The sequence below is a fragment of the Dasypus novemcinctus genome, chromosome 10 (genome assembly GCF_030445035.2).
Source record: "Dasypus novemcinctus isolate mDasNov1 chromosome 10, mDasNov1.1.hap2, whole genome shotgun sequence".
Classification (NCBI taxonomy): domain Eukaryota; kingdom Metazoa; phylum Chordata; class Mammalia; order Cingulata; family Dasypodidae; genus Dasypus; species Dasypus novemcinctus.
In genome coordinates, this window is record NC_080682.1 from 120943527 (window position 1) to 121412278 (window position 468752).

Here is a 468752-nt window from a genome sequence, read left to right on the forward strand (position 1 = left end):
TGTGGACTCTAAACCGTGGGATTTATAATTAATAGTACAATTGTAAAAATGTGTTATCATCAATTGTGAATGTTCCACACCAGTGCAAGGTGTTGGTGTTGGATGGTATGTGGGAATCCTGTATCTCATGCATGATTGTCCTGTAAACCCACGACTTCTCTATAAGGAAAAAAAAGAAAAACAGAGGTAAAAATAATAGGCAAAGGTAGACATGGCCCAGGAATATTCCTCTCCCCCGCACATCCATGGGTCAACACTGACCAAGTTCATGCTTGGTTTTTGAGTTTGAATTCCACCCCCACCACGTTGTCCCCGTCTTGTATGAATTACTTAACACTCTGAACCTTTATGTCCTCATCTTTAGAATGGCAAAACGAATGTCCTCCAACAGTCGGTGTGAGGATTAAATTGGACAGCACCTATAAAATGCAGAACCCAGTGCCTGGGACACAGCAGGAGCTCAGGAAAGGGAAGGACTTTTTAGCCCCCCGTAACTGAGCCAAAGAATGCCCTGGAGAGGGCCATATGGGTAATTTGGGAGCCTAGATGGGGAGAGGCTCCCAGTGTGTGTCTGCTCTGCGGTCACCGAGGCCTCTTGCCCTTGTGGTCGCCTTCATCCCCCCTACATCTGCTAGCGTTGCTGGCGTGTCGCATGTTCGCAGAACGGTTGCTAACTTGACCTCAACCCTCACCGTCCAACTAGCTGCACGTGCGAACTAAACCCCCGAAGTGTGGCTAGTCCAGACGGATTTGCTAGGTCTAAAATGCACGCTGGATTCTGAAGTGGAAAGAGTTCGTGAATCATCTTATACTGATTCCATGCTGAAATACAGTATGTTGGGTATAGTGGGTTTAACACAATATAAAGTTCAGTGCACCTGCTTCTTTTTGCTCGTGTAATGTGGCATGGAGTGAGGGGCTATTTTTTTTAATGATTTATTTATTTATTTATTTCTCTCCCCTTCCCCCCCAAAACCCACAGCCACACCCACACCCACCCACCCCCGTTGTCTGTTCTCTGTGTCTATCTGCTGCATGTTCTTCTTTGTCCACTTCTGTTGTCAGCAGCACGGGAATCTGTGTTTCTTCTTCTTGTGTTATCTTGTTGTGTCAGCTCTCCGTGCGTGCAGCACCATTTCTGGGCAGGCTGAACTTTCTGCTGGGCGGCTCTCCTTACGGGGCGCACTCCTTGCACGTGGGGCACCCCTACGCAAGCGGCACCCCTGCATGTCATGGCATTCCTTGTGCGCATCAGCACTGCGCATGGGCCAGCTCCACACGGGTCAAGGAGGCCCGGGGTTTGAACCGCGGACCTCCCATGTGGTAGACGGACGCCCTAACCACTGGGCCAAGTCCGCCTCCCGAATGAGGGGCTATTAATACATGATGAGTTGCGGGGACACAGGCTCCGGCACAACCGACATTTCGGCGAAAGACCATTTCATTATTCACACAGCACAAAGGGTCCGGCGGAGCAGGGGAAGAAATCCCATCACGGCCAGTCTCCTGCGGAGGCCGACTGCTTGAGCCGGGGACGCGGCTGGCACCTCGGCTGGCACCGCTGTGCGTCAGAGGAGAGACGCTCCACAGCTGAGTGCTGTGTATTTATACAGCCAGGGGCAGGGGCTGCCCGGAGCGTCCTGGCCTGATACGCATCTGGGGCTGCTCGCTCTGCTTTCCGGGTTCAAGGTTTGGTCAGGCCTGTTCATCAGACCTAACACCTCCCCCGGGCTGCTGAATGAAACAGACTAAAGCATCTGTACCCACAGTCAAAGCAGGCTGGGGACAGGCGCCGGCTGGAGACGCCCCTGCGTCTCGCCTCCCCAGCAGGGCTCACTGGACATTTTTAAGGTACATGTATGGTTTTTACATTATATTTCCACAGACCACTGGCAGAAAGATAATTGAATATAATATATACAGATACCTATCTACACGTATCTGACAAGCTCTTAAAGATACTTTCCGGCATTCTACTCTATTCCGGCTTTAATGAACATCAGGCGACAGAGTTTTATTAAGTTGCTACTACAGGCCGTGCACTTTCACATACACTGTCGTTTACTCTGTGTGATAAATTTCATTGGGAGGAAGGACTCCTCTCATTCTGTCAGTAAAAAAGGAGGCCTGCAGAAGTTAAGAGGCTTGTGAAGATCCCCTGGCTGGTAAGTGCCAAAGCTGGACTGGAGACATCCCCCCTCTTCTCTAGCCCTTTGCAAGAATCACCGACAGAAATCAGGACCCAAGAGTCGAGGCGGGTGCTGCTGGCCTGTGGGCCCTGAGGTCTGTGTCCTTGTATGGAAGACGCCCGTGTCGTCAGGAGCGCTGGAAGAGGCTCGGGAGGCGTGAGAGGGGCCCGCGGCCTGCGGGGTGTGGCGGTGGCTGACTCCCAGCCGCCGAGCGCGGGGGCTTCTGGGGGAGGCCGTGGCCAGCTGGACGCGCTGGGCCGCCGGCGGTTAATGGCTCCCCAGCCCCAGAGGGAGGCAGGGCGGCGGGGGAGTGAAACACTGACCAGCTCTGGTTGCCATGCAGGAATGTGCGGGGCCCGGGGAGGTCAGGCGCGGGCGGCACCGGAGACAGCTCCCAGGGCCAGTTCCCTTCCCGCGCCAGGGAGGAGAGGGACGCGCTGGGGGGGGGAAGGGTCCCTGCCTCCAAGGCGCCCCCAGCTCCCACTGCGTCCCCAGGGGCTGCTGGAGCGAAGAGACAGAGCAAGACCAGGTGAGGTCACGTTTGGCTTGCTCAGCCCACCCAGCCCTCCTGAGCTGGAGAGGGGCGGTGGGGGAGGAAACCCGAGAGAAGGAGGGCGCGGCCGCCCTCACCCAGGGCCTAACTAGCAGACGCCGGCTCCCGGGCTCCCGGGCTCGGGCCTGGGCTGGGGTGGGCTCTGCCTCGTCGTGGGACCCTGGACACTGTCACCCTTTGAGAATCAGCTTACTCAACCGAAAAAGAAAAGTATGAAAAACCAACCCCCAAATGTTGTACTGACGACCCGGTGGTGAGAAAACTCCTGACTCCTGGTTCAATCAAGGTTGAGGTCAGGCGTCGGGGACAATTCCCGGGGCTCCCGCGGCCCCTGGGAACGGATCGAGCTCCTTGCCCTGTGCTGTGGCCCCAGCTCATCTCCACCGCCTCCCCTTGTCCCCCGCCCCGCCCTTGGCAGCCCCCGAGCCGCGGCCCCCGTAGCACCAGCAGCCTGGGTGCCGAGGCCTCTGCTGGACTCCTCGGCCTCAGGGCACCCAGAGGCCTGTGCTGGACTCCTCAGCCTCAGGGCACCCAGAGGCCTGTGCTGGACTCCTCGGCCTCAGGGCACCCAGAGGCCTCTGCTGGACTCCTGGGCCTCAGGGCACCCAGAGGCCTGTGCTGGACTCCTGGGCCTCAGGGCACCCAGAGGCCTGTGCTGGACTCCTGGGCCTCAGGGCACCCAGAGGCCTCTGCTGGACTCCTCGGCCTCAGGGCACCCAGAGGCCTCTGCTGGACTCCTCGGCCTCAGGGCACCCAGAGGCCTCTGCTGGACTCCTCGGCCTCAGGGCACCCAGAGGCCTCTGCTGGACTCCTCGGCCTCAGGGCACCCAGAGGCCTCTGCTGGACTCCTCGGCCTCAGGGCACCCAGAGGCCTCTGCTGGACTCCTCGGCCTCAGGGCACCCAGAGGCCTCTGCTGGACTCCTCGGCCTCAGGGCACCCAGAGGCCTGTGCTGGACTCCTCGGCCTCAGGGCACCCAGAGGCCTGTGCTGGACTCCTCGGCCTCAGGGCACCCAGAGGCCTGTGCTGGACTCCTCGGCCTCAGGGCACCCAGAGGCCTGTGCTGGACTCCTCGGCCTCAGGGCACCCAGAGGCCTGTGCTGGACTCCTCGGCCTCAGGGCACCCAGAGGCCTGTGCTGGACTCCTCGGCCTCAGGGCACCCAGAGGCCTGTGCTGGACTCCTCGGCGTTTTCTGAAGCCTCTAGGGCACCCAGGGGACCTACCTCTTCGGGGGCTTTCCTTCAGCACGACCTGCCAAAGCTCGCCGGTCCCTCCCCAGGCTGCGCCTCAGCCCGGTGACGCTGCGACGGGTCCGTGCGGACGTCGCTTGACGAGGAGCACATGGCCGTTCTCCCCGTTTTCCTTAAAACCCACAGCGAGAGTGTGTGGGCCGGCTGCCCGGTTTCTGTTCCGTAGACCCCGATTCCATTTCTCTTGGGTGAGTCTGCACAGCCCCTGGACTGAAAAGTGATTTACATCTTCTCTTGGCAGAGAATTCACCCCAGTGGGAACTGCCCTGAAAAAGAACTGCTGAGCCGAGCTCGTATGCGTGTGTCCACACACACCACACACACACACACACACACGCACGAACACTGCCCTGTCTGCGTCAGGCTGATCAGCCTCTCTCACTGGTTGATCAGCCTTCGAAGTAGAAAACCCAAAGCCAGGAAAAGGGGTTTACCCCTATGCCAACCATCGTGGGAACAAGCTATCGTGATTAAGCTGCATTTTATTCTGAACTCCTTGGCAGTCAAGACAAAAGGGGAAACATACTGGGGCACGCCGTCTCCTTACCAGGAGGGGGTCGCCCATCGGCCGTTGGGGAAGGAGGCCCTGGTAGCACTGAATTAGAAAGAGGCTTCTCCTTCCTGGGGCACTGGGGATGTGAGCGGGAATGACCGTTTTCTGAGGACGCTGTGGGTGCCACGAGCGTGTTGAACGCCCACGACAACCACGTGACTTAGTTGTTCCTCTTAGAGTGGAGAAGATGTGGCCCTCAGAGGTGGTGAGGCTCCCGGGGCGCCCCGGCTGGCAGGCGCTGAGCAGGAATCACTCCCGGCGTGTCCACCCAGCTCCTGCGACCACTGTCCTCCCAGCCGGCGACAGCCCGGCCTTCACCAAGGCTTTCCGAGCAAAGGCAGGAGCAAGTGGGCTGCTTTTTACGGCTCTTTGGCCTTCAGGTAGAAATTCTAAGACTCTGGCCTGGGGACTTCTCGGGTTATTTGGTGTCGTAAGGCGAACTGGAAATGGGTTGACTGCCTGAGGCTCTGAGTTGTGTCCCCTCCCCTCCCGCATCAAAAAAGAAACAACTAAACTTAGGTTGTCCAGGACGCTAGGGGAGCTACATCCATTTCTCTATTAAAACCTCACAAAAAGAAGACATGTGATGTGGGGGCATTTGGGGACTCTGAATTGTCCTAAATGATATTGCAGGGCTGGACTTTATATATCCTGCCATAACCCAATGTACCGGGGGAGAGTATGAACTACAGGTAAACTATTATCCACGTGGTGCAGCAGTGCTCCAGCATGCGCTCACCGAGTGCGATGAGTGTGCCACAGTGATGGGGGAGGTTGTGGGTGTGGGAGGAGTGGGGTGGGGGCGTATACGGGGACCTCTCATGTTTTTTAATGGAACACCTTTTTTGTGAAGGACCTCCCGTGTGGGAGGCAGGCGCTCAGCCGCTTGAGCCACGCCCGCTCCCTCCATTCAGGGTCATCCCGGCTCCTGCCTGGTGAGCTTGGACAAGGGCCAGGCCTCACAGCTCAGCCCCCTCCCCTCCCCTTTCTGCGGTGGACGCTCTCGGAAAGCACCTGCCTCCGTCCCCCGTCGTCCAGGGCCCCCTCGGCTGCCTGGGCTGCCCGTGGCCTGCCTGGCTCAGCACTGCCACGGCAGGCCACGGCGGACCACGGCAGGCCACGGCCACCTGTACAGAGCGGACATGTCGTGCTCCCTCAGCCCACTCTCCGCCCATCCCTTAACTGGTTCAGAGTGAGGCAGAGAAAGCGGAGGCTACATCTGGGGGCCCCTCAAACGCCAACACGCAGTCAAATTGTGCCACACAGCCGCGGTCCCACCCCTTTTCCCAGATCGGTAATTGAAAGCGCTCCCCTCCCTCCCCCCTGCCCCGGGTTCTAGTCCCAAATTCTGCTGAAGTTCTGGCTGACCCGCCTTGTGCTGGGCCCTCCTGGCTGCAGTGAGCTCTGCCAGGGCTGGGCGCTCCCCACAGACGGCAGGAGAAGAGTCTGGGGCCTGAGTGGACACCGGGAAAGGCCTCTGCAGCGGAGGCCGTCACCCCTGAGGAAACCGCACCCGAGGGAAGTCGATCTCAGCGCGGAGGTCAGAGCTGAAGGTGACACCAGGGTTGACCGACCCAAGGGGTCGTGCTCTTCACCCAGCCCCGAGGATGTGCCCGGGAAGGGAGCTGGGCCTTCTCCAGCGGGCTGCACGGAATACCTGGCACCACGTAGATTATTTCAGCAGCCACTGGTGGCGAGGCAGAGACATACTCTCAGCTTTCCCTTTTCAGGAACACATGTTCCTCTCCTTCGGGGCTACCCTCCATGTGTGGGGCTGCATAGAGTAACAGAAAGAACTCTGAACTCGGTGCCCGACATCTCCATGACAACCCATGTGTCCTACGTCACTCACCCGTAAGCTCTTTGACATCATTCCACTTTTTCATTCATGCAACAAATACATATATTACATAATGCATGTTTATTATGTATTAATCCATAGCATATAAGTATAATAAACACACATAATAATGTAATACATATGCTTATTATATCAATAGATATAGTGGATCTCTACCACATGCCAGGCAATGGGCTCGGTGGTTAAAATTACAACAAATCCTACCAGATGCTCACTTTCTAATATGAAAAATGCAAACTATAATTTCAGTGAGATAATATTTGTCTGCCTCAGATTGCCAAACGTCCAAATGTTTTGGCAATAATTATGAGTGAGGCTGAGAGGAAATGGACACACGTATACAGTGTGGGTAGGACTTTAAAATGGTACAACCTCATGGAGGGCAATTTTCCAACATTTGTTAAAATAAAAACTATGTACCCTTTGTACCAGGAACTCAGTTTCTAGGAAATCCCCCCTCAGGTGCACTCATCCTCATGAGAAGTAGCACGTGCACAGGATTATCTTTGCAGCATTACTTATAATAATAGCAAAGAGTTAAAAGCAAATGGCCATCGCTGTCAGCCTGGATCAGCCCTGGAGCCAAGCACTGGGCAATAGTGACAAGGAATGAGTGGTGTTCCAAGTTCAGAAGAGGAAAATTGCTAAGATATATTGGCGAGTGGAAAAAGCCAAGTGCAGGACGGTATGGGGGCATGCTACCATATGTGTAGAAATCATATACATACAAAACATATATGCATATGTGTTCATATGCAATCATGAATAGGCATAAAATATCTCTGGAAGGACTGAGAAAACGAACACCAAGGATTCCTTTCTTGTTTTCACTGTGAGGGTGGGAAACCACTTTTCATTGACTATCTTTTGAGAATTTTTGAACCCTTGAATGTATAACCTCTTCAGAAATTGAAATAAATACGTCAGCTTGGAAAGGATAGCAGAGCAGTGAGTGTTAAGAAGGAGGAACTCAGAGTCCTGTAGCCTGCTGGACTTAGTCTGCGGGATGTGGGGGCAGCCCTGAGCAAGTGACATTTAAACGGAGACTTGGAGGGCAAACAGGCAGAAGGCAAGTGAGTGAAGAGGAGCCACCCAGGAAAGAGACCCCATGTGCAAAAGCCCTGAGGAGGGAAAGAGCTCGGGGCATTTAAGGCACGGAAACATATTCAGTATGGCTGGAACACAGAAAGCGAGGCAGTGGGGCAGGGGGGAGAGGCGCAGTAGTTGCTGAAGATCAAGTGAGGCACCAACTCCTGCAGGCTGTTTTAAAATCTGGACTTTCTCCTTAGGGCAGTGGGAAGCCATTGGAAAGTTCCAGGCAGGAGACTCGTGGGATCAAGGTTATGTTTTGAAAAGATTGCCGTGGCGTCTGTGAGGAAAAGGATTGGAGCAAGCACGAGGAGAGGCTGACAACACATATATCTGAGAAACCGCTCTGGAGAGCTGTTTGGCCGTTCCTTATAAAGTTAAACATACATCTACCCTCTGACCCAGCAATCTCATTCTTAGGGATTTATCCAAGTTAAATGAAAACATATGTTCACAAAAATATTTGTATGAGAATGTTTAGAGCAGTTTTTATTCATTAGCAAAAATCATGCTGGAAAACAAAGTCCTACCAAAAGATGAGTTGATAAGCAATTGTGGTATATTCACACAATGGAATACAGCTCAGGAACACAAAGGGGACTGAACTCTTGTTACCCATAAGATGGATGATTCTCAGAAGTATTACGTTATGTGAAGGAAAACAGACACGGAAATGTATATACTTTTCTGTGTATGAATCCATTGATGTGAAATTAAATCCACGTACAGAAAAAAATAATCTCTAGTGATAGATATCAGAAAGTAGTTGTCTGGGGATGGGGGAGAGAGAAATTGTCTAGAAAGAGGGAGAAAATGTTCTAGGATGACGGAAAAGGTTTTTTTGCTTTTTTTAAAAATTTATTTTAAAGAAACTTTAGATTACATAAATATTACATAAAAAAATTTAGGGGATGGGAAGCAGCTGTGGCTCAATCAGATAAGCTCCCATCTACCATATGGGAGGCCCTGGGTTTACGTCCTCGCCCGCACGCTGAGGAGAGCCGCCAGCCCACAGACGCCACAGAGAGCCAACTCAGCAAGGTGACGCAACAAAAAGAGACACAGATTCCCGGTGCCGCTGACAAGAATGCAAGCGGACGCGGAAGAACACGCAGCGAATGGACACAGAGAGCAGACAACCGGGGAAGCAGGGCGGGGTGGGGAAGCGGAGAGAAATAATTAAAAAATATATATATATATGTATATAAACTATAGGGGATTCCCATAAGCCCCACTCCCTCCCCCTCCCACATTTTCCACATTAACAACATCCTTCATTGTGGTGCATTTGTTACAACTGATGAACACATATTGAAGCATTGCCACTAAGTGTAGATTATAGTTTACAGTTTATACTCTGTCCCATGCAATTTTGTAAGTTATGACAAAATATGTAACGGCCTGTATCCATCATTGCAACATCATGGAGGACAATTCCAATGTCCCGAAAATGCCCCCATATTACACCTGTTCTTCCCTTTCCCTCCCCTCAGAGCCTCTGGTGGCCACTGCCTTTATACCAATGATACAAATGCTTCCATTGCTAGATGACAAGCCTGTAGTAGAATAATAATGTCCACTCTAGTCCATCGCTCATCCTCCAGTCCTGAGGAGTCTGGGATGGCGATGCCCACTCCACCTCTAACTGAGAGGGGGGCTTAGACCCCATGGGGCAGGTGGATGGGGCTGTCTTGCTTGCAGTTGCAGACTCTCTCTGTTCCTTGGGATTGGAAACGTTTTCTATCTTGCTATGGGTTGGTAGTTACATGGGTGTATACAATTGTCAAAACTCCTGGAAGTGAACAATGAGACCTGTGCATTTTATTGTGTGTTAAGCAGACCCCAACTTTCCATAAAGAAAGAAAGTTAGGGGGTGATTGCAATCCTCCAGGAGAAAGGGAGGTGGCCTAGTGGCCTATCGTGGGGATCAAATAAATAATGTATGTAAGAGGGCAAACTATAAAGCTCTGTGCAAGCCATAAAGCTCTATGCAAACTGTGAAGATCTGTGCAAAAGTCACTTAACCCATACCAAATTTTGGAGGTGAATGTGGACAACCTGTCTTGCTTCGCACACTGTCCCATTTGTTTGCCGCAAAGGGCTTGGGGGTGATTAATCATGATCTTCTTGTTGGTTTGTCACAGTTTGGCAGGAAATGGATCCAATGACTGCTGAGATTCATCAGAATACTTGACCTTGGGGCAAGAAAAAAAATGTTTAAGCCGGAGCTGTTTTTGCCATAGGGAGATTTCTACTGAAAATTGTACTTCTCCAAACAAAAAAATGCATTCAGCTGCTGCCCCAGGCTCTTGAATTTATTTTTTGAATAATTAGGGTTTGAAGGATCCAGAAAAAAAGGAAGCAGGCTGTCAGTTCCCGAGGCAGGGACTGTAAGGATCAGCGACACGGCCACCCAGCGTTCAGGGGCGTTGGCGGGGAGCTGAAAGCGTGGGAGAAACAGCCGTGGCGGCTCGCTAGCATCTGCCTCTAAGTGCAGGCAGCGCGCTGCAGAAGCAGCTGTGTGGCAATCAGTCAAAAGCCAGCGGAATGACCGCTCGGCATTCAACTTTCTTTCACGTGTTTTTTTCAATATTAATAAATCCCTAGTTGCTTGCTTTCATTTCATGTGGCTTTCCCGCCCCAGACCACTTTAAATGAGCAGCCACGGCTGGCGCTTCCCTCGCCACACCAAGGGACACTAAATGCCCTGTCCCATTACTTGGCCCTTTGTCCATAAAAAGGAGCTACCCCTGTGCAGGCGGGGCCCGAGACCAAGTGACCCCCTCAAAGATTCACTTCTGAGCTGCCGTGGACAAGTGGACATTTGTCCTGTTTTTATTACCTGGTATCTGTCACCAGTCCCTCTCTTTTTTTTTTTTTTTTTTTTTTTTGAGGTACCAGGGCTGGGGATTGAGCCCCATCGGCTCGGTTGAGTTGAATTGTTTCTTCATTTGCTTTGCTTGTTGTTTGTCTTTATAATAGGCGGTGCTGGGAACCGAACCTGGCACCTCCCAGGTGGGAAGCAAGTGCTCAATGCTTGCGCCACATCTGCTCGCCGTCTCTGTGAGCTCGGACCCACCGTCCACACTGGAAGTGGACAGTCTCTCTCTCACACACACCCTGAGGACAGGCCCCTGACTTGGGCTCCGTCCACCGGCTGATGTGTCCTTGAACTTTGGGTCCCAGCTGAACCCCACGAGGGCATGGAGGTGGTTGGTGGTGTCCCACGGACAGAGATGAGCGTCATTGTTCCACCCAGGGGGCAAGGTGACCAAACCTTCCCCCACCGCTGTGCTCCTGTGGCCCTGCCCTCAGGCTCGCCCTCATTTCCACCCTTTCCTAAGCCTAATTCTTCCTCCTCACCCCTCGCCCCAGTCTCCTTCCTATAAATTCCCACCTATTTCAGTTAGCTGGAGCCCGTTTTCGTTGCTGACGCCCAAGACTGGCCCACGGTCAGAAGACAGCGGCTTCCCGTCCTCTCCGCAGCGGCTCCGACGCTCGGGGCCAGGGATTTCCTTGGGTGGCAGCGGCAGGAAGCCTGAGTGTGCGAGAGTGTGGAGAGGGGAGAAGAGAAGAGGGGTCGTGCATTCCACGGCGACCCTGTTCTGGGACGGAGGGGACAGCCAGGGTCAACCAAGGCAGAGCTCTGACAGACGCCAGCGTCCCTTAGCCTGGAGCTCGCGCCACGGGGGGAGAGGTTCCACGTGGGAAGCGGAAGGTCTCGGGCGAGCGAGTCCGTGGCCACGCATCGCGCGGGACTCACCCAAACCTCCCTCCTAGCCAGGCCCGCCCTCCCCACGGCACCGCGTCGGTGCGGGAGAGATGGCAGAGCACGCGTCTTCCTTTCGTTTCTTCTTATCATTCCAGAGTGGCGTTCATGATTTGGAATGAATCTACCTGAGTATAATGGACACAAGGTCGCTGGCTTATGGATGTGTTTGTTCATTTTTTCTAACATTTATTTTTATTTATTTCTCTCCCCTTCCCCTCCTTTCCCAGTTGTCTGTTCTCTGTGGCTATTTGTTGCATCTTCTTTGTCCACTTCTGTTGTTGTCAGCAGCACGGGAATCTGTGTTTCTTTTTGTTGCATCATCTTGCTGTGTCAGCTCTCCATGTGGGCGGCGCCATTCCTGGGCAGGCTGCACTTTCTTTCGCGCCGGGCGGATCTCCTTAGGGGGTGCACTCCTTGAGCGTGGGGCTCCCCTACGTGGGGGACACCCCTGCGTGGCAGGGCACTCCTTGCGCACATCAGCACTGCGCATGGGCCAGCTCCACACGGGTCAAGGAGGCCCGGGGTTTGAACCGCGGACCTCCCATGTGGTAGACGGACGCCCTAACCACTGGGCCAAGTCCGCTTCCCTGGACGTGTTTATTTTAAAACCACGAGGTAGAGGCCTGTGCTGAGCCCGGGGAAAGGAGAGGGGGAGGCGGGTCAGAGCCCTTTGGATTTAAGGGGGAGAGATCCCGCTCGGGTGTAAATTCGGACGGTGTTTGCTTGTGCCGCTCTGTTTTACACGTTGCTTGCCTGCGTCTCCTCCACTCATCTCCCCCCTACCAGAGGAGGAAACTGAGGCCGAGGACTTGCCATCATGCTTCCCCGGTCACAGACTAGTTATCATCAGAGCCACAACTCCAACCCAGGTCTGCTCGCCACACCGCCTGCTTCCCTCCAGCCCACGGGCGGTCACTGCGCCCCCCGCGGAGCGAGGCTCCTGCGCCCGTTTGTTCCCACGAGGTGGTTCAGCCTCCGGGACATGCAGGCACCTGTTTGCGTGAGGCTTCTCTCCAAATACATCGTCTCTCTCTCGGCGTCCTTACTGTTTTTTCTTACTTTTTCTGCATTCCACCCCCTCCTCCTTTCTCTCTTACTCCCACCCACGAAAACAGCTGTTTTCCTTACGTAGGGATGGGACCATTTCACTGGGTGCCTGGCATGAGAAGTACATTTAAGTCCCTGGAAACAGAATATTTTCTCACGGACTTGTTACTGTTTGGATTGTTTTGCCAGGCTAACGGAAGGCCACTCATCTCAGGCCTGGAAGATTTGGTTTTTGGTTTTTGGTGGTTTTTTCGCCAAGCGGGTTCCTTACAGATGCACTCGGGAGGTCACTCCCAGGTCCCCGAGATAGTGGTGGGTGATCAATCACCGTCAGGACGTCAGCAGCGCGGAAGATCAGGATTCAAGAAAGGAGAAACCGGAGCCGGGGCTGCCCCTGGGGGTGCACTCTGCTCAGGTGCTCTGATGGCTGCTTCCTCCTGAGGTTCACTGGGACCCGCACGATCGTTTTCCAGCTCCAGTGGTCATTCTTCCCTTCCGGTGTGGACTCTACCTAAATCCATACGTACCTACGTAAAGGCACAAGCATTTCCCAGATAATTGGTTGGAACTCAGCATGCAATAAAGTCGTGTTTACTAGCTCCACAGCCGGGGCTACGTGGGGCCCCCAGGTACTAACGAACCCCTACAAAATCAATTGAGGCGCTGTCCAGGCCCGGCTCGACAGTGGGCCAGCTTTGGGGGCCAGGCAAGCCAACAAACTTCCGTGACCTCAGCTTCCACGACCATAAAATAAAGTAATTGAACCGGCTTCTTCTTCTGACAAGTACTAATGAAGCATCTGCTTTGGGACGGGCCTCATTCTGGGAGCTGAAACACTTTTTTAAAAGGACAGACACACGGTCCCTGGTCTCAGGGCGTCTCAAAGGCTAGGGGTGGAGAGCGGTGTGTAACATTGGGAAATAGCAGTACAACGTGCTCACGCGCTCCGGGGCATCGTGCACGAAGGGCCCGGGAAGGAAGAGGGGGAGACACTGCGCCAAGCGCGCGTCGGCCCCTCCTGGCCCCGCCAGTCTGTGCGGACGGTTTTCTGCGTGTTTTCTTTTGTTCTGGCCTGTTTGTCACACTATCTGGTGTATTTGGTTCTTTCTTGCCTAGTCGTCTCCAAACCATTGCTGTCGTCGCCAACCATTGCCAGTTCCTCCAGAGCGCCCCCTTCCCTGCCCTGGAAAGGTCCGTGCCAGGTGCTGCGATCATTGTTTTAGACACAAGGGAACTGAAGCCCAGAGAGGTTAACCTGCCCAAGCTGGCACCGTGAGGAAGCAGAGAACTGGGATTTGAACCCCCGACTGCCGACTCCCAAACAGAGTCTCTTTCCACGTCGTGGGGCTGCTTCAAGTAGATGCAGCGCTCAGGATTGGCTGTGTAATTCACCGGACCCATTGCAAACCAAAAACAAGGGCCTGAGTGTTAAATGCCACCTAGTGTATACTTTAAAACGGTTAAAACGGTAAATTTTATGTTATGTGCATTTTACCACAGTTAGAAAAGAACTGATGAAAACGCTTCGAACTAAATAGAGGTGCTGGTTGCACAACACGGTGAACACCAGATGCCACTGGAGTGTACACGTGAGCACAGTTAATATCACGTTACGTGACCTCACCCCGCTAAGAGCAAAAGCCAGTGAGAATGTCAAGGCGAAAGCCGCGAAGAATGTCCAGGCGGCTGAGCAGAGCACCGAGCAACGCGCGGGCTCCGCCGACACACGGGCGAGGCCAGTGCCCACGGCGCGGGGGGCGAGGGCATGTGCCCACGGCGCGGGGGGCGAGGCCGTGTGCCCACGGCGCAGGGGGCGAGGCCGTGTGCCCACGGCGCAGGGGGCGAGGCTGTGTGCCCACGGCGCAGGGGCCTCCTCCTCCCCCGAGGGCCGGCGTCACGGCAAGGCGCGCCCAGGCCACACTGGCAGAGCCCTCCAGCCGTCGTGCCTCCTTCGCGGGCAGGTTTCCTGGTGCCACCCGGGGGTCCCAGGCAGACTTGCAGGTGGGCCAGGCAGCTCTGCCCACGTAGCCCCAGTCCCCAACCTGAAAAACGCGAGTGTCGTCTTGGATGTCATCGTTGGCTTTGTTTTGATGTGGGGAAAGACGCATCCCCGTGGGCTGGCAAGGGTCTGCCCACCCTCTCAGCCCGAGATTTCAGAAGCCGAGGGGGTGTGGGGAATGCATGCAGTGCACACGGGACCCTCCGAGGCCTCTGAAATCGCAGCCCGGAGCTGTGGGTGCGTCTTCCCGAAGGCGAGTGGGAGGAAAAGCAGGGGAGCTTTGCCTGTGCAGGGCGATAAGCCTCTCCCCAGAGGCACCCCAGGAACGTGTCCTCTCCCACGGACCCAGCTGAGACTAGGAAGAGCCGCCGTTTGGGCCAAGGATTCTTAATCAGCAGTATTTAACCTTTGGAGATCGTGGATTCCTTCTACGAAAGCCATCAGCTGTCTCCCTAGGTAAAAAGACATGTGGACATAAAATATTGTGCGCACAATTGCAGAGGACCTGAGTTGGCCCCAAGCTGTAAAACACCCTGTTTTAGATCATGGGTTCCTCGTCCCCAGAATCCTAGAATGCTGGAAACGGAAGTAGTTTGGCAATTGTTTTTGTCCGACCACCTGAAGCTGAGGGCGTTTGGATGGTAAATGGTTCTGTACATTTTCAAAGGGCTAGCCCCCTGACCCACAACTTACCCTTGAACTAGTCGCTCTTAACTTCTCACAAGCTCCCGTCAAAACACTGTAGCCAAAATGAGACAAAAGAAAACAAAGCAAAACCCACAGCAGCCCGTGGAGGAACCTGCTGCCACCAGGGGCTGGGGCTGGTCCCGTCGGGGACACCGGAGCATCTGGACGAGCCACGTGTGCGGGCAGCACAGCCGGTCTCGTCCTTGAGAAGCGCTCGGACGCCCGGGGAGGAAACCCATGGGAACCGCAGCACGCGGGGTCCGTGGGAGGAGCGTGTTGGAAGGAGGCTGGGAGGTGGCGAGCGTGGCGGGAGCACAGGGTGTGGGGTGTGTCTGGGGGAGAGCTGGGGGGTGAAGCTGCAGAAAGGAAGGGGCCACAGGGGCCTTGGAGGTCCTGGGAAGGCATCTGGGCTCTAGGAAGAGTCAGCAGAGGGACAGGCTGGGCATCTCTTCCTGGGGACGGTGCCAGCGGGGGGACCCTGGGTGGGGGTGGGAGGGTCCTGGGGGCGGGGAAGGCAGCTCCCCAAACCCTAGAGGACGTGAGAAAGCCCCCGGAAAGGCTTGCCGGGAAGACAGGTGGTCAGCCTTAGAAAGGAGCTCTTCTCGCCACCATGGGGGGAGGCCACAAACACAGGGACTCACTCTCAGGAAAGCCAAACCAGGCTGCCTCCAGCTCCACACACTGCCGTGTGTCCTCTGCGAAGCTTCACATGTTTTTCCCTCGTCCTCAGGCCTAGTTGAGCCTTGTAAGACGGACTGGCTCTGCGGAAACATTCATCAGGAGGCGAGAGCCTCGCCCAAAGCACGGACGGCTGGTCGTGTTCACGTTTTTACTCAGTATTCCACAGCAGGGTGGGACCTAAGAAAGGCTTGTCGGGGGGCATATTTCCCCCGCAGCAAAGGAATAAACCAAAGACCAACAACTCCTGGGACACTGTGTGCAGCGGGGACCCCGCCCCGAAGCCGCACTGCTCCTTTCTACCACTAGGTGTCAGAAGAGCCCCATTTTAAAAGAAACAAAGTTTCAAAAAGGCTGAACTAAAGCAAGTAATTTTCTCAGGGTTCAGTGTCTCAGTAAAAACTATCCCTGAACAAAAGTAAAACTTGCAAATGCTCAGAATCGCCTCTTGAGCGCCGACCTAATGGTTCTGTTTTCTCAGGCTACGTGCAAAAAAGCTGAGTCCCACAGGATCGTGACAAAACCCAAAGGTTTTTGTTGAACTATCCACGGTCAACGTACATCTCGCAGGAAATTCCATTTCGTTTACACTATTTATTTAATAGAAATAATCTCTGCGATTATTTGCATGCATTTCTGAAGGAGGATGTTTTTCCTTCCTCAGAATAAGTTCAGGAAATGGGTGAAGTGCTCAGGAAGTCAGCTAAATGCTGATGTAAATCCAAAAGGAAGGTCTGCTGTTTAAAAAAAAAAAGCTAGGAAGCGGTTCTCTCTTTCACTTACGGAAAATGTTCTACAGAATTTCTGATTTAAAAGGGAGAGGCCAGGGAACCTCAGTGTGCCCTGATGTCTTTTCTGTCCACCTGGTTAGGGGATCCAGACTTGCCGGTACCAGCAGCAGGCAAAGAAAACGGTCAAGAAATAAAATCTGGATGGGAAAAATGGCTAGGATTAAGTTTGTACTAAATTAAGCACTTACTATGGAATTTGTATCAGCTATTCTAGGAAACCCTGATCAGACTGAGTCCAAAAGAGCTGCTGGGGCCCCTCCGCCCTACATAAACAGCTAATCGCCACGCGGCCCCAACAGGGACCCCGCGCCCTCCAGACGCTGACCCAGAGCAGGGAAACCCAAGCCCTCCGGGGGGCTCGGTGGCCACCCCTGGCTGCGATCCCCGCCGGCCCTTCGGTGGTCATTACTTATCTGAGTTTGCCAGGTGGGGGATGTGCTGTATCGGGTGTACAGAGCAAACAGAAACTCCTCGCCTCGGAAACGCTGGCATTGCAGAAAGCCAAGTTCCGGCTCATTGAACAGGGCCGCCCGAGCCCACGGCCGGCTGTGGTTTCTCTGAGACTCGTCCCCTCTTTTCCGTCTCCCTGCTTCCAGTTTTATTGGGGCCTTCACGGTTTTCGTCCCCCTCAGCGGGCCTTCTTTCTAGCCAAGTCCACACCGCGCTCGAGTGAGCTTTCTAAACCACCCCCGTGGACCTGACCCGTCCTCGCCAGCTCCCAGGAGCCTCGAAGCAGGGCTCTTAACCCGGGGTCCGTGAGCCGGAACTGAAATCCTAAAAGACATTATTCTCGTGGGGACGTGTTGATGTGGGTGTGATCTATTTATTAAATAACACACAGTGTAGTGTGGACTCAGTAAGGGGTCTGTGGTTTTCACCTGACTGGCAAAGGGGTCCTTGGAACAAAAAAGGCTAAGACCCCCTGCCCTAAAGCTTTTGCGCACCTCCTCACAGGCCACCCTTGGTCAAGTTTATTTACAAATTTCTTTCTTTCATTCTGGGTGACAACGGACCATGCATTTCTTATTTCTTCCAGAAAGCAATCTCTTTGCATTTATAGAACTGTGACTTGAGAGAATACACAAGGGAGACTCACCTACACAAACCATCTACGTGGTGTGAAAATCATAAATCAACACGTGTGCCTAGAAAAGATGCTACTGTGGGGGGAGAGAGCTGACCTGGCCCATTAAATGCTGCTGATAGCACATGATGCGGGAAGTTCACCTTTTACATATTGAATTCAGAGAGTGGTTTCGACCCACAGACCAAGTCTTAAAAGCACCACGGCAGGACGCGGATCTGGCTCAGGCAGTTGGGCACCTGCCTACCACACGGGAGGTCCTGAGTTTGGTTCCTGGTGCCTCCTAAAGAAGATGAGCAAGATAGCAGGCTGGCGTGATGGGCTGGCGCTGCGAGATGATGCAAGAAAGCGACGCAACGAGAAAACACAATGAGAGACACAACCAAGCAGGGAGTGGAGGTGGCTCAAGTGATTAGGTGCCTCGCTCCCACCTGGGAGGTCCTAAAAAGAAGACAAGTACACAAAGAGCAGACAGCCAGCACAAACAATGATGGGGCGGGGGGAGAAATACATAAATAAAATCTTAAAGAGAAATAGAGTCATGGCTTCTGGGACCCACCCCTTCTCCCTTCCTACACATTCACCTGGTGAGGCAAGTGGCCTTTGGGGAGCAAACAGGGAGGTGACAGCAGTCTTGGAATCGCTTGCCCTTTGCGCCTGCCACTCGAAGCTGTTCTCTACAAGCTAAATCAAGGAGGCTCTGGGAGTCAGGTGGGTTCTGTCAGGAAGACATTGCAGTGTGACAAGACCCCGGAGCACCGACCCTTTGTGGGGAGGGGCGTGGAGGGCTCAGGCGATTTGCTGCTGTAACTTCCGGGCGGGGGAGCCTCGTGGCTTATCTCCGTGGGGCCTGCAGAGCCCTCTAGGACAGTGGCTGGCAGAGGATGGCCCTCATTTAGCTATTCCACAAATATTTACCACGCAGCAGAGGATCTGTTTTTCCAGGTTGAGTTTTCGGCTTGTTAATAACAGCTGAATGCTTTCTCTGTTTTGTCATCTGCGCTTGGGGACTCTACGTTGGCCCTTGTCTCGCATGTTTTGTTTAGTTTTGTTTCAACCCCTCCCTCGCTCCCTGCCCCAGCCCCTCCAGGGCTGTGCACACGGTGTGCTGGGGAGGAGGAGAAGGAAGGCGGAGAGCAAAAGGGAGATGTCAGTGTGGACGCCGCGACAGACGGTGATCACTCTCTAACCGTCCTCGCGGTTAGAGTTTCTCGGCGGCCACGGCCCTGGCATTCCGCAGAAACCCCTGCCCGTGCGGTGGCCCTTCCGTCACGTTGGCTTGCTTTCTTTACGATGGCCACATCTGTCACCAAAGCCCCTCGGTTTACCCACCTAACGGGGTAAATCCCTCCCTCCCTTCATGAACGTTCCTGAACCCGTGCGCCGGCCGAGCACCGAGCCAGGCCCCGAGGGCACCCAGGTGGCACGTCTGGGCGCGCAGAGCCGTCCTCAGGGCGTAGCCCAGGGCGGTGGGCAGAGGGGCACACGGCAGACCCCCGCGAAGGCCGCAGCGCAGGCTCCCGGCGCCGAGGCCCAGAGCCCTCCCCTTCCCTGGTGAGAAGGAGAGGGGCAGCAGGTGGCTGCAGGAGGGCTGGGAGGCCTTCTCAAAGGCACAGCAGAGACCTCGGCCCTGAAGGAAGAACAGACACCAAGGGAGAGGCCACTCCAGACAAAGGGGACGGCGTGCGCCAAGGCAAGGGGGCTGAGAGGAAAGCTCCGGAAGAGGACGGGGTTGCCCACGTGACGGCAGTTTCATCGCGCTGCTCCAAAGCCTTTACTTCAGCTAGAGTGAAAGGATGCAAAGGAGCTAGCGACCACCAGACGGCCGATCATTTAACCCCTTGAAGAGAAAGGGACTAATACTGTGAATGCAGCAATTGGATATTATTTATGAATTCCAAAAATTGATCTTGGGTTGTGTTTGTAAACTGGTCTGTTCCTCTGGGCATATTAGACCATATTAGATTCAGAGGTTTCACTTTTACTTGATTAAATTATGATTAAGGCTGTGATTCAGCCACATCAGAATGTTGAGTCCCGGCCCATCAAGGCCACACAGCAGAGAGTTTTAGTTTTTGATGCCGGAGCCCCAGGAAGTAAATACACAGAGAAGCAGATCTGTGAGAAAAGAGAGAGCGCCATTAGACACAGCAGAGGCCCCAGAAGACAGAGAGCCTGAGAGGCTACAGCTGACCTTGTGAAGAGAGCAGGGCAGCTGAGCCAGGAAAGAAACGAGCCCCGGGAGAGAGACAATTAGGAGGAAGAGGGAGGCTGGACCCTGGCAGAGACCAGCAGCCGTCCTGCTCCAACACGTGGCAACAGACTTTGGAGAGGGAAGTAACTTACACTTTATGGCCTTGTGACTATAAGCTTCTACCCCAAATGAATACCCTTTATAAAAGCCAACAGATTTCTGGTACTTTGCACCAGCACCCCTTTGGCTGACTAATACAGTGAACTACTGCCCTTAAAATTCAGGTATTGGGTGAAAACAGGATCAGGTGCTTATAGGAAATCAGGCAGGTGGCTGATAACATCAGGCGATTGACGTAAAATGTAATAAATTTGATTTCCTCTTCTCTCTCCCTGGGCATTTGGGAAGCTGGAAATGTCTGCTGAGAGAGCAGATGAATCATGGGCCCTCCCTTAGGCTAAGGCTGAAAGAGGCTGAGAGAAGATGACTGGGTGAGTCGGGAATGCCAGGTGGGGCCCAGGTCCACTCTGAAAGCCTTCTGGAGTAAACCTTTGCAGGTCTAGCCCATTTCCCAAACCTTTTTGGGAAGCAAGATGCTCCCAGTCCTACCGAATCAGCTGCATCGTGAAGGGAGACTAAGGAGCAGGCAAGCCCTCGCCGGAGCGGGGTTTATTTCTGTTCTTGGAACTTCTGAAGACACGAGACCAAGGCTGACCTCTGCAGCCAAGAGTCAGCTTGACTTTAAAATTATGATTACACGTGAAAGCTGAAATGGGAAAGAGAGAAACAATCGGTTCTCAGGACAGCAGTGCTCAAAACCCTTGGGCTCCATTCCAGCCAGGGTCCTGGCCCTAAACGCAGAGCTCACTGCGGGGTGGGGGTGGACGGGCAGGGAGCAGGAGACCCCGCATGGCAGACCCCTGTTCGCCAGGCTCTTGGGTCACACCACACAGGGTGGAGTTCCGGTGGAGCTCCCGAGCGGTGAGCACTTTACAGGCCAGCCAAGAGAGCCGATGATCTGGGAAATCAGCAGGTGTCTCCAGTGTCAGACCCTCGCCTTGCCGGGGCTGGGTGGCCCCTAATATTATTTGTTCCTGTGACAAAGTCCTGAAGAGAGCTTTGAATTTGCTGTGTCCAATGACTTTTCTGGATATGGGGGCAGAGAGCACTCAAACTTGTCATGTCAGCTGGAGAAACCATTTTCCTGGCTGTCCGATGTGACGGACTCCCATTGTGCAAAAACAGAATCTTTGTGTTGTGAAATCAGGAGAAAATAAAGGTGAAACTATTTTAAGGTGGAAAAAAAAGAAGCCCCCTTCCTCCTTTAAGGAGGCCTGGAGCTCTAGCTGTGATGGGAAACCTTTTTCCAGGCTACCAGGTTGAGGCAATGGGACCTAGGTGTGTAAAGATGCCCACACGTGCTGGAAGAGTGTACTGCGATGGCAGTTTAAGAACTACAGTTCCCCTCAAAGCCACATGTGACCCCTTGGGCATTATTTATGACTCCAGTAGTGATAAATTCAGTTGACCTTGGACTACGGGGCTTTGCTGACCCAGGAGAAATCCCAGTGGGAAAAAATAGCTCCGGCAAAAAAGAAACAAAGAGGCTCTCAGAAAGCAGTTCTCAGTCGGCCCTGCAAACTGAATCCTCCGTTTCCCACTGCCGGGCCTCCCCAGGGGTATCACATACCTTCGGGTTATTGACAAATCACATACCAGTTAATAAACAAAAATTTATTTTCCTTTGATACAAAAATTAAATAGCCAAGTTTTATTTTTTTGTACAATGATAAATTAGAAATTTACAGTACAGACATCAATGCAAACATACTTTTGTACATCCTTAAAAGTTGGGTCCATTTCCTCTGAGGTCGGCCGTACATCCAGGGCAGGTGCGGCAGGCGTCTGCCCGGTACCTCTGCGCTGCACATCTGGAAGTCCCCCCGGTGGGCCTCGGGCGGCTGGAGCCGTGGGTGGCACAAGGAGCCGGAAAAGGCCGCAGGGCGACCGCCCAGCGTGGCTGCCGCACGGAGCGGCTGGGACATCCTCTCTTTCAGCAGATTGCACCAGCTCCTTGCCCCACGTGCTTACAAAGAGCTCCGGGGGCCGGTGCTTCAACCTCGAGCCTCACAACATCCCTGCGAGGTAGGAAAACTTTCCAAACCACCTACAGGCTCCACTGGAAGAGCCAGAGAAGGCAGCCAACCCTGCCCAAAAGCCCACCGCCAAGTCGGGCCCGTTAGCAAGATCTGGAAACTTCCACGGCCTGGGAGAGAGGGCGGGCCCAGGCCTCAGGGGGCAGAGCGCTCTCGCCCCTGTTCTCAGAAGGCTTCTGGGGGGACAGTGGCAGGTACTGAATATCGCAGGAGATCAGGAAGGTATGAACGCTTTCAGGGCCCCAAACAGGCCTCTGCAGAGTGCCTGGGTCAATCCTGGGAATCTGCTAACTCAAAGAAGAAGAGAAATAAAGGAGATCCGAAAGGGGCTGCTCTCGGGGCACTGGGGCCTCCCACGGGGCGAGAGGCGGCAACGCGCCCCAGCCTGGCTGCCGAGAATCCATTATCTAAGGCTCGGCTCCTGATCCTCGGGGGGAGCCAAGTGCTTTCCTAGGAGCTTCCAAGATCTGCGACCTCCCCCGGGAGGAGAAGCGATAAGCCCGGCCCTGCGCCAGGCGGAAAACCGACCCAGACCTGGAGTTTGAACTCAAATATAATAAAGGAAGCACACAACTCTGTCAGAGTCCAGAGACTTGACATCACTGTCTGGACCAACAACTCTCACCAGATCCCTCCACCCCAGAAGCAAATTCAGGAGCCTGGGGCCTCCTTCCAGAACTGTGCGTCACGGGGACGCCCCTAACGCGCGGCGGCTCCCCCCACACTGGGCGCCGCACCGTGCCACCTCGCTGGACCCCCGTAGACCGAGCTGCACCTCGGGACCGAGGCCGGTGGTTCATCTTCGCGTCCCCAGGTCCTACTTGGTTCTCAACACAAGTCCCTCGAGTCGGCGGCTATGAGCCGACAGGCCACAGACTGCAGAGGCGGGAGCGGGGGCTGGCTCCAGCCCCAATCCAGAATCCAGATACAGAGGTTTCTCAGATTCAGGGGTGGGCAGTGCAGGTGAAGGGGTGGTCCGGAAAGGAAAGCCAGAGAGCATCTCGGGGAAATGAAACGTGTCACCCTGTCTCCGGTGTCAGACCCTTGAGCAAGCTGCCAGCTCAGAAGCAGTCGCAGGGATCGGGAAATGGGCCTCCCTAAAGGAAAAGGATATGAATCAACCCAGGGGCTCAGCAGACGTCCTGGTCAGGGCCACTCTACCCCCGGCTCCTCGGCCCTGGGGTCTGACCTTCACCAAGCAGGAGAAAGCGGGAGAAAGGGGGCTGCCCGAGAGGGGCTGCCCAGAGCTGCCCCGGGCCCCGTTAACAGAAGTCTCCGGGGGCCAGGGGGGGTTTGTAGGCAGTTGTAATCTTACCTATTTATTCTAGATTTCAGAGAAAGGGAAACCACCTCGACCCCTGCCCTAGCAAGATGCTGTGCTCGAATTTACCTGCCCGCAGCCCGTGGCCCACGCCCCACGCCAAGCCGCGACTCGCTTGCTTCCGTGTTAGATTCCGTATTAGGCCGTATTAGATGTGGGCACCCTCGTCCTTGCAGCCTCTTTTCACGGGCTTTCTAGGGATGTCCTCGGTGCCCGTCCCGAGGCAGAGCCGATGCCTTCCGTCAGACCCCCGAACCGACTGGCAAGGAGGCCCGAGAAGGGGTGAGAGATGAGTTAAAAGGCAGAGGGCCCCAGGAGGAAGTTGACGGGGGAAGGTGACAAGGTGGCCTGCTCCTGTCCACAGCCACAAAGCTGGGCTGGCCCCGGGGCATGCCTGGCCCAGGACAGAGAGAACGGAGCTGAGCCGCAGCGCTCAGCCGCCGCGACAGCCCGGGGTGCCGCACGCAGGCTCTGCACACAGCCGGCACTCAATCGGTGTGCCGGCAACTGACTTTTTTTCTTCTTTATTAACAGGTACCAACTTGAGAGGCGACAGAGTCACTCAGAGGTGACCGGTACCCGGCTCCTGCGCCACCAAGTTCCTTTCCCGAAACCACCAACTCTCTCCTCTGTCTGGGGTGGGAAAGGAAAGCCCTGTGCGCCTGTGACGCTGCGAAGTGACTGAGCCAGTCTTCGCCCAGAGCCATGTCAGGTCAGATACACTGTCCCCTGAGGAGGCAAGAGATGGCAGGAGGCCAAGGATGTGTAGAGGACGTGCTGAACCCAGAAAACAGTGAGAGGACTAGCACTGGGGGGTGCCAGTGAGCCCAAGGGCTCTTTTTTATTTCTTAAACGTGCAATCATTCACAAACACTGAGCCCTGCTGCCTCGGCCACGCCCCCACAGCAACATTCGCCAGCTACCTGCATCACAAGCCCCCGTCCTCCACACGAGGCCACCCCCACAGGGCCTGCCCTGTCCTGGGCTCGAGTCCCCGTAAAACTCCCAAGACGCTGCGCCGAGTGTGAGTAAGGGCAGGCCTCGGCCCCGGGTGCAGGCCGGGGGCCTGGCCGTGACGGGAACTTGCCGCAGGCAGCGCGGGGAGGTCACGTTTTCCGTGGCCCGGGCGTGTCGTCTCAGGTGCGGTTCAACTGGGCCTCCCGGGGTCATTTCTCACGTCCCTGCGGCCCAGACCCAAACCGCAGCCAAGGTGCCCGGGCCACGCAGAGACCCTGACCGCCGCCAAAGCCTCAAGACTTTCTCCTCCAAAACGCACACCACCTCACGGGCCTCTGCAGGCCACACAGCTCAAGAACCACGCAAAGAGAAGAACGTGGGCATCGAGCTCAGGCCCCCCGGCCCCCAAGGACAAAGGCATGTCCTGAATCTGACCGCGTACTTGGAATTTTGAGTCCTTGGCGATGTTTCTCCATAAAAAGAGCCTTCCTACCGGTCTTGTTTTGTTTTTTTAAAGCATGAATAAATACATCAACAAGTCACTGCAAAGCAGATGCTGCAGCAAAGACAGGTATGAGTTACAAGGAGGGCAACCTGTGACACTGTCAACAATTTGCCCCAGAGATCTGGTGATTAGAAGGCCTGGGGGGGTGGTGGTAAAAGAAAGGCCAGTTACAGTTTTAAAAGAATGGCAACTTTTGAGAGGCTGCTTGGGGCAACCCCCTCGTGACTAACGTAAAGCATAAATTTTAAAAGCTTTGACTACTTCCACAAAAGGCAATTAAGGCCGGGCTTTAAGAGTTTGCAGCTCATTTCATACGGTCTACACTTTATTCCCTGCTAGCCAATCAAACTCCTGGGCCGCATTCTGGAGATTCATTAAGCACCATATAAATACTCCCAGCCACACTGCCTCCGAGGAAATCTCATAAGGAGCCTTTGCCAATTACTAGGAAACAATTATGCACCAAGGAGTTGGATTAGCTGTCCTTAGTTACCTCGACTAAATTGAAAAAGTCTCCATTGTTATCCGTGGACCAGACTCTGATAACGCTCCAGTGCTAAGGGGAAAAAGGCACTATCGTTAGGAGAAGGCAAGTTGACCACAGTTTTAAAATCAGTGAGTATACTATGTCATGATTCAAGAATGTGCTTTTAATTGTAACTGACACACACATATTACACAGTCAATCTGTGTGAGTGCAAAGTTGCCAAGAAATTCAACGTTTTCGCTCTTCCAGACTGGCGTCTGCATCGATGCAATCACACAAAGTAAAATCTATTCAGTCCCAGCTGCTCAAGGCAATAGGTCTCTGGGGTCAGTCAGGTAAGGAGATTGGTAAATCTCATTTTTCTCTGAATTAAGTGATCGCCAGAAAGTGAATCACCCCTTCGTTTTCCCCTTATTAGGCATGCTGCAATGCAAAAATTTTCTATAAAAATACACTTTTTGAGTCATACACGTAAAAGGAAGAAAAACAGCAGCAGCCCAGAACAGAGGTATTGAAACAAGAGTGGGAGAGAGAGAAGGAAAGGCCACCGGACACCTTCTGTGTTTGTACAGTACTTGTGTTTGCTCAAACAATCCTGTTTTATGACAAAAGGCACTGAGAGATTCTGACACCCCCTCTCGGGAGTGCGATCCACTGAACTCTAAACAGCAGACGGTGCACCACCGAAAATGTTTATGTTAGATCGGCCAAGCTATAAAACTCGTGTAACACTTCTCTGAACCTGGCATCTCCAGTGTTTATAGATCGCTTTGCTATTTGAAAGGCCCGGTTAGGATTTAAACTTTAAAAGGGTTAAAAACGTGACTCTTGCTGCCCGAGAGTTACCTACCGGCAGCTCAAACCCCACCCTGCAGGGGAAAGCAGCAGCGCTGGACTACCTGGGGCCTAAGACAGGCCTCCACGCGCCAAGCTGTGACCTGCTGAAGGATCAACGTTTGGACTTTTCACAGCTTTGAAAGCCTCCAGAGGGCTTTTCCACGTTGGGTCGTTCCAGAGTATACAGTAAAATCACTATTGCTTTGTTTGGTTTGGTTCTGATGCTGGGAAGAAGGGTGCGGGACGGGGGTCACGTGTTGCTCGTTTGTTCGAACTGAGATTTCCTGCATAAAGCGCGGAGCAGCATTTCCACCGAAAGGCTGACGTCCCGCCTCTCCAAATGAGCAAGGGACGGAGGCCGGCGACCCCTACACCACCGTTTCGCTGCCTTTCCCGGGCTTTGCCCAGCCATTTCCTCGCTTCTCTCTCTTTACCTTCCCGGAAGTCACCAGCCTGTTGGAGCACTTCTGCCACGTGTGAAGAGTTTTGGCAGACCAGACCCACATGCCGGAGGTGATGCCCACCAGCAGGGACATAAAGATCTTCAGCATTTCCACCGCCATGTTGGAGTCCTCCGCAGAATACCGGAAGAGGGCCCAGTTGGAGATTTCGTAGAAGTAACATGCGATCACGCAGGTGGCGGGGACGGTGTACAGCACCGAGAAGACCCCGATCTTGACCATCAGCCTCTCCAGCTTGTCTGTCTTCGTCCCGTCCTTTTGAAGATTCGACCGGATTTTGAACAGGGCCACCAGCCCTGCAGCGATGAAGAGCGTGCCGATGACCAAGTAGGTGAAGAGCGGGGCCACCACGAAGCCCGTGAGCGCGTCGAGGTTTTGGTTGCCGACGTAGCACAGGCCGGTGAGCTCGTCGGCATCCACCAGCCTCATGATCAGGATGACGATGGTCTTCACGGCGGGGATGGCCCAGGCGGCGATGTGGAAGTACGAGCTGTGCATTTCGATGGCCTCGTGGCCCCACTTGAGCCCGGCCGCCAGGAACCAGGTGAGGGTCAGGATGACCCACCAGATGGAGCTGGCCATCCCAAAGAAGTACATGAGCAAGAAGATGATGGCGCAGCCCGTGTTCTTGAGCCCCTCCTGGATGAGGACGGGTTCCGCCGCCTCTTCGAAGTCGCAGGATATCCTCTCGCGGCCCACCGTCAGCCGCACGACGTAGGCGATGCTGTAGATGTTATAGCACATGCTGAGAAATATGATGGGGCGCTCGGGGTAGGAGAAGCGGGAGGCGTCGATCAGGAAGGTGAGCACGGTGAAGGCGGTGGAGACGAAGCACAGGCTGGCCCAGGCGGCCATCCAGACGTCGGTGAACTCCTTGGCGGGGCGGCTGTAGAGGCCGGCGTCGTAGCCACACTTGAGGACACAGCGCAGGCTCCTCTTCACCCAGATGTACTGGTCGGCGCTGGTCCCCACCGCGTGGCACTCTTCTCCAGGCTGGACGGGGGTCTTGTGGGGCAAGGGCACCTCCTCGTCGCCCGGCCCTTCCATGCACATGTGGTTGTGGTCGTTCTGCGGCGGGAATTTGCTGCAGTTCAGGCTCTCGGGCCAGGCAAAGCCGAATTCCTTCAGCACCGGCTCACAGCGCCTCTTGACGGAGAGACACATGCCGCCACACGGGCCGATGGGGACGTTGATCTTCTCTGTGCACATTGGCACATACACCGAACAAAGGAAGAACTGGAAAAGGAACGACATGGACAAAGAAAACAGTGACCGGGAGGCCGGAGCAGATGCCTGCCACCAGGCAGAGCCGCAGCTTCCCGGCAAGGGACGCACGTACTTCCTCTGCAGCCGTCCCGAGCGGGTAGGGCGGCTGGCTCTGCCCTCCAACCAGGGAGCGGCTGAGCCCATCACTGACAGGCTCTTCTCAGCTGGGTTCTGGTAATCCCTTTCAGGGGAACACAATCAGAGAAATAAAAAGAGTTTGAGGAAGAATTATCTAATCCCTTGCCACACAACCCTTACGGAAATAAACCTTAAAAAAAAAAACTGGCTTTCCATGTCCCTCCCCGCTCAGCTGCGATCTGGAAGAGCTAACAGACTAATCAAGTGACTTGTTCACTGCGGGATGGGTGGTTTAGGCTCCTCCTCACTTCCTGATCTGCATGAAAATGTAAGCGGAGGTCTAGTTAGGAGTCTCTCTGTTCCCTACCTTTATTATTATGACTTCTAGTCAGTCCCATACTGAAACAGCAACTGTCCTAACGGGCACATTGTTAGACACAAGGACAGGATGCAGATTGAGGTCTCTGGTCACCAGGGCTTGGTTTGGTCAGATTTCCTCAATGAATAATAATGAAGCACAATAGGAAAATGTAAACGTCCGTCCCTGCAAATGGCAGCGCAGGGGCCAGCCCAGTTGCTGTCCTCAATTCCTCCAGCATTGATAAACAGTCGGCTTGGCCCCTTACAGATGTTGTCTACGAAGGCTAGAGTTACAAGGAACTATTTTCCAACATGTAAAGGGATCCAGTCCTGTCCTTCAACACAGCTTGGCTGCTTCCCCAGGATACATGTAATTAAAAATATATATCCCGGCAAAAGCTGTTTCTCCAACAAAATTGCCGCTGATGTCAGGATACGTGCCGTTTCCAAACTGAGAGCTAGAGGATCATTTCTGAAGCTTTTATAACTTAGTTCCAAAGTTCTGAACCTTCCAAAGGGACAGTTCACTAACAACAGGTCTAATCCCAACCATCTTTCTGAAACCGCAATCCAACTTTTAAAATGATCTATGTACAAACATGCACCGGTAAGTAAGCTCTGTGTCTGTGTCTTATCTCTCAGAAGCTACAGCCAAAACCACAGATTTCTGAAGGTTTTCGCTTAGACAACTATCCTTTATCTTTTTTCCCCCCAACGTCTCTCTTTTCTACGCTTCTAAAAACCACTCATGGCCTCACCAACTACACAACCGATATTAACATTTCCAAATATGCCCTTGCCCCCTTTTCTTTTTCTCTCCATGAATGGGTTGTTGGCTTTTATTGGTTTTTGCAAGATTTTAATCACCCTATATATGCAAATTCTTCACTTGTTATTCTATGATGATCATTTTCTAAATTATGACATGAGCTTTACACATTTTAATGACGACAATTTTTTGTTTCTTGCAATACACAAAGGAACTTCCTGGAGCCTGCACACACCATCACCTTCCCTCAAACGGCAAGCGCTCAACCCGTCCGCACCCTGAGGTTAAGAGGAACTCGAGAGCACCTTTCCTTCCTGTCCCACCTCTGAAAACGCCCGGGGCACGCCAGGGGGGTCCAGTCCCCTGAAATGGGACAGCGGTGTTTTCTTTAATAACGGGCTCCAAAGCATGGGGGAGAAAGGAGGTGGCGTGGGACGGGGAGGGGGGACCCGTTCCGTCTCATCTCCTCTCTCTTTCCCAGCCTCAGCCGCCAACTGCCCGCCCGGCCCGGGACGCGGCCACCAGCAGCGCGCAGCCCTGGGCAAGGCTGGCCCTCGGCCCCACTGGGGTTGGGGGCTTGGCCAGACCCGGGTGGGCAGGGGAGAAGAGCGGAAGGGCGGGGTGTGACGAGTGGGTTCTCCGGCAGGCCCGATGGCTTACACAACGTTTTGGCTTCCAGTCCCTGAGAAGGGACAGAAAAGAGGGGGTGGGGAGAAAATCACTTTTCCAGGAGAGTCTTAGCCGGCAGGCTAGGAAAGGAGCAGGGGCGGGCGCTGGCCTCGGCCCAGGCGCGCCGGGGTGGTTTGGGGCATGCCCGCTCGCGGGAGCCGGGCAGGGCCGGGGGCTGGGGGCCCACCTGCAGCTGGCTGGAGCAGCCGTACTGGATGAGCGGCGTGAAGGTGGTCAGCTGCAGCTCCGCGTCCGTCTGCAGCTCGTGCCCCACCAGGTTGGGCATCTTGGTCACGTTGTAGCCGAGGTTCTGGCACATGGAGATGCGGATGGGGTCGCAGCGCCGCTCCTCCTCGTCCCCGAAGCCCCGCGCTGGCCGCAGCAGCAGCAGCAGCGGCAGCAGCAGCCGGAGCCCGACGCCCGCGGGCGCCCCCGGGCCGCTCGGCCCCGTGCCCCGCCAGGCCATGGCCAGAGCCGCGGGCAGCAGCGGCGGCGCGGGCTGCCCCAGCAGGCAGCCCCAGTTTGCACGCGGGGCGCCGGCCGCCTTCCCGATCCGGGGTCGGAGCGTGCGATCAGGCGCCCCGGGCGCCGAGGGGGCAGCGGCCGGCTCCCCGCAGCTGCGCGCGCCGGCGAGGCGGGTCAGCCGGCCCGGGCCGGCGCCGAGGGGCGGACTGCGCGGGGCATGGCTGCAGGCGGCGACCCTCCCGGCCGGCGGCCGCCCGGCGTCCCGGCCCAGCCGCCCGCGCCCCGCGCCGCGCCGCTCTGGGCGCCCGAGCCCTCGGCGGGGCCGGAGGCGCGCGGGGCGGCGGCGGGCGGGACGGACGGCGCGCGCCGCCAATGGCCGAGCGGGCGGGCGGGGGCCGGGCGCGAGGCGGGGCCGCTCCCCGCGGGAAGGTCAGCCCCGCGCGCCTCCGCCCGCCCCGCCCGCCTCCCCGCAGCGCCCCGCCCCGCGCCCCGGCGCGCGCCTCCTCCCGCCGCGAGCGGCGCGCGGGGCCGCGGGGCTGGGGTCCCGGGGGCCCCCTCCAGGTGAGACGCGCGCCCTGGGGGCCTGCCCCCTCCTCGCCTGCCCTTGCCGGCTGTCACCGCGGCCCCCTCCGCAGCGGACCGAGCGCCGGGCCCCGAGAGCGCGGGCCGGGGCTGGCCTCCGAGGTGGCTTCACGGTCCCCACTGGGTGACCTTGAGCCGATCGCCCAGCGCCGGCGCCCGCCTCCCCTCCGTCGAGTGACCGGGGAGGCGCAGCGGTCACGCGCGGGGCGCTGAGCGCGGTGCCAGGCACGCCCGACGCGGGGCAGCGGCTCGCCCCCGCCCCCCGCCCCGCGCGGGCCCGACCTGGGGGGCCCCGGCCAGCCGCGCCGCCCGCGGCCTCGCGCTCCCACTTCCTCGCCGCCTGAACTGGAATTCCACAGGGGGGTTCGAGAGGAAATGAGGCCGGGACGCTCCGTGCTTCTCGGCCCGCCGCCCTTCCTGTCTCGGGGACACGGTTTCTAAATAAGGTTGGCAGGCGGAGGGCGGGAGGGGCGAGGCTTGACCTGGGCGCAGGGGCGAGGAGGGAGCCCGGCCCCGCGGCCCTCCCCCGCAGCCTGCCCCCCGCCTGGTCCTCGTGCTGCCGCGGCGCAGCTCCCTGGGGAGCCGGGATCACCCGATCCGGGGTGCGATCCGACCTTCCCCGCCCTCGTTCCCAGCCCGCCCACCCTCCGCTTCCCAGTGGGGCCGTGGCCACCCCAGCAGGTGGCTCCCTCAACCATCCCCTTCTTCCTCCGCGAAGCAGGCCATCGCAGGCAAGCTCTTATCTGCTTTACGCAGAGGTTCTAAGCGTGGAATGGTAGGGGGTCTCCAGTCGTTTAGCTCCGGCCGTCTAGCGCCTAGTAAATGCTGCGTAGCTTGCTTTTTGTTATTTTTTCCTTCCTTTTTCTGCGACAGATAAGGGATTGTCACTTGCGGGACTACCTCCTGCTTCCCAGCCTGCTGCCAGAGACACCTTGGCGGCCCAGACTGAGATCTTCCTGCTCTCTTCCCAAGATCCTGGCCTCGGGTTTTCCCAGGGAAGGAGATGGGAGCCGAGTCTTTAGGTATTTTTGTCTTCTCCGGTTTCAGCCGGTCTCTGGCACGTGGCAGGGGCTCAGTACCAGTGGGAGGCATGCCTCTACCACTCGTGCGCGCTCGCCTTCTGTCTTGTATTTTTAATTTTTCTGTATTGGTAACTAGCCTTGGCTGAGAGCAAGAATGGTGTCAGCTGTTGGGGGGTGGTATTTAGCTCTGTGCCTAGAACCGTGTTGGGCACGTGGCTTTCCGGCGACGGAGGCTCTATTATCCCCCTTAAGAGATGAGGAAACGGAGGCGAGAACCGAAGAGGTGGTTAGGAAGCGACAGCACCAACCAAATCAGGGCCCAGAGGAGGCCCTTCCCGAAGATGGGGCAGGGGTATTTCCTGGAGAGAAATCCCCAGCTGGAACCGGCGTGCTCAGCAGGAGGGCTGCACATCTCCTGGGCCTGTGCCGGGTCGTGCATGAAACCACTGGGCGACAGAGATGAGGAAAAACGATGCCCAACCTCAGGACCTCACGGGAGGAGACAAAGAATAAACGACCGTCACCCAGTGGGGTAGCTGCACAGATAGAGAAGTGTGTAACCGGAAGACAGGGGTAGCTGGCTTTGGAAAGCTCCTGAGAGGGAGAGGACCTGCAGGCGTCTAAGCTCCCGGCAAAGCGGGAGCAGTATGCAGTTGGCACTTGTCCTGGGGTACATGTGGGAAGGGACGGGGGCGTTGCTTTGTGCTAAAAATGTGTGCACTTGGTTTATTAGACTCTGAGCTCCACGAGGTCAAGAATCGGCACCTGTGTCTTTGCACAGGGCAGGGACACAGAGGGAGCACCCTGAGTGTTGGTGAGGGAATACTGTTACCAATTCAATAACAAGTAACTCATACAGATCCCTTACTCTGTGCCAGATGCTGTGTTGTGTGCTGTACGGATATTATCTCGTTTCTGTCTCATAATGTCTTGAGAAAACTGATGCTCTGAGAGGGCCAGCGATTTGCCCAAGATCACACAGCCAGCAGGGGGTGGAGAAAGGCTTGGTGCCTGCCTGCCTGGCCTGCAAGCCCGAGCACGTGGGACTGCTCTCCGAGAGGAAACAGCCGGACCCGCAGCCCAACGCGGGCCCTCCCGGGGTCCGAACCTCTCTCCCACCCTGGCATCCCAGACTCAGCTTGCTGGGAGCAACTGTGTCCTTCGAGAACCCTCCAAGAAGCCCCTTCCCCACCAGAAGCTCCTCCTATCAACAGCTTTTCTTTCCAGGCAAGGAGCTGGTCGCTGGTATTTACCAAAAAAGAAAGCCAGGGGCATCACATTTCAGTCTGAGTGTGGGAGGAAAACAAAGGCTACGACTGAGAGCAGGTCGGAATGGACTGGAGCCCCTCAGCCTCCCTCTTGGGGAGTGGTTTACGCAGTCGAGGATCTGCCCTGGTGACAGGCATGGCATGTTTTTGTTAGAGAAAACACTTCCCTGAGGGAGTCAAGCAGAGGGAGCTGCACCCTGTGACACACAGAATGTGTTCCCTGCGGGAGAAGCCAGGGACCCACAGGCGGAGGTCGGCTGACCTGTCAGGCAGGCCCTGGGCCCCTGGTGACTCTGGCCTTGAGGCGGCTGTCCCACAGGTGAAGGGGCAGCCACTCTGGAGCTGCAAGGACTGACTTCGGCAAACTGGGCGTTGGGAGGGCCCTCCATTTGCATCTCCCGAGAGGCCGGGTTGTAATGAACTCCCGTGATGCGTTACTTTTTCAACCTGACATTTTCTGCTCCAACAGATTCTTGTAACGGTCCCTAAATTGAAGGCTGCCTTGGAAGAGGAGAATTTCGGTTAAAACCCACCACCTAAGGGGGTCGAAGCCGTAAACAGCCTTTCCCTCCTAAGGCAAACCTCTCATTTGCAGTTCCTTGCTGGCCCAATTAACTGCTGAAGTCATCACCCCCGAGCCGCTTTCTTATTTCCTGTGAAACAATCCAACTAATCCATATTCAGGAGCTTCCCAGGAAGGTCTGATTCCAACCACTCATGAAGAAACCAGCTTCTTTGAATCTGGACAGAGCATTTAGAACTCATAAAGACCTATCTTGTCAGAAAATGGAGGAAAGTGGTTCATTATTACCCTGTTGTGAAAAATTCACTGGAACTAAAACCCCCCTGGGATTGGGAATTCACTGTGGAGCAACAGAAGAGGACAGAGAAGCCACGCCACACCCCATCGGTTTATAAGTGGTCTGGGTGCTTCCTCCTCCCCGGAACCCCAGCTGGTTATAAAGCAAAAGCATGGCCACTGGGCGATGCAGGATGGAACACTAGTCTTGCATCAGGCTGAGGCAGCCAAAGCTCCAAGAGATTTAGTAAGAGCCACAAAGTGGCAGAGCCAATCCTTTATTGCATTAATCGCCAACAGAGAGGAATCGAGTCACCACAGAGCTCTTGCATGTCAAGAAATCAACATCCTGATGCTCCTCCTATCCCTGTTTCTTAGTAGCCATAAGATGGTACCTCAGGCATTCTTATTTATTGGTGGTGGTGGCTTAATGTACAGACAGATAATGAAGAAATTCTGCAGGAGACAGTGCAAATACACTTTGCATCTTCATGGCCTTATTTCATTTCAGTCTTTACTCATCAAGCCATTAGCAAGTGTTTAGTGATGGGTTATGGTTGGAGGACTCACACTTCCCAATTTTAAAACTTATTACAAAGCCACGGTGCTCAGAACAGCATGGTACAGACACCTAGACCAGTGGAATCAAATCCAGAGTTCAGATATAAACCCTCACATCTGTGGCCAATTGATTGTTGACAAGGGTGCAAGCCCACTGAATTAGAAAAGAATAGTCTTTTCAACAAATGGCACTGGCAAAACTGGATGTCCAAGGCAAAAGTGTGTCTACCTCATACCACATTCAAAAATCAACTCAAAATGGATGAATGCAAGAACAAGAACTATAAAATTAGAAGAAAACAAGGAAGCATCTTAAGGACCTTATGTTAGACAATGGTTTCTTAGACTTTACACCCAAAGCATGAGCAATAAAAGAGGAAAAAAAAGATAAATGGAACCTCATCAAAATTTAAAACTTCTGTGCATCAAAGGACTTGATCATGAAAGTAAAAAGACAGCCTACCAAAGGAGAGAAAATTTTTGGAAACCACATATGTGGTAGGTTGGTTAGCAGGTAGCCCCTCTCCACAGACGCTAGCCCAATCCAAACCATTCACCTTTTCTGACATCAAGATATTGGGCTGTCAGGTGCTTCAGGGGAGGATGGGTTATTTCCCACCTGGTGGGTGACTGGTTTAGGAATGGGTGTATTACATATTTTAGCCAATGATATGGAAATGGTCATGGGGGATGGGTGTGGAGGGTTCATCTTCTGGGGTAGTTTTCCCCACTTTTCAAAACTACCTGGCAACATGATTGGCCTCTTCCTTTTACTATAGCTTCTGGATGTTGTGGGAGGATGTACTGGCTGGAAAGGTGGCTGCCGTCTTATTATCAAAACGCTGGTAGGTGAATGCCAAAGACGTGAGAGCAGAGAGATGGAAGGAACCTGGGTTCTTGCAGATGTCAGTGAGTGACTGGATTAACCAACCCCAGCAAGTCCTGTCTCTGGAGCCGTGGTTAAATGAGATAATACATTTTCTTCCCATTTCAGCCACTTTATTAGTTAGACTTTTGGTTTCTTGCACCAGAAGGCATCATAACTGACCTAGCAATCAAGGCCATGAAAATGAAATGGCTGCTGGTGAATATTAGATGCTCTTCCCTGTATCTAAATGATAGCCTTGGTAATACCTTAAGTGATACAGTGTTTTTCTTTGTGGGGGGGGGGGGGTCACAAAGTGCTTCTATTATGCATTCTTCTTACTAGACTTTGAATTTCTTGAAGGTAGAGACTATGTCTAGTTGAGCTCTAGCTCCTAGCACTTTCTTGAACTGTATCTTTCAATGGACTTATTTAATTCAGTGATACTGATGCTCACTTGGAAATTATTCCATAGTAGCTGAACAATGGAAACGTGGCAGAACTCTATGCACGTAACTCACAGTATAGTTATTGGCTAAAGGACAACTCAATTTTATTCTTTGATTGTCAAAATGTATGTCCACAGTGGTGTGCTTACATATTAATTGTTATTATCTAAGGCCTATGCTGTAGTGAAAGCATGGTTAACTGAATAGCCAGATGTCCTATCCTAATGAGCACATTATATGGACATTTCCTAACAAGAATGCCACCAGGCACAGAATTAGGTTGCTGGAAGGTATTGAGTTACCTTTGGACTCTAGGAAGTGCAATAGAAAATGCAAAATATGATTCTGAAAGGTAAACGGGTTTTAAGGATAGATAGCCATCATCTAAATGCTTCTGCCTGCTGGAGGGAATCTTTTCCAGAATGAGGGAGTATCTTAGTCAGCCCAAGGGGTTCTGATACAAAATACCAGAAATCTGCTGGCTTATAAAGGGTATTTATTTGGGGTAGAAGCTTACAGTCACAAGGCCCTAAAGAGTCCAACTCAAGGTACCGTAAGAGGTACCTTCTCACCCAGAGTCTCTTGCTGTGTGTTGACGCGAGGTGGCAGGTGATGGCTGTGAGGGTTCAGCCGTCCCCTTCCTCTTGAGAATCCGTGGTCCCACCTCTTCCAATCTCAGCCTCTTCCAATCCCAGCCGTAGGCTGGCCCAGGGCTCGTCTCACCCAGGTCTCCTTTCTGGGCTCAGCTGCAGTCGTGCACTAATCTCATTCTCTTCCCGGGGCCTCTGCTGTGTCTATGGATCTGTCTCTGTTCATCTCTGTTCTTCTGTGTATCTACTTCCCAGGGCTCCAGCATCAAAAACTAGAACTCTCTCCTCTGCCTGTCGTTTTCTCCTGATGTGGCCAAATCCAAGTCTTAATTATCATAATTTAATCAAGTGAAAGTGAAACCTTTGAATTTAATACAGTCTAATGTGTCCAGAGGAACAGACCTGCCCACAAATGCGATCCAGTATCTCCTTTTGGAATTCATAAACAATACCAAACTGCCACGGGGAGGAAAGGAGAGAAAGGTTTGTGTGCATGTCGAGGGGTGAGGTGAGAAGAGGCTTTCAAAAGAAAGAAGGCCTGTGGCTCTTGGAATCTTTGGACTTCTTCTAAGAGGAGGAAGCTTTCTAAGGCACATTCAACTCTTCCTCGTGAGTCTCATGGAGACTTTGTGAAGTGAAGGGACTCGATGAGGGGAGCCTTCTTTCTAGTCAGCAATCCTGTGCGGCAGTGATTAATACTCAGATGGTTGTTCTCTAGTGTAGCCTCTAGAGCATCTAGAATCCAGAGGGTCAAGGTCACCACTCAAGAAATTGCATTTTCTGGCAAGCACCCCAGGTGATCCTGGTCCAGGTAGTTTTACAGAGCCCACCTTGAGTATTACTGCTACTGGAACATCCGAGCGAGACACCATCGTTTGGAAAGACCCCTGCCAGCTGATCAGTATGGTATCAGATACGTTGGTCAGGCTTCAATGCAAGGGAATGTAGGTAGAAGTTGGGTTTGGCGAGCAGGATGCTTAGGAATTTATTTTCTTCTGCCACTCTGCCAACAAGAGGGACTCTGACCGTGAGCAAAGGGCATGCAAAATTTCAGAGCTAGGAAAGAGCCTTAAATAATATCTTTTCTTCCCACTGGGCTCACAGCAGGTTGAATAAATGAATTCAAGTAAATAAATAGCCTGAAATATTACCTTTATTGGTGACAGAAGTCAGATTGGCCAGTAGATGCCAAAACTCTAGTGCAGTAAAATAGCTACCCTTTGTTCGCTATCTGTTATCTGCCAGGCACTGAATTTACACTATTTCTAAACCCCTGCACAACTTTGAGAGGTAAATAGTTTAATCTCCATTTTGCAGATGAGGAAAAATCAGGATTCGAACCCAAGCCTGACCACACCCAAAGCTCCCCACTTCTTCCCTGGCACTGCCGTTTCTGAAGAATCAGCTGGAACTTCTACAACCAAAACCCAGTGAACTCAACCAACATTTCTAACGAGATGGCCACAGCTGCGCTCCGGCAACGCTGCTTTCTTCCCCGAGGCTCTCCCTCGGCACCTGCGGGAAGGGCGCTGGTCCTCGGGCAGGTGGGGACCGTGTAAAACCTCCCGTCCTCCAACCCAGCTGTTTGTTCAGGGCCTCTCAGGGGGCTGGGTCTAAGGCCAGCACGGATGGACCGTTGTGCAACCCCAAACGCATTTCTCAGAAAACCCAGGCAGAGTGCCATTCCATTTATGCCGCTGCCCGGGTCCCTTTGTCCCACTGAACAATGGCTGTGCCGCTGTCCCTCATCCTGGGCTTGGCCACCTGTGGGCAGAGTGTCTGCCTCCCGAGTTTGCCTCCCACGCCTGTGGGGCAACCGCGTCCTCAGACCCAACAGGATATTTCACTCCCGGCTCTCAGCATCGCCGGGAGATGCCTTTCTGTGGGGTGGTTCCTGTCTTAGGTCAGGTGCCTCGGAAGCAGAGCCTGGGCTGAGGGTTTCTGTTCACATGATTCCTTGAAGAGTGCGTTCAAGGAGCAGAGGTGTGAGGGAAGCAGGGAAGGCGGGACCAGAGGCTCAGCGGGGATTTAGCCTCCGCTGGGGTCTAACTTCTGCCGGAGCCAGGGGCGAGCTCCAGACTCCTGACTGTCCCGCCTCGAGGCGAGAGTTGTCTCTTGTAACCCCCCCCCATGACAGCCAGTCAGGGGCCACCGGCTGTGGCGGTCAGGGGGAGAGTCTGCACACGTGGCCACTGGTCACCAGGTTCCCGTTGGGTCAAGATGGTCCCCTCCTGGCCAAGGACATTTCCCCAGAGATGGGGTGGCTGTATTAGCCAGCCCTGCGGGGGCTCGAGGAGACCACCTGGCGCACGGCTGGGGAACGAGATCTGGGCAGGGCAACTTCAGCACTTCTGTGTCACGGAGCGGATGTGGCTCAAGCGGTTGAGCACCTGCTCCCCACATGGGAGGTCCTGAGTTTGGCTTTCGGTGCCTCCTAAAAACAACAACAAACAAACGAGGAAACTAACTCCCGGCCGCCAGCGTGGCTCAGTGGTTGAGCAACGGCTTCCCACACGCGGGGTCCCAGGTTCGAGCCCCAGCCCCAGGTACCTCCAAGGAAGAAGATAAGTCATTTGAATCTGAATATTGGTTCATTCATCTTAGAGGTCCCTGAGATGATGCCTCGTTACATATCTCTTTCTTTGTACACATTTAATTGGTGAGTAAACAAAGGCAAAAATCACATGCAACATAGTCCCATAGTTCCAAGTAGCCGTGACTAACGACGATGTCAGAGCAGCACTCACCCTACTTCTGTGTGCAGCCAGTCTAACCGAAACACCCCGTTCTGTCTTCCCGTTCATGACCAGGAAGGCTGCCTGTAGGTCAGTCTTACAGTGTGACCAATAGGTGGCGCCAGAAACACCCACACTCATTCCAGCAAATCTACACAGTGTGCTAAAATTTCATTCCTTCTCTACTCAGGCTTTTCCCGTTGAAAGGGCATGCATAGCATTGACTCCAAACCAAAACCTGGTAACTTAAAGTTTTCCAGTTGCCGTTTCACCTCTTTCTTGCGGGGTTATTTGAGTGCGGAAAAAAAAAGGGGGTGATAGGGTCGATGAATACCGAAAGAAAACATCTATTCATTAGCAAAAGGAAGGAAAAAAGACGAGTCCTGCATCCTTTTCCTTGCAAGGTCTCTTGAGTGTATAAATGCCGAGGATCATGAGGAAATATTTGAATAACAGGATAAAAAGTCAAGGATACTGCTTCGAGAACATGAACTTTATTCCCCACTGGAAACAGACTTGGATGGCTACCAAGTGGCTCAAGGATTGCCCTGGCCAATATCTGACCACAGGGTTCCATTCCGGGAAAGGTCTTGGAGTCCAGCATTCACCGTTTTCAAGTTTGTTGCTTTTGAAGTTAGTACTTTATTTTTGGAGAAGGGAAGTAAAGGGGTGGAGGGAGCACTGCATCTTCTCATTTTTTTACCCAGGCCATCTGGCATTGTGCTCTTTTCCTGCATCAGGCTATTCCAAGGAGAAGAATGGCATAAAGGGGAAAAAAAATGAAACAAAACCAAAAAAAGCACCACTGAACTAAGATTTAAACCACAATACATTTACGGAGTATTTTCATCTTCATTGTTTGATCCTCCAACCAGGTTAGACATCGGGATGCTGAGTCTCAGAAAGGTCGTTATCCAGCCCCCCCACCCCGGGTCATCTGCGCCCAGGGCCGGTATTAAAGCTAGATGTGCCATGAGCTCTCATGCAGTGTGGACACGTCATTTCACCTTTCAGCTCACTGCACTGCATGGCCCCGGCAGGCGTTCCGGCTAGCAAGCTCCAGATTCTGAGCAGTACGTGTGCAGTTCAGGCTTGTGTACAGACTGGGCCTGGAGGTGTGGTTTGGCCTCCCCGCCAGTAGGAAGGGAGGGTAAAGCGCCCTTTGATAGCGTTCCAAGGTGGAAGGTGACACGGCTGTTATACAATGCGTTAAGCAGTCTGGTTCTTGTATTTTAGGGGAAAAGTAAATACCAGCTCCCTGATTAGCCTTTCCTATACCTGTCCTCACTTTATTACACTGTAAACAGTGTGCCTCTGGGAGCTTTCCTTTCCAAGGGAAAGGATCCCAGGGTTTGGAATTCCTCTTTACATGGCATGCTCCTCTGCCATGCATGCCGCAAATTATTTTCCCTGCCCTTCTCTGAACCTTTGCTATTTTTGCTCTGCCTTTTTTGACTGCTGGACAGATTGAAGGGAATTTTTTTTTTTTTTTTTTTTTACTTAAAAGATAGAGGCGGGTAGAATTCTTCAAGGAGTCCTTGCTCAGATAAATCTCCATAATGCGAATGGGAAAAGTCAGGAAAGAGGAGGAGAGCAGACGGACGTTGGGTGCCTGCAGTGTGTCAGTTCCGTGCTAGCCCCTTTGGTAGCTCATGTCCTTCGGCCCTGGGAGGGGGCAGCGCGGCGTGCTGCTTCTGTGCCAGGCTCTTGAGCCGGATGGGCTCGGCTCTCCATCAGCGCCCGCTGCGGCCTGACCACGCGACTCTGGGCCGTCCACATAACCAACCCTTCTAAGCTGGGTTTCCTCAGCGAGGCGACATACTCAATAAAGCACCTGCCATTAGCCGGGAATAAGCACTCAAGAAATGTTCTCCTTCATTCCTGCCACCCTGAAATGCAAATCTCACCTGCTCCACCTTAGGGGAAAAAACGAAGGCTCTAAGAAGTGAAGGCTTTTCAAGCCCATTTTGGTCTGACTCTGCTCTGGACAGCTGCTGTTCCTCTTCCCCAGCACCCCTCTTTAATCGGGGACATCCCACCCCCCACGCTCTGCTAGCACAGACCTCTGTAATGGTCAAGAGACTGAGCCCCAGTCCAAATCTCAGCTCTGCCCCTCCTCAGCGGTGCCAGGTTGACCTTTCTCTACCCTAACCTGCCTGTGCCTTAGTTTCCTCACCCGCACATGGGGAAGTTCAAACGTACCCCTCGGGTTCTTGCGAAGGTTAGATGAATTAACACAAATGAGGCACTCACAGCGGGGCCGGCACCTAGTAACTGCTCAGTGCTTGCAAGGTCTTCTTACTCCCCGCCTGACTTTCCTCGGCGCCCGTAACAAACTGCCACAAGCTGGGCGTCTTGAAATAACAGAAGCTGATGCCCTCACAGCTCCGGAGGCTGCAAGTCTGAGATCCCAGTGTCTCAGGACCATGCTCCTTTAGAGGATTCCAGGCAAGGACTCTTCCTTGCCTCTTCCAGCTCCTGGGGGTTCCTGGCAGCGCCTGGCACGCCTTGGCTGGTAGCGGCATCGCTCCACGCTCTGCCCCCGCCTGCGCAGGGTGTGCTCCCCTGGGCCTCTGCGTCTCAGTGTCTCCCAATCTCCCTCTCCTTATAAGGACACCCGTCACTGGATAAGCCGGCATGACCCCATCCTGACTTGATGCCATCTGCAAAGACCTATTTCCAGATGAGGCCACTTCCGCAGGGGCTGAGCGCTCGGACATACCTTCTGGGGGCACACGGCTCACTGGCTCGAGCCCACGACTCAGATGGGACCAGAGTGCCCTACCCTTTTGTTAGCCTGACCGGTCCAGGGCGGGTCAGCCAAATTCTTCTGTAAAGAGCCAGGTAGGAAATACTTTAGGCTTTGCGGCCCATCGCGTCTCTGTCTCGGCTCTTCGGCTCCGCCGCCCTAGTGCGAAAGCAGCCAGAGGCGGCAGGTGGGTGATCGGGCTTGGTTGTGTTCTGATGAAACTTCCCACGTGGACACTGAGATTGAAATCCTACCGTTATCATCTGTCACAAAACATTATCCCTCTTCAGATTCTTTTCCCACCGTTTAGAAAGGATAAAACCGTTCTCGTGTACTACACAAAAAGAGAAGGGGGTGGGATTTGGTCTAGGGGCGCCCGTTTACTGAGCACTGAGGGCCAGAATGGGGCCCACGAAACGCCAGCCTCGGGTCACGAGATTTAACGTGTGGACGCTGGAGAGAGCACGTGTCTCCACTCCTGAAATCCTGGAGCCAGGGACGTCCTCCCTCCTGCCTGGAGAGCCTGCCCGTGGCAGGACAGCACGAGGCCACCAGCAGAAGGAATCGCAGCCGAGCGGCGCCAGCTCAGAGGTCCCCAAAGAGAAGCCCCGAGACCCCGTCACGCCTGCCAGCTCCAGAAGCCGACTGAGTCCTCCTTTTTTTCCCCCCTTTTCCTAATCTAGTTTGAGTCAGGTTTGTTCATCAACAGATGAGAGAGTCCTGATAGAAATCTTTGGGCTTGTTTTCCTCACACCATACAGTTCTACCTTATGCAGTGATTAAGGAAAGCTGTCATGTAGCCTTTAGCAGTTTGGTAAGTGCTTTCGTGATCTCTTGTTTCCTTTTTTTTTTTTAATGAGGTGCCAGGGGTCGGGAATTGAACCCAGGACCTCGTATGTGGGAAGCCGTTGCTCAACCACCGAGCTACATCTGCCGCCCCGTGTGGGTTTTTTGTTTGTTTGCTTGTTGTTTTCTGTTGTTGTATTAGGAGGCACCAGGTGCCGAACCCAGGACCCCCGTGGGGAAGCAGGAGCTCAACCACATGAGCCACATCCGCTGCCCTCATTTACCTCTTCTATAAACGCTCCGAGGTTGGCTTTATTACTCTCGCTTTACCAAGATGATGCCAGTTGATTGTTTGCTGCCATACAGTGTTTGACAGCAGAGTGGGGCCGTTGGAGGAATTTTCAAGAAGGCAAACGGACTGTTGAGCTTCCTTTGCTTGCCCACCGCACTCCCCAGGGAAGAGTGACAGAGTCAGCTTCGTCAGGGCACGCCTAATCCCTTTTCTGGGAAGGGGGACATGTGCCGGCCAGCGGTCCCCGCCGTCCCCTCTGGCCGTGCCGGCCGCCGGGGAGTGGCAGGCCCGCGGCTCTCGCCAGCTGCCGGCCGAGGGACGCGGAGGACAGCCTGGGCTAATCCCGGCTGCAGCTTGCAGCTCCTGTGCAGGCCCGTCCGGGACTTCCTGCAGGAGGATCGCTTCCCGGCAGCTGGCCGGCCGTGCTTTGCCAACTGCCTGACCCCGGGCCACGGGTGGGACCCGGCCCACCCAAGCCACCAGCGGGCCTGGGCGACCGGAGGTGAGGAGGGGGCCGGGAAACAGCCCTCCACACCCGGGGACCTCCCCTCCGCACGCCGGTCCTCGGAGATCTGGGTTCAAGACACAAGGCCACGTTGTCCGGGGCGGCTCGGAGCAGACGGCTGCTGGGTACCATTCCCTCTCTTGTTAGAGTGGCGACCAGTTATCCAACAATCGCCGTGTGCTGGGGGCGTCGCCCGCACCAGCCAGCCACCCCAGCAACTCTGCAAGGTGGACGTGAAGCCTCATCCATGTTTAATGGACGAGGACACCAAGGTGACGGGAGGTTAAGACAGGACGGGCAAAGGAATGCTGGGCCCCAGGAGCAAGGCGAATTTGCCCCTGAGCGGCGTCCGTTCCCCTCACGCTGCCGTGGGGTGGGGAGGCAGGGCAGTTCTTCTCCAGACTTTAGTCCTTGGCCAGGCTGGCGCAAGTCACCAAGATCAGAAACGGAGCTTGAGGTGGGAACCCCATCTCAGGCTCTGGGACTCGGGGGCAGGTTTTGCTTATTTCTTATTTACCTCCCGTACCCCCCACGAGTACATGTTGACCGAATGAATGGATGAGTCCAAGTGTCTGCTTTCAGGAGAACAAGAAAAGGCTGAGGGGACACTGCCTTGACGAGGTCCTGTCATTGTTTCGGTTGCTCTGGGGAACTCTTAGAAGTTGCATGCGCTCTTATGGGTATCTATACCACCATTTAGCACAGCCAAGTTCAAGTTTACCCAATTCCACAGGTCATTTTGTAGGCAGTGATTTACCAAAGGATGCCGAGAGGCCTAAAAGAGTTAATGCAAATTTCAAAAGCACCTCGCATTCTGGGGAGTGGCTTGAAGCAGAGGGGGAAAGAATCTGATTCCCAACCCTTTTTTAGGCCTTTGCTGAAAGTTAAGCAGCTGACGATAAAATGCTGGGTGCTGGGAGAGTTAAGCAGAGTCTCCCGAAGGCAAGCCCTGAGAGCGTGGATGGAGGGCAGAGAGAGGATGGAAAATTGGGGTAAAGGTCCAAAGCCAGAGCTTCGTCTATTTCCTGCCCAGCAGATGGACCCTGAGCCCAGTTCCCTTTCGCTTGCTCTTCGGGGCAAGGCTGCGTTTGCAAGCCATAAATTCCGCGGGTGTGTGGGCAGGCGGGCGGGGAATGTGGAGATGAATGTGGGGAGTCTTGGTGCCAGAGGAAAGGGCACGAGAGGGGCCAGCTGGAGGTGGACGACAGAACAGATCCCAAGAGCCAGCCAGCTGGAGCTTCGAAATTAGCATCCAGGCTCAGCCAGCACCTGGAGTTTTAAAAACCCCGCCTGTTTAAAGGGGCTGGGGTGCACACGACGTCGGGAGAAAGTTTGTGGAGAGCTGAAGGGGCACAGCGCTGCACTGCCAACAGAAATGATTGGTCTGTTTATCTGATCGTTTGATCAGCGCGCCCTCCTGACAAGGAGAAGTGCCGGTGCAGGGAACAGGGGGCTTGGAGGGGAGGGTTACGGGAGAGCCCACAGAAGGGGGCACAGGAAGGTCGGCCGGCGCCCCGGGAGCCCACAGGACACCGCCACGAAGCAGGGCGTCTGAGCGGCTCGCCAGCCCGCGCGAGCGGAGGGGGCCCTCCCACAGACCCCGCGGCCTGGGCGGCGGGCCGGGGGCTCGCGCCCATTTTTCCTGGGCGGTGGGGCTGGGAATGTGAAGCCACCTGCCTCTGCAGAACACTGCGGGCGGGGGCCCACGGAGGCGCCCCGCGTTCTTGGACTCTTGACAACTGCTGCTTTTCTCACCACGCTTAGGCCAGAGATAAACAGTGGCTGTGTGGAAACTCAGACTTTCAGGGTGAGGGCCCCCAAAGTTTGCTGTGAGAGGAAGGATGGAACACATCGTTCTCTGAACCTGCTTTCACCTGGCATGGGGCACAGGGAGAGCCGAGAAGGTGTTGCCCTAACACCCAGAGAGTGGGAGCTCCAGGCGGACGCTGGGTTAGTGTGGGAGGTGGGCAGGCCGTGGAACCCTTGTGACCATTCTCCTTATCCTTTCCCCAGAGATAACGGGATCTTCATTACTTCCCTCAGACGTTCTGGTCAAGGTAAAATAAGATGATGAACGCCCCCATTTTAGTTTTTTTTTTAAGAATGAAAATTGATTGAACTTTATTACATGAGAAAGGCTTTGGAGTTTGAGTTTAAATCCCAATGCTGTAACTTATCACCTGTATGATCTTGAACATGTTTCTTAACTTTCAGGGCCTCAATTTCCTGATCTAGAAATACCTCTCTCAAAAAGTTGTTGTGCCTCAAGCAGTTGGGCACCTGCCTCCCACATGAGGGGTCCCAGATTTGATTCCGAGTGCTTCCTTAAGAAGATAACCTGATGCAATGAGCTGACACAACAAGCAGACACAATGAGCAGACAAATGAGCTGATACAAGGAGCAGGGAGTTGATGTGACTCAAGCGGTTGGGCACCCACCTCCCACACGAGAACAAACAACGAGCAGACAATGAGAGGAAACAACAAGTAGGCAGACGAGGGAGCCATCTCAGGGTGGGGGGAGTTGCTGTGAAAATTGAATAATATACATAAAAACAGGGTTTGACAAAGTATCTTGTATATGACCGTGACTCTTATTAAGCAAGAAATAACATGTTAAGTGCTCAGACTAGTACTTAACCTAGTATTTGATAAATGCTCATTATTATTATTTCCATGAATGTTTTCTACCAGATATGAAAAATCATCTAGAGGCAGCATTCCTCTCGCCTCGAGAGAATGGAGGAGTCGAAGAGGAGTGAATCCAGCCTATGCAAAGCAGCATGGGCTCTGGTGGCCCTAGGTATTTCCTATCATCTCCAGAAATCCTACTGCACGAGAGTTTTCCTTTTATTCGAATGGGATCAATGAAGGGAACAAAGCACAGACAGATTTTAATGCACAGGCGAAACCCAGGCTAGGGAGAAGCCTTGGACATGGCTCCTCAGCGGTAGCTCGGAGCAGCCACAGTGCCACCAGAATAAAGCTCTGTAATAGCCTCAAAGCCTGGGTCGCCCTCACCAGCCACCCCAGGAGAGAGCACCAGAGCCTGGGACAGTAGGAGGCCCCAATTTCAAACCTGCCGGAGGAAGGAATGGAAATCCAGAAGACCCTGTGCAGAATGTGTGATACTGTCATCACGTCCTGCAACCGTTACGAGAGAACGAGCTACACTGGAGTGATTTATCCTGTAAAAACTTAAGCTAGGGTAATAAGACTGTTCCAGGCTTGCTAGAAAGCTAATAAAATGCATAGATATTTATTTTTCTAGCCTCAGGGCCCAATGATTACAACTAAATTTTTTTGCCTATTATGCCTCTTTGGAGGCAGTTTTACTTTTTGTGTTTAATGAATTCCTGAAAACTTACGTGAAAGTGTGATATATAATAGTGAAGCAATAGCCTTACATGTTATGTGAGGAATTTTATCCCCAAGAGGTAAACATTTATAAAGTCCCTAATTTATGTTATAAATGTTTTCCTCTTGGATTAAAATTAGAAACCTGAGAGTTGCCCAATATATACGTGATTATTGAAAATGTCCAAAACACAAAGTATAAATATAGACAATAAAATCACGTATGCAAAGTAATTTCTTAACTCAAACTCTGCTTTTGGCCTATTTGAAATGACATTTTGTAGACATAAGAAACCGATGTAGTGTTAGGAAGAACGACTTTCTGCTGGTGATTTTTTACAGGCTTGGGCAGAGATTTGGCAGAGGATTGAGCAGACTGATCAGCAGATTATAATGTCATGTGAAATGACTTACCAGCCTTCAGCCAAATTTCTTTCTGGGATCAAGATTATGGAATGATCATATAAGAAAATCCTGCTTCTCCCACCCTCCAAATCCCTTAAAAGAACATAAATGATAATAACAACAAATTGGGGTTGTCAGATTTAGCAAAAAATGAAAAATAGAACACACCCAATTCAATATGAATCTCAGATAAACAATGAATAATTTTTTAGTATTAGTATGTCCCCAATGCAATACTTGGATATACTTTTTTAAAAAACCTGGCAACCATAAAAAGAATAAGTCCATAACAGTATAACCATCAGTAGATCATTATTATGAAGAAGCTTTGGATTAGATCAGATTGGCTTTATCCTGTAATTGTACAGGTAGAAATGAAAAGTATGTCTGCCAAAATACCTGCACAAGAAGGAATGTTCAAGGGGAAGCAGATTTGGCTCAACAAATAGAGCATCCACCTACCAACTGGGAAGTCCAGGGTTCAAACCCAGGGCCTCCTGACCTGTGTGGAGCTGACCCATGTACAGTACTGATGTGTGCAAGGAGTGCCGTGCCACGCAGGGGTGTCCCCCATGTAGGGGAGCCCCACACACAAGGAGAGCCGCCCTGCGAGAAAAAAGTGCAGCCTGCCCAGGAGTGGCGCTGCCCATACAGAGAGCTGACGCAGCAAGATGACACAATAAAAAGAGACACAGATTCCCGGTACCACTGACAAGAATACAAGCGGACACGGAAGAATGCATAGCGAATGGACACAGAGAGCAGACAACTGCGGGGGAAGGGGAGAGAAATTTAAAAAAAAAAAAAGAAAGGTATGTTCATAGCAGCTTTTTCCATAATAGTCAAAAATTTAGAAACAGCCACATGTTCATCGACATTATTATGGATAACAATTTGCATTTCTAGCAAGTTCCAAGATGTTGCTGCTGCTGCTGGTTTGGGCATTAAACTTGGAGAACTACTGCTCATATGTAGAGGTCTCTATGAGAAATAGAGGGGAGCAGAAGGACATAGAAAAGCAGGTTCAAAGAAAGCACCAGCTCAGTGACCACAAGGAAAGGGCAGTCAAGGGTCCTGAGACAACTACTGGGGTGGTTGATAAGACACACATGCATCCAAAACAGCAGAGGAGGACTTGAAAGAAATACAAATTGTGTACTAGGAGATACTTGAGAGGTTGCTGCATCCTTCAAACAACATAGCCTAAGACTGTCAAAGAAATTTAATAGAAACTAAGTAAGGCTGTTTCTCTCTTGTATTCTTTGCAAAGAATGGTGGAAAGATGCAAGAAAATATACACAAAAACTGTGGGACAGGAAAAGATGTGACCCTGCCAAAGCAGAGCCGTGAGCTGGCAGGTGGCACAGCCATGGGATACCTCAAATTGCTCATTAAACTACAAGTGGATGAAATTCCAGATTTGGTGTGGGAAAGGCATTTTAGGGGTGGCGTGTGTAATGTGTGAAAATTGGATTGTGTAAAAGTTGAATCTGTGAAAGTTAAGAACCATCTGTGCCCACATTCCATTTGGCTTTCCCCAGAGTTGAGTAATATAAATCTTTCAACTTAGACTTGGAGTCACCATAATAATAACGAGTATTGACACACTACTTCAGGGTTAGCAGACCACATCTACTGTCGTATTTAACCCTTATCTTGAGAGGTAGCTAGTATCCCTTTTCTACCCTTGAAGAAATAGAGGCAGACAGCAATTTGTATCTTCTGCCTTCCAGGAAATATAGATACTGGCTAGAAGGGCAATTTTGCAAAGTGTTCCCAAAGAGTGTTCTGTTGATTATTGATCCTATAGGGCAGTGGCTCTCAAACTTTAGTGTGCATCAGAATCTCCAGGAGGGCTTGTGAAAAATCAAAAGCAAAAAAGCACAGATTGCCAGTCCCACCCTCAGATTTTCTGATTCAGTAAGTCTGGAGTGGAGCCTGATAATTTCCTTTTCTAAAACTTCCCAAGTGATGGAAATGCTGCTGCTTTCAAAGGAACACACTTTGAGAACCACCACTATGGGACGCTATCTGAAAAAAAAGATTCAGTGGTCAAATTGAGATGTATTTACTACGGAAAATAATACAAAATAGTATCGGATCTGTATAGGAAAGAGGAGGAAAAATTAGACCAGTTATACGAGAAAACAGGATTGAGAATTTATTTTTACTTTAAAAACTTAAAAATGTCATAACTTTCTTGTCTTTTAAAGTAAAACGGAGAGGGAAGATGTGTACTAAAAAAAATAACTAAAATAAAAGGTAATCTACAAAGCTTAATGAAGAATTCTTAATGACCCGGGGAAATGTTGCTGGTGCACAATATAATCTTAAAATCTTAACTAGAGCTATGTTTTGTCAGTGAGAGAGACAGACAGAGAAACTATAAGGAATTGGCCCGTAATTTATCTTTGGATTTTAAGCTTATGCCTAATTTTAGCCTCTGCTTTGTATTTCCTACAGTAAGTACATATTATATTTATAATCAAGATAAATCTATAATTTTAAACAAAGATGCTTAGAGTCTGTAGGAATCCTGATATTTACATTTTGCCTATCAGCTTTTTTAAAGCCTACCTTTAAAACTCTACCCCTTTTTTCTCTAATAGAATTATACATTTCTTGTAGCACAATTCATATAAAAGGCAATTCGGAGCTATTTACTAGTGTTCAAAAGGGATTATACTATTAAATGAACTAGGATCAAATTATCACATTTCATTGCACATGGGTTATAATTAAGGCAAGTCTAAACTAGACTAACCTTTTCTCTTTTTTTCCCCCCCTGCTTCCCATAGTAATCTAGTTTCGTCTACTTGCTTACTCTCTTTTGTATTTTGCTCAACTGGGTTTTCAAAACTATATCCCAAAGTAATATAGTTTGAAAACAGGCCAATCTCTGCTCCTCATACATAACAACATATGGCTTGTGTATTTCAGAAAAAGAACTTGTGCATGTTGTGGTAGGTTGATTGCAACAAACACATGCTGCAAGAGCGGGCTCCCGTGGCACAAGTCCATACTGCACAAGTGTTGATGTTGAAAATATTCCCCTTGGAGCAAGAAGGAATTGAGCGTTAGTTGAACTAAAAAATAAAATAATAATTTTTTAAAAATTCTCCAGATAGATGCAATACAGTTCTTTGCAAAAGGTAATTTTAAATCAAACTGCAGCTGTTTAAAATGAGCCCAAATTGTTTTTACTCCAATGGTTCGTGAAAATAACCCCACAGAAATTCGGTTAATAGTGCATATGTTGTATACCCGTTAAGTACCCTAAACAAACAAACAAACAAAATTCCTGTTCTGAAAGAGCTTCAATATTAATTAGTAAAATTTACAAACGAGAGACAAGTAAAAGGTAGTATAAATGAGTGACTCAGTGAAGTTAGCCTATAAACAAGGGAAGGAGATAAACCCGATCATCTTTCAACCTCTCAACCTCTTTAACACCAGTCAAACAGATCAGTGGTAGCCAGGGTATGTGACAGGATAGCAAGTCCTAACAGGATGAATCATTTACTAAAGTAAACTGAATTTTTGCTCTGGGAAGTCTAGGAAGGAGCCATTTCTTTTTCCCCTTTGTTTTCCCACTAGTTCCAGCCTTCAGGCCATTCACTCTTCCACTGCAAGCTAGTGAGGGGAATAGACAACAGGTGCATTTCCTGCTAGGGAATTATGGCAGCTGGGATGCTCTTGGCTGCAAGTAAGAGAAACTGACATATGTGAAGAGGAAATCGCCTGTCTCACAAGATACAGAAGCACGAAGTAAGGCAGGCTCCAAGGATATCAGGATCAAGAACTCCTGTCGTGGAACCAGGTCTTTCTCTTCATCCACCTGTCTGCATCTCAGGCTGGTAGTGAAGTGGGCTCTAACCCCGATGTGGTCACCGCCAGGCCGGGGGTGGGCAGACTATGACCCGTGGGCCAAATCCAGATCACTGCCTGCTTTTGTAAAGAAGGTTTAACCGGAAGACAGCCAAACCAGTGTTCTTTTCCATGTTGTCTCTGTGACTGCTTTCTTGCTCTAACAGCAAAGTTAAGCTATTGTGGCAGAGAAATGGCAGCGTTCTCACCAAGCCAGGCCAGGACCAGAGGCGAGCCCACCGCTGCCGCGCACTGTTTACACCGGCCATTCATCTTTCTAAGGACCCATCCGTTTATCCGTCATCCATCCATTCACCCATGCGATACTGTCTGTCTCTATGCGGGTGCTTTAAGTTGAGTTTTACACACACACACACCAGGCACCATCCTGAGAGAGAGATCTCAAACAACCGCTTCTCAGAAATCCGTTGTGGCAATACTTGGCTCGGAGTATTTCTCAGCGCTCGCTCCATGCTGCCCCAATCTCTGGATTATTCACTCTGCGACCTCTCCTCCTCCTTCAGACTCCAAGTGTCTTCTCCACGGGGCTCCTTTCAACCCTTATTCTGATTCTTTAGTAAACTGGGCTTGTGAGGGTACAGAGGGGAGATGGGAGGAAAGGAAAAGAGGAGAGCAGCTACGGGGTTTCCTCCGAGCCGTGTGTGATGTGACGTGCCCTCCGTGCTTCCCGTCTTCATCTCTAAAGCCAGTCGCGGCAGGCAGGCCTGGGAAACCTCGGCGAGCAACCCGGGGAGGCTGCAGAAGGCGACTTTCCTTCATCTTCACTAGGGAGAGAGTGCGTCTTCAATTTGTTTGACAGTCACTCGGGACCTTTTCACGCCCAGGCTCCTGCTAGACTAGACACTCTTTCTAGTCTTTCCCTGTCCTGGTCTTTCTGAGGTCATGGAAACTGAAAATTTGAGTGAGACTAGACTGAAAAATGTTCCACGCTAGAGGACTTAGTCTTTAAAGGAGCTTGTGCAAAATGTTAACAATATCGATCACAAAGGGAATGATATCAGTTTTCTGTGAAATATGTGAATAGAACCATCATTTACTGAGCATCTATGATATGCCCTGTGATTTTTATATTAACCTCATCTAATAGTGACAATAAGCCTGTGATATATTGAAATTGCATAGAAATAGATTTGGCTGAAAAAAACACAGAAAATCTGATCACAATAGATTTTAAAAATTGGCTTCTTTTGCTAAAATAACAAGTAGTCCAGTAGCTATTGCTGGCGTTGCTCCAGCTTCTCAACAATGCCGTCAAGGAACGAGTCTTTATTTTTTTCTGCATCGCTAGGCTGAGCGTGTTGACATTTAGTCTTATACTTGTCATCTCGAGATTGCACGTTGGTTGCATCAGCTCCACTCATCGTATCCACGTTCAAGTTAGAAGGAGGGAGAAGAATGGGGCCAGTCACATTTGTCCCCGGTTTATCAGGAAAGTAAAATCCTTCCCCGAAATCCCTTCCCCAGACTTCTCCTTAGGTCTCATGGCCCAGGAGTGGGTTCTGTGGGTATCCTTAGTAGCAGAGGAGGCTGCGAAAGTAGGGAGTTGAACTGCCAGGGTTGCTCTTGACAAGTGGTGGGCCAACTGTGGCCAAATCTAGACCACTGCCTGCTTTTGTACGTGAAGTGCTTCGGGGACAGAGCTTTCTGTCTTGCCTGTGGCTTTTGTGGGTACCACAAAGCAGAGTTGTGACAGAGGCAGTGTGGCCCACAATTCCTGCAATTTTACATCTGCCCTTTCACGGAAAGAGTTGGCCACGCCTGGGGCCATCACCCCAGGAGCCTTCACTTAGGCTCCCCCAGAAGCAGCTGGGAGAGCTGCCTTTGAGAATTGTCATAGCTTGCAGAAATGTGCGGGAGAGAGTGGAAGCTCTAGTCCACACCTGGTGGCAGTGCTCCCACATGTGCTCATCAGTTGCAACAAGCATACCACAGTAAGGGAAGGATGTTGTCAGTGTGGGCGAGTGCAGGGCGGGGGCGGGCCATGTGTCACAGTTACGTGATCCAAGTATCTTTGTAAAAAATAATCGTAATAAAGCCACTCCCGACATGTAAAAAAATAAGAATAAATAGAAGCAAGAAGAAGGCGAGCGCTGCCATGGGGTGGGCGCCTAACCTCACTCGCCCCCCCCCGGGGTTTTTGTTATCGCCGTCTCCGAGGAGGAGCCCACGCTCAGGAAGGTGAAGTCCCTGCCCGACGACACAGGTCGAGCAAGCGGCTGACCTCAGGCCAAGCTCGGGGCCCCCGGCCACCTGTCCTTCTGTCCTATTTTTGTGAGTTTTCTCATCGGCAAAGGAGCTGGAAGGTGCCACACCTGTCACCTGACTCAGACCTTGAACGAGCTGTGCAAACGATCAGAGAGCCATGCAGCTCTTTAAAGGGGTTCCAAGAGAGGAGAGCATCGACTCTTCAGCTGCCTTCCAGAACTCCCTTCCCACGTCTTTCTCTTTTCCTTAAAGACACACCGGCTCTCGGACCCTGTGCCCTCAGGACAGGCCCTTGCCATCCTCTCTCTCCAGCACTTCACGTAGTGCCTGGTGTGTAGTAAAGTCTCAGGAGAGGCTCCGAGTCAAGGTTCCTCATGGAAATAACAGGAGAAATAAAGTACAGAGAAAAAAAAAATCACACACACTCATGTGCTCATTCAGCAAAATATTTTTTGGAGCTCCTGCATTGTGATAGCTACTAGGGAAACAACTGTGAAAATAATTCCACAAAGTTCCCTGCCTTCGTGGAGCCTACATTTTTATGGGGGAGACAGACAAACAGGCAGATAAACAAGTAAATATCCAACGTCCTCGTGCCTCGTGTTGGCGCGTGCCATGTGCCCACGGGGCGTGTGGATTGGACCAGTGGCTCCTGCTCCACGCTCACCGCACGCTGAGTGAAGGGCAACCCCGCCTCCCCACCCCGGCCGCGTGGAACTGGGAACGGCCGAGCTGCAGACTCTGAGGGCAACCTGCGTGGTCAGCCGCCCTGGCCTGCGCGCTCGGCCCCTTCGTTTCCGCTGCCCCCTTGAAACATCAGCAAAGAGCCAAAGACACGCGGCCTGGGGCCAAGGAAAAGGCCAAGGGTTGAGGCGAAAAAGAGGAAGGCTGGAGCAAACCTAGCCTTGCTTTTCCTCTCCCCTTTCTCCAGAACGCAGTCTCCCCTTGTTTCTTTTTCAAAGTTCTTAGACCTCCTCCCGTGCTCCCTCTCTTGCCTCCTGCTCTTAGCTGGTTCTCAGCCTGCGAGTTTCCTCTCTGCCTCCTGTCCACCTTCGCCAGGGAGATCCCTCTTCTCAGGGTTCACTTTGGAGTCCTCTTGCTCCAAAAAGCCTCCGGCGGGTGTTGAAGGTGCTCCTGAGAGGCAGCCACGGCATCCTGTACGCCGGGCCAATTGTCTGTCTGTCCGTCTCTCGCGGGCGTCTGCAGCAGGCGGTCTGAACCCTTTCTTGTTCCAGGCACCGCTTTGCCAGGCAGGGGAAGGCCACGCGCCCCTCGCTAGGGCCACGCGACACTGCGTGTTATGTAGCAAGCATCACGCCCCACCAACACGTCCCCACGAGAGCAACGGCTGTTCTGGATTCCAGTTCAAGCTCACGGGCCCCTGGCTAGGAACCCCTGGTCTAGCAGCCTCCGAGCCCCTGCCTCTGGTCTACCCCACGAGCGAGTGCAATCACCGCCACCAGGGCCGGGGGAGGAGCAGGGCTGGGAGGTGGAGGGCCCCCCCCACCGCTCCCCGGGAGCTCCTCCCCGCCCTGACTCCCTGCTCCCTGGAGGTTTTCCTTTGCTCCTCAGTCCTGGGAAACTGTTAGCCAGAGAGTCTGTGTGTGGAGATCTTATCTGGGTGCTTCACTGCTCCTAGCCTCCTCCCAGCCCTCCCGGCGGCGGAGCCTGTGTGCTCGCCAGAGCCACAGCGACAGGTCCTCTCACTTTCTTTCAGGGACACTGACCAGAAGAAACAAAGAAAGGACCGATGGGGCTCTCCTGACGCCGACCAGCCCCGGGACTCCCTTATCTGGCCTTGCTCTCGCGGCTGCAGGCGCCCTGGCAAATGGGGCTTATCTCCAGGACTGCCCTTCAAAGAGCTCGGGCACAGCGAGCCGGAGTCAGAGGCTGTGCAGAGGCGCAAGGTGGGACCCATCAATTAACCCGGGAGAACAACCACTCACTTTGCTTTTTTAAAGCGAAGTTCATTTCCTTTTTTCCTTTTATAAAAGTAACACCCAGGATAGAAAATTTGGCAAGTAACAAAAAGTGGAAAGAAAAGAAATCCCTTAACAATTTAGTATATTTGATGTATTTCTCCTTTGGTCTTTTACTCTGCATTTCTCTCATAGTTGTGATCATTTACATTTTGTAACAAATATAAACTTGTATCCTTTTTTTCATTTAAAAATATGACAAATATTTCCCCCAATTTTTACATTAGTGGGTAAAATATGATTTTAATAGCTACATGATTATGTACATCTTGTACATGAGGTACTCTTGGTCCATATTGCAAGAGTATTTTGTTCTAACTAGCATTTATTTCATTGCTAATGAGGTTAAACATTTTTGTGTCAAGAAAGTGTCTCCTTTTTGAAGGTACATAATGTACATAATCTGGTCAAGTTCCCTGTCTTCCTTTCGATTGGGTCCTTTAATATTTCTTGTTAATTTACAAAGGAATCAATTCTTATCTGCCATATACGCTGCAAATGCTTTCTCCCAATGTGTGGCTTTCCACGTGATTTTGTTTTTTGAGGGGGTACAGAATCGTCAATTTAAAGAAAATTTTTAATATATTTCTTGTTAACTTTGTGTTATTTTTTTTTAAGATTTATTTTATTTCTCCCACCCCTCATGGTTTGCATTTGCTGTGTGCTGTGCCTTTAGGAGGCACGGGGAATTGAAACTGGGACCTCCGATGTGGGAAGGAGGCACCTAATCGCTTGAGCCACCTCCGTTCCCTGCTTTGCTAAGTCTCTCATTATGTTTTTCTTCTTGTAGCTCCTGTTGCATCAGCTTGCAGTGCCTGCCCGCCCCACCAGTTCACTCTCTTCTTTAGGAGGCACCGGGAACAGAACCACGGACCTCCCGTGTGGTAGGCGGGAGCTCAATTGCTTGAGCCACATTCGCTTCCCCTATTTTCTGTTACTTTTAAACTTAAATGTCATCCCTTCTAGAGATATGACAATCATTCTTTTCTTTGTTTGCACTGAATATTTTTGTTAGTAAGTCTGTTTGTTTAGCTCATGAAGGTAGTGAGCCCTACCACCCACCACCTATAAAATGTGGGGCAAGTTACTCCCATTGCCTCAGCTTTCTCATCTGCAAAATGGAGACACCAATGTATATTCACCCCAAAAGATTGTTGTGGGAATTAAATTAATTAATACATGTAAAGCACCTAGAACTCTTATAAGAAACTAGTAAGTGCTATGTAATTGTTGGCTCTTAACATTTAATTATTGTATATTTACATTCTTTTCAAATCTGATAAAGCTAAATGTCATTATTTTTCAAAAGTGTCTATTTTTCAAAAACTTCTTAGTTTCTCCTAATTGTTTTTCAATGTGGTATTTCAGTCACATACTTAAAAAGATTTCCAACAAGAACTTTTTTGGGCCCATCCTGTCTCCTTTTGCGCTTACTCGACAAGGCATACGGGATGGTGGGAGGCGGTGGCACCGTGTTTAAGAGCAGGAGTTACAGCAGCAGGTACACCTGGGCTGTGCATCTGAGCCCTGCCACTTCCTAGCCAATTCTGGTCAAGTGACTTCTCTGAGACTAAAACAAAGTAGGGGCGAAAATGTCCATCCACGATGAAAAGATGAACATAATGTGGGATCACCATACAATGGACTGTCTGTCATTCAGTCATAAGAAGGAATGAAGTTCTGACACTTGCTGCAACATGCTGAAGTCGTGACGCTAAGTAATAGAAACTGGTTGTAAAAGACCCCAAGTTTTATGATTTCATTTATACGAAAGGTACAGAAGAGGGACATCTGGAGAGACAAAGTAGATTAGTGGTTGCCTAGGGCTTGGAAGGATGGGGGATTGTAGATGCCAGCAAAAGGAAATGGCGTTTCAGTGTGCTGCAGTTGGGGAACTTTGTGGGAGAGAAGGGAGATTAACAGATTAGGAGAGACCGCGGACAGAACAGGGCAGCGGTGAGCCGAGCTGGGTGGGCGTGTGACAGATGGGCAAGTCAGGGGGACGCAGTGCTGTCGTTACGGGGGCTGGGGGGGCACAGTCTTCCAGATGAGGGAGACCATGCACAAAAGCGTGAGAGACATGATTTTTTTTTTATGAGGTACCAGGGCCGGGGATTGAACCCTGGACCTCGTACGTGGGAAGCCTGAGCTCAATCGCGGAGCTACATTGGCCTCCCTGAGTTGGCTTTTGTTTGAACCCACAACCTCCCATCTGGGAGGCAGGAGCTCAACTGCTCGGGCCACATTCACTCCCAAAAGACATGCTATTTTTAGTGAAAGACGTTTTGGTAGGGCTGAAAAGTAAAATTAATAGGAAGTAATGGCAGGAGTGGACTGGAAAGTTAGGCAGGGTTCAAGTCATGCAGCGCTTCCTATGCCACGCCATGCGTCTCGCAGTGTGTATGGGCGTGATTATGCGCCATAATTGCCCTGGTACAGTTTATTATTCACTCATTCCCTCACTCACACCCACTCGCTCAGTCAGAACAGCGCAAGCAGCCTTGGTCTTGAGACAATTCCAGTGACCAAGACACATCTCCTACCCCAAAAAGGAGGCCAAAATTAGAAACATGCAAAAGTAGGAGCTTATTAAATCTTGCAAAAAGAGAGATTTGAGGCAGAGAAGATTTTGAAATAGAAAACGTGGTGTCTGAGCTGAGTTTTGAAAGACGTTCGTCAGGTAATTTTTAGTTTCCCAAAGGCTGCTGGGAACAACCTGCCAGAACTGTGCTGGCTTTCATAATGGGAATTTATCAGGTTAAAATCCCGCAGTTCTGAGTCTGTGCCCAAGTCAAGGCAGCAAAGGAGACTGGCCACTAACAGCCCTGGAGTCCTCGCACGTGGCAGGCCGGGCGCGTGGAGGCACCTGCTTCTCCTCTAGTCTCCCTGCTTCAGCTGCTGGCTGCTCCGTCTGTGGCCGCCTCTCTCCTGGCTCCTCCCTGAGCTCCTGGGCTCCTTCTCTCCAGCTCTGCAACTTTTCCCCTGTGTGTCTGTGGCCTTTTCTTTTTCCTGTTTATGAAGGGCCCCAGCAAGAGGACCAAGACCCACCCTGGGTCAGGCCTCACGAAAGCCATCCAATCAAAGCTCCCTGGGGGAAGCGGATGAGGCCCAAGTGATTCAGCTTCATATACCATGTGGGAGGACCCGGGTCTGATCCCTGCGGCCTCCTGGTAAACGCGTGCCTGTGTGGCGAACCAAGTGCCCGTGTGGTAAGCCAAGATGATGATGCAAGAAAAAGAGAGATGAAGGGGAGAGTCAAGGCGAGATGTGACAGAAACCAGGCACTGAGGAGGCGCAATTGACAGGGAACCTCTCTCCACATCAGAAGTCCCCAGGTTCGGGAAACGGACTTTGGCCCAGTGGTTAGGGCGTCCGTCTACCATATGGGAGGTCCGCGGTTCAAACCAGGGGTCTCCTCGACCCGTGTGGAGCTGGCCATGCGCAGTGCTGATGCACGCAAGGAGTGCCGTGCCACGCAAGGGTGTCCCCCGCGTGGGGGAGCCCCCATGCGCAAGGAGTGCGCCCGTGAGGAAAGCCGCCCAGCGTGAAAAGAAAGAGCAGCCTGCCCAGGAATGGCGCCGCCCACACTTCCTGTGCCGCTGACGACAACAGAAGCGGACAAAGAAACAAAAGCAGACAAAGAAACAAGACGCAACAAATAGACACCAAGAACAGACAACCAGGGGAGGGGGGGAAATTAAATAAATAAATAAATCTTTAAAAAAAAAAAAAAAGTCCCCAGGTTCGAATCCCGATGAGTCCTAGAGGAGAAAAACAAGAAGAGAAGACAAAAGAGAAACAGACACAGAAGACCACAGAGCAAATGGGCACAGACAGCCAAAACAGTGGGGCAAGGGGAGGAGGAGAAGAAGAAAAGACCCCTCGACTGAATCCAGTCCAACAAAAGGGTCCCACACCCAGAGGATGCGTCAGCTTTAACAACGTGATCTTTCCTGGGATCCACAAAAACTCCCAGCCGCCGCAGGTAATAGTACAAAATAGGATTTCCACACAAAAGCAAGAGTGCGTGCTTCAGGATACAGTAATGAAACAACATGGAGTGTTTGGAGAAATATGAGCAGTTTCATAAAGCAATGATTATGTACAAAGGTAAGTCTGAGGGACTTTGTCTGCCATGATAAGAAGCTTATGCTTTAAATGGGCCACTGGACACCAAAGGAGGGTTATGAGCAATTAAGGTATATTTTCAGACTTTTGTCTTAGAAATGTGAGTGAGAATTCAGCACCGATGGACAGGGAAGAGAGACTTTCATGAAGGGAATTTAGAAAGACATGGCCAGGGAAGCGGACTTGGCCCAGTGGTTAGGGCGTCCGCCTACCACATGGGAGGTCCACGGTTCAAACCCCGGGTCTCCTTGACCCGTGTGGAGCTGGCCCATGCGCAGTGCTGATGCGCGCAAGGAGTGCCGTGCCACGCAGGGGTGTCTCCCGCATAGGGGAGCCCTATGCGCAAGAAGTGCACCCCGTAAGGAGAGCCGCCCAGCGTGAAAGAAAATGCAGCCTGCCCAGGAATGGTGCCGCACACATGGAGAGCTGACACAGCAAGATGACGCAACAAAAAGAAACACAGATTCCCGAGCCGCTGATAAGGATAGAAGCAGTCACAGAAGAAAACACAGCAAATGGACACAGAGAGCAGACAACTGGGGAGGAGGGCGGGGAGAAGAAGGGGAGAGAAATAAACAAAAAAATATATCTTTAAAAAAAAAAAAGAAAGAAAGACATGGCCAGTCTTCAGGGAATTTATGAGGGTTGCTGGGGCACTCAGAGTCTATCAAGAGTGGAAAGCTGCTACCACCCCAAGTCCTATGTTACCAGAGATGGGTGAGAGCTGGAGCACTGGAGGGGGGTTGAGGGCAAAGCTCCTGCCAGACCTGGAGCCCTGCGCCTGAGAGGGAGCAGGGAGCACGCTTTCCCCGCATTGGGTTCTCCAGTTGCTCTCCATTGGCCAAAACCAGCTTGCAGCCAGCGGCAAGAGACCTCAGGGGTCAGCCTTTGGGACACAGGGCAGGGCAGGGAAGTGTGGAGAATGGATCTGGGGCATCGAACGGAGCATAACTCGCATAGATTTCTTTTGTGGAAGACGGATTGTAGTAGGCACTGTAGCAGATGAATGAGGGGTCCCCAAGAGTCAACGCCATCCCAAAAAAGAACAAAGTTGGAGGAATCACACGTCCCAATGTTAACACTTATTACAAGGCCACAGTAATCAAAAACAGCAAGAACATACAACAGACTGATGGAATCAAATTGAGAGTTCAGGAGTAAACCCTTAGTAAAAGAAATGCTATAAACAATAATTCCAGATGCACTCTTTAGATCACCCTTGTAATGTGTTAACGGGTCCATTTTTTTCTGGAATAGCTGAAACTGAAGCCGTTTTCCCTGTTTTGGAGATTTTGTAGTAGGTTTTAATTTTGGCTCTTGTTTGGAAAAGATGGTCCGTCTGTGTAGGGATGAAATAGAGCTTTTCCATAAAAGAGATGTTTATTTTGCATTAAAAAGACCACTGTACTTGGTTTATACCATTTATATACATGTGGAGATATCAATGCTGAACTGCAAAATTCAGCAATTGCAATGTGACCCCGTAATTCCAAAAAAAGAAGGAAAAAGAAAGAAAGAAAAAAAGAAAGAGAGAGAGAGACAGAGAGTGAGAGAGAGAAAGGAAGGAAGGAAGGGAGGGAAGAAGGGAGGGAGGGAGGGAGGAAAAAGAAAAGGAAGGAGGGAGGGAAGGGTGAAGGGAGGGAGGGAGGGAGGGAAGGAAGGAGCTGTTATATCCATGGCCAACTGATTGTTGACAAGGGTCCCAAGTCCACTCATTGGGGAAAGAATAGTCTTTCAATAAACGGTGCTTGAGAACTGAATATCCACATGCAAATGAATGAAAGTGGACCCCTACTTTATGTCATACACAAAAATTAGCTCAAAGTGGATTCCAAAAAACAAAACTAAATGTAAGAACCACAACTATAGGGGAGTGGGTGTCGCTCAGTGATTTGAGCACCTGCTTCCTATGTATGAGGTCCAGGGTTCAATCCCCAGTACTTCCTAAAGAAAAAAAAAACGAACCGAAACTATAAAACTTCTAGAAGAAAACATAAGGAAGTATCTTGAGGACCTTGTATTAGGCAATGGATTCTTAGACTTTACACCAAAAGCGTGAATAACAAACGTCAAAATAGATAAATCAGACTCATTAAAACTAGTACAGAATTTCTGTTTGGAGTGATTAATACATTTTGTGCATCAAAAGACTTAATAAAAGTAAAAAGACAACCTACAGAATGGAAGAAAATATGTAGATACCCTATATCCAATAAGTGTTTAATATCCAGAACTTATAAAGAGCTCCCACAATCCAACAACAAAAAGACAACTAATTCTAAAAATGGGTACAAGTCTTGCATAAATATTTCTCCAGAGAAGATATACAAATGGCCAAAAACACATCGAAAGATGATCAATATCATTTGCCATAGAGAAATACAAATCAATACTACAATGAGATACCATTTCATGCTACTTTTTAAAAAACAAAACAAAACAGAAAATAACTAGTGTTGGAAAGGTTGTGGAGAAATAGAAACATACCTTCGCTGTTGGTGGGAATGTAAAATGGCACAGTTGCTGTGGAACACAGTTTGGTGGTTCCTCAGAAAGCTAAGTTCAGAATTGCCATATGACCCACTTTCAGGCATGTATCCACTTCTAGCTATATACCCCGAATATTGAAAACAGGAATTTTAATAGATGCTCATAGTGGCATCAGTCACAATTGCCGAAAGATAGAAGCAACCCAAGTGTCCATCGAGAGATGAATGGATAAACAAAATGTGGTACAAAATATACAATGGCATATTATTTAGCCATGAAAAGGAGTGAAGTTCTGATACATATGGCAACATGAACATCACGTTAACTAAAACAAGCCAGACACAAAAGGACAAGTACTGTATCATCTCACTGATATGAAACAAATAGAATAAGCAAATTCATAGTCAGAAACCAGAAAGAAGTCACCAGAAGCTGGGGTAAGGGTAGGAAATGGGGAGTTAATGCTTAATTGGTACAGCGTTTCTGTTTGGGATGATCAAAAAGTTTTGGTAATGGCTAGTGGTGATGATAACACAAAACTGTGAATGTAATTAACACCACTGAATTTTATTTGAGTTTTTATTTGAATTTTATTTGAATTTTATTAAAATGGAAGTTTTAGGTTGTATATATGTTATTAGAATAAAATTCTTTTTAAACAAATAAACCTGCACAACACAGAGTGAACCCTAATGGACTATAGTTAAGGTACAATTATATTATATTCTTTCATCCTTCGTAACAAAGGTACCACACAAATGCAAAAGTGTTGATAATGGGGAAATTCTCTCTCTCTCTTTCTGTGTGTGTGTGTGTGTGTGTGTGTGTGTAGGTGTATATGGGAATTCTGTATTTTCTACATGATTTTTCTGTTACCCTACAACTTCTCTAGTGAAAAAAAGAAAACGGCAGAGATTATGAGGACCTGAACGAAGGCAATAGCAGAGCAGAGATCTGAGAGCAATGTAGACGGTATGAAATATTCATCTTTAACATTAATTGGATATTGAGGCTAAGAAAGAGAAGTTAAGAATGATTTCCAAATTTCTGTATTAAGAAATGGGTAAATTAACTGAACACCAATAAAGTTAGGAAAGAAGAGCAAGTTTCGGGGAAGGAAGTTTAACACCAGTGGGGCATTGAGAAGGCTTAATACAAGAGCGCATAAGGGTCTTGTCTCACAAGAGAGAAGCAGACTGAAATGATAATTTGAGGAACCGCTGGCGTGTATGTGATAAAAACATGGCATGGGGAGGACCTCCCAGAAGAGTGGGTAGCGTGAGGAGAAACGTGAACTATTATTAGTCAGGATTTCATAGTTTCCTGGAACAGGAACCTGCTCTTGGTGATTGTCCCCAAAAAAGGAGTTTATTAACAGAATTTGGGGTAACTAACAGATTTTTGAATGATCTGGAAAGCCAGACACAACGGTGAGATCCAGGAACAGTCCCCACACCAACCTGCAGATCTGGCCCGATGAGGAGACCGGCTGTGGTCACCGCTACACCATCCCACTGAGCCCAGAGCTCGAGGCGTCAACCCTGGGGCCCTGAGCTGCTACCACCACCTCTACCCCAGGCCAGCTACCTCTGTGGCAGCAAACTGGAACGTCCTCGCCAGAAGGAGCCTGTTTCCTGTTGTTCGTTTCCAGGTAAGTCTCTGATGGGTTGATCTGACTGACGATGCCTACATCTTTGCTGCTAGGGAGATTGGGAATTTGAGTTCTGCTGCATTGGAAATTTTACCACTTAAATATGTGAATTTCCCCAACATGGCAAAGCTATTTAAAAGGCAATGTGTATAATCAGATGCCTATTATAAAGACAAATTGTAGACTTCTAGGAAACCCAATGTATGAAGGGTGGGCAAAGGAGCAAGATCCAGAGAAGAATTTTGAGAAGGAATGGTGGCATAGATAGAAGGAAAGTACAGAAAGAAAAATAATGGAAGAAAATGGATTAAAGAATTTCAAGAAGTTGCAACCGATAGTGTTAGTAGTATACAGAAGTCAAGTCAAATGAAAGTTGAAAATCATCCATTGGCCTTAGTTTTAGGAGGTCATTCATATCCTTATTGAAAGAAATGTAATTTATACACTGAAGGGGAAGCCTAATTTCAGTGGGCTGATCAAGAAACAAGAGATGAGTGTGTAAAGACATATGCTATTTCAAAACTTGAGTCTCTAGTCCTAACATGTGGATGTTGTAATAAACATCATAATATTCAATCCTTGGCAAGCTTTATGAGGTAGGGACTTTAATCATCCCCATTTTACAGATGAGGAAACAGGCTTTGAGAGCCCAGGTCACCTAAGGAACCAAGCTGGGTCTTATGCCCAGACTTGTTCGACGTTGTGTTGGTCAGGCTAATGTGTTAACTCAGCCAGGTAATGATGCCCAGTTGTTTGGTCAAGCAAGCACGGAGTGAATTGTAATGCAAGGGCATTTCATGGGCTTTGATCATCAGTGAGCTGATTGCAAAGATGGATGGTTACATTACAGTCAACTGAGGAGATTGCCATCAGCAGTGAGTGACATCTCATCCAATCAGGCCTTAAAAGAGGAAATGATTTCAGCATTCAGAGAGAGAATTCCCATCTCTACTTCAGACAGACAGCGTCTCCCGGTGAACTCATCGGAGCCCCTGGTTTGCAGCCTGCCCTATGGAATCTGGACTTGTGTATCCCCATGGTCATGTGAGACAATTTTATAAAACCTCATGCTCTTTACAGATATCTCCTCTTAGTTCTGTTTCCTAGAGAACCCTGACCAATACAGATATCAAAGTTAGAAAAAACTCTTAACCTCTAGATAATACTGTCAACATTATATTTTAGGTCAATTACCAGGATCACAAGATTCTCAGAATGGGAAGAATTTGAACTACTTCAGTGGTTGATCCTCAAGACGAGGAGATGAGAACGACGAGGACCCTGAAAGAGAAAGAGACAGAGAAAGAGGAGAAAGAGAGATGGGGATTGAGAGGATGGCCTCACACCCCCTAGGGGCGAAGGTTTCTGGAGAAGAGCACCAGCAGAGGAATCTTCTGGCTGGAGAAGTTCAAGTCACAGGGATAATGGGACGAAAATGACTGTTGCTGGGAGAGAAATGATCCGTATGATCTAAGAGAATGGCATGACTACAGGGACCCAAGAGGCCTGCCCTCTGGATCAGAGCAGGAAGAAGCAAGTTCTGGGAGAGGTGCTGATGACAGAAAAGATGATAGGGCAGAAGGTGGCGGTGCTCCTCATCATGCTTCTCCCCAGCTCTTTCAAGAGATGGAGAAAGAGATCGAGAAATAGAAGGTGAAAAAGTGAAGGCCTCATGGAACACTGAGAAAGCTAGGAAACTCTCCGTGGTACTAACACTAAGACCGATGAAGATGGAGGGACCACGTAGGACATTCAGCCTCAAGATTATGGATTCAAACTCATGTCTTACTTAGGTTAGACCACATTCAAGGCCTCAACCAACCTAAGTTGGATTCTTTAATGTTTCAGCATAACATAGAAACATGAACTTGTATTAATTCTATATAAGAGATTGATCATGCACCATATCCACAGAAGGTTGGAAAACCATGCCATTTTCTGAAACTTAAGGTATTGTATTATTCACCAATCATTTGTTTACAGAAGAAGAAAAATTTTTAAATAAATTTTAAATGTGAATCCTTCGGGTACTGAGTAACACCTTTATCTCTTATAGAACTGAACTTTTTCTTTTGATTTTGAATATCTGACATTAATTTGGAATGAGGTAAGGTAATGTATCTGAAGACTCTAAAGCAGTGGAGCTGAAACAATTTTCACACTGTGGAAACATACCTCTTTATGTATTTTGAGGTATTTGTTTTAAGTAAATCTGGAACACTTTTAAGTTCACTCTAAGTGTAGTAAACATAATAAACACTGGATACAGTGGGATTTTCTGTAGATTTTACTTGATTGAAGGTAAGTATAAAGCAATTTGCAGTCATTATTGTAATGACAAGAAAACTGCTAAAGTGTGAATCCAAAACATGACAGCCTTTACATTTTAAAGCATTTGCTAAACTATTGCTGAGGTTTTTGTTCTTGTTTTTGTTGCCAATTGTGAACTATTTTTCCATTACTGGAAAATTCATTCCTATCAAACATTTTAAATATGACAATATTTATAAAGGTGTGGTTTGGAGAAAATGTTTAAATTCCTTTTTCCTAATTTTCTTTCTCTTCAGAATAGATTCTTTCAACAAGTACTTTGTAGTAATGACTGTGTTGACTTCAATTTTGGAGTGCAGTTGCTATGTAAAATATTAACTATTTGGTCTTATTGAAGCCAAAAAGAAATTACTACAGTGTTTGTTTTTTTTCAGCAATAAATAAAATACTTAAAGAGAAAAAGAAAAGTCAGAGATGCATAGACCTGTGGCATTAGCTAATGGATAGGCAGTCTACTAAATTCCTGCTTGATCTGTGTAAGCAGAAAAGTTCTAGGTCAAATGAACAAACCCTAACTTGAATTAAGAACAGAGTCACAGTCCCTTAATCAATTCCCAGACTTGAGACCCTTGACAGACCCAGAGCCCTTTGAATGAGGAGAAGGCCAGGTCCACTTGGGGAAGGATCCTCTTACACCGCCAAAAAATGTATATTGTTAATCTTCCAGCTTTTACCAAAGAGACCTATGGCCTTTTACCAAGGTAACCATGCATTGGGGAAAAGGAAATTATCAGACATTTTGGGGATTATTAGCACTGGCTCAGAAGTGACATTAATTCCAGGAGACCGAAAGCATCACTGCATTCACCAGTCACAGTAGGGGCTTATGGAAGTCAGGAGATTGATGGAGTTTTAAGCACAGGTCTGTCTCACATTGAGTCCCTGGGCCCATTCTGTGGTTATTTCCCAAGTTCCAGAATGCATAACTGGAATAGACATTCTCAGTAACTGGCAGAATCCCCACACTGGATCCCTGACTTGTGGAGTGAGGGCCATTATGGTAGGAAAGGCCAAGTGGAAGCCTGTAGAACTGCCCCTACCTAGCAAAATAGTACATCGAAAACAATACCAGATTCCTGGAGGGATTGCAGAAATCAGTACCACCATCGAGGATTTGAAGGGGGCAGAGGTGATTTTTCCCACCAAATCCCCATTCACCTCTGTTATTTGGCCTGTGCAGAAAACCGATGGATCTTCAAGGATGAAAGTAGATTATCATAATTTAGCCAGGTGGTGACTCTAATTGCAGTTGCTGTCCCTGATATGGTATCATTGCTTGAGTAAATCAACACTTCCCCTGGTACCTGGTGTGTAGCTATTGATCTAGCAAAGGCATTTTTCTCAATTGCCACTAGCAGGACCACCAGAAAAAGTTTGCTTTCAGCTGGCAAGGCCAGCAATATACCTTCACTGCCCTGCCTCACAGGTATATCAACTCTTCAGCCCTATGCCATAATATTGTCTGCAGGAAACTTGATCATCTCCCCTTTCCACAAGACAACACACTGGTCCATTATATTGATGACACCAGACTGATTAGAACTAGTGAGCAAGAAGTAACAATTACTCTAGACTTATTGGTAAAGCATTTGCATGAGAGAAGATGAGAGATAAATCCAACAAAAGTATGGGACCTTCCACCTCAGTGAAATTTCTAGGCCTCCAGTGGTGGTTGAGCATGCTGAGATATCCCTTCTAAAGTGAAGGATAAGCGGTTGCATTTGGCTCCTCCTACAACCAAAAAAAAAAAGAGGCACGGTGATAGTTGGACTCTTCAGATTTTGGAGACAACATATTTCTCATTTGGGTGTGCTACTCCAGACCATTTACTGAGTGGCCAGGAGAGCTGCTAGTTTTGAGTGAGGACCAGATCAAGAAGAGGCTCTACAACAGGTCCAGGCTGCTGTGCAGGCTGCACTTCCCCCTGGGCCACATGACCCAGCAGATCCAATGATGCTGGAAGTGTCAGTGGCAAACAGATGCCGTCTGGAGCCTTTGGCAGGCCCCTATAGGAGAATCACAATGCAGACTCTTAGGATTTTGGAGCAAAGCCCTGCCATCCTCTTCAGATAACTACTCTCCTTTTGAGAAATAGCTTGCTACTGGGCCTTAGTAGAGACTGAACACTTAACTATGGGTCATCAAGTTACCATGAGACCTGAGTTACCTATCATGAGCTGGGCATTGTCTGACCCCCCAAACCATAAAGTTGGGCATACACAGCAGCACTTCATAATAAGGTAGAAGTGGTATATACGAGATAGGGCTTGAGCGGGTCCTAAAGGCACAAGTTACATGAGGAAGTGGCCCAAATGCTGGTGGTGACCACTCCTACCACACTGCCTTCTTTTTCCCTGCCCACAGCTGTGGCCTCTTGGAGAGCCCCTTACAATCAGTTGACCGAGGAAAAGAAAATTCAGGCCTGGTTTACAGATGGTTCTGCACAATATGCAGATACTACCCAAAAGTGGACAACTGCAGCACTGCAGCCCCTTTCTGGGAAGTCCTTGAAGGACAGTGGTGAGAGGAAATCCTCTCACCGGGCAGAACTTCAAGCAGTGCACCTGATTGTTCATTTTGCTTGGAAGGAGAGATTTCTGGAGGTGCATTTATACTGATTCATGGGCTGTCGCTAATGGTTTGGCTGGGTGATCAGGGACGTGAAAGGAACATGCATGGAAAATTGGTGACAAAGAGTTCTGGGGAAGAGTTACTTGATAGACCTTTCTGAATAGGCAAAAAACATGAAAATATTTGGGTCGAGTTTGAATGCCCACCAGAAGGTGACTTCAGCAGAGGTAGATTTTAATAGTCAAGTGGATAAGATGACCCACTCTGTGGCTAATGCCCAGCCTCTTACCCCAGCTGCTCCTGTCATTGCTCAAAGGACTCATGCCCAGAGTGGCCATAGTGGTGGGGATGTGGTTACACACAGGCGCAGGAACACGGACTTCCCCTCACCAAGGCCAACTTGGCTACAGGCATTGCTGAGTGCCCAAGCTGCCAGCAGGAGAGCTCACCCCCAGCCCTGATGCTACGCCATTCCCTGAGGCAATCAGTCTGTTACCTGGTGGCAGGTTCATTACATTGGGCCACTTGCATCATGGAAGGAGCAGAGATTTGTTCTAACTGGATAGATACATACTCCAGATAGGGTTTGCCTTCTCTGCACTCAGTGCTTCTTCCAAAACTATCATCCAAATATCTAATCCATCGCCATGGTATTTCACACAGCATTGCTTCCCATCATGGAATCCATTTCACAGCAAATGATATGTGAGAATGGGCACCTGCTCAAGGAATTCACTGGTCTTTCTATGTTTCCCATCATCCTGAAGCAGGTGGACTGATAGAATGGTGGAATGGCCTTTTGAAGACTCAATTATTGCAACAACTGGGTGGCGATCGATACCTTGCAGGGCTGGGGCAAGGCTGTCCAGGAGGCTGTGCATGCACTAAATCAGCGTCCACTCCATTGTGCTGTTTCTCCCATAACCAGGATCCATGGGTCCAGGAATCAAGGGGTGGAAATGGGAGTGGCACTACTCACTATTACCCCTAAATGATCCACTAGGACATTTTTGCTTCCTGTCCCTGCAACCTTACACTCTGCTGTCTACAGGGCTTAGTTCCAAAAGGAGGAGAGCTTCTGACAGGGAACACAACAATGATTCCGTTGAACTGGATGTTAAGTTTGTCACCTGGCCACTTTGGCTCCTCATGCCTCTGAATCAACAGGCAAGGAGGAGAATGCCTGGACTGGACTGGCTGGGGCAATTGACCCTGACTGTCAAGGGGAAATAGGACTGCACCTACACATTGGAGAGAAAGAAGTTTGCCTGGAAGGCAGGAGATCCCCTAAGGCATCTTTCAGTACTGCCATTAGTAGTGTGATTAAAGTTCATGGAAAACTGCAATGGTTCAATCCAGCCAAGACTAACAGCTGCCCAGAATCCGCAGGGATGAGAGTTCAGGTCACCCCGCCAGGCAAAGAACCACAGCCAGCTGAGGGTAAGAAGAACATGGAATGGGTATTGGAAGAAGGTAGTGAGGAATACAAACTTTGACCACAGGACCAAGTTACAGAAACGAGGACTATAGTGGTCATAAATATTTCTTCTTTGTTTTGTTCTGAGTTATATGTATATAAAATGAATAGCTTTGTTTTCTTCCCTAACCTTTTCCCTATCCTATTGACTTAAGTTGTCTTAGTTTCATGTTGTAGTATTTAGGGATGCAAAGGACTTTTCTGGAGGGATTTAGTACGTTTCCGGTTGTACACAAGACAATTGAATATTGTTAGGTGGGAAAAAGTATATATGCATGTGTCTGTTACTGTTTTATTTAGAGACTGAGTAAGTATGGTTTAAGGGGATATGTATGGCTGCCAGGTTGACAAGGGGTGGACTGTGATGGCTAACTTAACGTGTTAGCTCAGCCAGGTAAGCGTGCCCCGTTGTTTGGTCAAGCAAGCACTTGGCTAATTGTAATACAAAACAATTTCACGGACTTTAATCATCAGTGAGTTGATTGCATAGATGACTGGTTACATCTACAATCAACTGAGGAGACTTACATCAGAAATGAGGGACATCTCATCCAATCAGCTGAAGGCTTAAAAGGGAAAGTAATTTCAGTATTCAGTAAGAGAACTCCCATCTCCATTTTGGACAGCCAGCGTCTCCTGGGGAACTCATCAAGGGCCTTCATCAGAGCCCCTGGTTTGCAATCTGCCCTATGGAAATTGGACTTGTGCATCCCCATGGTCACGTGAGATAATTTTATAAAATCTCATGCTCTTTACAGATATCTCCTGTTAGTTCTGTTTCCTAGAGAACCCTGACCAATACAGATATCAAAGTTAGAAAGAACTCTTAACCTCTAGATAATACTGTCAACATTATATTTTAGCTCAATTACCAGAATCACAAGATTCTCAGAATGGGAAGAATTTGAACCACTTCAGTGGTTCTTTGATCCTCAAAGGGAGAATAAATCTTCCCCTGCCCTCCCACTGTACTATGCTTATTCCTCTATTACATTTGTCTTGTGCATCCATTTCTCCCTCTGCTAGTAACAGAACTCTGGTTTTTTCCCCTGAGGAATCTCCCATTCTCTCACCCTTTGTCCACTTGCTTTGCATGGTGCTGATTCCACCCTTGACTTCTGGGGTGGGCACATCACTCAGTCTTGAAGGATTAGAACATGACATCCCTCTGGACACCATGGTAAATTCAGGGACAAGCTTGAGACACAATTCAGGTTGCTCTAAGTCACACGCAAGACTTACATCCTGCTATAGCAGAAGGGAAGCACTGTTTTCTGTTACACTTAAACATGGGAGGATATAGAACTGGAGCTATGAGGGTCCATCTTCCCATCATATGGAATCTGACAGACAGTGGAGAAAGCTGGGGTCCCAATGATATCATCTGAATTCTTGAACCAAGCAACATTTGAAGCCAGTACCTCTGTACTTTTCATTAGGGCAGCAATTTTTTTTCTTGATTTAATTAGTTTGAATTGGGTTCTCTTTCACTTGATTCCAAGAGAAATCTAATTCATAGCTTATTAGATACATTGAATTTTCTCCCCCAATAAAATGTAATCTCAAAAAGAGTCCCAATCCTGCTATATCTCTCTTAGTGTTCTATCCAGACCTGCCTCTAGGATGATGCCTTGTACATAGCAAGTACTAAGTAAATACCCAGTGCATTCAGTAAGCTAGAATGTGGACTGATTCCATGATATTCCCTAAAAGTTGCCTTAGAAAAGTCTTTCACCCATAAGTTTTGTGACTGTCCCTTTTGTCTTTTAATCACAAAAGTGACCTGCAGAAGAAGTTCTAGGTAGTTGATCTTTCTGTTTGTTTGAATCCAAGTTAAACTGGAATTGAGTATAAATGTGTACTTAGAGTATTCACTGAGTGCTCCAGGGAACAGATCAGAAGATGCAGAATGTGGGAAACGGACTTTGGCCCAGTGGTTAGGGCGTCCGTCTACCATATGGGAGGTCCGTGGTTCAAACCCCGGGCCTCCTTGACCCATGTGGAGCTGGCCCATGCGCAACGCTGATGCACGCAAGGAGTGCCCTGCCACGCAAGGGTGTCCCCCGCGTGGGGGAGCCACACGCGCAAGGAGTGCGCCCGTGAGGAAAAGCCGCCCAGCGTGAAAAGAAAGAGCAGCCTGCCCAGGAATGGCGCCGCCCACACTTCCCGTGCCGCTGACGACAACAGAAGCGGACAAAGAAACAAGACGCAGCAAATAGACACCAAGAACAGACAACCAGGGGAGGGGGGGAAATTAAATAAATAAATAAATCTTTAAAAAAAAAAAAAAAAAAAAAAAAGAAGATGCAGAATGGACTGCCCTATCAGGGGCTCAATAAAATAAATTGTTGACTTTCTGTCCTTCGTAAAGAAAAAATTGTTTTTATCTCTAGATCTTTATTCCTTTCACACAAAGTAACTGACAACTTCTGAAATAAAAAAGGCATAGAGAAATAGGACATTTTCCTGTTTACTGCTATTAAAACTTGGTCATCATTCTGTCCCCAAATGGCCATGATTGTTGCTACTGTGCACCGTTTAGGAACACTGTTCCTTTGGCCTGGGCTCATGGAACCAGGCAGAAGTACTTTCAGAACACATTAAGGAGCCGTGTTAAATGATGTGTCTTAGCTACGGACACCTGGAAAATCCTGACGGGCTTGTTTTGTAATTGCCACGATGGCTCTCCCCCAATGAAATAGGTAGGGAGAAGCTTCTACCATAACTTTCTGACCAAAGCACTGGAGAAAATTTAGTGAACTGATTATATAACATCCAATTCATTATATCTGTAACCATAGCTGACCTTTAATGAGTGCTAATTATGTGCTAGATACTGTTTAAGCTTTTTATACATATATTAATAATAGGAATGACTATTAATATCCCTTTTATACAGATGTAAAACTGAGGTATAGCATAAGTACGTACCTTGCTCAAGGTCACAGAAGTTGTAATGGAAGAGTCTGGACTCATACCAGCCTTGCTCCAGAGCTGCTGTTCTCAACCACCACACTATGTTGCTCCTCAGAATATGTGCACAGATAAGCTGACAAGTTTGTGGGAAAGCGGGAATGTGGCTTTTGAGGAAAGTCATCTTGCAACTGTGATGAACATTTGAACTATGCATACCTTTCACCTAGCAACCTGGGAACATAGACTACGGAAGTAATAGATTACTCACAGGGCGCTAAGGATTTATGTTCAAGAAAATTGACACATTGCTGGTAGCAACTGGAAAAACCTGAACACCCATCTAAAAAAGAAGGTTGAACTAACTGGGGTACAGTCATATTAGTCATCTATTAATGAATTAGATCTACATCTATTGATCTGGAGGTATATCCACATAGTAACATTAAATGAGAAAAACAAAGAGCAGAGGACCGTATAAAGTGAGATCCATTTTTATAAACCAAAGAGCAAATTATATATATATACTTGCATATAGTTTCATGAGCATCAAATGGAATTAGAAGGCATCAGGCTGTTAATCTTGGGAGGTGGAAAAAAAGTGGATGCAAGGAGAGAGGAGAGGTAGGAAAATAAAGATTAAAACAACATGGAATAACAGGTATGGCATAATGTTAAATGAAAATGTTGAAGAGAAAATTCCATAATATTACTGCAAATGTGTCATAATGAAATATGCATTTAGGAAAGAACTAGAAGGTGACAAAGACAAATGTTAAAATCAAACAATTAATTAAATGATGATAGTGTGAAAATCTTTTTCATGGATTTTAGCTGTTTTGTAAACTAGATTTTTGCTTTTTATTTTTTTTAAAGGGACCGTTAATTGGGATAAAATGATTAGAAGCTTTTTTTTTAAAGGAGAGGAGCGAGTCTAGAACCCAACATAGAAAAATGATGTAGTGTGGCCAACCTATTGCAGTGTGGCTGTGGGCTCTTTGGGTCTGGTAGAGGTAGCACTGCCAAGCTTCATGGCCAGGAACCCAAGAGGAAATGGCCAAGCAGCATGGCGCTAGTCCAAGGCCAGAGAGTATGGCCGACTTTACCCATGTTCCTGATTTGTGTCTTATTTGGCCTCAAATCACAGTTGCCCTGGATATGTATATTTATTGAAGTACCCACTAGCAGCACCAAACTTTGGAAACTATTTCCAGTACCGAGGCATCTGCTTTCCTTCCTTCCATCCATCCATCCATCTATCCATCCATCCATCCATCCGTTCAACAAGCATTAGAACACTTACCATGTACCGGGCCATATGGCAGGTGCTTGTTCTTTGGTAAGCTCTCTTCCACCACAGAAGACAAAGCACAAGTCTTGCTGGAAATCTTATCTATGCTTAAGCAGTTCACTTATCTCATTCACTATAAAAGATAAAGAAAGGGAATGCTTTTTCTTATATTGATGGTGGGGTGATCATCAAGATCACCACTGTATACCTCCTATTTCCTACCACAGCACCCTAGACTCTACCATCTGACCCTTACCTGTTCGTTCCATATCCTCTCCTACCTCTTCCCACCCTCTATTAACACACCATACCAGATTTCAGAGCCTTCCCAGAACATAGCATGCCTTTGCAAGTCTCTTTGCCTTTGTAATTGCCAGTCACTTTACCTGAAAATGCCTACCAATATTTTAACAATCAACTCAAATGCTACTTCTATGAAGCCCTTTCTCAGGGCAATTCATTCCTCCACTCTTATTGTCAGTATTGGTTTTTAGGGGATTTGAGGTCTATAGTAAGTTCAGGAAATTTAAAACCTATGAAAAACCATCCATGTGATAGTGAAACGCTAAAGACGATGAACAATGGTTCAAAGCAGACATGAGAAATCACCTAGAAAATAGGAAAATTCCCTAGAGTTCTGTCCATTGTTGAGTGGGGCTGGGAGCCTATTTCACAATGCTTTCTGAGTTCTCCCCAGATTCCCCTGGAAAGCACTGAATTTTCAATTCTATTTCTAAAATGGACTTCCTGAGGAGCACCTATTATATGTCACCTATATGCCAGATGCTCTGAGGGTACAAAGCTAGTTGAAAATAATAATGATGATAAACAAGATAAAATCATTATGATCCCATTTACCACCCTGCGACCCAAATACCACAATTTAAATTCTTCCATTAATTGGTCTCCCCTTATACAGTCATTAGCCAAAAGCCAAGTAGCTGCCTCCCCTGAATTATTCAAGAATTCAAAACATCTCCTCTGTCCAAAGGGTTAATATCACCTGTTTCCAAAAGCCAGGCTGGAAGAAAACCGGTGAGTTCATCAGTGAAAAAGGGCCTGGGTTCCTGCTCCAGCCCGCTGCCTCCCTGCTGCTGTTCACGGCCTCCTGGCCCACCGCTTTGCTGGTTCTGACCCGACCTTGGCTGCAGGGTGGGCCAAGCTTCGCCTTCAAGCTTCAGCTGCTCAGCTCACTTAGTCCAGGCTCAGTGTGTTCAGTCCTTGTCTCCCGATGGCAGCGAGCCTGAGTCAGAAGCCGTGCTGGCCTGACTCTAAAGCCCTTCTCCTTGGGCTTCTTTCCTGCCTGCAGTTCTCAGTAAGAACCTTCTAAACCATTCAATAACCCGGAGCCTCAAAGAGAAAGTCAGGTCCCGTCTCCCTTTCCTGTACCCAGGACGCCCCCTCAGAGTGTGCGTACCCACTTCACTAGATTACAGTATGACCGACGCTCTCTGGAGTTGTACAGCTCTGCACTAACTCCCCTACCTGACCCCAGTTCCAGCTGCCTGTCCAAGGAAAATGTTTAAGAGCAGAAGTTTCAGGACTTAACAATAGCCTAATCACTCCCTTTTTACAAGGCAGTAGTTGTCTTATAGTTGCATAATTAAGAAGAGTCCCTCAAAGGATTCTTGTGAAACAAAGGAGCTCTGCTCCAAGGTGGATTTTCTGCAGCTTATTTCTTTCTATAGAATATACATTCTGCAACTCCAGGCACCCCATTACACGAATAATAATTTCTATTATTGACTTAGCAAGACATGGTACTCATACTTTAAAGGTGTTATCTAATCTCTCTTGCAGAAGAATTTTAAATCCAATGGGGAGATAAAATGCACAGAAATTTTAGTACAAGGTAAAATGTGAAAAATTGCATGTGCGACCAGTGCAGAGTAACCAGGGAACTCAGAGGAGAGAGAAATTCTCTCCAAGGGAAGACACCCATCCAGCCAACATTCACCACATAATTGCTGGGTGCCTTTTACATTCTGGCCTTGAGAATTTGACAGACCCAGGGAGAGAGCAAGAAAAGGGATCATCTCGACAGGGTGATGTCATTTGAAGACCTGATCAAGAGATCAGGGCACGCTGCTTGGAAGAGGGGGCACATAAACCACGAGCTTTGCAGATGGGGGGGGCTTCTGATAAGAAGGAGATAGGGACCCCTGATATACCAGGGTTGCCACCTGGATTTCATTACACCAGCCTATCCATTAAAGAGAGAGAGAAACAAGGGGCCGTTAACGTTCCTGTTCGCCTCCAAGGCCCTAATTTTGAAGCCTTGAATGGCAGCCAGTCCTTCCCGCTGTGCGACTGGCTTTTCTCTCCCAGAGGATCGCACTGCACTTTTCTCTACTTAGCTCCACTCAGTTTATGATCTCCTCCCCAATTTACCAGTTCTGATTCACATCCTCCATTTTCCTCCCCCAGAGAAGGAAAAGCCGGCTTTTTCGAAACCTTCTGGAAAAGGGCCAAACTTCCATAAACGCCACAATATTATTCTGTGAATTAAAATGTTCACATGGTATCAACCATGCAGTTTCTCCAACGTTTATTTTGGAAAATATTACATTTGGAAAATGGGAAGTATTCCAGAGCGTTCCCTTACCTTGAAATATCAGAAGACACAGGGTGTTTGGGGAGCGTTTCTTGCTCAAAAGTTAGCAAATAATCTGTGCAATTAGACACACAAAATTGCATTAAATAACATTAGTTAAGGGCTCTAGGGGCTTAAAAAATTCCTATTGAGTACTTGTGAAGAAATTTGGGGCCAAAGGTTGCAATTCTAACTCCCTGAAGAAAACTTTCAAAATGTTTCTGAGTTAACTCCCAGTTGGCTCTAATTGCATATTTCACTTCCAGTCACTTGGGATGAGACCTTGCTGAGCTGCACGTTTTCCAACGTCTTACATGCTTCCATGCTTGACGCACCATCCCTCCGCGTGTGAGAGCCAGAGCAGTCTAGAGCTCTAGAAAGAACTGTATCTAGACGTATGAGAGCCAGAGCAGTCTAGAGCTCTAGAAAGAACTGTATCTAGACGCTAGAGACCAGGAGCCCAAGGGCCCCACATTGCTCTCTTATTCTCTTCCTCCCATCTCCTTAACTTGGTTTTACATTTCTAACACCACATTAGGTGAGTGTCAAGGTGTCAGATGTCGTGAGGTTCTTCATGATGTATCTCTTTCTTTAACGTGGTTCAATTTCCAGTGCCTAGGAAACGTTTGCAGAGGCTGCAGTACACGATTTGCAGGCTTTGAGCAAAGGTCTGCACTGATGGACAAGTGGACAGGTCGCAGTCATTCTTCAGGGTTTGAAATTTGACAGGGCCTGAAGCACAAGATTGTCTATCATTCCATTTACGAAAAAAAGAATCCACCACACACATTCTTGTATGGGCATGGAGAGAGAACAAATAGAATGACATATACCAACAGACAACAATATTTACCTCTGGGAAAAGAAGTATAATTAGATGGGGCAAAAGGCAGACATGCGATTTACACATCACCTTTTTTTTTGCACTGAGAATGTATTCATGTAGCATGTGTTTATTAGAGTTGTCCAAGGACACAAACACAACAAGATATATATGTATATATGTACATATTACAAGATTTATTATAGGAATTGGCTCAGGTGGCCATGGGGACTGCCAAATCTGAATTCTGTAGGGCAGGCCACATGTTGGGAACTCTGAAGAAGGTTTTGATGAATTCCTCAGGAGAAGCTGGCCGGCTGGAGTGGGGATAGGAATTCTCTTTCTCACTGCTGAAATCTTCAGTTCTGCCTTAAAGGCCTTCAGCTGATTGGATGAAATTTCTCTCATTGTTGAAGGCAATCTCCTTTGTTAGTTATAGATGTAATCAGCCATAAATCCAATCAACTGACCAATGATTTAAATCTACAAAATATCCTCACAGTGACAACTGGATCAGTTCTTGCTTAACCAAATAACTGGATACCCCATAACCTAACCATCACAGTGTGAGTAATGAAACATAAAGAAAAATGATTAAAATAAATTTAAATGCAAATTGAAAAGAACAAAATAGAATTCTATGTACTAATACAGAAAGATATGCAAGAAGCTTTAAGTTAAAAATACGAATTTGTAAAGTGGTAAGCAGGACATGTTCAGTTTGGGGTAAAAATGTAAATATTAAATATGCTGACACCTAATTTGCTAGTATATGTGAAGAAAAATATCACAAGAATATACAATACATTTTAACTGTGTCTGTCTCTGGAAGAGGGAACTAAAGGGGATTTTAACTTTCTGCATTGTATAGTTCCTACAATATTTGAATTTTTAACGTTAGCAGGTATTGAGTTTTCTAATTAGAAAAAAGATTGAACAATAAAAGGGAAACATATTGGCACCATAATATTATGACATCATTTACTTGCTATTATTCTCAAAAGACTTCCTGGCTTGTTTTACATGTGACACACATTGGCTGCCCTGAGCAAGAGCAGCTAACTCACACTCTGACCCAAATAATGCTCACGGGAGGGCCTCGTGTGTAATAAAGACCCTGGCTTCCACGTCTCTGCCTTCCTTGAATAAGCAGTTCCCTCCGCTAGAAATTCCCTTCTTCTTCTCTTTATAAACTCCTATCCATTCTTTACACTCCAGCTAAACCATTAGTTTTTCCCAACTCCCTGGATAGAATTTTTTAGTAATTTCTACTGCTGCTCTCTTAGCATTTGCACATACTTCTATTTCCAAAGTTACTCCATGTATTTCAGCTCCTTTTTTTCCAACATCTGTCTCCTCCCCTGAGCTATCCACTTCTCAGGGCAAGGATAGTATCTTTTTTCCTATGTATCTGCCTCTGGGCTTAATATAGTGAACAGCACTTAGTAGGTGTTCAATTAAACCGCCTTCCTTAGCAGAAGTTTTAGATCCAGTGGCCCCCAAACCTGCCCAATAGCACAATCACCTGGGGAAGCATTAAAACACTTGCATATGCTGATGCCCTGCTCTAATATTCTCAATCCAAATGTCCCAGATGTTTCTCCCTTTTCAACTTCCCCTCCCAGCCATTTGATTTCCTTTCTGAACAATTCTCCTTGAAAGCCGTAAGCTGGGCCTGAGCAGAGTAGACATCTACATGGTGGTGGTGGGGGGACGTGGCAAAGCCTGAGCTGGCTGAGGAGGATACCTGGGTGGGATGGGGTGGGACGCGGTTGTCAGCGCCGGAGCAGGGCGAGGAGAGCATTCACGCAGCGAGCGAGGCAGCGACACCCTTGCACGAGTGCCAGAGCCTCGACGGGTCAGGCAGGCTTATCCACGGGGGTAAAGCATGGCTCAGCGCCTTTTGGAGTCCAAGCAAAATGAGGGGGGCCTCGGTGCACAGACACACACTCACCTTACTTGGATGCGGTGTTGGAGTCCAAGAGGGGTGAGGAGGATATCTACACGGGCGTGGGGAAGATGAGCTACGTGGGGGGTTGATCAGACAAACAGATGCATTCAGAAAACAGGAGGTTTCTCAGAGTGGGAGCGGTACAAACATGGAAAGGGGGAAAGAATGAAACTTAAGGTGTCAGACTGGAATTAGAGAGGCTCAAGGTTGAGAATGATATCAAAATAAATAGAGATTTAAATGTGCATGCATATAAATGTGTGTATGAATGCACTTATGTATGAGTATATATACATACGCTAAGACATACACATCTCTAGACAGATACGTAAGGGTGTGTGTATAGAGATTGGTTATATTCTCCAGCTCTGTCTACTTGGAGGGCTTGGGAGCAAGGATACCCCAGTAGCAATGAGCACACCTAGTATCTAGGTATTGATTACTAAATACTGTTTTCCACTAAAATGAGCCAGTCCTTGTTGGGGAATTTACTGATTGCAGTACTGGGGCAGTGAGAGTGCTAAATGAGCTTGGGACATCTGAGCCAAAACCAAATAAGTGCTCAAAGAAAGGGCTAAGGAACTAAAGAGCCAGCCTGAAGGACCTCCTAGTTGGCATACCTGGGACAGTCTGAGCATCAAAATAAGTAATGATAATAGTGAATTATAATCCATGTGTGAAATAGGAGTTCATGGGTCTATAATCATATGAATATTATCAAAAGCTTGATGAGGAGCAGGATATTTACATAGTCTTAAAGTCCCCCCCCACCCCCCCGTAAAATATATTAATTACCGAGAGAAAAAGAGTGGACAGAATCCACCTTCACCAAATAATCAAACACACTACCCATCACCAGAAACAGGACAAATCACGATTGTGATTACTCTAAGCCCAACCTTGAACCCTGGGATCGGACCCTCCGTAAGCCCCGGTATTTGGGTTTATAATAAGCACCTCTTAGGATCAGAGAAGTTTAGGAAACACTAAATTTCATCCCGAAAGTCACTGAACCCTTTGTCTAAAGCATGCAATGAGCCCAGCTCAGTACCGAAATAACGAACGCTATTCGTGCATGGAGGAAGATCAGGAGGCCAGAGCAGAGTCCGAGGACAGACAGGGCACTTTCTTTGGACCCCTCCTCCAGTGGCCTCGGTTTGGGGCTCCTGCTGGAAGACTGGGAAGTCCTCTTCGGGGCTCAGGTTGGGACCAGAGGGGCTTAGTCAGAAGCAGCTTGGGGCCACAGCGAGACACCGCCTCAACTTTTGCAGGTATCATGCACGCTGCCCGGCTGACTGTGCGCCCTCGTGACCGCCTGGCTTCCTAGTCCCTCTATGTCTCAGAAAGCCTAGATTATTCTGGAACTTAAGTAACCTTGAATTTTCACTCCTGTCCTTGGCATCTCTGTGGACTATAAACTGAGGTGTAGAACTGACCGTTTTTAGGTGTGATCAGCAAAATTTCAGTGGTTTCTACAAACAACATTAAGAGTCTAAATAACAATCATTTAAAAATTCATTTGCACTTCTGTGTTTTAATAAGAAAAGCACTAAGGAGGCGGAGGGGGCTCAAGTGATTAGGTGCCTCCCTCCCACATCGGAGGGCCCGGCTTCCGCTCCCAGCGCTTCCCAGAAAAGCAAGGAAGATGAACAGACACAGCAAGTGCAAAACAAAGGGGGGGGGGGGGGGAGAAGTAAATAAATAAAATAAATTAAAAAAAAAAAAAGTGGGAAACACATCTTGATAGGACGAACTGATAGCGCCAGTATCTTCCTGGCAAGGTGGGAAGTTGCTAGGTTTTGCTATTTTTTAAGGAATTCAACACTTCAATGATAACTAGGAAAGAAACTACAGTAATTCTATTTCTGTCATGGGTGGAGGGTTCAGGAGAGCTGGGGCATCTAAGAAGCTCACACTTGCTGTTCAACTGGTGGTAACAGGTGAGGTGGGGGGGCGCTGGAAAGGGGAGCAGAGGGGCAGCCGCTCTTTCATTTTAACTCCGACACTGTCTTACCCTTTAGCCATGTGCTTATTTCACTGTACAAAATAAATTAAATTTAATCGGAAATAAAAAAAAAAGAAAGCATTACACCAAGCCTGTCTTCTGTGACAGGCACTGTGACAAGATTTGGATGTCTTTACCTGTGTGGTGGACAGAATTGTGTCTTGGTCCACATCTGGTGGGAGTGGACCAATAAATAAGATCCCTTAACGACGTTACTTCAGGTAAGACGTGGCCCAACTAAATCAATCTGGGTTTTAATTGGATTCCTGACATCGTTTATAAGCAGAGGGAAAGTAGGACAGACGGGGAAGTCAAGAAACCCCAGGCTGTGCCCGCCAGCCAGAGGGCACCAACCCCAGAAGGCGGCAAGCCTTCTAGCCTCTGAAACTGTGAACCAATAAATCCCTGTCTGGCATTTGTTTCAAATACCCGTTGTATGATCTTTGTTTCAGATGCTGGAAAAGCAAAACCATCCAGGATGCCAAGGTAACTATTAAAATGCAAGCTCCACGCTGCTTATGGACGCTCAGGGAATGATGGATAGTTGACATTTGTAAGCGTGTGCTCAGAGATGTCTAAAACTGCCCTACATTCGAAGGGGTGTGCTTTGGGGGTGCCACACCTCCGAGAAGTTTTACTAAGTATGGTATTTGTCTTAGTCCCTTAGGGCTGCTGTAACAAAGAACCACTAATTTGGTGGATTAAAAACAGTGCCTTAAGGTTCTGGAAGCTGGAATTCAGAAATCAAGGCTAGCAGGGTCAGGTCCCTCTGACACCAGCAGGGAGACTCCTTTCCCGCCCCTGCCTAACTTCCAGCCTTTGCAGGTAATCTTGGTGTGCTTGGCTTGCAGCTGCGCCTTGCCAGCCTCTGCTTCCATGGTCCCACGGCATTCTCCCCTTGTGGTCATGTCTTTTCTCGCCTTCTTACAGGGACACTTACACTGGATTTAGGGCCATTTGACTCCAGGATGACCCCCTCTAATTTTTAAATCAATTTTATTCACATGTATTCCTCAACTGTGCAATCCACCTAAAGTGTGCAATCAGTGGCTTTTGGTGCAATCAGAGTTGTGCAGTCATCACTGCAATCAATATGAGAGCATTTTCATTACTCCAGAAAGAAAAAGCCCTCCCTTTAGTATCTATCCTTCCCCTGCCTTATGAATTTGCTCATCTATTTGTCTCTATAGATTTATTTGTATACATTTTATATAGATGGAGTCAAACAATACGTAGTACTTTATGCCTTGTTTCTTTCACTTAGCCTACTCCCTTTTTTTCTACCATTGGTGAAAGAATATTAATATATCACTGTTCCCCACAGTCCATAGTTTGCTTTAGTTGTATTTTTGCCCAAATATCACCCTATTATTAACATCTGGTAACATTGACATACATTTGTTTTGTTTCTGAAAAGAATATTCTTATATATGCGTTATTAACTACATTCATCTCCCACAAGAGACTTTGCTGTGCTGTACAGACCCACGTTTCATCTTTGAGCTTTCCTTCCCATGACATACACCACCTTAACATTTCCCTTTCAACCACCATCACATGCATATTTTAGCACCGCTAATTACAAACACTGTAATGGGCGTTCATCACCTCTCCATTTCCAACCATTTACAAACAATTTTTTTTTCACAAATTCTGCACAACTTAAGCCTCAGCTTTCCATTCTCTAGCCTCCATTCAACTTCTGGTAACCTATATTCTAGCTATTAACTGCAGGAGTTTGCCAATTATATTTAATTCATATTAGTGAAGACATACAATATTTGTTCGTGTGTGTCTGGCTTGCTTCACTGAGCGTACTGTCCTCCAGGTTCATCCACGTTGTCGTATACCTCTCGACGTCATGGCCTCATCTTAGCTAATTCCGTCGGCAGTGACCCTATTTCCAAAGAAGCTCACATTCTGACATTCTCACATTCTGAGCCGGAGGTTAGGATGTCTCCATCTCTCTTTAGGGGACACAGTTCAGCCCAACACAGTTATTTTAACAGGAAGCTCCACTTGGAAGAGACAGCGCCCCTTCCTTTCCGAGAGCATTCAGTGAGAAGCTGCTGCCTGTCCCCCTGGCTGACTGCCCTCTGCTAAGGTGGGGAGTGCGAGTAAGACGGGGGAAGAGACACGGGACTCGAGATGGAGTTGAGGCGGCGGACTTGGCCCAGTGGTTAGGGCGTCCGCCTACCACATGGGAGGTCCTCGGTTCAAACCCCAGGCCTCCTGGACCCGTGTGGAGCTGGCCCATGCGCAGTGCTGATGCGCGCAAGGAGGGCCCTGCCACGCAGGGGTGTCCCCCACATAGGGGAGCCCCATGCACAAGGAGTGCCCTTCCATGCAGGGGTGTCCCCCGCAGAGGGGAGCCCCACGTGCAAGGAGTGCGCCCCGTAAGGAGAGCCGCCCAGCGCAAAAGAAAGTGCAGCCTGTCCAGGAATGGCGCCACACACACACAGAGTTGGCACAGCAAGATGACACAACAAAAAGAAACACAGATTCCCGGCCGCTGACAACAACAGAAGCAGACAAAGAAGACACAGCAAATAGATACAGAGAACAGACAACCGGGGTGGGGGGGGGAAGGGAGTGAAATAAATAAATAAACCTTTTTTAAAAATTGTAAAAAAAAAAAAGATGGAGCGTCTGGGGACAGAGGCTGTCGGGCAGAGAGGAGAAGGAAACAGGTCTGATTCAAAGGGGCAGGAGGCTGCTACGAACGTACCACACTAACGAAAGAAGTTGTCCATGTGGGAGGAGAGGGGGGTGTGGGGCGTGGGGCATATGGGAACCTCTTACATTTTTAATTGTAACAGTATGTGTGATCCATGTATCTTTAAAAAAAAAAAGAAAAAGAGGTGGTGGGGGAAGGTCTGGGATTTTGCAGGGCAGTTGAGGGGCCGGTCAGGAGTCCAGTCGCCTGGCTTTACATCCCGGCTCCCTCACCTGCCAGCTGATCAGACGTGCTCCACTTTCCTCACCTCTGAAACAGGGACAGTAACTATGCCATCTTCACTGGGTTGCTGCGAGGGTTAACTGAGCACACACATGAAACAGCCTGGAACGAGGTACCTGCTCAGGCAGTGTTGGCTCCTACTATTTTGGTAGACAGTATCTGGGACGACGCTCTTTGCCTTGGGCATAGGCAGGCATGTGAGACAAAAGCAAGCTGGCAGGACGTGCATGCCACAGACCCCAAGGGACACAGGCCCCACGCTGCTCTTTGCATTTTCTTTGCTTCTAGGAGAGCAGGAGCATCATTCACTTTGTTTCTTACTCTATCTGCAGTTGCTACGATGGTGTCTGCCCCATTGAAGATACTCAATAGATAATGCTGAATTAAGGACAACGGCACACATGCCTGGAATTTGCTGTAATCCTTTATCAGGAAAACTCTTACTATTCCTTCAAGACTTAATTCAAATTCTTTGAACATCCTTTCAACCATCCCTCCAGAATCCAAGGGAAGTTAGCCTCTTCTGCCTCTGCCATTATGCAACCATGTCTCTTACATTATTTATTTTGTTAGATGTCCATGCCTGTCTTCTCCAGTAGACAGGAGCATGACTGCGAAGGATATTCGTGGAAGAGTGCCTCGAAAGGGGCTAAACTTGTAATTTTTGTTTCTACTTTGGGAGGTCTCTGGAGGATGAATCACTGAGGCACAAAAGCTGTATTCTCTCCAGGAGAGAGAGACAGGAATCCTGGGATTTGGAGTTCTGGGGTATATGGCAAGCTTTCCAAGTCCTATGGCCCAGGAACGACCTCTAGGTTTTAAAGGTCAGCAAGAAACAACTGCCAAAAAAGTGGGGGCCCTGGAGACCCTCCAGGCAGGCACTTTATCTGAGGGCACCAAAGGGTTTGTTTCCTGGGAGAGGAATGAAAACAACACTTTTGCATTTTTATGGATGAAAAGGGCTGACTTCTGGTGGGAGTTGCAGTGGTTTTGCAGTCTGGAAAAGACAGACACCTGAACCAGTCCAAGCCAGTTCACAGGACTCAGGGGGCTGCAGAAGAACGGGCAGATGTGACGAAGAGGCCTGGACACCCAGCTCTGCGGTCAGGAGATGCAGCAAGGAGCACTCTCGGTGAATAGCGGCACAGAGAGAAGAGACTCCGTGGAGGCATCTCCTTTGAGTACCGTGCGGGCCTGTGCACTTTCCCACCTAGGCCAGCAGCAGCAGCCGGCGGTGCAGCCGCGGCAGGGCCGGCGGGCGGGAGGGCCCAGCACTCAACAGCACCACCATGAGGCGCCAGAAACAGCGACGATGCCTGCAGCCAGGGCTCGTCTTAGCTGCAAGTGGAAGTCAAGTGAACCTCTTACGGTCTAACCGGACAACAGGGGTCCCCCGGGATTCCCAGACATCAGATTCCCCGCTAATTTGGCATGAGGGGACTCACATCATTTTTCATTGAATAAGATCAACTGAATATGGGACCATAATTCTACGCTGAGGGCTGGGGAGGGGTTTGCGTGGACTACACTGCGGTGGATCTGCTCTGGCTTCTGATGTGCTGCTTGGAACCTGACGTGACTCAGTGCATGAGTGCAAATTAATGAACGCACAGAGTGTGACCATGAAGTGACCGACATGAGTCCCACAGAGCTGGCTGTTGGCGCCCCGTGTTGGGCATGTTCATATACATTCCCTAAACCTATGATAAACAGGTTACAAGAGAGCACGTGGTGTAGTGCTTTCAGACATACACACCCAGCCCATCCGGACGAGGATGAAAAATGAGGTCAGGTTTAACTTGTAATGTCCAAATTACCATGCTCAAGCCAGCTTCCTGGTGAAAGGAAGCTTCGTCTTTTATGAGGCTTCTCTCCCTGAGAGGGACCCTGCACCTGCCAACTGCTCCCACGCTCACAGATCCCTGTGGCCCTAGCCAGACTGCCTGTCTCAGCTCCTTCGCTGTCACCTCTCACCGCGCGGCCGGCTGCGTCCTGCAAATCCAGAACCGATGCCACCACCGCTGCGCTGGGTTCAGGGCAGGGGACAGCTTTTCTTTCCTCTAATGGAGTTGGACACAGACTTGCTGTTAATTTCCCACAGCACGGCCATAGCATTCAGCCAACTTTTACAGAAAGCGGAGGGAGGAAAGAGAGGAATTATGAAACGGAGGAACTTAAAAATGGCCGTGAGTTCTGAGTAGTCTCCAAGTCCACAAGGCAAACCACAGGCTGTCTTGAGGCCCTGGAGGGTGCCCCCCTGCCTGGTTCCCAGGCTTGGGCCATCTGGCAGGGCCTGCGGGTCTCCTCCCTTCGGAGCTGACCTCCACAAGTTCATCCCACTGAAAGCCCCAGTTGCAACCTCCAGGAGCCCCAGGAGAACCAGTTTCTCCCTCGAGTCCCTCTGGTCCTACCTCCCCATCCTCATTTCCCGTCCCCGCCCTCTGGGGACCCTCCAGCTCTCCCCTCCTCCTGGAGTAAAGGTTGCTCCTCCGCCTCCTGAGATTGTAGCACAAGGGCAAAATATCCAGCACATGTACGTTCTCGGAAGTCTGAGTTTGAGTATTATCATGTGTGGATAATAACAGGCCAGTCTTTTTGCCCTAAGCCTAACCCGGACCAGTTTCTTTTTATGGCATTTCATCCAGCATGAAGTCAAAATTAGACTTCATTTGGCAACTTCCCTGCAATCCTTAGGTTCTCCAGCCCCGATCTCTTGTGTGAAGCTGTTTAAACAGGAAGCGCAGACATCTCCACAGAGGCAAACAATATCGTCCATGCAAGGGTTGTCTCCAGTCCCGTTTTAAAGAGAAAATTCTTCAAAGGCATCGTAACCTGCAGGGATGTGGTTCTGCCTATAACAAAGACAACTTTTTACATTAATATCCAGTAAAGTTTAGCTCTCTGGAGCGACAGCTGTCAAATTTCCATTCCAGAGGCGTGCTGGCCCAATATCTGCATATCTAAACAAGTCCGTTGGAAGATTTTCCCCAAACCAAGCAAGACTCTGTCTCAAGACATGAATTAAAATTTCCACCTCTTGCAAAAGCTGCTGGAAGATCTGAAATTGTACGGTTCAAGCCACCCTCTTCACTCCAGCAGTCAAAAATCTTGGTCCTGTTTTCTGCCAGGGCTCTGGCTATGAGCACGACGTGCCTGGCTGTCCCCAGAGGACTCGGCTTGTCCTAAGAGTATCATCAGAAGAGGAATGCAGGCCTAAGATGAAGGCAGCAGGAAAACTGCTTCCTCCTTTCAGGGAACACAGCCTTTTCCCTGCCACATAAATATGGAACTAATTTTGATTCCTTTTTCTTGAAACTTAGAAAGCTGGCTTGTCAACAATAACTCAAAAGGAATCTTATAAAGATTAACAAATTAGAGGTGGCCAAATGGTGAAATTGAGATTTATTTGGGATTCAGTTTCTGTAGTCAGAGGTCATGCAGAATTAAATGAATTTGGAGATACGGATTTTAGTGAGTTTAGGTTGTAGAGCCTGTCAATTCAGATACATTGACACAAAAGGTGGCTTTTTTCAATACATTTCTGAACAGAGGCTAAGATTTCATAATTAACAATCACTGGCAAATGCTCACATGCCCATTTCCATTTATACTGGCCAGTAGGCTAAACAGTAAGAATAGATTTTTGCCAATTATGAACTTAAAAAGCCCCAATGGGGAATCCTGTTTTCAAATTTAAAAACACAAGCAGATATGGAGTATACAGAAAGCAGTCAGAGAGAAGGTTAGTTCATTACACTTCTCTTGCCTTCGGTTCCATTCATTCCTTCAAGATTCGTTGTCTCCTTGTGCCAGGCACTGTGCTAGGTCTTGAAGTGGATATCACAACGAATAAGCAAAACTGCCCTTGAAACCCTACCCCCTCTTGGGGGGTAGAAGGGAGCAGAGTGGTGGTAACACTGTGAAGCATTGTTGCAGGAGCACAGAAAAGAGCAACTAACGACGCAGGCTAGTAAAGTGAAAGAGGGAAGGTGGTTGCCCCGACGGACAACATGGCCGACAGACATCATGGCCGTGAGACCCCTCCCGGAAAACTCCTGAGAAGAAGACTGCTGGAAAGACACTGCGATGTCCTGGACATGACAGTCTCATCTGGAACAAGAGGGAAAGCCCTGGATATCCTCAGAAGGCCTCACCATTGGCCTCTGAGAAATGACAGGTGGGGCAACCAATCAGAACAGCAAACAGACTTTTAAAAGCCCTGACCAAGGGTCCCACGTGCACCACTCACACTGCAGTACGCAGTATTTTTAAAGATTTATTTATTTATTTATTTTGCCCACACCCCCGCATCCCTCACTGCCTGCTCTGGGTCCATTCACTGTGTCTTCTTCTGTGTCTGCCTGTCTTCTCTTTAGGCAGCACTGGAACTGATCCTGGGACCTATCTGTGGTAAGTAGGCACAGGCTATGAATATCTTTTTTTTCTTTTGCCTGGTTACGCAGTTCATCAATATGATCAACAAGTCTCGTTTCAGCTTGTTCGGCTTTCCATCTCTTTTCTCTCTCTTGATCTAGTCGTTCAACGAGGGACCCGTAAGTGATATCTTCTGAGTCAGTTACTTAGGTCTACTTTAGGTCTACTTCAATTACTTCAGTATTTGTTCTTCTGATTCTTCTCCTGTATTAGAGTTATCAAGAGATGATCTTACATATAAATCTCTAAGGTAAGGTTGTTTTATTTTATGATTACAACTTATAAAATAACTGTTTTTACTGTAGTGCTTAAAATTTTGAGTAGTTCTGGAGTAACATGGGATTTTTTTTTTTTTAAAGATTTATTTTTATTTATTTAATTCCCTTCCCCTCCCCCGGTTGTCTGTTTTCTGTGTCTTTTTGCTGCGTCTTGTTTCTTTGTCCGCTTCTGTTGTCGTCAGCGGCACAGGAAGTGTGGGCGGCGCCATTCCTTGGCAGGCTGCTCCCTCCTTCGCGCTGGGCGGCTCTCCTTATGGGTGCACTCCTTGTGCGTGGGGCTCCCCTATGAGGGGGACAGCCCTGTGTGGCACGGCACTCCTTGCGCGCATCAGCACTGCACAGGGGCCAGCTCCACACGGGTCAAGGAGGCCCGGGGCTTGAACCGCGGGCCTCCCATGTGGTAGACGGACGCCCTAACCACTGGGCCAAAGTCCGTTTCCCATGGAGTAACATGGGATTTTTGATCTTCGAGGAATTTTTCTCTTGCTTTCTTTTCTGTTTCCAAAGGCATTTTCAGAAGTCACATCTGTCTCCTTTTGACCTAATAGCTTCTTCAGAAACATTATCTAATAAACAATTTGAAGTTTCACTGAGAAGCTGTAAAATTTGATCATCTAATTTCTCAAGTCACATTTCATCCTGAAAATCATTTTTATTATTAATTTTCTCTGGCTCAGAAGATGGACACACAGATACAATGGATGTCACAGCAGTGTTTGTAGGTGCTTTCAAATCAATCAAAGTGTGCTAACTGATCGATACTCAGTTTTACTTCTGGTATACTATAAATGATCTCATCTTCACTTGTATTTTGGGGAGCATCAAAGGAAACTGAATTATCCAAAAGACTTTCAAAGCACTGTAGGTGTGATGAATCTATTTCTGATAAATTGAATGGTTCACCAAATATGTTCTTACAATCCATGAGGCAAAGTCTGGAGAATAATCACTCTGTATCCTGGTACATGTCAATCAGGATTATAGTCTCCATTTTTCTCCAAAATAAGATTAGTCAAGAAGTGCAATCCTACTGTACACTGAAGTAAGTGTTGGATACTATCTATACAATTACTGTGTAGGTCAATAAGTCTAAGTTTATGCATCTGTCCACGGAGAAGCATAAACCCACTAAGGTCACTTATGTGGTTATAAGATAAATTCAGTATAGTCAGATTAGTTAGTGCCTCAAGTCCTTTTACTTGTGATCCAATTGCAGGACGAATTTAAAGTGCATAGTTTTGTCAGTGTATTTAGCCCTTCAATTTGACTTATTTGGTTTGATGACAGATCTAAATGTTGTAAATTCCAAACATGACAAATGGCCTTTTTTGGAGTTATTATTGCAGTGAAGACTGAAGGTAGGAATGGTTGAATCTGACGATAACTCTGATGTGCTTCGCAGGCCTTTGTCCTTGAAGCACAGGTCCCTGTCCTTGCTGTCGCCATTGCTGTCCTCGTTTTCAACTTCTGCCGCTACTGCAGCCTCCACGGCGACAGGGAGTGGGGTCTCCTTACTCCCTTGCCTACCCTATGGCATGTCCTTAAATTCTTTTACGGGCCATGGGCCAAGAACGTAGACGCCCAGAACCCAGAGCCATCCAGTAACATCATTTGGTGACCCAGCCAGGAGACAGAGGCACGCGGCACTCCCCGGCCCCCACTGGAGACCGGGGAGTTTTCATTAAAGCCTGTCTCTGTCCTCTTTTGTTTTATTAGTGAGGCCCTGAGCCTCTCACCTTGGGCTTTTCCAGGAATTTTGCTCCTAACTCTGTCCCTACTTGGTTACCTCCGAGGACCCCTGCGGCTGTTTGCCTGTAAGCTGCAGATGCATCTCTGCTTCTTAATGGCCTCTGAATGTTGGGTGTAACTGTGGAACTCGGACCCGGGAGTGGTCATGAGATGAGCTTGCTCATCGCTATCTCCTGAGACTTCTGCAGGGTAGGCAAAAGAAAAATCCCCAACCAGTCCCTTTCCTAGTGGTAAATCCTGGTATAGGAACTGAGGTCTGGGAACTGGACCCAGAAGTCTCCCAAGACTTCTAAGGCTCTGGAGACACCCAGAGACATAAGGCTCCCAGTCCCCGGAACATGGGGGCAGCAAGCAGGGCTCCAGATCTCCAGGACACTGGCTTGGCGAGCAATTCATGCAACCAGCTCTAGCAGTGGGAATCACGTGGACTGACAAACGCGTTGATCCTCCCCTAGGACAATGGGTAGCAACCTGTCTACTGAGAGTCTAAAAGGAAAGAGGCTGATCTTTTCCTGCCAAACCACATGGCCGCAGTATGGGCGAGAGTGGACTCTGCCTGGGACCCTGAATTCCACTTAAACCTGTGTAAGAGAGAAGGAGAGGCTAGATAGAGACCACGGCGGCATATGTCCTTAAAAGAGATGAGGAAACACACTCCCAAGCTGGTCATTTTTAAATAAGCACAGGGAAGTTACCCAGAGGTAGGATGAAAAACGCAGTTTATTTCAAAGAAAGCTGGTAGAGGTAAGGAAAATACCCTCCTGCAGATCCTACCTCTGGAGAAGGGCAGGTCTTCCTAGGAATTCCCGTCTGCCTTGATATCTATAGAAAGCTGTAGACACTTTCCCTGGGCCCCCAAACTTCCATTTACTTCCTTTTAGAAACAGCCTTCTCAGTTTTCAACAGTCAAGACCACGCCACTAAGATGGAGAAGGTGAGAGGGTGACCTTCGATGTGGCAGGTGAGATTGTTAATTTCTTAATTAACATAGGAGCCACTTACTGAGTCCTAGCCTGCTCTCCATATCTCTCCTAACCTCAGCTGTGCCTCGCAAGGGAAGAGAACGGGGTATCAAGATCTAGGCCGATTTACCAAACCTCTCCCCTGCAGAGTAATGAACCTCCTCATACTCCACCCAGTAAGATTAATAGTTTCTATTCCTGGCTCCCTACCTATTCCCTTGCAACACTCCGATACTTCCAGTAAAAAAAAAAAAAAAAAAAAAAAAAAGGCTCTCAGGGTGTCATCCCTTGCAGGAGGTGACGAATGGGAGGCAGTACCCAGAGCAGCCCCAGATCATGTCTCATCAGCGGCAGGGCTTCCCTGGACGCCTTAGCTCTGTACTTAGCAGCTGCCCAGGGGTTTTCCTGGAGGAGCAGAGCTGGAGGGTCCTGCACAGGGTTTCTGCCGTGGACGGACCCTGGGAGGTTTGTGTGTAGGTGATTCTAAGGACAGGTCTTTCCCTAAGCTGAGCCAAGCTAAGCGTGTACAACTCCCTCTTCTGTTCTAGGCTGTGCTTGCTGTAACTTTGTCAGTCTGCTCATGCCGAGGAGCTCTTAAATCAGATTTGAGGTTGGCCTGTTACAAATTGGATAATGGTGAAAGGTAATCTAAAATGGGGTCTTTAAATGTCAATACTATCTTGCCACTGGATTTGATGTATAAAAGAAATCATATAAAATTAGTTCGACTGCTGGAAGAGCAGAAAAACTTTGCAAAATTGTTACTAATAAGATAGTTTTAGTTGCTTAAACAAAAGTGCCTAAAGTGAAAACTTACTAGAAACTGTAACTAAGAGTCTAAGATCATTATGTAGACATCTTTATATTATAAAATAGTGAAGGATAGTATCTGAAATTGCTGTAACTGGGTGGATTTAGCCAGAACCTACTACTGTGGTGTAATCTTAGAGTAATTTACCTTTGTTTATGGTTACTCAGGTCCAACCACACCCTTGCTTATGCTTGCTATAGTAATAGTAATTATAAACTAAACTTACCTTTGATTATGGTTATTTTGTGACTAGCTTACTAGCTTCACCTTACCCTTAGACTTCAGCTACTGTGATGACAATTCTAAACTGAGTTTGCCTTGACTTACGGTTATTTCATGACAACGTCTGCCCCCCATGGTTCAGGGGAAGGCAAATTTAAGACACCCCTCTCTCCTGTCCTTCACTGGTATTAATGACCCTCTTTCTGTCATGACTCAGGTATGGGTGCTACTGGGTGCAATTCCCGACCCTCAGGGTTGGACGTCCACTCCTCCAGCCCAGTGCCTGCTGGAGTCCTCTCATCTCCGTGGACTGGGGATGGGGCCTCCCACCGCGAGGGTTGATGTTCCTAAAAGCAGCAAGTCGTGAGAAAAAACCAGGTTTCCCTGAGACTTCAATGTCCTCAGTGACTATATCCTGGAATTAGTGTTTCTCATCCAACGTCTGTCAAAGTCAAAATGGGAAATGAGCAAAGCTCTGAAACAAAGGAAAAGTTGTAAATTGTATTTTAAAGCACTGGGTACAATTTGGGTATAAGCCAATAATTAAGAGGAATGAAATGCTTGTGCAAAATTGCATGGTCACAGTGTTGATTAATTAGAAATATTCTTCAAAGAGATCTTTTAAATGTTACTTTACAGTTAAACTAATTTTGTTTTGTAAGAGAATGAAAACTAAAATTAACTTTAGTGGGTTGTTTTTTAAAATGTTTTCTGTGTATGTCTTTATACATCAGGATGGTAACAGTGAGTTAACAACTGAAAATTCTTTTTTTTTTTTTTTTTTTAAAGATTTATTTATTTATTTAATTTCCCCCCCTCCCCGGTTGTCTGTTCTTGGTGTCTATTTGCTGCGTCTTGTTGTCTTGTTTCTTTGCCCGCTTCTGTTGTCGTCAGCGGCACGGGAAGTGTGGGCGGCGCCATTCCTGGGCAGGCTGCTCTTTCTTTTCACGCTGGGCGGCTTTCCTCACCGGCGCACTCCTTGCGCGTGGGGCTCCCCCACGCGGGGGACACCCTTGCGTGGCACTGCACTCCTTGCGCGCATCAGCGCTGCGCATGGCCAGCTCCACACGGGTCAAGGAGGCCCGGGGTTTGAACCGCGGACCTCCCATATGGTAGACGGACGCCCTAACCACTGGGCCAAAGTCCGTTTCCCTGAAAATTCTTAAAAGAAATTTATTCAAATTATTTTTAAAAAGTAAATATGTAGTTATATATGTGAATGAATGTACGTGGAGCCCAAACTAGGCTAAGCAGGATGGAAGGGCCATATAGAAAGCTGCATATAGGAACTATTGGCAAAGGGAAAAGGTTTTCCCTAAGTTTTTTTGACCAACTCAGTCCCCAGGGCCTTCTCTTTACAAGAGCTATGAGGGAAGGGCTAGGTGTGGCAGATTAAAACTCTTTCTGCTAGACTGGGGAATTAAGCATCAGTTTTGTCTATAATTCCCCAATAAAATACCTTTTTTTTCTATTTTTCATCCCTCCGCCCGCCCCCCCCCCCCGCCTTTGCAGCTTTTTGCTTGCTGTCTGCTTTCTGTGTCCATTCGCTGTGCGTTCTTTTGTGTCTTTATTTATTTTTATTTATTCCCCCCTCCCTTTGTGGCTTGCTTGCTGTCTGCTCTCTGTGTCCACTTGCTGTTCGTTCTTCTGCGTTTTTGCTTGCTCCCTTTTTCTGTCGTGTCACCTTGCTAAGTCGGGCTCTCTGCGGCACTTGTGGGCCAGCGGCACTCAGCAGCACCCGGGCTGGTGGCTCTCCACAGCGTGCGGGCGAGCCTGCCTTGGCAAGGAGGCCCCGGGACGTGAACCCAGGGCTCCCATATGGTAGACGGGAGCCCAGCTGATAGAGCCACAGCCGCTTCCCTAAAATACCTTTTAACAGCCTTAAAATAAGGGTGGTTACTAATCCTCTTACCAAATTTCACTAAGTAAAGGAAAAGTCCTTGAAAACTATGGAAAGATATTTTTCAAATTATGATTAAAACAATTATAATATATTGCAGAACCTGGCAGTCAGTATGCTTTTAAGATTATTCACAGTTTTAGAATTTTATTAAAGAAAAGAGGTTTTAGCCTCCTGTAAAGGAAGAGAAAGTATATTTCTTGCATAAACTATAATGGTTTCAATTTTATGTAGCTTGGGTGTTATCTCCCTCCGTTTATAGGATACCAGTTAAATAAATAAGCATTATATGTATTAAGTCTTTAAGATAATGAAAATTTTAGGTTTGTGTGTAATAAAATTAAGATAAAGGTAAATTTCATTGGTTTCTAACTGTAATTTAATAAAGTTATTTAAGGGTAAAGTAACTTCTGGTTAATTATAAGGAGTTTATAAAAGCATCTTCTAAACTGAAGCATTTAAATGCCCAATTCCAGGAAGCCATTATTAATTAGAAACCTAAATTGATATTGATAACAAAAAGTAACTTTATAATTGGAAAATCTGTCAGAGGCCACCTCAATCTACATACTAAATTGGTCATAAGGAAAGACAATCTTGATTTCAATGGGAATCTTAGATTTTCATTAAATAATGAAGAATGTAGTTTTTCCTGTACTGTTAGAGTAAAATACCTGTTAGTTAACATTATCATGGTAAAGGTTGAAAAGTAAAAACCAAAGTACTGAAATAGTTAAGTTCATTTAATATGTGATACATTGCATTAGAAGTATTTAGAAAGTATATGAAAATCAAAAGAGATAGACTTCAGTACTGTCAAACTCTCTTGTGCATTCGAGCCAAGCCCAGATACCCTACATCATGCCTCTCCATTTGAGTTATTGGCCAGGTTGGTCACTGACCCCTAAAAAAATAAAAATCATCTTTGGTTATGCTCCTGAAGTGGATAGAGTACAGTGCAGTTTCAGACTCCTGTAGCAGCTGGCAATGGCTCAGTATGGCCAGATGTACAATGGATATCACCTCCAGACTGGCTCTGTTTCATAGTGCTGAAGGGCGCTATGCACCAGACGGGTGAAACACTGGAGCCTACCTTTCTAGTTTCTCTAGGATCAACAGTTCTGCAGCATGCTGGCTGCAAGAAGGACACACCAACCAGAGAAACAATTTACCAGAGTGATAATTAACACCTTATCGGAAGCGGATTTGGCTCAGTGGATAGAGTGTTTGCCTACCACCTGGGAGGTCCAGGGTTCAAACCCAGGGCCTCCTGACCGGTGTGATGAGCTGACCCACACGCAGTGCTGTTGCACGCAAGGAGTGCCATGCCCACATATGGGAGCCCACACGCAAGGCGTGCTCCCCGTAAGGAGAGCCACCCAGTATGGAAAAAGTTCAGCCTGCCCAGGAGTGTTGCCAAAGAAGGGGAGAGAAAGAAAGAAAGAAAGAAATCTTAAAAAAAACCCAAACACCTTATTAGTCATGCAGGGATTTCATCCAGCTCCAACCATAGTGCCAGGCTTGTCTTCCCCGACTGTGACAGAATAGTGAGAGGGTTTTACACCTTTTCAGGTAGGGCCTACCACCCTAACCAACAGGAAGTAGCTACAGAAGAATGACCATTGCCCTTCATCACCCCCTTCAGAATAAGGGTATACACCCTCTGAGGGGGAAGTTGAGGAAGGTTAGTATAGTGAAAGGGGGAGGGTGGTTGCCCTGGCAGACAACATGGCCGACAGACCACATGGCTGACAGACCACATGGCCGACAGACCACATGGCTGACAGACCACATGGCCGGCAGACCACATGGCCGGCAGACCACATGGCCGACAGACAACATGGCTGTGAGAACTGCCCAGAAACCTCCTGAGAAGAAAGCTGCTGGAAAGACACTGAGAGATCCTGGCCATGAGAATCTCATTTGGAACAAAAAGGAAAGCCCTGGATATCCTCAAAAGGCCTCACCATTGGCCCCCCAAAAAATGACAAGTGGGGCAACCAATCAGAACAGCAAACAGACTTTAAGAAGCCCTGACCTAGGGTCCCACGTGCACCACTCACCCTGAAGTATGCCCACCATCCATGTCTCAGCATGGACCATGTACTTTTCCTGTTTTCTTGTTTTTTAATAAACTGGTTACTCCCTTGCCTATCCTATGCATGTCCTTAAATTCTTTTATGCAACATAAGCCAAGAACCCAGAAGTCCAGAAACCAGAGCCATGCAGTAATACTAATTCTATCCAGAAGGCTGATTCATGCTGAGAAGAAGCAATGGGGAAGCGGACGTGGCTCAAGCAATTGGGCTTCCGTATACTACGTGGGAGGACCTGAGTTCGATCCTGGTGAAGATATGCCTGACCTGCATGGGGAGCGACACAGCAAGATGATGCAACAAGAGAGATGTAGGGGAGAATCACAGTGAGCTATAACAGAAACCAGGAACTGAGGTGCCACAAGCAACAGGGTACCTCTCTCCCACATTGGAGGTCCCCAGGATCAAATCCCGGTGAAGCCTAGAGGAGAGAAGGAGAAGAGAAGGTGAAAAAAGGAAACAGACATGGAAGATCACACAGTGAATGGACACAGACAGCAAAACAGCAGGGTGGGTTGGGGAGGGGGGAAGTGGGGGAAGCACTTGGAGCCAGATCTTGAAAAGTGGATATAAGTTCTCTAAAAGAAGCAGAGGGGAACTAAATAGTGGTTTGGTGCCTGTCCTTCTTACTCGACTCACTTTAGGCTCCATGAGGGTAGAATGGGTCTCGTTCAGTGCTGTATTCCTGGCAGGCAGCTCAGTGCTTGACACACATCAAGGGTTCTGAAATATTTGCTGACTGGCTAAACAGTATTTCAGGCAGAGAGAACCACGTGCACAATGACAAAAGAAATAAGAAAGAGAATGCTTTTGCTAGAGTATGGTTTATAATATCAGAACCACTAGCCCCTGGAAATGAAAGAGGTATGTCGTAAGATAGTAAACGAGCAAGCACCAGAGAAGAAACCGGAAGATGGGGATTCTCGTTCCAGCCCTGTTATTAACTAGCTTCACAACTTTGAATAAATGACTGGCCTGTACCACCTTCAGTTTTCTCACTTGTAAAACAGCCTTGGAAGGGAATATTGGTTTTAAAAATAGAACCTAATAGAAGGAGAAATTCTGTAGCATTGCATTCGTACCTTATTTTTCCTAAATGTAAAATCAATCCATGTATCTCAGCTTTATGGTGACAGACTGAGGACATACTAATCATCTTCTCCTTCCACACCAAATCTACTAGACAAACAAAAGAGTAGATTAATACATTTTCCAAAACAGGAAGGGGACTATTGTTGGGTCAGAAGCTGTGATCAAATGGGAAACCAGAGCAGTAGCTGACGTCCCTGCGGCCTCAAAGCTGCGGCTTTCTGTCCCTGCTCCCTGACTGAGGCCTTTCAGGTCTCTAACATAGTGAGAAAGATGAGGAGCTAGAAAGGTTGAAACTATGAAAGAAAAGTTAATAGGTACGGAGGTTATAGAAATGTTAGCAACAATCTAATGCAGGCATTTTTAAGTATTTCTGTGCCATGGATCTCTTGGCCATTTGGTGAAGACCTTGGATCCCTTCTCAGAATACCTTGAAATGCAAAAAATAAAATATACAGTATTACAAAATAGATCTTTCTTTTGAATCCTTATATTGAAATTTAGTTATCAAAATGTTAATGTTCTGTGACATGTTATGATATTAACAAATTAAATAAGACCTGTTAACCAGTTATTAAGTATCATTTTTGAGATATCTACCACAGTGAGTACTATGAAAATATCTGTGGTTTCTATTGAGGATAAAGTCAAAGATACTCCCAATACTACATTTGTGGTCTATAGTTAAATGGCAGAAAATATTATATTTCAGTTAAACGTTAGTGCAAATAAAATGTAATTTTTTTTCCCATCGACGTTCATGTGCCCCCCTGAATTCTAACTACAAACCATGGGTTAAAAAACACTCAGTCTAATAGAATTTCTAGGGAAATTTCTAAGAAGAGAGGAGATGCAATACTTTAATCTTCTAGAACTGAAAAAAAAGAAATGACACTTCAGAGTAAAGGAGTTCACTAAATACTAGCAGAACAATACAAAAAAAAGAGAGAGAAATAAAGAAACATGGCTAGAAATATGTAGTAGAACATCAGAGGTAAAGAGAAAATCCTAAAAACTGCTATAGTAAAAAGACAGCTAACCTACAAAGGAAGAAAAGTCATTAACATTGGACATCTAATTAGCAAAATTCTATGCAAAAAAAAAAACCTACAAAAACACAATGGATAAAGATTTATTTTTATAATTCCAAGGAGAAATTTGCTTCGATCTAGAATTCTATATATAGCCAAGCTATAACTAGTTTGAGGTAGAATGAGGTCAGAATAATGATATTTTTAGACATATAAAGGTTCAGAACAATTAGTACTCATGACATAACAATGAACCCTAGCAAGAAAGTAACTAATCCAGAAGTAAGAATTGGAATGCAAATATAATGTAGACTTGTTGGGGGGAAAATGAGATAATATAGTAGTGTATAAAGTAAAAAAGTGATGGGGAAATTGCATTTTTGAAAAAAATGATGCATTTGACATATATTAATTGTCTAAATTACTTTAGAGCAAAATTGTATCTTCATTTTGTAAGTAGGTAATATCTGTTGTAGTGAGGCAAACAATATCATTTATTTAAAGACATTTTATTGACAATGTGCTATGGATACAAGCTGGCGCACAAAGGAATACAGGAGAGATTCTTCCAAAGCACTGGAAGTTGTTTTACGTAGCAGTTTCAAAAAGTACTGTGAAAAAAAGCAATAGAACCTTCACAAAGAAAAGCAAAATGGTGGTATTACACGTCACAAACGGCTTTCCAAAGGACTTGTGCAAAGTTAGAAACAGAGGCACCTAAACAAGGAAGGACACACAAGAGTTGCAAGAAGAACTTTGAGGATATAGTTGAATTGCTAATCCCAGAACGAACAATCCTCTGAGAGCCACATCACTGTCCACAAATAAGCCATTGTAGTTCTGTGTGGCAGGGGCTTCAGACAGCGGAGGGGCAGGCCCTGTGCTCGGGGGGAGATGGTATAATCTAAGTTGAAGATAGGCAGAAACACAAATTGATGAACTCCTTTTTTGCCTCTGCATTTTCTATCAAAAGTAATGATCATTTATTGGAAAGAATAAAATTAAGGATTATTGAAGCCTACAGTGGATAAGAAAATAAGAATTTAGCTATTTTCCATGAATTGAAGTACCCGTAGTCACCTATCACTAAACTGTGATGACCTGCAGCTATACTAGAATTGTAGAGGACAAGTTTTGAGGCTAATGGATAATTTGCGAGGGCCAGAATCGTGAAGACATATTTTTAAAAAAGAGTAAAAAGGGCCATTTTTTAGAAATGATAGACTGGAGTGATTAACCCCAGAATTCTTTATTGGAGTCAGTTATTCGTTTTCCAAAAATATGGAAAATCCACATTCGTATGCTAGGTGCTGAGCGAAAATATAAAGGCAAACAGGGCACAGATTCTGCTTCCACAGTACTGAGAGTCTAATCAGGGAGTTAAGGAAGTAAAACAAAACCAAATAAATAAAAAAGAAATGATAATTTGGAAATATTCTTGAGTCGTGCTTTCTTCTTTCAGGAGAGTAGTACAGTATTTTAAAATTTCTTTTCACCAGGTCTTTCATTTATTCATTCATTCAATATTTTATTAAATATATTCTAAGTGCAACGCCTTGAGTTAGGTGGTACAGAGGATTACAAAGACGAATCAGAAGTAGACCTTGCCGTCCAAGAGCCTATGCTGGAGAGGAAGCTTGCGTTAGTTCATTTAGAACAAGTTGCACATATATTCATTTGCAAAAGAAGGGCCAATACAATCCACGTGGTGAGAGGGAATTCGCTGAGAAGATCAGCTGGTTGTCTCACAGGTGGCCTGACAATGGGGTAGGTCGTAGGGGCAGATGGTGCTAAATGCTCAACACATCTCATTTCATTTTCCTTTTGGTTTCACAGGAAGACTGTATTTCCCATCTTCCCTTGAAGTTAGGTTGGGAACATGTAAGTAAGCTCCGGCCAATGGGATGGAAGCAGAAGTAGGCTATACCCCTTCCAGGTCTGGCTCTTAAAAATAAAAACAATTAATCGGTATCTACTAATGCTGTATGCATGCCTTCCCCATGACCTAGCAATTCCATTCCTAGGTATATACTCTGGAGAAACAAAGCATATGTCTACAAAAAGACAAGAGAAGGAAGGTTCAAAAGAAAAAATAAAAATAACTTAACAAAAAACAGAAAACTAAAGGAAGGTTCATAGAAGCTCTATTCAAAATAGCCCCAAACTTTCAACAACCCAAATGTCCACTAAGAGTGGAATGAAAAAATTGTGCTGTATTTCTCCAATAGCCTATTACACAGCAATAAAAAATGTACTACTGTTACATACAACAATAGATACAAAATCTTGAGTGAAAGAAACTGGACACAAAATACTTGATGTATGCTTCCATTTACATCAATTTTTAGATACAGGCAAAACAAAGCTATGGCAATAGAAGTCAGAATGGTGCTTACTTCTTTTTGGGGTAAATTAATTGGGAAGGGGCATGAGGGCTCCTTCTGGGGTGCTGCAAACATTCTTTTGCTTAATCTGAAGGGTAATCTCGGTGGGGGGGTAGATAAATGTAGCAATTCATCAAGCTGAACACTTAAATTTGTTCCCCTTACTGTGAACAACAAGCAGTTGTGCACAAAAATAGCACAACATATGCACATGCACATGAAGCAAACAAAAGCAACTGCAAGGCCAAATATGAAGCTGGCGGAAACTGGACCCCTCACTTGGAGTAAAGCTGCTCTGACGAGCTGGCTGCCTCTCTTTAGACTTGGTGTAAGCATGACACAACCTTGATTATGTTAAGCCCCTGAGATTGAAAGGTTTCTGTGCTGCCTCACCTCTCTCGGCTAATACAGTATTTGTCCCTTGGAATTTACCGTGATCCAAGCGTTTGCCTACAAATTGACAAGGTTGGAAAGCTGGTTTAGGCAGCACACCAAGGGGGACCTGCCTTTTACAGACTAAGTAACACAAAACCAACTTATGTATGAAGGTCTAAATCAAAATGCCAGTTCATCACAGTATCCAGTTCATATGAGTTCTACTAAGATAAACTCTCGGGGAGCTGATGAAGCTCAAGTGGTTGAGTGCCTGCTTCCCACATACAAGGTCCTGGGTTCAATCCCCAGTACCTCCTAACAAACAAACAAAAACCAAAATCCTCTCGTACAAACTAGGAAACCGGTGTTGCCATAGTAAGCCCAGTCTCTAGCGCAAGACACACCTCCATGGGAAGCCAGTCCCTAGTAAAAGTTTGCTTGATGCACCTGTTCTTAGACAAAGAGCATTGGTTAGATGAGTTAAATGTTTAACGATATCTTTTTTTTAGATTTGTTTATTTTTTATTTATTTTTCTCCCCTCCCCCCCAGCCGTTGTCTGCTCTCTGTCCATTCACTGTGTGTTCTTCTGTGTTCACTTGTATTCTTGTCAGTGGCACCCAGAATCTGTGTCTCGTTTTGTTGTGTCGGCTCTCCGTGTGTGTGGCACCATTCCTGGGCAGGCTGCACTTTCTTTCGCGCTGGGCGGCTCTCCTTACGGGGCACACTCCTTGCGCGTGGGGCTCCCCTCCGCGGGGGACACCCCTGCATGGCAGGGCACTCCTTGTGCGCATCAGCACCGCGCATGGGCCAGCTGCACATGGGTTAAGGAGGCCTGGGGTTTGAACCGCGGACCTCCCATATGGTAGGTGGGCGCCCTATCCACTGGGCCAAAACCGCTTCCCAACAATGTCTTTTAAAGACAGCCTGTAACTGAAGCTCATAGTGGAAATAGTTTTGTCAGTGAGGCTTGACCACCTGAGGTCCTGCGGCTGCAGTTTCCAAGGCACATGGTGGCGCCTGCTGGTGTCTCCCTCCTCTTCCAGGTTTCCTTGCTTTCAGTATCTTGCTTCTGTGGCTTTCTCTCTCTATCTCTCTTTTTACATTTTTTATCTGAATTTCATTCTTTTATAAAGGACTCCATAAGAGAATTAAGACCCACCTGAAGGAAGTGGGCCACATCTTAACTTAAGATCCTATTCACCGTAAAAGACCTTACTTATAATGGGTTCACATGCACAAAAATGGATTAACTTTAAAAACGTTCTTTACTGGGGTCCAATACCTTCCAACCATCACACGTAAGAAGATTCCCCCAATTTATTTTTTTGAGGTACTGGAACTGGAGATTGAACCCAGGACCTCATATGGGGGAGGCTGGCTCTCAACCACTGGGCCACATTGGCTCTCCCGAGTTGGCTCCCTATCTGTTTGCACATTGTTTCAGCTTGTTTTCTGCTCATTGTTTTTGCTTGTTATCTGTTTGTTTTTTTCTTTAGGAGGCACCAGGAACTGAACCCTGGTTGGCATTCAACTGCCTGAGCCACATTTGCACCCTGCTCATTTGATTTTGCTTGTTGTCTTTTTGCTGTTTGCTCATTGTTTTTGTTCATTGTCCTATCATTGTTTTTGCTTATTGTCAGCTCATTGTTTGTTTTCTTTAGGAGGCACTGGGAACTGAACCCAGTACCTCCCATATGGGAGGTGGGTACTCAACTGCTTGAGCCACTCCCAGCCCCCCAAAGTTTTAAGAGAATTATATTGCCTGCTTGGACTGAAAGAGCATATGTATCTCTTGCTACAATACTTTTCAATGTTTATACGGTAATAATTTATATTTACATCGTTAAAACTGAATATAATATTTTGAACAAAGTGATGTGTGGGGAAATCTGAGGTTATGTTGCAACAAAATTGGTAGAAAATCAGAATCAGATGTAGCTATTTTGGAGCTCTTGCCTAGTACCAACGAAGGGGACATGTATTTGAATGTTACTTGCATTAAGAGGCCTTACAGTATCATACATAGTGTGAGTCATGCTCTGCCATCATGCTTTTGCCTGATACACATTCCTACAATGACTGCAGGTAGACTGGAACAAGTTTTGTGTGGTTAATACCTCAGCATGTGACCTTAAGAGTGCTTCCACCCTTTTTCATCATCTTCAAAGCCAGACTGTTGCAAGAGAAATAATTTTCAATGTGGCAGCAATCATCTCCTCAAAGTTTCTGATTCCAGTCATAACTTGCTGGACTATTTTCCTTCGTTCCCTGTTCATCGTCTGTGGAGAAGTCTGTAGCTTCACCTTGTTGATGAACTCCAAAGCCTTTTTAATGAAGAAGTATCAATGAATGCCAAGAGTGTATCTGGTTAAGCCACTGGTCTTAGCCAGCCTTAAAGAATAAATGGTGGGAAACGGACTTTGGCCCAGTGGTTAGGGCGTCCGTCTACCATATGGGAGGTCCACGGTTCAAACCCCGGGCCTCCTTGACCCGTGTGCAGCTGGCCATGCGCAGTGCTGATGCGCGCAAGGAGTGCCGTGCCACGCAAGGGTGTCCCCCACGCGGGGGAGCCCCACGCGCAAGGAGTGCGCCCGTGAGGAAAGCCGCCCAGCGTGAAAAGAAAGAGCAGCCTGCCCAGGAATGGCGCCGCCCACACTTCCCGTGCCGCTGACGACAACAGAAGCGGACAAAGAAACAAGACGCAGCAAATAGACACCAAGAACAGACAACCAGGGGAGGGGGGGAATTAAATAAATAAATAAATCTTTAAAAAAAAAAAAAAAAAAGAATAAATGGCCATGCAGATGTAGTGTTTAACATTACTCTTAAACTTCATAAGATTTATTTTATTTCTTTATTTATCTCTCCCTGCCCCTCGTTGATTGTGCTTGCTGTGTCTGTTCGTCTTCTTTTTTGTCTCTTTAGGAGGCACCAGGGACAGAACCTGGACCTCCTATGTGGGAGGGAGGTACCTAATAGCTTAGGCCACCTCCATTCCCTGCTTTGTTGTGTCTCATTACTTTTTCCTCTTGTGTCTGTTTCATCATCTTGTTGTGTCAGGTCGCCTTGCATGCCCGTCACGCCAGCTCATTGTCTGCTTTAGGAGGTACTGGGAACAGAGCCATGGACCCCTGTGTGGTAGGCAGGAGCCCAATCACTTGAGCCACATCTGCTTCCCTAAAACAGCCTAATGTATCTTTTTTTGGAGTTAACATTATTTAATTTTTAAATTATCTTTTTAAAAAGATACATAGATCACACACAATGTTACATTAAAAAATATAAGAGGTTCCCTTATAACCCACTCCCCACATCCTCTTCTTCTCCCATATCAACAACTGCTTTCATTAGTGTTGGTGTATCTTTTAATACCATGTAAAGCAATTTATAAACATAAACTATTGGAGTTTCAGCAAAGCTCCACTTTGCAATACATATATATAATTTCTTTCTGTTAGGGAGTACCTACAGCACCACTAAAAAATACAGAAAAGATAATTTTCACTCCTTTGAACCTGACTGTTTGTCCGAAATGGCTCCTTTGTTGCCCAGGTTGTCAGCACTGCCATTTTTGGCAACTAGTGATAAACAGTAACTCTGTTCCTTTCCTCTCAACTTTTTTCATGCTTCAGGTTTCCATTTAATCCTTAATTACAGGAAGCTGCCTTTTCAATTTTAATTTTTTATTTCAGTAGCTATTAGTGTGTGTTATTTTCTGTGCATATGGTAAACATAATGTTTATTATGAGGCATGACAACTGTATGTCCTGTTGCATTCAAAAGCAACCGAGTTAATAACCATGTTAATTGACTGTGAAAACTCTGTTCTTTAAGTATTGTACATACTAACATGATAGTTTGTTCCATATAGTTGGTATTTTACTGTGTTTTAAATACATGTTAGGGATTTGGGTTGCCGTGTAATGCATTTAATTTTTTCCCATTTAAAAATAGGTTTCATTGGGAGCAGATGTGGCTCAAGCCCTTGAGTGCCTGCTTCCCACATGGGAGGTTACCTGAGTTTGGTTCCCAGTGCCTCCTATATACAAACAAGCAAAGAAACAAAAACAATTCAAAGGAGCTGATGTGGCTCAGTGGCTGAGTGCTGGCTTCTCACATATGAGGTCGGGGGTTCAATCCTAGGCCCTGGTACCACAAAAAAACAACCCCCAAAACACAACTGCAGGAGATGTAATGAGCAATAAAAATGCAATAACTTGAAAAATAACATGGATATAACAATTATGAAATAAAATTATTGATATACTTCAGAAATACATTAAAAATAGGTTTCCATTCAACATTTTCACGCCAGCTATCAGAATTGCTGTCATTTCTGTGGACAAATTTATGCTGTGTGTTTGTAACCCTCTCATTTTCTGAACTGGACATTTAAAAAAAAATTCTGGTGTTCTTCCTATTCCACTTCTGTATATTGGCTCTATTGAGGTAGGAGATAACTGGAACATGAGAGCTGAGGAATATCCTAGCCTTTGAGTGGGATGCAGTAATTTCATGGGACTTTAGGCTGTCCCATTTGGGAAGGGGGAGAGTATGTTTATCTGGAAGAAGATCTTTTGGGTGGCCAGAGGCATAGAACTAAGGCAGAGACTGCTTGTTGCTCCCAGTATTTAGTTGTTTTATGTTCGTTTTTCTTCATTATCCTCAGTAACACAATCCAAACGTTAGACGGACATTTTACCAACCAATAAAATGGACTGCCTTTCCCAGCCTCCTTCGCCCCTTTGTGGCCATGTAATTAAACTTTGGCCCATGGGGTGTAAGGAGCAGTGGATTTGTGTGGGTCTCCTGAGAAGTTTTGCTAGAGAGAGGAAACACGTCCTTCTCCGCCTCGTCCCCGTCTCCATGGCGGCAGCGCGCTCCCGCCTGAGGGGAAGCCGCCATCTTGAACGGCAACCTGACGGGAGGCGGGGGTCTCGGGTGATTCTGGCGCCCTCAGCAAGACACATGCTGCCTTTGTATGCCCGAGAGAAATTTAAACTTCTATCTTTTTACCACGGTTATTTTGGGCTTTTCATCTAATAGGCACTCCTTTTTAATTTCCTTCAAACAACTTACGACTGTCTTATTTTATTGTGCGTGTTTTCTGTTTTCCCCAACTGGAATGCTCGTTTCATGAAAGTAGTAACCTGTCCCTCTTGTCCACATTTGTTATCTCCAGGTCTGCAACAATGCCTGGAAGATCCTCTGTGCTCAGGAAATGTTTGTGTAATGAATGGTTGAACGACTAGGAGATTGGAATGCGATTCCTCTGAAGGCAGTACACTCCCAGTTTAAGAAACTCCGTAATTTAGTTTTCCACCAGACCGGGAAGGTTATTATAGGTGAAGAAATGGACTCATAGAGGGGCTAGAGGACTTAGGGGCCACACAGGTCCCCTGCGGTGCCAGGATTGGGCTGGGATTCCAGGAAGCCGGGGTGACTGCTAACCCAGCCCTGCGCCTCTGCTGCATCTACTCTGGTTCAAGAACCAGTCAAGGGCAGGGCTGCTCAGTGGCTCCGGGTTTGGGCAGGGTGACCGTACTGCCCCTTCGTCACACCGGAAGGGCATGAATCTGGCTAACAGATTTTCCACGCCTTTCCAGGGAGCCCAGCGCTCCGAAAGCCCAGCAACCAGGAGGCGTTCGGGTGTAAGCAGCGGGCAGTCCGGGCAAGGGGCGCTCGCAGTTCTGGGGAAGACATTCGTCCCAGGGTCTACTCTGGCGACCGTCTTCCTTCGCCAGCTCCCGGCAAAGACATGAATCCCCTTCTTCCTCCATCCTCAGTCCACTTGGCCGGGCTTCGAGAGGACAACGACTGGCGCGTGGCCCGGACTCAGTCCCATCGCTGCCCCCACCGCGCGGCTGGGCAGGCAGGCGCGCCCCCGCCACGAGCTCCCAGGGGGCGCGGCGCGCGTTCTCGGAACGAAGGCGCCTCAAAGGCTCCAGGGCCCCCGGCGCGCCGGGCGCGGAGGCACGCGCCAAGCTCGCCCCCGGCGGAGGCCCGCGGCGGGCGCGCGCACGCCCCGCCTCCGCCCGCTTCCCGCGTGCGCGCCCCGCCCCCTGGCGCTGCGATACGCCGAGCGCTCAACATCCGAGGACTTCGGCCGGGAGTAACCCCGCTGGCGTGACCTTTGCCCCCGCCGCGCCGCCCGGGGGCGGGCAGACCTCGGCGGCGGCCCGGGAGCGCTGCCCCGCGCCCTCGGCCCCCCCTGCCGCTCCCGCCCGGCGCGCGCCTGCTCGTCATGGCGGCCCTCAGCAAGTCCATCCCTCACAACTGCTACGAGATCGGCCACACTTGGCATCCCTCCTGCGGGGTCTCCTTCCTGCAGATCACCGGGGGCGCCCTGGAGGAGTCCCTGAAGATCTATGCCCCCCTGTACTTGGTGAGGCCCCCCGCGCCCCTCTCCCGGGGCGAGTGCGGGGTGGCGCTGGGCCGGGGGGGGATGCCGCGGCCCCCGAGGCGCCTGGGGGGCGCCCCCCGGCTCGGCCCTCCTTGGGAGAGGTCAGAGTGTTGGGGGCGGGTGTGGGAGGGGGTCTCCAGGGACCGACTGGCTGGATCCTACGCGGCGGCAGGGGAGGGAGCGAGCGGCTGAGCGTTCATCCCAGTGCCTGTTGCTGGGGAGAGGATGGACGCCAACTCCAGGGTTGACTTTAGGACACTCGAAAATGAACTCGGGACCCGCGTCCTGTGCCCTCTCCCCGGTCTGGTGATGAAGGAGTGCTCGTAGGTCAACGATAAGAATGACCTGCGACCTTTCCTTATCGAATTCCCCTGTTTGGTTATTTTGTTGTGTTTTTTTTTTTTTTTTCTTGGAAAAAGGGCAAATTTTACAGTATGTCCTTGGCTTCCGACCTGGTCTTAAATAACAGATTTGTGGAGGGAGGGTTTTGCAGGTGTTTTTGCAAGTTCACAAAATAGTGAGATTTTGGGGAGTGATTTAAAGGGTGGTTCCAGTTTTAGAGTCAGCGAAGGTCTGGCTTTTTGTATTACCTAGGTCCTTTTATTATACAATTTTATGTATAGAGCAGTTCTAACTTTGGAGTTTTAAATAGAGACTATTCGGGAATGTGTACGTTACTGAAAACTGTTAAAAAAAAGTTTGTTCCTAGATTTCTTTTTTTTTTTTTAATTTTGTCCTTAGTATTAAAGATTTATTACTTTGGTTTCTGAAGTACTGAAGTTAATTTCTCTTATTTTCTTGCCTTATAGAGTCTGTGTCGTAAGAAGGCAGAGATCATATTTTTGCATGCTTCCTAAAAGTTACATTCAATATTCAACGGATGATCAATAGATTCTTCTCAATAATAATTTGGATTTATACCCTAATATGTCTGAAAGTGTGTCATTGCCATATCTGAAGTACTACATGAAAAGTCTGATCATTTGCTACAGGGATTACTCTGGAGAAAATGGTGACCTCTGAGATTGCAAGTGCCACTTTCATTTTTATATAGACTTCAATGAGCCTTAGGAATCACCTCGGAATATTGTTAAAATGGGGGCTCCGATACAGTAGGTCTAGGTGGGCCCTAAGAGTCTACATTTCTAACAAGCTCTCAAGTGATGTCAGTGCTCCTGGTTCCAGGGCCACATTTTAAATAGTAAGGATCAGGAGGAGAGGCTGATAATCATAAAGTTATTATTGGAGCTGGAAATTTCTGTTTTGATTTTCTTTCGCAAAGATCCTTTTTTTATCTGCTTTTCCACATGAATTGTGGCCAGTCTATCTAGCTTCTTTAAAAAGCCAGAACATCTATAAACATTATTAGTCCTTGATACACTCGACTATACAAAAAGATTGTTCCCACCCTCAGGATTATGATCTAGATGGGGAGAGAGTATAGTTATGGAATTTCTCCCTCTGAAAATCCATAGCACTTTTACTGTGCCTCATTTCTTCATTCACCAGTTATTTGCCGTATCTGCTAGTGGGAGATCAGTATACATATACATAACTAGAGAATTTGTTGGACATGTTCCAAGATAGAGGAAATTCGGGGAAGCAACAGGAACTCAGTCTCCTGTTCCAGCAAGGTGGTGTGGAGGTGGGGATCAGGAAAAACTTGTTAAGAGTTTGTGTTTTACTATTATATCTCCAACTTCCCTAGATTAAATACTCCTTGAGGATAAAATCTGCATTTTATGTGGCCTTGTATCTCTGACAGCTGTGTATTTCAAATTCAGGTCACTACTTATTAGTGGTTGTGAAATAAAGTTAGTGGAAATTGACCAGCATTTTATTTTTAGTGAAACAGAATAGAATTGAAAATATTAGTATAAGCATTATTTCACGAAAGTTTTGTTTCAGTTATATATATATGTGTGTGTGTGTGTATCTGGCTACTTAGAACATATAGCAGTACCGTGCTCAAAGTGCTGGATATCTCTTGATTAAATGTGTGCCCTCAGGGGCAAGGTGCTGTGGTCCCATGGACTTGAAAAGGAGTCAAGGACATCTGGTTGGATTTGAATCTCAGTTCCTTTTGGCACTAGCTGTTTGATTGGCATGTTACTTTCTCTCTCTCTGTGAGAGTTATATGAAATAATGTATTGAAGATGTATGGCATATTGACGTTTATAATTGGTTTTGAATAAATACGTATTTTTTCCTCCCCTTCCCGCAGTAACACTTAAGCTAGGAGTGAAGGTCACTGAGGGTGGCTAGGGAAGGCTCCTTGGTGGAAAGCACGTCTGGTTTGAGCCTTGAAGGTAGGGATGGACAGACATCGATCAATGTAACAGATATTTACAGAGTACCTACTCTTCTTTATTCTTAATGGAGGGGATGGTGAATAGTGTGAACCGAGGCAGAAGTCTAAGTGGCTTTGTCAGAGAAGCAATGCAGACATTGATTAAATGAAATAGAAAGGTTGTATGTGAGAGTTTATGAGTATTAAAAGTTCCTACTCACTGAGCACTTATATGCTTAGTCCTTTATATATTCTATTTTTTAAAATTCTTACACAACTCTGCCTTATCCCATTTCATAGCAAAGAAAATTTAGTGTTAGAGAGATTAAGTGATTTATGAGATTCAGGGCTAGTAAGAGAAAGATACAGGATTCAGTTCAGATCAAGGTCCTTTCCCAAAGACAGTCAGAAGGTCTAAAGGAGCCATTGAATTCTTTTTTGGAGTTGCATGGATTTACCTTAAGGGGTTACAAGCAAAAACGGTGCCTTAAGATGATAAATCTTGTAGCACTGGCTAGACTGGGTTGGAGAGAATGTAGTGGCGGAAGTCACTAAGAGCTCCTGTGGAATCCTGGCTCTGAAGTTTACTAGCAGTGCGATGGACGGTGGAAAATGACTTCACCTCTTTGAGCTTTAGTCTTCTTTGTTTGCAGAAGATAATTATATCTACCTTTAAGTGCTGTTGTGAGAACTTAAACAGGATAATGATTTATAGGCATAGCAGTTGTCGCATAGTAGGATCTTAGTAAGTAAAATGTTATTATCGAGATGGTGTACGTTAATTCTGATCTTTTTCTCCATGTCCTGTTAGAACTCCTGTTAGTATGGTTTGTATTCAGAATTAGCATAGTACTTCAAAAAGTACTTAATAAGTGGCTGAATGAGTAAAAAATGTATTAATAAATGAATTAATGTAGACTGTAGGAATGAGAAGGTATTCAGCAGGTCTAAGGTAATGCCAGAGAGAGGTCAGTTCTCGAGGCATTTCACAGAAAGCTGAACAGGACTGAAAGGTTGAGGATATTGGGGCATGCCGTATAATACCTTGCTAATGTTTCTAGGATTTCAAATTTGATGGATGAAGTTGCCATCATTGGAAGAAATGGAGACGGTATAAACTGAAACTGGTTTGGGGGAAAAGTTTTAATCAAGTGTTTTTTAAATTCTACTTTCTGTATTTATGAATTTGCCTTTTCTAGATAGCGCATATAAATGAAATTAAAAAATATTTGTTCCTTTGTGTCTGGCTTATTTTCTTAGCATAATGTTTTCAAGGTCCATACATGTTGTAGTATGTATCAGAATTTCATTCCTTTTTGTGACTAAAAGATATTCCATTGAATGTATATACGACATTTTGCTTACCCATTCATCTGGTGATGATTGCTTGGGTTGTTCCCACATTTGGCTATTGTGAATAATGCTGCTATGAACATTTGCTTGCAAGTATCTGTTCAAGTCCTCTTTTCACTTCTTTTGGTTATGCACCTAGGAATGGAATTTTTGCATCATGTTTTAATTCGATGTTTACCTTTCTGAGGAACCGTTTTACTTTTTTCACAGCTGCTTCAGCATTTTACATTCTTATCAACAATGAAGTGTTCCTCTTTCTCTGCATCCTCATCAGCACTTCTTTTCTTCTCTTTTTTCTTTTTCTCTCTAATAACAGCCATTCTTGAGAGTGTGAGAAGGTATCTCATTGCAGGTTTTGATTTGCATTTTCCTAATGGCTAATGGTGAGGATAATAATGATGTTGAACATCTTTTCAAGTAATTATTTTCCTTTGTATATCTTCTTTGAAGCCATGTCCATTTAAAACCTGAGCCCATTTTTTTTTAAAGATTTATTTTATTTTTATTTATTTCTCTCCCCTTCCCCACTGCCCCCCCGCCAGTTATCTGCTCTCTGTGTCCATTTGCTGTGTGTTCTTCTGTGTCCACTTGTATTCTTGTCAGCGGCACCCAGAAACCCAGAATCTTTTTTTGTTGCGTCATCTTGCTGCATCAGCGGTTGCACTCCTGGACAGGCTGCACTTTTTTTTTTCCTGCTGGGTGGCTCTCCTTACGGGGTGCACTCCTTGCGCGTGGGGCTCTCCTACGCGGGGGACACACCTATGTGGGGGAGACATTCCTTGCTCACACCAGCACTGCACGTGGGCCAGCTCCACACAGGTCAGGAGGCCCGGGGTTTGAACCTTGGACTTCCCATGTGGTAGGTGGATGCCCTATAACAGTTGAGCCAAATCTGCTTCCCTGAACCCATTTTTAATTGATTTGTTTCTTTGAGTTGTAGGAGTTCTTTATAGGTTCTGTTTAAACCCTTATCAGATATATGTTTTCCAAATATTTTCTCCCATTATCTGGGTTGTATTTTTACTTTTGTGATAATGTTTGTCTTAGTTTGCCACAGGGCTGCCAGTGCAAGTACCAGAAATGTGTTTGCTTTTCTAAAGGGTGTTTATTTGGGGTAAAAGCATACATAGAGTTTTGAGGCTGTGAAATGTCCAAATTAAGGCAACAGCAGAGATGCTCTCTTACCAAAGTCAGCTATACAATAGTATTGACATGCATATTTACCCATTTAATTATCTTTACTGGAGATCTTTATTTCTTAAGGCCACTTTGATCCATTGTCTAGTGTCCCTTCCTTTGAACCTCAAGAACTTTCTTTAGTATTTCCTATAGAGCAAGTCTAGTGTTGACAAATTTCCTCAGCTCTTGTACCTGGTTATCTCATAATCTCCTTATTTTTAAAAGACAGTTTTGCCAGATAAAGAATTCTTATTTGGCCTTTTTTTTTTCTTTTGAAATTTAAATATGCCATTCTATTACCTTCTTGCCTCTGTGGTTTCTGATGAGAAATTGTCAGTTAATATTATTGAGATTCCCTCATACCTGACACATTGCTTCTCTCTGGCTTTCAGGATTCTCTGTCTTTGACATCGGACATTTGATTATAATGCATCCTGGTGTGGGTCTCTTTGTGTATATCCTTTTTAGAGTTTGTTGAGTTTCTTGGATTGTATATTCATGACTTTTGTTAAAACTTAACATCCTAATTATAGTTTTGATTTGGTAGCAACTTAACTTTAGTAACAAACGCTGTTCCCATATCCTTTCATACCTCCACTTTTTTTTGGTACTTGTCTAATAGGGAGTTCATTGGGAGTTCGGCCCAATGAAATGCAAATGCAGGGTCCTCACTCTCTTTTCTGGGCCTGTGTCTTATTCTCAGCTTGTGCTTACTATTGGGACTTAGGAGTTCCCTTGTTTTATAAGAATTTGAATTTGTACACTGTATATCCACAACCATAGATTATCATTACTTTCATGCATTTGTATTTTAACACCTGTAAGAAGTAGTAAGTGGAGTTACATACCAAAAGACACAATTAACAATAGTTCTGGCATTTGTAACTACCCAAGTAGTTACCATTGTTTAGTGTCCTTTCAGTTTGAAAAAAACTCCTTTTTGCTTTGCTTGTAGGACAGGTCTAGTGGTGAACTCCCTCAGCTTTTGGTTATCTAGGACTGACCTAACCTTTCCCTCATTTTTTTTTTATTGTCTATTTTTAATGATAAATAGATCATACAAAACGTTACCTTAGAAAACGTAAGAGGGGAAAACGGACTTTGGCCCAGTGGTTAGGGCGTCCGTCTACCACATGGGAGGTCCGCGGTTCAAGCCCCGGGCCTCCTTGACCCGTGTGGAGCTGGCCCATGCGCAGTGCTGATGCGCGCAAGGAGTGCCTGTGCTACACAGGGGTGTCCCCCGCGTAGGGGAGCCCCACATGCAAGGAGTGCACCCATAAGGAGAGCCGCCCAGCGCGAAGGAGGGAGCAGCCTGCCGAGGAATGGCGCCGCCCACACTTCCCGTTCCGCTGACGACAACAGAAGCGGACAAAGAAACAAGACGCAGCAAAAAGACACACAGAAAGCAGACAACCGGGGGAGGAAAGGGGAATTAAATAAATAAAAATAAATCTTAAAAAAAAAAAAAAGAAAGAAAAGAAAACGTAAGAGGTTCCCATATACTCACATCCCTTATTCCCCACTCCTCCCACATCACCATCCCCTTTCATCAGTGAGGCACATTCATTGCATTTGGTGAATACACCCTGGAGCACTGCCACCCTGCATGGACCATAGTTTCCCTCATTTTTGAAAGAACATCTTGCTGAATATAAAATTCTTGATTTGGCAACTGTTTTCTCTCAGCACTTTCACGCACTGCCTCCTCTCTTCTGTGGTTTTAATGAGAAATCAGCATATACTCCAATTGGGACTCCCTTGTATATAGCATGTTGCTTTTTCTTTTGCAGCTTTTATGACTCTTTGTGTCCCTTGCATTTGAGAATTTGATCAACATATGTCTGAGCATATTTTTCTTCAGCTTTATCCTGTGTGGTGGTCTCTGCTTTTGGATGTGTATATTCATGTACTTTGCCGTGTTTGGGAAGTTTTCTGCCATTGTTTCTTTGAATATTCCTTTTGTCCCTTTCTCTCCTCCTCCTTTCTCTGGGACTCCCATAATATGTATATTGTTACATTTGATAGGGTTCCATAGGTCTCTCAGGGTATTTTCCCTATTTCTGATTCTTTTTTCTTTCTGCTTCTCAGTGTGACTCGTTTCAGTTGTTGAGTTTTTAGGTTCATGGACTCTTTCTTCTGGCTGCTCCAATCTGCTATTGAAACTGTCCTGGGAATTTTTTATTTCAGTTATTGTGGTCTTCATCTCCAGTAGGTCTGGTTGGTTCCTTTTTAAAATTTCTGTCTCATTATTGATATTCTCATATTGTTGATTCATTGTTTTCCTGATATCCTTTAATTCTTTCTCTGTATTTTTCTTTATCTTCTCAAGCATATTGAACATTATATTTTTAAAAGAATTGTCAGGTATGTCCACAGTCTGGTCTTCTCTTTTGATGCTTTCTGGATTTTTATCCACTTCCTTTAGATGGGCTGTCATTTCCCGTTTGTCTTGTAATCTTTCATTGCATGTGGTATATTTTTGTATTTTAAAATGTTAAATCTGGGATGTAGTCCCTGTGCTGTCCTTTTCTTGAGTTTGTATCCAGCTTGTGTTATGACAGAGATTTTTTTTTTTAATGTCAGGAACATACAAAATGAAACAAAACTATGCAAAAATCACCTTTCATAGTTTTTGCAAATTGGCTTTGTGTTGGTTAGTGCAGCCTTCAGAGTTCAGTCCCCCTATCAAAAATTTCAGCCCAAGGAAATGCAAATATAGGGTCCTTGCTCTCTTTCCTGGGCAGGTGTCTTATCCTCAGCTTGTGCTTACTAGTGGGCCTTAGGAGTTCCCCTGGTTATAAGAGTATGAATGCCCCCTCTCCTTCTCAGGAAACAGACCTCTCTCCTGGGTGCTACACCTCAGGACTTAAACCTTTGCCCCACGCTGTCACACTCAATTGCTTCTTACCCATTTTCACTTGCCCTGTCTCAGGCTGCTTTTGTTGGAGTCCAACTTCTGGAAGGGGAGGGGCAGGAGAGGATTTTTCCCAGATCAGTTTTTCTAGTTGGAACAAGTCCAGGTACCCACAAATAGAATGCCGGCCAGTTCTACACTGCCTTGGGGCAGAGGGTGGGGGAGGGTCCAGCGAGGGTGCCAGGGGTGTCCCCCATGGGCCTTTGAAACTGTCATTTCTTGGTTCAGCACTTGCCCATTATATGCAGTTTTGACGAATGGTCCTGAATTTAAAGTTTCCTTTGTTGCATTTACCCAGGGTAGGTTGGAGCTGTGGCCGCCCTCAGAGCAGGGCATCCAGCGATCTGAAGTAGCTAATCAAAAGCACTGATGAGTGATTAGGCCACACATCCCAGTATCCTGGGGGAACTGGGTCTTTATATCCCACCCTGGCCACTAGAAGCTCCGCCAAGGGCTGGAGTTGAGAACCTTACTGCTGACTGCTGTGGTGCTGGGGTATGAGCTATGGTAGCTGCTGCCCAGAGAGTGTAATTTACTGGTGTTCCCCGTGCCTCTTCCTCCTGCTCTGTGCAGATTCTGTTAGACTCTGGAGTTTCAAAATAGTTCATTTAGACAATTCCTGCCTGTTTAATAGTTGTTCTGATGAAAGGACTGATTGCTGGAGCTTTTTACTCTGCCATCTTCCCACGATTGAACTTAATATTTCTCTCTTTCTTTCATTAAAAAATTTTTCCCCCCAAAGACTTTTCATTTATTTATTTCTCCCTCCTCCCTCCATTTTTTGCTCTCTGTCCATTTGCTGTGTGTTCTCCTGTGTCTGCTTGTATTCTCATTAGGTGGCTCTGGGAACCGATCCTGGGACCCTCTGGAGTGGGAGAGAGGCGATCATTCTTATGTGCCACCTCTGCTCCCTGTTCTGCTTTGTCTCTTATTATCTCTTCTCTGTGTCTCTTTCTGTTGCGTCATCTTGCTGCGCCAGCTCTCCTTGTGGGCCAGCATTCCTGCGCGGGACAGCACTCCGTGTGGGCCAGCTCACCACATGGGCCAGCTTGCCTTCACCAGGAGGCCCTGGGTATTGAACCCTGGACTTCCTTTATGGTAGACGGGAGCCCAATTGCTTGAGCCACATCCACTTCCCTTAATATTTCTTAATGGGTGAAGTAGTTGAATTTTACTTAAATCCTTTAGTAATTTAGTTTAATATATATATTTAACAATCATATAACATAGCACATATATTTATATACTGCTTTCTACTCTTACATTTTAAGAAATGTTTATTTTCAGACTCTATGTTTCTTTGATATATTAGTTGTTTCTCACTTACTGAAGCATTTAAATTCTAGGGTTCTCTTCATTCTGACTGAAGAGATAGCATTTTTTTTGTCTCTGTGTTGGTGTTGACTATCTGCTGTAAGTTCTAGGTATTTGTGAGTTTAGGGAAAGTTGATTTTTCATTCGTCAGGTAGTTAGTGATCTCCCACGAAGGAATAATTTGCTGTGTTGCTTTTTAAAGAGATTCTCATAATGGCTTATTTTCTGTGTGTTCCCAACATTTTTCCTTTTTGAAGTCAGAATTTCAGGAGTCTTTATTACATTTCTTGGTATTCCTTCTTAGTTTTTCTTTTTAAACTGATGTTTTCAAATAATGACACTATCTAAAGCTGATTGAAATTATTTTGTGGTTCAAAATAAATGAGAGAATTTCTAAGAAATGAATATAAGGTGCTTTCCTCTTGTTATGAAGGGAGACCTTCAGAAAGAAATTCTTGCCCCATCTTTGGGTATAAACAATATTTCAGAAAGTAACTGGTTTTTGCTGATAATGACAAACTATCTGAATTGAGAGACTGGAGCACAAACTTCTGTTCTGTAAATGTTATCTGTATAAGCTTTGGAAGTGGTAAAAAATGTGCTAAAACCTTGATAGTAGATTGACCATTTATAAATATTTCATTACATTTATTGAATAGCTGTCAGTCATTGTGCGATGTGATAATTAGGGAAGGAGAATTAATTGAAGTGACTTCTAAACAAAGACTTTTGGAAGTCTTTTAAAAAATGTGTTGATACAATTTTTATATTTTTATAGCATCGTGAATATAACTTATTTTCACATCCCCAAGGACTATACTGGGCCTATGATAATGCGTAATATTGCTTGATGATTAAGAGTCTTGTAATATTTTAGGCCCATTATTCTTTAGTGATCATGTTATAATTCTGTATTAAAGATTAGCTAGGCGACATTGTGATTATACGAAAAGCCATTGATTATACACTTTTTTTTTTAAAGATTTATTTTATTTTTTTCTCTCCCTTCCCCCCACCCCAGTTGTCTGTTCTCTGTGTCCATGTGCTGCGTATTCTTTTTGTGGCTTCTGCTGTTGTCAGCGGCACGGGAATCTGTGTCTCTTTTTGTTATACTTTGGATAGATTGTGTGGTATGTGAATGAATGTATTTCAGTAAAACTGCTTAACAACAAAAAAAGATTTGATGGGATGTCTGTTGACTCTAAGTCAATCTTTTCATAGCCTTTTTGATTAATCACTAACATTTGCTTGCTTCCTGATTGATCTTCTCTAAAAGAGTTGTGTTTTGAGATTTGTATATATTTTCCTTCATTTTTAATTTGAGATTTGTCTGTTTCATTTTAGGATACTGGGGCTAATTGGGATATTAAAACATATTTGTTGAATGAGCTCAATTCATTAGTAAATCAAATTAGTGTTATAAATAGAGAAATAAAGAAAAAAAGAAAAAATCTAAAAAAAAAGAAAAAATAGATATTATAAACTGTATATGAGATTGTCTGTCTTCCTTATTCTTATCCTTGAGAAGATTTAATAATTGAAATGAGTATTTGTAGATTTTAGCTAATTTTGCTTTCAGCAGCATTGAAAACTATTAAGTATGAAGAAAAAGTATGAAAAGAGTAAGAGTTCTAGATCAGGTATCACCAGACTTGAGCAGATTCCTTTTATAAGGATGGTGTATTTACAGTGTTTTCAACTTGTTATGTTTATTATGTATAGTCTTTTGACATATTACAGTTGTCAGATTAGTTTGCCTTCTTGGTTTGAACTGAATCTGTGGAGTTTGGGTGGAGATTAATCTAGTTTGATAGTTTTCTTAAAGGATTATCTTTTGGCAGTGATGGATGGATGGATAATCCTTGATTTTTAAACCTTGAGAAAGTAGGCATGGGACCTTTTTACCAGACCTGTGTTTCGGAAACACCCAAGTACAGGGAACGTTGAATCAAGCAGGACCGACTTTAATTTCATAGTTTGCTCATAGCTCCATTTAGAGCTCGTGGAGTGTTACTGTAACTCTATTTACCCTGAATCATTTTCTCTTTCACTTTCCCTTTCCTCCCCTCATTTCATTCCTCAGACATTACAGATTGTCCACATTGTGCCAGAACTGTAGGGTAGGGGATGCGGGAGCTGGAAGTTACAGTTTCCCCTTCTCCCCGCCCCACCAAATAATTTCATTTGTGATAAGTACTATTAAGGAAAAGTAGGGAGTGTTATTAGGGAGCATTACTAGGGTTTACAAAAGCCTTCCGCAGGAAGCGGCGTAGTGATTGTATGCACGTATGTGAATCTGTATTAGGCTTACCATGTATAGCACAAAAAAACAATTTGGTGTGAGGAAATTGAAGGAAATAAGAAGCAAATACTTTATAGAAAGAGTGGTTATCTGACAACTTTGTAAGTCCAGAACTCTGGCCAAGAATTTGATTTCATTCCCTTTGAATTTGGTGTTTACATAAACTCGAAGCCCAAGGCAGTAAGAAAACATCACTTCAGACCCTACAAATACCTTGATTAACAGATTCTCTGAGAGAGAAGCCTCCTTCTAATAATATCTATATTTTAAATTTTTGTAGTTCGAAATTTTCAGTTACAAATATTTGAAAAACTTTTTTGAACAACTTTTATTTGCCATCACCTTTTAAGATTAATCGAGACTGCTTTAGACAAAATTGTGAAGTGAGGTCTGTGAAATTAAGTAATCTAGATCCTTAGCTTTTTTTTCCTGTGCTCTTTCCTTTTTTTCCTCTGGTAGTGTATTACTCAGGGTCCTCTAGAGAAACAGAATCAACAAGAGATATCTGTCAATAGTATGGGATTCTATAAGAGTGTCTCATGTAGCCGTGGGGATGCACAAGTCCAGGTTCCGCAGGCAGGCCATAACCAGGGGCTGTAATGAAAGTCCAGTGAAGGTTCTTGATGAGTTCTGAGAGATGTTGGCTGTTCAAAGAGGAGCTGGGAAATTCTCTCTCAATGCTGGAATCACTTCCCCTTTTAAGGGATTCAACTGATTGGGTTTAGTGTCACTCATTGCTGATGGCAATCTCCCTGATTGATCGGCTATCCATGATTTACCACTGCAGTAAAGCCAGTGGTGACTAAAGTCCATAAATGCCCTTGTATTACAGTTAGCCCAGTGCTTGCTTGACCAAACAACTGGGCACAATTACCTGGCGGAGATGACACAATAGCTGAACCATCACAGGTGGTAACTCTCTTTTCAGGTTCAGTTAGGTGGCAAATGTTACATTCATCAGAAAATAGTAAGGGATCGGTTGAAGTGCAATTTAAACATCTTGAGAAATGTTGAGGCAGTTTTTTTCTTTTCTTTTAAAGATGTATTTATTTATGCTCCCCCCCCCCCCTCGCCATTGTCTGCTCTGTGTATCTATTCACTGTGTGTTCTTCTATGTCTGCTTGTCTTCTCTCTAGGTGGCACTGGGAACCAGTCTTGGGACCTTCCAGAGTGGGAGAGAGGCGCTCAATCTCTTGTGCCATCTCAGCAACCTGGTCTGCTGTGTCTCTTATTGTCTCTCCCGTGCCTTTTTTTGTTGTGTCATCTTGCTGCGCCAGCTCTCCGTGTAGGCTAGCACTCTGGGGGCAGCACTCCTGCACGGGCCAGCTCTCCGCTTGGGCCAGTTCACCACATGGGCCAATTTGCCTTCAACAGGGGGCCCCAAGAATCTATTTTTCATCTGAATCAAGTTCTTTGATAAGAAGTGTATTATTAGAATTTTTCATTACTTAAGGGGTGTCAGATTAGATATTTGTACTGAAGTATGCAGAAGATGGAATGTGTGAAAGTATATTTTAGTTTAAGATAATAGAATTGCATAGTTGAAATGGCAGGTATGTGTTTTGAAGACTGCTCCTGTATTACCAAAAATATTGATATTAGTTGCTTAGTCTGACAAACGTATATAATGTACTCAGGGTTAAATATGAGTCTTGTTCTTTTTTTAATTTTTAAAATTTATTTCTCTCCTCCCCACCCCGTTCTGCTCTCTGTGTCTGTTCACTGTGTGTTCTTCTGTGTCCGCTTGGATTATTATCAGTGGCACTGGGAATCTCTGTCTCTTTTTTTGTTGCATCAACTCTCTGTGTGTGTGGCGCCACACCTGGGCAGGCTGTGCTTCCTTTGCGAAGGGTGGCTTTCCTTATGGGATACACTACTTGCACATGGGGCTCCCCTATGCAGGGAACACCCCTGCGTGGCAGGACACTCCTTGTGTACATCAGCACTGCACGTGGGCCAGCTCACCACACAGGTCAGGAGGCCCTGGGTTTGAACCCTGGACTTCCCATGTGGTAGGCAGGCACTCTATCATTTGAGCCAAGTCTGCGTCCCTGAGTCTTGTTCTTGATCATAATTTGTCTCAATATTTTATCTTAAGTACATTTTCAGATTTACCTTTAAAGCCTTATTTCAACGTTGCGTATAAATTTGGAAAGTGACCCTTTTACTGAGATTGGTAAGGCTATTATTATAGGTCAGACTTAATGGTCATCGCTAAACCGTGATGACATGATTTTCATTATAGGGAGGCTTTATCATAAACAGTTAAGGAAAATTTTTGAAGATTTGCTTGTAACTTCCCAAATATATTATTAACAGAATTGCCCTAGTTTTTAAGTTTTAAATTTGTTTTTAATAAGCTGGTTGTCTGTCCCTGATGTTACAGCATGGTCGAGGGTATTGGGTGTTACAATATCTGGGTTCTTGTTTTGCTGTATGATTTATAGTGTGCTTCTCAGGTTCCTCATCTGTAAATAGATGATAATCTTGCTTTAACTTCCTCATGGTTTGTAGTGGGAATCGTATGAGAGAGTGCATTTTAAAAAGCTCTGAAAAATGTAAGAAGGTAGGTAAATAAATATTGGTCTGTAATACTTATTTCTTGTCATTTTTTAAAAGATATTTAAATTTGGCTTTTGTAGCTTATAATTTTAACTTTAAAAATAAAAATGTTAGAAACAGTTCAAATTTGGTGTGATTTATTCATGGCAAAGTATTTCTACATATTTTATTATGCTAAATATTTTTTAAAACTAGGACTTCTTTTTAAAAAGGGTTTAAAACTTTATTAGAAAAAAAATACAGGAAGTCTTCGGACTATAGATGAAGATCCTTTTTAGTTCTGTCTATTGAAGTTTTGTTTTTGTTTTGGATCTGTTGGTGCAACAAAAATGTGGTTTAGGGAAGCAGACTTGGCCCAATGGATAGGGCCTCTGCCTATCACATGGGAGGTCTGCGGTTCAAACCCCGGGCCTCCTTGACCTGTGTGCAGCTGGCCCATGCGCAGTGCTGATGCGTGCAAGGAGTGCCCTGCCACACAGGGGTGTCCCCCACATGGGGGAGCGCCATGCGCAAGGAGTGCGCCCCGTAAGGAGAGCCGCACAGCGCGAAAGAAAGTGCAGCCTGCCCAGGAATGGTGCTGCACACATAGAGAGCTGACACAACAAGATGATGCAACAAAAGCAGACACAGATTCCTGGGGCCGCTGATAAGGATGGAAGCGATCAGAGAAGAACACACAGGAAATGGACTCAGAGAGCAGACATCTGGCGTGGGGGTGGGGAAATAAATAAATCTTTTTAAAAAAATGCGGTTTAGTTTTGGCTCTCATGTGGACCATTTAACCTCTGAATAATGCTGTACAGCTTTCCTGACCATGGAATGGTCAGGCAATAGTGACCATCCTGGTCACTGATCCCATTATAAGAGACAGGTTGGGGAAGACCTGAGGCATTACCGATGCCTTATAATTCTTTTTAATGCTGTTTCTTTTAATGTCTTCTAAGCATTCATAAAACAAAGCTGCACAGTACATAAAGGAAGTGAGTGTGGTTTATTGATGGAAACTAGTATTTTCTAATGCCTACTATGTGCTAGTTACTCTGCTAAGTATATTTGTCATCTCATTTCTTTAAAAAGTACTGAGATATTGGAGGAAGAAGGAAAAAAGTTAAGTACACATTTTGCTTGTTGTCTTTTCTATTGGGATTAGTTCTTTTTATTTGCTGATTTAATGCTGTGAATATTGTGTTTCCATCTTTGTCTTTACCTCTAGTAGACAGGGAATGTGATTTCTAGTCCTGGAGTCATCACTGGTACATGTGTATACCAAATTCATGAATATGAAGTAAGGTTATTTATATATCATAGTTGTATTTTCCCTATATTTCTGTGTGTTTTATTTTTCTTTCAGGATAGGCAGCCTGAACTCCTGTTGTGGCTAGTAAGCTGAATTTTTAATTTATAATATGCGCTATGGATAAGTGGTATTTCTCCCTATTTAGACTATATCAGAGTTCAGCATCAAGTGGTGGTTAAGAGTATGGACCATGGAGCCACTGGGCTTATTTTAATCCTGGCTCTGATACTTGTTAGCTTAATCTCTCTGTGCCCATGTTTTCTCATCTTTTAAAATGGGTAATAATCTCGTCCATCTCATAGACTGTTGTGAAGATTAAGAGAATTAATATTTGCATGGTGTTTGGAACAGTGCCTTCTTTCCTGGAACATAGTAAGTGGTTGAAAGACCCTGCTTTAAAGAAGTCATTATTTGCTAGTGACTTCTTTGAGAAAGATTAAAGAAATAAGACATAAAATCCACTCTTCACTCATTATTGTGAACTTTTTTATTTCACAAAGAAAACCAGATTTTTTAAACCCTCTAGGATTGGCATCTTCTAGTGTTGAGACAAGCAATGACTGTTAAATTATGTATACTAATAAGGCTTATGATATTAATAGGACTAAAATTTTTGAGAGCCTTTTGAGGCCCCTTTGAGAGCCAATTAGCCTTGTTATATTCCACGGCCATAGACTGCAATCCCAGTACTAGTCAACAATCTCTATAGCAAATGTGTGGCATTAACCACTTGGGGAAACAGGAGACTATACATGAATAAGATGAAATGCATCTGTTCCTGATGGATGCTTAATAGAGATATTCTTAGAAAAGAGAAATTCCTAAATTGGGGGACTGTCATTTTATTTTTACATCACTCTTGTCTACAGCCTTTGCATTAGTCAGGGTGGTCTCCATATTTCCCCTTCATGAACTATGCTTAAAGCTGCTGTGTCTCAGCTCAGGCCTGGAATGTTCCTCCACCCCCTATTTTTTTATTCTAACTTTTAACTTTCCATTACCAGCTACCAGCTCATTTATAAAACATTCTGTAATGATTTCAGCTTAGGTTCATCTAGTCTTTTAAGTAAGTACCTTTGCTTTTTTAAAATTTTTGTTTTTGGTACTGTATAATTGGGGCCCTGTTGTATTGATTGCTGATTATTTTATTTCATTTTATTTTTTTTCCTCATTGAGATAATAAGCTAGATGTGGGCAGGGATGTGTTTTTCTTCTATGGTGCTTAGAATGGTGTAGGCACGTGCTCCTTTGGGTTGATAAGAATCACAGAATTGTAGAAGTAGAAAAAAGAATTTATTGGTGGGGTAGCATCACAGAATTCTTTCTACTTTACTATTTTGTATAACATACATGCAGTAAAGTTCGGAAATCTAAAATGTTCAGGTGTTTATGTATACGTGTCTGTGTGTGTGCATATCCATCACGTAACCACCACCCAAATGTACATATAGGAAATTCCCAGGACTGCAGAAGATTTAATTAGGTACTTTTCTAGGCAATATGCTAGAAGGTAATCACTGTCCTAACATCTATCACTATAGTTAGTCTGTCTGTTCTTGAGTTTCACTTAAGTAGTATCCTAAAGTGTGTTACATATTCCTTTTTTTGGTGGGGGGAGCTGGCCTCTTTGACTCAACATTATGACTGTGAGATTCATCCATATGGTTGCATGTAGTGGTAGTTTCTATTTTTTTACTGAGTAGTTTTCCATTGTATGAATGTTTTAGTTTGCTAGGCAATATATTAAAAGCAGGTATCTTAACAGTGGGGATTTATTAGTGTGCAGTTTTGAGACTGAGAAAAATGTCCAAATCAAGGCATCGTGAAGGTGATGCTATCTTCTTAAAGACTGCTGTCAGTGATCTTTGACTCCTCTGCCACACTGTAAGGCAGATGGCAGCCTCTACTGGTCTCTCTCTCCCTTCGCTTTCAGCTTTTTGCTTCTGTGGCTTTCTCTCTTTTTGTCTGAATTTCATTCTCCTATAAAGACTCAAGTAAAAAGACAAAGAGCCACCAGTAAAAAGATTAAGGGCCTTAACTGAAGTAACCTCATGAAAACGTCCTACTTAACAATAGGTTTACGATGACAGGAATGGATTACCTTTAAGAACATGATTTTCTCAGGTACATACAGTTCTGTAGTGGGTAGGACACCGTTAATCCATTTTCCTGTGAATGGTCATTTGGGTTGTTTCCAGGTTTGGGCTATTAGGAATAAGTTTTTCTGAACAGTCTTCATCATTTGTTATGGTAAACATACACATTCATTTCTCTTTGGGACATACTTAGGAGTGAAAATGTTGGGCCATTATGTATGCATGTTTTTAACCTTGGTTTGTATACTATCAAACAGGTTTCCAAAGTGGTTGTACCAGCTATACTTTCATTAGCAAAGAATGAGAATTCCATTTCTTTTATATCCTCATTAAACTGAAAGTTAAAAAAAAATTAGCCATCCTGATGGTTTCTCATTTATGGTTCTAATTTACATGGATCTGATGATAATAATATTGAGCACCTTTTCATATGTTTACTGACCATATAGATGTTTACTTTGGTCAAGTGGCATTTTAAATAATTTGCCCACTGTTGTTGTTTGAAGCTATATGTACCATAGAAAAAATTCCTAAATTTAATCCATTCCTGTGTGTGTGGACCCATTGTAAGTAGAACTTTTTGTTGAGGCTACTTAAGTTAAGGTGTAACCCACCTCATTCAGAATGTCTTAATCCAATTACCAGAGTCTTTTAGAAAACAATGAATTTTCAGACAAAGAAAAAAAAATGGCCACAGAGTAAGAAACTGAAATCAACAAAACCCAAAAGAGAAGGGAGAGACTAGCAGACACAACCATGTGCCTTGCCATATGGAAGAGGAGCCAAGGATCACTGGCAGCTGGTCTTCTGGAAGAACGCACTGCCTTGATGATGCCTTGATTTGAACATTTTCCTGATCTCAAAACGATGAAAGAATAAATTCCTATTGTTTAACCCAATCCATTTCATTGTATTTGCTTTGAGCAATTTAGGAAATAAAACACCAACTTTTTCATTGGATGGTTTGCTCATTGATCCTTTTTAGGAAATCTATGTATTGTGAAAATCTTACCCTAGTCTGTGGCTTGTCTTTTCCTTCTCTTAATAGTGTCTTTTGATAAATAGATTCTTAATTTTAATGAAATCAAAATTATTACTCTTTTCTGGTTATTGCTTTTGTGCCTTTAAGCAATCCTTGCCTACTCAGAGGTCATGATAGTATTTGCCTGTATTTTCTTCTAGATGCTAATTTTACAAACTTAGTTTTATGATCAATCTCATATTAATTTTTCTATGTAGTGCAAGGTGTAAGGGTCTAGGTTCATTTTTTTCCCCCACACAAATATCCATTTCTTCCAATACCATCTATTAAAAATTACAGGGAGTGGATGTGGTTCAAGCGGTTGAGCACCTGCTTCCCAAATGGGAGGTCCCGGGTTTGATCCCCAGCGTCTCCTAAAAAAACAACAACAGGCAAACACCATCTCAGGAGCCGATGTGTTTCAGCTGTTGAGCGTTGGCTTCCCACATACGAGGTCTGGGGTTCAATCCCTGGTACCTAAAAAAAAAAAATTACGGAATTTCAGAAGTGGGAAAAGGAACACTTAGGATCATTTAATTCAACCACTTTAATGAGGAAAATGAAATCTAAAGAGCATCTAAACAAGGATTCTTAATTTTATTTTTATTTAATTAGAGAAGTTGTAGGTTTATGGAAAAATCATACAGAGTTTACAGAGTTTCCAAATACCCTTTCTGTCCCTATTATTAACACCTTGTATTAGTGTGGTACATTTGTTATAATTGATGAAAGACTATTATTATAATTGTACTATTAAGTATAGTCCATGGTTTACATTACGGTTCCCTGTTTTTTATTATTTCACACTTGTCCCTCCCCAGTATTATAAATTATAATATGTTCATTGTAGAAAATTTGGAAAATACCTAAGAGTAAAAAGAAAAAAATTTCAGTAATCTATTATCCACCATTCAAAGATGACCAATGCTTAACAGTTCAGCATTCTATATGTTCATTACAAGTGTTTTGTGATCTGTCTTTTCATTTACATGTCTTGATTTATTTTTCCAGGTCAATAAATAGACTTTTAAAACCAGTTTATATAAATATAAGTACATAAATACAGTGTACGTTTTAACCATAGTGCTACGGTGTACCTTCTTGTTAACTAAATCTTTGTGTTTTGAAAATTCATCCTAAGGATTAATCAGTGCAGAATTACTGGACCAAAGCATATAAACATTACATGGTCTTTGATATAAAATGTGGTGTTTCTGATGATGTGTGATAATGATTTTATTCACGAGCGTAATTGCTTTTAAAATGAGTGCGTTCATTATTTGGTCGCCTCAGTGCTTCCTAACCTTTTTCATGCCGTGGTATGCTCGATTATACATAGAAAGTGATAATAACTATGTGGTACTTCAGGGAAAACCAAGGTGGCGGTCACTGTGCTCCTGTGCCCCAGGCACGGCCTTCCCTCCCAGGCTGCTTAGGATCCGTCTTCTAGCCGCTTTTATACCTGCTTCAAGCTCGGAATTAGAGCACGCTGATGATAAGGTCCTAGACTTTTCCTGTGTTTTGTGTCAGATTTTTTTTTTTTTTCCCCAGAATAACTAATATTGCAAATATGTGTGTGTGTGTGTATATATATATATATATATTTTTTTTTTTTTTAAAGATTTATTTTTACGCCCCCCCCAGTTGTCTGCTCTCTTGTGTTTCTTTGCTGTGTGTTCTTCTGTGTCCGCTAGCATACTTGGTGGCACCGGGGATCTGTGTCACTTTTTGTTGCGTCATCTTACTGTGTCAGCTCTCTGTGTGTGTGGCGCCACTCCTGGGCAGGCTGCACTTTTTTCACCCTTGCAGGGGACACCCCTGCATGGCATGACACTCCTTGTGTGCAGCAGGACTGTGCATGGGCCAGCTTACCACATGGGCCAGGAGTCCCTGGGTTTGAACTCTGGACCTCCTATATGGTAGGCAGATGCTCTTATCAGTTGAGCCACATCCATTTCCCTATATATATATTTTAATGCCACAATTTATCTGCTCTACTGCTAGTGGACGTTTAGGTTGTTCCAGTATTTGTAATTATAGATTGTGCTATGAATATGTCTTTTCTTGGAAATAAGCACTTATTTTTGTTGGTTATGTACCCAGGTGTAGAATTGCCGGGAATAGAGCAGGTATACATTTAGTTTCATTAGATGCTGTCAAAGAATTTTTCACAGTAACTGTACAATTTTACATTCTTATCACCAAAATATGAGAGTTCTATATCCTTGTCAACACTTTATATTATCAGTGTTTTTTCATTCTAGCCATTCTGGTCAGTGAGCAGTCATATCCAGTTGTGCTTTTCCCTGGTAACTGATGATGCTGAGTACATTTTTATGCTTATTGGCCCTGTAAACGGCCACTTTTTTCCTAAATTGAGCTTTTTATTTTGAGAGAATTGTAGGTTCACATACAGTTGTAAGAATACTATAGAGAGATCCTGTGTATCTTTTATCTGGCTTCCCCCAGTGGTAACATCTTACAAAACTGTAGTATACTGGAGGGGGAGGGAGCGGGGCATATGGGAATCCCTTGTATTCTTGATGTAACATTTATATAATCTAAAGCTTCTTTTAAAAAAATTAAAAAAAAACACTGTAATATGCTAACTGTCACAACCAGAATATTGACATTTTTCTAGTCAAGATACAGAATATTTCCATCACTGGAAGGATCCTTCATGCTGCCTTTTTTAGCCATACCTATTTGCCTTCTGTCCCCTTCGTTCAGTCTGTAAGCCTTCATTTCTATAATTTTGTCATTTCAGGAATGTTATATAAATGGATTCATACCATGTGAAATCCTTTGGAATTGGCTCCCCCCCCCCCCCCCCACTGAGTATAATTCTCTGGAGATTCATCCAGGGTGTTTTGTATATTACTGATTTTTTCCTTTTTATTGCTAAGTGGTACACTATATTCTTTGTTTAACCTTTCACTTTTTTTTTTAAAGATTTATTTTTATTTATTTATCTCCCCCTCCCCCCCCTTACCGCTTGCTCACTGTCTGCTCTCTGTGTCTATCCACTGTGCTTTCTTCTGTGTCGGCTTCTTGTCTCCCTTTGTTGTGTCATCTTGCTGCACTGGTTCTCCCTGGGCGTGGGCCATCGGCTCTCTGTGGGAAGTGAACTCAGGGCCTCCCATGTGGTAGATGGGGGCCCAGTCAACTGAGCCACAGCCACTTCCCTAATCATTCACTTTTGAAGAACGTCTGGGTTGTTTCCTATTTGACTATTACAAATAAAACTGCTGTAAAGGTTTTGTACACATGATTTTGTGTGAACGTAAGTTTTCATTTCTTTGGGGTAAATACCCAGGACTAAAATTGTTGGGTGATATAATAGTTGCCTGCTTAGTTTTTTTTTTTTTTAAGATTTATTTATTTAATTTCCCCCCCTCCCCTGGTTGTCTGTTCTTGGTGTCTATTTGCTGCGTCTTGTTTCTTTGTCCGCTTCTGTTGTCGTCAGCGGCACGGGAAGTGTGGGCGGCGCCATTCCTGGGCAGGCTGCTCTTTCTTTTCACGCTGGGCGGCTTTCCTCACGGGCGCACTCCTTGCGCGTGGGGCTCCCCCACGCGGGGGACACCCTTGCGTGGCACGGCACTCCTTGCGCGCATCAGCGCTGCGCATGGCCAGCTCCACACGGATCAAGGAGGCCCGGGGTTTGAACCGCGGACCTCCCATATGGTAGACGGACGCCCTAACCACTGGGCCAAAGTCCGTTTCCCTCTGCTTAGTTTTTTAAGAAACATGCAAAAGTGTTTTTTTAGAGTGGCCGTAATATTGCACATTCCCAGTTGAGTGATCCGGTTGTTCTCTGTATCCTTTCCAGTATTTGGTGTTGCCACTTTAAAAAGTTTTTGTCATTCTGATAGGTATATAGTGATAGTTCATTGTGGTTATAATTTAGATTTCTCTAATGACTTATTTGCCATCTGTATGTCTTCTTCAGTGAAATACCTGTCCATGTGTTTTGCCTATTTTCTAATTGGATTGCTTGTTTTTGCTTTTTTTGCTTTTTTTGCTGTTGAGTTTTGAAGTTCTTTATGTATTCTAGATATTAGTACTTTGTCAGGTATGAAAGTGTCTTCATTTCTGTCTTGGAAAATGTAGAGAGGAACCTGTAAATATCAGGGTTTTTCATTTAATTTTAAAATGTATGTTATTATTATGCAGTTAACTTCCACTTAGGAGCTAGTTTAAGTGGGAAAGTTGGTTGCATTAAACAAAAAAGCCTTTTTCTTTCCAGATTGCAGCAATTCTCCGGAAACGAAAATTAGACTATTATTTACACAAACTACTTCCTGAGATCCTACAATCCGCTTCATTTCTGACAGCTAATGGGGCCTTGTATATGGCTTTCTTTTGCATTTTCAGGTTGGTACTTATAATCACCGTTGGAGGTTGATACAAATTCCATTGTTGAAACTGAAATAGAGATGTTTACATAAATTTTGTTCAGATTACTTTCCGTTTTTTTCTCTGCGAAATGACATTTATCTTAAAGAAAATTGTAAAATCAGGAGCCGTGAGCCTTTTAGCCCAAAGATGCAGTATAAACTTCAAGTTATTGGTGTGATTATGTACCAGAAGTACTTTAATGTATCCATCATTTTCTGAGGACTGCTGTTTTATATCAAGTTGTTGATCAGGATTTCTGAATTTTTTAATTTCACAGATCAAGAAATTGAAGCAACTGTCCAAGATATAGGTTAGGTACACATGCAGAGAACGTACTTCAAAGGACTATAAAATGCACGTGTTTATGTATAAATAATTAGTTAACTTCTGGTATAGCCTAACTGAAGAAACTTGGTTCTGATTCAGTCTTGTACAGACTACTATGACTTATGCTTCATGCAATTTGTAATGTAGAGTGCAGATAGAATTCAGTCTTTTGAATGCAGTGGGATACCATACATGCTTATTAGATGTTTCCTTCTTTTTATCTTTTTCCCTACTGGTTGTTGAAAACCCCAAGTAATGTTTCTTTTTTTAAATCTAAGTTAAAGTATTTACTTAATTATTAAAATTTTATATAGTGGTTGTTCAATTATTTGAAATACCAAGCTGGGGAAACAAACAAGTTAAATGATACACTCATAATACACTGATAATTGATGTTGTTCTTAAATTTGTGATCCTTTTATCTTCATATTAGTATTACCCAGTTAGTGTTGTCCAATTAGTGTTGCCCAGGGTTGTTCTGCAATTTTAACTGCAACTAAAAATATAATTTTATATGTCTTTTACAGACTTTTCCCATAGAGCATTAATATTTGTGAACGTTTCTATTATGCAGAACATAATTGATAAGTGTTTTATACTCTTTAGCAAATCATGTCTTTAAATGGGACTAAAATCTGTGTGAGAAACTTCATTATATATTTTGCTGGAAGATTTGTAATACTTACTAAAATTCTAAAAATAAAGTTGTAAGATAATTAGTTTTTTTAAAAATTTCAATAATAACTTGCTGTTGAAATATATTTCATTATGTTTTGTGACCTATTTTGTTAGGTTATGGAAATATAAAATACTTATAATTAAGATAACATCAATGCTTTTCCTTTCCCTGATTCATTGAGTCCACTTTTCTTTTTAATTTTTGCATTCAGAAGCTTGGAGTTTATATTGGAGGGAGAGCCACCTCTAGTTTTCTCAGGCAGAATGTTTCTGATGGTCTATTTCAGAAATAACAAAGTTATAGTTCCTCAGTAGCTTTTCTAATCCTTTCAAAGCTCAGCTTCAATTAAGAAAATCATTTTATCTTTGATTCTGGATCCTTATTGGTATATGTATATATTATTTTCCTATAAAGCATCATTTAGCAATTGACCTATTTTATTCAGATAATTTAAAAGTAATTTTTACATGCTTCTTCTCCCTTTCTTAGGAACATACTATATTTGTAAGGGGAAAATATTTTCCTAATGTCTCCAAATTTCTTTCTTTGAAAACTCAAGCAGTTTATGGCCATTTATAATGTGAGAGGTACTATACAGATTCCTACTTTCAAGGAATGTATTCTAGTAAATGAAAAAAGACATACATATAACTAAAAAATATAAAATGCTTTGGTTAGTACTATAAAAAAAAGTTACCAAGTGTTGTAGAAGCAGATTTGTTGAATGTGTATTGTGTTAAAGAGTAATAATAATTATAATAAGAACTGTAATAACAGCTGTCATTTTTGAGTGCTTGCTCTATGCCCTGTGTGGTACTGGGAAATAGCTCATACGGTCCTCATAATAGCTGTAAGGCAGGTAATATTATTGTTCCCGATTGGTAGATAAGGAGACTGAGAAAGAGGCTTTGCTTTTTTGAGCAGTGGTGGATCCAGAAAATAAGTAAATGACTAAATTGCTTCAAGGAGAGGTAGCATTTAGTTTGCTGGTGTAGTGGCCTGAATGAAAGATGGTGAGTGACTTAACTATAATAAGTCAGAGGCGGGCAGTAGGTTGGATAGGCATTTGAGAGATTGATTGTGAATAGATTAACTAGGGAAAAAGGAGAAGTTGAGGGTGACTCAACTCCAGTGTCAGAGGTGAATAGGTAGTTGTTGGTGCCATTAACCTAGGAAAGTAGAGGATGAAGAACAAGTTCAAGGGGAATGGGGAGAGGAATGATGAGCTCAGTTTGGGATATGGTGAGTTTGAGGTGCTGTGGGGCATTTAGGTAGAGGGGGGACTGGGAAGGGGGACTAATATTCATCATGACTAAATGACCAACTAGGATTTTCATGCCAACATTCCAAATTTGAATTTCAGGAAGATACTTGGAAAATTCTACTCATGGAGTCCTGGCTTTGGTGCCGCCTTGCCAGCTTCATATGTGGCCATTCTAATTGAAAGAAAAAGCAGGTAAAAGTTTACATATCTACATGTTTAATAGAACTGGTTTACTGTCCCTCACCCCAACTAGAAATTTCACTTATCACTTATTGTCCAGGGATGAGAAGTTTTTGCAGATAAAATTTTCAGTCTTGCAAATATTTGATTAAAATTTAATTTTATGTAAATGTTATTTATATTTAGTAAGCTTACATAATATCTAAATATTGATATTTTAAAGCAATAATCCTCTTTAGCCTCTGTGTACTAGCAAATAAGAGAATTATCTGCTGTGCTTAAACATAGAATATGCAAATTCTAAGTAAGGATCTACTCTGAAACCATGATACCATTTTAACTCCTGAGAAAACTGACATAGTTTTCTCTTGTCATCTATGTCTGTACATTGCTTCAGGCTCATTGAATGTCCTTCTGTAAATTGTTTGGTCAGCTCAACAGTTGAAGTTGAGACTTTTGCATAAGAGAATATGTGCCATTCCATGAATAATTATTTTTATTGCTAAGAAAGAACTGCTTTGATTATATCTTTAACCCAGAAAATCAGGATGGGGTCATGTATTGAAACCTTTCGGTTTAAGTATCTGTTTATTATAGTCGTTGATCCTCTGGTAAGAGTATGGATAGAGAGCTTATCAGGTAACCATATAATTACTCAAACCCTCTGAAGCCACTCTTCATGCATTCTAGTGATATTTAAATTTTTGTGGTTTTCTGACTGATTATCATGATATTTTTGGATTATTAGAATTATTAAACTCAAAGACCTGGTGGATGTTATAACCCCTGCCTTACCAATTCAGTAATGCTCGAAATAGGCCACTCCACCTGAGAGGGCAGTACAGCATAGATTCTGGAGCTATGCTATTTGCCTTAGGATACTGGGTCTTCTCCGACTTACTGTGTAGCCTCTATGGCATATTCCCCATCTGAGAAATGGCCTTATTGATAATATTTACTCATCGGGTTGATCAATTGAATGAATTAACACATAGAAAAGATATAAAGGTGCTTAGGAGAGTGCCTGGCACATATTAAGTGTTATATGAGCGTTAAGTATTATTGTTGTTAGTTTTTACCCATAAGTAATGAGACAGTTGTATTTTTTTCCCTGATCAATTTCAAAATATGGATATTGTTTGTGAAAATATATTTATTTTTAAAAATATGTTATTCATATATGAAGTTTTTAAAGGTGCTCTGAATCAGTGAAAACCATTGCCTTTTTTTAGTACTTGGATAATAAGATAACATTTTTGAAGTTAGCTGCCTACTTTTCAACAGAAAGTGTTCAAATGAACACCTTATAACCATTTCCTAAAGTTAGCATTTTGCCATTTTTACTTTATTTGTATATATGTATGCTTGGTTGTGTGTGTGTGTGTTTATGAACCTTTGGAAGTAAGTTTAGACATCATGACACTTTACTCCTAAATACTCCATCATGCATCTACTAAAATAAGGATATTCCCCTATACAATTATAGGTCTGTTATCATATGTAAGAAAATTAGCAATACTTCCCTAATGCCATACAGTCAATACTGTCCTAAAATGGGTTTTATAGCTTTTTATTTTTTAAATTAGAATTTAGTCAGAGCTTATGGATGTTATATTCTTTATTCTCTTTTAATCTTGGATAGTTTGGCCACTTTTTCCCCATTGCATTGACTTATGCAAGAGACCAGGCCAGCTGTCTTATTGTATGTAACATATTTAGGTTTTGTTTGAATTGTTTCCTCTTGCAATTATTTAATTGGTTTGCTTATTTGTAAACTTAAAGTTTAGTCTAAAGGCTTGATTAGATTCAGATTAAATCTTCTTTGTAAGAATTTACTCTCATAGCTGATGCTGAGGCCATCAGGAGGTCCATAGTTTAGTATTTGAATATGTGATTTAGACGATCATTAGATCTTTCCAATAAATCTGTTATTTATGGAGAATTAGATTAATAATTTTCTGATATTCTACAGTCTTTGCTTTGCTATAATAAATCTCCCTTGATTCTCTCATTTTTTAGTATTTTAAAAAAAATTTTGGTTACTGACACTTTACTTAGGATTTCTGCATTAATATTAGTGAGTTTGTGAGTTCAGGTAGTCATTTTTTTGTGTGTGTATTCTTTTTATATTTGACTATCAGTGTCATATTTACTTCATAGAACAGTTTAGAAGTTTTCTTCCTTTTTCCTTGTTCTGAAATAATTTAGGTAGTAATGCATATTCTGGCCTTTGAATGTTTGGTCAGTTCCTCTGGGAAACCTCCTGAACAGGGTGACATTTTGGGTGGTGGCTCTAGAAAAAGTTGTCAGTTTCTTTTAGGAGATTGGTCTGTTTAAACTGTCAACTCACCTGATAAAGAAAGAAATTTTAAACAGACCAGTTTTCATAGAATGAATTAGAAACATTCTGTAAGAGCTAGGAAGTTCCACATTTCTTAAAAATTATCCATTTCCCAGAAATTATCCATTTTATATAGATTTTTTTTTCATGGAGTTGTACAAATAGTCTGTTATGATTTGATTGAATATTCTGTTTTCAGTGGTTATTTCTTATTTTCATTTATTTTGGGTAATTATGCTTTTTTCCTTTTTATTGTTAGCTAGAAATTTTATTGATTTTGTTTTTCAATGAATCACCTTATTTATTAATTTCATTTTTCAGTTTTTCATTTCAATTCTTGCTTTTAGTCTTTCTTCCTTCCTTTGACTCTTTTGGCTAATTTCCTTTTTTTTTTTGAAAGATTTACTTTATTTCTTCCTCTATTCCCCCCATTGTCTGCTGTGTCCATTCGCTGTGTGTTCTTCTGTGTCTGCTTGTATTCTCATTAGGCAGCTCCGGGAATCGATTCTGGGACCTTCTGGAGTGGGAGGGAGATGATTACTCTCTTGCGTCACCTCAGCTCCCTGTTCTGCTACATCTTCTTATTTTCTCTCCTCTGTGTCTCTTATTGTGTCATCTTGCTGCGCCAGCTCTCCCCATCAGCTGGCACTCCTACACAGGGTGACTTTCCCATGCCAGGCGGCATTCTCATGCAGGGCAGCACTCCTGTGTGGGGCCGCATTCCCACGTGGGCCGGCACTCTACGTGGACCAGCTTGTCCTTACCAGGAGGCCCTGGGCATCGAGCCCTGGACCTCCTGTATGGTAGATGGGAGCCCAATTGGTTGAGCCACATCTATTTCCCTCCTTTCCTTTTTAAAACTTTGTAGTTTGATGCTTTATTTTCATTCTCTTAGTTCTATTGATGTAAGTATTTAAAGCTATTAAATTTTTTCTGATTACTGCTTTAATTGTATCCTATAGATTCTAATATGTAGTATTTTCATTATTACCATATTCTAGAACAGGTATTCTTAACAAGGTGTCTGTGAACTTGAATTGAAATTATTCTTGTGGGGCTGTGTTGGTGTGGGTGTATTATATTTATTAAATAATATACAGTATAGTGTGGACTTCATGAGGTGTCCATAGTTTTCACCTGACTGGCAAAGGGGTCCATGGAACAAAAAAGTTTAAGAACTCCTGCTCTAGAAATTCTGCCATTTAGTTTGTATTTTTCCTTTGTGTTACTTAGTGGGGAGCTTAAAAAGATGGAAGGTCCTCTTTCTTATTAATTTTTAGTTTTATTGAAAACTAGAACTTATGGAACTTAAGTTTTCTTTGTGGTTTAGTCTATACTAATTTTTTTTTTAACTGATTCATGAACACTTGAAAAAAAGGTCTACTGTGTTATCAACTTCAGAGGTTGATACATAGCCATAAGATCTGTGCTGTTAAAAAAAAATCTGTGCTGTTGATTATATTATTTAGATTGTTTCCATTTTTTTTTCTTTTTCATCTCCTTGAACTATCTTGGGCTAAGAGGGTTATCTATTTTTAATGTATATGTATTTAATTCATTATTATTTTTTACTCTCCTGCAGTTTCTGCTTTATGACAGTTGGCTGTGTTATTTAGCACTTAGATATTCATAATTGTTATAGTTTATTTTGAGTTGGGGTCTCTAGCTTTAAAAAGCATGCTCTTTTTTCATTTAACGCCTTTTGGCTTGAGTTCTAAGTTTTTAGATTTCAAAATTGCAACTCTTGCTTTCTTTTGGCTTGTGTTTGTATAATATGTCTTTTCCTTTCTTAAACTGTTTATTTTAGGTTGTCTCATGTATAGCATAAAGGAGGGTTTTATTTTGGTGGGTCAATGTGGAAATCTTTTAAATTTATAATTTAAGTCCATTTACATTTACTGATGCCACTAAAATGCTTGGTTTTGGTTATTTCACATCATTTAATGTTATTTTTACTATGACTCTCACTATGTGGTCTGTTTTCTTTCTTTTTGGTAACTTGTTAGTGAAAGCTGCACAAATAGTACATAGCGTTCCTAGTACTCTTTATCCAGCTTCCCCCACAATGGTGACAGGTTATATAACTGTAGTATAGTATCATAACCAGAAAATTGACATTACTGTGAACTAGAAATATAGATCTTATTTAGTCTTCAGCAGTTTTTACGTGTACTCTTGTGTTTGTATGTGTGTGTGTAGTTCTTTACAGTTTAATCTCACATATAGATTTGTTTAATCACCACCACAATCAGGATACAAAACTGTTCCATCACCACAAAGGAACTCGCTTGTGCTACCATTTTATATTTGCACCTCCCCACCTCTTCTCCAAATCCTTCTCCAAATCTGTTCTCCGTTTCTACAACTTTGCCATTTCGAAGGAGCTATATACATGGAATCATATAGTCTTTAATCTTTCGACATTGATTTTTTTACTAAGCATAATGCCCTAGAGATCCATCCAAGTTGTTGCCTTTATCATTAGCTCATTTATTGCTGAGTAGCATTCCATTATATGGAAGTACCAGAGTTCATTTAAACATTCGTGTTGTTTCTAGTTCTTAGCTATTACAAATAAAGCCTCTATAAACATTTGTGTACAGGTTTTTGTGTGAAGATGTTTTCATTTCTCTGGGATAAATGCTTAAGGAATAGATGAACAACTGTCAAACTATTTTCCAGAAAGACTCTATCATTTTACATTCCCAACAGTAATGTGAGAGTGATCCAGATCCTTTGCATACTCTCCAACATTTGTTATCACTGTTTTTCCAGTACATAATGATACATCATTATGGTTTTAATTTGCATTTCTCTAATGGTTACTGTTGTTGAATATCTTTTCATGTGCATATTTACCATTTATATCTCCTTATTGATAAACTGTTTCTAATGTAGTTTGCCCATTTTCTAATGAAATTTTTTAAACTCTCGAGTTTTGAGTTCTTCATGCATTCTAGATATAAGTCCTATATCAGATTTGTAGTTTGCAAATATTTTTTTCCCGTTCTCTAGCTTGCCTTTTCATCCTCTCAGAGTTTTTCTCAGAACTAAAATTTTTAATTTTGATAAAGTTCAATTTATCAATGTTTTCTTTTATAACCATGCTTTTGGTGGTATGTCTGAGAACTCTTTGGTCTAGTCCTAGTTCCCAAACACTTCTATGTTTTATTCTGAAAGTTTTATAGTTTTTCTCTTTACCTTTAAGTCCATGATCCAGCATGAGTTAATTTTTTGAATAGGTGTGAGACTTAGGTCGAGGTTCCCTTTATTTGGCTCATGGATGCCATTTACTGTAAAGGCTTTCTTTTCTCCCTTGAATTGCTTTTGCACTTTTATTACAAAAAGTCAGATGAATTTTATGGCTCTCTTTCTTGCTTCTCTGTTTTATTGATTTATTTGTCTTTCCCTCTGCTAATATCATACTGTCTTGATTACTGCAGCTATATAATACATCTTTTTTTTTTTAAGATTTATTTTATTTATTTCTCTTCCCTTCCCCCCATTGTCTGCTCTCTCTGTCCATTCACTGTGTGTTCTGTCTGCTTGCTGTCTTGTCATGCGTCACCAGGAAACTGTTGCTTTTTTATGTGTGTGTCTTCTTGTTGCATTAGCTTTCCATATGTGCGGTGCTGCTCCTGGGGTGGGCTGTGCTTTTTTTGTGTGGGGCGGCTCTCCTTGTGGGGTGCACTCCTTGTGTGTGGGGTACCCGTACATGGGGGACATCCTTGCGTAGCCTGGCACTCCTTGCGCGTGGCAGCACTGCATGCAGGCCAGCTTACCACATGGGTCAGGAGGCCCTGGATATCGAACCCTTGGACCCTCCATATGGTAGCTGGATGCTCTATCAGTTGAGCCACAACCACTTCCCTATAATACATCTTAACATTGGATAAAGTGATTCCTTCCACTTCGTTTTACTTTTTCAAAATTGTTTTACCCATTTTAGGTCCATGGCCTGATTTCCATATACATTTTAGAATATTATCTATATCTACAAACAGCTTTTGTTAGTTCTACCTGGGTTGGGTTGCAGTTTTCCATTGACTTTTTTTTTTTTTTTTTAAAGATTTATTTATTTATTTATATTTAATTTCCCCCCCTCCCCTGGTTGTCTGTTCTTGGTGTCTATTTGCTGCGTCTTGTTTCTTTGTCCGCTTCTGTTGTCGTCAGCGGCAAGGGAAGTGTGGGCGGCGCCATTCCTGGGCAGGCTGCTCTTTCTTTTCACGCTGGGCGGCTTTCCTCACAGGCGCACTCCTTGCACGTGGGGCTCCCCTATGCGGGGGACACCCTTGCATGGCACGGCACTCCTTGCGCGCATCAGCACTGCGCATGGCCAGCTCCCACGGGTCAAGGAGGCCCGGGGTTTGAACCGTGGACCTCCCATATGGTAGACGGACGCCCTAACCACTGGGCCAAAGTCCGTTTCCCTCCATTGACTTTTTAATCTCAGGACATGGTAGCTCTAAGAGATGCCCTATGGGAGCTCTTGTATTCCAGGCAAACTGTTCTTTACCTTCATTGGGTAGTTGCATCCTTTCCCTCCTTGATAGTCAGGATCATTCATCCCAGCCAATACAGTCATTCCCTTCTTTGCCTGTTGATGCAGATCCATGAGAAGCCCAAAGTGGCCAGGTGGCAGTCTCACCTTCCAGTTCATTGGAATTGTTGTGTTGTTTCCTGGTGGAGTACTTCTCCTTTTCGAACCTTAAAACCTGTAGACCAGCAGAGCTTAAAGTTGTAGGGACAGGAAGCAAAAATGTCCCTAGTCGATCATTAGGGGTAATAGTGAGTGGTGCCACTCCCATTTCCACCCCTTGATTCCTGGACCTGTGAATCCTGGCTATGGGAGAAACAGCATCATGGAGTGGATGCTGATTTAGTGCATGCACAGCCTCCTGGAGATTGCCTCATCCCTGCAAGGTATTGCTGCCTAGTTGGTGCCATAATTTGAGTCTTCAAAAGGCCATTCCACCATTCTATCAGTTCAGCTGCTTGATGGGGAACATGGTAAGACCACTGAATTTCATGAGCATATGGCCATTTCTGCACATGATTTGCTGTAAAGTGGGTTCCTTGATTAGAAGCAACGCTGTGTGGAATACCATGGTGATGCATGATGGATAAGATATTCTCTAAGTCCATGGGTGGTAATTTTGGTAGAAGCATTGTGTACAGGGAAGGCAAACCCATATCTCTTCCAGGTAGAACAAATTGATGCTCCTTCCATCATGGAAGAAGTCCAATGTAATCTGCCACCAGGAAGCATGTGGATCACCTTGGTGAATGGTGCCCTATCAGGGGCTGAGTGTGTGTCTCTGTTGCTGGCAGACTGGACACTCAGCAGCGGCTGTAGCCAAGTTGGCCTTGGTGAGGGGAAGTCTGTGTTGCTGAGTCCATGCATAACCTCCATCCCTACCATCACGGTCACTTTGTTTATGAGCCTTTTGGGCAATGACAGGAGTGGCTGGGGAAAAAGGCTGTCTGGTATCCACAAAATGGTTCCTCTCATGCACTTGATTATTAAAATCTTAGTCCGTTGACGTTATCCTCTGGAGAGCATTCATGAGGGACACAAATATCTTCATGTTTTTTGTCCACTCAGAAAGGTCTACCACATATGTCTCCTCCAGATCTCTTTGTCACCATTTTTCAAATCATGTCCCTTCCAATTCCCTGACCATGCAGCCAAACCATTGGCGACAGCCCATGAATCAGGATGCAGATGTACCTCTGGCCATTTCTCCTTCCAAGCAAAATGGACAACCAGGTGCACTGCTCAAAGTTTCACCCACTGGGATGATTTCCCCTCACCACTGTTCTTCAGGGACATCCCAGAAAGGGGCCGCAGTTCTCCAGCTGCCCACTTTCAGGTGGTAACTTAATATCATGCAGAATCATCTGTAAAACAGGCTGAGTTTTCTCTTCCTCATTCAACTGATTGTGAGGAACTCCCTAAGAGGCCATAGCTGTGGGCTGGGAAAGAGATGGTAATGTGGCAGGAGTGGTGTCCATGGGCTCTTGGACCACTTCCTCAGGTAACCCACTTGTGCCTTCAGGACTCTACCACTTATACTTAATAATGGAGTGCTGCTGTGCATTCCCACCTTTATGGTTTGATGGGTCAGACAATACTCAGCTCATGATAGACAACTCAGGTCTCATGGTAACTTGGTGGCCCATGGTTAAGTATTTGGTGTCTACTAAGGCCCAGTAACAGTCCAAAAGTTGTTTCTCAAAAAGGAAAAAAGGTATCTGCAGAGGATGGCAGATTCTCCTTTAGGGGCCTGCCAGAGGCTCCAGATGGCATCTCTATTTGCCCCTACTCTGACTGATAGATCTCAGTGACGTTTTGGGTCTCCTGGAATTAATGTCACTTCTGAGCCAGTGACATATTGTAATACCCAAAATGTCTGATCATTTCCTTTTCTCCAGTGTCCAGTTCCCCTGTGTATTAGTCAGCCAAAAGGGGTGCTGATGCAAAGTACCAGAAATCTGTTGGTGTCTATAAAGGGTATTTATTTGGGGTAGAAAATTACAGTTACAAGGTCCTAAAGAGTCAAGGAACCATAAGAGGTACTTCCTCACCCGGGCTATGTTGCCACGTGTTGAAGCAGGATGCCGGACAATGTCTGCGACGGTTCAGCCTTCCTTTGTCCCAGCTTATAGCGCTCAGCTGCTCAGTTCTTTTCCCAGGGTCAGCTGTAAGCTCTCGGGCAAATGGCTCACCTGTCCCTGGGGCTACAGTGTCAAAACCTAGTTCTCTCCTCTGCCATGTCTTTTTCTGCATATATACTTCTCTGTTCTTGATTGAGCATCTGTTTATACAGCCCATTGTATTAGTTAGCCAAAGGTGTGCTGATGTAAAATACCAGAAATTGATTTGTTTTTATAAAGGGTATTTATTTGGGGTAGGAGCTTACACATACCAAGCCATAAAGCATAAGTTACTTTCCTCACCAAAGTTTTGGAGGAGGATGGCTGCCAACGTCTGTGAAGGTTCAGGCTTCCTGGGTTTCTCTTCCGGGTTCTTGCTTCTCTCTGGGTTCAAGTTTCCTCTGTTCCCAGGGCTTGCTTCTTCTTGGGCTCAGGGCTCCTCTCTTCCTGGGGCTTGCTTCTGTTTCCTCTGTGTGCTTACTTCCTGGGGCTCCAGCTTAAGGCTTCAGCATCAAACTCCAACATCAAAACTCCAGCATCAAAAACCCTCAACTCTGTCCTTTGCCATGCCTTTTATCTGTGAGGGTGGGGACTCAAGGCCCTAATGACATGGCCCAATCAAATCCCTAATCATAACTCAATCATGCCCAGGTACAGACCAGATTACAAACATAATCCAGTATCCATTTTTGGAATTCATAACCATATCAAACTGGTACACCCGTCAAGGGGGTGGGGACTCAACCCTGCATGCCCTAATGACATGGTCGAATCAAAGCCCTAATCTTGATTTAATCAAGTAAACAGTAAAGCCTTTGAATTTGTATCAGTCAAAGGGTGTCATGCCCAGAGGCACTCCTGTGCAGGGTGGATTTCCTGCACCAGCATTCCTACACAGGGCGGCACTCTGCGTGGGCCAGTTCACTGTGTGGGCCAGCTTGCCCTCCCCAGGAGGCCCTGGGCATCGAACCCTGGACCTCCTATATGGTAGACGGGACCTAATTGGTTGAGCCACATCTGTTTCCCCTCTTTTTTTCTTTTTTTGCTGGTGCATAGTCAGTATCTCCAGTTCCATGAATTGGATTATACGTCCTTTCCCCACTAATTTAGTTTCCCAGCTGCTAAAACAAATACCACATGATGGATTGGCTTAAATAATAGGAATTCATTGGCTCATGGTTTTGAGGTTAGAAGTCTGAAATTGAGGTATCAGCGTGGCCATGCTCTCTCTCTGAAGACTGTAGCCTTCTGGGGCTGGCTGCCTGGGCCTTGGCTTTTCTGGCAGGTGGAAACGCAGTCTTCTGTCTCCCAGGCTCCCTTGTCTTCCCGGTTCTTGCTGCTCCCTGTGGCTTTATTCTCCGTGGCCCTCTTTAGGCCTCTAGTAATAGGATTAAGGCCCATTCACATTCACTTGGCCATGCCTTGACTGAAGTAACCTCATCAAAAGGTCCTATTTACAAGGGTTCACACCCACAGGAGTGGATTACACTTAAGAACATGTTTTTCTGTGATATGTAGCTCCAAACCACTATATCCTCCTTCTAATATATGGTTTTTCAAAAATATATATTTGTGTGTGTTATTGAGCTTTCAATTTCTTTCTGTTGATGTATTATATTAGCCTGTGTCTCAACTTTAAATTCTTAGTTAAAAAAAACAGCTTTACTCTGAAAATCAAAGTTAGTTCATATACAATAACACTAAAGTAAAATTGTATTATTGGTTTTAAAAGCATTACTTTCCTAGACAATAAAAAGAAGTTTCCTGGAATTGAGGTGATAATGTGGGTTTTGGTTGCTAATTTTTTTCCTTTTTATTTTCATTTTTGATTGGTGAACTTCCTTTATAAGTTCCTGCTTTTATGTCTTTTAAGTGGATTTTTAAAGTACACTAGTATTTCATTTAGACCCTAGATTATAGAAAATTTGTTGGTGGTATAACTTATGACCTGTTCTGAATACTAACTGAATTGTTCTAATTTGAAAGACAATATTTTTTGGTTTTGTTTAGCTTCACATGGTTGCTGAAAAAAATTGATCCTTCCCTTGATTTGATTGTTATCCAGTTGAACTCCTTGTGATATGTGTTGATTTAATTCCGTTGTTTATTAGGTGAAGCAGTTCAGAACACCGGGCAATAGCTCTTACTGTTGAGGGATGAATGTATGTGTGTGTGTGTGTGTGTGTGTGTGTGTATCAACCACAAATTTTGATTGGGTCTAAAATCTGTTTTATACCACCCCCATGCTTTGTACAATCCATTCAAAGTGTACACTTGGTGGATCTTATTTCCTGGGGTAGAAGATGGACTGTCATTAAAAGAACAAATATGAGAATATTTATGAACTTTAACTTATATATAATACTAATACAGGGGGTTAATAATTGGGTGGGTTGGGTGAAAATACACTGAATATAAGATATTGGCTATAGGTAGTCGTAATATCTTGACGATGCTGTCTCATAGTTTGTAAGAAATATTTCACAACAATGCAAGGTCTTTACTCTGGGATTATAAATCTAGTACTCGTATAATCAGTTTTTCAAAAAAGCATTTAATGAGGTTAGAATATATAATGGATATATATATGATTAAATGTAGCTGAAGATCTAGCTATAGCTGTATGGATGTCTTCATCTATCTTGGTTTAACTTTCCTTACCCTGTATCTTTTTTTTTCCTCTTTCCATTGCATGCTTTCATCCATCCCTCCCATTCCTGAATTAAGCCTGTTCTGCCAGCTAGTTCCTGACACCTAGTAAGAGGGCAGTTTACTCAAATCTTAATCACATCACTGCAGGGTTCTGAGAAAGCTTTGAAGTTGTTTCCAAGGTTGCTTAAAAAATTTGTGCTACAAAGAATTGTGATCCTGGTAACCCAGCAGGAAGCATTGGTAACATCTAGTTTATCCCTAGGAGGGCTGTTAAGAACTAGTCTTCTCTTTCTCTTCCTAGGAGGTGCTTTGTTTGTGTTTCAGAAAGAAGTTGTTTTGATGGATTTTGTTTTGTAGAATTACTATGGAATTTGCTTTGATATTTAAGTTAAAAACTCTGCTATGTGCTTAAATATAAACATGGATTAAAACATAAAAAAATTGCGTATTTTTTTCTAAGCGTATCTGTGGATTGAGTTGCTAAATTGCATCTTAGTAGTTATAATTCCCCTAAGCAGATATTACCAAAATGAATGAACTGTATACACTATGTGACTAAAAGAATATCATAAACTTGACCCATAAACTTGGCATTTTCAAGTTTCACATGTTATCTTCACAGGAAGAAAATTAAATCCCAAAAAGTTTATGTATATATAGTATATATAATAGATTATGATCATAGAATCTTACTTTAGTCTAGAAGTTTATCTTGCTCATTCCTATACCATAGGAAGTATTTCCATACTTTCTGACAGATGAAAATTGATTATATCTTGTGAAAGACTTAGGAGATGATTAAATAGCATCTCTTAGTAAACCACTGCAATGTTTAGGAACTCTCACTTTCTTTTTCTTTTAAAATATCTAACATCTCCTTATTTGTAGAACATGTAAGTATTGTTACATTTATACTTTTTTTTTAAAAAAAGATTTATTTATTTATTTATTTCCCCCCCCTCCCCTGGTTGTCTGTTCTTGGTGTCTATTTGCTGCGTCTTGTTTCTTTGTCCGCTTCTGTTGGCGTCAGCGGCACGGGAAGTGTGGGCGGCGCCATTCCTGGGCAGGCTGCACTTTCCTTTCACGCTGGTTGGCTTTCCTCATGGGCGCACTCCTTGCGCATGGGGCTTCCCCACGCGGGGGACACCCTTGCGTCGTGGCACAGCACTCCTTGCGCGCATCAGCGCTGCGCATGGCCAGCTCCACACGGGTCAAGGAGGCCCGGGGTTTGAACCGCGGACCTCCCATATGGTAGACGGACGCCCTAACCACTGGGCCAAAGTCCGTTTCCCACATTTATACTTTATATGTATATGTAGAATTACAAATATTTAGAATTAGAGTAGTTATACTGTTCATCGCTATGTAATGTGTTACATATAACATTATTCAAAAGCCCACTAAGACATGAAGTTTGTCTTAAGAAGGTTAGCTGAAGAATATATTCATTAAGATTTCCAGTACTAGAGCATTATTGTTCAACTACTTAGACATTATATTTTTAGTAGATAATAATTGGTATTTGGAATTTTAGCAGGATGTGAAGATACCTTTTAATCTATTAAAATATTATGGAAAGTAGAATTACTGTAATGTTTTACCATAGAAAAAATGATACTCTGATTGAAGAGTTAGAGTTCCTAGTCAGGGGTTCTTAACATTTTCTTTTTAGCCAGTATCTCTCGGCAGGTACACCTACTTCAATTTTCAATGTGAGTTGAGGAGATTCAGTCCCTCCTTCCCCAGTCTTATCTATGGTTTAAAGAAATAAATACCCAACCAACTTTGGAATGCTTATTTGCTGAGCTTCACCAACCCTCTAATCTAGTGATTTTCAACAGAAAGGGAGTATCTGTGTATCAGTACCTCCTATGAAGTTAAAAAGTTACTGTCTTCCTTGCCCCAGCCCCTCCTCTTTAGACCTCTGCAGCCCTCTGTTCTACTTGGAACCTCCCCTTTCCCTATCACGGCTGTGGCAGTGTTTTAGTGTGTAACTTCCTTTCCAGAGAGGATTTACCCATTTGGAAGGAAGTGACTTGTTTTAGGCTATATGTAGTCAGGTGTTAAATAATAAAATGGCATCTCATTAACATCAGTTTCTTGTGACACTTAGTATCACTAGAGATAGCGTATGTACAGCTATAAAACTGACGTTGGAATAGCAGATGGAGACATTGCATTAGGGAAACCCTACCAAGAAGAGTGGACCTAAAATCTATCCTATCATGCACTTTACAGATAATGGCGGTTCTCCTTGAGGCTTTTAGTTCTGGGTTGAAGTTCACGTAAAGCTGGGAAGGAGGTGATCTTCCTCCTCATATTCTCTTCTCCAGTTTTATTTGGGGAGGATAAATTGAAATGAGAGCAGAATAAGGCATAATCTAATAACAATATTAGAATAATAAGAGTATGTCAGTCAAAGCTCTATTCATCCTCAAAGAACAGAAACCTGTTTGGGCACCATATTAAATGAGTTGGCGAATTGCAGAAATTAAAAGTTCCTTAGTAGGGAAAGGATTTCCTTCTCTAGCAGCAGGGCAGTGCATTGAACAGAACTTGAAACTGGAGTCAGAAGAAATGATTGCTAAATCCAGTTTGTCTTTGTGCTACTTTTGTATTTTAAAGGAAATTATTTAACTTCTCTGATTCTTGATTTTCTGTAGTGTGAGGCTAAATAATAATCTGCCTTATCCTTCGTTAGGGCTGTTGGGAAAATTAAATCTGATTTAATAATTTTTATTATACCTTACAAACAGTTAAATTTCATGCAGATGTCTGGTGAGCTCATCACTTCTTTTGCTTGCTAATAACCTGGAATGATTAAATGTCTCCCTTCTGGTGGCTGGCATTGGTGATTATATGTCTATGGTGTGTTCCTCTATTTATTTTTTAAAGACGTTTCCTATTGTCATCTTGATGATTAGGTTTTTTGTTCTAATAATTCAATAGTAATTTCTTTAGCACCTCCTATGTGCCAGGTAGTAGGCATGCAGGTTTGTGGGAATGTATAGGTAAACAAGATAATCTCTGCCCTGTAGGTAAAGATAAACATTTCTTTTGTCCAGTTGATGGGGGCTAGTGATGAAACTATAGCTGTGTTACTGGTGAATGTTAGATACAGTATTAGGTTAGTGGAATAAAACAAATATTTTAAAGAATAGCACCATACATTAACTTAATTCCTCTGAAAGTATAGAAATATTTTTATTTTAGAATTTAAATTAAGACTATTTTTTTTTCTTCATATGTGATTAGCTTTTGGTAAAATTGAGAAGCTTTTAGCTTTTTTTTTTCTGTTGTGTGACTCTTAGATGCTGCTGATACCTCAATTTTTCTTTATATACTTTATATAAAATAAGTCATATCAGACATCTCTGATTTACAATTTGGCAAGAACTGGTAAGGTTGGTATGATTTAGTAAGAACAATTTCAGTCCATGTAGAAATCGTAGAAAAGAAGACATAAAAGGATGCTTCAGTCTACCAGTATTTTTAAATTCTTTTTTGGAGGACCCTAGGGTTCTGTTGTTTTGCTGAGATGCGTTAGAACTTATTAGGAGGGAGATTGTGTGGGGTTATGGCTCAGTGTGTGTTTGGGCTTCCTTTCTCCTTCCATCCAGAGTAGTAGGTTCAATATTATTGCTTAAATATTGGAGATAAATATAAGGTTTTTTTAAACATAATTTTCATGTTTATAAAATGGAAGTTAGATAACTTGTCCTCTTCCCTCATTTTAATGACAAAATGACAAAGTATCAGAACTAAAGTTAACTGAAACCCTGATTTCCTAACTTCTCTTCAGTACTGTTTGTTAAGTCATAATGCCTCCATGTGACTTCCGGAATATTAAAATTTCTATTAAGCCATTTAAAATAACTAACACTTAGGACTGTAAATGATTGAATTGGATATCAAGAAGGTTTCATTGGCAATGTCAGGATCAAGAATGATGTTTAAATAAAAGTGATTTGATTCTCGTACTTGTTTATAAGTAAATTATTTTTTCATTGGGAACAAAAAAATATTCCTAATTGAAACCTCAGTAAGTTTTTATGCTTTTCAGAGTTTATGTGAACTCTGCCCTTGAACTTTTAAAACGCATTGAAGACCTCTTTCATAGAAAATAAGTTAAGCTTCATTCATTGTTTATATGCAGTTAATCTAAATAAAGTGATTAAGGGCAGAAAATTATTATTATCTTTGAGTTTCTGCCTGGATTTTCAATAACTTTGGTAGATACACAATTTTTCTGTTAAGTGAGTGTTTGTAGAATTTTGTCTCTCTCCTTTGGAGTTAGATAATGTACTTAGTGTCTGACTTCTAACTTAACAATGAAATTAAAACCAAGGTGATTTAGTGTAATTTGTAATGGCATATAATGAAATGAACAATTCAGTTGTGAGTGAAACAGGAAAAATGAAGGTTTTTTTTTTTTTTTGTTCGGGGGAATGCATTTTTATTTAGTCAGGATTGTTCTGACCTTGGCTATTTTGGCAAGATGAATTAGGATTTTTTATTTCTAAATTTAGAAGTCTCTAGTATAAACATAGACTAGTAACAAATTTGTCTATTCTTCCTAATGACAAATAATGATAAGACAATAGTAATTTAAAATTGCTTTTAATTCCCCTTTTCAGAATTTTAATTAAAGGCACTAAACAGATTTACTCATGGAATCTATTTAGATTTAAGTATTAGGGCACTGAAAACTTAATTCAACATAATCTATTCCTCTAATATAGAAATACGTTTCTCAACTCCCGATAATCCTGTTGTTAGATTTCTTTATAAAATTGATTAATTGATAAAGTAAAATTGATGCTTACTCTTACACTCTTACCTCTTATTTTTTTTTTTTCCAGGCGAGGGCTGCTCACAATTTATATGGCCAACTTGGTAAGTAAATTTTTTTTTTTTCAAATTATTTGAGGTTTTCCCACATGGTTAAAAATTAAAAAAAAAATAAATTTTCTTAAAAAGAAAAGAAAGGAAAGCCATTTAAATTTGAGATGATTTTGGTTTCTGTTTTAAAGGATAGACTTAAATGTTCAAAAGATCCTTGATACCATCTGATCTTTTCCTATCATGCCAGAATGAGTTTATCTTATTTCAGGAGGACAGTATTTCATGCCGCATGTTCTTCATTGTTCTTTTTTCTTTAAGTTTAAATCTTCATCTTTGATAGAGTATATCTTGAATTTCATTTCATATTCTTCCTCTGTTGCCATTTCATGTGGGGAAAATAATTTTGGGCTTTTATGATATGTATTCTTCCTGGGCATTAAAACAGCATTGAGTACAGTTAACACAATTAGCTAGGTTTCCAAATTACAACGTTTACAGACATGAAGTTAGTATTATATAGTGTGATATATTTTAATGTAAACATATAACCAAGGCCATAGTTTATGTTGCTAAGTTCATGTTTTAAAACGTATTCATACTAAAGTCTTTTTTGTTTTTTTAATAGAACTTGTAGGCAACATTAAAAAATTCAACCAAGAAAAGATAAATAATTATTTACCTAAGGGTAGATTCTTGAATTCTGTGATAAGGGAGTATAGTTCAAAGCTTTTTTGAGCAACTCATTTAAGCTATAAAATATGTAATTTTTATTCTGTACTATGTACTATGTTAGATGCTGGTAAGCAAGGTCCAGAGACATTTGTGCTCATGGACTTCCTGTCTAGTGGAGAAATCATGCCAGCAACATAAAGGTAAAAGGCTGGAAAATGAGTTACAGTGTGCTATGAGAGGCAGAGAGTAGCACCAACTGTTCTGGATGGAAGGGCTATGTGGGTTGAAGGAATCATGGATGTCTTTGAGACTGATGAAAGATACGGCCATGCTTCATAGAAAACTACTCATGTATAGAATAGAAAGTCACTCAAATTTCCACACAAATCGGGTTTCATGACAATTATTTTACCTCATCACTTTGAGGATGTTAATCCTTTATCTTTGTTCTCTATGGATACTTTTGGACTCTATTGTCCGACTGGTTTGACTTTTTTGGTAATCTCTCTTTTATCTAGATTATTTGTAAGATTTTCCTTTTGAAGAATTTGTCTTTGGATATTGGATTCATTAAGCTGTGGGCTTATTTTTATTTAGGTTGCTTAGGACTCACTTTACTTCTTCAATTTGAGGACTAATAATGTTTAGTTCTAGAATTAAATTCACATCCATTCTTTTTTTTTCAATCTTGCTCCTATATTTTTTCATTCTGAAACTTATTTTCGATGTTTTCAAACTTTATTATTTCCTTCTCCATGTCTCTTAATTGTCCTTTTAACAATTTCTGTTTATATATATTTAATCTGAGTTCTGGTTAATCTCTTCAGATCTGTCTTCAAGTTAACCCAACTCTTTACCTATTTTTTAATGTTTTGCTGCTTAACCTACCCATTAAAAATGCACTTTTATTCATGACTTTTTAATTTAAAAAAAGTGAAAAGTACTGGCATCATAAAATCCAGAAAGATTACATATTATTTTTATTGAACAACTAACTACCTGATACACCTCTATAATATTTCTTTCATCATTATATGGTTACAAATTCTTTGGTCATCTCTTCATATGGTGATGTTAAATTTTCTGTAGCAGAAATAGATAATTCAGTATTTTCTCTTGCACAGTTATTCTAAATATGATTTTAAAAATTATTTGGTCCTCTCTCGGAAAGCGTAGGCATCACCATTCTAAAATCCTCAAGATTGAGGAATAAACAGATACAAGGGGAGAATGCAGTTATGGACTAAAGTAGACTTACTATTTTTTTAGCAGTGGAAGAACTTGTATCATTGATATAAAGGCAGTGGTCAGCCATGGTTCTGAGGGGAGGGAAAGGGAAGAATAGGTGTAACATGGGGTCATTTTGGGGGACACTGGAATTGTTCTGAATGTCATGCAATTACGGATACAGGCCATTATACATTTTGCTAAAACCTGTAAAAATGTGCAGTGCAAAGTAAACTATAGTAATGTAAACTATAGACCAAGGTTAGTAGCAGTGCTTCAGTTTGTGTTCATCAATTGTAACAAATGTTCCAGACTACTGAAAGATGTTAGCGGGGGATATTGTGGGCGTGGGAGGGGTCGGGTATGTGGGAATCCCCCTTTATTTTCAATATATCATTTATATAATCTAAAGCTTCTTTAAAAATAAAATGAAATTTTAAAAATTATTTGTATTTTGAATTGTTTAAACCACATAACTTTACATACAGACATACCCTTTGTTTTGCATCCTGCTATAGGTAGTGTTTCACAAACACAGGAATTCTGACAAAGTCTTTTTATACTATTTCCATTGAAAAAGAAAAAGTTAGAGTGCATTTATAGCAAGTACAATTGTATGCACATTGTTCCTTTGACAGGAGAGAACTTACATTTTTGCCTAGGCCCTGAGAAGCCTCAGGTCCTCTGCTTATTACCTTGCCTGTCTGTGTCCTGGCTTTGTGTGTTCCAGTCTTGGTTCTTTGTTACTGCCCACACACTTTCAGGCTGGGGACCTACTGTAGGATATGTCCATGTCGCAATATTGCCTCTGGGCCTCCGCCTTTGTGTCCCGATGTGGCGAGCTGGCACAGCTGATGGGAGAGAGTATTCTTGGAGGTGACTCCTTCCCTGGGCCACTAGCATGGACTTATCTACACCTGGAAGCAAATGGAAACCAAATGAATAAATATATCTTGCTAACCCCAAACTAAATGTATTCCAGCTCAGGTCCTGCTAAGCTGGATCCCATAATGCCTGTAATTGCCACAGCGCTATTTAGGCAAGTGTGTCAGAGAGGAAGTCAGAATATACTGTAAGAGTGATCTTAACCATCTGCCGTTACTTTTGCAAAGTTTACCGAAACAGGTGACTACGTGACCAGATTGCTCAGGGCGCTTCTCAAGGCTAGGATGGAGCCCATGAGAATGAGGGGTCCTTGGACCTCTCAAGCCTTCTCGCTCACCACTCTCCCTCGTCATTCTCTACTTCACCCATACTGCAGATTGCCATGCTCTGGTGTTTGGCCAGCACGACAGGACGGTTTCCTCCTCAGAGCCGCTGTACTTGAGCACTTACCCCAGATATCTGCATGGCTTCTCTGTCCTTTCATGGAGGCTTTGCTGTCACGTCACTGAGGCCTTCCATATCTACCCTGCATAAAATAACAACCACCCTCCTTGCTCTTCACACCCCTACGGCCCTACCCCATGGATCTGTTTGTGTTTTCCACAGCATCTATCAACATTTGATGTATCTTTTTTTTCCTTGCTTCTTTCCCCGCCCTGCTGTTTTTGCTGTCTATGTCCATTCGCTGTGTGATCGTCTGTATCTATTTCTCTTTTTGTCTTCTTGTCTTTCTCCTCTAGGAGTCACTGGGATTCGATCCTGGGGACCTCTGATGTTTAGAGAGGTTCCTTGTCAATTGTGTCACCTCAGTTCCTGGTCTCTGCTGCACTTCACCTTGACTCTCCCCTTTGTCTCTTTTGTTGTGTCATCATCTTGCTGCGGGACTCACTTGTGTGGGCACTGGCTCACCATGCGGGCACTTGGCTTGCTGCGTGGGCACTGGCTCACCATATGGGCACTTAGGCGGGCACTTGGCTCACCATGCAGGCACTCGGCTTGCCACATGGGCACTAGCACGGGCACTTGGCTCATTGCACGGGCACTGACCCACTGCATAGGCACTGGCTCACTACACAGGCACTCACGTGAGAACTCGGCTCGCAACCTGGGCACTCGGCTCACTGCATGGGCACTTGGCTCGCTGTGCAGGCACTTGGCTCGCCATGCGGACACTCGCATGGGCACTCGGCTCACCACGTGGGCATTTGGCTCGCCATGTGGGTACTTGGCTCACCGCACGGGTGCTCGGCTTGCCACACAGGCAATGGCTCGCCAGGCAGGCACGCTTTCTCTTCTTCTTTTTCACCAGGAGGTCCCAGGGATTGAACCCGGGTCCTCCCATGTGGTAGGTGGAGGCCATATCACTTGAGCTACATCTGCTTCCCTTTTTTTTTTTTTTTTTAAGATTTTAAATTTTGAAATACTTTCAAAGTTACAGGACAATTGCAAATTCAATACAAAACCCAAACAGTGAATACAAACATACTCCCGTCTCCCTAGAATACTCAGATCTACCAATTTTAACATCTCGCAACATTTGCCATTTCCTCCCTCCCTCCCTCTATCTCTGTCAGTCAATTTTCTGATCATTTGAATAGGTTGTGTACATCATGCTCCTTTAACACTTAATACTACCATGTGCATTTCCTAAGAACAAGGACAATCACTTAAATAACCGCCTTAAGTACAGTGACCATTTTTTTGATAGAAATTTAACATTGATACAAAGCTTACAATCTATATTCTTAATTTTCCATGTGTTCTAGTAATGTCCTTTTTATTTTTTTCTCCTCCCTTATTAGATCCCATCCAGGATCACATATTAGATTTAATTGCCATTGTTACTTGAGTTGTCCTCCTTGTCTCCTCCCTCCCTTCCTCTCTTTTGCTCTTTCCCTCTTTCTCTCTTTCTTTTTAATTGTGGGACATATGTACAACATAAACTTTTCCATCTTAACAACTCCCAAGCATACCATTCGTTGGGATTAATCACATTCACAATGTTGTGGTACCCTTACCATGTTGTGGTACCCTTACCAGGCATATCTTTCTTTGCTTATTATTTTATTATCTTCCTACCTTGGAATTTAAGCTCTATGAATGTAGGGTTTTTGTCTGTTTTACATATAGCTATATCATGTCTAGAACAGGGCCTGACATGTTAAATATGTTATAATTTGTTAAATGAAGCAGTAAATGAATGCTTTTATTAAAGTTAAAAATTTAGAGGAAAATACCAAATTATATCTAGATGTTTATTTGAAAACTTGTTTTGAATATGATTTACCTTACAAATTAACTTCTGCTTTTATGGCTGCTTTAGTGTATAGTTTTGATTAAAAGATAGATTGAGGGACGCGGACATGGCCCAATGGATAGGGCGTCTGCCTACCACATGGGAGGTCTGCGGTTCAAACCCCAGGCCTCCTTGACCCGTGTGCAGCTGGCCCATGCGCAGTGCTGATGTGCACAAGGAGTGCCCTGCCACGCTGGGGTGTCCCTGCGTAGGGGAGCCCCACGTGCAAGGAGTGCGCCCCATAAGGAGAGCCGCCCAGCGCGAAAGAAAGTGCAGCCTGCCCAAGAATGGCGCCGCACACAGCAAGACGATGCAACAAAAAGAGACACAGATTCCTGGTGCTGCTGATAAGGATAGAAACCGTCACAGAACACAACGAATGGACACAGAGAGCAGACAATTGCGGGGAGGGAGCAAGGGGAGAGAAATAAATAAAAAGTAAATCTTTAAAAAAAAAAAAAAAGATTGAAAGTTGGTGGTTATGGTCCTGTATTTTAGATGAAATATGTCACTTGGTTTGGATACCTCTTTTGCCAGTTTTTGATAGTATACCTAGAATTCTGAAAAAGAAAAAACCAGAGGAAATCATCTACTTTTAAACTATAAACTTAAGTTATGAAGTGATAGCAAATGCTGCACGAAACCTAAAAAAAGTATTTTCGAAAGAGTTAATAAATATTGGTTATATTTTATCTATAATATGTGACATAGTGTTTTGAATTTTCTTAACGGTGTTGTTATTGTGCTAGTTTCCTTCCTTATTTTAAAAAATTTGTGGTAACATATATACAACGTTAAATTTGCCTATTTAACTATTTTTAAGTGGTGCTCGCTTTGGCAGCATATGTACTAAAGCTAGAATGATGCGAAGAAGATTAGCATGGCCCCTGCGCAAGGATGACTTGTAAATTCTTGAAGCATTCCATACTTTTCATCAATTGTGAGAAATGTACCACACTAATGAAGGATGTTGCTGATGTGAGAAAATGTGGGAGGGCTAGGGAGTGGGGCATATGAGAAATCTCCTGTATTTTTTATGTAACATTTATGTAATTTAAGTTTCTTTAAAAAAAAAAGTATATTAAAAAAAAACGATTTTTAAGTGTACAGTTCAGGGGCATTAATTACATTTACATGTTGTGCTACTATGACTACCATATATTACCAAAATCTCCTTCCTTATTTTTTAAAGACTTTAAAATATTAGTCTTGCATATTAGGAAGCATTCGAGGTTTAGAGTATTTTTTTTAGCCATGCACATCTTTTTTCTATATTAGCATACGGTATATACTTTATATGCATATACTGTATGTATTTATACTCTTATCTTTGAGTTCTAAGTAAACTTTATAAAACTTGTGTGTGTGTTGCCTGGTTTAGATCATAAATTCTTTGAGTGGAAATCTTTAACTTTGATATAATTAAGTGTTGGAGAGTGCCCTTAAAATACTATACCTTTTTTTTTGTAATTAAGCTTTTAATTTTGAGATAATTATAGTTTCATATGTAGTTCTATGAAATAATGCACAGAGACCCCATGTAGGTATTACCTACTTTCCCCAGTGGTAACATCTTGTAAAACTATGATACGATATCATAGCCAGGATATTGGCATTGATGTAGTCTCAAATAGATGTTTTAATTTCCTGGTTGCTGAAACAAATACCACACAGTGGGATAGCCTAACAACAGAATTTATTGGCTCTTGGTTTCAGAGGTTTCTGAGAAGGCTCACTTCCTCATGGGGTTCCTTTTAGTTGGCAGTGCCTGTGATGGCATCTTGTCTTTTCTCTTTCTGGATCCACTGACCTCCGGCTCCTTGCTTTTCCTGTGGCTTTTCTCTGTCCAGTAGTACCTTTGCTTATAAGAATTTCAGCCATGTTGGACTAGGACTCACCCTCATTCCATGTGGGCACACTTTGATAGCATCTTCCAAGGTCCTGTTTACAAATGGGTTCAGACCCACAGAACCAGCGTTTGGGACCTGAACATGCCTTTGGGGGGGACGTGATTCAATCCCCAGCAATACAGAGAGCATTTGTGTCACCACCAGGATCCCTCATGTTGCCCATTTCCTAGTTCCTCTTGTCTGCACCACCTCCTTAATTTCTGATAACTGCTACTCTGCTATCAATTGCTGTAATTTTGTCAGTTTAGGAATATTATATAAGTGGAACCATGTAGTTAGTAATTGTGATTAGCTTTTTAAATTCTCTGGAGATTTGTTCAGGTCATTGCCGGTATCACTAGTTTGCTCCTTTCTGTTGCTGAGCAATATTCCATGGTATGCATATACCAGTTCTTATACCCGTTTGCCCACTGAAGGACATAGGGCTTGTTTCTGGTTCTTGAATCTTAAGAATAAAGCTGCTGTACATATTCATGTAGAAGTTTTTGTATGAGCATGTGTTTTCACTTCTCTGGGATAAATGTCCAGGAGTATAATTCTTAGGTTGTGTTGTGGTAGTTGCATGTTTAGTTTTTTAAGAAACTGTCCTACTCTTTTCTAGAGTGATGTGCCATTTTGTTTTCATAGTGTTCCCAATCTAGAATAAACCTTTGATTCTCCAGTTCTTTCTAAATGGAAAACGAAACGTGTGTGTGTAGGGACGTTTTCTTTCTTAGGTAGATTTGTACGCTTTCTCTCCAGATAAAAAAATGTCATTACAAGAAAAGTTTTTGGGAAAATGCAAAATATGAGTTGGCCTTCATGTTTTGTCAATTATAAAGGGTCTGTAATTTAAAAATTTCATGAGATGAAAGGCCTTACACATACATTTTTGACAGTGTCTAGAGGAAAGTGAATATGTACATGATATATTATGGATACTAATGATAAATAAACTTCATCTTTTCTTTATCTAACAACGTCACTTATGTATACTATTATTGTATAACTATCATTTTATTAGGGTAATTGGTGTAGAATAGGTACGGATTTAAACATTTTTGGAGAGACTCAATTTAATGTAAAGAAATAGCTGCATATAACGTCAACAACAGGATTTTCAAATATTGGAAAGTATTGCTTTAAAAAATATTATTTATCATGTTTACTTGTGTATTTCTGATTTGGAAAGTACAGAAAAGCATAAATAAGAAAATAAAAAGCATTTCTAATTTTACCATTTAGAAATAACTAACATTTTAGAATTTCCTTTTTCTTACTCTAGTGCACATTCATAAATACACAATCATAGGTGCACATATACATTATATACATATTTTTTAAAAAGTTGCAGTCATATTGTGTAGTCACTTAGGTTTTTTTGCCACCATACCAGATAATTTCTTTGCTAGTGGTATCAGCTACTATTTTGGGGGTGATATACTCCTACAATTTTACTTATTTCTTGGCTATGTCTTCATTATAATGGGTTGGTTTTATATGTACAAACATATACACAGGCCCATTGAAAATTTTGGGAAATATCATTTTGTTAGGTTTGGCTGTGATAGTTACCCATTCCTTAATTATGTTGACCTGAACATTTCAAAGGCATTGTTGAACCTTTGAATGAGTATGTCATACATGAATATGTAGAATTGGTTCCATATTATCTTTATTATCTTTGTGTTTATTTTCATCATCGAACATTTATTGACTGCAAAGCACCCCAAGACACTGGGGCACAAATATAAACCATTATTCTGTCATTGAACTTAATTTGAGGGAAAAGGTTATGTCTAGGTCTGGATTTGAAATGAATAATTAACAGCCCAAGATAGTTTAAACATGTCAAATATGTGGTTAGATGGTCCAGTTTGTAGAACTTTAGGAAAGGGAGTTCTTTTTAGCCTGGAGCAATCAGAACTATTTGGAACTTGGACCTTGAGGATAGCAGAGAATTTGGAGGCACCTCCATCTTGGAGGTGAGCCATTGATGACCACAAGACAAAATTCTTGCTTTTCCAAAGATTGCCAAAATGGGATGCCATGGTTTAGGAAAGGAAAAAGTAAATAAATAAAAAAGGGAAACATTTATTGAGAATCTACATTGTGTTAGTGTAAGGGAGATTCAGGTACAGTTCCTGCTTTTAAGGACCTCATCGTTTATGGGGGAAGAGAAATTTGTATACCATTGGAAATAAACCTTACCTCTGTTTTTGTTTTTGTTTTTAGTTTTAACAGTTGTCTCAAAACAGAAGTGATCGTACTGTGTCATTGTGGATACAAATTTTACTAGTTCTGTTTTTCTTTGGAATTTGAAGGGAATAGGTGAAGAAATTGAAAAGAGGGTCATTTCTATTGATGCTTTTGCTGTTGACTCCCTTATATTAACTTATAATTCATGATATCTGCCAGTAAGTCCTGGTAACTCTATTACTAGATCAGTACTTTATAGCCTTAATGATTAACTAGCATTTAAAAAAATACAAACCCAAAGGAATAGAATTAATAGCCATCTGAAATTGTTGTTTTCTTGTATGTTAGCTTGTTTTGGAAGGAAAAGTGTACAAATTTTAAAAAGTTTCTTCTTTGGTATTTTTTTTTTGTATGCAAATTTTAAAATACTGTAGTCTTTCAGATGATCAGAATTGATAAAGAAGTCGTAGAAACTTATGGGTTTTAGTTATTTTCTTCTCCTTATACTCCTAGTCTAATCCATCGAAAATCTTAATTCTGCTTCAAAAATATGTTCCGGATCTTACAGTGTCTCATCATCTTCTACCTTAGTCTTTCCTAAGCTCTCGTAATGGCTAAATTGTCTGCGTCTTGCACTCATCGTCCTGTAGTCAGTCTTCCCCACAGCAGTCAGAGACATCAGAAATGCAAATAGACTGTGTCACTCCTCTGCTGAAAACTGAGAGAAACCCACATTTCCTTCTGGATTTAAGAAGATTCAAATGCCTTACTGTGCTTTAAATGTTTCTTAAATCCTCTACTTCTCTGACCGCATCTCCTGATGCACTTTCTTCCCATTATACTGGCTTGCTTTCTGTCTCTTGAATACGACAGGCTTATTATTCCTTCACAGCCTTAGTGCTTACTTTTTTTGTTTTTTTTTGGCTTGGGAATCTTTTTGTCTAGAGGTTTTTTGACTAGTAACTTCTCCCCATTTTAATTCTCAATCCATTGTCATCTCTTCTCAGGAAATTCCTTATTATCCTAGTTAAAGCAGCTTCTCCCACTCCATATGAATTATAATCTTATTTTATCTTTCTGTAGCACTTAAAAGTACAGGCATTTATTTATTTGTTTGTTTGTTTACTTATTTATTGCCTTTCTTCCCTTATTATATATAAGCTACTTAAAGGCAAAAAGTCTATCTTGTTTGTTGACATATCTACAAACATATAAATTGTCCCAGCAAACAGTGCTTAGCAAATAATACATGCTCAGTAGATAATTATTGAATTAATGTAGTTTGGGAGCAAATACTAACAATAACAAAGAGTGATATTTCTTTTCTACATCGTTTGAGACAGGCTCTATGATATTAGAACTTTAAAAAAATTGTAAATACTTGGTGAATATCATGGCTATTCTTTTTTTATTGTTATTTTTTATTTTTCTTGCATCAGTCCCAATTTCCAAGACCTAAAAGCCAAACCAAACGAGTATTTTTTTTAATATGAGTGTTAACAAAAGAGTACCTGACCTCAGCGGAATTCCTGAACTAGGATATCCCTTCTTTGGAAGCTTTATTAGAACTACCAGATTAGAACTACTTTGATTCTTTTAACCACATTGAGAAATATAAGTTCCGGGTATTCAGTATTATATTAGGCAATCTTGAGCTCTTACCCATGCTTTACAGAAGATGGCATTCTTTGCCAATGAGAATTGGTTCCTTCAAGTTTCCATGCCTCATGTGGTCACAAAAACAGGCATAAAGTAGGATTTGTCCAGAGACCGTAGCCAAGATTGTGAACTTGGAAAATGCATAAAATAGGGGAATTATTAGAGGACATTAGGTAATTCCCTTGAGGTTGAATTTTAGTGGTGACATTCATTTACTTTCTCGTACATCATTTGAGGCAGGCTCTATGATATCACAACTTTAAAAAAATTATAAATACAGTAAAAAGTAACCTAGCAAGCCTAACTTATAGAGAAAAAGAGACTTCTCACAAGCATTTTATAAATATTATTCAATACATCAGTAACTTGCTTAAGAAGTGTGGAAACAGTTTGCTGATCTCACTTATTACCAGGAGTAAAAAGGCATGTCAAATGATGTTAAAAAGTGCACAATAGATGAGGTATTTCAGAGGACCCCCAAAACATAAGATGAAACTTAATGAAGTTGAGTAAAAGGAGGTGTCTTATTCTTGTTCGTCTCAGAAGAGGTAGGCTTTGAATGATTCTGTATTTTTGTTCTTAGCAATCCCTTCTTTCTGTTCAGAATCTGGAAAAAATATAGGAAGAGTGCATTGAAGGAAGTGCTTCACAAACTTGACTGTGCATCGGAAGCATGTAGGTGCATTAAAACACAGGTTCTCAGGTCAGATTCTAGGCCTACTAAATTACAATTCTTTGATACCCAGGAATCAAACAATCTCCCTTTCTCTTTCTCCCTTTGTCTCTGTTTCCTTTTACTCTTTCTCTAAAAAAGTAAACTCTGAAGTCACATTCTGTGTCCTTTCCAAAGCAGAACTTTCTATTTACCTTATCCTGTTTTGTTCTATTTGTACATTTCTCAAATAACCAATTGATTGTGTAGGGTAGATATTACAAATTTTATTTAATTCTGTTTCATTTATTATTTTTGAGCATGAGGTGTTGTCAGTTCTTAGCAGTACTCTCATCACTAGTATGTATAAGACTACCTCTTGTTTTCTTTTACTGGGTGACTTAGTGCTGTATTTTCAAAATGTCCACATATTTGTATTTACTTTGAACTTGACATGTTTTCAAGACCTCTTTTTTAAAAAGATTTATTTATTTATCCCCCTTCCCCTCCTCCTGCCCTGCTGTTTTTGCTGTCTGTATTATCTTCTCTTATAATTTTCTCTCTTCACTGGGATTCGATCCTGGAGGGCTCTGATTGGGAGAGAGGTTCCCTGTCAGTTGCACCACCTCAGTTCCTGGCCTCTGCTGCGCTTCACCTTGACTCTCCCCTTGTCTCTCTTTTGATGCATCATCATCTTGCTGCGTGACTCACTTGTGCGGGCACTGGCTCACCACGCAGGTACTCGTGCGGGCACTGTCTTGCCGCGTAGGCACGCTTTCTTTTCTTCTTTTTCACCAGGAGGCCCCAGGGATCGAACCTGGGTCCTCCCATTCGGTAGGTGGAAGCTCTGTCACTTGAGCCACATCTGCTTCCCTCAAGACCTCTTAGTATTCTTTAATATACTTCCAGTGCATTGCTTCTGATTGCTGTGTGTGCAAGAATATCCATCCACTCCATGTTTTCAGTTAGTTTTGTTGAGCTATAATTAGAATATCATTAAATTCCCTTAATATATAACCATATAATCCAATGGTTTTTAGTATATTCAGAGTTATATGACCATTAGTATCTACTGTTAGAACATTTCATTCACTATATTTTACTTGTCCATTCTCCCAGCAGAGGCTATGCAGGTTACTTCTAATTCTTTGATATCACAAACAACACTGTTAGGAACATCTTTGTACATGAAAATTTTGTGAATTTCTGTGGATGTGTATGGATACAGGGTAATAACATAGATTTTCAGATCATCTACTTTCTGGTAAAAGGTCAGAATGGTTTGGAATGTGAGAAAACATTATTGTAGGTAGATTTATTGTCACTTGGGGGAGAATTCTGTCTTTTGCTTCTTTTTGAATAATTTGATTTTTCATCCTAGGAATTTTAGGATTAGAGGTTCAACTTTGAAACTATAAATAGCTTGAAGGAACATACAGGGTCAGTTAGACCAATGGAAAAGGGGTATAATTTCTCTTTAGGCATGGATTATTATCATAGCTTGTCTTTATACACTTTGTTTTCAATTTGATATATAAATCAAATATAAAAACAAAGAACTACAAAATGAAAGATGAAAATCATTAAAACTAAGTAAGTAAAGATAAAAACAGATGTGAAGGGAGGCGGATGTGGCTCGGGTGATTGAGTCCTGTATACCATATGGGAGGCGCTGAGTTTGATTCCTGGGGCCTCCTGGTGAAGGCAGGCTGGCCCATGCTGCCGCAGAGAGCCAATGGTAGGCAGTGAGCACAAACAATGAGGGGGTGGGGTGGTTATTTAAATGAAATAAAATAAATCTTTAAAAACAAAACACAACAAAATATCAAAACAGCTGTGAAGAAGCAGACTTTGCAAAAGAATGACAATAATAGAGACTAAGTAAAGTAGTACTGATAATAAGAAAGGAAAATACAAAATGCAAAAATACAACCCATATAATAAACACTTGACCTTCTCTGTCACCTGTGTTGGGGAGGCTCCTCATTACTGCTGACTGAAAGTAGGAGTTTAGCTTCCCAGGTTGTCTCTGTTGCCACCTCCAGGGCTATGGGAGGCCTTCTTTTTTTTTTTTTTTTTTTTTTTTTAAAGATTCATTTATTTATTTAATTTCCCCCCCTCCCCTGGTTGTCTGTTCTTGGTGTCTATTTGTTGCGTCTTGTTTCTCTGTCTGCTTTTGTTTCTTTGTCCGCTTCTGTTGTCGTCAGCGGCAGGGGAAGTGTGGGCGGCGCCATTCCTGGGCAGGCTGCACTTTCTTTTCACGCTGGGCGGCTTTCCTAACGGGCGCACTCCTTGCGCGTGGGGCTCCCCCACGCGGGGGACACCCTTGCGTGGCACGGCACTCCTTGCGCGCATCAGCACTGCGCATGGCCAGCTCCACACGGGTCAAGGAGGCCCGGGGTTTGAACCGCGGACCTCCCATGTGGTAGACGGACGCCCTAACCACTGGGCCAAAGTCCGTTTCCCTGGGAGGCCTTCTTACCAACTCGTGGGGATGGATTTCCTGGCTCTCTGCTAGTCGTTCTCTGACATCACCCCACTGCTGGGATGCCTTGTTACAGCCTCATTGGAAGTGGAAGTCTAGGTGTTCCACTTGGCCTTTGCTGGTGGTGGTGGGCCTCATTTTTTCCTGTGGTGTTTTGCTGGATTCTAATGGTTATTGTCTAAAAGTTTTCTGTCTTAATGGCTGCCTCTTTCCTGGTCCTTTGGCAAGAGTGAGCAGGCTTTTATCTGCTTGTTGGCATTTTTGGGTTGCTGATTTCTTCAGTTCATAGACTGAGCTATATGAGGCAAAAAGAAAACCTAGGGAATTAACTAATGTGTCATTCACTGGCTTCTGAAGTCCCTAGATGGTGTGCCTTCTTCTGTCCTCCTTTCCAAGTCTTTTCATGTTTGTTTTATATGTGATATCATAGGTTTTTAATTTTAGTGAGAGGAGTAGGGAAAAACACATGTATTTTTCCAAAAGTGGAAATCTTCTACATATAATTTTTAAAAGGCTATAGAGCACTTCATAGTCAGAAATAATGATGCACTCAAGAAAGCACTAAGAGGAAGAACTGCCAGAAACAACAGACAACAGAAATAGACGAAACTTTCATGTATTGGATTTATCAGAAAATATTTTAAAAGTGAATGTTTACTATGTTTAAAATCAAAGATGACTTCTGATTCAACCTATATTGGAGTAACAGGAAACTGATTTAAACTCTTTCCTGAAACAGTTTTCAAGACATTTGCACATAAAGCAAGGAAGGACGGTGATTCTCTGAGAGATGGGAAACTAATGAGATGTTTTCTATGATTGATGTGGTGTATTCCTTGGTGAACATTTCCAGGCTGTGGCACGGGATGCAGAAATGAGGCAAAGCCCGATTGTATCCCAAAGTTAAGGGGACATAGCTGAAAGCCCGAGGAGACAACACCTTGTTCTAGAGTAGGAGAGGAGAGAGCTATTTAAGAAATAGCTCTGGAGGTCTGCAGAGTCCCAGTGAATTACTCTGCAGAGTGCTGATCAGTGTATGCATCTTAGGAGACTACCCTGAGCTAGGGGAAAGAACCACCCAAATGTATTAGAGGGAAAAATCCTCTGAGCTCACACAAGGCTAGGAATAGTTGCTCTTCTTACCAGAGAGAATGGAAAATCTTAAAATCAGCCAGGAAAAAAAAAAACCACAACAACATTTGAATAGAGGAACAAAGATTATGATTACAGCAAATTTCTCTTTGGAAACAATATAAGCCAGAGGACAAATAAGCAGCATCTTTTAAGAACTAAACGGAAAAATAAACAAACAAATGAAAAAAACCTGTCAACCCAGGTGACTTCACAGGAGAATTCTACCCATCATTTCAAGAATTAATGCCAACTCCACTCTTTCAGAGAATATAAGAGTAGGGAACACTATCCAACTCATTCTGTCAAGCCAGCATCATCCTAATACCAAAGGCAGATAAAGATGTTATAAGAAAAGAATATTACAGACCGATCTCTCTAATGAATTTAGATGCAAAAATCCTCAACAAAATACTTACAAATCAAATCCACCAAGACATTAAATGAATTATACCCCATGGTCACGTGGTTTTATCCCAGGTATGCATGGATGGTTCAACACAAGAAAATCAAGTAATGTAATATACCATATTAACAGAATGAAGGAAAAAAAGTACATGAACTTCTGTATCGATGCAGAAAAGGTAATCAACCAAATTCTTTCTTGATAAAAATACTACGAAACCTAAGAATCAAAGGAAACTTCCTCAACATATTAAAGGGCATATCTGAAAAACTCACAGCTTACATAATTCTCAGTGGTGAAAGGGTAAAAGCTTTCCCTTTAAGATCTAGAACAGGACAAGAATGCCCACTGTGACCTCTGTTATTCAATACTGAGCCAGAAGTTTAAGCTAGAGGATTTAGGCATGAAAAAGAAAAGGCCTCCAAATCAAAAAGGAAGAAGTAAAACTTCCACTATTTGTAGATGACAGATCCTATATTTAGAAAAATCTTCAAAAATCTACAAGAAAGCTACTATAGCTAATAAATGAGTTCAGTAAAGTGGCAGGATACAATGTCAACATGCAAAAATCAGAGTTTCTTTACACTAGTACTAAGCAACTGAGGAGGAAATCAGAAAAAAATTCCTTTTACTATAGCAATTAAAAGATCCATATATTTAGAAATTAACTTAACCAAGTGTGTACAGGACTTATACTCAGAAAACTACAAAACATTGTTAAAAGAAATCAAAGAAGAACTAACCAAAAGGAAGGATATGTTCATGGATTAGAAGACTGAATATCATCATTATGTTAATTCTACCCAAATTGATTTACAGATTCAATGCAGTTCTAACCAAAATTTCAACAGCCTACTCTGCAGAAATGGAAAAGCCAATTATCAAATTTATTTGGAAGGGAAAAGGGCCTGAATAGCCAAAAACATCTTGAAAAGGAAGATTTAAGTTAGAGGACTTTACTTCCTGACTTTAAAGCATATTAGAAACCAGATGGAATTGACATAAAGATAGACATGTTGATCAATGGTATAGAGTTGAAAGGGCAGAAATAAACACTCATTTTTGTGGTCAGTTGATTTTTGACAAGGCTGTCAAGGCCATTCAGCTGGGAAAGAATAGTCTCTTCAACAAATGGTGCTAGAACTGGATATCCATATGCAAAAGAATGAAAGAGGACTCCCATCTCATACCTTATACAAAAATTAATTTTGCTCAAAATGTATCAAAGACCAAAATAGAAAAACCAGGACCATAAAACTTCTTGAAGAAAAGGCAGGAAAGCATCTTCAAGATCTTGTGGTAGGAGATGGCTTCTTAGACTGTATATCCAAAGCATGAGCAATGAGAGGAAAAATAGATAGATGTGACCTCCTCAAAATTAAATACTATCGTACTTCCAAAGTCTTTTTCAAGAAGGGGAAAAGACAGTCTATTCAATGGGAGAAAATGTTTGGAAAGCACACATCTGAGAAGGTTTAATATTCTGACTAAAGAGATTCTACAGCTCAATGATAAAGAGACTAACAGGCCATTTGAAAAGTGGGCAAAAGACTTGAATATTGAATAGACAATTTCCACAGAGTAAGTACAAATAGCTAAACAGCACATGAAAAAATACTGAACGTTACTAGCTATTAAGGAAATGAAGTGAAAACTACAATGAGATCATTTCAAGCCTACTAGATTGTATACTTAAAAAGAGAAAAAGGAAAACTTACAAGTATTGGAGAGGATGTGGAGAAATAGGAGCACTTATTACTGTTGGTGGGAATGTAGAATGGTACAGTCATTGTGGAAAACAGTTTGATGGTTTCTCAGGAAGCTAAATATAGAGCTGCCATATGATCTGGTTATCCCACTACTAGATATATACTCACTAGAACTCAAAGATGGGATGCAAAGAGACATTTGCACACTGATGTTGCTAGTGGCATTATTCACAATTGCCAAAAGATGGAAATTATGCAAGTATCCATGAATGGATAAACAGAATGTGGTATATACATATGATAGTATATTATTGAGCTATAAGAAGAAATGACATTTTGATGCATTTGACAACATGATGATCATGAAGACATTATGTTGAGTGAAATATGTCTGACACAAAAGGACAAATATGGTATGATCCACTAATATGAACTAAATATAATGAACAAACTAAATAGTATCTAGAATATAGGTTACTAGAAAATAGAGGGCAGAGAATGGGTGAGCTGATGATTAATTCGTGCAAAATTTGTAATAAGGTTGATTGTAAATGCTTGAAAATGGATAAAAGTCATGGTAGCATATTATAATTAACAGCATTGATATGTGGGTATGACTGGCTGAAAGGGAAAGTTTAGGGTCATGTATGTCACTAGAAAGAAAGATAAAGGATGGAACATGGGGGGCTGTATAGCATAGTGAACCCTGTTCTGGATGATGAGTATGGTCAATAGTACAAATACAAGATTGTTCTTTCTTCCATGAATAATGACAAATGTATGTTACTATTACAAGCTGTTGATAATAGGGTGGTGCGTGGGCAAAAATGTACCTAAGGTAAACTGTGGACTTTAGAGAATAGTAATATATTAATAGTCTTCCATCAATTATTAAAAAAACAAAGAACAAAACATTATGCCCTGTGAAAGAAAGCAGACACAAAGTACAACATATTATTTGACTCCCTTTATATAAAATATAAATATAAGTAAATTTGTAGACATTGAATTAGATCTGTGCTTTTGTTGCAGGAAAAGGCTGTAGGGATTGAGAGGTGACTTCTAAGGGGCAGGGATGTTAATTTGCAGTAATGATATGTTCTAAAATTGATTGTGGTGTGAAAGCACAACTTTGATTATACTATTAATAAAAGCTATTGATTGTATATTTTAGATGGATTGTATAGTATATGAACATATCTTAATAACTTTAAAAAACACAAAAAACCCCACAAAGGATAAGTAAAAACTTTCTCAGGCATATAAAAGCTGAAGGAATTCACCACCAATGCACCTGTACTACAGGAAATATTAAAACAAGTTTGTTAGCCAGGTAGTTTTAGGGAAGATGATGACAGCTGGAAATCTTGGTCTGCACAAGGAAATGAAGAGCACAGGAAATGGTAACTACATGTGTAAACATATAAGATACTTTCCTTTTTTATATCATTTATATAATTGATTTGTCAAGCAAAAATTATAACAATTTAGCATGTAGAGATATTTATATAAGTTTATATATTATATAGTGTATAATTACAATAACATATAGACCAAGAGGAAAGAAATGGAAGTGGAATTGTTGTAAGGTTTTTGTATTATATGTGACATGGTTTAATATGTTTTATAAACCTCAAATCAGCCACTAAAATAGCACAATGAACAGTGATTGCCAATAAGTAAATAAACAAGTTAAATGCAATCATACAAATTCAGTTATTCAAAAGAATATTGGAAAAATAGAAGAAAGGGAGTAAAGAGTGGATGTGACAAAAAGAAAACAAAAGCAAATAGTAGATTTAAACCCATACATATTAATAATCACATTAAACGTAACTGGTGTAAACATCCCCGTTCAAAGTAGGGTTTGCCAGGGTGGATAAAAAAGAGCAATACTCAACTATATGCAGCCTAAAAGAAAGGCACTTTAATAGTAAAAGCATAAATAAAAGTTATGCTCTGAGGGACATTGTCTCACTGTAGAGGTATAGCTGGTTGTGATAGCATAGATATTCCCTGTGGAGAGGAAAGTCCTCTGTGGTACTATTTTGGGCTATATACCATTTATGCAAAAGATGCTGATCATTTTCCAACTCAGTTTACAAGACTGACATGGTATAGTTAGTGAAGTGATTAAAAGCGTGGGCTTTGGAGCCAGATGGATTTAAATTGGAATCCTGACTTAACCACTTGCTAGCTTTGTGACTATAATTCTGAGCCTCAGTTTCCACATCTATCAAATGGGAATAGTAATACTTCATTTTTTGCTGTTCTTCTCAAGGTTAAATTAATACAATTCTAGAAGAATAAGAGGCTATGAAACCTGCATTTCTATACTATAATAATGAGTCATTCCAAAAAGTAAGAAAAGATGAACAATTTAAAGAAACATTTGTATATAGAACTCTATTATTGACTGCTTTTTAAGAGATAAGTATATGTGATATTAAAATGGATAGCTAAGTAAGACTGAATTAAAAAAGTGTCATGTGAAGCAGATGTGACTCAATGAGTTGGACTCCTGTCTACCATATGGGAGGCCCTGGGTTCACTTCCCAGGGCCTCCTTGTAAAGGCAAGCTGGCCTGCGCCTGCGGAGAGCTGGCGCAGCAAGATGATGCAATAAAGAAAGACAAGCAGACACAGAAGAATGCACAATGAATGGACACAGAGAGCAGACAGCGAACAAGTGGCAAGAAGGGGCAGGGATAAATAAAATAAAAAAAGTGTCGTACATCTTTTTAAAATATTAAAAAAAATTTACTTGAGAAGTTATGAGTTAACAAAATGGCATATATTTTAAAATTAAAGCCATTTTACCAAAGAGGAAATAATATTTAGGTTATTATAAGCCTTACACAGTCATATTCATATGTGTGATTAGTTTTCCAAACCTGAAAGGTGATATGACAGTAGGTTCTGGGACCTCTACCTGCAATAGATACCTTATTTATTTGAACCTATGTATTTATTTTTCTAGTTCTGCATTCTTTCATTTAGTGTAGACTAAATAAGTCATTGATAATGAAGTCTTGAGACATACTTGACCTTAACATGGATAGAGAGTATATGTAGACAGTGATAGAAAGTGGGACTTCTAGCAAGGAAGAGAGAAGAAATGCTTATTTTCCTCCATCTCTCTACTTTCTATAATTAATCCAAGTAGTATTTGTTGATGACATCTTTTTTGGTCATGCATTTAAAGGGAAATAATATATGAAATGTGATTTTTTTTTTTTTTACCCTACAGCTTTTAGGTATCTAATGTGTGTATATGTATGGGTGTATTTTTTGTTTTTCTATTTTTTTCTCTGAAATCAGTTCTTCAAAGTCCTGGATTTCACCTTCTACTTTTATTGTTGTAATTTCCTGCAGTAATAGCAAGAATGTTGTGTATTCAGTGAATAATATCTGTATGTTATAGTAACTCATTTATATATTGCTTTATTAAATGCATTTCCCATAGATTTTTGCATATAACATGTCAACATCACCCCGTTAAATAGGTGAGATAGGTTTATTATCCTATTGTATAGATGAGGAAAACTAGATATGGGAGGATAATGTGACTTGTATGAACTCATTGGTGGCATAAGGTAATTTTGAAAATTTATGCTTTAATGCTGGATATAATGATATTTCTACTCTAATGTATTCTGTCTAAATGTTATTGATTGATGACCTTTTAGAATCTGAGACTGAAAATGGATGATCTCAAGGAACAATCTTAAAACATGGTAGCAGGTGCAATGAGAACATGGTAATTTCATTGATGGCCTTTTAATTAAGGTTAAATTTGAAGGTCTGGTATGTAATGGTAGTGTTCTAAAAAAACTGATGAACTTCAAAGCAGAAAGCATGAGACATTAACTGATTATACTTCTTTATTAAATCATTTTATGTCATGTTGGTCTGGAAGGTAAGTATTACTTGTACTTCTAGGTATTAAATTATTCAAGTATGTTGTGTATTTAAAAGCAAAGGAAAAACAGCTAAATTCATTTATATTCATTTAGCCAGCTATTGAAGTCCTAAAAAATCTTCTTTCAGTATTTAACTATAATTTTATAGCTCATTTGTAATTTTAGCATAGTTGACAGAATTTTATGATTTTTATATCTTTATTTTAACATCCATAACTATGATTTAAAACAATGTTTGGTAGTTTTAAAAAACCAAACCAAAGAATTACGAGTTTATTGTGTTGTATTTATTATGCTTGTTCATATTGTGGGTTCTAAATTTAGTTGCATTGCTAAATGTCATCCTTATAATCTTAAATGTAATACTAATGCAGGTCTGCTGTCATCCTTAAAGAAATTTTAGACACATTTTCTAACCCCAGGATTTAAATACTTTAATTTTAAAACAATATATGTTAGATTTTTCAGAAAAAAATTTGTTATCCTAGCATGATATAGTTTCTCCATTATTTGTTAAATGATATGGTTGAAATGTATATGGAAAGAAGGGTCTATTTTTGTTTTTTTCTACCAGAACCATTTAGTGGTACCTCTTAGCAGACTTTTATAATATGAGTTTAAACTAACAATTAAATTAAAATGCATCTCAGAAATGATTTGTTGTTTGAGAATTTATATCTAGATCTATAATGTATAGTTCTGGAATATTTTGCACTTCGGCATAAGATACACTATAATTGGTTCAATAACACAAGCAATGCAATGAAGAAATTTAAGAGATATAAGCATATGATGTGTAGGGAGACAGTAGCTCATTAGGAACTATATCTCTAAGTCATGCCCTTTACACCTCTAATAATGATAGCAAAGTGGCGGATTAAAATTCCTTGTCCAGCTTATAAATGTCATTCAATGAAAGACACTTGAATTTGTTATTTCCGTTTTTGCCCAGAAAGTTACAGTAGGCCGGCTAGGGTTATTTTTCTTGAAATTTGAGCTTGTATTTGTGAGGGTCTGTTTACTTGAAGTAAAAGAGAAGAAAGAATAAAAAGAAAAAAATGAAAAGGAAAATGGTGTTAAAAATATACTGCTTGGTATTTATTAATAGATAGTTTTAATTTGGCAACATGGGCCAGAATATTTCAAACCTGGCACGTATTATTTACATCTGTAATTGTTTTCCTTATTAGATGACTAATGGGAGTAATAGTTTAATAAAGATATTTTAAAGATGTAACTCTATTACAGTAAATCAAATACTTGTGAAAGGATCTGATTTATTATATCAGTTAATATTAAATTGATTTTTTATACTTGGAAGTGGGGCAGCAACATGGTCAAGAGACAGAAAACATGGAAGAGTGAGCAGCAAACTTAGATTTAAGTTCAGAATTTTAGATTTAAGTTCTTGTACAAGAATATCAATATCATTTGACAGTTTGGACCCTGGGACCCCTGAGATCTTAAAAGTACTTAGTATTTTGTGTTGGTTTTAAGAAAGATTTTTGAGCCATTGTTGTGTGCTTTCTGGCTGTGTGATCTTGGTTAAACCATATAACGGCTCTATACCTCTTGTTTCCTCAGCTGTGAAATAGGGATCATATAATAGTACATACTTCACTGAGTAATATTTTGAAAATTTAAATATGTGAAAGATTCAGCACATAGGAAGATTCAATTGATGTTTACTTTTATTGTTGTTGTAATTATGACTATGATCACGTCTTTGAAATCTTACAGCATGGAAAAAGGTGATCTGTGTTTCCATGAAAGATATCTTGGCAAAGCTTTGTATACTTTGAAGCAAAGTTTCCTTAGGTTTAGAACTAGTCTTATTATAATCTGGTCTTATAGTATCCAGATAGAGAATTCAACTAAATTTAAGTATCTTAAAATGTACTTTTTTTAAATTTTAAAAAATCAATGCTATTGCTACATTTTAAAAAAGGATACTGTTCATTCAAAATGTTTAATCACTGGTATTTGGCATAATCACTTAATTGTGCATTCATAACTTCAATTATTATTAGAGCATTTTAATTATTTCAATAATAATAAAAACAGACAAACAAGAAAATTCATTTTGTCCCTCCCACTACATTTTTCTTCCCAAGCTTATGTAAAATAGTGATTAGGTAAAGAACAATCTATTTTATTTTATACAGTTTAGTAATTTTGAATTAGAAATGGAAATATGGTCATTGATAATGCTTGTGTTGTAAATTATACTTACCATCTTTCTTCCAGGAAGTTCAAAACATTTTACAGAGGTAACTAAGCATTTTATAGATACTTTTTTAGTTAACTATATTTTATTGAAGAGAAGCATGGATGATAGATTAATTGTGAATGTTTGTCGTACTTAAGAGAGTAGGAAGTTGAGATGAAAATATTTTTAATACCCTGGGAAATTCTTTTTCTTAGGCAATGAGTTATAAAATTTTGAAGTAATTTCTTCATCAGTTACCATGTGAAAATGATTGAGGTTCTTTGCACATAGGGAAGAAAACAAGGAAAACAAACTACTCTGACATCAAAGATTGTAAGGTTGTGGAAGTTAACTGCATCTGAAATATATTTTTCAGTACAGAGAAGGTCATCTGACAGCAAGCTGTCTATTAAAAAGAGAAAGAATACTTTCAGGAAAGTTCAAGGTGGTAGACTGGGCACTCATTTACTACTTCATCTTTCCTTCTGTATAGTAAGGAATTTGGTCTCCAGTGAGAGTTCTGGCCTTTGCTCCTGTTCTGGATGTGGGGTGAGGGTGGGGTAACTTTTAAACCTTTGGAATTTGTGAGGAGCAGAGGAAGGCTGGAGATTGAATACAGCCACATGACCAATGATTCAGTCAATCATGGGTGTGTAATGAAATCCCAGTATAAACTCTGGATACTAAAGCTTGGATGAGTTTCCCTGGTTGGCAGGATTCTTTGAGTATTTGCATACATCTTGGCTGGGAGGGTGATGTGACCTGATTCCATATGTAGAGGGCAGAAGCTTTGTGTTTGAGACCTTCCCAGACTTTGTCCTATGCATCTCTTCTTTTAGATGGTTATTATTTTGTGTCCTTTGCTTTAATAAAACTGCAATCATAAGTAAAACACTTTCGTGAGTTCGGTGGGGCTTTATAGTGAATTATAGTACTCGAGGGCATAGTGGGAACCCCTGAATTTGTAGACTTGCTCAGAAGTGAGCATGGCCCTGGAAACCTCTGACCTTGTGGCTGGTGTCTGAGATGAGGGCAGTTTTGTCGGAGGCCTGTGCCCTTAACCTGTGAAGTTTGGCCTAGACCCATTTGTTAGGGTCTGAAGCTATTGCACCCCCTTTTTCCAAAATCCAGATGAAGTGGTAGTAAACATGTACAAAAAGGAACGCCTGTAAAAATGTTGGATGAGATTAGAAATTTTTGTGAATTTCTGGAAGCTTGAAAGCTGATGAAATCCAAGTAACTAGAGAGAAGTAAGCCACAGTTTAGTATTCATGGGAGAATTCTACAGGAGAGGAAGGAACGGTCCTTCCTGGTAGAATTTTGGAGAGACTGCAAGCTGGGAACTTGATAAAGAGCAGGAGTCATTAATGGAGTGTACTGGGAGGAGTGAGCCAATCTCATTAAATAATGAGTAGGAAAGAGGTGATACAGGGTAACTCTACCCAAGAGTAAAATTTATTACAGTGTTTTACCGATAGCATTTGGGAGGCTTCCCATCCCTGGCTCCCTGCTCATTCAACTTCAGAAGTGAAGTCTGCCAGTCAGTATGCCTTGTTCTTATCAATAACTCACAGATTGCCGTCCATTCAGAGGAAAGCAGTGTTGGGCAAATGATCCCAGAACTGCAGTGGGCATTTCTGTCATGTGTGTCCCTAGTTTTTAAATTCATAAACATGAATAGACAACCAAGTATCACCAGGCATTTGAAGAAAACGAACAGTACCAAAAAGAAGTATTGTGCTGAATAAACAATTGATCTTGGAGAAAACTAAAAATAATTAAGAAAAAGGAACAGAAACTCAAAGAAATTTCCTCAGAATTTTGAGAAGATATAATAGTCATAACCAAGAATAAATGCTTTGCAAAAGAAGCAATTAGAGAAATAAAAGGTGTTCTTAGAAATAGAAATGTGATTGATTAAAAAACTCCACAAAGCAAATGACTGAAATATGAAGCAGAGCTTATTCCTCAGAAAAAAGAACAAAAGCTAAAGATGGAAAACATTGAAAGATAAATTAAAAGATATGGTGGACTATGCCTAATTAGGAGTTCTAGAAAGAGAAAATAAGAGGGGAGGAAGTTATTGAATAGGTATCGAATAGGGGTGCCGATGCAAAATACCAGTTTTCTTCAGTTGACACAGTCGTTAGCTTTTACATTGAAAGAGCAGGTTGAGTGAAAAAGACTCATCTAGTATACTCAGGTAGAATTCTGGAACTACAAGGATACGGAAGTGTTTCAAGAGGGAAAAATAAACAACAGGTGATCCATAATGGAGGGAGAATCAGATTGGCCTCAGCGATATTGGTAACCAGAAGACAGCAGTGAAATAGCTTTACAGTTCTGAAGCAAAATTATTTTGAACCTAGAATTTTATATCCAACCAAACTGTTAATCTGCTTCACGTGAAGGTAAAATAAAGACATTTTCACACATTTGGGTACTCAAAGATTGCCTGCCAATAGTCTTTTTTGAAAGAAAATTACTTCAGAATGTATTCCAGCAAAATGTAAAGGAAGCCAAGAAAGAGAATAATAAATCCTAGAAATAGTGGAATCAACCCAAGAATAGCATGAAAAGGAACTTTGAGATGACAGATATTCAGGCAGACTTGAAGAGGCTCCAAGAAGAATGTAGATTCCATTTGAAAAATATGCGATTAAAGAAGTGGGAAAGGTCAATGATGTGATAAAAGCATGTTTCTTCTAACAACAAGAAGAGAGAATAACAATGAGAAACTCCATGAAAAACAAAGTTATACAAGAAAATCATAGTTGAAATATGAAACAAATTAAAATGTGACATGAATTTGAATAGTTATTGGGGTACTGACCTTGACGTTTGGAAGATTTTCACAGCATTAGTTTCTAGGATTACATTGATTTGCAATTACATGAGTTGTATCACAGAGTCTTGAACTTAATGTATTTAGTACTTTAAACTTACTGCTTTTCAATTTAAACGGTAACCTATAGACAGTACAGGAGATTTAATTTTAGTTATAGAACAGAATGTAAGTATAAACTATGACAACATAAAGTTATCTAGTAAAAGTTTGGTAGGAGAAGACAGGAAGAGGTGAGATATAAAAGTTAGATTTAATATCCTTTCCATACAAAAGAATCAATAAAAGAGTCTGAATAAAAAAAGTCTGAACTTGATATGCTAAGGTATAGTAGATGAAATATGTTATTTGAAGGTATAAAAACTAGAGGAATGAACAGTAATATAAATAACAAGAATTGGAGAGGGTGGAGGCCAAGGTACTTGAGAGATAGCATATAGGCAATAAATTACTTTCCCAAGTTGATATATCAATAAATAAATGTATAAGCATATTATTTAGATTTGTTGTGATATCCTAGCTGGATAACTAAAAATCATAAAGTTTTGCACCCTCACTGTCTGTCTCTTTGTCTCTTTTTATTAACAGCTCATTGGATTGTACGTTTGGAAGAATAATGGGAACACTTTTGTGTGTGTTACAAACCCATTGTAAACAAGATAGGCAAAAGAAGCATAGTGTTGACACTGACTTAGAACTAAGGGGCAGAGCTGGGCAGGGATTGGAAGCAATTGTCCAGGTTAGTTAGCCAAGTATGCGGTACTTGTCATGACATGTTACTTTTACAACAAAGGCTTTGGTAGACTACCCAATTCTGCAAATAGCTAGGAAAGCAAAAATTCAGAACAGGCTACTGACCATATTCCAGTGTATACATACATAGTCACTATTAGTTGTTACCTTTGAACCCAGACAAAAGCTGTGTATACAAAGAATTTTGGAGGAACATTGAGTGCTGAGCTATGTAAGAGAAGTCTTGGTGATTAATTAATCAAAGATAGAGACTGAGTAAGCACTTGATATAATTTATGTTGTAGGTTTAAAATATAAGAAAGAAATTTGTCTAATTTTCATTTGAGAAATTTGTATAAGCTGGACCTCAGAGAACAGCTGTCTTAATAATTAAACCTAAATTCTAGATCATTTTAGTTTATAAGATTTTTGTCACTAAATTGGAAATGACTTTAGGGACTTTATTCTTTAAAGATATCTGTCTTCATATTTCAAGTGGGACATGTTTTGAAGTAAAATAAAATGATTTTGTCTTGAGATCTATGGTTTATCTCTACCTCACCTCACTCGAGTCCTTCTTTATTTAAGTAAACACTTTTGTAGTGACCCCCACTTTTCTACTTATATAACTGATTATATTTACATTGAATTTACTACTGTTGAGGTCTGTGAATTGGGTGGTTTAATGGTTTAATTGGCATTGGCATTAGCATTTCTATTTTTTTTTAATATCAGTGGGTATTAGGGACATAATTAAATTTAGATATACTCACTCTTGAGTAGACTAGACATGATTCAGATTTTAGGGCAGTACTGTTTAGAAGTGAAATTTACTTACAATTTCAAAATTTTCCTTTCCACATCAAAAGCAGACTTGATAGACATAATATTTTGAGTTTGTCACAAACAAATAAGAAAATGAATGGAGCCTATGATAGTTAAATTCAAGTTTGAATCTCGGTCCTAGAAGATTTTAGGGAAAGTTTTTTGGAATTGACAGTTTATCTGGATACTTGTTAGGCTTTTTGTACAAGCTTTATTGTGCTTAAACTAAGAAAACTTAGTAATATTGAGAGCCTTGGCTTTTCTAACATATGACTTCAATTTACATTTTAATCAGAATATGGAAGTCATTGATCTGACATGTAATACTGAGGTAGCAATAAAAAATTGTCACTAACAGGACAGCAGACTATTTATTTTGTGTTTATTACTAGGTGGCCCTCTTGAAACTTTCCTGAATTTAATTGATTCCAGATATTAGAAAATTACAATTGCATCCAAAATAAATATCATGATTTAATTGTAATTTTCTAGTATCTGGAATGATTTTTATTTTGGATGCATTTAAATTGAACTATCTTAATATGATTGACATATATCAGTGATTAGTATCTATTTAAACTCAGTGTGTTCATGTATACTCATATTCATATGCATGTATATATATCTGTATAAACTAAGGATTGAAAGGATAAATTTATTGTAGTTGATACATCTGAGATGGGGAATATTGGTGAAAAAGAAGATTTTTATGGTTCACTGTAAATACTTTTTTGAGTCTTATAATGGGAGTGTATTATTTGCATAATAAAGTCATATTGAGGACCTCGTAGGCCATAGTAAAGAGTTTCAATTCTAAGTGTGATTGAAAACCATTGGAAACTTTTTTTTAACAAATCAATTTTATTGATACATATTAATAAAGTATACAGTCAGTGGTATTTGGTGTCATCACCTATTTGTGCATTCATCACTTCAGTAATTCTTAGAGCATTTTCATTACTCCATTAATAATAAAAATCAAACAAAACTCACTTCTCAATCTCTATAGGCTTTCCCTGCCATACATAGCTGCTATTCTTTTTCCTTCTCTATAGTGTATTTATATTTATATTTTGCAAAAACAGTCTTATATATGCACTATCACCCATATTCGTGTTTCACATGAGGTTTTACGATCTTATACAGTCCCATGTTACAGTTTTTAGCTTTCCTTCTGGTAATATACGTGACCTTAGAATTTCCCTTTCACTCACTGCTATAGTCATGCAATAACTTTGCTAGTTGCAAACGCAATGATGTGTTCTCACCATTTCTACTCATTTCCAACGATTTACAAACAACCTTTTTACCAATTCTGCATAGATTAACCCTCTCCTCTACTTTCCATTCTCTATCCTCCTATTTTCTGGTGACCTATATTCTAATTATTAACTTATTGGAGACTTTTAAGTAGAACAGTGAGATGATGTGATTTCCATTTTAAAATAGTTACTCCAGTTGATTTGGGGAGAAATAATTGTAGGGGTAAAGGACACCAGTGTTGGAACCTAGGGGCTAGTTTTCAGACTACTGAAGCAGACTATGAGCACTCCAGAAATTTATATATGAAACACCTTATAAAATTCATTTAATTAAGCTTTATAATAGTGTAAGTGCAGATACATTTTGGTTGGTCTATACAACTTATATTAATTTGTTTTACTCTTTCCAAAGCAAATTTTTCAGTCAGTACTTGAGAAATACACCTTTTCTTTCAGTGCCACTCCCACCAACCCTTCCTTTTATATTAGTTTTTAGCAGTGGTCTTCAGAAACAGTGTTGTGTTGAGTCCTGTTGTGAGGCATGCTCTGTAATTTTTGTTTGTTAATTATTTCACATGAAAATATTAGAATTATGTCTTCTTTAATAATGTAATTTTCCCTGGATGGAATCCTAATATGCTTTATTTAGTGGGAGAGTAAAGGGTGAAATACAGTACAATGAGCCATAAGTTTGGGAACACCTGTGGGAGTGTTAAGTGAGACACTTAGGCATCATGATAGAAAAAAGGTTGAGAACTCTTGACCCATATGAAGTGTAACCATTTTATTTGCTTATTTAGCCATTTTGTGTTTATGACCGTCTTAAGAAACTAACATTTAAATTATAAAATGTATAAGAAAATGATTTGTTAATTTTAAAGTGCTATGAAAATAGAGTATTTTGACCCACAGAATAAATATAATTTTTTATTGATCACTTTGAAAAATAATTGTAATTAGCAATCTTATCATTGTCTCTTTAGGAGTCTGGGCTCTGTGTGCTTATGTGCATGAATGTATATTTTTATATAACATTAAAAACATTTATACCTTAATTGTTTTTACCTTTTTGTCAAGTGTTATAAAATATTTTACTTAACAGCTGCTTTGATAATTATCCTTTCATTTAACTTGTTACATTAGTTAACAGTTCGAATAATTAACATAATTAACAAATTTAATACACTATTCTTATTTTTTAAGCAGAAGGAAATTTAGTCCTTGTTATAAATGTATAGATTTAGAAGTGCCAAGTTTTAATATAGCAAACCATTTATATATTTGTGTGTGTGTTTTAATTTTTTAATTTTTAAAGAAGCTTTAGATTACATAAATGTTACATAAAAAATATAGGGATTCCCATATACCCCACGCCTTCCCCCTCCCCCACTTTCCCCATTAACATCTTTCATTGGTGTGGTACATTTGTTACAGTCGATGAACACATGTTGAATCATTCCTACTAACCATGGTCTATGTATGTTTTATATATGTATGTGCTACATATACACGTAAGTAAGCAAGTATGTGTATGTATTCACACGCTTCCCAAGAAAAGGGGACTCATTGATTGTACCATTACAAATCTGATGCTAAATATTACTTTTTAAAAAACGTGTTTTGAATTCTTTGTTTTGTGACGCTATCAAACTTTAAAAAGAACGTCATCGTTCTTCTTTGTTATGAAATCCAGAGACTGTGAAAAATAAGAGTCATTTCTTGTTGAATTTTTGATCCTGGCACAAAGTTTTGGTTTTTGCCCACTGTTTCTCATATATCTATGTATAAAAAAATTCTGTTGTTTACTGTGGGATTAGTATTTACTTTGGTTAAGAAAAAGGGATTTGTGTTGCTTGATAAACTATTAGTTTGTAAATTAAAAGTTTATTTACCTCAATTAAGTTAAAGTAATGGATCAATAAACCTATAAAAGATGCTTTAAAAAAAGATGTTTTCTGTTTTTTTGTGTGTGAAACTAATAAAGTCTCTATGAAGTATAACCTATGTATATTTGGAGCCCTAGAAAGAAAGCATTGCAATTACAGAAGATGGGTTTTAGTTACTAGGAAGGCATATGTAGTGTATTTATGAAATTTGCTAGGATTCTGAATTCCTGTTAGAGTAAATGATGAAAATAAAAATCAACAACAGAGGCAAATTCATATAGGAAATGATAAAAAATTGTAGAATTAGGGGAAATGATTAAGAATTGGAATCTATTAGCATCCTTTTCAAGAACCACATAAAAGTGTGTGTGTGTATGTATATATATAAACAGTTCCCAGCCTGATAGAAAGCAACGAAAGCAAAACTGATTGAACAGTTTTGGATGTTTTCCAACTCCTGTATTCTTAAAACCGTAACAAAGTAACATGGTTCTTTTTGACTTCAGACAGAATTCAGTATTGAGGTACTGTATATAGGTTGTTAAATATTTCATTTTGGTGTCTGAGGATAATGTTTAGCATTGTGTTCAATTAGTGTGATCTAAGCAGTACGAGTCCCAGATTCAGAAATGTCTTAATTCAATTAATACCAAATTCAAAGGACTCCATTCATTCCAGCTTGCTGCTCCATGGGTGCCAGCCACACAGACTCCATCAGCATACTTTTCTGGAGACTAATCAAGATTCATGGCCTCCAAGTTTTGTGGCCCTAGCATTTCAGTAGCTGAGACATCTCCTTTTCTTTTCATTATCTTCTCTTTTTTCATCCCTAGTTCAATCACTCATTTTAATTTATGTATGGGCTTGAACTTGTATGGTACCCTAATGTAAGTTAGAAATGAGTGTAATTTTGTAGAGTATTCCTGAAAAGTTATTATATAGAACAACCCAAACAAAATTTTATGCCAATTTAGGATATTGGTCTTTAGGAAATTAAATTTTCATAGGAGGTCAATTAAAGACAGCAGCAACTTGGTTTCTTTTGGTTACATTTGGTTAAGGCCAGATGTTGGTAAAATGGCAAACTAGAAAAGTTTTTTGTTTTGTACTCTCCCACCTTCTTTTAAGCATCCTTGTCTTTGCTTCTGTTTTTCTTCAGGTATTTATCTGCATGTATTTCATTTCCTAGCTGTTAAAGCAAGTGCCATACAATGGGTTTGCTTAAACAATAGGAATTTATTGGCTCACAATTTTGGGGCTAGGAAAAAGCCAAACTTGAGGTATCAGCAAGAGGATGTATTCTGCTGAAGACTGCGATGTTCTTCTAGATGAATTCTTGGTCCTCTTAATTGTGCTTGTGTATGCCTGTCCATGTTAGCATGCATGTTTGTGTGTGTGCATATGTATGCTCACTACTTGCTTCAGATTTCTTCTTGCTTAGTTCTCCTCTGGCTCCAGACCTATGTTCCAGCTGTTTAAACTCTGAATGCTTTTTCCCCATGTTCAAACCCCGGGCCTCCTTGACCCGTGTGGAGCTGGCCCACGCGCAGTGCTGATGCGCGCAAGGAGTGCCGTGCCACGCAGGGGTGCCCCCGCGTAGGGGAGCCCCCACATGCAAAGAGTGTGCCCCGTAAGGAGAGCTGCCCAGCGCAAAAGAAAGTGCAGCCTGCCCAGGAATGGCGCCACACACACGGAGAGCTGACAGAAGATGACACAACAAAAAGAGACACGGATTCCCGGTGCCGCTTATAGGGATAGAAGCGGTCACAGAAGAACACACGGTGAATGGGCACAAGAGAGCAGACAACTGGGGGGGGGGGGGATAAATAAATAAATAAATCTTAAAAAAAATAACCAATTTATGCACAGCAACAGTTAAGAAAAATGAGTGTGCAATTCAGAGTTAGACAATCTGAGTTAGCGTTTTGATATTCTTTCATGCATTTATTGCATATGCAGATTTGGTCAGATTAGCCATATGTGCCCCTTTAGACTATTGTAGGGATTAAATGAGAAAATACATGGGAAAATATTGTATAAATTATGAATATATGGTATGAGTTTTGTGTAGTTTTTTTTCTTTGTAGGAACTTTTTTTTCACAAGCTCACATTTTTTAGTATTTTAAACAGGCAAAAAATTACATTTCAACAAATAATCAGAACAAAGCTAACATAGCATAAAAGAAAAAAATGATAAAACTGACATTGTTCACTGAAAATGTCCATGTGAGTAAAAAATGTAGAGAATTGCTATTACATTTCTAATTTTCTTGTTGCATAGTCATTACAACTAAACAAAAAGTTGGGAGAGAAGTAACAATTTAACATATTAAATGCTGTACAAATACCAGGTATGTTAATACTTAAAGTTTTTAATGTGAAAAATGAGTGAGCTTCTTGCCTGTTAAATGACCTGATCTAAGGTTAGATTGGTGATAGTGCTACTTGCAGGAAATAACATATCTAACCAATTTCTCTGTTTTGTTTTTTTTAAAATTTTTTCTGTTTCCATCTCTATTTTATTTATATTTATGTTTTATAAAAGCAATCATATATGCAATTTTACCCATATTCTTATGTCACATGAGATTTCACTATGTTATGCAGTCCCATACCTTATATTAGTATAGCTACTCCTGTCCTTATTTGGTAATTGTTTGCTTGTAAAATTGCTTTCCAACCATTCACTTTCAGCCTTCTTGCATCCCTAGGTCTAAGGTGGGTTTCTGGTAGACAGCAAGTAGATTGGTCATATTTCTTTATTCATTCTGCCAATCTGTGTCTCTTGACCGGTGAGTTTAATCCATTAAATTCAATGTTATCACTGTCAAGGAATTACTTACATTAGTCATGTTTTCTTTAGGTTTATTTATGCTATATGTTGTTTTTATTTCTTTTAATTTTTAGTTGTTCTCACACTCTCCTCCACCTCTCTCTCTCCTGTTGTTCTCCTTTTGACTGACAGAACTCCCTTTAGTATTTCTTGAAGAGCAAGTTTCTTATTGACATATTCTCTTAATTTCGTTTATCTGTGAATAATTTGAGGTCTTCCTCATTTTTGAATGCCAGCTTTGCTAGATAGAGAATTCTTAGTTGGAAGATTTTTTCTTAACTATATCATACCACTGCCTTCATTTCATATGAGAAGTCAGCACTTAATCTTTTTGAGCTTCCCTTGTATGTGATGTTTCTCTTTTCTCTTGCTTCTTTCAGTATTCTCTCTTTGTCCTGAGAATTGGACAATTTGATAAGTATATGTCTTGGAGTAGGCCTGTTAGGATTTATACTGTTTGGTGTGTGCCGTACTTCCTGGACATGTACATCCATCTCCCTCATTAGGGTTGGGAAGTTTTCAGCTGTTATTTCCTCCAATACTCCTTCTGTCCCTTTTCCTTCCTCTGCTCCCTCTGGGATGCATATAATGCGTTTGTCCGTTTTGTGTTGTGATTCAAATCCCTAAGTCTGCTGAATTTTTTCTACCTTTTTATCTATATGTTCTGATCTCCGTTTGATTTCAGATGTACTGTCTTCCACATTGCTCATTTTTTCCTCTGTCTGTTAAAATCTACTGTTGTGTGCTTCCCGGTGTATTTTTTATTTCTTGGATTGTGCCATTCATCACCATTATATCTGTTATCTTTTTATGTATGTTTATAATTTCTTCAGTATTTTCTCCCAGTGTCTTTTTTTTTTTTTTTTTTAAGATTTATTAACCTCCCCCCCCCCCCCCCCCCTCCCCGTTGTCTGCTCTCTGTCCATTGACTGTGTTCTTGTGTGTCTGCTTGCATTCTCAGCAGGCAGCACTGGGGGTCTGTGCCTCTTGTTGTTGCATCATCTTGCTGTATCATCTCTCTGTGTATGCAGCGCCACTCCTGGGCAGTCTGCGGTTTTGCATGGGGTGGCTATCCTTACGCAGGGGCCACTCCTTGCGCGGGGGCACTCTTACGCGGGGCACCCCTGCGTGGGCCGGCACTCATTGCACGCATCAGCACTGCGCGTGGGCCAGCTCATCACACGAGCCAGAAGGCCCTGGGTATTGATCCCTTGGCCCTCCTATGTTGTAGGTGGGCGTTCTGTCTGTTGAGCCATATCTGTTTTCCCCCAGTGTCTTCTTAATATCCTAAATCTCTTCCTTTACTTCATTAACTTGATCAATGATATTAGTTTGGATATCTCTGATCAGTTGTTTCATATTCTGGATCTCCTCCTGGTTTTTAGTTTGTTCATTGGACTAGGCCATGTCTTTCTGTTTCTTAGTATGGTTTATAATTTTTTGTTGGTGTCTAGGCATCAGTTTATCTTGTTTATTCAGTTGATTAGCTTCTCTATTTTGTAGTTTTATTTTGTTGTTGTTTTTGTGTGGGTAGTAAGGTTTCACTTTGACCCTTTGTTTCTCTTATTCTATTTCCTTGTTGTTGCCTTTGTTCCTTTGAAAGAAAGAAAGTTAGGACCAGAGAAAAGGAAAGAGGTAGGCAGAGAAAAAGAAGAGTAGTAATAATTGTCAAAGGTAGGAGAGGAACCATACACGACCTAGGAAATTGAAAAATTAACATGAGTAAGAAGCACAGAGGAATAAGATTAGAAAAGTGAAGAGAAACAATAAGACAAGAACAGAATAGAGAAAAATACATAGAATGAATTAAAAGACTGAAATGGTGGAGAAGAGGAGAAAAGAAAAGAGAAAGAAAAAAGTAAAAAAAAAAGTAAACAGGAAAAAAGGAGAGAAATAAAAAGTAAAATTGGAGACCAAATAAAAGAGGTAGAAAGATGAAGGAGAGAAAAGAAATAGGGTAAGTAGAGTAAATCAGTAAAAAAAAAGAAAAAAAATAGGGAAACAAAGGAAGGGGATATACAACAAGCAAGAACTGAGACAGCAGCAACTCCTTTAAAAAAGGAGACAGAAGAAAAAACCAAAAAACAAAAATAAACACAGAAAAACAGCTTTCTTTCTTAGCCCCCTAAGGATCTTCCCAGGCTGCTGGTGTTCATCATCCACTCACCCTGCAGCCTGTCCTCTGCAGGTTTTGGACTGGGTTTTAGTGAATAAAATAAGGGAAATTTTTAAAAAAAGGAAACTTTTTTTTTTTTTTTTAAATTAAGGGATCCAAGAAAATCTAATACAAAGGGAATATCTCTGTGTTCCCTGTAGTTTCAGCTGGATGCCTGATAACCTGGTGGATTGCTTCTCAAGGAAGAGCCAGGAATTGAACCGCAGACCTTAAGGAAGAGCCAGGAGTCAAACCAGGAAGGGACCTTGTTCGTGTGAGGCAGGAATTCTTCCACTGAGCTCCTCTGCTTCCTTCAGATAATTAGCCCTTCAGAAAGCTAGCCGCCCCTTTTGCCTCGGGCAGGGGAGATTCCCTGCGGTCAGCTGAAGTCCTGCTGACCAGCCTGTAGTCTCTGCCTGATCTGATGTAATTCCTGTCTTTACCTAGGTGGCGTCGGGTCCCTTCCCATAGTCATGGGGGGCCCAGCTGGATAAACTCACGCAAAGAAATGACTCTCCACCCTCCCAAACGGGAATCTGCTGTCACACTCCCTTTTGGGGCAGGGACCAGGGGCTCCACTTGGCCTGTGCACCCAAAGGGCTTGGCTATGTGTGCCACTTCCAGCCACCAAGGCTTCCCTGTCTGTCCAGTACCCTCCAAATGACCCAGAGCACCTTCCTGTTCTATATATATCCAAAGGAGGATGACGTCTGCTCCCTCTCAGACACAATTCCCTAGGAGTTTTACCTTCCTTTCGTATTCTTATCTCGTATCTCGGGGGTGGGGAAGGGATGCCCTTCCCAGCAGCCCGGAGGTTTACTAACTCAGGATTACTTGTTTTGGCTTCTTTGTCTCTCTGACCCTCCCCCTTCTGGGACTTGTGAAACAGTGTCCTGGTTTGCTTTACAACAAAGCAGGTCTCCAGGGCAGCCTCTGGCTCTTTCTCTGTTGTTTTGGTGAGAACTGAGCCTTATCTGACTAACCTATCTGCCATGTTCCCATGGGGTAACCCACATTATCTTTATTAGATTACATAAAAATTAAAAGGGATTCCCATATGCCCCACTCCCTATTCCTCCCACATTTACCCACATTAACAACATCCTTCCTTAGTGTGGTACACTCATTGCAATTGATGAACACGTTTTGGAGCATTCCCACTAAGCATGGATTACAGTTTACAATGTAGTTCACACTCTCTCCCACCCAGTTCTGTAGGCTATGGCAATTCATATAATGGCCTGCATCTGTCACTACAACTTCATTCAGAAGAATTCCAAGTCCTGAAAATGCCCCCATATTAACCTGTTTTTCCCCCTCCCTGCCCTCAGAACCTCTGGTGTCCACTACCTCCACATCAATGATAAAAGTTCTTCTATTACTAGAATCACAACAAGTCTATAGCAGAATACCAGCAAGTCTACATTGGTCCATAGTTCATTCCCCAATCCTGAGGACCCTGGGATGGTGATGCCCACCCCACCTCCAACTGACAGGGGGCCAACAAAGGAAATGTAAAGGAATCAGTCAGAAAGGTAGGAAAAAAAACAGGTGTGTCCAAGGCTGGAGCCTGAAGGAAGTAAGCATTCCAAGGTTCTAAGGGCTATTAATAAGTCAGATCCAGGGAAAACTGAGAATGAATGAGTTGAATATTGATAATAAACATTCAAACACAGCCAAATGACATCAGTGATAAAAACAGTGACTCAGTGTGCCACATTACCTTTTTTATTTTTTTAAAGACTTATTATTACTTTTTAATTTTATTTATCCCCCCCCCTTGTGGCTTGCTTGCTCTCTGTTCTCTGTGTTCATTCTTCTGTGTCTGCTTGACTCCCTTTGTTGGATCATCTTGCTGCACCAGCTGTCCGTGGGCATGGGCTGTCAGCTCTCCACGGGCGTGGGCCAGGGCCAGCCTGCCTTCAAAAGGAGGCCCTGGGACGTGAACCCAGGACCTCCCATTTGGTAGATGGGAGCCCAGTCGATTGAGCCACAGCTGCTTTTTTTTTTTAACTTTCTACTAATTAAAAAGTGTCCTTCGAGTTTACCTTTCAACTACTGTCATACCCATATAATAGCCCTGTTAGTTACAAACCCTGTGATGTGTTTTCACCATTCCTATTCTAATTTCCAAAGATGTATAAACAACCTTTTTTTTTTAACCAGTATGTACCGATTAGCGCTCAGCTTTCCATTCTCTACCCTCACGGTAGATTTTTTTTTAAAGGAGGTACTAGGGATTGAACCCAGGACCTTGTACATGAGAAGCAGGTGCCTAACCACTGAGCTATATGTACTCCCCTCTAATTGTAGTTTTGATTTGCATTTCCTTAATTGCCAGTGACATTGAACGTTTTTGCATGCCATTCGTATATCTTCTTTGGACAATTGTCTAATTGGATATTTTGCGCATTTTTTAATCAAGTAGTTTCTATTTTTATTCAGTTTTTTTTTTATTTTTAAATGTCATTGATATTAAAGCCTTGATATGTGATTTCCAAATATTTTCTCCCATTTAGTTGGCTGCCTTTTCACCCCTTTGACAAAGTCCTTTGAGGTGCAGAAGTATTGAATCTTGAGGTTCCATTTACCTACTTTTTCTTTTGTTGCTTGGGCTTTGGGTATAAGGTTTAAGAAATTACCACCTACCGCAAATCTTGAAGATGTTTTCCTACATTTCCTTCTAGGAGTTTTATGGTTGTTGCTTTATATTAATATTTAGGTTCTTGATCCATTCTGATTTAATTGTTATATAAAGTGTGAGATAGGGGTCCTCTATCTTTCTTTTGGATATGGATATCTACCAGCACCATTTGTGGAATATACTGTTCTGGCCCAGCTGGGGGGACTTAACCTTGTCAAAAATCACTTGATCTGGGGAAGGGATGTAGCTCAAGTGATTGAGCGCCTGCTTCCTATGTTTGAGGTCACAGGTTCAATGCCCAGTACCTCCTAAAAACTAACAAACAAGTGAAAAAACCAACTCTCACTGGGGAACAGATGTAGCTCAGTGGTTGAGTGCTTGCTCCCCATGTATGAAATCCTGGGTTCAATCCCTGGTACCTCCTGAAAAAAAAAATCCCTTGACAGTAGTTATGAGAGACTATTTCTGAGTTCTTGATTCAGTTCCATTGGTCAATCTGTCTATCTTTATGCTAGTACCATGCTGTTTTTACTAGTGTAGCTAAGTAATATGCTTTATTTATTTTAAAAAATTTATTTATTTCTCTTCCCTTCACCCCCCACTGTTGTCTGCTCTCTTGTGTCCATTCGCTGTGTGTTCTTCTGTGTCCGCTTGCATTCTTGGTGGCACTGGAAATCTGTGTCTCTTTTTTATTGAGTCATCTTGCTGTGTCAACTTTCTGTGTGTGCGTTGCCACTCCTGGGCAGGCTGTGCTTTTTTCACATGGGGCGGCTGTCCTTGCGGGGCACATTCCTTGCGCGTGGGCTCCCCTAAGCGGGGGACACCCCTGCATGTCATGGCACTCCTTGTGCACGGCAGCACTGTGAATGGGCCAGTTCACCACATGGGCCAGGGGGCCCTGGGCTCGAACCCTGAACCTCCTTTATGGTAGGCGGACGCTCTATCAGTTGAATCACATCTGCTTCCCGTAATATGCTTTAAAGTCAGGGAGTGTGAGTCCTCCAACTTCGTTCTTTTTAAAGATATTTTGGCTATTTGGGTTCCCTTACCCTTCCAAATAAATGTGATAATTGGCTTTTCCATTTCTGCAGAAGGGCTCTTGGGATTTTTAATGGGAAATTGTTGAATCTGTAAATCAGTTTGGTAGAATTGACAAATAAGCAATATTTAGTCTTCCAGTACATGAACACAGATTGACCTTTCATTTATTTAAGTCTTCTTTGGTTTCTTTTGGCAATGTTTTATAGTTTTCTGAATACAGGTCCTTTATGTCCTTGGTTAAGCTTATACCTAAATATTCGAGTCTTTTATTCATTAGTATAAATGGAATTTTTTTCCTGAATTCCTCCTCAGATTGCTCAACAGTAGTATATCTGAAGCACTATGATTTTTGCATATTAATCCTGTATCCAGCTAACTTCCTGAACTTCTGTATTCTAGTAGCTTTGTTGTGGAATTTTCAGGATTTTGTAGATATAGGATCATATATCATCAGTGAATAGTGAAAGTTTTACTTCTTTCTTTCCTATTTGGGTGCCTTTTATTTTTTTATCTAGCCTAATTGCTCTACCTACAACTAACTTCATGGACGATGTTGAATAACATTGGTGACAGTGAGCATCCTTGTCTTGTTCCTGATCTCAGGAGCAAAGCTTTCAGTCCTTCACCATTGAGTACAATGCTAGCTGTTGGCTTTTTATGTATGTACTTTACCATGTTGAGAAAGTTTTTTTCTATTCCTATCTTTTGGAGTGTGTTTTATCAAGAAAGGATTCTGGATTTTGTCAAAAGCCTTTTCTTTTTCAATTGAGAAGATCATGTAATTTTTCTTTTTCCGTTTATTAATGTGGTTTATTACACTAATTGATTTTCTTTTGTTGAAACGCCCTTGCCTACCTGGGATAAAACCACTTGATTATGGTGTTTGATTCTTTAAATATGCTTTTGGATTTGCAAGTATTTTGTTGAGGATTTTTCCATTCATATTTATTAGAGTTATTGGTTTGTAATTTACTTTTTTGTAGTATCTTTGTTTTTTTTAAAATTAATTTTATTTTCAAAGATGCTTTAGATTACATAAATATAGCATAAAAAATATAAAAGATTGCCATATACATCCCTCCTTTCCTCTCCCTTACTTTCCCATATCAACATCCCTCATTTGTGTGGTATGTTTGTTACAATCGATGAACATATATTGAAGCATTGCTACTAACTATGGATTATAGTTTACACTCTGTCCTGTACAATTTTGCAGGTTATGGCAAAATATACAGTGGTCTATATCTGTCATTGCAGTGTCATGCGGGACAACTCCAGTATCCCCCAAATGCTCCAATATTACATCTATTCTTCCCTCTCCCGTCCCTTAGAACTTCTGGTGGCCACTGCCTTTATTTCAATGATGAGTTCTTCCATTGCTTGAATAATAACTCTACTTTAGTCCTTTGTTTATTCCTCAATCTTTAGGATTTGGGGATGGTGATGCCATCTTTATCTGGTTTTGAAATTAGGGTGATGTTAGCTTCATGGAATGAGTTTGGTAGCCTTTTTTTCCTGTTCAAAGATTTGGAAGAGCTTGAGCTCTTTGAATTATTGCCTTTGAATTATTGGTAGCATTTACCTTGTGAAATCATCTGGTCTTGGGCTTTTCATCTTTGGAAGGTTTTTGATGACTGTTTCAATTTCTTCACTTGTGATTTGGTTTGTTGAGGTCTTCTGTTTCTTCTAGGGTTACTGTAGGTGGTTTATGTGTTTCTAGGAATTTGTCTGTCTTGTTTACATTGTCTAGTTTTTTTGGCATAGTTTTCTTTTGTTCATAGTTTCCTTTTATCTCTCTTATTTCTGTGTGGTCAGTGGTAATGCTCCCCTCTCATTTCTGATTTTATTTATTTATGTCTTCTCTCTTTCTTTGTCAGTGTACCCAGGGGTTTGTTGATTTTGTTCATCTTCTCAAAGAACCAACTTTTGGTTTTATGATTTTTTAAAAAAATTGTAGTTGTCCTCTATTTCATGCATTTCTTTTCTGATCTTTACCATTTCCTTAGTCTTGGTTTGGGATTAGTTTGCTCTCCTTTTTCTAGTTCTTACAAGTGTGTGGTTCGATCTTCAAATCCTCTTTTCTTTTTTAATGTAAGCGTTGAGAGCTTATAAATTTCCCTCTCAGCATTGCCTTTTCGGTGTCCCATAGATTTTGATATGTTGTGTTCTCATTTTCTTCATCTAAATATATTTGCTGAATTCTCTTGCAATTTATTCTTAGACCCATTGATTATATGAGAGTGTTGTTTAATCTCCATATATTTATGAATTTTCCCTTTTTCTGTCCATTATTGCCATCTTCCTTCTGCTATGAACAAAGTGTTTTGTATAATTTCAGTCTTCTTAAATTTATTGAGTCTAGTCTTGTGACCCAAAGGATTGATGAGTGCTTGAAAAGAATGTGTGTATCATCCTGTTTTGGGGTGTAATGCTCTATATAGATATCTGTTAGGGCTAGTTCATTTATTATATTATTCAAACTCCCTGTTTACTTATCCTCTGATGAGATATGCTATCCAATACTAAGAGTGGTATATTGATGTCCCCAACTATTATTTTAGAGACATCTATTTCTCCCTTCAGTTTTGCTAGTTTGTGCCTCATATATCTTGGGGTACTCAGGTTAGGTGCATAAATATTTATTATATTTACTACTTCTTGGTGAATTGCCCCTTTTATTAATATATAATGACTTCATGCCTTACAACAGTTTTGCATTTAAAATCTATTTTGTCCAATATTAGTATCACTACTCCAGCTCATTTTTGTTTACTATTTCCATGGAATATCTTTGTCAAACCATTCACTCATATATATATATTTTTTTATCTGTTCTGTCAGTATATGTCTTTTGATTGAGGAGTTCCATCCATTAACATTCAATGCTATTAATGTAAAGGCATTACTCCATCCATATTGTCCTTTGGCCTTCTGTTGTCATATCTTACTGTTGTCTGTCTTTTTACCCTTTAATTTACCCTTCCTAATAATCTTCATTTCTACGCTCTTCTCCAAGTCTCTTGCCCTTGTTTTTTCCTTTCAGGTGGCAGTCCTCCCTTTAGTATCTCTTCTAATTCTGGTCTTTTGGTAACATATTCTATCAGTTTTTGTTTGTCTCTGAAGACTTTAAACTCCCATTTATGAAGGAGAGTTTTGCTGGATATATACCTTAAATGCATCATACCACTTTCTGTTTGCTTCCATTGTTTCTGATGAGAGGTTAGCACCTAATCTTTTTGAGGTTGTGATGTTTTGCTTTTCTCTTGCTTCTTTCAGAGTTCTCTCCTTATCTCTGATTTTTGTCATTCTGAGTAGTAGGTGTCTTGGAATAGCCCTATTAGGAGTTATTCTGTTTTGGGTTTGTTGTTCTTCTTGGATATTGATATTGTTCATAAGTGCTGGGAAGTTTCCTGTCATTATTTCTTGAAGTATTCTTTCTGCCCACTTTCCCACCCTTTTCTCAGGACACTGATAATGCATACGTTTGTACATTTAACTTTGTCATTCAGTTCCCTGAGACTTTGTTCCATTCTTTTCCATTCTTTTATCTTTCTCTTCTCCTGTCTTTTGCAGTTTGGATATTCTGTCCTTGAAATCTCTAATTTTGTCCTTGAGCATTTAAAATCTGCTGTTATGTGCCTTTAATATATTTTCTGTCTCATCCATTGTGTCTCTCGTTCCCATAAGGGCTGTTACTTTTCTTTGCAGGCTTTCAAAATGTTCTTTCTGCTCATCTACATCTTCTTAATATCCTTTTTCCTTGTAGTCACATTTCCTTTTAATTCTTTGAATTGATTTTGGAGATCTGTGTGATTATAATGATTAGTTGCCTTAAATCTTGCATCTCATTAGGACATTTGTTTTGTTACTTGGCTGGACCATTTCTTCCTGTTTCCTAGTATGGCTTGTAATGTTTTGCTGATATCCAGGCATCTGAATATGCTGGTGAATTTACTCTGATGGTTGATTTTTCTCTCTTTCCTGCAGGTTTGGTTTTTCTTTCGTTCACAGCTCTTCTGTGCTTTTTTTGTTCAAATTATTCTGAGTCTTTAAAATTCTACAGCTTAACTTATCAAAATCAGGCCAGAGACTCACTAATAGGGTGCAGATTTTCTCCCAGGTGTGGGGCTAAAGAGAGACCTAAAAGCAGTTTTCTCCTTGTGGTTTCTGTCTGGCCAGCAGATGACATTCATTGGTGAACCTTTCCATTGAGGTATTTGTTTCAACCTCTGCTTTCCTGTGCTCTGGCCTGCCAGAGCCAAGATTCAAAGTGGGCTCTGCTGACCAAAATCATTGAAGAGAAACCACCTCCACCCTCTGCTGTACCCTCCCTTTTCCCTTGTAACAGCTGACAGGGAGGAAGACGTCTGATCACCTCTCAGTTGGCTGCATTGAGCCAGGGGTTTCATTCAGGCCTGCGGTCTTGTGGGGGGAGCCCTTCCTGGCCACTGCGGGGGTCAGATTCTGTGTCTCTCTGTCTCTCTCCCTGCTAGGATTTGTGCAGCACTGTCCTTGTCTGCTGACCCTCAAAGCAGGTCCCTCAGATAGATTCTGGCCCTTTCACTCTGTTGTTTTTGTGAGAGAGTTGAGCCCCATCTGCCTACGTCTATGCCATCTTCCCAGAACCTCTGTATAGTTTCTTTTTTTTTTTTTTAAAGATTTATTTATTTATTTATATTTAATTTCCCCCCCTCCCCTGGTTGTCTGTTCTTGGTGTCTATTTGCTGCGTCTTGTTTCTTTGTCCGCTTCTGTTGTCGTCAGCGGCACTGGAAGTGTGGGCGGCGCCATTCCTGGGCAGGCTGCACTTTCTTTTCACGCTGGGCGGCTTTTCCTCACGGGCGCACTCCTTGCGCGTGGGGCTCCCCTACGCGGGGGACACCCTTGCGTGGCAGGGCACTCCTTGCACGCATCAGTACTGCGCATGGCCAGCTCCACACGGGTCAAGGAGGCCCGGGGTTTGAACCGCGGACCTCCCATGTGGTAGACGGACGCCCTAACCACTGGGCCAAAGTCCGTTTCCCTGTATAGTTTCCTAATTATTATTTCATGTACTTTAAATCTTTGCTTCAACTATGGAATGGCACGATTAGGATAAATAAACTGTTTACCCTCCAGTTTAGTATTATATGAGGTAAGCATCTCATTGATTATAAATAATAATAATATTTTTATATTATAATTCTTGTTTTTGTTAAAAACAACAAGATGACCAGGACTTTATATATGTAACTTATATTTAAGTTGTCTTTATTGTATTAAAGTGAGTGCCCTACAGTCAGTCACTCTGTAGCTTTCTCTTTTAATAATGAGAAATAGAATCCATATCACTAAATTGTTTCATCTCTTAGTAGCAGTGTATGAGTTTTTTTGTTTAATGGTTAATTATGTGAGCAGGGATTAACTCATTTCAAACAAATCAATCTGTATTTATTTCATAAGATCTGTTGACAAACTTCTGATTATTGCAGTATTACCCTAAGCATATAAATCTAGTTCTGTTTGTCATTTAAGTCTAATGTTGCTAGTTCACAAGGATAAAAACATATCTGAACTGAAAAATAAAGCTATAATAAATGATATAGGTCAGTGTTTATGAAATATAAAAATTTTTTCTTGAAGTAATTTAAATAATTTTTATTTCATATTTTGGCCTTTATTCTTCATTTTTCATACACATTTCCTTGTTTTTACAGTAATATTATTTGGGGGTAGATTTTATTTAACTATTTTTAAGAGGTTAGGGATTTAAAACAGCATTGAAGGCAACAAGTCTCCTAATTTCTACTCTTGCCCCTTTGTAATCTGTTCTCCACATTGCACTGTGTGATCTTACAGTTTAAATTAGGTCATATTTACAGTCTTGCTTTTGTAAACATTCCAATCCCCGTTCTATGATTGGAAAATTGTCATAATCTGGCTCTTGTCTAGCTCTGCTATTTGTTTTTGCCCTATTATCCCTTCTCTTAAAAAACTCCAAACATATCACTCCTCTTTTAGTTCTTTGAATAGGCCAGCGTTTTTCCATTTTGTAACTTTTGCCACATGCTGTTTCCTCTATCAGAAATGTTTTACCCCAGGTTCTTGGCATGGAACATTTGTCAGTCAGGGAGTAAATCTACCTCATTTCCCCTAGTGTTGTAAACCCCAGTATTTATTAAATGAAAAAAAATGGCAAAGCATAAGCTTTGTGGAGGTAGGTTGTGAGTACCAGGAACAGAGAAATGTTAGATCTAGAGAATTACAGTTGAGTGGTCAAGCAGTTTCTAAGCACCAGCGACTGCCAAACTGCTCGGTTGGGCTTGCCCACACTTTGATAGATTTGCTGGTAAAGAGACAAGCCCAGTGGATTTAGACAGTTTATTACTCAAATCATAGCAGGCAGCGTGGGCTTCATGTTTGCCTCAGTCCCCCTTGCTCCTCAAGTTCCAGGTGGGCGGTCTTGGAGTCTGTGCATGTAGTGGATCGGTGTTACAGCTAAGGAATATTGAAATTTGGAAACACTTGGTCTTTTAAAGGTCTGGTGGCCAACCTGCCCAAGAGACATTATCTTTATCTCTCAGGAATGTAAGCAAATTTTCTCCTGGGTGTAGAGAGAGATGTCGAGCTTTATAACCCAGAAATGCCTCAGAGGCCAGATATCTCTAAATCTTTTTGGAGGGTGTCACTCTCCTTATCTTTCCAAGTCAGTCTCATATAGAAACATCCTTGTATAAAGTTGTCAGTGCCTTTTGCTCAGAAGATGCGCAGAAATGCCAGCTTGGAGAATTTTCGCCCTACACTAGCTGAAGACCAAATAAGAAATTTAATTCACTTGGTGGTCTGAGAGTCAATATGCGTTCAAATCCCCTCCATCACTTAAATGGGACAAGTTAAAACAAATAAAAATGATAGCTACATTGAAAGATTAAGATTAAAGAAATGTACAGAAGTGAGTACAATGGATGGTATATAATAGGTTCTCAGTAAAGGCTGTGACAATGAGGAGCATGGTGATAGTAAAGGACATACAATTCCTAAATTTCAAAATTTTCTTGGGGTCCTGGACGAACAGATTACAGATTAGAAGTTAGGCAGATAAATCTTTTTTTTTTTTTTTAAAGATTTATTTATTTTATTTAATTCCCCCCCTCCCCTGGTTGTCTATTCTCTGTGTCTATTTGCTGCATCTTGTTTCTTTGTCCGCTTCTGTGAAGATGGCACGGGAAGTGTGGGCGGCGCCATTCCTGGGCGGCTCTCCTTACGGGGCGCACTCCTTGCGCGTGGGGCTCCCCTACGTGGGGACACCCCTGCGTGGCAGGGCGCTCCTTGCGCGCATCAGCACTGCGCGTGGGCCAGCTCCACACGGGTCAAGGAGGCCCGGGGTTTGAACCGCGGACCTCCCATGTGGTAGACGGACGCCCTAACCACTGGGCCAAGTCCGTTTCCCAGATAAATCTTTTTAAAATTAAAATTAAAAAAAATTTTTTTAGACATTTTGCCTCCCCCCGTTGTTGTTTGCACCCTCTGTCTCTTCTCTGCTGTGTCCATTTGCTGTGTGTTCTTTCTGTGTCTGCTTGTCTTTTCTTCTCATCTTTCTCTTTAGGAGGCACTGGGAACTGATCCTGGGACCTGTGGAGTAGGAGAGAGTTACTCAGTTGCTTGCACCACCCCAGCTCCTTGGTCTGCTGCGGCTCTCACTGTCTCTCCACTGCATCTCCTTTTGTTGTTCATCTTGCTGCTCCAGCTCTCCGCAGCATGGGCTGTCAGCTCTCTGCGGTGTGGGCTGTCAGCTCTCTGTGGTGTGGGCCACCTTGCCTTACCAGGAGGCCCTGGGAATTGAACCCAGGTCCTCCCGTATGGTAGACTGGAACCCAATCCCTTGAACCACGTGTGCTTCCCTAGGCAGATAAATCTGTACTGTTCCTTTGGTATCACTTCAGAAATCATGTATTTAGCATCCTGACATCATTGAAGGGGAATGGCCTTCCATATTGACAGTTCTTCCTTCCTTTTTTCCTCCCATCTTTTTTTTTTTTAATAACTTTTTTAAATCACAGAAATTGTGAGTTAACCAAACAATCATGCATAAAATACAGGATTACCATATTCCACACCTCCACCACCACCTTGCTTTGGAGTGGAATATTTGTTAAAATTGATGATAGCAGTTTTTAATAATTGTCCTGTATATTTTAATAGTAGATACCAGCATTTATTGAGAGATTTATGTTCTAGGCACTTCAGCAAATTATGTGGATTACCTTATTTAAATACTCAATACATAGGTCTGTGAAATATGTCTTATTATTAAAATAATTTTTTTTTAAATTAGAGAAGTTGTAGGTTTACAGAAAAATCATGTAAACATATGGCATTTCCATATATCTCCGCTATTGTCGGCACTTTGCTCCAGCATAGTACCTTTGTTAAAATGATGAAAAATTATTAAAATAGCACTATTAACTGTCATCAATAGCTTATATCAGTTGTATTTTCCCCATATACTACCCTATTATAAACACCTTTTATTAGTGTCATACTTTTGTTATAATTCATAAAAGAACATTCTTATACTATTACTTATAAGGTCCATTTTTGCAAGAGTTCTCTGTGTTATATAGTCCTATCTTTTAATATTTTTTCTAGTGATATATATGACCTAAAGTTCCCCTTTCTTTCTTTTAAAAGCAGTTTTATTGACATGTATTCACATACATACATTCCACCCAAAGTGTACAAACAGTGACTTTTAATATCATCAGTTTTGTGCATTCATCACCACAAAAAATTTTAGAACAATTTCATTAATCCAAAAAGAAAAACTGCACACTCCTTAGCAGTCACCTCTCATTCCCTCTATGGTTCCCCAGCCCTACATAAGCACTAATCTAATTCCATCTTTATAAATTGATTTATATTTACATTTTATATAAATGGACTCATACAGTATGCAGTACTTTGTGTCTGGTTTCTTTCACCTAGCATTTGCTTATTTTTTGGCTTGATAGTAACAACTTTTAATATTAACATACATTTATTCAATTTTAAAGAGAAATGGTCTCATATATGTCATATTACCCATACATTCTTATTTCACATGAGGTTTCACTATGCTATACCGTCCCATGTTACATTTTTTAGCTTTTCTTCTAGTAATATACAAGAGCTTAGACTTTCCCTTTCAACCACTGCTGTCTCCATATAATTGAACTGCTAGTTACAAATGCTATAGTGTACTTTCACTTTTTCTGTTCATTTCCAAAGATTAATAAACAGTCTTTTTACCAATTCTGCACAGATTAACCCTCAGCTTTTACGCCTCTGCCCTCATTGTATTTTCTGGGCCTATATCTAGTTATTAATTCCATGAGTTTTCACAATTTATTTAGTTCAAAATAGCACCTTCATACAGCTTTTGTTCTTTTGTCTCTGACTTCTTCATTCAACATAATGTCCTCCAGGTTCATCAATGTTGTCATATGTTTCAAGACTTCATTTCTTCTTACAGCTGCATAATGTTCCGTTGTGTGTATATACCACAATTTGCTTATCCATTCATCAGTTGATGGACACCTGGGTTGTTTCCATCTTGGGCAGTCATGAATAATGCACTATGAACTTCCATGTACAGATGTCTGTTCTTGTCACTTCTCTCAGTTCTTCTAGGTATATACCGAGTAGTGGTATTACTGGGTCACATGGCAAGTCTATATATTCAACTTTCTTAGAACTGCCAAACATTTCTCCACAGTGGCTGTACCATTCTACATTCCCACCAACAGTGAATAAGGGTTCCTGTCTTTCCATATCCTCTCCAGCACTGGTAGTTGTCTGTCTTTTTAATAGTAGCCATTCTAGTAGGTATGAAATGATATCTCATTGTTGCTTTGGTTTGCATTTCCCTAGTTGCTAGTAATGTTGAACATTTTTTCATGTATATTTCTTCCATTTGTATTTCTTCTTTGGACAAATGTCTATTCAAGTCTTTTGAGCATTTTTAAATTGGGTTTTGTCCTTTTTTTATTGAATTGTAGCATCTCTTTATATATCATGGCTATTAAACCCTTATTAGATACGTGGTTTCCGAATATTTTCTCCCATTTGAGCTGGTTGCCTTTTCACCCTTTTGACGGAGTGCTCTGTGGTGCAAAAGTGTTTAATTTGGAGGAGGTCCCATTTATCTATTTTTTCCTTCTCTTGCTCTTACTTTGGATGAAAGATCCAAGAAACCATCACTTCCCACATGATCTTGAAAATGTTTCCCTACATTTTCTTTTAGTTCTTTTATGGTGTTGGCTTTTATGTTTTTTAGGTCTTTGATCCATTTTGAGTTGATTTTTGTATACGGAGTGAGATGGGGTCTTCTTACATTCACAATGACTTTACCATTCTGCATTCCCACCAACAGTGAATGAGAGTTCCTATCTTTCCACATCCTCTCCAACATTTACAGTTTTCCAAATTTTTAATAGTGGCCAGTCTAGTAGATGTGAAATGATATCTCATTGTGATTTTGATTTGCACTTCCTTAACCACGCTAGTGAAGTTGAATATTTTTTCATATGCTTCTTTGCCATTTGTATTTCTTTTTTGGACAGTTGTCTTTTCAAGTCTTTTGCCCATTTTTCAATCTTATACTTTTATTGTTGAGTTGCATGATCTCCTTATATGTTACAGATATTAACCCCTTATATGATATTTGATTGCCAAATCTTTTCTCCCATTGAGTTGACTGCCTTTTTACCCTTTTGACAAAATTCTTTGAAGTGCAAAAGTGTTGAATTTTGAGGAGGTCCCATTTATCTATGTTTTCTTTTGTTGCTCATGCTTTGGTGTGAGGTTTAAGAAACTACTGCTGGGAAGTGGACTTGGCCCAGTACAGGACGTCCACCTACCACATGGGAGGTCCGCGGTTCAAATCCCGGGCCTCCTTGACCCGTGTGGAGCTGGCCCACGCACAATGCTGATGCACGCAAGGAGTGCCCTGCCACGCAGGGGTGTCCCCGCGTAGGGGATCCCCATGCGCAGGGAGTGCGCCCTGTAAGGAGAGCTGCCTAGTGCGAAAGAAAGTGCAGCCTGCCCAAGAATGGCACCACACACACGGAAAGCTGACACAACAAGATGACGCAACAAAAAGAAACAGATTCCCGGTGCCGCTGATAAGGATAGAAGCAGTCACGGAAGAACACACAGTGAATGGATACAGAGAGCAGACTCCTGGGGGGCGGGGAGGGGAGAGAAAATTAAAAAAAAATCTTTAAAACAAAACAAAACAAAACTACTGCCTACCACAAGACTTTGAAGATGTTTTCCTACATTTTCTCCTAGGAGGTTTATGTTTGTTGTTTTTATATTTCAGTCCTTGCTCCATTTTGAGTTAAGTTTTGTGTAAGGTGTGAAATAAAAAGTCTTCTTTCTTTCTTTTGGATATGGCTATCCAGTTCTCGCAGCATCATTTTTTGAAGAATGTTCTGGCACAGGTGGGTGGGCATAACATCCTTGTCAAAAATCATTTGACTCTAGATGTGAGGGCCAATTTCTCAGTTCTTGATTCGGTTCCATTGGTCCATCTGTCCTTGTGCCAGTACCGTGCTGTTTTTTTTCCATTGTAATTAAGTAATATGCTTTAAAGTCAGGAACTGAGAGACCTCCAACTTCATTCCTCTTTTTTAAGATATTTTGCTAAAAAGGGCCCCTTACCCTTCCAAAGATATTTGATTATTGACTTTTCGATTTCTACAAAAAAGACTGTTGAGATTTTTATTGGGATTGCATTGAAACTGTAAATCAGTTTGAGTAGAATTGACATCTTAATGATAACATAGCCTTCTAATCCCTGAACATGGAATGTCCTTCCATTTATTTAAGTCTTCTTTGATTTCTTTTAGCAATGTTTTGTAGTCCTTTTTGTCCTTGGTTAAGGTTATTCCTAAATATTTGGTTGTATTAATCGTTATTTTAAATGGAATTTTTTTCTAATTTTCTTCTTGATTGCACATCAGTAGTATATGGAATGCTTTTGATTTCTGTGTTTTAACCTTGAATCCTGGCACTTTGCCGAACACATCTATTAATTGTGCTAGCTTTGTTGAAGATTTTCAGGATGTTCTAAATATAGGATCATGTCATCAGTGAAGAGTGAAAGTTTTGTTTCTTCATTTCCTATTGGGTATCTTTTATTTCTTTTTCAGTTTAGTTGCTCTAGCTAGAACTTCTAGCACAATATTGGTAACAGTGGTGACAGTGAGCATCCTTGTCTTGTTCCTGATCTCAGAGGGAAAACTTTCAGTCTTTTACCACTGAGTACAATGCTAGCTCTAGGTTTTTCATTTATGCACTTTACCATATTGATAAAGTTTCCTTCTATTTCTATCTTTTGGAGTTTTTTTTTTTTTATCAAGAATGGGTGTTATATGTTATTATGCCTTTTTTTGCATCAGGTGAGAGGATCATGTGATTTTTCTTCAACTTATCAATGTTTTATTACGCTAATTCATTTTCTTGTATTGAACCACCTTTGTATACCTGGGATAAAACCTACTTGATTGTGGTGTATAATTCTTTTAATGTACTTTTGAATTCTGTTTGCAAGTATTTTGGTGAGGATTTTGCATCTATATTCATTAGAGATATTGGTCTATAAGTTTCTTTTTTCATAGTATCTTTAACTTGTTTTGTATTAGGGTGATGTTGCCTACTTGGAATGAGTTTGGTAGCATTTTTTCCTGTTCACCTTTTTTGGAAGAGCTTGTACAAGATTGGTATTAGTTGCATCTTTGAGTGATTGGTAAAATTCACCTGTGAAGCCATTCTGGTCTCAGGCTTTTCATCTTTGGGAGGTTTGTGATGACTGTTTCAATCTCTTTCCTTGTGATTGGTTTGTTGAGGTCTTCTGTTTCTTTTAAGGTCAGTGTAGGTGTGTAGGTGATTCGTGTGTTCCAGAAATTTGTCCATCTTGTCTACATTTTCTGTTTTTTTGGCATACAGTTTATAGTATCCTGTTATGATCTCTCTTATTTCTTTGGGGCCAGTGGTAATGTCCTCCCTTTCGTTTCTGATATTATTTATTTGTGTCTCTTTTTTTCTTTGTCAGTCTAGCTAAGGATTTGTCAATTCTGTTGATTTTCTCCAAGAACCAACTCTTGGTTTTGTTGATTTTCTCTATTGTTTTTTTGTTCTCAATTTCATTTATTTTTGCTCAGAACTTCACTATTTCTTTCCTTTGGCTTGGCTTGGGATTTGTTTGCTGTTCTTTCTCTAGTTCTTCCAGGTGAGCCATTAGATTGTTAATTTTAGCTCCTTCTTTTTTAATGTAAAATCGAGGGCTATAAATTTTCCTCTCAGCACTGTCTTTGCAGTGTCCCATAGGTTTTGTTGTGTTGTGCTCTCATTTTCAGTAGTGTCAAAATATTGGCTGTATTCTCTTGCAATTTCTTCTTTGACCCACTGATTGTGTAGGAGTGTGTTGTTTAATCTCCATGTATTTCTGAATTTTCTCTTTTTTTGTCTATTATTTATTTCTAGCTTAATTCCATTATGATCAGAGAGAATGTTTTGTATAATTTCAGTCTTTTTAAATTTATTGAGACTTGTCTTGTGTCCCAATATATGGTCTATCCTGGACAAAGACCCATGAGCACTTGAAAAGAATGTATCTCCTGTTTGTTTTGGGTGCAGTGCTCTGTAGATATCTGTTAGGTCTAGTTTATTTCTCATATTATTCAAGTTCTCTTTCTGTCTAGATGTTCTGTCTAATACTAAGAGGGGTATATTGAAGTCTTCAACTATTATTGTGGAGACATTTATTTCTCCCTTCAGCTTTGTCAGTGTGTGCCTCATGTTCCTTGGGGCACTGAGATTAGGTGCATAAATATTTAGAATAGTTACTTCTTCTTGTTGAATTGCCTCTTTTATTAATATATAATGCCCTTCTTTCTCCCTTATAACAGTTTTGCGTTTAAAATCTATTTTGTATGATATTAATACCACTACTCCAGTTCTTTTATGGCTACCATGTGCATGGATTATCTTTCCCAAGCCTTTCCCTTTTTTTTTTTTTTAAATCCACCCCCCCCTCCCTTGTGGCTTGCTTGGTGTCCGCTCTCTGTGTCTATTTGCTGTGCGTTCTTCTGTGTCTGTATTTTATTTTTATTTAACACCCCCCCCCTTGTGGCTTGCTTGCCATCTGCTCTCTGTGTCTATTTGCTGCACGTTCTTCTGTATTTGTTGCTTGGCTTCCTTTTTGTTGAGTCACCTTGCGAGCCAGCTCTCGGTGGCGGGCGGGTGAGCCTGCCTTCACAAGAAGGCCCCAGGATGCGAACCCAGGGCCTCCCGTATGGTAGACGGGAGCCCAACTGATCGAGCCACAACTGCTTCCCCAAGCCTTTCACTTTTTTTAACTTGGTTGTGCCCTTCTGTCTGAGATGAGTCCCTTTTAGAGAACATATAGATGACTCATATTTTTTAATCCGTTCTATCAGTCTGTGTCTTTTGATTCTGAAGTTCAAGCCATTAACATTCAGTGTCATAACTGTAAAGGCATTACTTACTGCATCCATTTTGACCTTTGGCTTTCTGTTATCATATCATACTATATCTTTTTACCCTTTATAATATTCTTCACTTCTTCCCTCTTCTCTAAGCCTCTTACCCTTGTTTTTATCTCTCAGGCTGCAGCACTCCCTTTAGTTATCTCTTGTAACTCTGGTCTTTTGGTAACATATTCTATCAGTTTTTGTTTGTGAAGACTTTGCGCTCCCCTTCATTTTTGAAAGACAGCTTTGCTGGATACAGAATTCTTGGCTGACAATTTTTCTCTTTCAATACCTTAAATACATCATACCACTTTCATGTCTCCTTCATGGTTTCTGATTAGAGGTAATCACTTAATCTTATTGCCGTTCCCTTATATGTGATGCTTTGCTTTTCTCTTATTGCTTTCAAATATTTCTCTTTATCTCTGATATTTGTCATTCTGAGTGTTTATTCCATTTTGACTAGCATTGTCCTTCTTGGATATTAATATTTATATATTTCATAAGGGTAGGGCATTTTTCAGTCATTATTTCTTCAAATATTCTTTCTGCCCCTTTTCCATTTTCTTCTTCTTCTGGAGTGCTGATAATGTGTATCTATTTGCATTTCACATTGTCATTCAGTTTCCAGAAACCCTGTTCCATTTTTTCCTTTCTCTTCTCTTTCTGTTTCTCACTCTTTTCCAATTTATATGTTCTGTCTTTGAAATCTCTAGTTCTGTTTTCAAGCAGGTCAAATCTCCACTTATGTGTCTCTAATTTTTAACCTTATCCATTGTGCCCTGCATTCCCATATGATTCGTTACCTTTCTTTGCAATTTTCAAATTGTACTTTATGCTTACCCATAAAGAACAATTATTTATTTTAGTTAGTACAGTTAAAAGAATTTATTGGGAAATGGGGGAAAAGAACAGAGCTTGCTGATAAATGGGAGAGAAAGATGGCAATATACATTGAGGTTTGGTGTGGGCTCCTGCAGGCAGAGAGAGCCCCAGTGTCTTCTTAATATCCTTTATCTCTTTAGTAATATTTTCTTTCAGTTCTTTAAATTGATTTATGAGAGTTGTGTGATTACCATTGATTGTCTTAAATCCTGAATCTCTTCAGGATATTTGGTTTGTTTCTGTGTGTTTCTTCCTCTTTCCTAGTATGCCTTGTAAATTTTTGCTGATGTCTAGGCATCTGATATGTTGGTGAACTTACTCTGATGGCCATTTTCTCCCTCTTGCCTATTGTAATTACTTTTACACAGCTCTTTTTTTTTTTTTTTAAGATTTTTTATTTATTTGTCTCCCCTACCCCCAGTTGTCTGCTCTCTGTGTCCATTCACTGTGTGTTCTTCTGTGACCGCTTCTGTCCTTATCAGTGGCACCGGGAATCTGTGTTTCTTTTTGTTGCATCATCTTGCTGTGTCAGCTCTCCATGTGCATTCTTGGGCAGGCTGCACTTTCTTTCACGATTATAATCTCTTTGGAAAACAGTTTGGTCTTTTCCTAAAATGCTAAACATATGCCTATCTAAAGCTCTACCCCCCAAAAAAAATTAAATTAAAAATAAAAGTATAAAGACTGGTATGTGAATTCTAAAGCAGCTTTATTTTTAATAGCCAAAACCTAGAATCAACCCAAACAATAAAAAGAAAAACAAATTGTGACATCCAAACAATGGAATAGGAGTCAATTATTTTTTAAAAATTAACTATAGTTATATACAACTAAATGGATGAGTCTCAAAATAATTATGCTGAAAGAAGTTGTACCCAAAAAAGGAGGATGGAGTATTTACTAGATTATTACATTAAATTCTAGAAAATGCAAACTAATCCATAGATACAGACAACAGCTCAGTGGTTGCTAGGGGATGCAGAATAGTGAAGGGCTGTTAGGAAAATGAAGGGGCATGAAGAAACTTTTGGGGGTCATGGCTATGTTCATTATATTGATAATGGTAGTTTATTGCCTGTCAGTTATAACTCAATAAACAACTTTTGAAAGAGAGAGAAAGATTGGTATATTTTTAAAATGTGTGCATCATGTATGGTTCAATTATTACAGAATTCTAGAAAACAGAAAATAATTTCCAGTGACAGAAAACATCCAGTGAGCTGCGTCCAGACAGGGCAAAGATGGTGAGGAAAGATCACACAGGAACACAAGGAAACTTTTAGAGACAATGTTTAAATTCATTATATACTACTTTGTCATGATATTTCATGACTATACAAACGTCAAAACATATTGAACTTGGGAAGCGGACTTGGCCCAATGGATAGGGCGTCCGCCTACCACCTGGGAGGTCCGCGGTTCAAACCCTGGGCCTCCTTGACCCGTGTGGAGCTGGCCCACGGGCGGTGCTGATGCGTGCAAAGTGTCCCCCGTGTAGGGGAGCCCCATGTGCAGGGGTGCACCCCATAAGGAAAGCCGCCCAGTGCAAAAGAAAGTGCAGCCTGCCCAAGGATGGCGCTGCACACACAGAGAGCTGACGCAGCAAGATGACACAACGAAAAGAAACACAGATTCCTGGTGCTGCTGATAAGGACAGAAGCAGTCACAGAAGAACACACAGCGAATGGACACAGAGAGCCGACAACTGGGGGGGTGGGAGAAATAAATAAAATAAGATAAAATAAAGTAAAAAGAAGAAAACTTGAAAGAGACTGATTAAAAAAACAAACATTGAACTATACTTTCAAATATTTACATTTTATTATATAGTAAGTATACTTCAAGATAACTTAAAAATACTAAATATTAATAATTCTGTTCATCATTTCAAAGCTCTAAGAGGATGAAATGTCATACAATGAGTTTATTCCTGCTTATTCCCTTCATTAGGCATGTAAAATAGTCAAAACTCCACCTCAAAAAATAAAATAAAAAAAGGAGAAAACAAAAAAGAAAAAAAACTCTACCTTAAAACCAAAACTTTTATTTTGCTAGTATTATACCCATAAATGAAGGAATATCATGTAAAATATTGTTATATATTACATGATATTCTGTTAACAATAGCAAAACCACTTATAATTATTTAGACAATATACATATGTATATATGACTTACTAACTCAGATTAAGTTCAGACATAAATCAACACATCTATGGACAAATGACTTTTGACAAGGGTGCTAAGTACATTAACTGGGGAAAGAATGACCTCTTCAACAAATGGTGCTGGGAAAACTGGATATCCACTTAAAAGAGACTTAAATGGAAGAAAACTGAGAAGCATATATCTGATAAGTGTTCAATCTCCAGAATATAGAAAGAGCTGCTCCAATGCGGCTGGGGCGGCTTGCACCCCGATGCTGACGGGGGGGTTTGGAGGGGTCAGACTAGACCGCAGTGGCGTCTGATGCTACGGCAGACAGCATCAGAGGGGCTCGCAGGCGTGGAGGACGCACGGCGAGGGGAGGAAGAATGCCGCGGAGACCAGGTCTGTGGGCAAGTCCGGTTTATTGCGGAAGGGGACACAGCTTTATAGGGTTAGGGACTGCGTGGAGGGATTTGATAGGTGCGGGCGGGTACTGCTTCCTGATAGGTGATTGTAAGCGGTTGCTAGGCAGAGGGCTGGCGGAGAGGTTTGGAATAGGGGAGGGGAAAGGGGGAGTGAGAGCTGGCCGGATGTTGGGCTAGGCGGGAGATAGAAAGGGGGAGGGCAGCGCCGGCCAGCCGCTAGCAGCAAAGGCCTAGTCAGGCGTGGTCACCTTATCTAGGCCCAGTGGGCAGAGGCGGTATCACTTCTTGCCGCACCGTTTGCTACTGTGGCAAGCCGGGCGCCCTTCCTCCCACACTCCAAGTCAACAACAAAGAGAAAAATAACCCAGTTTTCAAATGGGCAAATGACAAGAATATGCATTCCTCTGAAGAAGATATATAAATGGTCAATAAGCACATGTAAACATGTTTAACACATCATTGGCCATCAGGGAAATGAAAATGAAAATCACAATGAGATATCTCTTTACAGGCAATACCACTAGAATGGCTATTGTTTAAATTTTTAAGAAAAGAAAGAAAAGAAGTCCTGGCAAGAATGCAGAGAAACAGGAAAGGAATGCTTATACATTACTGGTAGCACTGTCAACAGTATAGCCACTGTGGAAATCAGTTTGGTAACTCTCACAAAACTGAAAATAGAATTACTATATGACCCAGCAATCCCACTTCTTGGCATAAACCCAAAAAAATTGAAAGCAGGCACTCAAACAGATTCACAATACCAAAAGGTAAAATACCAAAAGGTAGAGGCAACCCAAGTGTCCATCTATAGATCAAAGGATAAACAAAGTGTGATACACGCTAAATGAAGCGTTATTCAGCCAGAGAAGTGAAGTTCTGATGCCAGCTACAACATGGATGAAATTGAAGACATGTTGACTGAAATAAGCCAGACACAAAAAGAAAAATATTGTACAATCCCGCTTATGTGAAACACCTAGAAGTAAACCTCAGAGAGACAGTCTTTAAGTTACCAGAGGCAGGGACAGAGTTGGATGGGAATGAAGAGTTATGGTTTAATGAGTAAAAGTTTCTGTTTGAAGAGATTTTAAAAAGTAGGTATAAAGGGAATCAATGATGGTAGCATAATATTGTGACAGTAATTATTATTACTGAATTGTTCACTTTTCACCTCAATGTGGTTAAAATGGGAAATTCTGAGATATATGTTACTACAATCAAGTTTGTTTTTATTTTTTAAAAAAAGCACTTTCCTATGTATTCTTTCATAAGCCACATAAGCCCATATAAGTCTAATTAAAACTTCAATAACAATAATAATAAAACATTAATTTAATCCCCTCTATATGCCAATCATTGCTTTAGTGTTATTGCAATTAATCCTCACAATATCCTATTGGTATATTCTATTTTATCCTCATTTTACAGGCAAGGAAATTTAGGCACAGAGAATTTAAGTAACTTTGCCAAAGACACATTATGAGGGGCAGGCAGAGTACAAAATAAGACAACTTACTTTGTCTCTAAGCCCAAGCAAATTTTAGATCACTATGCAGTATACCCTCTCATGAATATTAAATTAAATTAATCATACCTTTAGGCAAATAATTATAAATTTATCCATTCATTAAGCAAATATCTATCAGTTTTAACTGTGAACCAACCACAAGGCATTGCAGATACACTAGTGCACATGACACAGTTCCTACCCTTAGTTGACCACATTTTAGAGGGAGATAAAAACCAAAAGGTACACAACCTATATTCAGAAAACTATAAACAATGCTAAAAGAAATCAAAGAAGACCTAAACAAATGGAAAGACATTCCATGTTCATGAATTGGAAAAGAAATATTATAAATATGTGAGTCCTATTCAAACTGACCTATGCTTTCAATGCAATACCAATCAAAATTCCAACAGCCTACTTTACAGAAATAGAAAAGGGAATTGCCACATTTATTAGAAAGGGAAAGTGTAAGATCCTGAAAAAAGAAGAGCAATCTGGGAGGACTTTCACTGCCTCACCTTGAAATATATTACAAAACTACAGTGAATGATTGTGGGAAAATGGCCTCAATCAGGCAGAGAAGGCTCAGCCCCCTCACAAAAATAAGAGAAAAAGAGTCAAAACCTGCCCAAGGGACCTACTTTGGCAGGGAGCAGACCAGGACAGTGCTTTACACTCCCAGGAGGGTGAGGGACATAAAGACAAAGAAGGCGAAAGAACAGACTGAGTTACAAAACCTCCCAGCCACCAGGAAGGGCTCCCTTCCACCACCCACAAGCTATTCAGTGGCTCACTGCAGCTGACTGGGAGGAGAGAAGTCTTCCTCCCTGCCAGCTGTTACAAGGGAAAAGGGAGGGGGAGTCAGGGGGCTTTCCTTCAGTGATTTTGGTCAGTGGAGCCCACTTTGAATCTCAACTTTGGCCAAATGAAAACAAAGGAAAACTAAGAGATATACCTCCATGGAAAGGTGCACCAACAAGCATGATCTGCTAGCCAGTCTGGAAACTACACGGACAAAAACTGCTTTTAGAGTTCATTTTAACCCACTCTTGGGAGAAAGCCTGCACTCCATTAATGAGTCCCTGGCATGATTTTGGTAACCTAAGCTGGGCAATTTTAAAGACTCAGGATAAGTTGAACCAAATATTAAAGAGCTGTGGAAAGGGAAGTGAACTTGGCCCAATGGATAGGGTGTCCGCCTACCACAGGGGAGGGCCGCGGTTCAAACCCTGGGCCTCCTTGACCCATGTGGAGCTGACCCAGTGTATGAGAGTTCTAATTGCTCCTATTGATGCCAGCACTTGGTATGGTTAGTCTTTTAGTTTTACCCATTCTAATAGGTATGCAGTGGTATGCATTTTCCTAATGACTAATGGTATTGAGCATATTTTTATGTGCTTATTTACCATCATTTATCTTCTTTGGTGAACTGGCTTTTCAAATTTATTGCATGTTTTAAATTGTTTGTTTCTTATTGTAGGGTTTTGAGAGCTTATGTTTTGTAAATATTTTCTGTCATAGTGAGTTTTTTATTCTCTTAACAGTGTCTTTTGAATAGCAAATTTTTAATTTTGATGAAATCTAATTTATGATTTTTCTTTATTAATTCACTTTTGATAAATATCTAAGAATATTTTGCTTAATACAGGTCACAATTTCTCCTGTTTTCTTTTATGGTTCTAGATTTTATATTTGACTATATTGATCAATTTCAGTTAATTTTTATATATGGTTAAGGTATCGATTGTAGGTCATGTTATTTCATTTTTTGTGTATGTTGTCCACTTGTTCCTACACTATTTGTTGAAAAGATTATCCTTTGTCCACTGATTTTCCTTTGCACCATTTTTGAGAAAAACAATTTTCCGTATATGTAGACTCTAATTTTGGAATCTATTCTTTTACATTTATCTGTTAGTCGGTCTTTAAACCAAAACCATGCTGTCTCGATAACTGTTAGTATGTAGTAATTGTAGAAATCAGGTAGTGCTAGTTTGTCATCTTTGTTCTTCACTTTCCAAGTTGTTTTGGTTATTCTGTTTTTTGCATTTCCATATGATTTTAGGATCAGCTTTTCAATTTCTATCAAAAAAACCCCTGAGATATTGATTAGAATTATTTTAAATCTGTAAATCAATTTTGGCAGAATTAATATGTTATCAGTATTAAATGTTTTGATCCATGAACATGGTATAGCTCACCATTTATTTGTCTTAAATTTATCTCATCATTGTTTTGTAGTTTTCAGTGTGCAGAGCTTACATCCCTTTTATTAAATGTATCCCTAAACATTTCATATATTTAAGTGCTATTGTAAATGTTATTGTATTATTAGCTTGAATTTGCATTCACTGCTGGTACAGTTGATTCTGTATATTGATCTTATATTCTGTAACTTTGCTTAACTCAATTATTAGTTCTGGTAGTTTTTTCTTTTTTTGTAGATTTCATAGTGTTTTTGACATAATGATCACTTTATCTAACAAAAAAAATTTTACTTCTTCCTTTTTAATTTGGATACCTTTCAATTCTTTTCTGTACGTTATTGTTAGGACTTATAGTACAACACTGAATTGAAGTCAGGAGAGCTAACACCTTGGCTTTTTCCTGATCTTAGAGGGAAAATATTCTGTCTTTTCACCATTACATATCATGCTAGCTACAGTTATTTCATAGATGTTCTTTTTCTATTTGAGAAAGTTCCCTTCTATTCCTAGTTATTATGAGAGTTTTTATCAATAGTGGATGTGTCAGATAAGTTTTCTGTGTCTATTGAGATGGTCATATGGTTTTTCTTTTTTAAGTTTTAAGTCATAAATTGCATTGACTGATGTTGAGTGTTAAATCACCGTTGCATGCTGGAATGAACCACTCTTGATATATTATCCTTTTTTTTGTAATGTTGGATTCAATCTGCTAAATTTTTTAAATGAACATTTTATCTGTGTTCACAGGGGATATTGGTCTGTAGTTTTCTTGTAATGTCTTTGTCTGGTTTTATTAATCAGAGTAATTCTTTCCTCATAGAATGAGTTGAGAAGCACCCTCGTCTTTGCAAATTTCTGGAAGTGTTTGTGTAGAATTGGAATTATTTTTAACTTAAGTGTTTGAAAGAATTTGCCAGTGCAGTCATGTGGGCCTGGAGTGTTCTGTTTGGGAAGGTATTTACTTAACAATTTCAATTTCTTTTATACATATAGGCTATTTGGGATATATATTTCTTTTTGTGTAAGTTTTGATAATTTCCCTCTTCTGAGTAATTAGTTTTCTAATTAATTGGCATAAAATTTTTCATAATATTCCTTGATTATCCTTTTAATTTCTACAGAATCTGTAGTGATGTCACCTCATTCCAGGTAATGGTAATTTGTGCTTTCTCTCTTTTTTACTCTTTTTAGGAGGTAGTCTATCTTTAGAAATGTTTTGGTGGATCTGAAAAGAACGTTTATTTTTGTTGTTGTTGAGTGACATGCTCTATAAATGTCAGCTAGATCAAATTGATTGATAGTGGTCTTCTAGGCTTATGTCTTTACTCATTTTCTGTTAGTTATCATAGAGGGGTATTGAAATTTCTGAAGAGTTTTGGATTTGTCTATTTATGCAGTTTCAACAATTTTTGGTTCATTTATTTTGAAGCTCTGTTGAATGCACAAACATTTAAGATTGTTATATACAATAGATGAATTGACAGCTTTATTAATATGAAATGACCTTTTCTATCACGTATCATATGCATATATCTAAAGAATTTATTGGAAAGAGAAATGGGATTGACATTACTGATTTAGTTAAGTCAATAGCCTAGTAGAAGGTGGATTTTATGAACAAAATCAGTATATTTTTGGAATAGAGGAAGGAAGTAGAAGAAAGGGTAGGAATGTTGTGAAGTAAATCATTATTTAGTATATATAAAAACTAGTCTATTTAAAAAATATTCTATATGATAATTAAATATAAGGTCATATTTAGATGTAGTCCTTTATTCCCTACTCTTGAAGTTAAACAATTATTATATTTGATCTTATCACCATATAATGGTTGAGAAAACTCATTTCTGAGGGGAAAGTGACTAAACTTTTGTCTTGAAAACAGAATTGATGTTTAACTCTAAATCTCATCATTTGTGTGGTTTTCCTTTGGGTTTGTTTGTTGTTTCTTTTGTTTCTTTGTTTGGATCTAAGTCTAGGAAGTTAGTGTTGTGAAAAAAAAGCCCCATACTTTTGTTAAATTTCATTATGTTCGAAGAGGAAGAGTAGAACATAATGGCGTATTATTCCATCATGTCATGTTGGAAAGAACATGACAGAACATATATTTACAAACGTACATTCTTTAGAGGTAGAAGACTGCTATCAATTTGGTAATAAACCATCTGCTTATCATTTAAATTCCTGGATAACCTTCCAGCCCACATATCTTAAACAGAGGTAACATTCTTCATAACCTTAAAACCACTGCATACGGTCCATTGTCTCTGTATGTAATACGTATTTCCTGGGTACTGAATGAAAACAGAGCATGACGTTTATGAAGTCTAAAAAAGACCAAGTCGATTTGATAAACATGAAAGACTAACGAATTATACTTTCAGTGTTCTGAAATCATAATTCAGTTTGGAATGTATTCATACTTTGATAAAGCACATACTCCCGTACTATCAGTAAAATAAAGTTACTTAATATAGTCTAAAACACCTATCCGTTAGCTCCTTTCTCTTCCATTCATTCAATATTTGTTGAGTGTTTCTCATGTACTAATTGTTATAAGAATAATGAAGAGTGAAATACAATTTACAGTCTAGTGAGAGTTTTAGATGAACAAATAATTACTGTATACTGTGATAAGGTGTTGTCTGAGAAAGACTCAGGGATGACTCCTAAGTTTCTGACTTGGGCAAATGGTGGGTGGAATCACAAGTTTAAGAGCAGTTACCTTGAATGTAACATTAAAAAAAAAAACAAAGACCAAAAAAAAAAAAAAAACACAGAGCTTACCCATGTACACTAAAAAAAAAAAAAGAGCAGTTACCTTCAAGTGAAGGCAAGGTTGATGCTGCTTTTTTGCTGACTGGTCGGTTTTTATATTATAAAACTTAATTCCCTTACTTACCAATTGAGTGGTTTAGTTTCTGCAAAATCTGTAGTGACATCCCTTCATTCCTGATAATTGTAATTGTGCTTTTCTCTCTCTCTTTTTTAGGAATATAGTCTATCTTTGGAAATGCTTTGGTGGATCTGAAAAGAATGTTTATTCTGCTTTATAAATGTACTCAATAAATGTTGTCTAGGTCAAGTTGATTGATAGTGGATAATTTTATTTGGAATGCAGTATTTTCATAACAGTTTACTTTTCTTGGATTCCAAAGTCTATCTGCAATTATAACATGTAGACTCTTTATCAGTCTTATCTGCCCTGAATTATCCATCTCTAGCATTTAGTATTGGCTTTAGTATTTCTGCTAATTTTCTGCTGCTTTGGTTACCTTTCTGCCCCCAATCAACATGAATGTGCTAGTAATATGGCTGAAAGCTATGTGTAAACCTTATAAATCTATATCTAAAGCATATAAATATCCTTCCTGAGAAAAATTTGACATTTTATTTCCATTTACATAGTAACCAGATTTTTACTAAGGATTGGTGGGAAATAAGTTGACAACTAGGTGGTGGGGTTTAGGGGTGGGGTATACATTCTTTCTAAAAAACAGCTTTTTGACAAATAATGAATATTACCTGTTTTAAATGTAGAGTTTGATGAGTTTTAGCAGATGTGTATAGTCATGTGATTGCAACCACAATCAAGATACAGAATATTTTTATCTTCTCTAAAAAACTTCTCTTTTGCGGTTAGTTTCCTCCCTACCTGTCCTGGGCCCAGGCAGCCATGAATCTGTTCTCTGTCAATAAAATTTTGCCTTTTCTAGAATTCCTATAAATGGAATCATCTAGTTTGTAATCTTTTGAGTTTGGTTCCTTTCACTCAGAGGATGTTTTTGAGATTCATTAACATTATGACATGTATGAATACTTTTTTTCTTTTCATTGCTGAGTTGTATTAATATTTTAGGCTTGGATATACCACAGTTTGCATATCTCTTTACCATTAGATGACTTTTGGGTTGTTTTCAGTTTGGGCCTTGTGAATGTTTGCACACAATTCTTTATATGGTATCCATTTTTGTTTCTCTTGGGTTGATATCTAGGTACAGAATTGATCTTATGGTAAGTATATGTTAAACTTTATAAAAAACTGTCAAACTGTTTTGCAAAGTGACTGTACCATTATGTATTCCCACCAGCAATGTATGAGGGTCCCAGTAGTGCCATATCTATACTCCCACTATTACTTGGTATTGTTATTTTTATTTTTAGCTACATTAGTGCATGTGTAATGGTATCTAGTGGTTTTGTTTTTTCTCTTAGAAGGTACTGGGAATTGAACCTGGGACCTTGTACACTGAGCTACAACTGCTACCATCTCATGGTTTTAATTTGCATTTCTTAAAGACTAAAGATGTTCAGCATCTTTTTGTGGGCTTTTTTGACCATTCATATATATGTGTGTATAGATAAGGAATTGAATCATGTTCCCCACAAAGCTCGTGTTCAGATACCAGCCCCTGATCCTGTAGGTGTGTACCCATTGTAAATAAGAACTCTTCGAAATGATACTTCAGCTAAGAAGTGGCCCAGGTGAATCAGGTTTGGATTTAATCCAGATGACTGGAGTACTTTATAAGCAGGGTGAAAATCAGATGGAGAGAGAAGGCCAGGGAGCAGCTAGAAGCTAGAAGTCAGTGGGACCTGGAAGAGAAAGGAGAAGACCACCACCATATGGGTTGCCATGTTGCAGAAAACCCAGTGAACCCCAGAGATCACCCACCAGCCAGAAGATGCCGATCCTGGGGGCTAGCAAGCCTTCTACCCACTGCAGCTGTGAACCAATAAATTTCTGTTGTTAAGCCAACCCATTGTATGGTGTTTGTTTTAGCAGCCTGAAGCTAAAATAAATAAATAAATAAGAAGGAAACACACGTGGGGTGGGATGTATATTGGTGTGACCATTTTTTGGACTGTTACGTATCTGCCTAACTCAGATTCATAAAGGTTTTATCCAACGTTTTCTTCCATTTAGGTCTGAGATCTATTTTGAGTTAGTATTTGTGCGTGTATGGTGTGAGGTACAGGGCAAGGTTCATATATTTGCATTTGGAATTCCAATTGTTTTAGCTCCATTGGTTGAAAAGACTATTTTTTCTCCGTTGAATGACCTTCATACTTTTGTAGAAAATCAATAGACCATATAGTGTGGGTCTATTTCTGGATTCTAGCCTTAATGTTAATCCTAATATACTGTCTTGATTTACTGCAGTTTTATAGTAAGTCTTTAAATCATGCAGGATACCAACTTAGTTCTTTTTTAAACATTGTTTTGGCTAGATTTTGTCCTTTGCATTGCTATTTAAATTTTAAAAGCAGGTTATCAATTCATAGAAAAAAGCCTGTTAGGTTTTGATTGAGATTGCATTAAATTTATAGATCCTCTTCCTCCCTCCTCCTCCTCCTCCTCCTGAAGCTTTGACCTGCAGCTGGCTGCATATATTTTCAGAGAAGCTTCAGAATAAAACAGTGTAACTGTCAAAAGATATTTGGTTGTTTCTGAGACATGTAATATTTTTCGAAGAATATAATATATATTTCCAAATACTCCCCATATTATTAACACTTAACATTGGTGTGGTACCTTTGTTAAAACTGATGCAAGGATGTTAAAATATTACTGTTAACTATAGTCCTTATTTTGTTTCAGGCATATTTCCCCCCATATACCACTCTATTAATAACACCTTGTATTAGTGTTGTACTCTTATTATTGATCCTGAAAGAAAATTCTTGTATTTGTACTATTAGCCATGATTCTCTTCCACAGACAGGGTTCACTGTGTTATACAATCCTATGTTGGATCCTTCAGACTTTCTTCCAATGACATACGTTTATGTCTTTTTTTTTTTTTGGTCTTGTTGCACTGGGTAGGACATGCAGAAGAATGTCAAATAGAAATGTTGAGAGTGGCCCTGTTCTCATCTCTTATGTTACCTGCAGATTTTTCAGAGCTGTTTTTTATCAGGGTGAGAAAGTTCTATCTAAATCAGAGTCCACTCTGCAGATGGAAAACACAAGAGGTTTTGAGCAGGAAATAATTGAAATATTTAAATATAAAGAATGATTAACTTTTAAAAAGTAGTTCACTACTAAAAGTGGTAAAAGATGAATCTAATGGGTCCAGAAGTAGAGGAATTATATTTAGGCTAAGGTTGGGTAGAAAATGAAGGAAACTATAGCTTTGAGAAAGGGAACCCCCTCTCAGACTTAGCTTTAGATCTCTTTAAGGAGGGCCTGAGTACCATGGGAACATGTAACTTGCTGGTGAAAAAACTTGCTGGTGGTGAAAAAACTTACTGGAGGGCACAGGTCACAGGTGGTTTGTGGAAGATTCCCTTGTTGTCAGAATATGGGTGAGCTAAAGAAGATCTGCAGAAATTCCCTGCTGTGTTGAGGGAATGCTGTCTGAGTGTGGCTAGAGCCACTGGAAGCTGCCACTAGGTGAGGATCGCATGTGTTTTGGGTACAGCAGGGCTACTGTGGAAGCCACCTGCTAGAGGTGCTTACAAGTAGCTACTAGTATATGAAAGCATGGCTTGAGGGTGTGGATGGGTATAATGTGGAAATAGCCTCTTGTAGCTACTTGGAAGTAGCTTCTGTGGTGGGAGAGTGGCTCTGCTAGCAACAAATTTTCTTGTTTTTTCTTTATCTGAAATGTCTTTACTTCATTTGCATTTTTGAAAGATAGTTTTGCTGGATGTAGAATTCTGGGTTGACAGGTTTTTCTTTTTTCTTTCAGTATGTTCAGCGTATCATTACAACTTTTTTTCTGGCATCCATTGTTTTTGATGAGAAGTATGCCATTAATTTGTCGTCCCCCACCCCCATTTGTAATGTATCACTTTTCTCTTCTGCTTTTAAGAATTTGTTTTTGGTGTTCAGATATTTTAGTGCTGTGCCTATTTGTGGGTTTGTGTTTCTTCCTCCAGGGGTTCTTTAGCTGAAGTTGTTATTATTATTTTAACAATATTTGACTATTATTTCTTCAGATTTTTTTTTCTGTCCCCTTTCTTTCACTTCTCTTACTGGGACCCCAGTTGCACATTGGACTGCTTAATACTTTCTCCTAGTCTCCAAGATGTTGTTAATGTTTCTTCAGTTCTTTTTCTCTCTCTTCTTCAAATAGGAAATTCTGTTGATCTATCCTCAAATTCACTAATTATTTTATAAGTACATCTCAGCTATACTGTTGAGCCCTTCTAGTGAATTTCAGTGTATTTCTTTTTGCTCAAGTATTTCTGTTTGGTGCTTCTCTGTAGTTTCATATTCCCGCTGAGATTTCTTTGTGCACCCACTAAATAGTTTATTTTCCCTGAAAAAATTTTAATGTGGCTTCTTATAATTTTTGAGTATAACTATTTTAATGTCAGTTTCTATTACTCTTTTCCTTTTTTATATTTTCTTAAACTGAATATGAGTCATACTTTCTAGTTTCTTTTCATGTCTAGTTATTTTTGGTTGGAAACTGGGCCTTGTAAATTGTATATTGTGTAATCTAGAACCTATTTTTCTTTCTGAGATTATGAGTTTTTTGTTCTAGTGGGCAGTAAACTTATCTGAATTCTTACTGTGTAATTTGTCCTTCCTGCTGTATGTAGGAGTTGATGTTTGTGTTCAGTTTTTTTATCTTCTAACTGCTGCTTTTTTATTCATTACTTCTGGGTGTCTTCCCTTTGCCTGCAGAGTTTAATGGTCAACTGAAGTATTGAGCAGAGTTCATAGTCAGGTTTTGGGACTCATCTTTTCTGTGATTTTGTACTTATGTACCTCCTCACCCCTTAAATTTCTACTTGCTCTACCAATGCCAAATTGTTCCCTGTGTAAATCAGACCAATAAATATTTTGCTTTCTCACACTTGAGCTTTTGAGTGTTTGCAGAAAACACTCAGGCAGAGGTACAGCAAACCCAGACCAGCTTTGTCTTTTGTAGGTAGAACCCTTTGTAGTGTGTGCCTAGCTTCTTGCAGGGCCCCTGGGGATTTCTGGTATACACACATAATTAAGCAAAAGGAGGGATTTTGAGCAGAGTCTATACTCAGAATTTGTATTTCAACCTTTCTGTGACTCTTTTGCTTCCTGAATTTCCTTCTTAAATTTCAGCTGCTCTGATTTTTGAACTCTGACATGTACCACTTTCAACTGGTAAGGGTGTGTTTTTCTACTGCCAGAGCTGGGGGTTTGACAGATGATCCCAGGCAAGAAAGGTAGAAACTGGCATTTCTTACTTTATGCAATAGTGTCTTTCACGAGTAATTTCCTGCTTGCTTTTTGTCATTCAGTGCCTTCAAATGTTGTTTCTAAGACTTTTGTTAAGTTTTTATAATTGCTTTCTGCCCTTTTTACCTCGTTAATACTATGTAATATGGTAAAAAAAAAAACAAACCAGAAAATAGAATTTATGAAATAAGTTGTGTAAACTATTTGGTTTGCTTATAAAAATAACCACATAAGAATGGTGTTCTAATTTTTTTAGTGGATTATTCCTATTAATTCATGCCAATCAAACTAGATAGCTCTGTGTGTATTTATATTAAATTTATCAGTGGTTAGTGGATTATTTTTATAAAGAATCAGATAACTATTTAGCTGTTGTTATCTGAAAGCAGCCATTGACAGATGGCCATGGCAGTGTGCCAATAAAACTTTATTTACAAAAACAAATGACAGGCCAGATTTGGCCTGTGGGTCATTGTTTGGTGACCTCTAGTCTAAAGAAATGCATTTCTACAGGGTGGGAAGTTGGGTTGGACTATCCATGGAATTGGGAGGGGGCCTGGAGGAGGAGCTGGTGAACTCTGGGGATTTGCAGGTTTGTAGTTAAAACTACTATGGTGGCACCGTTCTTTTGGCAAATAGAGCATGGGAGTGTTAGTGGTGCAGGGCATTGGGGGTGGGTAGATATGTGGGATAGGACACACCTGGAGCATACTTCTATGGAGTATGAAAGTGTTCATCTTGTCATAGTGTGTTATCTCATTGGGTGGAGATCCATACAATAAACAAGAAAATATTAAACTCCCATTCTGGTGAGTCCTGCTGTATTCCCAGTTAGAGTGGCAAGAATCTCTCAAGAACAGAGGCAGTGCCTAATAAAAGAAAACAGACCAATAAGCCTTCAGTATTATTGCATGTCACTGTAAACGTTATTCTTCAAAAATTGAAAGTTAGTGGTTGCCACAGGTTCTGAAAGGAGTCGGAGGGAAGACTAGAATAGATGGAATATAGGGCATTTTTCAGGCACTGGAAGTGTTCTGCGTAATCTTGCAATGATGTAAACAGGCCATTTTAAATTTTACCAAACCTATAAAGGTATAAGGTGTAAAATGTAAACCAAAATGTAAACCATTGACCATGGTTAGGAACAATGCTTCAGTATTTGTACATCAATTGTAACAAATGTACCATCCACCTGTAAAATGTTATTAATAGGGGGGAGGGGGAGAGGGGGAGAGGTGAAGGTATATGGGAATCCCCTATATTTTCTGTGTGACTTTTCTGTAACCTAAGTCTTCTTTGTAAATTAAGCAAAAACAATAAGACACTGGGGGGACATATGGAAGAAATTGGATGTACATAAAAGGTAACAGATCTTATGATGATGAATGACACAATGAAAACAAATTTTTAAAATTTAATTTTTATTTTTAAATTTTATTTGTAATTTTTCACTATTATCTTTTTTTTTTACTTTGTTTTTGGGGAGGTTTTGGATCACAAACAGTCACAACTGTGGCGGGGGAGGATCACTGGTGCAAGCTATTGGTATGGGGGTAGGTGTGTGTGTGGGTATACTTGGGTCTTGCTTCTGTGGCATATGAATATGTTCATGCGGTCATGGGGCATTGTCTTGGTGGGTGGAGACCCATATGATAACTGAAAGAATATTGAATTCCCATCCTGGGAAGTCCTGCTACATTCTCTAGTAGAGTGGCAATAATCCCCTGACTACATGGGCAGTGCTTAGTGAAGGAGGACAGACTGATACACCAGGCTCTTGATATTGATGATTGTACTTACGAGCCTTTTCTTCTGAAATTGAAAGGTAGCCTAGTATTATATATTGCCTAAGAGTTACCTCCTGAAACCCTCCTTGTTGCTCAAATATGGCCTTTCTTTAATCCAGGGGTTCTTAACCAGGGGTCCATGGACTCCCAAGTGGTCTGTGGAAAGATTTCAGAAGTCTGTGAGCGTGACTTGAAAAAAATCAACTTATAATATTATCTTTATTTTCTCTAACCCCTAACTGAAATCTAGTATTTCCTTTACTTATGAATGTATGCAAGAAATTACAGTAGTATTCATTTCATATCACATTACAGTTGCATATCTAAAAAAATTGCTTATACTCATCCATCCTTTGAAATTACAGTACTTGTTAGATCTGATGTTAGCTGAGTGTCATAAAACTATCTGCCACTACATTCTGAGAAGGAGTGTGTGGTTTTCACCCAACTGGCAAAGGGGTCTGTGGAACAAAAAAAGGTTAAGAACTCCTGTGCTAAGCCAAACTCAGCATATAAATGCACTACCCACTGGCACTGGAAATGACTCCCAGGGATGAGCCTCTTTGGCACCGAGGGATTATTACCAAGTGTCAAGTAGTGATGCATTTGGAAAAAGACCTTGACCAAAAGGGGGGAATATTAAATACAAATGAGTTTTTATGGCTGAGAGATTTCAAAGTGAGTTGGGGGTCATTCCAGAGGTTACACTTAAGCACATCTCACGAGGCGCTCACTGACTGCCACAGTAAACAGTGCCTCAAATAGCGGGGCTCCTGAGGGCTGTAGAGAAATCCAGACACTATAGGCAGGGCAGACAAGCTCAGGAATTCAGCACCCTGTCAGTGGGCCTTACTTTGGAATATATGCTCCCCAGTGTAACAGCATTAGATTCATTTGTAATTTCCTTACACATGGATCTTCTGGCCCTTTTATTTGAACCTGTGATTAGCACTATGCCCATTAAATATATGTCCCAGAGATTTAAATCTTCAGAGTATTCATATGCTGGTTAAGCCCTGAATCTCAGCAGCATTGTAACACCTACTCTCCAGTTCACTGGACTCACCCAGGACAACTAACAAAAGGACAATGCCTATCTCCCAAAACAGAGAGTATCCAGAACGGCAAGAAAGACAGTTCCATCGTCTGCCCCATGGGATCTAAGTCCCCTCTCAATCAGAAACAGAGTGGGCATCACTACCCCAAAATCCTTAAGCTTGAGGAATGAACAAATGTAAGGGGGAAAGCAACTATGAGCTTAGTATTATTTTAGCAATGGAAGAACTTACATCATTGTCGTAAAGGCAGTGGCCACCAGAGATTCTGAGGGAAGCGAGAGGGAGGAATAGGTATACCATGGGGCATTTTTAGGATATTGGAATTGTCTTGCATGACATTGCAGTGATGGATACAGGTTTTGTCAAAATCTATAAAATTGTGTGGTACAAAATGTAAACTTTAATATAAATTGTATTCCATGGTTAGTAGCAATGTTTGAATATGTGTTCATGAATTGTAACAAATGTACCACACCAATAAGAGATGTTATTAATGGGGGAAGGTGTGGGAGAGGGAGGGGGTGGGGTATATGGGAATCCCCTATATATTTTCCCCCCTATAGTTTAATGTAACATTTATGTAATCTAATGCTTCTTTAAAAATAAAAACAACAAAAAACAAAAACAAAACAAAACAAAAAAATGGTTACAATCAAAGAGAAAGCATATGTTGCTATTTTGATACTTAATAAACAGTTTTTGATGATGGCTTGATGACCAAAAAAAGCAAAAACAAAAACAAAAAAAGATATCCATTGATGAATATTTGACAATTTGAATTGCTGTTTTCAAGTGTCACTTTTTCATGTCATTTGTATTTTTTTATAGCTTCTCTTTCTCCGTTGTGAACTTCTCTTTCTAGTCTATGTAAGTGTGTTTAACTTTACCTCATGGAGCACAGGTGTAATAGGAGTTTTAAAGGCTTTGTCTGATAATTTCAACATCCAGGTCTTTTGGGGTTTGGTGTCTGTTATTTTCCCTTGAGATTTAGTCACATTTTCTTGGTTCTTTGTAGTTTTAGTAATTTTGGATTGATCCTGGACATTTGAATTGTGTTGTGAGTCACTGGGTGCTGTTAAAATCCACTGGAGAATGTTGATTTTTTTAAATTTAATAAGCAATCAAACAAGTTCAGATCCACAAGTTATGTCTCATCTTCTGCAGACAGTGGTTACATCAGTTCAGTTTTCACTGTCCTTCCCTGCATCTGTCCCATGTATGTGCCTCTGATGGGATTTGGTTTAAGTTGTAGTTCAGCACTCAAAACCTTTCTTTTGCAGCTTGGATCTGCCCCATGTACGTGCAGATTAGTGGCAAACCTGGGACTTGTGCCAATTCAAACATAGATTTAGGAGATCTCCTTTTCTAGCTCTTTCATCTGTGGGATTACCCCCACATTCTCTGGCTCATTGAGCCTCCTTTTCTTGGTCCTCTGATCAGAAAGATGGTATTTCTCTGAGTTTTAGCTGCCTGCACTGCTGCACAGCTGCAGCCTCTCAACTCTGGTCTACCCTTGGGATAAAGGGACTAGAGAAAAGAGAGTGAAAAAAATGTCCTTGCTCTTTGGACTATAGGAACCCTTTTTTCCAGGTTCTCTTGTCCAAAAAGCAGGGTTTCCTTTTTGGTTTTATCTACTTGCACTTTACAACTGACTCCTGCCCTTGGGGGGAAAAAAAGAAAGAACAACCTCAAGGGATTCCCTCCACATTCTATGGCTCACAGAGTCCCTCCCCCTCTTCCTGCTTTCTTGCTAGGATAAGGTTTCTCTTCCAGGTTTTGCTCTTCTAGCTGTAGTGCAGGGGTCCTGAAATTATGAATAGGAATTAGCTGGAAAAGGGTAGAACCACAGGCAGTTGTCTGGGGACAAGTGCAGTGGAGAATGATTTGGGATATCACATATGGAGGTAGTGGTTGCCATGCTAATAAATTTTTGTTTTTTGAAGGGACATAATTAAATTTCTGTTATATACTGCTTCTGTGAGATGCAGATAGCTAATGCTTAGATTTCTTAATTTTTTTTTCTATATTTTTTCTTCATAAGGAGGAAAAGCAGCTGGTACTTAAATCATCAGCATCTAAATATTTTTCAGGATTAACAGTTGAAAAGTAAATTTTGCAGATGATTTCTGAAGATCTTTCTAAAAAATTAATCTTCTTGAAATAATGTCTGTGTTCTATTTTTATGGCTGTTCTGTTGAGAATTTTAGAATAAATAAATGGCCATATAGCTTAATGTGCTAATTATGGTTTACTCTCTTTTATTATTTATATATAAATCTTTACTTCCTTCCTTCCCTTCCCTCCCTTTCCTTCCCTTCTTTCATTGCATCTTTCCTTCTTTCTTTTGTTCCTCTCTCCCTCCCTCCCTCCTTCCTTTTTCCCTTCCTTTTCTTTCCTTCTCCCTTCCCTTCCTCCTTTTCTCCCTCCCTCCTTTCATTCTCCCTCCTTCCTCCCTCCCTTCCTGTACATGGGAAGCAGGCACTCTAACACTGAGGTACACCTACTATAATATATTTTTAATTAACAGTAATTAAAATGCTGACTAAATGTTAAGGTCAAGTTGGGATTCTGCATTTCCCTTTGAGACAATAATAGTAAGGTGATTATCATTTATTAAACACTTAAAATTTTTCCTGAGTTATGTACCATAACTAAGATTATTTTTCTGATAACGAAATTGAACTCAGAGAAGTGAAATTACTTGCCAGAGATCACACATCTTATAAATGAAAAAGTTAGAGTTTGAACTAGGCAGTCTTTCTAAAACTTGCTTTCTTAAGCTTTATGCTGTATTGTTATATATTATACAAGATGCTGGGAATACATGAATAAAAAGATATTATTTATGTCCTTCAGGCCCTTGTTGCTTAGTTCAGGAACCAGAACAATAAAGATAGGCAAAGAATAGAAATAAATGCTCTTTGCAATAATAATGATTCTTTCACATAAAATTTTATGTTTGTCATATTCATAGCTGTGATTAAGGCTTATTGTTTCTGGTGTTTGAGTAATCCATTCTATATTTCTACATTTGGAAAATCAGAACTAGTATTTCTCAAACATCTTTTCATCTCAAGAAGTGCTATCCTAAACTAGACCTTGGATTCATTATTTTACATTTTTCTTGCTTTTTGCAGAGCATTTTCACATATGTTAATGCCTTCATTGACCACCAGGGCAGTACAGGTTGGTAAACCCTTACACAGAGCAGATAAGAGATGAGCAAGTTTAAATGACATGCCTGAAGTGGTCCAGGTAGTAGGTAGTGGAAATAATAGTAGAAATCTAGTTGCTTAAATACAATAATTTTTGTATTTATATTTATAAATTGTATTTTAAATTAGACCATTCAAGTATTTTATGTAATATGATGCTTTAAAGAATTGTAATCATAATGCTTTTAATGGTAACAATATATTAAGTGGATATTTCTTTTTGTTAATTGTATTATGTATTGGTTAATGAATTAAAAAGTGTTGGACTGTAAGAGCATGAGTCCCTTTGGTGAATTTTGAGTTTTTTTCACTTTGGTAGCTACTCGAAATATTACTGCTTATATTATAACAATTTATATTGTTCAGCAATTCTGTTTTAAGTCCATTTTATATTTTGAAAATAATGTACTTTTATTTTTTTGCTTTTTAGTTTTATTATTACCAAACAACACATGTACATGATAGAACATTAGAAAATAAAGCAAAAGAACTACCCAGAGATTACTACTGTTATCACCTTGAAATATATCCTTCCACATCTTTTTTGATTTGCATACATATGAAAACATGCAAAGATCCAATCCAGAACTTTGCCTTTATTGCATCTATTTTTATGTCTCTTAGTCTCTATTATCTAACACTGTTCTTAAAAGCTGTCTCTCTTGATAATCTAATTTTAAACAGGGATTTGTAGATGGTTTTGTTTTATTTTACGTTTGCTATTGATGTAGAAATGTTGAATGAATACTTTTAGTATTAACCATCTACTTGCATTCAAAACTCAAGGAGAGGGCATTTCCAATCATGAATTTGCTTTTCGTAAATTTAAAAGTTGCTGAGAATTAGTCCTTTATCTCCTTGTTTTTGATACTCGTTAGTAGTTGTTTGGGTCCAAGTAAATTAAAGGCACTCTTTTATTGGAGGTCAGAATAAAATTGTACACTTCATTGCCTTCTTATAGAATCAAAGGAAGCTAAGCTGAATTGACAGTGTTTGCTGTTAGAATGAGACTTCTTCAAAAATGGTGATGGGTAGACCTGATGAAAGAAGTCGATTTAGTTGGATACAAAAGATTGAATTTGGTGTTCTTCCCTTGAAGAACATCTAGAATTAGATCTTCAAATTGTCTCAGGTTTGGGGGACATAAAAAGAAAGCAGTCTGGTCTGGCTCTGAGAAAGTGTTGCATACTTTATCCCAAGTGCTTGCTGGCTCTGCCTTCCCCATTAGCCCTTCAGATATATACAGTGAGCAATCTGGCCTGCCTCAGTACTGCTAAAAATCACATCACTAGATGAAATAAGGTTTAAAATAAGCAGGAAGGTGGAAGATGTCATTCAATATCCATATCATTAGAATATAGAAACTCAAGTACATATTGGTAAGAAATTCTTTTTCTTTTATTAAAAATTTCTTTATGTAGATATTTCACTAGTTCTTTCAGCATCTAGTTTTACATGATTTAGTAAAAATCTGTTATGATAAATTAATTTATAATTTTTTCTTTGGGTATATGAACAACTCCTTCTCCTCCATTAATGGCCTATTTTTCACCCTCTAAGTGAATTATAGATCGTAATTATATTCATATTGTGTTTATTTACAAAATTTAATAGCATTTGCCCTAAAAGCTTTTTTATTTTCTGTCTTAGCATTTAGACACCATCTGTCCCCTCCTCTTTTTGGTGTCTGTATGTGTGTATAGGAATGTTCTAAAGATTGTGGAAAAATTTTTGCTTTCATTGATACATGCTTTATTTTAGTGAAGTTGAATTGAAAGAAAAAAGAGTTAACCTGCTTTCTTAGTTTCCCTGCTGCTAAAACAAATACTATACTATGGGTTGGCTTAAACAATGGGAGTTTAGTGTCTTACGGTTTTGAGGCTAGGAAAAGTCCAAAATTGAGGCATCAACAAGGCAATGTTTCCTTCCTAAGACTGGTTTTCTGGAGCTGGGTGCCAGCAGCCATTGGTCCTTGGCTTTTCGGTCACATGGGCAATATAGGTGGACATGTCTTCTTTCTTCCCCAGGCTCTGTTGTCTGCCGGCTTCTTACTGTAGTTTTCTCTACATCTGAATTTCAGTAATCCAGATGAAAACCCAGACTGAGTCATACCGGCTACACTTGAATGGAAGTGACATTTTCCAGAGATCTCATTTACATTGGGTCCATACTCGCCAGAATGTGGGCCAAGACCAAGAGCATGTCCAAACTGGAGAACATACCTGCCATCCATATCCTCGTGTTCCTTCATTCCCTTTGCCATGACAATTCCTAATCCACGACTCTCCGCTTTTCTAATCATAGAACCATGTGAATTTGTAACAAAGACTTACGATTTCCAACCTTAGCTAGACTTTTATTACCACTTGACAATTCTGTGTTCCCTTCTGTTATGCTTTTCTTCTGCATATGTAATGAACTCTCTCCCTTCTCCTTAAGTCAGTGTCTTTGCATTCTTAGAAGATTATCATGTCTCCTAATTTAGAGTGGGTGGAGGAGAAAGGGAAGGGTAGGTAGGGTGTAGGTTAGGTGGCAGGAGGATCACACTCTTCACTTCTCATCTCAGCCACCCTCTTTCCTGTATTTGTACCTTATCCTCTTAACCAGGGCAGACATCCCTACATGTGCTCTGATTCTCTTTCCTAAGGAGTCTTCCTCAGTGTCTATTTCCTCCTGTACCTTTAACTTTTTCCACTTACTGCTTCTGCTTATTCATTAAAAATGGTTTAAATATATTTTTTCCCTAAAAATACCCTGTTAATTTTCTCTCAACTTTGCTTCTTTTTCTAGCAATGACTCAATCTCATTCCTTACCATTATTGTCCAATTTTTTAAAAAGGAAATTTGCTTTCATGGTTTGACTTTACATCCTCAACAATATTCTGATATGATCCACTATTAAAATTGTAAACTATTTGAACCCTTTTACATATTTTTTTCTATTTCATTTATCTGCATTAGCATAGCTTACTCTGATATTTTTTATTCCATTTTATACATTATTGACTTCCTACTATGGTAAATGGAAATTTGGTTTTCTTATACTCTGTAGAGGGAGCAGGGATCTTCCTAATATGATAATGCATATATTTTGACTAAAGTGCATTTTATGTTTATCATAGTGAAGCTTTTTTATTTGCTTAGTTGTCTTTGTACCTATCACTAACTTAGTCCCTAACTTTGTGAACAGTTATAAAACTCTTCACATTATTGTCAGAGACATCCAGTATTCTTTCAGTTACATTTTCCTCTTTGGAGTTACCCCATTTGGATAACTTTGTCGTCCCAGTTCAGTCTGGTCTGATCATCTGGGACTTCTTTTTGCCCCTCCCCTTTGTTGGATACACGCTGTTGTTTTGTTTCCTGGCTTACTCTGATTTTACTGATCATGGTTTCCTGAGAAGGTCGTTTTACCTTCCTGGAAGGTAGTTATTTTTTAGAGCTTGGATCTCTTTTTTTTTTTTTAAAAAAGATTTATTTATTTATTTAATTCCCCCCCCCCCTCCCCCGGTTGTCTGTTCTCTGTGTCTATTTGCTGCGTCTTGTTTCTTTGTCCGCTTCTGTTGTCGTCAGTGGCACGGGAAGTGTGGGCGGCGCCATTCCTGGGCAGGCTGCACTTTCTTTCGCACTGGGCGGCTCTCCTTACGGGGCTCGCTCCTTGCGCGTGGGGCTCCCCTACGCGGGGGACACCCCTGCGTGGTGCGGCACTCCTTGCGTGCATCAGCACCGCGCATGGGCCAGCTCCACACCCGTCAAGGAGGCCCGGGGTTTGAACCACGGACCTCCCATGTGGTAGGCGGACGCCCCAACCACTGGGCCAAGTCCGTTTCCCGAGCTTGGATCTCTTAAGATGTCATTATTCTATTTTCATACTTGATTGAGACTATTATGTAAAATTCTATGTGGGAAATTACTTTTCTCTGATGTTTTGAAGGTATTAATCTGTTTTTTCCCTAGTTCCAAGTATTGCTTTTGAGAAGTCCAAAGATGTTTGGATTTCTGACTCTTTGCATAATGAAACTTCATAATCAGGTAGCTTAATATGAATCTTTATTAATTTTGCTGAATTCTCAGCAAAACTCTATTGTAATTTTCTGTTGTCATTTTCAGTCTTCTACTCTAGTTATTTGTCTTTCTGTTCTACTTCCTGGAAGAGTTCTTCAACTTTATCTGTAATTCTTTCAATAAAATGTACAGTTTTGCTGTTAAGTTTTCCAAGAGCACCGTCAATTCTCTAGGATGTTTTTTCTCATAACATCCCATTCTTTTTTCACAGTTCTATATATATATTTTAAAGTTTCATTTGTTCTTCCATTGTGTTTGTTTACTCCAGATTTCTTTTTTGATTTGTCTCTCTTTCAGATTAGACGTGTTCCTTAAATGTTTGGTGATTCTTGCTTGTCTTTTTATTTAAAAGTGAGACAATTAAAAGCTTATCAGAACCTTTGAATCAGGTGTTATACGTAGCTATTTCAATGTATGGTATCCAAAGGTTAGTATCTTGCCAGTAGTTTTCTCTAGGGCTCATTTGGTTTCCTAGAAGGGATCCTGTAATTACCTGTCTTGGAAATGGGAGAGGGGTTAGAATATAAATATGGGCCCAGTGTTCTTGAATCCCAACAATGAGAGAGTAGGTGGAGAGCTCGGAGTGAGTGGTGTCTTATTTATTTATTTATTTATTTATTTATTTGTTCATCTCCCCCCCCCCCCCCCCCCCCGCCCCATTGTCTGTTCTTGGTGTCTATTTGCTGCGTCTTGTTTCTTTGTCCGCTTCTATTGGCGTCAGCGGCATGGGAAGTGTGGGCGGCGCCATTCCTGGGCAGGCTGCTCTTTCTTTTCACGCTGGGCAGCTTTCCTCACGGGCGCACTCCTTGCGCATGGGGCTCCCCTACGCGGGGACACCCTTGTGTGGCACGACACTCCTTGCGCGCATCAGCACTGCGCATGGGCCAGCTCCACACGGGTCAAGGAGGCCCGGGGCTTGAACCGCGGACCTCCCATGTGGTAGACGATTGCCCTAACCACTGGGCCAAAGTCCGTTTCCCTGAGTGGTGTCTTAACATGCATTTTGCGCACTTTGACTTAATCGTCTATAATCGTGATGGCATCTCACTCCTTCCTTCATTTGCACTTGGAGTCCCCAGTTCTCCTGTCTCTCTGATAATATCCTCTCCAGCGTTCTTCTCTTGGTGTTGGAGATAGGCAGCTGCCTGACTGGGCAGGCAAAAAAAGAGGGATCTGATTTCTTTTTTAATGCCTTTCGGCCAGTTCACTCGTTTTCATTTTTTGGCCAGTGAACTAGTTCACAGTTCAGGCAGTTTTATCTGTATCCTGACCTTCTGGTACCTTTCTACTGTTGCCTCCAATTCCTACGGTTCTGCTGAACAAGTTGATGCACTTCATGATTGGCCTCCCCACTCTGCAGTTGAAGTTATAGCTATTTCTGTACTGCTCAGTCAGTTATTTCTTGTCCATGTTCCAAAATTTTGTTATTGGCTTTTTACTTGCTATTAACTCCCTTATTCTATTTTTTTTCTTTGTGGTTTACACTCTTTTAATTCCTTCTGTCATTTTTGTAGTGTTTTTAGTGGGAGTCGAGATAAGTACACACACATTCAAGGTAGTGTGTTTAACCTGAATGCTTTTCTTTATCTTAAAACTCTTCAGTTCTTGACTTCTAGGATACTGTTTTCTGGAATTCCTTGATTACCATTAAGCTTTCCCTCTTTTATCTCTCTCCTTAAATATTGTTGTTCCTAGCCTTTTTTTTCTCTCTTTTCACCCTTATTAGTTGGTCTCACCTGCCTTTCTTACTACAATCAACTCTTTGTACACTGCTGCCCCCTAAATAGTAGCTATGATCCTAAACTATCTTCTGATGTCCAGTTCCCTAAGAATACCTTTTGAACACTATTTCATAAACATCCCCCACATTCCTCAGTTTCCTTTACTTTTGTCTACTTCCCCAATCACTTTTACAATTTGGATTTCTTTAGATGTATATTCAGTTTTTAAATATAAAATTCTCTGATGTTTTTAGTTCATATATTCTCACAAGTTATGTTTAATAGCTCATCCTTTGAACTGTATTTTTTAATTTTGAAGGTTAGAAATTTATTTCTCTTAAGCCAGATTAAAAAATATAAGAACATATTGAACAGATGAACATGCATCCTCTCTTACTTCATCTCAACCGTACTCTCATGCAACCTCTATCTGTTATCTGGAACATGCCAGGCATGATCCTACCTCTAGAACTTTGTACTTCTCGCCCCTCTGACCACAGCATTGTGCTTCCCATTTTTAAATTAGTTGATATAGAATTTGTCGCTTAGAATGGTTCTAAGCAAGTAGAAGGCATTCAGTTGGTGTCAGTAATGATAGATGATTGTCATTATCATTGTAATATTTGCGTGGGTTGCTTACTTTCTCATTTCATTTAGGATTTTGCTCAAATTATTATATCTTTAAAGAGGTCATGTATGATTTACTCTATTTAAAATATCCTGTTTTCCTGGTTATTCTTCAGGTAGTTACCCTCTTTTATTTTCATTTATTGCTCAAATCACCACATGGCTTATTTATTTGTGTGCTTGTTTACTCCCAGTCTCCCTTAGAATATAAACTTAAGAAAGGAGATATTTTTATTCATTCCATCTCTGATTCCTTCAATGTGCCCTTATACAATGCTTAGAAACTTTGTTGAATAAGTGAATAAATACTGGACTAACAACTCACTCAATCTCCTTTGCTTTATTTGTATTACACTGTTCTACACTGTGTCAATTGACTTTCATACAGTACTAAACTGTGCTTTATTAGGGCCTAAACTTCTTGACTGTTGTAAGATGAGTAGCTTGGCAAACAGCAATAACTCTTCTGGGGTGTTACTTAATATATGATCTTACTGAATTACTTCCTATTCTGTGTTCTGTAGCAGTCAGATGATTTGAACTGAACTAAAACAGAAACTACAAATCGGAATTAATGATAAATTCTGAAGTGAATCCAGTTATTACAATTTTATTTTTTCTTCATCAAACTAAGTTTTAAACTTATCTAAGTCAACTGATTTCAAACTATAGACCTGGAAGAATACCAGCACACCAATAATGTTTTGAAGCAATTTACTTTGAGCTCTTGATAACATTAAAGGAATCTGAAAATATTTTGGGGGTATCATTTAGAGCTTTCACCTCTTATTATGCCTTAATGATTCTCTAGACATTTCTGGAAAGACGATAGGAATGGTTTTTTTTTTTTTTTTTTATAATATGGGTAGCATATACAGTTGAGTACAAATTATAAATTATATATATTTTAAATTTTTTTATTCACAGGCCACAGAAACACTGTTTAGAATGGGTGTAGCAAGAGGAATCATCTCAACATTAAGAAATGGAGAAGTAAGATGACAACTTTGATATAATTATTACTTTTAATTTATAGTTTCAGTTTTTAAAATATAAAATGTGAATTTGATGTTGCATATTTGTTACAAATTGGTAAATATCTCAGTTCTGAGGTATGTTATATTGGATATACTTCATGTACAAATCTATTTTAATCACACATATTTGGATACTGTATTAGGTTGAAAATGATTTGCTGAGCCTTTTCATCTTTGACTCTGAATTGTTTTTACTCTTAAAAGAACCTGACATTTTAGTAATAACTTTTGAAATTACATTTCCTTAATAGAAATAACCTCCTACTTTTCCTTTTCTAGTCTATTTCATACAGCTCTGATGTTTAATTCTTAGGATAAAATAATTTGAAATGTTCATACTTACCACAGGCCAAAATAGATAAAGAGTATAATGGAGTTAGATTGCTTTTTTGTTGTAGTTGAGATTCAAAGAAGATGCAGATTCTAAGTTTTGATTTTTAAAAATACACCTACCAAGTCTTTAAAAAGTTTTCTACCACTTGAAATTAATTTCCATTCCAAAGTTATTACCAGCCTAATTACTACTCTGCCTGTCTTTTCTTTTTTAAAGATTCACTTTATTTATTACCCTCCCCGCCCCCACTCCCCCTGTGTCTGCTCTCTGTGTCCATTTGCTGTGTGTTCTTCTGTGCCTGCTTGTATTCTCATTAGGTGACTCCTGGAACTAATCCTGGGACCTTCCGAAGTAGGAGAGAGGCGATTGCTCTCTTGTGCCAACTCAACTCCCTGTTCTGCTACATTTTCTCATTTTCTCTCCTTTGTGTCTCTTGTTGTGTCATCTTGCTGCACCAGCTCTGAGTTGGCTGGCATTTGTGTGTGGGGTGGCTTACCGGTGCTGGGTGGCACTCCCACACAAGGTGGCTCTCCTGTGCGGGGCGGCATTCCAGCGTGGGCTAGCAGTCCGCATAGGCCAGCTCACCATGTGGGCCAGCTTGCCTTCACCAGGAGGCCCTGGGGATTGAACTCTAGACCTCCTATATGGCAGATGGGAGCCCAGTTGGTTGAGCCACATCCACTTCCCGCTGTCTTTTCTTTATTCACTCCTGGTCTAAGGCATATTTAGGTTGAAGCTGAACGTAATGTCACATTGCCATGTTCCTTTTCCTATTCTATTAGCAAACACTTGAAGAAAGTAAGATAATGATACCTATTCTGGGACTAAGTTCTCTGTAATTTAATGTAATATATACAACTCAGTCACCTAAATATTTAATAGTGAGTGTTTGTGAGTGAGACAACATCTAAGTAGTTAAGTGGAATGGTATTAGTGTATAATTGTAACTGATTAGTTGATATATTTGCTCATTTGAACAAAATGTGCAATCATTGGAAAGCTTATACTCATCAGTGTTTAATTGTATATTGGCAAACTGCTTTGGTATTAATTTGTAAATTATATTTTGTTTATGAAGAAAGCATTCCTTTATATCTTTGTAATCACAACAAAGTGAAATATTTAGTACCATTTTGAGAGAAGAAAACATTCCCATTAATAAGGTCAAACATATTTATCTGATTGTAATGGCTCAAAATGAAGTTCATATTTTAATAATTACCTGTGTATTTATATGGGGGGGCAATGGACTTTTTTTTTTGTTTTAGGTACTGGGTCCGGAGATTGAACCTGGGACCTTTTATGTGGTATGCTGGTGCTCGACCGCTTGAGCTACACCAGCTCCTGGCAATGGACTTTAAACTTTATATTTTGTTACAAGATGGCTGGGGATATGTATGCAAAACAGTTTTATAAGTTATCTTCTGAGGATAGCAATACATGTTGATGTGTACATCTTTTACTTACTGGGGAGAAAGTAATTAAAGAAGCTGGCTTTGTTCTATTTCATCCGCAATTACTGGAAATTGCTCTAAGGCATCAATCTGGTTGATAGTGGTTAAAATTGGGCCAATTTTTAAGCACTCTCTAACATCTAGTTCTAAAATGGGATTAATAGGGTAAGATATATGCATTTCTTCTTCATTTTAAGATCTCTGAAAATGGTATGTCTTCATAGTCACCATCTGCTATTTTTCATATTTTAACACCTTTCAAATTGGGATTTTTCACATAGTTCTATGGTATTTTAGAATTGATAAAATGTTATTATGTAGTTTAAAAAATACAGAGTGGCATATTGTAAATATTCAGTAAATGGCAGCTAGGATAGTCCATGAATTAGTTTTAATTTAGTTATTCGACTTAAGGTAAGTAGCGAATTAAGACAAAAGTAAGGACATCATTGACGGTGTATCTGTACAGGTGACATAGAGTTTGGGGGACTGTGGCCTATATGCTATTGAAATAGATAATTTGATACATTTCTGCCTTTAGAGGAGCTTACTCTTTGATGGGGAAAACAATCATGTCACTAATTAGAAAAAAATTTGAGAGTAGAAATGCTTAGTTTAGGTTCAGTCTGTATGTAACGTATCCAGATTCCATTTGCAACATGTTAGATTTATGCTGTATTTTAGAATTAGGGCAATAGGAGAGCATCCTTTCTGGAGTAAGAAACTAAAAGGCTAAAGATTTAATAAGTTATTTAAGAAAGAAGCTGAAATCACCTTTTTTATCATATTGGAAAATTTATGATATGCTATGGGAGGAGAGTGGTAAGGAGTTTACTTGGCCTAGGATGTTTTAAAAATTGTGGTAGTCCATTAATGAAAAATGTTCTGTTAAGCAGGGATCAATATAACCTCATGACAGTAATACCAAGTAGGAGGAAATAAAGCATATCCAAATATTAAAACATCAGTCTTGCAATAAACTTATCAGGATATATAATGACACTGAAATTTGCATGTCTACCCTTCTCTGTGTTTTGCCTCTAATACCACTTTTTGACTGCTTACTAGATCTTTTTGCTTGGATGTTTTAAGAAATTTTGAGACTTGAAAATAGGTCCTGTCTTTGAAAGTAGGAAGAAAATTTTTGAGGGAGTTTGAAACTTAACTTCATAAAGTATAATAAATCATTGTAGGTTTTAAATAGAAGTCTTCTTTAATCCTCATTGCAACTCTGCAAGTGTGAAATTATTGTGCCCATTTTACTGATAAACTGAGGCTTGGAGAAGTTAAACATTCTTCCTTTGATCAAACAGCAAGGAAATGGAAGAGCCAGGATTTGAACCTCAGTCTGACTGTGAAGCTCATTCTTTCCATGAAACTCTGTATTTTCCCTCAATGTGGTCAGTTATTTAGATTATAATTTTTTAATTATTCATTAGTCCTGTAGTTTGACAATTGAAAAATTGCATAGTAGCTAAGGCTTGTGCAATTATGTAATCAGTATTGATTTTTTTTATGCATTATAATTATCACTCTTATTCTTTCATGTGTGTGGAATAAAAATGACTTAAAATAATAGAAAAAAATACTGACCCATCACAATTCAGCTTCCTCATTGAATGTTTAACACCATATTGATATTCTTTGTAAAGTCCTTTATTTGTAGTAGCTGGGTCACTGGGTCTTGATAAAATTATGTAAGCCAGAAGGAAAACCATTTGCTGGAGTCGAGTTTTTTTGGGAGGGCATGTTTTCCTATTTGAGGATCTAACTTTTAAAATACTCATTATCAATAAATAGGTATTGAATGTGCTTTGTATTATTTTTTGTATTAGGTTGGTACAAAAGTAATCGCAGTTTTGCATCGTTGAAATTTGCTCTTTGATATGGCATACATTCTTAAATAAATGTAGTTTTGTTATAATAATTTTAACGCCCATTTCACTATATTTTTTTGCTAATGTCTTAGTACTTGCTGCTTATTTTATATTTATTTTAGACTGTGGAAATGATGTTAGACAAAAGGTAAATTCGAGCAATTTTCTTATTTGAGTTCAAAATGGGTTGTAAAGCAGCAGAGACCACTTGGAACATCAACAACGCATTTGGCCCAGGAACTGCTAACGAACATATGGTGCAGTGGTGGTTCAAGAAATTTTGCAAGGGAGATGAGAGCCTTGAAGATGAGGAGTGTAGAGGCCGGCCATGGGAAGTTGAGAATGACCAATTGAGAGCAGTTATTGAAGCTGATCCTCTTAAACTACATGAGAAATTGCCTAAGAACTCAACATTGACCATTCTATGGTTGTTCAGCATTAGAAGAAAATTGGAAAGGTGAAAAAGAAAGCTCTAAGTGAGTACCTCTTGAGCTGACTGAAAATATAAAAATCATTGTTTTGACGTGTCGTCTTCTCTTACTTTACGCAACAACAATGAACCATTTCTCGATTGGATTGTGACATGCAACGAAAAGTAGATTTTATATGACAAATGGCAATGACCAGCTCCGTGGTTGAACCAAGAAGCAGCTCCAAAGCACTTCTCAAAGCCAAACCTGCACCAAAAAAGTCATGGTCATTGTTTGGTGGTCTGCTGCTGGTCTGATCCACTACAGCTTTCTGAATCCCTCCAAAACTATTATATCTAAGAAGTATGCTCAGCAAATCGATGAAATGCACCAAAAACTGCAATGCCTGCAGCTGACATTGGTCAACAGAAGGGCCCAGTTCTTCTCCACAGCAGTGCCTGACTGCATGTCACATAAACAATGCTTCAAAAGTTGAACAAACTGGGCTACAAAGTTTTTTCTCATCTGCCATATTCACCTGACCCCTCACCAACTGACTGCCACTTCTTCAAGCATCTAGACAACTTTTTGCAGGGAAAACACTTCCACAACCAGCCAAGATGAAGAAATTGCTTTCTAAGAGTTCCTCGAATCCCAAACCATGGATTTTTACACTACAGGAATACACAAACTTATTTCTCATTGGCAAAAATGTGTTGATTATCATGGTTCCTATTTTGATTAATAAATATGTGTTTGCCCCTAGTTATGATTTAAAATGCATGGTGTGAAGCTGCAGTTCCTCTTTTACCAATCTAATAATTCCTTCAGGAAAGGTATGATTCTGTTTTCTGCCTTTCAGAAGTTTAAAATGTATAGGACAAAACATATATACTTTTTTTAAAAAGATTTATTTATTTATTTCTCCCCCCCTCCCCACCCCCGCCCCAATTGTCTGTTCTCTGTGTCTATTGGCTGCGTGTTCTTCTTTGTCCACTTCTGTTGTTAGTGGCTCGGGAATCTGTGTTTCTTTTTGTTGCATCATCTTGTGTCAGCTCTCTGTGTGTGCGGCACCATTCCTGGGCAGGCTGCACTTTCTTTCGCGCTGGGTGGCTCTCCTTATGGGGCGCACTCCTTGCGTGTGGGGCTCCCCTACGCGGGGACACCCCTGCGTGGCAGGGCACTCCTTGCGTGCGTCAGCACTGTGCCTGGGCCAGCTGCACACGGGTCAAGGAGGCCCGGGGTTTGAACCGCAGACCTCCCATGTGGTAGACAGATGCCCTAACCACTGGGCCAAGTCCCCTCCCCCATATACTCTCTTAAGGAAACATATACACTAATAAAAGATAACGTTATTCTCTTAAATTTATGTATTTTTTTTTAAAAGATTTATTTATTTAATTTCCCCCCCCTCCCCCGGTTGTCTGTTCTCTGTGTCTATTTGCTGCGTCTTGTTTCTTTGTCCGCTTCTGTTGTCGTCGTCAGCCGCACGGGCGCCATTCCTGGGTAGGCTGCACTTTCTTTCGCACTGGGCGGCTCTCCTTACGGGGCGCACTCCTTGCGTGTGGGGCTCCCCTACGCGGGGGACACCCCTGCGTGGCAGGGCACTCCTTGCGCGCATCAGCACTGTGCATGGGCCAGCTTCACACGGGTTCTAGGAGGCCCGGGGTTTGAACCACGGACCTCCCATGTGGTAGACGGACGCCCTAACCACTGGGCCAAGTCCGTTTCCAATTTATGTATTTTTAAGAGTATAAACTTTTCTGTTATGTAACTTGAGACCAGAGTAAGCCAGAAACTGATGTTTTTTTCATTTGATTATTCTTAATCCAAAATTTTGAAACAACAAAGTTCAGCAGTTCTTTTTAACCTTTAAAAATTTTGGTAAAGTTTATCATTCATACATGAACATACATAAATAAATATGTAGTAAAAATTGTGAATGTACAAAACAAACATGCATAACAACATACAGGAGTCCCATACATCACCCCACCAACAACCTTTTGCATTGTTGTAAAACATTTGTTACAAACTATTCAAGATACCAAATACCATTGACTGTACACTTTGCATGAATTGTATACTTTATTAATATATATCAATAAAATGATTTGTTAAAAAAATATTACTACTGATTTTAGTCCATATCTTACATTAGGTGTATTTTCTTCCCAACCCATCTTATTATTTTTTAATATATTATTATTACAGAGGTTGTGAACTTACAAAACAATCACGCACATGTGTAGAATTCCCAAATAACAACCCTTCACCAATACACCACAGTATGGTGGAATATTTATTACAGATTATGATAGACTGAAAATATCAACAACTCAAATGTCTATCAATTTTTTTTGTTTGTTTTTTTACCAAAGATATCTTAGACTATCACCACCAACCATGGTCCATTGTGTGCATCTGGCACACTTTTTCCATGCTCCCACCCCCCATTATCAGCAAAGACAGTGCATCTTTGGAATTGATGCAAGAATATTACTGTATTGCTGTTAACCACAGTCCATAGGTCACACCAATTGTATTTTTCCCATGCTTCTCCATATTCCCACCACCCTGCAATAGTGACATACATTTGCTGTAGCTCACAGGGCGCTCTTGCATCTGTACTGTCAATCACAATTCTCATCTACCTTTGGAGTCCCTGTGTTATTCAGTCTCTAGATTGTTCTCTAGCTTTCTTTCAGCTGACATTTACATCCCTAGACTACCCTTTTCAGCCACAATCCCATTTATAAACTAGCTGCTACACACTATAATGTGTTACCATCAACTCTATACATTTCCATACTTTTTCAGTCAAGTTAATTAAAACGTCTACATACATTAAGTATCAGTACTCCTTCTCAGCCCTCCTCTTATCTCCTAATAACCTATACTCTAGGTTTTAAACTCCATGTGTTTATTCTTTGTATTTTGTTCATATTAGTGGGACCTTGCAATATTTGTCCTTTTGTGTCTGGCTTACTTCACTTATCATAATGTCTTCAGGTTTCATCTATGTTATCATATGTGTCCCTGTTTTCATGTCTTCTTACTGTAGCATATTAATCCATTGTATGTATTACCATGTTTTGTTTTTCCATTCATTGGTTGATAGACATTTGAGTTGTTTCCATTTTATGGTAATTTTGGATAAAACCATTTAGCAGTTTTTTTTTGTTTGTTTTTTTACCAAAGGAGGTCAGGAGGCCAAATGCAAGGTCTTAATTAAAATCCTTTACCTTCTGTGTATCTACTGATACCATATATCTAGTTCTTAGAGTAATGACAGGGAGTCACTAAGAGCATGTAATGAATCAACTATGTAGCTTTCTTGCCAGTGAGTTGATTGATTTATTTCAGTGTATTTGTTTTTATTTATTCAAAGATGTTTCAGAAATACAGAATATTTGTTTAATTACAGACTTGCTGGGTATACGTAACTAAATTCTGCTAATGATGCCTCTGTTTCTATGAACAGAGTAATCATTGGAGGAAGCGCAATGATAGAAAAACAGACATGGAATCAAACCTGAGTCCTAGTAGCCAAACAGGGTAAAGTTGTTACTTAGTAAAGCTTTTCTGATAATTCCAAGTCTTAGTTGGGCAAAAATCTCACAGAAAATGGCAAGACTCTGACTTCACAGAAATATAGACTCAGTTATTTGGTCAAAGAAATTGAATTGTCTTTTCTGCAACAAGACCTCTGATTTATGTATTTTATTTCAATAGAAATAATATAGATACCTTACCCATGCCATTGCCATTGAAATATACTTTTTGTTAGCTCTGTTAACTTCCTCCTGTATCCCTGTATCACTTAAATAAAAAAGAAATCTAGAATGTTCCAGAATAACTTTTTCAAAGTCTATTCCCTTTTTTTCCTTTTGTGGGTGATTTCCAAATTGGATGCTCATTGATAAATCATACACATAAATCGATTAGAATTTAGCTTTGAAGAGTTACTATAACGTTTTTCTTTTCAAGCAGTAACTGAAACACGATGAAAACAAAAGCATTGGAAAAAATGGATCACAGTCAGGGAGGGTAAAAAGAAATAAGTATGAAGAAGGATCTAAAGAGGAAAGAGAAGGATTAAGGCCTGGAGAGTATTTATAACTAACAAGGTATATACAAGAAAGTTTCTAACCTATTGCCAGTGTCGTAAGAAGAAATGAGTTTTGGTTCCAGAACAGAAAGTCTGAGATAACTGGAGGGGTTGGGCATCACTTCAGGGTGATGAAACATTAAAAGAGGCTTCCAAAGAGGTTCTGGGATTGTTCTCCTGCTCATGTTAAAATTGTGTCACTAATAGCCATCAATCTGGATGGTATCGATTTTGAACTGCCAAAGGCAGGAGACTGGTCTAAGTAACATCTTGATATTTTATTTCAATTTTCCAATTCCATGAATCAAAACAGCATGTTGTATTTTGGCAGGTACTTAGAAAACTTAGACTCTATGCCAGAACCTTGTCATAAAACATTGAGTTTCAGAACTTGTATTTTATTCTTGTGGGGATACTTTTTATTTGTCACTAAATCTTCTTTAAATAGCTCAAGTTATTTCATACTCTTGCTTAACAGCGTTTGTTTGGAAAGTTCTGGTGCAGACAAAATATCAGATCACAATGTTTAAGCTTGGTGACCTTGTCTATACCAACTCTGTATGTGCCTTCCTGTACTTAGATAAATATCATCTGAAATGTCCTTTTCTTATTCATAGAGTAACTGCTTTTAATTTAAATACAAAAATAAATGTGCCTTAATTTTGTCCTCAAATAAAACAAACAGTCTCTGGACAATATCTGCCCAACACTGGAATACTTAGGTTTTATTTTTCAAAAATTGGAAGAGTTCTTAGGGATAACATCAGTTTGTTTTGATCCTAATAGGAAGAGCTTTAGGCCAGGAAAGCAATTATTTCCACATGGGTAAGGGCAGTCCCCACTACCTCCCCTTATACCAAATGCCCACTAAACTTGAACATGTCTACCTGATTGTAGTGCTAAATGTGGTTAAATACATTAGAAAATACAGGTTTTATTTAAAAAATAATGTCTTTGGGATTATAGGAAACTATTTCTTTGTATAAAGCATACCAAAGAAATTTGGGGTATAGTATTGTGGTGGGTTCAACAGCAAGTGATTTAAACCTTCTCAATTAACAAAGAAATTTAATTTTCTATCCACACACATATGGCCCAATGTAATTCTTACTTTCTGTCTGTACTTACTTTTTTCTTTCTTTATTGACTCTTGGCTGTGTTCTCAAGAGACAATTTTGCTTTATGGTGGCAAGTATTTGAGGAGATTCAGTAAGATTTGGCAGGTCAGAAAGAGAGAATATGTATTTAGTAGTGAAAAGAAACCATCATTTTCAAATAGGTGATTGTGTAAATACCCACACGTCCCAGAACTGAAGAGGATTGAAGTCCATGGGGTCAATTGTTTAGCTAAAATACTTGAAGAGTGATGTGATTTGAAAAAAGTCTTCAAGGTTTGTGACCTTTGCTGTAGCAGTTTCGGCCTAATTGTTTCAGTCTCATGTGAAGTCAGAGCTATTTGGTGGAGTGGAAATGGTGGGATTAAGGGGTGAGGAAGAAATGTTTCACTCGTGGACTCCCTGTTCTCAGGAGGGTGGCTTCAAGAGGAGAAATCAAGGATGGTAGCAAGAGGGAAAAGTACAGATGCTGAAAAAAAAAATGTTTAAAGTGTAGCTTCAGCCAGTGCTAAATGCACTGTCTTCAGTATACTATACTTCGTAACTGTCCTTTTGATATAATTTATAGTAATGGCTTCTAAGAGCATCAGAATAAAAGAACATTTAAAAGGCAGGATTAGAATTGATCTGAGGGTATGTGGGGCATTGACTATCACAGATTGCCTCAAAGTTAAAGCACTTTACAATTTGTTCCCTCTTCTTAAAATCTTTTTCATAAAAAAAGTATATGTGTTTATAATCCGTCCAGCTGTGTGAGATTCCTAACCTGATTTATCATGGCAAATTTTGACAGAGTTGTCCCATATGTCTAATGGAATGCTTTCATGACAGTTGAAACCCTTCTGCTCTTATTATTCCTTAAGTGATTGTGGCATTTAATAAGTATTTGTTGTTTGTGATGTAAGTACAGAATAGTGAAGAATGACTGTTTAATCTGACTTTTAAAATGCCTTCTGTGATATTGGAGAATTATTGATCAAATTTGTATTTCCTTTTAACGGTTTTATTGGGGTGTACCATAAATTGCTCCATTGAAAGTGTACCAGTCAGTGATTTTTAGAACATTTAAAGAGTTGTATAACCATCACTAGAATTTACTTATAGAATATTTCTGTCACCATAAAAAACACCCATTGCCATCAATTTTTGCTCCCATTTCAAGCCCCAGGCAAAATTTTTTTTCTATAGATTTACCTTGTCTAAAAATTTGATATACATTGAATATAATGAAATATTTCCTATATTAGATTGTGTATATGGAGATCTGTGGATTGGGGTTGTGTATCATTGTGAACTGAGGTGTCAGAGTTTAGATATTTTTGATCTATGGCTATATTAATAGAATGCTATTGGTACTTTTGAGTTATCTCTTGGAATTAACTAATATGTCTCATTATTCATTCATTCATTCATTCATTCATTCACTTTGTGTTAGTGCTACAAGTTACTCTGTTAACCCAAGAATAACTACAATAACAGTTAATCTACTTTGGACTGTAGTTAGACTCCCCCCTTAATTTTATTCATCCCTCAATCTTGAGGGATTTGGGATAATGTCTGCTCTGACTGCTTATGGCTGAGAGTGGACTTAGAGCTTGTGGGGAAAAGGAAATAAATTGTTTTGTTTTCAGTTGAAGATACTCTTTGTTTATGGTATGGGACCTGTCCAATATCATCTTTTTGTTAGTTGTCCAGGGCAAGCCTGAAGAACTGGAGGGTAGGAGTTGGCTGCAACTCTGCTGATTTTCAGGGCTCAACTGGCATATATAAAGTCCAGTATCTGACCCTGCAATATTATTTATGACAACTCAAAGTCCCCAAAATGCCCCGACCTCACATCTCTTCTTCTCTCTCCCTGCCCTCAGCAACTACTGTGGCTAAATTGTCCACCTCAATACTACAATTTATTTTATTACTAGTCACAATAGTTTTATAGTAGACTATCAGTAAGTCCACTCTAATCCATATTTTATTCTTCCATTCTGCTCAAATGTGGCTATTCTCTTAGCCAAACTCATCATGTAAGTGTATTACCTTCCCCCCAGTGTGGGACATGACTCCCAGGGATGAGCCTCCTTGGTACCAAGGGATTACTACCAATCACTGACTGGTGATGCAACTAGAAAGAGACCTTGAATAAAAGGGTCAACTCAGACCAGCAGAATATCTCAGGCTAGTTGTTGGATCAAGAGTTAAAAACTGCTTTTTGACCTTGAATAAAAGGGAAATGGCAAAGACAAAAGAGTTTATATGGCTAAGAGTCTTCCAACAAAAAGAGTCAGAAGGTCATCAGAGGGTCTTGCTTATGCACATGTCAGCAGGACCCCAGAGAGAACCAAAATATGTATAACCCTAGGTGCTGGTTCTCCTGAAGGCTATGGAGATCCACAGGGTATATGGTAATGGCAGGTGGATTTGGAGTTCTGTGTTATGTCAGAGGGCCCTACTTTGGAATTTGTGCTCCTAAGTGTGATGGACCTGGACTCAGATGTGACCTTTCTACACATGCCTCTTCTGTCACTTTTACTGAACCTGTGGTTGGTGCTAGGGATGGTACACACTCAGGGGACTTGAATCTCTGGACTGCCCCTGTGCCAGCTGGGCCCTGAGCCTCAGCAGAGTTGCGATTCCTACTTTCTGGTTCATTGGACTTAACCAGGTCAGGTAACAGGGAGGTGAAGATGGTCAGCCACCACACTAGGGAATCCAGAGTGCCAACAACTGCAAGCAGAGGAATTGCATCCATCATCCATGTGGAATCTAAGCCCCCTCTTGATCTAGAGGTGGAGAGGGCATCACCATCCCAGAGTCCACAGAATGGAGGAGTAAAACCTGGATTAGAGTGGACTTACTGATACTCCATGTAAATTTGATAATTGGTTTTCCATTTCTGGAAAAAAGGCTGTTGGAATTATTATTGGGATTGCATTAAATCTATAAATCAATTTGGAAAGAATTGACATCATAATGATAATTTTAGTCTTCTCATACTAGGAACTAGGAATGTACTTCCATTTATTTAGTCTTCTTTGATTTCTTTTAGCATTGTTCTGTAGTTTCCTGGACAGAGATCCTTTACATCCTTAGTTAAATTTATTCCTAGATAGTTGGGGTTTTTAGTTGCCATTGTAAATGGAAATTTTTTCTTAATTTCCTCCTTAGTTTGCTCATTACTAGTGTATAGAAACACTACTGATTTTTCTCTGTTGATCTTATATCCCACCACTTTGCTGAACTCATTTATTAGCTCTGGTAGCTCTGTTGTATTTTTTTTCCCTCAGGATTTTCTATATATAAGATTAGGTTGTGCAAATAGTGAAATATTTACTTCTTCCTTTCCAATTTTGATGCCTTTATTCTTTTTCTTGCCTAACTTCTCTGGCAAGAAATTCTAACATGTTGTTGAGTAAGAGTGGTGACATTGGCCATCCTTGTCTTGTTTTGGGTCATAGAGGGAAAGCTTTAATCCTTTCTCAATTGAGTATGTTAGCTGTGGGTTTTTCATGTATGCCCTTTATCATAGTGAGGAAGTTTCCTTCTATTCCTGTGTTTTGTAGTGTTTTTATCAAGGAAAGTTTGCTGAATTTTGTTGCGTGCCTTTTCTGTGCAGCAAAGATGTTTATGTAATTTTTCCCCTTTGATCTGTTAACATAATATATTACATTAATTAATTTTCTTGTGTTGAAGCATTCTGGCTTACCTGGGACAAAACCCAGTTGATCATGGTGTATAATTCATTTAATATACTGTTGCGTTTGATTTGCAAGTATTTTGTTGAGGATTTTTGCATCTAAGTTCATTAGAGAGAGAGGTCTGTAATTTTCTTATTGCATCTTTGTCTGGTTTTGACTTTAGGATGATGTCTTCATATAATGCATTAGATAATGTTCCCATCTTTTCAGTTTTTTAGAAGAGTTTGAGTAGGATTGGTATTAGTTCTTTTTGGAATGATTGGTTGAATTCATTTGTGAAGCCATCTGGTCCTGGACTTCTTTAATGGGTGGGTTTTGATGACAGATTGAATCTCATTGTTCGTGCTTGTTCTGTTGAGTTCTTCTGTTTCTTCTTTCATTAGTGTAGATTGTTTGTGTGTTCTAGAAATTTGTCCATTTCATCTAGGATGTTTAACTTGTTGGCATACTATTTCTCCCAGTATTCTCTTAAGATCCTTTTAATTTCTGTGGGTTTCTGTGGTTATGTCCCCTCTCTGATTTCTGACTTTATTTTTTGCATGTTCTCTCTGTTTTCTTTTTTAGTTTAGCTAAGGGTTTGTCAGTTTTATTTTTCTTCTCAAAACACCAGCTTTTGGTTTTGTTAGTTCAATTTTTTTTCAATTTCATTTAATTCTGCTTTAATCTTTTTTTATTTCTTCTTCTACTTGCTTTAGGATTAGTTTGCTGTTCTTTTTTCTAGTTCCTCCAGATGTGCAGTTAGGTGTTGATTTTAGCTCTTCCTTCTTTTTAATGTACATATTTAGGGCTATAAATTTCCTTCTCAGCACTCCTGTAAGTTTGATATGTTCTGTTATCATTTTCATTTGCCTTGGATATTCACTGATTTCTCTTGTAGTTTCCTCCTGACCCACTGATTATTCAAGACTGTGTTATTTAACCTCCATATGTTTGTGGATATTCTAATTTTCTGCCTGTTATTGATTTCCAGCTTCATTCCATTTTGGTTAGAGAAAGGGCTTTCAATATTTCTAAATTCATTGAGACTTGTTCTATGACCTAACATGTTGTCTATCCTGGAGAATGACCCAGTGAGCACTCAAGAATATATCCTGCTGTTTTGGAGTGCAATGCCCTGTATATGTCTAGTTCCATTAATGTATTAGTCATATTTCTATTTCTTTATTGATCCTGTGTCTGGCTGTTCTGTCTATTGCTGAGAGTGGTGTATTCAAGTCCCCACTATATTGTAGAGGTTTTCTATTTCTCCCCTCAGTTTTGCCAGTGTTAGTCTCATGTATTTGAACCTGGTTAAGTTCATAAATATTTATGATTGTTCTCTTTTTGGTAGATCCCCCATTTTATTGTTATATTGTATCCATTTTTGTCTCTTACATAGTTTTGCATTTAAGGTCTGTTTTGTCTGATATTTGTATAGCTACTCCAGCTTTTTTTGATTACTCTTTTGCAGAAAATAGTTTTCCAACCTTCTACTTGGCAACCTATTTGTGTCCTTGGGTCTAAGGTGAGTCTCTTTTAGAGAGCATGTAGATGGATTATATATATATTTAAAATCCATTTTGCCAATCTGTGTCTTTTGATTGAGGAGTTTAATCCACTAACATTCAATGTTATTACTGTAAAGGCCATAGTTATTTCAACCATTTTATACTTTGACTTTTATATGTTATATTTTTATATATTTTTTATATATTTTTATATATTTGTCATACTTTTTACCCTTTTATTTCCCTTTCCTGATAATCTGCATTTCTATACGCGCATTTAATTCTTTCTGCCTGTCTTCTCTTTTTCAACTGCAGAATCCCTTTTAGTATTTCTGAAGGGCAGCACTCTTGCTGAGGAATTATCTTCATTTCATGTTTTCATCTCTCCCTCATTTTTGAAAGATGTTTTGCCAGATAAAGAGTTCTTGCCTGGCAGTTTTTCTCTTTTAGCACCTTGATTATATCATAGCATTGCCTTCTTTCCTCCATGGTTTCAGGTGAGACATCAGTGCTTACTCTTATTGAGCATACATTTTATGTGATGAATCTCTTTTTTCTTGCTGTTTTCAGGACTCTCTCTTTATCTTTGGCTTTTGACAGTCTGATTAGTATATCTCAGAGTAGATCTGTTAGGATTTATTCTCTTGTAGTATGCTGCACTTCCTGTACATGTACATCCATGTCCCTCATAACAGTTGAGAAATTTCCCCCATTATTTGCTCAAATACTACTTCTGCCCCTTTTCACTTCTCTTCTCCTTCTGGAACACCTATAATGTGTATGTTTGTGTGTTTCATGCTGTTATTCAATTCCCAGAATCCCTGCTCAATTTTTTCCTCTCTTTCTCTCTCTCTTTTTTTTTTTAGCATCTGGTCTTCTATCTATGCAATTTCCAATGTCCTAATGACTAATTCACTAATGATTTCCTCTGCTTTTTCAAGTTTGCTGTTGTGTAATTCTCTTATGCCTTTCATTACCATAAGATCTGATTTTTTTAATGTATGTTTACAATTTCTTCTGTATGCTTACCCCCATGTATTCTTTTTTTTTTAAAGATTTATTTTTTATTTATTTCTCTCCTCTTCCCCACCCTCCCCTCCTGTTGTCTGCTCTGTGTCCATTTGTTGTGTGCTCTTCTGTGTTTGCTTGTATTCTTGTCAGCGACGTCCGGAATCTGTGTCTCTTTTTGTTGCGTCATCGTGCTGTGCCAGCTGTCCGTATGTGTGTTGCCATTCCTGGGCAGGCTGCACTTTTTTCGTGCTGGGTGGCTCTCCTTATAGGGCGCACTCCTTGTGCGTGGGGCTCCCCTACACGGGGGACACCCCTGTGTGGCACAGCACTTCTTGTGCACATCAGCACTGCACATGGGCCAGCTCGTCACACAGGTCAGGAGGCCCTGGGTTTGAACCTTGGACCTTCCATGTGGTAAGTGGATGCCTTATCCATTGGGCCAAATACACTCCCCCCCATGTATTGTTCCCCCCCCCCCAATTGTCTGCTCTCTGTGTCCATTCGCTCTGTGTTCTTCTGTGATCACTTCTATCTGTATCAGTGGCACCGGGGATCTTTGTTTCTTTTTGTTGTGTCATCTTGTTGTGTCACCTCTCCCTGTATGTGGCGCCATTCTTGGGCAGGCTGTACTTTTGTGCTGGCAACTCTCCTTACGGGGGGCAGTCCTTGCATGTGTGGCTCCCCTATGCGGAGGACACTCTTGCATGGTATGGCACTCCTTGCGTGCATCAGCCCTGCATGTGGGCTAGCTCCACACAGGTCAAGGAGGCCCTGGGTTTGAACCGTGGACCTCCCATGTGGTAGGCAGACGCCCTGTCCATTGGGCCAAGTCCGCTTTCCCCCATGTATTTTTAATATACTTTATCTCTTCCCTCTTGTCCTTGAATTGATTTAGGAGATGAGTGTAGACATCTTGATTAATTGTTACAAATTCTGCTTCTCCTCTTGCTTTTTAATTTGTTCCTTTGACTGGGCCAAATCTTCCTGTTCCTTAGGATGGCTTGAAAATTTTTGCAAATACCCGTGCATCTATTTATCTTCATAGGTTTATGCTGTTGGTCAGTTTCTCTCTCCTGCCTAGGGTTTTATTTTTGCCTGGCTTTTGTTAAGGCTCTTCTTAAACCCTTGGTTCTGTTTATTCTAAGTATTTAGAATTGTTTCTGTTTGAATGAAAAAATAAAACAAAGAAGAAAAATGAGAAAGAAAAAAAGAAAAAGAAAAAAGAAAAAAGGAGGAAAAGGAAAAGGAAAAAAAGGAAGAGGAGAAAAGAAAGAAAAAGAAGAAGAAGGAAAGGAACAAGTGAAAAAACTGGGCTTGCCTCTTAGGTCACTGGTATCCTACCAGTTTGCCCCTCCCTGCCTGTTACTTCGCAGTCCTGCCACTCCCTGGATTCTCTGAAGATGAGAGGAAGAAAACAACAGTAACCTCCCCTTTGAGACCCCGGCTGTCCGACGCGGCCCCTCCCTGCCATCTGCTGAGCCTGTCTGTCTGTGGCCGCTTCTTCCCTGTTTCCTGGCTGAGCACCCTTGTGTTGGCTGTCCTGTGGTGCCTGGCTGGGCCCCTCCTTGCTGGCAGCCTGTGCCGATTACTTCACAGCCTCCAGCCTTCCCCAAGACCCTGCAGCCTGCCTTTCTTCCCGCGCATCCTGGAGGAGGAATGCAGCCTGCCTCTCCTTATACACCATCTTTCAATGCCTGCTTTTTTCGTATCTGACTTTGTTCACCTAGCATAATGTTTTTGAAATCAATGTTGTAGCATCTATCAATAGCGTACTATTTTTCTCAACTGAATAGTATTCCAAAGGATACTTTGTTTATCCCTTCATCAATAAATGGGCATTTGGATTGTTTCTCCTTTTCAGCAAGTAGGAACCCACTGTGCCTTTGTTAAGACACAGTTGTATTAACATTAGGATTTGTTTCTGGATAAGATTCTGTTTTGTTGCTGAGATGAATAAACAGTCTGTCATCCACTAATTACAACTGAAATCTTTGTTTTGAATACTTAAAGCTACTTACTATCTGAGGACTCTGAAATGAATGTAAATAATAGAAAGCAGATTGGGGCCTGAAATGTAAATAATAGGGATCAGATTGGGCAGGTGATCAAAACTCAGAATGTGACTAATACAGCCCAATTCTCTGGTCCTTAATTCTCCTTTATCTCCTCGGTTAGACTATAGGGCACCTATTCTGGAACTCTATAACTAATGCAGATGAAAAAGTTCTAAGAGAAACCCCCCTCTTCCCCTTTGGTTGGAAGACTAGAAATGAGAGCCCTACGTTAAGGTAGAATCACCATTTTCTTTTCTTTTCTTTTTTTTTTTGTATTTTATTTTTGATATAAATTTTTTGGTGTGACCCTAGGCAGGCTCTGATCATATGGTTGTCCTTTGCAGTGTTGATGGTGGTGGCAGTGGCAGCTAATGCAGGAATCTAAAACTCTGAAAAATAATCCTTTTCTCTGACCAGAGAAATTAGGAAAAGGAACCTCTGTGGTCCAAAGAGTGTGAAGAGAATCCCTGTTGGTTTTTGCTTTATTTCCATTTTCTCCATTTCACCTCTGAGATAGACGTTGTTGCAGGAAGTGTGCGACAACGTGGGGATGTGAAATCCCTGACTTTGCATACAGAGGACCAAGATAACAGGCCCTGGGAGACAGAAAATGTGGGAGAAATCATAGAATGCAAGTCAAGGTAGAGAACAGTTGACCTAAATCTGGTGTGAAGTCCCAGGCTCACCTGTGAGGGAGAGGAAGCATGATGAAGTCTTTGAGAACTGAACTGTGGTGTGTAGGCCACTGCCCTTGTCCTCAGGCTCATACTTAGCTGGTGCATATGTGAACAGACTGAATAGCACTGAAAAGACCTGGAAAACTAAACCGACATTGAAACATAGCCCGCAGAAGGCAAAGGTCAACCTCAAAGGATTGCCTTTTTATAGTAATGTTTGAAATGAAGTTGGATTTTAAAGTTTTAAGTTGAAGTCAGGTGAAACACACTGGAAACTGAAGCCATAATGCATGAGAAAAGATAGTTTATTACTAACAGTTCCCAGAGAGAGAGGTGCCACAAGAGGTGAATGGGAAGTGTGATGGGCTAAGGTGGCTCAACCAGTAGGTGGTGACCACATAAGTAGATCAGGAAGGAACCGTGGGACTGGCTGCGCGCTCCTGCGTTGCCCCGGTGACCCCGAGGGCGGGAGGGATGCGGTGTCATGGCATGGGCTGCGGGGTGTGCCTGCCACCCTCGGGACCCCCGTGTCCCTCCTGCGGAGCGTCTTGGCTCCCATGAGCTTGCCCTAGGATTCATTGCATGGACATGATTTCATTTGTCTTGGATAGATTTCTTGGAACGGAATTAGCAAGAATTATGCGATGAATGAATCCAGAATACACACCTCTTTCTCTTGCACTTGAGGCCACCTGTAATGAAGGAAAAGAAAACACTGTGAGAATCAAATCATGAAATTTCCTGACTTGGATACATGTAGCATGGAATAGAGAGGCAAGAAGAAAAAGAGCTTCTTGAAAGCGTGGAAGAATTATCAGATGAAGAGGTAATAGACTTGTTCTTACTACTCCAAAAGGCAGAACTATATCCAAGCAGGAGTAAAATGAAGGTATATTTTCTAAAAATGCAACATGTTATCTCATGAACTTGCATGTCCCTGGGAATGGAAGGTGCTAGAGAAGCATCTGTTAAGGATGGGTGAAGATTGCTGGACTGGGTAGAGTCATTCATTCCAACAACACTCACCAGCTAGTACTGATTGTGCACTTGCCAGCGTAAAATAGAGTACATTTAAATAAATATTTATTTCTTAGCAGCGTTGCTTCAAACAAAATATTCTTCCCGTTAATACAAAGATTTTTCTACAAATTTGTATAGGGGAAATTGTTACATTAGCAAACTATGTTAGCTAGCTGAAGCAATCTACTTCCAAGAAAAAAAAATCTTAGAATCACTACTTCAGAATCACTGCTAACCTACCCATTTCATGCTTCTGTGGTCTAGGACAGAGCTGAGTATCTTTTATCTAATACATATAGTATGGCTCCCTTAGATATGTCCCCACCCATTTCCTTTATCAGTAATTGCTACTCTAATTCAAGGGCTACCTTAAACTACCCCAGTGGAGCTTAAATCCATGAAGGAAGGGGATTTTTGTATTTTATTCACTGCTGCATCCCTATCACCTAAAAGAGTTCCTGACACTCATTCAGTAGATGTACAATAAATATTTGTTGAATGTGCAAGTGAATGATTGTTTTTTGTTTTTTTTCTTAAAGATTTATTTTTTATTTATTTCTCTCCCCTTTTCCCCTCCCCCCCCAGTTGTCTGCTCTTTGTGTCCATTCGCTGTGTGTTCTTCTGTGACCACTTCTATCCTTATCAGCGGCACCAGAAATCTGTGTTTCTTTTTGTTGCCTCATCTTGCTGTGTCACTTCTCCGTGTGTGCGGCATCATTCCTGGGCAGGCTGCACATTCTTTCTCACTGGGTGGCTCTCCTTATGGGGCGCACTTCTTGCGTGTGGGGCTCCCCTTCGCGGGGGACACCCCTGTTTGGCACGGCCCTCCTTGCGTGCATCAGCACTGCGCATGGGCCAGCTCCACACTGGTCAAGGAGGCCTGGGGTTTGAACCGTGGACATCCCATGTGGTAGGCGAGTGCGCTATCCATTGGGCCAAGTCCACTTCCCATGAATGATTGTTAAGTCAGAGTTATGCATATGGTTTTCTGTATGTGAGATAAACCTGAACTATAATGCATTCTGTGCTAATTTCTTTTTCATAAATACACACATACACAGATGGAATGATTGACTCTTCCCTTAATTCTGGGATCCAGTGCTCCAAAGAGCAGTGAGATTGTGAGAAAAAAGAGAAATTTAATGCAAATACCAGGCCATCATCTTGTTTTCCACTTGTCACACATTTTCCTAATTGTAACACTTACTACAAGCCACACAAAGAAGTGAAAGCTGTTCTGAAGAAAGAAAATGCCTCCAGTTTCATGCTTCAACAAACTATAAGTGTTTAGAATTTTTATTCCAACTAAAATATCCAGTAAGGATTTTTCAGAGTGTGTTATCATAGCAGAAGTACTCTTTAGGTAATCTTGTTAAGAAGAAATACCTAAAAGTATTATTTTGTTTCCCACCTAATTTTTTTTACCTTCAGAATTTATTAATACATCTTTTCTAAACACAATGTTCCTAAACAATCTAAACTTTATATGATAATTTTGGCAAGTATCAAATAAGAAAAGGAGGTCTGTTTCAAGGAAATGTTTAGTATCTGACTAAATCAATGAAAGTATTTTATTAATTTTAATTTAGTGATTTGAGAGTGAATTTCAGAACCTGATTAGGTACATTACATGTGATCTAACTTGTTGCATAGGGGAAGCATTTAATTTCAGGGCTTAGATGGGTCAGAAACATATGAAGAAAGAGCATGAAGAGAAAAAGAATAGGATGTGTTACAAAACAAGGAGAAAACATTATATGAATAGCAAGAAATCCCCAAAACAAAGCCGTAAGAAAGCAGAAGATAACTTTTTAGTCAGTCATGAACACTGCTGTGATAGCTAACACAGTAAATCTGTTCCAGAGAGCCTTAATGTGTAATTAATAGCGCATGTCAATACTACATTCTGTGGAGAGTTTTATGTTTAAAGTACTTTTTGTACTCATTAAAATATGTTAATGTCTATTTAAGAGCCTGACATTTGATTGTTATAAATTGTTATTTTTAATCTATGAAAAAAATTTTTCTAAGCTAAGTGAAAATCATGACTTAATAGTACTCAAATAAATAAGGAAAGGCTTAATACAATGTTTTTCTAAAAAGGCAGAGTTTGGAGGTATATCTATTTTTCTCCATATTCTATCTTATTGGGAAATTTGTTTCTTTTTCTTTGTTCTTTTTTAAAAATAAATGCTTAACTATATTTAAAAAAAAAGGAAGAAACTGTGAGTTTGTGCGCTTATTGTGGTCAGGGGTGGTGATTAGATTTCCTGCAGAAGGCAAGGGTTGGTTAGTGTACAGCAAAAACGTGTGGAAAGGGAAAATGATTGAGAAACCGAGGGTGGTGGGGATGGTTAGCTTATTATTTGGAAGCAGAAGTGGGTTTTTGGTGAGATGTGTAGTGTGGTGTGGGTGGTAGCTGCAGATATAGGGCTGGAAAGCTGTTCACTAACTACGCCACAGGTCAGAGTTGAGGGAAATGGCTCAGCCAAAGTGAGGTGGATGCTGAGGTAGCATGTAAAACTTTTGATAGTCGTGCCAAAGAACAAGAAAAAGTCAGTTTTCCAGATGACGAAGAGTTTCTCCTAATACAATATTCAGAGCCTCTAGCATGTAATCCAAAAATATTTGACACAATATATTAATATATAAATAAATTATTTTATAGGGCAATTTAACCAATCCTAGGGAAATCTGTAATTAACAGATGCCAACCCTGAGATGACACAACCCTGAGACAAAATCCTTAGAGCAGCTGTTATAATCTTTCTCTTTTAAGTCAAGGAGGACACTTTTGAAATGAATGGAAGAATTGAAGTTCACAGAAAAGAAATAAAAACTATAAAAAGGAAGAAAATGGAAATTTTAGAATAGGAAATTAAGATAACTAAAATATTAATATTAAATATTAGAAAACAAATTGAATTTACTATTGAACCCATGTTTAAGAGCTGAATGGAGATGATAGAGGAAAGAATTACTTAAGTTAAAGACATCAGTATTAATTGTACAATCTGAACAATAAAGGCAAAAATAATTTAAAAAAAAAAAAAAAAAAGATAACCAGAGCCCCAGGATCCTTTGGGAAAATACCAGAGATCTAACATTTGTGTCATACTTGTCCCAGAGGAAAGGACAAAGATACTGGTGCAGAAAAATTATTTGGTGAAATAATGGCTGGAAACTTCCCGAGTTTAGTGAAAGATGTACATTTTCAGATACATAGAGTGCAGTGAACCCCAAAAGACTAAATACTGTATAATTTCTCTTATATGGCTTTCTTCAGAAGCTACAACTAAAGGGATGGAGAACAAATCAGTGCTTGCCATAGGTTGCAGGTGGAAGGAAGGGTGGACTTCAAAAGTGGACAGCATGAGGGAATTTTGGGGGTTGATGGAACTGATTTGTTGCATGATGGTGGTGGGTACATGGCTCTGTGCATCTGTTAAAACCTGTAGAACTGTACACCATAAAGAGCAAGTTTTATTGTATGTAAATTAAAAATAGAAAAGTAATGTTTAAAACTTAAAAATTTATGTAGTAAAACAGTACTATTAAGAAAACTGGTTCTTTTTTTTATTTTATTTTATTTTATTATTATTATTTTTTAATATTTATTTATTATTATTTTTTAAATTACAATAAAAAAAAATATATGAGGTCCCATTCAACCCCACCGCCCCCGCCCCCCACTCCCCCCACAGCAACACTCTCTCCCATCATCGTGATACATCCATTGCACCTGGTAAGTTCATCTCTGAGCATCACTGCACCCCATAGTCAATGGTCCACATCATAGCCCAGACTCTCTCACGTTCCATCCAGTGGGCCCTGGGGGGATCTACGGTGTCCCGTAATTGTCCGTGAAGCACTATCCAGGACAACTCCACGTCCCGAAAACGCCTCCACATCTCATCTCTTCCTCCCGTTCCCCACACCCAGCAGCCCCCATGGCTACCGTTCCCAAACCCATTCCACATTTTCTCTGTGGACATTGGATTGGTTGTGTCCATTGCACACCTATGTCAAGTGAGGGCTTAGATTGCACATGGGTACTGGATGCACTCTTCCTGCTTCTAGTTGTAGACACTCTAGGCTCCATGTTGTGGTGGTTGACCTTCTTCAACTCCATGTTAGCTGAGTGGAGTAAGTCCAGTAAGTCAAAGTGTAGGAGCTGAAGTCTGTTGAGGCTCTGGGTCTGGGTGTCATATTATCAGTCCAGAGATTCAAATCCCCTACATATATCTTAAACCCAGCACCAACTACAATTCCAATAAAGTAGCATGCAAGTCTTGTGAAAAGAGATCCCCTCTGAGTCCATTTCCATCACGCAGAAACACCAGCTCCAAAGAAGGGCCATCTGTCATGGCAGTGAACCCCTTCTGCCATGACCATAGAACCCGTGGGTCTCTTTATCCCTCAAAAGAACCAATACCTGGGGTTGTATCTACCTTATCTGTCTCTTAGACTCTGTTCAGTTGTACATAGGGGTATTCCTTCTGACAACCTCCAGACTCTTTTTTAGAGACTCACAGCCTTATAATCTCATTTCTCCTTTCCATTTCCCCCTTACATTAGGTCAAACCGCTTCCCGAAGTCATGTTATTATATGTAGACAGGTATATTCTGCTGTTCCGCATTGAATCTTTAATTCAAGGTCATTTTCTAGTTGCTTCTTCAGCTGGTATGTGGTAGTGATCCCTCGGTGCCAGGGAGGCTCATCCCCGGGTGTCGTGTCCCACGCTGGGGGGAATGCATCACATCTACACGCTGAGTTTGGCTGTGAGAGTGGCCACATTTGAGTAACATGAAGGCTGTCAGGAGGAAACCCCCAGGCACAATGCTACTCTAGGCCTTGTTCTTATTGCAGGTGCATAGGCTCAAAAGTGTAGCCATTAGTATCAAGAGCCCACTGTTGGGCCCTCCTTCCTTCCTGGTTCTTGCCGTTGCACCTGGAGGATTGCCGCTGCTCTCCCAGGGCCCACAACAGTGACCCCCCGGCCAGGAGCCCAGTACCCCCCTAGCTGTTGTTATTAATTGTTTCCACTATGAGTATATATAGACATTACCATATACCCTGGGCATATGCCCTGTATAACTCCCTGTCAACCATATATATCCTGTCAATAACATCCTATATCAGTATTCCTCCGCTGCCATTGTTGAACCACTCTGTGATCCAAAACTTCCCGTAAAGTGAATCCCAACATAATGTCAGCTTCAGAAGAGTCTTAGATCACCAAAATTCATATATACAATATACAGTATTTCCCCAGATCCACCATAAAACCTTTTCCCTTCCACAGCAATAATCTTTTAACTTATTCATATCATATTTCCTGAAACTGATGTACAGATTCCGAAACTATAGTTTTCAAACAAGGTAACATTTGTGCTTACTATGTGGTCCATACTTTAGGTTGTACAGTTTTCTAAATTTTTTAGTTATCCTATGTTTTGTCTTATGGTTTTCATTATTAGTCTGTAGAAAACTGGTTCTTATTGCAGAGCTGCTGTGACAGATAGCACACAGTGGGCTGGCTTAAACAACAAGCATTTATTGCCTCACAGTTTTGAAGGCCAGAGTCTAAAAATCAAGATGTTGACAAGGCCGTGCTTTCCCCCTGGTTTGGTAGTGTTCTGGTGACGGCATATCACCATCCTTTGGGTTCCCTGGCTTGCAAATCTGCCTCTGTCACATGGTCTCCTGCTCTGATTTCTGCTGCTTCTGATTTCTGACTGGCTGGGTCCATATTTCTTCTTTGTATAGGGCCTCCATTCATACGGATTAAGCCCCCTGATTCAGTTTTGCCACAGCTTAACTGATAATAGCATCTTCAGAGATCCTGTTTTTACGTGGGGCCACACCCACAGGAATGGGGGTTACGATTTGAAGAAGACTTTCGTGGGGTACATAATTCATTCCCTAACAGGAGTGAGGAACTTCATTAAGGGAGCTAGTTCTAAAGATTCTTTAGGAGAATTGAATCCTTGTACTCTGTATATCTAAATGATGCTAAAGTCTTAAATTTCTTTTTGTATGAGTTTTTTTTTAAAGGGAGAGTATTGGTAATATGGAGTGCATTTGAAATGGAAACAATAAGCCTTATTATCCTTAATAAAGCCTAAGAAAGAAATTGAGAAGCATTTGCCAAAAATAAAAATGCAAACTGTATTTTGAATATGTAATGATATTTAGCAGTATTAAAACGAAGTCTTTATTATTTTTTCCATGAAAACTTATTTAGTAGGTTTACATGCCAAAATGAAATGTATGTGTTTTTAAAAAATTACGTATGAATAATAGATATATACAGTGTACATTGTGTGACCTACAAGCTATATCTTTTATTTTCATTCTATAACCAAACCAAAGTGCTCTGTAATATGTGTTGAAGTTACATTCTTTTGTTCATTGTTCAAATTTGTAAGATTGAGTGGAGTGTTGCTCTTGATGAAATTGAAACACAGTGGATTAGTTGGAGGACTACAAAATTCAAGTAAGAATTTGGAGTAGGTGACCTTTTGACTCCTGATCTTATAGCTCTGACTACTATCTTAAAGTACTATTTATCTTGTGTTTTAAAAATACTGGTTCAGCTGTCTGAAGAGCTTTGTTTAACTTTGGTTTGCATGAATTTTGTCAAAGCTATTTTGTAGTTATAGTTAGTTTTTTTTTTTTTTAATATTACACTATATTTTTACCTAAATATTAAGTAAAATCTTGGAAAAGAAAGTCAAGTTATATGTGTGGTATAGTCTTTTCTAGTAGTCTTAAACATGCTTTATTACTAAGGCATGAATATAAGTTAAAATTTTAAATATGTCAAATGCATTGTAAAATCGGTAGCTCTTAATGAATTATGCTAAAACCACATGGAGATGTTTTCCTTTTTTTGTGCTACCTGGGGTGGTAGCTTATGACTACCACCTCTTACCAACACCGGCTAAGGGAAAAGGAATCAAGTGTTAGCTTATCTCGCAGGAAACTAGAAGGGAAATGGTAATACCTCTGTCAAGTCAGAAGAGAATGAAGATTCAAAAGCAAATAACCAAATATTTGTTGGAAGCCGACTATATTTTCCCTTTCCCACTTTTTCCATGTTTTCTATCCAAATCCTACTCATTCTTCAAGGGAGATCCATCTCAATTGTTAACACACCCTTTCTGTGAAGTATGATTTGATTTCCTTACCTGTAAGTGATTTTTTTACTTTCTCTCAAGTTTCATCACACTATTTATATCTGTCCTGGTCTTTGGTATTTCCTATATCTGTATTTCAGCTTTTTAGTTACTTTTCTTATGTTTCCTGCTAGAGTTTAAGGTCTTTGAGGATGAATTTTATGTCTGATTTACCTTTGCTCCCTGCACAGCACTTGGTAATAGAACTCCATTTATATTCGACAGGTTAATAGGAGACAAATTAACAATAAATGAAGAGGAGAAAACTAAATCAAAGTGCTCTCTTATATGTATATTTGTTTAAGTTATGATTTCTCATTCACTACTCAAGACGTGATGTCATATAGAGGGTTGTAAGATAGAACTTATAATACTTCATATACCAGCTATGATAAAAGGATTAAAATGTTAGCATCTTAGTCAGGGTGCTGTGAGTTGTAGGTTTATAAGAAATCTGGGGAGGACCTTGAATCTCCTTAAATCTCCAACAATTAGGGCGATGGTAGATATAACTTCTTTTCTTTTTTTTTTTGCAGTGCTCATTTATGAACACAATTGATTTTAATTTTAATGTGATGGGAATGTCTGAAGGTACTTTGTATCATATGCCATTTATTGATTGTTTTAATTAGTGAAGATGAGATTTACTTTAGAAAATTATTCTTTATATAAACTGTGTTCTAGACATGGGAATATCATGATAAATAATATATAACTCCTTTTACTGAACTCACTGTTAAAAGTTGACTGTTGTTTCATTTGTGTTTCATTCTTTTTATGCTTTCTTGGCTATATTAGTGTTAAATATTTTAAATATGATTTCTTGGGTTGTTAAATATTTACTTTCTTATCGTATTTAAGTAAAATTAGTATTTGAACTTACCATAGTATTGATAGAAATTTTCTCTATCATAGCTCCCACTGAGGTGCCCATGATATATTAGTTTAATTACTTTTAATTCTAATAGAACATAGTTCCATAGAGTTGAATTTAATGGAGGCCATGACAGAAAGCTCTTGCTTGAAGTTAAAGGCTCTATTTTATCTGAATTGTAGCTGTCTAAATGACTTTTTTTTTTAAGATTTATTTATTTATTTAATCCCCCCCCTCCCCCAGTTGTCTGTTCTTTGTGTCTATTTTGCCGCGTCTTGTTTCTTTGTCCACTTCTGTTGTCGTCAGCGGCACGGGAAGCGTGGGCGGCGCCATTCCTGGGCAGGCTGCACTTTCTTTCATGCTGGGCGGCTCTCCTTACGGGGCGCACTCCTTGCGCGTGGGGCTCCCCTACGCGGGGGACACCCCTGCGTGGCAGGGCACTCCTTGCGCGCATCAGCACTGCGCATGGGCCAGCTCCACACGGGTCAAGGAGGCCCGGGGTTTGAACCGCGGACCTCCCATGTGGTAGACGGCGCCCTAACCACTGGGCCAAGTCCGTTTCCCTAAAATGACTGTTTCTTATCTATTGTAATGAGTCACTAATCATTAAAATATCTTGTTTCCTCTCTGTTCAGTAGTAAATTTTGAGGCAAGTTAACTCTAGTTCTTAGTATTTTCAACTCCTAAAACAATATTTTTCTAAAAGGATATTGTAGTTAAATCACATGACTAAAAACATTGTTTTGACTGACTGATTTCTTAGGATAACTTATGCATGTATTAGCACTGAAAACTTCCTAATAGAATATACTTCCTCTATGCAATAACACTATTGTTTAAAAATCCTTATAGTTAAGTTAATTTTAATCATTTTTGTCCTAAGAACATGTTCAGTGAACATTCTGTAAATATAAATTTTTCTGGAAGTTATCTTTAAAATATTTTAGAATCTTTTAAATTAAAAAGTACTTTGTGTCACAATTATTTCATTTGTTCTTTTGGAAAATTATTTAAGGAAATTGAAACATTTTCTCTGTATATTTAGTTGTGAATTATCTTTGATCCAAAAAATTCATGTGAGAAATTAAATAACAGATACATGAATTCCACATATACATTGTACAAGGACAGTTTGATTTTGCGTTGCTTTTTTATTTGGTATTGCTTCCTTAATTGGATTATTTATTCTTTAACAATTGTCAGATTACTGTAGTTTGCCTGTAAGAATGGCTTTTGGTTAAGAATGTCATAGAAAGAAAGATCTAATTACTTTAGGTCTTTAAAAACAACAGCAATACAGAGTAATTTTTTAAAGAAAGTTGTTAATACCACTTATATAGTAAATGAAGGCATTTGAAAGTTAAATATCATTTAGAAACTATAGATATGACTAACTGTGCTAAGTATATTTTATAGTATTTTTTATAGATTCCTGCTTCCCTTTTTCCTTAAATATTCTTGTTTTATATAAGGGGTCTCACATGTAATATAATTATCACCTTTATTCTGTATGGAATATGTTTTATATCGAATGACTTTAGCTTCTAGCCCAATGCTTGGCATTTGTTATCTGTTCAGTAAGATTGATCCTGTAAGTAAACATTGATTTACAGTATTTTAAAGTACACACTTTAGAAATATTAATGCATTTGGTTTACCTCTCTTCACAAAAACCCACACATTTTCTAAATGAAAAATTTGGGGGTCATATATTACATTACAAGAGGCTTTTATGGTTAAATATTTTTTATGGAAATTTCAATTGCAAATGTATGTAGAAGAGCATAATGATCTCCTATTTATTCCACCATCCAGCTTTACTAATTATTTACTTGTATAGTCTTCTTTTATCTATCGCCCCCACTTTTTGCTATTTATTTCACTTGAAATTTTTCTTAATATCACTGTTTATTTAATCATTGTTCACATTTCCAAGTCATCTCTATCTCTCTTTTAAAATAATTTGCTCAAGTCAGAATCCAAATAAGGTCTATTCATTCCAGTTGGATGACATATCTTAACTATATTTTGATTGGTTGGGTCCCTCTCAATCCATCTCTCTGTAGTTCCTAGAAATTTATATTTTGAAGGAACCAGGTTGTAAAGTTTCTCACAGCCTGGATTTTGCTCATTCCTGTGATGTTTTCCCTTTTTTTTATTTTCTGCAAATCATTAGATCTAGGTGCTTAATTAAATTCAGGTATTATCCTCCTCCCGACTCGACCCTCCCCCGCCCTCAGGAAAACTTCATAAATGATTTTGTGTACTTTCATCCAGAGTTACATAAAACTGGTTAACCTCCTTTGTGTGTATGTGATACTAGATATCACTGATGACCGTTACCGAACATTAACTGCATTCATTTCACTTTCAAAATGGAGACATTTTAATTCCATCATTCCTTCTTCTTCTTTTATAATCTAGATTATTTGTGTAAAGGGAAATTTACCCATATCAACTATTTGATTGTCTTTCATATGGGAAAGGTAGGACAAAGGCTTGATTTTTCCCCCTGTAATTTATTAGTATATATTCCACATGACAAGTTACTTTCCTAAAATCTTTTCTTGATAAATGAGGTTTATCATCATCATCATCATTATTATTATGAAGTATTTTATTTAAATATATTTTATGTGCTCTAGTTCACTATAGTTCTCATTCTCGATAGTCAAATTGTCCCTTCTTTGGCCAGTGGACTCCTTTTTAAGTTGACTCCTGAATCTTTTTCATACAACCCTAGTAGCATGGAATAGTTTCCTTGCGAGCCGGAATGACTAGAAGTTGTAGGTTCATCCTTTCCATCTTCTGGCCCTCGATGGATCCTGCCACTTCTTCACAGGAACTCTGATTCATTTACAAAAGGATTTTGAATTTTAAAAATGTTGCCTTCTTTAAAAGTAACCTCTCCCCTGATGGATTAAAATTTTGATTTGACTTAGATGATTTTCATTGTTATCATGTAGGAGTAGATGGTTTTTAAGATCTGTACAATATTGAAGTCCGAGGCCTGTGATTTAGCCACTCCCCTCCCTCCAGGAATATCTTTGTTACCTATAATAAAGGTCATTTTAAAAGATGATTACGTTTTTGTCATGCAAAATTTGAGTGATTAATATACATGCTAATTTTGCCTCATAAAATACATGTACAGACAGTTATCTTCATTTTATAAGTATGAAAAGAAAGATTTTTAAAATTATTTATCTATTTGTTTGTGAAACATTGTGAGACTCAGTAATTTGAGTCATTCAAAATTTCACTTATTATTTATGCCACTTTTCTATTTAAAATTGGCTTAGAAGTAACTTGTTACAAAACAAGAGCTGGACAAATTATGAATTAAAAAAAGTAGTGTTTAATTTTGATGTTTATTATTTTGTGGTTAGTATTATGAATACTTTGTTTTCATTTATGACTTAGAATTAAGTAATATTGACCAAAATAGCAGTTTGACGAAATGCGTATATTAATAGTTAAGAATATATTATCTTATTGAGTTCTTTAACTTTTTCTGACTCTGAGATTTTAAATGTTTAGAAATGTCAGTGCTTTGTATTACTCAGGGAGATATGTCAAATCAAGTAAGCACACTTTAATACAACTTATAATTTATTTCCCACAGATATTTAGCTTGGACTTATATGGCAGAGATTACATAGAAGTACTTCTCAGAAAATCTCTGAGATGTAAAGAGCAGTAATACGTTACAGGGGCCAGGTAGGGAAAGTGTGTGTTGACTAAGTGGAGTACCTGAGACCAGATTCTGATTAATGCAATCATGTGAAATGAAAACAGGGAGTGGAGAAACAGTTACTGTCTGTCATAATGTATAGTGGTTGGTTTAGAACACTAATTGTCAAATATGAGAGAGTCTGTTGAACTCAATATAACCCTACCATGGACTTTGAGGCTCTTGAAGCTCTTGACCTTAACTGCCATGGAGAGTCAAACCCCACTCTTTGAGTCCTATCAGAATGTGGTGTGTAGTAATGATTGCAATAAGATGACTTGAAACATGCAGTTTATTTAATATGTGTGTGCATCTGTGTACACTTACTTGTACATGTATTTGTCATTTGTTTTGCTTTATGTTTGTAGTGCTTTGGCTGTTGAGTATGTCTTGATGGTATTTCATAACTTTAGATTTCAAGGACTCCAGCATTTTTCATCCAAATTGTAAAATTGTAAAAATAAAACCTCGTTACCATACTGTCTCAACAACTTTTCATTGTTTGTGGTAAAATAAACAAAGTCAGATTCTTTTATCATTCATTCATCTAGCATAAAATATTACTTATGCCTGACTAGGGACTGTTTATTTGCTAATCTTTCAAAGTCAAACCTTCTTAGACTGTCATATACTTAGAGACTCAATTAATATCTTTATCTTACTTTGTTTAGAAAAATTATTTGTGTTTATGCTTTAGGATATTTTGCTAAATTTATTCAGATCCCTCTTTTTTGTCATGGTGAAATCTAGGAGATTACTACATGGTGTTTGGATGCCTGTTTCTTTAGAGTGTGGTGAGGAGGGAGCCAGTGTGTATTGCACAAGCATTGTTTATCCTCTACTCCCAATATACTCATTTTCCATTGAGGGAAAAAACAAAACAAAACAAACAAAACAAAGCAAAGAAAGCCAGAGAATTTTTATGGGTTAATTGAATTGAGCTGATTTTAATTCAAATCTGAAAAGAAAAAAAAAAAAGTTATAGCCCAGCATTTTGGTGGTGTTTTTTAATAAGCTTCCTTCTCTCCTGCATCTTTCAACTTTTCCATTAGACTTTTAAAAAATTATAAAACTAAAATATGCTACTGGACAAAGATTCAAAATAAGTAGAAATATATCAAGTAAAAAAAATGAATACTCCTTTTCACTCCTTTTCTTTCTCACTCTGTGGGTTAACCTCTTGTAACAGTTTGATTTTATATCCTTCTCTACTATTTTGTGTTAATCTATTTGAGCGTAGAAAAACTATATGTTATGCATTTATTTTAGTAATAACAATAGGGTCCTACACATTCTGCATTTTCATCTAAAACATGAACATCCTTGTAATTGTTACATATGCCAGTCCACCTTTTTCTTTATAACTATTCTCTAGTACAAATATACCTTATTTACTCGTACTCTTTTGAACATTTGGGTTGTTTTCGATATTTTACATCGCTAGTGAACCCTAAAATGAACACTCTTGTACATAGACTTTTACGCACTTATTCTTATGTAGGATAGATTTCTAGTGGAAGAAGTGTTGGGTCAAAGCGTGCATGGTGTGTACATTTAAAATATTGTTGGTATGGAAAAATTGTCTTCCCAAAATTTAGGACTACTTTATACTCCAGCATGTATTATGAGAATGCTCTTTTGCACCATGTTTGCCAACACTGGCACTTTAGTCTTTGGCCTTTTTAATAGGGTAGAAAATATTACTATTTCCCCTTCTTTTTGAATTCAAACTGCTTCTTCAGTTTTCTAAATTGTTCCTCTGACTTGTGATTTTGACTAAGAGCCTACAGAGTACAGTCAGAGATTCTGCTGAAGAAATGATACAGTACAGAGGTAAAGTTTTTTAGTGTTTTGAAAGACTTCTCTTTGTTATTTTAGTATTTGTTTTTTCTGTTCAAATGTGCAGCATGTTTATGATCATGTTGAAGCATCCACATGACATCACTTTTTACTAACATTCAGATTTTTGCTATGCTAAGAATTTGAGATTTTAGACAACTAATGATGAGATTGTAGATAGCACATTTTCAAAACACATAGTAATATTTATTGGAGTATTTTTCTTTTCTTTTTTAAAAATTTGTCTTATTTGAGGATTTACCTATTTTGCTAGGGAGATGGAAAACACCAGGGCTGGCTGGCTTGCTTATGTATTTTTTTAACTAGAAATATGATACCGTAACCAGGGCAACATCTGTATCTTCTACTTCTGTTTTTTACTCCATACAATCTTCTAAACTCCTTAGTAAGGGTTTGTTGAATTTCAGCCAACTATTGGACATGTTGGTTTATTATGTAAATTCACCAAGAGACTATTTATTTACAAAATTTCAAAACTTCAGATTTGAGGAAGTCATGGTCCATGGCTAGTAGCAGTGCTTCAGTATGGGTTCATCAATTGTAACAATTGGACCACACTAATGAAGAAATTTTTTTTTTTTTCCCAAGAGCTCTATAACTTCATTTTCTATTTCTTCCATGATATATGTTTTATGTATACTTGAGGTTATTTCTGGTTCCAATTTCAGTATTTTTTAAGGTAAATATCAAAAGCAAATTTATACTCAAAAGACTGTATCTCTTGTGTTGGTGCTGTTAGTGGGATAAAAATGAAATACACATATATTTTATGTATAAGCAGACAAATATTCAAGTTCTTTAGAGAAGTATATCTTATACATTTGCTTCTTTAACTTTTAGATAAGAACATTGCTAATTATGTAAATATGAATGCGTATACTTTTCAAAAACAATATATTTCTTCTGTAATGTGTGTGTTTATGAAGATGGCAACCACCATATTACTTACAAGTAAGATAAACTTTATCTTGTATTTTATACAGTGATTTGAATTTTTTATTGCTTATAGATCTATGATCATTTATAAAATCTTGCTTGAGTATATTTCTTTATAAAAATTAGTTTACGTATTGGTGAGAATGTGATTGTATGTGTGAATGAGCCATATGATACTGTTTTAAATAAATATTTTGATTGTCAGGTTTTCATTCTTTTTCTCAAATATTGCAGTTCATCTTTAAGTTAAGATTGAGTGGGGAAACGGACTTGGCCCAGTGATTAGGGGTCCGTCTACCACATGGGAGGTCCCTGGTTCAAACCCCGGGCCTCGTGACCCGTGTGGGGCTGGCCCATGCGCAGTGCTGATGCGCGCAAGGAGTGCCCTGCCATGCAGGGGTGTCCCCCGCGTAGGGGAGCCCCACGTGCAAGGAGTGCACCCGTAGGGAGAGCCACCCAGCGCGAAAGAGGGTGCAGCCTGCCCAGGAATGGCGCCGCCCACACTTCCCGTGCCGCTGACGACAACAGAAGCGGACAAAGAAACAAGGTGCAACAAATAGACACAGAGAACAGACAACCAGGGGAGGGGAGGGGAATTAAATAAAATAAATCTTTAAAAAAAAAAAAAAAAGATTGAGTGATAAATAACTGTGGACATTAAATGATACTTGCTCTCAAAGAATTTGTGTCTAGTATATTTTAAACCAGAAATGTGGTAGTAAAATCTGATTCAAGAAACACTTTGAAATTTTCTGGAAATTGGAAGAGAAATTTGTTAAGATCAATTTGTGGTTTGTCCAGAGAGTAACGATATAACATTGAATAGTTTAGTCTCTGTTAAATTTTATCTTTTTTTCTTGTAATACCTACAAGAAATATTTCTAGGCATCCATTTTATTTTTCCATAAAGTAAATATTGATGAGATTGTCTTATTTAGTAGTAAGAATAGGAAATGAATCTTTGGGGGGAAATAACTGTTAATTAATTACTACTGAGTACCCAGAGAATAACTGTCAACCTGTTCATTTTGTGACTATGACATTAAAAGTATCTGAATTCTTTTTTCAATTTATTAGCAGAAATAGAGAATTAAGAGCTAAATTAGTTTTCGTTTTAACTTAACCATTTTTTTCTTTTCAATTTTAAGATTTTTTGTGTTCACTAATGAGAAGGGAAAAATAGAATAGATGGAACATAAGGCATTTTTAGGGCATTAGAATTGTTCTGCATGATCTTGCATTAACGGATGCAATTTTAAATTTCGTCAAAACCTATAAAAATGTGTGGTGCAAAATGTAAACCATAATGTAAACCATTGACCATGGTTAGTAGCAATGCCTCAGTATTTGTTCATCAGTTGGAACAAATGTACGATTTGCATGTAAAATGTTATTAATAGGGGAGAGTGGAAAAGGGGGAGGATGCTGAGTATATGGGAATCACCTCTATTTTCTGTCCTTTTTTTTTTTTTTAAGATTATTTATTTCTCTTCCCTCCCTCTCCCCCCCCAGTTGTCTGCTCTCTTTGTCCATTTGCTGTGTGCTCTTCTGTGTCCACTTGCATTTTTTGTCAGTGGCACTGGGCATCTGTGTCTCTTTTTGTTGCATCATCTTACTATGTCAGCTCTATGTGTGTGTGGCGGCACTCCTGGGCAGGCTGTGCTCTTTTCACACTGGGTGGCTCTCCATATGGGGTGTACTCCTTGCGTGTGGGGCTCCCCTATGTGGGGACACCCCTGCATGGCACGGCATTCCTTGTGCGCATCAGCACTGTGCATGGCCCAGCTCACTATACGGGCCAGGAGGCCCTGGGTTTGAACCCTGGACCTCCCATGTGGTAGGCAGTTGCTCTATCAGTTGAGCCAAATCTGCTTCCCAGCTCCATTTTCTATGTCATTTTTCTGTAACGTAAAGCGTCTTTGAAGATAAAATGAGTATGCTCTTGTGTGAATTTTTTGAACTGTTAATGAAAAAAGGAACTGTGGTTTCACACAAAGGCAACACTTTTCCTGTTCAATAACAACAAAAAAAGGTAAATGTAGATCTTTGTTGACTGAAGTGCTAAAAAAGCTATTTCATGTAGATATTCTTAATATCAACAAAATACTGCCACAAGACAACTGGCCATTGTAGTTAAACTTAGAAAGCACTATCCCAAATGGTTAAGTTCAGCAATATCCTAGTCCACAATTTATTATTCGAAAAGTTTTAGAATAATATCTTTTAGTATTCAGAGTCTTTTAAACTAATTCCCTATTGTATTATACACGTCTTCTTTGGACCTATTTACTTTCCTATTTTAGTTTCCTCTACATTTCATAGTTCTAGTTTCTTAAAGATTAATAATACGAATACTTTTCTATATTTATAAATAGTAGAAAACTCAATTATCATAAAATTTACAATTTAAAGCAGTCATAAAATTCTGGTTAAAATGGTTGCCTTCTTATTTCTAATCTTTTATATTGATCAAGGTTCCTAGTGTCCTTCACACCCTTTGTCAGTCCTCCAGAACTCTCTTTGTAGTCACTGATTGCTATCACTATGGAAAGAGAGGGGAAAAGACAACCTAACTCAGTGTTCTTAGAGCAATCATGCAAGTCTTTGACTGTGAACTGTGCAGAAACCTGTCCCTCTTTCAGCATTACATATCTTCAATGTATTACAAGCCCCATGTGATGTGGCTTTGTTTTTTAGAAAATCATTAAGTGCCTCGTCAATTTCTTGATGCTGAGTCATAATTTTATCTCTTGCATAACAGTTTAAATAGATGAATTATTGTTCTTACTAAAGTGTTGCATGCATGTTATTTATCAAATGCTAGATTCTATTTTTAACGTATAAAACCGTATCAGTATTCTATATTTTATTCTTTTTTAAATTTTTAAAATTTCTCTTCCCTTCCCCCGCCCCGGTTGTCTGTTCTCTGAGTCTGTTTGCTGCTTGTTCTTCTTTTTGTCTGCTTCTGCTGTTGTCAGTGGCATGGGAATCTGTATCTTTTTTTGTTACATTATCTTGCTGTGTCAGCTCTCCATGTGTGCAGTGCCTTTCCCGGGCAGGCTGAAATTTCTTTTGTGCTGGGTGACTCTCCTTATGGGGCGTACTCTTTGCGCGTGGGGCTCCCCTACGTGGGGAATACTGCTGTGTGGCACTGCAGTCCTTGCACGCATCAGCTCCGCATGTGGGCCAGTTGCACACGGGTCAAGGAGGCCCAGGGTTTGAACCGTGAACCTCCCATGTGGTAGGCGGATGCCCTAACCATTGGACCAAGTCCACTTCCCTAAATTTTATTCTTTAAAAGCAAAGTATGGGAAGCAGATTTGGCCCAACGGTTAGGACATCTGCCTACCAATGGGAGGCCCAGAGTTCAAACCCAGGACCTCCTGACCCATGTGATGAGCTGGCCCACGGGCAGTGCTGATGCGCGCAAGGAGTGCCATGCCACACAGGGGTGGCCCCTGTGTAGAGGAGCCCCACGTGCAAGGAGTGCGCCCCGTTAGGAGAGCCGCCCAGCACGAAAGAAAGTGCAGCCTGCCCAGGAATGGCGCCACACACACGGAGAGCTGATGCAGCAGGATGACACAACAAGAAAAAACAACGAGACACAGATTACGGGTGCTGCTGACAAGAATACAAGTGGACACAGAAGAACACACAGCTAATGGACACAGTGAGCAGACAACTGAGGGGGAGGGGAGAGAAATAAATAAAAAATAAATCTTTTAAAAAAACAAAGTATGCCTTTGAATTAGAGTGTGAAGCAGTGAAGCATACATTTAAAATTAAGGTTTAGTTATGTATTATTTGAAGGAAATTTACTAAAATATAAATTATGTGTTACAAAGAAATATGAGTATTATTTGTAAGAGACTAAATAACTTCCCCACACCCCCATCCCCCGGCAAACATGGGTAATTTATTTACTGTCAGACATGTGCCTTCCTTTTCTCCTTCCACCCTTCTTGTTCTCATCTTTCCTGAAACCAGTGCTGCCAGTATGATTAAGTTCAGTCTGTGTGGGTGAAAAAGTATTTCCCCACTGCACATAAGTAAAAATTAATATTTGCATGTCTATTATTTTAGCTTGAAGTTGCTTAGCAGTTAATAATGTTTCATGTTATTAAGAATGAATAAAATTTGAAGACGTTTAAGAATATGCAGATTGCTTAATATTATTATGGTATTTTGAAAAAAATTTCAGTACCTGGGTAAGACTGTTTGACAGCAATTATAACCTTGTATGCATTGATAACAAACTCTTTGCTAGAATTTTTATTAAAGAAAACAATAAAATCAGTTTTTAAAATCTCTCTTCATAATTTTAGTGGGAAAAGAGAAACAGATTAAAATAATATTTGTGACAGTTTGGGGAAATATTTCAGCATTTTGCAGCAAAATGTGTTGGATGTCTTTTCCCAGGCATTGCAATGGTGAAATACCTGAAAACTTTTAAGCTAAGCATCTGGTTAAATGTTGTAGGTACATTCACATTATAATTTTTGGTATACTTAAAATAAAAGTTATTAAAATTACAATTATTTAACAGACTTTTTTTTTTTTCAGAATATTTAACTTAGTTTAGCACAAATGATTAAATACAGTTTTAAAAAGAATGATGAAGTCACAAAAATCCATTATGTGTTCGGTTATTTTAGGATTTGCCTGTGTTTCTAGTCTAAAAATTGTTGAAATTTGACTATGTCAGGCTCATGTTACTAGCTGTTAGAGTGTTTTCTTCTTCTATGCACAGCTGAGACCATTATTTTTATGGAATTTCAGTTGAGGCTTCGTTTTACAGGAAGATATTTTCAGAATTGTCAGGAAGTAGATTCTGAATATAATTGTGTACAGTCTAGCCACTTACTCAGTATTTCCTGACTTTCTGATAAGACAAAACCCAGATTGAGTGAAATTTTCACGAAAACTGAACTTTCACACTTCAGTGCATTCGCCTACCAGTGGGATAATTTAATATATACTTTGAGTGGACTTTAAAAATTGATATTAAGATTTTTTTGGTATTACTATCTGAAAATAATTAAATGCTTTATGAATGGATATATATTTTTGGAACACATTTAGTGTACATTGCTGTTTGTAAATTTTAGAGATTTGGAAAATTCAAGCACGATTGATGAGCATTTCTCCAAGTTAAAACCAGGAGCAGAACTTTTTTACAGTACCAAAAGAAATAAACATTTTTTCAGGTTTATCTTTAGAAAAAACAAAACTAAATGTTTTAATTTGTTTTAGAAGTTTCCTGTTATAAACAGAGGCATAGTAGCTTTATAAGGTCATAGCCTTGTAATTTAAAGCAATTTCCTGTGATAGAGTTTCAGCATAAATGGTAAACCATGTCAGACTCTTATTCAGAATATTGTTAAGTAGAATAAAAGGAAAAATACACTGAATTCCTTTGTGTTGTATCATAAAACAGAAGGCATATTATTGAACAGTGGATTGCTAAATCTCTTTCTATAAGAGTCAAGAAAGGAGAGGTAACCTGTAATTTAACAGTAGATTTAGACTTCTAAGTTAGTTATTTGCTAAATCTCTGCTATTGATATGATAAAGATTTCTTTATTATTATATTTGCCAGTTCTGTTAAAATCAGAGGTTTTTCATTAAACTCCTGGTTGGCAAAAAAAAAAAAAATCATTTGGGGCCTTAGGTTGACCTAAGTGTAAGCTTAAATTTTAATTTAATATTTTATCATTTTCTTTTTATTTTACCATTTATCTTGCAAATCCCAATTGTTGGGAATGTCATATTAGTACAATGCTAATTAGAATGAAAAAGTTAGAAAAAAGTTTTTATTTATATTAATATTTTATTAAAGTAGAAAATGACATTTTATGTATTTGAAGCATAGTTAAAATTGATTCCATATCAGAATCTTTTAAAATTTCATGGTATATTTCTGTTAGGATACCTTGTTTAGATTTCAGTTTTGGGGGTCGTGACATACCAGGTGCAGGGACACTGGAGACCCTTGAAAACCGATGAATATTCTAGGGAAAAGAAGAACAGAACAAGTTAATGTGGATACTTTCCAAACTCAAGACATTTAATTCCTGAGTTTCGTTAGTTGATCCTTCATACCTTCTACTCCTTCCCATTCTTCCCTTCCTTTCCTTCTTCTCCCTCCCCTTTCTTCCTCTCTCCTCTCTCCCCTTCGCTGCCTCTTTACCTCTCTTTCTCCTTCTCTCCCTCTCCTTCCCTCATACCCTTCCTTCCTTCTCTCCCTCCCTCTCACCCCCTTCCTCCTCCCTCTCTCTTCTCCTTCCCTTACCTCCTTCTTCCCTCCCTCCCCTTTTCCTTTCTTCCTTTCTTTGTTTTCAATGAATCAACAAATGATATTTGTTGAGGACCTACTGTGTACCAGCATTATACCAGGTTGTGGGGCAAGTATAAGTAGTAGAAACAATAGTTGAAAAAGATACTTAGAAATGATAAATACTTTACTGGATTCCCAGTTCTGCAAATTCATTCAAGAAATATTGAGTATCTATTATGTCTTTTTGCTTTGTTAAGCACCAGGACTTTCTTGCTCTCAAGAGGCACATAATTAAAATATATTCAATGCTATAAAGTATGTATGTTCAAGATGCTGTGGGAGTGTTTTAGTTTCCTAAGTGCTTAAGACAAATACCATGAAATTGTTTGGTTTAAACTATGGGAATTTATTTGCTCAAAGTTAAATTCCAGGAAAATGCTCAAATCAGGACATCATCAAGGCGATGCCTTCCTCCCGATGGGCACCTCCGTTCCTTGACTCCTGTCATGTTGCAGGGCGCATGGTGGTGCCTGCTGGTCACTCCCTTCTCTTCCCAGTTTCACTGATTTCAGCTTCTTGCTTCCATGGCTTTCTTTCTCTATATGGAATGAGGTACGTCATGCCGTAACTGAAGTAGCCTCAACACAAAGTCTTCCTGACAGTGGCTTCACACCCACAGGAATGGACTAGACTTCAGGACGTGTTTTTCTGGAGTACATACAGCTTCAAACAACCACAGAGATGTTAGGGAAAGGTGCATCTTAGCCAGACTTTTAAATAAGATTCTGTATGTATGCTTTGATTTGGAAATCTAACATAGGCACCTTTTGAGTTGTGAACATTTATCTGGTTAATATTAATGTTTATGAAGTTCAAACCTACGTTTTGCCAGACTCAGCCATAATGCTACCTCCAAATCTTTGGTTATTGCTGGATGGCAGTTAGAAAATATTCTCTGCTGTCAGTAGGTTTTCTTCTCCCCATATTTTGGCCAGTAAATGGCTACCACAGTAGTCTAGAAAAAGGAGAAGATATGTTCATTCAGAAAATGAAATGGTGTGCATTTTTCATACAGATGTCAAAGGATGACTATAGTTGCAGCTTAGAGTATAAGCTTTTCTGAGTTGCTGTCACAGTCGTTTTTTGCCATGTTGCTCTGCTAAAAATACCTGTGGTCCCCACTTTAGCACCTACTTACCATTATAGTTTTTATTATAAAATTTTTACATTCTAAGGCTTGTTCTCAAAAGTTTATAACTTATATTTTCTCCCGTCAATTTATAAATAAACGTTTGCATGATAACCCATATGTAAATAGAGGGCTCCCTGGAAGAGAATGAAGCATATATTCTGGTGTTTTGATCAGTATTTGGTTATTTTGAACCATATTAGTTTGTAAAAAGTTCTTTATAAGAATATAAACCATAAAATTTTAACTCTAAAGATGATGAACCAATTTAAAAACTTTATACTTTTGTCAGCATGTTTGCAGTTTATCAGAGCATATTCAAAGGCAATATTCCAAGTATATATTTAGAAGTTGAAGGTACTTAAATATTTATAAGCCAAAGCATGGTTAGGCTTTTATCTGGTCCTTCCAGTTCTTAAATTTGATAAAGACTAAAGGTATATTATTATGTGCTGAATTCCACATACAACTAAACTAAAAGACACACTTTCTGTCTTCAAGTCATTTACTGTATTGACTCCTAGTGTGTATAGAATCAGTATAGATATTTCCAAATAGCTTATATCATTATTATTTAGGGTAGCTGGCTCTGTTTCACAAATCAAGAAACTAGATTAGTCAAGATGGAAACACAGTATAATTTAGCCACATTTCAGAATATTAATTACTACATCAAAAACAATTACTCTGTTTTCAGGCCAGTTTAATCTTTCTATTGGTACTTTTCACATTTTTTAGTGTATGGTCAGCTCTTTACTTCATCAGCAGGAATATGATTGTATTTTACATTTGTAAAAAGCCTAGTCCTTTTAAAATATTTGTATGCTCTAGCAGTACTTCTTAGAATTTATCACAGAATGCCAGTGTTCTTAATTTGCTTTAATTTCTGCTTTCAGATGTTTTCATGATTTCATATAGACTTAGATTATAGCTATAGAAAAATATTTCTAATTATTAAGGCTATAATGGATTTGCCTCCTCCCATCCATTAGCCTTTTAAATCCTCAGTATAATTCTCCAACTGTGCCTCCTACTGTTGGCAATGACACCTGATTTGGAATGTATTTGCCATTTCTAATATAGAATAATTTAAAAAGAGAAAACTTTTGAATAGACTTGACACTTTATAGATATAAAAATTGATTAGCTGAATGTCAGAGAATTCGTTTTAAGCTTTTTCCTAAGAGAAAAGTTTATTAATTCATTCAAATTACAAACGATACTTTTGTTCCTGGCTATAAGAGACTGTGGATCTACAGTCAGGCTTACTTAGAAACTAGCAAACTTATTTTTATTCATTTGAAGTGGTGAGAAAATATTTTTTATTATTTTTATTTTTAAAGAAGCTTTAGATTACATAAATGCTACATAAAAATATTAAGGGATTCCCTCCCCCTTCCACAATTTCCCACATTAACAACATCCTTCATTATTGTGGTATATTTGCTACAATTTATGAACCCATATTGTGAAGCATTTCTGCTAACCATGGACTACTTATTATTCTACTACAGAGTTATTATTTTTCTAGCAATGGCAGAACTCTTACCATTGATGTAAAGGCAGTGGCCACCACAGGTTCTAAGGGGAGAGAGAGGTGTAATATGGGAGCATTTTCAGGACATTGGATTTGTCTGCTTGACAAATGCAGTGATGGATACAAGCCATTGTATATATTGTCATAACTTACAAAATTGTATGGGACAGAGTGTAAACTATAATGTAAACTTTAGTCCATGGTGAGAATATATTTGAAGTGGTTATTTCTAATGTTTGGAGCATTCTTTTCTCAGGCATTGAATACATATTGATAACAGAGCAAACAAAAATAGTTAGAGATTTGAAAAATACAGGGAAAAATATATCATTTAATATAACTCTAACATTAATATGCTTATAGTCTGCTTAGGGAAATGAGGCCTGTGTACATGGAAAGTTTTATGACATTATAGCAGATGTCACACAATTGCAAATAAGTGATACGAAGAGTAAATGTCAAGGAGTTTGAAGAGGGAGAGACTCCAGTGAAGTGACTTGATCAGGTGACCACGGACAGAGTGGTGGTCTCAAGGTTGAAGTGGGTGTAGACATTTGGACAGCCTACATTACTGGTTGGGGAAGGGGAAGGGAAAATGAAGTTACTATTTCTTAGGCATCTGTTATTTGCGAGGAACAGTGCTAACTAAACCTTTCTTAGATTCGTTGGTCCACACTGCTCGATCCCATGAGACAGGTTATTTCCAATATTAGGGGTTTGGGAAACTGGGTGTGAAAGTACTAAAACAGTTTCCTCAAAATCATGTTAGTAATCGAATGAGAATTTGAATCCACTTATTTCCAAACCTCTTGCTTTTCCAAGTATTTTGGAGGAATTTGGGATAGAAAAAGAATAAAAGAAGTTTGGGAAATTTATTAAATCTATTTTACTAAAAGTTGTATAGTAGTGTACTGGAAGGTTAAGTTTAAAGGCCAAGTCCAGAACTTGGAAAGATCTTTTTAAATACATTACAGTGAGACTCTAATTGGGATGTGATTCATAAGGAGTGACACAAACAAGTGAACTCATGCTGATCAACATTTGTACATTATGAGTTACTCTAGGATATACAAATATAAATCTTTTAGGTCTCAAAATATACTTTTTAGAGATTCTTCTTTTTTATTGCCATATCAAAGTAAATAACATATAGCTTTGTGTTCACTATGAAAGAAATTAACATGAGTATTTCCAGGTACTTTAATTTTATTTTTTAAAAATGTTTTTGAAGTTCCTGCTACTACTTATTTTTAAATTCAGTTCCCTATAGTATCGATCATAGGTTTTTTTTTTTTTTTTTTAATGTACTGGGGCTAGGGATTGAACTCGGGCCCTCTTATTGGGAAACTTGCACTCACCACTGAGCCACATTGGCTCCCCTGAGTTGGTTGTTTCATTTGTTTGCTTGTTGTTTTTGTTTTTGTTTTTCTTTGTTTTTAAGGAGGCCCTGGAGAGTGAACCCAGGATCTCCCAAGTGGGAAGCAGGCACTCAGTCTCTTGAGCCACATCTGCTGCCCAATCATAAGACTTAAAAAAAAATATATGAATGGCCACTAATGAGAAAACAAGAAAACTCTTTAATTAAAGACAAGTCTTTGTAAAGGGAAAAAGAAGAAAATTCTGGCCAAGCATTAAGATTTATATTTAATGCAAGCCATACTTCTTATTTTATAACAGAATTGTACCTTTGAAGATTATTTTATCTTCTTAACTTTTATCTTTCTTTATCTGTCATCCCATTTTCCTTGATCAATTTGGGAAGAAATTTCCCTGACAAGTTTTCTTGACAATTTGGGAAGAAAATTCAAATGAAGACTTAAACTTCCTCTTCGGGAAAATAATAAAGATGCACTCTTTTCTTAACAGTTCAGCCTATTATTAAGTATATTAATTTGTCTTCAGTTATCTTTATAAATGTAGTTTATAGTACTTGAGATTAGGAATTATAAAAGGCTTACATAGTACATATTAATCATGTATTGGAATATTTGAACCTTTTTGATTAGTTTGTGATGGAGAGTAGATTACTTAATATTCAGGATAGAAGAAGAATAAAATCTTAGGATGGCTTTGTGAGTATAATTCCATTTTTACCTTATATGAATAATGTTTTTGCATAATGCCAATGTAACTGTAGAATTAAAAAAGGCATAAAAAGCACTAAAACCTTTAATCATGTAAAGAAAATTTTCATTGGTCCTAAACATTTAAAAATTCATGTATTCTATAGAGCCATAGAGCAGTAGGTCACTTGTTGGTTTAAATAATGTTCTACTCATGGATTGCAAACTTAAAATTGTCAAAAACATTTTCAAGAAATAAGTAAATGTTCTTAAGATTGCTATAACTTTTTTTGGTATTTCCAAAGCATATTATTTTATTGGCTAAATTTTGAACAATAGCTTTATGCATCTTCAAAACAAAATCTTTGATGATCATAATTCTTTTTACCCACAATGTCAGATCCCAAAGTAAAAATTTAAAGTTAATAACAGTATTAATAATCTTTATAGCATTACCTTATTGAGTCCAAGAGCATTAGTTAAGTTATTAAAATCTGTCAAGTTTATGTAGTATCCTCCCCCAGCAGATTGATTCTGCCAAAAATCTACACCAAAAGATTGGAATGGAAGGCTTATGGCAATTGTTATAGATATTCACTTTAGTCAACTAAGGGCATTCAGCAAGAACTTTGTTAATAAATGAGAATTAAATGTAATTGGGTTATATATGCAAACAAAGATGGGCATAAAAATGTTATTTACTTTTTCAAAATAAATTTGTTTTTCAACCGTAGAAGTGTTTTAAAGCTATTGCTATATTTAAATTAAAGAAAAAAAATTTTATATGAGAACCTGTGAGTTAACAAAACAATCATGCATACCGTACAGGGTTCTCATACATTGCCCCACCACCACCACCTTACATTGTTTTGACACATTGGTTACAAATGATGAAAGAACGTCCTCATAATAAATATTTCTACTGTCTATAGTCTGTAAACAGTAGTCCACAAACTGAGCCATTGTGTTTTAATCATAGAAACTAAATTTTCTCTTTAGTTAGGCATGTTACATACCAATGTGCTGCAGTTATCCCACTTTATCTTTTCATGAGGGGACTATTACATGAAGTTTGTTTTCTCTCTGTGTAAAATTTGTTTTGTCTGTCACTTTTGTAATGTGATACTTTTCTGTTTACATTTTTGTTTGGGTAAGAACATCAGTTTGCACAAACCGTAGTGTAGAAAATAAAAGTATTTGCTTGGTTTATATATATTTTTTCTATATTTAGAAAAAATTGTGAAATTCTATGGAAATAACATTTCGGGAAATTTACTTAATTTGGTACTTACTGACTTCATTAAGTGATACATGTATCACGTTTTCTTATACTCACCCATTTCTTTGATATGATAATATAATTGAATGGATGATCTTTGGTAATAGTTTATGGACTTAAACTAAATGTAATGTGTCTAATTTTTCTCAGCATGTCTTCCCAATGATTTTTTTTTTCTGTTTTAATGATGACAAATTATTAATTCGTATTTTGAGAAAGAATAATTTAACTTTCAATCCTAGGTTTGCAGTCATTATCCTTATTCTTTTAGCTCTGTTTTTGCTGAAATGATATGAAATCATCATTGGAGCTTGGGCTTTTGCTTGATAATTACTTTTGATTGTTACATTTAAAAAGCTATGCATAATGAAGAGGTCATGTTTAAATTACTTTGTGCATTCTAAAGAATGCAGCACATACGGAGATACTCAGGCCATGACAGATGGCTCTGGAGTACAGTGCCTTGCCAGTGGGCCCCGCTTTGGAATTTCTGCTCCTGAGTGTGATGGAGCTGGACTCAGATGTGACCTCTCTATGCATGCCTCCTGTGTCACTTTTACTGATCCTGTAGTTGGCACTGGGGTTGGTGTGTGCTCAGGAGGCTTGGGTCTCTGGACTGTCCACGTGCCAGCTGGGCCCTGAACCTCAGCAGAGTTGCAACTCCTACTTTCCTACTTTCGTTGGACGTACCCAGGTCAGCTAACAGGGCGGTGAGGATGGTCACCCACCACACCAGGAAACCAAGAGGGCCTACAGCTGCAAGCAGGAGAATTCCATCCATCAGCCATGTGGGATCTAAGCCCCCTCTCAGTTTAGAGGTGGACTGGACATCGCCATCCAGGTCCTCAGGATGGAGGAATAAAATAGGGATTAGAGTGGACTTAACTGGTATTCTACTATAGAATTATTGTGACTCTGGCAATGGAAGAAATTATTTTCTTGATATGGAGACAGTGGCCACGGGAGTTGGCTGAAGGCAGGGAAAGGGAAGAAGAGGTGTGATATTGGGGCATTTTCAGGACTTGGTATTGTCCTGAATGATATTGCAGGGACAGATGCTCAGGACATTATATATCCTGCCATAGCCCACTGAATGGACTGGATGAGAGTGTAAACTACAACATAAGCTATAATCCATGCTGTGTAGCAATGCTCAAAAATGAGCTCATCAAATACAATGTATGTACCATACTAAGGAAAGAAGTTGTCGATGTGGGAGGAGTCGGGGGTGTGGGGAGTGGGGTATATGGGAGCCTCTTATATTTTTTATTGTAACATTTTGTGTGATTTATGTATTTTTTAAAAAAAAGAAATTAAAAAAATAATGGATATAAAATAAAGTGCTGCAATACTTTCTTTAAAAAAAAGGATGCAGCACAGAGGATAGAGAACTTTCTTAGAGTGTACCCTGGGAAATGCTTGAGCAATGCTATCAAAAGTGGGTTAATGTTTTTGAATATGGTAGGTTAGAGAGAGTGTCAAGGGGATGGAAACCTCCTTGGATTGACCTCTCTGAGATGGTGCATTCATGTCAAAAACTAATCAAGTGCAGCTGCAAGATTGACTGTGTGGGGAAGCTATAAACAGAAATCTGTGACCTCTCCTTGGAGCTCTGTTTTATGTACAAGCATGCACTTTGTAACTACTGACTATGAACTTGAATGAACAATAATTTACTCAATTGAACATATACTAGTAGTATTTAAAAATTTCTGAGCTTGTGGGGCATAAAGTGGACTACTTATGCATTTTTTGTTGAGGCAGTTGAGGAAACTGGAGTAAGCCTGAGTAAATGAGAAGAGGAAAATAAAAACTTGGGTTTATAAAGCCACGAAAGAAATTTGCTCTTATTAACCTTTGCATATTTTTCTTGAACCCTTTTACTTATTATGGAATTTCACTTTAATCTATAATATAAATTACTTCCTTCTCTAAGTCTCATTAATAATTATTATAAAACCCTCATTAAAATTTGTAATTGTTTTTTTAGAGTAGTAAAATAATATTGTCTAATTATGGGATAATAAAATGTTATTTTTATTTTTAATAGGAAATTGTCCATCTAAATATTTGTAATGAATATGGGCTTATACAGGACTTTAGGCCATGTTTAAATATATCTCAAAATGTTATTATTTGGGAAATAACCCAACTGGGTATTTGAATTATTTTGTTAGCATTTTAGTAATCTTAGAGAAATCAAGATTGTCAGAGTTGTGTAATGATTTAGCCTTTAGCAGTGTATAAGCTATTTTAGGAGTTTCCCCCTTTAGTTTTGGGAAAGAAAGTAAGCCAACAATGTTAGCACAGCTATAATACATCATTTAATTTTCAGAAAAAAGAAATCCTGCTACATAGGTATTATTATTCCTCTTTGCACACAAGGAAACTGAGAAACAGAGAAGTTATATAATTTTCCCAAAATCACCTTGCTAGGAATTAAAAATCTGGGGGTTAAATCCTGAATTCATTGCTCCTGCTCCATTATCTTTTTATGGCCTTCATTAGCATTTTTTTTTTTTTGTTTGGCAAATAAACTGCTTTCAGGAAAGAAAATATACTGTGTCCACATAGGATCTATTGTCATTTTACTAAGGTTTAAACTAGCGTGGTCAGTAGATGCAGTTTAAATTTCGCTACTTTTCAGTTTTCATTCAGCACAGAGTGCTCCTTGGCTTCCACCATTCTGTAATCTTATGATTATATGTCTTTCCCGATGCATTCATTGACTATAATATGGTAAGGTTAAGGTCATTGTTAATAACTCTCACTACCTGAAGGAGTTAATTTTATCATATGATGACAGGTAATGTCAGCCGTACATTATGAAAACTGCTTTTGGAAATGTGAGAAGCAATTTAGGTTCATGTTTATTGCTCCCCCCCTCCCATATTATTAGAAAACTGATACTTGAAAAAAATGAATGGATAATGAGTAGGTTGCTTCATTTGCTAAAATATATTAATCCTGAATCTGTGTTAAGCCACCCAGCACTTTATTTTAATGACCATAAAGAAACATTTTCACATGCCTAGTTCTAGAGCAAAGTCCGTCATGTGAATATATTTTCTCAGACATAGTAAGAGATTTAAAAACACACATACGTATACTCACACACTCCTCTTTTGGTTTTCATTTTAAAGAAAATTCTGTAAAAGGATTTCTATCATTACCACTGTAGGAGTTTTCATTTTATTAACCTATTTAACTGTTGGAGGATAAGTGACAAGTCATAGGTGTGTGTGTGTATAAAATATATCTTTATATTTTACATAATGCAGGTATATGTAGATAACATTGCATGTAACTAATAGTGATGGACATTTGCTTACAAGCAATGTGCTAATTTACTTATTTCAAGTTTCTCATCTAACTTAACATTGATAACAAACTATAAAGTAGTTTTTATTGCTATTTTCATTTTACAGGAAACTGGCGTGAAATTAATTAAATGTCACATGAGTACACTTGTCGAAGACTGTAAAGGGTTGAGGTCTGTTCTACTTGCAAGCTAATAACTAGACCTGCTGTAGTTTCATGGAAACTGGCAGAAGACATGAGACTTCTGATCAGAGACTTGATGACTTCTTTTTTTTTGGTCTTCTGGAATCTGGTGGCTTTTATTAAGTGGCGGATGTGGAGGTAACCTCTATAGCAGTGCTCTCAAAGAGACGAACATAATTTAATACTGCAGTCTATTTGGAACTTTGTTATTATTTGTACATTTCATACAGCATGCTGTGTTATAGCCATTTAAAATACATCTATTAATTATTTAACATTTGTCATGTGCCTAATTGTATTGAAGAGTGTCCAAGGCCCAAGAAATATACGGATGAATAAGACAATATCCTATGCTCAAAGGCCTTTTTTGATTGTAAAATCGAACTACATTACACTCAAACAAGGAATGTAAACTATAAATGCTCCACTACTCTCAACAGTGTGTTATCTCCTAAGTAACTTAACCTATCTGTCTCTTAATGAGTAGTTAGGGAATTATGTGAGTCAGTTATTTATTGTTTCTCCCGAGTTGGCTCCCTTGTCTGTTTGCTCATTGTTTTCTCGTTGTTTTGCTCATTGTCCACTCATTGTCCACTCGTTTGGTTTTATTTTTCGCTTGTTGCTCGTTTTTTGCTTGTTGTCTGCCTGTTGTTTTGCTTGTTGTTTTTTTGCTTTTGTCTGCTCAGTTTTTTTGCTCGTTGTTGGTCTGTTTTCTTTAGGAGGCAGTGGGAACCAAATCTGGGACCTCCCATGTGGTGGTGGTGGGCTACTCAAATGCTTGAGCCACATCTGCTTCCGAGTCCGTTGTTTTTTCTTGTTCTTTATGTATCTCCAGGCTTGCCATTGTTTTTCTGTTTGTTTGTTTGGTTTTTTGAGAGACTAGGAATTGAATCCTGGACCTCTAATGTGGGAAGCTATTGCTCAACCACTGAGCTACATTGGCTCCCCTGAGTTGGTTTTTTCCATTTCTTTGCTTTTTTTTTTTTTAAGTAGCACCAGGAACTGAAACTGGGACCTCCCGTGAAGGAGGTGGGCGCTCAATTGCTTGAGTGACATCCTGTCTCTGCCTTCTTTTCAATGGGAGGGAGGTGGTTCAGAGTATGGTAAGGTGTGGGAGAAGAGTAGGCAAGTTGGTAGAGTTGCACAACTTATGTTTTACGATTTTAAAGTTTTTCTTTTATCTGCATTTTATTTATTCTTTTTTTTTTTTAATGTACCGGCAAGGCTTGGGGATTGAATCCAGGACCTTGTATGTGGTAAGCTGGCACTCAACCCCTGTACTACACTGGCTCCCCAGCTATTATTTTCTAGTCTAATATGAAAATTGGCTGCACATAGTAATTTTAGTTAGATTTTGTTCTTGTTTTGTATCCCCTCCTTGTCCTGAGTCCTTAGCACAAGCACTAACCCTCACTCTTTTCCACTCTGCCGCTGGGCCAAAAGATAGCAGATTGTGCCAGTCAGCGAGTGTCCTGAGGCCTCTTCGTCCTCTCAGGGTCACAGAGGTCATTGCTCTAGCAGGTAGATGGGAGTCAGTTTGAACGTGGGGATTCACTTTCTTACTAATTGTAATGAATCTTCATTTTCCTTAGATCACTAGGTCTGTCTGGTCAGCTATGTTTCCACTATTAACTGTGAATCACTGCTCTTATTTAAAATGTGATTTGTTTTTTAATACTTTTATTGAAACACAACTTTATAGGAACATTTTATAACAACGTGAGAAAATGATGTACATCTGGTTTAAAAGAACCATACTCTGTTCCAGATTGTTGGCCATATTTCAAAAACTGCATCTGAGATTAGTATGTAGTAATTTGTAAAATGCTGTGATTTGGTGTTCAGTAATGCTGGTAATTCATGTCTTTATATAGTTGACAAAAATTGAGGATTGGGAAAATTTGTTATAATTGATCTTAAATTATTCTAGGAATACAGAAAGTCAAATGGTATGTGTAATTATTCAGGGATTTTTAATGTTGTGTTTTTTCCCCTTTCTCATGGTACAAATTGCTTCCATAGTTGTTCACAGATGAAGATTTATTAAATGAAACATGGTACAAATTTCTCAGTGAAAGCAAAATTCTATAAAGTATCCATAATATGACTTGTAGCAGTGTTGCTAACAGGCTAATCTGAAATATTTGTTAAGAATATTAACATTTAATGTTAAAGAATATTTATTACCTATATATAGGTCAGTTAACCAGAATAAAAAGTTTAGTCTACATAATTTCTTATTACAAGGTATTTTGGTGGGCTGCTGCTAATAGTTTTTAAACTATTAGAGTAGGAATCATTATTCTGGCCATCATATTTTTCAGTTGCACTGCTTCAGAGTTATGTACATATTGTAATTGCAATACATGATTATTTAAACTTGGGATTATCTCCATGTCTAGATTCTTTAACATGTATTTTTATTTTAGTATGTGTGGAAGAATCTGTGCTGGTCAGAATAGCCCACTTATAAATAAGGTTAATCAAAATTCTCTCTCCCCCCTGTCTGTTATGATGCCTTAAATCATGAAGACATGTATTTTTATCTAGGCAGTGTATGGTAAGGCAGGGTAGTGTCTAGCTATCACTATTAACATTGATGATTTGGCAGAACAGAATGCTAGGGGAATGAGACGAAGAGGAAGGTAGAAAAATTTTTAGATTTTAGGCATTGCCCAGCAGCTCATATATGTTTCAGTTTTTGGCGTCTTGTACTATTTGCTTTAGGACAGTGTTCTTTGGAAGGGCTCTGAAAGCACCAACAATAAACTTTGCTTACAAAGTGTTACCTAAGGTTGGTGAAATGAATAATTGTGCTTTTATATTGACCTTGGAAGTTGTGCTGTGACCCTCTTTTTTCTTCGCTATTCCTCTCATAAGTCCTGTGACATTTGCTGTACCTGAAATGGTTTCAGTAGACTTTCCAGGTGCCTCTTACATCTCCCTTTGGGACCCAAGGAGCACACATTTCCAGTTTAATCATGTGTCCTTAGGTAACATTGTTTACTTAATTGAAAGCATGAATTTTCCAAGCTATAGTTAACAGTTATCACCACCATTCATTGCACCTCCTTTGTGTGCTGGGTAACTTGCTAAATGCTTTACATGCATTTATTATTTCATTAAGTCCTCAAGTAACCCATTCTTAGCGCCATTTTAAAAATATAAAACTGAGGTACGGAGAGGTTTCCTATTTTGCCTGAGGTCACACACAGTAAGGACTTGAACCTCAAAGCTATAATGCTTTTCAGAATAACACACTACCTCCTAGAATATGAAAATTTTAATGGGAAGCTGAATTTTGTTATTTCTTATAAATACACTATTACCATCACATTACTATATAATTTTCATACAGTGCTAGTTCATAGGATATTTTAAAAGCAGGACAATCACTGCTGTTGTGAAGTTCTGTGTCCTTGACCTTATATTCCTAGGCATCCTATTGCTGTGGACTTAGTGGGATCCGTAAGGTGAATAGAATATTGAAGAGAACCAGGAAAGACCATAGAAGGTAGGGAGAGCCTGTAAATTAAGGAGGCCGCAAGAACCACTACAGAATTTGGTAGTTTGGATGCATTCACTCTTGAGTTTGTCTGTATTGTCTTACAAGCTATTGTTCTATTCCTTTTCAAGGTCATTAACTTATTAGGGGAAGGAAAGTGGGGAGAGGGTGAATAAATAGATCTATTTAAACCTCTTCTTATTGAGCTCTTGTGTATAAAAATTAGCAGATATAAAGCATGGAAATTCTCTTGAGGGGACAGGAAAGCAGGATATCCATTGTTTGTTTGTTTGCTTATTTATTTATTTATATTCCTTCCCCCCACCCCGTTCCCCCCATTGTCCGTTCTCTGTGTCCATTTGCTGTGTGTTCTTCTGTGTTTGCTTGTATTCTCATTAGGTGGCTCCAGGAACCAATCCTGGGAGCTTCCGGAGTGGGAGAGAGGCGTTTATGCTCTTGTGCCACTTCAGCTCCCAATTCTGCTACGTCTTCTAATTTTCTCTCCTCTGTGTCTCTTGTTGCATCATCTTGCTGTGTCAGCCCTCCATGTCAGCTGGCGCTCTTGCACGGGGCAGCTTTCCCGCACGAGGTGGCATTCCCGTGTAGGGCGGCTATCCTGTGTGGGGCTGCATTCCCTCATGGGCCAGCACTCCATGTGGGCCAGCGTGCCTTCACCAGGAGGCCCTGGGCATCGAGCCCTGGACCTCCTATATGGTAGAAGGGAGCCCAGTTGGTTGAGCCTCATCTATTTCCCTTAGTTGCTTAAGAAAGGGCTCTTCGACTTCATAGCCATGAGATCTTGGGCTTGTTTGTTAACTTTCTCTGTATGTTTTCTTATATATAAAATGTGCATGGTGATAACTATTCATCAGATTATTAAGAGGGATGAAATCAGATATTATGCATTTCTACCCCTTTATTAAGTATAAATCCTGATATATAGCTTTCAACAGCCAGCTAGTTGAGAATATTACCAGGTAGTACAATTGATCTGCATAAAAGCCTTTGATATGAATAAAATTTTTAGTCCTCTTTCAGTTTTCTACACAAATGAGCTATTTTGCATTTTTTTTCTTGCCAGTAGTAGAAGGGACTAATTGTGAACACTCCCTGCCCTAATTGTTAGAGCCACAAAATGGATTAAAACAGAGATATGTAGTTACTTTAAAGGGTCAGAATGGTTCCCAGTTCAGAATAAAACTTGACTGAAATACAATTGAAGATACCGATAGATCTAAAGGAGAATTCTGTTAATTACAGAGGGTGTTGGTCATGCAAGAAGGAAGAGAAGAAAGAGTTACAAATCAGTGGTTGACAGTGTCAGCACAAGAGAGAGAATACCATGACCCAAGAATATAAATGTCCTGTATATTGACAGGTGTGTTTCTCTGATCTAAGAGAAATGGTCAGTTTCTTAGCTGTGCATCACTCTCTATTCACATCTTAACTAATTCTTCTGGCTCTCATTCCATGTTCACCAAGTCTTCTGGTTATATTTTAGCTTCTTATGGAGCTTACATTCAGAAGGAGTATGCATTGATAAAAGCCTGAGAATGTACAGTCTTTTTGGTAGTTAGAGTTTATATTATAAATTTATAAACCACATTTTGACTGGCAATGTCTCTGAACTTGATTAATGTGAATAAGCATTTGTAAAATGGTCCCTTTGTAAGCTGAGAAGTCAGGTTTCTCTGCTTCCCTGCTAAGCACCAGGCAGGTGGTTCTTTACCAGTGTGCTATAGAAGGTATCCCACCAAATTTTAATAAACATTTAAGACTTGTTGCAACGATACAATTCTTTTATCATGGCATGTGACAGAACATTGAGCTGACTGAGTCATGCAAAGTTATGTAACCTGGGGTACCTAGAGGTGTAAGGGAAGTCAGCACCAAAGAAAGATTTCTGGACATTTGAGAAATTTGGCTCCACAGTAAGTGACAGAGCAGGTAGAGTAGTATCCATTTATACTCAGAGATTCTGTGCAGTGGAATAACTTTCAAGGCGCCAAACTAGTAGGTACTGTATCTGTTTTTTTCTCTACACTTCCAGCATAGTAGTAGGTGTTCAATAAGTTTTTATGAAATAAATAAGTGTGTGGAATGAATATTCCATCAGCATTGAATAGGAAGTCAGCTGTGCACATATAAAACCTAGAAAGCACTTTTACATGAACTAATTAAGGTACATATATTGTCTGCTAATACATATATTTTCTTTTTCACAACATTGCCTTAAAAAAAATCTTACAACTATTCAGTTTAGCAGTAGAAATTCTGCTTCCTTCCCATGACATTCCATAGTGATAATGATGTAGGAAAAAGCTTAAATATTAAAATAAGACCATTTGTGTAAGAATGAATGAATAGGTAGTTAGGTATTGCTATACTTTAGTAATAGTTGAAATTATTACTGACTTAAATGTTGTTCCGAGTCTTAATTCCTTAATTCCAAAGTGCTCTTAGAACACAGAAAGGATGAGAACTTTTTTCTAGTCTGTGTTCTAGGCTGTGGTGAATTCTCAATGTAATATAGTCCTGTTAAGGATCTGTGTAGCCATCAAGTGATCTTTTTCAGATACCTTGCCAGTGAAAACCAGCCTTTTTTCTTTTCTTCCAAACTCCCATGTATTCATTCCTTCTTTGCTGCTGTGGCGATGTAGTACAATTTCCCTGGTAAAACGTGGACAGTAGAAGTGAGTGATAGGATTGGCTGTAGGTATGTTCAAGTCTTATCACAGAAGACCCTTATTGGGGAAGTTATCTTAGTAGATTATGCTACAGATCACCTAGTGAATGAGTTTCCTTTAAGAAAAAATCTCTATGTAGATCAAACTCCGTAACATTTTAAAAATATTTTCTTTTGATTGCACAAGTTGTGAGCTATATATATATATGCTAGTGATTACAATGTGTGCTGAATTAAATGGTCTCATTTTCAGTATTTAAAGCTTTTCCCCCTACGTTATGTCACTGTGGAATGTTATGGGAAGGAAAGACTGAAGGTACGGTGGTTTGGTTCATTCCTGCAATTTCTTCTGCTCGAACATCTGATTAAGTTATAAGATATTTTTCAGTTAAAATTTTGAACAAGTATGAGATAAAGATGTATTAGCAGCCAAAATACACATTTTCATTAAGTTATTAAAAAGTATGTTCTTGGTTTTAAATATCTATAATGGGTCTCTTATTCAACACTGATGGAATATATAATGAAATATAGGTGCTTAAGAATTTTATTCTATTACCTATTATAATTTTGACTGTGTTGTATGTATAGCTAAAAACAATAAAATTCATTTTATTTATTGATGCAAAAATCCAAGTTTTACAGTTAGGGCCTATCAAATTAGGTAGGGCTTTTTGTCCTACACTAAATGATCTCCAAGTGACTATTAATTTTGAGCTTTGCTTATCTATTGTTGCATAATGAACTATGCAAAACTTAGTGGTTTCAAAACAGCAACAGGGAAGCGGCTGTGGCTCAATCGGTTGGGCTCCTGTCTACCATTTGGGAGGCCCTGGGTTCGCGTCCCGGGGCCTCTTTGTGAAGGAAAGCTAGCCCCCACCCATGGAGAACTGATGGCCCACGCCTTGCGGAGAGGTGACAGCCCGTGCCCACGGAGAGCTGGCACAGAAAGGTGGCACAACAAAAGGGAGACAAACAGACACAGAAGAATGTGCAGCGAATGGACACAGAGAGCAGACAGCAGAAAACAAGCCACAGGGGAAGCGGACTTGGCACGGTGGATAGAGCGTCTGCCTACCACATGGGAGGTCCGCGGTTCAAACCCCGGGCCTCCTTGACCTGCGTGGAGCTGGCCCATGCGCAGTGCTGATGCGCGCAAGGAGTGCCCTGCCACGCAGGGGTGTCCCTCACATAGGGGAGCCCCACGCGCAAGGAGTGCGCCCTGTAAGGAGAGCTGCCCAGTGCAAAAGAAAGTGCAGCCTGCCCGGGAATGGCACTGCACACACGGAAAGCTGACACAACAAGATGCTGCAACAAAAAGAAACACAGATTCCCATGCCGCTGACAACAACAGAAGGGGACAAAGAAGAACATGCAGTGAATAGACACAGAACACAGACAACTGGGGCAGGGGGGGGCGGGGAAGGGGAGAGAAATAAATAAAAAACAAAACAAAACAATCCGTGGGGGGGGATATGAATAAATAAATAATAATAATTAAACAATTTTATTTGCTAATGATTTAGTCTGAGTTTAATCCCTTGGGCTCAGTTACACAGGTTCATTATCTGGTCTCTTTTGATTAGAGCTGTGTGGTCTTAGATGGTATCATGAATGTTGGGCTGGTTGTGTTGTCTGTTTGTTTTTGTTTTCTTTTTAGGAGGTACTGGAAACTGAACCCAGGACCTCCCGTGTGGGAAGCATGCACTCAGCTGCTTGAGCTGCATCTGCTCCCTGCTCTTTTTGATTTTTTGCTCAATGTCTGCTCATTATTTGTTTGTCTTCTTTAGGAGGCACCAGGAACCGAACCTGGGACCTCTCATGTTGGAGGCAGGTGCTCAACTGCATCTGGTTCCTGCCACATTCTTTTTTTTTTTTTTTAAGAGCCACATTCTTTTTGATCAAAGCTAGTCACAGGACGAGCCAAGGAATGGGGTAGAATTAGTCTCTATCTCTTGATAAGAGGAGCAAAGTGGCTAAGTCAAATTGCTAAGAGAGTATGCATACTGGGATGCTTTAAAAAGCAAAATTTTAGAACCACTCTTCTAGTTTATTGAATTTGTTGGCTAACTGTGTTTTGAGTATATAAGCTTAATTATACAGTTAAAGCACCAATGATTTAAGGTGTTATAAAATTATTTTCCCTTAGGTCATTTCTAAAATATATTTTCGAAATAAGAAATGTAAATGCTTCGATTTTATCAAATACTTTAAAGTGATATTTTAAATCATATTCTGGAACATAGTAACTCCAAATTCAGTACCAGTTACACAAAAAATAAAATTATATAAAATTAAGAGCTTACCTCTGAGGAATCAGTGAATATAATAAAACAGCAAAATAAATGGTTTCCTGTGTATTGAGAGAGGCATATTGTTTATTGCACCAATTTAGAAGCACATCTTTTTCTTTAATAAAAAATCTTTGTCAGAAATTGGCTGCTTATTTAAGAAAAGGAAATAATTGTAAAAGAAAAACTATTCAGTGAATTATAGGGTGCATTTTTGAGGATATGAAAGTTTAAGTTGTTTATAAATTGTGCTGTAAATGCATATATGATGCAGAGATGGACCTTTCTGGAGCTGGGAGATAATGTAATTTCTCCAGACTCCCATGGGTCTGACCATTGAGCATATTGAATGTTAATTAAGGTTGTTTATATATTCCTTGTAGATTTGACCTTAAAAGAGATCAGGGAATAAAGGTTATTATTTATATTTAAAGGATTTGTTTCGGGGAAGGATAAATAGTTTTCTGTGAAACTAGGAATTAAATTAGGAACTCTGAGTGTTATTTAGAAAAAGGCATAGTGCAATAATGAGGAAGAATTTTCACATGAAGCTGTCAAAAAGTGTATTTGTTTGCCTGGTAAATTTGAGAATTTCTTGTTCTAGGAAATGTTCAAGGACATTGAGACAGTGGTTTTTTATGGTCTTTGCAGAAAGGATGCATGTAGCACAGAAAGGGGTAAATTAGTTCTCAGTCTATTTTTAAGGCATAAGATTATTTGAGTGTTCCAGGTACTTTACTGACTTCCTCAATGGCAGTGGCTTCCAACTGGGGGGCAATTTTGCTCCCCCTTCAAGAGATATATGGCATTGCTTGGAGACATTTATAGTTGTAATTCCTATTGGAGATATAAGGGATGGGGGTAGGGTGCTACTGGCATCTAGTGAGTAGGGCCCAGGGATACTGGTAAACATCCTACAATGTACAGGAACCTCTCCCCCCTCCCCCCCAAAAGAGCAGAGAGTCATCCATGTTCATATGTCACTAGTGCTGAAATGGAGAAATGGAGACACTGCTCTATGGATTTGGCTGAGTCAGAGACTTAGATGGTAGTCCATTTGACCTTTAAGACTAGTACTCAGCCAGAAGTATGAGTCCAGCTAATATAGCCTTAGGCAAAGGTGTCAAGTAGGACGCACAGATTTTCAGCAGCTTCTTGCGGTTTCCAGTCCCGCCCTCGACTCTGTCACTCCCGTGCTTGGTGAGTCTGCCTCTGTCCTGCCCTTCCTGCCTGTACTATCTAATGACTCCTGGTCTCAAGAGACTTAGCTCCCTTGGGCCCTGCTTATTTACCATCCTGTTCTCTGTTACTTAGATAATCTGAAAAATGAATATACTAACTGACTCTGATTTAGTACTCTTTTTTTAAAGTGATGTTAATGGTTAAATCTCTTCTCCTTCTCCCTCACATGATCATAGAGACCCTGAGCCTTTCCACATTGCCAGCTATCTACTCACAGGCCTAAAAATTTGCATATTGTCATTCACTCAAAGCATGTATATATTCTTTATTAATGCAGGACTTACTCTGATTCTTGTCTAACATTATAAATTATTTAAATAAAAATTGAAAGAAGACATTGGAAATATTTACATGCATTTATATGTAGCTTATTGGTAGCTAGCACCCCATTATTAAAATGTCATTTGATCAATTTGAGTATTAGAAATTATTAATATTACGAATGACCTACAATAATTTGGATAGCGATCACTTAACTTTTGGAGGCCATGGAGGTCTTTGAGAATCCGATGAAAGGCAAAAGTATACATGAGCATGAACACATGTGCACAATTACACACAATTCCATACACAATTTTATGGGGGTTAGAGAAACCCTGAAATCCATCCATAGGTCCCTTAGGGATCTTAGGACTCCATGTTAAGAAATTCTGATGTAGTAATGTCTAAAATGTGGAAGTGAGTCTGTTCAGATTTCGTGTTAATTTAGTTGATCATATGTATTATAATATTAGCTTTTATGAACTAGCTTGCAATATGTTTTAAAGTAAATACTCTTTAATTATGCAACATGAAAACAACCTTCATGTATTTTTTTTGATAAATCTTAGTAGAAGAGATAGTACTTGGAATTAAAGTACATTGTTTGCATAGATCATTGAAACCTATCTTTTAAATTAAACCTATCTGATCTGGTATACTACCATATATGGGATAAATGTTGGTCTTTACACATATTTTAGAGAAATTGGTCATATGAAAACGGGGCAGAAATCTGTACCTCTTCTTTGAAACTATATTGACTTACACCATATAAGAAAAATATCAAATATTTAAATGACCATCAGCTTTAGTCACACAAATGTACTGAAATGGTTTGATCAGGCAGTAGCTTTGTGTTGATGCTTAGTTGATATAAATGAAGTACTCTGATTTTGTTTTTTGTAATTTAATGACATAACAATCCAAAATGAAATTAAAGTGTCACCATATTGTTATAGGTAAGGGAAACATTTTCTTCTAGTTATTTATGCTGTACTCTTTACTGAGCATATCTATTTTGGGAATTTACTCTTTGCTTATATAGGCCTCAGTGCATGTAAGGCCTAGGTTCTAATTAAAAATTTGAAGCTGAGTAATTACCAGTGTTATAGTTTAGTTTTCATTAACAGCAGATCATTTTGTCCTCTTCCCTTTACATTAAAAAATGGCATCATTTATCCACAAATGCCAGTTTTTACTTTGACTTCTAACTTGTTTAAGATGAAGAAGGCATGTATGCTTAGCATAACTCAGACCTGAGAAATATATGCCAGGAACCACCTGCTTTCCTTAGGGGCATTTCCTATTAAAATATTAACTAGACTGTTTCTTGTTATAGACAGAATTTCCACATGAACATTTTGGCTAACATGCACACATACCTCATCTTTGCCGTGCTGTATATTTAATACAGTAACAAGATTACATTTAGAAATGCTGTTCAGAATTTTCACCCTCAATTAGTCTGGCTTATTGTTACTAATTAAATTTTGAAGACTGAGAAAGCCAAGTTGTCCATTTCACTTTCAAAGTACTTCGGGTGTTTTGAGGACTTGCTTTTGAGAATATCACTCTACTCCATTTCTTATCCTCCTCTGAGCATGACAATACTTAGAAATGGTGTTTTAGAAATATTCCAATGAGGATTTTCTATATGTTATCATTTGTAGAAGTTTATTTTGAAAAAACTTTAGCTTTCTAAACTGTAAGATAACTTTAAAAGTAGACATTTAAAAAAATCCAAAAGTAGGTTTAGAGAAACAACTATGTATAATTTAAAAAGTAAATAATTCTTTCATTGTTAACTATGAAATCTATGCCCAAATATCAAAGTACTACTTTGGAATTTAACCTAGAATAAGTATATACTTATGCTATTGTTATTTTTAAGATAAAAGTTAGTATAAATGTATTTATCAAGTGGCATTAGCTACTAAAAAGGCTATGGAAACACTGAGAATGCTATTGTGAGAAAGTGTAAAAAAATCTTTGTGCCATTTTTCCTATGCCTTTTAGTGAAAACTTTTTGAGAAAAAAATGAGAAGAAAAAGCAAAGCTTTTTCTCCCTTTTATGACTGTTTCTGTTGATTAGATGATTATCAGGTTGTGAACATATTTGAGGGGTTAACATACTATATGAGTTTCACAATCTCCTAGTTCTCTTAGATCCAGGCATCATGAAAGACAGTTTCTTCCAGTACAGACTGTATACAGAATGGTAGGTGCATTGAGTTTATTTTAAAAGTTCAGAGAATACTTTCTTTTATGTAGTATAAGGGGATTCCAAAGAGGAGCTGTACATTCTCCTTTTTTTTTGTTTTTTTTTGTTTTTTTTTAGGGATGGAAAGTTTCTGCAAACATTCCCAGATGTTTGTGACTAAAATTATAGTTTTCACTTTTAGACAGAGATAGGCCATAGATTGTATGGGCCAGAGTCATCTAGATTTATCTAAATTCATCCTTAAAACTGGCTACAGAAATTTCAAACACATGCAATTAGAACCCAATGCATAAGAGAGATTTCAGTGATAGAGGTAACCTCTGGTCTATAAATTTCTTTCTTCTCCTTAATGAGAATCCATACCTACATGCTAATACTGGGTAAACTTGATTTTACAGTTGCATTAGATTTTTATCCCTCTGTTTATTCTTAGCAGTAAAAGGAATCAATCAAATAAAAATATATATAATATGGTTGCTTTGTTTTCCCCAAACTTCAGCTTTCCTGAGTTGTTGCTTTTACTGTATGTTTTTTGAATGTGACAGTCTAAACTAATGTATTTTTAAAGGATCCTGTATAATTGTTTCATATTTATGTTTTGTAGCAAACTGCTATAAAACAATGTAGCAGCCCACCCTAAAATGTTGGTGCCTTCCTAAATTTAGATGTGAGGTGACCCATGTTCCCTTTTTAAAAAAATATCTACTAAGCCAAAGAGCACTAGAAAGAAGGGGGGCAATTTTTGACTGTCAATAAATATTTTAATGAATTAATGACCAAATCTGAGGAATTAATTTAATTTGAAATGTTATACCTTTAGTCTATTTTTCTGTTGAAATGAGACTGGATAAGCATTTAAGTTTCTTCTCATTGCTGTAAACCCAATAGATACGGACAAAATTATCAGTAATTTTTTTGTTCTTTTGTCACTCTCTTATCTTTAAACTGTTAAAATATACTTTTGTAGGCATTTCAAAAATTATGTATTTCAATATCGTATCTCTTGATGGTTAATTACTTATTGTTTTGATTAGGGAGGGGAAAAAGCACAAAAAATTAAGGTTTCTGAAGTTTACTCAGCATAGCTGAAAGGCTATGCTCTTTTGTGATTCCTAGTGTAATAAACATGGGAAGTTTGAAAAGTGTGTGGATAAAATTTGGAGGATTATCATTGAAAAGTCTAAGATCTACAGTAGATTGAATTGAGAAGCACTTTCACAGTTCTTTTGATTCAGTATTCACGTACGTTAGGCTTCATTTTTTTTTTTTCTGTAGGGATAATAATGCCTGCTTTCATTGTGCTTTAAGATTTCTTTAACGTTCATTAGGAAAAACAAAACAAAACATTAGTTCAGGATCTTTCCTGCCTGCAGAAATGGTAGTCAAAGGGAACTGAGGATGCAGAGAAAAATCTTCAGCTAAATGGATATAGTGAGAACCATGTCAGAAATGAGCAAAACCATGCCTACTCAGGGAAGGAAGGATTTTCTCTGAATGAATTCTGAAATGAGCAGATCCCCTAAAAACTGGGCACAGATTACACCACTTGGGAGAACTAAGTGACCTTCTATTATACTAGTTCATGGCTAAAATACCCATATGTTCTGTTTAAACACAGCAATAGTAAAGTGATTTTTACATTCTTTATTGTGAATAGCTGTTTCTTTGTGGGTCCTGTATTGGGAATGAGTTGGCTGTCAGTGAACCCCTTGAAGAAAGGCAGTTGTTGATCTTTTGCCCATAATACAAGATAATTGCTGAAGTAGTGAGGGAGTGGCCAGCTTAGTTAGGAGTGCAACAAAAATCCTTGCTTTCTTGGCTTTTCTTATCTTTATCAAATGATAAGAACCTTCTTAATTGCCATAATGGTGTGTGCTATTTGCAGGTGGCCCTGCTGTGACCTCCCTAAAATAACCTGGAAGCTCGGATTATTTTTGTAATGTGTCTCAGGGCAAAACATAAGTATCATCCTAAACCTGCTTCTTATTCTTCTTGGAGGTTAATGGGAGTGCCACTCTTTGGATGAAAATTACTCAGGCTTACTAAAAATTGTCTATTTATAGCAATGAGGCTTCATTTAGGTGACCCTTCTATTTTGCTCTGCTGAAGACACAATATTTTTTCTGCTTTTGAGTTCATATACCTCCTCTTCCTTATACATATGAATAGCATATGTAGTCCGTCCTTCCTCCCTCCTTCTCTCCCTCCCTCTCTTCCTCCCTCCATTCCTCTTTTTCTCTTTCTCTTTTTCTTTCCTACCCTCTCTCCCCTCCCCTACCCCCACCTCCCTTCCTTTCCTTTCCTTTCCTTTCCAACATGTTTGGCAGGGGATAAAGAATGGTTCCTTAAATAGTGATATAAATGTATTGGAAAACTGGCTCAAAATAATTGCCCTCTCATCTCATGTTGCCTGTAAACAATTGGGGTTTTCAGGTGCAATATTTAGATTAGTCATTTTTGAAATTTAAAAGGCAAATTTCTTAAAACTGCTTTTCTTTACCAGAATAAAAATGTTATACAAGTTTTTAGAATGATGGGATTTTCTTAAATCTGGTTCATTATGTAAATAGTGAGTTCCTTGACACAGAGACTACATCTCACTGTTTTTTTAATCTACTATGCATGAACCATGGTAGATATTTCATAATTAAATTGAATAAAACTTGTGTAAGTTATTCTTTAATGGGAGTTTTTTCTTTTCATTTTTTCAAAAAATTAGAGCAGTTGTAGCTCTATAGAAAAATCATATGGAAAGCACAGATTATATGCATCTCCCCTTCCCCCAGTTTTCCCACATTTGCATTAATGTGGTACCTTTGTTACAATTGTTGAAACACTATTGTTATATTATACTATTAGCTATAGTCCATAGTTTCCATTAGGGTTTACACTTTGTGTTGTTTAGTTCTATGGTTTTAAAAATGTTTATTCTGGTAACATATATATGACCTAAAATTTTACATTTTAAGCATTTTCAAATATGTACCTTAGTAGTAATAATTACATTCCCAATGTCATGCTACTGTCACCACCATCAATTTCCAAAACATTTTCATTATCCCAAACAGAAACTCTGTACCAACTGAGCATTAACTCCCCATCTTCTCCCCAACCCTACGTCAGCCCCTGGTACTCTGTATTCTCATTTCTGACTCTATGATTTGCATATTCTAATTAGTTTATTTAAATGAGATAATACAGTATTTGTCCTTTTGTGTCTGGTTTATTTCACCTAGCGTGATATCTTCGGGGTTCATCCATGTTGTTGCATATATCAGAACTTTATTTCTTGTTATGGCTGAATAACATTCTACTGTATGTATAATACGTATTTTGTTATCCGTTTCATGTATTGACCCTTTGTTTGCTACTAGAAACATCAGTGTGCAAATACATGTTAGAGTCCCTGCGTTCAATTCTTATAGGTTATAGAAGTGGAATTACAGAGTTATATGGTAATTCTATATTTTAACTTTCTGAAGAAGTGCTGAATTGTTTTCTACAGTGGGAGTTCTGCAAGGAATCTTTGAGAGAGATCCATAACAGTCCATGAGCTTTGGAATTGCATCTGGTTTCAAAACTTGGTTATATCACTTCATTATCTTTGTCTCTCTCAACCTCATTTCTAAAGTGGGGCATAATAATCCCTAAACTGTATCGTTATTTTGAGGATTACATAAAACAATGTATGTCTAGGATTTAATATGGTAAATGACATATTGTGTGCATTCAATATCAGCAGTTCATAAGATGCTGGTTTTATAAAATATTGGAAGTATTATGGGGATCATTTTTACCTTGGTAGCACCATAGCCACTAAATCAACATTAAAGAATAAGACATTTTCTAAAGATGAGTATAATGGAAAGAGCTTCAGATTTGAAATCATATAGTCTTAGGTTTGAATCTTAGTTCAGCCACTTCAAAGTTCTGTGATTTTAAGAAAGTAAATTATTTTCTGAGTCCAATTGCCTCATCCATAAAATGGGGATGATAAAAGCATAACTTGAGGAACTTTTGAGAGAATAGAGAGATTTTATTTTTAAAATATCTCATACAGCACCTGACCCAATGTTGACACTTAATAAAACGTTCATTATTATTATTTTATTCTTATACTTACCCCCGTCTCCATATTCTCTTATCCCTTTTGTTTTCTTGGTTTTCTTCGAGCTTTCCATCTTTATACCCTCCCGCTTTTGGTCCTTTTTAAGCTCTTCACCCTTCCCTTTCATGTCTATTTTCTTTTTTTCCTATTTGTTTTGAATTGCAGTTTAATGACTATTAATGACCAATTAATTAATAATAAAATAGAGGAGTGATATGGGAAAGAAATGAAGCAGCTGAATATCTTGGAACTTTTAAATGTAAGTCATCGGCTAACTTTACTTCCAGTAAACTGCAGTTCCATCACATGATAATAGAGATGTGAACTGGGTGCTGTGGGTGTTTGGTGATGATATCCAATTGGTCTTTATATAGTATATCTGAGGATATACTTTCAGTGGGCATTTTTCAGTGATAAATTTATGTCTGGCTTTTTACTTGAGCATTAAATTCTTTTTCATTTTTAATAAAAACTGTTTCTCTCCATATATAAAACTGTACCTGTATTTCTTCACTTAGCAAGTTGTTTTAAACTTTATTTAAAAAAAAAATCTGCCAGCAGAATTGGAATTTTGTTGTAGTAAGGAATCTAACTTTCAGGTTGTATTGGTTACTGAGTGTTGAAATTTTCAAGTGTAATAATTTTAATTATTTAGTTCTTAGAGGAGATACGATTCAACTTACCGACTTTCCATGAAAGGGCAGGATTTTATATAGGCTGTGCTTCCTAACCACTGTCTAATATTGCTGTTTCTACACCTGGGAAATTTCAAGGTCATTATGTGGCCAGCTTCTGTTTGCTTACCATGAGGTATAACTCAAGAAAGGGGAGTCCTGTAAGGAAGAGCCTGGGCCCAAGCTTCTGGCATATTAATGTAATTTCTCACACTCCTTTCAGTCAAAACAGATAATTTTATTTGCATAGTATATACATAAATTCTGAGATTTGTCTCATTATATATTAGTGACAGTTGTGTTGCAGTAATTTTGTTGTACATTGAAAAAGAATGATCCCTTGAATCATAGAAGTTGGAAGTTTTGAAAGATCTTAGGTATTAAGCTAACTTCTTTTTACAGATAAAAAGCTAAAGTGAGTGGTCTAGGAAGATTAATGTTATTTGGAAGATAGCTGGAGGATGATATTGAGAATGTATAACAATGATTATGGAAGTAGATGAGGATTGTTAATAATATATATGTAGATATATTCTACAGGGTGTTAAGAATGTGGTGATGCAGGGGAAAATATATCTATAATTTATGGACTATAGTTAACAACAACATTGTAATGTTTTTGTAGCAGACACAAAGTTGGTACTATATAATTCTTAAAGGTTAAAAAAAAAGAATGTGGGGTTTGATTTTGTGAGATATGAATACTATTAAGCATTTTTTTTCTCATCTTCTCTTTTTCCCCACTTATAAGGAGACCTTGACTATGTCATTTAACTTCTCTGTGTTCATCTGTGTTATCTTTCTGAACCCTGGAGAAAGAGCTGAGTTGGCAGTTGGAATGAGATGAGATGAAAGTGTGTATGGTAGTGTTTTGTTAATGTGCCTGCTTTTCCACAGGCTGAGCTCCTGAGGGCAGGTGTTATCAAGTATTATGTAATGTGCTGGGGGGTATAGCAGGTCTGAAATCAGTAAACAAATGAGGAAAGAGCTTGTTGTGCATTGATGTTCTGTTTCTTCCAGATCCTGTGGGCCCCTGATAATCTGGAGCTGATCTCTGTACCTTTCCTTTTGACTTGCTGAGTCACCAAGTGTTAGAAACACGTAAACACCAGGTCAATTTGGTCGAACGGAGAGGGGGGGTACATGGCTAAACCACGAACTAGTACAGATGGGGCCAGAGGAAATCTACTGCTGCTTTTCCAGAAGAGTGAGATGAAGTTTCAGTATTTATTTGCACAATGGAGGGAAGAGGGCTTAATGAGTGTGAGGAGAGAATAGGCTTGATCAGTAGAGAAGAGGCAGCAGAGGGGCACACTCAGGCATACTCTGTCAGAGACACTGTGATCAGGGACAAATCATGAATTTTGTTAAAGTCAGAGCATTCTATGGTAGGACGTAGTTGATGTACCATTTTTTCAGGTCTGTATTAGACTTTTAAAATTACTTCAGGATAGGTTTTTATCCATTTTAAGGCTTAAATAATAAAAAATTGATTACTTTATCAGGCTATATTCCCATTGTTTATAGTTCTGATTAATTTCAAGACTTGAAAGTATTCATAATTGTGATTTTGTTTGTTAGTGCCTTGACAGGTGCAGTTTTTATATAATTCTACATGACATAGTGATGACAGCAAGAGTGCAGTTTTTCCTGAAAGTTTTCTAAATTCTATAGCAGGAAGCAATGCATTGTAAATCTGTCACTTCCTGTATAGTCTTTCCAGAGAGAACAGTATTTTTCAGCTGAATGAACTTTTCACATTTTTCTTCTGTTGTACTTTCTGTACCCTCTTGGTTTAAAAACTTCTTGAGTTAATTTTATTTAACCACCTGTATTATTGGTGCAAATAGACAATAATAAAATTAATTCCATGTTTTCATGTGAGTGAGTTTAGTTTCAAGAACAAAATAGTTTCTCAAAGACTAGCAACCCAACCAAAGATAGTCAAAGGGTCTGAAAAGCCATTTTTACCCAGTGACCAAAGTGGGAGTGGGGAAAGGCTTGTGGGGGCTCAGCCTCACTCATGACAGGAATGCAGCTGTACTATGAGGCATCAGATTGGCAAGGATAAAACAAGTTGATAGTACCTTCCCTTATAATAGCATCCTACAGTGGTGTGGTGCAGTTGTTACAATTGATGAGTAAATATTGGAGCATTGATACTAACCAAGGTCAATAGTTGATATTGTGATTTACACTTAATTCCAATGCCCTAAATTCCAATGCTCTGATTCCCTCTCCTTCCCCTTGGAACCTCTGGGAACCACTATCTTTATAACAATGTTACATGTTCTTCTTTTACTGCAATATTAATAAATTTACTTTGTCCATGGTTGCATTCCTCCCTTATGTTTGTTCATTCCTCAACCTTGAGGATTTGGGGATTGTGATGCCCCCTTTTCCTCAGATTGAGGAGGGGCAGGTAGAAAGAAATGTTTTGCTAGCAGTTGTAGATACTGTTTTTGGAATTGTCCATCAGCATCATTTTGTTAGTTGTCCTGGTTGAGTCTGAGACTGATGGCTGCAACTGTTGAGATTCATGGCTCAAGCAGCATATCAACAGACCAAAGATTTAAGTCTCTGGGACATTTATTTAAGGGGTATAGTGCTAAATTGTAAGCTCAAATAAAAGCGGTAGAAGAACTGTGTAGGGAAAGTATAAATGAGTCTAACTCTGTTACATTGGGGGAAAAGGTTGTCACATATTTCAAGGTAAGGCTTGCCAATGGGGTGCTGATTTCATGGGGTGGTGTGCCTTGCCTACAGCGTCTGAATGGCTCCAGAGCCTCAGGATCACCCCTATTTGAGGAGTTGTTCACAGTGGCAGTGAGTGAGATCTGCCTTGAGACGTGCGTATGTGTAACCTCTTAAATGACCTCCCCGCTCGTTTTGAAATCTCTTAGCTGTAAAAACTCTTCTGTATTGAATGTTTCTCAGGGGGTTGTCCCTCCCTGGCACCAAGGGATTAATACCAGTGAAGCATTTGGAAAAAAACCTTGACCAAAAAAGAAAGGGGGGTGGGTGGGACTATTTCTTAGATATGACACTAAATGCATGATTCAGAAAAGAAAAAGTTGATCATTTGTACTTCCTCAAAATTAAAAAAACCTGACTCTTTAAAAGACCTATTAAGAGGAAGAAAATGAAATCTGCAGAGTGGGAAAACATATTTTCAAATCACATACCTCTTAAAGAACTTGTATTCAAAATATACTCAATAATGAGAAACAACCCAATTGAAAAAGGTTTGAGCTGACAGTTAACCAAAAATGATGCGTGGATGACAAAGGAGCACCTTGAATGATGCTCAGCATGATTAGTGTTCAGGGAAACACAAATTAAAACTGTAGTGAATACTAGTACACACTAATTAGAATGGCTAAAATTAAAAGAGTGAGCATCCCAAATACTGTGCGGATATAGGAAACCTGGAACTCGACTACCATGCTGGTACGACTATGAAATAGTATATTCATTTAAGAAAGTTTGGCCATTCCTTAAAAAGTTAAACATAGGCCTACCACGTGATCCTGCCATTCTGCTCCTAAGTATTTATTCAAGAGAAATGAAAAAGTTTTCCATAAATAGACTCATGTAGTTGTATTTGTGTGTGTGTGTGTGTAATAGCAAAACCTGGCAATAATCCCATATGTCCGTCAATAGGTGAATGGATACATCCATTTAGTAGAATACACCTCTGCTATAAAAATGAACTATTCACACACAAATTAGAATATGTATGATTCTAAAAATAATTGTTACATGATAAAAACCTGAAATGAAAGCATGCATACTTACTGTCAGATTTTATTTATATAAAATTCTAGAACATACAAACTGTTATGTAGCGACAGAGAGCAGTTCAGTGGTTGCTTGCAGATGGCATGAATGTGGGGCAGGGAGACACAGGAGCTTGTCACATGGCAGGGCACACGGTGGCCTCTTTTGGTTTCTCCCGCTCTTCTGGGTTCCTTTGATCAACTTCTTACTTCCTATGGCTTTCTCTTGGTCTGAAATGTTCTCTTTAGGACTCCAGTAATAGGATTAAGACTTGTCCTCGGGAAGCAGATGTGGCTCAAGTGATAGGGCTTCCGCCTGCCATATGAGAGGACCCGGGTTCAATCCCTTGAACCTCCTGGTGAAAAAGAAGAAGTGAAAGCGTGCCCGCGTGGTGAGCCAGTGCCCATGTGGTGAGCGCAAGTTCCCGCATGGTGAGCCAGTGCCCATGTGAGTGCCTGCATGGTGAATCAGTGCATGTGCAACTGAGTCATGTGGAAAGATGATGATGCATCAAAAGAAAGACAAGGGAAGAGTCAAGGTGAAGCACAGCAGAGACCAGGAACTGAGGTGGTGCAATTGACAGGGAACCTTTCTCCACATCAGGGGTCTGCAGGATGGAATCCCCGTGAATCCTAGAGAAGAGAAAATGAGAAGAGAAGACAACACAGACAGCAAAAACAACAGGGCGGGAGGAGGGGAAGGGGGGAAAATAAATAAATAAAATCTTAAATAATAAAAAAAAGGCCTGTCCTCATTGGGCTGGGCCACACCTTAACTGAAGTAATATCAAAAGGTCCTACTTAGAATGGATTCATACACACAGGGATGAGTTAGGTTTCAGAACATGTTTTTCTGGAGTAAGTACAGCTCTAAACTACCACACCTGGTAAATTATAGCCAGTAAACAAACACACTTGGATTTTAATTTATAACTGATTAATCAGTAACTGAATCAGTAACTGAAGATTATTCTGTATGTTTTTAAGTTATGTTTCCAAAATCAGTGATAGGAACCTATGTGTCATAGAGTATTTTTTTAAAAAGCATTATAAAAGAGGATTAGGGAAGGTGGGAAGGGAGGTAGGGAGATGGGAACAGTGTATGTGTTTATTGGAAAAAGAGAGATTACATAGATTCAAACCGTATTTGTCTAGTAGTAATTTATATCCTTCCTTTTTATTGGTATGCTTATGTATTTTTAAGTCATTCAGGTAATATTTATTTATTTTTAAAAAAGATTTATTTATTTATTTATTTATCCCCCCCACTCCCAACCCGGTTGTCTGTTCTCTGTGTCTATTTGCTGCGTCTTGTTTCTTTGTCCGCTTCTGTTGTTGTCAGCGGCACGGGAATCTGTGTTTCTTTTTGTTGCGTCATCTTGTTGTATCAGCTCTCCGTGTGTGCAGCGCCACTCCTGGGCAGGCTGCACTTTCTTTAGCGCTGGGCGGCTCTCCTTATGGGGTGCACTCCTTGCGCGTGGGGCTCACCTACGCGGGGACACCCCTGCATGGCAGGGCACTCCTTGCACGCATCAGCGCTGCGCATGGGCCAGCTCCACATGGGACAAGGAGGCCCGGGGTTTGAACTGTGGACCTCCCATGTGGTAGATGGACGCCCTAACCACTGGGCCAAGTCCGCCGCCCAAGTAATATTTATAATGCCTTATCTTAGGCTAAGATGGCAAACTTGTCAAGCTCGATCTTTAATAAAAACGATTTCACTTTCCTCAGGTTGACTAAAAATTATTTGTGTTGGAATGTAGCTGAGCGAGAGGGTTTCGTCCTCGCTCAGGCCCAAGAGTCGGGGGGGCTTGCTCCTGCCGAACCGCCGGCGGGGGGTGCTCCAAGAGGGAACACCGGTTCTCCAGGCGTGGGGGACGCGCGGTTGAGGAAAAACCATGGAGACCGCTTGAGCGCAAGAACAGGTCTGCTTTATTGCGGAAGTACACTTGGTTATATAGGCAGGGAAGGGGGTGGAGTATGAAGGGGAGAGCAGGGCGGAGGGGTGGCTGCGGATTGGCTAAAACTGGGGGGGCAGACCTCTGGTAATACGCCGTAAGCAGTTACTGGGGAAGAGGGCAGATTGTAGGTTGGTAATATGGGCGGGACTGGCGGGAAGGGTGGCGGGGGCTGGAAGGGGAGGAGGGGCAGAGAAAGGCGGCAACATGGGAAGAAACAAAAGCTATTTTACACCCTTTTTTATTGTTCCTGTGGTCAACTTTTTGCACTGAAGAAGATTGCTCATTTGTCATTTGTCTATGATGTGAGGACTTTGACAATCCTTGTGCTTAACTTATACTGTTGTTAACATGTTAACAAAGCATTTTACAACTTCTGTTTTTGTGACTTAAAACCATACATAGAGATTCACTTTGTTGCCATAATTAAGCCTTTGGTCAGGACTGGGATTTGGGGATTCCTTCCATATACTTTCTTAGCATGTTGTCCTTAGTCTGATGTGTTTGAATGGAGCTTCTTCAATCCAGACTTAGTGTTTTCTTATGCTTGTTTTTTTTTCATAGTATATTTTTTATTGATGTGTATCATTCATACCTGAATATGCATAAACAATAAGCATATAGTGAAGATTGTGAACTTACAAAATAAACATACGTAACATCATACAGGGATCTCATACATCACCCTTATGCTTGGTTTTAAAACATTGTTTTCTAGGTGGTCTGTCTCCCATAAAAGCTGATTATTGTTTATGAGCTTTTCTTATTGATTTGAATTGATTTACAACTAGACTATATTTTACATTAAAAATATGGTTGTCTTGATAAAACAGTTAATAAGCTTTATCTTTATTTGCTCACTTGATTATATAAAAGCCAGTATTCTTGCTCTTAAGTTAATTGCTTCCTCAAGCATACGTACACACAAGTTAAAAAATAGTCTGTTCTTTTCTAAACTCCAAGTTACCTTTTTATCCAGCCTGTATAACTTGTATGTGTGCATGACACATACATACTATAATCGTAGGTATATATAATAATGTCAGGCTTATTCTTGCCTTAATATGGTTTATTTGAAAGGTAGAGAATGTGTTATGTGTATTTGTTTTGTTCATTCTTATATTGTTTTAGGCACAAAATTTTAAAGTGGGTATTTTGCTTTTATAAGCCACATAAATGATGATGTCAGTGTTTTTTTGTTTTCTTTTCTTTTGTTTTGTTTTTTTGCAAGTAACGTATTTTCTTCTTTTATAGGTCCTTCTATTCTGCATCACAGCTGCCATGTACATGTTCTTTTTCAGGTATGTTGTTATACCTATTTACTTTTAATATCAAAATAGTATCCCTTTGTAACTTTTATCAACCAGTAAACTAAAGTGTTCTCTAAATAATTATCCTCTGTAAGTGGCACGAGTTTTTTACTCCTAGGATGGTAAGAGATAAATCACTGCATCTTAGTGAGTAAAGAAAAGAGAAAGGGAATGGCGATTAGTTTTTTCCATCTTGGAAAGTTTGAATATATAAATTAATAGTCTCCAAATCTTGATAAATGATTTTTGTTTTTAGCAGCCTGATTTTAGTTGTTATTCATTTGTCTTTATTGAACAACCAACATCTTAAATTTCAATCAAAAAGAATGAGAGTAAGTCTTAATCTAAGCCTTCTATGAAGGTAAAGTGGCACAGCACAGTAATCACAGTCCATAAAATACTAAGTTTGGCCATAAAGCCAAAGTTGTAGTTTTCATTGACACTGGGACTCTGAGGAATGTGGGGGGAGTGTTAGAATGGCTTAGAATTCTAGGTGCCTGTAAGAAAGATGTCTGTCATCATTGTATTAGTACAGAGGTTTGGGAATAGGATTTTGATTAGGGATAGTCCACTCCTTCGTGATCTTCATTTTCAGTGATACTAATAATGCCCATTTATTTCACATTTGTTGCTCTTATTTCAATTGGCTCTTGACATTTTCTAGATTTAGGCAGAATTCAGTCACATCTGAAAAGACTTTTAAAATTAAAATTTGTATTTAGTTGACAGACATTTATGGATTTTTAATAAAATTTATTAGTGGATAATTTATCATTTTTTTTCCTTGAATAAGACAACGCAGCCATATCGAAGTTTTAAACCACTTATTTCCTGCCAGAATGTTTGAATCCCTATTTAATAAAGTATAATGATATACTTTTAAATTATTTTACTTTATCAAATAAATTTTATGTAAATACAAAATGATGATGTTGCTGTTGTTATTCTGGTAAAGGAACAGCCAGGCTCTTAAGAGGTAAAAAATGTATAAGGATTCAAAGCTGGGGAATTTGATGTGCAGAGGATAGGTAGTAAGGGCATAGTATTTTACTAGTCATTAGTGAGTGAAAAACCACTGTAGCTCTCTGGTGGTCTTTGTGAAATTGGTCTATCTGTAATTCTCAGTTAATATGTATGTTCATATGTACCTTACCATTCCTGTGCCCTCTTTCCTCTAAATAATTTAGGGTGAGTGGGAGAATTAAGAACATTAATTACTACATTAGTTTCCAAAAACTTCCAAAAACTCAGATACATTCTTAGGAGAAATTGCAAAAAGTTCACATGGTTCGTTTTGTTCTGTTTAGCATGAAGATAAACATACCCAGTGGGAATAATGTAATCATAAATAAATAAAAATTTAGAAACATGCAGTTTTGTTTTTTTTAAAATGCAAAGCAGGAAAGTACAATATTTAACAAATTTTTTTGTGTGTGTAAATACCTAGCAGAACAGGTAGTTTAAATGAAAAAACCCTTTCCAGTGTGGTATTTAAACACAGCATATCTGATTAACATGTAGCATTTCTAAGTCATCAGAAGTTTTGAGCTTTAAAAAAAAAAATTGTGTGTTGAATATGCTGATAATGCCCAATTTGTAGCATGGTTCTAGGACATTATAATTTGAAAACTGCTGCCATCAACCTATTTTTGGTGTAGAAAGAAAATCAACCCTGTAAATATGTATTTTGGTGCAGTCCTACAGAACCTTTTCGTGTTTCAGTCACAAAGTCTGAAGTCTGGGTTAAAAACAACAGCTTTAAAATACTTTCCAAAAAGGCTCAACACAAGGTTAAGTGCCAAGATAAACATTTTCATTTTTTTGAGGATAGCGGTTGTTTTTCTCTCAGAAGAAGCACTATCACCAAATTCCTAATGTTCTTGGCAGAAGTTAGTTTGAATATCTCAACAAAAGAGGTTTGGTTAATGGTAAAATGAAACCATTTATATAGTGGTACAACCAAACAAAACAATGTTATATTTTTGTCTGAACTCTGGCATGAGTTGGAATGAATAAACAGTCTTGTATGTAGCATTTGGCAAGTCCTATTGCTTTAGGGTATTTTATTCTTATAATTTAACTTTATTGTAAATATAGATATTTGAGGGCCCATTTATTTCATTTATTCATAATTATTTTAGAAATCTAATTGCCTAAAATTGGGTAATTAAATATCAAATGGTATTGTCCCCAAGACTCCGTTTATGGTAATCTCCTCTGAGAAGAGGATAAGAGGGAAAAATTGTTTCACATGAGTAAACGTGTGTTTTTATCCTATCCTGTAAATTGGGAAAAGGAAAATGAGACTGCTTTCAATAGTGAGAAAATGTTCCAATTGCCTTATTTTCCCCCCAAAGAAAAAAGCTTAGGAAGTAGTTCCATAAGTATTTTCTGAAAGTGACACATGGGATATGGTGGATAGAGTATGAATTTATTTCAAAAAACAAAACAGACTTAGTAGTATTGAAAGCTATGACTATCAAAATGTATAATGACTATCAAAATGTATAATGCATAGCTCTTAGTAGTTTTTAGTAGTTCTTTCATGTATCTCATACATGGTGATCCCAATTTCCAGTCCGTATCAGCAATAAGGCTTATGCAATATTTCAAACCAAATCCTGGGAACACTTCAGAAAGTTGGAGGAGGGGAGGAAGGTACTATTTGAAGAGAGTTCTAGTTCTCAGCCAGCTGGCGTGACTGTCATGCAGCCATCCAGCTAATGTCTTTTGATACTAACAAATACCTTGGATTCTGTTAGGAATTGGGTTATAAGGAGGAATGAAACATGTTTTGAAAGAAGCCTCTGGCTGTACCATCCCAATGGGCATTCTTCCTCCATTGGGCAATCACTTTGTTATTATGTTTGTTAGTGTCAGAACTGGGCAAAGTCTGTCACTATCAGTTTTGGCCAAGCAGAAGTCACAGTTGAAAAATCAAAAGAAAATGATGTTTTTTGCACTCATTTAAGGCATCTTTTTTTTTTATGGGCAAAGCAGCCTGCAATTTTTTTTTTTGAGTCAAAGGACTCCTCATTATTCTTAATTCAGACTTGATTAGGACCTACTAATGGTCACAACCAGCAGAGTGAAAAACTACTGAGGTAATACTTGTGAGCATCCAGCACGGTGATTTTTGCATTGGCAAAAGTTGAGTTAAAGGAACTGATTATCATGTTTGAGCTAGGAGAGAGTTATTTAAAACAAAAGAGAATTTCAAGAATGAGGGTGCAATGTCTAGTATTGATGCTATAGAAATGTCCAGTAAGGTAAGGGTTATGAAGGGTTCATTTGCTTTAGCAACCTGGAGGCCAATGGTAATTTCCTGCTAGAGAGATTTTTGTAGATGGTTTGTGATTGTGGATTAAGAAATAAATGTGAAACAAGAAGTTGGGCTAGTGTAGTATACGCAAGAAGCTTGAAAGAAGAAGAAAGGGCAAGTTGGAAGATTAAGGATTTTTTACCCCGCTGTTTTCTTTTTCATTCCTTTTACTTTTTTAACACAGGAGAGTAGACTATGGGGAAGATTAAATAGATAAGGAATGGTTGCTCAGCAGGAGAGATTGACAGGTTGGGGAATGGGAAAGGAAAGAGAAGATGGTCTAAAATATAGTCCAAAATGCCAACATAAATGGTTAGATTGTTAAATGTACTTGTCTGGGAGAGATCATAATAAATGATTAGGAGTAAATTCAGGCTCTGCATGGAAGCCTGGACATATGGTTAAGTAAAAGACAACTGATGGGTAGAAAGGGTAGAAAATAGAACATTCTAATCATGTTTATGGCTTCTTAAATATATTAAATCATTCTTAGAAGATAAACTAACTTTTACTTGGGCATATTAAATCAGTATTCTGTGGAAGATAGAAGCAAGTGAAACAAGGTAATTTCATAATTGACAGCCAAAGCAAAATCTGGCTTGGGAAGAGGAGTATGGAGACTGTTAGGACTGTTGCTTCTTTGAGGAAATAAAAAGAGAAAACATAAGTTTATACATGCTGTAAGTCATTGCCTATGAGTAAGCCAAGTTCATTATCAAATCACATGGCTGTAATTTGACTTTCTTTTGGGGGAAGAATGTGCTGCATTTACAGATGACTTTTGGCAAATTTATTTTCACTTACTACCTGTTAGCCTTTGAGTACTTTGCTCAGACAAAGAAATTGCTGAAACTTTTAATAACTGCTATAAAATCGCCATTGTTTTTAGTAGAAGACAAAGAGAAATGTATGGAGAAATAGTATGAACTTAAAATGCAACCCCTTGAAGTAAGGACTTAATGGGACATAATCATGTCAAAAGTGGTCAGTTGCCATTCAGAAACATGCTGTAGTTTTATTTTTTTATGAAAAAAAATGACGTTTTTGGATGGTTTTCTAAATATTAATGTAGAAATGTTATTTTCACTGATGTCAGGGTTTAAGAAATAGATGAAATCCACACATTCTTAGGTCAGCAAAAGGTTTACTCCATTAGTAAACTGTTGACATTCATTGCCAGGTAGGCTTATTCTAGTTACATGGTGTCCTCAGAGGTTCCACTGGACAGAAGGAGTTTCTTTGTGAATTAAGATGGTAATTTGCAGTTAAAATAAAAGATGAACCATAATTATGTTTATCTTTTTGTGCTAATAGTGTGGACTACACTGCTGACCCAATTCAATTTTAACCTCTCTTAGCATTATTAAGCTAAAATCAGATTGGAACTATATCTTATTTCATTTTTATGTTATAATATACATGTTATCTAGAATTTAATAGTAGCAATAGTTGTTTCATGAAAGAGAAATAAAATTGTTCCAGTTCTATAAATTATATACCTAGTGCAGGCAGTAAACTTCCTATAAATTTACTTCACTCGTTAGGAGAAATGAAAATAAATTAGTTTTGTTTTAAGAAGGACTATTCATAGACGCTTGTAATATAACATTTGGATTAACAAAGCACTTTTAAATATAGCATTTCTGTTTTGAACAAGAAATCCCCCCTGTGTTTAACAATGTTACTTTTTGTCAAAGTCTCAACAAATTCAGTATTCACAGGTAAAAGAAATAATACATCACGATAGATTGCCAACAACAGTGACAAGTCATTGAAATGATTCTAATGTATTTTTTTCTTGACAATGCCAATAATAATTTCTTAGCATTTGTTGATTATTAATATGGGGGTTTTAGGTAAAAGAATACTCAGTAAAGGTTTTAATGATTGATGCTGAGTTAAAAACATTTAATTAGAACTAAAATATTTAGCTTTATGGAATTTTCATTGGCTTAATAAAAAACATAAATGGAGATTCTATGAAGTAAAAGAAATTTCAGCCTTTGATGCTGTACAGAACAGACCTTCTCTTTAGGTTTTGGCTCTACCACTTATTAATTCTGTGACCTTGAGCAAATTACTTGGCTTCTCTCATCTTAACTTTTTCCTCCATGAAATGATCCCTGTGGCTATGAGAATTTAGAGCAGATACTCCTAAAAGGAAATAATTTTCAAAAAATGTTTCCAGCCAGTCCTTAAAAGTTATGTAACTTAAAAATGAAACTATAAAATATACTTGGAGTATAGTGCCAGTAGTATAATAGAAACAAATAACTTTTATGATATTTCCGTGAGAAAATACATTTATGACAATTATGTTGCAGCTGATGCAGGGGAATGGGAATTAACACATTCTGAGCTATTCCAACCCCTCCCATATATCTGGAGCAAGAGTTCACAGTATAGGGAATGGGAAGTGAGGGGATCTATCTCCAAGATCTCCAGTCTTGGAGATACTGGGGAGAGAATGGTTGAAAAACAAGAACAAAACAAAAAATTGCTAATAATGCAAACTGAGGTGCCCAGGGCTTATGGTTGCAGTTCAAAGCAGGGCCTCCCTCTTCCTTCCCACCATCTCTTCCAACACCATTCTGACTAGAGAGGGCTCGGAGCAGGACAGTAAGCTGGGCTGGAGGAGAAGGGGCCTTGGAGTATGGAGTGGCCAGGTGGTGGGCTGGAGTGGGGGTGGGGGAGCTACAGGCCAGGGGAAAAAGGGAGGGAATGTGTTGGCTCGGAATTCCCAAAGCAGCAAGATTTTATCATCTTTCTCACTGTTGCCAGCCTTTTCAACTAAGTGCTAGTAATGGCATTGAAAACTGGATGAAAAGATCTAGAAAGTTTATAGTGGGTGAAGAATGGGATCACACAGGGTTTTCCTTTTCCTCCCTCTATGCAGTTGATACTGTTTCACCTGCCTGTGTGGGAGGGAAGAGAGATAAAGAGGAGGGATAAGAGAAAACAAGAGAAAGAAGCAGTGAGCTAAGAGGAGGCCTTGGTTATGTTTTGCTAGAATGGCTATTTGTATTTAAAGAATATACATGCATTTTGCATGTGTTTTCAGTATAGTTATAAGGCATTCTTTTCCGAGAGTTTGACAGTGTGTCATCTGCTGAGTAAATTCTAAAGGTGGGTGTAAGAACTTTTAAAGTTCAGGGGCTATTAGAAAGATTGGCCACAAAACCTGCTTGCTGCCTCAGAGTGCAGACCATCTCCTGTCTTCTTGTAAGCCTCCTTTGTCTTAAAGAATAATCTTTTAATAGGTGTCTTTTAAAATGAAGTCTGAAATTCTGAACTTCTTTCAATTACTAGTATCTAATACTAGATACTATTAAAGGACCCATTATATTACCCAAAATCAGGGATTCCAACTATACACTCTTACCCACCCATACACTCTGGTTATAATTAAAACTTACTCTGTCCCATTCAGATTTGAGAGAGGAATATCATCTGTTTTTGGAAATATGAGATTAAAATAATTTGGAATACAGGAAAAGTTATAAATTTTATAGAAGTTGAAAAACTCTTCGGTTATGAAAAGATGATGAAGATGTGCTTGCAGATACTTTAAAGAATCATTTCTAGCTTTATTTAATTGAGCATGATACGATGTCTAGAGAGATTCTTAAATTTGGGAGTTTATGATGAGTATAAAAAGATTCATTGAGAATGATAAAACTCTATAAAGAGAAACAGTGCCTTGCAAATTAGAAAAGCAGATGACCAGACTTTTGTTGAGCATATTAGAGGGCAAAAGTCCTCAAATTAAGATTATATTAAAGTTTTTAAAATTAAAATAATAAAAATAACTTTTACCCATTTTAGAAAAATGAGCAAATAATTATAAACCAAACTATGGTAATTATTATAAACACCTAGAATCTCTTCTTTCAGAGATCCGTAGTTACCACCTCTGTGTGTATATCCTTATAGGTCATCTCCTATGTCTTCGGCTGCTGGCTGGCTCTCTTATTCACCCTTCTTCTCTCCCTGCCCCACCTTCTTTCGCTCTTCCTTCCTTGCTCCTTTCCTCCTTCTCTTCTTCAACATAATATGTGTTTGAATGTTCTCTCCCTAACTCCTCAATTGGGATCGTACCATTTAGGATGTTTGATGAAATGCCTCTTGGCACATCTGAATTAGGAAAGACTGAGAACATTCTGTGATTAATAATAAGCACCAGGAAGCAGGAAGCAGGTAATGCAACACAGATAGCCTGAAATACAGAGCCTCTGTTTAATCTCTACACACACAAGGACACACATGCACCCATGAGTTAAGTTTAGGTGAGTTAAATTAAGCCTTTTGTTTAATCTATACCTACACATGCACGCACAACTCATGAATTAAACAGTCAAGTTTAATTGCCTGCTCTACCTATTATCAAGGATCCTGTAATTCTCTACTTATTTCTCAAGCCTGAATGTTCTTTGTTCTGTTATTTTCTACTGTTTGAGTTCTTCTAGATGTAGCAAGGGACACTAGAGTTGGTTAAAAGCGTAAACTCTGGAGTCAGACTGTGTTGGTCCAAAATCCTTACTCCATTTTAGTTGTTCTGTGGTCTTGGCTAAGTTACTTAGCCTGTCTGTACCTCAGGTTTCTTATCTTAAAATAGGGATAAGAGTAGTAACTATCTCATGGGATTACTGTGAGTGCTCAATGTCTGGCACATAGTAAACACTCTAATAAATACTAGCTCTCCTTAGTATTTAAATCTGAGCTAGAAAGATCACATGTTTTATGATTCCATTTATATGAATGTTCACAAAAGGCAAATCCATAGAGAGAGAAAGTAAATTGGTGGTTGCCTAGGGCTGGGAGAATTGGGGGTACAGGAAGTGACCTGACTGTTAATGGGTATGGGATATTTTTTAGGTGTGATAAAGATGTTCTAAAACTGAGTATGGCAGTGGCTCTACTAATTTGTGAATATACTAAAAACCATTGGATTTTATTTGGTGAATTGTGTAGTATGTGAATTACATCTCAGTAGGCTTTTATAAAAAACATCTGAACTGTAAACACGTCTTCACTGTTGCATAGTGTTGTGGCATTTCATTTGTCAACACCATTAAACATTCCCCTGCTGCCACACCTCAGAGATATCAGTGTGTAGGCACATAGGCACATATTGAAAGAGAACACCAAGATATTTAACTTTTTCTCAGTTGTGTTCAAAGGAGGAGAGTTCCCTTGTAGAATAACTGCTTATGGAATATGCTAGTGCACTGCATATTCAACATGTCATGTCAACACTGTTTCTAGAATTTTCAGAACTTTAGTTTAGGGAATTCATACTTTTAGTTCCGAGATACTTTAGAATTAGAAGAGAAGTAATAGAGGAAACTGTATTAGAAATGACAAGTATGTGTGACCTGATTATATTTAAACATGTCCTAATAAAACTGAAATTTGGTTTTGATATTTATGAGTTGGATGTGTTTTATAAAAAAGTTAAATGTGAATGTGCAGCTTTAAAATACAGGTTTATAAAATGCTAACACAGACAACTTACAGAAAAATATAGATATGAAGTGATACTGAGCTATTAATTTATTAATTGGAGGAAAAAAGATTGAAAAATTGTGAAGTTTATATGAAACATTTAAGCTATTAGTGATTATATTCTCAGATATAAATCTGGTGCATTCCTGCTGATCAAAATTAAAAATCATAGTTTGCTAATTACAGACTGTGATTGTAACAACACACTTTAAATAGCTATTAAGACTTTAATACACCATGTTCAATAATTGATAGAGGGAAACGGACTTTGGCCCAGTGGTTAGGGCGTCCGTCTACCACATGGGCGGGCCTCCCTGACCCGTGTGGAGCTGGCCCATGCGCAGTGCTGATGCACGCAAGGAGTGCCCTGCCACGCAGGGGTGTCCCCCGCGTAGGGGAGCCCCACGCGCAAGGAGTGCACCCATAAGGAGAGCCGCCCAGTGCGAAAGAAAGTGCAGCCTGCCGAGGAATGACGCCGCCCACACTTCCTGTGCCACTGACGACAACAGAAGCGGACAAAGAAACAAGACGCAGCGAAAAGACACAGAAAACAGACAACCGGGGGAGGGGAGGGGAATTAAATAAATAAAAATAAATCTTTAAAAAAATAATAATAATAATTGATAGAACATCTAGATAGAAGATCAATAAGGCAAGAGAAGACTCGAACAATACTATAAGCCAACTATTCCGAACAGACATATGTAAAACACTTCACCCACCCATAGCAGAATACATATTCTTCTCTGGTGCACATGGATCATTCTTTAGGATAGACCATATGTTTGGCTACAACACAATTCTCAATAAATTAAAACATTGAATTCATACAAAATATCTTCTCCAACCACAGATGAATAAAATGAGAAATCAATAACAGGGAAAATCTGAAAATGCTCAAATACATAGAAATAAAGCAATATACTCTTAAGCAACCACTTGGTCAAAGAAAAAATCAAGAGGGAGTTCAGTTGTGTGTTATGAGTTTTATATAGCATGATTTTCTTAATTTGCCAGGGCTCCTATAACTTATCACAAACCAGTTGCTTTAAACAACAGGAATTTATTGTGTCACAATTTTGGAAGCTAGAAATCTAAAATCAAGGTATTGGTAGGCTGTAACTTCTACAAAGTCTGTTGCAGTCTGATGGTGGCAGTGATATTTCTCTTTTCCCATGTTCAAATTTCCTCTGCTTATGAAGACTCCTGTCACACTGGATTAAGGCCTACCCTGATGTAATTTGGCCGCATCCACGTAAGATCTTCTTGTTCTTGTTGTTTAAGATTTTATTTATGTATTTATTTATCCATCCATCTATCCCCACCCCCTCATTGTTTGCACTTGCTGTGTGCTCTGTCTTTATGAGGCACTGGCAACTGGACCCAGGACCTTCGATGTGGGAGGGAGGTGCCTAATTGCTTGAGCCACCTCCATTCACTGCTTTGTTGTGTCTCTCATTAAATTTTTTCTTCTTGTGTCTCTCATTGCATCATCTTGTTGCATCAGCTTGCTGCACCTGCCTGTCGAGTCAGCTTGCTGTCTTGCTCATTTTCTTTAGGAGGCACTGGGAATCTCTGCTTGCTGCTTTCTTGTGTTTCTAATGTTTTTCTTCTTGTGCCTCTTTTTTTAAAGATTTATTTATTTCTCTCCCCTTCCCCCCATTGTCTGTTTTCTGTGTCCATTCCCTGTGTGTTCTGCATCCACTTGCATTGTCAGGCAGCACTGGGAAATGGTGCCTCTTTTTTTGTTGCATCATCTTGCTGCATCAGTTCTCTGTGTATGCGGTGCCACTCCTGGGTGGCTGCGCTTTTTTCACGTGGGGTGGCTATCCTTGTGCGGTGCACTCCTTGCATGTGGGGGACCCTCGGTGTGACCTGGCACTCCTTGGGCGCGGCAGCACTGTGCGTGGGCCGTCTTACCACGCCGGTCAGGAGGCCCTGGGTATTGAACCCTGGATCCTCCATATGATAGGTGGATGCTCTATTAGTCGAGCCATTTCCGCCTCCCTTCTTGTTCCTCTTGTTGCATCATCTTGTTGTGTCAGCTTGCCTTGCTTGCCTGTCACTCCAGCTTGCTGTTTCTTTGTGAGGCACCAGGAACCGAACCATGGACCTCTGATGTGGTAGGCGGGAGCTCAGTTTCCTGAGCCACATCCGCTTCCCCACTTAGGGTCTTTGAAGATCCTATTTACAAATAAGTCGGAAACACAGGACCTGGAGTTAGGATTTGAACAAGTCTTTCTAGGGAACATCATTCCATCTGTCACAAAGGCCAGATGGGATTTATTTCAGCAATGCAAGAGTATTTCAACAGGAGAAAATCAGTTAATATACCACATTAATGGAATGATGGAAATAAAAACATGATTATCTCAATTGATGCAGAAAAGGCATTTGACAAATATGGCACCTTTTCTTGATGCAAATACTCAAAAAACTAGAAACAGGAGGAAATTTCTTAAACTGGATAAAGGGCATATATGAAAAAAGCACAGCTAATGTGATAATCAATGGTGGCTTAATAATATGAAGGCTTTCCTCCACAGGTTCAGACGGAGATGCTCACTTTCACTACTGCCATTCAGCATTGTACTGGAAATTCAATCAGAACAATTAGGCAATAAAAAGAAATAGAAGGGGAAGTGGCTGTGGCTCAATCAGTTGGGCTCCCGTCTACCATATGGGAGACCCTGGGTTCATGTCCTGGGGCCTCCTTGTTAAGGCAGACTCGCCTGCATGCCGCGGAGAGCCCCGGCCTGCAAACGCCAGAGAGAGCCGCCCGGCCTGCAAGCGCCACGGAGAGCAGATTCAGCAAGTTAACGCAACAAAAAGGGAGGCAAGTAAAATCACAGAAGAGTGCGCAGTGAATGGACACAGAGAGCAAACAACAAGCAAACCGCAAGGCGGGGAGGGAAAAATAAATAAAAATAATAAAATACGGACACACAAGAATGCACAGCAAATGGACAGAAAGCAGACAGAAAGCAAAAGCCGGAAGGGGGGGAGGTAAAATTAAAAATACAAACAAAAAAAGAAATAAAAGGCATCCACATTGGAAAAGAAGTAGTAAAAAAGTTTCTTTATTTTCCAGTGACATAGTCTTCTATATAGAAATTTCCAAAGAATCTATGAGAAAGCTATAGAGCTAAGAAGTGAACTCAGCAAAGTGATGGGGTACAAGAGCAAAACTCAGAAATCTCTGGTGTGTCTTTTTACCTCTAATGAACAATCCAAAAAAGAATAAAGAAAATTGTATTTATAAGAGCAACTAAAAGAATAAGGACTTATATGCAGAAAACTACAAATCATTATTGAAAGAGTTTTTAGAAGACCTAAATTTATGGAATGATATTCCATGTTCATATAATGGAAGATCTGATATCATTAAGATGCCAGTACTACTACCCAAAGAGGTTTACAGATTCAGTCTCATCCCAATCAGAGATCCAGCAGCTTTCTTCACAGAAATGGTCAAACCAATCATCACATTCATATGGAATGGCAAGGGATCTCAAATTACAAAAACCTTTTGAAAAGAGCAAAATTGGAAGGCTCATACTTCCTGATTTCAAAAATCATTTCAAAGCTACTGTAATCAAAACAATGCAGGACTTGTACTAGGATAGACATAAGGTACAGAATTGAGAGTTCAGAATTAAATTCATACTTCTATGATCAATTGATTATTGACAAGGGTGCCAAGCCTATTCAATGGGGAAAGTATAGTCTGTTCAACATATGGTACTAGGAAAACAGAATGTCCATATGCAAAAGAATGATTGTGTACTTCTACCTCACACTGTATACAAAATTTAACTTAAAAGTGGATCAACAACCTAAATATAAGAACTGAAACTATAAAATTCCTTAGACAGTTCCTTAAAAAGTTAACTATAGAATTGCCATATGACCCAACAATCTCACTGCTAGATATACCCAAAAGAATTTAAGGCATGAACTTGAACAACTATTTGTATGTCAGTATTCATAGCACCACTATTCACAACAGGCAAAAAGTGAAAAAGCAAACCACCTGTCCATTAATGGATATAGGAATAAACAACATGTTCTGTACATACAAAGGGATATTATTCAGCTGTAAAAAAGGAAGTTCTGATACATGTTGCAATATGGATGAACCTTGAAGACAGATAAGCCAAACACAAAAGGACAGATATAATGTAGTTTCACTTATATTAAATAACTAGAATGTACAATTTCATAGAGACAGGATTTCAGGTTAACTTGGTATGGGGATAGGGAACAGGGACTCAGTGCTTAATGGGTAGAGAGTTTCTCTTTGGAATGATTCAGTTATTTTGGTAATGGATGCCTGTGATGGTAACACTCTGTTATGAATGTAATTAATACAATTTGTTTCTTTGTGTTTAAAATGTGAAACTTTATATTTTGTAAGTATTTCCACAATAAAAATTTAAGTCCTTTGTTTATTCATTAATTTAGTGGATAGAAGTTAAATTTATTTTCTTTAGAAATATAAATTATCATATTATAACTTGATTATATTTTGAGCATTTAAAAATTTTGTAGTTACATGTGTTTATATTGTTAGTGATTATATTTTGATTAGCAGTTATTTTGCTGTATTTTCTAGGTTTTTTTTGGGGGTAGGGTGTTTTAAAAGCACGTTACTTGCCACGGAAAATTATTGAAATAAATAGAGGGGCATAGATGGAGATGATATTATTTATGTCAGATAATATGTCATATGAATTTCCCTCTTCTATGATCTCTTCTAAATATTTCTCAGAAATAATATAGCAAAAATTGAAACTATATTTATTCTAATTTGTTTCCTTAAAACTTTAAGTAAATTATTTATGTTTGGAAGCTTATTTTTCATGCTGTGTAGGTTCAATAATGGGGCTTACCAGGAGAGAAGGTTTAGCACTCACAGTCAAGCTAACCTGAAATTCACAGTAAAACAATTTTTCCAACATTATCAGTTTCTGTTCAAATGTGTAAGTGAGTCACTGAACCCGGATGGTGTTTACCTGCAAGGTGAGCTGGTCGGAATGGGAGAGCCATTAAGTTCTGAAATTTCAGCCACCTCTGTCCAGAGTTTTCCCTTGCGGAAGGTAAAAGTGGGTCTCCTCCCCCTTTAAGGCTTCCTTGTCAGTACAAAGCAGCCACGACAGTGACTCAGTGTTGACTGTTTATCAAGTTCCTGTCATCCTAAAATGCAAAATAAAAGGAAGAGGTGAACGTAACTTTGGGTTCTCAGGCCTTCGAGAATAAGTTGTTTGTGGCAGTCCAGGACCTCTGAATCCCAGTTACCTTGACATGCTTTCTAAAGTGATTGATCACTGAAAATATAGTACCTAATTAGAAAGTTTTGCATTTCTTAGACACTGTGCAGAAGACTGACAATAAATCGGTTGATGGAATGCACTTCAGCTTATTAAATTTGATTTCTTCAATCTATCACAAAGGCATTAAGCCCTGACTCTGACTGGATGTGCAATTATTCTCTTTTAACTTCGGTTTCTTGTTTCAGTGTCATAAAGTGCTTTTTGAATTGAATCATTGCAATTTCTAAGCCTTCCTTGCAGGATTTCATTTTAGTATGTTTTCAGGGACTTCTATGAAAGTTAAAACTTTCCTTATTTAACCTTTTAAAACTACAAGCAACTTCTACTGGTATGAAACATGTAGGGAGATTTATTAGCAGGTGTGCCTTGTCAAAATTACTTGAGTCCTAAGAATCTTATAATCATTAAAGTTTTTTTTAAAATCACTTTTCTGAATTTGTTTTCTGTTTTTTTTGGATTTTAGTTCATACCCCTTATAATTTTCTACTACTTTGAGAATGAATGTGTATTAGATTGATGTGGCTTTCACTTTCTTAAATAATATAGACCTATTAAAATAAGTGGTAACCTTTTTAATTGTTTTTGTTTTTTTTTTGAAAAGCAGAAATAAAATACTGAGAAGGATGAAAAATAAAGGGTTGCTTGTTAGTAAATGAGGTATTTCTCTTCCTTGATTTCTAAGAACACACTTTTCTATGTTCAAGACCTGTAAAATGAACTGTTACATATTTAAAGGTCTGATGTAAGGTCTGTAAGGGAGTTTTTCTCAAACTGTAATGTTCATACAAATCATCTGGACATCTTTCTAAAATGCAGACTGGTTCAGTAGGTCTAGGATGGAATCCCTGCCCCGTTGCCAACAAACTTCCAGTTGAGACTAGTGCTGCTGGCCCTGGGATTGCCTACTGAGGAGCATAGCTTCCGATCATCTCAAGGAATAAGTGACACACTTTTCCTTAAAATCTGTAGTTAAAACAAATCCGGATAACTTAATTCCCCGGCCTCTCTTGGCAACATCTTCCATTAGTTTACAACATGCAGAGTCAAGATATTTTCCCCAAACACTTTAAATCTCTGTTATAAGAGTGAATGGGCTTACCCTAAAGTCCTTTTGTCAGTTGAAACAGAAAACAACTATTCATGTAATTTCTTTAGATGTTTGGAGATTGTTAAGTCTCCTTTCTCTCCCTCTTATTCACCTTCTTCTCAGCATCAGCTTCCTTTAATATTCCAATATATATTTTGCCTTAATTTATTATTACAGTTTTAACTGAAAGTCATCTACATAGGGTAGGGATTATGAGTCTCTTATTTAATAGATAAATTGATGAAATAGACACTTTTCTGATCATAAGTTAACATTAATCTATAAAACAAAAGGACTAACAAAAGGAGGGCTCTTCTTTCCTTTTTTAAAAAATTGTTAATTTTGTAAGTAATACACAAAGTATTTTAAAAATTTTAAATAAAATTAAAGTAAGTAAAAACGTGAAAGTCCTGACCCCTTTACCTCTCTCCTTCTACTTTTCTTTTCAGTCGAAATCATCTTAACAATTTGGCATGTATCCTCCCAGAAGTCTTTCTATATGTACTTATGAATCTATGCTATTTTTTTAAGTAGAATTATATATTATATATTACTCTGTAGTGTTTTCCTATTTAATCATGTATCTTAGAGTTCCATGCATTTGCCAGTCCTTACAGATTTACCTCTTTGTTTTTAGGGACTGCAAAAAATCTAAATCTTTATCTGTAAATAATTCTTTAAACCCTACTTAGGGTCATTTATATTGTTGCCAATTTTTTCATTATTACAAACTATACCTGTGAACATCCTTTTAGAAATACTTTGTGACCAAGAAGTGTATTCTCCATGTCAAATGTACTAAACATACTTAATTTTAATAGATACTGTCACATTATTCTCCATAAAAAGGTAGTATCAATTTACTTTACCTCCAAGAGAGTTTGATTTTCATATAGCTCTTTTCAATATTTTTAACTTTGCCAATGAAATGAGCTAAAAGATACTTGATTTTTGTTTTTGATAACTAGTAAAGCCAAACATCTTTTTATAGGTTTATTAGCTGCTTTCACTTCATACCCTGTACAGATATTTTATTTCTTAATTTATTGTTTTGATTTGTAGGTATTCTCTTGGAGTATTGATGTTTATTCTTTCCTATTATGGTGTTGTGTTAGCTATTGTGTAAACAACCACACAATTGTAGTGGCATATAATACCAAGCATGATGATTCACCAGCTGTTTGTCACCCTGCAGGCCTGCTGGACAGCTGGGTGGCTGTGCTCCACATGTGCGCACTCTGAGGCCCAAGCTGAGGGGCAGTAGCTGTACAAGGACGTTGTCCTGATGGCAGTGCCATGAGATTTGTTCACTAGCATCATCTCCCAAATAACAGTGCATATGTACTGTGAGTGCTTTGTTTGACCCTACCACACGTAAATATACATTCATACAGCAAGGCATTCTCTTTGAGTATGAGTTCCCAGCTGGAGTTCTGAGTCATTTTTGTTGTGTAAACCAACAGGAAAGGTATAAGGTATTGTCTTTCCAAAGCATTCACCTCAGTTTCCATGGTAACTGACTTTTATTCCTTTTCAGGTTATATAATTTGTACTTCTGTTAACAAGCACAAGAGGCAGACACATTTGGGGACAGACATAGCACACGTGGAACTGAACTAAGGCCAGTGGAGGTCTGTGTGGTCATTTTAGGTTGGGGTGTTTTTGTCTTTGAGCAGTCAACGCGGACTTTAGAATGTTTCAGCGCAAGAAAATAGAGACACTAAGATAAATTTGTCTTATTAAGTGTCGTCTCTTAAGTGGAGTTTGGGTAAGAAACTTCATGGTAAAGAGCATATTTTTTTAAAAAGTACTGTCTTTGGATTCTGCATCTTTGTCTCTGCTTCACTCCGCAGCCTTAGTCCTTTTCTCTGTTCTTTTAGGATTTCTTCCATACCTTAAATCTCCCAAGGTTTGGCTTTGCCTCCTCCTTTTCCTTTTTCTTTTTCTTTTAAGTCTGCTTGTTATTTATCCTAGTAAAGTCAAACTTTTCCTGTAGGAACCAGGTGATATATTTGATGTACATCTTGATGTTTAGGTATTCTAGCCAAAAAATAACTAAGTTCAAGAATTCATGGAGTACATGCTGACCTTTTAAAGTTTTTTTTATATGATGCAAAATTCCATAAACGTTAGTATTATCTTTTATAGTGAGTAATACCAATACTTAATGTTACAGAGGCTCATAGATTTTTAAGAGTGGGAAGAAAATTAGAGATTATGTAATCCAGAATTGTTTATTTCTAGATGAGGAAACTGAAATTCCAAAAAATTTTGTGACTTGATTTATATCATACTGGTAGTTAGTGGCAGAGTTAGGAGTAAAATTTTGAATAATTTGATCATAGATTTTAAAATACTATTGATAATTTCAAAGCAGTGGAATATTTGATGTTTACATTAAGGACATGATAATACATTCATTATAATTTTGTTTTGCTAAATACTACAGCATGAGGTAAAGTTTTATTCTTTTTTAATTGTAAGTATTTTTTATTTCTGCACTGAGGTGGATAACCAAGAAATTCAATGTCTTGTGTATTAATTAATAGTGAATCAAACACAGAAAGGAGAGAAAGAATGAGTTTCCGGCGAAGCACCCATTCAGTTCCCATCTCCCTGACCTCTTAGGAGGCGGCTGTCTCGATTTCTCACTTTGAAGTTTGTAAAGAGTGTTTTCGAGGAGCAGACCTTGCCTCTTGGACAGCTGAAGTGCAGCAGACCCGGGTGCAGGTCGCCCGCGCCCCACTTGCCCCCCAGACGAGGTGCGGAGGCCTGGGCCCCCTGCCGTGCAGAGCCTGGGCTGGGGTGGGGCGCTGCCGGCTGCTTCCCCCCTCCCCCTCCCCCCGTGCCAGGGGGCTCTGGGGACCCCCGCAGTGGGAGCGGGTTGTGGGGAAGCAGAGCAGCCCCTGCTTGTCCCTGTGCTCGGTACTCCCGCCTTGAGGAAAGCTTTTTTGAGGAAAAGATGAAATTAAGAAGACTTAGAAATGAAGGAAGATAGATAGAAGTTTGGTCGAATGGAGATTTTGGGTTTTATGTATGAAGACGTTTAACTGTATCAGAAAGCCATTTCATAGGACCATTTCTCTTTCTATTTGAAATAATAAATATTTGCGATTATTGCCATTAGAAATCTTTGAAATTCCTTTCTTGTGACGAGGTTTTAAACCAGAAAAAAGAGAATAAAGGCTTCTTTGTTTTCTGTGTATTCCATCTCTGTCTCAACCCCTGTGTCTTTCTCTCCCTTACGTATACTCCCATTTCTCCCTTACGTATACTCCCATTTCTCCCTTCCCCAAACCCCCATTCCTGCTGCTTTTCTTACTTTTTTAGTTTTTTAGTGTTCTGCTTTTTGTTTTAACATATAATGTCAAGGATATAGCTAGTAATGCACTGTGGCTCCTACATTAAGTAACCATCAGGTCATTGCAAGTGTGACTGATGTGTGTGTGGCTGGTATTTTAGAAGTGAATTGAATTTGTTAGTTTCTTTATGCACTCTTAATTTCTTAAGAGGAAGAAATCATATTTTACATTAGCATGTTTTATAATTTTTAATCTTTTATCTTGAATGCATCTTTTCTTTATGAAATGTGAACAGATACATATTTGAAGATAGATTTAAACAGTAGTTTGGGCATTTTAAGGATTTCAGCTGTTTTAATTTCTACAATATTAGTTCCAGTCTTAAGCTCACTAGACATAGTCAATTGTCATTTACATCCAGCATTCCAAATCTAAGACTTAATTTCATCTAGAAAACCAGGAACATATCAAGCTTTATTTTTGCATTTATTAGCTTTATGTTTTGAGGGCATTATTTTAATTTATTTTGAGGATAACACTTTGTTTTCTTATTAAAAATGATTAGTACTTAAAGTATTAAAATTCATTTGGTGAAAACAATTGACTACATTTTCAAAGTATTTATAAACACTGTTGTTTGTTGTGGTTTTTTTTTGGTAAAGCTATGAATTGCTTGAAACTTCATAAGATGGTCTGAAATTAGGTTGTAGAATATGGGTTACACTTTTATTTTGTAGCTCAACATGGCCACTGGTAATAATCAGCTACAATTGAAGTTTGAAAGCAGAAATTGTAATGTTACCCACAGCTGTTGTCCTAAAAGAGATGAACTAGAAATTCATTGTGTTTCTAAAACATCCTCTCTAGTTCCCTCTTTTAGCATACTGAATTTGAGTTGTGCTCTGCTTAATTTCACTTAAACAGTTAAATACCATTTCTTCTTCTTCCGTAGACAAATTAAATAGATAATATTAGTTCAATCACATCTACTTGTGTAAGGTTCTGTTTTGTCTTAAAGTGTTCTTTAAAAATGGTAATTACTTTGGATTTAACTGTTTTTACTGGTTAACATCATCCAGAGCTTTTGCTCTAATCTTGATTTCTTGCCCTACTCCTAACACTACAAATCTCTGTTCCCTTATCTTGATTGTTGAACTTTTTGTTTAAATTCAGGATTTCTCTTCTTTTCAACATTCTTCACCTGTCAGTCATCATCTCTTAGCGTGGTCAGGTGGCATGTCTCCTTATTTACAAAAAGAGAATAATTATACAGGCCACATTTTTTGCACAACATTCTTTCTTTGTGTCCAATTTAATTGGAGTATAAAGTAATTTTTAAAATGCTAATATAACAGAAATAGAAACTGCCTATATTTTCACATATTTTTAAAACCCTTTTCTATAAGAAATAGTGCAGAAAGTCAGATTTCTAGGTATGCAACTAAAATAAAAGAAGTTTTAAATTCTTACTGAAACAACTGATAACATACCAGTGATAGAAATGAATATAATGAATCTGAGGAAAATAAATTTGTCTAAATCTTACCAGCCTTGACAGAACCATATTTAATAGAAACTTTACCTGTAAATGTCACAGAAGCCATGGCTTTAAAAAATTCACTAAACCAATTTGTGTCTCACAGAGCTTCAGAGTCAGTTTGTTCCTTTCTTGTAGTTGGAAATAGTGAGACTTTGATGAAAAATGAAATATTAATAGCTAGCAAATATTTATGGAGTACTTACTATGTACCAGACACTGTGTTATCTGCTTTAGAAATAATACTAGATTAATCTTTACTACTGCCCTAGGAAGGTAGGTATAACAATTTTTCTATTTTACAGTTGTGGAGACTGAGGCTTTGAGAAATTGAATAACTTGCCAAGGATTCTGTAACTAGAAAGAAACAAAGCTTGGATTTGAATCTGGGTCTCTCTGACCTCAGAACCTCTTTCTTCATTACTCAATCCACCTGACTACACCAGTACTTCCTAATCTTTTTCACATCATGACACACATAGAAAGTGTTAGTGCAGTGTCCCTGCAGTGTAGTGGTGCAAATGGCTGAAGCTCTTCTTCCTTCTTCCTGCCGTCTTCCACCCCCCTTTCCCCCTTCCTTCTCCTTGTCTGCTATAGTAACAACAGCATGTAATTGACCATTGAAATTTGTTCATTCAGGAAATATTTATTGAGCGTGTACTATGTGAAATGAATAATTTCCTTTACATCTTCAAAACAGCCTCCAGGGATTTTATTTGAGCCCAGTTTTATAGATGAAGAAACTGAGTTGGAAGTTTCGGCAGCAATACCAAGTATAGAGCTAGAGTTCATAACCAATTGATGATAAAGTAGTCCTTCAGTTATTTGTACTTTAAAATGTTTTTCCTTGTCTGTCATGAGTCGTTTTAGGCAGCATGTACATACACTGACACTCTAAAGATGTTTAAAAATGTTCGTGTTATTTTGAATGTATATAAAGTATTGTGTGTTTTCTAAATTTTCTCATGCGTAAAATCTATTTTGCAAGTCAATTGCAGTTTCAGTATATAAAAAGAAAAAAAAATCATTAAAGCTGATCCACTTAAATTACACGAGAAGTTACTGAGGAACTCAATGTCGACCATTCTATGGTCTTTCAGCATTTGAAGCAAATTGGACAGGTGAAAAAGCTTGACAAGTGGGTGCCTCATGAGCTGACTGAAAGTCCAAAAAATCATTTTGAAGTGTCATCTTCTCTTATTCTATGCAACAACAATGAGCCATTCCTCAACTGGATTGTGACATGCAACAAAAAGTGGATTTTATACAACTGGCGACGACCAGCTCAGTGGTTGTACTGTTATGTAGCCATGTGATGTGAAAGATCTTGAGGAGAAAATAATAGTCAGTGTTTGGTTGCAAATAGTGAATATAATGCAGGTTGCATTAACTCAGGCTTTTAAAGTGAGACATTCTTAATTATACTTAGTAAATACTGTGTTATATATGTCTATCTCTTTGGTGACCTTTTGTTAATTTTACAAATGTAGAAAAAGAATAAATATTCTATTGACAATTCATAAGTTATGTTCAGTCTTGATTTAATCTAACTCTATGAACTTAATACATTTTATTGAAATTTATAGCATTTATAATAGAATTTATGTTTGGATAGATTTGTGATGTTGGTGTTGGGTTATTACTGTAGTTTTGACAGAATTCAAATGGTGTTATATTAAATATTAGGCTGATGCAAAACAAATTTTGGTTTTGGACCATGAATTTTGAATCCTTATAACTAGGCTCAGCCACATCTTTATTAATCAAAATAGGAGGTATTACGATCAACACATTTTTGCCAATAAGAAATAAGTTTATATATTCCCGTAGTGTAAAAATCCATGCTTTGGGATTTGACAAACTCTTGGAAAGCATTTTCTTCATCCTGCTGGTTGTGGAAGCATTTTCCCTGCAAAAAGTTGTCAAGATGGTTGAAGAAGTGGTACTTGGTTGGCAAGAGGTCAGGTGAATATGACGGATGATGCAAAACTTCGTAGCCCAATTCATTCAACTTTTGAAGCGTTGATTATGTGACATGTGGTCGGGCATTGTTGTGGAGAAGAATTGGACCCTTTCTGTTGCCCAGTGCCGGCTGCAGGCATTGCAGTTTTCGATGCAGCTCATCAGTTTGCTGAGCATTCTTCTCAAATGTAATGGTTTTGCCAGGATTCAGAAAGCTGTAGTGGATCAGACTGGCAGCAGACCACCAAAAGGTGACCGTGACCTTTTTTTGGTGCAAGTTTGATTTTGGGAAGTGCTTTGGAACTTCTTTACGGTACAACCATTGAGCTGGTCGTCGCCAGTTGTATAAAATCCACTTTTTGTTGCATGTCACAATGCAGTTGAGGAATGGCTCATTGTTGTTGCATAGAGTAAGAGAAGATGACACTTCAAAATGATTTTTTGGACTTTCAGTCAGCTCATGAGGCACCCGCTTGTCAAGCTTTTTCACCTGTCCAATTTGCTTCAAATGCTGAAAGACCATAGAATGGTCGATACTGAGTTCTTCAGTAACTTCTCGTGTAATTTAAGAGCATCAGCTTTATGATTGCTCTCAGTTGGTCACTGTCAACTTCTGATGGCTGGCTGGCTACTATGCTTCTCATCTTGAAGGCTCTCATCTCCTTTACAAAACTTCTTGAACCACTACTGCACTGTACTTTTGTTAGCAGTTCCTGGCCAAATGCGTTGTTGATATTATGAGTTGTCTCCGCTGCTTTACGACCCATTTTGAACTCAAATAAGAAAATTGCTCCAATTTGCTTTTTGTTTAACATCATTTCCATAGGCTAAAGTAAATATAAACAGCAAGTACTAAGTCATTAGAAAAAAACAAAGTGATAAATGCACATGAAAATGATGTATAACATGACCACATTTATTTAAGAATGTATTCCAATATCAAATGGCAAATTTCAATAATGCAAAAACTGCAATTACTTTTGCACTAATCTACTGCTACATTTTGAACACCAAATAGGCTAGATTCTCTTTTGAAGATAGCTTGGTTTTGGTTGCCACCTATGTGGTAATACCTGTCTTCTTCCACTTCATTGGAAAAGATTATTTAACAATAATTGCCGTTCATATAAAATTTAATTTGGTGTCATGCATACCTTTTGTGCTGTTTACTGCTTGTTCAAAATACAAAAACTTGCTTAATCTGGTTCAGGGGTTCTTACCCAGGGGTCCATGGACCCCGACGGGGACCAGGGAAAGATTTCAGGGAATCTGTGAGCTTAAATTGAAAATTGAAAAAAAAACATTATTCTAGTGGGGGCATGTTGGTGCGGGTGTGATGTATTTATTAAATAATACACAGTATAGTGTGGACTTAGTAAGGGGTCCTTGGTTTTCACCTGCCTGGCAAAGGGGTCTGTGGAACAAAAAAGTTTAAGAACCCCTGTTCTAGATGCTATTTTTGATAGCATATCCTGGCAGGCCAAATCTGTGAACATTTTTCAGATTATATAGTCTTTTGTTCTATTTCTTTGACAAAGAGATTATAAATATATACATTTTAAATTTATTTTTTAATTGTTAAAGAAGCTTTAGGTTAAATAAATGTTATATCAAAAATAGAGAGGAGGGGAGAGGATGTGGCTTAAGCAGTTGAGTGCCTGTTTCCCACATGGGAGGTCCTAGGATTGATCCCCCATGCATCCTAAAACAAACTAACAAACAAAACAAACAATAAGCAGATGAAAAAAACAAAGGGGGGGAGCCAGTGTGGCTCAGTGGTTGAGCACTGACTACCCACATATGAGGTCCCAGGTTCAATCCCTGTCCCCAGTACCTCAAAAAACAAACAGGGGACTTCCATTCCCACCTCCCACACACACACACACTGTCCCCCACTAACAACATCTTTCATTATTGTGGTACACTTCTGACAAATGATGAACGCATATTGAAGTATTGCTACTGACCACGTATACAGTATAGTTTACACTTTGCCCTGCACAATTCTATAGGCTTGACACAGTATACAGTGGCCTTTATCCATCATTGCAGTGTCATGCAGGACAATTCCAGTATCCCAGCAATGCCCCCATGTTACGCCTATTCCCTCCTCCCCCTTCTCTCAGAACCTCTGGTGGCCACTGCCTTTATATCAATGATAACAAGTTCTTCCATTACTGGAATGATAATAAGTCTACTTTAGTCCATAGTTGCATTCCCCCCTTAGGTTTGTTCATTCCTCAGTCTTCAAGATTTTGGGATGGTGATGCCCACTCTGTTTCTGATTGAGAGGGGGCTTAGATCCCATGGGGCAGATGGATCAAACAGTCTTGCTTGCAGTTGTAGATACTCTCAGTTTTTTTTTGGAATGGGCATTATCCATCATCATCCTTTTGTTAGGTGTCCTCAGCTAGGCCAATGAACTGGAGAGTAAGTGTTGCAATTCTGCCAAGATTCAGGGCTCAACTGGCATATGAACAGACTGCAGATTTAAGGGGTTGATTCTGGAAGAAATAATCTTAATTAAAATTTAAGATACATGGTCCTACTAAAAGGATAAAGAGATGGTGATAAGCAGGCCCAAAAAGGGGACCAGCCATGGCATACTGGACCATGTGAGAGTCGAAAAGGTCAGTTACCTGTAGAGGCTGCATCCTCCCAAAGTTATGGGAACAGCATTCTTTACCTCTTTACCACTGTTTATATCTATGTCAATAATTTCTTAATATTTAAATCAATGGTGGGGAAAAGTGTGACCTTTAACTCTTCACTGCATCTTGAACATAAAGTCAGAAATTGTATAGCAGGATGAGCATAAGCTTTAGAATCAGACTAATCTGTAGTTATGTGACCTTGAACAATTTACTTATTCTCTTGAGCCCATTTCTTCATTCATAAGTTCTTTGCTAATTGTGTTAAGGATTATAGACAGGGCATTTAAAATACCTTTCAGTGCCTGACAACTAGTAAATACCCAGTAAATGGTGGGGTTTGTGCCACTTCTCTGAAAGAAACAATGTAAATTTTATCTCAGTTGTGAGGAAATACCCCATAGACCTTGTGTGATCATGAGACCTAATCACCAAATATTTCTAGGTTCCCCCTCCCCTTTTTCTGGTTACATGTTAGGCTTGAACTTCACTGACACCTGAAGGTAAATGTCAACATGAGGCTGTTTTGACCAAACAAATATGAATGAATGTTAGGTATGCCACGTCTGGGCAGAAAGCATGAGAGCAAGGGCTTGAGTTGCTTTCTCCCTATTCCTGTCTCACTGCTTAAGGAAATATGAGCTAGAACGGAGCATTCATCAGCATGGGTTCCTGCAGCTGCAGTGAATGGAACCCTCCTGCTGATCTGGATAGAGCATGGAGTATGAGCTAGAAATAAACTTTTTTGTATGATGCCGCTGGGACTTGGGGGATAAGCTGCAAAGCCACATCCTGAGTGACATAGGACTACTGAAATAATGTTTGCGTTTTTATATGAATGAAACAGTCTTTACCTGTTCCGACTGAAGACTTGACCTTTAGAATACACAGATTGCTTATGATAGTTCTATAACCAAAGTTCACCTAGGGTAGCCCTAGCCAAAAAAATGAGCAGTATGTCTCCTGGTCATTAGCACCTGTGGCAGGACGTGGGGCTTCCTGTGCCTCTCATAAGGTCTAAACTAGGTTGTTAGTACCATGAGAGCAGGCACTGTTTCTGTCATTTTCATTCCCAGAAGCTTGCATGGTCCTTGCATACAGTTGATGCAAAATAGTTGTTTGTTAATTAAAGAATTAAGAAGCAAATGTTACTCTTGGACTCTGATTCACAGTTGCTTCTGTTCTCTCTCTGCTTTTTTACTGATTTATGTATATACTTTTTAACAGGTTTCTTGAGATTTAATTCAGATGCCATACATACCATTTACCCTTTTAAAGCAGATAAGTCAATGCTTTTCAGTAATTTGCAGAGTTGTGTAATGATCATCACAATCTCATTTTCAACGTTTTCATCATCACCCCCAAAACACCATACCCATTCGCAACCACTCCTTATTCTGTCTCACCCCCAGTCCCTGGGAACTAATCTCCTTTCTGTATCTATGGATTTTCTGTTCTGGACATTTCATAAAAGTGGAATCATACAATATGCTGTCATTCAGGACTGGCTTCTTTCACTTAACAGAATGTTTTCAAGGTTTATACATAGTTGTATCCTGTACCAGTACTTCATTTATTGTTTTTTTAATTTTAAAAATTGGGGTAAAATATGCATAACATAAAATTCATAATTTTAACAATTTTAATCATACAATTCAAGATATTAAGTAAATTCACAACGTTGTGTAACTATTAAAATTATCTATTTCCAGAATGGTTTTTATCAGGCCATACAGAAACTCTGTACCTATTAAGCAATAACTCTCTATTCTTCTCCCACCCCTAGCCCATGGTTACCTCTTTTCTACTTTCTGTCTCTATGAATATGACTATTCTATATATTTAATATAAGTGGGATTATATAATGTTTGTCCTTTTGTGTCTGGCTTATTGCCACTTAGCATAATATTTTCAAGGTTCAGACATTGCAGCATGTATCAGAACTTCACTCTTCTTTATGGCAGAATAATATTCTAGTGTATGTATTTATCATATTTTGTTTATCCATTCATCTGTTGATGGACTAGAATTACTGATGCAACTGTTATAAAGAATGCTGCTGTGAACATTGGCAGACAAGTGTGTTTTTGAGGTCCTGCTGTCATTTCTTTTGGATTAGTGCCTAGGAGTAGAATTGCTTGGTCATACAGTTTTCCTATGTTTAACTTTTTGAGTAACTCCCACAAGCTGTTTTCCACCATGGCAGCACCATTTTACATTCCCATCAGTGATACATGAAGGTTCCAATTTCTCTTTATCTTTGTCAACACTATTTTTTTTTTAAAATATAGTCATCTTACCGGGTATGAAGTAGTATCTCATTGTGGTTTTCCTTTTCCCTAATGGGCTAATGATTTTGCGTGTCTTTTCATGTACATTTTGATCATTTGTGTATCTTCTTTGGAGAAATGTCTGTTCAAGTTCTTTTCCCCAGTTTTTAATTGGGTTGTTTTTCTTTTAGTTATTGAGTTGTAGAAATTCTTTATATTTTCTGGATATTAAACTCTTTTCAGATATATTATTTGCAAATATATTCTCCCTTTCTGTGAGTTGTTTTTTCACTATCACATGATAAATTTTTAATTTTGATAAAGGCAAATTTGTTTTTTCTTTTGTTGCCTGTATTTTTGATGGCATGTTTAAGAAACCACTGCCAGATCCAAGGTCATATAGATTTGCCCCTGTGTGTTTTCTTTTAAGAGTTATTTAAAAAAAAAAGTTATATCGTTTTAACTCTTAAATTTTGGTTTTTAATCCATTTTGAGTTTATTAAGTTAGAAACTATAAATTATACTAGTGCATAAAACTAGTCTGTGACTTTCTTTTTTTAATATATGTTTTTTATTAGAGGCATGGTGAGCTGATAGAAGTCATACATAATGTGCAGAATTCCCATACATAACCCCTCCACCAACACCTTATATTATTGTGGAACATTTGCTACAGATTATGAAAGAACATCGTCAGACTATTACCATTAACTATGGTCCCTAGCTTACATTTGTATATTTTTCCCATGCATCCCATATTATTAACATCTTGTATTAGTATTGTACGTTTGTTATAGTTCATGAAAGAGCACTCTCATATTGTTAACCACAGTCTATCTTCCACTGCATGTTTCACTGTGTGATACAGTCCCCCGTGCCTTGTACAATCCATCCAGAGCATGTACTCAGCAGCTTTCACTTTCATCACAGAGTTGTGCAGTCATAGTCTCAGTAAATTTTGGAATATTTTCCTTAGTCCAAAAGAATAAAATCTCACATCCTCCTATTATTGACCCTTAGCATTGATATAGTACCTTCTTTGATAATGATGCAATAATATTACAGTATTGCTAGTAACTATAGTCATGAGTTACATTAGCTGTAATTTCCCGTGCATCACCATATTCTTACCTCTTTGTAGTAGTGACGTACATTTGTTCTAATTCATAGAAGAACGTTCTTGCATTTGTACTGTTAACCACACTTCTCCTCCACCTCCAGGCTCACCAGTTAGTTATTCAGTCCCTAGAGTATTCTGTAGTTTTCTTCCAATGGGCATTTATGTCCCTCAACTTCCCCTTTCAGCCAAAATATAAACCAGCCAGGTTAGTTATACTTACTATGTGTTACCATCAACTCTATCCATTTCCACATTTTTACAGTCAAGCTAATTAAAAATTCTACATACATTAAGCATCGGTACCCCTTCTCAGCACTCCTGTCTTCTAATAACCTGTACTCTAGGTTTTAGCTTCATGTGCTTATTCTTCATATTTAGTTCATATTGGTGAGATCATACAATATTTGCCGTTTTGTGTCTGGCTTATTTCATGCAGCATAACACCCATGTTCATCCATGGTATCATATGTGTCTCAATTTCATTTCTTCTTATGGCAACAAAGGATTCCATATATACCATATTTTGTTCATCCATTCATTGGTTGATGGACACTTGTTTTGTTTCTATCTTTAGGCAATTGTGAATAACACCACAGTGAACATTGGTGTGCAAATGTCTGTTCTCATCACTACTTTCACTTCTGGATTTATTCCTAGTAGAGGGATTACCAGATCATATGGCAGTTCTATATTTAGTCTCCTGAGGAATGGTCAAACTGTCTTCCACAGAGGCAGTACCATTCTACACTCCCACCAACAGTAAAGGAATGTGCCTACTTTTCCATATCCTCTCCAGCACTTGTTGTTTTCTAATTTTTTAATAATCACCATTCTGTGAGGTGTGAGATATCTCGTTGTAGTTTTGATTTGCATTTCCCTAATAGCTAGTGATGTTGAATTTTTTTTTCATGTGATTTTTTGCCATTTGTATTTCCTCTTTGGAGAAATGTCTAAGTCTTTCACCCATTTTTAAATTGGATTGCTTTTTTGTTGTTGATTGTATGATTTCTTTATAGAACATGGAAATCAAACCCTTATCGGATACGTGGTCTTCAAATGTTTTCTCCCATTGAGTGGGCTGCTTTTTCACCTTCTTGACAAAGTTCTCTGAAGCACAATTGTTTGATGAGGTCCTATTTATCAATTTTTTCTTTCATTGCTAATGCTTTGGATGTAAGGTCTAAGAAACCCCCACCTACCACAAGATCTTGAAGATGCCTTCCTACATTTTCTTCAAGGAGTTTTATGACCCTGGTTTTTATATGTAAGTCTTTTATCCATTTTGAGTTAATTTTTATGTAAGGTGTGTGTTAGAGTTCCTCTTTCATTCTTTTGTATATGGATATCCAGTCTCCCAGCATCATTTGTTAAAGAGACTGATCTGTCCCAGCTAAGTGGACTTGGCGGCCATGTCATAAATCAATTGACTATAGAAATGAGGTCTATTTCTGCACTGTCAATTTGATACCATTGATCCATATGTCTGTATAGCTTGAATATGAAACCCTTGTCGGACATGTGGTTTCCTTTTTTCTGCTTGTTATTAATTTCCAACTTAATTCCATTATGATCCAAGAAAGTGCTTTGAATAATTTTGATATTTTTAAATTTTTTGATACCTCTTTTGTGACATATCCTGGAGAGAGATCCATGAGTCATTGAGAAGAATGTTTATCCTGCTGTTTTGTGGGTGCAGTGTTCTGTTTATGCCTGTTAGGTTTCGTTCATTTATCATATTGTTCAAGCACTCTGTTTCTTTATTGATCCTCTGCCCAGATGTTCTATCCTGTGGTGAGAGTGGTGTATTGAAGTGTTCAACTGCAGAGACATCCATTTCTCCCTTTGGCTGTGAGTTTCTTTAAGGCCATGAACTCTTTTTTGTTCCAAAGGCCTATCAAGAGACCCTGTCAAAATAGGTCTTCATTTCCTTTCTGTAGTCCAAGATTGTAATAAGTAGTATATTAGACTGAAATTTTAAGTTTTCAGCAGAATAATTTTCATGTCCATAATTATACTATAGACTCTGCATATTTAATTTTATAGAGATACTTTATCTTGCCCACAGTGCCTCATCGATACAAATAGATATTAGACTAGAAAGCCCTAGGAAATTAAATAGTCACAATCCTGCCTGCTTTGCTGCCTGTTCATCTAAGAACTAAAAGTTGTTGGTAAAGCAAATTCCTTATACAAAAACCTAATTTTACATTGCTTTACATTTGAAAAATTCTCATTTCCTTGTTTAGGGTTCCCTGAATATTGTTGCTTTGTATAATTAGAGTCAATATTCAGCTGAAATATTGAAACAGAAGTTAAAAAAATCCCATGATTGCAAATTTGTCCTAATGTATATAAGGAGACTTTGCATTACTGATGCTGTAGCAGAGATAAAATTTATACATTTATATCTAATCAAAACATCTGTGGTGACAAACATCAATGTAGAAAAGTTTAAAAAATAAACTATAGTTCTGTAATAGAAACAGTCTTACTTTATATTCAAGTATCCCTATAATATTTTTAATGAGTTTTATGTTCTAAAAGACTTGGGGTTCATACTGTAAATGAGCGAGACAGCCTGATAATTAGAACTTCAGGTGTTTGAGTAGTTAATCCTGCCCTTGTTGGTTAGTATATAAAATTGCTGTGCCTTGTCCAATTTTCTTTTCATCAGAAATATCATTACAGTAAAATTCTAATTATCAAGTCATTTAGTGATATATGAAACATAGGATTTTGTATGATAATAATCAGGGTAAGGAATATAAGTTACATAGGTATTAAAGGGTGGCATCCTTCAGGAAATTTGCAAGAGAAAACATGCTCTTCCAAAATGAACAAATTGAAGAGTTGATGAGAAATTCCCTTTATAAAGGGATCACTTAAATTATAAATTATTTGAATTTGCTATTTAAATTATAAATTTAAAGTTGTAAAGTTTACTACATGCACATAAAAAGTTTTCTGTATTTCATGCTCATGACAAGACAATAATGTCTTATAATGGGGAAGAAAAGAAAATACTCTGGCTATTTTTCATATCTTAATTAGAATAATTGAAAGATAATGCATTCTTTAGCTTCCCTTATTCTTTATTTAATGTATAATTTTTTCTTATTTATGTGCAATTATTTATTTTCCTCTAGGATGTTAAATTTTATTTATTTAGAGTTAATATAGTCAATTATGGTACCATAATATGTGGGTTTAAACTCTAGAAATTTTGCCTTCCTCAATTTTAATTAATAAGATAATTTTATCTATTGATTTTATCTCAATATAATTATAGTCACAAGATGGATATGGTGTTTGTCACAAATTCTCATTTTATTTGAAAGATCTATAAAAATTCTTAAAAGAACCTAAGATAAAATTTTGTCTTTCTGACGATAAAATGAAAAGTTATATTAATTGTGGATTGTCATTACTCAGCAACCGCATTTCTAAGATATGAATTATATAGGAGTTAAGTGAACATCTGAGTCCATATGTACTCTCTGGAAAACAGCCAGTCACAGCTAAAACATTTCCTCATAATGTTCATTAACTTTCCATAGAGAAATTGTTTCACACTTAGATCAGCTCTTTTGGAAAGATGAAATTTAGAACTAGAACAAATAATATTTAATGCTCATTTTATAAACCAATAGTGAGAAACCCAGCTAGAAGCCAAGATTTTTAGTCCTGCACATCTGGTCATGATGATTTTGGAGTCTTTATACTCTAATGATATGTCTTTATTATGATTTTAAAATATTTTCTAGCAGACTCATTAAGCAGGTATGGAAATGAGTCCTGAGTTAGGCTGTCTGTTAGCCATTGAGAATACTGAGCTATTTTCATCTTGAAAGAGAAAACCAATTCTTTGGATGGTCTCAGGGAGTCCATTTTGCCATATTGTACAAAGATGGAGTATATATCTCCTTAATGTTTTCTTTTTTTCTTCTTCTTCAAAAATCTATAACCTCTCATTGGAATGCTACTTTTTATTATACTTAACCAAATATTTGATAAAAGATCTGAGCGTTTCCGGAAAATGCATCATTTATAATATATTCAAATATTTTCTGGTATGCATCATTTATAATATATTCAAATATTTTCTTAAAGACATATTTTACTCAAACTAGCTGCCATTTTGTTATAATATTTAAAGAAAATGAAAGACCACCCTCATCTGTAAAATATTTTTTTAGGTGGCTCTTATAGATATGCCAAATAGTAATAAATTATCTCTGAGATAAAAACAAGAGTAATAGGGTATTTTATAGGTTATTTTGTCTCTTGGGTCATATCTCACTCTCAAGCATTATGCAGAAAATATTAGTGGTTATTGTATCCACTGAAAGGGTTTATTTATCATTAGGCATCTTACCCTTTACTCAGAGTGTTCCTTGAGATAGGAGGAAAGACATTTAAGGCCCCTCTACATTTATTGAGGAATAGTATTCTAAACTATTGAATATGTGTACATATAGTTAAAAGGTTTTATTGAGAATTTTTCTGTTTTTGAACAAAAATTGAATCTTTTCCAAAGACTTATTTTGAGGATAAGCCAGTTTATATATTCTGGACATAGCACAGACCACCCAGACCTAAAGCCTACTGTTTATTTTTAAGATCTTAAAAATACATATCCTCTTGATGAACAAGAGCTATCTTTGTTCCAACTAGAAAGTTTTGTGTCTGCAAAGAGTAATAATTGCAGTTTTGTTTTGTTTTTTTTCTTCCTGGTCAATAAAATTCTGTCAAAAAATATATTATTTCATTCCACAGGGGAAAATATTGTTTTCGACCTTGATGACATTGTAAAGGTCCATTTCTCAAAGGGATAATATTAAATATTGTTGGAAGAGGCTAGAGTTATATTTGTTTTCAAAACTAGTTTCTTGTGAAAAATACAAATTCATTTTACAATTTATAGCAGAATGAAGCCGAATTTTTTCCTATTGTGACATTTGTAGTTTCATTTGAAGTGTCATTCTACTCCAGCCGGCCATCACGTTTTAGAATTCTTTAAGAATTATTTCTTGTCTTTTTCTCTGTTCTCATTGTGAACACTTTGCTTCATGTTTACAGCTTTATGAGCTATAATAGGAGAGAAGAAAGAGAAGATGGTACAAAACAAATGCTATCAGCTATGAATCATCTCAGCTTCCCATTGGAAGGTCATTTCTGCTTGCATCTATGTTTCTCTGTTAAGTATAAAGCAGCATCTTTGCTGATACCAAGGATAGAGAGTCAAAGTCCTGAACAGAATTCAGGTTTGAAATACTGTATTGTACAGTAAGTGAGGGAATAGATCAGAACAAAAGGAGAGGCTTGCTGGGCTGAGCGTGGCGATCATATACTGCTGTCTGGTTCCCCCAGCAGTACAGAGTTGCTTCATTAGAGGTACAGAGAAAATGGTGAGTTTCTTCCAGGGTTGGAGTTTTACGAGATGGATGTGAGGCGAGGACTGAAAGATAAAGGATTTTAGGGTAATAGAGTGTTTTCTAAGGGCCGTGGAATTTAAGCTGGCTAGGGAGATATTAAAGGGGAAAAAAACATTGAGAGATGGGAAGAAATATGGTGTTCATGAATTGGAAGCCTCTTAAGAGGTCTTCCTGGTGGGAGGAGTTCAGCAAGCAAGTTAGAAGTAAAGGCTTGTGATCAGAATGTGAGCTGCTTGAAAAAAACGGCTCAAGGATGGTTGAGATGATGAGATTCTGACAGTGACTGTGGAAGTAGATGGATGGCTGAAGTGAAGTGGAGTTCCTGGGAATGAGAAGGCCAGAGTACTGCATGGATCACCCATGGGAATGTTGAAGTCACCCCAAATGATGAAGAGTTTGAGTTTTGAGAAGGACTGTGAGCCAAATTTCAAAACCTTTGATGAATAAGAGAGAATAACAGCAAAGTTAGTAGCAGGCAAAGAGGGTGGATGGCTGAATGGCATGGGCCTCAAATGATCAGGGTCTTTACTAGAAAACTGGAGAGACTGCTACGAAACTGGCAACAGGGCAAGGAGGAACGTGGGATAAAAGTGAACCAACAGCCTTCATTTCAGATGTTGCTTAGCGTATGTGTCTTTGCATCACAGCTAGTTTTCCATAGAGGCTAAAAGCAAAGAAAATTTTCCCAGATGGGGTTGAGAATATGTTACAAAGGAAAACAGGTAATATGTACACAGTAAATGTTAGATATTTATTTTTTTAGCAGTAGGGAAAAGTTGATTGAAACACATATACCCATGCCCCTTTTAATTTTCACATATATTGGTGTTTAATGGAAAGGAGTATACATGTTGCATATGATAATCTCAGCATCACTGGGATGGGATGAGCTCAAGAATATTAGAATGGGTAAGAGACACAGAACTCTGAGTGAAATCAGTGAACATTTTGCAAGTCAGATGAAACATTGACTGCCTAATGACTAGAATTTTAAAAGTGAGTGCTATTTATTAAGTACATGTTGGAATTACATTTCCCAAAATGTCTGATACTGTTTAACGGAGATGCCTGCAAGTTTTATATTCTTTGAGTTGATGTTCTAATGAACACATTTATAAATTACCAAGTTACTTTCTCTTTAAAATAATAGTTTGTGTAGTCTATGAAGTAGTAAAACTAAAAATAAAATTGATTTCTTACTGAATGTCATTACATTTTCTCAATAATGTTTTCCAGAATTTTCTTGTGAAAGTCAGCTTTCTTTAAGGAAAGTCCCACACAACACTGCTCACGTCTCCTTATTCAGAACTTGGTCACATGGCCATACTAGCTGGAATTTGTAATCTTCGATTCTGGATAGCAGCATACTTCTCTTACTAATGCAGAAAGAGAGCCTGGCTATTGGGTTAAGTATTTAGCAATCTGTGAATAGTCCCCACATCTTTTCAGACTGGTCTTTTACACTGATTTATTTCAGCACCTTTTGAACTGAGAATTTAAATACCTGACACGTGTGAAGATAAGGAATGAGAAATAGTAGAAAGGAGCTTCTTAGCAATTATGGCATACATATGGCATATAGTGAGGATAATACAAAAAACAAATTGGAGAGGGAATGAATCATATTTACTGTAGTTTTCAATGAGAGTAAACCCTGCCATAAAGATAAGTCATGTCCAGTTATACATTCACATAAAATGTGTGTTATATTAACAGGGTAATGAAAAACAATATTTTTCCATTGGACTTCCAGTTCTTGGGGATGGGGGTGGTGTGAGAAGTGAGAAAATTCTCATCTGTTTAATTTATTTAGCTATGTAGGAAAGTTAATTACTGAATTGAGAAGGTTCTAAATGATCAGGAGGAAATCACTTTTAATTCTCTCTTGTAGAAGGTAAACACTCTTAAAAAATGGAGAATATTTTTTGATGTTTAATCTGTATCTGGTTTTACACTGTTGTGGGGCTTTTATTCTATAGAAAAGATTTTTAAAAGTATTCTGGAGAAAATATGCATTGGAAAGATGTATTTCCCTAAAGATGATAGTAAGCACCAAATAGTTATATATGATTATTTCTTATTTTATTCCCAGCCTGGATTTCATGATTGTTTTTGGTGATGTATAAAAACTTCAAATGAAAGTAGAGAATTTTATGTATGATATACAATATTTCAAAAACTAATACATGAAATTAAATATGACCAATTGTTCTTATTTTCCTGTAGAACAGTGTGCTCTGTAGTACAATGTGCTAAGTAAAGTTTTATTTACTTTCAGGAAAGATTAAGTACCTACTATATTGTGAAAATGGTTTGAATATGAATAGTCTGCGACATGTTCATTATATACTTGTCTATTCAGCTCCCACCTTTTAGGTGACTTAAGTTTTCAAAATGATTTAAAGATATGAACTAGAACTACACAACTGTCTATATATCTGTTTCAGGAATGTCCTAGGAACAACATCTTAAGGGTCAAGGATATTGAATTGATTCTGAGGATTCTGGAGTTAACAGAGAATTCAATTCTTTCTTCTCTTTGCTATTGTATGTGTCCTCTTGCTCCATAATTAGTAAACCCAGTTTATCAGCATTGTTAATGTTCTTCATTTTGTTTGTTTTGTTGCTTGTGGAAACCTGATTAGCTCCTTTGCAAGTGGATTTCAGTCAGAAGTGATTTATTTTGTGTACCTACACTGGATTCCAGCTGTTTGAAGTTTTTCTCTTGGAAGTTTAAACTTAAGATAGCATCTAGATTGACAAGACAATTTAAGCCAACTATCCATCCTAATAATAGTTTTTCTTCAGCAGTTTAAATTAGTTTCTCTAAGTTTCTAATAATTTGACTTAGATTTTCACTTTAAAAATCACTGCTTTTACTTAAATTTGTTATAATGAGAATTAAAGATTCCAAAATGTGCCTTTAAAAATACCTAGTTTTAAGGAAACATTTTATGTGTTTAAAAAATTACTTGTCATTTCAAATTTCAACTATTTAAGCCAATAAGATTCTATAGGCTTTCTCTGTGAGAAGTTCTGCAATATTTAACAAAAGAATGGGTCCTTTTCCAATTTATAAACTACAATTATTGTGAAGAGACAGAATCCTATTCATACCTATCATATGATTTGTCATATCTTGAAACTTTACATGAATCCTTGCTTTTTAATTTTATTCACCAAAATGTAAGTTTCACCTGAAGTTTTAAACTTATATGACTTGCTGGATTTTTTGTGTTTACCATTAAAATAGTTTTAATTGTCCTTTTCATAATATCAAAAATAAAAAAAAATTTTTTCTGAAAAAACATTTTCTAGAATGGTTGCAAGCCATCATTATTCTTAGGCTACAGATTTCTAATGACTCTTTCCCGCATTTTTTTAAAGAAAACTTTCAGTTTTTCTCACATTGAAATAAAATATACCTGAAGGAGCATCTGTTAAAAATCTCCATCCTATTTCTCTCATGTGATCTTTCAGTTCTGAAATACTTGTCATGAAGCTTTCTAAATCAAGTTACCTACCAGTTTACATCTAGAAAATCCATTTGTAATTGATTCCTTCTTGATTATAATCTTTAGAAGGAAAGAACCCTTGAAAATTGACATTATTGCCAAAATAAAAATAAAAAAATTCTGTAATCACTGTCTTTATACCAGATTCAGGAGATTTTCAATTTGGCTAGTAACCAGAGTTACAATATGGTCAAATTGACTTTAGATTTCTATGAGATTTCATGATTCTAATATCAAACAAGAGAAGAAAGTTGTATCCCACATTCTATTACCACCCTGTTAATTGTAATATTTAGAAAAGTCAGTATCTCCAGGCTGCAGTAACTTTTGTGATCACCTAGATCTGCATTGTTCAGTATGGTAGCTACTAGCAACGTATCGCTATTGAGCACTTGAAAGGGAGCTAGTCACTATTTAACTGTGGTTTTTACTGAACCTGTGGTGGTACTAGGAATGGTGCATACTCAGGGGACTTGAATCTCTGGACTGCCCATGTGCTAGCTGGGCCCTGAGCCTCAACAGAGTTGCAACTCCTACTCTCAGGTTCATTGGATTTACCCAGGTCAGCTAACAGGAAGGTGAAGATGGTCAACCACCACACCAGGGAACCAAGAGTGCCTGCAACAGCAAGCAGGAGAATTGCATTCACTATCTTTGTGGAATCTAAGACTCCTCTCAATATAGAGGTAGACATCACCATCCCAGGGTCCACAGAATGGAGGAATAAAATATGGATTAGAGTGGTCTAATATGGATATTCCACTGTAAAACTATTATGACTAGTAACAGAAGAAATTGTAGCATTGATGTGGAGAAAGTGGCCACAGTAGTTGCTCAGGGCAGGGAGAGGGATGTGATGTGGGAGCATTTTTGGGACTTGGAGTTGTCCTACATGATATTGCAAGGTCAGATGCTGGACTTTTTATATCCTGCCATAACTCACTGAATGTACTGGGAGAGAGTGTGAACTACAGGGTAAACTATTAATCTATGTGGTGCAGCAGTGCTCCAGAATGTGTTCACCGAGTGCAATGAATGTGCCACAGTGATGGGGGAGGTTGTTGGTGTGTGAGGAGTAGAGTGGGGGTGGAGGGGATATACAGGAACCTCTTATGTTTTTTTAATGTAACATTTTTTGTGATGTATGTATCTTCAAAAAAAATACAGTTTACAAAAATGATGGGGGTAGGGAGTGGGTTATATGGGAACCTCATGTTTTTTTAATGTAACATCCTGTGTGATCTCTTAACTTTAATAAAAAAAGTGTTAAAAAAATAAAACACCAAAAAGAAGATATATGATGATGATACTGTCCCCTACCCCAAATAGAAATACTAAAACATGATAATACTCTGCTTGAAGTGAGAGAAAATGAGAACACATACCATTCTGGATGGAAATTTGCCCAACCTTCATAAAGCCTAAAGATTTTTCAAAGACTTTGGCCCAGCAGTTCTACCTCTAGGAATTTAACCTGAAGAAATATAAGAGTTTATAAGCATGTCTATCCCATAATTGTTCATAGCAGCAAAAAATAAAGAAGAAATAAATAAAAAATATATTTAACTGTGCTATAAATATAAAACAAACACCAGATTTTGAGGTCTAGTTAAAAAAAAAGAATGTAAATATCTCTTAGTATTAAAAAAAGAATGTAAATATCTCAGTTCTTTTATACTGATTTTTAATTTACATGATAATATTTTAGATACATTGGGTTAAGTGAAACCTATTGTTAAAAGTAATTTCCCTTTTTACTTTTTAAAGTATGGCTATTAGAAAATTTAAATTACTTATGAAATGTTTTCCATTCTCTAACCTCATTCTCTTTTCTGTTAGCCTGTAGTCTTAATTATTAACTCCATGAGTTTACTCATTATATTTAGTTCAAAAGGCAAAATCATAAAATATTTATCTTTTTGTGTCTGGCTTGCTTCTCTCAACATAAAGTTCTCCAGGTTAATCCATGTTGTCGAACGCGTCAAAATGTCATTTCTTCTTACAACTGAATAATGTTTCGTTGTATGTATATACTACAATTTGTTTATCCATTCTTCAGCTAATGGACGTCTGGGCTATCTCCATCTTTTGGCAATTGTGAAAAATGCCCCTACGAACACCAGTGTTCATATGTCTATTCGCCTACTTTCAGTTCTTCTGGGTATGTTCCTGGTAGTGGTATCGCCAGGTCACATGGAACATCTCTATTTAACATCCTGAGGAACTGCCCAACAGTATTTCACAGTGGCTATACAATTCTTCATTCCCAACAACATGAATAAGCATTCCTATCTCTCCATGTCCCCTCCGACATTGTTGTTCTGTCTTTTTAATAGCGGCCATTCTAATAGGTGTAAAATAATCTCATTTTAGCTTTGATTTGCATTTCCCTAATAGCTAAGTGATGTTGAATGTTTTTTCATATGTTCCCCCCACCCCCTATTTATATTTCTTCTTTGGAAAATGTGTATTAGTCTTTTGCCTATTTTTAAATTAACTTTTTAAAAATGTTATTGTTGACATGTAGGATCTCTGTATATATCACGGATATTATAAAGCCTCATCGGATATGTGATTTCCAAATATTTTCTCCCACTGAGTCGGCTGCCTTTTCATCCTCTTGAAAAAAAATCTTTTGAGATTCAAAATGTTTAATTGTGAGGAGGTTCCATATTTTCGTTCATTGCTTGTGCTTTGGGTGTAAGGTTTAAGAGCGCACTCCCCCCCCCGCCAAGATCTTAAAAAGGTTTTCCTACATTATCTTCTAGGAGTTTTATGGTCCTGGCTTTTATATTTAGGTCTTTGATCCATTTTGAATTGATTCTTGTCTAGGAAGAAAGATAAGGGTCCTCTTTCATTTTTTTGGTTATGGATATCTAGTTTTCCAACAACATTTTTGAAGAAACTTGTTTTTTTTCAATAAAGTGGATTTTGTAGGCTTGTCAAAATCCAGTTGATGGTAGAAGTGGGGGTTTGTTTCTGAATTCTCAGTTCTTTTCCATTGATCTGTGGGTCTGTCTTTATGCCAATACCATGCTATTTTGACCACTGTAACTTTGTAATACATTTCAAGGTAGGGAGTGTGAGTTCTCCTACTTTGCTCTTATCTTTTAGGATGTTTCGGGTCCCTTTTCCCTTCCAAATAAATTTGGCAATTTACTTTTCTATTTCTGTAAAGTAGGTTGTTGGAATTTTAATTGAGAATGTACTGAATCTATAAATCAGTTTGGGTAGGATTGACATCTTCATGATATTTAGTATTCTAATCCAGAAACACAAATGTCTTTCCATTTATTTAGGTCTTTTTGATTTCTTTTAGCAGTGTTTTGTAGTTTTCTGAGTACAAATCCTTTTATATATCTGGTTAAATTAATTCCTAGATATATGAGTCTTTTTGTTGCTATTGTAAATGGAATTTTTTTCTTGATTTCCTCCTCAGACTATTCATTAGTAGTATATAGAAAGACTACTGATTTTTGCTTGTTTGTCTTGTATCCTGCCATTGAGCTGAATTTATTTATTAGCTCTAGTTGTATCCTGCCATTGAGCTGAATTTATTTATTAGCTCTAGTAGCTTTTTTGTAGATATTTCAGAATTTTTAAAATAGCATCATTTATCTACAAATAGAATATTATTTCTTCTTTTCCAATTTGGATGCTTTTTATTTCTCTTTCTTGCCTAATTGCTCTAATTAGCCCTTCTAGCACAATGTTGAGTAAAAGTGGTGACAGTGTGTGTTCTTTTCTTGTTCCTGATCTTAGAGGGAAAGTTTTCAACTTTCTCCATTGAGCATGATTTTGACTGTGGGTTTTTCATATATGCCCTTATTTATGCTGAGGAACTTTCTTCCTATTCCTATCTTTTAAAGTGTTTTTATCAAGAAAGAATGCTGGGTTTTTCCAGCTGCCTTTTCTGTGTTGATTGAGATGATCATATGATTTTTTCCTTCAGTTTGCTAATGTGGTGTTTTTCATTAATTGATTTTCTTGTATTGAGCCACCCTTGCATACCAGGAATAAAAACCACTTGGTTGTTGTATATAATTCTTTTAATATGCTGTTGAATTCTATTTGCAATTTTCTTGTTAGAATTTTTGTATCTATATTCATTAGAGATATTGGTCTATAATTTTCTTGTAGTATCTTTATCTGGCTTTGGAATTATGGTGATGTTGGCTTCATAAAATGTACTGGGTAATTTTCCTTCCTCTTCAATTTTTTTGGCAGAGTTTAAACAGGATTGGTGTTAATTATTCTTGGAATATTTGGTAACCTGTGAAACCATCTGGTCCTGAGCTTTTTTAGTTGGGAGATTTTTGATGACTGATTGAATCTCTTTAAATATGATTGGTTGATTGCATTCTCGTATTTCTTGTAGAGTCAATGTAGGTTGTACATGTCTAGGAATTTGTCTATTTCCTCTATGTTATCTAATTTGTTGGCATACAGTCTCTTATAATATCCTTATGATTTTATTTCTGTGACGTCAGTCCTAATGTCGTCTTTTCATTTCTGATTTTATTTTCAGCTCTCTCTCTCTCTCTGTGTATGTGTGCATGTGTTAGTCTAGCTAAGGGTTTCTCAATTTTATTGATCTTCTCAAAGAATCAACTTTTGGTTTTGCTGATTTTTGGTGTTGCTTTTTTTCTTCTCAATTTCATGTATTTCTGCTCTAATCTTTGTTATTTCTTTCTTCCGCTTACTTTGGGGTTGATTTGCTGTTCTTTTTCTGGTTCCTCCAGGGGTTTAGTTAAGTGTTTGATTTTTGCTCTTCTTTTTTAATATGGGCGTATAGGGCTTTAAACTTCCCTCTCAGCTGCCTTCAAGGTATCCCAGAAGATTTGATATTATGTTGCTGTTTTAATTTCCCTAGGATGGCCTAGGATGGCTTAGGATGGTATAGTGGGAAGAAATTAAGATTTAGACTCAGGTGACTTGGATTCTACATCTCCCTCTTATTAGCTGAACAAGCCTGTGAAAGACCCTTACCTTTCTAAGTTTCAGTCTTTTTATCTGTAAAAGTAATGTTATAAGAATCAAATAAAGCATCATACAAGTTTTGTTATTACCTACCCATGTGCCTTTTCAGATGTCAGTTTTTTTTCCCAACCTTCTTGACAGTATTTGACTTTAAAGCATTTTCCTTTATACTTTAGTCCTTGATGTTTATATTTTTATTGTATAATAGGTCTTCTTTTTCCCACATTCTTTGATATGTATCAGTTTTTAATCCTTCGAAAAGACTATTGTTATAAAAAAAATAGAACAAATATCTTAGATATGATTGCTTACAAAATGGAAATTATAACTTGCAACTTGTACCTATATTTTAAAACACTGAGATTGTAGATTCAGAAAAAAGTTTCAAACACCAAGGAGGAAGAAGGTGGGATTGTATCAATTTATATATGTATGTATGTATTTAATTTAGGAGGTACCAGGGATTGAACCCATGACCTCATACATGGAAAGCAGGCGCTCAACCACTGAGCAATATCCATTCCCCATTGTCAACTGATTTAAAGAATTCTACAAATTGTAAATAAACAAGAGCCAAGGAAAAGGGAGAAAGGAATTTAACACGTAATGAATACTCTCATGTTGTAGGCTCTGCTCTGCTCTTGAAAGTGATTCGTATGTTACCTCACTTTATGCTTACCACCACCTTTCAAAGGAGTTCTTGTAATTATTTTCATACTATAGAGGAGGAAACTGAGGGCCAGGCGTATTTAGTAACTTGCCTTTTGACTTCTCAGATCCCACCTCATTGTTTATTGTCATTTTTCTTCCAAGACCTTTTCTTGGTAAACAGTGTTTACTTTGGTTATTTGAGGTCTGTGCTAATGATGTCATTAGACTTGGTCTCAAGTGTCCTAGCAAAAGTAAATGCAACTTACGTTCTTTTAATCTAGGATACCGGATGTGAGATTTTCAAAATGTATTTTGTTCATTTTGTTGGGAAACATAGGTCTCCAGACCAGTCTTTAAAGTGAGTAGAGGGGGTGGTAGCAATAATTCAGGAAGTCTTCCTTTCCTAAGGTGGAAACGTCAAGCACAACTTTCATATCTGAAAGCCTCTGAACACTAAAAACTAAACCTTCCTCAATGCCTGATTTTCCTCTCCATATTTTCTTAGGGGCCCCACCCTTGCTATTCTGCCAGCTACTCCACTTACTGGTAGGCAAAGCCAAAATAGTAACTGAAAATCAAGAGTTATTCTGTATCTTCCAGCGCTGAATCCAGACTGATTTGAAATGTCTTCACAAATGTGCCTTACAACAACCTCTGTCTGCTTCTCTCACAGCTTTTCTCCCTGTCTCCACTTAGCTGCTCACTAGCTCCCTCATACTCTACCCCCATCCATTCCTTTCTCAGGGCCCACCAGTACATTCCTACCTTGTTACTTTCTGACTCACTTTTTTAGAAAGGCGGAAATATGCTAAATGACTCCTTGTGCGTTAAAAGTCTTATGGCGTGAATTCTCTGCTGGGTCAAGGTTGTAATTAGCAGGAATGAATGGATCCTTAAAAAATAAATAACCATATTTTCAACCCCATATTCTCATGTTAAAGAAGGCTAGACAAGGCATTTATGAAGTATGATTTATAAATGCACTGCTTTTTGGTTTTTGGTTTTTTTTTTTTTTTGCTTTTTTTTTTAAAGGAGGTACTGGGGATTGAACCTGGAACTCTGTACATGGATAGTGGGCTCTCAAACCACTGAGCTACACCCACTCCTGTACTGGTTTCTAAAGAATTCTTTTTCTTGCCCTTCAAGGGCTCTAAGAGACATCTGTTGTATTTCAAGAGCAAATAACATTTAACCTCTCCTCCTTTCTTTCTTTTTTTAATGAAGGAATATTTGGGAAGACTTTTTTCCATATTCAGGCCACTACAATTCTTCTATTTAGGAAAAAAAAGGAATGTAAAGTGTTACTGTTGTACTGAGTAATTTTATTTCCAAGAACTAAGTGCAAGAATGTTATTTTTTCTTCTATGCTGCATGATCATCTTTGTGTTTTCACTTCACTCTCCTTTTTAGCCTCTTGAAATTTTGCCTGTGAAACTTGAATTCCGTTTCTTTTTTCCTACAAAAATGAGATGCAGAACCAGTAATGGCTTGAAGTTAAAAGTAAATTCCTGTATTTAAGTGCTAGCAACCACTACAAACTCTGAGGCCAAGGCTTGCCTATCAGACACTTAGCTGTTGGGTGACCATATGTTCTTCTTGGAAAATGCACTTGACTAACTTAAAGGATGTTGAATTTTTATGTACTCTGGCCAACAAAACAAAACAACTCACTTCACTCTGCATACTAAGCATTCATCTGGCTTGATACTGAAAACCTAGTGTAGCCCACACATGCAAACTTATTGGAAGACAATACATTTTCACCAAGTTATATTCTCAGAGTGAAAAGCTAGTTAGGATATCCTCCCATTTTCCCTGACTGCCTAGCTCCATGGGAGACCCTAATTATGTAGCACTGAAAATTTTTTTTCTGTATTTCAAAGTTAATAATTCTTTAATATTATAATATTTAATGTTTAATACTAGTTTTGACCCAGCAGCATTTCAATTTACATAGGCAAAGGAAAATATAAAATTCTAAGGAATGAACACTAGGGAGGATGGTATTGAGAAGGGAATTAAGGTATAATTAGAATTACTCAAAATGTATCCATGCATCAGCTTTACCATCTTTTAAAAAGAATATTTATAATCCTGAAGTGGTGTGTTTGTGTATATGTGTATTCTTATTACTTTCTTTAGCATATTTAAAAATATTTCTTGATGTATGTTCATGAAATGGTATAAGATACTTTCTTGTTAAATATTAGATCATATGTATGTTAAATATTCTAAGATATTTAGCAAAACTCGTAAGCATTGACATGCTACAGAAAGTCAACACTTAAAAAATACAAATAAAACTGTATACAATATACTTTGTTGTTTGTTGTACTTATACAAAGCTCAGAAAACTTCCATATATAAAAATATTTTAGACTAATATTTACTAAAATTTACCTTGAAGGTAAACTATAATTTTGAATATTTGAATGCTTGGTCAGTTTACTTTTATTGGAAGTTCTTTTACTTCTGTAAAATGTTAATTTTACTTTTTTTTCCCATTGGTCCCCAAAATTGAATGTTACAACCCATCTCATGCAAATTTAGTATTGATTAAATTATAATATTTTAATTTGAGACCTTAAATCAGATTGGGACCGTGTTTATTTTGAGCAAACCGCAAAGATATTTGGATATTTTCTATCAAAATTTGTAACTTGTGAGGAATCTTAAAACCATTTCAGAGAAACTTAAGTTTCTCTCGTGACATTTTAGTTATAGAGCCAGAATTAAAAGTCCGATTTTCAGGTTCTGTCTTTCCTTCATCAATTATGGAGCCTAAAATTGGAGAAAAATTTTGACCCGAAGGAAAAGAATTAACCTCTCAGTATATCAGGCCATATACATCTGTTGCCCTATTTGCACATGAACCAATCATGTCTGCTAAATTTCATGATAACCTTAAGACCATCCCAAGCCATTGTTGGCTCTGATAAAGTAAATGAAACATTGCTCAAGTAGGAGTAACTGCCCAATCTTTCTCTACATTCCTAAATTATCAGTGACCCTTGATTGATATCTAAGAAATACCTTCCAGATGGCTTTACTTTTGTTTTCTGAACTCTGTTTGCAACGCTAATGGATGTCTTTGAAAGCATATGGGTTTATAGTTCTGGATGATCTTTAATGCCTCTGGTTCCTCATTTAGGCGGGTCAAATGGTTTTTTTGGTTGTTATTTTTTTTTAAAGATAGTGTAGCTGGGGAGCAAGTATAGCTCAGTGGTTGAGCACCTGCTTCCCATGTTCAAGGTCCCAGGCTCAAGCCCCAGTACCTCAAAAAAGGAAGGAAGGAAGGAAGGAAGGAAGGAAGGAAGGAAGGAAGGAAGGAAGGAAGGAAGGAAGGAAGGAAGGAAGGAAGGAAGGAGGGAGGGAGGGAGGGAGGGAGGGAGGGAGGGAGGGAGGGAGGGAGGGAGGGAAGGAAGGAAGGAAGGAAGGAGGGAAGGAAGGAGGGAGGGAGAAAGAAAGATTTTTTTTTAAAGATTTATTTATTTATTTAATTTCCCCCCCTTCCCCTGGTTGTCTGTTCTTGGTGTCTGTTTGCTGCGTCTTGTTTCTTTGTCCGTTGTCGTCAGCGGCACGGGAAGTGTGGGCGGCGCCATTCCTGGGCAGGCTGCACTTTCTTTTCACGCTGGGCGGCTTTCCTCACGGGCGCACTCCTTGAGCGTGGGGCTCTTCCACGCGGGGGACACCCCTGCGTGGCAGGGCACTCCTTGCGCGCATCAGCACTGCGCACGGCCAGCTCCACACGGGTCAAGGAGGCCCGGGGTTTGAACCGCGGACCTCCCATGTGGTAGACGGACGCCCTAACCACTGGGCCAAAGTCCGTTTCCCAAGAAAAAGTTGCATGACTGCATTTAAACCCATTCCCACATTCTATATATTAAAGGAACTTTGCCAAAAAGCTTATGAATTAAAACTTTTTTTATTTGAGTTTCTGCCTAATGTGGAGTTTCAAGTTTAATAAACCTTGAGGGAAAATAAAGCATCTTTTTTCCTAAGACAGCTCAAAAATTCCTGTAATCAGTTTCCCTCTCTTCTTTCCCTAGCCAAATTCTCCCTAAAAAGATTCAGAGAAGTGGAGTTGTAATTATAAGGCTGATAAAGGTCATCAAACTTAAGATTTCCTATGAGATCCTGAAAGAAGGGACTGGAACATTAGGACCCATTTTTCTCAAAAACCTCCCCTTCCTAAGTCTTTTCTAGTGTTTTTTTCCTCTTGTTTTTGTTTTTTATTTTCTCCCTGGTGCTGATTTGACAGACATGCCATCTTAAAATTATAGTTGTCAAAGAGTTATAAATCCTGGGTACAGTAATTTTGAGATTTTTATAACTCTTTCAATAAAAACATTTAATCCTAGGATCAGATGGGTATATGTTAGAATGGTTCAACTATCCTGACATTTTCCCTTTATCCAAAATAAAACCAGCAAGGCCTAAGACAATAACATTGTGTGGCCACCTTCTCTGTTGCAGTGTTTCAGACAGTATATATAATATTACGTCCTTTAATCTTCATAACCAGTCCTTTATGGTAAGTAGTATCTCATTTTACATTTGGGAAACTGAAGCTCTATGAGAGTCAAGTAACTTGATCATGACTTAAGTTTTCAGAACTTGAATTTTAACTTCATCAGTATTTGAATTTTCTGTGCCTCAAAACTTAAATCCAGGCCTTCTTCCTCAATGTCCAGTACTCTTTCTGTTTTGTATTCTTAGTATCTATGCTTTACGACTTACTGTATTATTTATCATGGAACAGAATTTTATATAAATTGTTTTAATCTTAGACTTTTAGCCAAATCAGTTACTCCTTTCATCCTAGTATGTATCTCTATCTCTTTCTCTGTCTTCTTCATACTTATCTATCAGTCTGTCTTATCTGGAGAAAGAGAGAAGGGTTCCACTGAGTAGAACCCATAGGATCTTATCTTAGTATATGTGTCTTAATTTGCCAGGGCTGCTATGATAAATACCAAACACTGGTTGGCTAAGCAACAGGAATTTATGGTCTCATGGTTTTGGAGCCTCAAAGTCCAAAATCAAGGTCTCAACAGGCCATGCTTTCTCCCAGTCTGTGATGGTCTGCGCAGGCTGACCGCAGTCCTTCGGGTTCCTTGGCTGGGACTTCTCCCCCCAGCACTTGGCAGTCTGCTTCATTCTCTGGCTTCTTCTGACTTCTGACTTCTGACTTCTGCTGACTATGTCTGAATTTCCGTTGCTCACAAGGACTCTAGTCATACAGATTAAGGTCCAACTTGATTCAAATTGGCCTCATCTAACTAAGCTCTTCAAAGATCCTATTCACAAATGACTCCACACCTTCATTAATTAATCATAACATCTGCAAAGGTCCTTTTTACTAATGGTTTCATACCCACAGGAACACAGATTAAGACTTGAGCATGTCTTTATGGGAGGCATGATTTGGTCCCCAGCAATAAGTTATAGAAAGCTTCTTTATATTTAGATTGTTTGTGAAAACTGTTTATTTTAATATTTACACAACTTTTGAGTAGTAGAAAGAAATATTTCAGGGAAATAGCCCAATTCTAAAAGCCTTTACTGTTCTCTTTTTTTTAAAAAAAAAACTCCAACAGCATTAAAAAAAAAAAAGAAAGAAAAGAAAAACCTACAGAATGTTAAGATTAAGAATTCTCAGGATTAATGAAATATTTAAAATTTCAAATATATATGACTACCTAACCTTCCCTACCCAGAAATATTGCAAAACTTATGTAAAAAGATTTTTAAAAATGTAATACAGTAACATTGAATCACACTGAAAATAAGGAGTACAAAACAATTTTTAGCATATTGTTGCTTTTGTAAATTAGGAAGACTTTCCATTGTCCACTCCATGACCTTAACTTGCTTCTTAATGATATCCTGATGTCAACTACTTTCTAATAGAGTTATAGAAGATTAAAAGTATTTTGTCCGTCTGTGTTTTCTTCCTGTAAGACATGGCTATCATCGTGTCATTTTCCTGATCAGAAACCTTTTGTGATTTCCCACTGCCTTCAAGAAAGTCTTAAATCTTAACTGGACCTGGGCCTTCAGTGATCTGCCCTTGGTCAACTAAGCTGCAGTGATGTCTCTGTACACGAAACTTCACAGTCTGCCTAAATGGTACTTTTGCCCTAAAACTATCTTGTACTCCTTGGTTTTAAGCGATTTCTTTCAAAGAAACCCAACTAACCAACCAAACAAAAAACTTGATAACATATATTGTACTTAATCCTTCTGGTACTTAAAACATATCATAATTTTTACCTGTATGTAATTGTACATTATTGATTCAGGCAAATTTTAATTCTTTTAAAATCAACTTTGTTGGTTATAATTTACATACAATAAAAAGCACACTTTTAATTTAAGAGTATTGTTTTATGCATTTTGGCAAATGTTTACCTCACTGAACCACCACCACACTTAAGATACAGAATATTTTCATCACCCCTGAAAGTTCTCTCGTGTTATTTTGTGGTTAGTTTTGTCCTTATCCTCACCTCTGGAACCAGGCGACATATAGATTAGATTCCTTTTTTATATATAATCTCGTATAAGTGGACTCATACAGTACGCACTTTTGAGTCTGGCTGCTTCTGCTCAGCAAGTTTCCAAGATTTATCTGTTATGTTGACTATATTAGTTCATTCTTTTATTGCTAACATTGTTACATCTGTGGATATACCACAGTAATTGGTGTATAATCATGTACTAATCTGATTGTTTCTGTTTATGTCTTTGGAGGGAGGGCTATAATAACAGACTTGGTTGGATAGCGTCCTGGTTCTCTGTTCTGCCTCAGGGTTGAAGCTAGAGTCTGATTGATTTAGGTAGGGACTGCTGCATTTTTTTTTTTTAGTCCAAGTGACTAAAATAGTGTTTGCCACAACTTCATCTTGGTAGTTGTGTTGTAGTAATAGAAGCAATAGTAGTAACAATAGGTACTACTTATTGAGCACTTAAAATAATGATCATATGAGGTAGTTAGTATTATTTTCATTCTACAGATGGAGAAAGAGGCACAGAATTTAAACAACTTGCCTGTCTAACTGTATAGTCCACTTTTTGCTTCCTACGTGTCAAGTGTTTAAAATTGCTTGTGGGTAAGTGTAGTCTTCACAGGCAAAATTGCTTTTAGAACATATGAATAAATATATAAATGAATAACATTTGCTTCATACTTCTGTAGATGTAGTGTTACTTACACAAACATGAATAACTAATTCTTTGGTATGAGTTATTGGTAGCCTTAGTTTTCATCACCGTTTCTTGCCCCCACAATAATTAAATGATGTGATTTTATTAATCACACAGAAAAATGCCTAGAACTACATTAGAGTGGCCTCAAATGAGGTTATTTTCTGAGACCAAGACAGGTTCGAGTATACTTAATAGTGACAAGGAAGAAACAGAACTTTATTTTAATGTTAAGGCACTGAGGATTTTTGGCTTGTTACGATAGCTAGTATTAACTACCCACATTTTATAGATTTGTTGAGTTCGATGTTTTTATAGTCTCATTGAGTTTGATGTATCTTCAGTTGTAGTTTTGAAAGGAATTATTTTTTTCAATTAATTTGTTAATCTACAAAAAAGATGCTAAAATCTGTCTTAATATTGATAAGTGGTTTAATCTATAATCTTAAAATAAAGAACAAAGTTTTAAAAATTGTTTTAACATCTGTTGCAACAGAATTCAGTTTATAGTTTGACATTTAAAAAGTTTAAACATTGCTGAGTGAGGTTACTGCTGAAAAAATAAACAGTGGGATGGGATTTACCAGTAGGATATGAAAGCTACACTGGGACCATCTTTTTTAACACAGATCTGGCCCTGTTACTCCTTTGGGAAGTGGGGCCTTTTGCCTGAAAAGTAAAGTTCAAACTCATTATTGGGATGGTCTAGCCAATGCCAGTCTTTTTCCAGTCTGCTTCCCCATCTCTTCTTACCAGTCATGTTAAACCTATTCAGTTCCCAGAATACCTGATACTCTCTTTTATCTACATCTTATATATACTGCCCTTCTCTCCTTTCTTCCTCCACTTCTTCCTCATGTAGTACTTTAAATACCTTTTTTTGGAGGGTCTTCCATGACACTCAAGCCAGGATTAAGTGCCACTCCTTTCTGCTCTTTGAGCACTGTACTTTAAATTAAAGCATTTCTGTAACGTAATCTCATTATTTGCTTGTGTGTACACCCCATAGATTGGAATTCCTCCTAGAAGACTAGGACAATGGCTTTCCCCAGTACTTGCCAACCTGCCTAATACAAAGTCCACTCTTAGTAAATCTTTGTGAAATATTTAAATGCATGTGTGAGTGAATGAATGAAAGTGAACAATGCCCCAGCCTGCAGACTTTATGGTCTCACCTCTTCTAGTTTGTTACAATTCCTAGTAGAGTGATAAACATATAAGCAGCATCCACATTCCTATCTTTTGGATTTAATTATTATATATTCCAGTCACTGTTACATTGCATTTGGGGAATTAAGAAAATAGCCCCTAATTAAGAAAAGATTGGAGACCCCTAAGTAAGGATATGTATAGTTATGTTTAAGTGTAAATTCACACCAAGTTATTAGTGTAAAGAAACATGAAAATTTATATTAAGGATATTCACTGGGAATTGTTATAAGAATTGGTAGCTGATTTAAAAGTAAACAAATTTTTAAAATCTGAGTATTAAAAAAAACTGTAGAATTGCTGTCAAAGAAAGAATCCAAGAAACTTGCCACCCAATTAGAAATATAATTGCTATAAAATGCAGATTTTTTTCACCTGTTACATAAAAAATTGTTTAGTTCGTTACATATTTATGGAGTAACTTGTGTTTTCTAGGTACTAGGATATGTAATTGAACATGAAATTCATGAATGATTTCATAATTAGAAAAATGGAATTCAGAGTACAAAGACATACATGTATGTATATGCATATGCATATATGTAAAATATTAACTAATGTCATTTAGGCAAGCCTATTTCTGAAACTAGTACCAGAAAGATTTTTAATTATCTTAAGTGAAAGAAGGTATTGTGAAAAAGACTAATTGGTAGAATTTTAGCAAGGTACAAAGTTTAGACAACTATGAAGTTTAGTTAACACATTCTTCAGAACCACACACACTTCTGACACCAGTACAAGATTGGGGGTTTCCCAAAACCTCATATTTGATACATCTCTAGAAGGGCACTTTCATTACTAGTATATAGAAAAGCCATTGGTTTTTGTGTATTGATCTTGTACCCCATCACTTTGCTGAATTCCTTTATTAGCTCTAGTAGCTTTGTTGTGGATTTTTCAGAATTTTCTATATATAAGATCATGTCACCTACAAATAGGGAGGGAAAGCTTTACTTCTTTCTTTCCCATTTGAATGCCTTTTGTTTCCTTTCTTGCCTAATTGCGCTGGCTTGAACTTCCAGTACAATGTTAAATCACAGTGGTGGTGGGCATCGTGTCCTGTTCCTGATTCTAGGGGAGAACCGTCGGTCTTTCACCACTGTGTATGATGTTAGCTCTGGTGTTTTCATATCTTTCCTTTAACATATTGAGGAATTTTCCTTCTATTCCTAGTTTTCTGAGTGTTTTTATAAAAAGGGAGTTCTGGATTTTGTCCAGTGCCTTTTCTGCATTACTTCTGATGGTACTGTGTTATTTTTTCCCCTTTGTTCTATTAGTGTGGTATATTACATTAATTTATTTTCTTATCTTGATTCATCTTTGCCTACCTGAGATAAATCTCACTCACTCGTAGTGTGTAATTCTTTTTAAGGTGCTGTTGGATTTAGTTTGCTAATATTTGTTGAGGATTTTTCTGTCTATATTCATGAGGGCTATTGGTCTGTAAATTTCTAATTTTTTGTTATCTCAATCTGGCTTTGGTATTTGGTTGATGCTGGTCTCATAGAATGAGTTGGGAAGTATTCCCTCCTCTCCAATTTTCTGGAAGAGTTACTTGAGAAGGATTCTTTTTGAAATGTTTGGTAAAATTCACCAGAGAAGACTTCTGGTTCAGGGCTTTTCTTTGTTGTGAGGTTTTTGATTATTAATTCAAATCTCTTTACTTGGTATTGGTCTGTTCAGATCTTATATTTCTTCTTGAGTGCAAGTAGGTGGTTTGTGTGCTTCTAGAAATAAAAGTCACAAACAGTATTCAAAGAACAAAGGGGGTTATAGAAGGAAACAATCTCGTTTAATTGTGAGAGAAACTGCTTGGTGGGAATTCTTTGAAAGTAGGAGAATGATTAAAGAGGGCATTGCACGTGTAAGAACCAGGATGACCAAAATGAGAGAAGGTGAAAAAAGTGAAATGTGCCTGAAAGTAACTATGGATACAATTTGCCACTGGGGTGACAGATGAGGGAGATGTGATCTCATGAATTTTTATCAAAAGTCCAATTTCTTGGTATATAATGTGAAAGACAGTGGGGCTCTCATTCAGTACTGTTTTTGGTATTCCTGTCAGCTATTAAGGTGCTTCTGGAATTTAAGTTGCTGAAAGTGGCAAAATAATACCAAGAGAAGACTATGCGATTGTTCAGGAAATTCTGAAGAATATTTTGTGAAAAATATCTGTTATGAAGGGGAGGTGGAAAGGAGAAGCAGCATGGAACCTTGACCAAAGTGCACTCTCAGGTAGCTCCTGTTTAGATGGTAGTGTGTGCAGATGACCACTGGAAATTGATTCCTTTCGAACTGCCTGTGTGCTTTCATGTCTTTTGTCATGTCTTTGCATAATACCATTTGGAAGATCATTTTTCTTTCCCTTCATTCAAATGACTCATGGTTTTTTCCCTACAGCCCAAGATCCTTTTACTTCTCTGTTGTATTTCTTCCCCACAGTAGGATTTCAGCAGGCCTTGAATTAACTGAGGGAAGTATAGAATGATTTTACCACTCTGTAAGGATGTCTGAGAACAAAATATTTTTTGGGCAGGTCACTTAACCTCTCTAGGTCTTGATTTCTTACTCTATAAAATGTTATTCTCTCAGGTTACTTCAGTTATACTACTCAGTTTTTCTAATACCACTCTAGGCTGGCAAGATTTCAATATGTGTTGACTTTCCCAATCTCCATTTTACATAACACAAACTAGGGTCATAATCCTGGGAGTATTTGAAATGAGTATTTTTCTTTTAGGGTTAGGATACTCTATAATCCTGAGTTCATCAGAAAATTGTAGTATTCCAAAGCTTCCAAAGTGTTTTTACACCATTACCCAGAAATAGTATTTTATTTTCGATTGAACTTTGGTATTAAATAAATATAAATATATGAAAAAGTATAGCCTAATACTATAGTTTTAAATAGTTGCTCATTTTGTTCAGTATGAAAACCAATTGCCATATTATTTTAATGCCATAAATACCAACTTGCATTTGAAACTAAATTAGTGTTGATGTAAAGATTCTATTTCATTGAAAACATTTGTTTTCATGTTTTATACAACCTTTATAGGAGAGAAAAAATGAAAATACTTGCAAGACTTGAGGCTTTTAAAAAAATAGATTGGTTCAGTCCCGTGGTTATAATTTTAATTATTCTTTGTCTTTAGCAATGTCATGATTGTAAGAAACTTGCTAATTTTGTGAAATATCATTTTGATCTTTATTGGTTGCTGGCTATAGTTAATTTGTCATGTCTAATCACGTACCAGTTCCTTAGGGACTGCAAACAGGCCTTTCAGTTTAAGTCCAGTGAGATCACAATCTACTTTTACAAATATTTTAAACTTTGACTAGTATTGCTATTATTAACAGTTCATTTTGAGAGGGAAATTCATCCTAATTAACATTTCTTTTAGAAATAGTCTAAAGGTGATTTTTAGTTCCTTAGCAATTGAAGGTACCTTGGTGCATGACCTTCCTTGGTTTGGATTTTAAAGCAAAAACAGTTCCAGCTTTTCCAAGTTTAAGGAGAAATCTGATTCTATTGGAGTTGTTACTATAAGTTTGAGTCCAAATGTTTCCAATTTATATTTAGAGCACACCAGAAAAAAGCTCATGCTAATCATCTGGGGCTTACAATCACACTTGATTACCCTTAACTACCCTGCTTCAGCAAGTTTCCTTGGCTTCTTGAGGACAAAGTCAAACATAAATGTTCCTTTCTGAATGAAATAAATGTACTTTAAAATTTATATCAGAATCAAACAATATTTTTAATGCCCTAGGAGAATTCGCTATTTAAAGAATCCTATTGAAAATTATTTTGTTGCTCTATTAAGTGTTAATAAAGTAAAAAAAAAAAGTCTTCCCCAAATCTCTTAATTTGTTGATATTCTAACTTTAGATTTTCATGTCAGGCTTCTTAATGTAGGAACACATTAGTTATCTAGACTCTCGTGGTCTACATTATTATTCAAACAGTAGTAAATTTAAGAAAAAACCTGTTGTGTTTGTATGTAACCAATGAAATGTATTTTAACCATATACTCTTTAAGTTCTAAGTAGTAATTAGCAATAATTTAGTTAACAGTCATGTTATTAGGATACTTAAGACTTTTAAAACAAATTCAGAAATTAATTTTATGTCAATCTTTTCTTGGGGTTCTTATGATAAGCCGATGCCAGTCAAAATCTACACTGTTTGTTGATCCAGGTCTCAAGTATTGTAATATTGTAATTTAGTATTAATGTGAGCTTGAAAATGAGTAGTGGCGGACTTGGCCCAGTGGTTAGGGCGTCCGTCTACCACATGGGAGGTCCAAGGTTCAAACCCCGGGCCTCCTTGACCCATGTGGAGCTGGCTCATGCTCAGTGCTGATGCGTGCAAGGAGTGCCGTGCCATGCAGGAATGTCCCCCGCGTAGGGGAGCCCCACATGCAAGGAGTGCACCCCGTAAGGAGAGCCGCCCAGCGTGAAAGAAAGTGCAGCCTACCTAAGAATGGCGCCGCACACATGGAGAGCTGATGCAGCAAGATGATGCAACAAAAAGAAACAGATTCCCCTGCCGCTGACAGCAACAGAAGCAGACAAAGAAGACGCAGCGAATAGACACAGAGAACAGACGGGGGGTGGGGTGGGGAAAAAAAATAAATAAATAAATCTTTTAAAAAGAAAATGAGTTAGGAAAATTAATCACAAAAATGATTTATTCTTTTATTTGGGTTTCTAAAAATAAGTTAAAAATTTAATGTAAAGTGAAACTATATAAAATGGATGACTTTTCTTTAAAATGGAGACAACTGTTACTCAAAAATTAGAAGCAGGGAAGCGGATGTGGCTCAAGTGGTAGAGCTTCCACCTACCATAAGAGAGAACCTGGGTTCGATTTCTGGGGCTTCCTGGTGAAAAAGAAGAAGAAAAAGCATGCCCGTGTGGCAAGCCAGTGCCCGTGTGAGTGCCTGTATGGTGAGCCAGTGCCCCGCACAAGTGAGTCATGCAGCAAGATGATGACACATCAAAAGAGAGACAAGGGAAGAGTCAAGGTAAGCACAGCAGAAACCAGGAACTGAGGTGGTGCAATTGACAGGGAACCTTTCTCCCCATTAGATTCTCCACGATTGAATCCTAGAGGAGAGAAAATGAGAAGACAATACAGACAGCAAAAACATCAGGGTGGGAGGAGGGGAAGGGGGGAATGAAATAAATAAATCATAAAAAAAAAAAAATAGAAGCATATGTATAGGCACTCTGGTTCCCTTCAAATTAAACTTTTTAATTTTATTCACCCCAAATATAATTATGCTTTTAGTACTAATGATATAGTAATTAGACAATTCAAATATTTGAAGATGCAGCAATCATATTTAACTATTACTTATAATTAGTATCATGTCCTTTTTATACCTCCAATATAAATGTTAACACTTGAACTTTAAGCGTTTTCTGTTTTAAATTATTTTGTTTTCATAAAATAACAAATTTGACACTTTTTTATATTACTGTCTGATAAGAGTGACTTAGGTAACTGCTATCAAGCAGTATAGAGTAGAATGGACTATTTTAAGAATTATTAATATGCATTACTATTTTAAGTCCCATTACTTTTGATTTTTGCAAGTATTTTTGCATCTATAATTGTGCTTTTGTATATACTACTTTTCTCAAAGGAACTAGTGAAGGAAGTAAGCAATGTAAAATACTGAATTAAAGAAATTTGAATCCAAACTCATGAAGTATAAGTTAAGTAGTTCAGTACTAAAAAAACACCATTGATCCAGAAAATAAGTTGTATGTCAGAACTTTTCGTCAGGATTATTTTCATTTATTTGATAAACATAGAAATAATTTTGCCTAAGTGTTTTTTACAGTACGAGATGGTATATAGTTTATCTTTACATTCCTCATGTGAACTGCAGGATAATGTCTTTCGTATATTAAATGCTCAATAAATGATTGCTGAGTGAGAAAGTATAGATGGATGATGTAATATTTAACCAATATTTGAATTTCCTTATAACTAATTCAGTAGGTAAAAAAGGACAAAATAATTCTGAAATGTCCCAGTTGATACTTACTATATTAAGTTGCATTTCTTTTTACATCATTGTAGGCACCTTATTAATTATCCATGTTCACTGGAGTTGTAGACCTAGAAAATTCCAGTCTTAAATCCTTTATTTTAGTTAGCAGTTTTATGCCTTCTCCTTAAAAAACATTATACCACTGTTAATTAGTAAAATTGACTACTTTGAGTTTTACATTGCCTTTGTGTAGGTGAAATACAGAGATGAGTCCCTTCTAAATAGTTTAATCTGTGCTGAAATATTCAAGAATTATTTCAGCTAAGCAAATTAAACAAGTAATATATAAATGCTTATTTGTTGTAGAAAAATTCAAAATGTTACGGAAGGAAAGAGTGTAAAAGTTATATTCTTCCTTCCTGCCTTTTAACTATTCCTACTTCAATCTGGATATATAGGCCACTGATAATAGTTTGGGATGTATCCCTTTAGATCACTTTCTTTAAAATCCTGTATGTATGTAATAAACAGAATTTTATATTTTATTATTAATAATATTAATATTTTAGCATTGATGCTAAGTATAGCAATATAATATTTTACCATAAATGTGTGATATATAGAGAATGGCTTCTTTTACATAATGGTGTTTCTTAACAGTTCTTTCTATAGCAGTATTTATCCTAATATTTGGTCTGATAATCTTCCTGAAAATGTTCTCTTGGAACTTTTGTAGGAATAAGTTCCATTTTTATAAATGTTATAGAATTGTAAGTAATAATCTTGATAGCAATTAACAATCCCAAGACAAATTTAGAATTTTAATTTGTTTTTGTAGCCTTATTTCTTAGTGTTAAGGGCTTTTTTAACTTCACAAATGATTTAGAAGAATTCCTTTCATATTTCCATTATGATGTAATAGTAGCACTAGCATTAGAAATAATGACATTTCAGAATTAGAAATCATTTAATCAGACAATTAAGGAGATTGCCCAAGGTTTGTAGGGAAGTTAAACTTCACATCAGAAGTTTTTCTAATGCATCGTGTACTTCCTGTAAAGAAATGTTTCAAAAGAGACTCATAAAGTACATTTACAACCATTATATTTACCAAATGAATAAAAATTGAGTAGACAATAAAATTAACTTTAGGAATCAAAATACTTTGTTCTTATTGTTTTCAGCTCATTAGAGAACATCTAATGAAGCAGCCCATTTACATCATCAAATTCTGTGTTTGTGCCAAACACTAGGGTGTTCTTAAACATTTTCTAACTTAAAACATTTTCTAACTAAACAGGTTCAAATGTTATTAGGACAGAAACAGCGTCCATCATTAAAAGTCTAATATTATACTATTTATTTGGAAAAACTTAATACAATTTAAGATTAGTAACATTTTGAATGCCTGTAAATGTGTATTTAAAGGAATACATGTATAAAATGTTTGATACTAAAGTAATAAAAATGAAGAGCTACCAGTTCTTCCAAAAACAGTTTACTAGCGACATCTGCTGGTACAAAGTTGTACTAAAGATGACCCTGTCTTGTGGAAGTACTGTTGTGGAAATTAAACATGGGAGACATACACTTTGTAGGAAGAATTTTATTTTACTGTCATTTACACTTCTAATTGAAAGTGTTTTTTTGGCTTTGTGTGTCTTTCCCCTTTTGTTATTGATCAAGATATTATTCAAATAGCAGTAATGTTATTCTTACTTACACTTTTCTGTACACAGAAACAATTTCATTCATTTACCCTCCCGAGCCTCTGTAATTAGTTGTGTATCAGCTAGGCTGTTTTATATTATATAATGCTGCAGATTCTTTTTTCTCTTTGTCTCTCCTGCCTTTGTTTTATGTCACACTTCATGTTAGCATAAAACCCTGCAAATATAGGCATTCAAAAATTATTGTCATGCTAGTTATTTGTCTTTTGCATAGAATACAGTTATTAGAAAATACCATGTATACATGAGTTAAATGTATTCCTTTTATGCCTGCCTGAAAATAAAAATGAGACTTTATATTAGAGGAAGATTTTATTAAGAGATATCTGTTGTTCTTTTATAGGATAGGTTTTCTACATTTGAAGTCCTAGAGGAAGAATAAAATATGCTCTCAAATTAACATATCCAAAACCAAGCTTTTGATTTCTCCTTGAACCTGCTCATTCCATAGTCTTTCCTCACTTTACTAAATGACCATTCCATCCTTCCATTTGCTCAAACCAAAAATATTTCAATAATTTATAAATTCCTTCTTTCCCTTGTACCCCACATTCAATACAAAAGATTCTGCTAACTCTGCCTTCAAGTACCTTCTTAATCTGGCCACTTCTCTCCCACCCCTTCCACTAAGATCTAGTCAAGCCACTTTCGTCTTTCCCTCCTAATTGTAGTCTCTTTTCTACCTAGCAGCCAAAATGATTCCTCTTTAAAATTTAAGACAGATCTTGTCATTTTTCTGCTGGCAATCTCCCGAAATCCTTACCATCTCTGCAAGGCCCTGTATGAATTATAGACCACTTCCTCCTCCACTCCCATATACTTTGCTCTCATTTCCTACCACTCCCTCCCTCCCCTTTTTTGCTCCAGCTTCAATAGTCTCCTAGTTGTTCTCCTTACATGCCCTGCAGACCCCTCAGGGGCTTTGTACTTGTTATTCCTTCAAACTGAAATGTTCTTCTCCTGCTTCATTAAGGTTTCTGATCAAATTACCAAATGTTATGTCCTCAGAGAGGCCCTTACTGACCAAACTGTGTAAAATAAATGAGGCCCATCTCCATCCTTGTTTCTCCTCTTACCCTGCTGGTTCTTGCCGTAGCAATTATCATCACACGGCCTAATTACTTTTTTACTGTCTCTCTCCCCCAAATATTATGTCAGTATGTGAGAGTGGTGTTGTCTGCTGTGAATCCCTGAGCCTTATTAATATATATATGGAGGAAGTAATTTGATTTACATTGCTGAATCCAGAGAATAGTGAGCCACCGTCTGATGGTGTCTGCTTTGTTTAAATCTTAACATTTTTATCACACTTGCTGCATTTAACAAAGATTAAGAGAGAGTTCCATAGGCTGATGCTCAGACAATGCTCTTGGTGTCAAAACGCAGGGACATACATACTACTATTTTAAAGATTCTTTTTATAGGAATAATTACTTTTTTGTTCTTTTGACATAGACATCTGACCCTCAATTACATTACAGACCTTATACACATGAATGGAAAGAAGAATAGCCCCTTTTGAATCCCTGCTAAGACTTTATCATTATGAAGTGCTTCCCACAGGGTTCTGCTGAAAGAACCAAACTTCCATCATAATGAAATTGCAAATTCATTTGTATATGCCCCTTTTATATTTGAAAGCTACTTTTTGATGTTTTGGTCTGCAATTAAATTTGTTGGTTAAGGTCACAAATATGCAATCCTGACTAGACCAATTTGTCAGAATCTTTTATCTGTTCAGCACTGCACAAAGATAAATGGCTATCTTTTAACAATAACATACCAAGGCCAAAATTTGTTCCCAGATGTACGTACTCTTTTAATCAGTCTCCTGCTTTCTGTTGTCCAGTCAATAGTCCTCTGACGTCCCCCCCCCACCAATCTAAAATTTAATCAGTTATGGGTTTTTAATTACTGAGAAACACTTTCTTCAGATAGAAAAAAAATAAGTTTAAAATTTTAATGCTAAAATTTCTCTGTACACATTTTTAGATTAAAATACGAATTATTTTGCCTTTACCCCATTTTTTGTGGGTAGATAATTACGTAGTATGTTAACCAGGTTCTGTGGTTACATTTCTCATGTAAATATGATCACAAAGTAGATCATAATGCTTATTTGAAATAAGTTGCTAAATCTTTTAAATGTCTTTGTTCCCATGGGTTAAATTATTTTCTGAGACTCTATACCACCTCCAGTAAAAATGTATGTATTTTTTAAATAGGTAACATAGACTTATTATAACTTTGTGCATTTTCTTTGCAAACTTTCATGCAAAAGACGTACAGAAATAATTGCCCAATTACATATGAGGCTGTATTTTTATCCAAGAATAGCCAGTGTCTAATATTAACATATATTAGAACATCATTGTATCACTAATCTTCATAGATTTCTCCAAGGGATTTTGATACTAAGTACCCAGAGGCCCTTTATATAAGGTGATCATAGCTGTAAATCAGGCAAAGGTGAACAATAGCTGCAGGATAATGCAAGACCAGTCATGTTCTCATTTTAAGATCTTATTTAAATATTTCTGGCAGATCTGAGAATCTTTTGTTCTTAATTATCATGTAGTTCTAGTCTTCCCTGCATAAAGGGAGTACACTATTTCAGGAGGATGTATAAGAGAAAACCATGACTTTTTTATTCAGACTTTATTTATTTGAATTCTGACTGCTATTTCTTATGTGATATCCTGGAAGTTACCACATTTCGTTAGCCTCTGAGCAGCTCTGGAATAGAAAAACATTTTTTCATGAAGTTGTGGCATGATTAATGAGACAAAACATCTAAAGTGTCCAAAAGAGTGCCCAGCAGTAGCAAGCCCTCAGAAAGCCTTGCTTGGGGTTTTCTCTCTTCCTGTGCGCTGGGCAGCTCTGCTCTCGTCCACTCCTTTGTATGCATGTTATGTGACTGACTGGGCTTAACCAGCAGTAAACACCTTTGGACTGAACTTGAGGCCTTTCTATGCCTGCCACCTCTACACTGCTCTGCATTCGCTGAATTGATAAGCAGGGAGAAGTCGGGACCTTGAACTGACCTATATATAATACCCAGCAGGTGTATGTGGCCTTTTTTTCTTCACAGCAAATCGCTCCTGCAGGGATTGGGGGAATGAAGAATGCTCCACTCCCAGCCCTCATTTTATGTCCCCAAGGAGCCCTTAGAAGATTTATTTAAGTCTCTCTTCAATCTGCAAATTTGAGATTTGAGCCCTAGGTTTTATTACTATGACACAGGAAAGCATTATCATTTTAAGTATCTTGTGTAAATGCAAGAGGGCCTGCTTCATTGCTTATTGCTTATTTGACTATTTGTAATCCTCTGATTATTTTCCCAAGAGTTTCACCTTTTAAAAAATCATTTTCAAAAAAAAAAAAATTAATAAAAATTTGTTATGCAACGTTATGTTCCAAAACATGTTATTTTATGATTGTAAATTTTTGTTTTAGATGCAAAGATGGTTTGAAAGGATTTACATTCTCTGCACTTAGGTAAGTAACATTTTATTTACTTTATGTTGAGAATGAATTAGTGAGTTACCTTTTTTAAAAAAGGTAATATCGTTATTCATAACTACGATAGATATTTTTTTATCCAATTTTTAAGCTGAAGGTAATTTTAGAAGTTACAAAAGTATTTTCAAGCCTTAGCAGATAGTTTATTAAAAGATAAGATTTTTAATTCTGAAAATAAGTCAGCAACTGTTTATCGTGTGCCGTATACTGTGGGGTGTTAGAAAAGAAATGATACCAAGAACTTGATAGCAAGTGAAAGCAATTTCTTACCTGATGTACTTCATTCATGACCAATTCCTGAGACATCTGGTTTCCAAAGAGAGAGTTTATTTGCTTGCACATAGCAAAGGAGGACAGTGGCCTGATGGTTTTATACTATCTGGGCCTAGCAGTTTATACTAGTGAGTATTTGGGGTAGAGCTAGCTCAGATTCCTTCATTAGTAAACGTTAAAGGACTGAAGAGGATGAAGGTGAGCACAAAACTGGGGTGAGTCACAAAATTATTATGATCACAAGAGGATCGTCAGAGTTTTAAGGCATCTGAGGATGGGGGTTACAGAATGAGGGTCCGTTACAAAGTTTTTCTTATGGATTTCAAAGGAGGGTGGAGTGGTTACCATTTCAACAGAAATGTCTATATGCAAGGTTAAGATCAAACTGGAATTATCACAAGAGCAGGTCCTAATTAGAAATGACCATATACAAAGGTAAGATCCATCTGGAATGATCGTTGTAATAGCACATCTTAGTTAGAAATGACTATATACAAAGGTAAGATCTGTCTGGAATAATCACCAGAATGGCAGGTTTTTAGTTGGAAATGACCATCTACAAAGGGTGAGGTTGCTCTAGCCAGTTTTGGTAATTTTAGATATTAACCTTTGGCTATTTTATAGTATACTGCAAGAAAAAGACATCTATCTAATGATCAGTAATCATAATTATTTGTTAATTCTTAACCTCATTTATAACCTCTCTCTTCAAGGAGCTTAGAAAGCTACACATGAACAATTACCAGAAAATTAAGGTGTATGTCTCATTCTGCAGCACACCCGTGGGCCATGCCTTGGACTGTGTACTTTTCTCATTTTCTTAGTAAACTCTTTACTCTTCCCCCCTACTCCCCCAAAAATTAAGTGCTTAACTCTGTAGTACCAGATTATGGCTTCTTTAGCACAGTACCCATTAATTTTCAAACACATATGGTATGTTAGCTTCATTAGTTTTTTACTATTAACATGGTGATTGGTACATGGCAAATACTGTAGAAATGTTGATTAGCATTGTATTTTATAGTTCATCAAGCACTTTCACATAGATTAGAAAATAAAAGTTTCACAGTTCTGTGAGATGGCTATTTTTATGCCCATGTGACATGAAGAAACCAGGAATGTTTGACAACTTCAACGTCACATAAATGACTATAAATACTGTTTCCTTTCAGTTTGTATCATAAACGGTGCCTAATTTTATTCTCCAAGGTACATGCCATAAAAACTTAGTGAAGATTGGAAGTGTGGGATTTACTATAGCATAGGAAGAAGAATTGAGTATGCTTTAGCACTAGAAGTTTTTGTCTGATCAAATGAGTTAATGTAGGCAGAGTATAAGAGCATTCTGGGTGGAAGTGAATACTGTTAGCAAAAGCATGAAAATTGGTATTAACATGAAGGGTGAGGTAAGAGGGAGCAAATTACCTTAATAGTATCAAGTTCAATTTAAGGAACAGAGGATATTTTCCTTAATAGGTAAAGTAGGTCCAGATTACAGAAGATTAGGAAAAGAAGGAAGATGAACTTGTATATGATGAGATGGACAGTGGGAAGCAAGTAAAGTTTTTGAGCTAGAAGTTGCCAGAATTTCAGAAAGATTAATATTTGGGACACACCCATATTAGCCATAGTATTTGAGACATTGAAAAAGAGGGAACCAGAATATAGAAAAATGAAATGATAAGGACCAAGATTTGCAGAAAGCAGGAGGATTAAAAAGATAGAGATTAAGTCGTGACTTGCAATGGAAGAAAATGAACTCTTAATGACTGATATTTTTCCACTTTTTCTTCTCTTCCATCCTTCAATCCTAGCTATGTATTAAGAACCTCAATTCCTGAAAGAAGGTGCTATTACTAGAAAATCAGATGGCATGCAAGGAAACTGGCTTAAGAGGGAACAAATTGTGTCCACTGAGTGATTATGAATTTTTGGTTGTAGAAACTCTATGGTAATAATAACTTCCAAAGTCATAATGCACAACAGTGTAATTTCTTTTGCTTATAATTTTTTGTCAAAGGATCATAAAATATATGAGAAAAATCACTTTGCCTATTTATGGCATTAGTTATAAAGGATTCTATGCTATAACAAAACCAAAAGAAATGAAAATTTTGCCTTGTTTTTCAGTATTTTATTGCAGACTCCCAAAATCCTAGCAAAAACTCAAAATGTACCAGGTATTTTAGTGTCTCTTCTTCAGATTCACATGTAATTCTTCAGACTCACATGGTTTAGACCATTTGCACCAAAAATTTATTTGATACACAAAAGATTTTAATTTTGATGTTCAGTTTATCTATTTTTTATTTTGTTGCGCATGTTTTTGGTATATAGCCGAAGAATCCATTGCCTAATTCAAGGTTCTGAAGATATTTTTGGATGTTTTATTATTCCTAGGAGTTTTATGGCTTTGAGCTCTTATATTTAGGCCTTTGCTCCTTTTTGAGTTAATTTTTGTATATGGTATGAGGTAGGGGTCCACTTTTATTCTTATATATGTGAGTATCCAATTTTCCCAGCATTATTTGTTGAGGCGACTATTTTTTTCCCATTTTGTGGACATGGCACCCTTGTCAAAAATCAGTTGGCCAATGATGTGAGGGGTTTTTTCAGAACTCTCAGTTTGATTCCATTGGGATCTATGTCCACATGCCAATACCACATTTTGGTTACTGTAACTTTGTAATAAGTTTTCAGATTGGGAAATGTGAGTTCTCCAACTTTTCCAAGATGGTTTTGGCTATTTGGGGCCCCTTGCCCTTCCATATGATTGTTTTTATTTTTTTAAAATTCATTGAAGTATATCACTCATGCATAAACATACATAAACAGTAAGTGTGTAGGAGTAATTGTGAACTTACAAAACAAACATACATAACATCATATAGGACTCTCATACTTCACCCTACCATCAATACCTTGTATTTAACTAATGATGAAAGAGCATCCTCAAAATATTACCACTAACCAAAGTATATTATATTTGGTGAATTTCTCCCCCCAACCCACCCAATTATTATTATTATTTTAGATCATTTATACATGAACATACATAAACAGTAAGTGTATAATAAAAGTTGTGAACTTATAAAGCGAATATGCATAACATCATACAGGGGTCGCATATATTAACCCACCACCAACACCGTGCATTGTTGTGAGACATCTGTTACAAATTATGAAAGAATATCATCAAAATCTTACTACTAAGTATATAGCCCATTTCTTAATTTTGGTGTATTTTCCCCCCAAACTGTTCTATTATTATTTTTTTAAATATATTTTTATTATAGAAGCTGTGAACTTACAAAACAATCATACACATATGCAGAATTCCCATATAACACCCCTCTATCAACACACCACACCATGGTAGAATAATTGTTACAGATTATGAGATAATATTATCAGACTATTGCCACTAACTATGGTCAATAGTGTACATTTGGCACACTTTTTCCATACTTCCCCATTATCAACACAGTACATCTTTGTCATAGGTGCCATGAATATTACAGTATTCCTGTTAACCACAGCCCATAGGTCACTCCAGTTGTATTTTCCCCATACTTTTCCATAATCCCACCATCCTGCAGTAGTGACATACATCTGCTCTAGCTCACAAAGGACACTTTTGCATCTGTGTCAGCAACCACAATTCTTATCCACCATTGGGTTTACTGTGCTATTCAGTCCCTAGATTATTCTCTAGATTTCTTTCAGTTGACATTTATATCCCTAGATTACCCTTTCCCATTTATAAACCAGCTTTTACTCACTATAATGTGTTACCATGAACTCTATACCTTTTTATACTTTTACAGTAAAGCTAATTAAAACTTCTGCATATATTAAGCATCAGTAGTCCATCTCAGTCCTCCCCTTACCTCCTTTAAGAATCCACCACCTACCACCAGGTCTTCAAGATGTTTCCTGCATTTTCTTCTAGAAGCTTTATGGTTCTTGCTTTCATGTTTAGATTTTTTATCCATTTTGAGGTAATTTTTGTATAAAGTATGAGATAGGGGTTCTCTTACTTTCTTTCAGTTATGGATATCCATTTTTGGAATGGACTGTTCTGCCTGAGCTGTGTGGGTGTGACAGGCTAGTCAAAAATCACTTGATCATATATGTGAGGGTCTGTTTCTGAACCATCAGTTTGGTTCCATTGGTCTATGTGTCTGTCTTTATGCCAGTACCATGCTCTTTTTACCACTGTAGCTAGTTAATATGATTTAAAGTCTGGAAGTGAGAGTCCTCAACTTCACTTTGACTTTTTAAGATCTTTCTGGCTATTCGGGAGCCTTACCCTTCCAAATAAATTTGATAATTGTGTTTTCCATTTATTTAAAAAATGCTGGTGGAATTTTTATGGATTGCATTGACTCTGCATATCAATTTGGGTATAACTGACATATTAATGGTCATATTGTTTAGTCTTCCAATCCTTGAGCATGGAATGTACTTCCAATTATTTAGTGTTTTTTTTTTTTAATTTCTTTTAACAATACGTTGTAGTCTTCTGAATACAAGTGCTTTACATCCTTGGTTAAGTTTATTCCTAAATATTTTATTCTTTTAGTTGCTATTGTAAATGGAATTTTTTTTCCTGACTTTCCCCTCAGAATGTGAATTACTAGTGTCTTTCAAAGTCTATTTGATCTGACATAAGTATAGTTACTCTGGCTTTTTGTTTGTTTGTTTGTTACTGCATGTGTGGAATAACTTTTTCTAGCCCTTCACTTTCACTCTATTGATATCCTTGGGTCTAAGGTGAATCTCTTGCAGAAAGCATACAGATAGCTCATATTTTCTTATCCATTTTTTTTATTAGGGAGTTTAATCCATTAACTTTCAATGTTATTACTGTAAAGGCAATTCTTTTTTTTTTTTTTAGGTTTATTTTTTATTTATTTCTCTCCCCTGCTTCCCACCCCCCGTTGTCTGCTCGCTGTGTCTATTCGCTATGTGTTCTGTGTCCACTTGTATTCTTGTCAGCGGCACCGGGAATCTGTGTCTCTTTTTGTTGTGTTCTCTTGCTGCGCCAGCTCTCCGTGTGTGTGGTGCCACTCCTGGGCAGGCTGCACTTTTTCCGCTTGGGGTCGTTCTCCTTGAGGGGTGTACTCCTTGCAGGTGGGGTTCCCCTGTGCTGGGGACACCCCTGTGTGGCAGGGTACTCCTTGTGCACATCAGCACTGCATGTGGGCCAGCTCACCACACAGATCAGGAGGCCCTAGGTTTGAAACCTGGACCTCCTATGTGGTAGGCAGACACTCCATCAGTTCAGCCAAATCTCCTTCCTAAAAAGGCAGTTCTTAATTTACCCATTTTGATTTTTGGATTTTATCTGTCATATTTTACGGTCACCATTCTTTTGAGACTTATAGTTACTTTTGCTGGTATAATCTTCATTTCTAGACTCTCTTCCAAGCCCCTCTCCTGTCTTTTCAGACTGTAGCCTGTCATTTGATTACAAACTCTCTCAGTTTTGTTTATCTGTGGCTATTCTAAACTTGCCTTCATTTTTGAGAGACAATCTTGCTGGATATAAGATTCTTGGCTGGATGTTTTTCTCTTGCAGTATCTTAAATATATAAGACCACTGTCTTCTTGCCTCCATGGTTTCTGGTGAGAAATCAGCACTTAATCTTATTGTATATCCCTTATATTTATGCATTGCTTTTCTCTTGCTGCTCTCAGAATTCTCTCTTTGTCTTTGGCATTTAACATTCTGATTAGTGTGTGTGTCTTGAAGTTGGTCTATTTAGATTTATTCGGATGGCAGTATCTTGTGCTTCTTGGACACTAATATCTATGCACTTCAATAGGGTTGCGAAATTTTCTACAATTATTTCTTCAAATATTCCTTCAGCCCCTTTTCCCTTTTCTTCTGGGACACCCATGACACATATGTTTGCACTTCTCTTGCTGTTGTTTAGTTCCTTAAGCCCGTGCTCAATTTTTTCCTTTCTTTTCTTTACCTTTTCTTTTGTATATTTGCTTTTCGAGGACATTTCTTCAAGCTTACCAATCCTTCTGCCTCCTCAAATCTACTGTTATATGATTCCAGTGTATTTTTAATTTCATTTATATTGTGCCTTTCATTCCTGTAAGATCTATTTTTCCATGTATGCTTTCAAATTCTTCTTTGTGCTCAGCCAGTGTCTTAATATCCTTAATCTCTTAATCTCACTGAATTTATTAAGGAGATTTGTTTGAACATCTATGATTAGTTGTCTCAACTCCTTTATGTCATCTGGAGGCTTATCTTCTTCCTTTAACTGGGCCATATCTTCCTGTTTCTTGGTGTGGATTATAATTTTTTTGTTGTTGTCTTGGCATCTGGTTTACTAGAGTAATTATTCTGGGTACAGTTTCTCTCTTTAGGGCTTTCTTGCCCTTTCTCCCTTGCTGGTTGTGCAGTAGGAGCCAAGGATGTAGTTGGTGCTGTAAGTTGTGGAGGCTCAAGCCGCCCTCATTGTACCAGGGGCCAGTGAAGCTTCTCCCAACTTTCTCCTTTGCGATGAGCAGGGACAGAGACACAGCCATGTATAATAATCCAAGTTTGACAGGCTCAGACTGTAGTTACCCAGAGACTGACAAAGCTTCATGCACCTTTCTCCCCTGCCAGTGGCAGGGATGGAGCTACAGGTCCGGGCAGCAGTCTGAGCAGTATGGGTCCAAGATGACTGCAGTTGCCCCGGTAGACTTCGATTTTCAGTCTGTGCCAGCCAAAGATACCTGCAGTTACCTGGATAGGCTGGTGCAGGTCCCACCAGTCTCCTCCCTGCCAGAGGCAGGACTGAAGCCTAGCCTAGGCTACAGGCTGATCTGGGTGAGAGAAGCCAATCCCTACTGTAAGTGTGATTTTCAGTCTGAAAATGGTGGCTAACAGCCTCTTTCCGACTTGGACAGGTTCAAACTTCAGCTGTTTTTAGGATCATACTTTAGCCCACTGAATTTACTAATCAGTAGCTGAAGTTGGTGCCCAACCATCTCTTCCTCCCATGAGCTTGGGAAGTGATTCCAGCCACAGAATAGCCCCTGGGGCAGCTTGTGCTGCCAAAGTAAGGTGATCACTAGCCTTCGTCTCATGGCCTGTAGTTTCCCAGAGAGGATGGCGCAGGTCCCCACAGCTTCATCCCTGGGGTGGGGCCCAGGCTAGAGCTGCAATCCTATCTGGATGAAAAGATGCCGGTCCTCCCAGCACTGTGCTTTCAGTCAGCCCTGCTTCCCCCAAGCTGGGTACAGAGTGAAATGGCAGCTACTGACCCCTTTCTGACTTGGACAGGTTCAATCTTTAGCTGTTCTTAGGAACAGCTCCTGAGGCAGCTTGTGCTACCAGTGGAGGATGGTCACTGGCCTCCCTGGCATGGAGCGCTCTACTCAGGAATCTTCTCTGCAGATGGGCAGTCTCCTCCTCCCATTCTTTCAAGGATGTTGCAGGATGCTCTTCTGGTCTCCTGGAGCCCCCAAACAGGTGCTTTAGAGAGCTCTGGGTATTTACTAACTGCCCTGTAGAAGGGCTGACTCTAGGAGCACCTTACTCTGCTGACATTTTGCTGGTTGTCCCTCTCATATGATTTGATGGTTGGATTTTCCACTTCTGCAAAGAAAGTTATTCAGAGTTTGATTGGGATTGTATTGGATCTGTAAATCCCTTTGGGTAATAGTGACATCTTAGCAATATTTTCTACTAAGCAGGTTTTATTTCATTTCAGATTCCCCACATTACACATGATTATTCTTGAAATTATAAAGTTGATATTCAAAAGAAAATTACTAAAGCTATTTATATATTTGCTATTTGAAGTTTCATTGTTTAAAAAAATGTATTTTTATATATAGTTCTTGTAGGTTTCCACAAGCAACTGATGTGACTAACTCCACCACTTTTGCATTCTTGACTTCCCTGATTTTTATTGCAGACATATGATATAAACAAAGAGCATATTTTAAAAAAGACTTTAATATTAATTACAAATGCTAGGAGAAAGAAAAATGCTTGTCATAGCCCAATTTAATACTGCTTTCTCACAATATTAAACTTTGGTGAGAGAAAAATGCTCAGTTTCCAATGCATTTGGGAAATGATGAAATTTAAAGGAATGCAATCATTTAAAAAAGCCTAAAGCCTTTGGTACCTTTGGTACTAGGGAATTTTCATCTCATACAGATCATAATTACTCAATCATCAGAACACATATTATTCACTCTGAGATATTCATTCTTTATTCACAAAGCACCTGTTTAATGTCTCCCGATTAGGAGTAAGGTAAAAGAAGTTTTAGAATAATACATTTTACTTCATTTCGGCACTTATATTTCTAGTAGCCCTCAATAATTGCAAGATAGTATGAGAATTACAAAGATGATAACATTCATTCAGTATATAGTTAGTATATATTTCACTGTGTCCCAGGTCTTGTACTAAGTATTAGGAATACACTGGTGAGTGAGTCAGATACAATCTCTGTCCTCACATAGGGTATAGTCTAGTAGGGAAGACATTTAACAATAATCAATTATAATTGTGCTAAATGTTGCAAAAGGAAAGTGTAGGTTATCTCTATTTTAGGCTTTACTTTCATGCATATGAAAGCACCAGAGTTATCAGAGAATAGAACTAAGTGCCATACAGTTCACAGATCTCTTTTGGGGAAGGGAGAAATGGGCAGTATAGAGTAAAAAGAGAGAAAAAATTTGAGAGCAATTTTAAAAGACAAGTGAGATTTTAGCAGATGTGGGGAAGAATGATTCACACAAGAACAGCACAGGGGCATGGTTTGTTTGGAGAACAATGAGTAGTGCAGTTAGCTACAATATTCAATAGGCTCTAAGTCAGTGAAGTTCTTTGAGGATGAGAGTAACAAGTTCAGGTCTGTACTTGGGAAGCTTGTTCTGGATATTCTGTGGAGCATGACTGGGAAATTTTCCATCTATACACCCAGTGCAGGAGTCAGAAGGTGCACTAAGCCTTATTTATCATAGTAAAGCATGGTTAGAAGTTTATGTAGCTTGGTGATTGTGAAACCATACTTTAGAGTTAGACAGTTGTGAGTTCAAATACCTTACCCTTGATGAATTACCAGCTTTGGACAAAATACTTATTCTTACTAACTCTCATGGGAAAATGATACCTACTTCATAGTGTTGTTATGATGATTAAAGGATTTAATATTAGTAAAAGATTCCACACTAGGCTTGTCATGTAATAAGTACTCAGAAAATGCTAACTCTTACTGTATTCATAGACTCAATAAGTATGAATTAAATATTTACTTTGAAAGGTGCTTACAATACTTTGGGGTCCCTTGGGCTATGAGTACACAGAGGAAGGATCACTAAGTCAGCCCGACTTGGGGTAGGAGAGCTTCTCCAGGGAAGTCAACCTTTAATCTGAGATGGCCCGTTCTGGTGACAATAACTACAGCAGTATGAAAAGTGTGAGAGGTAGTGCCATAGCTCCTCAGGCATAGTTTTAGTCTTGTTACTTATAAAGAGCAGTAGTTCAGATCTTAAACTCTACATGTACACCCACAATTTAAAAACATTTCTTTTGAACTGTCAGCTACCAAAGATGCACAGCTGCCGTCTTGTGACAAACAAAATTCCATTGCATGCCCCTGACAATCTGAAAAGCTAGATGTATTTACAGAGTTTGTCTGGGTGGGATGGATTGTAGTTGTTGATCATAAAAGCTTTTTCTTTTTCTTTTTTCCTGGTGTGTAGGTTGTCATATTGTTTGTCTCGGGTGCCGTATTCCAGTTTTTAGTGTACTGATAGACCCTGTTTTATCTGTATTTTATATTTTCTAAAAGTTAAGAAAGTAGACTTTTCCTTAGGCAAGCTCAGTGTTTCTTCACACAAGAGTGTTGATTGTTAAGGTGAAAATGCAGAAAGTAATAATGAAAATCCAATTAAGGATACTGAATGACATCTGATGAAATTTTCTTATCTATTTTCATGTTCATTTTGTTTGTGTTGTCTTTTTAAAAATATAGCCCTGTTTTGATGAGATGGGAATGGTGTTGCTTTTTTGGATATTTGGTTTTTCAGTGAGAACTGAGTATATTGGAGTTACATAAAGTTTAAGATTTTCTGATTAGTGGAATGGGTGTAGTTCATTGGTTGAGCATGTGCTTTGCATATAAGAGATACCAGATTTAATCTCCAGTACAGCCAAAAAGCAACAAAAACAACAGCAGAAAAAGTGATTTTCTAATGAAATGATGTGACGATATATGCAATCGTGACCATTAAGATTCCCTTTCTTTAGTTCCCCTTTTACCTTGTGAACACACAGATGAACGTCTACTGCACTGCAGCTGTTTTATGACACCAAGTGATACTAGATGTAAATTGAGAGTAAAAACTGAGAAATTCATTCAGTTGCAACTATAAGCAGAATTAGGAAAATATATATTTTTTGTGATTGACTACTAAACCCAAGTTAATAGTTCACCTGCTTCTTTTAAAGAACTTTAAGGTGTGTAATACATTAAAAATATTGGTGACAAAGGGTACTTCATAGAGGTGCTATGTTATATTTTCCTTGGTTAATTTGATTTTAAAACACCTACATTGTCAGTCAAATGACTGTTAATAGTCATCTGATTAATACTATCAGAATACTATTCTGAGTATTCTGATTTTGAAAGCCTATGTATTTTTCTTTAAAGGATGATAATGTTTTGTATAAATCATGAAAATATTATTTTAAATAATAAGATATTTTCCAAAATGTATTTGCATATAAACAAGTTTGTCTTTACTGATTTTTTTAAGATGAAAAATGACTTACATTGTGCTTTTTTCTTTAGATTCATTGTGGGGAAGGAAGAAATTCCTACACATTCTTATTCACCAGAAGCAGCATATGTAAAAGTAGAACAAAAGGGAGAGAAATGTGAAGAAAAAACAAGGAGAATGAATATAATTGCTTTAGTCAGGAAACTTGTGGATACAGTGTGAGTTCTTCAGTTTGAAATTTTAGGATAGTTTGTCACTGTTATATATGTTATTTGTACCATCATAAGGTATTTTGTTTTCTCTTCAGGTAATGATAATTTTTCATGAGAAACAGTGCATACGATTTTATAAAAGGCACAAAATGGCAAGTTAATGTTATTTATTATTTTCAGGAGGGTTGTACACCTTCTTATACCTTAGGAGACTAAGATGGGGAACTTCGGTAAACTGATTGATATGTGCTAATTAAATGTGCCATGTGTGGGAAAGAGGGAAAAAAAAATCTCCTTAGAGAGATTTAAGAAAATGAAGGATTAATAAGGAGCAAACCTTAAATAAAGGATATTTTGCAAGAGTGGAAATTCTCAGGGCTTTGGAAGTGAAATAAGAAATCTTTATTTGCATATCATATAAAAAGTCTTTATGTTTCTTACAAATAGGTCTTCATTTGTATTTCCAGTGTATAAATTTAAAAAGATAAACTTAATGATATAAAAATAGAGCAGCAGCCAATAAAAAGATGTTAGTAGTGATATTTTGAAGTGGGTAGAATAAATAGGAAATACAGGAAGTTAGGGGATCAATTCTGGGAGACTCAAACCCTTTAGGAAATTAGAAGACCTGGTTTTACTTGCATTTTTTCCCTCCTGGCCTTAGGACTTTGGGAACGTCATTTAATCACTCTGTCTCCCAAAGTCCTCATCTGTTAACTGAGTTAATAATCTCTATTAAGGACTGTTTTGTACACTAAATGATGTAACCTGTGTTAAATTGCCAGCCATAATACATAAGCAAGAGTAATTGCTCTGAGTTTTACTGAATTTAAGGACTTTGTCTTCACCTTAGCATACTCCCACACATGGACAGTAAGAGGGAAGAAAGAAAAAGGAGGTGGTAGGAATAATTGTGGTAGTGAAAGCAAATAATATAGGAGATAGCCTAAGATTTGTACAGCCATTTTAATGAGAGACTAAGGAAAGATGAATGACTGAATGGTGCAGGTGATATCAGGATTTAACTTCACTAGCAAGTGAGTAGGAGAGTTTAAGAACCCTTGTGTAGATCTGATAGCAATGGCTGAGAAATGTCTTTGGAGAGAACTTTTCATACTTAAAAGCAAATACACTTAAAAGTGTGAAAAGTGATGGTTTGCATGAGGCAGTCCTCTTTTCAGGCCCCCAGCTTGAATCACTCAACAGCATCACATGACCAGATATGTCATATTATTTAATGGCATAAGGGGTATGAACAGTTGTGACACTCCTGGCTTAGAAAGTCTATTTGAATACTGTAGCTGCAGTTCAGAATTAGATTTGGCAGCACTTCCAGGAATATGGCAGACTAGAAAGACACAAAACTCCCTTCTCCTCCAGAAAGTAGCTAGAGGGTAGGCTGAAACAGCCTGGAAAAAGATCTGCTAGGGTTTAGGACACCAGATGAAGGCTGGACACTACCCAGAGGAGAGAGGGACAAAGGAGGGAAATCATGACAGAGGACAGAACTGTGAGTTGAAACCAGCAGCAGCTGCAGGCACCATCCACACTAAAGACACTTTAGAATTCTCAGGCCCTGGGCCTGTGGCTATGGACTAAGGGGGCTCCAGGGATCCACACCTCAGGAAACCCGGAGAGAGAGGGACAAAGCCTAAGGATGACTCCAACTTTTGACTCACAGATCTGGTCTGCTGTGTCCCAGTAGCCCTTCCAGGCAGGGTGGGGCCACGCCATGGTGTGCCTTGGAGCCAGCAAAGGGCTAAAGATACAGGACACTCCCGATCTCCTCCACTTACAGGGACTGACTGTTGAGGACTCAGAGGGAAGTGGAAATATTTCCTACCCTGGACAAGGGACGGGGCTGCCAGAGAAAGGAGAACTGTCACTGAGAAAATTTGAATTACAAGGATCCTGGCCTCCAGAAAGGAAGCTCTGTCACATTGATCCCCTCTGTGTTGCAACAAGTACACTCCAACCAGGCCATTGAACTGAGAGCCGCCAAAGAGCGCCATCAGCTGGCAGACTGAGAAAGCACACATGAGAAAATTAAAAACAAGTAAGAGAGGCTTTTACTGGCCTTCCCTCCCCAAGACCCTAGGAAGCCAATCTGCAACCAATTACTGGGTCCAGAGCCCTGTTTTGAGCAACTAGCAGGTAAAATACTAACAATCCAAGTCAAGCCAAGAATCAAAAAGCAGTGGTAACACACAGCTACCCACCACTAAAACCCTACAAAAGAGAAAGAATTGAGCATCTGAGTAAACTACATCCTAATCAGATGCCTAGATATCAGCAAAAAATTAGGAGCCATACTAAGAAAATGGAAGACATGGCACAAGAAAAATCCTATATCAAAGCCCCAAAAGAGACACAAGATTTGAGAGAACTAATTAATGAGATGTGCACAAACTTCCAAAACCAAATTAATGAGTTGAAAGACAATATGACTAAAGAGATAAATGACATCAGGGAGACTCTGAGCAAGGACAAAGAAGAATTTGAAATCTTTCATAAAAAGTAACAGAGCCCATGGGAATGAAAGCTGCAATAGGTGAGTTTAAAAAAACACATTAGTGGCATACAACAGCAGACTTAAAATGATAGAAGAAAGAATAAGTGATACCAAAGACAGAACAGCTAAAATTGAAGACAGAGAAAGAATGGGAAAAATGGAGCAGGGACTCAGAGAGTTGAATGACAACATGGAATGCAACAACATATGTGTTTCAGAAGGAGAAGAGAAGGGAAAAGGAGCAGAACAAGTATTTGAAGAAATAATAGCTGAAAATTTCTCAATAGTCATGAAAGAAATGAACTTATATATATGTCCAAGAAGCATCCCATACCCCAATCAGAATAAATCCAAATAGACCTGCTCCAAGACACATATTACTCAGAATATCAAGTGTCAAAGTTAAAGAGAAAATTCTCAGAGCAGCAAGGGAGAAGCAAATCATGTACAAGCAATGTCCAGTAAGAATTAGCACAGATTTCTCTTCAGAAACCATGGAGGCGAGAAGAGGGTGGTGTGATACAATTAGGATACTGAAAGAGAAAACCTGCCAGCCAAAATTTCTTTATCCAGCAAAGTTATCCTTCCAATATAAAGGTGAGTATAAAATATTCACAAACAGAAGCTAAGAGAGTTTGCAAAAAGGAATTGCTTTGCAGGAAATATTAAAGGAAGCCTTAGAACCTGAAATAAAAAGTTAGGATTCTATTTTATTAAGTCTTGGTAAACTGAAACCAAGAGAAATAAAGTTTCCTAATTAATATAAAAAACAAAACAAAACAAACAAACAAAACTGGAGAGAGAGTATAGAAGAAAGAATAGAGAAAGGATTACCAAAAGAGTAAAACGGCAGACAAAAATATATAACATTAGAAAACCAAAGAATAAAATGGTAGAAGTGAATGATGTATTTACAGTAATATCATTAAATGTGAATAGATTAAGCTCCCCAGTCAAAAGATATAGGGTGACAGAATGGATTAAAAACATGCTATATGCTGCCTATAAGAAATTTACCTTAGACCCAGGGATACAAACCAGCTGAAAGTGAAAGGTTAGAAAAGGATACTCCATGCAGATAGTAACCAAAATAGAGCAGGGGTAGCTATACTAATATTGGACAAAACAGACTTTAAATGCAAAAAAATTATAAGAGATACAAAGGCCATTATATATTATAAAAGGGACAATCTGCCAGGAAGAATAACAGTGATATATATCTATGCACCTTCCCAGAGTGCCCCAAAATACATGAGACAAACTCTGAGGAGAAATAGACGTCTCTACAATAATCATTGGAGACTTCAACACTCCATTCACGTCATTAAATAGAACAACTAGACAGAAGATCAGCAAAGAAACAGAAATTACACAATATGATAAATGATTTAGACCTAATAGACTTATACAGAACACTGTATCCAAACTCGCAGGTTATACATTCTTCTCAAGTGCCCATGGATCTTTCTCCAGGATAGACCACGTTAGGCACAATGCAGCTCTCAATGTAAAAAGTTTGAAATTACACAAAGCACCTTCTCAGATCATAATGGAATGAAACTGGAAACCAATAATAGACAGGAAAAAAGTAAATTTGCAAATGTGAGGAGGCTGAGCAAAACATTCCTAAATAATTAATGGGCCAAAGAAGAAATTGCAACTGAAATCAGTATATATATTGAGACAAATGAAAACGAGAATACAGCTTATCAAAATTTATGAGATACAGCAAAGGCAGTGCTGAGAGAGAAATTTATAGCCCTACATGCTAAAATATAAAAGAAGAAAGAGCTAAACTCAAATATTTAACTGAACAACTAGAAAAACTAGAAAAAGAACAGCGAACCAATCCCAAAGCAAGAAGAAAATAAATAATATAGAGCAGAAATAAATGAAATTGAGAACAAAAAAAAATAGAGAAAATCCAACAAAACCAAAAGTTGGTTCTTTGAAAAGGTCAATAAAATTGACAAGCCCCTAGCTAGACAACAAAGAAAAAAAAGAAAAAACACAAATAATCAGAAATCAGAAATGAAATGGGGTAAGTTATGACTGACCCCACAGAAATAAAAAGGATCATAAGAGGATATTATTAGAAACCATATGCCAACAAACTAGACAACCTAGATGAAACAAATTCCTAGAAATATACAACCTAAACTGACATTGCAAGAAATATAACAACTTAAACCAATCACATTTAAAGAGATTGAATTTGCCATAAAAAATCTCCCAGCAAAGAAAAACCCAGGGCCAGATGACTTCACAGGTGAATTCTACCAAGGATTTTGATAAGAATTAACACTAATCCTGTTTAAACTCATCCAAAAAATTGAAGAGGAGGGAAAATTACCCAGTGCATTTTATGAAGCCAACATCACCCCAATACCAAAGCCAAATAAAGATACTACAAGAAAAGAAAGTTATAGACCAATCTCTCTAATGAATATAGATGCAAAATTTCTCAGCAAAATACTTGTAAATAGAATCCAACAGCATATCAAAAGACTTATACATCATGGCCAAGTGGGATTTATTCCTGGTATGCAGGACTGGTCCAACATAAGAAAATCAGTCAACGTAATACACCACATTAACAAATAGAATGAAAAGAAACACAGGATTATCTCAGTTGATGCAAAAAAGGCATTTAACAAAATCCAGCATCCTTTTTTGAAAAGAACACTTCAAATGATAGAAATAGAAGGAAAATTCCTCAATCTGATAAAAGATATGTGAAAAACTCAGGACCAACATTGTACTCAATGGGGGAAGGTTGAAAGCTTTCCCACTAAGATCCAGAACAAGACAAGGATGCCCCATCACCATTATTATTCAATATTGTACTAGAAGGTCTAGCTCAGGCAATTAGACAAGAAAAAAAATTAAAGGCACCCAAATAGGAAAAGAGGAAGTAAGACTTTCACTGTTTGTGGATGACGTGGTCCTTTATTTTAAAAATTCTGAAGTAATCACAACAAAGCTATTTGAGCTAACAAAAGAGCTCAGCAAAGTGGCAGAATACAAGATCAACACATAAAAATCAGTAATGTTTTTGTACACTAGTACTGAACAATCTGAGGAGGAAATAAGGGGGAAATTCCATTTACAATAACAACAAAAAGACTCAAATACCTAGGAATTTATTTAACCAAAGAGGTACAGGACCTATATGCAGAAAACTACAAAACAATTCTAAAAGAAATTTTAAAAGACCTAAACAAATGGAAAGACATTCTGTGTTCATGGATTGGAAGAATATTGTGAAGGTGTCAATCTTACCCAAACTAATTATAGGTTCAGTGCAATACCGATCAAAATTCCAACAGCCTGCTTTACAGAATTTGAAAGGGTAGTTACCAAATTTATTTGGAAGGGAAAGTGCACCAGAATAGCCAAAAGCATTCTAAAAAAGAACAATGTGGGAGAAATTTAACCTTGAAACATATTACAGAGCTGCAGTGGTCAAAACAGTATGGTACATGGGAAGCAGATTTGGCTCATCTGATAAGAGTGTCTGCCTACCATATGCCTATCAGGGTTCAAACCCAGGGCCTCCTGACCCGTGTGGTGAGCTGGGCCATGTGCTGTGCTAATGCGTGCAAGGAATGCTGTGCCATGCAGGGGTGTCCCCCACATAGGGGAACTCCACACATAAGGAGTGTGCCCCAGCAAGAAGAGCCACCCCACATGAAAATAGCACAGCCTGCCCAGGAGTGGTGTTGCATACACGGAGAGCTGACAAAGCAAGATGATGCAACAAAAGGAGACACAGATTGCTGGTGCCGCTGACATGAATGCAAGCGGACACAGAAGAACACACAGTGAATGGACACAGAGGGCAGACAATGGGGAGGGGCAGGAAGGGAAGAGAAATAAATTAATTAAAAAAACAACAAAAAACACAGCATGGTACTGGCATAGAGATAGATACTTCGATTGATGGAATAGAATTGAGAATCCAGAAATAACCTGTATGGTCAACTGGTTTTTGATAAACCTACCAAGTCTATGTTAATGGGATAAAACAGTTGCTTCTACAAATGGTGCTGGTAGAACTGGTTATCATCTATAAACAAAAGAATGAAAGAGGACCCCTATCTCACTCCCTATATAAGAATCAACTCGAAAGTGATCAAAGACCTAAATATGAAAGCTAGGACCATGAAACTACCAAAAGAAAATGTAGAGAAACATCTTAAAGACCTTAGTGGTAGGTGGTAGTTTCTTGGACCTTGCAGCCAAAGCACATGCAACAAAAGAAAAAATAGATAAATGGGACCTCCTCAAAATTGAACATTTTTGCACCTTCTAGGACTTTTTCAAAAGGGTGAATAGACAGCTGATGCAATGGGAGAAAGCATTTGGAAATCACATGTCAGATAAGGGTTTAATATCTAGGATATATAAAGAGATGTTACATCTCAACAATAAAAAGACAAACGATCCAATTAAAAAATGGGCATAAACCTGAATAGACATTTGTCCAAAGAAGAAATACAAATGGCAAAAAAACACATGAAAAAATTATTTGTATGCAGTACATTTAATTGAGAAATGTATGTTTTTATTCAACTGTGTTTTCTTTTTATTTTTTAATTATTGTTTATATTTTCAATTATTAAATGTACAAAATAAAGTTTTAAAAAAAGAATTAGATTTGGGGAAGGATCTTGCTAATCAGTTTGCAAATGGAATTGGAGAGGTTTAGAACCAAAACATCGCTCCACAAGTTATTGTTAAAAAGATGGTGTTCCAGCTATGAAGTGAATTAATTAACTGCATTCTAAAAGAAGTTACAAAGACTGCTTATTTTGGAACATGAACCCATCAAAGAAAGGTGAACAGCTAACTCATGTTAAATTCTTCTTGTACTTACTTTATTATGCCTAAGGTGAATAAATAGTCCTGGAGTCAGCATACTAAATAATTGAAATATGTATGTCTTCAACAGTAGTCCTTCCAGCGGAAATGTTTATTAAACACTAGAGGGTTAATAGGTTTACAATTAAATCACAGATAACCTGCTTTTGAATTCCTACGTGATTTATTTCTATATTTATTTTTGAAAAGTTAATTTTGAATTCTAATGCTATGTCATGTTTCTTTTCCATATGTTTTCTCTCAAGTATAATTAAGTATAAATTCCTGTAACCTGAACACATTCTCATGAATTTTTGCTCAAGTACTGACTTCATGGATGATTTATGACTGTTAAACTCTACAATAAATGATTTAGCTTTTAAAAGATTTGGAAGAGTATATAGATAATATAGACATTTTTCATATTTAGTCATAAATACACACCAGTATGGTTTTTTAATTCCAGTTTCAAGTATTTTGATTTCAGTCTCATATTTTATGCGATGTGGCAAATGATAAGCAGCCAAGAAAAATCTCTGTCATTCTTATCTCTTATGTCTTAAGAAACCAAAAGACACACACAGTGAGTAGTATTTTTTCCTTTTTTGGTTAGAGTTTTAAACAGATCTACATGCATACTCTTTCTTTAATCGTAATTAGCTTGATTTTTTTTGGTTTAATTTCAGATGCAAGCATGGACCAAGGCATAGATGTTGTAAACACTATGAAGATAATTGCATCTCTTATTGCATTAAAGTGAGTGTGTGGAAGTACTCACTTTCTAAACAATGGGGAATATGTATAAACATAACGCTTATTAAAAAAGAATTCCGAAGTAAATGAAAAATTGATGAAAATATCTCCTACCATTCTTTGCACATGACTTGATGAGTTACAAAATTTGTGACAACTAGGTAACACTTTAGCTTTTAATATTTACCTGCCAGATCCTTAGTTAAATGAATTTTTAAATAGCTTAGAGTGAAAAATTTATGAAGTTGGCAAAAACATGGGATGACAAAAAAAAAAAAAAGCAAAAATAGCCATTAAAATGTATACTTTGTAATATATCCTTATTAGAACTACATCCTAGAATAAGTCTTCTGGAATGTGCTGTGTGGTAGCTGGCTCAGCAGTTGCAAACATACGCTGCACAATCTGGTCCAGTGGAATTTGGTTTTGGACTTGTAAAGCTGTTAACATTTTTTAAGGCACAAAGGTAACTGGAGCTTGTCCACAGTTGCTCTATGTTGAGAAATTTCACTGGACCCACTGGCATAATTTCTCCATTCCTCAATATGGTTCTCCCTGCATGGCCCCCCAGCCCCGCTTGCATCACCACCAACTCTGGGAAGGTTATTTTCACTGCAGTTAGTCTGGCACAGGTGGCACCATCTGCTGCAAATTCCTTAATTGTTGATGGTGCTCTATAAATCTGCCGCTTTTAAGTTTGTGTTCTTTCTTCTAAGCCCTCATCCTTACTTGATGAGAAGAGCAGATTTTTACAGAAGCCAAAAGGCATTCTCCTTACTGGCTTTCTAGAAGAGAATGAGAATCCCCAAAGATATGACCCATGATGAAAGCAGTAGAGTATTTTTTTCTCTTGTGCAGTGGTTTCTGATACACTCCTTCCAAATCTGATTTCCTGCCCCACTTTTAAAGTGGCAAAAAAGTAACGTGACTAGTCGGCAGCCTCAGAGTCTGCTCGTTCTTGGAGAGTAATCACTCCCTCCTGTAGTTTTGTAGTTCAAGGGGAGAAACTTTAAATTGGAGACTAAGAGAGTATTCTGATTAAATCAGAGGTATTTGAGAAATTTTTCTTTTGGGGAAAGGGTATTAATATTATATGAGAAAGTTAGTGAGAATTACCAAGCTGTGAAAACTCTAGTGATACTTTCAAATGTGTACCAGTACTATACTAATATATGTATAAATCAGAATATTATGTCCACAAATGTAAAGTTCTTTGGAAGCCTGCAGGTGGGAAATTAACACCACAAACCTGGTAAAGATTTCTGACAGTGCACCTCATTATTTCATGGTCTTAGTTATTTCACTTGTTAAATTGTATCCCTGAGTAAATATTCTTATTAATTACATTCCACTCAACTCCCTATACTTTATTCACACTAACTTTTTGTTGGTTGCTAGTACCTGCTACTCCATCCCCAACCACAATTTTTTTTTTTTTTTTGGCTTTGTTCTTTCTGTCCAAACTATCTGGAATGCCTTTTTCATGCTAGCTTCTCCTCCTCCTTTGGATTTGTTTAAATATCACATCCTTAGTGGTATTTCCTTAACCCATTCAGTCAATAGAGATTGCCCTGTTAATTTCAATTCTAGTACCCTGATTATTTACTTCATAAAACTTATTATAATCTATAATTATTTCATCTGTGTGTTTACTTATTTATTTTCTCTTCCTGCAATGAACATGAATTCTTCACCAAGACAAGGACTTTTTGTCCTCTTCACCACTTTATCCTCAGAATCTAGTGCAATGCCTGGCACAAAATACACATTTAGCACATATTTCTTAAGTACATGAAATACATGTACTTAAGAAAGAGTATGGAAAGCGGACTTGGCCCAGTGGTTAGGGCGTCCGTCTACCACATGGGAGGTCCGTGGTTCAAACCCCGGGCCTCCTCGACCCATGTGCAGCTGGCCCATGTGCAGTGCTGATACGCACAAGGAGTGCCCTGCCACGCAGGGGTGTCCCCCACATAGGGGAGCCCCATGTACAAGGAGTGCGCCCCGTAAGGAGAGCCGCCCAGCGCGAAAGAAAGTGCAGCCTGCCCAGGAATGGCGCCGCCCACACTTCCGCACAAAGTAACAAGACGCAGCAAATAGACACAGAGAACAGACAACCAGGGGAGAGGGGGAATTAAATAAATAAATCTTTAAAAAAAAAAAAAAAAGAGGGTATATGGATGGAGAGATCTCTTGAAAAATAACATGACAATGTTGTAACGTGAGCATGATGCTTGAATCTTTAGCATTTTAAGGTTATCAATGGCAAGGTAAAAGTGTGACTTTTGTGTATTAAGCAAATAGTAGGCAGTTTCAGTTAAGCAAATACAAGACAATTGGACAAGTGAACTTCCATGTTTTAACCAGATGTTAGATAGTTTCAGGTAAGTTAGTTAATTGTGTATCTTAACAATTTTTTTTTCCAGAAATGAGAGCTATTATCTGAAACATACAAACCTAATATTTAAAGTTTATTAGGCATACATGTTTAAGAGTTAGACATTTTTGCTTTCCATTTGGGGTGAAAGGAAGATGATGGGACACCAGTATTACAATTTTTTGGTTGAATTTTATGTAAATTATTATTTTTGTTAATGTTTTGTTTTATGCTAAGTGGAATTTTCAGTCTCTAAGTATTAGGTAACATCAGAATTCATTTTCATAAATACTGAAATGAAATCAACTAACACTCGTCATTCTTCCCAGATAATTAATTCCCTTTTGCACTGTAAACAGTTGTGGGGAATCTGTAGAAATGTTGGCAGCAAATATGAATAGGTAGTAGGTTTGCTTTCTCAAGTTTTGTTATTATACCTTAAAGCTGCTAATCCCTAGAGATTTTCTAACCTGACAACTGAGCGCAAAAGTTTAGAAACAATAATTTATTTTCCTGGGAAATTCTTTTAACATGATCATTTTTAAAAATTGGTATCAAAGATCTAAACAAATGCTAAAAAATATTTTTCAGTCAATAGAACACCTGCTCGTACTAATGTTTAAGCTCAGTTGCCTGTCAAAATTTCCAAAAACATTTGGCTTTATTAATTGCTTTTGCATTAAAAACTCCATGTGGCTTTTGAAATTTGTGATTTAGGAATTTAAATTCTTATCAGCAAAATGTCAAGAAATAGAATTTTTGTGCATAGGCAAGCTCGGCTTACAAACTTGCTGGTGCTTAGAAGACGTACATGTCTTTGTAAATTAGTGAGTATACTCTTAAGATTTCATTAGAAATCTTTTAATGTTATTGACATGGTTTATTAAAATCCAAAATGATGTAGATTCTAAATCTAAATCTAGATAGCAAATAGTAAAATGTGTTAACCAGTGTTGACCTGTATTTATTTTGTTGTTGATAAAATTAATGCTGGAAAAATGGGACTCAGGAGTTAGTCTGGGTAAAATAGTCATGTTTCATTTTCTATACTCTTAAGCTTACAAGTCTTACAAGCTTGGCTAGTGCTTGTAAGACTTATAAGTCTTTGTAGATTAGTGAGTATACTCTTAAGATTTCATTCTATGTTAAAGGTAATAGTTTTTAAATTACTGTGATTTTAAGACTTAATTTTGAACATGACTATAATATAAACTTGTATTCAATTTTTTGAGTCTTGTTTGATTTTGAAAAATTAAAGTTCATATTCTATCAAACTTCAGAATTTGATTGTAAATGGATTTCCAATTTTCTCTAGGGTTTCATCAGGATGTTTAGCGTGGGCTACTTGATCCAGTGTTGTCTTCGAATCCCCTCTGCATTTAGGCACCTGTTTACACAGCCATCCAGGCTACTTTCTCTCTTCTATAATAAAGAAAACTTCCAGCTCGGAGCTTTTCTTGGTTCTTTTGTTAGTATATACAAGGTAAGGTTTTCAGATGAGGAAAAAGAAGGGGGTCGGGGTGGGAATATTAGTAAATACTATGGCTATGCTATTGTTAAAATCAGATGCGCGCTTAGCTCATTGTTTTTAATGCTTTTTTTCTGTAATATTCATTAATATCTTGATAATACTAAATATATACAATATATTGTCAATTGAGGTTGGTTGGGGAAACTTCTTTTAGAATGTTATTTAATATGTTTGTGTAGATATATTTGCATTTTTTTATATAATAAAGATTTTGAAAGACTCATTCTAATCTGATATATGTCAAGGTGATATTAATATACTTAGTCTGTTTTTCTTATTTCTTGGTTATTAATTTAAATATATTCTAGCCCCTTTGCTGCTATCAGCCTTTGCTAGAACTAGTAAGGGTTTTGTGTTTTAACATGCATTAGCAATATAAGCATATATAGGCAATGACTTATTTTCCCTCTTCTACTCACTATTCCTACCACACTCTCTCAGATAACCAGAGTTAATATTCCACTCCCCTTTCTCGGTGTTTCTGTAAACATGCTCACACATCGTAAGCATATACTGACACAGAGGTAGGGCTCATTCTTGACATAGTACTCTGCAACCTTTAGTAAAATGGAAGTCACTAGTTTGTAAATCATGTTACTGACATGGTTTATTAAAATCCAAAATGATGTAGATTCTAAATCTGAATCTAGATAGCAAATAGTAAAATGTGTTAACCAAGGTTGACCTGTATTTATTTTGTTGTTGTTGATAAATTCAAATAAAATTAATGCTGGAAAAATGGGATTCAGGAGTTAGTCTGGATAAAATAGTCATGTTTCATTTTCTATAATAATTTACTAATAAAAAGAAAGTATTTTTGAAATGGAAAGAGGAGTGATAAATTATGAATAGCAAACTATAGATAATCATTTGTTATGAAACGTTAGTAATATTAAAAACACTTTCAGTATTGTCTGACTAGAAAGCATTGCTAATATTTTTAGTATACAGGAGTTAATAGGACAGATTATAGGTAATTATGTTTTTATATTCAAATTCTTTTTCATTTCTCATGTCATAGTATTTGTAGTTACTCTTAACATAAGCACTTACCTGTGGATTATCTCCAACTTTCTTAATCCCAGGGTGGTTATTCAACACATCCCAGAACATGTTTTTTTCATTTCCATTGCTATATTTGCTTAGGTAATACAACATGATGATAGCTATTAAACTAAGGAAAATACAACTGTGTCAGAAAATCTCTTCTGGAAAATATTTATACAGTGTGTTCCAAAGCCACCCTTAGCGTCTCTTTGTGAAAATGTAATTAAGATAAGAATGGAAGTGGATGTGGTTCAAGTGGATGTGGTTCCCAGATGGGAGGTCCCAGCTTCGGTCTCTGGTGCCTTCTAAAAACAAAAAAATAAACTAAAAGCAAACAAATGAAAAAACCAACTTAGGGGAGCTGATGCGGCTCAGTGATTAAGCACCAGCTACCCACGTACGAGGTCCTGGGTTCAATTTTTTTAAAAAGGTGGGAGGTAGGGAGCAAATTAACCCCATTTCTTCTTTGTCTTCTTCATGAACTGACCTCTTTCTCATTTTCTTGTGTGCCTGTTTACCTCTGGTAATATTCCCTGTTTGATAATATTCCTTCTGTGTTGTATCTGATATTAAAATAGCTATTCCAGCTTTCTTTTGAATGGTACTTGATGGTGTGTCCTACTACTTTTAACCTGTGTGTGTGTCTTTGTTTAAAAGTGTACTTCTATTAGACTATACATAATTGGTTCTTCCATTTTTATCCTATCTGATAATCTTCTAGTTGTGTTTAGACTATTTACATTTAATATAGTTATTTATATAGTATGTTTAAATCTACCTTCTTTCTCATTGTTTTCTATTCCATATTTTCTTTTTTTTTTTTTAATCTTTTTCTGTCTTCTGGAGTTAACTGAGTATTTTTCTATGACTCAATTTTGTCTCTACTATTGGCTGTACTATTTTTTAAAATTTAGTAGTTGCCTTAAGGGTTTTAATATACATTTTTACGTTATCATAGGTATACCACTTAATTTGTATAGTCTAAGAACCTTTATTTGATGTTGTAAAGTCAAAGTGCTACTTTCTTAAATGAGTTATTTTACACAATGTGAACATCAATATAATCGCAATTGTAAAAAATTTTTTATGACAAGGATGAACTGATTTCAGATTTCCAAATCAGAGTCAACCGTACATTTCATACAGAATTGTCTTTGCATAAAGCCCAAAAGAAAACAGAATAAAAAATGAGTTTCTGTAGCCCCTTTACCTTTGCTGATCAGCAGTTTGTTACGCAAAGTAGAAGAGTCACAGGTGTCATGAGTTCACCTGTAAAGAGCCTTATGCCTGAACGCTAGCAGTTCTGAAGAAAGTGGAGTCCTAGCATGCCCGCTCTCCAAGTGCTGCCCGAAGGCCCCAGCGTCTGGCATGTGTGTCCTGCAAACAGTGCAGGTGTGTATTGATGCAGCTTTGGCAGCAGCCTTTTGGCCATGGCCTTGTCCCTTCTTTTGTCCAGCTTGCTTTTTGGCATTTTTCTGCTGAGACTGAATCTTCCGCCTCCACGAGCCTTATCTGTTCAATAGTGAATGGCACTGCTTTTACTGCTGATGCTCTGATTGGCCCCGGGCTGGGACGGTCTTGCTTCTCATCTAAGAACCTTTTAACATTGTACTTCTATTTCTTGCTTCCCAGCCTTTGTGCTGTCACACATTTACCTTTCCATGTATTATAAACTCCGCAATACCTTGTTTCTATTTTCGCTTGAGACAAGAGGCCAGCAACTTTTTCTTGTAAAGGCCCAGATAGTAAATATTTTAGGCTTTGTGGACAATATGGTCTCTGTCACAACTGTTCACCTCTGCCATTGTAGGGTGAAAGCATCAATAGACAATGCACAAGTGAATGAACATGACTGTGTTCCAGTAGAAGTTTGACATGCTGAAATTAGAATTTCATGTAATTGTTACAGCACAAAACATTATTATTTTGATTTTTCACCCATTTAAAAGTGTAAAAGCTATTCTTAGCTTACAAAAATAGAATGCAGCCAGATTAGCCAGTGGGCCATAATCTGCTGACTCCTGCTTTTGGTAGTTAATTTACCTGTAGACCAATTAAGATTAAAAAAAAAGTCTTTTCAATTTACTTTCATTTTTACTATTTCCAGACCTCTTCATTTTTTTTTTTTTTTTTAAGATTTATTTTATACACCACCCCCCACACCACCTGCACTTGCTGTCTGCTCTCTGTGTCCATTTGTTGTACATTTTTCTGTGTCTGTTTGCCTTCTCTTTAGGAGGTACTGGGAACCACTCCCGGGACCTCTGACATGGGAGAGAGGCACCTCAGCTCCTTGGTCTGCTGCAACTCTCACTATCTCTCCTCATCATCTCCCTTTGTTGTGTCATCTTGTTGTGCCAGCTCTCTGCCACAGGGGCCGCTCGCCTTCACCAGGAGGCCCCGAGAATCGAACCTAGGACCTCTCATATGGGAGATGGGAGCCCAGTTGCTTGAGCCACATCTACGTCCCTCTTCATTTATTTTTATAGATCTGAATTTTTGTCTAGTATCTTATTCCACCTGCCAGAAAACTTCCATTAGCATTGGTTGTAACACAGGTTTGGAGGTGATGAATTTTCTCAGGATTTATTTGTGTGAAAAAGTCTGAATTTCACTTTCATTATTGAAAGATATTTTCGCTGGGAATAGAATTCTGCCTTCACAGCTTTATTTTATCCAACTTGTTAGCCTTGTTAGGGTGGGTGTGACGCTTTTTCTAAAATTCTACATGTGGGTGAAAGTGGAATTTGTGGATTCATTTTGAAAAATCATTAACAGGAAAATATTACATGTAATTTATTAATGGAATCTAACAGAGCAATAACTTTGTACCTGATTATTCATTCTTTTCCCAATCATGTATTCAGTTCAATTAAGATAAGATCACCATTGTACCTCCAAGTCCTTCTAGTGACTTACTTACAAATGTTTTTGTTGTCATGGTTTTTCTCTATATATAAAAAAACGGTATTCATTGTATTTTCTCTTTATGCAGGGTACTAGTTGTTTCCTACGCTGGGTCAGAAATCTGGATGATGAGCTCCATGCAATTATAGCTGGTAAAGCAATGATGAAAATATGAATGATTATTATCGTATCAATGGGTGGTAGGAATGAATGTGAAATATCTTCTAAACTCATCCATTTTATATGGCTCTTCTTCTCTCTTTAATTTAATCTTTATTGAGAAATTAGTCAAACATTGTGCAGTTGCAAAGCTTAGCATATCGAGGCACTCTTGGCCTTTGTTGTTTTGAGTTGATAGTGCAATGGATATCTTCCCTGCTTAATAGATGTTCAATTAAATTTCTTGAAAATATATTTTTTCCACTGACAACAGTGACAAATATTTTAATAATATTTTTATTTTTAAAGAACTTAAATCATTTTATAGAAACAGCTAAAGGGCATTTTCTACAAGTGCAATATATGTACTACTTCAGTTAAATTGACCATTAATCGCATGTTTATTAGGAGTATTTCTACTATTAGTAGTCCTTTCTCCCTTTCTCCCCTTAATTCTTTATTCCAGATGAAGGCAGTGTTGGGGAGAGAAATGTGAGAGCACATCACAGTAGGAGAGTAAATGAGTAAATGATATTTCCATTTAAATCAGAAATGATACCAGCCTTAAAAAGTTAGTTTTAAGACTGCTGTTATTTTTTAAAGGTAAACTAAAAATAAAAGGTTTCTAGTAATATATTTCAGAGCTGTCTGTTCCCAACTCTGAAGATAAAATTTTTTTAATGTAAGTAACTGTTTATTTTCCTAAAAAATATATTTCTTAACTAAAAAACATGTGTGATCATAAGATCTCATGCTATTTTACATCAGCAGGTATATTATTAAACTTGAGTTGTTATAATAAGAGACAGTACTACATATTGATTTTTTTTCCTGTTTAGGTGAAGTGATTTAGCATTTCTAAATAACTTAATAGCAAAATAATACTTTGAGATGTGAATAGTTTTTGTCTAATTTGTTGTTTCAGGATTTTTGGCTGGTATATCAATGATGTTTTATAAAAGCACGACTATTTCCATGTACTTAGCTTCCAAATTGGTAGAGGTAAGCAAATATTTTATGCATGTACAGTTCCAAGAGATATAGAACATTTTTTAGCTGCTGTGTAACTGCTTTAGAAGCAAATGTATATTCTAATTACAAAAGCAAATTAATATTCTTATGAAAGTAATTTAAAAAGTCACTTCTATTTTTATCTTTGTTCACATGTATATATTTTCAAACATATACAAGTGTGAAAAAAATTGTGTCATTAACCCTCATATAGTCATCATCCAGGTTCAGTGATTACCATCTACCTCTGCCCTCAGTACTGAATTATTTTATAGCAAATTCCAGATGTGACATAATTTCATCTATGAACAACTCAAAAGACTCCTTAAATGATAAGGATAAAGGATAAAGACTCCCTAAAATCAAACAAACAAAAACCAAGTCAGTACCAACAAAGCGTTACCACAATACCACCATGCATTAAAATAGATTTTTACTTCTAGTCAACCAAAATGATGGCATAGATGCTCCAGGGTGCTATTCCCCCACAGAGGTCTTTGAACAACTAGCAAAAACTGGCAGGGCAATCTTTCTCAAAACTCAGGGAAACAATTAAAGGTCTGCAGTGACTGGGTGAGTGCTGAATCAAGAAAAACACAACTTTGAAAATGGTAAAAACTCATGGCACCATTGTTGACCCTTCCCCATCCTTCCGCAACGTAGGGTAGGGTAGACCTGTGTGGGTCTCTGGCCCCTCTCCGGTGGGAGCAGAATTACCCCTGTGCTTACACTGTGGCACCTGTATGTCAATGCCAGTCTCAAGGATGCGAGCCAGAAAGACTGAACCAGGACATTTCTGTCTGGCTTACCCTCCCAGAACTTGTCCTGCAGGCAAAAACAGCTTGGGAGATAGCTACAACAGTATAAGAAACAACTGAGTTGAAGTAGCCTGCAGAAAGGATTCCCTGCTTTCAGTCATACAGTAGAGCGTCAGGAATGGGAAGAGGGAGTAGAGGGGGCAGTTGGATGCCTGTAAAACAAAGAATGCCTCAGGCCATGAGCAAGCAAATCCCAGACCAGACTCAGGCTCAGAAAAGATAGAGAGGACCCTGCACTGTTTTAACTTGGGCTGATTTGGATGGGAGAACTAAACTCTGAAGGAGAGCACCAGCCAAAGCAGAGCCAACATGCAAAGTCTTTAAAGGTGTTTTTTGTATTTTTTTGTGTTAGCTCCTGACATTCAAGGAACTCTCTGTTACATAGAATTAAGGAGCAGACAGCTTAGGGAGTAAATCTCAGAGTTCTAATAACACATTAATTATTAAAATGTACAACGTCCAGTAAAAACAAAAGAGGAGCAAATGATGGCTCATCCAAAGGAACAAGATGAAAATTCAGATAAAAAATTATCTTCAGTTTGCTCAAGTAGATAAAGGAAAACATGGACGAAGAACTAAAGGATATCAGGAAGAAGATGAATAACCAATATGAGAATCTCAATAAAGAATTAGAAATTTTTAAAAGGAACGAAACAGAAATACTGGTGTTGAAGACCACATTAATTGAAATGAAAAATTCCCTAGAGGCTTCAACGCAGAATGTAGCTGACAGGAAGAATTTGTGAACTGAAAGACTATTGAAATGATTCAAGCTGTGGAGCAAGAAACAAAAAAGAAAATAAGTGACTAGAGTCTAAGAGCCTTTGGGAACACCATCATGTATAGCAATATACACTTATGGGAGTCCCAGAAAGAGAAAAAAAAAGAAGGGGGCAGAAGGAATATTTTTAATAAGCAGTGTTACTGAGATACGGTCACACTCCATGCTGTCCATCCAAAGAGTACCGTCAGTGTCCTTCTGTGCAGTAACAGAGTTGAGCCTTCATCACCACAACCAATTTTAGAACATTTTCATTACTCCAAAAAGAAAACCCCACATCCCTCATCACCCCCTATTGTTGTCACTTAACTTCGGTGTGCTACCTTTGTTACAATTGATGAAAGAATATTAAAGCATTACATTTAACTATACTCCATAGTTTGCATTGTGTTTTTCCCATATACCATCTTTTTGTTAGCACGTTGTAATAGTGACATACATTTTTTTATAGTCATCGTCCACAGCAGAGTTTACTGTGTTATACAACTCATGTTTTATCCTCTAACTTTTCCTCTTGTGACAGACATGACCATAAACTTCTCCTTTTAACCACATTCACATAAAATTCAGTGCTGTTAATTACACTCACAGAATTATACTACTATCATCACCTCTATCCATTTTTCAAACATTTACAACCAACTTAAAGAGAAATTCTGTACAAATTAAGCATCTGCTCCCCATTCTCTACTACCCTCATTCTATCTCCTGTAACCTATATTCTAGATCATAACTCTATGAGTTTACTTTTATTTATTTCATAACTATGAAATCATACAGTATTATCCTTTTGTGTCTGGTGTATTTTACTCAACATAATATCCTCAGGGTTGTTGCATGCATCAGAACTTGATGCCTTCTTTCAGCTGAGTAATATTCCATTCTATGTATATACCACCTTTTATTTATCCATTTTTTGATTAATAGACACTTGGGTTGCTTCCATCTTTTGGGAATTGTGAATAATGCTGCTATGAACAGCGTGCAGATGTCTGTTTGTGCTCCTGCTTTTAGGCCTCCTGGGTATATAGCTATTAGGAGGATTGCCAGATCATATGGCAATTCTATACTTAGCTTCCTGGGTATAGAATTACCATATGAGATAGCAGTCCCACTGAATTCAATTGCCCATCCACAGTTGAATATGTACCCAAAATGTGGTATATCCATAGAATGGAATGTTATTCAGCTCTGAATAGGAGTGAAGTTCTGATGCATGTGGCACCCAGGATGAGCCTTAAAGACATCATGTTGAGTGAAATAGCCAGGCACAAAAGGACAAATATTGTATGGTCTCATACATATGGAATAATTATGAGACGTAAACTCATAAGTCATAAACTGAATACAGGTTATCTAGGGCTACAGTGGGAATAAGGAATGGGTAGTTAATGCTTAATTGGTACAGAGTTTCTGTTGGGGGTGATGGAAAAGGTTTGTAATGGATGGAGGTGATGGTAGCACATGTTGAATGTAATAAACACCCATGTATATATATTGGAATGCTGTTCAAATTTTATTGATACATATTAATAAAGCATAAATGCACCCAAAGTGTACAATCAGTAGTATTTGGTATAATCACATAGTTGTACATTCATCATTTCAGTCATTTTTAGGGAATTTTCATAATGCCAGTAATAGTAATAATAATAAAAAACAAAATCCAACCAACTAAACAAAACTCATCACCTCTCAATCTCGCTATGCTTCCTCTGCTGTACATAGCTGCCATTCTGTTTCCTTCTCTCTAGTTTATTTGTATTTATATTTTGTAAAAACAATCTCATACATGAAATATTACCCATATTTGCATTTTACATGATGTTTCACTGTTATACAGTTCTATGTTATATTTTGTAACTTTCCTTCTAGTAATATACATGACCTTAGACTTTCCCTTTCAACCACTGTCATACCCATACAATAGCTCTGCTAGTCACAGACACCATGATGTGCTCCATTCATTTCCAAAGATTTGCAAACAAGCTTTTAACCAGTTCTGCACATATTAAACCTCAGCTTTCCATTCTCTACCTTCATCCTATTTTCTGGTGACCTATATTCTAAATATTAATTCCATGAGTGTATCTAATATATTTAGGTCATAATAGTACAGTCATACAGTATTTGTCCTTTTCTTTCTGGCTTGCTTCACTCAACATAATGTCCTCCAGGTTCATCCATGTTTTTATATGCTTCATGACTACATTTCTTCTTACCACTGCATAGTATTCTTTACGTGTTTATATACCACAATTTGTTTATCCATTCATCCGTTGATGGATACCTGGGTTGTTTTCAACTTTGGGCAATTGCGAATAACACTGCCATGAATATTGCTGTGCAGATGTCTATTTGTGTCACTGCTTTCAGTTCTTCTGGGTATCTGCCTAGTAATGATATTGCTAGGTCACATGGCAAGTCTGTATTTAACTTCCTTAAACTGCCAAACTGTCCAAACCATTCTACATTCCCACCAACAGAGAATAAGCATTTCTATTTCTCCGCATTCTCTCCAACATTTACAGTTTTGATATTTTTAAAAATATATTTTTAAATTTATTTTTAAAGGATGCATAGATCACACAAATATTACATTAATAAATATAGGAGGGTTCCCATATACCCCTTTCCCCACACCCCCCATTTTTCCCACATCAACAACTTCTTTCTTTAGTGTGATACATTCATTGCATTTGATGGATACAGCTTGGAGCACTGCTACACAGCATGGATTATAGATTACATTGTAGTTTACACTCTCTTCCAGTCCATTCAGTGGGTTATGGCAGGATATATAATGTCCTGCATCTGTCCCTGCATTATCATTCAGGACAATTCCAAGTCCCGAAAGAGCCCCCACATCACACCTCCTTTTCCCACTCCCTGCCTTCAGCAACTCCTGTGGCCACTGTCTCCACATCAACGATATAATTTCTTCCGTTGCTAGAGTCACAATAATTTTATAGTAGAATACCAGTAAGTCCACTCCAGTCCATATTTTATTCTTCCATCTTGAGAACCCTGGGGCGGCAATGCCCACTCCACCTCTTAATTGAGAGGGGGCTTCGATCCCACTTGGCTGGTGGATGGGACTGTAGACTCTTGATTCCCTGGTGTAAATGTTGGAGGGGATGTGGAGAGATAGGAATGCTTATTCACTGTTGGTGGGAATGTAGAATGGGACAGCCACTGTGGAGGACTGTGGCAGTTCCTAAGGAAGTTGAATACAGACTTGCTCTTTGATTTTGGTAACTTATGTGGACTACTGAAGATTTTTTATTGCAAATCAGATAGGTTATTACTAATAAAAGTCAAATTCATTCAGCAAATATTTTAGTACCATGGGCTGTGGTATATGTTAAAGACTGCACATTTGAAGAAGAAAAGGTTGTTACTACCTGCCAATGATTTCTTTTTAGTTCTCATCCTTTTTACAGTCTTTATCTCATGGACTGCCCATTTCTTCTTGAACCTCCCCTCTACCCTACTGTAACACTCCTTTCTTTTGGTCTTCTTTCCACTTTTTCTTGCTAGTTTTATTTTAGCTTTCCCATGTCCAGAAAACCCATTTCTATAAATTATCCCTTGTTCTATCCATATACAATTGCTGACAGTTCCTCACACTTATATACTTTCATGGCTACTTGTTAGCCCTTCTATTATTTGATCCTATGCATCTTAGAAGGCAGTGCTGTTGAAAGTATGGTCAGCAGAACAGTGCTAGTCCATGAGCTGTTTGTTACCAGTTCATAACAAGGTGAGTACAGAAAATGAGAGTAAGCATTTGGAAGCTTTTTTTTTTTTATTTTTAAGGAAGTTTTAGATTACATAAAAAATATATTAAAAATACCAGCAATTCCCCTATACCCCATCCCCTTCCCGCTCACTTCCCCCTGTTAACGATATCTTTCATTAGTGTGGCGCATTTCTGACAATAGTTGAACAGATAGCAAAGCATTGCTACTAACCATGTTCTGTAGCGTACACTTTGCAGCTTGACAGAGTAATGTTCTGTTTTTATTCTGATAATAAAAAATTTGGTTTTGGAGTTTTGTTTGTCCTTTTTATTTCTTTTTTTCCTAGTAATTTGTGTTTTTTACTTTAAAGACAGTTTATTGAAGTATGTCATTCATACATGAACGTACATAAATAGTAAGTGTATACTAAAGGTGTGAACTTATAGGACAGGCATTCATAACATACAGGGTTCCCATACATCACCCCGCCACAAGTGCCTTGCATTGTTGTGACACATTTGTGACAAATTATGAAAGACCATTGTCGAAGTATCACTATTAACGAAAGTCCATGTCTTACTATTATTTTTTTTGTTTATAAACCACATAATTTATCTAAACTCTACAACCAGTGGCATTTGGTATAATCACTGTGTTGTGTATTCATCTCTTCAGTCAACATTAGAACATTTTCATTACTCCAAAAAAAAAGGAAACAACAAAAAACAAACCACTGTCATACCCATATATTAGTGCTACTAATTACATATCCTGTGATGTGCTTTCACCATTTTCATTCATTTCCAAACAACTTTTTACCAGTTCTACACATGACTTTCTCTTTCTCCTTTCCATTTTGCCAGAGTTGGCCTCATTTATTTTGGGACACTCTGGTTAGGTGCATAGATATTATTGTTACTTCTTCCTGGTTGATCATCCCATTTATTAATATATAATGACCACCTGCCTCTCTTACCACTTTTTATAAAAAATTGGTTTTGGTTTTTGAGCAGAAAAAAGAAATGAAAAGGACATACAGAATCCCAAAAACAACTTTTTATTATCAGAATCAAAAACAGAACATTACTCTGTCAAACTGCAAAGTGTAAACTACATATTTTGTCTTGGGGTAGGTCTATTTGGATTTATTCCAGTTGTAGTATGCTGTGCTTCATTGGACATGTCTATTCATTTCTTTCATGAGAGTTGGGAAATTTTTGACCTTTATTTCCTCAGATACTCTTTCTACCCCCTTTCCCTTCTTTTCTCCTTCTAGAACTCCCATAACACGTATGTTGGTATGCTCTGTGTTATCATTCAACTCCCTCAGCCCCTGCTCAATTTTTTCCATTCTTTTCCCTCTTTGTTCTTCTCCTTTTAATTTCAGTTGTTCTTTCCCCTATGTCACCGATTCTTTCAAATCTGCTGTTTTGTGTCTCTATTGTATTTTTTAGTACACCACGTTTCTTTTTTTAATACAAATTAGTCCAGCGGTATATTTACAAGATACAAAATAACGATGTTTCCAACTGACTCATGATGAGACAGTACATTAATCAGTCCTTCCGCAGAGGAATGGGCTCCTTCCTGATGCCCTCTTTGGTAACCGTGCAGATTTAAGTGCGTCTCCAGTATACAAATCTCTCTCCACTGCAGAGATAATGATGTCTTTCACCAGCTACATGGCTCTGTCCAGGGACAGCAGAATGTGCTGAATTGACAACCCTTCACCTAGTCGAGTGTCAGAAGCAACAATTGAAAAATCTTCTCCAACAGTTGCCCATACAGTACCTGCTTTGAAAGCACAGGGCGAAAAGCAAAGCTGCAAGGGGCCTGTGGCTCTTTAAGGCTCCATTCCCAGCTCTTGGCCAGAACATAGCCGCTGAAGAAAACCTTTATTGTTTATTGTTTTTTAAAGAGTTATTTCTCCCCACCCCTTTGTTGTTTACACTTGCTCTCTGTTCTTCCTTTTAGAAGGCACTAGGAACCAAACTGAGGGCCTCGCACGTGGGAGGGAAGGACCTAATCGTTTGAGCCAACTCCGCTCCCTGCTTTGTTGTATCTTTCATTATGTTTTCCTCCTGTGTCTCTTGTTGCGTCATCTTGTTGTGTCAGCTTGCCGTCTTGCTCATCTTCTTTAGGAGACACCAGAAACTGAACCTAGGACTCCCATGTGGTAGGCAGGAGCTTAATTGCTGAGCCACATCAGCTTCCCTCTAATATATTTTTTCTACTTTTTAAAATTAAAGTTAATAGATCACAAGGAATGTTACACTAAAAAACATAGAAAAACAAAAAACATGAGGTTCCCATATAACCCACTCCCCATCCCCCACCACATCCTTTTTGTAAATTGTATTTTTTTGAAGATATATACATCACAAAAAAAGTTACATTAAAACATATGAGAGGGTCCTGTATCCCCCCCACCCGCCCACCCCACTCCTCCCACCAACAACCTCCCTCATCATTGTGGCACACTCATTGCACTCAGTGAACACATTTTGGGGCACTGCTGCCCTACACGGATAATAGTTTACCCTGTAGTTCACACTCTCCCCCAGTACATCCAATGGGTTATGGCAGGATATATAAAGTCCAGCATCTGACCCTGCAATTGCATTTTTAAATCCACTTATTGTGGTTTTTATTCCCATAAGCTCTGTGGTGGTTTTTTTGTTTCTTTTTTTTTTGAGTTAGGCCAGTAATTTATTCAGGTAGGAAAGGAAGAGAAATGGGAGAAAATAACAGGTCAGGGGTTCCAGGTAGAGAGGAAGGGGCTGAAAAGTGGTAAAGAGGGCTGGTTTACAGGCGACAACTCCCCATTAGAGGTTATAAATGCCCAGGTCTACTTGCGGTCTACTTGCGTAGCGATCCAAGCGGGGGAGAGGCAGCTGGAGCCCGGGTCCAGAGGCAAGAGAGCACGAGAGAGCAAGAGCCTTAAGCTCTGTTACTTTTCCATCAAAGATTTCAATTTTTTCATTTTGCCCACCCAGCATCTTCTTAATGTTTTTTATTTCTTTTAACCTGTTGTCTTTCAGCTCCATGTTTTGATTTAGGAGATGCGTATGGCCTAATTGCTCATCTGTTTCAAGTCCTGTGTTTCGTATAGAACTTTGATTTGTTCCTTTGCCTCAGTCATATCGCCCTTCTTCTTACTATGGCTTTTAATTTTTTGCTAATGTCTAGGCCTCCGATTCTGTCGCTGAGTTTACTCTGATGTTCAGTTGCTCTCTCTTGACTAGGGATTTACTGTTAAGTAGCTGTGTGCTCCCACTGTTCTTTGACTCTTGGTTCAACTTGTTCTAGATGATTAGGATTTTCCCTGTTTAACTGCAGGCCCTTGGAGAGGGGGGCAGTAAAGGCACCTGGTTGCCTCTTTATTTATTTCTTGTTTTTCCCTCCTCGTGCACTTCTCTAATCTGCCAGCCAATGGTGTCTTTGGCAGACCTCTGCGTCAGACCCCGTGTGCTGGGGGGGGTTGTGCTCTGGTAGCTCCCCAGGCAGGTGGGCCGTGCAGAAGCAGTGTCCTCAGGGCTGGCCGGGCCTCAGAAGCTTTCTCAAGGGCTCTCTCCACTCCTGGCCAGCCGCACCCTTGCTCCCACAGCCTCCTCAGCAGCCAGCCCAGGGCAGCAGGGAGGGTGTTTAAGAAGGCAAATTTTATCTCTACCTGCTTGCCTGCTCTCAGGGCGAACAACACGCCTTGGCCCAGCTGGCCCGGAAGTGTGCAGCCCCTCCAACGCAGCAGGCCAAGTTCACCGGCCAAAATCTGAATGTGCTGTCGACTCTTTCTTGGGGAAGAGGCTCCCTCAGCCCCTCTCGGGCTGCAGCCCCGTAGCCCCCAGCCGCCGCGGGCTGGACTGCTGTGCGCTCCTCGGGAAGGAAGACAGGTGCCAGCTGCTGTTCCTGCATCTTTACTCAGTGGACTTTTTCAGCCAGCTGAGACTCCTTTCCTCTTCTGGGGGGTATCTCGCCTTCCCCTGGCATCCTGAGCCCAGAGCACCCTCCAGGCTCTGCCTGTCTTCTAGCTATGTTTTCTGGGAGAGAAGTAATCTCTCTGCCTCTTTAACCCTTCATCTTCTCTAGCAATTCATTTTTCCCCTAGTTATTCATTTTTGTCATATTTTATAGAAGCATATAGCCATGATAAATTGGAAAATTTGCACACACACAAAAAAGTTGTCCTTTACCATGGATGGTTTGAGAAGCACCACTCAAGTGCAGTCTTTTCTGAAATTCTCCTTGATCCTTTTTCCTAGGAGTAGCTGCTGTCTTTGGGTATAGTATATAGAATAGTGTCTAGATACTTCTGTTATAGCTGTCCTCGGCACTGATGAGTTCCGTTGTGCACTGACCATGTATTATTTACTTTTGAATCCCTGGCTTCTAGCACAGTTCCCAGCATATAGTTGACATCATTAAATGTTTATTGCATCAGTGGGTAGGTATAACAGGCAAGGGAGGGGCCTGAGCACTGTACAAGAAAGCATTGCAGAATAAACAACATAAAAGACAAAGAAAATGCTCGTCAGTTTCACAGAAAAGTGTTATTACTTGCAGCTGACGCTGGGGCAAGGGCTGGAGGGAGGGGTGGGAGCTGACATTTAAAGCTGTCATGGAAAAGGTAACATATTATTTGAGCTTGAAGGATTATTTTGAGTTAGGTAGAAAAAATAGTTTAGGTAGGGAGCATATTGCTCAAGTGTATTGGTAATGCTATTTAAAATTGTTTTCATTACAAATCTTGCATTATTCTTGTTTTGTAGACAATGTATTTCAAAGGTATTGAAGCAGGGAAGGTTCCCTATTTTCCCCATGCAGACACTATCATCTATTCCATCTCCACAGCAATTTGCTTCCAAGCAGTAAGTACAGCTTTTTGAAATGAGAAATAGAATTTTTTCTGTTTCTAATATATATTAAACCAGTTGGAGAAGACTAAAAGCCTGAGAATATTTCTATTTATTACATTTTTTTTACTCATTTTGTTTTTTCAGTAAGATGTCATGCGGGTTTCAAATGATTGAACATGTTAACTTAATGGAACAGGTCTTGTTTATGAATATACCACTTTGTAGTTTTTAAATAGAGTGTAATCTATAGCTAAATTATTACTGCTGGACCGTGGATAGAATGCCCCATTTTAATTATTCTTCTTCCAGAAAAACAGATACTATGGGCATAAATAAGAATAATTGTATTTTTCCAATACTGCTCAGGGAGTGGAGGACAAGGAGGTACAGAGAATCTTGTTAAATAAAAGTATTGTCCAATCCCTTTGAATTCTGCAATCATGATTATTAATATTAATGGTTTCAGAGCTGTTGCAAATTTTGGGGACAGCTTTTATTTTATCTTTCTCACAATAATGCTTACAGGTTGATAAAACTACCGAAATATCAGCTAGCCAGTGGATACTCATTGAATGCTTCCTAATAATAATGACTAGTAACTAAATTATTATTTCATAAGCAACATTCCTATTTGAAGGCATATTTACAAAGATTCTTAATAGTTATTGACTTAAACATGCATTTTTTTAATTGTCATCATTGGCAGTTTTAAAATACAGTGAACAATAAAAAAGAGAACTACTCTGTTGTCTTAAGACTGCTGAAAATATTGCTGTTTACTGAAAGAAGTCTCAAATTCAATATTCTAATCTTAGGCTGTCATGGAAGTTCAGACTTTGCGACCATCTTACTGGAAGTTTCTTTTAAGACTTACAAAGGGCAAGTAAGTGATTAAAATATTTTAACTGATCATAGAAAAGAGCAGTTTCCATAAAAGGATTATGAATGTTTTCATCTTCTTGAGGGAATATTCTTTCAGTGGTACAGTAGGTAGATATCAAGATATAAATCAAGTAGGACCACCCTTATAAGAATAAAATGTGGCATTCTTTTAGTGAACATTATTTGTTAATTCTTTTCCCTATAATATTTTGGATATTTGAAGTGTTCTTGATTAATACCAATGCTGTTTTACTAACTGCTAATTGGTTGCTACATAACATATTTAAGCTTGACTTATTTTGAATTTTTATCTTTTTTTAATTAAAATTAGATTGATTAAATATCTTCAAGGTTCACCCATGTTACTGTAATATATTAGAACTTCATTCCCTTTTATGGCTAAAATATTCCAATCTGTGTATGTACCACATTTTATTTATCCATTCATCTGTTGATGGACAGTTTAGTTGCTTCCATCTTTTGGTGGAATAATGCCACTCTGAATATCGGTTTACAACTATCTGTTAAAATCCCTGCTTTCGGTTCTTTTGGGTATGTCCCCAAATGTGGGATTGCTGGATCATGTGGTAATTGCTGGAGCATATTAAATTCTGTGTAACTGCCAAACTTTTCTACCGTGGTTAACCCTTTTACTTTTCCACCAACAATGCACAAGTATTCCTATTTCTCCATATCCTTTTCAACATTTGTTATTTTCCAATTTTTTAATGATAGCCATTCTAGTAGGTGGAATATGGTATCCCATTGTGGTTTTTATTTGCATTTCCCTAATGGCTTATGATGTTGGACTTCTCTTCATGTGCATTTTGGCCAAATGTATATCTTTTTTAGAGAAATGTCTATTCAAGCCTTTAGCACTTTTTTTGGGGGGGTAGGGGGGGTGGGGTTACTGGGGCCGAGAATTGAACCCTGGATCTTGTATGTGGGAAGCCAGTACTTAACCACGGAGCCACATCAGCAACCCTGAGTTGTTGTGTTTTTCTGTTTGTTTGTTTTTTGATTTTTTTTTGTTTTGTTTTTAGGAGGCACCAGGGACCAAATCTGGTACTCCCAGGCACTTAACCCCTTGAGCCACATCTACTCCCATTTAGCACATTTTAAAATCGAATAGTCTTTTGTTAAGTAGTAAGAGTTCTTTATAGAATCTGGATATTTTAAACCCTTGTCAGATATTGGTTTCCAAGTATTTTCTCCATCCTGTAGGGTATCTTTTCAATTTCTTGATAAAGTTCTTTGATGCACAGAACTTTCTAATTTAGATGAAATCCCATTTATCTTTTTTTTCCCCTTTGTTGCTTATGCTTTTGGTGGAAAGTGTAAGAAGACATTGCCAAACATGAAGTCCTGAAGATGTTTCCGTGCGTTTTTTTATAGGGGCTTTAAGTTATGATACTTAGGTCTTTGAGCCATTTTAAATTATTTTTGTCTATGGTGTGAGATTGGGGGTCCACTTTCATTCATTCTTCTGCATGTGGATATACAGTTTTCCCAGCACCATTTGTTGAAGTTTATTCTTTCCCCGTTGCGTTGAGATGGCCTCCTTGTGAAAAAATCAGTTGGCCAGTGAAGTGAGGGTTTTTTCCTGAACTCTCCATTTGATTCTGTTGGTCTGTAGGTCTGTCCTTATGCCCGTATCACACTTTTGATTACCATAGCTTTGTTATAAGTTTTTAAATTATGAAGTATGAGACCTCTAACTTTGTTCTTCTTTTCAAGATTTTTTTTTTTTTTTCTATTCAAGGCCTTTTAACTCTTTCATAAGAATTTGATGACTGGCCTTTCCATTTCTGCAAAGAAGGCTTTTGGGATTTTGATTGGGATTGCAGAGTCTCTGTAAATCACTCTGGGCAGAATTGATATCTTAATAATATTTAGTCTTTTAATCTGTGGACACAGAATGTCTTTGCATTTATTTAGGTCTTCTTTAGTTTCTTTCAGTAAGTCTTAGAGATTTTTACATAAGTGTCAGATTTATTCCTATATATTATTCTCATAGTTGCTATTTTAAATGGAAAATTTTCTCTTGATTTTTACCTCTTTGCACTAGAGAAGAATACATATCCTGCTCTTTTTGTGTAAAGTGTTCTAAATGTCTGTTAGGACTAATTGACTTACAGTATCGTTAAAGCCTTGAATTCCTTTACTGACCTTCTGTTTAGATGTGTGTTCTGTGTGTTATTGAACGTGGTGTGCTGAAGTCTCCTACTATTACTACAGAACCATCTACTTCTACCTTCAAATCCTTTGTCCATTATTTGCTTCATATATTTTGGAGCTTTGCTTTTAGGTGCATATATACTTACAAGTGTTGTATCTTCTTGTTGAAAGGACCCATTTATCAGTATATAGTATCCTTCTTTGTACCTTGTAACAGTTTTTGGCCTAAAATCTACTTTATCTCATATTCTTCTTATGTGACTTTTGTATCTGCCGTTGACTTTAGACCTTTTGCCATATCAGCATTTTCTCTTCTCCTATCCTGTGAAAGATAAGTCACATAGTTGTGAATAATTTTATTTCTTAAGATTTAATCAAATACATGTGCACTGTTTCCTTTTTTTTTACAGATTTGCCACCATGAACCGAAAAGTCCTTGATGTTTTTGGTACTGGTGCATCTAAACACTTTGCGGATTTTGTCCCCAGGTTGGATCCAAGATATACAACTGTAACTCCAGAGTTGGCAACAGAGTTTTCCTGAAGATGACTGTAATTTATTAACTTGACTTAATGTTTCATTATTTTATCCTGAGGATTTAATTATGTTGAACAAAAAGAAGGGGGCCTGAGCTTGAACTTCAGTGTTATTTCAGTGAGAGATGCTCTTTTATTTTTCTTACCAATCGGAAATACTGAAGCTTCTTAGGAAGGTGTTGCTTAATAATTAAGCTCCCTCCATAGCCAGAATCTGATTCTAGAGTGCTATAATGGTTGGTGTTATATGATATATTATTGATTAAATTATGTCCACAAGCATTATTAAATAATCTATGTAGAAATGTAATAACAAAGAAGAGTATACTTAAAATTACTTTAAAAGATGTCTTTAGTTCATTCCAATATAATACTTGATTAAAAGAAATATTTCTACATTTTAGGATTTATAAAAGGATCACGGGTACATGGATTTGGTCTGCTTTTTTTTTTTAACTTTTTAAGTAATTGGTAACCATGGTGGTGAAATGTTATAGATTTGAAGTTAACTCTTCACAAACAATGCTGCTTTAGAATGGAGCAATTTAAATGGAGAAAGTGACCGTTCTTACTTCAGGGATGCGAAGATGGGTCTCATGTCATTTGAGTAAGTGCAGTAGTCTCCACGACTGGTTGGCCTGTTTGGCAGTCCAGTAAATTTTAATGGCTGGTTAGGAGGAAATGGAAATTGGCACATCTGATAAAATTGAAATGTAGTGTTTTAATCTTTTACAGAAGCATTAAACTTGAATATTTAAAAACAGATGAAGTTACTTTTAATCCTCCTGTAGATTTACTATGTTTATTTTTCATTTATAAGGATTTAATTCTTCTTAATTATTGCCATTATTATTTTAGAGGTGACCAAAATCCTATGGGAACAAAAGTAGTTTGGGCAAGATTGGTAGTCTGTTCCTTCTCTCACCTATATAATGGATGCTTCATAACTAAAGGCAATATAATATAAAAATCCACCAGTTGTTAAAAAGTCCTTTTCTCATCACTAATTGGATCCAAATCCTCCAGCCTCCTTTTATAAAATCATTGCCACCATTTTTACTGTGTTAGAATAAAGTGACAAAATATAGTCACTGCTGATTATGAAAGTTAAAGACAGCAGTGGCTGGATTGTGATCACTTTTTAGAATGTTTCAGGGAAAAGTACTTTTCTAAGTTAAAAGGCTTAAGTAGTTGTGATGTCTACAGTTAATGTAACTTACAGGGATAATGGTATATTTTTTTAATGTAATTTTGTTGATGAAAAGTATTTAGTCCAATATAAATTAATTATGCAGTAGAGCTTGTGTTGCAACAGCAATTAAAACCCAGACTTCAAAAGTGCTTAATCCCCCCATTCGATTTCATTAAGCCTGTATAGTTCTGTTTAAATGAAACCCTATCCTTGGTTGTTCTGGCAAATTGAAATCCAACAAAAGACAGACTCTAGTGTATTGTAATGAGAGAACCAATTTAATTTGGTCAAAATTTTGCATTGTGATTGAATTTTTAGACTTGACCTGTACCACCAGGTAATACTGTTTGTGTGTACAAGGTTATTTTAGTTTTCAGACTCCAAAATTGATTAGTAAATTAAGTTTTAAGGTTTTAGTCACAGAAATCAAAATGGTGGTTGGTACTGTGTTTCCTTTTTACAATGAAGTATTACAGCAGTGAGAAAGGACTGCTGCCTGTACCTCATTTTCTCTATTCAGAAATTATGTTTATAATATTTTTCTGTCAGGCTTAAAGAAAATCAATTTAATCGTAAGTTCTTATTTTCATTGACAAAAAACAAATTCTAATGAAATTTGCTGAAACTGTTTAGTAAATTTTGCTGGTCAAAAAGATACATTTCTGTGATTTGCATTTTTTAAATTGCAGTCATCTTTTATTTTATGTAAAATGTACAGTGAATTAGCCACCGTGAAACAGAATATAATAATGAATGTATACTTTGAGTGAATATCTAACTAATTTGCAGTGTTGATTTCTTTGGCACAGACTGCAAAGGGTAGTTTTTGAGCAAATACAAAGAAACTGTATTTCTCTTCCTGAAGACAATCGAAATGAGTATCTTTCTACCTCCAGCTAAAGGGTATTCATTGACAACTTCTTCACATTATAAATAAAGTCAAATAGATCTCTCCATTCCAAAACAAGTGTTTAGTTCATTTATGCTCTGGATAAATACTGTGTGTGGTAAGTTTCCAGAAGAATCAATCGTATTAAACATGAATATGCCTCCAGTCTTTTCTGCATCTTTATATGGACTGAAAACAGTGCATGTGGGGCAGTGGTATCATGGTCATTTCATTGGTATTTCCTTCATTAATAAAATCCTAGGGCTAGTGACAGCCAAGTGAAGACTGCTGCTGCAAGATAACCAACTGTGTCAAGTCCTTTAGATGCTTAACAGTTATTTCACCAGTTTGTGTGTCCATTTTATTTCTCATTTCTGAAGTAACAGTTTTGACTCCTTTTTTTTTCTCATAAATTCTGTGGTTGCTTCTATAATTTTTTTCTTGACCTTTATAAGCATAGTTGTCATCTAGTTGGTATCTAGTTTACTTTTGGTCTTCATTTGTTATTTATTTTAGTTTTTTTTTTCTTTGCTCTCAGATTATATAAATCACATATATCTAAGATGGCATGCCTTTTGTGATGGAACCCAAAGGGGTCATTGTCACACACAGTGTTTTCCAGTTGAGCGCGAGGGTTTTTTTTAAGATTTATTTATTTATCCCCCCCCACCCCCAGTTGTCTGCTCTCTGTGTCCATTCACTGTGTGTTCCTCTGTGTCTGCTTGTATTCTCATTAGGCAGCTCCGGGAACTGACCCTGGGACCTTCCAGAGTGGGAGAGAAGTGCTCTTTCTCTCGTACCACCAGGAAGCCCTGGTCACTGAACCCTGGACCTCACGTTTGGCGAATGGGAGCCTAACTGCTTGAGCTACATCCACTTCCCAAGCTTAAGTTCTCCTTTACTTATAAATTGTGTTTAGGCCAATATTTGATTGCGTTGTTAATGCTGACTGTATTAGGATTCTCCTGGGAAACAGAACCAATAGGAGGTATCTGTAAATATAAAACTTGTCTTGTGTGACTGTGGGGATGCACAAGTCCAAATTCCATAGGGCAGACTGCAAGCTGGAAACTCTGGTGAAGGTTTCCAGTGGGTTTTCCAGGAGAAGCTGACTGGCTGAAGTAGAGATGGAAACGTTCTCTTCTGACTGCTGAAGTCATTGCTTTTTTTTTTTTTTCCTTCAAATTTCCATGCTTCCCCCCCCTTCCCTCCTATCACCCTGCTGTTTTTTCCTGTCTTGTCCATTCATTGTGTGATATTCTGTGTCTGTTTCTCCTTTTGTCTTTTCTTCTCTCGTTCTCCTCTAGAATTCACCAGGATTTGATCCTTGGGGACCTGAGATGGGAGAGAGGTTCCCTGTCACCTGTGCCACCTCAGTTCCTGGTTTCTGATCCAGTTCACCTTGAGTCTCCCCTCTCTCTCTTTTCTTTGCGTCATAACCTTGCTGTGTGACTCACTTGCATGTGCCTTGCCATGTGGGCACTTGGCTCACCATGTGGGCACTCGCACGGGCACTCAGCCCACCGCTTGGGCGCTCGCATGGGCACTTGGCTAACCGTGTGGGTACTGGTTTACCGCACAAGCATGCTTTTTCTTTTTCCTTTTTTACCAGGAGGCCCCAGGGATCAAATCTGAGTCCTCCCATTGGTAGGTGGAAACCCTGTCACTTGAGCCACATCTGCTTCCCCACCATTTCTTTTAAAGCCTTCAACTGACTGGATGAGGTGTCCCTCATTGTTGAAGGCAATCTCCTTAGTTGATTATAGATGTAATCCGCCATAGATGCAATCAACTTACTGATGACTTAAGTCCATGAAATGTTCTCACACTAACAATCCAGCCAGTGCTTGCTCAACCAAACAGCTGGGCACCGTGACTTGGCCAAGTTGTCCCATGAACCTACCCATCACAGTGCACTTCTTGTCAACTTGGCTGCCACACATATCACATTAAACAATACTTAATCTCTAAATAAAAAACAGTAGACATTTTTCACCTGACGATACTCAACTGACCTCCTTACAACTGGAAACGCATGAAATCTCCCCAGTATAGCATGCGAGTCCTTGAGTAATATTCAGTTTTAAACTTCATTTCCTATAACTTAAAGACTATGACATGAAACTAATATAACTTATGTCATATGATAAGGGGATAAGATAGAGAAGAGAACAGACTTATTTGCTTTATGTGTATATAAAAACATACTCATAATAAAACAAGGAGAATTTCTATGTAACTATTACTGTAATCATTTCCTGGTCATGTGATCATAATTCATATTTATCTCTACTTCCTTCCATTGTCAAGTCCATGTACCCTTTACCCTCAGCAAGCTGGCTGTGGTTCTTTGTCTGGTGGGGTGACCCAAACCATGATTCCTGAAGTTTCTAGGCCATTGGTAGTCTTGCCTGGATTGGGTTGTTGCAGTTTTCCATTGATTTTAATCACAGGGCATGGTAATTCTAAGACACGGCCTATGGTCCTATGGCATCTTCTGTATTCTAGGCAAACTGTTCTTTACCTCCATTGTGTAGCTGCACTCTGTTTCTCCCTGATGGGTCAATCAGCCTAGCCAGTACAGTCATTCCCTTCTTTTGCCTGTTGATTCAGAAGCATGAGGAGCCCAAAGTGGTCAGATGGCAGTCTGAACTTCCAGTTCAATGGAATCGTTTTGTCTCCTGGTGGAAGCACACCTCCTTTTGGAACTGAGATGTGTAAACCAACTGAGCTTAAAGTTGCAGGGAAAGGAAGCACAATTTCTTTTAGTGGGTCACTAGGTATGATAGTGCTGCCAGTCGCATTTCTACTCCTTGATTCCTGGGCCCATGATTCCTGGCTGTGGGAGAAACAGCACTGTATTAGCCAAAGGGGTGCTGATGCAGTGTACCAGAAATCTGTTGGTTTTTATAAAGGGTATTTATTTGGAGTAAAAGTTTACAGTTACAAAGCCCTAAATAGTCCAGCTCAAGGCTGCTTTCTCTCTAAAGTCTGTTGTCACAATTGGAAGCGACCTCTCTCTGGTCTCTCCTTTCTTCCTCGTAAGACCCTGTGGGCCCAGCTTCTTGCAGTCTCAGCTATAGGCTGGCAGAGGGCTCGTCTCCCGGGACTTCCTTTACCAGCTGCAAACTGTCAGGCAAACTTCTATATCAGCAGTAAACTTTCTCTCCCCAGGGCTGCTGGATCAAAGTTCTCTTTCTGTGTCTATGGAGCCCACCCTCTCTTTCCTTGTTTCTTATTCTGTGTGTGTCCATTTATACCAACCCTGACTTATACCTTGCTGACATGGTCAAATCAAAGCCCTTATCGCTTACTAAGTAAACTTTAAACCTTTGAATTTAGTGCAATCAAAGGGAATCATGCCCAGAGGAACAGACCAATTTAAAACATAATTTTTCTGTTTTTTTGGCATTCATAAATATCAAACTGCCGCAAGCACCATAGAGTGGACACTGATTTAGAGCATATATGACTTGCTGGAGAACATTGTCTCGTCTCTGCAAAGTATTGCCATCTAGTTGTCCCTGTTTGTCTTCGGAAGGCCATTCCACTATTCTAATCCAGCTGCTTCAGGATGATGGGGAATGTGGTATGACCAGTGAATTCCATGAGCTGCACATCATTTCCTATGAAATGTGTTCCTTAATCAGAAGCAATGCTGTGTGGAATACCATGACGGTAGATAAAGCATTTTGTAAGTCGGCAGATGGTAGTTTTGGAAGAAGCACTGCATGCAGGGAGGGCAAACCCATCTCCAAAATATGTGACTAATCCAGTTAGAACTAATTGGTGCCCCTTTGATGGAAGTGGTCCAATATAATTAACCTGACACCAGGTAGTAGGCTGATCACCTCAGGGAATGGTGCCGTATCGCAGACTGAGTGTTAGTCTCTGCTTCTGGCAGCTTGGGCACTCAATAGTGGCTGAAGCCACGTTGGCCGTGGTGAGTGGAAGTCCGTGTTGCTCCCACCATGGCCACTTTGTCCATGAACCCACTGGGGAATGGTAGGAGTAACTGGGAAAGGGACCAATGTTATCCACAGAATGGGTCGAATCTTCCTCTGCTGAAGTCACGCTCTGGTCCTTTGCCCACTCAGAAAAATCTATCCACATACCTTTTCCCCAGACATCTCTATCACCAATTTTCTAGTTATGTTCCTTCCAACACCCTGATGGTCCAGCCAAAGCATTGGTGACAGCCCATGAATCAGGATACAAATGTACCTCTGGCCATTTCTCCTTCCAAACAAAATCAACAACCAGCTACACTGCTGGAAGTTCTGCCCACTGGGAGGATTTCCTCTTACCACTGTCCTTCAGGGATATTCCAGAAACGGACTGCAGTACTGCAGCTGTCCACTTTTCATGGTACCTAGATATTGTGCAGAATCCTCAGTAAAACAGGCCCAAGTTTTCCCTTCCTTAGTCAATTGGTTATAAGCAGATCCCCAAGAAGCTATATCTGTAGGCTGGGAAAGAGAAGATAATGTGGCAGGAGTGGATGCCAAGGGCATTTGGGCCACTTTTTCATGCAATTTATTTTGTGTGTTCAGGACCTGCTCTAGCCCTGTCTTGTATTTGCCGTTTCCATTTTACAATGGGGTGCTGCTTTGTATGCCCAAATTTATGGTTTGGTGGGTCAGACAATACCCAGCTTATGAAAAACAACTCAGGTCTCATGGTAACTTGGTGGCCCATGGTTAAGCATTTAGACTTTACTGAGGCCCAGTAGCAGGCCAAAAGTTGTGTCTCAAAAGGAGACTAGTTATCTGCAGAAGATAACATGGCTTTGCTCCAAAATCCTAAGGGTATGTGCTGTTATTCTATAGGGGTTTGCCAAAGGGTCCAGAATGGCATCTCTGTTTGTCACTGACACTTCCAACATCATTGGGTCTGCTGGATCATATGGCCCAAGTGGCAGAGCAGCTTACACAGCTGCCTGGACTTGTTGCAGAGCCTTCTTTTGTTCTAGGCCCCACTCTAAATTAGCAGGTTTTCTGGCCACTCAGAAATAGGCCAGAGTAGCACACACAAATGAGGAATATGTTGTCTCCAAAATCCAAAGAGGCCAACTAGAAATTATGTTGTTTTGGTTGTAGGAGGGACCAGATTCAACAGCTTATCCTTCACTTTAGAAGGGATATCTTGACATGCCCACACCACTGGATACCTAGAAATTTCCTGAGGTGGAATGCCCCTGTATTTTTTGTTGTACTCTCGTCCTCTTCTAAATGCCTTACCAATAAGTCTAGAGTAGTTGCTACTTCCTGCTCACTAGGCCCAATCAACATGATATCATCAATATAATGGACTAGTGTGATGTTTTGTGGGCGGGAGAGACAATAAAGATTCCTGCAGAACTAGGTTCTGACATAGGGCTGGAGAGTTGTTATACTCCTGAGGTAGATCAATGAAGGTGTATTGCTGGCCTTGCCAGTTGAAAGCAAATTGTTTCTGGTGGTCTTTACTCACAGCAATTGAGAAAAAAGCATTTGCCAACTACCAGGGGATGTATTGATTTGCTTAAGCAATGATACCACACCTGGAACAGCAAACTGGAATTGGAGTAACTACCTGGTCAAGTTTATAATAATCCAATGTTATCCTCCAAGATCCATCTGTTTTCTGCACAGGCCAAATAGGAGAGTTGAATATGGATGAGATGGGAATCAACACCCCACATCCTTCAAGTCCTTGATGGTGGCACTGATCTCTGCAATCCCTCCAGGATTCAGTATTATCTTTTTACTATTTTTTAAAGGAGGTACCAGAGATTGAACCCAGGACCTCATACATGGGAAGCAGGCATTCAACCACTGAGCCACATCCACCCTCCAATATTACTTTTGATTTACTATTTTGTTAGGGAGGAGTAGTTCTAGTATCTTCCATTTGACCTTTCCTACCATAATCTCACTCCACAAGTCAGGGAACCAATGTAGTTATTGTACCAATTGCTGAGTATGTCTATTCCAATTATACATTCTGGAACTCGGGAAATAACCACAGAATGAGTCTGGAGACCCACTGGACCCACTGTGAAACAGACCTGAGCTAAAACTGCATTGATCCAAAAACCCATACTTTGATTGGTGGATCACAGTGATGTTTTGAGTGTCCTGGCATTAATGTTGCTTCTGAGCTAGTATTTAAAAATCCCCCAAATGCCTGATCATTTCCTTTTCCCCAATGCACTGTTACTCTGATAAAAGCCCATAGGTCTCTTTGGGAAAGGCTAAGAGGAAGATTAACAGTATAAATGTTTGACAGTGTAACAGGATCCTTCCCCAAGGGAACTCAGCCTTACCCTCATTCAAGAGGCTCTGTTTTTGTAAAACTGTCTCAAGTCTGGGAATTGATTAAGGAGCTTTGATTCTGTTTTAGTAATTCAAATTAGACTTTTGTTCATTTGACCTAGAAGTCTTCTGCTTATTCAGATCGAGAATTTAGTAGACTACCCATCTACTTTACTTCTGGTTATCCCATGATCTACTTGCCAGTGCACTAGGTCTCTGTGAATCAGACTATTGATTGCTGTGTTGAGTCTGCTGTCCACTGTGGTAGCCACGCTTATCTTTGGGATTAAGTACTGCCACTTGTCTTCTGCCAACCTGGGATCTGAATCATCCCCATAGTTTTTAAGGATCCCTGTTCAGTGACAGCAGTTCCCAAGGGTAATATCTGACCTACAAAGAAGAGCATCCACAGTTCTTCAAGGAAGATGGAGTTAGTCTCACAAATTTATTCCTCACAGTCCTGCTGAAAGTTGTGTCCTCTGAACACTCCTGGAGTGAGTGGGCAGGTCTTACATGATAAGTCAACTCTAGCATTCCAATCTCATTAAGCCTTTGGATCCCCTTATCTACATTGTACCCTGGCAAGTTCTGGCATTTTGACCTCAGGTAATGTTGGCCACCTTTGATCCATGTTTCAGCCAACTACCTGAACAAACTGTTAGAGCCCTTGCTAACCCCTCAAGCTACAATACTGAATCCAAAATTTCTGCTTAGTGGGCCCATATCCATAAATTCAGCCTGATTGTGCTTTATAGTCCATCTACCATTATCCCATACCCTTAATATTTCCACACATATTCCCTAATTCTCTCTATATAAATTGGAAAACTACTCATGGTCACATTTGTACCTCACATTTTGGGGCCTCTTGGGACTTAGTCTAGTTATAGGGCTGGAAGAAAAGATGGGTAGTTGTGTGTGTTGGGGGGGGGGAGGTCATAAGAAGACTTAACAAGGTTCTTGCAAGCCACTCACCTCAGGCACTCCATTGCACTTTCATCTGGTGAAGCAGGATTAGTCTCTCCAGAGGACTGAGGCTGTTTGCTCAGGGAAAGCAGTTACAGGCTTATGGGGCGCAGCATGGTCAGCTTCTTTGGGTGGAGGTTGAATGGCAAGTTCCTCAGAGCAGACCGGAGGTGGGGTAGCTCTTTACTCTGGGCAGACCATTAAAGGTTAATCTGCTAAAGACTCAGCAGAATCTAGGGTTTCAGTGTCCCCACTACATCATTATCAACACATATGCCCACATTCCAGTTTTCACAAAGGAATGGGAATTCCTTTCCAATCAATGTCCTCGCTTTAACAGCAGACACCCTGCAAGGTTGGGAATTTAGTTGTAATTCAGACACAGAGACTCTGGGTCTGGTTTTAACAAATCTCATGTTTGCAGCTACACAAAATAAGATGGTCTTTCAGAGCACACATAGAAACTTTCATGTGCTTCATGCAGAACTTAAGTTGCAAATTTGAAGCCTTCAGCTCAGCCCTTTCTTTTATAATAGTACCCAGTGTATTTAGGAGCAGTTGGCCAATATCCTTATACCTTTCAACACTCAAATCTGTTGAGGTGTCAGAAACATTCTCATTCAGAACTTGCCCCTTAAAAGCATTTGAGTAGCTGTATCCACTGGTCATTTTGCCAACTCACACCACAGACTATCAGTGCCATCTTGATTATCAGAAGTAGAGTCATTATTGCCTTTGAATCTAATCAGAGTAGAGAATCAATTACAAAAACCCCAGAGCCAATTCAGAAATCTCATCCTTAAGATTCTGTTTTTCAACAACCATTCCTGGTTCCAAAGCAATATTTGTCAGGGTCTCTAGGGAAATGGTTACCTGTAAAATTAAGAGCTTTTATAAAAATTGTCTCATGCAACTGTGGAGATGCACAAGTCCACATTCCATAGGAAAGGTTGCAGGTTGGGTACTCTGATGAAGATTTATGATGGATTCTCCAGGAGACGCTGGTTGACTACAGAGATGGAAATTTTCTCTTCTGCTGATGAAATCATCACTCTTTCAAAGTCATCAGCTGATTGGATGAGATATCCCTCATTGTTGATCTCCTCAGTTGATTGTAGATATAATCAGCCATAGATGCAATCAACTTACTGATGATTAAAGTCCATGGAATGTCCTCACAGTAAAAATCAGGCCAGGGCTTGCTTGACCAAACAACCATAACCTTGGCCATAACTTGGCCAATTGATACAACAATCTAATCATCACACTGACAGAATTGTTTCTGCTTATATTTTATCACATCCAAGGAGTTTCTAAATCCTATACTATGGCATAAGTATGAAACATTTATTTCCTTTACTCTAAAGGAGCTTCTACTTGCCTGGGTCGTATCTTCTCCTGTGGTCATGGTCTTGGAAGGGCTAGAGAGAGGAAAAGTGATCCCTGGAAGAAGTGACCAAGAAGTTCTTTCTGCCTTTGGAGCAGAAAAACCGTTAATCCCAGAGAGTTTTTGATTTTTCCCCTGTGATTTATTTTTATGTATATAAGAAGGTAGTCTAATAGCAACAAAGTCATTTTTCCATGGATGGCTTTTGCTCCACAGGGCAAAAGAATTAATTTCTGTATTGTGATCTTGCTAAGATGCCTGATAAAATTCATCTCTCTTACCACTTTAACCTTTTGCTTTTTTCTCCCCAGTATTCATTTTCAGATAGAGTTGAGGTAACTGAAAATAAGTGACCAAGAAAAAGACATAAGTGAAAATAATAAGAAATGAAGGTGATCTGCAGGGCAGGACTGAAAATCTGATGAGTAATCAGAGTGCCTTGACTGTGGAGGCGCAGGAGCCTCTTGCTCATTCCCTGCCCCCGCGCCCTGTACTCTGGTGCTTTATCTAGCCCAGCAGTTCCTTCCTGTGGAATTAGTAAAGAAAGGAGTGCAGGTGACCCTGAGACCAGGGTGTCAAAGTGGCCTCTAGGACTGGGGGTACTTCCCTCAAGCTAGGATATGGGGCCCTTGTTCACCTAGGTTTTTGTTTCAGGCTGTAGCCTGAGGTCACTTTGTAATATCTCTGCAGTTGTGAAGAGGGTAGCACCGCAGACATGAGACTGAATTTGTGTGTGACTTCTTGAAGCAGAGGAGGGTCAGGACCTTGGCCATGATGTAGCATGTATCCAAAGAGTGAGTGGTTTTACGCTTACAGCTGTGGTGAATAAGAATGTGTGCTATTTTACATTGGGAGAAAAGGCTGCTGTAATCAAGTACCCAAAACTTAGTGGCTTAACACAACAGAAATTTATTCTCTCACAGTTCTATAGGTTAGAAGTCTGAAATCAAGTTGTCACCAGGGCCACGCTCTCTTGGGAGGCTCTGGGGAGGACCCTTCCCCCCTTCCTAGCTTCTGTTGGCTTGCCCACAGTCCTTGGCATGCCGTGGCTGTAGATTCACCACCCAGCCTCTGCCTCCATCGTCACATGGTCTTCTACCTGTGTTTACGTCTCGGGGTTCAAATTTCCTTTTTCTAGGGATACCAGCCACATTGATTTAGGGTCCACTCTAATTCAGTATGAAATTATCTTAACTTGACGGCTTCTGCAAAGACCCTATTTCCATAATAAGATCATATTCACAGGTTCTAGTGGACACAAATTTTGGGGGCACACTATTCAACCCAGTACAGTGAGTGATTTTTGAATTGGAATACAGAATTGATATCTCCTCTTGGAAACCGCTCTCCTCCCCTTTTTTTTCCCTCTCCCTCCCCCTTCCCCTTCACAACCCCACCTCCCTGCTGATTTTTGCTGTCTGTGGCCATTCGCTGTGTGATCTTCTGTATCTATTTCTATTTTTGTCTTCTCTTTCTCCTCTAGGATTCACTGGGATTCGATCCTGGGGACCTCTGATGTGGAGAGAGGTTCCCTGTCAATTCCGCCACCGCAGTTCCTGGTCTGTGCTGTGCTTCACTTTGACTCTCCCCTTAGCCTATCTTTTGTTGCGTCATCATCTTGCTGCGTGACTCTCTTGCATGGGCACCGACTCACCACATGGGCACTGGCTTGCCGTGCGCACACTTTTTTTTTTTCACCAGGGATTGAACCTGGGTCCTCCCATATGGCAGGTGGAGGCCCAGTCACTTGAGCCACCTCGGCTGCCCTCTCTCCTGCTCTTTGATGTGCCCTCTCTCCTTTCTTGTTCTCTCTCTCCCTCTTTTTTCCCTTCTCCCCATCCCTGTCCCAACTCTTTCCTGTCTGCTTCCCAGCCTTGGAATATTGATGCCTGGCCTCTTCTTGCCCCTCTGCCTCCTTTTCCCTGTGCCCCTCACCCTGCCGCTGCTTGCTGCTTGTGCTAACTGTGCTCCTTGGATCCATGAGCTCTGTCGTGACCTTGGAGGCCAGCTGGTCAGTTGGGGGGCTCTAGAGGTATCATGAAAGTGGAGTAAACGTTTCCAGGGTCAGTGATTTTTTTTACGTGACTCTGCATTTCTTAGGTTGATGTGGAAGATGACTTCACAGATGTGGAAAGATGTTTGTCTGTATGTAGGGCCTTTAAGTCCAGGACAGTCAATCTCTTCTTCTCTACTCTATCCCATCACTTGACTCTGGAATGTGTGTCTAGATGGAAGGGACAAGAACGCATTTCCTATTTCCTTTTGCTTTCTCCACGTCCCTTCCATCTTCTCTTCCCCAAATGTATCCTAAATGAGTAATGTACTGGGCTTTATCCTTTGTCCTTGCAGACACTAATAATACAGTAATTAGCCCAGACACACCTACCGTCTGGTCAAAAATAGAGTTATCAGGGCTGGATGCAACTTTCTCAAAGCACTGCAGCTTGCATTACTGCCCATCGGCTTTCTGCTCAGTTTGTACCCCTGTCTCCTATAGTGCAGCATGGCACTCTAGTCACGTCAGAAAAGCCAGGCTGCAGGTAACAGATGTGCCTTCGTCTTGGCGCAGAGGCCAGGCGCACCCAGCGTGCCTTCCCGGCCCGCCCAGCCAGCGTCCCTCGGTGGGAGTCCCGGCTCCCCCAGGCGCGCCTGGGGGCCCACGCTAGTTGAAGTTACCCTGTAGCATCACGTCCCTCGGGCCCTTCATCTGGACCACGTGACCTCTGAGGCCCATTTCCTGTATGTCTGTTAAACTCTTCTCAGTCAGTAAGCCCTTATATGGATTTTCTTTTCATATAAGACCATAACGCTATAAAAAGGGATGGGTGGCAAAGGCCTAGAAGGGTGTAAAGTGTGACGTATACCCTGCGGTTGATTGATGGCTGTGCGGTGCCAAAGGGACGGCGAGAAGAAGCCCTGAACACACCTTTCAAGCCTCTCTCTCGCTCCTGTTTCTTTCTTGACTTTCCCCAGCCTGTGCTTTCCTGCCATTTATTTCTTCAGTTGCAGCCCTTGAGGGAGGAAGAGATATTTATTTCCCTCTTATTTCAGGGGAAACTGGGGGTGACGACTCGGCAGCCGTGCAGCCCGAGCACAGCCTGGCTTGACTCTTGGGTGGGAGACGGAAAGCATGTCACTGAGTCCAGGAGAAAGTTGTCGCTCCTCACGTGCCTCCCGTTGAGCTTCCGAAGTGAGCTGGAGGGATTCAGTTAAAGCGGAATTATCTAGAGTCAGGCGGCATGTGACAGCTGAACACGGCCCAGCCAGGCACGGTGAAACACAGTATGCAGGGGGAGAGGCGGGCTTCTGCAGTGGAGCTGCGAAGGCCGGGGCCATGCCGCACGCAGCAGCACAAATATAAAGGGTCAGACCTGGTGTGGACTGGCAGGTCCTTTGCCTTGGTCTAAAGTTTCAACAATGCCTTTGGCAAAATTGGATCATCTTGTGATGCTTAAGACAAGACAGTAGGTATTTCCTCATTACGTTGACAATATTTTCAGAGAGTATTTATCTGGAGAGGATTTCTCATTTCTTCCTTCTGAAATCTGATTTGTAATACAGGTAAAATCTGCGAAACTGCGGGGAGAAATTCGCTTGCATCTCAGTTTGCGTTTGCAAGTTTGGAAAGCCTCTTGCTTTCAAATTGCTGAGGTGTACTGCTAAGTAAGACCCAAGATGGAAGGAAAAGTAAGTCTGCAAATCTAGAGGGCTAATTGTGTCATCTGGGCAGCCACTGTTTTTATTTACACACTCTTCACAGAATTTGAATTGAAGTTCAGCGGTGGGATTGCGGCATTGTTAAGTGCTGACCTTGTGTCTGTTTACTTCTTCATTGCTGATAGAACTCTGATTTCAAGGCAGCACAACGCACCCCCCAGGGAATGGGCCCTGCTTGTCTGAGGCCACGCCTGCACTCCTTTCCCTACCAGCTACAACCAGCGTTTCGGCTAAAGGTGGTCTTGTGACCTAGCTTGAGGCAATAGAAACGGTGAAAAATCTGGGAAGGCTTTTCTTCCTGGATGACAGGATGAAAGGAAAGCCCCTTCCGCGCTTTTTTTTTTCCTTGTTCAGTGCTCTAGTAGTAGTTAAAGGGATCTGGATCCTTGCGAAACTCTTGCAGACATGAGATGAAAAGCACAAGAATAAAAACTACCATGCTGAAGTAGAAACAACCTGCTCCTGGAGAACACTCTTAAGCCCTGAATCCATGTCAGCCAGCATGAGCCTGTGAGCGCCGGGAGAACAGCAAACCTGTCTGGTGTAAGGCGCCGTGAGTGAAGGGTTGTGGTGCTTGGAGCCGAACGCTTTCCTAATTGACGCACTCCGTGCCTCCCTCTCATCTATTTCTCTCCCTCCCTCGGCTTCGAATGCCTTTCTCCCCTCCTCTTTACGGCGTGTACCTTGACATGTTCAGCCATCTCCTCTTTGCAGGTTTGAGCCTTTGTCTCTGTCCTCCTGCAGCAGCCTTAAAACACATTTCCCTGGAATCTAATTGACCGTGTCTTCGCTGTTGCTCTTTAAGGTTGTGGTACATATTTGAAGTGCAGAAGCCACAGCTTTGCCTCCACCCCAGGGCCTGAGTTGGGCCTTTATACGGGGATTGGGCTTGGGGTGGGGTGTGCTGTTCCCAGCCACTGCCTAGTGAAGGCATGCTAATTTTATGGAGTCAGCAGACGAAAAATCTATCCTCAGTTGTCCCTATAAAGGTCTGGAAAAAGTTATCATTACAAATGATTTTGTAAATACTCCAGAAAATTGGCTTCTACCACCATCCCAACAGCTATTGGAGCTGGTTTGGCTTTAGGGCTTAGAGAAATAATTTCTCATCTGTTTCATTTGTTTTCTTTTCCTGAACAAGGCTGGAATTCTGGATTCTTCCCCACTTAAAAAAAGCAACAAAAACAAACTGCCAAATCCAAACCAGAAGTAGACTGGGCAGGACACAAAGCTCTCTCTTCCCACTCAGTTTCGCAGGGTAAAAAAAAATCACGGGCAGTTTTCCCAGAATTACACTCTGTCTGGCTTCACAATAGCATATTACAATTGAAAAAAAAGATTTTCTGTAACAGTGAGGATCTTCGACATTAGAGGGAGGGAAAGTTTGGGATGACTTTATTAATGCAGGTAGGACCCTAACAAATCATTTCCACTAATGTTCATTTTCAGGGAAAAAGAAGGAAACCAAAATTTATGAACTATGTCTGATACATGGCAGATTGTTTATATCATATTCAAACTTCATACCTTATGAGTTAGGTATTTAGTTCTATTTTACCAGTTAGGGAGCTGGGAATCAGAAAGGTAATTTGTCCAAGATAATACTGGAATTTGAGCACAGGTTTCCGAGAATTGAAAGTTTAAGGTCTTCTGGAATACAACAGGACCTCCCAAAAAATGGCATCTTTACTACCTTCCTTTAGAGGCCATCATATACCATTGAAATAAAAACCTTTAAAAAAAAAAAATGGTTTTGATATTTACTTGCAGGCAATTTAGAATAAGAACTAGATTTACCTCCTTCTTACCTGAAACAATGTAAAAAATTGCATTCAAACTCCTCCCCGCTCCAAAGAAGGTACAGTTCAGGGACGTATCACAAAACAAGTAATTGTGTATTATCTACCAAAATTAAGAAATAGAATGTTGCCAGCACCCAAAAAGCCAATCTTAGACCCTTTTGCAATCATAGCCCTTACCTGCCTTCAGAAATAATCACTGTTATTTTGTTCTTAACATGCATTCCTAAGCACTGGAGATTACATTGCCTAGTGATGGAACTTTATGTAAATACAGTTATACAATTGCATTCTTTTGGCTTCTTACTCTCAAATTTAGATTTATTATCATGTGTAACTGTAATTTGTGCCTTTTCGTCTTCCACACATACCGTGGACAAGGTTTGTTTCCTGCTTGGAGCTACTATAAAAATGCCACTGTTAACATTCGCATCGAGTCTCCCGATGCCTGTGCACAGGCTTTCCTGTGGGTTAGACACCCAGGAGTGGAGTCCCTGGAACACAGGGCATGTTATGTCTCCACGTTTATTAGATACCAACTGTTTGTTAAAGTGGTTCCAGGTTACCCCTGTGTCTGTGACTGTCAAGGCTTTGCTCAGCCTTATAAGCTGTCACCCCAAGCACCCCCTTAACCAGCTCTCCTTCTTTCGTTTTATCCATAACACGTACCAAGCTTAAATATGCTCATCATTTACTTATTTATTATGTCTACTGCTTGACTATCTCCCCCTGTTGGACAATAAACTCCACAAGGATGACATCTTTGTTTTCATTTACTGCCATATCCCCAGGTCCTGAAAGTTTCTAGTTATTGGACTTTTGATTGTAAGAGTAATCAACTGAAATAATGAAAGGATATGACGTATTCATTCCTCAAACTGGCGAAGTAACCCCTATTAATTACAGACAGTTTAAAGTTTCAGAGAGGCAATTTTAGGCGTCTATAGAGCCTTCATCCTAAGGGTCTCCCTCAGGTTTTTTCAACATTATTTTGAATGCTTTTGTACTGATTAAACAATCATTTCAATGTCACAACAATAGTGGGAAGTCACTTCTTTGCCATCTGACTGTTGAGTCGTGGAGATTCAACCTGTATGGTATCGCCATGCACTGCACCTGTCCATCTCTCTCACCCCTTCCGTGCGAGCACTGCCTAGTCCATAACAGGCTACCAATGTCTGCTGAATGTTGAATGAATGACCTTGTCCCTGCAACGCTACAGCCATTCTCCCCAACCAGTCTCCCTGTACACCTGCCTCTTCAAATAGACCTTTTTAATATCAACCCAGTTACTCCCTTGCTTCGAAGCATTCCGTTTATCTTAGCCTTCAGGAGAAAGGTTCAAACCCAGTGCTTGGCTTCCAGGGCACCCCCAACTGGATGCCAAGTTAGCCTTTGAATGAATTTCTCCTTGCTCCACCACACCTCACCCCCCGAAAAGAACCCAACAAAACACAGCAGCAGCAACTCTGCAGCCACACTTGTTTCCTGAACCTGTTGCGTGTGTTTTCAGTGGTCTCTGGCTTTGCCCTGGGCAGTCCCTGGCTTGGAAGGAAAGGCCCACCTTTGTTGCATGCTGAAAGCTTGTCCATCCTGCACAGCCCCGATGCTGCCTCCTTTTTAAGCTCTTGAAGGTCAACAAGTGGCTGCCTCATCCGCACCCACAGCTTATTGAATCTTTTATCAAAGCTTGGACTTTGGCTAATTAAGTGGCTGAGGAGCTCCTCGAAGGCAAGGACTGCGCATGCTAGTTTTTGAGTCCCTTGAGCCTGGCTCAGTGGTGGCCCACCGTGAGTTCCCAATTCACGGACAGTGTTGTTATTGTTGGTGTAGACATTACCCGTATCCGCATAATTAATAGGGCCGAGATGCCAGAAGGACGGTCCCTAGCGCAGCCTGGCTCAGGATGGAGCGCGGGTGGCTGGAAGAGGCGGTGAGGACACCCCCAGGCCCCTGGGCTGACCAGTCGATCCGGGTCTCCTGGCGCCGGCTGGTCACGCCAGGCGTGGCCACGAGGTGGCACTCGCTCTCCACGAGTGCGCTGGGCGCCGCTCCCGGCGCCTTGGGGGCCCCTGGCCGGCCTGGGAGCACAGGGGCGCCCTGGGCGGGGGATGGAGAGGGCACCCGCGCCCGCGGGCTCTGGCTCCTCACGCACACTGGGTCCAGAGCCGGGCTCCGCGCTGCTCCCGGAGCAGTTAGTTATCTCCCTATGGTCTCTGCTGGGGTGGCGAAGCGCTCGGAGGGGAAGGGGTTGCAGTCCTGGCCCAGCAGGGTCCTGGTGCGTGGCCAGCTTCCCCAGTCCTGGGCCCTTCGGTCACTGGTCAATGCGGAGATGCCCGGGGCTGGAGGCATGTGTCCTCTGGACGGCCCCCCACCCTGCCTGCCCCCTTTACCCAGCTCCACCCTCCAAAATGGCACCCGCCCACCTGTCCCTGTCACTTCTGACCTGAGTGGACAGGTGGTTGGCGGGAGGTGGGCGCCGCTCCTGGGAAACGAGAGCGCCCTGGAGGGAGATTCGGGGTACCCGGTGCAAGGAAGATGCCCAGATGTGCCGGCAGGTGCGCTGGTAACCTCTCGGGCTCCGCCCCACGCCCTTCCTTTCCTGCTGGGTGACTGCGTGGGCCTGGGTGCTGTCCGCACGGTGGTCTGAAGCTGCGCGAGCCCCGGGAGAAGGTGTTCTTACACCCCGCCCAGTCGTGGGCGTGGACCCCTTGGAGGTGGAGCGTTTTGGTGAGAGTCCTTCACTCAGGGAGGGTCTCGATCCTCTTCCTGGAGTCCTTTATGAACGGGGTGAACACAGACAGAGAGAAAGCCGCGCGAGCAAGGAGCAGGGCGCAGCGAAGCCTGGACGGGCAGGGGGGCCCGCACGCCACGGGCCTGGCCGCGCGCAGAGGAGCCGGGGGTCACAGCGGCTGGTCGTCGGAAACCACCGCCTTGACCGTGCCTGACTCGGACGTTTTTTCGGCCTCCAAACTGTAAGCTAATCAGTTCCCGTGCTCAAGCCTCGGCGATTCATGGTCTGCGCTTCAGGCAGCCTGGGAATGGAATCGCACAGCGGGCGACGCCGCTCTCGGCTCAGTCCGTCCGGACCGTGCACTGCCCTTTCCAAGGCTGTCGGGAGTTGTCAGGGCTCATGTGGGTGCCAGAGTCCCTTTAGCATCCATGAGCCCCTTGATCAGGGGGCTTTAGATGGTCGGTTTTATGCTCAGACACACAGGGGCCTGAGGAGGCTTCTCCCTCATTCATGCATTTGTGTCGTGTGTCAGCCACGCCGTGCATCCTGGAAGGGAAGAGCCTTTGAGATGACGGTGTGACCGTGTGTCGTAGGGGAGCTGAAGCGCCCTTCCCACCCCGGCCGCGCGCGCGGGGCGTGTGACACGGGCCACGCAGGAGGAGCCCCGCCAGGGCGTCTTCTGCCGCCTCTCGGTGGGTGTGTGCCGCCAGGGTGGGCCCAGGGGATGACAGCGCACAGGGAGCACCGCAGTCGGGGCGTTACCCTTCTCTCCTAAAGAGCCTGCAACCCCCCCTCCTCCACCAGAGAAAACCCGCGGGAGAGGACAGGCCCGAGCAGAGCCAGTGCCAGCTGCAGAGGCCTCCTCGGCGCAGCGCTGCGGGGGGCAGCGGGCGCTCAGGGTGGGTTCTGAGAGACCGCGGAGGCCGGGGCGGAATTCCCTCCGTGAGCCCACAGGGCCCGGGCCGCAGGGCAGGAGAGGCTGGGTGCCTGGAGGGTGCCCGCGGGCCCGGGGCGGGCTCGGCCCTGCTGTCTCCCCGCGCCGCCCAGCGCTCTCCTCCGAGCCGGGCCGACCGCGTGCACTGCCTCCAGCCACCCAGGCTGCGCCTGCTCCTCGCGGCGACCCCAGGAAGCCAGTCCAGGGGACAGCGCCTGAGAGCCCGAGTCGCAAAGCCTCGGGCTGGTCTGGGTCCTGGGCAGGGCCGCGCCACTGTTTCCTCCAATTGACCTCTAGTCCCAGCACTCGCAGTCACTTTGTTAGGTTAATTGCTTAGCATTTATTTGAACTCACGCGTCAACTTGGGCCCCACTTCTTTTCCTGAAGAAGTCCTACGGTGTCCCGAAGGTTTCTGCAAGTTCCCAGGGGGTGAGAGCAGCTCTTGTGCTTGGGGACACCTTGGCCTCTGCGTCACTAACCGGGACAGGAAACACATCTCCAACGAGCGCTGCACAAAAACCCAACTTAGGGTGTAGTGGCGGTCACCCAAGTTGGAGGGGGCAGCGGAGAACGCACCAGAGCAGAGACCCACTTTCAGGCTGGACCTCAGGTCCCCTTGCGCGAACCCTGCAGTTTCCCAGCACTAAACTCTCGGTGGCGTCAGGGCCTGGACTCCAGCCAACTCCAGGAATTTCACTGTGTATATGGAATCTTTTTTTTTAAGTTAATTATTTTATCTCCCTCCCTGCCTTGTGCCCACTGTCTGCTCTCTTGGTCCATTTGCTGCACATTTGTGTTCTTCTGTGTCTGCTCATCTCTCTTCGTTGCGTCATCTTGCTGCAACAGCTCCCCACGGCGCGGGCCAGCTTGCCTTCACCAGGAGGCCTTGGGCATCAATCCCGGGGCCTCCCATGTGGTAGACCGGAGCCCAATCCCTTGAGCCACATCTGCATCCCATGTGTGTGTAATCTTAATTCTCTCTGTTTCTTCCCCTTTCTTTTTCAGTCTTCTCTCCTCTGTTTTATCCCTCTCCATTTCTAGAGCAAAAAGAAATTATTTTCTCCTAGGTCCATTTAGCCATTGGTACCCTATATGCTTGTCGAGGTATTTTCCCAACACAAAGGTAGTTCCCTCCCTAAAAGGCACTCTGGGCCAGCTGTTAAGATAACGTTTTCACCTCATGACATTTACCCAACAGAATCCAAAAAAATGTTTTTAATAGCGTAGGGGAACACTAACTAGCATAGCTAAAAAGGAAACTCTAAAGAAATGTCATGCATGTCATGGAGGGAAAGGGATCAATTCTCCCAGAAGTTCAAGCAGCCATTTCCAGTAGTTGAGGCTAAGAGGGAGACAGATGTGCACGCTCTTGCACATTACCCCCCCCCCCCCATCCTCAGGGCCGCCTGTTCAGCACCCAAAGGTTCCCGGGGGGAACGGAGGTCAGGCCTGAGCCTGGACAGGGGGCCCCTGGAGACACTGAGGAAGCTGGAGTGGAGAGCCCAGCCTAGGACCTGCGGGGGGGGGGGGGGGGGGGATTCCAGGGGCTGCAGGGCAGGCTGAGCGCCAGCCCCCTCCTCCTGCTGCGGGGCGTGCTGGGAAGAGCAGGGGGGGCGGGTTCCCGGGCATCCCCCTCCCCAGCCTTCCCCAGCACCCTCCCCGCCAGGCAAGGCTGCGCTGAAGGACCCTCTTCTGCGGCTCCGCAGCCCCCTGCTGTCCACCAGCGTCAGCTGCTCTTCTCCCACCAGCAGCAGCTCTCTGCCTGCGGGCCCCGCTCTCATTGCTGCTGTGAGGCTGGAACTCAGAGGTATGCAGTGAGTGTCGGAGGAAGGAAGGAAGGAAGGAAAGAAGGGAGAGAGGGAGGGAGAGAGGAAGGAAAGGAGGGAGGGAGGGAGGGCATTCCTGGCAGCACTCCTGGGCCTGAGTGTCAGCTTCCCGACTGACTGACTCTGAGGCCTCCTTTTCTTGGAATAAGATGGGAATCGACGCTCGTCTTGAAGGGAAGGTGTTCTAAGGATCTAATGGAGGAGACGTGAAGGCGCATGGAAAGTGGAAGGGACGTGGAACCGTGGCCATCGGGCCAGATGCTCCCAGGCGCAGCCACGTGCCCGTGTGTGCGGGCGTGCCCCCCGCTCCCCACCCCAAGTCCCCAGGAGAGCAGTTCCACTCCTGATGCGTCTACTTGGGACACAGGGAAACACAGAAGGGTGAGTCACTTATCCCAAGTGTCCCGGCTTTCTCCCCCGAGAGCTGGGATTAGAACCGGGCACTCTACCTCCTGCTTCCCAAGCCGGGAACGCTGGGGAGGTGTGGGCAGTGCCAGCAGGGCAGGTGCAGCGCTATTGTGGATGGCGAGGGGGCTGCTCAGGCTAATTTTAGAAGGCATTTGAACATACGCTCCAGGGCTCCACCATTCAATCAGGTAGAGCCTGAATGTAAAGAAATGAGAGCTTGGAACGCATTCACAGTGTAATTAAATTCAGCCCACTCTCTCCTTAATCGCCTTTCCTGTGCTGGCTTCCCACTCATGCCATTTTCCCCCATTGGTGCCTCTCCCAGGCACTCGTGCCTCTCACCTGCTTTTCCCACCCACAGGCAGGGCCAGTGGGCCTGGCACAGAGCAGGGGCCATATTCACGTCCGTGATGGAACAAATGAGTGAATGAAGGCGTGGATAAGTGACAAGAGCCTCTGACGGACAAAGAGCTACCCAAATCATAGGGACTTTTGTATTTTCTCCCCTGCCCTAGAGAGTAATTCACGCTCACACTCTGATGTGGAAATCTGGCCTCGGGGCACCTTGGGGAAGGAAGCTGTTTTCAGTCTGACCCTGCCTCAGTTTCCTCACCTGAAGAAAACAGGAGTAACAGTCATAGCTGCCCCGCAGGCTTCTGTGAGACCCAGGTGGATGCCATGGCGCTGAAGTGCGTGGTGAATTGTGAACCTCCCAGTGCTGACTGTGCCACTGTAGGAAAGGCAGCGATACCTAGTGTGTTAGTCAGCCAAAGGGGTGCTGATGCAAAGCACCAGAACTCTGTTGGCTTTTATAAAGGCTATGGATTTGGGGTAAAAGCTGACAGTTACAAGGCCCTAAAGAGTCCAACTCAAGGCTGGTTTCTCACCAAAGTCAGTCGCCAGGTGTTGAAGCAAGATGGCGGCCATCTCTGCGAGGGCTCAGGCTTCCCCTATCTCAGCCTCAGGCTGGCTGAGGCCTTGTTTATTTGTCATCTTTCCCAGGGGCTTTAGGATCAAAGTTCTCTTCTCCACCATGTCTATGGCGCTCTCTCTCTTCCCCCTGTCTTCTTCTGTGTGTCTTCTTGACTGAGTGCCTGTTTCCATCAGCCCACCAAGGCAGCGGGGACTCCACCTGAGTCATGACCCACTGACATGGTCAAATCAAAGCCCTAATCTTAACACAATTTAATCAAAGACATCCCAGCTGAATCTAATATAATCAAAGGGTATCGCACCCAGAGGAAGAGATTAGTTTACTAACATAATCCTTTTTCTGAAATTCATAAATAATACAAAACGACTGTACTTGTTCACTGCTCTGCTCACCTCCTCACTTTGAACTCTAACCCCCCACAACCCCAACATATACCCTCATGTGTGTAAATAGTACACACTCTGCACAAACTTAATATATCCAGAGCACACGGACTCACAAAATATACTCACATATGCACACACTGCACCGAGTCTCTCACTCAGGCCCAACAGATCCGAAGGGATGGCCATTTCCTGGCTGCTACTATAGTACATGACTGATAGATTTTTCCGGTATTTCCTCCAGGGACATTTCTTGATAAAATATTACTAGACATTTTCCAACAGTGATAACTGGCCCAGACTTTTTCCACTCACATAAAAACCAGCTAAGGGCCCCTGACAGAGAACTTTCATTCATGTATCGCCTGGTCATGATGTGGTATTTATGTACCCTTAGACCCTTGTCAGGACTGGTGGAGTTTGAGCCAGGAAATGCCCTGGTTTGTAGCTGCCCATCCTTCCTTAACTTCAGGTGGCTGTCTTTGTGCTGAGACCTAGTGGTCAGTTTTTGTCAGAGCTTCATTCTCTTAATCTGACCCAACCATGGGCCGTGGGTGCCCTGTGTCCCAGTCCCTGGAAAGAGGAGGGCAAATGTCACATCAGCAGGTCACTATTCAGGCTTGCCCCATGTCTATCAAGCTGTGAGCTAGCAGACTTAGAGGTAGAGGTGAGCATGCCATGGCTGAACAGCCCATTGGCAAGGGGCATCTTGGAAGGCTCTGCAAGAAGGGAGCAGGGAGGAGATATATATGGGCCATTATAATCTCCTTCAGATCATCTCTCCTTCATAAGGTTATTTTCCCACCCAAAACACCAAGACCAAAAACCCCGCAAAACTCTCTATAGACCCCTCTAACCACAGAAACACAGCTGAGAAGGAAAGGAGAACCCTGGGAGGAAGAAGGAAGGAAAGAGAGAGAGAGGAGGAGGAAGGGCAGGCACAAATCCGTAGGCATTGCACTCTTAACATACTCTTTGTAGTCTTATTATCATTTAATATAATAATCAAAGGCAGGTATTATCATCTCTGACAAAATAACTGAGGCTCAAAAACATGAAGATACTTGGTCAAGACTGATGAATGAAAGAGCTGAAATTCCAATCGAAATCCTTTTGACTCCAAAATATGTGGTTTTGAGCTTTGATAGAGGTAAGGGGGGAGAGGGAGAGAAAATGGAACATGACTCTATTTTCATGGTTTCAACAGGGAACTGTTGAATAGCTTTTCAGATGTGGAGATCTGAGCAATGGCTCTTCATAATAGGTAATGGTGCCTCCATACATTTGAGCCATCGCATACAGAGAGAATGAAAACTCCCTAACAAATTCCTGAGGCTTGGGGAAGGATTTGCTCGGGAATAACCCAGAACCAGCAGGATAAGTGAAGACAGACATATGGAGAGATCAGGAAAGTGTTATCCTGATCTGTACCTCAGCAAAGGTTGAACCACTGTCCCAGTGAAACAAGATTGGAAATTAACACCAGACTCCACTGCATATTACTTATCGTTTGTTGTATGTTTAATTCAGGATTAAGGTGACTACATAGAAACCGATGTGTCATTCTCATTCTAAAGAGTGGTTAACCAGCTGTGTCCCATGCGGCTGTGTCAAATATTGGAGAGCAAAGCCTCTTCCCAGAGCCGAGAGTGTTTGCACAGTTGGCGTTCAGGATCGAAGGAGGCATCGATCAGACTGAAGATGCGGACAGTAGACAGAGACCTGTCAGGAGAGAGACCTGCTTTCAAAGGATGGGGTGAAATCACTGGAAGTGATTGGATTTGCACTTCATAAACTTACTCTGAGCAGTGTGGGGGTAGATTATAAAATGGTGAGACTGGAGGCAGAAAAGTTTGAAGACTGTTGCACTAATTCAAAAATGCAATGATGTAGGTCTAAATGAATGAATGACAACTGGAAGTTGAAAGGAGGGGAGAGAGTCGAGGGATGTTTAGGAAGCATACCAACTGGATTAAGTGAAAAATTGGATGGCAGATGGGTTGGGGCGAATGTGAGGGAAAATGAAGTGCCCAGGCACAAAGTCAGGTTTCTGACTTGGGAGATGAGTGTTACCCAGGAGATGGGTAAATAGATTCAATGAGGGGTGGCAGTGGGCAAAGTGATAATGAGTGTGATTTTGAACCTATTGAGTTTGAGGTGGCTGGCACATTCAGACAGAGGACAGTTTTAGAGTTTTGGGGAGGAATCTCAACTGTAGACATACCGACTTGGAGATTCTCTGCATATTTATAGTGTATTTGTTAGGAATTATACTTAGTTGCTAAAATCAAAGACCAGATCCCACAGTGGCTTACGTAGGTGGAAATTTTATTTTACATTAAAAGTCCAGTATGCTGGTTCCATGATATTTTTAAGAGACCAAAGAACCCTCTCTCTTTCTGCTCCACCATGTTAGTATGTAGATCCCATCTTGGAGTCATATAATGGCCAAATATGACTATTAGAACACCAGTCATCACCTTTGCATTCCATGGAGGAAGTAGAAGAAAGGGTGGGCAGTTTAAACAAACAAACAAAAAGAATAAAAGGTGCATTTACCTGTAGTTATCTGTCTTTTTTTTAAAATCCCACTCAACACCATCTTTTAGACATTGTTAACCAAAATTTTACCAACTGGCTACATTTAAATGCAAGGAAGATTGGGAATCTTTTATCTAGACTCATTACTGACAGTAAAATTAGGAAAGAAAGTGAGAAGGAATACTGGGTAAGCAACTTGCACCTGGCCTCAGTTCACGTCTTGGCTACCAAAACACTCTTCACCTCCCACATAGAACACACTTACCCCCTTCCCAAAGGAGCCGATCCCAAAGTCTTAACCATCTTGAAGTGATTAAGCCCCTGCCGTCGCATTTGTATGTGGCTCCTATTGTCTAAAGACATGAACACTAAAAGGCCAGTCATACTGACATACTCACTCTGCAGTGGTGGAGTAGGAGCAAAACAACTACTACAGACACCCCTGCATGGAAAACGGAGAGAATGTGAAACATGAACACTGATCAAACAACGATCAAATCCTCCTGGGCAGGAATTCTGAAAACTCCCCACTGTTGCAGAGGAGAAAATTCCTTGGTTATCTCACCTGTCAGCCCCTGGTTGTGCTCTCTGGAAGTATCTCCTTTATTCATTTCTCTTGGATCTCCAAGCCTGCTGTTGGTCTATACTCCATCTTTGTACACATTAGAAAAAGGTGCCCCTCTGGTTGGGTGCAGCCTGTTGGTGCATGGCTTTGGCAACCTGATGGTGCCTTTGTGCTAAGGAGGGCACTCTTCTTCCAGGTGTGTGAGTCCACACCCCTGTGCTGGAGTGAGTGACCTGGTGAATGGAGCAAAGGCTGGATTTCAGCCCCCACTTACCCCTTACCTGGACATAGTTATGCAGCGCTCAACTTGCACAGCTGTAAATGGTGGCCCTGGCGCTCCCTGGCTCCTCTTAGGGGGGTTCTTTTTTGTCCATAATCCTCCATGGACATATGAGAGGTCTTCTCGTAGAGGGTGCCCTTCCTGAATTGACTCTGTCAGCTCCCATCCAGTAGGTGTGGGTTTAGAGACCCTGAGATTATGTTAGGGGGCTAACAGTTATGGGCTTTTGCAGGACAGGTCAATGAATGACATGGCCTGAGAAGAGTGTAGTAAGAAGAGAAGAGAGCCTCAGATGCCCGAGAAATACTAACATTTAAGAAGTTGGTTAGATGGGCGGTAAACTTGGCCCAGTGGTTAGGGCATCCGCCTACCACATGGGAGGTCCGCGGTTCAAACCCCGGGTCTCCTTGACTCGTGTGGAGCTGGCCCACGCACAGTGCTGATACGTGCAAGGAGTGCCGTGCCACGCAGGGGTGTCCCCCGTGTAGGGGAGCCCCACACACAAGGAGTGCGCCCGTAAGGAGAGCCGCCCAGTGCGAAAGAAAGTGCAGCCTGCCCAGGAATGGCGCTGCACACACGGAGAGCTGACACAACAGGATGACGCAACAAAAAGAAACACAGATTCCTGTGCCGCTGACAGCAACAGAAGTGGACAAAGAAGACGCAGCAAATAGACACAGAGAACAGACAACCGGGGTGGGGGGGAGAAGGGGAGAGAAATAAATAAATAAGTAAATAAATCTTAAAAAAAAAAAGAAGTTGGTTAGAGAATGAGAAATTGCTAAAGAACACGAGGAAGTAAGGTCATCCTGAGTCAGGGGAGGGGAAGGAGAAAGTGTTAGCATGCAAGTCAAGAGAAGAGAGATTCAAGGAAGGAGTCAACAACATGGCTTCTCTTTGGAATGATGGGAATGTTTTGGTAACCGATGGTAGTCATGGTAACCCAACATTGTGAACACAATTGATGGCACTGAACTGTTTATCTGGGTATGCCTGAAAAGGAAGGCGCTGGAGTGTATAGATGGCGACAGAATGAAGGTTGGAAGAAGAAGCCCTGGAGCTTCACTGCACAGGTGGTGAGCCCTGAGTTAAACCATGGACTTTGTTTTTTTTTGACATAGCACAATAGCAGGTACTTAGGTTTTTGTGCAAGTTAATTGTAGTTTCTTGCATTTGAAAGATTTTCCTCATTTTATTTATTAGTTGAAATAATTGTGACACAATGTGTCCTGATATTTTTGTTTGAAAAATAACATCATTTCATTCCGAGGGCCCAGGCTGTGTGTGCAAAAGGAGTAAAAAGAAGGGTGAGAGGAGGTTAGATTGATTCATGAGCAGGTGGGACTTCAGGAGGCGGAAGGAAGAAGGATAGACTGGGAGAGGTGGAGAGTAGAGAGCAAGGCGCCTCCGGCCTGGAGTGCCTGCTGCTCTGCACATGGTGGCAGGAGCCGATTTAAACTTTAAGAGACTCAGTTCATAGGTGTGGAAAATGTATAATGTCATGTATCTGTAATTGCAGTGTCACAAAGAATAATTCCAAAGCCCTAGAAGGGCTCTGTAAACTATAAAACTGTACAGCATAATGTGTAAACCATAATGTAAACTATAAACCCTGGTTAGGAGCACTGCTCCAATATTGGTTCATCCATTGAAACAAATGCACCTCACTAATGCGAATGTTAATAACAGGAAATTGTGTAAGTGGGTGGGGAGTTATATGGGAATTCCCTCTACATTTTTTGTGTTTTTCTTTTGGAATCCCCTATACTTAAAAGAATATATATATATATATATATATATATATATATATATATTTTTTTTTTTTTTTAAATATACATGGATGATGTAAAATGTTACATTAAAAAATATAGGGGATTCCTATATGCCCCACTCCCCACACCTCCCACATTTTCTCACATCAACAACATCCCTTATCAGTGGGGCACATCCATTGCAATTGATGAACACATTTTGGAGCATTGCCACACAGCATGGATTATAGTTTACATTGTAGTTTACACTCTCTCCCAGTCCATTCGGTAGGTTATGGCAGGATATATAATGTCCTGTATCTGTCTTTGCAATGTCATTCAGGACAATAAACGATGGACTTTAATTAATAGTACAATGATAAAAATGTGCGGTTGTCAATTGTGGCAAGTATTCCATACCAGTGCAGGTTGGTGGTGGTGTATGGTTTGGGAAAATCCTGCATTTTGTGCACAATTGTTCTGTGAACCCACAAATTCTCAAATAAAGAAAAACAATGTCAAGTAAGATGAAAACAGTCATGGCCATGGAATTTTGTTTTTGACTTCCAATTACACTTTGACCTGTCTTATGGCAATTATCTTACTTACTCTACCTTGCAGCATTTTTTTTTTTTTTTTTTGATCAGGAATGTTTTTCCAATTTTCCATATGAGATTGCAGACCCTTTGACTTTTCTGTGTGTTTGGTCCCACTGAACACTCTTCTTTGATACTGTCCTTATGCAGCTGCGGTATAAACTGCTCCCCTGGTTGTCCTCCTATTTACCTGGAGGCTCCACCTCATTCTTGGCTGGGTTCGCTCTCCCTGTTTCCCAGGGCTCCCTCATCAGCCCGCTGCCCTTTCATCCATGTACCCTCCATTGGCAATAACATTCACTCCTGACATTTCAATACCCATGCTGGTATCTCCAAACTGGTTGATGCCTCCTGACTTGTTTCCTGAGCCCCAGGCACATTTTGGACACATCCATTTAGACGGCCTAGAAGTATCTCTGACTCACTGTATTAGGACAAAACCCCATAGAATTTAAGCAAGAATACAAAATTATTGGTTCACGTAACTGAAAAGCTCAAGGTTTCAAGTTGTATGCTAAGGATGCTCCTGTCTCTTTCTCTCAGTGTTATCTTTCTTGTGTATTTACCTTGGCTTCAGTCACGATGGGCTTTCTCCACAGAATGGCGAGAGGACCCTAGCAGCCCCCACACTCTCATACTATAGATTGAGCAGTGCCACCAGCTGAATGCAGTTTGTTTGTTTGTTTGTTTGTTTCACCACGTCTAGAAGAAAAATCTGTGGAAGATTATTGTTGGTTCACCTTGGGTCCTGTACCTACAGCGGAACCACTTACTTTGGTAAGGCAGCCGTGGCTGGCAACCATGAGCCACGGGCCGCATCCTCTAGGCACCAGGGAGGAGGGAAGAGGCTAGCGCCCCTGCACACACAGAGCAGCTTCTGCCCTCTTCTCTCCAAACGAACAGCATCACTTGTTTCTCTGGTTCCTTAAAGGTTTTTTATTTACACCGACTGTTCCTTTATCCTTTGCATAAGGATATTCTCTTTGCTTTCTTCCATATTTATTTTTTAACCAGTCTCTACTCATCCTTTTTGACCCACCGGTTTGAGCCACCTCTTTGGGGAGGCCTCCTAGATGCCCCAGTTGGATAAGATGCTTCTTTCAGTGGTTCCACAAGACCTTGCAAGTTCTCCTAGTCCAGTGCTTATCATACAGTTCTGTAATTATTGCTTTCCTTGTCTGTCTTTCCCCTGTTCTGTGAGATCCTTCAGGGCCAGAACCATCTTTTCAACTCCGTACCCACAGCTTCAGTCCAGTCCTAGTGTGTGTTGAGTTGAACTGTGTCAATGGGTGAATTTCAGTGGTGGAATGTGGCACTCACTTCATATTGGTTAACGAAACTTTGCATCTGTGGCCCAAGGGTCGTGAGGGCTTTTTAAGGCAAATGCTGCAATTTTTGAAGCTAGTTTAATGGTTGTGATAAGAATGTATATTAAAGTCAGATAGATCTGGGTTCCAATATGGCTCCACTTCTTACTACCATTTCAGCTCCGGGCAATTTATTTAATCACCTGAACCTTGCATCTTCATTTGTGAAATGGGTTAAGTAGCATCTACTGTATGAAATTGTTGTGAGGATTAAAGTGCAAGAAAACACATGTAAACGGCTGATAGTGCTACGCAGAAGCCCAACACCTTTGATCAGGTGAATAAGCGTCTTGCTTGGAGTGGGCAGGCCCTGGTTACAGCTGCTGCCCTGTGATAGCTGTCTGTAGTGTACTCCCTTACTCTAAACAGCGTCCTGGGTTGGATGATAAATTACATGGTTACCTATTAATGAACCCTGAAGTGGCATCTAACTTGCTGCCAACAGTGCAGACCTGACTTCTGCTAAAATGACAACTGGGAGTCAACATGCCAAAATAGACAACTGAAGGTAAGGAGCACAGGCGATTGAAAGCCGTAATCCTAAGAGGGGCATATCCTGTATGCAGCGGAGACCACTGCAGCCATCCTAGCACTTCATGCACCTGTGGGTAAACACAGAAACCACCAGCCATTCAGAAGCTTCCAGAGACTTTCCTTTGCTAAATGGGAGAGAGAGAGAAGTAGTTTGGGCTTTGAAAAACTGACTCCATTTTATTTTCCCCAAACCTCATCCTCTAGAAACTAAACTGTCTGCTGGATGGTGTTCCCTGCCTGGTGCTAAGAGTGCTCCCACTCAGCACTCATTCTTTAGACTCTGGGTCTTTATCTTCATTTCTATAACAGCACTTAGGTCAAAACCACTGTTTGACTCTAAATGAAGCACCCTTTTATGATTACAATTTATTTTTAATTATTTTTTAAAAAGATTATTTATTTATTTCTCTCCCCTCCCCCCACCCCCCGACCCGGGTTGTCTGTTCTCTGTGTCTGTTTGCTGCGTCTTCTTTGTCTGCTTCTGTTGTTGTCAGTGGCACAGGAATCTGTGTTTCTTTCTGCTGCGTCATCTTGCTGTGTCAGCTCTCCGTGTGTGCGGCGCCATTCCTGGGCAGGCTGCACTTTCTTTAGCGCTGGGCGGCTCTCCTTACGGGGCACCCTCCTTGCGCGTGGGGCTCCCCTATGCGGGGGACACCCCTGCGTGGCAGGGCACTCCTTGCACGCATCAGCACTGCGCATTGGCCAGCTCCACATGGGTCACGAGGCCCGGGATTTGAACCGCGGACCTCCCATGTGGTAGACAGACGCCCTAACCACTGGGCCAACTCCTCTTCCCATGATTACAATTTAAACATTTGTTGCTACCTAGAATATCTGAGTTCCTCAGTGCTGGAGGTCAGGTCTTGCTCCCATCATATCTCCAGCGCCTGGCACACAGGGGTGTTTTACGCACATGTATTGTGTTGAATGAACGCATGATGAGTATGAAAGACATGGTCAAACCTGCCCTTGGCCTCGAGTGAATTTTCCAGACCAGAGTGGGTTTTGCACACTTCCATGGCCCCTGTCAATGAAGGGGCTGGGTATATCTGGAAGCAGTCCCAGGAAAAGGCAGTCTGGGCTCAAGTTGTCTCAGCAATGGGCCAACGGCTTCCTTAGACTTATTTCCCAGGGGCTGGCCACCACTGCCAGGAAACAAAACTGTTAATTGCCCAAATGAGATCATTCTGGGGAAAATCAATATTTATTAGCAGTTGTTAAAAAAAATCCAACATGATTTTTCTCATCTGTCCTGATGGTAAAGAGGCAGAGGCTTTAGAGAAAGAAAACTTGAATGAGTGAGGGAAGGACTGAGGGGATGTCTGAAGGGAGGGAGAGTGACTCCATCTGTACACCAACAACTCCACGTCTGGTTGGTTCTTGTAGCTCAGAATCGATTCCGTGACTCACCCCTGGCCAGCTTTCCTAGAACTCATGCAATTCCAAGGTCCACACAATCTTGCTTTTCATAACAGGCAGCCCACACTAGACAGGATTTGGTCAGAACTGGTCACCTCAGAATCTCCTGTAGGGAGAAGTGCATGCAAGGAATTAGAGCTCCACAGCCGCTGGGAGCTCTGCAGGCGCTTTCAGGAAATCTGGCAGTGCGCAGGTCTCGGGGAAGTTGCCCCCTGCCCTCAGCTGTGGCAACACCGAGCTGAGTGAGCCCCGGGAGGTGGCGCGGAGGAGTGGCAGCTGCGGGTGGTGATTCAATAGTGCGAAGCACCCAAGAGGGCGATTCTCAGGGCGATGCCTCAAACATCTGCCTTCTGCCAGTGCCCACTCACCTGCAAACAGCAGCCCCTGGAAAACACTGCCTTCTCAGCCTTCCAGAGCCCTCTCAAGTGCCTCTCCATGGTAGAACTAACTCAGAACCATACTGAAAAGGGATTCTGGGGAAGGTTGTTCCAGGCTTTTTGAGTCCACAGGGTGAGGATGCCGGTGAACTGATCACAGAAAATCCAACACAGGGCCCTATGCTCATTCATTCACTCATTCACTGATTCAGTAGTAAATGAGGACCTGCTCTTCACCATAGCTGTACTTGTGCTAGGCTTATTTCTCCAAGACATGTTTTTAGAAGTTTTATTTTAGTGACATGTATACAACCTGAAATTTCCCCCTTTAATTACATTCAGATATATATAATTCAGTGGTGTTAATTACATTCACCATGTTGTACAGCTACCACCATCACCCATTACAACTTTTACATCACCCCCACCAGATATTCTGTACCAATTAAGCTTTAAATCCCCGTTCCCTGACCCTCCCCAGTCCCTGGTTTCTCACATTATAAATTTGCTTCTTCTAATTGTTTCGTATCATTGAGAGCATATAATACAATGTTTGTCCTTTTCTGTCTGGTCTTATTTCATTCAACTTGACGTCTTCAAGGTTCAACTATGTTGTTGCATGCACCAGAACATTGTTTTTTTTCACAGCTGCATAACATTCCATTTTATGTATATATCATATTTTGCTTATCCATCATCTGTTGACAGATACTTGTGTTGCTTCCATCTTTCTATCAACTGTGAAATATGCTACCATGAGCATATTGCCAATATCTGTTCAAGTCCCTGCTTTTAATTCTTTTGAATATTATACGCAGAAGTGGTATTGCTGGAGGCAATTCTATACTTAATTTTCTGAGGTTCCACAATGACTGCACCATTTTACATTTCCATCAACAAGGAATGAGTGGTCCTCTTTCTCCATATCCTCGCCACTTCTTGTTATTATTATTTTTAATACTGGCCATTGTAATGGATTTAAAGGGTATTTCATTGTGTTTTTTTAATTTGGCTTATGATGTTGAGCATCTTTTCATATGTTTTTGGCCATTTGTATATTTTTTTAGAGAAATGCCTATTCATGTCTTTTGACCAATTTTTGATTGGGTTGTCTTTTTGCTGCTGAGTTGTAGACTTTCTTTATAAAGTCTGGGAATTAATTCTTTATTAGATGTGTGGTTTCCAAATATTTTCCCCATTCTGTAGGTTGTTGTTTTACTTTCTTGATGAAGTCCTTTGATGCACAACAGTTTGTAATTTTAGTGAGGTCCCATTTACCTGTATTTTCTTTTGCTGCTCATAGTATAAGGTCTACGAAACCATTGTCTAACACAAGGTCCTAAAGATGCTTCTCTATGTTTTCTTCTAGGAGTTATATAGTCCTGGTTCATATTTAGGCCTTTGATTCATATTGAGTTGCCTCTTCTAGTTATTGGTCTGTTGAGATCATCTATTTCTTTTGGAGTCAATGTCGGTCGTTTGTGTGTGCTAGGAATTTGTCCATTTCATCTATGTTGTCTCATTTTTTGGCAATCTGTTATTTATAGTATCCTCTTATGATCCTTTTTATTTCTTTGGAGTCAGAAGTAATGTCCCCTCCCTCATTTTTTATTTTATTTTTTTGCATCCTCTCTCTTTTTTATTTTGTCAGTCTAGCATAAAGTTTTGTTCATTTTATTGATCTTTTCACAGAACCAACTTTTGGTTTTGTTAATGCTCTCTATTGGTTTTTATTCTCAATTTTAAATTTCTGCTCTAATTTACTAATATTATATAGACAGCTTTTGACTTAAAGTCTTTTGGTATAACTACCCCAGTTCTCTTTTGGTTACTATTTGTATCACATTTTCCATCCTTTCACTTTCAACCTATTTCTGTCTTTGGATTTAAGGTGAGTCTCTTTTAAACAGCATATAGTTGAACATGCTTCTTTTAATTTTTTTTTAAAGATTTATTTATTTATTTATTTCTCTCCCCTTCCCCCCGCCCCAGTTGTCCTCTGTGTCTATTTGCTGCATCTTCTTTGTCGGCTTCTGTTGTTGTCAGGGGCACAGGAATCTGTTTCTTTTTCTTGCGTCATCTTGTTGTGTCAGCTCTCCTTGTGTGCGGTGCCACTCCTGGGCAGGCTGCACTTTCTTTCACACTGGGCAGCTCTCCTTACAGGGCACACTCCTTGCACGTGGGGCTCCCCTATGCAGGAGGCACCCCTGCGTGGCAGGGCACTCCTCACGCGCATCAGCACTGTGCATGGACCAGCTCCACACGGGTCAAGGAGGCCCGGGATTTGAACCGCGGACCTCCCATGTGGTAGACGGATGCCCTAACCACTGGGCCAAGTCCGCTTCCCTGAACACGCTTCTTTATACACTCTGCCAAATGGTGTCTTTTGGTTGGGAACTTTAACCCATTAAATTCATTGTTATTACTGTAAAGCCATTTTGTTCTTTGTTTTTTATATCATATCTTTTTTTTTTCTTTTCCTTTATCACAGCCTCTTTTTTTCCTGTATAGCTGCTATTTTGTTATATATCTGATTAATCTCTCATTTCCATTTCTGCATATTTTAAAAATACTTTCTTTGTGGTTACCCTGGGGTTTGTGTTACATAACCTAAATCTGTAACCTACTAATTTGAAAAGCCACCAACTTAACTTTAGTAGCATGCACATTTCTCTGAACCCATATCCTTCTTTTCCCCTTAGGGTTGTTTCTATTTCACATTACTTCTTTTTTTTTTTTAAGATTTATTTTTTATTTCTTTCTCTTCTCCCCTTCCCTCCCCCCCCCCCCCCCCCGCCCCGCCATTTGTCTGCTGTCTGTGTCCATTCACTGTGTGTTCTTCTGTGTCTGCTGGTATTCTTGTCAGTGGCACCAGGAATCTGTGTCTCTTTTTATTGCATCATCTTACTGCGTCAGCTCTCTGTGAGTGCAGCACCACTCCTGGGCAGGCTGCACTTTTGTGTGTGTGTGTGGCAGCTCTCCTTATGGGGCGCACTCCTTGCACATGGGGCTCCCCTATGTGGGGGACACCCCTGAATGGCAGGCACTCCTTGCGTACATCAGCAGTATGTGTGGGCCAGCTCACCACACAGGTCAGGAGGCCCTGGGTTTGAACCCTGGACCTCCCATGTGGTAGGCGGATGCTCTATCATTTGAGCCAAATCCATTTCCTCACATTACTTCTTTATATTTTGCAGTCCTTATCAGGAAATATGATGATTTCTTATCCCAATTGTATGCTAACTCTTAGAGGAATTAAGGAGTAATTACAGATTGATAATACAATACTATTGGGTTTTGCATTTGCCCATTTAGTTACCATTACCAAAGATCTTCATTTCTTCAGAGCTTCAAGCCACTCTCTTCTGTCTTTTCCTTTCAGCCTGAAGGGCTCCCTTGAGCAATTCTTACAGGGCAGGTCTTTCAGCAATGAATTCTCTCAGTTTCTGCTTATCTGTGAATGTTTTGAACTCTCCCTCATTTTTGAAAGACAGTTTTGCCAGATAAAGAGTTTTTTGGCTGGCAGTTTTTCCCTCTAAGTACCTTAAATATATATCATACCACTGCATTCTCTCCTCCATGTTTTCTGATGAGAAATTGGCACTTAGTCCTTTCGAGGATCCCTTGTAAACGACAAATTGCTTTTCTCTTCCTGCCTTCAGAATTTTCTCTTTACCTTTGACATTTGGCATTCTGATTAGTATGTGTCTTGGAATATGTCTATTAGGGTTTAACCTGTTTGGAGTATGTTGCTCTTCTTGGACATGTATAATTATGACTTTCGTAAGAGTTGGGAAGTTTTCAGCCATTATTTCCTCAAATATTTTATACGACCCTTTTCCCTTCTCTTCTGCTCTGGGACTCCTATACTGAAGACTTTTGAGCAAGATTTGTTCCTTCTATATATTTTTTCTATCTTCCAATATATATGGCACACTTCTGGGCATACAGCAGCTGTTCATTGATGGCCTGTTGACTTAGCTGACTTTAGACAAAGCCAGCCTGCTATTTTCAATGAAAGAGGGTAGAGTAAAAAATATAATTTATATGTGTCTGTATGGATAATAAATATTTATGTAAATGTGGTACCAGATTTTGTCTAGGTTCTTGACTATGTTGCAGAAATGAATTTCAAGAGCATGTCAGGTGAGTTAGGCCAGTAATTTATTAAGGTAGGGAGGGATGAGAAATGGGAGAAAATAACAGATCATGGTCCCAGGTAGAGAGGAAGGGGCTGAAAGTGGTAAAGCAGGTTCAGGGCACCCATTTTGCTTCCTCTTCTACTTGTAATTCGAGATTCCACGCAGATTGCTCCTCCTTAGAGAAACCTCCTTTAACTGCTGTTCGGGTGTGCAGCGCTGGGCACAGGCCCCTCCCCACGCTGCACTGGGCTGTCTGCCCTCACCCCACCCGACTGCCTTCCTCTAGGCACCCGCGATCTCACCCGTCTCTCTCAAGGTGCCGGCACTTAGTAGGTTCTCAAGGTGCCGGCACTTAGCAGGTGTCCCCGTGACTGTGTTGGAGAAGTGAATAAAAAGTGCACCACCCAGCGCAAGCTTGCTTTCTGCTGACAAGACTGGAGCTGGCCGAGGGAGCACCAACCACCCTTCCTCAATTGCAAACACAGGAAAGTGGCTTGTGGAGGTTTCCTTTGCTCCCCTAGTCAGAGCAGGATGCACATTTTTAGTGCAATGAGTTCCAAGCTGAAGGGTTTTAACTTATCAGCGATATCCATTTCCAGCATCTCTTTTAAAGCTAATTACTCTCCCCAGGGACATCTGGCAGAATGATTCAGCTTCCCTCTGAGTAATTTTCATCCTCTTTGTGCAGAGAGCTGCAGGTATGGAGCCAGGGTGTTCCAGGCTGCTCTGAAGTCCTCTGATTTTGCACTCCTGTTTGTCTCATTTCAGTCCCACCCACCTACCTCCTTTGCAGCTTGCTCACTTATTTTGAGAAAAGGCTGCCTGGGGTGCACCTTCCTCTGAGGAAGCCGAAGTGGAAATTAAAGTAAGTGGCATTAACTCATTTAATCTTTAGTTTTTTTAAGATTTATTTATTTATTTATTTTCCCCCCTCCCCCTCCTCCCGCCCTGCTGTTTTTGCTGTCTGTGTGGTCTTCTCTTCTCATTTTCTCCCCATCTAGGATTCACCAGGATTCGATCCTGGAGAACTCTGATGGGGAGAGAGGTTCCCTGTCAATTGCGCCTCCTCAGTTCTTGGCCTCTGCTGCGCTTCACCTTGACTCTCCCCTTGTCTCTTTTTTGATGCGTCATCATCTTGCTGCGTGACTCCCTTGTGTGGGGCACTGGCTCACTGCACAGGCACTCGTGCTGGCACACTTCCTCTTCTTTTTCACCAGGAGGCCCCAGGGATGGAACCCGGGTCCTCCCATATGGTAGGTGGAAGCTCTATCACTTGAGCCCCATCCGCTTCCCCTCATTCAATCTTCATGACTACCTTTTTGGGTAAGTTTTATTAAAATGAGGAAGCTGAGATGCAGAGAATTTAATTTACTTGTCCAAAGTTACAAAGGATTAAGTAGGATTCAAACACAATCCTGGTCCCAACTGCTCTGATACTCCAATATACAGACCAAATAAGAAAATTAACAACTTCCTTTTACTGAGGGCTTCGGGTTCTGAGTTAAATAACACTTTAAACATGTTAAATAATTTAATTAATTTATTAAGATTTATTTATTTCATTCCATTTATTTATTCCCCCCCTTGTTGTTTGTGTTCACTGTCTGCCATTAGCTCTCTGCAGTGGTGGGGGGCCAGCTCGCCTTCACCAGGAGGCCTCGCGAATCAAACTGGGCCTCCCACGTGGTACACAGGAGCCCAATCCCCTGAGCCACATCCGCCTCCCCACTTACTTTATTTATTTTTTTAAGATTTATTTTTTATTTATTTCTCTTCCTCCCGCCCCAAGTTGCTGCTCTCTGTGTCCATTCACTGTGTAATTTTCTGTGTCCGCTTGTATTCTTGTCAGCGGCATGGGAATCTGTGTCTCTTTGTGTTGTGTCATCTTGCTGTGTCAGCTCTCCATGTGGGCGGCGCCATTCCTGGGCAGGCTGCACTTTCTTTAGCACTGGGCGGCTCTCCTTACAGGCACACTCCTTGCGCGTGGGGCTCCCCTACGTGGGGGACACTCCTGCGTGGCAGGGCACTCCTTGCGCACATCAGCACTGTGCATGGGCCAGCTCCACACGGGTCTGGAGGCCCGGGGTTTGAACCTTGGACCTCCCATGTTGTAAGTGGACACCCTATCTGTTGGGCCAAGTCTGCTTCCCCCCATTTACTTTAAATTAGCCCTCATAAACTCTCTGGGGCAGGTGCATGAGCTCCACTCTGCAGTAAGGTGAAGGAACTGGGGCACAAGAGGTTAAGGAGCTTGCTCAGAGTCACAGAGCTGCTAAAGGGCTCTGCCCTCACGTCTGCCTCTGAGCCATCCCCTCTGCCCCTGCCTCTTCCTCCTCTGCCTCTCTTCCCTCACGCAGAGGTCCTGGAAGACACAAGCTGTGTTCAAGTCACCGTGTAGCATGCTTACCACCTGCCATGGGCAGCCTGACCCTTCCAGGGGGTGTCTGTGGACACCGGGTCGCCCGCTCAGGAAATCTCTGCCAACGACCTGATGGGCAGCACACCGCCCCGCCCCCACCAGCTCGGCAAGCTCTAGTTGAATCCGATTTTTCCTTGTGCGGCTGCACCTCCAGAATGGAGTCCTGGAGCTTGGACGTGCCTCTGGATTGCTCTCTTGGATTACAGACAGCAATGCCCTCAACTGGTCTGGAAACCTCTCTTGCCTCCCTCCAGTCTGTTCGCTGCACAAAAACCAGAATATTGATAAAAAATGCAGAGCTGGTGGTGTCACTCATTGCCCGAGTCCCCTTCCACAGTTGCTCATTGCTCTTAGGGTAGTGGTCCAAATCTTCAGCCTGCCATTGCATGGGCATGCCTGCCTCCCCCGGGCAGTGCCTGCCTGCCCTCTCGGGGCTTCAGCCACACCGGTCTTTCAGTTCCTTGATTTGCTCTTTTCTACCTTCGAGATTTTAGCTCCCGGTATTCCTTTATTCTGAAATATCCTCTCGGCTAGGCCCGGCCCACTCCTCAGCATCTTTTAGACCTTGGCTTAAATGTCCCTTCCTGAGAGAAGCATTCCTGGCTCTCACAGAGCTAACTCAATTCCTTACGCAGCTCACTGAACCTTTTCTTCATGCTATTTGCCATACGTGGTCATTGCACATTTCTTGGTTCAGCAATGCTTCCGTGTTGGTCCCGCATAGGAATATATCCTCCATGGGGCAGGAGGCGGCTTGTCTTGCACTCCCAGTGTGCAGTATGGTACCTTCCACACTCGGTCTTAGATGTGTGCATGCTAAGGATTGGGCTAGTCACACCTGTATCAAGGAGTTTGTAATCAGGCTTTTTCTCTTCAGGTTCCTGGATTTTTCAAAACCGACTTTCCAGAATCTGTTCTTGAAAAGTGTTCATTATCCAAACGAAATTATCCTTACGTGTTGAACATCACAGGCTAAGGGAAGCATACAACTAGAAAGAAACTCTGCTTGTAATTAAATCATAACTTAATGAAGTAAGTGACATGTTGATCTGTTTCACTGCTCACATATCTGGGATTGTGGGTTGCATACTAATTTCTGATCAGAGCCAATTATAGTCCCATGGAAGAACTCTATCCTCCTTTGAGAAGATGGGAGGGGAGTGCTCAGAGGACCAGGGAGGAGGGCAGGTCTCGCAGAAGACGGCACCTGCAGTCCTGCAGCTCTGCTCTCACCAGGTGTGGCTGAGGAGAGTCAGGGGAGTGAGACCTGGGTTTTGAAACCTTAATCGACTTGGATTGTGGATCTGCACGCCACAGTCCAACGTGAATTTTCTTAGCCTTCAGGAGAGGCAAAACAGAAGAAAACTATTTCACCCAGGGATTTAGCCTAATCGGCATCTTAGAGCTATCCCATGGTTCATAGGAGAAACCGCTGAAAAATAAGAACTTCTTGGGAACTGTTTTGGGATCTAGATTCTGGTTCCATGGCTGCATTCAGGTTATGAAGATTCATTAAACAGTATGTATATTATACTCGAAGCCAAAATAAAAACAATACTAAAGTTTCTTACCTGCGGGGAGGCCTGGCACCCTTCATATGCCATTGTGAACTGGGCCATTTCAAGAAGGCGCACAACATTTCTCAATTTCATCTGAACCCGGAACCCTCCTCTTTATTTTTATTTTTTTAAAGAGCATATTGTGGAACTAGTCTTATGTGGGATGTGTGTTCAGAAACACTGTTCTAAACAAATTAATTCCAAATCCACACTCATACTTGGGTTCCTTGAATCCCTGGTTGTTCAGTGTAATATTCTCTTGGTCAGGAATGCCATTCCGTCTCCTCTTAGACCCCGTGGATTCAAATCATTCTTCCAGGCTCTCTGTTCAAGCCCTCCCTCCTCCAAGGAGCCTTCCTCAGTGCCTAAATCAACTGCAATCTTCTCCTCTTTCAGAACCCTTGGAGCCCTTAGTGTTTGCTCGGGAAAGCTACAGCTTTCTGAAACTCCTGGGACATGAAGGGTTCTAGGAAACTATTTTCTGGCTCCCCAAGGGATTATCATTTTTGGCATGAAAACATTATTTTGGCTAATACTTTTGCAAAGGAAACTTTTGAACCATACTGAATAATTCACCACCTGATTGGAAAGAGAACGATGAACATAATTCAGCCTTGATTATATAACTCAGTAGAGAGAAGATCATTTGATGGAAAGACTGGAAAAGTTGTGCTTCTGGCTCAGTTCTAGCATTAATGAGGCAGGGGTGCTGAGAAATTCACTTTCTGCTTTGGCCTCTGATAAAATGAAGTCCCTGGTTCTCCAAGGTTCCACACAGCTCTGACATTCTATGGTGTTCTGGGATTAACGAATTCCAAGAAAGGGAATGATATGAGGCAAGTCAACTCAAGTTCATGTTAAATTTGTATCTGAAGATTTCTCACTAGTCACACAAATCAGTAAACATTGTTCAATTATGCTTACTATAGAGATTTTTAAATAATTATTATTTTTTATTTTTAAAGAAGCTTTAGATTACATAAATGTTACATAAAAAATATAGGGGATTCCCACATGCCCCACTCCCTCCTTCGCCCAACATGTTCCCACATTATCAACATCCTTCATTAGTGTGGTACATTTGTTAAAATTGATGAACACATATTGCAGCATTGCTACTAACCAAGGGCTACAGTTTACATTATAGTTTACACTCTGCCCTGCACAATTTTGTTAAGTTATGACAAAATTTTAAAACATTATAATTGGTACTTAATTCTATTTGGTGAACAAAACCCTGAGTTTTACACAGTAACAGATTAGTAATAAAGATTTTCATGATCTTGTTAAGTGGATTTTCTTCTTCATGACTGAGTCTGGCAAGCCTTTGATCACGGACTTGGACAGAATGTTGGTAATTTTATGCCTTTTAGAAATCCCCAGCTGCCTGAGACACTGGCCCTGAGGTCTCACAAATCTGATTTGATCACTCTTGATTTATTTCTCACATGAAGTTTTGGACTGTGGGAGAGTTGATTTTCATTTTGCAGAAAGGTCATGAACTTCAATCTTGTGAGTTTCTATTTATTAAATGATGCAGTTGACATGCAAACTTCAGCTAGTCTCTCATCATGCTTCCAAATCCATCATGTCTAACTGGCTTTCCACAGAATTCCCAACAGCAGCTGCTCCAGACAGTTCTCTTTTCTCCTGAGACTTCGGCCCATCCTTCCCTCTTGGCTAGCAATGAGCCGCACTTCTCTTCCTCTCCATCTCAAATCTCCTAGAGCACCCAACTTCTCCCTTCCTCAACCATTGCTTCATTCAGCCATTTACATTTCATGAATGTTTAATTGTCAGGTACTATGAAGTGGCACACTCCTCACTGAGAGGCGCTCTCACTCTGATGGGGAGTCAGCAGGGATAAATCAGTATACCAACAAAATTTCCCAGGAATGTCAACCTTTGAATTGTGTCTGAAAAGGCAAGTGGGGGTTTACTAGGGAAAAATTAGGGAACCAACACTTAGGTGAAAGGAACGATATATGCAAAACCATATAGGCATGAGAACGTGTTGTGTGATAGGAGAGGAAATATAGGGGAGGAGCTAGAAAAGAGGTTGTGTTGAGGCAGGGTTGGAGCTGGAAATGCCGTGGGGCACCATCACGTAGGAGAAGGAAGTTTCTTCTTTTCCCTGTGTTCCTAGCCCCACTCCTAGGCCTTCTCTAGCATCTTGCCTCTACAAAGTTCCCTTTGGGTTCTCCTTCTCTTTCATGTCTTCTCTTTCAGCCCACACACGTGCTCAAATATCGTCTTTCTTCAAAGCATTTGCACACACACACACACAAACCCTTCCACCACCACCTTCACTCCACTCTGGCATAAACTTGTACTTCAAGGTCATCAGTGATCAAGTTTCCAAAGTTCTCTCACTTTCTGTATTTCTTCACCTCCCATTCTCTCCGTCTCATTGCAATCTTGCTTGAGAAAAAATGGGAAGGGGTGTGTTAGGGTACACCGTTCAGCTTTTAAACTTTTTAATCTGAAAATTTATGAGTCAATTTTCTTTGGTCTGGCCTGCTGTGAACTTTAAAGAATGCCATTTTCTCTTCATTACGTGTTTGCAGCTCCTGTAGACGCAGTCCCTCCCCGCACGTGTTCTAATTCCCTTAACCCGGCGGTGTGCTCTTGTCCTTGCGCAGTTACTTAAGGCTAATGGAGCTTTAATTCCACGAGCACGGCGTGGACGGCTGGTAGAGTGAAGGGGATGGCAGACAGCACGGCGGACGGAGCACAGGCCGGGAGGCCCTGCGGGACACTGAGAAGGCGGCTGCTGCAGAGACTCTGGAGGACCCCAGTCACGTGATCCTACTGGGAAAATGAGATCCTGTTTGACCCACGAGATCCCGTTGGGTCAAGAAAAGCCCCCAATACCCTCAAAAGGCCTCACCACTGGCCGCCTTAGAAATGGCAGGTGAAGCAGCCAATCAGAACAGCCAACAGCGGGGGCCCCGCCCAGTGTCATGAAGGGGAGGAGGAAAGGCTTTAAAAGGCCTCACCACTGGCCCCCTTAGAAATGGCAGGTGGAGCAGCCAATCAGAACAGCCAATAGCGGGGGGCCCCGCCCAGCATCAGGAAGGGGAGGAGGAAAGGCTTTAAAAGGCCTCACCACTGGCCGCCTTAGAAATGGCAGGTGGAGCAGCCAATCAGAACAACCAACAGCGGGGGCCCCGCCCAGCGTCATGAAGGGGAGGGGGAAAGGCTTTAAAAGGCCTGACCCGGGGCCAGGCAGCGTCTCACTATGTGCACCCACGCGGTCCAGCCTCAGACCAGGCGCTTCCCTCGTTTTCTGGTTTCTTAATAAGCTCTTTACCCCCTTGCCTACCCTATGGCGTGTCCTTAATTCTTTCAATCAACATAAGCCAAGAACCTCGAGGGCCGGAACCCAGAGCCCTCCAGTAACCGTGAAAAGGCAGCAGCGGCGGCCGTGGGCAGCTGATGGAAACCGCTAGCCATTCAGCAAAACAGCCCCCTGCGACCCCAGGAGCGCCGCACGTCTCCCCGGCCCCTCCCCAATAGCAGATGACCCAACCCCCACCCGCCCCAATCCCACGGGATGTGCTGACCTCAAAACCGGCCATGAGAATGTCCCGAGATCGCAGGAGGCAGCTGTGCAGTCAGAAATGGAACTGGTTTTCATGTTAGCAACTCTGGGCAAGTAGGAGACAACCTTAAAGCCTTAAAAGAAACAAATCATGCCGAGACCGCGATGATGGCTGGGGAGCCGCCATGCCATCCTCTCTCTCTTCCGCCACCTCCCCTAACGCCAGCCCTCTCGTCTGGTCCTGCCCGCCACTGCTGTCGCTGCCGCTTCTCTGCGTCCTCGTCTCCTACGGCTTCTCGTCCGGCTCAGAGGCGGAACCGCACAGTCGTCCCCTCGGGTACGTGACTGGCATCCTTTCGCTACGTGAATGCCAGCGCCGAGCTCTTCAGGACCAGCAGCCAGAGCCCGCTCAGCAGAAGGGGACCCCCCCCCCCCCCCCGACAGCAGGAGGCAGCCTCACCGCGTCGGCTCCCGACGCCCCTCTCGCGTCCCTCTGCCCAGGAGTCCCGTCTCGGTCCCTCGTCATATATATATAATCAAAGAGGTAGGAAGGTTGGCGGTTCCCCCGGCAAGGTGTGCAGTGATAACACGTCGTGAGGCTGTCACTCGATTCCCGCGTGCCTACAAGCACGGGGGCAGCCCCCTCGCCCCCAAAATGAACAAAGAAGCACAGTGGGAGAGGAGCAGATAAGGGCCTTCACCCCTTCCAGGCCCAGGTGCCACCAACCCCTCCCGCACTCCAGGAGTACCCTGCCCCCTCGCCCACCACCCCCTGGCCATCCGGGGGCGGGAGTCCACGGTACAGCCCCTTAGGGCCCCAGCTGCACTCGTCTCTAACCCGCTCCCAGGCACTGACCTTCCCTGCCTATTGACGTGCTGTGTAAAGTTATATCCACTCCTTCCGCCGGCAGGCTGGAGTCTGTTCAGAGCCCACCGCCCAGTGGGGGCGCTGAAGTCTACTCTGCAGACCCCCTCCGCTGGGAGAGCTTCCCTGCAATCCTCAGTCTCCTTGTCTCAGCGAGTGCCTTTTCTCCAGCAGAAATGTGGCCATATGCAATGATGGGAAAGAAGGAGAAAACAAGGCAGAGAGCCGAGTCACACTTTTGGGGGGAAATACCGTCAGGGCTATGGATAGGCTTATGTGCAGAAGTCATTCTTTCATTCCAGCTCGTTAACACACTGTGTGCCAGCCGTTGGAAGTACAGAAACGAAAGCTACATTTACTAAATCCATGGGTCTGGGGAGATAGATCAGAATGGCAGAGATTGCTCAGGGGCCAGCAGGGAGGGGCACAGAGGATGCCAGCGAGAGGAGCCTGTGTGGTGGTCTCGGCCAGAGGAAGTGCCTGGAGCGGTGTCTGAAGGACAAACAGCAGCCTTTGGCTTCCAGGCCGCTGAAGGAGGAGAGGCACACCAGCAGAGGGACAGAGGCTCCTAAATGCACCGACAACTGCGGGCATGGTGCCTTCGGGGGACTGCAGCTGTGTCAGCTCCCGTGGCTGAAGCTTAGGGTGAAGAAGTGTTAGAAGCTGTATCAGGAAGATCTTTGTGATGCTCGCAAAAGAGATTGGATTTTATCTTTCAGTCTTAGAAGCCACTGAGGGGTGTTAACTGGGGCCATAAAATGATTAGAAGTGTGTTCCTGGGAAGCCGACTTGGCCCAGTGGTTAGGGCGTCCATCTACCACATGGGAGGTCCGCGGTTCAAACCCCAGGCCTCCTTGACCCGTGTGGAGCTGGCCCATGCGCAGTGCTGATGCGCGCAAAGAGTGCCCTGCCACGCAGGGGTGTCCCCCACGTAGGGGAGCCCCACGCGCAAGGAGTGCACCCATAAGGAGAGCCGCCCAGCACGAAGGAAGGAGCAGCCTGCCGAGGAATGGCGCCGCCCACACTTCCTGTGCCGCTGACGACAACAGAAGCAGACAAAGAAACAAGACGCAGCAAAAAGACACAGAAAACAGACAACCGGGGGAGGGGAGGGGAATTAAATAAATAAAAATAAATCTTAAAAAAAAAAAAAAAGTGTGTTCCTGACAGATCACCTTCAGTCATCCTTTTTCCTACCTTCCATCTCGATAGCTCCCCCTAATCTCTCCACTCAGACACTAGTTCTTTGTTAATATTATCCACGTGGTGCAGCAGTGCCCCAAAATGTGTTCACCGAGTGCGATGAGTATGCCACAATGATGGGGGAGGTTGTGGGTGTGGGAGGAGGGAGCTGGGGGCAAGGGGGATATACGGGAACCTCATGTTCTTTAATGTAACATTTTTTGAGATGCATGTATCTTCAAAAAATACAATTTACAAAAATGATGGGGGTGGAGAGTGGGTTATATGGGAATCTCTTATGTTTTTTAATGTAACATTCTTTGTGATCTATGAACTTTAATTTTAAAAAAACATATAAAAAATAGAATTCCTTTTTCATTCCTCTCCTTTCCTGCAACCCTACCCAAACTTGCCGGTCCTTCCTCCTGGTTCTTGCCATCCCTCCCTAGCTGGAAATCCCACTTTCTCATCCTTCACATCTGATCTTGTGATTCTAATGCTTTCATGCTTCTCACATGTATTCCTCCTCCCTCTTGCCTCAGGCCCTGCTACTGATTTTGTTTAAGTGCTCTTCACTTCTTTTCTAATCTCTTAGCTTTGGATAGCCTTCATAACTCTCCCACGTGTGAGCCCAAGGCTGATCACCTTAAGTCCCTGGTAAAAGCGATCACTTTTCAAAAGGTAAACGCCCACAGCCCCTGCTGAGTGGGCAGGGACGTTTGGCCCAGCACGGGGAGACACTTGGTCCAGTCCTCCAGGAATCTAGCCTCTGGGGCACCTCAACTGAGCACTGAGGAAAACGGTCTGGGCAACCTGTTACAAGTGGGATAGGCAATCCTGCTCTTTCTAGAGGCATGCGGAGGAGAAAGAGAAGGAAAGACCATGCGGCTCCAGAGAGAAGGGGGCTCAGGGATGGGAGGGGTGGGGCTTGGGTTGGAGAGCACATGTTCCATTCCCAGTGCCAGGCCTTCCTGGGGTTGTCTGTCCTCCCAGTCTCTGAGTTCTTGTTGACATTTGTCTTATTCTCAAAAAATGCACTTTTGCTTAAAGTTGCTCAAATAGGTTCTGTTCCCTACAACCAAAGACTCGAAGTGGGAGACTGGTGGAGCCAATTCACATTCGGCCTTTCCAACCCTAATGCCGGTGGTTTTCCCAGCACCCAGTGCCTTGCCCAACATATGCACGTTCAAGTGCGACCTTGAATGGAAGTGAAATCTGCACACCTCCCTTTGCTTCTGTTCCCCCTACAGGGCTGTGGCCTGGAGCTGAATCTCACAGCCGGCAGCCGGCAGCCAGTTACTACTCCCTTGGGTCAGATTTGGTGTGTGTCTGGGGCTTTTTTCATCTGTTAGTACCGTAGGGAACTTATGATGTTAGGGGGTTTTGAATAGCTTATGGAAGTGTGGTTAGTAGTTATAACTTCACAGCTCTTTGGACTTTCATTCGTTTACTCATTCATTCAAAATTATTCTAATACTTACTAGTTGACACTGTGTCTAGCACTGGTGATACAGAGAACATGAAATGCAGCCTGACTTGTAGAACTCTCAGGCTTTTAGGGGAGATAGAAAAATAAAATAATGCTCTTAATTACTGGTGATAAAGCTGAGGTCTGGAAAAGGGGATGTGCTTTTAATTGAAGATTTAACCTCATTTTGCTATTCTTCTATGCTGAATATATATCCTGTTTTGGTACTAAACTATTCTAAAACATTTGGCCCAATTGGAATAGACAGTGGTGGAAAATTAGAGGTATGTATTACTGATTTCAAAGAGAATATGGAATCCAGCTTCTTGGAAATTACCTAAGTGTTAAAATTGCCATTAGACCAATTTGGGAATAATCAGTTGAGTTCTACAAGGTCATCCTACTTAGTGAAAATGAGAAAAATAGATGCAAAATATTACCCACATAGTCTAATCAGTTGATTTATGGTAACAACAGGATGTAGTAACTGGGTCAGCAACAATATGGTATCAATTCTTAGGGAAACCACATGGCGCTATTGAACTTCTTCTTCTGAACTCATTGCTTTTTGTAAAACACGGAGAGAGTGTATTGCAAAATGGAAGTGAAGAATCAGCTGAGAGAAAGTGAGAGCACAAAAGGGGATCACTTGAAAGTCCTGGCAATACCTAGGCTGACAGGTAGGTGGCCATGGGAGGGAGGACAGAAAGGAAGCAGACAACTGAAGGTATATCAGCTTGGCTATGGGAGGTCAGAGGGAGGCTGCAGCAGACCTCCCATGGTTCACGAGCCCAGCCAAGCTGGAGAAGTAAAACTGCCCTGAGATGGTCAGGGTGGAGAGAGTAATAAGGTATGTCAGATGTAAGACAGGCAGTGAGCAACTGTGCGTGGTGTAGGAAAAGGAGCAGTAAAGTTAGTGACGTCAAGAGCCGCTCAGGAAAATGAACCAAAGATGTAGCTCTTGGGAAGATTCTATTTCTGAATATATCCTAGATATGTAGGAATTCCACTTATCTATAGTATTTGTTTCAAGTTGACTCAGGATTTCTCTGAATTTCTCAGGATTATAGTTAAAAAAAAAAAAAAAACAACAACCAAAAGCAAAAACAAAAACTAGATTTGGGCTAAAGTCCTGAAACATAACTATGTATCCATAAATTTTTAGGAGGTGTCTGGGATTGAACCCAGGACCTTGTCCATGCAAAACAGGTGCTCAACCACTAAGCTACACTTGTTCTGCAACAAAATTTGTTAAGCAGCTGTATTGAGATATAATTCATATATCATACAATTTGCCCATTTAAAGTATAAAATTCAGTGGATTTTAGTATATTCATGGAATTGCAACCATAACCACAATCAATTTTGGAACATTTTCTCTGCACCCAAAAGAAGCTTCGTACCCTTAACTGACACTCACCATTTACCCTCAACCTTCTCTGCCAGGTAACCACCAATCTACTTTCTGTCTCTGTGGATTTGCCTGTTCTGGCCACTTCATACAAATGGAATCACACATGACGTGGTGTTTCGTGACTGGCTTGTTTCACTTAGCATGATGTTTTCAGTGCCCCTCCATGTTGTAGCATGTATAAATATTTCACTTCCTTTTATTGCTGAATAATATCTCATTGTATGGTAGACTGCATTTTGTTTATCCATTCATCGGTTCATGGATATTTGGGCTGTTTCCACATTGGGCCTATTAAGAATAATGCTGCTGTGAACACTTATGTCCGAGTTTTGGGTAAACACCTATGAGTCGAATTGCTGGATCATATGGTAAATATGTTTAACCATTTGAGGGTCTACCAAACTGCTTTCTAAACATAGCAATAATGTAACCACCATATCTGGAGCCCCCGTTTTTTTTTTGGCCAGCCACTGAACATATTCCTCATAGGCTACTTCACTCAACCATGAAAACAATTCTATTCCAATTGAATTATTTCAAAATACTAGAAAAACGGGTATATTCAGTTTGACTTGGCAAATGGGAATTTAAATTTTTAAAAATGTAATCTGAAAAACTTCAAACACACTAAACTGGAGAGATTAGTACAATAACTCCCATGTATCCATCACAATTCCAACATTAATTAAGTCAGCACTCTTGTTTTACCTGCACCTTCTCCTACTCTCCCCTTTCTTGCGATTGGATTGTTGTGAAGCAAATCCTAGACATAATAATATATCAAATATTTAAAAGATAATCTAAAAATTTACTTATCCAGTCAGGGTTCATATATCTATGTTTGTTAGCATACATGGTTTGAATCAATGTCCAAAGAAGATCTCCACATTGAGTTTGACTGATATGTCTCTGAAGTATTTTTAAAATCTATAGACTCCCTCTCCCTTTTATTATTTCTTTGAAATCTACTTGTTGAAGAAACGGAATCATTTGCCTCAGAGCTTTCCATAGTTAGACTTTGCAGTTGTATTCCTGTGGTGTCATGAAGTACGTTCCATTTCCTCTTAGTCAGTAGTTAGATCTCAACCTCGAGATGGCTCAGATGCAGAGGTTTTCCCTTTTATTGACAAAACTGCTTCATAGATGGTGACATGTGCTTCCATCAGGAAGCAATCCTGTCTTATCTCTCTTTTGGCGATTTTAGTGATCATTGGTGTTTATTGTCTATACCTGTATGTCAACAGGAATTTGCAAAATGCTACAAAATGGTGACATTCTATCATGCCTTCTTTATAAGCTGAACTACCTCTATAGAAAGAAGATTTTCTTCAAGATTGGTTTGATTGTTCATATAGAAAAAAGCAGAAAAAAAGTATATGATTATTTCCCTTTAATTAACAATTTTCAGAATAGTGAATTGGTTCCTAGCATCCTCCAAAGTGGGCAAAGAGTTGTGTGTATGTGTATGTGTGTTTGTGGTTATGAACTCAATGATTTAAATATGTTTTTATAAATATATTTCAATCCACTGCAGCTATTGTCTTTATTAATACTCAAATTAAGGGAACCTCTGTAAATTGTTCCCTGGGGCCTTTTGACAGCATCTTAGTAAATTCATTAGCTTCCTTGCTTTTGGGGATGTCATGATGTTTCAGAGTCATACTGTACATTTCTGGTCCAAGATTTGGAATCACCCATTTCTTCAAAGAGACTGGGATTCTTTTTGTGAGAAATGGTACTTAGAGACCATAGTTTGGGGACTAAAGGATCAATGCTACTGGGTTGGTTATTGTTTCCAGTTCAGTGTAAGGGTTTTAGAAAGACATGTTATGTCATATTATGTAGTTACATACACACATATATACACATACACACATATACTCAGTCTTCATCTTTCTTAAACGACAGCACATTATGCATGCTCTTCTCTGCCTTGAGTTTTTTACTTAACACTACATTCCAGAAATCAACCCATGGCAGTTGTGTCAAACTGATTTATGTACCCTGATTCAGACACAATCTTAATCTTAATCTGCATTCCAGTGGGTGTGACTCTGTAATAAATAGGGTCTCCTGAAGATGTTATTTTAGTTAAGATGTGGCCCAACTGAATGGGACTGGGTCTTAATCCAGATTACTGGAGTCCTTTATAAACAGAAGAAAGGCAGGCATAGTCAGAGAAAGCCATGTGGAGGAGCTAAAGGCTGGAAGGCAATTGAACCTGGAAGAGAAAAGAGAGGATATCACCATGTTACGCAAGACATGGATACAAACCAGCCAACCCAAGGATTGCTGGCAGCCAGCACCAGAATGTGGCAGGCCTGGGAAGAGAGCGTTGCCTCACAGGTACCTTGATTTTGGACTTCACCTAGCCGCAAAACCATGAGACAATGAATTCCAACACATTGTGTGGTGTTTGAAATAGCAGCTCAGGGAAACTAAAGCAGCAGTATATAGAAACATAACTTACTCTTTATGACAACTGTACACCCTTGTATAGATGTACCACAGTTTATCCAACTGGATCTCTGTTAATAGACTTTTAAGTTACATTCAGTATTTTTTTACTACTTAAAATTATATATATATATATATATATATATATATACTGATGCATACATCTTTTTCTTTTTTATCAGTGTATCCCTGCATTGATTCCTAAATGTGAGACTGCTAGGTCAAAAGATCAATACATAGATATTGTCAAATTCCCCTAGATAGGGTTCTACTATTTTGTTCTACCATCAGCAGAGAAGTAACTGTTTCCTTATAGTCTTGACCAAAGGATTTCTTATCAAACTTTTGAGTGTTTAGCTAACTGATAGGTGAGAAATAAAATCTCAGTTTAGGCTTAATTTGTTTTTCTCTTATTATGAGTGGGGGTAAGTGTCTTTTCATACGTTTAAGCACCGTTTGCTTTTCTGTTGTTGTTCATATCTCTAGCAATGGGAGTTTATTTCGAGGATATATGGGAGTACTAGAAAGGCTGTACAACCAGGACCTCTGGAGCCCTGGAAGAGTTTCTCACTACATATAATTAAGCAATAGTGTTATCAGTCTGTCTACAGTCGACTGCAATAATAATGTGAGATGTCTTCTGAGCTCAAGATGCAGCAACTCTCTCTACCTGCTTCTTTTTATTTCATTTCTAATTCTCCCTTCTCTTCTCAACCTTTGGCTCTGAGCCACTCATGGCTTTTACTTCCTCATGGGTCCTGCTCCCTCATGGCTTCTGCCTCTTCTCTCATCTCTTTCTGCTTCTACCAATCATACTGTCTGTTCACATTTTTTGCATATGACATTAAAATTCCCAAAGAATGGACTTCATGGATTGGATCAGCCAGTAATCATTGGGTATAGAGTATATCTGCTGAGCAATGCTTTTGGCCAGCTGCTGGCCAATCTATACATAGTTATCTTTGGGTCAGGTACTCATCCTTAGTCAAGAGACCATGAGGTTATATGATACAAAACACGGCAACTAAGAAGAAAGGAAGTTCTCAGAAGCAAGATGTGTCCAAGGCTTCTTATGGTTTTGTTTGGACAGTTTGGTAAGAGGAAAGATTTATTATGGAATTAACATGTCCATTTTACAGACGAGGAAATAGAGGCTCAGCAACATTTAAAAGTTACTTAGTAACTTTCCCAAAGTCACATAATTTATGTCAGAGCCATGTGTGCCAGATCCAAGATTCAATCTTAGGAGCTGTTACAGGACATTTTGATCCTGTTACATCAACTCTCATTTGGACTCTGTAGGTGTTTTGATCCAGTTGCTTTGGCTTTGAGTATATTTAACCTTTGAATTTTTGAAAATAAACATCAAAATCAGGATTATGCCTTTGTAAGAATGATTATTGAAATAGTATTTTTCTTTTGGAATGCACTAATCCAGTTTAATTCATTTTCTATATAGTGCAGTTAAACTAGTTCCATACTTACTTTATTTTACTGGTATTGATCTAGATTATTTCTTTCTGTACATTTTATAATAAAGCTTTGATGTAGGCATTAAATTTTGTTATTGACATTAGTTTTGTTATTGCCAGTTTTTAAAATTATACTTTCTTCTATTCTTCCCCTTTTGGGAAGAATTAGAAGATAAAAATTTTAGGGTATAAATTTCACAAGATTTGATTCTTCTGCCAGTTTTTCTAAGTATGATTTTAGTCTTTGACAGTTTTAATTTCTTGTTGTTGTTGATTATTTCTACTAAACAGATTTTTAGACTTTTTTTTTTTTTTTGCATTTTACAATATACCTAATGATGAATGGTCCTTCAGTTAGTTTTGCTGATTACAAATTTTATCCTGTCAAGTTTTCATTGTTTTAAGATTCATTTACTGGTAATTCTTTCTATTAGTATACTTGTTTTGAAATGGAAAAAATGCTAATACTTTGTATTACTTTCTTGAGTGAAGCAAAGAGCTCTTGTAGGGCAGTGATGGGTTTAAACACCCCACATTGCCCAGACTCTGAATTCTATGGGCAGTGTTCTTTTTTCCATCACAGATATCTCCCACGATACCTGGAAATTTTATTTCTTCTAACAGTGATTTGGGGCTCTTAGGCCAAGGATCACACGCTTTGCCTGAAAGGCTGCTAATTGAGAGGACAGGAGTCACCCTGAACTTATGGGCAAGGATTGGGGGAAAAAAAGGGCTCCCTGGTGGAAACACCCCGGGCTATCCTTGCCTCTGTCAGAGGGACAAGCTCTTCCTCTCCTGACTGTGGTTCCCAAGGCTCCCAGCCCACCTGGGGCTGAGTCTGGACAGGAATGACCTTTCATCCTCCTCTGGACCCATCTGATGCTTCCAGGCTTGGAAAGGCTCCCAGGACTCTCCAGCTGCCACAGAGCAAAGCCTCCCTGTAGGCTTTTCTTGTCTGAACTCCATGGGCACATAGCGATTAAGCATTTTAGGTCACCGCCGGTTGTCTCCCTCATGCCTCTGACTTCAACTCTCCAAATGCTTGCATTAGATTCAGTCAGTCCAGGAGTGGCTGCATGTGGGGTTTTTGTCATTAAGAAGGTCATAAAACCAGGGCCAAGAACTAGACAAAAAAATACAAATGACCATAGAGTTATAGTCCATTCTTCTTATGAAGAGAGCATCAAATCCCATCTCATTCCAGCCTTGAGATTCTCCTAAGAAAAGGTATTCCACGGTCTTGTCCTGAAGTGTTCCTCCTTGTGTGTATGTTTAATGAGGTAGGCTTAGCAAAAGGCCAACGTCTAATATGCTTAATGATGCCCCCATGGTCAGTCAGAGGGACTCATGGGCAGCAGGTCTTTATTATAAAATGAATAATTTTTCACCTTCCCATTATCCATGGAAACATGGTATTTAACATGTTTATCACAATAAATCAACTGAAATCTGTTGACTACTGAGTTTTTTCATAGCCTGCTTTCTGAAGCCTTTGACTTCCTTTGCTTTCTACTTCTCTACTTATTTCTGATCTTCTCAACTGAAGATCTTTTGCTGTGTATTTGGACTTAGTTCCTATAATCCTCAGATACTGACATTTGCTTTTACTAACAGCTATAACTCCACTTACCCCATAGGGCTGTGAGCTTGGGATGGCTCCTGGTAAAGGCCTCTCTTGCTTCTATAGGACTCCTGAGACCATTTGGATGCCATTGCCCATACTGGTTTTGCCGTGGCCTTTGAATGGGACCCAGAGAGAACTGAAGGTTCTTACCTGCCCTGAGCCTTCCACTAATGGAGTTCTGGTTTAGACTTCATGTGTAACTAGGTTGGTGTATTCCTGAACCCCATGGCCTCAGAGGAAATAAGATTAGTGGATCCACCAGAGCATGAGGTCTAGTAGACTCCAACAGTCTCAGAATAGACTGATTTCTACCCTGGGGCTCTGTACCTAGGAGGGATCTGTTCACCATCCAGCATTTGCTGTTCCTAAGGAAAGACCTGCAAGGGAATGCTGTTGCGTGTTACAAATCTGATTGAGCACATGTGCTATACATGTCATTGCTGAGAAAATGTTCTAGGCCAATTGATGCAAAAATTGATTCTTGGTAATCTCTCTGACCACCACAGTACCTAGAAGGTGTTCAGTAAGGGTCATTTAAATTTAACCGAACATGATTTATGATTGAAGTCAATGCTCATGTGAACTGTATTCCTTATGAGCAAAATACATAGAAATGCATGTTTTGCCAACCCTTTTATATTTATTTCATAGCTCCTAATTTTCACAGTATCTTTGTATTAGGGGTATTATAAATTGGAAAGTGTGTGGTCAGAAAGATGTACATCTGAATCTCTTTACCATATACTAGCTCTGTGTTTACATTTCTGCCTGCCTCAATAAAATAGATAAGAAAACATACCTTGCATGGCTGTTATGAAGACTGAAGGTAGTAATGTAGAGAGTTTCTCTTCTAACAGGTAATCAGTAAACAGTGCCTATTATTACTTCACAGCTATTATTCCATTTGTTCCTCAACCTGTTTACTCCAAGATTGTAAGGAATATATACTTTTCCCCAAAATGATCTCGTGCCATTAAATGTTTTTCATTAGCTTCTGAGGGAGGAGCCAAGACCAAGACTCAGGTTTACTGACTTCTAATCACTTTCTAGCAAACATACGTTTGACCCTTATGGAGTTTGTCTTCCCAGCCTACCACTGCTTAGATGTATGATTGTGGATAAATCTCTTCATGTCTCAGAATCTTATTTTCCTAATCCTTGAAATTTCAATAACAGTAATATCTACTCCATGAAATTGTTTTTGAGGATCAAATTTAATATTTAAAACAGTGGTTCTTTTCCAGGGAACACACAAAATCATCTGAGAAGCTTTTTGAACATGCCCACGACATAAGTCCACCCCTGGAGGTTTGGAGGCACAAATAGGCATAGTGTTTTTTATGTGGCTGTTGTCTCGTTCATTGCAATAATGGCCATTTGAGTACTGAATTGTGAGAAATGTACTAATCACTTTGTACAAACTATCTCCATTAATCTTCATAACTCTTTTCAGATATATCCTTTGTCATGGATGAAAAAACAGATTAAGATGTTATTCATTTATCCCAAGGCCATGTTGCTAGAAAATGACTGAGACATGATTCAAGCTCTGGCTGGCCAAAGTGAAATTTTCAACCCATTATACCATGTAGTTATGTAAGGTACTCTCAAATCAAGGACCCAAAGAGTTTAAGAGAACATTTATCATTTGTTTCTTGCCTATAAAACTCACACGTGCTCATTGTTGAAAATTTGATTAATAAAGGAAAAACATAAGATTAACTATCATTCCACTATCTATAGGTAACTACTGTACAATTCTTTCCCAATATTTTTTTTTTTTTTTTTGATTGTATGTTTGGGTATGTGCACATTTATGAGTGTATATTTTTTCAGAGTATATATCATACATGGTAGTTTTTCACTACTACATTTTCCATTTAAGAATATATTGATTGCTTAATTTTATTTTTGGATTTTCCATTGCTAATTTATAGAAATACAATTGATTTTGTATGTTGAAAACTATATACTGCAAACCTTGCTGAACTTTTTTATTCTAGTAGTTTTTTTGAGTGCGTCCATGTGGAATTTTTAAAATTCTCTATGTACAGGACCATGAGTCTGTGAGTAAAGGCAGTTTTATGTTTTCTTTTCCCATCTGTATGCTTTGTATTTCTTTTTCTTTCTCTGGTTGTAATGGCTAGAATTTCCAGAAGTGGAAATTGAATAGAAATACTGAGAGCTGACATCCTTGCCTTATTTCCAATCTTATTGTGCAAAAAATCAGTCTTTCATAATTAAGTATGGTGTTAGCTTTACATTTTTCACAGATGTTCTTTATCAGATTGTGAAAGTTCCTTTCTATTTCCAGTTTGCTGAGCATTTTAATCATGAATGGGTTTGGATATTAGACAGTGGTTTTCTGTCTATTGAGATGATGTCGATTTTTGTACTTTATCATTTTATATGGTGTATTACACTAAGTGATTTCTGGATGCTAAACCAACTTTGCATTCTGGGATAAATCCAATTTGGTCATAATATATAGTCTTTTTTATATGTTGCTGGATTCAGCTGGCTAACATTTTTGCATCTATGTTCATGAAGGATATTGGTCTGTAATTTTCTTACTTTTTAAAATAACCAATGGCTTTATTTTTAGCCTGTTAAAAAGTAGTGTATTGTAAAATTGTAAAATAAATAGAAAAATAGATTGAAAGAAATTAGAAATTTTAAATGAGAGTGCAATGCCAGGTTAGATTTAATATAATCAATTTTAAAAGAACATAGCAATAAATTTTTATAAAAGTTAATAATTCAAATATAATAGAAATTATAACATAATTCTAATTTTTATATTACAGCTCTAACTAT

At 40.2% G+C, this 468752-nt stretch overlaps 2 protein-coding genes, 3 long non-coding RNA genes, 1 other non-coding gene and 1 pseudogene across 7 annotated transcripts; 4 read left to right on the plus strand and 3 right to left on the minus strand.

Moving 5' to 3' along the window:
* Positions 1 to 6447: 6447 nt before the first annotated feature.
* On the minus strand, positions 6448 to 17125 carry LOC111762416 (uncharacterized). The gene is made up of 3 exons (XR_002795529.3): positions 15007 to 17125; positions 10893 to 11100; positions 6448 to 9690 (listed from the first exon to the last, which is right to left on the minus strand). It is a non-coding gene; the product is annotated as an uncharacterized lncRNA (long non-coding RNA).
* Positions 17126 to 21466: 4341 nt separating this feature from the next.
* Positions 21467 to 30225, minus strand: FZD4 (frizzled class receptor 4). The gene is made up of 2 exons (XM_012522324.3): positions 29801 to 30225; positions 21467 to 27707 (listed from the first exon to the last, which is right to left on the minus strand). The coding sequence occupies exons 1-2, from the start codon at positions 30077 to 30079 to the stop codon at positions 26379 to 26381; spliced, it is 1608 nt and encodes a 535-aa protein (XP_012377778.2). The 5' UTR covers positions 30080 to 30225; the 3' UTR covers positions 21467 to 26378.
* A 324-nt stretch (positions 30226 to 30549) lies between these two features.
* LOC101429118 (uncharacterized) lies at positions 30550 to 40815 on the plus strand. Its single transcript, XR_009187714.1, has 2 exons — positions 30550 to 30639; positions 37532 to 40815. It is a non-coding gene; the product is annotated as an uncharacterized lncRNA (long non-coding RNA).
* A 44693-nt stretch (positions 40816 to 85508) lies between these two features.
* LOC101431465 (leucine-rich repeat and coiled-coil domain-containing protein 1-like) lies at positions 85509 to 106535 on the minus strand (annotated as a pseudogene).
* Positions 106536 to 107676: 1141 nt separating this feature from the next.
* On the plus strand, positions 107677 to 413050 carry TMEM135 (transmembrane protein 135). Of its 2 annotated transcripts, XM_058306154.2 has the most exons (15): positions 107677 to 108015; positions 130608 to 130735; positions 133129 to 133221; positions 149722 to 149755; positions 232535 to 232600; positions 306300 to 306346; positions 368638 to 368679; positions 379803 to 379949; positions 388005 to 388074; positions 391764 to 391931; positions 396022 to 396085; positions 397018 to 397094; positions 407212 to 407310; positions 408114 to 408181; positions 410769 to 413050. In XM_058306154.2, the coding sequence occupies exons 1-15, from the start codon at positions 107875 to 107877 to the stop codon at positions 410899 to 410901; spliced, it is 1377 nt and encodes a 458-aa protein (XP_058162137.1). In that variant the 5' UTR covers positions 107677 to 107874; the 3' UTR covers positions 410902 to 413050. The 2 variants fall into 2 exon arrangements, with proteins under 2 accessions (XP_058162137.1, XP_058162138.1); XM_058306155.2 differs by lacking the exon at positions 130608 to 130735 and having other exon boundaries at positions 107719 to 108015.
* On the plus strand, positions 155610 to 155716 carry LOC111762417 (U6 spliceosomal RNA). Its single transcript, XR_002795530.1, has one exon. It is a non-coding gene; the product is annotated as a U6 spliceosomal RNA (small nuclear RNA).
* A 28874-nt stretch (positions 413051 to 441924) lies between the features above and the next one.
* LOC101430722 (uncharacterized) lies at positions 441925 to 451386 on the plus strand. The gene is made up of 3 exons (XR_187898.3): positions 441925 to 441967; positions 448700 to 448796; positions 451228 to 451386. It is a non-coding gene; the product is annotated as an uncharacterized lncRNA (long non-coding RNA).
* Positions 451387 to 468752: the final 17366 nt, after the last annotated feature.

What these genes read in the sequence shown, in the direction of transcription:
- FZD4 (XM_012522324.3), bottom strand. Translation starts at nt 30,079, where the DNA reads ATGGCCTGGCGGGGCACGGGGCCGAGCGGCCCGGGGGCGCCCGCGGGC. An exon ending in GCTGCTCCAGCCAGCTGCAG is followed by an intron (nt 27,708 to 29,800) that starts GTGGGCCCCCAG and finishes TTCCTTTTCCAG; the next exon opens with TTCTTCCTTTGTTCGGTGTA.
- TMEM135 (XM_058306154.2), top strand. Translation starts at nt 107,875, where the DNA reads ATGGCGGCCCTCAGCAAGTCCATCCCTCACAACTGCTACGAGATCGGC. An exon ending in CAATTTATATGGCCAACTTG is followed by an intron (nt 149,756 to 232,534) that starts GTAAGTAAATTT and finishes TTTTATTCACAG; the next exon opens with GCCACAGAAACACTGTTTAG. An exon ending in AGGAAACTTGTGGATACAGT is followed by an intron (nt 379,950 to 388,004) that starts GTGAGTTCTTCA and finishes GTTTAATTTCAG; the next exon opens with ATGCAAGCATGGACCAAGGC.